The 485975-nt window shown below is 39.9% G+C and overlaps 2 protein-coding genes and 1 long non-coding RNA gene across 24 annotated transcripts; 2 read left to right on the top strand and 1 right to left on the bottom strand.

The window, feature by feature from the left end:
* Positions 1–15578: 15578 nt before the first annotated feature.
* SGMS1 (sphingomyelin synthase 1) lies at positions 15579–295081 on the bottom strand. Of its 16 annotated transcripts, none has more exons than XM_014864351.3 (12): positions 294669–295081; positions 263993–264088; positions 193268–193359; positions 151076–151169; positions 143159–143201; positions 137193–137332; positions 110158–110238; positions 53847–54699; positions 37733–37850; positions 21833–21986; positions 17998–18164; positions 15579–17305 (listed from the first exon to the last, which is right to left on the bottom strand). In XM_014864351.3, exons 8-12 carry the CDS (start codon positions 54485–54487, stop codon positions 17126–17128), a joined length of 1260 nt encoding a protein of 419 aa, XP_014719837.1. In that variant the 5' UTR covers positions 54488–54699; positions 110158–110238; positions 137193–137332; positions 143159–143201; positions 151076–151169; positions 193268–193359; positions 263993–264088; positions 294669–295081; the 3' UTR covers positions 15579–17125. The 16 variants fall into 16 exon arrangements, with proteins under 16 accessions (XP_014719837.1, XP_070343862.1, XP_070343886.1 ...); XM_070487761.1 differs by having other exon boundaries at positions 294673–295081; XM_070487785.1 differs by having other exon boundaries at positions 151076–151165; positions 294673–295081.
* A 112280-nt stretch (positions 295082–407361) lies between these two features.
* On the top strand, positions 407362–457804 carry MINPP1 (multiple inositol-polyphosphate phosphatase 1). Of its 2 annotated transcripts, XM_014864352.3 has the most exons (5): positions 407362–409128; positions 412268–412465; positions 416675–416772; positions 424206–424339; positions 456411–457804. In XM_014864352.3, exons 1-5 carry the CDS (start codon positions 408489–408491, stop codon positions 456805–456807), a joined length of 1467 nt encoding a protein of 488 aa, XP_014719838.1. In that variant the 5' UTR covers positions 407362–408488; the 3' UTR covers positions 456808–457804. The 2 variants fall into 2 exon arrangements, with proteins under 2 accessions (XP_014719838.1, XP_014719839.2); XM_014864353.3 differs by lacking the exons at positions 416675–416772; positions 424206–424339.
* A 5622-nt stretch (positions 457805–463426) lies between these two features.
* LOC123279502 (uncharacterized) lies at positions 463427–484883 on the top strand. 6 transcript variants are annotated; one of them, XR_011495080.1, is made up of 6 exons: positions 463427–464772; positions 471494–471687; positions 472362–472682; positions 472898–480375; positions 483091–483161; positions 483610–484883. It is a non-coding gene; the product is annotated as an uncharacterized lncRNA (long non-coding RNA). The 6 variants fall into 6 exon arrangements; XR_011495078.1 differs by having other exon boundaries at positions 471494–480375; XR_011495081.1 differs by lacking the exon at positions 472362–472682 and having other exon boundaries at positions 463427–471687.
* Positions 484884–485975: the final 1092 nt, after the last annotated feature.

The following is a 485975-nucleotide window of genomic DNA, read 5'->3' as shown; positions in this document are numbered from 1 at the left end:
GGGAGAGGGGATGCCCACACTTTTCTAGAAAGGTGGTAACTGGATGGAGAAAACTGATTGCAGGTAGGCACCTTGGTACTTTGGGAAGCAAATAAGACAGTGTTTACATTTTCCCTGGTGTCTTTCCCAGGCAAAACCAGACATCAATATTCCGCAGTATTGCCTCTGTTTTAATTACATAGTTACTAGGGCCCCTGGAGGAAAAGTTCATTCTTCTAAGGCTTTTGGACCCAGATTAGAAGGTATCAAAGGCAGGAAAAGAAAGCAAAGGCTTTAACATTTGCCCAGGTCTTTGAAGTCCACGTCATTCCACGCATGTCACATGCAGGAGGCACAGAAGCCTAAATCCCTATAGAAATTTTGCCAGTTTTCCAATTATTAGTGGGTAGCTTAGAATAGCAGCTAAAGGGGTAAAAACATGCCCCTCATCCTCAGGTGAGTCCCTGGTTTTCTTTAGGCCATAACGGAGTCCTCCCTGGGATCCACAGGCAAGGAGAAGTTGGGTGCAAGGCAGGGAGGAGGGGTCTAAGTGTTGGTAGGAAATTGATTGCTGCAGGCAGGCAGGAAATAGATATGCAGCTGTGTGGGAATCTGGGGTTAAAGTTCCCTGTTCTTCCCCCTGATTGGAGCTGCAGAGTTGCCAGCTAGGGTTTATTAGCTACTAATTGGGCTCCAAGGCTCTGGGGACTCCTTTGCCTAAAGTGCATCTACCTTGGGGGCCTGCAAGCTCCAGGGAGTGCAAATCCATCAGTGTGTAGAACACAGCCTGTCTCGGAGACTGAATGTGTAATAACAATAATGGTGATAACAATAGCAGCAGCTACTATGTTGAAGGCTTAGTGTATGCCACATGCTTTTTTCTGTGGCAAGACCTGCTAGTTCGTACACAGAATCTGAGTCCATCTCTTTTTCCTTACCTCCCCTGCAGTCAGGAGTAGCTGTAACTGAGGTCTGGCCGATGGAAAGTGAGAAGTGATAGACACCAGTTCCATTCTTGGCCTATGAAACCCTCCCCATGTGTGATCATCCAGGCTCCAGGCCCAGACTGGGAGGGAGACACCTACAGTGACCTTGGAAGTTACAGAAAGAAGAAAGTGAAAGCAACAAGAACCACATACAGAGAGCTGCTGACCTTTGCAATTACTTTTAAATGAACAAAATTTAAACTAAAAAAAATAAAAAATTGGATGCCAACCTAAAAATGTGTTTTTCAAAATTTTTGTAGGAATATGTAAGCAAAACAGTTTAAAGACCACTAGCCTACAGAACATAGGCTAGACTCAAGCGGGGATGAAACGCACCCCAGCCCGGGCTCTTTCCTTTATCTTTGTCTGTGACGTTTCTCCTGATCAGTCTCCCACTCTGGTCACAGGAGGCTCTTTATGGTTCCTGATGTACCTGCCCTGGCCCACTCCGGCTCCAACTTTTACCCTCGCCCAGAACACTTTCCCAGCTACTCCCCTCCTAACTGAATCATACCTCACTAAGGCAGTTTCAAAACACGGCTGCGAATTCTTTGACACTCCATCCGTGGAAAAGTGGGGATCTATGTCATCTCCCCTTGAATCTGGGTGGGCTTGTGACTGCTTGTGTCTGACAATAGAAACCATGGAAGTGATGCCATGTGACTTCTGAGGCTGGGTCACAAAAGGCCACGCAGCTTCCATGTTTCCTGGAACAGTCCTTGGAGCTGTTAAAAAAAAAAATTCAACTGAGGACACTTTAAAGATCTTATTGGCTTTATTCAATGATTCATGAATCGGGCAGCATCCAGTCTAGCAGATAGAAAGGAGCTCCAAGGAGCTGTATAAATTGAAAGACTTTCACAGGCAGAAGGGAGCAGGAACAAGGAAAATATACCATGCAAAAACGGTGGGTTGGTTACTGCAAGCTTACTTTATGGGATGGCAGAGGTTTATCAGGCAGATTACCTAACTGCTAGTGCTGATAAGGTGATTCCTGATTGACTAGTTTAAGATTCCATTTCTGGGAAAGTAGAAACTGTAATTAAGTCGTGGTGTGGTGACACGAGGCTTAGCATAAGCAACTCCATTTTTGTCTTGTTTCTAACAGAACCCTGAATCTCTGTGTAAGAAGTCTGGAAACCCTGAAGCTGCCATGCTGGAGAGACCACGTGGAGGTGCTTGAGTCCCAGTCCCAGCTGAACTCCTTCCAGCCTTCCCCACGAAGGCACCTGACAGGCAAGTGACTCAAATCTGTCTCCAAACCAGTCCCTCCACCAGCTGAATACCCTGGAGTGAACCCCATCAATGCCACATGGAACCAAAGCATCACCCAGCCCAGCTGGCCTGAATTCCTGACCCACGAAACCATCAGCCATAATAAAACTGTTGTCAATTTAAACCACTATGTTGGGAGGCATTTGTTATGTAGCAAACATAAACACCCTCCTTCAGGACCCAAGGCAGGGTCCACGTTGTTCAACAAGCTTTCTCTGACCATTCTACCCACTTACCCATCAGAGTTGTCTGATCCTTTATAATTCTGGTCTTGAATTATTTTTTTTTAAAATAGAGAATTGTCCTTTTCCACCTAGAGTCCAAACTCCTTTTATTTCACTAGATTTCTTTGTAGCACTTTATATAACAATGAGTGAATTCGTTGATTAATAAGAACGCTACCCATGTAACTTGAGTCGCATCTATAATGGTAGGTGGAGGGGCAGGGGCTGGGGAGGCGTGCTTTCTACCTGGTTCTGCTCTTTCTGGGCACCAGAATCTTTACCGTAATGATCAGTAGTATTTATCCAATCTAGTATTTATTCATGTATTTATTAAGTGCCTACTATTTAGCAGGCACTTGTTTAGGCCTGATGATAGAGTAGTGAACAGAACAAAGTCTTTTTCTTTGTGGTCCTTCCATTCTAAATGGAGGAAGAAAAAAACGCTAAAATTAAATCTAATTTATTGCTATAAGTGCTAAAAAGAATAAAGCAAGCAAAATAAGAGGTGGGAGAAAGTTGTTTTTATAGTATGGTCAGAGAGGTCCTCTCTGATAAGGTGATATCTCCATAGACACCTGAAGGAAGCGGGAAGAAAGTTGTTCTGCCTGGGGGGATGCATTCCAGGAAAAAGGAGTAGCAAACACATGGGTCCCCAGACAAGAGCGTGCTTGATGGGTTGGAGGAAGAAAAGACAGCCAGGGTGGCTTGAGCAGAGAGGGCAAGAGAAGGAGCATTGGAAATGTGGTCAAGGTATGTGGGGCAGAGGTACAGGGGGTGGAGGTCAGGAAGGACCTTAGAGATCAGGGTGAGGACTTTAGAGTTTGCTCCGAATGAGACAGGAAGTCATTCGAGATTTTTCGAGCAGAGCAGGGGCATGGTCTGACCTTTAGAAAACTTACTCTATGATCTGTCACCCAGATTCTACGTGGAGCTGCAGAGAGGCAAGTTTATAAGCAGTGAGACTAATTTGGAGGCTTTTGCCAACATCAAATCAAGAGACACAGACTAGAAGGCTAGAAGTGGAGACGATGTGAAGTGGTCAGGATATGGATGTGTTTTCAAGGCAGAGCCAACAGGATCTCCTGTCGGGTTTAGAATGTGAGAAACAGGAGTCGAGAATGGTTCCAAAGCTTTTTGGCCTGAAGAACTGGCTGAGTGGAGTTGAGCTTTGCCGAGATGGGGAAGAGTGAGAGAGAAGTAGGGTTGCTTAAAGAGAATCGAGCATCGGGTAACTCTGCAAAACAATTTTGGAGGGATTCTGTGACTCAACACCTTATGAGAATGACTCGCTGAGGTTGGTTGGGAGTGATCTAATATCTGCAAAGACAATGACGGATGAAATTTTCCCCGAAAGGTGGTAGGTTTTTAGGTGGTACAGAGTGGACATTTTTTCTTTCAATAGTTAGTTTCGATAGGTTTGATGTGAACTAGAAATATAAATTATAGAATGAACCCAAAGAAAGTTTTAAAGGAATTCATTGAAAGAAAAATGCTAATTAAATAATAGTACAAGTGATAAGTGGTTATGGGGAAAATCACATCAGCTGTACACTAAGGGATGAACTTTGGGAAATACTGGTATTCAATTTAATACCCAATTAATTTAAGTATCTTTAAAGGTCAGTGTCTAAGAAGAGAAGGCTTAGCCACTGAGTCTGTTCTGATCCACCCAAATTCTTATCCATTTACAGTTGGCTAATTGTCTTCTCTGATCTCCCACCACGTATTTTTTTTCACATAAGATCTACTCAGGGGTGGTGTGTCCCATACCAAAGGCCAAAAATAGCATTTGTATATTATTCTCACCCTATGTTCATATATAATTGCCCAAAGTTCACTCTAATTGGAGCCTTTATAATTTGATGGATTTCAAGAGAAGAATTTGCTTTCTTTCGATAAACCGCGCACAAGCCAGTTGCCTCTATTGACCACCTGTCTTCACACAGCAGACAACTCTGCCCTCAAACCCCTGAAGGCGGCCCCGTCTGGGTCTGCATGTGGCTCCTGAGTGCTCTTTAGTGCTTCAGCTGACAGAGTTTGGTGGAAAGAATCCCTTCCTTCTTAGGGTGGAAACTGGAAAGAAGTTACCCCATGAGCCCCAGAACATGACCCTTGCTACTGCCTTCCCGTTTAATACACACAAAGCCCGTTACATTCCATCCTCAAAACAGCCCTATGAGGTAGCTAAGATTTCACAGATAAAATAACATCCAAGGCTCAAGTATCCTGGCTTAGCTCATTATAGAGCTTTGGCCTTGCTGAATGAAGTATGTAAACTGAGAGGAATTTGGAGAGAGAATGTGGGACAGAAACCTGTGTTGATGGAGTGGCTGCAAGAGGAGGTTTAGGGGAGAGAAACTCTGAGGAAGAGTGAGGGACGTCTAATGGGGAAGTCTAACTTCATTTTTATGGAGGATTGGTGTAATTTCTTCCTTAAATGTTCAGTAGAATTACCAGTGAATTCATCTTGGCTTCTAATTTTATTTTTTCACTTTTAATTTTGATAATGTTTGTTATAGCTCCATTTCCTCAAGGCTGATGCTGGTAATGCTGTGTCTTCATCCGGAGGCCAGTAAGTTAGGTATATTCAGGTTGTGAAAATTAATCTGTATGTGCTTTTTTGTGTGTATATAATACTTCGGTAAAGTTTATAAAAATATACTTACTCAGAAAAAAAAATTTTAAGTATCTCTGATTCAAACTGACTTAAATAATATGGAAAGTTATAATAAGCTCATATGATGACTCCAAGGAAGGCAGCCCCACAGTTGGCTACCTCCACGTCCACTGATAGCACGAGGATGCAGTTCCCCTCCCTGTGTCAGCTCTGTCCTCAGAGCTGCGGAAGTTCTAGGCGTTCTATCTAGACACAACCCTGCCCAGAGAAAGGGGATATTTTCATCCACGGGTTTCTTTTTAAGAGCAAGAAAGATTTCCTAGAAACAGGTCTGGCAATTTCTCATAAAATTGAACATACATCTACTCTATGACCCAGCAATCCCACACCTGGGTATTTACCCATGAGAAATGACAGCTTAGAAACGTACACACATACACATGAGTGCACACACATGTAGAGTGAAATAAGCCAGACACAAGAGTACATGGTGGGGGAAAAGAAATCATTGATGGATAAAATGGGGACAGGATAGAGGGTTGGCCAGGATTGACTGGGAAGGGACATAAGGGAACTTTCTGGGGAGATAGTAATCTTCTATATCTTGATAGCTATTGGAGTTAATAGGTGCATGCATTTTTCAAAACAGCAAATATACACTTAACATTCCTGTATTTCTTTGTCTATAAATTTTACCCCCCAAAAAATCCATGAGCAAATTTTGAATTTTAATTAATGATATGAATGCAGAAGTATTTAGGGAGAAGTGAACTGATATCCGCAATTTAGTTTGAAATGCCTCCCCAAAAAAGAATAATTGACAGATAGATAAAAAGATAGACAAATGGATAGATATGTGATAAAGCAAATACAATAACAGTAAAAACTAAGTGGTGGCTATATAGGTTCTTATTGAGAAATTCTTACAAATTTAGTGTACACTTCAACATTTTCATAATAAAATATTAGTGGGAAAAAGAGTTTGTACAAAAAGGGTTTTGAAGCCACATAAATTTGGAAAAATACTGGTTTCATGAAATTTAATTAGGTTTCTTTACTGCAAGATTTATTGGAGTCTTAAATATACTGATACAAATGCTGATTTTATATATGTGTGTGTGTGTGTAATCCCTAACACAGATTTTTTTTTTTCCCTATCAAAACCCAGCTAAAAACGATGAGAGAATGCTGTGTTCTCCTGTACCTAACGTTCACTTGATGTCCAGTGGCCACCACTCAATGACTCCTGTCCCCTTGGGCTTCAGCCCCAATCCCACTAGCTCATTTCTCTTCAGTCCTGGGCATGTGAAACAAGCTGCTCTAAATCAGAACAGAAACCAGCAGGTCTTTCCAGTGAGTTTGGCTGCCTTTCCTGCTCTGACCTCCTTTTAGCAGTAGGAAGATTGCCATCAACTCCTCATCATTTTGTCAAATGAAAAAGACTTGGATTTGGGCCCCCTCCATTCCCAAGAAGAAAATGGATTTCCTAGGGCCTGGGCAAAGTCATTGTTGTTACTGATTTTAATTGGTGATTAAGCTCTGAACACCTTGAGAATTAAGCTAGTTTTGATAGCCCAGATCTACAGGAAGCCAAATTGTCACAGTTCTCCATACTTACCATGTGTTAAAGTGACATTTCAGATATCTTCCCTTCTAATTTTGGAGAATTTTTGTTTGATTTTGCACTTGGTGAATGTTAATAGTATGTGGGGGTTATGTGTGCTGAATACATTGACATTTTCTCTCATGAATGAAGAACCATATCTCCTCTACCCAACAACAACTTTTGCTGTGTTCTGGGTGCAACTGGTGCAGAGGATTGTGGGACAAGACCCCTGGCTATATTCTTTGCTTCAATTCCTCTGTCCTCTGGCAGTTTCATCTCACAGTGCTCAGGAACCAGGAGCCCCAGGGGAAACCTCATTAGGCAGACACTTGTCCCTGAGGGTTCAGAGCATCCGCTGTAAGCTGCATGGGAAGGGAGATGAAGCTCTGTCGAGTCATCTGGTGTCAGCTCATGAGCACAAGAATGTGCTCCAGAATCCAGTACCAGTGACATTTCCAAAGCAGACATGTGCCAGCATCACTAATTGGACACAATTTCTTTTCAAGCCATTTACTTTACATGTTCATCCCTGGAGCCCATGGGGAAATGGGGCTAGCAAACGCCTGCAAATTCATCTACCGGCCTCTGGTATGGAGCCTGCAAGGCTCATTGAAGCGGTTGCCTGCTGTGAAAAGGAAGTTTGTGCTGCAAACACACCATATCCTCACTTCTTACCCCTGCCAAGGGCTGCTGTCACAGCCTAACACCAGCCAGAGGGTGAAAGGCTGCCTTGGCCAACAAGGCTCATAACGAACACACGTCCATAAACTGGGCAATGATTTGACTGTGGCCTCTTGAAACTCAAAGCCAATGATTTCAGAAAAGCCTTCAAAACAAACATCATTTTAACAGTCAGATTGTGCTTTCACCAATTTTTTTCCCCCTCAAACATTCTGAAATATCAGGGACATTGCTACACATCCCCAAAGGGAAACCAGATATATGCCTTTCCACGGTCACAGGCTCTTTATTAAAAATAGGATGTATAAAAGACAGTCTGCTTTGGCTGAAACCTTCTCTTCCCTTCCCCTCTTACGCCAATAAATACTATTAGCAGAAAGCAATTCAAACAATACCAGTTCCTACATGTGACGACACAGAGCTGGCAAGGGGAACAGGCTCCAAGTGCCAAACAATCATGGTAGTCACACACGTGTCTGCTTTACTGCTACCCTGGCTCATCATCCAAGGTGACCATCATGCTATTTCAATTGGTCGCTACTCTTAGCAACCATCGTGCACACACATCAGACGTTCAGAATGATAGAGTGAGTCTTTGGTATCAAAGGCAATAAGATGTCAATAGGTTCGGACTACTGATAATGTGTATTTAGAAATTCAAATAAAGGCTGAGTCCGGGCTTGGTTTCTTACCCAGTCTAGCTTTCCCTTTCTGGCTGGGGCCGGCCTTTTCATTGACTGGGACTTCCTTCTGGCTTCCCAGCAGCCTCCTTTTCATCTTTCTCTTTCTCATTTCCTTCTCCATAATAACAGTAATTGTTCACTGAGCACTTAACTTGTACGCAGGCTTCACCATTGCCCCACATTACATGACATAGGTAAAATCATCCCTATTTGGCAAGTGAGGAAACAGGCACAGAGGAAATTTGCCAAGGGGCACAGCGCCAGTAAGCAGCAGAGCTATGATTTGAACCCACAATGAGTCTATGCCCGTGTGAATACACCATACTTCCTCTGTTCCCTCCTGGAGTTTCTCTTCCCCCCTAGACAATTACTCTTATTCTTCAAAAAAACGATGGAGCCATTCATTCATTGATCCCTTCAACTGACAAATCTTTTTTGAGTGCCTAAAACATAAACAGAAAGAAGTGCTTAGCTCACTTCCCAGACAGAACGTGTTTCCTTTGAACCTGTTATTTTCCCTTTTTCCATTCCCCAAGGCTTTTAGCTCACACAAACAAGCAGGTACTTGCACAATCCACTATGATCTGCAGAGTCCATTTCATTCCAAAATGGCACAAGGTAGATGGTAACAGTGGTTTTACGGTTTCTAGTTGAGAAGGTGTGAACTAGAGCAGCTTGTGGGGATCAGGATATCTCAAGGAGGTTAGATTCTTTAGTGATGACCTGGATGACTCAAGTCCTTTCAGAATTACTCTGGGTTTATGTTTGAATGTGACTAATTACACTTCTCCAAGCACTATCCCATCTTAGACTTACACTCATGAGAGAGGAGTTGGACAAAGCTCTAGGTATGAAATAAAGGTGAGTGTAATATCCTGGTTGAAGTTCTTGTTAGAAATAACACGAACTGGGATGTTATCTAAGGGAATAACAACCCTTCTTATTTCCTACTCACACTGAAAAATGCTTTGAATCACCAAGTTAAAATATTACCTTAGTCCAAGCCAAAAAAAAAACATAAAATAAAGCCTCATCAAAAAGAATGAGAAGAAAGTAATTGATCAAATAGAAAATATTGTACACCATAACTTTGACATAAATAGACCAAGCATCCTGGACTGTGGGTACCTGATATTTTCTCTTGGTGTTCTGAAGTTCCTTATCAGCAATTGTATTTGTTACTAACCAATGTCCCTGGCAACTCTTTCCCAGACGCTAACTTGGGATATGCCACACGGCTCTCAGACAGCTAGAGCAGTCAAATGAAGTCATTCAGGAGAAGCCCTCTGGATTTTGCGCTTTGCTTTGATGCTGGGCTACATCGCAGGTCCTCTCTAGGAGAGTAGTCTAAAGGATCTGGCAAGTCTTGCAGTTAAGAAACCCAGAGAATGGCCTTAAAATTCCCAGTGCATGCTAATTAACATCCCCTCTATTGTTCAATCCAGTGTTCATTTTCCTTATGTTCTCCTGGACCTCTTGTGTGTTATGAGTGCAAAGTCATTAAAACAGACTTTAATACCCGTTTTTAGTTCTTAAGTGTTGTTAGGACACACATTTGTGCATCTAGCCATTAAGAACACCCTACAGATAACTGCTCATTCATCGTCTCCCAAATTTATGTGACCATGAAAACTGTCACCAATGGCTTCTGGTTTCAGCTTCAACATGTAAAGAGCTTGGGAGTCATCACTCCTGTTCTTAGAGCAAGAAAAAGCTGAACTGAAAAATGATTTTTCTTGGACCTATTATAGGACTGGGGTCACAGGTCCAATTACCACCTCAAAATCTGGAGAGGCAGGTGCATCCAGAGTCACAGCCATATCTGCTTACATTGAGTAGAAGCCACTAGAGTCCTAAGCTTCTAGGAACACTTACAGGACAACTCTGCTGAAGTGCTGGAGGTGGACTGTAGACTAGTGTAAAAGTGAGAAACTCCTGGGGGCTGCTCCTACTCCAACCCCTTCTACCCTTCCCATCTGAGTTATGGGGGACAAAATGTAGTCAACAGGGGTCAAGGCTTCAAAGAAATAGACTGGGAATGCTGCAGTCAAGGAAAGGAATAAAGGCTAGGGGGTAGAAGGGTTTAACGCCACATTTGTGAAGGTCAAGCCTGGCATCACAGGTCCATTGAAGATTGAGATTATAGAACATTCCTTCTACCCTACACCTTACCACCAGACTAATAGGGCTCTAGGATGGAAAAACGTGAATTACACCTAAAAGAGCTGCAAGACACAGATTCTCTCTAAGGATGACTGCTTAGGGAAGCCCAGAGTCAAGAGGGGGGACCAAAACAAGTACACTAGAAGAATCTGGAGCCTCTGGAACCTATAGCTACAGCACACATTAAATATAGCCCAACTCCTAGACAGATTAATATAAATCCTCACACTAAAGGCCCATTTACCTAAGATCCTATTATCTAAAACGATATGTCCATCTTCCAACAAAAGAGTACAAAGCATGCCAAAAGGCATGGAAAAAGTCTAAAGATACAAAGCAAGCCTCAGAACGAGACTCAGAGATGACACAGATGTTGGCACTACCAGAGAATTTAAAATAACTATGAATAATATGTTAAGGGCTCTAACGGAAAAAGTAGACAACATGCAAGAAGAGATGGGTAATATAAGCAGAAAGATGGACATTTTAAGAACCAAAAGGAAATGCTAGAAATCAAAAACACTGTAACAGAAACGAAGTGTGTCTGTGATGGGCCCACAAGCAGACTGGACACAGCCAGGGAATCATTGAGTTTGAAGATATGTCTATAGAAACCTCCCAAAGTGAAATACAAACAGAAAAAAGAATGAAAAAAACAGAACCTCCAAGAATCGTGGACTAATTTCAAAAGGTGTAACCTATGCACAATGGGAGTACCAGAAAGGGAAAAAAGAGAAAAGGGAGAAGAAATATTTGAAGTAATAGTGGCTGAAAACTTTCCAAACTTAATGACAGACATCAAGCTACAGAACCAGGAAGCTCAAAAACACCAAAATTAAACACAAAAAGAATCTATACCTAGGCATGTCATATTCAAACTGCGGAACACCAAAGGCAAAGAGAAAATTTTGAAAAAAGCCAGAGAAAAAGAAGACATTACCTATAGAGGAACAAACTTTTTGTGAGAAACCATGCAAGCAAGAAGAGAATGGAGTGAAGTATTTCAAGTGTTCAAAGAAAAAGATGATCAACCTAGAATTCTATGTCCAATAAAATTATTCCCCAAAAGTGAAGAAGTAAGGACCTTCTCAAACAAAAATAGGGAATTCATCACCAGTCAACCATCCCTGCAAAGAATGGGAAGTTCTTCAGACAGAAGGGAAATGATACAGGTTAGAAGCTTGTATCAACATAAAGAAAATATTAGAGAAGAAATAAACAGAAATAAATAAAATCTTTTATATTGATTATTCTTAATTGATCTAAAAGAGAACTACTTGTCTAAAGTACAATGTATGGGGTGATTACTGCATACAGGTAAGTGATATGAATGCCAGCAATGTTATAAAGGACAGCAAGAAGGAATCAGGAACACACCATTATAAGGTTCCTGCACTACACTTGAAGTGGTAGTGTTATTTGAAGCAGGTGGAGATTAGGTAAAAATGTATATTGCAAATTCTAGGGCAACCACTAAATTTTTTCCCAGCTTTGTTGAGGTATGTAATTGTTTTCTTAAAGAAGTATAATTGGTATGCTAAAAGAAGAGAGAAAACAGAATCATAAAATGCTCAAAGCTAGGGGTGTGCCCGGTGGTGCAGCGGTTAAGTTTGCACATTCCGCTTCGGTGGCCCAGGGTTCACCGGTTTGGATCCCAGGTGTGGACATGGCACTGCTTGGCAAGCCATTCTGTGGTAGGTGTCCCACATATAAGGTGGAGGAACATGGGCACGGATGTTAGCTCAGGGCCAGTTTTCCTCATAAAAAAGAGGAGGAGTGCTCGCAGATGTTAGCTCAGGGCTAATCTTCCTCAAAAAAATAAAATGCTCAAAGCTAGAGGAAGGCAGAAAAAGAGGGAAGGAAAAGGACAGAATAAATTTAACAGAGAAAAGAGTTACAAACATGGTAGATATTAATTCAACTATGTCAATTATACTTTACATGTGAAAGTTCTAAATACATCAATTAAAAGATATTGTCAGATTAGATTAAAAACAAGATCCAACTATATGCTGTCTACAAGAAATACACTTTAAGTATAAAGACCCAGAGAAGTTAAAAGTTAGGAGTGGTAAATGATGCTAATACTGGGACTGGCCTGGTGGTGCAGCGGTTAGGTTCGCGCGTTCTGCTTCGGCGGCCCGGGGTTCGCCAGTTTGGATCCTGGGTTTGGACATGGCACCGCACGGCAAGCCATGCTGTGGTAGGCATCCCATATACCAAGTAGAGGAAGATGGGCATGGATGTGAGCTCAGGGCCAGCCTTCCTCAGCAAAAAGAGGATTGGTAGCAGTTAGCTCAGGGCTAATCTTCCTCAAAAAAAAAAAAAAAAAGATGCTAATACTAATGAAGCCATGCTAATACTAATCAAAAGAAAGCTGAGACTGCATCTTAATTTCAGACAAAGGAGACTTCACAACAAGGAAGATTATCAGGAATATAGAGAGATATGACATGATAAAGGCATCCACTCTTCAGGAAGACATAGCCATCTTAATGTGTATGCACCTAACAACAGTGTCAAAATACAAGAGGTTCTGGGCCACTATGGCAGGGTGCTCTGGGCCAGCCACCATCCCGTCTTATGGTGTCAGCCTTCCCTCATCTGCACCTGGAATGCCATTCCTGGCCTCTGTAACCACACCCCATGCAACCCTCAACACAGATCCATGACATCGGAGGTTGCATACATCTGGATCTGGACGCCCTTCCTTTTTTTGTTGTTGCTAAACTTTGAAAAAATAGACTGTTTTACTGATGTCTGCCTTAAAATCTGCAATAAACTTTTCCCCAGAATTCTCATAAGACCCTCAAATCTTTACATTTACCAACCATGGTATGTTAATGGGTTAACAACTATACACAAGTACTATTCCTAATAATCAAATGTTACACAGATGCTATTGTGATTAATAAACCACAAACCCTTTTGAGAATATTGCTAAGTTCATAGCATACATTTTCTCATTTTTTAGATGCTAAACTACACCACTGTGCCACACCAGGGCTCAAGAACTAAAAGGGTTTCTCAAACGTGCAATAAACATGAATTTATGGTCAATGCTCACTCCGTTTTCTCTGCACTAACAGTAAGCCAGAGCCATTCCCACTGTCCTGTCGCTCTGTGGAATGCTGCTGCCTCATCCACTATCCAAATCCTTTTCATCCTGTGGGGGCCAGCTCCAGTCTCCTTTACTTCCAGCAACTTCCCCTCACTCTGAGTCTGTCTCTCACTGATCACGTCCATCTCGGACCTCCTCGTGGGAGCTGGAGTCTGGCCCTTGAGGGCAGGCATCACTTAATATTTTTCTGACTTGTTCTCTGAACTAGCAGACAGATAAGTATTTTAAGATACTGATAAGCAGAGTTTAAAGTCAGTAGTTTGATTTGTCCTAAGGAAGTTTTCTGACCAAAGGGAAAAAAAGAAAAGATATCAGTATCAAGGGATCCAAGTAGCATATTCCATTTCCTAGTTAATTCAAAACCTGGTAGGTTTTTTTTTGGTGAAGAAGACTGGCCCTGTGCTAACATCTGTTGCCAATCCTCCTCTTTGCTTGAGGAAAGGTTGTTGCTGAGCTAACATCTGTGCCAATCTTTCTCTGTTTTCTATGTGGTACAGCATGGCTTGATGAGCAGTGTGCAGGTCATGCCCGGCATCCAAACCTGTGAACCTTAGGCCGCCAAAGTGGAATGCGTGAACTTAACCACTATGCCACCGGGTCAGCCCCTAAACCTGGTTGACTTTTTGTATGATAATGCTCAAGTCAGAGTTAGCATGCGTTTCATGCGATAAACATCAAGTTTATGAGATATTTATCAATTTAGGTATTTGGTATACAAATAAAATATACAGCAATTAGGAAACTGACAAAATTATTTTCACACCTCATGGTGTGAATTCTCTGCTTCTCAGCTGACAATGAATCATCTTACTTAGCTTTACCACCATAGGTGGTATGATGTCTATGCACATTCTGCTCACTGCAGACTTTCATTGACAAGTTTAGGAAAGCTTGAAGTATTTGTAACGGGTGAGCGGAGGGCGGGACTCCTATCAGATTTACACCACTTGCACGCCCTTGGGAAAGTTATTTAACATTCTGAGTCATCTCCTTTAAAATGGGGGTAATAACTACACCTTGTGGTTGTGTGAGGGTTAAGAAGATAATATATGTAAAATGCCTAACTTGTAAACTGAGCAAAATAAAGAAGCTATTGTCTAAGGCTTAGGCTTACCAAACTAAAGGACAAACAAGCACATGTCCTCATTCAGGCAGGCATTATCATTCTCCAGAATACAATGAGGCTTCTCTTTGTCCTTCCTGAGATTTGCAGACTAGAGGGCTACAAGATATGTCAACGCGTGAATCAGTAGTCAAGCATGAAGAGCAATCAGCAAGTGAATTTCTTGGTCCATAAGTACATGAACTTACGATGATGAATTTTCTTATATAACTAATTTCACCTTACAAGAAAAGATAGATCCTACTTTTAGTGTGAGCTAATAATTCATTTTCAAGACTCACGTTACTTTCCCTTTCAATATGCAGCACCTGGTCAACAGTCAAAGTCAGTGAAAGGCTGTAACAGTTAAGTACAAACCTATCCTACAGTGTTGCTCTATTGGCCTTAAGAAGCCACTACATTTATTTTCTCTGCCTGAGACACAAGTCCTAAAGCTCCACGCAGGGGATCTAAGAAGTTTTACCTTTCCAGCCTGTCTGGACACAGGCTTTAATAAAGGCAGCCTCCACTGTTCCCATCTTCCTTTCTTCACCACATCAGGAATAATATCTTGTTTTCTTTTTAAAAAGTTATTTTGCATTACCTCTGACTATCAAAGTACTATGAATGTATTTTTCATTTCAGATCTACTTTTCCTTCTCATCTAAACTGGAAAAGTGACATTACTTTCAGTTATAGGGAAAAAAGTTAAGTCAGTGACTTGATTGAGAATTGGAGAATTCAAACTTGTTGGTAAACAGTGTTCTACAGTTTGAATTTAACTTATCTGTGATTCTTTTATATATCTATTTTTGGTGAGGAAGACTGGCCCTGAGCTAACATCTGTGGCCAATCTTCCTCCTTTTGCTTAGGAAGGAACCTGCAAACCCTGGGGCACCAAAGTGGAGTGCACTAACTTAATCACTATGCTACCAGGCCAGCCCCTTTTTTTTAATATATTTTTAAAAATACACTCAATGTGCAGGTCACTGAAGAGTAGAGCACATTTTAAAGAATCTTATTAAGGCCCCATGTCAAATAAACTCAGTGAAGAAATTCTGAAACTCACGTTTTCATCTTGCTTTAATGACTCCATTTACAACTTTTGTGACGAATGTGAACACATTAGAAATAAGAGCCATTTATTTTAAGTATCAGTTTTTATTAAAAAGTGCATTTTGATTAATTTATGATCTAGGTAAGCTGTTAAGATATCAGTATACTCTCTGGAATAGTAACTTTACAAAGATTTAAAACAAACAAAATTTTAAAAGCCTTTTTATTTCCTTCACCATTATTGTTGTACAATACAAATATCACCTTGTGAATACACAAAAAAACCCTACGGAAGATAATTCTGCTGCACGTAAAATACAGAATGGATATATATACTTCTTCATTCTTAAAAAACTATTTTGTTCTCCACATTGGCAAGTATAGAATAGAATACTTCCCCAAACATACTTATGTTAGGAGTAAAACTTAGAATTACATGCAGTTTCTGCACAAATATATTTTAAAGAAATAGATCTCTTTTTGTTGTTCACCAACAAAACTGTCATGAGAGTAGGGATAACTAATTTATAGCTTTCAAGTTTTAGTTAAGTGATCATTTTCAAAACTCTCTTTTAAAAAAAAAAGTCTTCATGGCTGTTTTCATTGTATAGATAAAATCGAACTACCAAATAGATAAAATAATTTAAGTGGTACATGTCATTGCCACCTGCTCACAATATGGGAACAGGCTCTGACTTTCTAATTAACTCTCTCATTCTTTAATTCAGAGCAATTTAAAAACCATAAGCAGTCTTCTGATTTAATTTAGCTATAAATGCAAAATTTAGTAGTGTATACATACAGTTATATTTTCATGGAATACTTTATTTTAAATAAAAACATTTAAGATTGCCTACTGACCATACAATCAAGACAAGAAAGGCACTAGAAACATAGACAAATTTCTCTCCCAAGAAGCATTTTTAAATTTTAACCCTCTTCTCTTTGACATGTAAAAATCTTCAAATTTGGTTTTCATAACATCATTTTGAAAAATAAAGCTAGGAAATACTTAGAAAATCACTTTATAACAGAATCGTTTTTTTTTTTTTTGCACTTTTTGACACACTGTCTCTGCTGATTTTACAAAACCCAAAGTTACCAAACCTTTCTGTGTCTGTCATTTTTATTTGAATATCGGTGCAACAAGTAGAAAGATTTCAGAATCGAACCCCATTCAGGTACTTAGAAACCTTCATAGAGACATTTGCTAGAAAATGGCTTACAGCCCAATCTTTGGGGCAAGAGATATGAAAAGTATGTTTTCCCAAGAAAATAATACGCTTATTTCCAGATGTGACTGGAAAGACCAGAACTTATGATATAAAAGCTTACATTTATGCTGTTGCATCATATACAAAGGAACATGGTGGCTGCGGGTTATGTAAATCCCAAACTTATGAACAGGAAATGTATACAGTGCATGATAGGTTAAATTTTCTTTATTGTTGTCCAACGCAGGTCCTTTGGAGAGAAAAAAAGATCACAGTGCTGACCAGGTAACTCAATAGGTTAAGTCAAGGTAACCGCTGAAAGATAATAGGATTAGGGAGGTGTTTATTTTATGGCATCTTCTCTCATGGAGTTCTTAGCACTTGGGACAGTTCCTCTTTCCCCCACTTTGTACAGCTGTTATGTGTCATTCACCAACCGGCTGTATTTAACTTGCCTACCAAGGTGCACTACTGGCCAGGGGAAGGGCCAATGGTAAGATCGAGGTACGATTCCTTGGACATTCTTTTCAAAGTACTGAAATGGCCTGTACCACCACACCCTGGCCAGGAGGTTCATCTGGGAAGCTTCTTTTAGCACCTAAGATAACAAAGAAAGGAAAAACAAAGTCAGGAAGAACAATTACTTGCTCCATCCCCAAAAGGAACAAACACACTTTTCTCATCATCTTTCACTTTAAGTTAAAATATTTTCCATATTAAAGTTCACAAAGGACCCCAGACCGGCCCCACATCTACCCACTCACACCATCATTCTACACTCTGCACTCATCTGCGAACGGGGCCACAAACTAGTAGAAAAACAACTCCAATTCCGGGAACGCAAGGAGAACTTGTGGCTTACTCAATCTCCTATCTATAAATAAATACCTCAGTTTTTTAGTTACTCACTCATCTATGATGAAAATGGACAGACTTAACCATTAGATGTTACGTATTAAGCTTGATGAGGGGCCAAGGGTAGGGAGAAGAGGGTAGAAATGCAAATCAAACAACAGGTGGGCACAGCTTAGAAAATATTTTTCAGGGACAATGAGTATGACACTTGTTCTAGAAGGATGTAATCTCCCATGTCATTATATTAACACATCTCTTGTTCGTTTTTGATTCTGAAGTGGATCAGCAGCAGAAGACAACATCATCTTAGCTGACTACTCCCTAAGGAAAGAGAAATCTAAGATGTCTATGGATTCTTTCAACTCTCCCCTTTGCCACGCCATCAACACCAGGTCAGGGGCAAGAGAAACTAAAATCAAATGGGGGAAAACTCACTTGCTGATTGGCCATAGTGTGGTACCACCAGAAGAGTCTCGTGGTGATGTAATACGCCACCACCACGTCCACAGTGTAGTGGTCATGCGCTAAGAGAATACAGAAGATTCCAACCACGCTGAGAAGCCAGCAAATCCAGTGATACCACCAGAGTCGTCGAGGGGAATCTGAAAAGAGGAGAAATTTGTAAGAGTCCCATTACTCAGGTAGCACTAGCAGACCCAATCACACCTCTACTGCTACTTCTGAATCCAGTTACCTTGGGTCTCTCCTTCTGAAAACAGATCTCTTGTGCTAGCAAATTTAAGGCTTTAGTTTATCTGTAACCAATGTTAGAATGAAAGCAGCTTATTTTACAAAGCGATTTTACTAGCAATAGTAATACATATTTAGTTGTTACTTGAGTCATATAATCATAAATATAGTTTTTTTCCTTTATTTTTAGATTGGCACCTGAGCTAACAACTATTGCCAATCTTTTTTTTTTTCTCCCCAAATCCCCCCAGTATATAGTTGTATATCTTTTTTGTAGTTGTGGGTCCTTCTAGTTGTGGCATGTGGGACACCACCTCACCGTGGCCTGATGAGCGGTGCCAGGTCCATGCCCAGGATCCAAACTGGTGAAACCCTGGGCCGCCGAAGCAGAGAGCATGAACGTAACCACTCGGCCACAGGGCTGGCCCCATTAAGTATAGTTTGAAAGGTCAAATTAGGACAGGTTAATGCATCATGCTCCATTAAAAAAAACAAATATCTGCTAACATTTAACTAAATTTACCTGTAAATAATTTAGAGTTAATGCTCTATACAAAAATTAACACCTCTTGGTCTACAGAGCCTTATACATGGACTAAGCAATTATAATTGATCTAACTGTCCTATTTGCTTTCCAAGGTCTGCAACCATACACTGATCTGAAAGTCTTTGAGATTTCCATTTCTCAAATACAAGTAAGAGAGAATGCAAATGCCTGAGAATTCCAGTCCAAGTACATTCCCAACGGTAGGGCAGTGTCAGACAAATACCTGTCTGTACCTCCATTTGGGAAGTCACCTGAGGGAAGCATAAAATCTCCATTAGTGCAGACTTCCTACCTTGTATTCTCAATAGATGGGCTTCAGAGGGTCTGAAATTTCAGGCAAAAATATTGTTTGAATGTGATCTACCCTCCCCACCCCACAGAAGAAAGTTCAGGCTTTTATTTGATTCTCAAGGAGTCCAGGAATTGGTCATTCATTCAGCCAATATTTATTGAGCATCTATGTATGTGCCCAGGACAGGAAATGTTCTAGGTACTCAGATCAATGTATAAAATAGGCAAAGAGTCTGTCTTTGTGGGGTGATCCCTTCCTAGTATCGAAGAGAGACAATAAACAATAATCATAATAAATAACTAAATTATACACTATGTTAGAAGGCATTGTTGCTATGGAAAAATAAAAGTCGAACACACTAAGCAGGATCAGAAGGGGGAAGGGTGGCTTGCAATTTTAAATGGAGTGAATGGTCAGGGGAGAGGTCTTAGTGTACATATAGGGCTCCAGACTCCATTCCCAGGAAAATTTGTATTTGATACCTTAACAATACAACAACCAATAGTGGCTACCATCCACCCTCCATGCAACTCTATTATCAGTGTTCACATACGCCATCTATTTTAATTTTTACCACCTCTCCCTCACCCATTAAGTAGCTATCAGCATCTCATTCTAAAGATGAGGAATCTAAGACTTAGAGAGGTTAAAGGTTTTTCCTAGGTCACAGAGCTAGTAAGTGATAGCACCAGGATTAAAAAATCAGAGTTTGTGACCCAAATCTTCTGAGTTTCCCAATATGGCACATGGCTTTATCTTCAAGAAGGATAAGGCTTAACACCATTAAAGGATTTCAGGTACCAACCAGCAGAGGGCAGGAATCCCTCCTCCAGGGCTGTTGGCATCAGGCCAGTCCAAGGGCTGGATCATGCCCTGACAATTCTGAATAGACATTGCTAGAATTCTCTCTGTTTGGTCACATACTAAGTACAAGCAGAAGAACATCTACTCTCCCTTCTCTCTCTCAGTGCCCTGAAGTGCATCCTCTCTCCTCCTGTTTCCTATCTCAGTGTTTTAAGACCAAAACTGGGCTTTCACCCTTTAATCCACCAGCTGTCTACTGGACCCCACAATCTTGTTATCTGTTGACCCTTCTCTGTTAATCCCTCTCAGTTCCCTCCACTCTCTCCATTCCCAATGCCATCAGGGTAGTTTGGGCTGTCGTCATCTGTTTCCTGGATTACAGCAGCAGCCAGCCTCCTAACTTTTCTCCTGGTCCCCAATCTTGCCCCTCTCCCTTCTATCCTGCAAGCTGCTGTGAGAGCAGTTTCTCCCACTATAAAGGACAAGGATGCTGACGCTGCCCCACTGGTTACAACCCTTCAATGGCACCTCATCTCTGTGAGATGCAAGTTCAGACTCCTTCTGGTGGCTTAAGGCACACTTCATGATCTGGTTCCTTCTTACCAGTTCATTGTCATTTCTCATTATTACCCCTGCTCCGAATCCTAACCACAGTAAACTTCCATAAGGTGCCACATGCTCCCAAGACATCTCTAGACTGTGATGTGTGTCCCTCCTCTGTCGTACCAGCAGTGTGGTTTACTTGTCACTCTTCATGGAAAATGCTTCTATAATGCTCATTGAGACTGCTTGTAACAGTAAAACATGGAGGTCAACTGAATTTTCTACCAGTAGGAAAAATGAATAAGCAATCCGTGGTTTGTTTATAGTATTGAAATACTAACAGCAATTAAAATGAACCAGAGTCTCATGTCTCAAAAACATAATTTGAGAGAAAAGTGACGAAAGATTATATGTAGCACAATATCATTTATGTAAATTTTAAAAACCAGAAAACAATGATACTTAAGAACAAAAACATGCATGGAAATAGTACAGGACAATGGGAGGGGGAAGGGATGAAAGGCTTTAATCACATATTAACATTTCACTTGCTTTTTCAAAGGGTTATCTGAAACAGATATGGCAAATGCTAATATATGTTAAATCTGAGCAGTGCACAGGGGTATCTATAATACCAATGTTTGTGTTTCATAATAAAACATTAAAAAAATATATATATATATGTATATTTGTGTGTGTGTGAGGAAGACTGGCCCTGAGCTAACATCTGTTGCCAATCCTTCTCTTTCTGCTGGAAGAAGATTGTCGCTAAGCTAGCATCTATGCTAATCTTCCTCTATTTTATGTGGGATGCTGCCACAGCATGGCTTCATGAGCAGTGCTAGGTCTGCCCAGGATCTGAACTTATAAACCCCAGGCCACCGAAACAGAGTGCACGAACTTAACCACTACACCACTGGCCCGGCCCCCTATTTAAGTATATTTTTTAAAGTAAATTTCCCATTTAGTGCCTGCCTCATTTAGTGTCCCTGAGCCCAGGGCCTCTAAGAGGGCAGAGATGACTGACCCACCACTGTACCCTCAGCTTCCTGCCAGGTGCTTAGAAAAATGGCTACTGAGTGAACACATGATCTTCCATCATCCAATCAGGCCTGACACTCTATTTTTGTGTACTTATGAGATTTCCTTCTGGCTCCTTTCAGCAGCTGTAAAACACCGCAAATACTACAGTTGACACCTGAGTAAACACTCCTGTCAAGCACAGCAGTTACTTCCTCCCACAAATATTTCCCTGGGTGCCTGCTGAACCCAGGCATAGTGGTGAGACGAGGTACTCTCCTCCTGAGGCCTCCACTCTTGTTTCCACAGACTTTGCAGGGACCGTGGGAAATGGTAGGTGAGGATATTCTACTGGAAGGCTGTTTGAGACTTACACTCTTTGATAAATAAGTAGGTGAGTGTGAGCATGACTGTGTGGCCGCTGTACAGATAGTCCCCACACATGTTGTGAGAGCCGGTGATGGACAGGCCGCCGCCAGCAATGAGCTTCATTATTCTCCGCAGTTGGGCTTCCCAGTCTCCAAAAAGCTGGTGGGAAAAGAGAAAACAATATTCAACACGAGCCCACATTCAAGTGTGCTATGATTACTATTTATACTACGAATTAGGCTTTGTGATATTGTGATGTATAATGAGAAATATCTATTTGGTCTTTGTCCTTGTTGCTGGCACAGAGCTTCTAAAACCTTTGGAATTTCCTAAGTGAAGAGACAAATAAAAAGTGTCTTCTGCTGTTCATAACTAGTCCCTTTCAACCACACTTGAGTTCATGTTAATGGGGTATCTTTCAAGAAGCCCCTAAGGACGGGGGCTGGTTGCCAGAAGAACCAACCAAATGGTGAGAAGGTTGGAACTTTCAGTCCCACTTGTCCCCCACCTCCGGAGAGGGGAGATGGGCTGGAGGTTGAGGTAATTACCAATGGCCAAAGACTCGATCAAACATGCCTGCATAATGAAGCCTCCACACAAATCCAAAAGGACGAGGTTCAGAGAGCTTCCTGGTTGGTGAATATGTAGAGATACGGGGAGAGCAGAGCACCCCAGAGAGGGCATGGAAGCTGTGTGCTGCTTCCCACATGCCATGCCCTATGCATCTTTTCCATCTGGCTCTTCCTGAGTTACTCTTTTATAATATACTAGCAATCTAGTAAGTAACATGTTTGCCACTCTGGCAAATTGACTGAACCAGAGGAGGGGGTCATGGGAACCTCTGACTGATAGCAGGTTGGTCAGAAACACAGGTGACATCTGGACTGTGATTGGCGTCCGAAGTGGGAGGGCGGTCAGTGTGAGACTGAGCCCTTAATCTGTGGGATCTGACACTATCTCCAAGTAGACAGTGTCAGAACTGATTAAGGAAAGTTGGAGAATTGCTTGATGTGGGGGAAACCCGCACACATCTGGTCACTGTGTGTTCAGCGTCGTTATTAAGAGTAGAGGAGACATGCAGGAGTGTTTTTGCTTTACAAGCTTCTACTAAGACACATAAAATCCCCCATGATGAAGTTTACCCACTCAACATCTACCATTCCTTGGGCAGCCCTTGGAAAGAGTATGGTCCGAGAGATGAAGCATGTGGCTTCAGAACTTTCCTTAGATGTTAGCACTTTTCAGTAGATGTTTACCCAGTTTTTTTTTATTAAACTGACGCAGAAAGACTGACTGATTAACTTACTTCTATAACTGCCATTTGGGAGAATAGCAAATTTAAATCTCTAGGGGAAACTGACAGCTATATTTTTGCATGCTTGGCCTAGAGGACAACAGTTCCATTGACTTAGGTAAAGCAGCTGGAGGTTGGGACAAACACACAAATATCTTTTGGTATGTGATTTTTGGAGACCAAATTAAAACAAGGGATGGATAGGATGTACCTTCATTCTTGAGAAATTACGTGGGTAGAACTGCATGTTTTTCCTATTAGTAAGAGTGAAAAAAGTTTAAGAATAAATCTACCTGTCTCTGCCACAAGTCTGGGCTGGATACCAGAGTAATAATGGCTTGAACAACTCACTCACTGCAACTTTTATTTGCTCCGTCAAATGAAATGTGTGACTGTTTACATTTTATGCTTGTCAGCACTCTTTTAAATTCTTATTGGCCAATTTAATCATCATGATCCCTTTTTAACATTTAACTGATAATATGCCAGGCTTTGGGAAATATATATTTCATTATAATTTATCAAGATTTCTAGTTAAGGATGGCAGGTTGAACATATCACACAGAGGATATGATTTCCCAAATTCAAAGGGATCACTGAATGCCCAGCTCAATAGAAGGAAACATCTACACAGCAGGACTTGGTATCATGGAATTTCAGAAACTGGGGACAAAGAAGAAACCCTAAAGCCTCCAGAGATTAAAAATCAGCTTCAGATGAAGGATCAAGAACCAGACTTTTTCAAAAGCAACACTGGAAAACAGAGGTTTGGAAAAATGCCTCTGAATACTGAAAGAAAATGATTTCCAACTTAGACTTCTATACCTGGCCATATTATTAACTATGCATAAACTAAGGATAAACTAAAACCATTTTCATATATACAAAATTTGAAATAATTACCACCTATGTGTTCTTTTTCAGGAAATTATAAAGGATATGCTCTACAAAGCTAAGGAGTAAACAGAAAAATGAAGAAATAGGATTCGCTAGATGGCCAATGAAGGGGGAGCCAAACAGCCATGCAGGAGTCTTAGAAAGTGCGCAGCCCTGATGGGCGAGTCAGAGCTCTGGAGAGTCGCCTTCAAGGAGACGAGACTAATAGAAGACCCAGCGCCTCTGACTGCATTGAGAAGATCACAACTTGGGGGTAATGAATAAGCACACAGAAAACTAATAAAGCACAAAGCAAGCCAATTCCTAACTCTACAGGAAATAAAATACTGTGCAGAAAAGGAAAAGTAATTATAGGAAACTACATGGCTTGGCTGTGAATAGCATTTACAAAACTGTAACAGCATAAGCACTGAATATAGAGCAAAATCAAGGACAGAAAACTACACTAGGAAGACAGGCAAGAAGTGTGAATGCATGTAACGGGATGGTGGGGGAAGGGGGAGAAAGGAAGGAAAAGGCACAGAACCTGCAAGCTGGTGGCGGGGGCGACAGGACAGGAAGATACTAACCCCAGCCCTCTACAACAGGAAGTCAGTAATAGCGACCTGCCTATATTAGCTATTATAAAGAAAAAATATTGCCAAGTCACTTAGAGACCTGAGGGGAAACATAAACAAAAAAATCTGTAAAAAGATTTAAGGACATGAAGGTAAATAGATTCAGTTAAGTTAAAGATGCAGTTAAACAAATCTGAGTCACAAGATTAAGTTATGAGTTGAGAAGGTAGGAAAGCGGGCTGCCGGAGGGTTACGGTTAGAGGACTGTGTCTTTCATAACAAGTCGTGAAGAACCTTTTGTTTTTTAAGTTGCACGCATGTATAAACATGACAAAAACTTTTAAGGTTTTAAATGGAAGGTCTGCTCTGGTTCTGTCATAACAATGGTTCATATACAGAAGAAAACGATGGCAAGAAGCTTAGCGAGCTCTTCATTTTATATGATTTCAAATTGTCCTTCCAAAATTCCCTCTGTGTTTTGAAAACCATAAATCATATTCTCAGACACCATCACTCCATAATTTTCCCTCCCATTTTAGCAGGAAAACGTTTGTGGGGAAACTGCATGTGTAGGGGAGGGGGGAGGGAGAAATCAGGAAGCAAACCCGGCACTGAAGAAAGACAGCCCCAAATTAACGCTGCATTTCATACAAGTGCCCTTAAAACTCCTTAAGCTTTCTTTTTAAAATATCTTTCCACGTTTGTGAAACCTCTCCAAGGGGAAAGTCTCTTTAAGCTTTGTGGGAAAGAGGTAAGGATGGTTACAGCCACATAAAAAAATTTTAATTACGTTTAAAGAAAGCACACAAAGTAAAAGACAAATTACAAAGCAATTGGAGCAGAAACAAGGTAACATCTTTATCATGTACACAGCACATATAAATCAAGTAAAGTAAGACCAGCTTAGGAAACAAAATTTATCAAAGGACAAAGGATGTGACCAGCTGAAAGCACAGACTCTATTAACCACTAGAAATAAAAATTAACATGAATACGAGCTCACTTTTTTCCCATATCAAATTAGCAAAGCTAAAAAAGATAGCCAATGGGGGGCAGGTAGACAAGCCTGTTTCAAAAGATCCGTGGCATTGTACTGGGCTAAAATCACACCTCTTCTACCAATTAGCTGTGTGAGCCTCGGCAGTCAGACCATTCTAAGCCTCGATTTCCTCATCTACAAGTTGGGGAGTAATATATTAATTACCATGGGCAAACTCCTCTGCAAGAATGATCATTACTATTGACCAGCAATCTAAACAGCATAACCTCTGACTCAGTTCCACTGCTTCTCGGAGTCCACCTCAAAGAAACAATCCCCAACGTGAGAAGAGCTTATGTACAAATATCCTACTGCAACATTCTTTACAAAAGCAACAAACCGGAAACAACCTCAGTGGAAATTGTTAAATAACTGTTCCCTTGCTATTCAAAGCCTGGGCCAGGGAGGGACTGGCAACACCAGGAGTCGGCCATTGGTGTCTGCTCAGCACCTACTGAACCAGAATCTGAGGTGATTCAAATGCACTGAACTAGGCTTTAACTGCCTCATAAATGACCAAAAAAGAAGTTTACAGTGATTGTCTAGTACATTTTATATTATAAACATTTTCTTCTAAGGAAAAAACCAAAGTGGTATAATTATGTTTTCATAAATATGCACAGAAAAAGTCCAGAATGTACACACTACGTGTTAATAGGTTTGCGTGGCAAGTGGCAGGATTTCTGCCAGTCTCAACCTTCTGGAGACTTCCCTTCCTGCTCCTTGGGCAAGAAAGAGGGATTCTCTTGGAGCTCTGCATTTGTGGGATTTAGGTTGAGTGCAGGCAGGAGACATAGGAGAAAAAAGAAGAAGAAACAGGAAACTCAAGGCTGGATCTTTCATACTTCCCATTTTAGTGTCCTTCCCAATCTGCCTGCTAACATTTTCAAGGTCCATCCTGTCCAGTGTTTTTTGGTTGCGTTCAGTGGGAAAGAAATTGAGAGCAGAAGGCGGGAGAGGCTTCTGACTAAGATGGAGCACTGCAGTACGCTCAGAACCAGTGAATCTCTGGTTATTAAAAAACTGGGTTCCCCAAGTATTTTCTCACTGCTGGATAACACAATGTGCTGATGATAGTCTGTTCGCCATCATTCAGTTTGCAGATGACCAAGCGCACTTGCCTTTTCTCTTAACTGCATTTGAAGAGCAGGGACATTCACTGCCTCACCTCCTACCGGAAGGAGAGGGAGAACCTGGAGCCAAAACTCAACAAATAATGCTACATAAATCAATGGCTTTGGTATAATTTTGATGAAAGCGGTGAAAGTGAGTGCCAAAGAGTAGACAAGCTATTTAATATAATCCTTGCCCCTTACCAATGCTTCATCTTATAGCAGCCCTGATAAATCAGCAAGGCAGGTCCTAACGCCATCCTGGGTCCCCTGGGAATGGGACACAAGTTCTCTGACTCCATGTACGTATGATCTGCAAAACTATATCCTACCCATGCACTACCAGTCCCTCACAAGCTTGCATAAACCAGGAACTGGATCCATAATAAGTGACTTCTCCTTGAGCAGCCCAGGTGCCTTACAGAGGATGGTATGCTCTCACACCCCATTCCAACAAACGAGAACAGCCAGGTGTCTCTCGAGTGACTCATTCAGACAGGTGTCTCTCGAAGGACTCATTCATTTAGTCAATGAATCTACCTACTACCACTAGGACAAATAAGTGTTATCTTGTTCCGGAAGAACAATCTTCCTCCAAAACAGAAAATTCACTATCATCCAGGACGTGCCAAGAAAGCTGCTCTTAAACACCCAGACCACAGATGAGAGCTGCTAAGGGAAACAAGCAGCAGGGCGCAGAAGGATCAGTGGAGTCCCTGTTGATCCATATGCTGAGCAGCTTGCAACTGAGAAACACGCTACACACTGCGGTCTCCCAATTAACCTCAACCCCTCCAAGTGACTAAGGCCCCAAACAACAAAACTACACCACTTCCTAAATTTCAGCTGGCACGTAGCCCTCCTAACCAATGATGGATACTTCAGAATATGAGTCATGAAGGTGTCCTTTAGTGTGACCTTGAAGCCCCCCCAGGGAAGGTGGTTCAATGAATATTCTCTGTTTCAAGCAGTGACTCAGTTGGGATCAGACCCACATGTCTCCTCTCACCTAAACAATCTTGCCTTTGGGTCCCCGGAGCGAGCCTGCTGATATTGCAAATACCTCCCCAAATGACAAAGGGTGGACAATGTCTCCAGGTTCACTTTTTTGGTTGTTGTTCTAATGAAATATAATCCATTTTATATAGGTCATTTAAACATAGCTGAATAGCTAAAAAGAATATTTATTGATTAGTTACTAATGATCTATTTTTCATAAGTGTGTTTTCCATTTAAATCAAAGTTCTCCATTTCTATAAAAGCTATTTTCATGGAAATCTTTCTCAAAAAATTTGCACATTTTATGCCTTCTTAAGGGTTTCAAACTTGATTTGAACTTTCCTCGCTTTATATTGTGCTGGGTTGGAGGGATGTCACAAAGGCTGCCGAGTTTACTTTCACAGGTGAAACAATGAGCACAAATCCAACCCCAAACCCCAGTATTGGGTTCACTATCTACGTGGCCCTGGACAAACCATTTGGCCCACTCTAGCTTCAGTTCTCTCATTGGTAAAACGGCAAGAACAATACTTCCTTATCCTCAACTCTCACCAACCAAAACGAGATAACGTTTGTAAAAGTGACTACTAAAATTACAAAGTGTTATATAAATTTAAGACAGTGTTACAATTACCAAGTTAGGTCAATCTTTTTTGGGGGGGGGGGCCTTAAGTGAGAACTCATTGCCTAGAACCCAATGCCTAGCACTTCGACAAGTGAAATCTGGATGGTTCTCTTTAAACACACAGCCCTGACAGATGCTAATCTGTGATCACAAGAGACCTTTCTGAACTCTTCCTCCAGATGGTAATCATTTCAGTCCTGGAAAGATTTAGTTTCATGTACAAATATTATCTCCACTTGAATGGATCTGAAGTAGAGAGATTTCACTATGCACACCCTCTCAGGACTCACATACACAACTTTTTTTTTTTTTTTAATTTTTTTTATTTATTTTTTTTTCCTTTTTCTCCCCAACGCCCCCTCGGTACATAGTTGTGTATTCTTCGTTGTGGGTTCCTCTAGTTGTGGCATGTGGGACGCTGCCTCAGCGTGGTCTGACGAGCAGTGCCATGTCCGCGCCCAGGATTCGAACCAACGAAACACTGGGCCGCCTGCAGCGGAGCGGGCGAACTTAACCACTCGGCCACGGGGACAGCCCCTCACATACACAACTTTTAAAGAGACTTTTCCCTCCACTAAGTTCTGAAGGATTTGGCTATCTGCACCTCTCCATTGTCAAATGTATCCATCAATTTCTATACTAGGCAGGCTTTTTCTGGGGGGGGAGGGGGGGTCAGGGAGGAGTCTGTAAGTAATCGTCAGCTGTAAAACAACAATAAAAATAAAATCCCAAACCAGCCTTCCTTCCCCTTCGTCAACAGTTTTACATTTTTTCATGGCCTCTAGTAAGGAGATTTATCAAAGGCTTCAGAAAATCTTAAATAGAGGTCAGCTATGGATTTCCACTTACCCATATACTTATTTGTCACCTTAAAGAAATTCAGTATTTCAGTCAGGCAATATTTCCCTTTAACAAAAGTATACTTGCTTTAAGTGTTGAGAGATCCTTTAGCCTATCTGGTCACAAAGTGGGAAAAAGAAAATCACTCAGATTTTTGCTGTAAAAATTTCTAAATCTAAGCAAGAGCATAATTTGCTAACATTTGCTTCAACGATTTGCCACACTTGCTTCTCCTTTCTTTTTCTTTTTTTCCTGGACCATTTGAGAATAAGCTGAATGTATTATGACACTTCACCCCTAAATGTAAAAACAAGGACATTTTCTTCTGTAACCACACTCATGAAACTGCACAATGAGACAACACCATCACAGCTGATACTCATCCTCATTCAGACTTCCCAAAGTCTCACCAAGGTCCTTTATGGCTTTTTCCCCTCAACCTAGGAGCCAACCAGAGAATACATACTGAGGCTGCTTTCATACTCTTAATTTTTCTTAGTCTACTACAGTTTCTGTCTCTCTCTTTTAATGATATTGACATTTTTGAAGAGTCCAGTCTAGTTTCTTTATAAAATGTCCCTCAATTTGGTTTTATCTGACTGTTTCCTTACGTTTAAACTCAGGTTAAATGTTATTGGCAGGAATATTACAGAAATGATGTGTCCTTTTCAGTGCATCAAATCAAAAGCATCTGATATCATTTGTCCTGCTACTGGTTTGATTATTTGGCTACGGGAGTGTCTGCCAGATTTCTCTACTGAGCAATTTGTGATTCTTGTGAAATTATGTAAAATTTTATGGTCTCTAACCTTTCACCCAATGCTTTAGCATTCATGGGTGCCTCTTGCTTAAATTATTACTATAGTGGTTGCAAAATGATGATTTTCTATTTCTAATACTTCTTTTAAATCTTTTAGTTGACTTTTTTCCTCCTCCAACACTAATTTTTAAAATGCTTTTTATTAATATTTTACAATCAGTTATTGTCATCATTTCATTGTGATGCTTAAAATGTCTCAAACATGGCCAGTGGGAACCTCTCAAGCAGGACAACATGGCTTTTGAATGGAACCCACTGGCCTGTAGTGTCTGGGCAGCTCTGGAACCCTTGCTCAGGATGAAATCCCATTGTCCACCTGCCTGTACTCTGACACAATGGATCATGCCTCATGGAAAGTCATACACCGTGATCTCAGAGGCTCTTTGGAATTCCTCAGTGAATGCTTTCTGATTCTGGTGACCTCTTCACACTAGATGGCTGCTGCCATGTAGAAAAATCTTTGCTGCCTTCCGATGGTCTCCCAAACATGGCCCTCTCTGCCCTAGTCTAGGCTTTCCTCACCTCTAATTCAGATAAGTACGCAAAAGCAGGGTCACTGTCTCCCTCATTTGATGTACCAAGAAGAGAGACGTGGCCAAACTTCTTGCCTCTGCAACTTGGTACCATTAGTACCCGTGAGACAAGAGTCAGGTCAATCATCCCTGAACCATGTGCAATTTCCTCCCACTCACTGTTGAGAGGATTAAATGGAAACAAAACATTTAGAATCATATCTGGCACAAAACAGGTACAGCACCACTCTAAGTCTACCTCCTTCCTTCCCCTAGACAGCCTACTTTCTCTACCACTGGAGAGATCTTTCTAAGAGACACAGGATCACATAAAACTTCCTGTCAAAACCCTTCTTGGCTTCCTATGGCCAACCTCCTTAGACAAAGGCCAAATTCCTTAGAAGGGTGGCCAGATGCCTTAAAATCTGCCCACAACTTGCCTTTCTGGCTTTATCTCTGCCACTCAGCCCAGAGGCTCACCTGCTCAGGCATATCTAACTTCATCTGCTCCCCAGACTCCCATTCACACCCTTTCTGTTTTCTCCACCTGGCAAACTCTTCCTCTCTTCAATTCTGCTTGGCAAACTCCTACTCATCCTTTGGAGACTTGGCTCAGATGGCACCTCCTTAGTGCAGCCAACACTCCCAGCAGAGTTTGCACCTTCTTCTGTGCTTCCATGGCAACTGAGCTCCACAGGCCTATTACAGGGAGGACTGAACACGTCAGAGAGGAATATGTTGGGTTACATGTCTGTCATGGCTTCTGGATGCCCATTTGTGAGAAGAGGGGGTGCCTGTCTGATATATTTGTGTATACTCAAAATTTATGCCATACAGGGCAGGTTGTCCAGAAATGTTTATTCAGGAAATAAGCAACCCCTTGTTTATCAAAAGAAGTCACATCTGGGGCCAGCCCGGTGGTGCAGCAGGCAAGTTTGCATGTTCTGGTTTGGCAGCCCAGGGTTCACCAGTTTGGATCCTGGGTGTGGACCTACGCACTGTTTTTTTTAAAAAAAGAAGTCACATCTACAATCTGGGAGTGTGAGTCTCCCTGGTGTCTTCCTTTTAATAAGAAAACCACTTAGAAAGTTCAAGTTTTATAAAATCATGTAAAATGCATATATCTAATGTCAACTATAAGGAGATAGGAATAACTGTACAGAAAGCATGATAAGAAGTATGTAAGAGGGCCAGCCCAGTAGCACAGCAGTTAAGTTTGCACATTCCACCTCGGTGGCCCGGGGTTCAGCGGTTTGGATCCCAGGTGTGGACCTACACACCACTTGTCAAGCCATGCTATAGTATGCATCCCACATATAAAGTAGAGGAAGATGGGCACAGATGTTAGCTCAGGGCCAGTCTTCCTCAGCAAAAAGAGGAGGATTGGCGGCAGATGTTAACTCAGAGTGATTCTTCCTCAAAAAAAAGTATGTAAGAAAAATACACATAAATAATGGACTGAAAAATATTCTAAAGGGGGCCAGCCCAGGCACAGCGGTTAAGTTCGCACATTCTGCTTCTTGGCGGCCCTGGGTTTGCCGGTTTGGATCCCAGGTGCGGACGTGGCACTGCTTGGCATGCCATGCTGTGGTAGGCATCCCACATATAAAGTAGAGGAGGATGGGCACGGATGTTAGCTCAGGGCCAGTCTTCCTCAGCAAAAAGAGGAGGACTGGCAGTAGTTAGCTCAGGGCTAATCTTCCTCAAAAGAAAAAATACATATATATACTGAAGCATTAACAATAGATAGGGCCATGAGTGACTGTAAAAATTTTCCTCTTTTTGTATTTTTTCAATGTATCTATAATGAATACGGAGTTTCTTTTAAAATGGAAAAAAGATCATTTTTTTAAGAGAGAGAAAGAACTGATTTAGTGCTTCCTATCTTTCTTATCCCTGCAAAAGGAACAGAACAGTGGAGAGAGAAATGGTAAAGTGAAGAAGAGACTTGTGATGGTGCAGGTTAATAGGAAAAACGGAGAATGAACAAAAAGGAAAATTATACTGACAATAAGAAACTGGAAGGCAAGCAGAAAAATAGGTAAAATCAAGCACTGACAATTGAAGTTCCACACAATTCAACAGGATGACATGACGCTATTTTTGCAACAGCTATATTCTGAAATACTGATCAGGTTAGCAGGAGCTAATCGGAATATCAAAATTTGTCAGTGTGGAGGGCAGCTTGGAATATTCCAGCTGCTACCTGAGAATGTAAGAATGAACTAAAACAGCTTACAAAATCCTAAAAAGCAATGAGTCTTTTGCCTTGTAAGAGTGAACTCGTGCCACAAAAGAGTTCCTTGAGGCTGATGATTACTATATCACAGCTTAGCAGTGAATTGAAGGAGGCGCTTTGATCTTCCTAATCTCTGCAGTGCAGAAAAGCTGACAGTGGCAGAAGAGAATACAAAGGCCTTTCTGTTATCACATTTGTATTTCATTGTTCCATTGAACAATCAACCCCAGATGCCACCCAAACATAAGCTTTGTCCAACAGTGGGCTGTGTTCATGTGTGTTGGGGGTGGGGGACAAAAAACATGTCTTTCAAGTTCAAGAGAATCATTTCACTGAAAACACCTTGTCAGATGAATGCATTAGCCAACTAAGTACCCTCACTGTGACACTAGTCTCTTTCTTCGTAGGTTTTCAAATCTAAGGTCACCATGGAGACCATAAAACAGAACCAAACATGGATCTCACTTTAATGCTTAGTCACCAGATTAACTCATATGATTATGTAAATGAGAGTTGAAAACAGCATAAATCATCTCTTCCATTAGCATTAGGCGGTCTGCGTATCTGAGGACTAGGGTAGGTTTTCTTCCTTTTGGAGTTTACTAAAACTGTTAGGAGAAAAACTTTCTTACAGAAAGCTTAGAACACTAAGAAATTCTCACATGTTTCTGCCTTTTTTTCTTTTTACCGGAATCATAAACAGTTGTAACAAGATGATAAGAGGTGGTTTCCTGGTTTATACACACACTCCTTGGAGAAAAGCTGTGATGAGATTTGACACTGGCTAATGAAGGGATGGAAAACTTGGCAGCCTGTGACGTAATGCCTGCACCGCACACATAGAGACGTAGGACAAGTGCTTCCCAGAAACTCCTAATCTAGGAACTGAACACGCCTCCTTCCCTTTCTACTTTTTCCAGTGGCTTATCATCATTGTAGCAGCCTTTGATAGGAGGCCCACTTTTCCTCCTCACCTAATCACTTCTTGCGATGATTCTTTCTCCAAGTATTACAATTTGTGAAGTGAAGAGTACACTGCGATGAAATGAGTGAACAATAGAACCAACTTTCATAATTACTACTGCATATTTATTGGAACATTTTTCTTAGAAGCCACATATTTTGAGTATTGGCATTAAGGGAAGAATTAAGGATACTAACTGTGGGGTTTAATATGATGGTGGAACCAAGTTTAAGACCACATGACTATGTTAAACAGAAAGCCATATTCTAAAGCTCACCTCTCTTCCCTTGTAGTTTAGTGATGATCGGTAACTATGAGAGTATCCCCCAACTGACAGGCCTCAAATGGTGTCTCAAATCAGGGAACGCCCAATGCTGGAAGCACTGTAATTTTACGTCCTGTCTCTGGCCTTTTCATGCTGACCCACAACTTTAACACTATCCAGAATACGATGAATCACAAAAATTTAATTTCTAGCTCTAGTTTTTCCCTCAACTTCTGACCCCATATATTGTTAACTCTCCTGGACACCATCATTTAGATATCTTGTAAATACCTCAAACTCTATTTGTTTAATCCAAAGTCATTAACTCCTTTTTCCTCCCTACCTTACCTTGTAATTATCCCCATGGTAAAACCCAGGTGCCTTTGAAATCTTTCCTTTCTATCCTCATTCCCTACATTAAATCTATTACACCAAGTTGTACTGATTCAGTCACTTAAATATTGCTTAAATCTGTCTCTGCCTTTCCACCCCTGAGGCCAGTGGCTCAGCTTGAGATCCTCATTATAGCATTTTACACATTTATTATGTAAGGTACAAGTTTGGACTTGTAATCTTAAGGTGCCTTCCACAAAGCAAGGACTTATACTTACCTTGCTCATTCTTTGCACTCTTGTACCTAAGACACAATAGGTACTTAATGCATGTTTGTTAAATAAGTTTTCACTGAAGAAATGAGTCTAGGGGTTGAAGTGTGAAGACGACACCAAGTTCTCTTCTTATTTCTGTACAGCGTTTTATATCGAAAGAGCCCCTATGTACTGCCTTCTTTCACCCTCACAACTCCTTAAGACAGATATAAAAAGTGTCTTTAGCCTTGTTTTGCCAATAAACCAGGCCTTCAAGGCCTTTTCCAACTCTTCTTCTGGCTTCAGAAATCATTCTGTTTTACCTGTGAAGTGTTCTTGCCAAAAAATTAAAACTGAATTGAATCAAGTCTCCAGAGCCAACTTTCTACTTAGAGGGAATATGGAGGAGAAAGAACTTAATGTTAATTGACATTACAAAAAACCAAACAGATAAATCCAGAACGTGGGGTATTCTGCAGGACAACTGACCTGATCTCTACAAGTTACCAATGAGATTAAAAACAAAGAAAAAAGGAGAAAGAGCTGCTCTAGAAACAGAGACTTAAGAGACAGAACAACTAAATGTAATGTAAAGACTTTGGATCCTAATTTATAAAAACCAAATTAAAAAAAAGAGGGTGTGAACGTTTTTAAGCTAACAACATATTCCAAGAACTGGTAATTACCAACAGCAAAGAATTACTGTTAACTGTGTTGAATGTACGAACAGCACTGACGTTATGCAATGAGACGTCCAAAATTTTGAGCTGAGGAAGACTGGCCCTGAGCTCACACCTGTGCCCATCTCCCTCTATTTTATGTGGGACACCTGCCACAGCAGGGCTCAACAAGCAGCACGTAGGTCCACACCCAGGATCAGAACGGGCAAACCCCAGGCCGCCAAAGCAGAACGTGAGAACTTCACCACCGAGTCACCGGGCCAGCCCTTGGGATTCTTTTTTAAAATACTTCAAAAAGAATAACAAAAGGTAGATGAAGTAAATGTAGCAAATCTTGATAATTACTGAATCTGGATGTTGGGTATATGGAGGTTCCTTACACTAGTTTCTTTATTTTAGGATACATGTGAAAACTGTCAGAATAGAAAACTGTTTTCTGAATTCCTTCTTCTAAAAGCCCTGTCCTACAAAAGAAGTAATACATTTAATGAGTTTTAACTAACAATTTGTGCTAAGGTGTGCTAATGTTTCATCCTCTCTTGTATAGTTTATTTTAAAGATTCTAATTTCCAGAAGACTGTTGCAGAATGATGGCTCTAGTCAGGATTTCTCACAATAAATGAGTGACATGTTTGGGTGTGGTTTTTTGTTTGTTTGTTGTTTTCACTCTTGTGAACTTGTTTTTGTTGGTGTACGGGGGATGGGAAGGGTTGGGTTCTTGGAAACTGGCACTGTGGGTTATGCCCCACCAGGGAACATCCATTTTAATTTTTTGGAATAGCTTAGGTTTGCTTTTTGTGCAGTTTCTGCCATTATTTCTGCCTTTACCAAGAAAACCCCTAAGCTATTTTTAGCCACAAGATCTTGGTTAGATACGCTGATGACTCAGGCTCAGGTTTGCGGGCAACTGGGTGGAGCTGCAGAAATCCTGAAGAAACAAGGCTAGAACCGACTAGGAAGAAAGGCTACACAGCAGGATGCCACAGTGTTGGATCCATCTTCAACGTGTGCTTGGCCAGATCGCACAGCCACCTAAATCAGCATGACATGTTCCTTGGTGGAGAAATTTCCCAAAGCACAGACAGACTTTTTTTTCAAGGAGATGAACTAAATTTAGGTGAATGTCCTAAACCATCAGCCTACTACTGAGAACATATTCCTTATCAAGCCGGCCTCCCAGCGACAGTCTCCATCGTTAATCTTCGATGATAACAAGATATTTCCTATAACCCAGGAGCTGCAGGCAAGTGCTTGAGAGTTTTTATAGAGGATAAAGACATCAGGCTGGCTTCTTTGGAAGGGTGGAAGAAAGAACAAGATAGAAGGTGCAGGGAGGCAGGACTGCTGATAGAGACAGTGGAACATTGGGACCATTCATTCTTTATGATGGCTTCTCCAGAGTTAAGGAAATAGGCTGTAGCAAAAACGGAAGAGTGAAGAAAGAAACTAGCTACCTCTCTGAGCACATATGTAAGTCTAAGAAGGAAGGGGGACCACAGCAAGCAAAAAACCTAAAGAGAGCCAAAATTTCAAACAATAAAGACATCACGTTAAAAATCCAAAGTGAATTTTTCAGCCCTCTTTCAAGGTTCTAGCAGAGAGAATCTCTCTTCTTGAAGGAACAAAAGTACAAAGAGATGAAATTGAAAGGGTATGGGTGTCTCACCAGCACAAGTGCAGTGCAAAGAAATGATTCCAAACACATCATAGTATTCCACATTTTCTCCAACCAAATCAAGGAAACTAGCCTCTTCTACTTCTGATTGCATTACAGAGCTTTAAGGTAGGCAAACATTTTTAACACTAAAGCTAATTATTTCTTAAAGGTCCAACAATCTCCCTAGTTGAAATCATTCCAAGGTAAAGGTTTTGGGTAAGGAGTTTTACATGAATCTGATGGAAAGCTAGAGGCAATAAGAGAGGAATGAAGTTTATTTTAAAGAAAGGTTTCTACGCTACTAGAGAAGATCAATATGGCAAAATGTACCTTCAGAGAGTAGTGTTCGTTTGGCTGGGAGGAGGGTGCAAGGAGACAGGAATAGTGTCTCTTGCTCTGCTGTTACGGAGTACCACCGTAGGGATTAATAGAAAGAAGGAACAAAATATCATTTGAAACTGAACTTTCCATCTAACAGAGGGAAAAAGCACATAAAAGCTTTTGGATCTGTGTCAAGGGAGCGAATGATATTTTAAAAGTTTGGCAGGAAACCAAAGAGCTACACCCACACACAAAGCTTAACTGCTTCCAGCACACTAACTAGACCACATATCTCCCTAGCTGGGAAGCACTGGCAAGGCCTGGAAATTCTGACAAGGGTGGGGCCACCTCGCCATACTGCTTAGTAACATTCCCAGAAGAGGGTAAAGGGACTTGACTATATTCTGAAGAAATTTCCACCTTTGGCTTTAGTCAAAGGACCCCTGGGCAAGAGGAGAAACGAACAAAAAGGGAAACGACAGTGAGGAATGGTTTACCTTCGGAGAGCAGTTGAAATGCATACCAGGTACTGGGAGTGTAGTTACATACATTGTAATACACCGATACAGGTACAGCGTGCCAACTATGCAGAAAAATCTTCTGCTAATAATAGACCTAGAAAAAGGGAAAAACAGGGCAGACACTCAGTCATGCAATCCCACAGGTTCATTTACTTGAAGTTTTTTAATGACCCAACCAACCAACCAACCCCCAAAACTACTTGAGAGTTTGAAATCAGAATAACTGTCGCAAATAGCAGTTTAAGGTGAGGATTTTGAGAATGAGGCTGTGAGCTTTTTCTTTTTTTTAGTATTAACTAGCCAAAAGAGTTTAAAATGCTCTACATTGCTATTAATTAGGCTTCGTTAGACCTTAAACCTGAGTTGACATTCAACTGATGTACAAGTGGGTCCCGTTCTGATTGGTCAGGGCCCACTCAGTACCTGTGGTTAAACATTTAGAGAGTGTCTTTTCTGTCATAAAAAGGAAGACGTTCAGAAAATTAAAATGACATTAAAATGAGAATTCAGAACTTTTCTGACACTTAACGAGCCAACAACATTAAACAATTTTACTTGTACATCCCAGAAACTGATTCTCTGAGTTCATCTCTGAGGAAGCACAATGCCAAGAAAAAGACCTGTCTGAATGACAGCATCTGACTCGCATCTCCCTCTCTGCTTACTAACTATGTGGCTGCGGGATAGGCTACTGACATCTCTCAGTCTCAGTTTCCTAATATGGAAAGCAGGGCTAATAACATGTAGAAATAACGTATGGAAAATCCCTGCCACGCATGCACAATGGTAGCCATCGAATGTATAGCTTATACGGATGAAAAACAAAACAAGCAAGAATTAGAAATAGAAATCTTTTCCATGTCAAGTTGATTAGTGATTCTAATGAACCTGAAATTATTTGATATTTACATGTGAACATGTATATTGAGTTTGACAGCTTCTCCGAACAACAAATTCCACATATGTGTACTTTAATTAAGTTGTGCAAACTTCAGTGTATCCTTGGACAAGAATGTTCTTTCCCTCTCTACCTCTATCCTGCTCTACCACAGGCCAGCATCACAGCTCTGCGGGTCTCCTCTTTCCCAACTTGGGGAGATCAAGTTTTTCCTTGCCTGGGGCAACCTGAGTTACATGTACAAAAAAAAAATTTAGAAACCATGGACAGGCTTTCCTCTGAGAACACTGAACATGTGATCACTTTATAATTGTGTAGTACAGCTTTATTTTTACGCAGGATAGATATTCTTATCAAGTGCGGTAGTTGGAAGAGAATTTGTATCGTTTGTATTTTTTGTTTTAACAAGAGGAATGAAGAAATTTAATTTAACTTAACTAATTAAAAACTAATTAAAAAACAACCCATGCAACTATATTAGCATTTCCTTCATAATTGCATAGTTCATGTAAGTTACTTAGGGTGAATGGGTAGAGTTTGGGTCTGATGTCTCGTTACCCAGATTTCAGAAACTAGGTCAGAATTGCTTACTGTAGAGGCCATCTTATTTCTTCTTAGTAAAGCTCTGTAGGTCATCTTCAAAGATGAGAATTTATTCAGCACAAAGCTCTCTAGAAAAGGAGAGTGCTTCTAACTTCAAGTATGATGAAAGCACAATATAGTTAACAATATAAAGAGGGAGAATACTAGAGAATAATACCAACCTATAAATGTCTTACCAAGAATACTTGAAATACTAAAGTGAATTTTATATTGTAAGATGTTAACAGCCATCTTTCTTAAAAACAAAATGCCCTCTCTAGCCATCCTGCTCAAATAGAAATTACCTGCAACTTCGCTTGAACTATACGAGAAACAACCAAGAGAGAAAATTGTTAAGTCTAGCTCTGTTAATCTCTTTAGAGGAAGAAAAACAAAGAAATTGAGTGTTATCAATTGATTTTGGTAAAGAACATTATCTTAAAATCATTTTGTCTGATTGTTTTATGGTACACAAAAGACACATACACACACATACATACAAACACATCAATAACTATTTCCGTATCTCAAACTTGAGTCACATATGAGTAGCAGTGAAAGGGTTTCATAATTATCTGAGAATGAAGTGTGTGAAAAAATGATAAAGGATGAGAAAAAACAAATCTTTTAAAAAATATTTTAAAAGTAATAAACATTGAAGATTCAGTCACATTTACTATTTGACTTGAAGGAAAAAAGGCAAATGACTGTATCCATGTGAATTCGTCAATGTTAACAAGGTGACAAGTTGGAAGTGGATGTTTACAAGAATTTTCTGATCTTTGACATTTACTTAATCTTTCTGAAATTAAGCTTACAATATCTTCAATGTGTAATGTTAAACAAGGATCTCCTACCATAAACTTTTAAAAAGCAGGCTATAAAAGTGTTTCAAAGAATTATATGCACTTCAAGCATTTATTTCCTTAATCAAAGAACTTCACACATGAGAATTCTTACTTACTTAAAGGCTTAAAAGTTTAAGATGTGTTTAAAAAAAAAAAGGCTTAAAATGGTTAAAAATGTAACAATGCAACAAAAAAGCCACAGAAGAAACGTTAATGAGATACTACTAGAGATTCAGCTAATGCCAAGAACAAGATACAGGTTGTAATTCTCAAAAGCACAATGGTGCTCTTCTCCTATGGGATAGATCTCTCCTTGCATGTTGGAAAGAGGCCTTTTTCTCATCTGTTCACACTTTGCAATGACTGTCACTTCACAGACACTTGTATTTGGGTCACGGTTATCTATTCTTCACCCAAGTATTTAAGTAACTGGCTCATTACTACTTTCTCTGAGAGAAAAGGAAGACATACTTGTTAAATTTGGTTATTAGAAAATATGAAGAAAGTGTTAATATTTTATAATTATTAATATTTGTTAGAATAGCATGTTATGTCTAGTGCAGATGACTTTATTAAACTCTTTAACAATGGTATTTAAAAAGGAAAAAGTGCTCAGAACCTGATTAAATATTACCAAATTAGGCTTAAAATAGGAGCACTACATTGTTTTTGGTATTTGGTACAATGGTCTAAAATTCTAAAGGAATGATGGTGAAAGAAATTAATATACTAGAAAGTAGAATTAAAACACTGGAAAGTTCTTTGGTTATCTTTTTCAACTAATCCATAGCTAGAAGACATACACAATTCATTCAGCGCTCAGAACTGGCCTGCAGGCTCTTTGTGGAAGCTATTGGCTTTTAGAAACAAACAGATGATGGAACATAGCAGAACCAAGCAACAATCCAAAACTCGGAGGCAATAAACGAGTGGGAGAGCACACGTGACGGTAACACAGAATCAGGCGGGCCCACATCTCTGGAGCAATCACGGAGGCCAGTGAAGATTCAGGTCCCTGAACAGTCCCCCTTTATCTGCAGGGGATACATTCCAAGACCCCCAGTGGGTGCCTGAAACCTTGGACAGTAGTGAACTCTCTCTCTCTACACATCATGTTTTTTCCTACACATACCTATGATAAAGTTTAATTTATAAATTCGGCACAGTAAGAGATTAACAATAATAATAATAAAATAGAACAATTATAACAATATACTGCAATAAAAGTCACTGTAGACCTTAGCAACCTCAGCATATGGTTTTTTTTTTACCTTATTAAATCAAGAATTTTCACTTTTTCACTTAAAGAGAGCACTTTCCGGCTTCTCTTTGGCATATCCGAATTACCATCACTACTCTTGTGCTTTGTGGCCATTATTAAGTAAAATAAGGATTACCTGAACACAAGCACTTCGATCTCGACAGCCGATCTGATAACCTAGATGGCTGCTCATTGACTAAGTGTGTACAGAGTGTGTACAGAGTGGATGCACTAGACAAAGGGATGGGTCAAGTCCTGGGTGGGACAGCACGAGATTTCATCACACTACTTAGAACGACAGCAATTTAAAACTTATGAGTTGTTTATTTCTGGAATCTTCCATTTAACATTTTCAGACCACAGTTGACTGAGGGCAACTGAAACCGCGGAAAGCAAAACAGCAAATAAGGGGGGACGACTGTATGTGCAACATGGACGAGGCGTCCCTGAGCGCGTCTTTATAGAGATGCTAGCTCTACAAGGACTCACTTCCTGACCTGGACCATCCCAATTAACTTCCTTGGAAATTAGCTTCCTCGTCAACAAAAGGAGGAAAAGGATGCCTCTTTCTTATGAATAAGAGAAACACTATTGAGGTTATTTCCTAGGGTGTTATCAGGAGCAGCTAGGGTTTTGCCAAATTTCTCCTCTATGCCAAATTCTGTGCCATTTAGTTTTTAAAACAACCTGCAATGCTATGATCCTTATTTTACAGATAGGGAAATTGTGGTTCAGAGAGTTTAAGTGGAAATATAAATCTATTACACAAGACACTAAGATTCAGGAAATTGCTTCAAATTGTGTTAGAAATCCCAATGTTATTTTGAGACTACACTGCTGTGTACCTATAGATGAGCCAATATCCTATCACATTTAAGTTACTTAATCCAAAATCTACTTAACTCGATTTTTCACTGTTAGCATTTTATGTCATATTTCATATTGACCCAGAACTCTACAAAATACGCATTCTGATAATAACTTAATAACTATATTAGTTATTGAAGTGCTGAAAAAATCCTAGATATCCACCATTAAACATGTCACTTTTCATCATTGTCTGCACACTGTGTGCCCGGTGAGATTTACTTACTACTCCCCACGTTTAACAGTCATTCTGAAATACCATCCACTTCCCAACATTCCTTCTCACCTGAACTTCTTAATAATCTTCTACCTGTTGTCCCTAATTCCACTTGAGCTTCCCTAAAACCTATTCTACATAGAGCAGCTAGAATTGCTTTTTTGAAAAAGTTAAACAGAATGTGTTCTTTAAGACCCTCCAATGGTTGCCAAATATATTTTGAATAAAATCCAAATCCTTCACCAAGCCCATGAAGCCCTAGATGATGCAGCCGCCTCTCCAACCTCACCTCCTGCCACTCTTCCCATCACTCTCTGGACTACAGCTTCAGTCCGATGCCCTTGGCACTCTTTGAACACATCACGCAAAGTCCCTCCTGCCTTGTGTCAGCCATTCCCTTTGCCTGGACTTCTAGAACACTGCTTGCCATTCAGGTCTCTGAGAGGCCACCTGCTCTAAAGAAGTTCCCTGGTGCTATCTTATGCCTCTAATTTCTTCATAGCCCCACCTCCTATTAACATCCTCTGTTGAAGCCAACTCCCAAGAGGTTCTTAAATCTGTTTTCCTCCTTTTAATTCCTTGCTACTAACCTTTGGATTCCCTGGATTGTGACAACTGCTCACCACTGCCACTGAAGAGCCAACTGCCCTCATAGCTCCCTCAACAGGACCCCAAGCTACATTATCTGTCTTATCTTGGAGACATGAATCCCACTGTCCTCTGCAAAAGGAGCTACTCATTGTTCCCTAAAACTCCAGTTTCTAGCTTTTGCCGGTAAACCTCTTTCCCTGGCCACTCCCATTATCCTGTTGGCTATAATCCTATCTATTTATCTCAAATACCACCTCTGCACAAGCACTCACTTCATCCTCCAAATCACTTCAGAACTTTGTTTCCATTGTATGGTGTTTTTAATAGTGATACTGGCATCACCATTACCAACAAAGGGTCTCATCTCTTCTATTAGAGGAAGCTCTTAAAGGTGTGCCTAACTCATTTGTTAGTCCCAGTGGGACTGACGATGGTACCCACAATACTGGCAACACCATACAGTTCTGTGCCATAGAGCTTCACTTTCTAGTCCCTCTGATAGTCCTTTCCTGTTTATTTCCATAAATGTCTGTCCTTCAAATCCTTTTATATATCTTCCAGAATTAACCTGCTCTGATGCTCACTAATCCTTCACTTTGCATCCTTTCTGCACTTCTATTTTAATTTACAACCCTTGTCCATTCATCCAGGTGGGACTGTAAACCCCTGGAGACTGGGGACTGTGAACTCTGCCCTTTTCTCCCTTCCCTCTCCTGTCTCCTCACTGCCCTCTATGAGATTTCCACCCATCACAGGAGTCTCAGCTGCTCCAGACAGTGGATCATGAAAACCAAGGGCTTAATTCCGTACTTTGGGAAAGAAAATTCCATGGAAAGGTTAGTAAAACAAATGAAATGGAAAGAATAAATGCTGCAGAACAAAGAGAAAAGTAAATATATAAGCTCTCCTAGGAGATTTATAACTCATTTAATATTTCTTGGGTATCCACACAGGGCAGAAGACACAGTTTATGAATCAGGAGAATGAGACATACTCATGTGCCCAGGCCAGAACTGTGTCTGTACATGCACAGTGCCTTTTTGCCTCTTTAAAAATCCAACTCGAAGAGATTTTACATCTTTGGTATTAATTATTTTAACCACATTCCTGTTTAGCATATATTATTATCCCATTTTACAGAAGGAAAAACTAAGGTGTAAAGAATTAAAGCACTAGCCTGGGGCCACACAGTCAATAAGAAAGCCACAACAAATCCCTGGTCTCTAAGCTTTCAAGTAGCTGCTCTTTTCACTAATAAAACTGTCAAGTTAAAAAAAAAGGAAGGGAGGCAGTGGCTTAGAGCTTTTTTCTAAGCCCCATGTAAAGATCTGGAACATAATGCAACAGTCGATTAAGTTCAGGAAATGAACCGCACTGTTAGGGGATTTGCAAAGAACAGATCACATTATAAAATTGTCCCTCTCAACCCACCTTAAAAAAATATACAATTTCTTGGGTTAAACATAGATTGTAACATAAAGAAAAAATGTCACTCTAGAAGATATAAAAGACAACATCAATATGATCTACTTGAGACACTTATGAAGAATTAAAATCAAGTATCCTCCGGAAACTAGTTACATACATATGTACAAAACAAAAGGAGTTACATTTCTTGTTGGTATTTCAGGCTATTAGGAAAAATATATGTATATTTGTTTGTATATATGTACACATGTGTGTATAAACGTGTGTGTGCATATATATGCATACACAAAACAAGTACTCTTATGTACATATATAATGCAAATACATATATGTATACCCAGATCTTTCCTCATTCCTTCCCTTCATCAAAACTCACCCACCTTAAATCACATTCTTAGGGGCTTGATCAGTCACAGCTAGTGGAACTGAACGATTAAAGTTTGCTCTTGGGCTAATGGATTATCCTTAAACGTAACACACTCTTATTTTAACAGAGGGTTTCTAAAAACATAATAAGCACATACATTACCAGCAGTGGCCAACATTTATAGAATTCTAGGCACAGTAACTAGCACAGTACAAAACTCAATAAATGTTAGCTGCTGCTATTATTATTTATTTATTCACATAACAAATATATATGTGCTAGGCATTATTCTGGGCACAGGGAATGCAGCAGTGAAGAGAACACACAAAAAGCCTGCCTTGTGGTGCTTATATTCTAGTGGAGGAGGCAGACAATAAACAAGATAAATAAGTAGACACAGAGCGTGTGAGGTAAGTGTTCAAGGACAAAATTAACTAAGAGTGTCATTGGGGGAAGGGAGGTTACACTTTGGGGCTAAGTTGGTCAGAGAAGGTGTCCCCATGTACAAGGGGGTTAACCATGAGGATACCTGTGGGAGAAGACCCCAAACAGAGGCTGGTGTGTGGGTGTTTTCAGACCAGCAAGGAGGTCAGAGAGCAGAGTGCATGAGGACACGTGGTCCGGGAGGAAATAGCACCAGGTCTGGTAGGACCTCCTTGGTCACCATGAAGACTATGGCCTTAAAGCTGCAGGAGGTGAGAGAAGAGTGACATATATCAAGTTCCTCTTACAGTGACACATTCTGCCTGCCGAGTTGACAAGCGACTTAAGAGAGCCAAGAATGGAAACAGAGATCAGTAGGAGGCTCCTGCAACACCCCAGGTAAGAGGCGGTGGTGGTCAGACCTACGGCAGCAATCGAGGTGTTGAGAAGTGGTGGGATGCACAGACGGACTAGATACGGGGTGGAAGTGAATATCAACAACAAAATCAAGATGTCTGGCCTGAGAACCAGGAAGGGCAGAGATGCCACTTACTAAGATGGTATGGGAGTGCGGCAGGCTTGGGAACCAGGATGCCACGGACTCAGCTGAGTTACTTTATACATATCATCTCACTCAGTACGCACAACGCTGAGATAGACACTATCTTATTATCCCCATTTTGTAGGTGAGTACACAACGCTACTACAGGGGTTAAGTTACTTGATCAAATTCACTCAGTTAGTAGGTGGCTATAGATATAGGATGATCTTAAACTAGTAAGATTTACAGTATAACTGAATGCTTAACTACCACTGTCACGATACTGACAGGCCAGTGAGAGACAGATGTGGTGACTTCTAACTCAGATCATGAATCCTTACACAGACATTCATGATGGTTTTTTAAAGGCAGAGGGAAAGAGATAATCCCTGAGCATGTTATAAAACAGAAGGCAAATAAGATACCATTTAAAAACACACACACACATATATATATAGATTATATATATATGAGCACACACAGAAAAACATCAAAAGGGGTATGAACCCAAATATTGGCATTATCTATGTCTGGCCACATGATAAGTAACTTTTTTTCTCTTTTTGTTTGTCTTTGTCTTCTAATCTGCCTACAAGCAAGATGCATTACTTAGTTTTCTTTAGTGCTATAAATAAAAATTAATTCATAAAACTGTAATTTATTGCATCTATGTATTGGTTTTTTTGCTCTCTCCCCCTTATAATGTTTACAGTAACTTAAAAGCCAAACAGCTGGGATTACTGAATTTAGGAAGCTACACAAGGTGAACCAAGGTTCCTTCAATTCTGAGGGCTTAGGCTAGTATTTAGATCTTGAGACCTAAACTGGTAAAAATTAGGAAAGATGAAAGCAGATGAGACCACCAATTAGCTACCATGAGAATGAAGCAGATACAGCCTGGGACAGAATCCATCATCTAACCCCTCGAGGGACTGTTCTACCCGACTCCAAAAAATGCTTCTAGTATAAGGTAGTGAGGGAGAGGCCTGCAAAAGCCTCGGAGGTCGAAAGTGTATGAGAATGAGACAGGGAAGATCCCTAGGAAAGGAAAGAAAACAGGGTAACAGCCCAGGCTCTACAGCCAGATGACGGGGGGTCAGAATCAAAGGGAGAGGAGAAAACTTGCTAGAAAGAAAAAGAAAAAGAATAAGGTTGGGCACTCCTGGTCAGTCTTCAGTAGAAAATAGTGACTGAAGTTGGTGGCAAAGGGGATTTCCCAGACTGGTGGTAAGCAGGGCCCACGTCACACACAGGAGGTTACAGCACAGAGTCAGCTAGGGAAGAGCTAAGTACATTTTCTACAAACTACAGTGGAACAGCAAGATGCGACAGCTATGAGGGTCGGCAGGTCCACCCTGAGGCAAATGAACATGTGTCCCGGATGGTATATGACACATAAACCTTATCATCAAACACTGAACTGATCTGTTTTCTTTGTATCTGTCCTATGCACATGGAACCTATGCCACTATATCTGTGAAGAAAATAAATTTCCAGAGGACAGGTGCCTTTTATACCAGGACATTTCTACAGGGGATTTACACAAAAGAGCCTTGAATCCCCAAAATATACCACATGGGATCTTGGGCAAGTCAACAGATTCTCTGAGCCTCAGTTATTTTCACTGAGAGAGGAGAAAACACCACTTATTTTAAGGGTTCATCGATCAAATGACACAATGTATGTAAAAAAAATTCTTGTTACTCAAACGTCAGCTGGTTTGGAATCTGCCACTTGAACAGGGTGATAATGACTTTTGACAACACGGATGAAAAGGAACAGAAGAGAACAGACTTTGAGTAAGCACATAAGAGACACAGCTACATGGAGAGGGAGAAGAAAGGCAGGGAAGAGACATCCCGGAGCTCCTATCTTGCCTTATTGCCGGAGCGGCATATGACAGCTTATCAGCCAATTAAATAATGGACTAGAGGCCCCGAAAAGCTGCAATAACACGAGGGAATTTTTGTCTTTGTGAATTTTATACTTGGATGGAATCTGGACAACACACACTTTCAAAAATTGAGATGTTACTATGAAAACAAACAAAAATTCCCCAGAACATAACTGTTATGCAGTTTAGTTTTGCTTACTGCTGCATCCCTACACGCAGTCTTCAAGATTTCTTGATACATAACTAAATGTAAAGATGTCCTGAAGTTCCATTAAAGACTAGCCTTACGGTCCACAGTATAAGGTCAAGTTAGAACAAAGTGAGGGCCTGGCCCCCTGGCGCAGCGGTGAAGTGCACACATTCTGCTTCGGTGGCCCGTGGTTCGCCAGTTTGGATCCCGGGTGCGGACATGGCACCGCTTGGCGGGCCGTGCTGTGGCGGGCGCCCCACACATGAGGTGGAGGAGGATGGGCACAGATGTTGGCTGGGGGCCGGTCTTCCTCGGCAAGAGAAGAGGATTGGCAGCAGTTAGCTCAGGGCTGATCTTCTTCAAAAAAAAAGAACAAAGTGAAACGGCCTTAAGAAAAGGCTCTTCTGGAACTTGGAAAATAAATTTTAGTGAACAGGAACCTGGAGAGACCTGCCTCATATCAAATGCTTCTCATCAAGAGCTTTTAAGACCTTCACTTAATCACAACCATCAAAGACTTAAAAACAATTGAAAACATGTTGACAATAACTGTGCTCATCAACTACCTTGGAGATTAGAAGAGGAAAGAGATAAGTACTCTGATCCAATCAACGTAATGTGAAAAGAAACCCTGATGGAATTAAAGCGGGATAAAATGAAAGATAAATGTTAGTGGAGAGTCTAGTCTGTTGAATAAAACACAAACCCAAAGAATCAAATTAGCATCTGACAGGAGCAGTTGCCAATCAGCCAGGATCATGTCCTTGGAAATTAGATTCCACTCATGGAAGAGAGGAAATGCTGTAGATACACTTTCTTATGTTGGCAGATGCCCACCTAACAAGGAAAGCCCCCAATGCCAGAGCATTTATCAAAGGTTAAAATACACAAGATGACTTTTCCGACGTGGTCCCTGAACATAAGATATACACTGCTGCCAAACATCGAAAAATCCATCCCAGTACTGAGTGTGATCCCAGAAAAGCCACACTGGAAAACTGTATCTGTTCCTTCCTGCGGATCAACAAAGCCCCTAGAGACAGTTGTGATTACAAATATCACTGCAGGTCTTAAGCAGGATCTGCCAACACCACTTCCCTTCTCTAGTTCCTTTCCTTTTGGCACGGAATGAATTTACAAAGAAGCTACTCAGTGACCGTTCCATCAGCCTCTCTATAACGCTATGCAGCTGTTTATGACAGAATGTTCTACCTCAGGCCTCTAGCACAAGCTCTTTCAACTCTCCCCCACATCCCAACTATCCAATGCTCCTGTTTTTCTTCAAATATTTCTCTTCCCCACCAATGGACCAATATACCCTGCATTATTTAATTCGTCCTTACATAATCCACCCCCTCGACTGATTTGTACCACTTCTTTTAGGCAAATGTCTGATTCAAAAGAAGCCACAGTAGAAAACATCTATCAGGATATATACATGACCTGACTTTGCTCTGAAATAAAATATATTTAAACAAAGTTGTGAGAGCTCCCAAATTGACAAATTCTATCTCCCCATTAAATTCCTACAAAATGCAGATATTCACAGAGAGACCCAAAAACCTCGCATGAAGAAGATACCAAAACAGAAGCCAGCCCTGTGGCTACAGTGTAATAGAAGCCATAGCTTCTAGAAAGATCTCGTCCCTTCCCACCACCCCAGCACAAAATCAACTCACTGGCCAAACGTGACTGAGTCTAAGTTGTGACTGTCTCCCACCTGGACTCCTATAATGGCATCATAACCAGTCCCCACTTCCACTGTTGCTTCCCTATCTCTAGACGGCAGCCAGAGTGATTCTTTTAAAATACAAATCTGTCCATATCCTTCTCCTCTAATGACTTATCACCATACTTGGAACCACCGCCCTGTATAAAATACCACCCATTCCCCAGTATACCCAACACTTTCTAATCCTTTAGAGGTACTGCTTTATTTTTCTCCGGTTCCCTCATCACTACCTGGTATTATACATTTCTTTGTTCGCTGACTGCTTTACCCTGGCCAGAAAACAAGCTCCCCGAGAGCGTCGGGGGCCTCTGCTCACTGCAGCACCCCAGGGTCTACAACCAAGCCTGGCACATGGAAGGGTGCTCAGTAAATACAAGCTGAATAAATGAATGAATTTTAAGTGAGCACTTGCTAGGTGCCAGACTCTCTACCAAGCAGTGGGATATAAGGATGAATGATGAATAGGATCTAGTCTTTTCCCTGGAGGAACTTAAAATCCAGCAGTGAAGGAGACACATACATAAGGAATAGAATGGAATGTGACATAAACTTGAAGTGTTTGAGGCAAACTGTGGAGTGGAGCAGCTAGAGATGAGGTAGGACACGTTGGGTCTTGATTAGGAAGAACCCTGAGCTTCATGCTAAGGAACTGGGCTTCCATCTGAGCCCCCACTAAGGTGCATCTGAGCACATCGCTAAGTAGGACCGGAAAGAGGTAATGAATCTGAAATTAGAATTGACAGAACTTAGTGACTATTTATATAAAAGGAACTGAGGAGTTCTAGGTTTCTAGGAAATTCCACCACCCACACAGGAGGAAGAAGTTGGAAGAAAAAGATGATAAATCTGAGTTTAGACAAGCTGAATTTGAGGTACCTATCATCACAATACTAAGTCATAAGGATTTCTCTGGTGGCTAGACAACCCTCGACCTGGAAGTTCTACAATCCTGCTCCTTGGCCTCTTCTTCGCCAGGTGTTTACAGTGTCCTAACAGAGCTGAGCCACACGTACCACACATAGGTGCCACCGTGTTAGCCATGATTCAGCCATGCATAAGAAGTCCGTACCAAATCCCTAAGTTTAACATATTCTTTATCATGCTTTCTGAAAACAAGGGATACCTGTTTTGCAGTGAAGTCTGACACAAATGCAGAGATTTCTCAGGAATTTTTCCTAGTCAGTGGCTTCACAGTCCAATTCTAAATGGGGAGACAACATTATTTACAGTTTTAAAAATCAAAAAGTTCTCAAGGACAGGCATTATTGTTGCTTTCCACTTTGCAATGTCATGGAAATCCCACGTGGATATATGTATAAACATACACACACACAGACCTGAGGGGGAGGTGTTAAGAATAAAAGGAGGCAAAAGAAAAGATTTAAGGACAAAAACCAAAACTCATGCTTAACAGTAAAGGACAATTGTATATCACGTAAGGATAGAACCAAATGTCCCAATGTCACCAATTCAGCATCAAGGTTATGTAGCACCTCAAACATCTGGCTGAAGATGGGGCGCATTGGCCAAATTTCAGTGATCTCATTTCTCAGTAAGTCATCCTCTAGTTTCAGCCTCTGATTCCCCTCTAAAAAGTGAAGATACAGAAGCAAGAAGGAAGAGGCTAATTGTTTAAAGGGCTCCAAGACTCTTAAAATCAAAGTAGAATGCTCCTTTGGGTTTACTGGCCAAACACGCTTAACGCTGAGGAGTTGTGTAAAACGTGCCTAAGTGGCAAACCTCTTGGTGGACGGTGTGGGGAGGGGTCAAGACTCAGCAGAGTCAAACACAAAAAGAGGGAGAGGTTAAATCTCTGTTAAACAGAATATTCCAGAACTAGAAGGGTCCATTTCCCCAAGATGCTGGGTAAATAAAACTGCTACACTGCAACGGCAAATAACTAGAAACAAGGAGTCTCTCTGATACTAAGAACATCTGCATCTTCTTTACGAGAGTAGGGAAGGGTAGTCCATCAATACCACTGCTTGGTGTGTCAACCTGCATCTTCCTTCCCAAGCCTTACAAGTCTGCTGTGCCACATACACTGAGAAGAGGCCTCAAGGAGGGAGGGGGGAAAACAGGAAGAACGTACCCCAGTAGAAGGACAGGGGTGGGGATGCTTACAATTATCATGACAACAGTTCGCTTCCCTTTCTCATGTTCCCATCCTGCCAACACGGAAACCAGAGAGAAGACTTTAAGGAATCCGGAGTTGGACGTATTCTGGACAAAAAATGCTCTGCAGTTAATAATAGTCAAACATAATTGGCCCATTCAATCACGTTAGAATCAAGACATAGTTGTGTAGAGTAACAGAAATCATCTAGACTAAGAGGCCCTTATTTTATCTGTGAGAAAAACCAGGCTCCTGAGATCTAGAGACTCACTCACACCACCCAGGATGTCTGGGAACAGTTGAGGCTGACCCAGGCTGCCTGTGTCCCAGCACGGGGTTAATTTTGCCCAAGGTGTGAATCCACTGATGTATAAATTAAATATACAAGTGACTACAGTACTGGCAATAAGTACCAGTAAAACACGAAATTAGAAAGCTTAAAGCAAAACAGATTTGAGGAAAGGTCCCTGCTGAGAGAAATATGAATAGTAATATACTTTAAAGAAATTAGCCCTATGGTTAGGACACTTCCTTAGAACAAGAATAAAAGTATTTAAAAGTCACAGTTTTGTGAAAGATTTGAACTCAAGCATGGTATGACTTTCACAAAGTTATATTCTGGGACAGTAAATTACTTGATTTGCTTGCATGTAAGAATTTTGATGAAAAAACTCACATAAACCAAACAACAAACATCAGGAAAAACCCAGGAAACGTAATTTAATTGACCTCGCCTTTGTAAATGAAAAGTACTGGCATTTTTTTCTCTAATGGGCTTTTAGGAAATAAAGTTTAGAAGTCAAAAGTTTAAAGGTCAAAAGCAGAACTAGTTTGGCAGTCGAATGAATGTAAGTAAGAAATTCTGAGCATCTCATATTTCTGAAGCCTACTGCTATCTATTTAGCCTCTTAAAACTAAAGTAAACAAAAAAAGGCCTTCCACCAAATCAAATGCAGCCTAGACCACCATTTCTATTTCAGATTTAGCTTAAACTCCAGGATTGCCAAACTCTAGAGCCCCCAAATAAACACTGGCCACTTAACTTCCTTTACACAGGTTAAGATAGTCCTTTCCTGGCAAAGAGACAGGAACTGCTTTTATTTCCATTTGCAGATAGGTAATTCACCAGGTTAAAAAATACAGTCCTTATGAACATACCAGGAAAACACTCATCAATTCTTTCAGATCAAGTTCAGTATCAACTCTCTGTCTGCACTCTGTTTTCTGGATTTAAGATGACTTCCTTAATGTTCAACCATGCTATAGGTCATGAAACACAGTCCACTAGAGAGAAACTCAGTTCCATAGCAAACCCATTTCCAACTCTCATGCACGGAAGCAATAAAGATGTTCTGCTAATGGAAAATCAGACACAAATGAGGAGGGTAACATAGATGCTTAGCTTGCTACAGGCAACCCAAGCAAAGAGCTTGTCTGAGGGGCCTGTGTTGAGTTTAGAGCTTGGGACATGAAAGCCACTTTGGATCCATCTGAAACTAAAAGGAGGTGCCTATTTAAAAGGCCAAGACACTTGAATGGAAGAGCCACATATTGCTTTAGGTGCCACACATTCTAGAAGGTGGAAAACCATGCAGGTTCATCTGTGTTCCACCTACCTAAACAAAGTCATTTCCTGAGGGTATCATTTTCCCAACAGCTCAAGCCACTCTGGAATAGCTGTTCTGAATTCTATCTCTTTAAATACACATTGCTAAGGTTCCAGATGTCTGACCCTGTGTGGGAAAACCTATACAGCCATTCACGGTGCTTAGGTCAACTGTCAACTATTTATTTGATGGATTAATAACACCAAGACTGGGTAGTCTATCTGTGGTCCAATAGCCTGGACTCTCTCAAGGTGTCTGAGGGTTTTCTTTCCTGTGAAGTGAAAATAGAAGAACATCATCTCTAACAATCCCATTCATCGTTCTGTACGAATCTTGTACAAAACAGGCAATAAAAGGTATTTTCTTAAAGCTGCCAGAGCTTTAGTTGGGTATGTGGTTAAAAAAAAAGAAAGAAATAATATGCTTTGATTCTCCTGCTTGACAAATTTAATTTCCAAATAATGAGTATTAGACATCTGTAGTGCAAACCCCCCAATCATTGAACCTGAGAGCTTTTGCTTTACTTACTTATATTTTAAGAGCAGCCACTGAATTAGCCAGAGTCCTACAAGGATCATGCCATTAATTTCACAAATAGAAAAGGCCCACTGCACCCGGTTAAAATGGTCAAAAAACGTGTCCGGTAGTGGTGGCTGCACCTCCTTAGGAGGCACTCGTTCATGGACGACCGAGATCATCACTGTGGTGAGAACAAAACAGGAAAGTGCATAAAGAAAGGCCAGAAAAGTCTTGCCCCACTCCATGGGGTACTGGGAGCGCTCCGGTTCCGGCATGGGGATCTTTATCATCTCCTTCCTAAACCCATTTGGCATCCCGTTGGGTTTGACCTTGATGCTGAAGCTGCCATCGGGAGTGAGGACGTCTGTGCCAATGCTGAGGTGCCCGTTGGCGTGGCCGTTCTTGTGTGCTTCCATGTGGTGCTCCATTTTCAGGGTCTCTATCATGTCTAATAACCGCTGACCGTTGTCGGAGGAGACTCGGCACAAGGGGGGTTTTGTGAAATCCTCTTGGGTTAGGTTGATCAAGTCCCGGCCTGTGAAATGTTCCAGAGGCTCACAGTATTCTGGCATAGCATTCTCCAGCAGCCAGTCTGCCACCTTCTTGGGTGACCAATAAACCACTTCCTTCATTGTACTGGCAGACAACATGCAGTCCCCAGCTTGCTCTCGGCAGGTCAGCAGCAACCGTTCCTACAGAGCAGGACACTGTCCCATTGCAACATGTTCATCCTGTCAGGCCTCATGACAGAGACTTGTGTGGCAAGATGGTCAGGGCAGTTTTTAAACACCTCATGTAGCTGACCAGGATTCTTGAGGGCCTGGGCGTTCATTCACCTCATTTTTGAGCAAGATTCTTCCTTCTGTGGAGGCAAGAAAAAAAGTTAAAATACTGGGACTTTGAATCAATCTCTTCAAAATGCAAAAACTTAACATGCATAAGGAAAATGGAAAACCAGTTATTGGTAATGTCCATAGTTTTTAAACTTATATTAGTAGTTTAAGGGACCACTGATTCTCTGGTTAGTCTTCCGTGAAAGAGCATTAAATTGGACCTGAGAATGGACAAAGTCAAAGGGGAAATGTTTTACAACCTCTCCAATCGTTTCTTTCCCAAGAAATAATTCAACAGTGCTTTGGACACTGCTCAGTACAGATCAGTGATTCTCTTTGCCCTTCCATGCTTCCTGAGATAATCTGAAAGAATACGGCAAATTTGCTTAATCTACCATTCTATCTGGTGATGAAATGTTTTAAAATGTACATAACACACAGCAACTTAATAGATATCATAGAAATGTTGAGCAAGATGATCTGGTCCAACAATTTTATACTCTTTCATAAAAAAACCAATGAATCCCTTTTTCCAAACGTACTTGGACCCCAAATCTATAAAAGAATTATAAATGCAGCTGCTTGGTTGGAACACAGGTGGAGTGAAGGGCCAGGGTCCTCCTGCTCTGTTGATGTTTCTACTCCCCGCCCCTTGGGGGTTTCACGGAACCAATCCCACGGTTTCAAAATCAATGATCTGATTCAACCCCCTCGTATACAAACGAGGAAACTGAGTTCCAGAAAGATCAAGGAACCTGCCCGTGGTCAAGTGGCAGCTTGCACAGAAGAGTCATACAGTCAAGTTTCTGAATCCTAGTTCAATGTATTCATTTATTAAAATACTTAACCAGCTATGTGGCAATAACCAAAATACACATCTGTAGGATGTACATTCTACACATGTATTTCTAAATTTACATACGTACAAATATATGTATAAATAATGTATCTATATATTTAACCAAAACTATAGTTAAAGAATGTAACATTGCATAAAACAACTTGCAAAAAATACATCATATATTAACTGAAATTACACTAGATGATGGGCCTAGTGACATTTTCTACTTTTTTAATAAGCATGTATTACTTTTATAATGATCATTTAAAATTAAAAAACAAGAAAAGTTAGAAATAAAAGAGCTAGCTCTATAACAAAGCATTGTGGTTAATTAAACATGGCTTTTGGCAGAAGACAGTTCATAGTCTGATTCTCAGTGTCTCCCACGCATAACTCACTAGGTGAACTGCAGCTTCTTCATCTGCAATGTGGGTATAATCAAATCTATCCTTCACAGGGTCGTTGTCAGTACTTAAGAAAACAAACGTAAAAGTTGATGTTACCTAACCTAGCACTAAAAGGGATCTGTTGGCATCCATATCCTTTTTTTTCCTTTCTCAAATTTCCTATCATGTCCAGTGGCTACTGTCCACTATATCTCACTATGAAAACACTCTGTCCAATAGTGGGCTAACCTTTTTTTTTCTTCCAAATGAATGTTGTGTTAACTGCAAAAACACTTGCACAGATTTGTATGTTTAAGAGCTAGAAATTACTGATGGTAGTGTTTCCTTAACTCTGCTTTGTGGAATAATAATCTGATAAAATGCTCTAAGCTTAAAAAAAATATACATCCAAACAAGCCTAGGAACAGCACACTGTAATCTCTCCTGGGGACAGCAGTACACAGTAGCATGTAAAAATCTCCAGGAAATCCTCAAGTAAAGAAACTGTTTGCCAGGATTTCTCAAATTGACTTCATCAAGGCTGTCCTCCTCCCTGCCTTTCTCCTCCCCACTAACTCCTACCAACTCCCTGTGGAACACACTGGGACAAATAAGACCAGTACTGAGGTCTTCTGATTTCAAAGTCCAAATTCATGTCTAGCGAATCCCCAAGTCTGACTCTGGAATGAAGATGGACAATCTGTCCACTCCTAATTTCCCAATCCAAATAACATTCAGTCAAATGGCTAGAGCTTAAAAAGTATCCCAGACCTTGAAGAACTGGGCCTTCTCTCTTCTGAGCATGCACAGTCCTGAGCATCCACAGTGCTGTGCACCTCCCCTATTACACTCTCTTATGGTTAAGTGTCAGTCCAGGCTCCCCCAGGAGCTGAGGAGCGATTGTGGAAGGGCTACAATCTTAAGCATTCATGTATCTCGCATTCCCAGGGCTCAAAAGGTATTCAAACAATATCTGTTCAATATCTCAGGAAATGTCCCTTAGACCTAGCAACATGTAGGTGGTTTAATGGAGAATAAACCTACTAAAAATGCATTGATGTTGAAAACTGCTTTAAAACAATCTGGATGGTCAAGGAGAATAAGGTGGGCATTCTCCAGAGAGAAATATGAAACTAAAGTGAATCTCTGACCACTTAAAATCCACTGCAGAGCTGCTTCAATGGATCACTAGTACTGCCTAGAGTGACAAGAAGACACACAAGCCAGATGGGAGTCCTGGCAGAAGATCCTACAGGAAAGCAGTTGTCCTGGCATCACTTCCCAGGCCTCCCCCCAAATACTCCTCAACAGAATTAAGATAACAGTCAAGGGAACCTTCAACAACCTGAAGCAGCTAAGAGAACTCTACGAAAAAAAAAAAAAACAAACATAGTGGAATGTTCAGGCCCAAGGGAATGAACAGGGGCTCTTCATGTAGGTTCTTCATTTTCCCCGGTCCAACACAGGAAGGCTGCCGGGGGGAAACCCCTCAGAACCACAAAGCCTAGACCAAGGTCCAAGGAGTTATTTCACTTCTCTCTGCTCGGGGGACAGTCAGAGAATCTCCTTTTAAGAGACAATAATCTTTAAAATAGAAAATAATCAAACGGTAGGAGACAACACACGGCCATCACACACATACATACTCACACACACACACTCATTCTGGCATTGTGAGCCTCCATCCAAATGAAGGAATGCTAATCTTGCAATGGCAAGTCCATCAGGCAGTTTCTGAGAGCCAAAGGGACTCTTAAGAGACAGCAAGATAAATCATTGATTTCCATTAATCAACTAGGACAACAAAATTCTTCACTCCTTAAGACAGTCCCTGTGCCTCCCTCCAACTTGGAATTCTCCATCTACTTGTCTTCAACAAGTCCAGGTCCTTCCCTTAGTCTTTAAGGTCCTTCTCTGCAAATCCTTTTCTGACCACTTCACAACCCTTTCCCCTCTCCCTGAATCACTAATATCTGTGACACACAATATAATTTAACTGTCTTGTGTGCATGGTGTGGTAGACAGAGCACCAGCTGTGTGAGTCAGGGAGCCTGCAGACTCAAACTCAGCTTCCCTCCTTCTTGACAAAGTCTTGTAACCTCTCCAAGTCTCAGTCTACTCTGGAAAATAGGATTGATAACTACCTCACCTACCTTCACACGGGCTGCTACTGCTGTGAGGATCCAATTACGTAAAAGCAATGAAAACTATTAATGCCTCCAAGAAATACGTCTTGTTCTTTTTGTAATGTCCTGCTCCCTTTCTAACACCCAACTGGGCCCCTGTGATATTTCATAAATATTTACTGAAGCTGCCACTTCCAAATTTCATGAGAAAACAACCCTTTATTTCTCAAGCAAGCTTTGAAATTTGAAAATAAAGGCATCCATGCTGTTTTCCCGCAGCTGAGGCTGAAATCGTGTGGAAGGGAAAAAGTTGACTCCTATGGAAGTAACTGTTGGACAGCCAGTCAGTACTTCAAAGGCCACTGCTACAAGGTGAGGACTTACCCAGCGACTCCCGAGCCCAGCTGCAGGAAGAGAAGTGAGAAAGTGACTTTTCTCTGGACTCACACACTCAATTTAGAACATATGGTACCATTTCTGAAAAGTGAAAGGCAAAGTGTTTTCGCATCTAGACCCAGAAGACTGCACATTAGGCTGGGCTCAGAAAACAACTACCGCCATCACTCAGAAAACAACTACCGCCATCACTCAGAAAACCCACCCCGAATCCACGACTGGCAGAAGGTTAAGGACTGAAGTACAGCTCAAATCAGTAGATGTATTTCTCAGAACTGGGAGGAAGTAATGGAAGAGTAAAAACTGTACATGAACTAATTTGAGATACAGAAGAAGTGCTGGAACTGTCATTCATCTGTAATTTTTAGACATAAGTAAACTAAAATCCAGTGAGACTGTGACTTGTCTAAAATCTTATCCAAAGCAAAGAACTGGTCCTGGGGCTAGATGGAGACCCAAGATGCTTTACAGGGCTCTCCTAAGGCAAATATCCAACAGCCTCACAGATTTCAGCATGTATGAAGGATAGTCTAAAAAGTTTTTTAAAAAAAATTATAGTCCTCGGGCCAGCCCTGTGGTCTAGTGGTTAAGTTCAGTGTGTTCCACTTCAGTGGCTCAGGTTCAGTTTCTGGGCGCAGACCTATACCACTTGTCAGTGGCCATGCTGTGGTGGTGACCCACATACAAAATAGAGGAAGACTGGCACAGATGTTAGCTCAGGGCAAATCTTCCTCAGTCAAAAAAAAAAAAAAAAGTCCTATAGGATAAAGGGCAGGAACAACAGCATACTCATTATAGATTCTAAACTCAGCAGAATTATCTTTTGGGCCTCAGCTAAGTGAAAAATGAATCTGCTAAATACAATTTGGTTCCAATTCTTAAAATAGATATTTTAGTCTTTAATATTATAAAAGGAATCAGATAAAATGCCACAACATACTATAAACTATTTATAGTTATCAAAGCTAGATCTTTAAAAACAGAAAAATAAGTGAAAGCAATTATCCTGGTAATGAGAAAACATTAATCAAGCAAAATCATTTATGAATATTTGTTCACCTTACTCAAAAGGAATCTATTATCTTGTTATCTGGCATTGTCTAGAAATAAGACATTGCTGTGTTAACAAAAAGCTACCACATGGACTACACACTGACACAAGTTTTTCAAGAATTAGAATAGCATGAAACATACATCTATCAATGGGGCACCTGCTCAGAACATCGGAGGTCTAGTGCTTGCTCTGTCACTAACTTGTACTCCAAGCCTAGAGCTCGGCTTCCTATAATGGAATAATTTATTCCATCTGCTTGTTCCATTGCTTAAGGGAATTTACAGGCACCTGACAGTGCTTTGGAAAACATAAAGCAATACCAAAAAAGCAAGAAACTATTACACTGAACTTAATTTATTCTTCTTTGAAGATTCAATGGACTTTTTAAATGAGTGTCATGAAATTAAGAATTGAATTTGTATGATTCTTTTAAGGCACGATGGACCAAAAGCTGAACACATGAAGCTGGCTAAATGCTGATAACGGCAAGTGCAAGTAGGAAGTGGTACATGCAGAATTAGTCTTATAAACATACAGGGAACTAAACTTTCTGCTTCATGCATCAAACCTCTAAAAACAACAGCAAAAGTAACATGAGTATACGCATGATTTTACTCTACCAGCTTATACAATCAACTTAAGCAAGACCAAATTTGGTGAGCACATAACATTTAACTCAGACTTTATAACATGAAATTACCTGTGGGTACGGTCTGTTAAAGAGCAATACAAACCAAGAATTGATATTATTTTATTGTGAAACAGATGAATTGCTTTTTTTGTAAATGCTTCAAGTCCAGATAAAGGTCTTTACATCTATCAGAACTTTCCATAAGAGTCAGAAATAACCTAATGGGGCCCAGCCCATGCTGAGGGGTTAAAAGTTCCACACCCTCCACTTCCGCAGCCTGGGTTCGTGGGTTTGGATCCTGGGTGCAGACCTACTCCACTCATCAGCCACGCTGTGGAGGGATCTCACGTACAAAGTGGAGGACAATTGGCACGGATGTTAGCTCAGGGATAATCTTCTTCAAGGAAAAAAAAAAAAAGGAAAAGGATTGGCAAAGGATGTTAGCTCAGGGCAAATCTTCCTCAAAAATAAGAAAAAAAAAAAGAAGAACGAACCTAAAGGATCTTTTAGGGCAATGCAGCCCACTGCAATACTCACAAGGGAGGTTTTTAATTCTTCAATTTAGATGGCTCCTGAATGCTTTTCTCCAAACCGATCTAATCAGCTGTAGATTTTGTTGTTGTTGTTATTTAACACTTAAAGAGTTAACTTAAATAGGCAGAATTCATAAAATCAAATTTGAAGAAGAAAAAATGGCTAGAACAACAACTACACAGTTTTAGTTCAAGGATCTACATATTTTTTCAATGTACGGTTGGGAAAATTGTCAAACATTACCTCTGATGTCTTAACCTTTAAGTTGTCCTTTATTTTAAATTCCTATTACCTGCAGCACGCAAAACTGCACAGACTAAACTCTGATTAGCAAATAAAATCATCCCTTATGAAACGGCTCCTTGCACTAAGTCTCTGCTGACCTAGTTTGCTTAGATAGGAGAAGGAAGGGCTTGGTGAAGTGTACATATCTGCCTCATGGTCCGCTTACACTGCAAGACTTTAAGCTGTTAGATGAGCCTCATAGGATGACACCTTTTGGTTACCGCCGCCTTCCTTATTTAATGATGTTTGATACTAAGATTTTGCTATATCTGAAATGGATTCTTTCTCAGCAGTATAACTTTCCCAATTGACAGCCTCCCTTTAATGCCCCCACTCATGTGACCCATTCCAATGTAGTAGCCTTCAATGTTCCAGAGGAAAAGAGATGATTCTTGGTTGACAAAATTAGTAGATAGGACATAATGACAAGAAACCAGCCATGTCAGTTGTCTAACTGTATACTATAAACCATGATTCTAGTTGTTCTCTGACAATATGAAATACAAAACCGTTCCATTGATTTCACGAAGAGTCCTGCCACCAGCAAAACTAACTAATACCATTTCCCATACCTGGAGCCTCCATTTGAGTCATTCTGTTGTGGAATGTAAATATTTAGTAACCAGAAAATTCAAAGAATCATATGTTATGGCAAAAAATTAGAAATAACCTAAAAAATTCCGCAGTGAGAATTGATTAAATATATCATTTTACAACAGAATACAAAGCCTGTACTAAAGACTGGACTATATTTCTATAATTGACAGTGATATATTTATATTTATAACTTGTCAAATAGCTTACAAAAGAGAATGATACCATTTTTGTAAACACACATATATTACAAATATCCATAGGGAAAAAGTCTAGAAGGTGTCTATCAACTTCTGTTACTCTTGAATGATAAAACTATGAAATAATTTTCTGCTATTTTTCAGTATTTTCTAATTCCTCTGATAAACACATATTACTTGTATTTAAAAACACAGAATATGCTTGAAAGGAAACAACTCTTTTCTTTTTTTTGTTTGTTTGGGGTTTTTTTGAGGAAGATTAGCCCTGAGCTAACTGCTGCCAATCCTCTTCTTTTTGTTGAGGAAGACTGGCCCTGAGCTAACATCCATGCCCATCTTCCTCTACTCTATATGTGTGCCCATCTTCCTCTACTTTATATGTGGGATGCCTGCCACAGCATGGCTGCCAAGCAGTGCCATGTCCACACCCGGGATCTGAACTGGCAAACCCTGGGCCACCAAAGCGGAATGTGCACACTTAACTGCTGCGCCACCAGGCCAGCCCCAAACAATTCTTTTCTAAACATATAGGCTGCATTGTAAAATTAAAAATAGATGCTTCCTACATTAGCTTTCTTTAAAAATACGAAATGGGCTTGCAGAATTCTCTAAATAACTGGAACCTTTGCCCTCTGTGTATAATTAGCTTCCCAAATCCTTCATATTCCCAAAACATAATGGTCCTGGGAGATGAGCCAAACCACCACCAAAGATAAAGCTGAAATCTGAACCTAAGTGCATAAAGAAATTCCGGTTTCAGATATTTCCCATCATTCCAGAGAGAAAACAACAACAAACTACCAGAATTACAACTGTTCTATCATGTAGATTTTCTTCAATATCCATCCATTTAGTCTACTGCCAAATGTAAAAGACCATTTGAAAACTGCCTTGTTGTCATTACGGTAAGGAAAAGTTTGCATAGTTCTAATGACAACTAATCACTACAGTTTTCCCCAGGGTTTCACTCTTAGAAGCCAATTACTGAAACTCTGAAGATGATCTATTCCCACTCAACTGATTAACTGCCTCTCTGAATCTGAAACCAGCAGGGCCATTTTAATATTCATCTAGTTAATCTGCAGTCCTTGGACACAGATTCACTCCAGCAGCACTCAAGAATGTTAGGACGTAACCAATGTTTCCAAAGCCCACTGGCTTTCAGGTCCAGCTGACGTGCACAGTGCTGATCTCATCTGCCTCAGAAGCTGGGGAAAGGCCAACACAGGCTCTGTATTTCCATTACACTCCACTCCATTCCTCTCCTTTCTTTCCATTCTTCTTTTTTAAAAAATGAGAACTAGAATCCTTCTACTTTATGCTTGTTCAGCTGGAATAAAAACATTGCACGTTTCCTTTGAACCTATCAAAAGTAAATGAGGGCTACGAAAAAAGTCAAATGACTTAGGAAGAGGATGAGGCCACGCTTTACTGTCCTCTGTTTCTAAGAAACTTCAATACAGTATTTTAAAGCATACTGCAGCCTGGCTTACTTAAACTGCCTCAGTTTACTCATCTGTAAAGTCAAAGTAATCCTGCATTCCCACAGGGCTGCAATAAGGATTAGAAATCTGACATGGAATTTAGCCCATGCATATTCTCAGGAGCTTTTCAAGGCATCTGTGGGAGAAAAAGTCCAGATCCTTCCTCTTTTCCCTCCTTTCCTGCAGAAAATCCAACAGTGGTCAATCAAGAGATTGGGGATGGGGATGGGAGTGGCACTGGAGGTTAGTGATGGTGGCAGAGCCAGCATCAAAGGAGAGGAATGAGGTCACCCTGCCCCACCATTTCTTAGTCTTGCCTCATCCCTGAGTCTCCTCACAACCCCAGGATAAGCGGCCATAATAAAAAAGGCTGTCTGGGGAAGTCATTTCACCAGGCTCTCAACTTCAGATGCCTTCAGGGGCCAGACAAGTCCAGCTAGGTCACAGAGAATAGGGAGTGGCAAGGACTGTGGCAAACAGGATAGGGCAAGCAACACCCAATGCAGTTCAAATTCAATTTTTTACAAAACTTTGGTAAGGAAGAGTGGTCCTGAGCTACCACTTGTTGCCAGTCTTCCTCTTTCTGCTTGAGGAAGAGTGGCCCTGAGCTAACGTCTGTGCCCATCTTCCTCTATTTTGCATGTGGGATGCCTCCACAGCATGGCCTGATGAGTGGAGTAGGTCTGCACCCAGGATCCAAACCTGAGAACCCAGGCTGCTGAAGCAGAGTGAACTTAATTAAACACTATGCCACTGGGCTGGCCCCTTAAATGTAATTTTTTAAATGGCAAAAATAAAAAAATATGCAAACTGAATCTGGCCCATGGGATTGACGCTTTGCAACTTCACTCGCTCCCTCATCCACCATACCTAAATGGCCACTAATTCCTAGGAAGTCTAACTTGAAGGTGTTCCCAGATCTGCTCCTGTTTTTATCCCCATTTGCTTCTGCTTTAGTTTCTGCCTCCACTCTGGCTCAGCTGCAACCTGCCTCCACACTGCTATCAGATGAATCTTTCCAGCATATAATCTGCTCTCTTCACTTGATGCTTAAGACCTGTGGTGGCTCCCAGCTCTCTGGACAATGTTCAGACTCCTCAGCTTAGAAACAAGGCCTTCCTTCCACAATAAAAACTATGCCTTTACCTTTTCAGCCTTTCCCTATTTCCCTACTGGGCCTGTGTTACAACCATACTCAACTATGCAGTAGTTTCCCTCACACACCATTCAGTGCATAGCTTGCAAGTTGTTCTTTCTCCCTAGAATATCCTTCTCACCACATATTTTTGTTCTTTCAGGATTACCACTGTCAGAAAGCCCAGTCTCATTTGTATTGGAATCTCTAAAGCCTAATACCAGTGCACACTTAATAGATGTCTGTCGAACCTATGAATATATGAGAATGCAAAGGAGATGGCTTCTGCTTCCATAACATGGACCCAGTGATGAATATTTCCTTGTACATCAAGCATATAAAAATCTACATAAATATAACTGCTAAAATTTTAATACCACAATCCATTTCAAAAGTAAGAAAGGTACCTTCCCATGTAACAAAAAAAGAGGAATCTCAACCCAGAGTGGAAAAGATAGAAGCTAACACATATAGCTCAAAGGGATACCAGCCTTGGATCCTAGCAGCCAGGGGCTGGGGTTTTAAGATCCAAGTCTGGGCAGGGGACATGGGCTGAGGCCAGATCAAGGCAGGGAACTGGAACTAAGACTCTTGAATAAAGCAACACTCTCTCTAGAAAAAATTGGACCTGTGAATTTAGGACTCCAAATGCAGACTCCAAATTTACACTACCTGCATGGTGTGGGATTTCCAAGCCAAGAAATTAATGCAAATACAAAAGAGAACTAAATGCAAAAGGATCCCTTAGAGACCCTTCAACAAGCAAGAGGTCAGATGATTCCCATGGAAAAAGTAATCTCTGCTGAGGATAAATAAACAATTGAAAATTATAAATCACATGAGGAAATAATCCACCATGAGGGAGATTTGGCAGGTGTGACAAATAGGACGTTTACCAAACCATGAACTTGAGAAAACAAGTTTAAAGGGGGTATGAAATGAGTATACTAAAGAGGTAAAAGAAAGACTGAAACCATAATGAAAGAAAAAGAGATGATTAAAATAAAGAAACAGGTGTGTTTAAACAAAGTATAGGAAAATCCCAGGTTCGCTCTTTGGCCTGTGACTGGCTGGTAACTCGGGAGGAAAGAGGAGAGAGGAAAGGTCAAAAGAGGAAGAGAAATCAGCAAAAATATAAAGTATATAAGTTGAAAGGCAACTGACAAGGTTTTTTTCCAACCTCAAAAACTCAAATAATCCACACCCATATAGTTTTTCTGGGAAGAAAGGGGAATAGAACACCAAATCCAGTCAATCAAAAATGAATTAGATTTCACAAAAGATGTCTAACTGAATATATGCATTAGTTTCTATTGCCTCTTAAAAGTCCCTTGAAATGACAGTGCAAGAATTAAAAAAAAAAAGAGGCGAGAAGAGAAGAGGAGACAAGAGCAACATAATCTACAAAGCTGGGAAGCAGATGGACTAGTGGTAACTGATTTAGCCCACTCAAGAAAACAGAACCCTGAGCCAGCAAAGAGGAAAGAAGAGAAGCAATCTGATGTATGCAACGGAAACCATAAAAGGATGAGGAATTGGTGGCAGAGGAACCTTGCAAAGTAAGGGTGAAGGTGGAGCTAAAAACAGAAGGACCGGTTGAAAGACCATTTAAGAAGTTGCCCCTAGACTTTCACTTTGCCCAGTTGAACAACGGCTTCTTCTTGTCCACACCAGAGACGACTGGAAGTTTATTCTCTAGAAAAAGAGAAATGGAGACTCTCCAGAATAGGGAACATCAACACAGTTGAAGAATGAGGGGGCATTGTACTAAAAATAAGGGATTAAGCTGCAAATTGACGTTAAGTTGGACGCCCTCACCCTTTACCTCATTAGATACCCAGAATAGTAGGAGCCAGGATGAAAACTTCCACGTAGAAGGCCAGATAAAGTTTTTCTGGGAATCTCAGCCTGTTTTAAGAAAAAAGACCTAAGAACACTGATTGTCCAGCATTAAAATTCATGTAAACAAGCTCTACTTCTGCAAAGCTCTTCCAAACAGCATTTTTAGTGCTTCCTTTAACATCTGAATGGATGGCTAAAAATCAACAGATATTTAAAGCAATTCTAATAAGTATGACAGCCAGAGATCAAAACAAAACCTAACAAAGAAGTTGGAAGAGAAAGACTAAGTAGGGAAATGATAATGTTAAGAAAAGCTCTTATTAACATTCTCAAAGAGATATCAAACAAGAACAAAACGACAGAAAAAAAATCAGAGAATTTAAAAAGAAAGCGCTTGGAAATCCATACTAAATATGAAAAATTCAATAGAAACAATAGAAAATAAAGTTGAAAAAATCTCTGAAAAAGTAGAACAAGATAGGAAGATGGAATATTGAGAGAAAAGGTAAAATCATTAAAAAAGTAATCTAGAACGTTCAATTCATGAATAGTAGGAGCTCAAGAAAAAACCCAAGAAAATTACTCAAGAAAACTTCTCAGAACTCAAGGGGACATGATTGAAAAGATTCAGCAAGTATCCCAGAACTAGGGCTGAACATACAAAATACATTTCTGTTATTATTATTCCATATTAATTAGTTATTTTAAAGGAAAAAGAGATGTTGAAGAATGCTCCAGCCCCATCCTGCTTTTCACCATCCTGGCTATATTTTCCTCCATCTTACCCCAACCACAGCTTCCAATCTCCCTCCTTCCTTACCTGTATTTCTGTCCCTGACCAGAAAAGCCACTGGAGACTTGGAGCTCAAAGACAGTGCCCTTTGTAGGGAAGGAGAGCAGAATATACCGCTTTGGCATAAGGCTTATTTTGAGTTGAAGGCAACTGAGAAGCAGATACAAGAGAAGCTCTCCGCCTCCCCCTATTTGTTTAAAAGCAGGACACAAATTTGTAAAAGTATTCCCCTCCCCTCTCTACCAGAAAGGACAGAGGTCAATCACTAGAGACAACTCTAGACCCTTATCAGCTCAGAGGTGGTACCAGAGGAATCGACATAACAAACTTTGCTAAAACTAGCCCTTATCTACATTAGTTTCCCCATATATTTGCCTACTCAGATTTGCTTGCCCCTAGAAGCTCCAAATCCTATTCCTTCGTCTTGTCACTTCTCTAAAAACCAAGTTCTTAGCATTCCTTTGAGTTACTCACTGCTAAAAGTTCCCATACGCGTATGTGCCATAAATGTTAATAATCTTGTTTGTTTTTCTCATTAGCCTGTCTTTTGTCAGTCTAATTTACGGGGCAAAAGCCAAAGAACCTAGGATGTGTAGAGGAAACAGATTTTTTTCCCTCCATACAATATCCAAAAGCAGAATTTTCATTGTATTTTTGGTCACACTACTGTAACAGACAATGGTGCCTCTTTATTACTTTATATACATAGCACCCCTTATCTACTGGGGATAAGTTACAAAGACCCCCAGTGGATGCTTGAAACCATGGATAGAACTGAACCCTATATACACTGTGGTTTTTTCCTATACGTACATCCCTATGATAAAGTTTATCTAACTCAGGAACAGTAAGAGATTAACAATAACTAACAATAAAATAGAATAATTATAACAATAAACTGTAATAAAAGTTAAGTGAATGTGGTCTCTCTTTCAGTCCAAATCTATTCCTGAATCTGTGTAACCATCCCTTAATTGCAGTACTGGTTTGGTGTCACTGTTTCAGGGGACCTCTTGCTGAAGTCTTCATGCAGGCTCAGTGTTTTCTGGTGCAACATGTGCCATCAATTGAAAAGTTTTTGTTCATGTCTTCTACCTACAAATTTAATGCCTTTTCCATCTTAACTAAGCACTTATCATGCCCTGTGGCCGTTAATTTTTGAGGTTTGAGGTGTGACACCAAAACTAGCATGAATTTATTTTTCCTTCTTCACAATTTTACAGATAGAAGATTTATTCTTACCGTAGATCTTAGCAACCTCGGCATATGATTTTTTTTGTTTCCTTAAGAATTTTCACTTTTTCACTTAGAGGAAGCACTTTAAAGCTCCTGTTTAGCATATCTGAATTGCCAAACATCAAACTACTCTTGTGCTTTAAGGCCATTATTAAGTAAAATAAGGGTTACTTGAACACAAGCACTGTGATTAATTGCTATAATCGATCAAATAACTGAGATGGCTACTGAGTGACTAACGGAGGGTAGCGTATACAGTGTGGATACAACAACTCACGTCCTGGACAGGAAGAAGCTGGATGGTGTGAGATTTCATCACACTACTTAGAACAGCCCACAATTGAAAACTTATGAATTATTTATTATTGGAATTTTTCATTTAATATTTTCAACTGCAGTTGACGGTGGGTAACTGAAACAGCAGGTAACTGAAACAGAAGAAAGCAAAACCATGGATAACAGGGGGACCACTGTAAACGATGAGAATAATAGGACCATAACATTTAGATACAATTTATATACAGTAACCATCTCCCCCAGATTTTCTAAGACAGTTCAGATTTCAAATATATTTTTCCCTTGTTTCACACAGCATCAAAATGTACTAAAAGATTTAATATTTCAGTTTCTAAACTACTTCTCTCCCAGAATACTTCTGCTACCCAGAAGCAGCTAAAAACTCTTAGATGTGTGCTGATGATTTTACTCAGAAACGTGGCTCCTTTGAATTATCTAAGGACTCTGGAAGACTGATTGGGGCCCTAATCACTACATATAACAATAAAACACAATTCATTTAAAGTATACCTGCTTTCTAATTGGGGACTGGTCAGTGTTGTTAGTAGGCTGAATGGAAGGCATAATTTCTTGATTAATATAAAAAATCTCATCTACAACGACATAAGTTTTCATAGCCAAAGCTTTTCCATTTCAGTGAGAAAAAGTCTCCCAAATCTCTTCTAAATCTACATGTAACAAATAAATTCAACTCACTGAGGTAAAAGGAAAGCTAATTCAAGGAACATAACCCTGGGGACTAACACCAAGTTTTAAAATTAGCAACAATTCACAGGCCCAGATAGGAGAAGTCAAGCTCAAGTCTATCTCCCAAAATAAATTTCTAATGCTTACTTTAATACCTAGACGAGTTCAAACTATTTTCAGACCAGAGAGCACCCCATCCAAAGTGGTAAATTCTAAACTGATGACACTTAAATGTGCATCCTTTGGGCAGTCCTTTTCGTGAAGGCACTGTCCATGTTCCCACCATGTTCTGTTCTTCTCCCATAAATGGCTCTCCCTGTCTCCTTCCCTGGATCCCTTTTCCTAGACTCTTGGAGGTAAAAAGAATCAAGGATTCCAAGGAAAGTGCGTGCAGGTCTCCTCTACCTTTATCTCCACAATCAGAAAAGATGCATTAAGCCTTTATTTCTGACAGCCAATTATGCATATTTCTTAAAAATGAATATTGGGCCAGCCCCAGTGGCCTAGTGGTTAAGTTCGGTGTGCTGTGCTTCAGCGGCCCAGGTTTGGATCCCAGGCTTGGACCCACATCACTTGTCTTTTAGTGGCCATGCTGTGGTGGTGGCTCACATACAAAAAGAGGAAGATTAGCAGCAGACGTTACCTCAGGGCAAATCTTCCTCAGCAAAAACAAAAACAAAGAAAATGAATATCCATTAATTCATTAACTTCTTTCCAGTCACCACTGACTGTGACTTCTTGGTTCTAACTATCTGGTAATTTCCCAAACTTCTGGAGCCCGTTCTTCACGAGCTTTGTTATCAACTCACTAATGGTTAACAGCACCAAAGCTCAGCAGCCTAGAATGGATGATCCTTATCCACCAAGTTGATCAGCATGGAAGTACAGGCTCAGATTGTAAAGGGACTACAGCTCTAACTTTAGACTAAGGTAGAATACCACCAGGGGGCAGCAGAAAGTCTATGAAATTACATGCTCATGCCAGCACCTTTCCCAAGCTATAAAGGATTTGGAGACATCTTCCAATAGAGATCCTAAGCCTAAGTGACACGACTAGATAATGGAATTGCAAGAACTAGAACTCCTGTTTTCTCAGCCATCAACTGATGCTTCTTCCTCTATACCCATCTGAGTCTAATGTGCACCGAGTGACTCTACAATTAGCAACATGGCCATGTCCACGGTGTTCTAGGCAAACGTACTGCATATATGAACCATCCTGAAATCTCAACTAAACAAGACCACGTCCAGGATGCAGGACCTCAAAGAAGTACAAAAGCCTTACAGTTAAAGAGCACACACTTTACCAGAAGGATGAACTCTAACACAATCGCTCTGAACATTTATTCTTGCTTTACAGAGAAATTTAATAAGCTTTATTCTCTGGCTTCCACAACTATAACTTAATGTAACAAAGTAGAAACTTGTAACTAACTGATGACAGTCGAACTGTGAAGATATTATGTAAAACTGCAGAAGCTGTAACATTAGTTAACAAAAGGCACAAGAAAACAATAAAAAATAGATAACACATTTGCAAAAGCACAGCTAAGGTTATTTTGCATTAGGTGAAATAAGGTTTTTATTCTTAAAAAGCCCTAAACATATATCACTGTGTTATATTATACCGAAATAAGTTCAAAATGAGTCATATATAGTGTTCTTTCAAGTTCACGTGCATTTATGATGTCTCTAACATTAACATGCATGTGACACCAAGTGTTTAAACCATAGCTTTAAACAAATAACGATAAAAACTTATTTTTACAGTCAAAATACTCCATAAATAAAATTAAAAGACAAATGATATCAACGGATAAAATATTTTTTAATCTGTCACAAATCACAAATATGAAAACCTTAAAAATCAGTTAACAAAAAGAATTTAAACAAAGATTACAAATAGCTCAATTAAATACACACACAAATGACCACAAATGTGGAGAAAAGCAGTTGAAACTGCACATTTTGGTTCAGTGGCCTGGGTTTCGCTGGTTTGAATCCTGTGTGTGGACCTACGCATTGCTCATCAAGCCATGCTGTGGCAGGCGTCCCACATATAAAGCAGAGGAAGATGGGCACAGATGTTAGCTCAGGGCTAGTCTTCCTCAGCAAAAAGAGGAGGATTGGCAGCAGATGTTAGCTCAGGACTAATCTTCCTCAAAGGGAAAAAAAAAAACAAATGTGGAGGGGAAAAAAATTCACTCTCTCCAGTTAAAAATATAAAATAAAAATTAAAACAATAGTAAAGTGACATTTTTCAGCTACTGAGTTGGCAAAGATGAAAAGAACCATAATTAAAAAGAACCAGTGTCACCAAGGGTCTAAATTCTGCTAATTCTACCTCTGAAGTATATCATGAGTCCACCTACTTCTCTTCCATGCAACCACCATGGTTCAGCCATCACTCTATTTCATTTGAATTACCGCCACAGCCTCCTCAATGCTGTTCCTTTGCTTACCATCCCATCCAAACCCCAGCCACATTCTCCATAAAGCAGCAAAGAGAACTTAAACTGTGATCCCCATCTTTGAAATCCTGCAACACTTCCCACTACTCTTAGAAGAAAATCCACACTTAATTGTTACATAGCTTACAAGACCACCCCCACCTCCTTGCCTTTGCACGGCCAAGTACCACCACTGCACACAAGACTTCAATTACGCTGGTCTGATTTTTGTTTCTAACTACTCCAGGGCCTTTGAACATGCTGTTAATGCTTCCTGGAACACTTTCACCCTATTCTTCACTAGTAGCTTCCAGTCAGCTTTCAGGCCTCCACTCTTATGCCATCTCTTCAGACACCCCTTCTCTGATCATCCTCTTGTCTACATCATCTTACTTGTTGAATGTCTTTCTTCTGCCTTACCAGAATGCAGCTCCATGAGGAAAGGTCCTTTGTTGTATTTTTCATTATTGTATCCCCAGGAGCTAGCACACTGCCTGGCACATATTAGGCACTCAATATAAATATCTGTTCATGAATGGAAAAATAAATACTAGAAAAAGAAGGAAGTCAACTATATTTGATTATAAGAACATAGGTCTTAATTCCAGATTCTTCAAAGTGTGAGACTACATTATTGTCTTTAAAACACTCTCTCCCACCTATACAAAAAAAAAATCCATAAACTATTTCATCCAAGGAAAATTGATTTTTTTAAAACAAGTAATCTATTAAAAAGAAATGCAGCTAAATTTTCAAATGGTAAAACATACTTCCTTTAATCACATCATTCCTTCCTTTTAGAATTACTTTAGTAGGAGAAGGACACAACATTGAGCCCTGTTGGCCTCTGCAAAAACTTAACTTCTTAAACATATAAAAGGAATCCAATCATCAGATTGTTACACCTAAAGAGAAGTTCAGAAAGGTTCCTTAATTTTTATTCTTTGCTATAAGCAAAGAGAAAATCCAGAGTCAATGCTGTAATATAAAAACCAAAAGTATTCTAACAAAATTTACAATTTCATATTTATACGATGAATTAAAATAAAAATACTTGAAGGCTGTCCCTCCACCCCCAAATTGTATACACAGCCATTTTCCACCTAAAATTAAGCCCTGATGCTTTCTAAAGTTACTGAAATCCTTCTCGGTGGGTATGTTTAACCAGATTTTTAAGAGTATCACAGTGGGAAATACAACCTAAATATGAGACCTTATAGATGTTTCCCAACAGCTTCAGAAGGTATGATAACTTCTAGATCCATTATAGATGAGCTGTTCATTAATCAGTAGTAGCAGCTGAAGACACTGGTTGGAATAATAAGACAACAGAGGCACATCTGAATAACACAGTATCAAGATGACATGTCCCTAAATCTTCATTACCTAATAGGTCCTGGCCACTAAACTAGAACTGAGGTGTCACTGCCCTGAGTTGCTTCATACGCCCAGATCATGTAACGCTCATTTTTTCAACATTCTGTATGCATTAACACCTAAACCATTTGATGAAATGTCAGTTTCACAAGCAATGAGAACATGATGTTATAACCTAGCAAGATGGCATAGCTCATTAAAAGCATTTCAAAATCTTGTCAAATGATCTAAAGATGTAAACTGTGAGATCAAACAATTTAACTTTCAAATGTCACAGGTTATTTCAGTATAAAAGAGAAACAGAAGCAAGGGAAAATACGGATTTAATTTGTAAAAGAACAAAACACCAGTCCTGGAGATCAAACTGGAAACATCTCTCAGAACAGCAATTAGGTACTTCATCTAGGGGAAGAGAACCTCTCAATAAGGGGGGTAAAATTTAGCACCTAAAAATGTCAAAAATGGTTTTCCAAATTATTTCTGAAAGCTACATTCTTAGCATAAAACAACAGTGGCAGTCCCACAGGTGTCTATTCCATATCCTGCTCATGTTCCACACCTAAGCTAGAGGAATCGAGCTACAGACACACTAAAAGATCCTTCTAACCTAAAATAAGGTCTGCTTGTAGAGCGTTAAGTCTATATTCTAGAGAGAGCCTGTTCATTGAAAGAACTCGGTGATCAGCATTCAGAGAACAGACCATCTAAGCACTCTGGCAAAGCCATGAGCACATGAGTTTCACTGAAGACACAGCTCAAATGTATCTTCTATTTATTATCCTAATGAGCTTTTCTCTTTGCTATAAACAGAACCAACACTAAAGAGCAAAGGACTGAAAATGATACATATTTATAAAAGGCAAATCACTGAATCAAAATAAAACCAAATATTTATTAAGCACCTACTATGTACACATTTATTAAGCACCTACATTGTCTCGGGCATTCTGAGTGACGCATACACCATGGTTCCTGTCTAACTAGGTTAAAATGCCCAAAACCCAAATTCCTGCTCTTCTCCTTTAAGCTTAGCAAATTAAAATTCCATCCTACCATTTGCCCTGGCAAAGACTCAGCTAGTGCTCACTCCTTGCCCCATACAACCCATCAGAGCCAATGCCGTCAGGCATCAGACCCACTCAAAGACGTATTCCTGTACTAATCAGAAACTTTCTACTTGATGAAAATATACTCGGACCTAAAACTTTCAGTGGACTAGTACAGCACCTAGCTAGAACAGGCTCTTAATAAACACTTGTTGAGTGAATGAATGAATGAATAAGTGGAATTAATCATTACTAGTGTCTAGCAAATCTGAGCACTTACTCTTAATTATAATACCTCAGCTCCCACCTGATGGCTATTATCCATCATCAAGGAACACCTAGTGTCCACAGGAATGGCATAATAAAGCACTGAACTTGGAGTTACTTTATTATTTCCAGATGAGTAGGGAGGATTTTTGTTTCTAAAACTCATTATTGTATTGAGCGCCTACTATTAAAGCACTAGGTATCCCCGACAATGAGCAATTCGCCATCTAGGTAGGGTAGCATCGAGAACACGCTAAGGTAAGATATATGGAATAAAACGTGCCAGAAGTGTGGAGTAGGAGACAAGTACAAATAACATATGCTAAGATTCAAGACAGGCAGAAATAATTAGACAAAAATTAGCTAAGACTGTCCTAACTTTTATGTAAGACAACGTGACATTATCTATCAAAATCAGTAACATATTTTACGTCCCGGAAATTCCATTTCTAAGAATCTTGCTTACAGAAATATTAGCGAGTCAAGATATACATTCAAAAATGTTCCCAGCAGCCCTGTTTATATTGCAGAATTTCCAAAAGCATCTAAACATCCTTCAGTGTGGTTTGGAAAAGTAAATTTGGTACTTCCTCACAACAGAATACTTTGCGGTCATTTGAAAGAATGAGGTATATCTGTACATACCGACATGTCTGTGATAGAGAAATATATATTATTTTCATTTTTAAGTCTATATTTTTCATTGTATATATGTGCACAGGTATGTATAAGCACACAATATCTAGAAGTATACACATTACACAGGCTATGGGGGATCAGGGATGCAGAACTGGAGAGGGACAGGGAATCTCACTTGTTTATACATGATTTATACGCAATAAATATGTGCATGCTGTGCTTTTAAAAAAATACGGATTAGTGAGAGCGCAAAGGGAAAAGGAGAAAGAGAAGAAGAAGAGGGAAGAGAAGAAAGATTACCAAAGGATGCTCAAGACCAGAGTTACTATGTCTTTTAAATATAAATGGCCATCTGGGAACAGCTGCCCAAGCCAGGCAGTCATGGAATTCACCTCCTCTTGCAGCCCTATCTTCTTGGGATTTCCACTCCCCACTCTTTGGAAACCCATATTGCTTGGGACCTGCCCCAACCTTGCTGGCAGGGGAAGTTCTGGTAAGAGTAAAAGTAAAGAAAAAAAGAAGGAAAGGAGGACCTACAGAGCAGCTCCCTCTCCCTTCCTAAGCCCCCTGCAGGCACCGCTCTTCCTAGTCTGAGCCCATTCACTCATCCCAAATCCTAATGCTTGCTTAAGTGACAACATACCCAGCAGAGCACTCCTCAGAAAGACCCACTGACCAAGACTGACCATGGTCACCAAAGTAAACCTTTCTATCTAGGATTTAAATAAATAAAGAACGGGCTTCTGGAATGCAGACTTTTTATCCTCTCTCCTTTCTGACGTTGCAAGCAGTAAAAACATGATGAGCAGAAGAATATAACCATAGCAATGGTGCTACCTGGGTCTGGAGCATGTCCCTGACAACCCAGTCTAGAAATAAGCAAGGGCTTTCTCTGTTTCTCCAGACCCTTGAGTTCCCCGTCAGCCCATTAGCAGAATCAGTAGAGAAATCTCCATGTCATTGCCTACCTGGCTTTTCATCCTGGTGCCAGAGGCTGCAACGGAATGAGGTGTGTCCTACTCAAAGACCATTCAGAATCTGTTTCCCAAATATTATTCATTTGTACCCCAATCTGCCACCTCCCTATACCACCTATTATTTCCTTAATAGTGTTCTTCTAAATTGAACACTTTTTTAAACAAAGTCTTGTCCTAAACAACAATATCCATGAAAACAGATGTTTATGTACTGGCTATTTATTTTTTAAACTAATGAATATTAAAACAAACATAAAACTGAGTATTTAAAAAGTGTTCTCTGATTCCCATGGTATGTGAAACAGTTTGAGAGCAGTGTTTTGAAAATACCATTCTGGGAAGATGTTCTGAGGCGCAAATGAGAGCACTGCAAGTGATCTTTGGGAGCACTACCTATGCAAACGTGTGGTGCCGCCTGTGACCACGAAAATCTTTTGCCTTTAACAAAAAAAGTAATTATAAATGGAGAAAGAATGGACAACGGGAACAAATCCTTCTGAGTGTTTCCTCTACCATATTTTCAGTTTACTTTACAACAAATTGCTTTGGTTCTTGGCAACCATTTTTGTTCTGAATCTTATTGTTTAAAAGAGCTTCAGTTTGGCATGATGAAAAAGTTCTGGAGATGGAGAGCGGATAGTGGTAATGGTTATACAGTATGAATATACTTAATACCACCAAACTGTGCACTTAAAAATGGTTAAAATGGCAAATATGTTATGTACATTTACCACTATAAAAAAGTCAAAAAACAAAGCCAACGACGCTCAGCAAATGAGCTGAGGAGAATCAGGAGCAGTGTCTCCACTGTGCGCCTCCGCAGGCTCTCCGGCAGCTCTGGAGGCCTAGGTGAGCGAGTCTGTCTTTACTCGTTGTCTTCCTTTCCTTTTACCTTTCCGGGGTGTAACTGAAGTGTGGAAGGGAACATGGGGTGGTTCAGGAAAGAACAAAGTTGTAACCAGTCAGCTGGCTAAACGTTCGCATCCTTTTGCAGTGAAGTCTGATAACAAAGAAAGTGGTACTCTGGGTAACCCCACCCTCCAGCTGTAAGATACAGAGTAGAAGGCAGGCCTTCTTTTTCTTCTTCTTTTTAATTCTATAATACTACTGAGGTTGAAACTATTAGACAAAATTAGATTGTTAGATTACATACGGATACGCACATACATACATATAGGGTAACTTTCACAGGTTAGTAATCTTGAGAATCAAGAATTAGAATTATATTTGACTTTTGACCTGTCCGTTTCAGTTGGCACCAGTTAATCTCAGAGGAATGAAGAATCCACATGTACAGCAATAAGAAACTGACCAAAAGAATCAGTACTCTTATAAGCAATTCTATACAATTATAAATTATCTTCTTGGAAAACGTTCATGGATATGGAAAAATGCGTGTGATATTCTATATTGCCAATTTTAAGCAAGTTTCTTTTCAGTATATGTATGGAGTGATCATTTTGTAATATCTATATCATAGATAGATATATACACACAGAAAATAAGAATTTAGGTCTACATACCAAACTGAGGAGTTACCCCTGGTGACTTTTAACGATTCTGCACATTCTTCTCATAGTTCAAAATGTAGTATAATGAACACATTATTTTTATAGTCAATAAAAGGTTATAAAAATAAATAGATGTTTTAAAAGTAGATGTCCTTTTCCAATACACACACACACACACACACACACACACACACTCCATTTTTCCATTGCACCTCTACAAAAACAACCAAATCCAAACACAGCCCCATCCTCTGCTATCAACAGAAACAGACAGGAGAGACCCGGTAAGCGGACAGCCTAAATTTAGCAGACAGATCTAAGTTACAGTTCCTCTCAAAAACACTCCCTGAATAGTTCCGGTCTTATGAAACTAAACTTCCTAGGCCTGTCACTCTGAGCTTCATTTTATGAGCTTTTAGCTTTATCAAATGGCCCCAGGAATTACATATTATTAAAAATAGCACCACAGTATGCTAGCTGAGGCAATTATCTTGGCAAATAGCAAATTTCTGGGAATAAATACTAAAATACCTGCAGGAACAATCAGATCTTGAAATACTAACTACTGAAATAAAGTTATCCTAAATTTTTAAATTATCATAAAACAGGCATTTTAACTTTTTAAAAATTTTAATTATCTTAACACTATAGAGTTCTTCAGTCCAAATGAGTTGCACAACTTTTCTAAGTAATTTGAAGCCACACTTCATAACCCAAAACAAGTTTGGGATATCATTACCAAGAATTTTTGGTATCACTTCTTAAAGGTGAGACTCTAGTAAGCCCTTGCTACGTTTTGGTAGCATGGCTTCTGTGAAACGGGCACATATTCATTCTCAATCAAACTAAGCCAAGAAACCCAATTGCTGTGAAGCCACCACATGAAGAAATTAACTAAACATGCTGAAAATCATCCACCAGTTTGCTTTTGGTGTGGCAAGTATTACTGAGGAAGCCTCACAACCATGGAGGTAGTCTGTCTTGGTGAAATAGAAGAAAAATAGACATATATTATTATTATTCAAGACAGTACTGAGCCCTAACATAATAAACAATTCTAGCCAGGAGGTCTATATAGGCCAAATTATTCAAAAGAATGAGAAAAGAAATATTAGCCATAGATATCAAATTCTTAAAAGTGACAGGTTATAAGAAATGTCCAGAAAAGGCAAATCTATAGAGACAGAAAGTAGATTAGGGCCAGGGATGGGAATGAGGATTAACTATAAAAGGCAAGAGGGATCTTACGGGAGTGACGGAAATGTTCTAAATGTTCTGGTTTACGGTGCTGTGGTTGCATAACTCGGTAAATTTACTAAAAATCTCTGAATTGTATGCTTAAAAGAAGTGAATTTTATGGTATGTAAAGCACACCTCAATAAAGTTGCTTTTTTTTTTAAAAAAAAGTGACAGAGTGATCATTTGGACTTAGCATTTTGATAGGGACTGCAAAGTAACTAAGTAAGGATGTACAAATCCTCAGTTCTGAGAATGCTCATCCTAGTGCCTTCTAATAACCTGAACTTCAAAAGAGAGGCTTAAATTATAGTACTTTCATACAATAAAATATATGCAGCTATGATAAATGACATAGGGAAAATGTGGCAACAATCTAAACATCCATCAATAAAAGTCGTACATTGAAAGAAATTATGGTACCGCCATTCTCTGAAAGTAGTGCAGTCCATACTAAATAGTCAATGAAAACATAGGTTAGATTACCTACTACACACGGAGACTTATGTCCAGGATATAGTGCGTGAAAAAGCACGTAGCAGAACAATACAGTATAGCAATACAGCACATAGAGGGACACATGAGAAATGCGCGTGGATTATTCACGTATGTACACGTTTGCATGTATATTTGGGAAGATAAATAGCAAATTGTGCACAATGCTTAGCCCCTGGAAGTAGAAATGGGGAGAGGGTGACGATTTTCCATCAAAATTCAAGGAAGGAATTTGGAAATACATGCACCAAAGAGCTAAGAATGGTTGTCACTGGGTAGATGGGATTTATACATTTTTTTATGTTCTTTTTAACTGTCCATACTTTCTTATTAGAGAGGAGGGTTAGCATAGTGGTCAAGAGATGGCCTAGATTTAAATCCTGGCCCTTCTGTTTGCTTGCTGTGAGATCTTGAACAAATTACTCAACCACTCTGTGCTGCAGCGTTTGGCCTCTGTAAAGGAGGATAATCACAGCACCTACTCCACAGGCCGTGAGGATTATCTGAGTATATTACACACACACGGCACTTAGAACAGAGTCTAGCACATAATGCGTATTCTCAGCACTCAGCAGCATGGATACCAGTATCTTATTAGTAAGAAAAAAACACGAACAGAAACTTCATTTTTGTGGGGGGGAAAAAGAAAGAAGTATAAAAACACAGGTACCAACTGTTGTATCACCTCAAGTATGCTCAATACCAGTATCTAAGCAGGATGTATCAGGCACTAATCAAAGTCTGGAAAGCTGTCGGAGCCTGTTTTATGACCAACAGTGATGTAACCAACCTCCCTGAGGGCCTCACGGAGGCCAGACGGTACCTGGGTGGGAAGCTCCCAAGTGCCTTGGCTCCGTGTGCTGTGACTGACTTCCACCACTGCTGCCACCCAGGCAACTGCACTGCCTCATGATGATGATAATTAGCATGTGTGACCAGACCAATGGCGGAGGACTTCTGGAACACAAACACTCCGATATAAACACTCACACCTAATAATTGACCTCAATGGGACTTGTGGCCTCATCTTGAGACATACAATATAAACCAGGGTCAATTATCTGAGAGTTGAGCCAGCAATGGGAAAAATCACTAATCATCACTTTCTAACAACACAGCAAATCTCTGCCTTCCTGAACAACAGCAAGTTTTAACCCAGCCCCATTTCCCACACCTTATGTTGTAAGAGGCACTTTAAACTTTAGCAGCTGCACAATACTAGAAGCTCTCTCCTAAAGGAAAAACACTTGCATTTGAGTGATTACTATGTACCAAATTCATCTTTCTCTCAAAACTCTTTGACATAGTGATTTTAATCACCACTTTTACAAAGTCGGAAAGCTGGCGCTCAGAGAGAGTATATTCCTTACTCGGGTCCATCTGTGAGTGGCAGCACCAAAAATCAAATGCAGAAACGCCCATTTCCAAAGTCTCTGCTTTCCCACACACAGTAAATCTCGCCAGTTGCATTATCAAGTGGTTCACACTTTTTATTTCAACTGCAAAGCATTCCTCCAAAAGGTCTATACACCACCAAAAATTTAGACCATTTAACCAAAAATATCCTGCAAGAGCTCCTGAAATTTTCATGAAGTATATATTTTTTACGATGGTCACACTTGATACTAGCATTTTATTTTTCATTGTCTTTGTTTCTCCAAGGCCAAGTGGTTTTCAACAAGGCACCAAGGTCTTACCCACAGACCAGTCCTGACTGAGTAGAACAAATCACAGAAACTCTTGCTTTCAGAAACATTTTTCAAAGTAGATTTCATCATCTTATGCATTTATCCTCCTACATACAAAACGTCAAAGACAAATTCACAAATGAATTTCTGTCAGCCTTATTTAGTCAACTTGATTTATAAGCTTAAGCTAAAGATGCAAGGTGGACCAAAGTGGTACAAAGCTATTGTGCTAAAATCATTTGTGAGCTTTCTTTTTGACAGAGCTAGACATTTTTAAACATCTCCATTTATCTTTTATTTTGATATATTGCTTAGAAAATAAAATTATCATTACCAAACTACATAAAATTGTCTGGTCAGAAGACAAATTAATGACATCAGTCATCAATTATTTCATTAATCTGTACTAAAACGGATGCTTAATAAGCTCCATGATCATTCAAAACAATGGCTGGTTCTCTAATGTTCTGGTGTCCAATTATTTTTGCATTGAACCCCAGTGAACAGTAACAGAAGTCAAAGCTTAGCATTAGCTTTCTCAAAAATAAATCTATTTTCCTATTGCGGGCTTTTATTTCAGTAAATTCAAATTAACTGAATCAATTGCCTTCAGAAAACTATGAAGAGTAAACAAAGCCATTAAACGTCTCATCTCAGGTCAAATGGCATGAAAAAAGAGGCCATAAGCCTACCAGAAATTAAAATTTATTCATATTTTCAGGGAGCAAGAGTGTATGTCAAAATATAATATTGCCCCTTATAGGAGACCATTAAGAAGCTTTCCATATATATGAATAAGATAAGTATATAAATAGAGATTATTTGAATTGTCAGGAAATCCTTAAAATCTTCTCTAGAGACATTTAATTAAATAAAGAACTAGCCAACTATTTCCTTGGATTTAGGATGAATCATAGTTTACATAGTAACAAGCTGTTTATATACTCAATTTCTGTTAACCAGAATCATTTAAATGTTCAAAGGAGAAGTCTGCTCCTTGAAGAAATTTGGAGAGAAATCCATTCTTGATCTATTCACTATTTTAAAACGAGATTTTTTAATGGATTTTTTATATAGTTTTAATAACACTCTACTCAAGACAAGAGACAGGATTGTCTTTCACTGGCCAGTCTAGACAGATAACTATGTGGACACAAAGAAGTTCAACCAAACAACACTTGGCACCAGTGTACCGCTTCCACATTCCATATTCCACAAAATTTATCATGATTACCCTAGAACTCACCCCAGCTGTCCAGAAACTAAGTGAACAGGGGTTACGAAGAGAGGAAATGGAAGAGTTCTGGACTCTAGGGGTGTGTCTGTCAGGCAGGCACACATCCAGCTGACTAAAGCGTTCCAAAGTAAATCTTCACTGAGTTCTCCATTCCTGCTCCTTCTCCCTCCAGCACTTCTGGTCTCCACCCACTCATTCAACACACTGTATTTCATTTCAGGTACTGTTCTAGGTGCCGGGGATACAGAAGTGAACATTACTCGTGACTCTGGCTACCAGGAATGAGCTCAATAGGTGGCCAAATCCTGATGTTTATAGACTTGGCTGTTCATAAGCTCGCCTGCTCTTAAGAGGCCCAACAAACTGCTGAAGGCCTAGGCAAACACAGAGGCAAAGGACACCACTGCCTCTTACTCCTTCACAGTAGGCTTGGTGTACATAAGATGGTACGGGGTTTCTTGGGCTATAAGACATACTAGCATCACTGGGAATAACTTTTGGTCCCAAACTACAACTACTCAGCCTTAAAAGCAGCAGAAAGTACTGTCAGCTTTTCTCAACTCTCACCCCTCTTTCATTTCTCTTTAAAAAGAACATGTTTTATACCCCTTACACCAAAATAAAAACAATGTTTTTAACAAACATCAAAAGACTGGTGACAACATAGGGAAAAATATTTGCAATACATACGAAATAGGGCTAATTTCCCTAATTCAAAATGAGCTCATATAAATCAAAATAAGGACAAGAATCCTATGGAGAAGGAAAGGAAGAAAAAGAAAGAAGAGGAGGGGAAAGAGGAAGAAGTAAATACAAAGCAAAGCACACGAGCAGGAAATTTACAGAAAGAAATTCGAATGGGCAGTGAACCTATGAAAAGATCCTAAATCTGTAATTACTGATAAGCAAGTGAAAACAAAGAGATAACATTTTTAACTTATCAGATTGGCAAAAATATTATAGCTTGGAGATTTATGGTGCTGCTAGGGGTGTGGAAAAGATATAACCCTAGTAAAAGAAAATCAATCTGCACAATCTTTCTAGAATACAAGTGGTAATGTTTATCCAAGTTTAAAATGCGTTTACCCTATAACCTAGAAATCTCACTATTAAGAATCTAACCTACAGATAGAGATGTTTATACAAAAGTACAAAAAGGCAGACTGCAATAATTCCACGAGCTAAACATAACTCCTCCCCCACCAGGTATCTGGCAACTACTAAAATATTCAGAAATAAGGCAAAGGTGAAATCAATTACTATACATCCATATCATGAAATCTTATACATATCAAAGTGAATAAGGAAGATGTGTGTACACATTGATGGGAAAGTTCTCTAAAAATATAGTAGGAAAGGTACATACCAAAAAAAGTCTACAGAAAAATATGTGTAATTTAATCCCTTTATTAAAACAATGTAAAGAGCAGAGAGATGCAGACATGTGCCAAAAACATTTTTTTCCTGGAAGAAATCACAAGAAACGTAATAATAAATTACATTTAAGGGGAGGCTTTTATTTCTCTTTCTCTACCTTTTAATACCATTTGTGTGTTAACCATGTACATGCACTGTTTTTATTTATTTTCAATGTTATCATAGGTTACCTGAATGTAAGAATATGGGCAATTACCTTTTCTCTGTTTACACTCTGTTTTTCAACAAAAATCTAATTTTAAAAAACTCAGAAAATTTAAAGAATCTATAAGCCTTAACATCTGAACCTCCCAAAATATATTTAATGAGTTAAAAGCTTTTTAGAAGAGTTCTGAGAGAGAAAAACACCACAAAATGAGAAATGAAGTAGAGAAAAAGAAGGCAACGCAGACAGATCGAGTATCAACTTGGGTTCAAGGACAAGACTGAGTATTTCTCCCTTTCTAGTGTTTTAAACACAATGATAAATTATGCATTGCATGGTGTTAGGGAGCAAGAAGCCACAAAGAATCTAGCAGTTCAAAGCTGTGGAATGTAGAAAACAACCTGGAGGGAAAATCTTTAAAAAGCTCTTCTGGAAGAACTATTCTTCCAAATTCACAAGGAACCAGTAAAGAAAATAAATAGCAATAGAAGTAAATAAACCCACCACAGACAAATAAAAGCATAACCCTATAATACATTATGAAAGCCTCTGGCAAATATTTATAAAGCCTAAGAGAGAAAAATCCCAAACTGAATTACTTCACTTAAGTAATTGTAATTCTAGATTGTACCAGATGTCTTCACAGGCAATAAACAAAAAGCCCGGAATGTCACCTAGCTGGAAGACATTTCATAATTGTGGTTCCAATTCCTGATTATCCATGTCTTTATCCAAGGCTTAAGAGGCAAACAATAAAAAACAAAATTAAAGAAATTTACTCCTCAATGGTCCCCGAGTGATGAGTCACTATACAGATAACACAGGTAATCAAACTATACAGAGTTAAAAGTCTGAGGGAAACGATGAAGTACCCCTGGGGGGAAAAATTAAAATCATCTAAATATATATATATCATATGCAATTGCCTGGTTGAATGAAAGAAAAATAAAGGTTCTGAGAAAAAGGGTGGGCTATTTCCTTCCTGCGCCAGTTATCAATTTACTGCCTCTAGGCTACAAATTCACCCCTTACTGCCTGATCTGCGAAAATGGATCCGGGTTTCTTCAATATTTTTTTTCAGCTGCTAGTTAGCATGATATTGTTAGGTTTTGTCAGTAGAAGATGCTGGAAAGACGTCGCAGGAGGAAGGAGTTGTGTTTCCGGTTCTGCTCTGTCTGGCTCCATCAGCAGGATCCTGCAGCGCGGGCAGCTTCTCCAGTGCCTGTCCTGTAACGGTTTTGTAGTGGAGTGGCCCCAGGTAGACATCTCTCTGTGAACGGCTTTACTCACAAGCCCAAATGATGGATTTTCAGCAAGTTCCACTGGCCTGGCACTGCAACAATTTCTCTGCCATACAGTGGACCCACAGCTGTGTCCTTCCCAACAAGGTCTGGATCAAGATCTGGATCTCAGCTCTGGGAGGGGATGAGGTGTGGCCTCTTCCTTAGGACCCCCAGGGCTGGTGTTGCTCTCTATTATCTATTATTTCTCTATCTACAGAGTTCTGTTTACTTCTTATTAGCCAATCCATCATTGCTCCAACCCCTCGGTATAGCTAACAATTCTTTTTTTTTTTTTTTTAAAGATTTTTTCCCCCTTTTTCTCCCCAAAGCCCCCAGGTACATAGCTGTGTATTCTTAGTTGTGGGTCCTTCTAGTTGTGGTATATGGGATGCCGCCTCTGTGTGGCTTGATGAGCGGTGCCATGTCCGCACCCAGGATTCGAACTGACGAAACCCTGGGACGCCTGCAGCGGAGCACGTGAACTTAACCACTCAGCTACGGGGCCAGCCCCAGACTAACAATTCTTAATATTAAACTGTTCCCTGTTCAAACTGTTGTCCTGTTTAAACCACTGTGTGGTTTCTGCCCCCAGAACGCAGGGATCAATACTCTCCCTTTACCTACCAGCATGCCTGCTGTTGGCCCCATGCCAAACTACACAAGTGAAAGAAAGAGCAAGAATTTGCATTTTTCCAGTTCTGTTCCCAGCTGTGTGGCCCTAAACTACCTAAGTTCTCTCATCCTCAGTTTGCTCACCTCTCAAAAATAATGATAATAATGTATTATTATGATATTTTCAATATAATGTTGTGAGGACTAAGTGAAGTTAGCATAGGCAAAACACAAATCTGGTACGGAGCACATATTATTGGACTTTAAACACGCCTTAGCTATCCACACCCAGCACCCTCACACATGGAGCGCCGGAGCCCAAATCTGCTGCAGACTCCAGTTCCACAGATCAGGAAAGGTTGTCAGTTCAGAAAACAAACACAAGCAAGGAAGAATGACAGAGAAAAAAACCTACGTACTATTCCTTAATTTTCCAGTTATTTTCACAATAAAATTCTAAATAATAGTCACAGCCAAAGGGCAGAAAGTAAGAAGCACTCTGATTTTTCAATGGTATTAATACTGTTCTCCCCCTGAGATGAAAATCACTTCAGGGAGAAAATCTGGTTGTCCCTTGAGGATTTCCTGGTTAGGTTAGATACCTGCAATCTTAAGGTTTAATTCCATGTCATGAAAAAAAGGACTTGTGGGTGTGGGGCGGGAGGAGGAAGGAAGAGAACGCTAGGGAGAGGCATCCTTTCGTGGGTTAAGGTTTGTCATCATTCTGGCCTCCCCCATTCTCACCCCCACATAAACCTGGTCACCAAATCCCACTGATTCTACTCCACAGACTTCTCCTAGACGGAATCTGGCCTCTCGTTCCTGTAACCACTGTCACTGACTACACCCTAGCCTTCCTGCATTACGGGCCACATGGATTATTACAATCCAGGGAGGTTTACTTGGCTTACAAAACAAAATTGGATTATGTTATTTAAAAACTTCCCCTGGCACCACGATACCTATAGGAGGCCATTCTTCCCACCTCTGCACTCTAGTCTCCCTCAGTAACTCAAGGAATCCGAAAGTGCCAGGCCGTTCCAGGCCTCCGAGTCTTCAGGGCAGCTCTGAGCAGGGCCTAGAATGGCTCATGTGGCCCCACTCCTATTCCACAGCAAGGCCTCTTCACCCTAAATTCCCCTGGCAGAGGCGCCCTCAAAGACAGGATTAATCCCACTCAAATGGATCCAAGCGCTAGGTCTTGAGCTCCCTAGGGCAAAGACCAGGTTGGACTCTTCTTTGGATGTCTGGCCCATTAAATGGAAGCAGCGGCAAGTTTAATCACAACTAGGAATAAGAATACCTAACTTGCGCAGCCGCTATGAAGGGGAGAGAAAGCCTGACCACGGTGAGCAGCTCTAAGTAAACAGATACTTCTCTGGGACATAATACAGATAGTGAAATGCACAGGTTTAGATCAGAGATCTCTGCAACGATTTCATGCTATGAAAAAGAACTCAGCCTTTAAATCATGAATCCTAATCATTTGCTCATTCATTTGGTGAACATGTATTTAGTGAATGCCTAGTGAAAGTTAGACACAAATTTACTGTTATCATAAACCATCATATGAGTCAGGACGGCAGTGGACTCAGAATAGAAAATATGAAAACTAAACTGAATTCAAAATCTCTATGAGATTACAGAAATATTGGGAGAAAAAAGTCAATGGCTCAAGGCTGACCGCATACCAGAAATTGATTTATCTTCAATTTCTGTACAGTCAAGGTATAGTATTTTTAGTTGCCAGTGGATGTTCTTTTGAGAGCCTTCCACTTCTCCCTAGTTTTGACCAAAATGACAAACCACAGGGATTCTGAGAAGATAGCACTCGTGAGAACTGGGCTAGTCCAGACATTTATTTAACAGACTCTAATGAACTCCCCCAGAAAATTCCCACCCTGATTCCCTATCTCCAGGCCCTCCCATCGCCCACTCGTTCTTCTTGCTTCTGATTCTACCTTCCTAGGTTGTTTACCTTCCCACCCACTAGGAAGCACTGACTTCTATCTTTATAATTTGGTGGCCACAAACATACTTCTTAAAAAAAATGAAGAAAGTTTTCTGTTAAAAAATCTTCCAAACAATGCACTTCAGTGAGTTTTGCACCAATTTGTTAAAAACCTAAAAATGCACCCACTACGTGCCAGGGACTCAGAATACCAAGATATATATAACCTAGTCCCTGCCTCCAAGAAGTTCACAGTCTATCTCAGGAGAGAAATATATTTAAGGCAACTTGCTAAGCGATAACATGAAGAAATGCTTGATTCTGTGTGCCTGAAGGAGGGGGACACATTGGAAGTTCACTTTATACATAAGAAGCACTCAGCTCAACAGATACCAGGCTGGGTCAGTCCGGGACCTGTTGACCAGACCCACAGATCCAACCCTTGTCTCAGACTCTGCTCCACATTATCACAGGGAACAGACTCGCTGGATTCAACCAGTGGGAGGCACTGGCAGAAGACTGGAGGGCAGAAAGAATGGAGAAGCTGCCAGAAGCACTTCTCACCTTCCTCTCCGCTGACATCCCTGGATCTTACAGCTTCAGCTCTTATCTGTCCCTGAGCTCCAGTTACAGCCCCCACCATCTGTCCCTCCAGCCTGTGGCTGCTAATGACTTCCTGCTGTGGCTAATCTCTCGGTTTCTTCAGTGTGCCCTGTTGGGCTCCCTGGTGCATCAGCACCTGTGGAAGGAACTTCACTAAATTCCCTCGGTTGTAAATAAAAGTGGCTTCTTTTTGCCCACTTAGGCCCTGACTAACCAGTTACACTACAATGGCTGCACAAAGGTGTGCTGATTCGCTCTGGCTACTCTCAAAAGCCACCATGCTCTGCTAGAATCCAAAGTTTAAACTTGAGGAAATATGGAATTTTCAATAATACACCTTCATTTGGCCTAAAAGAGCCAATGTTAAGCCCTAGAAATGTTTTGGTTTATATAAGAATTCCTTGAAAATGGATACAATGCCTTAAATACCTATTTTCTTTAAGGCTGAATCATCTTCTCCAAATGAGATGATGAAAATGTTCTATATCTGCTCCACCCACCATGGTAGCTACTAGGTACATGTGGCTACTGAACACCTGAATGTGGTTAGTGTGACTAAGAAAACGAATTTTTAATTTTATTTAATTTTATATTAATTTAATTCTTATTTACTTAATTTAAATATCTACATATGGCTAGTGGCTACGGTACTGGATGGCAAAGGCCTAGCATCTGGTCCTCTCTACTGTGGGAAAGGACTTCTGCTGCTGGTGTTTTTGTGCGCTTGGTGGGGAACGAGCAGGCATAGAGAGAAGCACTATAGAAGTATTAGCCCTTTGATTCCTTCTATTCCCAGTTTAAAAATAGAACAACTCCAAGCCTACCTGACCCCCCGCCACATGGACACACAACTTATTCAGATAATTTGGTTAGCAAATTCTCAGAGAATAAAACTCCTTTGAACACAATGGTAGCTTGAGAATGAGGAGGTTTGGAGGAAACAGTCGTTGAGGAGGGGTGTAGGGTTGAGTCCAGACCCAGTAAGGGAGGAACGATCTGTGGAAGAAGACAACATCAGAACCCTTGCTTTGTTTTCCCTATTCTTCAACCCAATGGGAACAATTGCCTGTTTATTCCCTATTGAACAGTCCCAGGCCCCTCCTTGCTCTCTTTCCAAGAGGCTTCTTGGGGGACTGGGACTGTGTGGTTTTCCTAAGACATACTTTTATCTATCCCAGCACTGCTGAAACTGTGAAAGACATATTCCCTTTGATCTAGACTGGTGATCACTAGTTTCTGGGTTAGCAACACTTGATTTCACATCTCTGACCTTTACACGGACATAATCAAAGTAAATGACATCAGGCTTCTGGTTCTCTGAGAATTTTGCTCCTAGAAGTAAAAGCTCAGGATTTAAGAAGGTGACTTGTCCAGGCCACTCAAGACTGATATTTACAAAATTATTGCTCAACACTACAAAAATCACTTACCATCAACAGTAGTTAACTGCAGGAAACTGTTTCAGTATATCAGTGGGAATATAACAATATTATAGGGGTGGCCCTGTGGCCGAGTGGTTAAGTTTGCGCACTCTGCTTCGGCGGCCCAGGGTTTCACCGGTTCAGATCCTGGGCGCAGACAAGGCACCACTCATCAGGCCACAATGAGGCGGCATCCCACATGCCACAACTAGAAGGACCCACAGCTAAAATGTGCAACTACGTACTGGGGGGATTTGGGGAAAAAAAATCAGAAAAAAAAAAAGAAGATTGGCAATACTTGTTAGCTCAGGTGCCAATCTTTAAAAAAAAAAAGAAAAGCACATTATAAGGACAGTCTGATAGGTACAGACTTTAAAAATACCAGTTTCCGGAACCCAAATGTCCAAAAGACTTGGGTATATTATCCTGAGAACCAAACCAAAGAATACCTATAAAACTCTCAGCAACACAAAACTACACTGAAAAATTCTGTGAAATTTTGGCTATGAACTGCTTTGGGGACTTCTGAAGTTGTCTGGTAATTTGTGCAATTTAAATGAGAATTATAGGATACGCTAACTAGCAGAGTAGGAATTAGTTACTTTACATTGTAATTGTAACTAACAATGTACTCTAGTTCGCTTTACTCCTGTTTATGTGAGTCACTCACAGAAAAGAACACCACATTTCCAGCATGAATAAGCAGTCAGTTACACTCACTTTTCCTCTCAACATTTTCTAAAAAGTAAGAAAAGATACTAGAACGATGATGGTCATCACACTCTCATGTTGCCAGTCACACAGAAAAGGGCGCTCACGGTGAAGACAAGCAACGGCAGGGAAGCAGGCTAGTCCTTGAGGTGTACTATCATCTGGGTGAACTCGCCATAGTCCAAGGCTGGCCCTTAATCTTGCAAGTCATAAATATGACGATCAGGAGAGAAGTCATGCTAACCACACTCATGGTGACATGAAAGTAAAAACGCCAATTTGATACCATGTTGTGAGAAATATAAACCATCATGTAGATTGGATGCTGGTATCTGCTGATCAAGTGTTTCCCAAAAGCAAAATTCGTGAGGAGCCCTAATTACAATCAGAAGGATGCACAGTGGGTGCGGAACTGAAATACGTTTTGTGGCTTCCTGTGTGGCCTGCCACTGCACTGTGAGGTTAAGGTAGGCTCACAATATTCAGTGACTAGGGCAAGACCACGCTCTAGGTCAAGTTTGGAACCTAAGTTTGACTTCAAAAGTCCACACATAGCCCCATCATAAGGCTAAGATCCCTACGGAGACCGGTGCATGCTACACTCGGGCAGGGTTCCTTCTCCTGCAGACAGGCCAGGCTGGCCTCTCAAACCCAGCCTCCCACCCCAGTCTCCAAGTTCCACTCCTCTAAATCCTTCTTCAAACAAATTCCCTTTCAGACTAGCATGTCAGTACCTTTAACCAAGTTATAATTCTGTCCCAGAAGCTATCTAACCTCTTTACTTTCTTTGTCTATCTTTGCTGTACTCCATTCATTACAGATGTGTTTTATAGTTTCTTTTGGAGTCTTTTTTCCACGTCACAAAGGGGAAGGGATCTCCCTGTTGGCCTCACATACGGTAGATACATACCAGTTTTATGGTAGGAGTCAATAATTCCACAGCAAAATGAAGGCTTTAGGACTTTCACAGAAGTGGGGGGGCCTCTTAAAAGAAAATAAGGAAACTACACCTATAACCTATATTTAAAGAAGTATATTAAAGAATTCATTAAATGCCAAGCTTGAATTCTTTAAAAAATACAAGCAAACAGACCTATGACATGGGTAATGAAGTATATTGTTCTTATCCACTTTGACGTTTTAAATCTCTTTGTTCCTTCTTAGTCTAAAATGTGTCTAGGCCTTTTGGTGAGACTCTAGTTTCGAAATACAAAGGAATCTATCTTTAGATTTGTGGACTCAGCACTAGTCCAGAACTTGGGATTTTGGTATAAAATACTGCAGAATTTCACCAAGCTAATGCCCAGGAGCCTTGCAAATACATAATCAGTCTTCAAACACTTTCAACAACACTTTCAGCAGCTCATGGAATTTTCTAGTCTCATCGACATATGAGAAATCAACGTGATGGGGATGAACCTAAAGTGGAGAAATCATCTATCAGGTCTTCAGAATTGGGGTCACTGACACCATCTAAAATGGTAATTTATCTGTTATCTCTTTTAAAAAGTTTATGATTAACCTGACTTTCAGCTTGGCTGGAATATCAAAGTCTTGCCTTCTGACCTCATAGTATATGCAATTTTGTGTAATCAGTTCAGGATTCTCCATCAGAATCACTGAGTTTTTGTCAGTATTGCTTACTTAGCAACTCAGGGGCAGCTTGAGACTGTGAGGTCTGGAACATCACCTACTTGTGTACAATCAGGAGAGTTAGGTAAGCTTGAAGGTTAGTTTAAGGAAGGCCTCCAAGCACTAACAGGGCTTATGGTCCGTGTGATAAATTTCTCAGAAGTGCGTTTTGATCTCCAAGTCACTCCCATTCTACAGGCCACTTAGGCTGTGGCTGCTGCATTTCACCTGGGGCTGCCATTGCTCCAGTGGGGTGGTGTGAGCCAGCTGTGAATTCTCCCCATTGCTCCAAGAGGAAAGATTTCCAGACGCCCAGAGGGGCAAGCGGCTGGGGGGAGGGGGTCCTAACACTTGCTCCATCTGAGGGCTCAAGTCACATGTTTACGTGAGCTTTAAACGATTCAGTTCAAAGGCAGTAGGGAACTTGAGGAAGAAAATTAAAAGCAATCTCTCTTTAAAAAAATCACTAACTAACTTCTATTCTCCAACCTGAATAAGAGCCTCTTCCCAAGCCAGGGGACATTTGACTGCTGCGTGTCTTACCACTACCTTCTTGGAAGATGAACAGAGTTACATAATGTTCTGCCTTTACAAAGTAGACAGCCTTGTGCATACTCGAGGATCTTTCCACCCAAGCCCTATCACAAAAAAATCACACTCTTAAGTCAAATACATCAACTTTCAACTGACCTTATGGATATGCTACATGCTGCTATAGGTTGCCATAGCAGCAGGAAAACAGTGAGACTGGTGGACGGTCTCCAGACTGCTAGTTCCACAGCTGATACATGAGTGGAGGTGATAGAAGAGTGATCACATGAAAGCTTTGCTTTATCTTTTGCAGTGAGGCTGAGAGTGTACAGGAAATCACTAAGACTACAAAGTTGACACATTTGCACGTATACTGGCTGGGTGTGTTGCTTACATCTTAAGGCATTGGAAAATATATTAAGAAACCACAACGTCAAGAGCAGGATAAAAAAATATGGCAAATTACACTGCTTAAGAACAAACATTAGGGGGCCGGCCCTGTGGCCAACTGGTTAAGTTTGCATGCTCTGCTTCGGTGGCCCAGGGTTTCGCCAGTTCGAATCCTGGGTGTGGACATGGCTCTGCTCATCAAGCCAAGCTGAGGCAGCATCCCGCATGCCACAGCTGGAAGGGCCCACAACTAAAAATGCACAACTATGTACTGGGGGGCTTTGGCAGAAAAAGGAAAAATAAAATCTTAAAAAAAAAAAAGAACAAACATCTGAAGTTTTTGTAAAGGAGCAATTTATAAACACAAATTATATTCTTGGCTAGTTCCAGGCTAATATAAGTCGATGACTCTTGTTTTCCATCTAACTCATCCCTTCTAACAAATGCTTCTAATAATAATAAACAACCTTCTAATAAATGCTTCTCACCTTAGTGTATATTATGGTTCCCCTTCCCTACAAGGCCAAAGGAACACTTCCAAAGACATTTACCTCTCCTAAATTCTGAAGACAAGAAAGCTTTTCATTTTTCATCTTTTAACTATTAAAAATCCAATTTCTTTATTCATTCTCTGTCCAAATCTTACATTTTAATAAGTACCACTCAATCCCATTACCCACCCCTCAAATGTTAGAAAACAGGGGCCGGCCCGGTGGTGCAGCAGTTAAGTGCACACGTTCCGCTTCCTGTGGCAGGCGTCCCACATATAAAGTAGAGGAAGATGGGCATGGATGTTAGCTCAGGGCCAATCTTCCTCAGCAAAAAGAGGAGGATTGGCAGCAGATATTAGCTCAGGGCTAATCTTCATCAAAAGACAAAACAAAACAACAAAAACAATGGCTTACTACTGTGCCTAAGAACCATGCTACAAGATTTACATACATCCCTTGTTTAGTCCTCCAAACTCTATGAAATAGGGATTGAGTTTTCACAGATAAAGAAACTAGCCCCAAATCACACAGCAGGTGAAATCAGTGGGGCTGAGATTCAAGCAGAGGCTTATCTGACTCTCAGACCACTGTAATATATTCCTCCAGGGAACGGAGAAAATGATATTCTACTGTGCTGCTGCTGATAAAATGTGTATGCTGTATATATCTGCACATTTCAGAATATATTAACTCTCAAAGGCCCTTTCATAAATATACTCTTAAAGCTACTTTGTGATGTTGCTAAAGCAAAGATTAGCACTCAAATTTCACAAACAGAAACACATATACTGAAGAATTAAGCCTCAGCATTATTGACATTTGGAAACGCTAATTCTTTGATGTGCGGGCTGTCCTATGCATTGCAGGATGTTAGCAGCATCCCTGGCCTCTACCCACTAAACGCCAGTAGCACACCTTCCCACTGCAACTGTTCCAATCAAAAACACGTCCTGACATTGACAAATGTCCCGAGGGGTAAAATCGCACCCTGTGGAGAACCAGCGAGTTAAGCTAACTGCCTAAGACCACATAACTAGTTAAAGATTGTACTGATACCAGGAAAGATCTCTTCTAAATCCTAGTTTAGTGAAGATTTCTCTCATACCAAGCCACAGCTCCTTAAGAGAAAGCACTTGTTAGACTGTCTGAAAGGTACTGAATTCAGAATGTGAGCGCCTCTATTTCACTTTACAGTATATAAGCACTGTCTCATACTAAGGTATACATCCCCACTGTCTTCAACCACTGTTCAGATGGTTTATAGACCCTCTCCAAAACCTGATTACCCCATTCTGGACACACATTTAAACACAAACCCAGAAATGTGCACGACGTTGCCTCAAGTAGTAAAAGTAGGAGCAACAACAAAAGACTAACATCTAACACACACAATTTGCTGTCAGGCTCTGTTTTCAAGCACTTTGCATGGATTACCTAATTTAATCCTTCAACAGCTGTATGAGGTAGGTATCTGTAGTTGATGAATGAAGAGACTGAGGTGCGCAGCGCTCAAATAACTTGCCCAAGGTCAGGCTCCAGAGTCCCTGTGCTTAACTCCTATCTATAGAGCTTCAAAGAACTGTGGGATTATCATCTCCTTGGTGCTAAATACTCTATCTCTACTAATGAGTTTTTTCCTCCAGCTGTATCAAGTGCTCTCATCGAGGCATAATGCTGGCACCTTACTCAAGTCTGGCCTCACCCTGCTGATCATCCCTCTTTGGGTATGCCAAGATACAAACCCACTTCTCAGTAGTGCTCTCCAACCCACCTTTGTGAATCCTGAGTAAAGAACACACAGCACTCAGTTACACGTGTTGCTCAAGTAGACATGTCACATCTATGGCAATGCCGATATACCTGTCCATTAACTATCAAAAAAGAAACGAGGTCAATTGGAGATGAGTGATGCTTGATACTGGTCATTATCACTTTTTCTAAGAGATCTTCATCCATCTTTTCAAAAATGTGAATCAAAATTCTGCTGGATACGAACATAAGCTCTGAATCTAAAGTTTCCAGAATTTACCATCTCCCAGTTTTGAAAATCAAGTTGTCTGGCATACTTCCTCCTCTCCATGATTTTCGCAAGATTACCCCCAAGTGGTTTTATCATCACACTGGCATGTTATTTCAACACCCTGAAGAACTCAAGTGCTTAAAGTAGCTACGATTTGGAGAAGTTTAAGGAGGAGGTCAAAGCATCCATGCTCTGCTTGGGAAGGTGGGTGGGTGTTGTGTGTCAAATACTAAGAATGATGAGGTGAGAGTGTGAGCAATCCCTGGTCCTGGAATAGAAGCTGTCGTTCACGGTCTCCTGAGAAGGTGGCATTGTTCTCTTTGACTATGACATCCCAACAGATGATGCAGCAGCTGCACTCTCAGAATGGGCTGTCCCTGCCCCAACACACAGAGACTTCCCCACCTCCATCTAACAAGAAAAGTTTTAGCACTCACAGAGTGTGCCTTCCAAGATGTCACCATTCTTAAACAGGCTGAACACTAACCGAAGTGCTAACAGAAATTCAAAAACATTTCACATGGCACACAAAATACTGCGAGTGTGCATGTACACAGAGAATTCAACCACTCGAAAGTCCAGGGACCAGCTGCTTGGTTTTACAATTAGAGAACGCCTGAGCTGCACTTTGTGAGGAGCAGGACGAATATGCACAGCCAAAACTAAAAGTGCTTCAGAAAAACATAGGAGAAAGTTACCAAAAGTCAGCAACTATGAGGCAGCCACATGTATGAACAGGCTCACCAAGAATAGGGCTTGCTTAGTTAATATATGAACACCACCAGCTTCCAGAATAAATGCATTTTCCTTGAACTTTGCTATTTTGGTACTGGGGTGATGAGGAGCTTTAAAAATCACTTAAAAATCTGCTTTGAACTAAGAACCTCCTCTGGATTATTTCACAGAGAAAATCAACACTACGTTAGGAGGAATTGGAGCTACATGGGAAAAATCACAAACCTTAAATGCTAAATTCTGGTGTAAACGAAATTAACTAGCTGTGAAATTTGGAGATTATGTAACCTTGCGGAGACTATTTCTTCAATGATAAGATGGAGATAATAATACCTCTAGCTCTCAGCATTACTGTGAAAATTAAACAAGGGAGAAGCTGCAAAGCATCATGGTGCCTGATGAAAGGAGGCCCATCTGTGTTTGGCTCTGTTACAACTATTAGGAGAAACCTGAATCAAAGTCCAAATTTAATTATCCCTTTAGATTTTAGACATCGTGGAGATTTAATAAAATAGCTCCCCATTCTCACCACCTGAGGGGGCTTTTTCCAACTACCCCAGTGGACTTCAGGCGGCTTTCCTCAACATCACGGGCTGTTTCTCAATAGAAATGGGAGTCCAAGTTGTTACCTCTCACACACAGGCGCTTAATCAGCTAAACTTAAAGCAACTGGGCTTAACCATTAGCCTATAAGCTTGGAAACACTGTCACCAGGAGTTCAAAGTGTAACTAATTAAAAATTCTAACAAATTATTCCACTTAGAAGTGATTTCTAGAGAAGTTTCCCTCACAGTTTTAGAAGTCAGCTGCAAAGAACTTTACTCTTTCTTTCTATTACAGAACCAGGCTACTGCATTACAGCCTATATCTTTATAAATGAAGTTTAATACTATTCATAACTTCATAATTCATATTTGATAATATGATTTTATAATTCAGTTTACAATTTTCCTGTCACCCTTCATGCTACCAGGGTGTCTTCAGCCTGTACAGTGTTTCTGATGGCGCTATGTGTCTGTTGCACTGTGTATGTCCTTAGCAAGACAGCAATAATCACAAGAGTCTGCTTCTCCTGTCCCCTACCTCCCCATGCTCTTGCAAGAAAATAATTTACTTACACCATACAAATCTCTACTCATTTGCTAATTTCTTACATAAAAAGCAGATTTTTTTACGGAGCTCACTGACTTTATTTCTACATAAATTTAAAAGTGATAACTCAGCGGGGTTAAGAGTGGAACAGGAATAGACCTTAAATGTCCCGATTCCCACTGTGGTACAACTTAAGCGACAACTACACATAGCAAACACAAATAGGAAAAACAAAAAGGGAAGTGCCATGCATTCTACTCAGTGTATTTATTTTCACAAATTCCACACGAGCAATTACCTGGCCACAATAAACAAAAAGCATGGCTGTGGCGTAAACACGCTCATTCTAAGACATGGGGAGCACGTGCTTCCTTCTGGCACTGAGTACAGATCTCACTCACCAACTAGCCAAAGGAGTTAGCTGAAGGACCTCCTGGTAGAGGGACTGGGGTTTGCAAAAGTGAGTACTTCCCCAAAACTCAGTAACCAAACTGAAAATACAATCCCACTCCTTTAAAAACTCCCTCCATTAGGAAACCTTGGTAACCCCAAACCGCAGCCACCCCCCGATCCTTGGCTCTCAAAAGCACCCTACAAAATTGCGAGCATTTGGTGATGCAGTCTACCTAGCTATGTTTCAGCAACGACACTGTCAGCGTTCTCAGGTGTTTAATAGTTATTGCCCATTTCATCAACAAAGCGAGACCCACTGAAAAGTAAGATTCCCTTGACTTCGCCGTAGTGGAGGGAATGGCACAAGGACTGCGTTACTGCAAGGCAAGAAAGCCTGTTTCTCCCTGCTTTTTAAGCAGGTCCTCCGTCTGTGAGTGCTACAACGCCCCCCGAGAGAGCACTTTAATGAACCACAGCATCAGAGAAGGAGCAACACTTACGGTCTCTCCGCCCTGGAGGCAAAGTGTCCGGGAAAGTTCCCGGGGCGCCAAGTTCGTGCGCGCTGCCTGCCCGGGCGCAGGTGGAGAGGCAAAGGCGGTCAGCGGCGCGCCGACCCGGCTCCCGGCCGGCTCCCGGCCCCGGCCGCCCCTCTCCCGCTGCCTGCGCGGCCGGCCGGCGGGCGAGGACGGCGGTGCTGGGCGCCCTGAGCCCCGGCAGGCCGGAGGGCGGGCGGATCCTCTCAGGGGGGCAGCTGCGAGCGGGGACGTCTAGTCCAACCTGAGGCTCCAGCAGAGAGACTGCCAGTGTGGCCGGCAGCAGAGGTTTTTTTGGTATGCAGGGTGTGGCCGTCTAACACAGCAAAAAAGAAATGAGTCAGCCCGTGCAATCCTAACCAATAAGCGTGTTCACTGTCAGTTAAGGCGGAACTTTCCTTTCTTGATTTATATCATGCTTAGGAGCCTTTTACAGCTTTTTTTTTAACTTCAGCCTTTAACAAGTTAAAGAAAATGGTAGATTGCCTTTTTAAAACTTTTACGAAACAAGGATTAATCTTGTTATGATAGAGATTTGATCAGTGGATGTACATTAATTTCTATTTCTTAGTAAAAGTTCTTGAGTTAGGCAGAGATCCGAAATGTAAAGAGCCTGGGATCTGGAATCAAAGCAGATTCAGATATGACCTCTGACACATTATGACCTTGGGCAAGTTAATTATCTGCAATGAGGGGGATAAAATGCCCAATTAACAGAGTTTGCCAAGCAGATATGTAATAATACACACAAAACATTTGGCTGACACAGAGTAGGCACTCAAAAAATGCTGTCTTGTCCTTCTCAATCTTGAATCAGAACCCCAAAATTGTTGATATACTGGCCCATAATTTTTTTTTCTTTTCAATGTTAAAATAGCCAAAGAATTCTAGAACTGAAATAGTTATTGCATGTTCTGAGTCCTTTATTTAAATGGAGAAAAAACTGAAGAAACTTTTGGTTTAGTATTCTTAGATTTGGTATTCTTATTTTGTAATAGAAATTTTATTAGAAGCAAAAAAAAGGCTTAAAAGTGGAATGATTTCATTTATGTCAAATTAAACAAACTTTAAAAAAGTAAGCGTGATTTTGGAACTATTCACTCTGTCTGGGTCACTGTGCCCTAAACATTATTTTGGAATAAGGATATCTAAAAGAAACTAAGTAGTTGGGAATTGGCAAATTACAGGAGACTATAGAACTGCTATGTCCCGAGGACCAGTTGAGAGATAAGTTGTTTACTCCTCGGGGAAGATAGTTTCTACAGAAAAAGATTTTTTTTCTAAGTTATAAATTAAACCTTTTTGGCTTTGGAGAACATCTCCAGCGTTTACCTTCCTCATACTTGTTTAGAAGCAGTCATTCTAAAGGCCAAGATTTCTTCAAAATACTCATTAGCCAAAGATAAGATCTAAAGTGAGATCAAGAACCCTTTCTAAAACGCTATTTTCTTATCTCCAAACCAGCATGAAGAGTAGAAAGAACACTACACCAGGAGTCAAGAGCTCCCATCCTAATCCCAGCTCTGCCAGCAAGTGACCCGCTGTGCTGCCCCAGGTAAACTGCTTCATCTCTCTCTGAGGATATCTAAGACTTCTTCCAGTTGAAAGACCAAGTTATGATCAAAAAGGGCAAGCACAAGATAAGCCTATAATCTAACATTTATCCTTAGCAACAGGCATAAATTGGGCCTGTATCCTAGATGATGAAGCTGATAAATCTCACTTGACTCTCATATTCTTCATAAAGGTAATTTTATTGTCCTAGACACTTTAAATTCTGGAGTCATCTGAGCTCCCTCCCTCTCTCTTGACAATTCACTATCAACAGGTATGATGACAACTTCCTAGTGTCTTCCATGTCTGTACCATTTTTCCATTCCAGGTCCAGGCATTCATCTCCTCAGGTCAGGGTGAGTGAGGCTGGGTGTCTCCCAACTGCTGTTCCAGCGGCCAGCTCCTTCCCCCTGTCCTCCCAACACATCATCACCATCACATGATAAATGTCAAAGTCTAGCATGTCATCATGTCATAAACCTTTTCTCTATCAATTAAACGACTATAGTTTCATAGTAGAGATCAAAAGGAAAACATCTGCTTTATAGACAACTTACCTCAAACAATCATGAAAATTAATATGTATTTTAAGCACACTGATTTTCTGTTTATAAAACTATTATAATCAATTATACTGGGCAAACTGATAATGTGTGAACTGTTACACCAAGGACAGCAGCTCTTTTATATGAGAAGACTATATTAAACCTATGTGTATTTGAGCAACTCAGTAAACGTCCTAACACTGCAGTCTGAAGAATGAAGTTGTATGTGTATGCAGACATATATAGATACACTGAGATACAGAAAGAGGAAGGGAAAGGAAGCACACACAGGAAAGAGAGAGACAATCTAGTTTGTTTCTATTGTCTAGGATCCAGTGAAGCTTCAAATCCACAGAGTAGGTACTCTGTTCAGCAAGGAGAGCTTCATAAATTCATAACTTAAAGCACTTTAAAAGATGTTTGCAATAATCCTTATGCTTCAAAAATAAGAACAGCATTACCAACTTTGTTAAAACATTCTCATAATAGAAAAAGGATAACTGTTTCTAGCATGTCTTTGTTGCCTGAAGTTAAAATGCAAAGTACAAAGACTATTATTCTACAGTTTTTTAAAAAAGTGACAATTAGCCCACGGACCCAAGGCGATGATGTTCAGCTGGGCTCCACATCTCCAACCCCTATCTTCCACTTAAACAACCCTCTGCCAAAGTCAGCCCTGATGGCCCAGTGGTTAAAGTTCAGTGGCCCAGATGTGGAACCACACTGCTGGTCTGTCAGTAGCCGTGTTGTGGCAGAGGCTCACACAGAAGAACTAGAAGGGCTTACAACTAGAATATACAGCTGGGTACTGGGGCTTTGGGAAGGGAAAAAAAAGAGGAAGACTGGCAAGAGATGTTAGCTCAAGGCAAATATTTCCCAGCAAAAAAAAAAACCCTCTGCCAAATAACCCAACTGGTCTCCTGTTGTTCCCGTAAAGGAGTGGGCACATTATCACCTCCACCCCTGTGACCACACCATGCCCTCTGTCTGATGACCTTCTCACTCTTCTTACTAGTTATCAGCTTCCAGACCCACTCAAATGCTTCCTTCTCCTGGAACCCTCCTCACTGGCCCAAACCCCGGGGATCTCTCCTCTCCTTCAAAAGCCTACAGAGCTGATTCCTTATATCTTCATCTCACAACTAACTTTGCCTTCACGTCTTTCTTTTTGAGATTCCTGACTTTTCTCTCTCACCAGATGACACAAGTCCATCTGAGGCAGAGATTGTGTTTCAGAGGCCTTATATCCCCCAGGACCTAGCAGATTCTGAATCAATAGTCATTGTTGATATAGTGATGTTTAAGTTATATAACAGCCACAAAGGAGAAAGAAAAACTTTCCCTTTGACTGCTGACATCAAGAATAAACAAACCTAGCTGTTCAAACCAGTTGGCAAACAGAACCCAAGTGGCAGATGCATTTCTTTGTCTTCACATGTTCCAACAATACAGAACGCTACTACTGAGAAAGCAAATCTGATAACTTCTAAAGGGAAGTAGAGCTTACAAAAGAGTCTTGTCACATAAAATCTCAGTTCCCCAGACACTAACTCACTGAAGAGAACAGAGGCAATAAGTCATCCTAGCTTCCCTTTCAAGTAAGGAACACATACATACATATTTGGCAAGACTGACAATCTTGCCAAATTACCAACTTCTTCTTAAATATGAATCTCTCTCACAGCGTACATGGTATAGCCACAAACATCTACCTATTCACCTACAAGTGCTCCTAAATGCATAAATGGTAGCAAAGGGCAGTTTTTCAAGGCAACTCATAACTACTAGAACTATCATAAGTATACATTTGTTTATATGGTTTAAAGTCAAAAGTTACATGATATTTGTATTAGAACAAGCCTCTGCCAAGAGTCATTGTCATATATACACACACACAGAGTCACTAGTATCCTTTGATTAGTGCTAATACATTTCTGTTTTTATGAGATGGGAATAAATACTACCATTGTTCTCAGAAAGCTGTGTCATAAATCAGATGTCCTACTGTGCAATTATATTTATTAAAATTGCCCATGACAAAGATACTGAGTTCTTAAATATTCCAAGTATAAACAATTGAACGAATTAGACAGCATTCCCTAACTTGTAGGTAACAGATGGCACTTGAAGCAGCACAGGTAAAAGAGGGTGGGATGTAGTGACTCTAAACAACCCAGCAACCGGAAAGCCACAGGTGTAGCTGGGCTTTAGGATCAACTCAAAATGAACTCTACCAAGACAAGATGGCATCTCTGCTTCTCCAGGTTGGCTTCATTCTCCTTTCCTAAAATCCACCTTCTTCCACTGAACTCCCAGCTCTACCACTAAGACGGACTATTCTATAGTTGTAATTTTAAAAATTCTCAAGAAAAACTCATGCCGGTCCAGATTGGGACCACATACCGACCCCAGTAGCCAAGGTCCCATGATCTACGCTAGAACTACCTAGTTGGATTGGTGGGAAGAGCCGTAAGTTCTCCAGAAGGTGAGTTTACTTTGCAGAAGTGGGAAGGAGGGCTCATCTGTCTGCCCAAAAACCATCACCACCTATTTATTAGAAATTCCATTTTGTGTCTAAAGCAAAAGCTTATCTAAGCAGTCCTTGACCTGGTAATAAATTACATTCGAAAAGTTCACTTCTAGAGTCTAAAGTTAATGAACTCTTATGTGGCACCTGAAATGTATCTATCTCTATTTCATTAGAGACAAAACGTAAACATTGGCTTCTCTGGCCAGTCTTTAAAAGCCTATTTAATTCATGATTTATCTGAAGTATAATGTTAATAATATTTCTAATTCTATACTCAAATCCCATTTATAACATTGTTCCTAAAGAAAAATGTATTTGAAATGTATTTGAAATCCACCTAGAACAAGAAAAACATGCTCAATTTAATTCATTTGCTGAGTACCTAGTAACGACAGTGGCATCCATTGTACACACATTGCTTTACATTTAATCTGCACACAATACAGGAAGGCAGGTGTTAACAACTGCACTGAATCCAGGAGGAAAGTGAGAGTCAAGGAGGTTTTGATATAGAAGGTCATTTGTCAAGATGAGTCAGAGCCAGCTTCAAAGCTACAAATGTTTGCCCCCAAAGCTGGGACTATGTCTGATACTCATAGCAGCCAGACAGGCGTGGGCTTACAGTTGAGGAGACTGAGAGCTACTGTCTCAGACTCTGCACATATCTGGATTTCCCTGCAAAGAAGACAAGGACTAGTGGGCAGTCACAGTCAAGAGCCAGACATAAACTTTCTCTATCTACCTAAGAGAAGATACTTCTGTGTTGCGGAGCAAAAGAAACTATTTCTCTGGGTAAGCCTTAAACTATACTGATGGCTGTACTTACATGAAAATCTCCAAAAATCAAGGGTCTATAAATAGTATCTTCATAAAAAATGTCTTTTGCCCTGTTGAAAACAGAGGGCACTATCTATTAAAACAGCTGTCTAAGGTATTTTAAAAGAAAATTAAAATTGCAAAAATAACTGACTAATGTGACTCAGTTCTCCCAATATAAATACAATGGCTGCATTTAACCGCATTAACTGTGTTTTACACTTAAAAAAAAACTTTTTGATTATGCAGTATTTAATATACACAAGAGAATATATGTAACATATTTTTCAGGGAAAATAATACTGAAATCAACAATCATGAACCCACCACCCAACGTAAAAAGCAGATCATTACTAATAAACCATGGCAGCCCCAAGTGCTCCTTCCTGTCTGAGGCTAACAACCATTTCTGTCTGTGTGTATTGGACAAAAAAGTGTGAACGCCCTTGGTCCAGGATGGGACTTTAATAATAAATTAACCTGTGCCTTTTGAAATCAAAGTGGAGAGGTGGTAAGAAGTAACAAGACAGGAAATAGCTGAATTCAATCCTAAAGGAAGGGAACAGGTAAATTGTACACTGTCTTAACCCAGAAACTATTAGTCACATAGCCCTCTAGGAGCTTTTGGTTTCACTCCATGGTCCAAAGTCACGACTAGTCATTAGGAACATGAAATTAGGTTAGATCTCCTTAAAACCTGTCACATTATTAAACACGTGATCTGAAATATGACCAGTTAACTCCAGATTATTTCAAATGGCAGTAAGGTATTACTAAGCCAAGACAAACTGGTTCTCCTATGCAGAGCCTTAAACACGTCAGACGCCATAAAAGGAAACAGAAAAGGGGCACTCTAATGACAATGAACTCCACTTCACACATCATGGAAAAAAGAACCAATAACTTGGGGTGGAGGGGCGGGGAAGCAGAGAAAACAGTCAGTAATTTTACTAAGAGTTTAATTTTGTTGTAACAGTGTGCTAAGCAATTTATATTACAGGGAAAAAAATTTAAGATATGTCATCTGTGAAGTTAAAGAGTTTACAACATAGGTCAAAAGCAAGGACGTATACACTAAACTAGTGAACAAGTCAGTATAAATTGTTTGACTAAAAACGACATATTGACAATAAGGAAGTCTAACACGTAGTACAAATTAAATGGTATAGTAAATGCATGTTAAGGAGGAGAAGGAAGGGGAAGATAAGCTTACCTAACAGAAAGCAACGACACTGAAAGAACATCTTAATGATGGCATACAACAAAGTGGGGACATCTACATGAACACAGTTTGCTGATTATCAAAGTGAGACTCCCTCAGCACCTGACACTGTCTGCCTTGTTTTACAGCTACTGGGATACGCAGTCCTGAAGGCTGGGTCTAGGACTTGGATTATTTTAAACCTCCAAATGTCCAGACCTTGACACGGAACATGTTCTATAAATGTCTGAAGAAAAAAAAGAATGAAGGGTCAACTTGGTCAACACTAAATACCTTATTTAAATACCTTATTTGAAGTGATAACCTCTGGTGAAGGTTGACCTCTTCAATGCAGGAGAAACACTGTAGTACCACAGTTCATGGGGGGCACTGTCTCTCAAGTTAAAAAGGAAGCTCTCTGTACAGGTGTGGGGGTGTGTGTGTGTGTTCTGAAAGGGAGAGAAGGTAGGGCCTAAAGGGTGAAAAAGGAGTATATCAGTTCAGGCTAAATTATGCTGCAGTAACAAACAGCACCAACATTTGGGAGCCCAACAACAGAGAAAGGTTTATTTCTTGCTCCTGTTTGGTTCCTTGCAGGTGAGCTGTGGCTAGGCACTACGTCCTGTTCACTCTGGGACCAAGACAGAAGGAGCACCACTAACTGGGACATGCTGGTGTCACGGCAAAGAGAAAAGACAGATGGCAGAACCAGGCCATGTCTATTAAAGCTGCTGCTCAGAAACAGCAACATGCCATTGTTATTCACATTTCATTGGCCAAAATAGTTCTATGGCCAAGCCAGCCAAGGGAGTCAACCCTCAGTGGGGTGGGAAAGCAGAGGGATGGACCATGGGTAGGAAGGAAGAGCAAATGTTTTGACAATAATATAATCTACCACAAAGGGAAAGGAAAATGGCTAGAGAAGTGCTTACTTCCCCTCAGTAATGATAAAAGAAAGCGTCCTATTATAAAAAGTAGTCCTTCCGTTTCTACGGTACTTTATGCTGTCTTCATAATCTTGCAGTTATTGTCTTATTATATCCTCACAACTACCCCAGTGAAGTGCCAGGACTTGCCCAAGGCCCCAGCAGCGCCCAAACTGGATTTCCAAGTCTGGTGTTCTCTCACCGAATCAGCTTTCACTGAGGCCTCTGTTTTACCTGCAAAATGGAGATAATCCTGGACTCTTCCTAGAAAGGTTGTTGAGATATTAAGTAAAATAATGTACTTAAAAGACACGAGATATATAAAAGTACTCAATAAATTTAAGGTAGTGTTATTATTAAATTATAATACTTATCTCCTAACTCCTATCTTTCCAAAACTTTATCTTTAAATTTAATCATATAGTTTGTTAAAATTCCTTAAGTGTAGAAAATACACTTTTTAATGATGTTTCCTTCACCTGTCAAAACCATAAGCTCCCCTAGTCTTACACACACACTTTTCTGTATTCACACACACACTTTTCCCATGACTTCTACTACCTGTTCACTCCCTGATTGGTCAGTTTCTTAAGACTTTAGGGAGTTTTTGAAAGCAGAACTATGATTTTTCTTTCTTCTAAAATTTAGGGAAATTCTTTTAAAAAATTGAAGACATTCAGAATCTTCATTTGAAGTATCATATAGATTCCAATATGGCTCCCAACTGAGAATGAAGAAAGGGCTTAGCATCAAAGACCCTCTATCTTCTACATCTAGCCCTAATTAGCACTATTCCCCTTCTCTCTTTGCATTCTACTAAACTACAATTCTAGCCTTTCCCCCAAATAGGATCCTCCTTTCCTACCTCTGCTTCTTTGCTCAAACTGTTTCTTCTTCCTAGAGTGTTCCCTAAATACTGCCCCAACTCTGTTCAAAGATCCTGCCCAAATAATTGGATAAATGCACCACAGTGCATCCCCAAAGATATTCATCATAGTGTGCTTTACAAGAATGAAAAGTTGAGAACTTAAATGCCCACTAACAGGGAAACAGTTAAATACATTATAGACCCATATACACATGGAATGCTGTATAAACGACAACAAAAATGATGTGGATGTATATTTATTGATGTCACATGGTCTCAGGATATTGTCAATCAAATCAGGATCGAAAACGATATTTATAACAATCCATTTTAGGGAGAAAAAAAGTATGTATCTAATCTATGCACAGAAAGAGCATGGCAGAATACAAAAACCAAAAGATAATAATCTTATCTCTGGGTAGTGATAATATTGGTGATTTTGCCATTCTTAATAATTTTCACATTTTAAAGTTCTTTCCAATTAGTATTGTTAACTTTATAACTTCTTAAAAAGTATTTTAATTCAAAGGTATTAACCATTAAATGCCTAATTCAAATGTTATCTGCTCCTGAAACTCTCCCGACCTAGCCCATTCCTGCCACACAGATAATTTCTCTCTCCTGTCAGTTTCCTGAGTATTTAATACATCTTTTTATAACATCTACCATATTTGTTTTGCAATTGTAGTTTTCTATGTTCAGGCCTGATTATCATCCACTCCTGAAGTGGAATAAGCCTGTCTTATTTTTACCAGAATTCACCCTCATAACCCATGACTCTCAGGTATCCAGCAAACTAGTGAGTGAGTTGATCTAAAAATAAAGCAAGGCTGTAAAATTTACACGTTTGAAGACTACACACCTAGTAGTGCTCTAATAAAAAATTCATCTATAGTGGGGATGTTCAGAAATAGCATCAGGTCTATTCTGGAGAGAGAAATTATAAAGCAGAATATTTTTTCTGTGGTGAAATTTCTCTATTAATTATTACTCCCATGTTTGCTTTCAAGGTTACCAGAGACAGCTTTACTCAACTTGATTAAAACATGAGTCAATATTTCTTAATCCAGAGGCAAGTCTCTCAGATTTCTATCCATGAGCTTCTGCCTTGAAAGGCAAAAGAATTACTTTTGCAATAATCCAAGTCCATCCCTGACTCAGTAGGAACTATAAGTACCTTTTGTTTTAGGAGGAAATAAGGGAAATAAATGTTTTAAGATTACGTAAGTCTGATTCAGGGAATTGACACAAACGAATGTTTTGAAATATCCGAGGCATTTTTTTAAGGTTCAATAAAGAAAGTGTTTTGAGAACTAGGTGGGTGAGATTTAAAATAAAAACAACCACCACAATCTTGGCTGTTACTGAACAATTTCAGGCTTCAATTGTTCCCTTCTAAAGGGCAAGTCGGAAAAACTGAAGAAACTGCTGCTAGAAGAAACATTGAGATATCTGATCTAGTTTCCTTTCTTCTCTCAATTTTATTCCCTAAGATTGTAATGAAGCCAATATGAATTTTGCCCAGGTTTGGTTTTGTTTTGCTTCTCCCCCTGGAGAGAACTCACTTTCATTAAAACTTCATTTGTGAATCAAAAGCAAAGCTACATGCTATCGTTAGTCAGGAGGCATCCTGGCTGCTTGTCCCCACAGTGTCACTACTCCGGGAAATGCAGATTTGAGAGAGAACAGGGAAGGGAGAGAAGGAAGTTCAAAAGGGAGTGAACAGTCTATCTCCACTCATTGTCACTCAACAGCCAGAAGAGGTGAGGGGTGCCAGGGGCCAGTTACAAAGCTGAGTTAGCAAATAGAGAACTCCAGTTACACTCTTAAGAAAATAAGTTTAAATTCTAAATTGGTGCCGGCACTTACCTTCAATTCCAGAAGTTATATGACCATGACAACTTGGGTTACCAAGCACAGATTCAAAACCAAACTTTGCTTCTATCAACCAAACTCTTACCACCAAGGCTGAGACAGATAACTGAAGAATTGTGACTTAGAAATGTCTTCACAACAGGAAACCTACAATCAGTGCTCTGCTGGAGCCAGCTCATACCAGTTCACTAGAGCCGACTGTCATATTTTCAGGATTTTTAGCAAGCCAGTTGCAAAACACAGCCATCGTTAAAAGTTAAATTATATAAACATACACTTAAAATAACTATACTAAAAACAAGGGAAATACTCAAAACTCATCACTTCCTATTTTACTACTATCTATACTCTTGATGTTCTTTACAACTATTGTTCTGGTTGGTAGAAACTATCTCATGGTGCGGTCCTGCACATCACTTCCCAACTCTGCTTGCAGTGACTTTGTTGGTAGTTTGAAATTAGCCATGGTGGCAGTATTTACACCAGAGAAATCAGCAAACAGTACAACCCCTTCCTCCAGGCAAGGCTAGCTCTTAACAGTTACCTGAGTATCACTCCCTGTAATGTTAACAGACCACTGTCTGACAGTAGCTAAGGAAGTTGAGCTGGCTAATCTTCTGAGTCCAAATAAAAGCTTGTACACTGTAAATCATGATACAAATAGAAGGAAGGAAAGTACTTTTATTGTGGCTCTATAACGTACCAGTCATAGCACAAAATACTATCTGCACAGTCTTTTGTTTCATGAGAGAGATTATCAAATCCAATATACGGATGAGTCAACTAGGTTGAGAGGCTGAGTAACTACTAAAAAAGCACAAGAGCAAGACTCAGGCCTATAAATGTCTGACTCAAAAATATTTGATCTTTCCACTAAGCTACTCCACGTACTAACATTATCATTATCACAATGAAATGAAAATCAACCACACATAACTGTCAGATAATTAGCAAACACTAATGGTCTCTGATGTGTAAAAAATGACATACATGAAGAGGGATACAGAGAAGGTGGCGACAAAGAGCTCAATTTTATTCATATTAACCAAGTTTATTCATATTTACCTACAAAATGTACCCACAAAAACTGGGTAAGAAATGAGGTCCATGGAACCAAAGGCACTAAGAAAATCTGTATTTGAGAAGGGCTATTCCAGGTTTAATATAAAAAGAATCCTCTTTTAATTCTTTAAATACTTAGGCTCTATCCACCAAACTGATGTACCCAACTTAAAATGACACACCCTACCAAGAAAAAATAATTTCTCAAATGTTAGCATCAATTTTATGAAGTGTTTGGATATTTACTTTTTAAACATTATCTCTTTTAAACTTTTTAAGTTATTTGATTGTGCTCTTCTTGTCACCATGGTTTCTTTTTTTTTTTAAAGATTGACACCTGGGCTAACAACTGTTGCCAATCTTCCTTTTTTTTTTTAAAGGATTGGCACCTGGGCTAACAACTGTTGCCAATCTTTTTTTTTTTTCTGCTTTATTGCCCGAACCGCCCCACCCCCACCCCCGTACATAGTTGCAGATCCTTCTAGTTGTGGGATGTGGGATGCCGCCTCAACGTGGCCTGACGTGTGGTGACACGTCCGCACCCAGGATCCGAACCCTGGGCCACCGCAGCGGAGCACGCAAACTTAACCACTCGGCCACGGAGCCGGCCCCACACTATGGTTTCTTATAAAAAAATTCACCCAGTAGTCAAGAGAATTCTGAAGGGCTAAGAAAATTTTACTTACTGATTATTTAAAAAAATTCTTGTCATCCTGGCTTCCTATCAGTTATCGGCTTCTCCCGTTGTTCCGGTACATTTCCATCACCTGTCATGAAAGAATCTGATCAGTGACATGTCTCAGAGAGACCATTTCTTGCTTTCTACATTAGTCTTTTCCTTTCTTTATACCCAAAACACACAGAAAAATACAGTCATCTCTTCCTTTCTCTGCAAAATCAAAAAGGAAGGAGAGAATAACAACATAGAAGATCACTCCAAGGGAAAAAATATTTAAAGAGCAGTATTTCTACGGTTGGGATTTGGGGTGGAGAACCCTTAAAATACCCTCCCTTATGTTTTCAGGAAGAGATTTTCAGTCTGATTCCTGGGAGGCAACAGTATTACAGTAACCCACTTTCTCTATCTCTCCTCCCCTACCCTCTCCCTATTTCTCCTAAAAAGTGAGTGACCAATTTGCCTGGGAGGACTAGAGCAAGGACTGGATCAGTGCTTAGGACTGCAGTGAGCTGGGCAGCGAGGGGTCCCTTCAGTTCTCTCTAACACTGGAGCCAGCTAGTTTCCACACAAGAAGCAGCACAATGGCTGCCTGCTTCTAAGAGGGCCAGCCAGCTCTCTCGCTTCCAGCTTCTCTCCAGCTGTTACTGGATGACTAATCAGGAGTGCTAGGATGGAATGCATGCTTCAGTTTCAGAGAAGGAGGTAACTGACACTTCTAAGTTCTCCAATCCGTAATTTATCAGTAATTAAGCTACTATCTATGTTGATTCCCATCTGAATCCTTGCTCTCCTTCTTGAATTCTTTAAAACTTACAGGATAGGAAAGACGAATGATTAGGCAACCCAAATCACCACCATCCACCAGAGGACACCACACAGATAGAACCTTGGTTCAAAGTCCTACCACTTACTAGCCATGTGACCTTGGGAAAATCTAATCATTTTTTTCCAGCCTCAATTTCTTCATTTCTGTAAGAGGATCAAATGCCCCCTACTATCCTATGTGTTTTTGAGGATTAAATAAGATGAAAGATATAATCTTCCAATGTCAAGCATACTTTGATCCAACAAGAGTATTACCCCCCAGAACCAGGGACACCAATGCTCAATGATCAGACTTGCTACCTTGTCCATATGTCCAATTCGAATACTGGAGATTCATATAATTCATGGAATAATGGAATATGCCCAGCAAAGTGCCTTCCTTTTTCCAAGATAAAGTCATTCAGAATGATGTTTTACTTTTGCTTTTTAATTTCATAACATTTTAGGGGCCACAACCTAGGGATAAGAAGTTCCATTTTCTTTCCCTTCACAGAAGAGCCCCAAATGAAAACACCCCACTCCTACCAGGTAGAATGCAACTATTGTCCATTTTATGTGAGGAACATATGGCTCCAAGTAGACAACACTTACAATAGGAACCTGTTAACTTTCCTCACCTGAAGCCTCCGTGTTAAGTCATTCAGAGAAGAGATTAATATTAATTGTAAAATGGCTCCATACACTGAGGTACCATGAGAGATAGTGTCACCTCAGTTACAGAATAGACGGAAACCTCAAGTTATCCAAACCATTATGGTGTGTCTGTGCGTGGAAGGGAGCATAAAGAAGAGAGAGAAGGGAACAAATACTTCATAAATCCAGAGAGCTTCCTAGAAACAAAGAAAGAACTCATCAATATCAATAAAAAGAGCAGGGAAGGACTAAAGAGTCAAAGACTTGTAGATTATACCCAACACCGAGAGGAAGATGCTTATTGGCTAGCTATAGCTTTACACGCCTGGTCACTTGGCATGGAAGCCTTTGAAAGGCAGGGGAAATGCAGAAGGGTTTGATATAGGTTTAAAATAAATTGGCTTGAACTCTGCCTCTGCTGTTTAACAGCAGTGTGGTCTTTGCCAGACAATTTAATCCTTCTAAGCATCAGTTTCTAGGTCTGTAAAACTAGGATAATAATACAGACCTTGGAGAGTAATTATGTAGATTAGAGATAATGCATGTACAGTGCCCATCATAGAATAAGTCCTCAAAATATAATTGCAATTATTATGTTTACTGGTGCAAGTGTGATAATCTATTAAATTCATGGTTACAACTGCAATTTGGTATATAGTCCATTAAATTCAGACTCTTCCCCTATGTGAACATTTTGGAGAGAGGTTCAAATCACACTTTTGACAACAACATAAAACTTTTGTAATTTCTTCTGAATGAAGTATTAAATAAAAATCCTCATCTTAGTTGACAGTCTTTACTAACATGTAAACAGAAAGCTCTAGTTATGCGTTTGTTAGCATTCTTCATATCAGTACTGAGTTTCTTTTTTTCATGATAAATTCCTGAAAGAGGGAATGAATCATTTCCATCAGTGCTAATTCTTCTGGTGTGCGCAATAACGCCAAGTACTCAGTGGGCATCTGTGGGAAACAAAAGCCACACTGAGAATGGCAGGCAGCCTTTCGCTAAGGCTAGCTTCACATTACAGCCTCAGCAACAACAGTATGGATTTGTCAACTACGTTTTCAAGAAAAAAAAAGACCTAAAAGGTGGGGCAATACCAGCTTTTAAATAGAACTTTCTATCTAAAAAAAAGTGCTCCTTGATACCTTTTAAGTCATGCTCTTTGGGACTCATTCCAACGCTGCTGACTGCTCAGAGTAAGTTGAGTACTCTTCTTTTTACCTTCAAAACCAGTGAACAAAGCACCCAAGAAAAACTGTCTTGTTACGACTTAGTTATTCCTGATTTCTGAACAAAAACCACTTTATTTGATATAATAGAAAATATTTTCATAGGTTCAAGAAATCAAATTCATCTTCAAAGTTGGTAATTTGCCACCACTATGGTTATTCAAAAGAATTACAAATTACTTCAATAATGGACTTTAATGAACTACCCATTTGGCAGAAGACACTGTGCTAAGAACTGGGGTGGGGAAGGAGTTAGAAGGTAGTTGAGATGAAGTTCATTTAAAAGAATGCAGTGTAATGGCAGTATCACCAGAATATGAGCAATTAACATAGCTGATGCACTTAGAGACTATCTGGACGTATAAATCCTGGCTGGGATTGCTAAAAAAGCCCAGTACTTCTTAATCATGCCTCATATACAATGTAAGATTCCACTATACTCATGCAAAAACCTGGCTAAAAAGAATACACTCCTCTTTAAATGCATTCCCTATCCTAGGGTGAGGCCTAGGCTGTTCTGCCATGGTGGAAGGAGACTGGTAGGCATCAAAACCAAAAACATTTGAGAGCTAACGTGCTAGAAGATGGCACTTGCACTAAGGCTAAAAGCTCTTGTATCCATAAGATGTGATTGCTTTGGATTCTTAGATTCTTTTCTCCCAAGGATTTAGTTCACTAAGAGGGTCTGGGCTGCCTCTATAGGAGACAGTGTCCTATGGTCATTAAGAGCATGTGCTTTGCAGTCATACAGAACTGCATCCCCCAGTCTGCCCTGAAGAACTTGGGCATGTTGTTTAGTTTCTCTAAGCTTCAGTTCCTTCATCTATAGAATGGTAGTAATAGCAGTACTACAAATTAACGTGTTACATGGATTAAAAGACATAATGCCTACAATTAATAAAGCTCATGGCTACCAAAAGTGCTCATTGACTATTGCTGCTACTGGAAGAAATCTACTATGCTCATCCTTAGAAAGCAAAGCAAGTACCAGGGAGATATCAACAAAAAAAGAGGCACCCTCACAAGCTCAAATATGCTCCAGCCCACTTCACCAGGAGATCAGACAAAGGTTTGGGGTAAAACCTCATTTAGTAATAAAGTGCAAATTGCTCCGATATTTGTGCATATATCTTAGGAGCAAAGTGAGGGTGGCAGCAGCCATCAGAGGCTTACCAGCCAGTGGAAAAATGAGAAATGTTAATACCTGCCACACAGAAATAAAAGTGAATCACTTGCTTGAGATTACTCAGCTAGTACATGGCAGAGCTGGGATTCAAACCCAGGCAGTCTGGCTTCAGTCCTTGTTCTTAACCACTACACAACACTGTCTCCTCAGCACTGAGGAAGAGCAATAACTGAAGACTGACTGAGACAAGACCGCAGCAGGCCCGAGAAAGGCAGGAGACATTCTAAGGATGACTGAAGAGAACAGGGAAATAATGCAAAAGAGAAGGTAATGGGGCCAAAGAGCAAAAGGACCAAACCACTAATGATTCTAAATTAGAATCTCAAAACACAGTCATAACAAGAGATCCTAAAAGGATAGCACTGTGAAACTGAACTAATTTTGGAATTCAGGCTTGCTTAAAGACAACAGTGACCAGAAGATACAAAAGCTGAGAAGATCCCACTTAGGTCCTTTATATAAGCCATATGGTGACTTAGAAACACTTGCTTAAGAATGTCTCATACACTCAAAACTCCAGCCATCAAGGGAGGGCCCTGACAGTGTGAGAGTTCCCTACCTAGGCAGAGTTTCCTACTACCTTCTCCTTGCATTTCCACAGCAGAAAAGAGGAGGAAAAGCCACCCAGGGTTGCTGAATTCTTTGCAGGTCAGAAAGAAGGAAGAAGACAGAAGGGATGAGAAATTCACTCCTAGTTAAGTAGGAGAATGCACAGAGAAGAGAGTGAGGATGAAAAAGAGCCATACTCCTGCCAGCCTCAAATGTGGCAGACTCGAAAACGGCCCCCATGATCCCTGTCCCTTGTTATCCACCCTTGTATAATCCCCTCCCCTTGAGTGAGGGGGGGAACTGTGATTTGCTTGTAACCAACAGAATAAGGCAAAAATGACAGGATACATGTGGTTACATCCTGTAGGACTGTAATGTCCCTTCTGTTACAAGATTCTGTCCCTTGCTGTCTCTGAAGAAGCAAGCTGCCCCGTGGTGAGCTGCCTACATGGAGAGCCACCTGAAGGAAACCTCTAGCTGACAGTTAACAAGAAACTGAGGCCCTCAGTTGGAGAGCTCACAAGAAACCGCCAACAATCACATGAGCTTAGAAGCAAATCCTTCGCCAGTGGAGCCTCAGATAAGAAAGTAGCCCTGGCTGACACCTTGACTGCAGCCTTATAAAGTACCTAGCTAAATCATGCCCAGACTCCTGACCCACAGAAACTGTGAAATAGTTTGTGCACTATAAGTTTGTAATGATAGTTATGGAGCTATAGATAACTAAAACAGAAGGGAGGTGAGGTAGGAGTCTCTGATGCAACCAAGTGCCCTTCTGAGAGGAGAGGGAAAGGAAGAGGAAGGCCCAGGGGCCAGGGCCTGGCATCGTGATCCTGCCCTCACACCGGCATGTATCCTCCTATTCAACTATCTCTGACTCAGAGCCTCAGTTTCCTCTCTTACCGCACAGATCCTCTCACCCTATTCCTGTCATTTGGAAGACATCATGGAACATATTTACCAAGGAAATAGCAATCTTATAAATGGTGAACAGATCCCCTGGCTGGCCTGCAAAGGCTATTCAACGTGCCAAACACGGACACACTTAAAACAGCAAGGGGATTTTGACTATCTTATGAGCTATACTATGCCCCTACCCATCATAAAATAATATTAACAAAAGAGTATTTGAAATGTGATATAATGGACTTAAACACATTATAAAACCCATGTTCGAAGAGACAAGTTGGAGACTTTCTGTATTAGTGGTTTTGAGAACAGAATAAAAATTAAAACATCCAAAGTTCCGTGCTAATATGAGCTGTTTGAAACCAAACATATATATTCTTAAATCTTCTGAGCAGGTACCGATAGCTTCTACAAATGAACTCAAGTAACAATTCTCAAGCAGAGTACACAGCTAAGACTAACTCACTGAGCCAGAGACCTCTTACTCAATAGTCCTCTTGCTGCAAGCAGAAACCGGGGAAATCTTACAATCGTATTATTTGAAAGCTGGAAAATCCTCATTAATCTTCTAGTCCTGGCCTCTCAGTTGACAGATGATGACACACAGTCCCCAAATCTTTAAGTGACCTGTTCAGGGTCACTCAGCTGCACAACCTAGGCCTCCTGTTTCCCAGGCTTCTTTATTCTCAGGTCTATTAAACTTTAGCTTCAACACCAGAAATAATGCAATCAGTGGTATTAAATATCCTGTAAGAAAAGAAATTGGAACTAACTTTCCATGACACTTTTATGAAGCTCCTACTTGTAAAAACTAAGCTCTGTGGCAAGAGGAAAAAACAATACTGAATAAACACTCATATTAAATGTTCAATCCATTTTCAAAAGCAATACACAGCATTTTCTAAGTAAACTGAGATGCCCCTTAAAATAAGCTGACTTTTCTTACGAATGATCTGTTTTTTCTTTTTCTAATAAATGTTAAGTAGGGAAGAAGATCAAAAGAGGCCTAGAACAAACAGTTGTGCAAGTATGTCTAGTCCATTGTTTTATGTATCCCTACTCCTCAATTCACTGATTCATTCCACAGATAATTTGGGGACACCTACTATGCCAAAGCATTGTGGTAGGTGCTGTATATATGGAGCCTGTCTGGACACAAACAAATGCTTACTAATATTTTCATCAGAAGTAACCATATCTAAACAAGCAATCACTGCAGAGAGAGAGAGTTCCAGTATATGTTCTGGTAGGCTAGAAGGAAGACAGACTGAAGCGTTCTTTTCTTCTAGAAACTTCCATATTTAAAATAAATAGCAATTGGTTTTTCTTTGCAATGATACTGCCTTAAGGCAGCAGTGGGAGTTATCAAAATAAAGGAGTTCAACACCACCAGGTCATATCCCTCCAGAACTCCTGTCATGGAACTCTCAGCAGCCTAAAAGCACTTTTTTTGTTTTTAAAGAAAGTGGTCTTTCACTCAACATTCTCCTTCTTAATCTTTTCCTCAGTACCAAGAATAAATATATGTTTAAAACAAATCAAACAGAAATAAGGGATTATGTTCTCCCATGTAGCCAGCAGTTTTCTCTCCTCAACATGAACTTAAACCTCTACGAGTCTTACCATCACTAGGACGTTATTTAACATGTGCATGTTTTAAATGCATCTGAATGCTCTGACATAGTATTACTAATGCCAATATTACTAAAAGTAAAAATAGACAGACTAACTGTTTACCACACGCTGGACTCTTTTCTAAATGTTTCACATGTACTAATTCATTTAATCTTGACAACAGCACTATGAGGCATGTTACTATTATTATCCTAGTTTTACAGAAGAGGAAACTGAGGGAGGTACTGAGAAAACAGGCACCGTTATTCATGCAGTGCCTCCATTCAACCAAGCATTAGCGGGAAATTTCCACTCCCCCTGACCTCGTGTTTTCGTTCGGAGGACATCCCATTAGCCTAACAGTCCAGTCTTCTCCCCAAACTTCTCCCTTGGAGAGGAGTGAATTCTGTGGATGGCGAGTTTGGGAGAAGGGGCTGGACAGCGTGGCCCAGACTCTCCTGGTTTCCTCCCCTTCCAGAGCTAGCCTGCCCAGAGATGAGAGGCAGTCCACGCTGCTCCCTCCCACACCATGAGGGGGAACTGGTCTCACCTGAGCATGAAATACCAGCAACCCCACCTGGCCACTCCTCTACTCAGCTTTATTTCTAATAAACTTCTGTATGTCTAACTCCCACTGGTCTATCCATTGGCCCCAAAATCGGGTGAGAAAGAAGGGTGTTAGTCAACTGTCAACCTCCCATGCCCTTGCACAAGTAGGTTTTAAAACCCAAATGGACGGCAAGATCTGTGTGAAAAAGGTAAACATTTCTTTTACAAAAAAGAAACCAAAAATAAAAGGGATGCAAGAACATAAACAGCACAGTTCAACAAGGTGTCTGCAGAGCAGCTCATTAGTGAACCCGCTTCTAATTCACTGTCAAGTGGCCTCTAAAAGACAAGGTTATTCCTCTGCTTTCTTCTCTGTGTTGGATCTAAAAACACCATCTCCTTTCCAAACAAATAAAATGCTCACTGGTAACCTTTTCTACTGTAGTATCCTAACTTAAGATGGTAAAAAATCCCTCAGCATCTGTAGCCACATTATTTCCACAAAACAGGCAAGGTATCACAATACTGTATATTATCTTCAGCCTGGCAAAGTCTGTATTTTTATCAACTGCACGATACTTCTACCACAGGAAGTACAGTGACAAAAATACTACCCACAACTCTGTCATCCAGCAATAAAAATGTCTCTATTTTCTAGACTTATCATTTGATCTTTCTCTTACTCTCAAAATGTAGTGCTTCTGATTTTTAAAATACACTGAAAAGGCTTTCATTCAGTAATATTGATCTTTTTGCTATAGAGATGTCTCAATGCAGATCCTTTGAACGTCACGCTTTCATATTCAAACTGTATTTAATAAGAATAGTTTCCTTTGGGGGCTGGCCCCGTGGCCGAGTGGTTAAGTTCGCGCGCTCCGCTGCAGGCGGCCCAGTGTTTCGTTAGTTCGAATCCTGGGCGCGGACATGGCACTGCTCATCAGACCACGCTGAGGCAGCGTCCCACATGCCACAACTAGAAGAACCCACAACGAAGAATACACAACTATGTACCGGGGGGCTTTGGGGAGAAAAAGGAAAAAATAAAATCTAAAAAAAAAAAAAAAAAAAAGAATAGTTTCCTTTGTATCTGAGCAAAAATTTCAAAATAAAAAACAAGCATTTATTCCAAAATAAATTTAAAAGCAAAATTAACTTTTTCAGAAATGCACAGAAGTGAAGGAAGTCAGTCATCTAGCACGGTCAGCTTCACAGAAAACAAACAGATATACTAGCACTCAACCGTTGCAACAACCCTGATGTAGGTAAGGCAGCTGCAGCATTATTCCCACTTTCAGAAAAGGAACCTGAGGTTCAGAGAAGTACAGTGACACGCCTAAGTTAACCTACTTTCTAAGTGGCAGAGCTCGACTTTAAACACAGTTCTGTTGGAGCCAAAGGTTGAGCCTTTTGTCTTCTAGGCCACTATCAAGTGAGAGTAATGGGAAAAGCCTCTGAGAATGAACAGTGATCGAAATTTAAATGAAGAAGAGCCCAAAACAAAGACTGACAGTGAGGCAGTGTGGTATGATATAATGTGATATGTCACCCTCATTTATTTACTAGCACAGCCTGGGGTAAGTGGTAAGAAAGGAGAGACGGAAGAAAAATCAGACAACAGAATTAACAAACAGCAGGCTGGCTGTGGAGAATATGAGAAGAAACACCAACCAAAATGGAGAAATTACGTGGGGGCATTTGGTTATGGATTACGCCTAGACCAGTGGTCAGCAAATTTTTCTGTAAAGGACCAGAGAGTCAATATTTTAGGCTTTGCAGGGCATATGGTATCTTTTGCGACTACTCAACTCTGCCACTATAGTGCAAAAGCAGCCACAGATAATGCGCAAATGAATGCACAGGGCTGGGTGCCAAGAGAACTGTATTCACAAAAACAGGTCTCAGGCCAGATTTGGCCTTCCAGCTATATATAGTTTGCTAACTCCTGGCCTAGACAGTCAGCCAGCCTCCACAGGAAACCTACAACATACTAAAGAAGCAAAGAGAAAGGTGCTACAGGTGACATAAAAAAATCCAGGGACAACATAACCATTCAGCTGGCAGCAAGTTCCCCTTGTGGTGCCGTTCCCACGAGCACCTAGCCTGTGAGGGGCTCAGCTCAGCCTTTTGACTAAGAAACTGAACTGATGCATTCGTTCAGTATTACTTTATCCAAAGTTATTAACATTCAAAGGACCAATCCGTAAAATCTTGTGTCGATTATGACTCACAGAACTGTTAAGCCCAGTCTCACCACATACTCTACATGAGCGATTATAGGAAAAATCACCCCCATGTTTCAAAAGTAACTACAAAAGAAAACTGTCAGGAACAGAGGCAACTGAACGAATCCTGTTCTATCTCTGACGGTTCCTCCACCTGGAAAACTCTCCCTGACTTTTCCTGTCCCAATTTCCTACCTAACTCTTGCTCCTCATTTAGGTGTCAATTTAAACATCTTTTCCTCCAGGAAGCTTTTCTCCAACATCCCAGAGGCGGTCAAGACACCTGCATTGACACTGACTAAGACACCTGTCTACGAAACTGAACTTCTTTATTACTCTCAGTATACCTACAATTCCTTCGTAGCTCAATGTCTGCCTCCCTTCTAGATTATACACTCTGGAAAGCTGCCCTGTTCAACATCCAGGCACAAGGCTGGCAATGAGAGCTTCATTAAATAGAAGGCTTTGGTGTTTCAAAATGACACTCTGCACAGAGTGACTAAATATACATATAGCTGGTGATGATCAGCAAATCGCGATTTTGCAGGGCAACTTTGGGGCTTTTCCAGCCAAACCATACGATGTGATAAAGCCCAAGAGAGAAGAAGGCTACGTCCAGGGGCCAGTAAGCAAATTGCCCCTACATTTAAACACCCATTCTTAGGTTTGTTATAGTAGAAGCAACAAAGAAGTCTCTCTTATCCTTATCAGTTAAAAAAAGCAAATGTGATTTCAAGTGGGATTAATTGAAATGATAAAATTTTGATTATCTTAGGCCCTAGAATATTCAAAGAGATTCAGCTGGATAGTTTTAAAACAACGATTTGCATAATTGCTTTTTGCTTAAATAAATGCACACAGCACATATAAAAGCACAAACATTCAAAGACATAGAACTGCTTGAACTAAGTGGGGAAAAACCCAGGTTATAAAATACATATAGGATGATCCACTTTTGTAAATTAAAACAGAAAAATAACTAAAAGGATATACGCTCCCCCAAAGTGGTTGTATCTGGTAGAGTGGTTTTGGCTAATTTAATTTTCTTCCTTTTTATTTATCAGTGTATTCTTTTTTTTATATACAATGACCACATATTTTCTTTTTCTTCTTCTCCTCAAAGCCCCCCAGGTATATAGCTGTATCTTCTAGTTCTAAGTGCCTCTGGTTGTGCTATGTGGGACGCTGCCTCAGCGTGGCTTGATGAGTGGTGCCATGTCCATGCCCAGGATCTGAACCGGCGAAACCCTGGGCCACTGAAGCAGAGCACAAGAACTTAAGCCCTTGGCCATGGGGCCAGCCCATGGCCACATATTTTAGTAAAGAGTTTTGTTAAAGTTATTTCAAACAAAACTCTCTTCAGATTAGGCAATATTTCAGGGCTGCTGAAAAACAAACATTATATATAGGGAAAATGTGAAACATGACAAAGCTATTATTATTAGTTTCTGACCTCCTTAAATGTTCACTCATTCCTACCAATATCATAATGATGCTACATCTTATCACGGTGAGCATCAGCAGACAAAAGCAAAATAGTACCAATGCTGAGGGTGTTAATTTCAGTTTCTAACTACATTCTTACTTTTCCTGGAGCATGATATATTTTAGGTTGGCCTAATTTCTCTCTGGTCTTGGACTCTGAGAACTGTGCTAACTTACCTAGCCGATTTTAGTGACCAAAATGAATTAGGGGTGGATAAGAAACTTCAAAAGTGAGGTCTCCTCTCTTAAAGGTTATTTATATAAGTCAGAAATCGGCAGCCAGACATTAGGAATGCTGAAGTAGTTACTTGAAATTTATTTCTGATGCTTACACTGGAGTCTTTAAATAAATACACTAAGTATGTTTAATTTCAATTCATGTGGTTATCTAACATCAACCTATGCCTAAATCAGAGAGATTACCATATTTCCCATCTTAGAATATGCTTTAATATCACACATTGCTTTTCACAAATACTGTCTTGTATTTAAATAATGCTCTATTGGCCAATAACAAGTTTCATCCATTATACATGACTTGAAGATATTTTTAAACTCCAAACGAACACGAGGTTTGACAAGTCTTTACAAATGACTAAAATAAACTACACCAAACAAATTCTTTAAGAGACTGGCTTTATGATGGCAGAGTTGCCCTCCATCCCATAACAATTATAAACTGGGCAAATATAAAAATCAACTTTGAAGGCACTGTAAAACAACCAAAAGCTGGCATAAAGTGGAAATCTACAGCCTTTAAAAGAAAGGAACCACACTGGATGATAACTTATATTTATATGGCTTATCCTATCAGGGCACAACCAAGTCTGTGCCACAGCAGATGGAACTCAAGCAGCAAACCACAGCCTTATTGGTCAGAATGTAGGCCTGCCAGGGTAGCTGAGAATTGAGGAAGAAAATTCTCAAAATGAGGAAGTCATAGAGGGTGAACTCCCAAATTTGCAAATAAATTCTACACTTCTTGGCTAAACCCAAAACTACAAGACTGCAGAGATCCTGGGGGAAAACAACAACAGTTGAAAAGTTTTTAGAAAGCTGACAGATTCCAACAGCTGCCCACCTCAGAGGAGTTTAAAGGTCAAGATATGCCAGGCTTCAGGGGTCTGGTAAAGGCCTCAAACTTTCCTTTGAAACCACAGAAGCACCGTGATTTAAGGAATGAAGACCACTTACCCTGAGTAGAGAGTATTTCCTGAGAAATACAAGCAAAATGCAAATAGCAAAGCATAAAATGAGCCTACATAATATTCAAGCTAATCTGTCACTAATTTAACTGCTTGTTTGAACAAACCTCAAGGGAACATAACAGAATCCCAAGTCTTTTCAACGTGGCATCTGCAATATCCAGCATATAATCAAGAATTAATAGATATGTGAGGCAAATGGAAAATGTAACTCTACAAAGATAAATCAGTCCAGAGAAACAGACCTAAAGTAACCCAGAAAATGGAATTCGAAGACAAAGATTTTAAAATAACAATTTCAGGAGAGATATAGAAAATGTAAAAAAAAAAAAAGAGCACACAAATGGAAATTCTAGAGTTAAAACTACAATACCTGAAATAAAAAACATAGTGGATTAGATTACTAGCAGATTGGATACAATAGAGAAAAAGGACTAGTGAACTTTAAGATAGGTCAATATAAAAAATCCAGGCTAAAGCACAGAGAGAAAAACAATGTTTGAAAAAGAGCCTCAATGACCTGTGGGGCAGTATCAAGTGGTCTAATTTACATGTTAAAGGAGAGTAGAGGGAATGAGGTAGAAAAATCTATGTCAAGAAACACAGGCTAGAAATTTTCAAAATTAAGCCAAAATAGCAATACACCAAAGAGGAAACTCAATTAACCACAAGAAAACCTCACCTAACCGTGAAAACCAAAGATAACAACGACATAACAAAATCTTAGCAGTGGCCAGAGAAAAAAAGACATAGTACACAAGTGAGAACAATAATAAGAATGAAGGTAGGCATCTCATCAGAAACAGGAGGTGAGAAGACAATAAACAACATCTTTAAAGAGCTCAAAGGAAAACTTTCAAGCTAGAATTCTATATACAACATAAATATCCTTCAAAAATAAGGGAAAAGTAAAGAATCTTCATATAAATGAAAACTGAGAGAATCTGTTGCCAATAGACGTACACTGCAAGAAATGCTAAAGGAAGCTCTTCCCTCTTCTAGAATGCTAATATTGAAAAGACAGACAATAGCAAGTGTTGGCAAAGGCTTGGAGCCTATTGGAGCATCTCATACATAACAATGAGCGTGTTTAAAATATAACCCCTTTAGGAAAATGTTTGACAATTTTTTATTAAATTAAACCTACACTTATCCAATGATGCACTTGTAAGTATATATCCAAAAGAAATGAAAACATATGTCCACAAAGAGACTTGTACAGTAACGTTCACAGAAGTTATAATTATAATAGCCCAAAATTGTGACCCACCTAAATGTCCATCAATAGGTGAATAAATTTATACAACAGAATACTATTCAGCAACATAAAGAAACAACTTAGTGATAGATGTAACAAGTATGAATCTCAGAAGCACGGTTAAATGAAGCAAAAGAAGCCAGACACAGGAGTATACTCTGTGTAACTCTATGTGCATGAAGTTCTAGAAGAGACAAAACCAAGCTCTGTTGATAGAAGTCACGTTACTGTTTACGTCTGGGGTGAAGCAACTGACTAGAAATGGCACAAGAGAATTTTCTGGGCGATGGAAATGTTTTACATCTTGAGAGAGATGTTGGTTTGCTAACTGTTCACTTAAAATTTGTACATTGTATAATATGTAAATTATAACCAAATTAAAAAATAGTTCACAGAAGAATTTCCTTAAATTAGTTCTGAAGGAGATATGGCTCTCACCAGTCGCAACTATTTCTCTTCGTATCACCTTGGGGGACAATTTTTAAAGCCTCAAAAACATAAGGGGTGTGCGTGTGGTTCAGTCATGCCATTTTGAAATAAAAACGCGATCAAAGTAAAGGAAAAAGAACTATTATCTGCTTCCTATCAAAATACTCCTTGAACATTTGTTCCAACCTAGAAGAATTAAAAAGAATCTGTCCTTTAGATTTCATCTTATTTACTACTATTAACAATTTAAAGGTTACTTTCAACAACACAATGGGAAAAGGACTCAAAAAATAAACTATACAAAGTAAATCCAAATATTCTAATATCTTACTCATTCTAAAATATCAAATTCCTACTGTATTCCAGGTAAGACTATAGTCTGTAAATGGAAATGAAAAACTTACACCATACTGTTGAAGAGTTCTCAGTCTGGTAGAAGAGAGATACATAAACAATTACCTAAATTATAAATAAATGTGCTTGAATATAAATTGGTAAAGACCTCACTTGGGGAAAATATATCACTTTTTTCCACGGCTAAAACCGTAACATGTAATATTGAACAATAATATGTAAGAAGTAAATATAATAAATTCAGTTATTCCTTTGGAAGGACACAATAATTTTAAGAAAGAAAAACTTATTTAGTAAATAATTCCATATAACTATATTTCTTAGCTTGAGGAAAAACAAGCCTATAACTTTTTAAAGAAAATTATCCCACTCACAGCAAATGGGATTAGGCAACTATGTCTGGTACTACTTGTCCACATCCTCCATTCCAGCGTCACAGCTGGTTTCACTGGGGTGGGTTCCTATGCAAAGTAAATCTGAAGACTAGTCAGGCTGTGCCTCAAAATGAAGAGATGGGCTGGGTCACTTCTCACTCTCAGGAATCTGATTGTGATACAAACCTCTCCCCTTCTATTCTCTCCTGAGCAGCCTTCCATCCCCTCTGCTCTACTTAAACCATCCATTTCAAAATCAACAATGACCTCCAACATTGCTAACGCCAATGGTCAGTTCTCAGCTCCCGTTTCGTCTGACCTATCAGCACCATGTGATACAGCTGACCTCTTGCTTCTACTTGAACCACTGTCTTTCCTTGGCCCCCAGAACACTGCACACTCTTTTGACCATCTGCCTTCTTCCTCCCAGCAGTCCTGCTCACTCTCCTTTGTGGGCTCTTCCTTATCTCTGTAAATGCCCAAAAGTTTATTAAATTAGATCTCTTCCCTATTATCATGTGCTCTCTAGGTTAGCAGTTCTCAAATATTTTGGTCTGAGGACCCCTTTACAATTTTAAAAATTATTAAGGAACTCAAAAAGCTCTTGTTTATGAGGATTATACCTATACATAATTACTGTATTTGAAAACTGAGAAAAGTTTTAAATATTTATTAATTCATCTAAAAGCAACACTAAACCCATTACAAGTCAACATAAATAACACATTTTAATGAAAAATATATTTTCCAAAACAAAAATATATGTATTTAGTAAAAAGAGTGGTGTCATTTTTCATTTTTGAAAATCTCTTTAATATCTAGCTTAATAATAGAGAGCAGCAAATTCCCATATCTATGTTGCATTCATTTTGCTGTGATGTCATATGTAGCCTCTGGAAAACACTACTGTACATTTTAGTATTATTACAAAAGTTTTAACTTTGCAGACCCCCTATGAAGGTCCAAGGACCCCCATGGGTCTCCACTACACTTTGAGAACTACTTTAGGTGATCTCATGAAATCTCAAGGTTTTAAATACTATCTCTGGGGGCTAGCCTGGTGGCACAGTGGTTAAGTTCACACGTTCCACTTCGGCAGCCTGGGGTTTGCCAGTTCAGATCTCAGGTGCAGACATGGCACCACTGGTCAACCCATGCTGTGGCAGGCGTCCCACATATAAGGTAGAGGAAGATGGGCACAGATGTTAGCTCAGGGCCAGTCTTCCTCACCAAAAAGAGGAGGATTGGCAGCAGATGTTAGCTCAGGACTAATCTTCCTCAATAAATAAATAAATAAATAAATAAATACCATCTCTTTTGGGACAACTTTCAATTAAAAACATACCTCCAGGCTGGACTCTCTTGAACTCCGGGTTCAAAGAACCAACTGCCTACTCAATATTCCCACTTATATATCTAACAGGTACCTATTTTAACTAAGAAGGACTTGACTCTCCACCCTCCCAGAACCCCAATATTTTCTCTTTTTTTTTAGTGAGGAAGATAGTCCCTGAGCTAACATGCGTGTCAGTCTTCCTCCATTTTGTACGTGGGATGCCACCACAGCACAGCTTGATGAGCAGTGTATAGGTCCACGCTCGGGATCCGAACCTGCGAACCCCAGGCCACCAAAGCAGAGCACATGAACTCAACCACTTACGCTAGTGGGCTGGGCCCTCAACATTTTCCTCCTGTACTTTTCCCCCATCTCAGTAAATGACAGCTCTAACTTACCAGCAGCTCAGGTCAAAATCTGAAGAAATCCTGAATGCCTCTGTTTCTCAAATCTACACCTAACCTATACCCACATTTTATTAGCTTTACCTCAAGAATAGATCCTGAATCCCACCACTCACTCCATTCTAGCGATACCGCCCCTTTCCTGTGGCTCACACAGTCTCACCTCAGGGTCTTTGCAACTGCATTTTCTTCTGCCAGAAACACACTTCCCTCAGATATCCTCAGACTGAGGCTTGCTCCCTCAGTCAACACTGAAACACTGCCACATCGAAGATGCATTCTCACCATCACTTCATACCTTTCCCTGCTTTATTTTGCTTCCTACACCTAATCATTACCTGACATATTTGTCTGTTCTTTGTCGGTTCTCCCTCACTCAATACAATGGGAATAGACACTTCGTCTGGTTCAGCTGTATCCCAGTATCTAGAACAGTGCCTATGGTGTAGTAAGCGTTCAATGCATATTGTTTGAGTGGATGAAGAGTGATGCCAGGAGAGCCACCTACAAACCAGCAATTTGAAGGAGCAGAAATCATAAACGTGGAAAAGTAGCACCACCAAAGCAAAGACTAGGAACAAAAGGAGTCAAGAACTGCTGGTGGACAGCGCTACGACAAAGTCCAGAGAACCAAAGGATTACCAAATGTTTTTTTATTTCAAATAGTAGCACTTAAAATTCACTCAAAATATGCAAACATCTTGGGACAAGAATGTTTCCCTTTAATGCCATCCGAATCAACTCAGTACAATCTTATACCCTTTTATATACTTAATTCTTATACAAAAAAGAATGAATGGCCCTAGCAAAGGAAAATGATTAGTCTACTTTCCACACTTTCAGCCTACACACTAACTTTTCAGTCACTCTCACAAACTGGTTCCCAGAGGGAGACAACACTATAATAGTTACGTTAAACTAGGTGCTTATTGCCACTGAAATGCAGTGAGTCTGACTAGAAAACCCCACAGCAAATCACTTTGGTCAGGATTCTAAGAATGAATGTCAGGGTTACTTAACAGTGGTTAATGTCAAAGTCACAGTAACAAAAATAGCACACTGGATGACAAATATTTTATCTAAAAAGAACAAAAGAAGCATTTTTCTTCATTCTGACCAAGAAAGAAAAGTAGCACATATGGACTCAAATCACAAAAAGAACCCCAAAATTCAGCTGGCCAGAGCAGAAGGACAGTAGTAACCGGTCATCTGCTGTCCCTCCTGGAGGGAACATGAGAGGGGTAGAGAAGAGGTGCTCAGCATAAGGTAATTCCCCATCAAGCAAGTCGCTGGGTTTATAGCCCATGTAGTACCTTCACTTACTCTGCTACCGATTTAATGTTTCATCATTCAGACTTAAGAATGACACTGCGTACCACGATCCTAGTGAACTACACGACAACAACAAAGGAGGCACTGTCTCCTAAGAGAATGGAGAAAAACTGTCCTGTCTCTGTTACTGTCATATACTCTCCCTTCTAAGCTACCATTTGTGTCTGTTTCTACACAATTAGAAGTGTACTTTTTTGAAATCTCATAAATAAAACAAGAACAGGGATTTTTAAAGCAAAATAATAAAAAAAATTTTAAGAGAAAGAAGAAAAAACATAAAGGGTAGTTCCCTAAAAGTTATTTCTTAACCTCTTGAGAGACTTGAGGAAGGAGATCATAATTCTGAGGTTCCACTAGCTGCGCAGAGAAAATTAATCTGTCTGTCTACCTATCTACCTATTACTTTTGCTTGAGAGCAGACAGTTAAATCTGCAGTGCTCACGATGTACAACACATTTTGCTAGGAGCTGGAAAGCTTCCTAAGAAGACCAAAAATTTCCTTTTAGAGTTACCCAGGGTATGGAGAGAGCACGGGCCGTGACCATGACAGATCTGGGTTTGAACCAGAGATCCAGTGCTTATGAGCTGTATAGCCTCGGGCAAGGCTGAGCTTTGGTTTCCCAGATTTGAAATAAAGAAAGTATCTGGGGCTCTGTACTTACTGTTTTCTTGCCTGCGATGTTCTTGCCCCATTATAGCAGGCTTGTCCCCTCACCTCCTTCATGTCCTTACTTGGATGTTACCTTCTCACGGAGGCCTTCCCTGACCTCCCTACTGTGTATTACAGCCGACACATCACTCACACACGCACACCCTGCACTCATACACACGCTCCCAAGTACTTCTCTGCTTTAGTTTTTGCCAAAACCCTGACCATCATCTAGCATACATGTATTTTACTTATTTGTCTAGTTTATCCTCTTTCTCCCACTAAGCCATAATCTCCAAGGTGCAAGTTTGGGGTATGTGGTTTTCTTCCCTTGTTCACTACCTAAATTCTCTAAAGGAGGGCCTAGAACATAAAGGTGGCACCAAAAATTTGTCGAATGAAGGAAGCTCTTGAGTTCCCTGCCAGGTTCCAGGGTTTTCATTCGAGACCACGTAAATAGAGACCTTAGGATATAAAAGGCACTCAGTAAATAGTAGATACTACTATCTTTAGAGAAGAGACTATCTGAAACTGTTAATATATATATTTTTTAATAATGAGGTCAACAATGTCAGAGATAATACAGGACAACTGATTAAGTAGCAAAAGAGTGAAAGAAGAAACAACTGCTAAAAATCCATGGGTGTGAGGTCGTTCTGGGCTATTCTAATGATGAGACTAAGGAACTTACACATTCCTCTAGAGCACACAAAGTGGAAGAGAGGAGTGAGTTTGAAAACAGATTCTGGGTTAAAAGTGGATGTTATTTACGTGTTATTCACCTCCTGACTACTCACCCCCAACAAGACCCAATCACGGAAAAAGATAACTAAAATCAGTTTTATTTTACTTTGATTCATTCACTTTGACAGAAGAGAAAAGCAACAGAATGTGAAGATGCCAGGACAATAATCATGCCTTCAAATATTTTTCTTAACAATTGCTTTTCTGACTGTGTGGGAGTTTGTAAGTGAATACATTAATAATTAACATTTTTCCACCAAACATTTTGGAAGAAGAAGATTCTATAAATGAGCTATTACTTATATAATCTTTGCTTCTATTATGGTTTCTTTCCCAAATTAATATAGGTAGAAATAAACATATAGAGTCAAAACAAAAATACCCAACACATCTTTGGATATAAAAAATTATCAAGAGTGCCTCAAGATTAAAAATCTTGCATAAAAAAAACAATTATCCACATTAAGAGAGCTTTCTTCATTTTACTAAAGGATTTCTTAAGAATTCCTTTATGATTAGTGAACTTCCTTGTTAACCTAAATTTATTCAATTTATTAAAAATATTATTGATATAATTCAGGAATGTACTCACTACATGAAAAATATAACTGTGATAAGAAAAGGAAAACGCTGGGAAGTCTATGTTCTCACATCTTGAGCAAAAAATAATAAATAGTGGATGCTTTGGATTAAACAATTGAAAAGCCTGAAAATACTCATACCATGGAATGCAAATCATTTTCCTCCATGGAAACTATTTCCACCAATGCCAATTCAAAGTAAACATTACAATATTTCAAAAACAGCCATTTTTTCACGACTAAATGTGAAGATCTGTTATGCTAACATACTTTACAGAATTAAAACTTCCAAACACTGCTACTAGAAAAATCACAATAAACTTCTCCGAGCCCTTCAAATATTAATTTTAAAATTTCTAATCATAATATGGTCTCATGTAAGTGTGCAGCTGACAAATCATGCTATTAATCCAGCTGGCATGCTTACCATGTTATGTTTCTGGTTCCTTTCATGGCAAATATTTAAAACAGACTACTCATTTTCAAAATCTCAAAATACATAACTGTAGCAGGCAATCATTATCCCTACTCTGATCATCATCTGAGCTTTCTACCAATTTAAATCAACATTTATGCCACTTAACATTTGCTTGGCATCACAGCACATGTTAAAAAAATTATTCATCAGTTTCAGTCATGCCAAATACATGGCTGTTTACAAGAAACTGTGTTCTCATGTAGCAATGAGGACTGACGGAAGGGCCAGGAAAGACTATGTGCGTTAGGTATAAGTAAACCAGATAGCAGGTCCTCCTCTGCAAAATTAATCTAACATGAGATTCTCAAAAAAAGAAAATTAAAGTTCACAACAGAGTGTGTGATTCATTTAGGTTAATGAGTGGCACATCTACGTGTTACATATTTCTATCAGATGGCAATGCTTCTTGCTATCTATATATACCCCTCTTTAGTGCTCAAAGAGAAGAGGCAGCTGAATTTTCAAATCATAAAACTGATTCTGCATACCTGCACACTGTACATTTAAATCGTAACATCAAGAATTTCTGCTTGAGACTTATTTCTTATTTTGTACTCTGGCATATTCTACTAATTGCAACTATATTCACTTAACAAATAATATTCCACTAATTCTGAACCAAACGAAATAATACTGAATAAAGGACTAAGGTACATCAGAGCCTCTCAGGACATCATCATAAGGACCCATGGCAGACATCACATAACAAAAACTACAACAGTCTCCCCTATAATGACGGAGTGACTTAGGAATCAAATCTTACTTAAATGGGTAAAATTATATGTTATAGTAAAACAGTAGACAATTAATCAATCAAACCAATGAACAAAAATAAATCTCACTTCAATAAGCAATGTCTCAAAGACATCAAGGTCTTCACCAACGCAGAAGGCAGATTCAAGAAATTATTCTCTGCCTCATTCCTGACCTAATCCCACTATGTAGAGCAGACATTTAAATTAAAAGGGGAGGCTCGGGTTGTACCTAAGTTTTTAATATTTTGAGCTCTGACCCAAATGTCTTCCTACCTCATCTATTAGAAGCACCTACTAAAAACAAAGCAACAAAAATAAGTCGTCCATTTCTGCAGAATGACATACTAAATACCTTAACCTACTCTCCCAAAGAAAATAACTAAAGAAGAAGAAGGAAATAGAACATGTTTTTAAAAATGCACCAGTGAGGTGACAATCAAGTAAGAGAGAGTAAAAGTGGGAAAGCTGAGAAGGGGGGAAGCACCAAACCCAGATCCCTGTCACCTTGAACTTCCACTAGAACGATTACATGGAACAAGAGAGAGGAACATAAAACCAGGACCACTCAACCCCCTGAGTTTAACAGATCCCTACAGAAAATTCGAACTTCAGGGTATGGGTAAATTAGAAATAAACTTGCTCCACTAAAAGAGAAACTGCTTTTTTGCACCGTTAAGGGGGGGCGGGGGGGGGGGGGTAGAAAACCTCCCTTGAGAATTCATAACCAACAACTAGTACTTGTGTGGTTTTGTGGTCCAAATTCATATTGTGTAGTTCAACAAACCTCAAGCAGAGAACTTAATTTAAAGATTGCCTAGATTAATGGGCAATCAGGTGCCTAACAGGGGTCTGGCAGAAGCAAATATAAATACTCTGTGGAAAAACCTATCTTCAAATCTGGTCCTCAAGGAACTCGCACAGATAAAACTTCCAAGGAACATGAGCTCCCAGTCAAGAAATCATAAACACACAAGGAAATAAGACACATAACTGAGGGCCAATAGAAACAGGCAAATGATCAGATCTGAAAAGACTTCAAATACTGAAATTTTAAGTAAATTTGATCTATCTCAATAAATAAGAGAAGTTTGAAAAGGAGTAAAATTTTACTTAAAAAATATTACCAAGCTGACTTGAGAAGGGACCACAAATAATGGTTAAAAATTAAAAAACAGAAAATTCAAATAAATTCATCCAACATATATTTATTGAACATCTATGTACTAGGTGTTACACCTTTGTCTAGGCTCTGGGGATAAAGCAATAGGATAAAAAATAATTAAAAGTCTAGTATCTAGAACAGCAGATGCTCAATGGCTATCTGATGGACGGATGAATGAATATACCTAGGGCTGCAGCACGGCACAATTCCAGGGGTACCTTTCATTCACATCTTGGGGACTGTACAGTACACGAAAGTGCAGCCTTACACTGTGGCAGGAAGTAGGCCAGGAGCTGTGGCAGCCAGAAGGCAGACTGCTCAGACTCTATTTGACTACAGTGTGTCCTGTTACCTTGCAAATTGGGCATAATTTACCCCTCTCCTGGTAGATAGAGATCGCAAGAATTTTCTCTCCAGTTTTCAACTCAAGACTAATCTCATTCTTTGAGTAAGTGAATATGTATTCTTTTTAAGGTCTTCATGTTTGAATACTCATGCATCAACTGTCTTGTAAATAAACAGTTAATATTTTTAACTATTGACTAAGGATTCTGAGCTCCAACTGTAAATTAGCCATTATAAATTCCTGAGTCAGTTCTTTAGTCCTCCCTCATTACAAACATCTTTAGGCAAACTCTTTACTTAGTCAACTGAGCTGTGGCAGAAACAGGGCTACAGATCCTGATTCAGGAGTGGTCAGTTCTGTGACTCAGCAGTAACCATCTTCGGTTTAAGAGATCCCACCCAAAATGTTTTAAAAGAGTCTAGAAACAGATAATGATTTCACAGACTCTCAGGCTCAATTTCACGTACCCCACATCACTCTGATAGCAAGAACATCCTCCTACCATCCACATCAGCTAGAACATAGAAACCAGTCTCCTAGGGCCTTTAAGAGGTTATACTTACCACCACCTGCTGACTGCATCACTAAAAGGTTACTTTCTACCACCAATGCTCATATGGCTATCATTCCCTCTCTCCTAACCTTAGAGCTTTGGGGGCCCCTCTATGGAAACCACTGTGCTAGGAGCAGGTCAGTCTATGGAAATTCCAACTGGAGGGCCCTAGGTGAGTACCAAACCTAAGAGTGTCCCTGCAGCAGAATTACAGGCATAATGGACACGTGAAGTAAGACTGTGTGAACATCTATTGTCCTTCTCTTTCTCATCCTCCAACAGGTTCTTTTTGCCATAGTGATTCTCAGTCTTTACTTCCTTGAGCAGCAGAGACCTTTCTTTAAACAAAACTTTGTGGAAGTTCAATACATAAAATATATGAAAGTAGAGCTGTTGGTTGATGGCAGAATAAGGGGGTCAGAGGCCTGGTCCTCCTCCCTCACCCCTAACCCACTCCCAGGCATGCTGGAATCCCAAGGGCAATAAGAAACTATGTCTGAAAAGCAATGGCCTGGTGAGGATGATGATAATGATAATGATGATAATTTAACTTAATGATAGTCTAGAAGAGAAGAAGAACGATCAACACCTTACAGTCCGGGCTTTGTGTCAGCCTGTTCTAAGCAGTGTTTCACTAAACGTTCACTCATCTCAGTTGTAATCAGCTTCTCAGTCTGACAACTCTAACCCCCAGGAGCACAGAACTCTCCAGCTCAGGAGAAGCCACGTTACTCCTGCATTGTGAATATCTCTCCAAGAGATCACAAAAGCAGCATCACTCACGAGGCCTGGGATTTCCTCGGGTCAGCGCAGCTGCCTGACCCAGTGTTTAGCTCATGTGAAACATTTAGACAGAAAAAGAGGGGGAAAAATGCCTACTTAACTAGTATATTAAACAACTAGTAGAGCCAAACTACTGGCAAATCAAGATTTAAGAAGTTTCACCTAACTATGGAAAAACTGAAGTTACTTGTCATAGATGGACCACTTTAATGAAAGAAAAAGGAGGTTTCAAAATTTCTAGGTCAAAGAGAATTTCCAGTGCTCCCTTCATGCACAGCATTTGTCCCGGGAAATTTACAAGCCAGGTTCATTGTATAACGTGACAGAGGAAGTGATCTGGATTTTCTCAATTTCTTAACCATCATTAGTTATTTTATAAGATGTACGAAAACTAGTGGCAATTATGGAGTTCTTGTTTAATACTCCACTGTGGCCTAATTTGGAGAGGTACTAACTGAAGTGAATGAGGATTAGGTCTACTTAATAATAGGATGGAATAATTTATGCTATTACTCATAGGGAATTCTTTGTAGCCACTATTTAGCACATTGTAAAAGAATATTTTAAAACATCGGGAAATGCTGAAGTTATATTAAGTAAAAATGTATCTATAACACTATAATTCTAATTTTCTACTTTTTAAGAGCTATACATATTCATAGGAATAAAAACTGGAAGCATCCCCACCAAAATATTATGAGTGGCTACCTCTGAGTGGTGGTTTGTACTTTCTTGTTTGAATTTTTCAAGGCATACCAAATTTTCTATTTAGAATCAGCAAAAAAATACATTTAAAAACAAAAAGAAATTTTACTTACAGTAAAACTGATACAGCATACCTGAAATTTTGAGGTTTGTATATTTCATCAATTTTGAGATTCATATAAAAACATCAGAATTGTCCTTAACTGTGGGATTATATGGCCAAACTGCAGTCAGAATTGCTTTGGAAGGAACAGCTGCTCATGCAACTGCTAAGGTGTATCGAGCCCAACTGCTACTGGCAGCGTAGTAAGCACAGTGTGGGAAATGACATGCGGCCAGAGTGGACACACCTCCCAGTTCTCAAGAGCGGCTCAGTCCCTCATAAACCAGAATGTCACTGGTTGGATGCAACCTCATCAGTGACTGCACCAGGCCTGTCCAGAAGCCTTCACTTCTGTGAGAATGAGGCTGATTTAACTGTTTAAGACTGTCTTTGTATTAATGCAAAGCATAAAAAAATTCTTGGATCTGTTTGCAATCTAAATGTCACCACTATGTATAATCAGTGAAGCAAGGTAATTGTTAAAAGCACAGTCTGTGAAAACAAACAAATTTAGGTTCAAGTGCTGGCTCCACCATTCTCTAACTGCATGAGCTTGGACAAGCTTCATAATGTCACAAGCCTCAGCTTATTCATCTTTCAAAGAAGGTCGACCATACACATCTCTTAGGATTTTAGTGAAGATTTAAAATATTTACCAGTATATATACCATTTGCTAACTTAATAAAAATGTTTTACAAGACTAAATACGTAGATTTCAAATCATGTAGCCCACTATTAAAAAAAGAGTAGATATCATATATTTTTAAACTCACTCAAACTTAAAATTCACATCCTTCAGGGCAATTTCCCAGCTATACACACTCAAAGTGATTACTGAGCCAATGCTAAGAACTCGAATAGATGCTCTACATTTTAAAGGATTCAGGCTCTGAAACAACTCTGTGAACTACATGAGAAGATTTCTGGCAAAATCTCATCACTCCTCTCCTAAATCTTCACTAACTCTATATTGAAAGGATCTGGGTAACAACGCAAATGATGTCACAGATACAAGAGGATTATACTACACTGGCTTCATGATCAACTCAGAATCTAGGTGTCAATAAAGACATCAGAAAGAGGGCATATTTTAATAATGTCTCAGACCAATAATATACTCTCAGTAAAATTATGAAACAATAAATGCTAAAAATATTTAATTTTAATATGCTAAGTAAATGTTCTAAGTATAATTATAAATCAAATAAGATGCCATGAAATGGGAAAAAGTAGCAAATAATAGTGAAAAAAAGAGCAGAAGATTAAAATTCCATGAGCATTAGGATATTTTTAAAACCCTGCTTCAAAAAGGGGTGATAGCATGTTATACTCTTCCTATAGTGCCCAGGATGAGACAGACAGGCCTAGTGCTGAATCCCATTTCTGCCATTTACTCTCTAGGAAATAGCAGGCCAGTTATTTAACCACTTGGAACCTCAGTATCGTCATCTAGAAAATGGGACTTGTTTAATGTTCTCACGATAGTGTGATGACTAAAGACATAAAATACTTGGCACAGGTTACATCAATAGTGTTCTATATTGGTAGACGGAAAAAAAAACCCAAAAAACAAAACCCAAAGGATCAAGGTGACATATAACACGACACAGGCTATGCCCTAAGATAAGAGCTAGAGCACCAAAAGCCAGACATCCACTGAAGGTCCCAGAACATAAAATAACAGGTGACCCTGGCCTTGACAATAAACACTGTTGAGGAGATAAGGATTAAGGGTTATAGCAAGAAAATGAAGTAATCATTTAACACTGTACCTTGGAGAGGAGTCAAGGAGACAAGCAGGTCCAAGTTAATGATTAACAGGGAACCAATCGATCACATGCAGCCACCACCCAATCAGAAGTAGCCTTGATGTCACTCAGGGTAAGAGCAAGGCAAATAAATAACAGATGATTCAAAGGACACACATTGACTGAGCTTTGATGCTGACAGGCCCCTTCCCAGAAAAGAAGGAAATGAGTCTCGAGGCTAGAAATTTGTTATCACTTTCATCTGCCCAGAGTCAATGTTGTCTCTGTTGTCTTTATTGTCCTTCAGGCAACAGGAAAGACTCTGGAGGGGCTGAGCAGAGATGCTCAAGAAAGAATTAAAAGTGACATCCCACTACACAGTCAAGTTTAGAGAAAACAGCCATTAGTGTATTTGAGGCCAGAAGGTGAGGTTTGCCCTAAGAACAGCCTCCATTCCCAGAGAATGGCTCCTCTTGACTTCGTACAGCAGAGTGGGCCACACTAGGTTCAGTCCAAGCTCTACAACGTTACATACCTCCAACAGCTATTGTTTTGCATTCATCGATAGGTTCCTTTAAAGTTATTCTCATGTACACTTCCTGAGGCGGTCTTGTCTTCTATTTCATGTTTCCCAACCAGACACTTTTGTGCATCCCAAAGAACTCAATGGTGTACCTAGAATATAGGAGCAATTTAAGCTTAACCACTTTGAAAATGGAATCGTAAAATTCTAAAGCTGAAAGAGACCTTATAAATCTAGTACACCTCACTATAAATAAAAGCATTAAAGTATGAGATTAGAAACAAAAAATTCACAATTGATCTTCCCCATCTCCCACTCCTTTTTTTTTCTATCTTTCTTTTTTTAAGGTTTTTTTTGGTAGTAAAATATACATAACATAAAACTTACCCCATTTTTTCTTAATTGAAAACTACAGTCTGTAACCTTGTATCACATAATTTCTCCTTTTATATATTTATCTATCTTTAATTTTCAACAAATAACTGATTTTCACAAATTAAATATAGCAGCTTCAATATGAAAACAATGAGTAACTACTAAGTTATCCTCTTTACAAGGTGACTGATAAAAAGGTGGTTATTTTTCTGAGGCCAAAATATTACCCTCATAAGTGATACCTTTTATAGTTACATATGTGTAAATGGGTATTTGCATAACCAGGAAGCTAGAGATAATGTTTTGCATCTGACAAAGAACAAAGAGAGTTGCTCATTTAGTCCCTCATTTATAGCCACGTGAAAGAAAGTGGAATCTAATAGGAGCTAACAAGGTGGCACTTTATTTTGATCCTGTTTAATTTAATCAGCATCATTCTATTTTTCTCTCTGTAATAATCTTTTACAAATGGGTTTTCGATCATTTTCAGGATCATATAAGCCCGCATCACTGAGAACCTGATGAAGGTAAGCCTATTCTACTACCACTCAAATTTCAGGAGGATCTTGAACTCTTTGAAGCCCATCTCTGGACCCCAGGATGAAAAGTCCAGGGGCTTCCATGTCCCAAACTGGGTGAGTGACATCTTGAGCTAACTAACAGGTTTAACTCTGTGAGGAAACAATTCTTGAAACAAAAGAAACCACTCCTGATAGGCCCTAAGGACCTAGTCATACCAGGCAATCCCCCATGAAATTGTTCTTTATCCTCTCTGCAAGAAATAGTACTACAGCTGTAAATAACCAGATACAGTCTCAAAGAAAGTCGCTGTCACAAACTAAAACACAAAACAAAACAAAATTAGGACTCTCTTGCCATTACGTTAGCTTAAAAGTAAAATAAAGCTTTAGAGTAAAATATATTCACATAAAAGAACATCATCTCCTGAACATACCAACAGTGTATACACCTAAAGATAGATTAAGGGTTTTTTCCCCCCTAAAAAAGAAACAGGACGTCACCTTACATTCAAGAACTCACTAAGTCTCATGTTACAAACAAAAATCTCAGTTTATTCTGAATAATGAAATTATGTCTGGAAAGGTAACTTCAATTAATGCTATCTTTGGATGCTTATATGTCACTTGACAGGAACTGGCTAACAAAAAGGAAGCAAAGGAATAGATTGAACAACTATTTTTGGAGTTAGGACCTAACAATAGGAAATATGAGATTTTTGGTTTTTGCTAAGGATCTTGACCTAACATCTGTTGCCAAGCTTCCTCTTTCTGTATGTGAGCCACCACCATAGCATGGCCACTGACAAGCGGTGTAGGTCTACACCCAGGAACTGAACCCGGGCCACTGAAGCAGAGCATGCCAAACTTAACCACTAGGCCATCAGGGCTGGCCACTGAGGTATTTCTTAAAGGCCTTTTAAATATGATTTTAAAAAACAATATGGATTTTGGGGGTTATAGATGGCCAATGGAATAGGACTGTTTATCTCTGCTTCTCTCTAATCCCCATTAAAATGACAGTAAAGAGGAAAAAAGATACAAAACCACAAGGACAAAAAGAAGAGAAAAGTATATTAGAGCAGACAACCAACGTCAGTGGCATTCTGGAAGCTGAAAGCAGAGACGACTGCTGAGCAGAGCAGAGCAGGATGGAACCTCACTGCCTAAGAAGTGAACAAAAAGCCAGGTGATTGCTCCCGAAAGGCTCAAGAAATGGAGCTTCTGGTTCCTAGAAGGAGGGGGTAAGAAGTTGAGAAGAGGGGGTAAGGAGTTGAGAAGAGGCAGACTGGCTGAAAGTCTGCATCAAAAGCAGACCCTTACCTCACACCATATACAAAAATTAACTGAAAATGGATTAAAGACCTAAACGTAAGAACTGAAACTATTAAACTGCTAGGAGAAAACAGAGGGGAAAAGCTTCATGACACTGGATATGGTAATGATTTCTTGCACTTGACACCAAAAGCGCAGGCAAAGAAAGCAAGAATAGACAACCGTGACTACATCAAACTTAAAGACTTCTGCACAGCAAAGGAAACAATCAGAGTAAAAAGGCAACCTTGAGAATAGGAGAAAATATTTGTAAACTATGTATACAATAAGGGGTTAATATCCAGAATATATAAAGAATTCCTACAACTCAATACCAAAAAACAAGTAACCCAATTAAAAAATGGGCAAAGGACATGAACAGACATTTCTCCAAAGAGGATATACAGATGGGCAATCAGCATATAAAAGGGTGCTCAACATTACTAATCATCAGGAAAATGAAAATAAAACCAAATGAGCTATCACCTCACACAAGTGAGGATGTCCACCATCAAAAGAAAACCAGAAAGTAAGTGTTGGTAAGCAAGTGGAGGAAAGGGAACTCTTGTGCACTGTTGTTGGAAATGTAAAACGGTGTGGCCACTATAGAAAACAATACGAAGCTTCCTCAAAAAATTGAAAATAGAACTACCCTATGATGCAGCAATCCCACTTCTGGGTATATATCCCCCAAAATTGAAAGCAGCATCTCAAAGAGGTATTTGCACACCCGTGTTCACTGCAGCATTATTCCCAATAGCCAAGAGGTGGAAGTAACCTAAATGTCCATCAACAGAGAAATGGATAAAGAAAAGGTGGTATATACATACAACAAAATATTATTTAGTCAAAAGAAACAAGGAAATCCTATCATATGCTAAAAACATGGATGAACCTTGAGGACATTATACTAAGTAAAATAAGCCAGTCACAAAAAGATAAATACTGTAAGATTCCACTTATATGAGATATCTGAAGTAGTCAAACTCTTAGAAATAGAAAGAACGGTGGTTGCCAGAGGCTGGGGGCAGGGAGGAAAGCAGAGTCATTCAATGGGTATAGAGTTTCAGTTTTGCAAGATGAAAATGTTCTAGAGATGTGCTGCATAACAATATGAATAGAGCTAACACTACGGCGCTGTACACTTAAAAGTGGTTAAGATGTTAAATTTTTTATTGTGTATTTTTCACAACAATTTACAAAGACAGGGAGATTATCCCAGATTATCTAGGTGGGTCCAATGTAATCACAAGGATCCTTAAAAGCAAAAGAGGGAGGCCGAAGAGGAAGTGAAAATAATGCAATATGAGATGTATTTGACTTGCTATTGCTCCTTTAAAGGGGGGGAATGGGGTCAAGAGCTACGGAATGAAGCCAGGCTTTAGAAACTAGGAAAGCAAGGGAACAGATTTTCCTCTAGGGTCTCTAAAAAGGAATGCAGTCCTGCAGAAACCTTGATTTTAGCCCAATGAGATCCAGGTCTTCTGCCCTACAGAACTGCCAGATGACAAATTTGTGTTGTTTTAAGTGAAAAAAAAGGCAATTAGAACCCCAGATCTTCTCCCCACCTGGTAGAGCCAGACAAGCCAACCCCACTCCCATAACAGGAGGCAGTTTACTCTCTGGAGAAAATGATACAGCAAGACTTCAGATTCAGAGACATCAGATAAGGCTGAAACAGAGGCATTAAGATCTGAGCATTTACAGGCTTGCATGGTGAGAGCTTTGGCTCCCTTCCCCTACATGGCTCCCTGAATCCTCACAGGTAGGCTTTTACCCTATAAAAATGGTGAACAGGGGATTTCCTTTTGGAGAAACTGAAAGATCCAAGAAAAAAGACCTGCAGATTCTGATGTCTAGAAGTCACTAATTCAAAAGGCCAGGTCCCTGCCTAAAAACCCTCTAAGACCACAAGGTAACAAATTCCAGTCCACTTTTTATTGTCTCACTCCTAAAAATGAAAAGACAACTAAAGCTTCACCATTCGCTTGAGAAAAGCCTCTAACATTAAAATTAGGGGCTAAAACAAACTGATGAAAAGGGGGAACACAGAGGAAAAAGAAAAGTGCAAAGAGCAGAAGAAAACAGCAAAATAATTCAATTCATATTCTCAAAGGAAAAGAGAAAATAATATATCTATGAAACAAGAACAGGATCCTATTTTAAAAAATAAAATATTCAGAGACCAATAAAAAATTAAATTTGAAATTACAAATATGCTAGCAGAAATCAGAAGTTCAATAAATACAGCTGTATGTTGCTTAACAGGGACACATTCTGAGAAATGTGTTAGGCAATTTCGTCATTATGCAAACATCATAGAGCGTACTTACACAAACATGGATGGCATAGCTTACTACACACCTAGGCTATATGGTGCTAACCTTATGGGACCACTGTCGCATACGCAGTCCACTTTTGACCAAAACATCATCATGCAGCACATGACTGTACTACAGAAAGTAGAACAAAAGCAGAGACATGGAAAACAGCCAAGAAAAAGACATCAGAAAATTAGAGAATCAAACCAGTAGGTCCAAACATCCAACTAACAAATTTGCAGAAAACAGAGAAAAGAGTGGAAAGGAAATTACCAAAGAAACAGTACAAGAAAATTTCCTAAATTGCAGGACATGAGTTTCCTAATTGCACGGACCATGAACATTGAAAAACCACAAGAGCTAGGGCCCAATATGAAATTTCAGAATTCTAAGAATAAAGAAGAGAGTCAAACATTTTTCAGAGAACTAACAGCTCGCACACAACCAACTGGGAAGCAGAATGGCCTGAGACATTTCAACACAAGTATCACAAAGCACAGCCACAAACAAAAGACAGTCATAATAAAGTAAACATTAAATATTTATTTAAACACACACTGTAACACGACTGCATCCGGAAAATGGACAGACAGGAAGAGGAGGTGTGTACTGAGGGTAAGGGGTTTGTATGAGAGGTAAATCCTCAGCAGGAAATCAATACCTAAGTCTAAAATTTTAAAATAAATCAGTAAATGGCATTTAAGGCATACAGTGTGTTGTTTATAAATAGGTGAATACTAGAAAATATAACTAAAAGAGTTGGAAAGGGCTATCTTTGGGCAAAGATGTAATGGGAGCATAAAAAGAAGAGAGAATGGCTGTTACAGTACTATTTTAATTTTAAACAATGTACATGCAATTACCTCAAAATAAATAAAATAAATGAATAAATAGATGAAAGGAAAGCAGGAAAGGAAGGAAAATATATTTAACAAAGTAAATTTACAAATTGTTACCCAGTGGTGATCTCCAATGCTAATCTACACAGAAAGAATGAAAATAAGCAACTGTCCTAACATTATGCAAATGACTATTTGTGGCTTGGAATAAAATTTCCAATCACTGCGCCATACATGAATTCCAAAACGTTGTACCACAAACAATTAAAATGATAACATGCTGTGGAAAGCAGTATCGGATGCTTCAAATATGTGACTCTAATAATGCAGACACTGACTATGTGTAGAGTTGGAAGAAAATTATTCTGAGGTTGGAAAAAAGTATTAGTTATAATATTCAGTTTTAGAGAAATACGTGATTATTAAATACAGATATGTAACTAAATTAAATGGTACAAATATATTTGACTACTACATCTATATCCCCAAAACATTCTTTATATATTCAAGTTGGCCACAAAAATTGTTTGTTTAGTTCTTTTTCAATGGGAAAACATGGGAAATACAAAGCAAGCATTAAAGGTACATAAAGAAATTAAAAATCCATTTACCGGAATCATGTTGTTATTTTTCTTCATTGATCTTCCTTCCAATCTAGGAGAAAATGATAAGTAAATAAAAGAGCATTCTTCATATGAGGAGCTGCTTATAAGAAAAAAATTAAGATCCAAGGTAACTATTATTCATTTCTTGTTCTCTATCCATAGCAAAAATTGTTCTTTCCCATTTCCAAGCTAATTTCTGGCTGTCGTGGTATTCAGAGTAAGTTTTATTAGACAAAGCCAAGCACAAGAAAGTATTTAAATACAATGCCAATTAAAAAATGCACACCAAGAGCATCTAATAGTATAATATGAGTTTTAAAATCATTTACAAATTATCTCCTCTCCATTCAGGTAAATAACTGCCAATTGACAATAAAGAAAAAGATGAAGCAAGAAAGCACATTTTTCAAATATAAGAATTACAACTGTAAGGTGAAAGGAGTAGCAACATGTTTAAATTTTCCTTTTTACCAGAACACAATCAATAGCAATTAAAGTGGAACAACTACAGACCATATATATGTGCGTAAGATCAGAGAGCTTATAAATAGACTTTGACCCACATCACCTTAAAGGCTTAGAAATGCTTCCTCATTTAATTTCATGAAAGACTTTCTCAGCTAAAAATGAAATATGACCCTTTGAAAATATATCTGTGAATATATTTTTAAAATATATCTGTCAATTATGGTACCTACAGAAAGAAGAAAAAAGGATCTTTTTGAAAAATTAATAAACATTTGTATTAACGTATTACATACATACAGAAAAGCACAGAAATCTTGAGCGGCTTACTTAATTTTCCTAAAGTGAACAGACGTGTGTAACCACTACTCTCCCCAAAGGTCGTCACTGCCCTAACTTCAAATACCACACATTAGTTTTGCCTTCTGGGCAATATTATTACTCAGGGATCCACCTGAGAGTCTAAGAATCTCTGTATCTATCAAAATAAAATGCTTTAGGAAGAGAGAAGCAAGCAGTCATTGACTGCAAAGGGATATTATTTCAGAAAGATGTTGACACATCTGAGGAAGGTGTTTTGACTGGTTGGATAGTTGTTTGAGATCAACCTGCAAGGTTTCCAGAGACTGTAGGAGAGAGAAGCTGTTTTATCATATAAATAGAAGGGAAAGGGCCTTCCTACTGCCCAGGATGAATGTACTGCAGGGGATGAGATGGGGGAGGAGGGAGTAGAGAGAAGAGGGGTGGGGGCAGAGAGAGTTTGGACCTCCTTTCTATAGGTACAAAAATACCTGTAAGATAAAGATAATAATCAAACTAGTATGTGCTAGAAGGTAGACTAAGTTACTGACGCATCGACTCATTTGATCTTCCAATTGCTTTGATGCCTGTAGACAGATAAGAATATTGAGTCTCAAGGTGGCTAAGTATGGCGGCCGAAGCTAAACAATTAGTAGGCGAGGCAAAGCTGTTCCTCTTTAACAGGTTCTATGCAGGACTAGGGACACTAAAAACAAAAAGGACAATGTTCACAGAAAAGAGGCCATGTAATTAGGTACAGAATATATTGTACCGTCCCTGTCCATGAATCATTTGAAGGAAAAGGACCAAGTAATTCAAGGTCCACAGTCTTCTAAATTACTAAGAAGTTGAATGGTTCTGTCACTTGTAAAGTAGGCCCACTTATCTTTCCGTCCCTCAAAGGAGAAGTTTCAAAATAAATCCTTACAATCCACAAGATGTAATTTTCCGACACAGTAACTTGTTTTATCATTCTGTGTGCTTTCCCACTGCAAGAGCGGAAATCAAAGGACCAGATGTCCCTCAGAGAAAACCAGAGATGCAGAGGCAAATTATCACCCGAAAACTGAGGAACCTATGATAATGCCACCTAGAAATGACATGCCACACCCGCATGAATATCTAATTCTATCATGAGTACTTTCAAAAAGCAGGAACCAAAACAGGAACACAGTTCAAAAAGGGAATTTTCTATTGAAAATAGAAAATTTTCTACTTGAGAGGGAGAGGAAATAAAATATCTTAAAAAGTTGCTATAAGACTATATGTGATGTAACAAAGAGCATGTAGCTAGAAAGGCCTTCCTGCACCTCACTGAGTAATACAACCTAACGTGTCAACAACAATAACTACAATTGTCAGATGCGGTGAAATGCCTTTACATTTAATCCTACAAGAACCCTGCAAGGGGGAGGGGCTAGAATCCCCAACTTGTCAGGTGCAAACATTAGGCTCAGAGAGGTTATGTAACTTGTCCAAGGTCACACACTCGTCCAAGGTCACACTGCGAGGAAGCAAGAAAGGGTTCCAAGTGAAGTCTGCGGAATACCAAAGACACATGACAGCTCTGGCTTAATGATTAAAGCAACCAAATCTTACTTTTCAATTCCAAGTCATGTCATGATTCTTTCACTACTTTCTGGTTTCAAATTGCTTTTGATAAGTCTTGCATAAAGGATACTCACACACCCTCTCATGAGATGGGGGAAGTGTCTTGCTAGCGAGAGGCTTAAGGACGGGAAACAAAAACAGGTCTGGATGGACTCTTTTATGGATTGGACAACTGCTAAAACAGCTGAGAGCTCTCTGGTGATGTCTTTATATGGGATCTAGCACAGGCAACGCATAGTAAAAGCCGCAGGCTTGCTTTTACAGTGGACACATGCTGTGAAGGTACAATGTAAGAAGGTCTTTCTGGGACCAGTGAGTAAGCAAGTTAACTGCTCACCTTGCACAGTAAAGCATCTAGGAAAAAATTATCCAAATTATACTTATAAAGCCATGGCTCTAAACTTTCAATAAGACTGAGGATAGTAAGGCAAGAATCTCTGTAGACATTAATCAACTCAGAGACATTCAGAAGAATATTGGGGGCAGGAGGGCAGAATAAGGTACCCTCTTCTTATTCACAATAATTCTGGTATAGCGATGCTCAAACTCCTATGTGTTTACTACTGGTGACTTACTCTCAAGAAAACTTACACTGGAGTAGGAGAAGTTTCAAAGACTAAAAAGGAATGAGCATAAGAAGCAAGGCTGAGGAAGGAAAAGATTGAAGTTCACACAATTCTGCAAGGCATGGCAAACTCCCACTTTACACGTCTGTGTTTGTAGGACCAGACTTTTGAAAGCTTGTTACTTCCTCAGGGGTGAAGAGGGCAAGTGGTTTCATCCTGGGGGCCAAGCTAATGGACTGATAGGGAGTGGCTGCGCACACAACACTGAGAAACAATGCTGAAATCAACTGCCATTGTCCACCATGGACACATGACATGGAAATTACAACAGGCATCCTTGGTTTTTGGCAGCCCTGACGCAAACTCTATAACCATAATTCAGTTGTTTCTTCTCAGAGGGAAGATGGTGTGTAATTAGACATGAATAATACAGAGAGACCAATAACAGCACAAGATCAATTTAATTATATTTTTCTATTTTTCTTATATTTTTCTATTAAAATTACACTTTATTAGAATAGTAAAAACTACTGAAAATTTTCTTATTCTCACACATAAACAGCATGTTATGTAAATTAAATCTCAGTTTAAGAGACTACAAAATCCAAAGTGCAAAGTTAGTCCTTTCTTCCTCTAACATCTAACTCTCAATAAACTGAGTTGAACTGAACCTTTTCTTTCTTTCCTCTGCTTGGAGAAGCTTTCCAGGCTCTAGGGAGGGAGGATTCGACCGCAGCTGAACAGCCCCAGACATCATGTCTAGCTTACGGTGACTGAAAGTTGCAGTCTACTGCAGACCCCGCAAGGCTTCCTTCTGCTGACAGCCGGTCCCAGCTCTCTTCACCAGGGAGCACAACTTTCAACTACACTCAAGGAAAATCTTAACCTGCCCTTCACTACACCGCGGTCTTAGGATGTCCTGATGAAGAAAATAGCGCAAGGAGTAAACTGAATGTCTCTGCCCAGCCCTTCCTCAAACCTTGCCTCAACTTGCAGCCCATCATGACTCTCCTGGGTAAGTCAGAGAGCTCTTTCCGAGCTGCTTGGCTGAGGTGTAAAAGAAAACACAGTATATAAAAGATCATCCATTTATTACCCTGGAAGTTTAGCAACTTCCCACCTTGCCTCCAAAATGGCCTCTCCTTTTTCCTTTTCCTCTATAAAATTCATTTGAATAAAGAAGTTTAGAAGAAGAGTTTCATCTAGAAGAAAAGGACAAGTTTACAAATTGCAATCTACTAATGCTGGGAGCTCAAAGAGAGGATTTAATGGGGGGTGAACAATTTCAGAGAAATACACTACATAGACATAAAGTGCTAGTCGCTCCCAAAGATGATAAAGGGTAAAAGCAACTGTGCTCCAGGAAATGACGACAGAAATTAATGAGAACAAAGCAAAATTGGTAAAAGCCTGGAAACTAATTATGAGGACCTGAGGGTGACCTCAAGACAAACACCACTTCCTCTCCACCTTCAACAAAGAGGAACTGAGTGCATTCCTTAGGCTGAGGAAAGAAAAACTACTGCACCCCTTCACTCAGCAAACATTTACTGAGTGGGATTATATAGAAAAGAAGAGTGGCTTCCCTGAAGGAACTCATAGTTTAACGAGGAAAAAAACCCGCATAAACCAGTATTTACATTTCTGTGTGGCAAGTGATACCACAGAGGTAAATAGCAACACAAGCACTTCCCAGCAGGGGCTAGGCACAATTCTTGGACATTGCAGGTATCTCATTTTAATCCTTCAAAGAAGCCTGTGAGCCTGGCAAATGTGTTCCCCTTTTGACAGATAAGAACAAGGATGGATGGGACACAGAAAAGGGTCTTTCAAACAAAAGTAGTATTTTTTATTCTAATCTTCAGATACCCCTGCCCCCACCCCCAAAATAAATCTCAATCCCTATTTTACATTTTGCAGGCTGCCCAGCAGAGTCTCAGGTTCCTAGAACTTTCATTGAGAAATCCACACATTGAAGAAATAATTTTGTAACAGCACAGGTCCTTATCGAGGGCCCCATCAGCAATGTCCTGCCTCTACCTTATCGGAGTGGGTTTTGGTTGCATTATATCCTTACCCAGGGATGTGCCAACATAATCTTCCTCACATGTTATTTAATTGCAGCTCCTTGAGGGCAAGAATCACACTTTATCTGTGCTTACAATGCTCTCAGTACCTAGGATAGACATTTGTAAGCACCCAACAGAATGCTATCATGATTCTCTGTTACCAATTATATCAAATCAAGCTTGTCAGTTCTGCCAACAGGCCATCAGCTCACCCACCTTTATTATTCACCCACCAGCCAGTATTTTCAAAACTGGATTACTACCCACTTTCAAAAGATTTATTCATTGCTAAATGTTGGCTTCTGTAGGTCACTATAATGTCCTTCCCCTAGCCTGCTCGCCATACTGTTAATCCATGCCCATCACCTGGCTGAGAAAGAACAATAGACACAAACATATTTGCGACAACAGAGGAATTGTCCACGTGATCTTTTTTTACTTAATAAAAACTTTTCCTCAAAATATTACATGTGCACCAAAAAAATTCTGGCTTGGCAATTACTTCCATGTAATATTTGATTATAATTTACCTTCCATTAAACCTTTACATAGTCTTATCTCACTATCAAAAAAGTTTTTACTAAACGAGGATCAAAAAGTATAATCCTTTAAAAAATACTATCTAAGCCATGTCTGATCTACTGTAGTCCCCGTAGCCGCCCTTTGAAACAGTTAGTCTGTCTCCTTAACTAGTCAGAAAGTCTCACAGCGTAGGTTACGTCATATCCCAAACATAATATAGACAGGCCAGCAATTTAATAAATACTTTCAAAACTAATCCAAATACTTTGCCTTTGAACTTGGATTCTTTTTAGATATTGAGAAGAATAAATATTTAATGGAAATGAAAGAAACTCAAAACAATGAGAACTTTCTAATTTCCTTTTTAAATACTTTGAAGGAACATTAGGGCTTCAAAAGAAAATTCAGCATGGACTGGCAAACCGAGCTATCATAATAAACTTTGCAAGTCGCAAAAGCTGTCTTTTGTGTTCCTAAAAGAGGCAAAATTTAGCTGGCTAATAAGAATATAAGATGGACTAAAAAGAAATTACAAATTACTCCAATACAGAAACAGACTAAAGTATTGAATCCAGTTCCAAGGCAGATTGTGGGAAATGTTTTTAACCAAGAATCAACTAATTTACTCAAATCAGATTTGTCGTAGATGTATATCAAGGTATCTGTTCACCCACTCCTCTCTCTGGGGGATTCTGCCACACTCTCAGGCTCAGTTACTTTTCTGTGCCACCCTCTGTGTCACATGATACAACCTGACACACACATAGACGACTGCACTGGAGGAACAAGTGACCAAAAGGCAGCCATTCATAGGCTGGCCAGGAGCCTATGACTTACGTTTACTGGCTAAAAAGATGAGGTCAGTCAATCAGATTTTCTGCCTCAAAAAGTGGAATCAAGAAACCCTAAAAGAAGCTGCCAGTTAGGTGTTGGGGTATAAGGTGAAGAGGAACACTTAGAGTCAGGGCAAGCATCATGGGCCAAGTCTGCTATAGAAAGTGAGAGCTGAACCCCAGCCGGTTACCCACCCGGGACTCGCAGGAGCTCTGAGTCCTGATCACCACCTTCAGCACACTACCTTTTCTTGAGTGAGGCTGACCTGGTTTTTGCGACCAAAAAATTACAAAAAGACAGAGATCATGAAAGTACCCTAAGTTAAACTTTTAAGTAAAGACCTAAAGTTGACATGTTTAGTTAGAATAAAACCACCTTCTTTTACACTAATTGGAAGAAACAGCTCATATCACTTAGTAAGAAATTTGAGGTCAAATTTTTAAAGAAATGCAGGTTTAATATTTTCAACTTCCTCTCTCCTCTGGACTTCAGGTTTCTCACCTATAAACTATAAGGTCAATTTATAAGAAGGTGTCTAAATTCTCTTCTATGGCTTATAATCTCAGTACAGGCAGTCTCTGTCATATTAACACATCCCTTTCAGACCAAGGAAGACTCTATTTTTGGGCAAACAGTTTTGGGCAGCGATAGAAAACATCCTCTGCTACTTGGGGTGTCACATGATGAATTCTCATCCTATTGAATTCATAATTAGAAGTAACAAATTTTCCTTTAAAAATTCTTAAAATGCTCCACACTTCCCAGGCTATCCCATTTTAGCGATATATGCATAGAATATTAGAATTTTTCATACTGTTTTCAATTGTTCTATTTTTCTTTTAAAATATACAATGATACTACAATGCCCTGACTCTCCCTTAGTTTAAAGAAACTAAGAAGCAGACAGAGTGTTATTCAATTAGTCATTAGAGAAAATATTGAGATCAGAAATGGTGCTGCCACCTTCGCCATAATATTTTCAATATTCCACTTGGGGTGGGGAGGGGTGAGAATGGTAACATTTGGAAATCCAAATACCTATCTTATATATTCTTGTCACTCAGGTTTTAACAAATTAGAAGAACATTTATCTCAGTCTAAAACTGTAAGCAGGGGCCGGCCCAGTGGTACAGTGGTTAAGTTTGCAGGCTTTGCTTCAACAGCCCAGGGTTCATCACAGGTTCAGCTCCCGGGCATGGACATGGCACTGCTTATCAAGCGATGCTGTGGCAGGTGTCCCATATATAAAACAGTAGAGGAAGATGGACATGAATGTTAGCTCAGGGCCAATCTTCCTCAGCAAAAAGAGGAGGATTCGTGGTAGATGTTAGCTCAGGACTAATGGTCCTCAAAAAAAAATTTTTTTTTTAATTAAAAAATAAAACTGTAAGCATTCAATGAATGAAATTGCTCAAGAATTATTTTTAAAATGATGTCAGGAGAAATTGTCCAAGATTTTGAAATGGGCAAAAGAAATTCCTAGGTGTCTTCACTGGAGTGCTAGACCTTGTCTAGAGGGACCTCTGGGAATTATCTGAGTCAACAGGGCTACGTACCTTTGACTGACTGTCTATTTCACAACTCTGTAAAACTGGCAGTAGTTCCAAATAATTCTTATCCATAGCAATGCAAACAAAATTTGATTTCTGCCTGGAAGAAAAGATAACCCAAAACATTTCATTTTATTGTTCTTTTTTTAATCAATTTTATTATCTATTAATAAATATATTTCAGCATTCCTGCTTTTTTTCTTCAGTTCTTAAATTATTCTTTAATTCCCTCATTGAGTTAAATAAATCTATGATACATGTTCATTTTATATCTACGTGCAGCATATTTTTTAACTTTTTGAAAATTACTCTTTAGCAATGATGATCCATTTTAAAAAATCACTCCATTATAAATAGCTAGAAAAGTGCTTGCTATCTATCATTCACAGCAACCGGTAAGGGTATAACCCACCAGGCTATGAATAACTGGTCCGTGCTATTCGGAGTCAGATCCTTGCAAATCAGACAGAGTGACACAGGTGGTAATAAGCAAATGGCAGTGACATCACTGCAATTTCACCAGTAAAGCAAGTTACATTCTTAGTCTTTTATGTACATCAGTGGGTAACAACTGACATAAAGCCTTGAATTCCAGTTGCATAGATGTATATCACACATCCACTTCTTAATGGATACAATGTAAATAAAATCCAAGTAAATGCATGTAGAAGATAGATGTGTGTATGTGAAAAACCATAGTTAAAAATACAGTCAGATCCATGCAATGAAGACAAGTCGAACACATAACCTAGACAGAGAAGCAACTCCATCTACTCAGAAAAAAATAATAATATTGGTTCTAACCCGTTACCCTTTTCCTTAAGTTTTCTGAGCTAAATAGCTATACATCTAAATTAGCAAAGCAAGGTGCACAGATGTAAGCAAAATTTTTTAAACTCTCAGAACCTTTAAACTCCCCCAAACAGGAGTTTAGGGTGCCCTACCCATCCCTTGACACAACTTCTTTGAAGGAAAACTACGCACTTTAAGCATAAAATAGGGCCAAATGATTCTACTTTACAGAAACAGTGAGTAGGAGGTTAATTGTATCATTCACTTTCCTAAATGTTATCAGAAAACCCATCAGCTGAAAATCAACCGAGGAGTTTCTTGATATAAGTAAACTTGATGCATGAAAATACATTTACATTAAGAATTTATACAGCAGAAATCACAAAGATTCTTGCAAGTAACAAGTCGCCTTCCAAGACTAAAAATAGTAATTTATTTATGTAATTTACAAAATGTGATTTAAACATGCTTTACAAGGCTCAACGATGTATTCAGGAAACCACTTAAAGATTCATGCACATATAAAACTGCCCCTGTTGAAACTACATCCTTAGGTTTGAAGAAGTCAAAGTTTCACGTTACTCTCAGATCTGTCCAGGAACCCCCTTCAATTAGCGAAGTCTCCTCCTCCTCCTCCTCTTCTTTCCCTTCAGGGCCCCATCCACCCTGCTCCTCACTCCCGAGATGTCAGTCAAATTCCACTGAAAATCCTTCTTTGGCTGCAATTACCTTTGTTTCTTTGCTCCAGAATTTCTCAGAACCTTGAAGAGGCTAATGAACACTGAGAATCACCAAGAATGGGCTGCAGTAAAACACTATCTCTTGCTTCCCAGAACTCCAAGGACCACACCTTGGAAGTTAATATCCTAGTGAAAAGCATTCACTTAGCTTAGCTGTTGAGTTTCCTCCACTGGGAGTATTCTTCAGCCAAAAACTAAATGTCTATCCAGGCCAGCCATACGCAAAGACAAAGGGAGCTTCGCCACCCAAGTGTCATCTGAGGACCTGAAGAACAGCCCAAGAATCATTCCTCTACTCACTCACTTCCCTGATGTCTTAAGTTTGCATCATTATAGTAACAACCATGGGCTAATAAAGCATCGCCTCCTTTAGGAGGCCCAGGTGAAAACAAAAATTCTCAAATGGCTGCGTTATGAAACAATATAATGGAGACTTAAGTGCCCAGATAAAAGAAAAGTGACTTTCTGGGCTGTATTTTTTGTTTCCTCCTTTAGAAAGTGAAAATCTTTCTGAAATGTATTATATATTTCTTACTTTTCCTCTGTTTGCAAAAGTAATAGATGTTCTTTGAATGATATTAGAAAATAAAGATAAACGCAGACAAGAAAAATTACCAATAACCTTAGTCCTCAGTCAGAAGCACCTGGCACTCTGAAATATTTCTTTCCAGTCCCTTTTTGGGGCACTGCAAGGACAGGAATCTCTGTTTGATCCACTGATGTATACATAGTGTTAAATAAATACTTTTTTACTTTCTGTATAATTTTTGTATACTTTTGTATATTCTGTATACTTTTTATACATACTTTTGTATACTTCTCGTTTTATAAATTCATTCATTTTATAAGTTCAGAACTATACACACTGTTTCATAATCACTTTTCATGTCACGACATACGGACGTTTCCAGGCTATTAAACCATTAAATAACCTTCTACATCTTTGCTGCTTACCCCTCTTTTTTGAGAGATAGATGACTCACTGCTTTGTGGAGAATTACAATTTTCTGTCCGACTTCTAATAACATTTATTTCCTTATATTATGAGTTACCCAAGTTTACTCATAAAATTTTGGTAAACATAGTTGGGCTTTACCCAACTGAGGATATATACACATACTATTTTGTAACTTGTTTTCACTCACAGTGCGTCCTAAACGTTTTCCTATCTCCTTAAATACACTTCTACGGTTATTTCCTAATTTTTTTAAACAAGAATCCCTAGAACCCAATTTCACAGGATCTTCATGAGTCAAGGTCATCATTAAGAATATCAATAAGTGTAACATGCTATAGCTATGAGTGCAAATGACACGAACACAAATCAGGGTGAATGACCCCAGAAGATGCCCTAAATCTGTTCTGTTCTATTGGTTTGTTTTCCTAAGTTCTCCAATATGAAGCTTTTTAATCAGTGGTCTCTCCCTCATGAAAGTAAAAGAGACATAAAACAGCTCTCAATCAGTCTAAGTGTCTGCCAAGGGAGTCATTAATTCCAACAGGCTTTTCCCAAGTAATATCCCTACCTTCCATGTAACAAGGAGGAGGAGGAGGAGGAGGAGATTCATTTTCCTGTTCCTATGACTTGGGTGATTTCAAAACCACCTCTGTTATTTCTTAATCAGTAATGAAAGGTCTATGTCAACAGTTTCAATGAACTTTTCTTTGCCACAGTCAGTAAGAAATGCCTCTCAACACCTCTGAATTAGTATAAGGATATTTGGGGAAGATTTACTTCAACACCTGCAAATCCTCTGCCATCATTCATCAGAAAACATTTCTGCACTGGTCATAGTTTCCTCAAGCTCTGTGGCTTAAGTGATTAACCATGACCCAAATTTGAGGCCCAAGCAACTCTGTGAGCTTAAAGATGCTTTTTAAAAAACATATAATGATCTGATGATCTTCCCTGCATAATGAATCAACTTCTTCATCAGATCTATTCGAAAAAACACATTTCATATTCTATAGGCATACTACTAAATGAAAGAGGCCGAAACCATCAGGCAAAGAGAGGTTACATTTACCAGAACTAACATCTAATCCTGTTCCTATGCAATGGATACTACAGTTGTCTGGTTACCCAAGTGGATGTAGGCAAGCAATCTTTTTAAATTATCTTTTATTGAAGATACAGAAAGGGCATGGAAATAATTGGCACCATAAACAACAGGCAAAATCTATATGCAATTCATCCACAGAACTTAAAACTGCATCTCCTACATGATAGGCATTCAATAAATTTTCGCAACAAGTAAATGTTCTCAAACAATAACATTTTTCATTTACCAAAAGTCCTGATGGGAACCATCAGGATTAGTATATGTGAGATCATTCAACCTGCCTCTTATTCCACTACGTTCTGGGGGAGACTGCACAAACACCTGCTAGGGGAAAAGTGGCAAGTCTTATCCTGAGCCCCTAGTTTTGTCAGCATTATAAAACTGCTTAAGGGAAAGCCCAAGTTCGAAAAAACCTGTCCAAAATAGCCACAGCTGGTCCTGCAGTTCCGTGGTGTGCTGTTTCAACTCAGTTACATCAACCTTCCAAACGCCTCCCTTTGAAAGGTCACAATCACTCATTAGAAAATAAACACAGCTCAGTCAAACACATTTGCCTGAAGCAAACTGGAAATTCGAAGAAATGGCCTTCACCTCGATAGGGGTTGAGTCCAGTCAGCTGCCAATTTATTTTTTGACTTTGAGAAAGTCTTTTCTGCCATCTCTGTGCCTCTGTGTGAGTAGCATATGTGTGTCTGTGTGCGTGTTTGTGTGTGTGTGTGTAATCTACAAAATAGGAAGTTGAGTGAGATGCTATCTCTCATCTGTGATTCTGTAATGAAATGATTTGCATTTACAATTATTCTAACTATTCCAAATTATGAGGAAGAGTCGAGTTTGATTACTGTTGATTGAAAAATTGCCATGGGAGGCAATGTGGTATAATGGTAAGAGACAAGTTTGAAATTAAGAAATGTAAATATGACACCTAGTAGAAGACATTAGGAATACGTGAGGACATTTTTGGTGGCAGTCATTGGGGGTCCCTACCGGCCCTTACTGTGTGGGTTCCAGGGAAGGTAAATATCCTGAAATATGTAGGACAGGCTTGCACATGAGGTCCTGCCTTACATAATAACTGTAACACTGAAGAATCTGGATTTCAAACCACACAGTTTCTCCTTAGCTGTGTGACCTTTAATGATCTATGGTTAAGTCATTTAATTCCAAGCCTCAAGCTCCTCAAAGGTAAAATGGGAATATTATTACCAACCTCAAAGGGTTCTTTTGGAGACTAATGTGTAATATGATGTTGTGGGCTTGGAGTAAACGACCATGTTCAAATCCTGGCTCTACACTTACAAACTGTGGGCCCTTGCGTGTTCAGCTTAACTTCTTTAGTTTTCTTATCCAGAAAACTCAAGAAAAACGTTTTGACAGGGCTTGACGAGTAGTGGCTCCATGCATGTGAGCTATTATTACTAGTGCAGGGTAATATAGGTGCTCAGTGGGTGCTCCCACTCCATCGCCACTCAAGACCACATTACAGAACCTAGATACACACGTTCAAAAGCTCAGTAACTATACCCATCTCAGATCACCCAGACAATAACAATGAGTAAAAAGGAGTAGGGCCTATTCATTGCTGATATTAATCGACATTTTAACAAACTGTCTTTCAAACAAATCTGCAAGCTAGTGTTTTGCTGCTGTGATGCTGCTGTTTTTTAAAGACATACTAATAGCAATGACTAATGAGGCACAGTATATACAGAGGTTTCCAGGTGTGTCCCACAATATAATTAATAGTCTAGAGGATTAAATGGCAAAGCCATTAAATTGTAAATGCCTGAAATAACATTTGGTTGAAATACCTTACTTTTTGAAGGAAATGCTTAAACAGATGTGATGTATTTAATCACCACCTTTTCACAATTGCTGGCAGGATGGAAGCTATGTTAATCAAGCTAAATTCTAAAACATGACGGGTCATTCACACAGTAGGTGTTCAAATTCCAGCTTTACAAAGCCCAAGTAAGCTTCCTAAGATTTTAAATGTATGTATACTTTGATGGAGAAGTTAATAACAAAGGATATATAAAGACATACCTCTCAATATCGTTTGTAAAAGCATTAAGGTCTAAATGGGGCTGGTTACATTCTGGTCACTCCATACACTGAATTGTGTAGCTATTAAAACAACTGGGATAGACTTACATGTGCTGATATGTAATCATCTGCAAGAAGTATTTTACAATGAAAAGAGCAAATCATGGAATAGTGTGCATATTGTATGCAGAATACGTTTGTATGCACATAGAACATAATGGAAGAATACACAAGAAACCTGAAATTATCTCTGGGGAAGGCAAGGGAGGACTGGAACGCAAGGAATGCTTTTCACTTTCCATATCCTTCTGTGTTGCTTAGGGAATTTTTTAAAATCTTGTGCATGTATTTTGTTTTAATTTTAAAGAAAAGCAACTATTTAACTTCTTTTTAAAAAGTAGAAGACCAGATGCTCCCTGCCTGTCAGTTTTCCCTTAATACTGAATCTAATGTATTAAATGAAAAGCATGACAAAGGCAGGTAGATTTTTAAAAACAAAGCAGAAAATTACAGTCCCCTGCTTCTCCACAAAACTGCTGACATAACCACCTTTCCTAAATGTTAGCAGATGAGGCATATACTTTCCACAGATGCCTGTGGGAAATAGGCCTACAAAACATTTGAAAAGTCTGTTTTTATTCTGGAATAAATAATTCTTTAATGGCTTTAAATTTCTCGCTGCCTTCATTGTCAAGCAGGTTGTAACGCCAAGCACACTGTCTTGCATAAGGTAAACACCACAAAAAGCACTCTTCTGGTTGTCAGCTGTTCTTTATCCACCAGCCAAATGCCTAAGGGACTGGCGGAACCTGCTCACGTCAATAAATATCAATGTACAGCTGGCTCACTAAACAGAATCACACTGTGTACTCTGCCACCCCCCACACCATGCCATCACCCTCACCACTACCACCATCCAGAAAAGCAGCCAGGCACCTGGGCGCACACAGCACTAGCAAATGCCCTCAACTGGCCCATTCCTCCACAAAACTCAGGCCAGCCCGGCTGATACTGGACAACAGTGGTCATCTATCCCAAGAAGAAAGAGACGCGGCCAGAGCTGCCCCATGGCTCCTAGACTCCAGTTTAAAGGCAATCAATCACCCCTGGACCCTCTTACACCACATTCCTGGTCATCACATGGTTTTGGGAGGAAAAAACCAACTCCCTACCAGCACCTAGGCCTGCCTACCATGCTGGATCCATTCAGTACAAGCCGTGTGATCTTAAACAAATTGCTTAGCCTCTCTGCCCCTCACTTTCTTCATCTGCAAAATGATACTGGTAATGCCACCCAACTATAGCTCACAAAGCTAGGTGAAGATAAGGCACGTAAAGCTTTTGGTACATAGGTAGCCCTTCATGTGTGTCAGCTAATATCACTGCCATCATCCGTAGGCATGACACTGCAGCAGCCTCCTGTTTGGTCTCCCTAATTGCACTCTAGCTTCTACTCAGTAGTAAAAGTGACCTTAAAAGCAAAGAGGGGTGAGATCATCCTGGTTACCTGCATCCTCCTCTACCCATTAAAAGTGACAACGGCCCCCCGCTTCCATTAGAATGAAGTCCAGAAGCCTCCATGTAAACCTCTCCAGGTCGCACTTTACCCACCATTAACTAGAAGAACTTTAGCTCCACCCATACCTCTCCCCACAAAGTAAGATAAAGGCCTCTGCCAGATGCTCCCAATACTCCTTTGTTAAACTTTTCACACTTACAATAGGAAGAAAACTAATAAGAACCATTCTGCACTAGAGTGTGAGCTCCATTCATCACTACACTGCTAGTACCTGCACAGTGACAACTCAAATAACTGTCGACCAACAAGAAACATTGGGACCCATCTTTTCATAGATGGGTCCATACAACCCATAATTGTGTTATAGCTGGAAGACACGACAACACGGCTTCACTGTTGTATCACGTTAAACTTTTCCATATGGAGCTGAATGGAACCAGTGAGACTGTAAGAAAAACCAAAAGGTAACTGGGTATTGATTAATTCCACATCCTTGAGTTGACCAGTTCAGACCAGATGATTCATCCGTGGATCATCTAACACTGGGTCACTGAAAAGCATGACTCTTGGTTACAAGCTTCACTCTGGAAATATCTTGTTTAACCTATTTGAATGCGAGCCCCAAGTTCGTTCTGCACTTTACTTTTCCTCTCGGGATGAGAAAGCTACTGCTAAAACACTCAGAGTGAAAGTACGCTGATACTACCCTGCAGGGAATTCAATTTCTAAGAGAAGCCCACTCATTTTGCATTGGACACGTTGAAGAGAAGGAAGACTTCAAGCAACTTAAGAGTTAGGGAAATAAAATTCAAGGGTTCCATGATTTCCCACCACCTTTCCTTTGCTAATGAATGCTAGTTGGGTGGACTGGAATAACAACTTGAGAAATATGTGACTGGAATAAAAATCCCTTTTATCCTTTGGAGGGTGAAGTTCACAGCCTATCACTTCAACCCCCCTTTTTTCCTTATTTTAGCCATTAATTTTAATTGCGGTAAAATACACATAAAATTTACCATCTTAATCACTTTTAAGTATATAGGTCAGTGGCATTAAGAAAATCCACACTGTTGTGCAATCATCACCACCATCCATCTCCAGCACGTTTTCATCATCCCAAACAGAAACTCTGTACCCATTAAACAATAACCCCACGTTCCCCCTCCCCACAGTCCTTGGAAACCACCATTCTACTTCTGTCTCTATAATTTTGACTACTCTACGTACCTCAAAAAAGTGGAATGATACAGTATTTGTCCTTTTGTGACTAGCTTATTTTACTTAGCATAATGTCTCTAAATTCACTCATGTTGTAGCATGTGTCAGAATGTCCTTCCTTTTTAAGACTGAGAAATATTTCATTGTGTGTATACATCACATTTTGTTTATCCATTCATGCATCAATGGACATTTGGGCTATCTCTGGGCTATTGAGAAAAATGGTACTATGAACATGAGGCTGCAAATCTCTCTTCAAGATCCTGATTTCAATTCTTTTGGGTATATATTCAGAACTGGGATTTCCAGATCATATGGTAGTTCTATTTTTCATTTTTTGAGGAACCACCATTCTGTTTTCCATAGCGGCTACACTATTTTATATTTCCACTATACACAGGGATTCCAATTTCTCCACATCCCCGTCAACACTCAGCATTTTCTAGGGTTTTCTGATAGCAGCCATCCTATTGGCAATTCTTTATTTTTTTAACTTTAAAACTGGTTAACTGAATTAAACTTTTGCCTCACCTAAGCAATCGGCTAAGAATGTTAACAAACCTGATTCTCATGAGTATGCTGAATATTTATCTTCTGAAAGGTAATTTTAATAAAGCAGCCAAGATTTATTTTAAAAGCTTTGGACACAAAATCATCCTGTATTCAAATCTGAAACTGTCACTTTTGAGGTAGGTAAAGTACCTTTTCTAAACCTCAGTTTCCTCATTTGTGAAATGGAGCTGTGAATACCCAGTTCTTAAAGAAGTGGGGAGAATTAAATTGCAAAATTGTATAAAGTGCTTAGCACGTACCTAGTATCTAATAAGCACTAAAAGACTGACAGATGATGATCAGGAAGAAGGTTTCATTATTACTAGAATGCAACTGAAAGGTAAGTCACAAAAAGATCTCATACTTAGCATTTTACATATACATAATCTTTCCTCATTTGTTCAGATAATATTATTCTATACAAGTTATACATACTTTCCTCAAACCTAAGAGCCAGTCATTGTAGCCAAGATAGCATTTTCTTACATATAAATATATCAACATACATATTCTTCTCCAGAGTAGGCAGGATGTCAAAAACTAAGCAGTGGTAGCATAGCACAAAATTGCACCTTTTTTCACAGTTTGAAAAATGGTAACATGACTGTCACATACTTTAAATTATACTTAATCTAGTTATACCAAAAAGGTAGAGCACACTATGAGACAAGATTGTTTTTCTCTGTCCTCTAGGTTACTTAATGAGAGTTTATGCCAAATGGCTATCTTTGAAATGCATGGCTTTGGCTAAATGCATGGACTAAACAACCTGATCAGCTGAAGACTGTCTAGGTATCTTTTACTTTGCATCTTTATCTGGCTTCTCATTTAAATTCACAGACCTGAAGGAAAGACTCAGAAATCATTTAACTCAAATTCCCACCAAGTAACTGCTGTTAGTTACTTCTGTTTCTGTGGACTTACAATAAATTACAGCAAAATAGAAAATACTTGGGAACCTGAAGCAGTTGTAAAAGAAGATATATGCACACTTCACATCTAAGCAAATCAAATAAATGGAAATAAATTTTAAAAATAAAAGTTAAATCAAAAGGGTGATAATTCATCATCAAAACCCTTCAAGACCCCTTACACGTGTGTGTGCACCAGGCATTTTTCTAAGCACTTTACATTTATCAACACTTTTAATCTCTACATAGGAATTCTGATTCAGGTTCCATTAATATTATAATGCATTTTAAATTACTCATTAAAGTTTGACACGTTACTTTATTTATATACTCCACTGAGAAATACTTATGTAAAATAACACTCCAAACCTTAATTATGTTACCAGCTTCAGGTTTCTGGACTGTCTTCATCTGTCCATCTTGGCTGATATAAGCTCGTACTAACCTCTTTCTCCCACCCACCCAAAAGAAGTGGTTCAAAACAGCGGGATGCCCTGATAATGTCATTTGTTTAGGTTTATTAGTTCAGGTTTATCCAGGAAACTGTTTCAATCATTGTTACATTAAAATACTTTAAAATTACTTTCTAATTTCAGTAATTAAGGCATGTGGGTATGTAATTTTTAAATCTTTCTTTGGTAGTTTGAGATTTAGCAAGGGATCCCAGCTCATTTTTCAAAGAACTTGTTGGAGACGAAGACATTTCCTCTACCCACTCTAGGTCCTTCTGGCTGGGCTATGAATTAAACTCACGCGAGACAGAATAAGCGGAGAAAATCAAACAAAGCTTTATAACACATACACACGGGAGAGACTCAGGAAAACTGAGCAACTCGCCAAAATGGCAGAGGTTCTCATCTCAAACACCACCCTCAGCTAAAGGCAAAGAAGGTGGGGGTGGAGGGAGTCAGTTATGGGAGATTACCAGAAAAGCACAGCAAACAAGAGTGGGGTTATTAAGGGGACTTAAGTCCTTGCCTTCTGCATTGATAAGAGTTTCTAGAGATAAGGTCATCCCCGCTTCTTCTTGGTACAGAGAAGGAGACACCTTTACAGATGGAGATTTCCCTTACAAATGTAAATGTCTCTTACAAAGGGTAAGTAAATTCCACTTTTCAGAGTTTCTCTCATGTCTGCAGTTTTTAAAAGTAACCAGCCCCAAATAATCCTCATGCCAAAGAGACACATTTTGGGGTGCCCAATTCCAACCCCCCCACAAACTCTTTAACCAATCCTAGGAAAGTACATGTTGATATGATGAGTAGCTCTCATCACTGGGTCTCAGTGATCGCTGGAGCCAGGTAGAAGGAACTGGCCTGAAACGCTACTGATGACAAAACATGCCCTATAAAATAAATTGCTGAAATGAGCTTCACCACTCCAAAAGACAGAAAGACTGTACATTTTCCCCAAAAGTGTATGTTTTGACTACTTGGTATTTCTCTCTACCTCCACCTCCCTCTGAGTTTTCACTGTAATTTGACCACCAAGAAGAAGCCAACAAGTGAGAATGTCAATGCTAATAAATAGGGTATCCTGTCAGTCACTGTCTTTACTTTTTCCCTTTTCATTGGTTTTTGAAATCTGAATCCCACCCCCAGAGACAGCCACAGTAAATCCTTGGGTGTCCCTATGGCCTCTGCCTAGCACTCACAGCTTTGGAACTAGATCTGCTGTTCAGATGCATAGCTATGTAACAGCTAGGGTGTCTCTGAACCTCAGGACTCCAACCTCTGAGAAGGAACCATGGTCACACAGCTTTGGCAGCAGAGCCTGTACTGGAAGTACTGGAAGCCAGGTCTCTCGAATCCCACTCCACTGTTCTCGCCTCTGCAGAGCTTTCAACTGCTGCCCTGGGTCCTGAGGCACGGCTCAAGTGACCCAGAGATGTGGCTTGTGAATCCTGACAATTTATCCAGAGAACTAAATTAGATATAAGTGCTCTCTCACCGGAAACCTGTTTCCCTGCTCCATTTGCATATTTTCAATTGTCTTAATGTCTTTCACAGTAGTTTTCTTTTGCCCAGGATCACAAACATCTCTTTAGTCTCCCTTAAACTGAAATAGTTCTTCAGCTTTTGTCTTTCATGCCACTGATATTTTTGAAGAATATATGCCAGTTATTTTAGAGAATATCCTTCATTTTGGACTTCTCTGGTGTTTCTTCAGGATTATGTTCACATGCTACATACTTGGCTGAGGTACCACATAAGAGCAAAACATCCAGAAGCAGGTGACACCCACTGTCCCTTACTGGTGATGTTAATTTCATGCCTTGTTTAAGGTGTTGTCCAGTTTCCATACTGAATCAATTTGTGGGGAGAACAATGACACGCTTTGAGTTCAGAAACTGACTCATGCATTTGATTGGTTAATGAATACTTACTGAACACCTGTTACTTGACAGGCATTCTGATGGCACTGAAGACACTGCAGTAGGAAAACATGCATGCTCCTGCCCTTGAACAGTCTACACTCTAGGTAGGAAAAGCAGACAATGAGCAAGTAAATAAACAAAGCATAGTGTATGCTCTGGTGACAAATGCTTCCAAGGAAATAAAGGAGAGACAGGCACAGGCAGGGCTAAGGAAGAGCAACTGTATCCGCAACTGCTGGTGTGGCTGGCCCTCAGTCCACTATCCAAAACAGTGCGGAAGAGATCTTCCTAAAGCAGAAATTGTATTTTGTCACTTCCTGCTTAATATCAAAACAATAAGTCAAAACTCTGCAGGAGGCTGGCCCCAAGGCCGAGTGGTTAAGTTCATGCACTCCACTTCGGCAACCCAGGGTTTGCCGGTTCGGATCCTGGGCACCAACATACACACTGCTCATCAGGCCATGCTGTGGCAGCATCCCACATAGAAGAACTAGATGGCCTACAACTTGGATAAACAACTATATACTAGGGCTTTGGGGAGAAAAAAAAAAAAAGAGGAAGACTGGTAACAGATGTTAGCTCAGGGCTAATCTTCCTCACCAAAAAAAAAATTCTCTGCAGACATCCAGGATCTTCATGGAGTGCCCCAGCCTCATTCATCTCTTGTCATCCTCTCTTCTGATTTATACTCTGGCAAGAACACCTATGCTTCCCTGCTATGGGCCCCCATTCATGAGTCCCTCCCTCCACATGGAGGAACTCCTCTCCGTTGTCCATTCACAGCACCTCCCATGGACGGTCCTTCAATGCTGAGGACTGAAGGGAGGGAGGGAAGCCAGTCCACAGCCTATCATTCTAACACAAATAAAAATAGGGCTCTAAATTATCTGAAAATTAAATGACAACTATTTATAATCATCTGTTTTAATAATTTTAAACAAAATTTTGTATTCTATATAAAGGTACTTTGTTACATTTTTAAATTACCACAGGCAGAGCACTTAATGAAACTTGTTTGATTTTCCCCTCTTCTCTGGGTTAATTAAGGAAATTAATTTGCAGAGATAATTCCATATGATTCACACACAGACTAAGAAAAACTAGCAGGCACTTCTTGAGCTAAAACAGCTTGTAAATAAACATCATGAATATGTGAACACCCACAAGCAAGTAGTGCAGAATTCCACCTACATAAATGGACTGAGTCACACTTCAATTCAACAAGTCGTCTCGTCTCTAAGTCTTTATAAGATGCCATGTCCAGTGTCATAGAAGTTTTAAAAAAAGGATACAATAGGAATCCCACTTTCAAAGAGGTTAGGTAATGTGGTGAGATGTTAAAATACATGGTGTCATTAAAACCGTAACAAAAAAAAAATCTTACGACTATTTTTTAGACAATTAGACATAATTACATAAACAATTACAGTTTTAAGTATGGGTATTTAACAAAATTAAAATTGCATCTTGCTTCATTGTCCATTTTCATTGTATGTATGTATGTTTGCTGGGGGAACGGAGGAACCATTTTTTAATTTTTCTTTTTAATATTTAAAAAATTTTTTTTTTGCTGAGGATGAGTTGCCCCGAGCTAACATCTGTTGCCAATCCTCCTCTTTTTCCTTAAGGAAGATTCGCCCTGAGCTAACATCTGTGCCAATCTTCCTCTATCTTGTATGTGGCTCACCCCACAGGATGGCTAACAAGTGGTGTAGGTCCACACCTGGGACCCAAACCAAGGGCTGCTGAAGCGGAGCAAACCGAACTTAACCACTATACCTTGGGGCCGGCCCTTGTTTGCTTTTTTTTAAATTTGTTTCTTTGAGCAGAAAGTTTGCTTTGTGGACAGAGACTGTGTTCACTATGTACTATATTTGCAATTTAGAAATGCCTGGCATGGGCCTTGCCTCCTCACTGTCAACAGGCCCTGAGTGCCCAGGTGCCTGGCTATTCTTCCACAAACTCCCTCCTCCCCCAGAGGCCTCTCACTGACAAGATATCAATCTGTGGCTATGACTGATGGAAACCACTTACCTGGGTAATCATCTCTGACTGCCTGTAAAAAGATGACTCTTGAATTTCCACCTCCAGTCTCTCCCCACACAAATTTACAAATGAGGAAAGACAGAACAGCAAGAGAAGGCGGGAAGGAAGCTGCAGGCCCAGGCTCGTCCCATAACCGAGCTCCTGAGGGAGCCCAGGGGAGAGTCCCCCGAGCCGGCCTGCTTCCTTCTACCTGTTCCCGTGAGAGGAGAAAGCAAACACCTGCACACCGACCCCTCCTCCCACCTGTTCTATCTGGAAGGTTTAGTCCTTTTGGTATGCCCACAGAGTAACAAATATTTGCTTACATTTCACAACATTTTCCTAATGAGTTGCTTTTAAAGGCCTAAAATTTTAGGATTCTGCTACTTAATACTGTGCAGATATAAAATTTTGTCACGTGGGAACAGTAGAGCAAAAAAAGATGAAGAAATGCCTTCCCTTTCAATTTCCAGATCCTTCACTTTAAAGGTATTTAGGTAGATGTCCTCAAGACCTCACAGGATTTTTCTAAGCAAGTAAAAATGCACAAATTTATAAATCTAAATCCACTTTTCAATTTCAACAACAGGTCCAAAACGTGGATTGATTTGTCACAGGTCAGCAGATGAACTTATCATCTACATAAGAGTCTCAGCACATATCAATTTCTCCCATGATTATGCAAACAGAAAGATACAGTTAAATCCCACCTGAAATACAGAAGTCAAATATCAACATGAAACCATGACGAATATAAAAAATGGCTGCTAGAGAAAATTCTTTAACTCTTCATAGACTCATGTGAGAGAACAATCACCCCCACCCCACCCGGCATGCGGAGGACCACCTTACTGAAAACGAGATCCTGGATTCCTCCAAGAGGTGTGAACTCCATTTGTAACGTCTACAGAAAGCTCAGCCCTCGGAGTAAAAGTTTTAGGAGCCAGGGCTCATCTCCCTCTGCCACGGATAGGGAAATGATTAGTTACTGCCTGGCCCAGACAGGGGAAATGAACTCGCCGGCTTGTGTGAAAACAACAAAATGCTGTTTTTCCAGAACAGTTGATTAAAAACACGCTGTCCTAAGTGCAGTGAAGTGAAACGTTCCTTCCTGGTTCCAGCCCTCACAGGGGGAAACAACAGCTCTGCGGGCTCGGCCTCCGATGAACAAAGCCTGGGGTCGCCCCAGCGTGCAGACACGGCTTCCACACTCACTGTCACTCTGACAGGCTGAGGGAACAGAGGCCTCAGAGACTCAGGAGGACACAGGGTTGTCAAGATATGTTGACCATATCGCTGCATATATTTCACGGAGCAGGTTACTAAGATGGTAAAGGTCTTAGAAAGAAAGAAGGCCAAGAAAGCTGGGTAACTTATACCAACACTATGCTGTTTTGTAGCTACACATCCTCTCATGTTCCTGGGAACCCAGAAGCATGTTATACCTCTCTAATCAAGAGAGAAGATTCTAAATAAGATGGCCTATATAAATGGCGACCATATTTTCCGTCTAAAAGTTGGGATATAAACTGACAAGTATAAACACACATCTGAAATCTATCAGGTAGAATATCTGAAACCAAGGCACACAAAATCCAGAGTATGTCATCACCCTACCTACCTTGAAAGACTCCCAGGCCCCTCCTCTGCAGATCTGGTTCCGCAAATCTGGGTGGTGCCTGAGAATCTATATTTTAACAAGCACCCTGAGGAGATTCTTATGCTTTGACAAGTTTGGAGAACATTGGATTGGACCAATTATATTCTACAACACTTAGTTCTCTTTAAGATAGTTCTACCTTTAAATCCCATTTACTAATAGCTTCAACAATGTTAGCTTATAAATGGTAACAATAATGAATATTTGTCTTCTCCTAACCCCTCAAATAATAATTCAGTTTGGTAATACTCATTTTAAAGAACAAGATTAAGAAACTTGTACAAGGTTACACAGCTAATACGTAACAGAGGGAGTATTCAAGTAGAAGTGACTCCAACAGCTGTACTTGTGACAATTATATATAATGCCTCCTCTTTCACAAGCAGAGATCCTGTTCACTTTTTACAAGTGATGGTACTTGATTTGTTCCCAGAAGTCAAAAACATTTAGGAAACATTTCTGAATTATTTGTCCTTTCAAATTACTGGCTATGTACAAACCGAGAGATTCAAAAAATTTATCTCTAACGGAAGGTTTTTAACCAGTGCTGCCCTCAAATTTCTCCTTTAAGGAAAATTTGATCCTCACCTCCATACCCTTCCCCTGAAAGTAAAAAAGATGCAATCCAAAAGTCACTGCCCCCCCCCAAGAAAAACAATTAGTGTAGAGAAGTAACAGTATACTATAACTTAGCCCCCAAATCTGAACAATCTATCAGATGGAGGCCTAGATGTTTTTATTAATTTGTAAAGAGCAAAAAAGATGTGATATTCAAATATTTTCGTAGCTGTTCTCTTCTATCACATCTAATAGTGAATTTAAAAAGAAGAAAGAAAGAAAGAGGTCAGCCCCGTGGCCAAGTGCTGAAATCGCTCCAGTCTGGAGGCCCAGGTTGGCAGGTTCGGTTCCTGGGTGCAGACCTTCTCCACTCATCAGCCATGCTGTGGAGGTATCCCACACACAAAACAGAGGATGATTGGCACGGATGTTAGCTTAGGGCTAATCTTCCTCAAGGAAAAATAAAAAGAAAAAAGAAAACCAAACTTTTCTACTCATCCTGACTAAATGAAAATATAAAGGCTTGACATGTCAAATGAACAGTACCCCTAATTACCCCACCTCTTTCTAGCCTCAAGTTAATTAAAAGAGAATCAAGTTTAAAAAGGATCCAATAACCAGAACCAAAATCAAACTCATGATTCGCTCCCTGAGTATTTGGTGAGGGCTTTCCACAGGCCAGGCACTGTCCCAAGGGCTATGGATACAACAGAGAATAAGACAGACAAAAAAACCCTGCCCTCAAGGTGGTCACAGCCTCCTAAGAGGACACATACTCTAAAGAAACAAGAAAATACGCAGTTGGTCAGATGGTGACAGGTGCTGTGGAGTAAAACAGAGTAGGGAGCAGCAGGACTGATGGAACTGTGGTGGTCGTGGAATGTCTCCCCAGTAAGGGGCCATCTGAGCAGAGGCCTAGGGGAGATGGGGAGCAAGCCACACAATATTAGGAGGAGCACATCCCCCAAAGAGAAAGGAGACTGTCCAGAAGACACTCCCCCAGCCCCACCCAAACCACAATACCCCCAAATTTTCTCTCTGCCCAGACGGCCCCACCCTTCTCCCAGCTGCTCGAGACTGGCACTGAGCTGGGATCCTTCCTCTCCCTCACCACCGCCCCATCCCGTCAATCAGGCGGTTGTGTAGACTGCACCTCCTAAATATGCATCTCCGCTCCCCACTAGAGCAACAATCCTGGGTGACCGCAGCACTGGCCTCCCTATGTCCTTTATGCTCCTTCTGCCCCCTCAAGTCTCTTCTCCACGAGGAAGCCAGACGGATTGTTTAAACACACCTGTGTAATCATATCATGGCCTTTCTCTAAGGAGTTCAGGGCTTCCCACTGCTTTTGGAATAAAATCTGGATCCACGCTGTCCAGCAGGGCAGGCACAGTTCGGCCCTCACCTACCTCTCTGGATCATTCGCGCTCCTCTGTCCCCAGAGCTCACTAGCCTCTAAGCTCCCTTGGCCTTCCTTCAGCTTCTCTAACGGACCCAGCTCCTTTCTGCCAGGGGCTTTGCCCATGTCTTCCTTCTGCCTGGAGAGCTGCCTTCCTCACCTCCCTTGGCATACTCTCCCTCTCACCCTTCAGACCTAAGACAAACCCATTGCCCCTGGGGGCCTTTCCTGATCTCCCCATCACATGCACTCCTCCATTACACACAGTACTTCTCCCAGCACTATCACAACTATAACTAAATCATTATTGCCATAATTTTATGTCTGCCCCGCCCCAATAAACTAATCTCCATGACAGCAAGGCCCGTATTTGAACTCACTTTTGCATCTCCAGTGCCTTTAAAAATAGCAGAGTTCAATAATATGTGGGGAGAGAGTAAGCCCCCCCAACACTTCCATGTTCCCTCTCAAGAAGAATATATAGTTGCATTTGTCCACTGCACTGTCTGCGCCTCACGAATTTCTTTTCTAATAACAAAAGTTAAGAACTACGAAAAAGCCATGTTGAATTAATGAAGTCCCAAATTGAGAAACTGCACGGTGAGCCATTCAGACTATGTTTGTGTTCAGTTTCATTTTGTTATAGATTCGTCTTCTACAAGGGAGGCCCAGTAAGCAGAGCTGCCCACTCCTGGGACATCGCCGGTCAGTCACTGACACACAGCTAGGAGCAAACTGAAGTGATGTGAGGAAACAGAAATCCGCGGGGGAAAGAGTTCCAGCTGGTCTATACTTGGAAGTTTTTTTTTTTTTTTAACTAAAGCTAGTGGGAGTCACTCACTCTGCGACAGGAAATAAAAGGACAGTGCTGCAAGACTCTCACATCCCACACAGTTTACATGTCAACAGTAGCCACCATTAGCTGCAGCCTTATCAGGTGCCAGATACTCTGCTAAATACCTTGTTTAACTGAACTGAGTCTGCAGCCACACCATGATCCAAGTGACCTGATCCCCATCCGATCAAGGAGGTGAGGTCACTTGCTTAGGCTCACAGAACTAATAAGCATTGCGACCCAGGAATCAGAAGCAGCTCTGCCGGGCTCCAAAACCTCTGCAAAGCATGTCAGTTAGGAAACAGTGTTCTAGTACCAAATGTACCAGTACTCAAAGTGCTGGTACCAAGTACAAATCACTCAGCTGCTCTAGTCCAAGCTCCCCAGTTTACAGGACCAAAGAGAGGAAGTGACTGGCACAAGATCACATAGCCCACTGGCAGCTAGGTCCAGCCAACATCTCCATCCCTGTCAGACTGTCCTTCTGACAGCACCTCCCCTCACAGAAGGTCCCTAAAACCCTCAGAATAAATGCCCCAAGTCAAGCTTTCCTAAGGAACACTGCAATGTTATAAAAATCCTAAAGGATCCTTAAGAGTTGAGCAAAAGCAAAACAGAAGGACTTTATCACTCTCGTTTCTCGCAGCTGCCAGTGGTCTGAATTCACACAAGCAGCCCCTTGTCTCTGCACTCCCATGTAGCTCTTCTAAGCCACAGAAGCCCAGGAACACCAAAGCCCTGGGCCCCGGCCAGCCAGAGCCAAGCTAAACAGGCTAAAAAGTGGGTGGCTCTGACACTCTCTCATCAAACACTTCTCACTCTAGAGCAGCAATAAACACAATTTTGCACACACAATCACACTTCTACACAAAAGCAAGTAGAATAAGGCCTGAGTCGTGGGATTCACACCTGCACCCTGAACAGCACCCTGATTTTTATGGTCCCTGTGGCAAATCCTATTAACTGCATCCAGGTCAATTTACTGTGGAATTCAACCACTTCTCCCCCTTCCCAGATTAGCCAGCTAACAGCCAATAGCCTGGTATAATAACACCACTTACCAGGCCACCACTGGGCCTGCCTGCCAGGCCAGACCATGCTGGCAATTCTGTGTGCTTGGTGCTTGGAAACTTTTGGAGGAGCAGCCCTAAATGGCCTCATGTCATCCTCAGGAGCTTCAACCCGAATCCACTGACACCCTGGAGTGGCAACTCCCAAGTGAACTTCTGTTCTGACAAGGGCGCCAGACCAGTGGCTTCCCTGCTTATGATAAGACCTAGTTCAGACTGAGACAGGATAAGGCCAGCTTAATCTCCTAAAACTGATGCCATCAGGGATGCTCGCATAGAGAGTGGACTCGCCCCACCCCTATCAGCCCAGCCACCAGCTGCCTCAGGCTTTAGGTAACTCATGGGTCCCCGAGAGTGCTATGTGGCAGCAATGTTCTGTTTAAAACTATAATCACTCATTCCGTGAGCCTTTTTTTTTAAGTAAAAATCAAATGAGAATGCATATAAAAGCCCCTCAAAAATTCAAAGAGCTAAATAATCTAAGCATATCAAAGATTCACCATTTTAGTATGCTGACCACACTGGAGGACTGAGATGTAGGGGCTATAACTTTAAGGGGTCCCCATTGTCCCAGAGGTAGGCAGGGTGATGTAGGGGAACTGAATCCTGGAGCTGCAACCTGGGGCAAGTTACTCAAACGTCTACTGCTCACTTTCCTCGTCAATAAATTGGGGTTACCAACATTACCAACTTGGTATCACAGTGAAACACCAAATGAGAAAAAGGAAGTCATCCCTCTAGTACAGTGAATGGCACATAATAAGCCATAAATCAAAGCTCTCTTCCTTCTTCAATGCTTTTAAAGAACTCCCTTTCTTTAGCATCGAGCATTCCTTTTCTTTTCCTTTCTATTAAATTCTCAAATTCTTCTTTCAAAATCAACCACCCACATATACTAGTATTCCAGCAATTCAGTGTAATTTTCCTAAGGACACATGTGGAAAACTATGTCAAGATGTGTCCAATGATGGTCACTCCAGTACTGTTTGTGACAGTCAAAAAAAGTAACACCTCAAGTTCACCGTCCTTGCCTGCAGTGGCAGCATCCGCAAACCTGACAACCCCAGACGTGACAAAGGCATCTACAACCCTGGCTCACCACCACCTTCCCCCTGCCCCCACTGCAGTGGCAGTGATCATGACTCAGGCAATCTGGGATACAGTGGAGGTGCTAGCCATCCTGGTACTTCCAGTGGCGGTGAGGAGGGCACCAATAACACCTCTGGTAGAGGTGGTGAAGAGTGGAAAGCGTCCATTCTCAAATATAACCAGAGGTTGCACAGGTAAAGAGAAACCAAAAACTTATGCTGTAGCACCACCTATTGAAAAACAAAAGAAAGGCCTCTAATTACCAATCTGTCGAATTGTTAGAATCAAAGTAAACAAAGCTTTAGCTAAACAAAAAAGGTGTTCAGGGGCCAGACCGGTGGCGCAGCAGTTAAGTGTACATGTTCCGCTTCAGCGGCCTGTGGTTTGCCCGTTCAGATTCCAGGTGCGGACATGGCACTGCTTGGCAAGCCATGCTGTGGTAGGTGTCCCACATATAAAGTAGAAGAAGATGGGCACAGATGTTAGCTCAGGGCCAGTCTTCCTCAGCAAAAAGAGGAGGATCAGCAGCAGTTAGCTCAGGGCTAATCTTCCTCAAAGAAAAAAAAAAAACAAAGGTGTTCACTACTTCAAATGCACCAGCAGAGGAACAACTCAACACGTACCATGAAAAACCATGGTAACACAGTATCACAAAAAGAAAATGACAATTCTCCAGAAACCAAATTTAAAGTCACAGAAGATTGTGATCTAACTGATAGAGAATTTAAAACAGTTCTCAGGAAGAAACTCAACAAGCTATGAGAAAACTCAGAAAAGTAGTTCAATTAGCTCAGGAATAAAATTAATGCACAAAAGGAATACTTTACTTAAGAGACTGAAATTCTAAAAAAAGAACCAAACAAATTCTGGAGCTGAAGAACTCAATAAATGAGATGAAGAATGTTTTGGAAAGCACCGCAAATAGAGCAGACCACATGGAAGAGAGAATCAGCAAGCTGGAAAATAAAAATCTAGAAATGCTTCAGGCAGAATAAGAGAGAGAACTAAGATTTTTTAACAATGAAGAAATTCTGCGAGAACTGTTCGACTCCATTAGAAAAGGGAACATAAGGATAAGAGGTATCCCAGAAAGAGAAGAGAAGGAGAAGGCAGCAGAGAAATTACTTCAATAAAAAATAGCTGAGAACTTCCCAAACCTCTGTAAGTAACTGGATATACAGGTCCACAAAGCTAACAGAACACCTAGTTATCTCAACGCAGAAGGACCTTCTCCAAGAAACGTTGTATTAAAACTGCCAAAAGTCAATGACAAAGAAAGAATTTTAAAAAGGCAGCCACGAGGAGAAAAAAAACCCAGTAACCTACAAAGGAACCTCCATTATGATATAAGCAGATTTCTCAGCAGAAAGTCTACAGGTCAGGAGAGAGTACAATGACATACTCAAATACTAAAAGATAAAAACTGTCAGCCAAGAATACTCTAGCAAAGTTATCCTTCAGATATGAAGGAGAAATAAAGGCTTTCCCAGACAAACAAAAGCTGAGGGAGTTCATCAACACTAGACTTGCCTTACAAGAAATGCTGAAAGGGGCTCTTCAACCTGAAACAAAAAGGCAAAAGAACACAAAACTTTATGAGTAAAGTGATAAATAGAATCAGAAAATTGCAACTGTTATCAGAATGGATAGTTAAACGCTTAATTATAGCACTTAGGTTAAAGAGGGAAAAAAAGCATTAAAAATAACTATAGCTAGTTCAATTTGGTAAGAAACTCACAACATAAAATAACTCACAACATAATTTGTGACCAAAAAAAGAAACATAAAAGGGCAAGAGCAAAAGGACAGAACCAGGGCTGGCCCCGTGGCCGAGTGCTTAAGTTCACGTGCTCCGTTGCAGGCAGCCCAGTGTTTCATTGGTTCAAATCCTGGGCATGGACATGGCACTGGTCATCAAACCATGCTGAGGCAGCGTCCCACATGCCACAACTAGAAGGACCCATGACAAAGAATATACAACTATGTACTAGGGGGCTTCGGGGAGAAAAAGGAAAAAAATAAAATCTTTAAAAAAAAAAAAAAGGAGAGAACCTGTATAGGCAAATGAAGATAAGATGCTATCATCAGAAAAAGGACTATTTTATCTATGAGACATTTTATATAAACCTTATGGGAACCACAAAACAAAAATCTAGAGCAGAGACACAAAACATAAAAAAAGGGCAAACTGAGAACATCATAGAAAACCATCAAACTAAAATGGCATACAGAAACACAAAAATAAAAAAAGAAGATACAGAGAAACGAGAAAACAAAAAATAAAATGACAGTACTAAGTTCTTCATATATCAAAAATCACTCTAAATGTAAATGGACTGAATTCACCAACCGAAAGACACAGAATGGCTGGATGGATTAAAAAACAAGACCCAACAATATGTTGCCAGCAGGAGACTCATCTCAGCTCTAAAGACAAACACAGGCTCCAGTTGAAGGGATGGAAATGATACTCCAGCAAATGTCAGCCGAAAGAAATCAGGTGGACTCATACTCATATCAGATAAAATAGACTTCAAGCCAAAAAGGTAACGAGAGGCAAAGATGGACATTATACAATGACATAGGGAACAATCCATCAAGAAGACAGGACATTTATTAATATATATGCACCTAATAGAGAAGCAGGAAAATATATAAAGCAATTAACAGACCTAAAGGAGAAATTGACAGCAACACAATAGTGGCAGGAGATTTTAACACCCCACTTACATCAATGGATAGATCATTCAGACAGAAAGTCAACAAGGATGGCCTTAAATTAAACATTAGACCTAATAGACAGGATAGATATATACAGAACATTCCATCCAAAAACAGCAGAATACACATTCTTCTCAAATGCAAATGGAACATTCTCAAGCATAGACCATATGTTGGGACACTAAACAAGTCTCAATAAATTTAAGAAGACTGAAATCATATCAAGCATCTTTTCTGACCACAACAGTAGGAAACTAGAAATCAGCTAAAAAAAGAAGCTGGAAAAATCACAGATATGTAGAGACAAAAACCAGAGTACTGAACAACTATTAGATCCGCAAAGAAATCAAAAATTACCTGAAGACAAATGAAAATAAAAATAAGACATACCGTAATCCATGGGATGCAGCAAAAGCAGTAGGAAGAGGGAATTTTACAGCAATACAGGCCTACTTCAAGAAACAAGAAAAATCTCAGGTAAACAATCTAACCTTACTCCTAAAAGAACTAGAAAAAAAGAACAAATGAAGCCCAAAGTCAACAGAAGGAAGGAAATAACAAAAATTAGCAGAAATAAATGAAATAGAGACTAAAAAGACAAAAGACTAATGAAAGTAAGAGCTGGTTCTTTGAAAAGACAAACAAAACGGACAAACCTTTAGCTAGACTCACTAAGAAAAAAGAAGAAAAAGCTAAAATAAATAAAATCAGAAACAAAAGAGACATTACAGTGAATACCACAGAAATATGAAAGATTTTAAGAGACTACTATGAACAGCTACTCACCAACAAACTGGACAATCTAGAAACAATGGATAAATTCTTAGAAACATACAACCTGCCAAGACTGAATCATGAAGTAACAGAAAATGTGAATAGATCAATCACTATAGTAAAGAGATTGAAAGAGTAATCAAAAACCTCTAAAAAAACCAAAAGTCCAAGACTAGACGCCTTCATTGACAAATTCTGTCACATATTCACAAAAGATTTAATGCCTGTCCTTCTCAAATTCTTCCCAAAAAATGAAGAGGAAGGAGTGCTTCCTAAGTCATTTTACAAGACCAACACAACCCTGATACCAAAACCAGACAAAGACAACACAAAAAAGAAAATTACAGGTCAATATCTCTGATAAACATAGATGCAAAAATCCTCAACAAAATATTAGCAAACCGAATACAATAATACATTAAAAGGATCATACATAATGATCACCTGGGATTTATTCCAGGGATGCAAGGGTGGGTCAACATCCACAAATCAATCAATGTGATATACTACATTAACAAAATGAAGGATAAAAATCATATGATCATCTTAATTGATGCATAAAAAGCATCTGACAAGATTCAACATCCATTTAGGATAAAAACTCTCAATAAAATGAGTAGAGAAGGAACACATCTCAACATAATAAAGGCCATAAACAACAAACCACAGCTAACATCATACTCAACAGTGAAAAATTGAAAGCAATCCTTCTAAGGACAGGAACAAGACAAGGATGTCCATTCTTGCCATTCTTATTCAATACGGTATTGGAAGTCCTAGCCAGAGCAATTAGGCAAGAAATAGAAATAAAAGGGATCCAAAGAGGAGAGAAAAAAGTAAAATTGTCCTATTTAAGGAAGATATGATTTTACGTATAGAAAACCCTAAAGACTTCACCAAAAGCCATTAGAAATAATAAAAAAAACACAGTAAAGTTGCAGGGTACAAAATCAATATACAAAAATCTGTTGCATTTCTATACACTAACAATGAACTAGCAAAAAGAGAAATTAGGAAAACCATCCCATTTACAGCAAAAATAATAAATTTAACCAAGGAGGTGCAAGACCTGTACACTAAAAACTGTAAGACACTATGAAAGAAACTGAGTAAGATACAAAGAAATGGAAAGATACTCTGTGCTCAGGAATTGGAAGACATAACATTGTTCAAACGTCTGTATCACCTAAAGCAATCTACAGATTCAATGCAATCCCTATCAAAATGTCAATGACATTTTTCACAGAAACAGAACAAAAAATAGTAAAATTCATATGGAACAATAAAAGACTCCAAACAGCCAAAGCAATGTTGAGAAAACAAGAACAAAGCTGGAGGAATTACACTCTCTGATTTCAAATTATACTACAAAGCTATTGTAATCAAACAGAGTAGTATTAGCAGAAAAACGGACAAGCAGATCAATGGAACAGAATTGGGAGCCCAGAAATAAACTCTTACGTTTATGGATAACTAATTTACAACAAAGGAGCCAAGAACATACAATGGAAAAAGCAAAGTCTCTTCAATAAATGGTGTTGGGAAAACTGGACAGCCACTTGCAAAAGAATGAAACTAGACCACTAACTTACACCATACACAAAAATTAACTCAAAATTGATTGAAGACTTGAATGTAAGACCTGAATCCATAAAACTCCTAAAAGAAAACATAGGCAGTACAGTCTTTGACATCAGTCTTAGCAGTATCTTTTAGGATATGTCTCCTCAGGCAACGAAAATAAAAGAAAAAATAAACAAATGGGACCACCTCAAACTAAAAAGCTTCTGCACAGCAAAGAAGACTAACAAGAAAACAAAAAGACAACCTACCAAATGGGAGAAGATATTTGCAAATCATGTATCTCATAAGGGGTCAATATCCAAAATATATAAAGAACTCATACAACTCAAGAACAACAAGAACAACCCAATTAAAAAATGGGCAGAACCAACAGCCATTTATGATAAAAACTCTGAACAAAATGGGCATAGAAGGAAACTACCTCAACATAATAAAGGCCATATATGACAAACCCATAGCCAACATCATACTCAATGGGCAAAAACTGAACCCCATCCCCCTGAAAACAGGAACAAGACAAGGATGCCCTCTATCACCGCTCTTATTTAACATAGTACTGGAGGTCCTGGCCAGAGCAATCAGGCAAGAAAAAGGAATAAAAGGAATCCAAATAGGGAGGGAAGAAGTGAAACTCTCGCTGTTTGCAGACGACATGATCTTATATATAGAAAACCCCAAAGAATCCATTGGGAAACTGTTAGAAGTAATCAACAACTACAGCAAAGTTGCAGGGTATAAAATGAATTTGCATAAATCAGTAGCATTTCTATACTCCAGTAATGAACCAACAGAAAAAGAACTCAAGAATACAATACCATTCCCAATCGCAACAAAAAGAATAAAATACCTTGGGGTAAATTTAACTAAGGAAGTGAAGGACCTATATAATGAAAATTACAAGGCCTTTCTGAGAGAATTGGATGACGACATAAGGAGATGGAAAGACATTCCATGTACATGGATTGGAAGAATAAACATAGTTAAAATGTCCATTCTACCTAAAGCAATCTACAGATTCAACGCCATCCCAATCAGAATCCCAATGACATTCTTTACAGAATTAGAACAAAGAATCCTAAAATTCATATGGGGCAACAAAAGACCCTGAATTGCTAAAGCAATCCTGAGAAAAAAGAACAAAACGGGAGGCATCACAATCCCTGACTTCAAAACATACTACAAAGCTACAGTAATCAAAACAGCATGGAACTGGTACAAAAACAGGTGCACAGATCAATGGAACAAAATTGAAAGCCCAGAAATAAAACCACACATCTATGGACAGCTTATCTTCGACAAAGGAGCTGAGGGCATACAATGGAGAAAAGAAAGTCTTTTCAACAAATGGTGCTGGGAAAACTGGAAAGCCACATGTAAAAGAATGAAAATTGACCATTCTTTTTCACCATTCACCAAAATAAACTCAAAATGGATTAAAGACCTAAAGGTGAGACCTGAAACCATAAGGCTTCTGGAAGAAAACATAGGCAGTACACTCTTTGACATCAGTATTAAAAGGATCTTTTCGGACACCATGCCTTCTCAGAGAAGGGAAACAACAGAAAGAATAAACAAATGGGACTTCATCAGATTAAAGAGCTTTTTCAAGGCAAATGAAAACAGGATTGAAACAAAAAAACAACCCACTAACTGGGAAAAAATATTTGCAAGTCATATATCTGACAAAGGCTTAATATCCTTAATATATAAAGAACTCTCGCAACTCAATCACAAAACATCAAACAACCCAATCAAAAAATGGGCTGGAGACATGAACAGACATTTCTCCAAAGAAGATATACTGATGGCCAATAGGCACATGAAAAGATGCTCATCATCGCTGATCATCAGGGAAATGCAAATCAAAACTACACTAAGATATCACCTTACACCCGTTAGAATGACAAAAATATCTAAAACTAATAGCAACAAATGTTGGAGAGGTTGCGGAGAAAAAGGAACCCTCATACACTGCTGGTGGGAATGCAAACTGGTGCAGCCACTATGGAAAACAGTATGGAGATTCCTCAAAAAACTAAAAATAGAACTACCATACGATCCAGCCATCCCACTACTGGGTATTTATCCAAAGAGCCTGAAGTCAGCAATCCCAAAAGTCCTGTGCACCCCAATGTTTATTGCAGCACTGTTTACAATAGCCAAGACGTGGAAGCAACCTAAGTGCCCAGCAACAGACGAATGGATAAAGAAGATGTGGTACATATATACAATGGAATACTACTCAGCTGCAAAACAGAACAAAATCATTCCATTTGCAATAACATGGATGGACCTTGAGAGAATTATGTTAAGTGAAATAAGCCAGCGAGAGAAAGATAATCTGTGTATGACTCCACTCATATGAGGAATTTAAAACTATGGACCAAGAACAGTTTAGTGGATACCAGGGGAAAGGTGGGGTGGAGGGTGGGCACAAAGGGTGAAGTGGTACACCTACAACATGACTGACAAACATTAATGTACAATTTAAATTTCACAAGATTGTAACCTATCAATAACTCAATAAAAAAAAACTGAAAAAAAAAACGGGCAGAGAATCTGAATAGACACTTTTTCAAAGAAGACATACAGATGGCCAACAGACATATGAAAAGATGTTCAACATCACTAATTATCAGGGAAAGGCCAATCAAAACCACAATGAGATATCACCTCACACCTATCAGAATGGCTCTTATCAAAACGACAAGAAATAACAAGTGTTGGAGAGGATGTGGAGAAATGAGAACCCTCATACACTGTTGGTGGGATTGTAAATTGGTGCAGCCACTCTGGAAAATAGAATGGAGAGTCCTAAAAAAATTAAGAATAGAACTACTGTGTGATCCAGCTACTCCTATTCTTGGTATTGATCCAAAGAATACAAAAACATTAGCTCAAAAAGATACATGCATCCTTATGTTCACTGCAGCATTATTTACAACAGCCAAGATAAGGAAACAACCTAAGTACCCACTGACAGACGAATGGATAAAAAAGAACGTGGTATACACATATATATACAATGGAATACTACTCAGCCATAAAATAAGATGAAATCTTGCCATTTGCAACAACATGGATGGACCCTGAGGGTATTATGCTAAGTAAAATAAGTCAGACAAAAACCAGATGATTTCCCTCATATGTGGAATATTAAAAATAAACAAAACAAAAACAAACACATAGATACAAAGAACAGATTGTTGGTTACCAGAGCAGAAGGGGGATGGGGGGAGGGCAAAATGGGTAAAGGAGATCAACTGTACCAGGTGACAGATGGAAACTAGATTTTGGTGGTGAGCACGCTGTAGCCTATGTAGAAGTCGAATTATAATGTTGTATAGTCATGAGCTGTATAATGAAATTTCAGTCAATGATGGAGGTCCCTTAAGATTAACACCATATAGCCTAGGTGTGTAGTAGGGTATACTATCTAGGTTTGTGTTAAGTACACTCTATGTTGTTCATTCAACAACAAAATCGCCTAAGGATACATTTCTCAGAACATATCCCCGTCCTTAAGCTACGCATGACTGTGCACATGAAAATTATATAATGCTATAAACCAGTGTTAGCTCAATAAAAAAAGGGACCGCCTACTAACTAGAATACTATTACAGCTCTTAAAATGAAAGAGGTAGTTGAGTGGGTGCCAAAAGGAAAGAGCTTTAAGGTATAACTTTACATAGTATGATCAAACATATATATATATTAAATTTTTTATCTAATGCTAGCTTTGGTGTCCAAATAGTTTATTAGTGGGGAGAAAAGAAAGAAGTTTGGGAGGATGTGGAAGGCAAAATAATGGCCCCCAGGTCTACATCCTAAACCACCTTCCTTCCCTAGAACCTATGAATATATTACCTTACATGGCAAAAGGGGCTTTACAGATGTGATCAATTAAGGATACTGAGACGGGAAGAGTAGCCTGGATTATCCAGGTGGACCCAATTATGGATCCTTAAAATCAGAGACCCTTTCCTGGATTTGAATATAGAAGAATGGTCAGAAAGATGGAGGAGGCCATGAGTCAAAGGATACTGGCAGCCTCTAGAGGCCGGAAAAGGCCGAAAGCATCAGCCATGGTTATTTAAACCCAGTGAGACCTATGCTGAGCTTCTAATCTACAGAAGCATAAAATAATAAATTTGTATTGTTACTCTGTGTGTGTGTGTGTGTGTGTGTGTGTGTCTGTTTGTGTGTATAGCTTTTATTTTAGCTCTTATTTAGTTGGAGAGGGAGGGAAGAAATTCTTTGCCCGGTTTCTATGCCATGATTTACTGACTAAAAAAGTTTTCACATAGCATTCGGCTCCTTCTGCCTGAAAAATCCAAGCTCTCTTCTGCACTGGACAAAATTCTACTCACACGTCAAGACGCAACTCAAGCGTCACCTCCTAGGTCAGGGCTTCCTCCATAGGGGTCTCCCCTGTAGCTGAATTTAGGGGCGGCACATAGCTTGGTGGATCCTGCTGGATGGTGAACTCCTTGAAAACAGGGCTTGAGGCTTATGTGCCTGTGCAAACTCAACGCTTCATAATAGGCATGACACGTGGGTAATGACTAAGTGTTTGCTCAACTGAAATGACTACTGGATGGCATTGAATCCAAACCAATCTAGTAAATCCCAGTTTTAAATTAATAAGGAGCTGTCTGTTGGGAAAAGACTGTTGTAATCTCATACGCATTATCCAGTTATCTGTTCCGTAAAGGCAGAAGTTATATCCTTCAACCCCACAAATCACAGCAGAGTTCAGAGTCTAAATTTTCTTTCAAAATCAGATTGTGACTTTGACTTGCAAAGGATATCGATTATCAAGAGACATTGCTTCAGGTCTCCAGGGCTTCAAATTTCCAGTTTGAATCTTCCAATTCCTGCTATGAACATTTGTGAGTTATATTTAAATTGGACTCCTGGCTGTAGTGCTAAAATTAGCCCTCTTTCTTCCCCCAAATCAAACATGTTGGTTTTCCCAATAGGACATTTTATAATCCATTCAAGGGCGGGAGGTGAGGTAGGCGGGCGGGGATCACAGCACTGTTGTTCCGGCTGAGATTTAAAACACTCCACAAACTCAAGTCTGCTCTACTAATGATTCTGTCAATGGCAAAGGAGCCAAGAGGGGGACGGAGTGACCTCTGGTTAAATGTTCACATCCTAAAGACTGCATCTGCTAAAGCCAGAGCCAGAGCCTGAGCCTTTGTTTTCATCTCCCAGCAGCATTCTGTTCAACAGATATTAGAGCATCCATCTCTATGGCAATGGTAATTTCCATTGCTCAATCAGAGGCCAAAGTACTAAAGAGGCAACACTCATGTGTTTGAATGAGACCCCTTGCATAACAAATGCCTTCACAAATCCTTATCCAAGCATAGACAAGCGGCAAACACTGAATTCTTCATGAGTTTTCAAGCAAAAGCATATCGTTAATTATTTATTTTTGCTGTCAGCAGTGTTTTCATCTTAAAGTCAGATTTATTGGGGTATAATTTACATGAAGTAACCCATCCTTTTTAATGTGCAGTTCTATGAGTTTTGACCAAAACATATACTCAGTTAATCACCTCCACAATCAAGATACAGAACATTTTGTTTATCTCAAAAAGTTCTCTATGCCCTCTGTAAGTCAATCTTTTCCTCCAACCCCAGCCCCAGGAAACCACTGATGTGTTTTCTGACCCTTTACTTTCACCTCTTCTAGAATGTCATACAGACGGAATCATACAGTAAGTACCCTTCTGAGTCACACAGAACATAGCTTTTTGAGTTTGGCTTCTTTCACATAAAAATGCATTTGAAACTCATCCACTCATTCAAATAGTTGTTTGTTCTTTGTTATTGTTGAGTAATATTCCACTGATAGACATATCAGTCTGTTTATCCATTCACTTGTTGAAAGACATTTGAGGATTGTTTTGGTTTTTGGCAATTATGAATACAGCTGTTAGAATTATTAACCTAAAAATGTTTGTGTGAACAGAGGTTTTCATTTCTCTTGGGTAAATACCTAGGAGTGGAACTGCTGGATTGTAGGGTAAGTAGATGTTTAACTTTGTAAGAGACTACCTAAGCTGTACCGGCTGTACCATCTTACATTCCCACAAGCAATGCAAGAGAGTTCTAGTCGCTCTGCATCTTTGTCAGGACTTAGTTATATCCATTTTTGTTCCATTTGCCTGGGTTTTTTTTTTTTTGGGGGGGGGGGTTAGCCATTTTAATAGGTATGTAGTAGCATCTCACTGTATTTTTCTTTTAACTTTTGATTTTGTTATAATTTTACACTCACATAGAAGCTGCAAAAATAGTAGAAAGTTCTCATGTATTCTTCACCCAAGTTTCCTTTATCTTACACAACCACAATACAATTACCAAAAGTAGGAATTTGACATCGGTGCAATACTATTTATTAACTAAACTACAGACCTTGTCAGATTTCATTAGTTTTTACATGTACTTTTCTTGGTTTTTTTTGCATACAGTTCTGTAAAATTTTATCACATGTATAGATTCATATAAATACTACCACAATCAGGATATAGATCTGTTCCATAAAAGCACATTATATTTTGAAAAGACCTTCTTGGTTTTACAAATATCACCTGCTGGAAGGACTTTGGCAAATGTTAACTTTCTTCTGCCATTTTCCCTTGACCAAATTAAAAGTCAGTTATCTATTCGCAAGCTGCTATGTGCGAACCACTGCTGACAGAAGAGTTCACTTTTCAGGATGGGTGTCTGTCCTGTTCATTCTTTACTTATATGCCAAGCCCAGTGTAGGCAGTATGGATAAAATGGTGAAAAGGAGAGCAGTAGTTCCTGTCTTTAAAAGAACTTCGAGTGGAGACAGATTCACATACATAATTACAAACTGTGGCAAGTACTATCCATGAATGAAAAGTAAAAGATACACTGAAAATTAAAACACGATCTGGTTTAGACTGGGAGGTTCTTGCCATCTAGCCTCATCCTCAGACTCAGTATTTGGGGCCTTCCTACAGGAACAGGGCATCCAAGCACCTGAGCCATTGAGCAACAAGTGTATGTGTAACCAACAAATTCTTAAAGCAGAAGAATACAAGCAAGGAAGCCCTCCAGGGCTTAGGAACTGCACCAAGGACTGCTTATCTTCTCCTTAGGTCAAAGCCTGGCCCCAAAGATAAACAGAACTGGTAACTGCCCATGTGTTACCTAAGGGATACCCACAGCCCCCAAAATTTCTTCCAAATCACCTGCCACAGTGAGTCAAATTCCACCTTTAGAGATCCTTTAGTTATAGAGGTATCCCTCTGCTATAGACTAATCACAATGAAATCCCTTCAGGAAGCGGGGACATAGTAACCCATCTCCGGCTTCTGGGTGATGGCTGGTACAACCCTCTCCTCCTGTCTGAGGGGCTCACACTTACACATCTTCCAAGGCAGAGGTGCTCCCTCTTCCCTTGTGTCCTCCTCACCCTAGCCTGTATGTATTTTTATTATTAGTAATCTCTAATGCTGTTTGTTCCCATATTTCTCTCCCCTTTCTATACCAATAGCCCCAACAGTCGGATTCATCTCTGTATCTCCTGGCATCTGCACCTTAGGTCCCACCCAGGCACACAGTAAGAGGTCCATAAATGTTCTGTGAATATTCAAGGCACAGCCATCAGATTACAATATGTGAAGGAGGACTTTGAGGGAATGGACCGAGACAGTTGGGTCTCAATAGGAAAGACACCAATAGGATGCACGAGACAGTTGGTCCATTTCAAGAATCATACCACAGAGTAGCTAAATATAACAGTAGGATGCTTGGGCACCTGAAAGGCCGGGGGCAGGACAGAAGAAGATATGTGAGGGAGTAAGAAACAAGACTTGCCCACACACGATAAAGCTCGAGACCAGAACAGCTTGGCTCCTGCCAAGAAAATGGCAGATATAGTCTGAGGTGGAGAGGAGGAAGGGAAAAGGCAGGCTCTGTCTCCATGACTTCATTTCTAAAACCATTTGTGAAGAGCTCGGCTGGGGGAGATGAGGAGTTCAAAAAGAAGTAAGCATTTCCAACAGCTACCGTGGGAGTCACGTAGGAAATCAGTAAGAAATGAGAGAGAGAGTAAAAAATTCCAAAAAACAGCTAGTTCATTGTACATACTTCTGCCTCTTCCCAGAGAGTCCCTAGTTTTTCCTAGACTGTCACACACATCTTCCAAAACACTCTGGGGCCCTCTCTGCATGAAGCAATGACCTGTGTTTGAAGGCCTGTGCAGGCTGGCTACAATCCTGAAATGTCTCCTGAACCAGCTAATGGAAGGCCCCAGGCCTGCTAAAGAGCCCATGAAAAAAATGAGACACTGCTCTTGTCCCTGCATCAGTTGAGTCTCTTACACATAGAAACTGTTTACATTTAGTGATTAGTAAACATTGGAACTCCCAAATCAAAACACTAATTGTTTTACACTCTTAAAACAATTGCTTCACAGTTATTTTAAAGTATCAGAAAATTATTCCAGCCCATGTTCCCCAAACCACTAGCTGCTGCAATAAGTCACTACATGGGTTTTAACCAAGACTTCCTCTTAACCAGCACCTTGACCTTTGCCACACCCCGCAGTCGACCAGGGTGGTATGTGGACATGAAAGTAAACTCCTCAAAAAGGAGAGAGGAGAGCACTGCAGCCAGCCTCCCCTACTGGAACACCTAGCCAATCTCAGGGACAGCCAGCTCGGACAGCCACCAGGTCATGATCTGAAATATATTCAAAAACTAACAGAGACACCCATCAGTTTCACTTACAGTTTTCCTATTATGCACATATACGGGTAATAAACGCTACCATTATGATGCTAGTTGCTAAAGACACCGAGCTCCTCAGATGCAAGGTGATAAGTAGCCACACATCTCTGGTCCCACAAGTTCAAGTTACAACAAACTGTTTCTTCTTTCTCTCTTTTAACCCAAGTTTCAACCAAGAAGGACCCTGCTTCCTGGTAACACAGCACACCACAAGGTGAAACAGAAACTGGCAACTGCAAGATGGTTTCTGGTGGCCCAGAGGGGTCTGGGAAAAAGCAAAGTGAGTAAAATTGCCCTTCTCAGCTGCAGTTCAGAAAGGTCACCAGACACAGGTGCAACCCTCTGGCCCTCAGACTACCCGCCCCAGTGTGGCTCCCAACCAAATACCCCTCTCCCCTCCCGGCCAAGTGCTCCAGGCACTAAAGTTACCTTCCATGCTTCCTCTCCACCCTGCGTCCCAGACCTAAACTCTCCTTCCCAATCAGTTCCGTTAGAAAACGGACAATCTAAAATGTGAAAGACACAAGGGTTTTTCCCACCTCAGAGGTTAAAATAATAGTTTAAAATCATGTACGGGGTGTTAAAGTACCTCCCAAGTCCTTCCCCAAAAGGCGTTACAATAATTGACTTTAAGGTGAAGATAGCACGAAAAACCATTAAACACACATCATCAATTAATGAGGGCAGGATTAAGCTCAAAATTAAGCCACGTAAGCCCAAACTGTTCTATTGTACTTATATACATCTTTAAAAACTACAAGCTACTTCGCACAAACGTTCCTAACTGCTCTTTCACATCAGAGACTGGAACTGGGTTATTCTTCAGCAACGGATGCTGCCAGGGACCAGTGGGAACTGTTTACAAAACGCCCGAGAGGAAACGCCACTCCCCTGTAGTTTCAAACCCATGAAGAACAACTAGGAATCAAAGTTGAGTCTGAAATCCTATTTCAACTCCAACTTTCCTCCCACCCAGGGAAAGGAAGCATGTTAAGTTCAAAAGACCCAAACAAGATATCAAAAAGCTGCCTGTGAGCACCAAACAAAAGATATTTTATGTAATTAATCTACAAATGCTAAAACTGCAACTCACTACAACTATGCATCTGCCTATGTGCCATTGTGTTCTGTCACAGGTATTTCTAAATGATGCAGTCTAAGCGAAATGCCCATTTTTCCTAGGTGATATAAGGACAAGGAGAAGTAAAATCAACATTTTGGTAATCACCTACCTACCATGGGTATCAAACTTTGATATAATAAGAATTTTTGAGATAACTAAACATCCCTTAATATCCATTCTCCTTTTCTTCCTCAATAACAGAATCCCCTACTTTTTTAACTGGCAGCCGTAAGAACCACAATTCCCAGGTTCTTTGGCAGCTGGGTGTGGCCATGTGGCTAAGGCTTAGCCCAGACGTTCTCAAAGTAGGGTCTGGGGACCCCTGGGAGTCCCCAACACCCTTTTAGGAAGTCCATGAGGCCAAAATACTTTTCATACTAACACTAAGACAGTATTTGCCTTTTTAAAATTCATTCTCCCAGGAGTGTACGGGGAGTTTTTCACAGGCTACGTGACACGATGCCACAACAGACTGAATGCAGAAGCTGATTTGAGAATGCAGCTATTTTCTATTAAGCCAGACATTAGAGAGATTTACAAAAATGTATAGCAGTAGTAGTCTTCTCACTAATAGCTGGAAAACAGTTATTTTCCCAAAATAAATAACTTATACCAACCTATAATGGTTTATTATTAATTTAAAATAAAGTAATACTTTTATAATTTCTCACTTTTAATTTCTAACACTGAAAAATATTTGTATTAGTTTCCTCTTGCTGCTATAACAAATTACTACAAACATGGTGGCTTAACACAAATTATCTTCTGGTTCTGGAGGGCAGAAGTCTAAAAACAGGTGTTACAGGGCTAAAATGAAGGTGCTGGCAAGGCTGAGTTCCTCCTGGAACTAGGGGCAAATATGTCCCTTGCCTTTTCCAGCTTCCAGAGGACACTTGCACTCCTTGGCTCATGGTCCCCCTTCCACCAATGACATCACTTCAAATCCTGCTTCATTCTCATAATTCTTTCTCTGACTCTGACAGCCCTGCCTCCCTCTTATGAGGACCCTTCTGATTATACTGAGCTCACCTAGATAATCTTCCCATCTCAAGAGCCTTACTTTAATCACATCTGCAGTCTTTTTTGCCATAATGAAGTAACATATTTATAGGTTCTTGGAATTAGAATGTAGACACTTTGGGGGCCATTTTTCTACCTACCACAAAATGCTAGATATAACCTGGATAGCAAAACTTTTGGGCTCCTCAATAATTTCTAAGAGCATAAAGGGGAACTAAAACCAAAATGTTTGAGAACCTCTGCTCTAGCATATGAACAGATTAAGGTAGTTATTAGGTGGAAAAACTAAAACTCAGAAAAGCTAAATGATTAACCAAAGTCAGACAGACTGTGAGTAGAACTTCAACTTGAAGCCAGGTCGTGTGGTTACCAATGAACCTAGCACAGCTCCCCTGATGCCACACTGCCAACCTCTGAACACCGTGACTGAGGCAAAGGCAAATAAAAATTACTGTGTGGGCATTTTTGCAGGCACCAAATAAAGGGTACGACAAGAAGCAATCAGATATGAATCTGGTGAGCAGGACGGAGGACAAGGTGGAGAAGAAGCTGTTTAAAATAATCCTACTTTTCAAACCCTTATTTAGAAATGTACAAACTCTCTACTTTGTGTGAGAAAGGAGGAAAATGTTATGAATGGCCAAGTACTCCAGTGCTGAGTCAGAGAGAGCTGAGTAACTGTTCTCAGTCTAGAGGAGCCCAATTAGGACCAAGGCCCACGGGACACAGGAAGCACTTGCAGCAAGGCAGTGCTCTGTCATATGGTGGAGCCTGGTGACCAAACTGATTTACAGTCACTCATCTTGACAATGACTGTCAAGCCCCAGTTTTTAAGGCCTACCTGAAAAGGACACCTGAAAGACCACATTCTTAAGCTGTCTCTCTGCATCATTTTGATTCAACCAAAGCCACAATTTTGCAGCAGCAAAGAAACTGTATTCCGGTGAACTGTATTAAAATCATGCTAATAATACAAATCACAACCTTCAAAGGGAGACATATTTACAGTAAAAAAGGAGAACTGGGAGGCTCACAGGGTCAGTTACTGCTCTACCAAATGAAGTGCCGGCCCAGGCCAACAGGCCAGGGAGCAGCAGCAATCAGATTCCTTTCCCCACACCCAAGCAGCGTGCTCTTGTGAATGATGGCTCCCTGGCCCAGAAGGCTGGCCAGGTTCTCCCCAGGAAGCACTGACCATTCCTGGCAAGCTTCTCCAGTTCTACTTTATCTCCTTCCCAGCTCTCCAGGTGAAGTTTCTGGAATGCTCAGCTAACCAAACCATTTGGAAAGCAAAAACTGGCAATAGTACCTGAACTGACAGTCAACAACAACCCAAGAATCTGAGTACACAGAGTAAGTAACTACTTATTAGAATTTTTTATCTAAGACAGGAAAAATCACAGAATTATCTGATATTTATATTTTCCAAGTGAAAGTATGGGGCCAATAATAGGCAGTCCCTCAGAGAATCTCTAGTCACAGAGCTCAGCATTTGCTGGGAATGTTTTCAGTGATCGCCTTTCCTATGATTACCCTGGTATTACAAAAATCCTACCTGTAACCTGCAAAGCATAAAGATTTTGCAGATTAGAGACATGCCTAACATATCATTTTCATCACGAAGTCCTGATCCACACACACCTGTCAGATCTGTATAGCCTCTGAAAAGGTATGGTTGCCTACAAGTGATTTATTCTGCTGCAGAATGAATAAAAAACTATTAAATCAGCAACCTCAGCTGACATCCGTTTTGAAATAAAAATTTTTTTCATGTACCGAAGCCCAAGGCAACTTAACGTTTTACAGACCTAAAACTTCATGCTGCTTTCTACGCCTATTAAAGGGATGTGGAATGTAAGGACGTGGAGCTTACAGAGATAGTGCCTCTAATTCACAACAGTAAACATCTATTTTCTGTACTCCACGTGAGAGAGAAAGGCATCCACAGGCAGAAATCCACATATCTAGGATTCTGGATAGAAAGAAAAATGACACTTTAACACAGGACAGATTGGGAGGCATAATAAACGGGTGCTGAATATGATCTCTGTTCTTATGAGTTATTTCAAAAGTAGTGATTCCAGTTTCCAAGGAAGTAAATATCCAATAGATCAACTAGAAAAAGAACCCAGGCAAAAGTGTAGGGATGTAGTATGTGACAAGAGTACTGATGTGATTTAGGCTAGCTTTCAAAGAGATCACTACTTCATTATCTTCTTATCCCTAGGTGAAAGAAAATAATTTACCATGTAAAGTTTAAATGACTTAAGAAAACTGACAAAGGGCACATAAAGAAAACTGATTTTAAAATACTGCTTGGGTACTACTAATTTGGGAATTATGGTGGACTAGATATTTGCAGGCCTTTCTGCTATACTATAATTAGAATCTGGATAAATTATTTTTAAAAATACTTTTTAATGCATTGGTTAGCTCCAGGTAGAGAAACAAACCCCAGGAGGATATGGCAGAAACAGTGCACTGAAACCTGAGACAGAAGAAAGCAGCAGTTGCCCTGGCAGCAATTACAAATACCAGCAATGAGACAGGCATCTAGACCTTCAGATTTCAGCAAGGTGGGGAAGGCCCAACCTGAAACCAGGATTCCCAAAGAGAAGAAAAGTAGTCCTGGGTCTGTGGCATCCTCCTGGCTCCTAGTACAAATAAACACAAATACCAAGAAGTAAGACCTCAGGCTGGCCCCATGGCCGAGTGGTTAAGTTCACGCATTCCACTTCTGCAGCCCAGGGTTTTGCCAGTTCGGATCCTGGGCGCAGACATGGCACCACTCATCAAGCCATGCTGGGACAGTGTCCCACATGACACAACCAGAAGGACCCACAACTAGAATATACAACTACGTACTAGGGGGCTTTGAGCAGAAGACGACGTGGGGGAAAAAAAGAAGATTAGCAACAGATGTTAGCTCAGGTGCCAATCTTAAAAAAGAAAAAAAAGTAAGACCTCACGATTCCAAGATATAATTATCAAACAAATATTAGCACATAATCAAAACTCACGCACATTAGGAAATAAGGCACAGAGTTAGATCACTGAGGATTTCAGGTCCTGGCAGTATCATATATAGAATATGAAATAACTCTGCTTGGTATTGTTTAAAGATACGAAAGCTGAAGTAAAAAGAAAATGAGCAAGCAAAAGGAGATCATCAAAAATATTCATGCAGATTTGAAGCAGAGAAAGAGCTTTTAGAAATGAAGAAATATAATCAATGAAATTAAAAACTCAATGGATGGGTTAAATAAAAGATTCAGCACAGCTAAAGAGAGACTGACTGAACTGGAAGCTAAATTTTAAGAAATTACCCAGAATGAAGCAGAGAAAGACAAGGAAGAATATATTAAATACAAACTAAAACACATGAGAAATAAAAAGAGAAGTTCTAACATCTATTTAATTAAAATCAAAAGGAGACAGTATTCAAAGCATTAATACTGAGAAATTTTCACAGCTGATTAATGACATGACTCCACAGATACCTGAAACACAACAAATATAAACAGGATAAAAAACAGAAAACTGCACACAGACACAAAGTAGTGAAACTACAGAACTCCAATCACAAACAATCTCAAAATAAGCCAAATCATCTACTAAAGAATGGCAAATGAAAGAATAACAGTAGATTTCCGAATAGCAAAAATGAAAAGCCATAAAACAATGCAACAGTATGTTCACAATGCTGGGAGAAAAAAAACCTGTCAACTAAGAACTGTGAGAACAAAATAAAGACATTTTCACATAAACCAAAATTGAGAAAAATTACCACCAAGAGACTCTAAGGAAAGAAAATTCTGAAGAAGGCAAATCTCACCAGAGAAAAGTTAAAGGACAGAAGAAGGGAAGAGAAGAAAGACGTGGTAAACATAGATCAACTTAAACAAATACCATCTCTAAACAATAACAATTGTCTAATTTGTATGATGAAACATAGAACTAACATAGTGAAAAGAACACAGAAGTCCAGAAGGAGACAGTCTTCATTAGGCCTCCCAGGAGTTTTGTCTTATTCTGGAAGCAGATTAGGGTACCGTAACTACTGATTAACTTTAAAACTGTTAAGTGTGCACGGTGTTCTTTCAGGGTAATATTAAAAGAACAGAAATAGAATGCATAATTTCCAAACCAGCAGAAAAAATAAATTGAATAAGAACACAAATCAACAAAAACTTCATTAACATTGAAAATGGACCAAACACAGATAGTTAAAAGAGAGATTGTTAGACTATATTTCAAAAAAATAAAACAGAAACAAACAAAACTGCACTAGCCATACAAGAAAAGACTGAAAAGTTTCTCTACAGTAAAGTCACAAACTGTTCTCCAAAGGATGCTAAAAAGAAAGATGCTCAATGTCACTGTTAATCAGGAAAATGCAAATTAAGACCACAATGATATACTATTTTATACCCACTAGACTGGCAATAAAATACCAAATTTGGGAAGGAAGTGGAGCAACAGACTGACAGATTTTCAAAACAGAATTTTATTTAACAACAAAAATTAATTTACAACCACTGCACTCAACAAGTGAATTTTAACAACATAACTGAGTGAAAAAATGCAAGTTGCAGAACACTACATATTATATACCATTCTTATCATGCTTAAAAACAAGCAAAACTAACCAATATATTGCTTGGATATACACATGGACATAGTAATTATGTGCCAGAATGGAAATCAACTGCGACACTAAAAACACTTTAGCTCAGCTGACTTTTACTTTAGGTAGCAAGACTTTCTCAATGAAGGAAGTAGTTTGCTGGTTTGTGTTCTAGGGCAAGCTCTTCAGCTCATCTCAGACTGACACTCTGAGTAGCTCTGGCCTAGACTGTGCAACTCCAGAGAAGAGGGCAGACCTGGTAACTGTAATATTCCTGGATAAAGAACTTCAATCAAAAGCAATTCTAGATGAAAGGAACAGGCCTGGCCCCAAATGACTCCCCCAGGCCTCTCTGGAAACCCTTCCTACTGGTTTAGGTAACTTCAGATCCGGCACCACCCTCTTCTGTCATTTCCAGGGACTCTCAGGCAGGCACTATTTCCTGTGCCCTTTGTTTTACGCATTTCTACCACCCTGGCCCACGTTGCCTTCCTCCTCCAATGAGGAAGCTGGCCGCTTCAGGCCTTCTTCCCTCCTTCTCCAAACCATAGAGCCTTTCCTTGGCTGATTTTGACCTGGGGCACCTCAAAGGCCGGGTCAGAGGCTTTGAGGATTCCATCAGAGCCTCACACACAATCTCAGAACAAAGCAGCAGCGATTCTGAGGAACTTCAGATCCGTGAGACGTTTGAGAATGGATAAAACACTGAGTTTGACTTACGTGTCGTCTTTTATACACCCTCTGCTAGGCTCCTACTTTGCTGTCCTTGAAATTCAGAAAATCCACAACTCCTTCAGTCACTGAAGCTTTGCCTGGAATAACAAAGGCAGGAAATGAGAAAGGAGGCAACCAGAAGGAACGGAAGGACCTACAGGGAAAGAAGCTCTCCTGTATAATCAATCTTGACATTAAAAAGAAAAAAAGCCACATGAATTAAGGAAAATCTCTACCTTAGTCTAAGCCATTTTTCATCTTTAACCAAAACTATTAATAGTAATTTAATGTTTGTAGAAGAAAACACTATTATTTACAAAGAACTTTCATATGCATTTTCTCATTTGAACCCTAAGATCTTGAGAATAGGCAAGTATTATTCAAAAATGTAACAGCCAAATTTTCCAAAGGTTAGGGAACTTTCTCGTGACCATTCAGCCAGCAAGTATCAAAGAAGGAATCAGAGCTACCTCTAGGACTCTTCATTCCAAATTCTTCCATGGCACCAAAAACTATGATGGTTTCAACTTGAAAAGCATTATTATTATTGCTTCTTACACTAGAAATCTTTCTTAGCCAATAGATACAAAAATAGCTTTGCCTGCTGAGTGACATAGCTACTTCCATAGGATTAAATGTTGATTTATCAGAGACAACCCAAAGGGTAAGAAAGCCATACAAAGATAATTAAGAAAAGCATATATCTTTTTCACATACCCTCCTTTTCTCTTTAAGTCATAATTGCCAGGCTTCTTTTCCCTTTTTTTTTTTGGAAATAATTTCAAGCTTATAGAAAAGTTATAGAGTAATAATACTACGGAGAATGTCATGTACTCTACCCATTCACCTACCATTAACATTTAACTCATATACTTAATCACTCACTCTTTCTCTAAACTCACACATTCATTCACTCAACATTTTTTTTTCTGAACCATGTGGAGATAAGTTCTATACATCAGGGCTCTTTACTTCTAAAGGCTTCAGAATTTATTTCTTAAGGATAGGGCTATTCTTATATAACCACAATGTTGTTATCAATCTTCATAGATTTAATATTGCTACCATACTTTAATCAACCACCATATTCTATTAACTCAATAATGTGCTTATAGCACTTTTTCTCCCCCTCCAATTCAGGATCCAGTCCAGGGTCAAGTATTGCATTCAGCTGCCATTAACCTAAAACACACAGCTTTCCTTTGTCTTTTATGATACTGACACTTTAGAAGAATACAGTCGCCCCCTTTTTTATATTAATAAAACATTTCCATTTTGACCTTTCTGATATTTCCTCATGATTCAATTCAGATTACGCATTCTCAGCCAGAAAACTACAGATGTGATGTTTTCTTCTCCAGGTGTCATATCTGAAGGCATATAAAATAAAGTCTATCTGCCCCTCCTTGGTGATGTTAATTTTGATCACCCAGTCAAGGTGTTATCCAATTTCTTCAAAGAAAAATTATTTTTTCCCTTGCAACTAATAAGTAATCTGTGGGGAGACACTTTAAGACCATGAAAATATCTTGTCCCTCATCAACATTTCCCCCTAGATTTTAGCATCCGTTGGTGATCCTTGCCTGATCTAAACTTTAGTATAATGGCTGCAACATGCTAATTGTTCTAATGTCAGCATTCCCTCCACATTACCATTCATGACTCAGCATTCCACACTATTTCTTCCTCTATTTATCAATTTATGATCAGTATGGATACATGAAGTCTTACTTTTCAATGGTTTATAATTCATCACTGTACTTTATTTTGGTGCTCAAACTGTCCCAGATTCACCCAGTGGGGGAGCCCCTTTAAGCTGGCTCCTTTAACTTCGTGACATGCCCCCCATCATTTTTTTATTTTCTTACTTTCATTTCCTTACATTCTAACATTTTAAAAAAACACTGTTCTGGGCTCATCTTGTACCTACCCTGTCTCTGCCCTGGATGCAGTTATCTCTCCAAACAGCCCTGGTTCCTTTCAATGGAGAATGGTGTTAGAGACCAAGATCCAGTGTAAAGGCCTTGTCTATTTCTATTGATTACTTTTCATTTTAAATGAGTCACATTTTCCTGCTTCTTTGCATGCTTCTTTTCTATTATAAGGTAGACAATTAGGTGTTCAGTTTGGTTCTGATGGCTGCTAAATTACTGGATGATCCTCTTGATCCTATCAGGCTTGGTTTTATACTTAAAGAAAGGTCTATTTCAGTTATGTCCTTAGTCCTAGCATATAGCCCTTACTCTAGGGTATGGCCCTTATTCCTAAAATGGGATCTTTCTGGTGTCTCAACAGAATGGCTAAGGTGCTCAGTGAGGTTTCTCCCCGCTGGCTAGGCCAGAACTCTCCATTCCTCTCAGGATGGCATGACCTCTGGTATGGCCATTCTCTTCCTAATCTAGTAGCAGCTGCTCTCTGCTAGGTCTCACCCTGTATACATACACATCTCAACTTCTGGGTCCCCTCCTGTAGCTCCCTTATCCCCAGTACCCTGCCATACAAATTCCAGCCTCTCAGCAGCCCTGAACTCTGTGAGACCACCATGCTTTTGCTAGGGCTCCTCCTCCCAGTACCATGGCAGGGAAAGTGCTCAAGCAGAAAACCAGGGCAAATGTGGGTGTCGCCTCATGTGATTCTCTTCTCTCAAGGATCACAGTCCTGGCTGCCTGTTGTCCAATGACTGATAACAACTGCCTCATATGCTGTCCAGGTTTCTAGTTTACTGTAGGAAGGTAAGCCCAGTGCCAGTCACCTCTCTTTTTCTCTTTATGCCTTCAACATTAAGCGGTGCTTGAGGAGCACACGGGGCTGCTCTTTTGGGAAGGGTTAAGAATCAAACACTTTGAGCGTGTAACAAATGCTCTTTATTGAAACATTTCAAAGAAACTCTTTTTCTAACAATCTGTTTCTTGCAAATGTATGTGTTTACTTTTATTGCAGCACTGTGGCAAGAGAAACACTCTCTAGCAGTCAGGCAATTCTAAAAAAAAATGGCTAGGAAGTGTCTCTCTTCCTTCCAGAAAGCTGATACTCACTTCAGATAGCCAGCTGGCTATCACTCTGACATATATTTACATTTATTTCCATAACTCTTCCTCCAAATGGCATAACAAAACAGTATAGTCTACCCAAAGAAAAAAAAGTTCGTTACTATTCTTCATTTTTCTTGTTTATGTGCATGTACTTAGGGGTGGGGAGAAGACTTCTTTTCATATAAATAATTTTCTGGTGTATTTCCATTTCCGCTTCTAACCACTGGTGAGAAAATAATCAGAAAAAAATAGTCAAAAAGAAGACTTGAAACCCAGATACAAAGTTAGTCAAAAAGAAAGTGGCGAACAAGAATAGTATTTCCATCAAATACTGTGAGAGAAGAGGATTTTCAGAACAATGGAGAATAGAGCTTTCCCTCCACCAGCCAGCAGATTCATGCCAATGGCGCACACGCACGCACACACACACAGCGTTCCAAACAGTGTGTCAGGCAGAAATGTGGGACGACCTCTACTTCTTGAGCAGATATTTTCTATATTAGAAACCCACACTGCAGCCAATCTAATTCATTTTCTCAAAAGGAATCAATGCATGGCAAGTTATATCCTTCTTCAGCTTTTCTTCAGATCCCCTAGAACTAAAAGGCAAGCATCTAATGTAAACACGGTATTTGTCCTTTTGCCCTCCTCAATGTCCAGGCACTCCCTATCCTATAAAGACTCAGGTCAGTCTTTCATAGCTTTCAGTGTCTCCATGTGGACCCTGGTGAATTCTGTTTCCTCAAGTCAGCATGTGTCCAGCACTCTAAGTACCAATTCTTCTGTGGTTTCCCATTTCCCAGAAATACAGTCAGAGCCCCTGGGCTTGACAGACCAAGTCCTCCGTGATCTGCTCCCTGCTCACCTTTCTATTTCATTTCCCAACACTTTACACCCCATCACTAGTGAAAACCTTGTAGTCATTTCCCCTTCATGAAGCACCCTCTCCCACCTTTCCTCTCTTGACTAACTCACTGAGGCTTGACAGCCTCTGGGAAATATTCTGTGATCACCATTCAAAGCTGGGTTAGTGCCCCAACCTTCGTACTCTCACAGCATCTGTGCTCACCTTTGTAATAAATACCGTTTACTGAGGGCTTATGACATGCTAAGCACTCTAGGCACTTAACATGCATGACCTCACTGAGTGCTCACACTAAGTGTGTAAAGTAAGTGTTGTCATCAGTCTACTCTACAGATGCGCAAACGCGCAGAGAGGCTCAGCGGCTTTCCCCAGGTCATACAGCTGGTGAGTGCTGGAGCTGAAGAGCCTACAGGCTTTCGATACAGAGCACTTTAACACATTTAACTGAAAACTTAACAGTATAACTCGTGTTTCAGGGAAAGGCCTAGAATGGCGACAAATGGTGACCCCGTGACAACCCTAAAAGGGAAGGAATAAGATGTGAAAAACTCGTCAAAATTCTTTAGAAGAGGATGCCATAAAAATACTCATACACTAATATCGACTATGACACTCATAATAAAGACCAACATATTTCATCAGAATGGTGTGACCAGGAATTTCTAAGAGTCCAGGAATATACACAGGGCTCAAGCTAAAAATGTTTAAAAGTAGTGTGGGAAATGGAGAAGGATGTTCTTACTAGGAAGAAACAAAGGGTATATTAGATCAAAGATTAAAAGGACCTCTCAGAGGGCAGAATCTGGAATATTTATATAATTAAATATTCCATTCTCAACAAGTTCTTATACTATACAACCAATAGGATCACTCCTCTATTAGGGGTAACATCTCCTACACAAATTGCCTAAGTGAGGCTTAGTGAATAGGCTAAAATCTGGTTGTACTTTATCTGGGCCCTGTATGTCACTGATCCAATAGGCCCATTTCTAGCCCCAAAGTGTGGAGTTGGAGGCGTGAATAGGAATGTCAATGACCAGCTGCTTCACAAACGCCACACTGACAGTCACATGAAGAGTAACTCAGAGAGGCTGAGTATTTCAACACAGCACATCACCTCCTCATACAGGTTACCCTTCTTCACGCTGCAGACCTTGACTGTAAAGGAGGACATTCAACCTCATGTCATAATAAATATCAGCCAGAGTCAAACTGATCACTGCCAGCTGGGCTCGACACTTCCGAGGAAAGTTGAAAAAAAAAATGGAAAAGGACCAAAAGTAGATATGTAAAAATCACTGAAACCTAACCTGAGGTAGGAAACTCACATGGAAAGTTTATTAACCTAGGGAAGAGAAAACAAGGAAGGCTTCACCACTTAACATCATTTCAAGCACCACCCTGCCAAGAATAATGGATAGCATTTTTCTTTCTCCACCAAAGATAGAGCAGAGAAACCAGTTTTAACCTAAAGTATGAGAATTTTAGCTTCAATATGAAGACTTTCCCGAAAGCAAGAATTTTTAACTAAGGAATATGCAGCCTGTACACCCATGACATGACTGCTGTGATAATTATCAATGTGCTCCCAAATTGCTATTCGAATAGCGCTGGTATTCATAACTCTGCCTCTTGGAAGTTGCAATAATAACTGATGACGGAACTGTTTACTGAGTGCCTTACTATAGGCTAAGGTTACTCGGAGAGACCTGAAAAGGAAGCCAGCTCTGCTACTGCTGTGGGACTCACATTCGGTCCTCCCTGTTTCAAAGTCCAATCTCTTAACCACAGGGATAAGACACATGAAATTTACTACCTATAAAATGGGATAATACTTGCCTCATGAGACTCTTGGAAGGATTCAGTAAGTTAATCACGAAATATTTAGCCTGTGCCTACCACATAGTAAGCACTTAATAAATGTTAACTTTATCGACAGATAATTTTAACCTTGCCTGGGCCAACTTCTTCTAGTTATTCAGTCTCTGATTCTATTAAAGCCAAAACAGAAAGTTTATGTCAGTGGGGCAAAGATAACTTCAAGATGAAAAAGAAATGGTCATGCATTCAACCATTCAGCCCATCCATATCCATCCACTTCCTCAACAGACTTTTACAGAGCCCCTCCTGTGCAGAATATGAAGACAAAAATGACACAGCCCACAGCTATGCTCAAAGAATACGACCATCATCTTATCATGAACCACAAACACCCTGAAAACACTAACTGTGCACCAGCACAGTTCTAAGTACCCTAAGCACTGTGGGCATGTGTGTGTGTGTATATATGTACCCTTTTAATCCTCACAACAATCTGTGGCTGTAAGTACTATTATCCTCAATTTACAGAAGAGAAACTGAGGCACACAGAGGATAAGTAACTTGCTCTAGGTTACACAGCTTATAAAATGGCGGAGCTGGGATTCAACACGAGGCTCTCAGATTTCAGAGTCTTGGGCTCTAAACCACTTGATAGACTGCCTTTCCCGAGGCTTGACCACCAAGAACTAGAGCGAGGACAGACTATGATAAGGGCCCAGCAGAAACATAAATAAAGAACAGTGGCCCTGGGTGAACTGTGCTATCTTTACACCTAACAGAGAACAAGCCCTTTAACTACAGAATGATGTGTGTGAGCACAGGGTACCAACCCAGCCTAAAAGCCTGCACAAAACACTTGTGTCTGCCACTCTGAAGGGCCTTCTGCTCAGTGATTTAACACCTGCTGAAGGGAGAGGGGAGAGCTAAGAGCCTGGGCTTTGCAGGCAGACAGCCTGATTTTCAGTCACAGGTCCTCCAACACAGCCTTACAAATTACCTGACCTTTCTCTGTGCTTCAGCATCCTCACTGCAAGGATTAAATGAGATAATTTATAAAAGGGCTTAGTTCCAGTACCTGCCACTAAAGACTACAAAGAAAATAATAATAAAAGTAATAAATACTTGCTGTTTTGCTTCGAGACTCAGTCCTAAGCCATATGGGAAAACACCAACGAGTAGACAATAAAGGTCTATAGACCAAGGAAAATGCAATCTATAGGATCTGAAATACACTGTGGATTCATTACCAATAAGCACGAACTATTATAACTCAAAAATATTATAAAACTGTGTTTCAAAATGGTAGGGAATAAAAAACTACTTCCATTTTAAGAGAGAAGAGTAGCTGTTGTGTCCTGAGGGCCTACTCTGTTCTTAGCCCTATAACATGCACTTCACAGATGCTATTCAATCTTCAACACCACTCAGAGGTTCATCAAATGATCCCAATTTTACAGATGAGGATTCTGAGCCTCTCAGGGGTTAAGTGATGGGCTCCACCTCACACCACAATAAGCAGCAGAGACTGCTGTTTAAAACTGAAAGACTCACCAGTGAGGCAAGAGGGACATAATCTCAGGTTCAAATACAGCCACTCCACAGAGCATTGCCTTGGCATCAATTGGAATCTCATCAAGCAACATTCAATGCAACCCAGCTCTCATTACCAAGATGTGTTCCGTGCTTTAAAGAAGCCCAAATCACTCAAAGGTCATGATATGTCACCCATCAAAGAGAGAATTCTATTACAGATCTCCTTCTATCATCCAGCTTAGTCATAATGTTCCTTACGAACACTATCACAGAGGGATAATTTACAAATTTCTATGGCTATCCAGAAGTGGCTAGATTTCCACAACAAATTGGGTTCTAGAGTCGGGACACGGGTGAAATGAAGTAACATTAACAGCATAACACAAAGTATGTGTTTGGGGTGAGAGTAGATAGAGAAGGAAAAGGTAAATCAAGATATCCTTTTCTAATTTTGCTTATAACAGAGCACCCTTATCACAAACAGCCAAATCAATGACTCTCAAACTTTCTTACTTATAGTTTTCTATGCGTCACCCAGCCCTCAAGAACAAAAGAGAGCAGCAAGAAAGTTCACTGTGTAAATTCTCAGATTTGTGTCTGCTTCTAATACTTCCAAAATATGAACTCCATCCCTGAGGGTAGAGTCCATGTTTTGGTCATCGCCGTATTCCCAGTACAACACAGAGACGAGTATACTGTAGGACTTCAATAAATATGGCTGGATGTTCACGCCCAGCACGATACAAAACTGCAGAGGAGAAAAGTTGTGACGGGCTTCCAGAGGCAGGATTGCTTACCCCATTCAAGCAGGCCTCAGCACCAAACTGGTATTTGCAGTTTAGCAGTTACAGAAATGTGGGATCATGAGAGATCAGATTTTCTGAAATTTTTTTTTTGTAACAAATATATATTACACTTTGAGGGCAAAAAATGCCTTCCAAACCCTTTTGACTATTCAAAATATTTGCCAATATTTTGAAATACTTTCCAGCCTAAAATATGCCTTCTAGTCTGTTTCAGAAATATGATTCATATATGTGAAAAACTTAATGCTAGCAGTGTGCTAGATACAGCCGACACAAAGAAGAACAAGGCTGGGGCTATTATAGTTTAATAGAGACACAGACTGTAAACAAATAATTACAATACCATACAATTAGTGCTTTCGGCAAAGAGGAACCAAGTGTGTGCGGGAGGGTGCAGAGGAGGGAATGACTAACTCTGTTGCACGTTTCAATCCCACGTAGTGAGAAAGGATCTTTCTTTTCCCAATGTGCTTTGTAATTTCCTTGTCCAACCCTCATTATTTTCTTTAAAGCAATAAAGCAGCACAGTCTATCTATACACAGGCATACCTCGGAGATACTGTGGGTTCAGCTTCAGACCACAGCAATAAAGCGGTATCACAATCAACCAAGTCACATGAATTTTTTGGTTTCCCAGTGCACATAAAGATATGTTTACACTACACTGTAGTCCATGAAGTGTGCAATAACATTGTCTAAAAACCCAAACTGTATACCTTAATTAAAACATACTTTATTGCTAAAAAATGCTAACCATCATCTGAGCCTTCAAGTCATAGATTTTTTTGGAGGTAAAGGGTCTTGGCTCGAGGTTGATGGCTGCTGATTGCTCAGGGTGGTGGTTGCTGAAGGTTGAGGTGGCTGTGGTAATTTGTTAAAATATGACAACAAAGAAGTTTGCCACATCGACTGACTCTTCCTTTCACAAACAAGATGCTGTTTGATAGCATTTTACCCCCAGTAGAACTTCTTTCAAAATTGGAGTCAATCCTCTCAAACCTGCTGCTGCTTTATCAACTAAGTGTATGTGATATTCTAAATCGTTTGTTGTCATTTTAACAGTCTTTACAGCATCTTCAGCAGGAGTAGATTCCATCTCAAAAAATCACTTTCTTCGCTCATCCATAAGAAGCAATTCCTCATTCACTGAAGCTTTATCATGAGATTGTAGCAATTCAGTCACATCTTCAGCCAATTCTAATTCTATTCCTCTTGCTATTTCTTTTTTTTTTTAAGATTTTATTTTTCCTTTTTCTCCCCAAAGCCCTCCAGTACATAGTTGTACATCTTTAGTTGTGGGTCCATCTAGTTGTCACATGTGGGATGCCACCTCAGCATGGCTTGAAGAGTGGCGCCACGTCCGTGCCCAGGATTCGAAGCGGCGAAATCCTGGGCCACCGAAGTGGAGTGTGCGAACCTAACCACTCAGCCATGGGGTCGGCCCCTCCTCTTGCTATTTCCATCACATCTGCAGTTACTTCCTCCACTTAAGTCTTGAATCCCTCAAAGTCATCCATGAGGGTTGGAATCGACTTCCAAATTCCTGTTAATGTTAATATTTTCACCTCTTCCCATGAATCACAAATGTTCTTAATGGCATCTAGAATGGTGAATCCTTTCCAGAAGGTTTTCAATCTACTTTCCCAAATCCATCACAGGAATCACTATCTATGGCAGCTATAGCCTTACAAGATGTATTTCTTAAGTAATAAGACTTGAAAGTTGAAAGCACTCCTTGATCCATGAGCTGCAGAATGGATGTTGTGCTAGCAGGCATGAAAACATTAATCCTGTTGTACATCTCCATGAGAGCTCTTGGGTGACCAAATGCATTGTCAATATGCAGTAATATTTTGAAAGAAGTCTTTTTTTTCTGAGCAACAGGTCTCAACAGTGGGCTTAAAATATTCAGCAAATCATGTTGTAAACAGAGGAGCTGTCATTCAGGTTTTGTTGTTCCATTTATACAGCACAGGCAGAGTACATTTAGCACAATTCTTAAGGGCCCTAGGATTTTCAGGATGGTAAATGAGCATTGGCTTCAACTAAAAGTCACCAGTCTCAAGAGCCCCTAACAAGAGTCAGCCTGTCCTTTCAAGCTCTGAAGCCTGGCAGTGACTTCTCCTCTCTAGCTATGAAAGTCCTAGATGGCATATTCTTCCAATGGAAGGCTGTTTCAGCTACAGTGAAAATCTATTTTTCAGTGAGGCCTCCTTCATGAATTATCTCAGCCAGATCTTCTGGATAACTTGCTGTAGCTTCTACATCAGTGCTTGCTACTTCACCTTGCACTTTTATGTTATGGAGACGGCTTCTTTCCTTAAACCTCGTGAACCAACCTCTGCTAGCTTCAAACTTTTCTTCTGAAGCTTCCTCCCCTCTCTCAGCCTTCAGAGAACTGAAGAGAGTTAGGCCCTCGCTCTGGATTAGGCTTTGGCTTAAGAGAATGTTGTGGCTGGTCGGATCTTCCAACCAAGACCACTAAAACTTTCTCCACATCAGCAATAAGGCCGTTTTGCTTTCTTATCATTCACGTGTTCACTGGAGTAGCACTTTTAATTTCCTTTAAGAACTTTTCCTCTGCATTCACAGCTTGGCTAACTGTTTGGTGCAAGAGGCCTAGCTTTTGTCCTATCTCAGCTTTCAACATACCTTCTTCACTGAGCTTAATCTCAGACTTGAAGTGAGAGACTTGCGCCTCTTCCTTTCACTTGAACACTCAGAGGCCACCGCAGGATTATTAATTGGCCTAATTTCAACATTGTGGTGTCTCAGAGAACAGGCCAGAGGAGAGGAAGAGAAACAGGGGAACGGCAGGTCAGTGGAGCAGTCAGAACACGTACAACATTTACCAATTAAGTTCACAGTCTTGTCTTATGTGGGCGCAGTTCGTGGTGCCCCAAAACAACTATGATAGTAACATCAAAGATCACTGATCACCATAACAAATAATAACGGGAAAGTTTAAAATATTGCGAGAATTACCAAAATGTGACACAGAGACAAGAAGCAAGCAAATGCTGGTGGAAAATGACGCCGACAGACTTGCTCGAACAGGGTTGCCACAAACCTTCAATTTGTAAAAAGTGCAATATCTGCGAAACACAGTAAAACAAAGTATGCCTGTACTAAATACTTTACATAGTCACCACGCTCCTCAATCATCATCCTACCCCCATGAAAAACTGCACCTTGCTTTCATATACACTAGTTAAATAAGAAGTTTCTAAATTAATGATCAGCGACACCATAATACTGGCTGCTAAAAAACACACAAAATTTGAGTGTTTAACTGAGCTGTATCAGAACTTTTTGGCCCTAGTGTTTTCTCCAAAGTCCCTGGCCTTCTTATAGCCAATTAAAACTGTATGTAATTTTCTATCCAAAAATCTTAAAGGTACAAGTCAAAGGAATGATTTATCTAAAATTATGACATCATCATTAGCCATTCCTCTTACTAAATTATTTAAATGCTATCCCTCTCAAAGAAAGATTTGAGGCAACATACAACAAAAGACACATATGCACTTGGAAGGAACAGTCACAGATATCAAGTCATAAAATAAAAAAAGAAATTGGTCTTCCAACCACAAGATAATGCTGTTGGTGTTTTTGAATATTAAAATGATTTCTCAATTTCTGATAGCCAGAGCAAAAATGGAAATGGGGCAGGGCACATAATTCTAATCAAAAGAATACAAAAGGGCTTTCCCCCCTAAGTCCTGAGAAACAGAATCTTTTTTTTTTTTAATAACGGCTTGTACAATGCATGTAGAAGCATCGTCACGTGGTTTCTTACATTTTTACTAAATAAAAGCTATAAGCATAACATTAAAGTGTGCCTCAGAGAAGAACAGGGAGGCACTGACAATCTAGAAATATACACCTTTTCCTTCTATCAAGTTTAAAAGTACTAAATAAGATGACTGAAAACACAGTGAGTGGGAAGTATCATGGAGAGGTTGGTCCCCAAAACAAGATCTTCCAGGAAAAACTATTTAGATGTGGTCTTTTATACAGAATCCCAGAAATAACTGAAATAAAACGTTTTCAGAAATTTTAACAATTAGTTCACTACTCAGATACCTATCACCTCATTTAGCTGGAGCAGGCACTGTTCCCATGTTGGCCCTATCACCTATAGACTGATCTGTCACTTATCAGTGAAAATCCTGTTATCACCCACCTAACCAGAAGGGGAGGAGCCATTCTAAGTGTGCTCATGACTTTATTTCATATTTTAAAAGGAATATACACAGGCTACATGTGAAACCAGGTACCTGAGGGTTACTGTGAATATTCAATAAGAATATGATTACCCTTTGACCTTGTTTCCAATACAGATGCAGATGAAAAGAAGTTAATCTTATTAATTTGCTGTTTTCTTATTTAACCTGAGGGGTGACTCAAGAGCCACAAGGATTTAGGAGTTGTTTTGCAGAAGAAAAAGAATGCCTTCAAGGAAGTTATGACCACCAGATAACCAGTCCTTGGCTGCTGCTAATGCCTAGAAGTCTGATTGCCCAAGGGTTCATCTGGAGTGAAAGAAACACACATTTCCCCTTTGTTTCTCAGAAACTCCTCCTCCCAAGCCCCTTAACTCTATAAAATGCCCTGCTTTCTACTTTTGTTAAGACAGATTTGAGAGAACCTATCCTCCTGTCTTCTCGTTTTGGCCAATTTGAATAAACCTTTCGCCATCTCCAAGCACCAGTGTGTCAGTGATTGGCTTACTGCACATGGGGCACACAAACATGAGGTTAAAAGGTTCAGTATCACATGCTTGTACCTTCGTCTCTTCTCAATTTTTACTTTTCTTAATAGTAACAAGCTACTTATTTGTTTGGGGTAAGTGACACACTTTGTATATCTGTTTATAATTATAAATTCCCTTATCCTTGTATTCCAGGTAGGTCCTATTCATTACACAGAAACTTAGAAGCATACTGCAAGAAATAACATTTTGGTTGTCCTCAGGCATTTAGTACGGGGTGCTGAATAAAAATGGTCCAAGTGTTTGGCAGACAAATATTCCCTAGTTGGTGCTCCACAGGTCTATTATCATAATTAATACTGAATCAGGGGTAGGAGGTAGCCACTACACAATGCACATGACAAAGGTCTTCTCAATGTCATTCAAACTTACCCAGTGATCTGACTTCTTCCTCCTGTCTGCTGCTGCCAAGACTTTCCCTAGCACAGGAGACCGGAACATGCCACCCCAAATATGCCCCTTTGGCATAACGGCTATTTTGAGCTAACTATTTTGAGAAACAGCAAACACAGAAGCTGCTCAGAAAACAGTATAAGTTACCCTTTTGTGAGGGAAATCTACATTTATAAAGGAAATCTCCATTTGTAAGAGTATTTCTCCTCTCTGTACCAGGAAGAGAAGGATACTCACAACAGACAGTTAACTGAGAAGGCAACTGCTTATATCTGCAGAACAAATCTTATCCTTGTTTACTGTACTTTTCCTGATCACCCTCCTACAACTTGCCTCCCCCACACCCATCCTTGTTTTAGCTGAAGATGCAATTTAAACCCAAATTCTAGTCACCTCTTTGAGTTACTCTTCACTGAGCTTCTCCCATGTATATATGAGATATACATGTTAATAAATTATTAGTTTCTCTCTTGTCAATCTGTCTTTTGTTACAGGGCCCCCAGCTGAGAACCCTGAAAGATACAAAGAAAAATCTTTTTCCCTCTCCTACCCTAGTTACTCACTGCTTGAGGGAAACTTTAGGAGGTATCCTACCTATAGCAATCCCACTGTCTCCACTGATTGAGCACTTTATAAGCCAGCCACTGGCTGAGAGCAAGGGGCACTATTCCCCATATCATACAGATAAAGACACTAAAAGTCAGAGAGGAAGGCTAAGGAACCAGTTTGCAAGTGGTAGAGCCAGGATTCCAACCCAGATTTTGAGGCTAACTTCAGGCGTGGGACTGAATTATTTACACTCACGTGCATAGTTGAAGTTTGCATCAACTCAAATTATTTTATAAAGCTCTAACAATGCTAAAGGGCTTTGCTTTATAAATTACCTCCACAATCTTCCCAAAAATTCACCACTTGGGAGGTAGCATTTATGTCTTTAACCTTAAGACGAGTCAATCCATCTTTCTCTAGTGCTACATGGATCAGTTTTGGATTTCCTGCACTTGCTATGATCGTGAGAATAGACAGATAATTGATTTCTTTGAATGTGTAAGCCACTGATTATTTCAACTCACTTCAGCAGTCCACTTTGCGCAGTCCTGGGTACCAGGTGCCAAGTTAGGTGCTAGGAACAGTTAAAGTGACGCCCAGACTTGAGGAACTCAAAGGCTACTGGGGAACACACAATATGCCCAGTAACAAATGACCTAAGTGCCATATGAATCCAAAGGATGAGATAGCAAACCTTTTGAAAAGAGATACTGAGCTTGTGTACAGTGAAAATAGGATATTTTAAATACTCTTCTACTTTAAGGGGTCTGATATTTCCATATAACTTTTCAAAGAACAGGAACATTACACAAGCATTGAAATCTCACTGTAACTTTTACCAAAGTAAAATGGTGAAAAATAAGTAAAGAAAGAATTTCCTCCAAGAAGTTCTTTTATTTTACTTTAGGCTTCCATTTTTTCAAAAGATTATGATAGAACTGGCACAAGTCCAGATTACATTTTTTTTCTCAATTCAAAATTTTGTTAAGATGAGTGCCTTCTTTTTTTTTTTTTTTACTTTATATAATAGTGCTTCCTTTGCTCTGGTTTTAAGCATAATGAATCAAAAGTACTCGTGCATATCAGTAAGCTTGGAAGTACAGCTCAAGACTCTGATCAGTCAGTGAATAGATACGTTTGATAATTCTATCAGTTTTAACTTTTGAATTAAAAAAAATGAGAACGAGGAAACATCACCTTTTTTCTGTAATCTTATTTGTATCACTCAATATTTTGTATGTTAAAAAAAGTTCAGGGGCCGGCCCCATGGCTAAGTGTTAAGTTCGAGTGCTCTGCTTCAGGGGCCCAGGGTTTCACCGGTTCAGATCCTGGGCGTGGACATGGCACGGCTCATCAAGCCATGCTGAGGCGGCATCCCACATGACACAGCTAGAAGGACCCACAACTAAATTATACAACTATGTACTAGGAAGATTCAGGGAGAAAACGCACAAACACACAAAAAACGATTGGAGACAGTTGTTAACTCAGGTGCCAATCTTAAAAAAGAAAAAAAGTTCAGAACCTTTTTAAAGTTCATTATTTGTAAAAGGATACACACCCACACAAATAAATGTTTACATAATTTCTTAATTCTTTTTGTTGCAGGGAATAGTAAATAGATTCATTGTTATAAATGAGTATATAAACCTATAAGAAAAACACTAAATCTTGAATAGGAAAAAAAGATTAAAAAATATGTGACATATTCAATTTATATATACATATATATGAATTAAATAAGGAAAGAGGGAAAATAGAAATGCTCAATAAACAAATGGCTAAATGAACCATGGTACTTTTAATATGAAATTCTATATATTCATTTAAAAAAAGGAGAGTTATTTGTATTATAGAAAGCCTTCCATGATGAATTAAAAAATTGTTAAACCACACATTGGTCCCCCAAAATATATATAAGTTTTTAAAACCCTATAAAACTATGCATGTACCTGTCTATTCACACAATAAAAGGTCTACAAAGACACACAACTGATAAGAAGTAGTTAACACTAGGGATGGAAAGAGGATGGGGGAGAAAAGAGTCAAAGGGGACTTCATCTGTGGTGTTTAAATCTTTCATGAGGTATATACATGTATCATTTGCTAAACATACATGTATCATAACTAAAAAGAAGTTAAAATAAAGCACTTGCCACATTAAAAATGGCCTCACAAATGGACATGGACATGCTGTTACCTAGTATCGAAAGAAATATAAATTGAACCAATACAACATTTTTCCTATTAATCAGCACTTAAAAATATTCAATGCTGGGGGCCGGCTCCATGGCCGAGTGGTTAAGTTCGTGAGCTCCGCTGCAGCGGCCCAGGGTTTGGATCCTGGGCGCCGACATGGCACCACTCGTTCAGGCCACGTTGAGACAGCCTCCCACATCCCACAACTAGAAAGACATGCAACTAAGATACACAACTGTGTACAGGGGGCGGGTTGGGGAGATAAAGCAGAAAAAAAAAAAAAAGATTGGCAACAGTTGTTAGCCCAGGTGCCAATCCTTAAAAAGAAAAAAGGAAGATTGGCAACAGTTGTTAGCCCAGGTGCCAATCTTTAAAAAAAAAAAATATTCAATGCTAATGAGGATAAAATGAAATGAATACCTGTACCTCCCACACAGGGAAGCATTTTGGCATTAGGTATCAAGAGCCTTAAAAGTGTTCATACCATTTGACTCCGTTTCAGCTTGAATTTTCTTAAGGAAATAATTAGAAATAAGGATAAAATTTTGTATATCAATGTTTATCACTGCTTTCACCATTAAAATGCAAAATTACCTAGTTGACCAACAAAAGGGAAATGATTCAAGAAACTGTGAAATATCCACATGATAGAACAGTATGCAGCCGTTAAAAATTATATTCATGCAGAAATGCTTAAGATATATTAAATGGAAGCAAGATACACAACTATTTTTGTCAGTATAATACAATATATAAATATACACAGAAAAGGAATAAGCAAAATATACCAAGCAGGTTGACAAAATAATGGTTGTGTTTTCCTCTCTTTCTGGTTTACCTTTGCGGCCACAGCAACTACAACAGTTTCCAGCTTATAGTAGACAGCAGACACGGCTGAATGAATCATTTTAGCCATTAAAAACAACAAATATTGCGTTTAAAAGTATCTAGTCCTTTTTATCTGTGCCCTGGATATTCATAAGAAATAGGTCAAACATTTGTTAAGAAGAGGTGCCTGTTTGGAGCACGGCAGTGGAAAACATCACTCACGGGGAAGGAGAGGTTTTGTCCCATCTGTTGGTAAAAAGACCACTTGGCAGGAATGATTTTGATGCTCCTTTCCATGCCTTTCCCAATGTGAGTGTGACTGAAGAGGCAGCTCCTTGGGAATTGGTAGGAGTGTTCTCGTGGTCTTTAATCTGCACTCTGACGATGTTCAGCAAAAAGGTTTAAGCCCTGGATTCCATGGATAACTAAGTATGTGAGCTCAAAAGATCTCTCTCACGCTTTACGTCTTGATTTCTACACCTACAAAATGTGATGGTTAGATAACCTACTTTCTAAGATTCATGCCAGCTGTACAATTAAATGAGTCTACCTTCTAAGTATTCTCATCAGACAGAAAATAGAAAGGTTGCTGATCACACCAGTATCACTGATCTTATTTACCCAAACTTAGAACTAGAAGCAAATCAGTGTAGAATTATTAGAGGAATGAAGAGGCATCTTACTGTTTGGTTTCTTATCTGAAACTGCACTGTGGCTGATGTGTTTTGCTTTGTTTTACTGGGATATTTGCAGGGAAAAAACATTTCAATAAACTTTATTTTTCAAGAATATTTTTCTTTTAATTCCTTTCCCAGATGGATGTCATCTGATGAAAAGAGAGCAACTTCTTTGCTTCTGCTGAACTCAGAAAAGTTTAACTTTTTATCCTCTGAGTAAAAACCTTGGTCCGCTTTCTTTCACTGGTGCCAAAGGAGGACTTGACTAACCTTTCGGGCATGAAACGGGGTCCACAGAGCTGAAGGAAGGAAGCTTATGGGTCACGATGAGCCTCAGAGGTAGCCAGACCTCCAGTCAACCTCCCAGGGGTCTGGTTTTGTTTGAGTTGCATTGCCAATGCTTTGTTCACGTCAACAAAAGACGCACTGACCCGAGTTATCATTACTGCACTTCTACAGATTTTCCACATTTATCACTGACTGGCCATATCTTTACAAGATGAGCATTTTTATCAGAAGACTAAATAATTTTTATTGAAAATATCTCTTATCTATATTATCTGTCTATATTCCTGAGCTCCTAAGTTTGGAGTCCTACAATGGAGTTTAAGAAATCAAAAGTCTTAACTCAGAGTAATCTCCTCAGACTTAAAAAGAGTCACTTTTGTGTCTCAGTCCCAACAGACTCGCAGCAGCCACAGAAGGTAGCAGCGGCCCTTCAAAGCATCAGCTCCCAGCCTGAATCCACCCTCTCTGACTTTCCAGTGGCCCAAGCCACTGATAACTCAGTATCTCCAGGCCCAAGGGGGATCAGTAGGAATCACCACTGGCTCACAGGCCCCTCTGCCCTCTAAAACCCCTCCCTCCAGTGTGGGAGGGCAGTTAGCTGCCAGATGTACAGCCAGGGACCCTTCACCGGCAGAGTATACTAGCAGCCTGCCTATCCCGTTCTTTCCAAGAGGAAATGGGTTGGAAATCCTGTACACTCATTCTTTTATTAATAAAACTTTTGGGGGACGAGGGCTCTAAATACTAATATATACTCACTGAAGGGAAATTAGAAGAGAGGGGACAAGGCACTAACATTATTATGAATTTCTTGCCAACCTTTCTCATTTGAGATGTTTTTTAACAAAAACAGAATCCTAGACTATACCAGTCTTCATAGGTTGCATAACACCAGCCTAGACAGACACCTCTTATTATGTAACTCAGGCCTCACTTTACAGTATCTCCTGAATCGTATGTCCCACGTGGTTGGAGAAAATTCCCTATTTCTCTGACAGCCTCACTCATAAAGTGCGCTCAAAGCTCTCAGCTCGAAACCCCAGCTACAAAGAGGGTTCCTGAAACCAAAGGCCACCTCTACTCACACACAAAAGTACCTATCTTCACCAAAACAACACAACTCCTTACATGAGAAAAAAATTCCATAGCTAACTAAATTCAGTAAACTCAGGGTTAACCCAAACCCAAAAGATGTCTAAGGTAAGACTTCCAGAGCCTTAACACACTAAATGTGAGATGTGAATGGCGTGTAGAGGCTGGTGGATATGCTGACCTGCCTCCCTTCACAAAGCTATTTGTCCCACCCCCTCTTTTGTTTTTCCCCATGGAGTCTTCTCCTAAGAATAGCGTCCCATAGAGTATATTCTAAGAAATGCTGCTGCAAAGTATTTCCTTAAAACAAGACCTAAATTCTTAGTGGGCTGATTCACTGAAATAGCTCTGTGGCCTCATCTTTGAGAATCAGAAGCCTACAATGGACCAGGCCTTCGACCGGAAACCTGACTCTCCTGCAAGTCAGCTCTAGCACCCGAGACTCTCTCACATCTCTGATTGAGACACTTCTTGGGAGAGGGAGCCAAGCCTAGTCTTCAAGGGTGTTTCCCCAGCCAGAGACATGAGTGCACCATGTTTCACAGTAGGGAAGTTCCTAGGCATAGTTTCAAGCTAGGCAAATGTAGCTGTTATTAATGTATTAGACTCAGTCTTTATACATTCCTCTTAACTAAACTGATATCCCTTCTTTCTTCCCACCCTTTAACTGAGTCAGGACCTCCCCGCCCCCAACATTTATTCCCTGTAATCAGAACCCTAATTTCCTCTGTGATCAACTAATTCAGAATAAGATGTGAGGGACTAATAGCTCCTTAGAACTACCAGAAATATTTGGATTTAAAAATGGTTAAATATTGAAATATTTGGATAAATGGTTGACAAAGCACCTTTTAATACATTAGACCACGTTTTTATTTACTGTATTAAACTGTTCGTTTTCATTAAAAAAATAATTACACATGTTCACCTTAAACATTATAAGAACTAAAGCCCTAAGAAAGAATTCTAGATACCTAGAATTCTACCACTTAAAGATAGTCCAAGTGAACATTTTGATTAATGTCTTTACAGGTTCTTTCCCTCTGTGCTTACAGTTTCTTTACTGAAATGTTAACTTTATATATTCTGTTATAGCCCACTGTTCACACATTCTGCCCCATGTCAATATTCTTCTTCATCACTGTCATGGTTACATAATATTCCATTATATAGACGAATTATAACATATTCATCCAAAGCGCTTTGGATGAACAATGTTCAGTTTCAAACAATGCTCATTAAGCATCCTCAAAGCCAAATCTCTGAACACAGCCCTACTCATTTCCTTAGCAACGACTCCTAGAAGCAGGCTCGCTGTGTCAAAGGAAGGACACACTGTTTCTCATTTGGTCACAGGAGACCCTGTAGGGAGAACAGCCTTTGAGTCATTTCAGTTTGCGTTTCTCTCAGCCTCCTGTGGCTGAACTTTCTCAGTCTGTTCCTGTTGCCTTTACTGTTAGTCTAATTATTATCTGCTTGTCAAGATATTCAAATCCTATAGTCTATCCTTAGTTTGACAAGTTATCTGGCTTAACGTAGTCTCTTGGTCCTTTAAAGTAAGATCTGAAGTCATCCTGTCGGTTCATCGTTTTGTGTTCCTAAATTTTTATCCACCTGTCATTTCTCTGATACCTCTAACTGAATGACTGATAGGAATAAGCAAATAATCCAGGACCCTGTACTGATCCTTAAGCTCAAATCTTTTTTTCTTTCCACAGGAGCTTTCTAACCCACAGGCAAAATAACTCAAGGTTTGCAAACTCAGAACACGTGCCTCCAAATCTCAAATCCTACTGCTAAGAGCACTCACCTGGGAAGATGTCAGTGATAATAAAGTATAGTCTTCCCTGCCCCTACCCGGTCTCATGATATAACACTTCATTTACTTAGCATCACTCTGTTTATTTTTGTGGGACCGAGATGTCATCAGGACAATATGCGGTGGTATTTTTTTTTACATCAGAGGGTTTCCTGAGTGGAACAGTCGTAGGAGCTCAGGATTATTTTCTAGTCATCACTCTCATCTACACTGTACCATTAAGAAGGGTGAAGCTACAAAGCACAATCCAAGAAGAGTGACAGCATCAGAGCACAGCTGCCATCCAGGAGAGATACCTTTGACCATCTGTATACCTTCCCAGCACATGATTAAGCTCATACTGCATCTACCAGGCCACAAGATTCATTACATATTAAATGCTTGGTCTATTGTCAAGGAAGCCCTGGACGGGATTCAGACAAATCCAAAGAGCCCCAGTGTTTCTTGTGCGGGTACCATTAGCATTCTGGACAGGACAATCCTTCATTGTGTGGGACTGTCCCAAGGACTCAGGGGCATTTAGTATCCCACCCCCTCGGGATGCTAAATGCTAATATTCACACCCCTCATCATCACTGCAAGAACCACAAACGTCCTCAGAGGTTTCTAAACACTAGGGCAGGATGTGGGGGGGACACCATTCCCAGTGGGAACCTCTGTTTCTACTTGGTGAGACAGAATTAACACTTAAGAAATGACAGAAAACATTATTATTCTGGATGGAACTGTGCAGTGCACGTTCTAAGCACCATAAAGGGTCAAAGGAGATGGAGGAAGGCTAAGACACAGAGTAAGCCGAGCTGTGAGCAGATGGAGATTTGCCACCTCTCTCAGGAGTCCAGTCCAGGGCTGAAGTTTGCCCTGAAATGCTTTCTCATCAACACCCTGGATTTCCCCTGCTTTAAGCTGATTATACGAGCTACTACAAGTAAAACACATCCTACACACTTGGCAATGTCAACTTTTAAAATGCTGTTATTGTTTCTGCCTTCCGGTTCAGGGCAAGTTTCCTCCTTGCATCCTGGGCATCCAGTGAAGGCAGGAAAACAGTGAGAGTCTTGGTGACAGTGAAGGACACTACCATCCGGCCCCTGTTGGGCTGCTCCAGAGAACTAAACCAGACGCACTGCCCCCTCACTGCAAGACTGGCCCTCACTCAGGACTGAGGAGACCAGAACCTTACTTGGTTCCTCTCCACCCATGTCAGCTGTGGTCAAAGGGCCATTGTTTCCAGAGGACCAGCGTGTTTAAGCCTCTGGGAACAACGCCCCTTGTTGATCTTCCGTGTTCCAGTTGAATAAGGTCATTGACTGTTTTCAACCATGGCCACAATCAATATCTTCACCTTTTATTGTACAGCATTGGCAGTGAGGTGTTTTCTGATGTCATCGTTCTGCTCAGGTGAGACTGAAAAGGTCAGTGAATGAGCCATCCTTTATAGATCCTATTCAAAGTGCACTAATGACGCACCTTGTCCGAGGTATTACATGGGCCAGAGTTCTCAAAGTTCTGGAGCTTATTTAAAATGCAAAAAGCTTACTTAAAATGCAGATTTCTAAGCCTCAGAAAGTCTGATTCAGCAAGTTGTGGGGGAAGACACCTGCCATTTAACCTGTTTCTCATACAGGCACTCCATGGGTGCACTTTGTGAAACACTGCCACAAAATGATAGTAAACTAAATAACACTAGAATCTCCTTGAAATGTATTCTTCACTAGCAAAATAAAAACGAAACATCTGGTAAATCTAAAATAGAAACAAGAGATCAACTTAATTTTCAAAGAAAATTAGAGTCCCTGTTGTAAGGCTCATGGATACCAATGGTAAGCCTATAATTAAAACTTATATTTATGTATATAAAGAATTTACATTTTAGTCTCCATACAAGAGTGGCTGATCACAAGATGAGTATCTGTTACATCAAAGCACAGTGAACATAACCATACAACCTTATATTTGGTTAAGTTTTACTAATTTCTCAGTATTCTTATTTTATCCTCATGAAAGAATATCTTATCTTCCCATCTGATAACTTGCATCAGACTGCCATTCAAACTAAGCCATAAAGAGTTTATGCAGGATGTCTAAAGATCAAGACAGGAACCCAAACATCTGGAATGCCATGCCTTTTTCTGCTAGATTAGAAATGGCAAACAGGTTTCATGCCACATGCCAACTCAGATAGACCAGTAAACCAGAAACAGGTGCCTAGAGTGCAGGGCTAAGAAAGCCAGCCCAGGGGAACGGAGCGGTGACAGGGCAGCAACATCTGCCACAAGTACAGGTAAGAAAAGTGGTGGCATCTCTACACACATATACTAGACATGCCACCCCTTAGAGTATTTAGAAGCACTTAAAATAGTTTATAAATATTTCAACTATTTTCATTTTATAAATATTTCAGTACTTTCACTACTTTCATTCCTTCACTTAACAAATAAGATTAAGTGTCTACTACATGCTAGGCACAATGCTAGGTACTAGGGCTATACTGACACAGTGATAAGGACCACCAATGGGATGAATGTGATGCAGTAAGGCAGTCTCTAACCTAAGGCTTTACCTGACAAAGCAGTATTTAAGAAAGAAACAGAAGTCAACAAAATTTTTAAAAGGAGGGAGGAATAAACAAGTAGGACTTCATCAGACTAAAGAGCTTCTGGAAGGCAAAGGAAACCAAGATCAAAATGAAAAAACAACCCACCAACTGGGAGAAAATATTTGCAAATCATATATCCAATAAGAGGTTAATCTCCACAATTTATAAAGAGCTCACACAAACTACAAAAAACAACAAACAATTCAATCAAAAACTGGGCAGAAGATATGAACAGACATTTTTCCAAAGAAGATATACAGATGGCCAACAGGCACATGAAAAGATGCTCAACATCACTAATCATCAGGGAAATGCAAATCAAAACTACACTTAGATACCGTCTTACGTCCATTAGAATGGCGATAATCACCAAGACAAAAAAACAACAAATGTTGAAGAGGTTGTGGAGAAAAGGGAACCCTCATCCACTGCTGGTGGGAATGCAAACTGGTGCAACCACTGCGGAAAAGGGTATGGAGACTCCTCAAAAAATTAAAAATAGAAATACCATGTGACCCAGGTATCTCACTACTGGGTATTTACCCAAAGAACTTGAACTCAACAATTCAAAGATATTTATGCACCTCTATGTTCACTGTAGCATTATCAGAATAGCCAAGACATGGAAGCAACCCAAGTGCCCATCAACAGATGACTGGATAAAGAAGATGTGGTATATATATACAATGGAATACTACTCAGCCATAAAAAGACAAAATTGTCCCATTCACAACGACATGGATGAAGCTTGAGGGCATTACATTAAGCAAAATAAGCCAGACAGAGAAAGACAAACATCATATGATTTCACTCATATGTGGAATATAAACAAACGTACGGACAAAGAGAATAAATTAGTGGTTACTGAGGCAAGGGGTGTGGAGGCTGGCACAAAGGGTGAAAGGGCACATTTATATGGTGTATGACAAACAATAATGTACAACTGAAATCTCACTATGTTCTAAGCTATTATGACCACAATAAAAAGAATTTTAAAAAGGAAGGAGGAAAGAGGAAGTGAATGCTATTTCTTTTTTTTTTTTTAATTTTCTTTTCTTTTTTTTTTTTTTGTGGACAATTAGTCCTGAGCTAATATCTGCCACCAATCCTCCTCTTCTTGATGAGGAAGATTGGACCTCAGCTAACATCCATGCCCATCTTCCTCTACTTTATATGTGGGACACCCACCACAGCATGGCTTGACAAGTGGTGCCATGTCCGCACCCAGGATCCAAACTGGTGAACCCCAGGCTGCCGAAGTGGAACATGGGAACTTAACTGCCATGCCACTGGGCCAGCCCCTGAATGCTATTTCTGAGGAACCAAAACCAAGCCATCATGGCTGGATCACACAGAAGGAGGGGGCATTGGGGAGGGCTAGGGACAGGCAGGCAACAGCCAGGTCACATAGGACTTTGAGGTTGTAAGATTATAATTTCAACTTGAGACCATGGGAAGTCATGGAAAAGCTGGGTGATACAGGTTTATTCGCTTTTTGGTTTTGGTTTTTTGAGGGAGGCGGGGGTGAATTACCAGATTTGCATTTCCTAAAGAGGATGGAAAAAGTCACAGTGGACGGAGAGTCCCTACTGCAGTCACCCAAGTGACCAGACCAGGAGGATGGCAATGAGATGGGGAGAAATGGATGGATTTGAGATACTTTTTGGAGGCAGAATCAAAAGTACCTTGATTTGGGAAAGAACACAGAAGATGACAGAAAGGGAGAACAGCAAGATGCAGCAGCTCTGATTAAAGTGCTTAGGACACATTCAAGTGGAAACTCTACAGGGCAGCTGGACCAGCCGGGGCTGAAGACCTTAAGAGAGGTTTAAGATCTGAAAACCTGGGGGTTGCAGGCACAGAAACGGATACGACCAAAAACATGAATTCCTTATCTTCTGCTTTCCAATCTAGTTAAATTTTCTAATAGTTATGCTGCTACACGTCTAAAGACTTAATCCAGCAGAGATGTTACCATGTTAAGTTTCTTATTTTTTAAATTACAGCACTTACTACAATTTTTAACTTCTCATAACACCTTAATTCAAACAACTAGAAAACTACTATACAAAATATTTCCCAAAGATTTTGCACTTTCCCGCCTTGTTAAGTATGGCACAGCAACATAATTTCATCTTTCTTGGGAGATTTAATACTTTACACACCTTAATGTCCTCCTGAGGGGCAACAGTTTATCATTCAGAGCTCTGCCCACATAATGACCTGGAGCCCGGCCCCGAGTGTCCCCTGGCTGTGTGCACAGGGAATGCCTAGCTCGGCTGCCATGTCATCTGTCATACTCTAACTGCACAGAGCTGTTGTTGCCCTACTTGGAAACAAGACCAGGAGGTGGGGCCGGATCCTTCAAACTGTAATAAAGATGCTGATCCCAGGCTGAGCCACCCACCCACTCTGGGAGGTATTTTGGAGGAAAAGCCTTGTTTCTAATTCAATCAAGGGAACTAGGGTGGAGCCTCCAAAAGTCATGACTAAAACCAAACTGTAGGACTCATCCACCTTATAAATGGACTTTCATTCCTGGAGTTGACGTTTTCTTTTCTGATAGAATACCAATCTCTTAGGAAGAAGGCACTAAAACTGGCCGTTATTCCACTTCAGGGAGTTTCTTTTTCTTTCCTGCAAACAGGTTTTAATAATGAAAAGCTCAAGATGCTGGCATCCAGAGGTTGAAGAGGCTGCATGTCTCACACCTTTTCCTCAATGTTTTCTTAAAATCTTCCCACAGCCACCACCACCACATCAGATTCTCAAGGCACAGCTTTGAAGTTCCAGCAACCAGATTAGACCCTGTGGGAAAGAAAACTGAAGACTACCACACCCTATGACTTCCACTTTTCATTCTTCAAAGACTTGTATAGCACACAAGAGAGGTATGTAAACAAGGTTTTCCAGGTTCTGTGTGTCTGAAAATGACCAAAAGTATGTTTATTATTCTCCCTAGAATTATTTTTAAAAATTCAAAAAGATCTGACGCACATAGCTATTTACAAATCACCGTTTTGAAGTGCTGCCACTCATTTAATTCTCAGACATCTGTATAAGAACAGAGTATGAGATACCTGAAATATTGAGATAAAGAAGAAAAACTAGAATTTCTATGATGCCACCATTCTGGGCTTAGAGCAAAACTATGCATACTTGTCCATTAAAAAAAAAAGGTCAAGGGGCTGGCCCTGTGGCCAAGTGGTTAAGTTCACACACTCCACTTCGGTGGCCCAGGGTTTCACCAGTTCAGATCCTGGGCACGGACCTAGCACTGCTCATCAGGCCATGCTGAGGCAGCATCCCACATGGCACAACTAGAAGGACTCACAACTAAAATATACAACTATGTACTGGGGGGCTTTGGGGAGAAGAAGGAAAAATAAAAAATAAAGTCTTTAAAAAAAGGGGGGATCAAGACAGGCCAGCCCCAGTGGCCTAGTGGTTAAGTTCGGCATGCTCCACTTCAGCGCCCAGGTTCAATCCCTGGGCGCAGACCTATACCACTCATCTGTTAACAGCCATGCTGTGGTGGCAGCTCACATACAAAAAGAGGAAGACTGGCAGCGGATGTTAGCTCAGGGAGAATCTCCCTCAGCAAAAAAAAAGCTCAAGAGGGTGAGAATTTATGAATAACATGAGTCAAAGTAAAATGGTTAAAAACAAAAAGTACCATAAAGTTTGAAAAGACAGAAAAGCTACTTATAAATATATTATAAAATGTATAAAACTATATATTATATAGGTACATATTATATAAAATATAAAAAGCTATACGTTATCTGTAAATTACATATACCACAATCCTATATATTATTCAGGAAGTCTCAATTTTTGTTTGTTAATTGTTTCTTATTTTTCAGCAACCATTCAGGCAGGGTTTTTGGTTATTGTAATGCCAACTGCAAAAAAAAAAAAAAGGAAAACTTTTTCCAATCTGCCAGCTTTTACTGGTTTCTGTTGTTGTTTTTTTAAAATGTGAGTAATCTGTTACTTTTTTTTTTCTCCCCGAAGCCCCAGCACCTAGCTTTATATCCTAGTTGTAGGTCATTCTAGTTCTTCTATGTAGGATGCTGCCACAGCATGGCTTGATGAGTGGTGTGTAGGTCGGTGCCCAGGATCCAAACCAGCAAACACTGAGCCATTGAAGAGGAGTGTGTGAACTTAACCACTCAGCCACAGGGCCAGCCCCACTTTTATTGTTTTTAACATGCAACTTACCTGCTTCTCAGACCAAAGACATGCCATCACTGTTTAGACTTGGACCAACTTCCCTCACACACACAATGTCTATATATTCCCCACATTAGGCCAACTTTAACAAGTGACATTAGGCAACCACATCCAATCTCCCACAATCCAGTCAGCATGAGGAATAATGTCAGCACCCAAGCTATCTTACAGACCAAGTGTTGACCTTCTGCAGAGCAGTGAACATTTCAAAACAAACTTAGATTTTCCATTACCATAACCTCAGCTGGAAAAACTGACTCTGTAGGAAAGCTGGCAACTTGACTTAGGACTGACCCTAAAGTCTGAGGCTGGTTTTCACATCACTTAGAATCACATTTGGGCGTGGAGGGCCGGGTGAGGACAGCATGGGGGGATGCAGTGCGCTTCAGCTTGTCGCACAGCCAGCCTGAGGCTGGCCCTCAATCAAGTTTATTTTTAAAAGTCAAGGTGAGTAGATGTATGTGTTATGTATCTAGTTGTAAAAAATTATTAACCATTAGAACAAAAGGGTTTGGGATAAAAACAAATCTGTAAGTGAAGCAGAAAATAATCCTACTGATTCAAAAGAAAAGGAGTTTCTGTAGGGATTGTGACCTACATGTGAGTGAACCCCTGAAACAATGTGTGACTGATGTCCCACTTAAAGAGGAGGCAGAACGGGTAATGGGGTTTTGAGGACAAAATAACCACATATGGAGCACTTCCTTCAGCAGGAAGTAGACAGGGACTATTGACTCCCAAAAGCCAAGGCCCCAAAATAATCGCGTGCTGAAACCAAAAACTCAGCTTAGTTTGGCCTGATGACCATGCCTGTGAGTAAACTCTACAGCTAAGTTTTTAAACCAAAACACTTTTCCATTTGATTTGATTCCAAATGTTTTTTAGCAAACAAAAGGAAAAGAAGAAGAAAAAGAAAGAAAAAGAAAAAATTCAAACCCACATTCACTCAAGTGACAGAAAACTGGCCACTACAGGAGCCATGCAAAGAATGTAGTTACAGCCTTCAAAGGCAGTCCTGGGGAGGTGTCCCCAACACGTCCTATATGGGCAGCTGACCAAAATCAGTACTCATCTTCCATGAGAGACCATTCTGAGGAAGAAAATACTCCTTTGGATGTGTAGGTTCTGATACATTTATTTCTTAAACGTCTGCAACTTGCAGGAAGCTAATAATAAAAACAACAATATCTGCAACTTGCAGGAAGCTAATAATAAAAACAACAATATCTGCAACTTGCAGGAAGCTAATAATAAAAACAACAATATCACGTAACAGTTACTGAATGCCTGGGGTGCCTGACGTGCTTTAGAAATTAACCATTGATCCCTGCAACAACCCTGAGATGGTTACTTTTACTGTCCCCACTTCACAGGCAAGGAGACTCAAGCACAGAAGGGTAGAGTGAGACGTCCAGGTCACACAGGGAAGCATGCAGGAGACGAACAGAGCCCACTCCTGCAAACACCATCAGAAACACAGGCCGCCAGAGGTATACGAGGTATTTCTACATGGATATCTAAATGCTGTATGCCATGACACAATCTTGCTTTGGTGAAGGAAAGCCAGTTTAAGAGCCTTCTTCACTTCATCTGTGTTTCCATCTCTAAGAGAGATTCTCAGTTGCAATTTAGAGTTTACTTCTCCTCACATTCAGTTTTTTCCTTAACAGAACATTTAAATCAAAAGCTTTTACTGAAAAACTCAGACAGACAATGTATCAGGTCTAACTAACTGCAAAGTCGCAGAGAAGTAAAACTGAAACAGATCCTTTGTCCAACAACAAACTAAAATGCAAGCTTGCAGTTTTAGAGGGTGAAATGTTTTGATGACGTGAAGTAAACACGGAAAAACAGAAAAGTACAAACAGGCGCCAGGACAATGCCAGCAGCACTTACAGCACACAGCGTCTTGTTCTATAAGCTCAGCTCCAACGTGCCACCGAACCCTAGGGATCAGGACCTGACACAACCACCCCTTTCATTTGCCCCAAAAAGAAATGCGAAACATGTGCCATTTATTTCCATATGTGTGTTCAATCTATTGAAACGACCTTCATCTTCAATTTGTAGCTGGTAAATAATTTGGTTAAATTATCCACAGTTTCCTTCTGAAAGAGAGGAAAAAGAAGTAAAACGAGCGAGCACTGGTGCCATTGTCACTCTCAGGAGAAAATGGTAGCATGTGGGCAATATCAATAAAATCAAGAAAAGGGACGTGACTGGCTTTGAGGATGCCAAGGCAGCTATTTCACTGCAGCAGGCGTAGAACATCACCAGCCTGCCTCAGTAGGGGAAACTCTGTAATAGCAAAAGGCACCACAAAGCCCCCTACCCGGGCATACTTGAAATTCCAAGCGTCAGAGGAGCCCAGAGAAAGCAACCCTCCCCAATCTGGCTGGTGATTCTGTTGCTTGGATGATGTGGGAGGAGCCCACAGGATTTCCTTTCTCTTGGTTCTGCTTCAGAATGTATTTTTGCTAAAAAAAAAAAAAAAAACAAAAAACAGCACTCTGTAGCAACAAATACCAGGCATTGCCACTACAGTAAAACCCATGGAGATGGGAACTTTAAAAACAAGAGACTCTGCTTAGAACACGTGGCACATGCTTTTCATCCCTTATACCTACTAAGAACCTCATGAAGTAGATATTTTTATCCTCATTTTGCACATAAAAAAATAACTTGGAATTTCTCTTCAATGAAATGTTGTTTCCACCCCAAAGTGGATATTACTGTTCAGAAATAAGGCTAACAGAGGCTCCTGGTTGACAGGAACATGCTGGTGGACACACAAATGAGGATGCTCTGGTTTATTAAATTAATTCATGCTCACTAAAAGAAGATTGATGTGAAAACAAGGCACAGGAGGGTTATTAACTGTTTCTATTGAACCAAATACACAAATCACAACATTTGAGGCTAGCTGAATTAAATAGAATAAAACAGGACTCTACTCCAGAGTCAATGGTTTGTGGCCAAGGGCAATTATTTTCAAGTTCAGGTCATACCACTAATTTGGTGAATATGCTTCCCTTTTTATAAAATATGTAGATTAAAATATAGTGGCATTTACCCTCCTAGTTATACGCAGAAGAAATGACAAGTTCAAAATACCAGCAAACAATGAAAAACAAGTATTCCCAAGATTATTCTCTCCCTACAACCGAGGCTCAGTGAGAGTCCCTCTCTGCCATCAATTATCGCAGAAGCACCACAACTTTTAAAATAAAACTACTACCGAAAGAGGATAAGCAGGAAGTTCAACAGAAAATAATTTTGAAATTGACTGGAGACAGCCTATCAAAACCAATTAAAAGTTCCGATTCCATCAACTTGGATTGTGTGACACTCCAAGCTGGGCTGAGCTCAAGCTCACCTTTGACTCTTCTCCAAGAAAAGGAGAATACACAAATTAGTAATTCCAACAAGGCAGCATAGACATTTTAAGACAACTTATGTTTTTGTATGGTTTTTTTGTTTGTAAGCAAACAGATCGCTTAATCACTAATTCCTCTCTCATTTTGTCTGTGATTATGAAAAAACCTAGTATATGCAGTAATTTTTGGTGAGTTAATAATGGTCCCTTGAAGGTCCTAACTTTCTTCACTGTTCTTCACAAAGTACCCTTTCCTAAGAGTTTCCCAGTGAAGCAACTACAAGTTCTGATCCTTTTATCTATCTGTGTGTGGCTGCAAAACTAATTATCCTCAAGCACCACTTTTATCAGCCTTCCAGCCTTCCTGCTAAACAGAGTCAGAAATGACTTCGGCTGGTTTTCATGGCCAACACATCTGCCGCCCACATTATTACCTACAGCCGTCCCTTCCCAACGCTCCACTGCAGCCAGACTCCTATACTATCCACCCCTGAACATGTTCTCTCTGACTTACAAAGACACATTGATCACTCTCCCGCCCTGAAACACTCATCAACCTGGGAGGCCATAATACTGTCCCACTCTGGCTGGTCACCTGCCCTCCTTCTCAGTCTCCTTTGATGACTTTTACCTCTGCCCAACCCCTAAATGGAGCCCCATTTCCCAGGATCATGCATCCAAGTAGGAGAAGTATGCAAAGCAGAAATGCAGACAGCCCTGTCTAAGTCAGAACTTTTTAATTTGTCTTTGGCCACGGCTCCTTGGAGAACTGGCTGATTTTAGGGCTAGAGTAGGAAATATACAAGATGAGCCTAAGCATCCTGTGGAATAAGAGTACTAAAACGTACACACAACCTATACACACCTGCCCCCCCGCAAAGGGAGTATGTCGAAGGTGAAAGAGCTCCCAACAGCCAAAGCGGAAACTATTTGAGCAACAAAATAATGTAGTATTGGAATATAACCCAAAGCACAAATTAAATATCCATAAACATATATTCAAAATAAATAAACAAACAAATAAATAAGAATATACAAATCGCTGGTGCAGAAGAATTCAAAATAGTTCATGTAGATACCACACCCTCAAGGTGGAGCACAGCCTCCTACACCTATGTGTGGGCTGCACCTAGTGACTTCCTCCCAAAGAGGAGATACGGAAAGGGAGAAAAAAAGTAACTTTATAGTGGGGAAACTCCACAAACACTATCTCAGCGAGGTGATCAAGATCAATATCACAGTGATGTCATGTTGACACTGTATACTGTAGATATGAATTTTGAAAATGGCACTTCATTTCTGTTGTCTTCCTCATAAAAACCCATAACTTCAATCTAATCATGAGAAAAACATCAGATAAATCCCAGTTGAGGGACATTCTACAAAACACCTGACAAGTACTCCTCAAAACTATCAAGGTCATCAAAAAGAAGCAATGTCTGAGAAATGGTCATAATCTGGAGTCCAAGGAGACATGACAACTAGATGCAATGTGATCCTGAATGGGATCCTGGAACAGAAAAGGGATATTAGACAAAAACTAAGGAAATCGAAATAAAATATGACTTTAGTTAATAATAATGTATCAATATTGGGTCATTAGTTATGAGAAACATAAGACGTTAACAGTAGGGGAAATTGAGTGTTGGGAACACAGGAACTCTATATTATCCTTGCAACTCTTCTGTAAATCTAAAACTATCCTAAAATTTAAAGTTTATTTTTAAAAATTATCTTTGGCTCCTCCGTCTCGTCTCCCTTACCCCACACCCAGGCTGTAGTCCAAAACATCTCTCTTCTGTTTCCTCCTCTCCCATTCCCTCGGTCACTGCCTTTGTATTCTCCAAACCATCCTCCACTCAGCTGCCAGAGTAAGCTTTCTAACACATACACATGAGGATAACGCCTCCCTGATCAAAACCCTTCAAGAGTTCCCCCTTACCTAATCAGGGTTGGCAAACTTTTTCTGTACACAGCCAGACAGTAAATATTTTAAATTCTGTAAGCCTACTCTACTCTGTCATTATAGTGCTACAGCAGCCATGTGTACTATGTATGCAAATAAACGTAGCTGTGTTCCAATAAAACTTAATTTATTAAAACAGGCGGAGGACTGACTTTGGCCCACAGGCCATACAGCATGCCAACCCCTGACCTAGAGAACCGAGTCCACACTCCTTAGACTGACACTCTAGGTATGATCCTCATTACCCCTGGACCTTCTCTCTAGCTGAGCCCTCCTTCCTTTAGCTAAGTCATTTGCACCACCCCAACCCAGATGTTCTCCCTGCTTCCCCTCACTTAGATGAGTTAGGGTCTCTCTTCTGTGACATGTCTTCAGATCATTCCACGTTAGAACAATTTCTCCCTTATCGTAACTCATAGCATTTCTGGAACCCTAGAACTCATCTGGCACAACATCAGCTCTTAAAACTTACCATTCAATTTTGTATATTTGCCTTGGTTTGTTCTTTCCAAAGACCAATGATGTTTAAGTTATTAAGCAACACAAAGTCAGTTAAGACACATTCTATGCCTTCAAAAGATTAGCAGGCAATAAGTAACTGAACTAGTACTTCCTGAAGCATGTTTTAAGTACTTCATGACATGTTAATAGGTGTACCCTTTAAAATGAAGTGTTCTGTAATCAACCAAGTCTGAGGAATTCTGGGTTCAACTAAGTTAAACAGCTTTCTTTGCCACAGGAATTTTCAAAGCCTTCATTGTATATTGTCAATCTCCTTAAAGAGGAATATATTACACAACAACTCATAAATCTGTTTGACCCTGGAATTTATTTTACATTTTTTAGCATCTGTGTCCTGCAAAACAGTTAGGGAATTGTTGAAATTAAGCACAGTACTACAAGGCAGACTGAAAGTTCTAATTCTTTCTATGTGTCACTGTGGTAGGCTGAATCACGCCCCCTCAAAAATAAAGGAAGACTCCACAGATGTGATTAAGTCACAGATCTTGAGGTGGGGGAAGTATCTTATGGGCTCTAAATGCAATCAAAGGTGTCCTTACAAAAAGGGAGGCAAAGGGGGGATCTGACACCAGACAGAAGAGGAGAAGACCAGGGGACCAGGAGGCAGAGACTAGAGCAATGCAGCCACAAGCCAAGGAATGTCGGTAGCCACCACAAACTGGAAGAGGCAGGAAACGGCTTCTCTTCTAGTACCTGGAGAGAGCAGAGCTCTGCCAACACCCTGATTTGAGCCCAGTGACAGTGATTTTGGATTTCTGGCCTCCAAAACTGAAAGAAAATAAATTTATGCTGTTTAAGTCACCAAGTTTGTGGTAATTTGTTACAGCATCCATAGGATACTAATACAGCCACAATGCCAATCATGGTGCTGTGGTCTTTGCTGACATTAAATATTCTTAAATAAAGTCAAATTAGCCTTGTCCACAATTAGGTCACAATTAGCCTTGGCTAGTGAGGTGTCCTCATCCATTTAAGGGAAACAGTATAACTCAGTGGTTAGGATTCTGGACCTGGAGTAAACCACCTGGGTTCAAATCCCAGCTCTAACATTTACTAGTTAATTATATGACCTTGGTCAAGGTGTTTATCCTCTTTATGACTCAGTTGCCTCATTTATAAAATGGGACTATATTTATAGGCTTACTTTGTGATTAGATGAGATTATGTATAAAAAGCACTTAGTACAGTTCCTGACATACAATAAGCACTCAATAAATGAAAATTACTATTATTACGCTACAGTAGTATTGCTATTTGGAGGCAAAACAATCCACTTTCTCCCCAAGCTAAACCTCATCATATTCTTTTATTCTCAGTTTGACAAACTAGACATCTTTACCTGATTTCTAGCTCAGGGCATTTAAAATGACCTCAGCAAAGCAAGGCAGGTGGAAAAGTTCAGGCTTGCCTCTCTGAATCACAGCTTTTAGGTATCTGACTTGATAAAGTATGGCAGTTAATAGCTCTAGGACATGTGCTTAATGTCATGTGTTAACTTCATGTCACTCATTAAAAAGCCTAAAGCTACTCTTCCTATTTGGGTTATCTATATTAGTTAGGTCAAAGTACCAACAAAGGCCTATTTTCTTAATTATTAAGCTGCTGATGTTCCATTTGCTAGTCTTTATCTTTTTTTTTTCCTTTTTCTCCCCAAATCCCCCCAGTACATAGTTGCACATTTTAGTTGTGGGTCCTTCTAGTTGTGGCACGCGGGATGCCGCCTCAGTGTGGCTCAACGAGTGGTGCCATGTCCGCGCCCAGGATCCGAATCAGCGGAACCCTGAGCCACGGGAGTGGAGCATGCGAACTTAACCACTCGGCCACAGGCTGGCCCCGCTAGTCTTTATCTTAATGTTTAGTTAAGCTCAGAGCAAAAGATGGAATTATTCTGCTAATCCCCAAGATAGGAAAGGCATAGGGCACCTGAAAACAGCCAGGGAGAAGAAGGATCTCAGTATAATGTACAAACGTCCTCCCAGCATGCCTCCCATCTCTTGGTCTCTCCCCACCTACCACTAGTCTCCATGGACAACCTAAGCGCCACCCGCTGCCACACCACAGCATCACCAGCCTCCGTGGGTGACTAGGAGCTACTATACGATGTGCCCAATCATAAATACTGGATCACCATTGGTCACAAGATGCTTGAGATTCAAAACTTTGATCCTAAAGTCTTTAAGAACCCTCTACTAAAATGGAGGTGTCCCTAGGAAAGTCAGTACAGTATTTTAATTCTTTGTTAGTTACACACTTTAGTGCTCATTGCTGTAAAGGAGCCAAAGGTAGAGTTGACATAAGAGGGTAGAAAGTTTCTGAAAAAGGATATAGGAAAAATGATACCATCTTCACTATTCTTTTGGGTGCCACAATCAAGAATTCTTAAGAAAACTGTGGCTCAAGTAACCTAATCTACATATTCTCAGTAACGCAGGATGGCCATGAAGACTTGCATTTTCATGAGATACCACAAGAAAAATGATCAAGACCTACTTAGGAGACTGGAACTAAGAATCTCCAGCAAAGGTGAACAAAGGCCACCTCAACTTCTGAGGGCTGTCCCAAGTACACAGGGCACCCACTAACAGAGCATAAGAGACAGATGACAGATGGACAGAGATCTGCTCCACTTCAACAAGAGTCACAACCACAAGAGTTGCCAGGTCATAAAAGGCAAGGATGAAAAAAGAATGATATCAACACAACCAACAAATTTCCCATCCCCTTTTTCTCCCTTTAATGCCAGTCCAAGTCAGCTGCACTGTAAGGAACAGCAAAGCAGCAACATCTAAGGCCAGGAGGCAGCTGGGCAGGGATCAGCTCCAGAGACTAGGCTTGAAAGAACCTGAAAGGTCTTGAGTCATCCCTGGAGCCTGCAGAGAAAAGTAGGGACTTAGCAAGAAGCACAGGGAGTAGGGGTGCCAGAGCCTCGCTGGTGGGAGTGCAGATTCCCCACGCTGATTAGTACACCCGTGGCTGTCCAACCCCAGGCAACTAAGGAGCTGCAGAGGCACAAGTCACACTAACAAGTTATGGTAGAAACCATTCCAATTAAGGAGCTGTGGAAGAAAACGAAAATAAGTCACATTTCTGGCCACATTCAAGAAAGAGACAGATAACGCCACTCACTTGGCAGCAACAAACAGATGCATAATCACACAGCATACGTGTCAGTAAACACACACGGCCAAGCTGTCCTGCTCTGTCAATCAGGGAAAGACCATCCTGGGACACACTAAAGCCTCACTAAGGCCCACTAATTAAGAAAAGCAAGCCTAAATTACTGAAAAGTTTAAATGTTAGTGATTCTTAAGAAGCACCTCTCTACTTTTTAATTCTAAAATAGAGGTTGTAAATCCAAATGCCAATGAAGGCAGGCATGGAGGGCAAATGGGTGCAGCTGGTGAGTATGAAAAACCAGAAGGTACACACCTCAACCAAGAGGGCAGCCCCCTCTCAGGCCAGCCAACTGCCACCTTGGGGTGCGTGGGATGCAGGAGCAGGCAGCAGCAGCCCCGGGCGGACACTGAGATGCTTCCGGGGCTGCCCCCAGCACAGCCCATTCAGAGAATCACAGAATCACTGACTATCTGGTTACTTTCTTTTAAGATTATAAAAGTCATATGAGTGAATAAAATTTAGTTCCAAGGAATATAAATTAAGAAGTGAAAGTCCTTCCCTTCTACTCCCCCAACTGTTAACAGATTAGATCACTATGTATCCTTCTTTTTCTAGGCACACAAAATGTTCCACAAGTTGCTTTCTCACTCAACAATATGTCATGGACATCCTTCCACGTCAGTACACTCAGCTCTATTGCATTCTTTTCACCAAACCCAGAGTTCGAATATAGAATTGCAACGCTGGGAGATGACCAGAGAGTCTCTAGACTAATCCCTTCCACTGAACACACGGGGTGCCCAGAGGGTCTGGACATCTCTAACCACACAAGAAAGAAGTCAGAGCCCCCCACATGGGGCCATGCTGACAGGTGTCACCAGCATCACACCATCATCTTTGCTTTCCAAAAGAGCTGAGCCAAAAGGCAAAGCTTCCCACGTAGCAAGGGGAAAGCAAAGGGGAGATAAAATTATCTTAGAGCAAAGCAATTGATTGTATCAGCGAAGAACCTAGTAGCCATCAACTTTATCTTTTTTAATTAGCAAATATCTAGAATCACTCTAAATTCACCCAAGTTACTAAATTAGAATTCACTTAGCAGTCATAGTCTACATATTTCCAAAACACGTCTGAAGTAGAGTGAACTCAGATTTTCATCAAGTTTACCATCTTCCTGACTTGAGACCACAGGGCAGGACCAGGCTCGCAATAAGCTGCTCATCTCAGCCAGTTAGAAGATGCCAATTACTAGCCCTCACGGGTGAATCCAGAGCCACACCAGTGAAACAAAGGATGTGGCTGAGGCCTCTGCTTCAAAGATCATCCTTATATAAGGGAACATTTATTAAAAGAAAGAACTGTAAACTTCACATTTAAAATATTAATTCTGTTAGTGACTCGAGGTACTGGAAAGCTAATTAAGTACTCAGACCTTCAGAAACTCCAGTTTAGCTCCCAGATATAGAAAAGTCTCTCTATCTAAAGATATAAACTCCCTGGAGGCCAAAGCCGCCCGACACAGCTAGCTTTCAAAACATTTTAGGAAACTTGACCTCAAATTACAATGAGCATTTCAGCAAGGGTTACTTAGAACCTTTGAGAAATTACATTTCAGATAAACACAAATTGCAGAAATAAGATATTCTTTTATTAATGCAATTTGCTTTACAAAAGAAATACTTACGGTTTTTTTTTCTGGTGTTCTTTATCTTAGCTGAATGGAAAGACCATCTACCTACTGCCAAGCTAGAAACGGAATATTCCAGATTGCTCCCCTTTTCCCTGTCCTTCATTCCCAAATGAGATCCATCAGAAGCTCACCCTAGCCACCTTGTCACCTGACTCCCTTCTCTTCTTCAAGCCCCTGGTTTAGGTTCTCACCAAATCTCGGAGGGACCATGAAAACAGCCTCCTAATTCATTCTCTGTCACCAGCCTTTCCCCTCTCCCATCTACTCCCTGCAAAACCACCCGAGTAATTTCACTCACTCACTGAACAAGTATTTACAGAGCCCCGACTATGTGACAGGCACTGTTCCGCACACTGAGGCTAAAGCAGGGGCACAAGCGGGTCCTGGCAGTCAGGACCACCCCAAAGTGGTATCAGATTAGTGATCCGTGCCACAAAAAGCAAGCAGGTAGGCGGACAGGAAGTACTTTGGGGCTGGGTTATCTTATCTAAGCAGTTGGCAAAGGCCTCATTTTGAAGGGGACATGTGAATATGTCCTGAAGAAAGGGGTGGAGACAAACAAGTCAAGGAAAGAGTATTCCAGGTGGAGAGGGCAGCAGGTGCACCCCAGGAACACGTGCCTAGTGCATCAGAGGAAAGCAAGGGGCCAGAGTGGCCGGGGCACAGTGAACAGAGGCAGAGTCCTCAGAGGTGTGATCAGAGAGGGCAGACACAGGGCCACAGGGCGCACAGTAACTACTGGCAGCCCATGAGGAGTGAAATAGGTACAGTGTTTCCATGCAGTAACTCTTTCCGAGAATTTCTTGGGAAATTTATAGTTCTGCCAAATTTCAAGAAAAATCAGCTGCAAAAGAGGGAGAAAGTATTATAATCTTCCTGCTTGCTTAGCAAGCAACATAGAATCCACTGACACCAAGTCCAAAGCAAGAGCAGGAAACGCTGACAGGCAGAGGTGAAGGTTAAGGACGATGTTTTCAAGAACCGGGCCAGGAGCGCGTAGAAGAGAAGCTGACCCCATCCAATCGCTCAGTCTCGCTTGTAGCGTGACCATGTTCTAAGTATGCGTTCACGGTCCTGCCTGCTGCCACCACTGAGTCAATCTTGCAAATAAAGTTAATATTAATAAGCTACACATAGTATGCTTTATACAAAACCCTGATTCTATGTAGTGCTGTTAATCTTGCTAGAAGACCCAAATGTTAACATTATTTGAACACTACCAAATAATGTTCGGAAGCATTTTCCAGTGTTTGAATATTTAGTACAGGGTACAGTCCTTTGTAAACGGTACTACACTTAGTATTTCTTAAACTATTTTTTAGATAGCTATAATAATGAGCAAAGACTAACAAGAATGTTGGAAGTATTTTAAGAAAGATAAAGTAAATCAATTAGCTTTTTGCTAGATGTGTTTTAAATATTGTAAAATTTTTAATAAAAAGAGGACTTTAAGAGAAAAATGTATTTTAATAGAAGAAATGCAAAGAAAAGATATAAATGTTCTTGTAGAAATCAGACTCTGATCTAAAATCTGAGCTAGCAAAAAAAAAAAATCACTTTCAACAGTAAAACCAAATTAATGCAACCAGAAAAATAATTTTATTGTTAAAAAAGGAAATGAGCTTATGTGAGCTTACAGAACCCAAATCTTTTACAATAAGCAGTAAGCATACCTGCCTTTTGCTCCAGAGACACTCTCTCTGTCTTCCAAGGCTATTCACTGTACAAACAAGGGAAATCAGCAAACCCATAGGGAATTGCTCCCCAACTGTAGGTAGGTTGACAGCAGGGAAAGACAGAGGGAAAGTGTAGAACTCGGTAAGTTTTAAGGTTACAGAGGTAACTAACATAGACTTTCTAAGAGCCAGACGCTATTCCAGCCAATTAACTTATGTTTATTTATATAATCCCCACAGCCACCCTATGAGAGAGGTACTATTATTACCTCCTCCCATCTTAAAAATGAAGAAACTGAGGCACAGAGAAATTAAGCTACTTGTCACACAGCTACTAAGTGGTGGAGCCAGATTCAAACCGAGATTCTGGCTCCAACTCCACGCCAGTCATCACTACACTTTCCTGCCTCTACGCTTCTTCAACCGGACCCTACGATTTCAGAGCATGATTGGCTAATGGTTCAATGAACTCTCACTAACATCATCATCATCACCACTATTATTACTGCTTCTCTGCTTATTTTTTAAATTATAAGGACATTTTATTTAAAGGCGCCACACAAGCTTTCAACCCCCGATGTTGAATCAAATTCCCAGACTGGAAGCTGCCCCATCCCTGCCATAAAAAATAAACAATTTACTCCTGGCTGCTTAAATTTCATGCCTGAAATATCCCAGATAAGCAACTTGGAATGAGCCAAACGGCACAATGAAAAATGGCATCTGGCATGTTCTCCTGATTAACTGGAGAGCTGGATTCCGTCAGTGTTCAAGCACATGAAATTTTAAGGCCTTGGACCTAATATTCACTGTTTAATGTAACCACACATTGGTCTGAAAACTACTGAGGACTGCCCCACACGATCCATTCAAACAGAACCGGGAAAAGAGAATTCCGACCTAAAACAGACCACGATGCTAAGGGAAATTGGTAGACATACTTCCGGGTTCACGTCACATATCAAAGAATCAGCAACCTGTTAGTAAACTACAAGGGTTGGACGACGAAGACCCCTAAATGTTGTTTCACTTGCCATCATCTTTTACCTCAACTTGCTTTTACATCTTTAAGCAATATCAGTATCAAAAGCACCAATCATACAACCATGCAGCCCACCCCCATCCGTCTGCCAGAGGCACAACCAGAACTCTCATTCCAAGTCATCTGCAGCCACTCATCTGTGTGTGCTGCCACATCTGCTATCCTATCCTCAAAGGCAGTCACACACAACGGATACCCAGGCTGCTTTGGGAGTGAAGGAGAAAAAGAGGATTAAATATGGCTATCTTGGCCTACTCTTTGAACATGGACAATCTATCTATCAGATATATACTAGAATTAAACCCATATTACTGGTAAGGAAACTGAACCCTAAAGAAGTTAAGTAACTTGTCCAAGGTCATAGAGGTCTGTCAGAGTATAAATTGCTACCCTCTACTTACTGTCTATTATCCACAGAGTTTTAGCAGGTTTTCTCAAGAAGCTGAGCCTCCCTAAAGGGCACAGGCATTATTTTTACCAGCAGAGAAGAATTCAGCTTCTCATGTGGTGAGCTCCCAGTAGACACCCACAGTGTGGACTAGGGGTTTACCAGTCATGCAGGAGGCTAGAATATACTCAGTGTTGTCCCATCACTTAGAAGTTCCCAAAAACAAAACCCATTCTCTCCTATGTAAAACTATAAGGAATTTCAATTCAACTATGTAAACAGGAGGAAGCATCTGACATCTCCTCCTTAAACACAGGAAAGAAAAGTCTGTTAAGACAGAAGACAGGAAATAAGCAGGTATAAATAGCTCAGCAAGAATGTAGTTTCTTAGTGGGAACTTCCAAATTTTTTCCTTCAATTTGTTTTAAATATATAACATACATATATTAATACATGTAAATTTGTACAGATGTGTGTGTATGTATTATTTTTATGTTTTTTCTTGCTGATTCTGAAAAAACAACTGCCAAGTCTTAATAGTAGGCACTGAGACAGGAAGGAAAGAATATGATCAACGACAGATATAAGTCAAGTCAATGGAGGGAGAGAAGCCCTCTCCATACAGTCCTGGTGGCCCAGTCCTTTCAGTAAGAGATCTGACAACCATCATAAAAGCATCATACCCTTTGACCCAGTAATCTCACGCCCTTAACACAGTGAGATCACTTTGGTGAATTTCCTTCTACTCTTCATACCATGTTTTCACCCAGTTGTGATCACAGTCCATGTACAGTTTCTGCATCCTGCTACACAGTTTTCCTAACAGTCATTTTCAAAGGCTGCATTACTTGGCAAGGGATCACAATCATTGAGATAGGAGGGTCCCGCTGTGTTTTTTTATGCTATAATCTTCTTATATAATTATTATATATAATCTTGTTATATGTTATGTTATAATCACACCTTATTATTCAAGAATAGTCTCTGAGTACTGAGGCTAAGCAGAGCTTCATACATTTTAGTGCTTATATTGGGCAGATATAAACTTTCAAATCCATAGTTTAAGAACCAGTATTAACTGGTACAGTCAACAGGAGCAAAGGGCTAGGAGTTAAAAGGCCTGGTTTTTGAACCTTGAACTAGCGATACGACCTCAGGCAAATCAAAATTTCCCTAGATCTGTTTTTTCATGTATGATATGGCATGAGTGTTTACCACACGTTGGACACTACTCAAGTATTTTGCAAGCTGGCTCATTATAATCTCACAAGAACAATATGAAGCAGCTATCACCACCCTCAGTGGACAGCTGAGGAAACTGAGGCACAAAGCTATACAGCTAGTATCAACTGCTAGAACAAGAACAGAACAGAGGCCGGCTGGGTCCAGAGCTCACTGCTGGATTAGAGGGTTTCTAAGGTTCCTTCCAGCTCAGCCCTCTGATTCTAGGAATGAGCTGTGCTTAGTCAGTCACATTTATGCCAGTTTTTTGTAGTTGCTCAATGCCTTTCACAAGTAACAAATCCTTTATCTTCAAACACTGAAAGATTTAAAGCAGCTACCAAAGACAATGACTTGAGACACTGACTTTAATGAAAAGTCAACCTAAAACAAACTAGAAATCCACGTGGTGCTTCAAATGCTTCTTGATTTGACTCTCAGTTGATGCAGGAAGAACTAAGTTATTAGCTAAATTGAAAGGCAGAAGGATGCAAGATGGAGAAAGGTTTTGCTTTTGGAATAAATGAGGCTGGAAAAACCACCACAACCAGTTTCAAGGCTCACTAGCTGCTCTGCTCACTAATATTTCAGACGGGCCTCTCCCCATGGAGGACTCCAGAGGTTTACCCATTACTCCACGGCCAGACAAGCAAGGAAGGAAAGCCTGCAGTGACTTCTCCAAGCCACCAGAGAGCATATCTTCATCTGGGTTCAGAACAATTCACAAAAAAAAGGGAGTTAAAATTTGAGACTCTTGCAAGGAGAGTGTGAAAAACCCACCCTAGTTAAATGTGCATTTCTTTTTTTCAGATCAATGAATAAACCTGAGGCCCACTCTTTCTCTTCTTTTTCTTTCAAGTCCCAGTCTCTCCCCAGTCCAACTCACCCTCAAATGAATGAAGGAAACTACCACCTTCTAGATCAGAGATTCTAGGACTCTGCTGTGCACAAAAGTCAAGGTGCCTGATTAAAATGCAGATTCACAGCCTCCATATCCATAGATTATGGTTTGGTGCGTCCAATATGAGGCTCAGGAAACATCTCCTTTGTGTGCGTGTGAGGAAGATTGGCCCTGAGCTAACATCTGTTGCCAATCTTTCTCCTTTTGCTTGAGGAAGATTGCCACTGAGCTAACATCTGTGCTAATCTTCCTCTATTTTATGTGGGATGCTGCCACAGCGTGGTTTGACGAGCAGTGCTAGGTCCCTGACTGGTATATGAACCCGCGAACCCCAGGCCGCCAAAGTGGAGCATGCGAACTTAACCACTATACCACCAGGCCGGCCCCAGGAAACGACATTTCTGACAAACACTCCCTGCATGCACACCCACACACACACAAACACACACCACCCTGTACCCCTTCCCCTCCCATTTATACAGGTGGAAAATTATGCTTTGAAATAGTGTAGCAGAGGCTGCAAGAGCAAAGCTACATCTCGTTTAAATCACAGCCTAAACGCTGTAGCCACACTGTCTAGGAACAGGAGGGTTTTCTCTGTGTCCCCCTTTCCCTGTGCATCTGCCCACGATTCTCAGTGCTCCACCTTCAAAACAGACTTCCTGCTCTGATCTGGCCACCGCTGTGGTCCCTACTAGGTGAACTCTAGCACTTTCTGTCAAAAGAAAACCTCAGCAGCAAAGTCCCTGGCAGCTTCAGCATCTCATTCCCAGAATCAAACGTCTGCCTTGAGAGCATCAGAGCAATAATTTCACTCATGAACTATAAGCAGCTCAGCAGATGCTGGCTTCCTGTTAGGAACTCTGGGGCATCTAAGAGCATGTGGTAGGAAGGGGTGGGCCACCTGGGCCTAGTGATCGGCCCCTGGTTATCACTGCTCTTAAACCCATCATTCTTTGCCCAGATGGGAGGCGGGACTTGCCATACTCCCAGACCGTGTCCACAGGAGGGGCAATCTGTACACATAGGACAAGAAGTCTTGTGGCTACTGAAATAAAACAATGCCCATAAGCTGCTAATTCAATTAAAGGAATGTATTACACCATAGTTAAAATGAAGTTCTCTAAAACACTATGATACTGAAAACCACATTAAATCATCTTACATAAGAGATTCTTTTTATAGAATTCATGTCCTATGCAATCAGTCCCATAGTGACTGGGGTTTAGGTTACAAGGACCCACAAATGCAGGGTTTCTGATTACACCCGTGTAAGCTTCGGATCAAAGGAAGTGACAACCTACCTCCAAGTGCCAGAGGCAGCAGGGATGTCGGTTCCCAGGGCTCTCCGGCCAGCCCTTACACCAGACCTCACCAGGGAAAGCACACTGGGAGGCTGGAGGGACTTGGCCTGAAAGAGAAGCAGGCACCACTCAGGGTCTGGTGAGTCACCAGGCCTCAGGACAAGTACAATAAACTGTCATCCAACCTGCCATTAAAATGTGGAACACAACACCCTTGCACCCAAACATGTGCCTGTTCCAGGCACATAAGCAGGAACTTGAACCACTGACAACAGCTTGGGAGACGGCACGTTAGAGCACTGGCTCTCCTGAATCCCCTGGACAGAACACAGTTAGACACTTGTATGGCTAGAAAACATCTGACACAGCGTGGAACAGAAAACATATGCTACAAGGAAGTGACTAGTACAAGCCAGGATTGTGGTTAACTTTGGGAGAAAGGAGAGGGCCAAGATTGGGAAGGGCACAGGGGGTGCTTCTAGAGTGCCGAAAAATGTCTATTTCTTGGCCTGGGTGGGGGTAACTGTGTTCACATTGTGATCATGAATTTTTGTTTCATGTACTTTAATGAAAGTATACAGTTTTTTTTAAAAAAAAAAAAGGGCACCTGCAATATGACATTACTACAAGACTAGTGCTCTAGCTCTTGGGGTCACACGTCCCTGGCAGCCACTGGACTGATCAGACCACAAGCACAGTGACAGCCACAACTTCACAATGTTTCCACAGGTGGCCACATCCCCAATAGCAGAGTCATTTGCCTACAGAGCTCTCAAAATTGTACAACTCAAATGCAGCGCTAGCCAGTATGGCACTTTATGAACAAGAGAGAACATATGAGAATGAGAATTACCCACAGGTAAGGGATTACTATTGTAATAATGTTTTACCCATTGCAAAAATGTCATCAAGCGCAGAGAAGACAAGGGTAAATAAGTAGATTATTTTAAAAAGCTCCTGCACATAGGACTTGCCCTGAGCACCCTTTCTGGTCTGTGCCTCTCGCCTGTCCTTGGCTGGCTGCAGCTTTTGCCCATTTCCTGGTACCCAGACTCACCACCCCTGTATTATAAGTAATATGAGTGTTTGGGGAAGGGTTAGCCTAAGTTATTTTCTTCTTTTCCTAGACGGACTTTCAACATTTTTTTACCCTTCAAAGTTTCCCCTTTGTCAGCTTTTTATTAAATAAGCAAGGTGTTAATATATTGTTGCCTACCATTTTCTTCTCTCTAAAGTACGTACTGAAGGAGCAGAAATGGTCTCACTCAACTCAGTAACCCTGGGCTTAGTACAGGGTCTGGAACCCCTTACATACAAGAGGTTTGTAGAACGCACCAAAAAAAGTCATTCTCTAAAAACCAGGCTATAAGAAGATGCTTGTACAAAACCAAGTGTGTCAAAACCATCTATATTGACACTGAGGAATTTCCCGCTGCTGTAAAGCAGATGACAACGTAATCTACGCCAGGGAAGCACTGACCTCTACTACATCTGCTTGGAACAGAAGGTACAAGCACCCTTCAGGCTAGAGACTGGAAAAGGATTCTTACGTGCTGCCATTTATGTTACACGAAAGATACATCTAGATAAGAAGTAGTTAAGGACATGGGTTTGGGAGTCAGGTACGAACGGGCTAAAACCCCAACTCTATTATTAAATGTCTCCGGCAAGTCACTTAACCTGTCTGAACCCTCCAATCTGCCAAAAGGTACCAAGGCCAAGGCCCTAGTAGGCTTCAGGGCTTCCATCTTCTTCCTCTGGGAGTGATTTAAAAGTTAACACCTAGGAGTGCCCAGCATCCGTGTCTCCTTTGTTGGGGTAGCCTCCTCAACAGCTGAGTACTAGTGGGAGGGAAGCCTACCCCATCAGAAATGCCGAGAAGGAAGGCCATTGCTTTCTCCACCCCTGGCACCCAGTGTGTGCTTGTGTCACCAAGGCTTGGACAATCAGATGCTCCCACCCAGGACTCTGAAATCTGGAACAAGTGACACAAGGAGACAGGGGCAGAGGAGAACGTAACTGAGTGGCGTGGAGATAACTGTACATCCAGGGCCTGGCTGGAGCCAGCAGGGGTGTCTTCACCAGGGTGTCCACGGCACAGTGGTGGCTCACTGTTCCTCTGGTACGGTTTTTGCTGTGGTTCTGGCAACTTAACTTCCTTTAGTAACTGCTAGATATTCTTCAAATAAACGCTTTTTCTGCTTAAGTTCCTATTTGCAACCAAGAACACATGGACAGGAGTGGGAAAATTTTGACAACCTTTGGCTTTCAGAAATGCAAGAGGATGACAAAAATAAAACATCAAAAGAAGCCAAACCAGAGAAGTCACAGCTTAGAAAATGAGCCTGAGCAAAGATTCACATTGCAAAAGCGGTATTCGATGACTTTGTCCTCCTGTTTTTTCCTCTTAACCTTTATTATAGCCCTTTTTGTTGGTGAAAACAGATGATTTCTCTATCTGCTTGACACTGTGGAGGATGCTGCAACCAGAAAACACTGCTTTTCTTTGTTTTGTTCTGTTGACAGCCTCTTCTGTCCTCAAATTTCTCACTGATTCTTATAAAACAGAAGGCTATGGATTATTACACTCAGCTTTCAGTTCAGTTTAACAAATCTTTATTAAAGGCCAACTATGTGCAAGGCACTATGCTATGCATTTATAGCTAAACTCATAACAAATGACATTTTAATTTAAACTCAACCAGAAATTTTGTAATTAATGCTTGGAAATTTTATTTTATTTTTATTTATTTGTTTTTTGCTGAGGAAGAGTCACCCTGAGCTAACATCTGTGCCAGTCTTCCTCCACTTTTACATGTGGGATGCCATCAAAGCACGGCTGGCAAGTGATGCAGGTCTATGGCCGGGATCCAAACCTGTGAGCCCTGGCCGCCGAAGTGGAGCAGGCCGAACTCAACACTATGCCCCGGGGCTGGCCCTCTGGAAATTTTATTTTTAAACATAAAACACCAGGTAATTATTTTGTGAGCACTCTGGTTATATACAATTCATTCTAGTGTTACCAAACCAAAAAGTTTCAAGTGGAGACCTGTGGGCCAAATGCAAACCACAGGGCAGGTTTTGTTTGATCCACTTGGCATTAGTGTTGTTTAAGGTTTTCAGTTACTTACAACTCTGGATTTCCATGAAAATGGAAGATCTAGACCCCCGACCCCCAACCTGGGCATCTGGCATCGCAGAACGGGTTCCAGCAGCATCTGCACCTGTTATAAGGGGCACACAGCTCTCCGGTGTGTCACAGGGCCCAGCCTCTGCTTTCATTTAATATTCAACCCACCTGGCCAATTTATGTTCCTGCCTGGCCCAAGAGCCATTTGAGTTTGGGATTCTTGTTTTAGATATATGATAAAGTGAGCTTAAAAAAAACAAACACACATGCTTATTTAAAATGCTTCAAATTTCCTTTTTCCAGAAGGAGAAAAAGGGAGACAACATTCTTTCCCACTTTGAACATTCCCTGGAGTTTAGATTTTCCAGAAACGTTAAATTTATAAACTACCATATCTCTTATTTTATCCATTTTGTATTTAAATGTTTGTTTTCAAAAAATGATGAACTGTTGTGCCTCCCCACTTTTTTCCCATTGCTACCTTTCAGGTATGGGAGGTTTATCTAGTTCACTAGGAAAAAACGCAGGCAGAGTAAGAACCTCACGGTTGTTTTTAACACTTTTGCCTTGACCATCACATTTCTAAAATATATCAAACATCTTATTTTTAAGAGCAAAAAGCATCTGGTACTATAAGAGTAATATTTTAAACAGCTACACATACAAATTTCTATTTCCTCCAAATTTCCTTTTCCTCCCATGAAGAGGAGGCAGATGAAATTTCTCGCACTTTTTGTTCTTACACAGCACCAAAAAGAGCCTGCGAATAACAGCCACTCAATGACGCTTGGTGAATGCTTGAATGAAGAAAGGAATGAAGGAAGGAACAAATACACAAAAGAACAGAATAATCTTTATGAGCCAGGGGGAGGCATGAGGATCCCTTGCTGTCTACTCTCCAGTGCCCCCAGCTGTCTGAATTCCCTGCCTTTACTCTGTCTAAACCCACACCATCAGAACTCCCACCACTTCCATCTGATTCATAATTCCTAGCTTCATCTTCCTAAACTTTCACTAAAAGCAAACCTTTACTGAAAGTAAAGCTTGGTTTACAAAGAAAAAATTGCGCACACAAACTTCTATTTACATTCCTGTGATCACTCTCCCCTCCATAAATAAGAGAAAACAATCTACAAAGCACCGAGGTAGTATTTCTCTGACCAAAAGAAGTGAAGGCTGTTAAGTGCTGCCTGGGGCACCTATAGAAGTAGTAAACGGTGTGGATTAGAAAACTGGGATGAACAGCAGGGATGCCAGGGAACGGGGACAACAGGACACAGCAAGAAGAGCACAAATTTTGGAGTCAGTAGGTTTATTTCCAGCTGGGAGGCAACAGAATGTGGTAGTTAGGAGTGTGCGCTTTGGAGTCAAATAGACCGGGCGTTAGTGCTGACGCAGCTACTGCACGCAATCTGGACGGGCGGCTTAACCTCCCAGAGCTTTCGTGACCCCACCACAGAAGCTGAAGCGATCCCTACCATAGGAGGCTGGTGGGAGAGGCTGTGACGAGGCCCCAAGACGGCATCTGGCACCCAGGGCACCGCAATGGCAGCAACGGTGGCTAATCTTCTCCGCGGCTCTTTTTAAAGGTCTTCTGCTGACCTTCGAGGAATTTATGGTTACATTTCTTAGAACAATTTACACTGGCAAAGCACTGCCAACTGTGAACCCTCAGCAGAAGGATGCCATGAAAACTAGCGGAAAACTTTTCTAGGCTTCCCAGCTTCTCGTTCCCAGAAGGAAGCTCAGGAACAATGGAAGGCACTGTCTCCATAGTCCTTACTATTTGAACCAGCTTTGCTCACTTGCAGAAAAAGGCACTCAACAAACACCTCACAGCATTAAAATCACTAAGCATAACAGAAACCCTCTTCAGTAAATCTGTTATTATGTTAATGATTAATCCGTAAATTATGTAAATAGTTAATCCGTATTATGTTAATGATTCAAAGGAAATGGGCATTCCTTGTGGACTTAGTTCAATTATTCTGAATATATTTTTAATAATCTTGGAAAAAATCAAGATAACCTGGACCCTTATAAGTACAGCTCGTGCCACTGTATTACATGTGAAATTCTCTTAAAAAGTGATAATAAAGACCCAATGAGCGAAATGAGAGAGAGACTCGCAGTCTGTGTGTTACTGCTCTGTATCTATAGCTCCCAGTTAGTGTCCTTATAATACTGTATCACAGGCCTTTCGATTCTCTATTTCAAAAAAGGGTGAAAGAAACGACTTCTGCCCGCAATCCTTCTGGACAAGCTAACTGCCAAAACAGTCTTTGCCTCTGGCAAGAATTTTATCAACTCCAACTGCAAATACCAGTTATCTCTTGCCGACCAAGGCTCTGATCAAATTACTGAAAAGAAGTAGAAAAACTAATGCCTATCTAATAAATTCAATTTGTTTTATAAACAAATCCTTTTCCCTCAGTGTCCACATAGGGAAAAGTAAACCTAAAAAGGTAAAAAGATTAAGAAACACATTTTTATGAGGACACTTTGCCAGTGCCCAGGCAGCCCACATTCCCTGCCCCAGGGAAATGTCTTGCCCATTTTAACAGTTAAGATTTTAAGAGAACAGGGTGAATAGTAGGAAAAGACAAAGGCCTAAGAGTCAGAAGAATAAGAACTATGGAAATCAAATTAGAATCTTTGCAAACAAAACCTGGCATCTTTTCCATTTCCCTACCATTGAGTGCTACTGCATCTGGGAGGGTGGCACATGGAAAAGGGCACCACACAGTGCCCAGCACATCATAATACTGGAGTATAATCATAGCATAATAATATATAATAGTATGATAATAATATCTGCTGTGTATTTAGTACTAACTATTATGCCAGGTTCTATACTAAGAACAATACATATACAGTGCACACGTATATGTGTATAACAAATAGATAAAAATCTATGCATTAAAAGAGATATAAAACTCGTATGTGTTTGTGTGTATCAAATTTCATTTAATCCTTAAAATAACTCTGAAGCAGGCTCACCTTAACAAACAAGAAAAATCCCAAATAAGCAATCTCAAACTATACCTAACTAAATTAGAAACAGAAGAACAAAGTCCAAAGTCAGCACAAGGAGAGAAGTAATAAAAATTAGAGCAGAAATAAATGCTCTTGAAACAAAAAAGGCAGTAAAGAAAGGATCAATTGAAACAAACAGCTGGTTCTTTGAGAAGATAAACAAAATTGACAAACTCCTAGCCAGACTTACAAAGAAAAACAGAGACAAAACTCAGATGAATAAAATTAGAAATGAAAGAAGAGAAATAACAATGGATACCACAGAAATACAACAGGTTATAAGAGAATACTACGAAAAACTATATGCCAACAAAATGGACAATCTAGAGGAAATGGATAAATTCTTAGACTCTTACAACCTCCCAAAGCTGAATCAAGAAGAAGCAGAGAATCTGAATAGACCAATCACAAGTAAAGAGATTGAAACAGTAACCAAAAGCATCCCCCAAAATAAAAACCCAGGACCAGACGGCTTCCCTGGAGATTTCTACCAAACTTTCAGAGAGGACTTAATACCTATCCTTCTCAAGCTATTCCAAAAAATTAGGGAAGATGGAGCACTTCCTAACACACTCTACACAGCCAACATCACTCTGATACCAAAGCCTGACAAGGACAACACAAAAAAGGAAAACTATAGGCCAATATTGCTGATGAACATAGATGCAAAAATCATCAACAAAATATTGGCAACCCGAATACAGCAATACATCAAAAAGATCATACATCATGATTAAGTGGGATTTATTCAAGGGGCACAGGGATGGTTCAACATCCACAAATCAATCAGTGCGATAACACCACGTTAACAAAATGAGGAATAAAAACCACATGATCATCACAATAGATATAGAGAAAGCATTTGACAACATCCAACAGCCATTTATGATAAAAACTCTTAACAAAATGGGGATAGAAGGAAATTACCTCAACGTAATAAAGGCCATATATGACAAATCCAAAGCCAACATCATACTCAATGGGCAAAAAATGAACGCCATCCCCCAGAGAACAAGAACAAGACAAGGATGCCCACTATCACCACTCTTATTCAACGTAGCACTGGAGGTTTTGGCCAGAGCAATTAGGCAAGAGAAAAGAATAAAAGGAATTCAAATAGGGAGTGAAGAAGTGAAACTCTTGCTGTTTGGAGACGACATGATCGTATATATAGAAAACCCCAAAGAATCCATCGGAAAACTATTAGAAATAATTAACAACTACAGTAAAGTTGCGAGGTACAAAATCAACTTACAACAATCAATTGCATTTCTATACTCTAATAACGAACTTACAGAAAGAGAACTCAAGAATACAATTCCATTTACAATCGCAACAAAAAGAATAAAGTATCTAGGAATAAATTTAACCAAGGAGATGAAGGACTTATACAATGAAAACTATAAAACATTATTGAAAGCAATAGATGATGACATAAAGAGATGGAAAGAGATTCCATGCACATGGATTGGAAGAATAAATATAGTTAAAATGTCCATACTACTCAAAGCGATCTATAGATTCAATGCAATTCCAATCAGAATCCCAATGACATTCTTCACAGAAATAGAAGAAAGAATCCTAAAATTCATATAGGGCAACCAAAGACCCGAAATGCTAAAGCAATACTGAGAAAAAAGAACAAAGTGGAGGCGTCACAATCCCTGACTTCAAAATGTACTACAAAGCCATAGTGATCAAAACAGCATGGTACTGGTACAAAAACAGGCACACAGATCAAGGGAACAGAACTGAAAGCCCAGAGATAAAACTGCACATCTACGGACAGCTAATCTTCCACAAAGGTGCCAAGAACATACAACGGAGAAAAGACAGTCTCTCCAATAAATGGTGTTGGGAAAACTGGACAGCCACATGCAAAAAGATTGAAAGTAGACCATTATCTCACACCATATACAAAAATAAACTCAAAATGGATCAAAGACTTGGAGATAAGTCCTGAAACCATAAAACTCCTGGAAGATAATATGGGTAGTACACTCTTTGACATCAAACTTAAAGGGATCTTTTTGAATACTGTCTTCTCAGACAAGGGAAACAAAAGAAAAAATAAACAAGTGGGACTTCACCAGACTAAAGAGCTTCTGCAAGGCAAAAGAAACTAGGATCAAAACCAAAAGACAACCACCAATTGGGAGAAAATATTTGCAAATCATATATCTGAGGAGGGGATAATCTCCATAATATATAAGGAACTCACACAACTGAACAACAAGAAAACAAACAGCCCGATGGAAAAATGGACAGAGGATATGAACAGAAGTTTTTCCAAAGAAGATATACAGATGGCCAATAAACAGATGATAAGATGTTCAACATCACTAATCATCAGGGAAATGCAAATCAAAACTACAGTAAGATACCACCTCATGCCTGTTAAAATGGCTATAATCACTGAGACTAAAAATAACAAATGTTGGAGAGGGTGTAGAGAGAAGGGAACCCTCATCCACTGCTGGTGGGAATGCAAACTGGTGCAGCCACTACGGAAAACAGTATGGAGATTCCTCAAAAGACTAAAAATAGAACTACCATATGACCCAGCTATCCCGTACTGGGTATCTACCCAAACAACTTGAAATCAACAATCCAAAGTAACATATGCACCCCATGTTCATTGCAGCACTATTCACAATAGCCAAGACATGGAAATAATCCAAGTGTCCATCGACTGATGATTGGATAAAGAAGATGTGGTGTGTATATATGTGTGTGTGTGTGTGTGTGTGTGTGTATACACACACACACACACACACACACAATGGAATACTACTCAGCCATAAAAAAAGACAAAATCACCCCATTTGCAACAACATGGATAGACCCGGAGGGAATTAGGCAAAGCGAAATAAGCCAGGCTGAGAAAGACAAACACCAGATGATTTCACTCATATGTGGAAGATAAACAAACACATCGACAAAGAAAACAGTTCAGTGGTTACCAGGGGAAAGGGGGTGGGGGGTGGACACAGGGGGTGAAGGGGAGCACTTATGTGCTGACAGACAAGAAATAATGTACAACTGAAGTTTCACAATTATGTAAACTATTATGAACTCAATAAAAATAAATAACCCCAAAGCAAACAACATACCCATTTTACAGATGAGAAAACAAGGCTTTAGGAGGTTAAATAACTTCCCCATGGTCAGAGCCAAGAGGCTTGAATTTGCTCCCAGATCTGTCTTCTCTGATTCAAAACCTGGGCTCTTACACACCATATCACCAAAGGAGGTTCTAACAACAACTGAATGGCCACACAGGAAAATGAGATCTCCCACCTAGCATCTTGTAAAAGTTCTGACCACAAGGGCAGCCCGCCATCTCTTCAACTAGAAACAGACTTGCATTGGTCATCCCCTGGCCAGTAGACCATGTTGTGTACTGTTAATCCAGGCTTGCGGGCAAAGGCCACGTCTTTCAAGGTTCATGTCCCTTCTTGTGAGCAAACTAAAGCAACTCCTGAAACCACCACCACAGGACTAGATTTGTAACCAAGGATACCAGAGCCCTGGGGGGGACTGCGGGGGGCAGTGAAGAAGTGAGACCCATCCACCGCTTGTACCCAAACATTCTCATTTGCTAAAACAAAAGGGAAAAACATCATGTTTCCTTGCCCATAAAAATGACAGAATTCGCCTGTTTCACGTGTGCTCTGCATTGTTCTAAAGGTCTGTTCAGGTGTGGCTGGGGATGTCAAGAGAGAGGAGTGACCACAGGGACCCTCCACCAGAGCAGCACCACAATCATCTGTTTTGCACAGTGGGTTTTTGCAAAAAAAAAAAAAAAAAACGTATTTGAAGAACAGGTTCCATCACTAAAACGTGACTCTATGACCTTGCCAAAATTAATAGGAAACAGTATTGCAAAAACACCTAGTTGTTTTTTCATTTTTTTTAACTAAATATAAATAGTGAATGCCTGCCAAATAGAAATAGATCCTTTTTGTTTTCCTCTTAACTTCTCTACTTTCTCTATAATCTCTTCTTTAGTCCTCTACCCTCCTCATTCTCCTTTTCTCTTAACAGAGGTAATAACAAAATAAACTCTAGGACCTGTCTGCATTATTTAAAACAGAACACAGGCCAGGGTTTTTAACACTAAGGGAGAACCCTCCAGAAGACCTAGCACCCAGATTAGCTTTTCCGAGAGCTCCCTCCCCCACTAGCACTGTTGTTGGCAGTGCCAGGCTAGGGGGCTCCAGGGTACGCAATCAACCTTGAAAGCTATGGACAAGCAATACCTTCTAAATGGAAAATTTTTTAAAAAAGAAAAAAAAGGAGGAGGGGGAATCAAAAGAAAAATAAAGCGAAGTATAACTGTTTATCTCAAATAAACACTCTTCTGATCTTCCCAGAGCTAGTTCACTCCCAGGGCCCCAGCCCCATTCCACATCCTGCCTGAGCCATCGCCACTAGAGCACCACCCTCAATGGCATCCGGCCTCGTCTCTTCCTTTCCTTCTCGTATCACACTCCCCATGATAGACAGTGTGGCACCCCTGACACGTTCCTAACCAAAACCAAGGGGGAGGTGGTGACCCCACCGACCCCCAAACAATCTCACTCAGCCCAGCTTCTGATCCAAGAGATGTCCCACAAGAAGGCAGGTGACAGACATGCTGAAGCAGCAGACCCACAGGTAAGACCCAACTTGTGTAAACACAAACATGGCCAGTTCATCCTTGTTATGGACCCAACAGTAAATCTCTCAAACAATGTTATAACCGTGGTCTCCACAAAACGCATCAGATACTGGGGTCTCTCGTGAAAAGCCAAGAACCTCTGAAACCCCTCACCAAACACAGCGATGTCAGAGACTCTGTCTTAAAGTCACACCTGCCCCCACTCTCCTCCCAGCAGCCACCACAGCTGCAGCTGGAGAAGCACACCCCTTTCGGCTGAACAGCCAAATTCCATAAATGCCACCATTTCTTCTCATCCCCTCCAAGAAGAGGGGGAGTCCCACAACGGATAGAATATTTCATTCACACTCTATCTGAAGAGCAATTTTTTCCATAGAGAAACAGAGTAGTTGAAATTCTCAACCAGATGAGGGACCTATTCATGACGATCTCAAATAACAAATGACAAAGCTGTTGTCTGTCTCATGTATTTTTTGAATCACAAAATCATCTCTCTCATAAATTTAACCCTTCATTTCCTGATAGCACTTTTCATGTCATCACCCATGACACTATAACGTATGTATGTGATAAACTTCTGCCAATACAAGTTTCTTAAAGAATACAAATTATAATTACTACATACTACGTGCCAACACCATCTTGGCAACAGAACAAAATTTTAAATAATAGTTGCCCTGTGGGCATATAATCTAAACCACTTGGAAACTACAAGTATTTGGTTCCTGCTTAGTTCATTATCCAGTAGCCTATAACTACTGCACAGAGCTTTAAGCTCTGGGAGCGAACAGGAAGAGCAAGAGCAGGAACCGGCAGTTTCTGCAAAGAACAGCTGTAATTCTCCCCTTAATAAAAAAAGGTTTATTTTCCTTTACTGACTCTCAGAATTTAGAAAAGTCTTTTAGAAGACTCAGCTGCTTCAGTTAAGCTGAGGGTAACCAAGGAAATATTTTGCTCATGTCTGGGTTAGAGCTTTAAAAAGTGCAAGTGTGGCAGCGGCAGCAACTCTGATAATCAATGAGGATGACAAAACTCAGGAAACCCAGGCTGGACATTGGTCAGCTACCCTGTCATCATCTGCAGACTTCTCTTTTAGCACTAAAAACTCTGGTCTCTACCTGTGAAGTAACAGACGCAGCTCCAAGAGTTCACTGCACTGCCATGTCTACTAGGAGACAAAGGGAAGCCTTGGAAGGCATGGGGAAGAGACACAAGTGTAGAGAAAGAGAGGAGTTGCTAATTCAACAACCAGGTCTGTTCCTCACCTACCAGAATTCATAATTCATTTATATTTAGTTTTTTAAAAACTCAACAACCAGACTTCTCTGCGCTTCACTTCCTATTGATTTTAATTCAACCTCAAGACAATAACTAAAATTACCCCTAGATTGTCAGTGGCTTTAATAATAAGCTTGAGTAAGTGACTTTCTAAACTTAGGAAACCTATGAATCTGATTTCCTCAAAGGTTTATAGAGTAATAAAAGGCCAAGGCTTTTAAGCAGAAAGCAATTTCTCGGTTTTGCACACAGCCCTGCACGAAAAGTATCTTGGGCAAGCTTCCACAGCCATCAGCATGGAAGCAGAGAGGTTTTGCTTCCCTTCCCAGTGGTGAAGTTATAGCTATTGGAGCTACTACTGTGCAGAGCTGCAAGTCTTGTGAAGAGAACTTCTGTTATCTAATCACCACGAGGGCCAGGAACAACCATCTTGCTTATCACGCAATGACCAAGGCATATCCTCTGTCGGGCTGTGCTCAGTGAACAGAAACGAACCATGGATATTTCACAGAGTACACACCCAACATTCAGAGAGGACAGAAAGCACCGGAATTTATCACCACAAGGAGCACATCATGAAAGAATCCAAGGTCAGTTGCCCTATATTAAAAGAACCACACTGCCCTCCTAAAAATCGCTTAGTTTTTGCAGAGACCTGCGTTCGGAATTAAGGTTAATTTTTTACAACAGTTTTTTACCTACTCTCTGATGACCTGAGCTTGAATGCTTTGTTGCAGCATTTCCTAGAAATCAAAATCACAGATATAGCTTGCTCCCTACGTATTTATGTCCAATCTCTCTGGCCTGCAGCAATGCCCTTTGTGGGTGGTCAAGGACAAATGGTATTAAAGGCTATTTATTCGGCTTTTCATATAAGAAGGCTTAATGTGTCAGCTGCATTTTAATCTAAGGATTATATGCTTACCCTCGGAAAATTCCCTTTAAAAACACCAATAAGAATCATTTTTTCTAAAAGATTCTTATTATCACAAGGCCCAATTACATATAAATTTATTGCCACTTTATACCCGAAATGAAAGCCTTTAACTGAGAAAAAGAGCCAGGTGCTGCAGAGTTACCAAGAAAGGCAAGAACTCTGCTGAGGCCATCTAAATATATATCATGCCTCAAAAATAAAAGAACGCCTGCTAAGGCTGACCACTGCAGGTATGTGTCTGACCAAACACCAACGCTACACATCCTGTCTTGGATTTTTTTAAAGACTTCTATATTGACTTCCAGTTAAAGACAGTGGACAAACACACCCATTTAGTTCCTCTCCCTTCTATAAACTGTAATATAACATTTACGTATTGCTTTTTAGAAGAGTAAAACCACAAGGAGAAAGATACAGGAGAGATTAAAATCCTAAACTCTTTAAAGCTGAAAATCAAATAGATGATGGCAAGTGACTCAGCAGACCCAAAGAAGCCGTATCTTTCAATTTATGAAGGCCATTCTTAAACACGGACGTCCAGGAGTCATCAGACACACAAGGAAAGTATCTTCCAATTTATGAAGGCCATTCTTAAACACGGACGTTCAGGAGTCATCAGACACACAAGAAAAGTTCCGTGAAAGACAGAAACAAACAGAGGGAAAAGCAACTTAAAAATTATGCAGAAAAAGAAAGCTTCGAAAAGAAAAAGTTATTAATCTCAGAGAGCTAAGAGAAAATACTTTATCAAGAAATAAGATTCTATAAAATAGCAATATTCAGAGAACCAAAAAAAAGAGATGCCAGAAAATAAAAACATGATAACAAACATGAAAAATTTAACAGGAGGAGAAAGCAAAGTTGAGGAAATATTCTAAGAAAACAGCTAAAAACAGAGGTCATAAGACAAGTTAGTCAACACCTAACGGGGGGGGAGGGGGGTCAATGATGATATACTTCAAGAAAATTTCTAAATATGAAGGATGTGAGTTTCCAGCCTGAAAGTGGCCATCTGAATCTCAGCACAGTAATAAAAATAGACCCTACCCACCAAGGAATATTATCATGAAATTTCAGAATAAGGAAGATAAAGAACCAGGAGTCAAAAGAAAAAGTAAGAAAAATAGGTCACCAACAAAGGATTCCGGGAATCAAAAGATCTTAGACTTCTCCCATCAACACCAGGAGGCAGAAGACAATGAGCAAAGCCTTCACTATTCTGAGGTTCAGAGACTGCCAATCTGGAATTCTACGCTCAGCCAGACTATAAATTAAATACAAATGTGACATTCTTGGATATAAAAAACTCAAAAGTCTTACCTCCCATGTAATTTGTTAGGAAAGTTCCCAAAGATGTAGTCTGCCAATGAGGGAGTAAACCAAGAAAAAAGAGACTATGGAATGAGGAAAACAGGGAAGCCAATACAGGAGCAAAAATAAAAGAAATCCCCAGAAGATGAAGGGAGAATCAGTCCCAAGATGCGATGCACAGCAGACCTAGAAAGGAAGTAGTCTAGATGTGCGTAGGGCATGAGACTCCACACGAGATTTCATCAAGTAGATGAAATTAATAAAATACCTGATATGTCTTAGCATATTGGGAGGAGAGTCACATGGAAAGCTGTTTGTGGTTAAATTAGCGGTAAGTGCACAAATTTTTAAACACAAGATAATTATGAAACTCAAGGAAAACAATGTGGGTGCAGGGAAGTTAAAGTAATCAAACTACACTATATAGCACACCTGTGAATCCTGTTTACACACTACTAGGTAAACACCAAGTAAGAAACTGAGGAGGGGAAGAGCAACAGCAGAAAGGGGACAAGAGACCTTATGGAACCACACAATCCTTTAAAAATCAAGCATATATAACTGCAACAAAAACAAAAACTAGGGGCTGGTCCGTTGGCGGAGTGGTAGAGTTCGCATGCTCTGCTTCAGCGGCCCAGGGTTTCACCAGTTCGCCAGATCCCTGGCGCCGACATGGCACCACTCATCAGGCCATGCTGAGGCGGCATCCCACATAGCACAACCAGAAGGACCCACAACTAGAATATACAACTGTGTACTGGGGAGCTTTGGGGAGAAGAAGAACAAAAAAGAAGATTGGCAACAGATGTTAGCTCAGGTGCCAATCTTTTTTAAAAAAAACCCAAACTTAAGAAGAGACGATACTTAGCATTTCATTAGTACACCACCAGACAACTTACAAAATACTTTCATGTACCTGATCATTTAACATTTACCACAACTCTGCAAGTTAGGTTACCCCCTTTATATAGATGAGGGAACCACCTCATGGAAATAATGTAACTTGATCAAAGTGACACAGAACAACAAGGTGGCAGAGGCAGGACTAGGAAGAACGTGACATGCACAGGGTGTGTTTGAGATTTACAACATGGTTGATATTAATGATGCGGGTAGGAGTCTACAAGGAGATGAGGCAAATCAAATTCTGGAGCTCAGTGGCTCTCAAACTTCAGCATGAATGAGAATCACCTGGAGTTTCACTTATATGCGGAATCTGAAGTAGCCAAATTCATAGAAACCATGTAGAATGCTGGTCACCAGGGGTTGGGGGAGGGAGAAAGAGAGAGTCTCTGTTGAATGGGAATAGAATTTCAGGTTTGCAAGATGAGAAAGTTCTGGAGATCTGATTCATAATAATGTGAATATACTTAACATTACTGAACTGTATACTCAAAAATGGTTATGATGATAAATTTTATGTTCTTTACAATAAAAAAAAGAATCATGTGAAGGGCTTGTTAAAACACTGGATGCTGATCTCACACTCAGAGTTTCATTCAGTAGGTTTGGGTGGGACCTAGGAATTTATACTTCTAACAAGTTACCTGGTGACACTGACGCCACTGTTCCAGGGTCCAAATTTTAAGAACCACTGCTCTAGTTCAAAGGTTCTCAATCCTGAACGCACAGTAATTTCACCTGAGACCCTACGCCAAGTAACTAAGAGCATGAGGAGTGGGGGCAGCGGTGAGGCTGTGTACCTGGACATGGTAAAGCCCTCGGGGTGATGCCAACACGCAGGGTTTGAGAGCCCCGGCCTGCATGCTGGCCCACACCCACTGGCAGTACAGCACATGCGAGCACCACGTGCAGGTCTGTGGCCACTCAGCCACATCCTGGCTGTGCCTCAGTTTCATCATCTATAAAACAATGGTCACAGAGGTGCTGCGAATATTAAATAGGATAATCAACAAAAGAGCCCAGGGTAGTGCCCATCACATTGTGAGTAGTAATATTATTATTATTAATGCTGACATGCCAGGAAACAAGGTTGACCTTGTTTTCCCAGGTATTAATAGGTCAGGTTAAAAACAATGAAGAAACTATTAATCTTCAATCCCAGACTACTCAGCAAGGCAGAAAGCTCCCAGGGAGCTAAGAACAAGTAAGTGGGATTAAATCTAAGAACCTATGATAATTCCCAGAAGCACTTGGCAAACCGAGGGTCTTTTTACCAAATTAGTAGCTAATCTCTTTATTCTCTGAATAGGTGTTATTATTTGGAATATAAGCATCATTGTAAAACCAGGTGTTGGAATCAATACTCAAAACACCACCACTTTCATCTAAAGAAACAATATAATCCAATATGTTCAGACACGGAAAGTAACGTAAGACTCAGAGCTGAAATTCCTGAAGACATCTACATGGTAAACAATTTCTTGTCAAAAGAAATTAAAAATGAAGACAAAAGCACAGTTCAGATAGCTTTGTTCATTCAAGAAATATCTGAGTGCCTCCCACACACCAGGCACAGTGGCAGCGGGGGAGGACACGCCCCTACAGGGCAGAGCTCTTCATGCAGTGGAGCGGGTGGGTCTGACCACGAAGCAAGCTTTGGGAATACTGAATAGCACTGTTTTTCCTCAAAAGCACTGCAGGGAAAGCCAAAATTGTGGTTTCTGTTAAGTTTTCCCTTGCATGTATAGCTGCATATTTGGGGGGAATGTCACAGATTACTCAGAGATACTTTAAGTTTCCAGCGTCTTGAGTCCACAGTAAGTACAAAGAAATCATTGTTTTTCTCCTCAGAAAGCAACATAACCTCCCTAAATGTCTGGGTCATAGCAAAGTCTCAGTCCCCAGGGCAAGCCTCCTTTCATTAAGTCATTTGAGTAATTTCCCCACAAAACATTCTCAACATTGTGGGAAAATATTTTTAATGAGGAAAATGGTGTCTATTTCTGGACAGAGCTGGCTAAAGGTCCTAGAAGCAGCATTCTGGGGTGGTCCACAGCTCTGAGTCAGAAATCAGGTTCTCACATCACACTGACAGGTTTAAATCACCTCCTGACCACAAAAATCTTAGTTTCCCCTAAAGCTCAGAATACTGGATCTGATTAAACAATCAGCAAATATTTCCCGAGTAAGTGCCAACCCTGGATATGGCTGACGGTGCCAAGCATGTGCCCACCAGGGTGGAACAATGCCAGCGTGAATCTGCTCGCAGTAACGCTTCCTAAATATGCCTGGAAGCTGAAGATGAACTTGAAAATAGAATATATGAGGAATGCTGCCCTTGTACACTGAGGCACTCCCAAACAACAGGCCTACTTGTTAGGGGACTTCTCCCTCTCTGCTTCCTTGATTTATTATTAATGTAAACGCCCCACGACCATTACACAAAGGCAAGTGTGGGGACAGGGAAGAAGTCGGGAGACCTCACTGTTGTCGGTACCACACTCGCAGGCCATGTGACTCTGGACCTCAGCTTCCTCGACTGTCAAACAAAGGACACTTCCCTACTGGCGGGGCTGTTTTAAAAATTAACAACGACAACGAGGAACAGAGAGACTAGTGTGCCATCAGGCACTGTTCCAAATGGCCTACAAATACCTATTAATCCAGTCCTTCCCAGAACCCTATAAAGTAAATACCTTTATCCCCATTGTACAGTTGAGGAAACTGGGGCGGGGGGGAATTTGTCAAAATCTTACGTGGCTAATAATTGAACCCATGCTGTCTGGTCCCAGGATTCATGTTCTTAATCGCTTCTTTATCCTGCCTCCCTGATGCTTCTTTCAGGTCAAACAAGAGAATATACCTGAAAATGCTTTGCAAACCATAAAAAGATACATTAATAATAATAATAATAATAGTTTCCCTCCCAGCACTCACTGACCCTCCTGGTAACTACCCTGATTCACCTCTGGAGGGAACCCTTCCCCACTGTCATCAATCAGGGCTTCATCTTCAGCTGAAGATGTGCTGACCTCAGGCTCTAGGGGTGAAGCATACACTTTGGGAAATCCAATCAGGACAAACCCTGGCCACTGTGACTGGTCCAGCTCTAGGCACAGGGCCAGGAATGTTGTTTGTGCAGTATCTTGGTTGATCACTGTAATGATGTGAGCCTGAAGCTGCTGGAGGTCTCCATTTGTAGCCAAAGAATACGCAGCCAAGAAGGATCCTCATGATACCCTTTGGATTCCCAATCAAACTCTTCCTGAAGTCAGATCCATCTCCAGACTTTCAATTACCTGAGCCAATAAGTTTTTTCACTTAAGATAGTTTGAATTGAGTTTTCTATCACTTGCAACCAAGAGAATCATCCTGATATTCTTCCTACAACACATTTCATTCCATCAAGCTATATTCATCTGCACTTCAGTACCTTCTCCTCTCTGAAAATAAAACTTGAGAGACTGAGAAAGTAAATTTTTATTAACCAGCCTTGACAAATTAAACACTCCTGAGGCTGGAGTTCTTGACAAAAAGAACTCCATATTAAGTAGAACAGAAGATCTAGTTTTTCTAATGCCAAAGATCAAGAGATCTGGCCTATCATCAAATCTGTTTCATAAAACTTTATTTTTAACCAAAGCAGTTAAGCCTGCAGTTTCCAGCTCTGTAAGGAAAAAACCGTGATGTTTATTTTCTCCCAATCTTCTCAATTTTCAATTTTCATTTACCTCTAAATCCAAACCACTATAAAAAATTACTAAGATGAAGAATAGAATATGATTTTTAAAAACATTTTAACCCAAGAAGCAGAAGATATGAATGGATATATATCATTTCTTCCTCATAAAGAAGAGAAACTACAGCTTAAGTTTATTTATTAATTTTGGCAACAAAACCAACCAGTATGGAGTTTCAATCACATTCATTAAACTACTCATTGCGCCATCCAGCTTTCCTTCTCAGTGGTCCCTTCAGACAAATCCTCACAAGAGTCTCAGATTTCAGAGGACTCATGGTCCCTGTTGGTCACCCAGATCACTGCCTCAAAAGGTGGCAAACTGCATTCCATCTGATGTCCAAAGGTTCCCAAGGCAATGTGTAAACATTACCAAGGCTTCATGCATTTTCCCATCCTCAAATTATCACATACAGTTAAATAACTATAACTACAACTTCCAAACAAACATCCAATCTCACTTCCTAAAAGACCTCTCGGGCTGGAAGAAGGCAACGCAGCCATCATGGCTTATGGTGGCTTATTGATATGAGCGGACTCATTTCCTTTTTATCTGTCTGAGACTAGGCTGGGGGTAGCGAGAGAGCAGTCATGCACAGTCCCCAAGTGTCCACTCATACAACACAGATGAGCATGCACGAAAATGCTAATCGACTCAAAACGATGTTAAAAACCAGCCTCAAGTTCCTTAGAGAAATATAAGAAATATTTTCTATGTTCATTACAATGCTCTCTTTAGCCTCCTATTAAGAAGAAACAAACTTTTACAACCTGGAATCAGCACACCAACAGAGATAGATTAATTCATTACACTACACTCCAAACTTTATTACCTCCGTGTGATGTTCTTTCTGTCTAGGTTTATTATCACTAAAGCAGCACACAAGTGGAGGTCTGCCCGGCTTGCTGTGCTAAGTACTTCAAAGCTCACGGCCCTATCCAGAACATGCTGCCTTCAAACAGTCTGGTGTTACCACATGCACACAATTAGGACTTTTAAACCCATGATCATTTCTATGCACATCACCCTCATAATCCTCCTTATAACTAAAGTAACCATTAGATTATGTAGAATAAGTGTTCGCCAAATTTATAAAATTAATACATATAGCCAATGTATTAGTTTTAAACGAAAGATATGGCAATTCTAGTTCCATATTACACTTTTGTTTTGATTTATAGAAAGCACAACCTTAGAATGGAACTTCAAGTTCACAGGAGCCTCCTGTAAATCAAACAAGGGCAAGAACCACATCTGACTATGACTGTTTTATGCCTGACATACAATAGACACTGTAAATATTTGTTGGACAAATGAGTAAATAAAGGCATCAACACTAATTTTATGACTACAGAGGTGATTATTACAGGCATATCTTGGAGACACTGAGGGTTCAGGTCCAGACCACCACAATAAAGCGAATATCGCAATAAAGCAAGTCACACGAATTTTTTGGTCTCCCGGTGCATATACAACTTATGCCTACACTATACAGTAGCCTATTAAGTGTGCAATAGCATTATGTCTAAAAAAGCAATGTACATACTTTAATAAAATACTTTATTCCTAAAATATGCTAACCATGACCTGAGCCTTCAACGAGTCATAATCTTTTGACTCGCTGTTGATGGCTGCTGACTGATTAGGGGTGGTGGTTGCTAAAGGTTGGGGCAGCTGTGGGAATTTCTCAAAATAAGACAATAATGCAGTCTGCCACACCCACTGACTCTTCCTTTCACAAACAATTTTTCAGTAGCATGCAATGGTGTTTGATAGCATTTTACCCACAGTAGAACTTCTTTCAAAATCAGAGTCAATCCTCTCAAACCTACTGCTGCTTTTCAACTAAGTTTATGTGATAGTCTAAATCATTTGTTGTCATTTCAACAATCTTCACAGCATCTTCCCCAGGAGTAGATTCCATCTCAAAAAATCACTTTCTTTACTCATTCATAAGAAGCAACTCCTCATCAGTTAAAGTTTTATCATGAGATTGTAGCAATTCAGTCACATCTTTAGGCCCCACTTCTAATTCTAGTTCTCTTGCTATTTCTACCACATCTGCAGTTACTTCCTCCACTGAAGCTTGAACTCCTCAAAGTCATCCATGAGGACAGGAATCAATTTCTTCCAAACTCCTGTTAATGTTGATATTTTCACCTCTTCCCATGAATCATAAATGTCTTAATGGTATCTAAAATGGTGGATCCCTTCCAAAAAGTTTTCAATTTACTTTGCCCAGATCCATCAGAAGAATCACCATCTATGGCAGCTATAGCCTTACAAAATGTATTTCTTAAGTCATAAGACTTGAAAGTCAAAATTAATCCTTAATCCATAGGCTGTGGAATGGATGTTGTGTTAGGAGGCACAAAAACATTAACCTTGTTGTACATCTCCATCACAGCTCTTGGGTGACCAGGTGTAAATAAGCAGTAATATTTTGAAAGAAGTCTTTTTTTCTGAGCAGCAGGTCTCAGTATTGGGCTTAAAATATTCACTAAACCATGTTGTAAACAGATGTGGTGTCATCCACACTCTGTTGTTCCATTTATAGAGCACAGGCAGGAGTAGTGTAATTCTTAAGGGCTCTAGGATTTTCAGGATGGTAAATGAGCATTGGCTTCAACTTAAAGTTAACAGTGGCATGAGCCCCTAACAAGAGTCAGCCTGTCCTTTCATTCTCTGAAGCCTGGCAGTGACTTCTCCTCTCTAGCTATGAAAGTCCTAGATGGCATATTCTTCCAATGGAAGGCTGTTTCAGCTACATTGAAAATCTATTGTTCAGTGTAGCCTCCTTCATTAACTATCCCAGCCAGATCTTCTGGATAACTTGCTGCAGCTTCTACCTCAGCACTTGGTGCTTCACCTTGCACTTTTATGTTATGGAGACGGCTTCTTTCCTTAAACCTCATGAACCAACCTCTGCTAGCTTCAAACTTTTCATCTGCAGCTTCTTCCCCTCTCTCAGCCTTCAGAGAATTGAAGAGAGTCAGGGCCTTGCTCTGGATTAGGCTTTGGCTTAAGGGAATGTCGTGGCTGGCTGAATCCTCTATCCAGACCACTAAAACTCTCTCCACATCAGCAACAAGGCTGTTTCACTTTCACATTATTCATGTGTTTCCCGGAGTAACACTTTTAACTTCCTTCAAGAACTTTTCCTTTGCATTCACAACTTAGCTAACCATTTGGAGCAAGAGGCCTAACTTTCAGCCTGTGTCGGCTTTCAACACGCCTTCCTCGCTAAACTTAACCATTTCTAGCTTTTGATTTAAAGTGAGAGATGTGCAACTGTTCTCACTTGAACACTTAGAGGCCATTGTAGGGTTACCAGTTGGCCTAATTTCAATATTGTTGTATCTCAAGGAATAGGGAGGCCCAAGGAGAGGGAGAGAATCAGGGAACAGTGAGTAGAGCAGTCAGAATACACACATTTATAAATTAAGTTCACCATCTTACATGGGTGCATTTCGTGGCACCCTAAAACAATTCAATAGTAACACCAAAGATCATTGACCACAGATCATTATAACAAAGATAACAATAATGAAAACCTTGAAATATTGTGAAAATTACAAAAATGTGACACAGACACATGAAGTAAGCAAATGCTCTTGAAACAATGGCACCAACAGAGTTGCTCGATGCAGGGTTGCCACCAAACTTCAATTTGCAAAAAACACACTATCTTGAAAGACAATAAAATGAGATATACCTGTATTACGTCCTTGCATTTATGAAGTAAAGCACGAGTTGGCAAACTTTCTTGTAAAGGGCCAGATGGTAAATATTTTATGCTTTGTGGGCCGTATGGTCACTGTCACAACTACTCAACACTGGTCTCTTTTACAACTGTTCAACTCTGCTGCTATAACCCAAAAATGGTGACAGACAATACATAAACAAATGAGCATGATTGTGTTTAAATAAAACTTTATCAGGGGCTGGCCCTGTGGCCAAGTTGTTAAGTTCATGCACTCCGCTTCAGTGGCCCAGGGTTTCACCAGTTCGGATCCTGGGCATAGACATGGCTCATCAGGCCATGCTGAGGTGGCATCCCACATCGCACAACCAGAAGGACCTACAATTAGAATATACAACTATGTACTGCAAGTCTTTGGGGAGAAGAGGAAAAAAAGAAAAAGATTGGCAAGAGATGTTAGCTCAGGTGCCAACCTTAAAAAAAAAAAACTTTATTTACAAAAACAGAATTCAGCTACAAAAACATCCAAATCCCATGGAAACCACTATCTTATAATGACCACTCTATTCCCTAACAGTTGGAAATCGGTGGACTTGCTAAATTCAGCCAGACATGTTTTGTTAGGTCAAAAAGAGGCATATATACTCATTCTCCACAGTTCCCATCACTTCTTACTGAAGAACCCCTCACTAATTTCAGTCATGTTATTACTAGCCTGGCCCATGAAAGCCATTTAATTTACATCCTGGATTCTCCAGTACAACTGGTTTCCAGGGATGTGGCCCATATCCGTACCCACAGGTAACACAGAATCCGTAACCACAACATAGGCTCCTCGAGAGTAAGCCCATGACTTTCAATTCTTTGCCTTTCATCTAATACCTAATAACAACACCTAATAAACTTTAAATATTCATCGATTAACTGTTGTTTGATTATTCTGCACAGTCTCTTGGGAGGGGCTGTAGAGAGAGTAACAATGGCAAAGAGGATGTAGAAAACATGTGTCAGCAGGGAACAAAGTGAAAAGGGACATCGTGAGTCACAGGGAAAGCAGCAGGAATCATTACGGAACTGAAACACCACAGACATATCACCCAACTGTGTCTCAATCTTCTATCTGCTGTCTGGATTCCTCCTTCACATCACAGCAGAAGCTGGGCAGAGTTTGGACAACCTGGGACTGTCTCAGCCGTAATCACAGTGAGAATAAAACCTTGTGTAATCTTCATTTCTGCCACAGGGTGGCCTGCATGGGGGAACCTCAAAAAATTACCTACATGTAGTAGAATGAACTGTTGTATTCTCATTCAATGGAATGCTCTACAGCAATGAAAATGAGCAATCTGTAACCATATTCAATAACATGGAGGAATCTCTCTAATACACTGTTGAATGAGAAAAGCCAGACACAAAAGAGTACAATCTGCACGCTATATCACACACGCACACACACAGAAAAACAGGCAAAACTAATTTATGTGCCAGAGATCAAGAGAATAGTTACCCAGGGCGCGAAGTGGTGTCTAGCATCTAGAAGGAGACATGAGGCTGTGGGGGTAATGTTCTGTTTCTTGATCTCGGTGCTGGTTACATGGGTGTGTTCAGTTTGTGAAACTATATTTAGCTGTACGCTTAAAATGAGTATTTTCTGTATGTATGGTCTATTTCAATAGAAAATTTTTAAAAATTACCCCATATCTGGGGCTGGCCCCGTGGCCGAGTGGTTAAGTTCGCGTGCTCCGCTGCAGGCGGCCCAGTGTTTCGTCGGTTCGAATCCTAGGCGCGGACATGGCACTGCTCGTCAGACCACGCTGAGGCAGCGTCCCACATGCCACAACTAGAGGAACCACAATGAAGAATACACAACTATGTACCGGGGGGCTTTGGGGAGAAAAAGGAAAAAATAAAATCTTTAAAAAAAAAAAAAAAAAAATTACCCCATATCTAAGTGGTCCTGGGCCAGGGAGCCACATGAAGGCCCCATAAGGGGCCCCAGAGGCCTTCCCTTCGTCCATCCTTCAAAGCCTTTTTGCCTCCTGTAGAGTCCCACCCACCCCTCCTCTTCTTCTCAAAGCACAGCCAGACAGAGGCCGAAGAGCAAAAAAGCAAACTAGATCATTCTAAACTACCTATAATTCCAGTCACAACTCCTTCAAAATGTCATTGTCTTTTAAAGAAATTTTGCTGCCATCACTAACTTTTTGTTCTAAATCAAAAACGAGAATACAAGAAGGCTCTGCTGCCCTAAAGGCTCACTTAAATAGACTTCTTTTAAAATAACGCTCTAAATGGGAACTCCAGTTCATAAACATCTATGAAGAAATGCTTAGACACTCAGGGACCACTTGAGGAACGTACTGTAAATAAAACGTAACTGAGATTAGAATGTAGAACAGGTGACAGCCACCCTGCAACAACCACAGTGCTGTAAGAATCAATTGGGTAATTGGCTACAACGTGTAACAATCTACAACGATCCTCACAGCTGAAGACACTTGAAGATTTTATGTAGTTTCAATTCAGGTAATCAACGGTTCAGGAAACCATTCTGAATCTCCTGATTGTTGATTTTAACATAGTGACCTCAACTTGACATTACCACTCGTAGTCTTTTCACATTCTCCTGTAAGTTCAGGTTAAAAAAATCAATGAAGCCCTTTAATTCCATTAGGTCATAGAGACTAGTCTATTCATGAACGCTGATCAGGAAGAAGGCAAGAGTCGTAATCAGATCCAGTGATCTAACAATACACATCAGCCACAGTGGGGCAGATGGGCAGACCATGAGGAACGAAGAAAGCACAGTAATCCTCTCTTATACAGGGTACATGTACAGTGCAAATCCCACTGCTTTATATTTCAAAGTTTCTCATATCAAACAAATTCATATCGCATAGCTGTCCATTAAATAAATCACTGTTTAAAGATTTTTTTAAATCTGACTTTATTTATATTAGCTATCAAGGGAGCAGAAGTTCAAAATTACACCTTTTAACAGGAAATTACAACTGTTTAATTAAATGATTCTATGTCACATAGTTTATGAATCTTCTAAAATGCTGCTCAGTGGAGAAAATCCTTATTTTTAGGAGCTGCATCCTCAAGAACTTAGGATAAAAGGTCATGGTGTCTGCAACTTATTTTCCCATTTCAGGAGAAAAGTGTACAAACCTACACACACACAATGTGGCAAAATGCTAATGACTGCTAAATGTAGGGAGTGGATACACAGGAACTCACTGTACTTTCTTTTAACTCTTCAGTATGGTTGAAAATTTTCATAATAACAAGCCACACAGAAGTCTTTACTTACCTTTCCAGTGGATGGCCGTCTTCTCTCTCCTAATCAAAAACGAGCGGCTAAATATACCCAAAGGAACATTCAGGGATCGTTCATGCTGCCCTCACCCTGCAAGAATAAGCAAAACAACATGTTATCACCAAGAATTTTTATTAAGTTAATGCTATTTCAGTTGAGAAAATGTATGTGTGTGTGTCTATATATATATATATATATGACAAGCCTCTAGATTAAAATACTGCTCTTTTTGTTTTTTAAGCAGGGAGAAAAACGAAAAGAGAAAAAAATGATCCCACCACACACTGAATGTGAGGAACGACCGTTAGCCTCACCCACACTAGGAACTTCTGGAACAAAGGAATTCCTCAGTGAGTTTCTTTTAACTCACATCAATTTCAGGGTAGTGTTGTAGCCCAAACTTCCACTCAATAAAAACTGAAGCTTCAAGGGCCTGAGCTTCACTGACTTTGGATTTCTGAGACCACACTAAGAAGGCATGCATGTACACTCTTAGAACCACACCAGAACTGCAGATCCTCCTGGAGTCCTTGCAGGCAAAGGTATTCAGACCCGATCTACTACTATTCTTAACTACAACACATGCTATAGGGCACAGCGGCACTGTGGCCTGCAAGTCATCTTCATAATGCCTCCACCGCACCTTACATTTTGGCATCATCTATTACATTTGATAATCCCCACAGCCCTGGGAGGTTAGCAGAATTTACTGATTCCATTTTCCAGAGGAGGCAGCTAAGTGTCAGAGATGATGCATGACAAGGACATTCAATCAGAAAACACCAGGGATAAACTCCTACTTAGGTCTTCTGACCCCAAGCTCAGGGCTTGTCTCACCATACAGGTGGTCCCCATGCCCCCCAACATGATGTTCTCTTGAAAACCAACCTCAAAGCCAAATGGCCAAACAACACATTCACATGCCATTGGGAGGGCTGGGGGTGCGTGCTGCAGTTTGTTTCCTGAGAGAGTATATTAACAATCATTCTTAATAGTACCATTAATACTATAATTATGACTACCCATTACTACAATTACTTTTAGTAAGGCAATTTTTACTTGCTGTTGGGGATCTTCCATTCATTTTTATAAAATGCAAAATACAACAGAATATAATGGCACAGACACTGTTCCACCAATAAAGATGGAAGCAGCAGCCAAAACACAACTGGGAAGAACGTAGTGTCCCTATATGATGGCCTAAAGTGGCCCTTCATCGGCTGATCAACAAAGTTCTGCACACACAAATGTGCAGAGGTGTCGACGTCTAACGTGTGACAGTGCTGGGGTACAAAGGCCTGAGGAAAGCTAGCCAGGGTTCCACTGCACCTGGCTTTCAGTCCTATCTCCTCTACTCCTTAGCTTGGTTAAAAATCAAGAGAACTTCTCCAAGCTGCTTCCTCACCTGGGGGTTGGAACACCTGTTCACAAGGCGTTGCAACCCACAAAGGAGACAGGATGTGACTCAGTGCCTCACAAATCGGTGCGCTTGGACCCCAGGAATACTCACCAAGAAGTTCTGCCAAGAGCTACATAAAACCAAGGAAAAAAACATGATGTACCTTTGGAAACATCAACTTTACTCCAAGAGTTTGGTGAGGGGAGGAGAAGCAAATGAATCGGTAATGTAAAAGTTGTTAACATTAAAACAAATGTGCATTATGGAGTAGAATGCAACTGCTGCATGAATTTTTAAGCTGGAACTCCTACCCTTACTTGCCTAGTTCATTTCTAGCTACATCTTTACATGTAGGGGAAGGCCATGTGGGGTGGACTCTCTCTCCTTTTCCATTAAAGGTGGTCTTGGAGGGAATGTGTCAAGCTAGCAGGGATTTTAATATCACAGTGAGCCCAGGAAGCTACCAATGGCCCTTGCTCTGGAGAATTCTCTTCAAATTCAGGAGTCTCAGATTTGTGCTAGATCTAAGTACAGGTAGAATGAAGTCTAGGCACACAGGATCCCTTCTCTACACCACACACCCTGACATAAGTAGCACTGAAGTTCCTCTCCTCACTGCCCCCTGCTCCCGCCCCATGGACATTCCTGTGAGGCAGGCTCCTGCCACTCAGTTACTCTGTTTACACCAGTGACATTTCTTCAACCCCATACTGATTGGTAACACATTCAGCATTTACAGTAATTCTCATTTAAATGGACGTCTGCATCATTACTAAAGAAAATAAGCTTACCAGTTTAGCTTATCTCTAACAACTTGTTATTACGAAGTATATTATATTAAAAAGTATATAACCATGGTAGCCAGCCTCCAAAATGGCCCCCAGTGATCCGTGCCTCATGGTATTCATGCTTTTGTGTAGCCCCCTGCCACACTGAGTAAGGCTGGCATTTATAACCAAGACAATATTGGGAAAATGACGGAGTGTGACTTCAAAGGCCAGGTCAAAAAAGCAGCTTCCCTTTCACTCTGTCTTGGCAGGGAAGCTGACTGCCAGGTCACGAGGACACTCAAGCTGCTCTAGAGAGAGGGCCACATGGTGAGGACCTGAGGCCTCCGGAAAAGCCAGGTGAGTAAGCCTCTCGAAGCAGATCCTCCAGACCAGTCCAGCCTTCAGATGACGGCTGCTTCAGTTGACATCTTGACTGCAACTCCACGAGAGATCCCAGGTTGGAACCACCCAGCTAAGCTGCTCCTAATTTCCGGACCAACACAGAAAACGTGAGAGATAATGTTTATCAGTGTTTTAGGCTGCTAACCTTTGAGGTAACTTGTTATGCAGTGATAATTGATACAATAACATATGTCAGCTTAAAGAATAAGAAAATAAATTCCATATACCTAATACTCAGTGGTGGTGCTGTGTTTTTGTTTTTTTGGTTTTGGGGGGGTTTTTTTGTGTTTCTTGTTTTTTGGGTTTTGTGGAAGACCGATATGCCCCTTCCTGATAACCTCTCCCCTCCATTCCCCACTGCCACCCACAGGTAACCACTAGCCTCAACCGTGAGTGAATCATTCCTTTGCTCCTCTTTATGGTTTTACCCCATATGTATTTCAATGTTGCTGCATTTTACCTGGTTTCAAGCCTAATATAAATGAAACCAGAGTGTTATATGCTAAGACTTCCCTCTTAAGATTGATTTTGAGAGTCATCTCTGTGACTCACGTGGCTATAGTTGATTCTTCACCACTATATAGTTCTCATTGTGTGAACATACCCACAATTTAGGGCTCTATTTTCCTGCTGAGGATCATCTGGGGATTTTTCAGTTTTTGCTATTATGAATAATACTGTCATTTACATACTAGTCCTCGTCCTCTGGTGCACACAGCAAGAGTTTCTCCAGAGTATATACCTGGGAGAGGAGAGCTGGGCTTTGGGATTGCACGTGTTCCACTCTTCTAAGTAATGCCAAATTGTTTCCCAAAGTGCTTGTGTACAATTGACTCTTTAGCCGCCTTTCCAGTCTCTCTCCAAAAAAAGAGGCATGCTTGTTTTGCTAATTACCAGCAAAGCTTTCAACCAACGAAAGGAAAAGCTTTTCCTATTTTGGCATCACTACTGCAAATAAATAGTACCCCAAAGTAGTGACCCAGACAGCTGGGCCACGTTAGTCACAGGACGTCAGGACAGACTGCAGAACAACAATGGCGACTCAGTCAGCACCACACACTGCCCACAGGCGGAAGTCAAACGGGATTTCTAGACCTATGTTAAGTTCACAGACAGTTTTCCCCCTGATGGACTCACATCTACACTCCCATCTTATTGCTGTCATCTTGAAGGGGGAAAAAATTAAGTTAAATGCACCCCAGCCAAATTCAAGATTCAAGCAGGAGAGTCAAATCATTTCAGTGAAACAGTGCTTTGGTTTGTTTTTTTCTTAAACAGAGAGCTGGTTATGTTTTTTATATTTTCACCTATAAGATGAGACTGTTATTTACTATACCTAATTTTACGTGTAGTAATTCTACAAAAAATACTTAGGTATTCTCTATACAAAAAGATGTCCTTTTTAGATTAATTAATTCCATTTCTTAGGAGACAACAGTAATTTTTATGATAATTTAATCCATATTTCTAGTAAAAACATGATACTGAACATTTCTGTTGGCATTGAAATTCTTTCAATGTGAGCAGGAAGAAGAAATGTTACCGTAAATTTCAAGGAGGCTCAGATCATGTCACTGAAAGAAACAATGGCACCAGATGACCAAAATGAGGTCATTCCAACTCACCCTCCTGACAGTTCTTATTTGCCTCTTTACAGCTGTTTATCCCTATGAGGTGGGAACTATTACCATACCTATTTTACAGACGGAGGAAATTAAGGCACAGAAAGCAATTAAGTTGTGCACAGTCACACAAGGGCTAAGTGGTAGAACAGGGATTTGGACCCAAGTGGTTTACCCCAGAATCCATATTCTTAACCACTACTCTAGCAGCTTCTTCAGTCCCCCAAGACCAGCTAGAAGACCCCCCAGTAGTAACAATAATAGTATCTACGGGTTACTAAGTTCCTGCAATGTGTCATGCTAAGTGCTCTATTGCGTTAATTCTAATCCTCCCGTCATCTCTCCGGGCATGCGTTACTCCCATTTTATTGCTGAAATAGCCTCTGGGAGTTTAAGTAATTTGGCCAAAAATCACATAGGCAACAAAATAAAATGGTGGAGACACCACCTGAACGTTATCTTTGACTTCTAAGTTCATGTTCTTTCTATAATGGGCCTTCTGGACAAAATAAAACTGCCCAATCCCAGAGTTTGTGGTAGTCAAGCGCTGACCTTAGGTCCAAAACAGCCCCCAGGAAGAAAACAGATGCCACGTTGGGAGACGGTGTGCTGGCCTTCTTGGTGAGCAGTGGGGAGCAGCTGTCCTGCCTCCATGACAGGCAGACTGTGGTGGAGGGGGCGCCAATAAGAGCAGCAGGCAGTCAGAAAACCAGGGCTCAACACCACCTCCTTCTGAGTTTACACTGGGTAGGTCAAACAGCCTCTCCACACAGTGTTTTCATCTGTAAAATGGGGCTACCTTTAATTTCAAAGGGTTGCTGTGAGGATTAAAGAGACTAATACAGAAAATGGACCTGGCACATGGTAGGCACCAGATTCATGGTTAACAATTGAAGGATTAAGTGAGGACATGCTCTAGCTTTCCTAAAACAGGAAAAACCAGGGAGCCCTCTGTAACCACACACCGGCTTCCATATACGAAGCCTCAGAGTCCAGAAGAGAAGACTTGACAATTTGTAAAAAGCCATCTTTGTACCATGATTTTTTTTTTTTTACTACTATGATTTCCTCTTTCCATCCTACCGTAAACAGAACAACGTTGCCAACTAGATCAAACCTTTATGATATCAGTAAAAGTCAGACTTTCTTTACATAAACACTGGAGCTGGAATGGACTCAAAGTAAAATATTTGGCTCTTTTAACTTTTGTGTTACTGACTTTAGAAAATCTTAAACTCTCATTTCAAACAGCAACATCTCTTCAAAAGTATTTCTAGTTTCCTGGAAATCATCCCAAATTATCTGGCCAATGAAGAAAAAATTTGATTAAATGACTAGTAAATGACAAAAAAAAATTCCAGCAAAACTACATACACCACTGCTATGAGAAATAGAGTCCCCCTGCACGACTCCTTTTGCATTGCCTAAGATTAGGTATTTCAAGTATGAAATGTAAATTTAGGAACAGAACACCTAGGTTAGCTACCAGCAATCTCCAGGGTAACTGGTCCTTTTCGCCTTTTGCGGAGGGATAAGGGAGCAGTAGTAACTGCAGCATTGTAGGTCTGCTTTGCAAAATTGGTCCAATCCCATCTTTTTTGACCAACTGATGCCAATCCATGAGTGAGCTACACCGAGGAAACAGAGAAACATGTTTCTTAAAAGAAAAATGCTGAATCTTGTATTGGTTCTAATATTTGATCCAGAGTGGAGTAGGAGACCCACCAAGGGGCAATTTTCCAGATGGAGGTAGCCAGTGAGGGGCAGAAACAGCCTCAGGACAGTATGAGGTGTTTGAAGAGAACAACAGAAGCAGCCGTTGCTAGTGTTTTCTCAGTACACACCATCGGCCAGACCTGCTGCTGAGCATGTTTCCTACAATCTTCTTTACAACCCTCACTCAATAACTCCGAGAGAAAACATCATGATATAGATCCCTATTTAAGATAAAAAAATTAACTCAGAGAGTAAATGACTTGCCCTAAGTCAGAGAACTAGTAAACGGATATAATAACTTGCTTATAGTATATGCTAGGGACTCAATAAATATCTGCTGAACACAGGGTCTTTATTTCTCCTCCCTAAAAACAGAAAATACTACCCATCTCACAAAGATTTGTAAGGATAAAATGAGATTAGGTATACAAAGTTCCTAGCTCAGTGCCCTGACCTCTGGAATATACTGTGGTGCATGGGCAACCGTGTTGATATAAAAAGCTAGGCACAACAACCACCTGGAACAGGATTATGATAATGACTACGGGTATAACAAACATCATAATGGGCAGAAGATATACAGATATACATATACATAACAGCGAGAAGAACGGCAAATAAGCACATGAAAAGATGTTCAACATCATTAATCATTAAGGAAATGCAAATTAAAATCACAAGATACCACTACACACCTATCAGAATGACTAAATTTTTAAAACAGCAATACCAAATGCTGACAAAGATGCAGAACTAGGACCCTTACACACTCTTGCTGGGAATGCAGTGGGTGAATAGGTAAACAAACTGTGGTATATCCATACAGTGGAATACTGCTTAGTAATAAAAAGGGACAGATTATTGATACACACAACAACATGGATGAATCTCAAAGGCATTATGCAAAATCAAAGAAGCTGGCCTCAAAAGAGTATAGTCTAAATAATCCCACTTTGATATTCTGGAAAGGGCAAACCCCTAATGACAGAGATCAGGGTTGCCAGGAGTTAGAGATGGGGGAGGGTTTGACTACAAGGAGGCGGTACCATGGAATTTGAAGGGTGAGGGATGAGGGATTGGTCTGTATGCTGTTTCTAGTGGTAGTTACATGAATCAATGCATGGGTTAAAACTCACAGAACTGTATGTTCCAAAAAAGTGGATTTTACTGTTGGTAAATTTTAAAAATTACTGAATAAAATTTTTAAATCATAGGAAGAATTGGTAGGTCTTGGTGAATGGATATTTGACCTTTCATTTGTGGGAAAGAAAGTGACATGTGAGGGTCAAACGGCTCTAAAGTTCCTTGCCCAGGGAATAATGGTACAGGAGAAGATGAAGAGCCAGTGTGTGAGAAGTCAACACAGAGGCTGTGAGAGGTGCAGAGGGTCAAGAACCTTGGTTTCTAGCCTAATTTCCTACCAAATGGTGACTGAAATTATACAAGCCACACCATCTCCTTGAACCTTAGTTTACCTAATGCTAAAATCAGACAATGAAGCAAATGATCTTGAAGGTCCTTTCTCACTGCAAACATTCTAAGGTCAATTTGTTTTTAAGCTATTAGTTCTGGGAAGACAGCAGGGCAAATAAGTAGAAATACCCAGATATGGAAAAACAGCTATGCGTCTGCAAAGATGCCATCAGGGAACAAAATGAAGTGAAAATCATTGATGTGTGTGGATGGTAGACAAATAGTGGTGGAAGCAGCCAAGGGCAGGGAAAAGACAGGAGACTCAGAATACCTCTTCCTGGCATAACAGAGGCCAACAGAAGAGAGAGGTTTCACAGGAGCAGAGGGCAGAGGGGCTGGAATAACTCAGGGATCAAATGCTGAAAAGGGTCAAGAAGAACGAGGACTGATAAAACAACAAAACTCTACAGATGTTTCAGAGATCAATAGAGTGAGTGACTGCCAAAAAAAAGGAACAGAAAGACAACCATCCAAACTTGCATGCTGTCTGCGTATATCCTAGCTATGTCCTAACTGTTCCCGTCCTCTCATTTTCAACCTCACTTTGCCGTCATCTTTGCTGTCAGGAGCCTAGAATTTAATAAAACATGCAGGTGCAGTTTCCCTGCAACAGTCCACTTCAGAGGCTGCAATCTTCAAAATTTAGAAATTCCTAGAAATTAAGAATATGACTATTGAGTGCCAGTGAGCCATTTTCCTGTCCTGCGTAAGTTTATGCAGACTCCAGACTTCTAGAACAGAAGAAATCATTTCATTTTTAAAGGATTTAACAGAATGTAAAGAATAGAACTTAAGAAGGGCTAAGATTTTATTGTTGTCACCTTATTCGTTTGTGAAGCAGGAAAGTGGCTTGAAGTTAATAATATTCCCAAACTGACCAAGTGAAGTGTGACAACTCCTTCATCTCTGTCCAAAGCAGGCCCCAGAACATCATTTAACGGGCCTCAGCTATTGCAGCCCAATGAACCCAGTGAGACATACCACTCTGAGCACTTAACCAGAACTGAAGGAAGATTAGGGAAATTAACAGTGAAAAGGTACACCCACAGACAAAGTTAATACACAGAAAACTTCCAGCACCACTTCTTCTGCCAATTTCCCTTTTTGATGATTACACGTGAAAACATCAATCTGTAGAACCTGCTGGTTATGAAAGAGGAGAAAGAGCTGACGACTTCAGCTCAAAGTCTGGTCTCTTCCATCACTAACAACTCACTAACTTGGGACAAATTTCTTCACTCCTTATCTCCCTTTCTGCCTCTACAAAATGAGGATAATCATGTGCTCCCATCTAGCACTCAGGCTACCGGTGCCCCACGCTGGATGACATCATGTCTGTGGAGGCACTTAAGGAGAATACAAATAAAAAGACAAATACAAGGTGTCATTACTGCTATTCTGGTAGGGGGGAGAGGGATGAATAGATTTCAAACACATTCAATCACATCCCAACTGCCTCTTTCAAGTCAACCATATGCTTCTCTTCCCTCACAGCTGGGCTGTAGAGCAGATGCTGGAATGGATACAGAGAGAAAGGTGGCGAGAAGGAATGCTTCAGACAGTAGCTTCAGTCCTCCTAGTTTCGAGAAGATAAAAAAGTAATTTCCTATCCATTTACATTCCACTAATCTTTTTTGAGAGCCTCTTATGTGTCAGACACCATGCTAGGCACTAAGAAGAAGATTTTTTTTCCCCGCAAAACAAGCTGTGCTCTGAAGCATGTTCACTCTGGAAAGAGCTAAGTTGCCCATCACAACCCACCGTGCACAGTGGAATCACTGAGGCAGGGCGGGCAAAACTCAGTCCAGACGGCTGGCTGAGTTAGGAAGGCGACGCCCCTGATGGAGGAGAATGGAATGAAGACAGGGCAGAAAGGGGACAGCTAGAAAGAAATCCAGGCGGAAGTGATGAGGGTTTAAGATACAGATGAATGCAAGAGATAAGAAAGAAGTAAAATGACCTTGCTGTGACGACTGGAAGGATACAGGGGTAAAGGAAAAGGAACTGTGGGTGACTCCCTTGCTCTGTCTTGATGACTGAGAAGATGAGCTTTTTCACAAGGCACAGGAAGAAGTGCAGATCTGGTGGGCAAGATGGGTTCACTTCGTACTGTGTCACCATGTACCTGACTTCAACCAAAAAGTCTTAGCTTTTATCATCATTTAGCTGCTTATTTCAAATTCCCACAGGCAAGAGGACCTCTTAAAACAGAGCAGAACGTCTAGGCAAGAACTCAATTCCATGCTCCTAACTTCCTAGTAGCCAAAGTGAGAAGAGCCGCATATCAGAGAGGGTAAGAGGTTTACCCCAGGTCACAAAGCCAGAAAAAGAGGGAACTAAACTTTAATCCCAGATGGCCTGCTTCCAGAATATCAGCTTTTTATGTAGCATGCTACACTGCTCCCGTAAGGGCCTAGTAGTGTTCATTATATATAGTAAGGGCTCAACAGTCTTGTTCTCTGGCCACTTTATTCTTCTCTTGCTACTCCCTTGTGATAAGAGTGTCCAGGCAACCCTCAACTACCTATTTTCAATCACTAGAAACACTGTTCCCACTGCTAAGCTCTGGCTCAACCATTCTGTCCACCTAGAAAGCCCTGCCCCAGCTCTGCTTCTTAAAGTTCATTCCAGCAGCTACTTCTGATAACCAGCCACACTGTGGCCCTGCAAATGCAGGAAGAATGTTCTAGTCTCTACAGGAGCTATTTCCGAATTCATGTGTCGTACCTTATACCATGGCATTAAAAGTTCTTTGAGGGGCGCTGGCCCAGAGGCATAGTGGTTAAGTTCACAGGTTACACTTCAGCAGCTCAGGGTTTGTGGGTTCGGCTCCCAGGTGCCAATCACACACTGCTCATCAAGCCATGCTGTGGTGGCGTCCCACATATAAAATAGAGGAAGACTGGCACAGATGTTAGCTCAGGGCCAGTCTTCCTCACCAAAAAAAAAAAAAAAAAAAGGCCTGTGAGGATAGTTCTTATTTAACTCACATTTGTATCACTGGCTGAACCTAGCATGATACTTCTCCCTCCTCAATCGCTTAGTACCTGTGAGAGTGTTACCTCTGGGAGAAGGGAGGGGTAGGCCACTGGAGACTGGAGAAGGAAACACAGTGTTTATCTGGAGACTGCCACTCACCAAGTACTGTCCTAGGCGTGAGAGAGCAGTGAACCAGCCAGCAAAGTCCCTGAACATACAGTCCAGTGGAGATGAGGTGTTTGTTTAAAAATAATAACAACAATATATATACCAAAACATGTCAAACACACAAAATATTTAATAAAACTGGTAGAGGGGGAGCTAAGTATAGATGTTCATTATATCACTCTCTATATTATTCTGAATGTTTAATAGTTTCATAATAAAAAATTTAAAATTGAGAAAAAATAAATGTAAAGCCTCTACGCCCTAGGGAAAGAACTGTCTAGTCAGCCTGATTCATTTGCAAAAGTTCTAGATAGAGAAAAACTTATTGCAGTCTATTTCTTTAACATCATATTCCACAACTGCAAAAGCAATTGGGAGAAAAGATGGAAATGCACAAATTTAGACAATATGAATTCAATCAAACAATAAAATGAGGTTCTCAGTCAGTCTAGACTTTCCTCATCTCTACCTCCATATCCTCTGTAACGGTAAATGATAAAAGAAAATAACAGAAAAACATAACTACTTTGTAATATATTTTGGCCTCAAGAGGGAAAGTCCTAGTAATACCACTATCACTTACTCTACACCTACAGTGTGCTAGGGATTTACACACATGATCCCTAACAAACCTGTAAGGTGAGCATTATTATCCCCATTTTACAGATGAGAAAATTAAAATTAAAACAACTCAAGTAATTTGATCAGCATCCTATTGCAGGTGACTGGCAGAGAGGGCACCCAAACCCATTTCTGCCAACAGTCAAGAGCCTTGGTTTTATTTTCATTACACCATGATGTATATCTCCCAATATCTCATAGTCCCTCTCTCATTTTTTCATAAAGTTCTGGTTCCACAAATAAGGAAATCTGATAAAGAAAATCTCCACCAGGCAGTTCAGTAAATTAAAAAAAAATACAAGAAATTACAGTTTTGAGCTACACAGTATCAGAAACAGTACCTCCAAATGTTAACTCAAGGCAATAAAGAAAACTGAGTGGGAAAGAAAACTAAACTGTACAATCCTCTACAGTCATAAAAGAAATACTGCATTACTATTTTAAACTGAACAGCCAAAACATTTGAAAGGACCCTAAAGATGCAATTGGCAACAAACCTATGAGAGAAAAAAATGAATTCTTAAAGTCCATTTCTAACACTACTTATCTTTAAATGCTCGTTACCATGAAGACTGTAGAAAATTTGTCTTCTATATGTAGACAGAGGAACAGGATAAACTAGAGCATATGTGAGCAGGTTGAGATCTTATTTACTGAATTTCTGAAATTAAGAATAGCATAAAACTTGAAATACATGCCATTGTTTATTCCATTGGGAGTCACATTAACTATTCTGGCAGTGAAGTACAGATCAGAAATGGGAAAGGTCAGATTTAATCTATACGTCAATATTTCTGAGCCCTAGAGTTTATTTCTAAAATACAGGCTTCAGTGCAAAAAAAAAGGCTCTGCCCTTTCTCCATCACTTCCTCCACACGGTGCAGGTTTTAGAGGCCTAACTGTTCTGACACAATTCCAAGACAGCAGGGAACTTTTTGAGTGAAAGCCAAATGATCAGAGCCCTCTACCAGCCGGATCCTCATCTCCCCGCCACCCCACCTCAAAGACAGGGGATGGCTCCCCTTACATGAGCCTGCGCATGCCAGGCTGCTCGTCACCAGGGCTAAGGGCTGAACCCTGGGGAACATTTACATGTATAAATCAGGTAGAGGTGCCAGGGAAGGAGTCAAAGAAGGAACTAGTGGAAGATAAGAGAACCAGAAGTACAGAGGGCCTCAAAGACCCAAAGCGGAAAAGGAAAGGAAGAGGATGTTCCATTCCGAGACAGTCAACAAGGAAAATGAAAAAGGTTTCAACGCCACAGGGTCAGGAAGTCATGTCAGATTAGCAATCTCAGTGGAGTGGCCGGGAAAGATTCAGATTAAAAGGGGCTCAGCAGAGGATGGAAGATACAGACGCTGTGAGTATAAACAGTCTTGAAAGTAAGGCCTACTTCCCCGTAACGTTCCCAGCAGCAGTAAAGACACAGATCACTTGCTATCACTGGTCCACCTGGGGACACACAGGCAGGAGCCCTACATCTCTGCCACGGTCTCACCACCATCCCTCTACGGCCCAAGCAGAACCACAACCACGACTGAGGGGGCTGCAGCACAGCAGATCCTACATCTCAGAAATCACACCGCCAGCCAGTCACCAAATGCATAACGTAAACAGACTTTAGCTGTAAACTGGCGACTGTTTGCCTAGATACCTGACGCAGTGCCAGGTTAGTTAGCTACACTCCAAATGGTAATGGTACAAAAGAACTCCAATTATCCTTCTTCCCAGAGATGCATCTCTGATTATAGCTTGCATGTTGAACCAAAAAATGTATTCACCCAGTTATTACAGTTACTCTTTGAAGTAGAAAATTTGACTGATTGCCAAAAGTGACTGACTAAATATATAAATTACATGACTGAGCATCAAACATGTATGTTATGTTGTTTCAGAGGTCACCTATTTAAATCAAGGACTTTTTCAAATCCACTCCACAACTCTACAAATTCACATACATACCTATCAGTAAAAAGATAAGACAGATGCCAAAAAATGATTAAACAAAAACAAAGATCATACAGCAAGAAAACAGACCTTAATATAAAAATACAACCTACAAAGCTGTCAGTAAACTCACAGATGGTGAGTTTGGTGCTGACAGGCAAGAGCTATGAGAGCAAAAGATACGAAAACAGCAGGCTGTTTGCCAGAGCCCTGACAAGCCTCACTCAAGGCTGCGGCCAAGTTCACTGGTGAAACTGCTCTCTTGATCTCAGGCAAATACTAAAGCTTTCAGCTGAATACTGTTGAAAGTACTTGGGTGTTTTTGTGTCTGCGAGGGAAGATTTCCTTGACCAAACTGGATATGGCAGTCCTCTAGTAAAACTGATCACAAGAAAGTATATACAACAACGTGAATGTACTTTATGCCACTGAAATGCACAATTAAAAAATGGTCAAAATTAGGGCTGGCGGTTAAGTCTGCACTCTGCTCTGGCAGCCTAAGCTTTGCCGGTTTGGATCCCAGGTGCAGACCTACACACCACTTGGCATGCCATGCTGTGGTAGGTGTCACACATATAAAGTAGAGGAAGACAGGCACGGATGTTAGCTCAGGGGCAATCTTCCTGAGCAAAAAGAGGAGGACTGGCGGCAAATGTTAGCTCAGGGCTAATCTTCCTCAAAAAAAATAAAAAATAAAATAAATTTTTAAAAAATGCTCAAAATTGTAAATTTTATGTATGTTTTACTATAATTAAAATAAATAAAAGATGTACTTCTTTAAAGCAAATTATAGATTTGAAACATTCTCAGTCACATCTTAGAAATATATTTTAAACCTATACGAACAAAATATATATTTCAATGTATATTTAAGGATCCACCGAAGCTGTCTTCAGTTTCCACACTTGGCCAAAATTTGATCCTTGGTTTCAACTGGAAATCTTCAAATGTTGTTTCTGGCATCCTTGAACTGGACTGAGATCAATGCTTGTATCATCATGGAGGTATCAGCATGGCAACATGCTGGTGGGCGTTCCAGATGTACTTTAGAGTAAAAGTCTCCTCCACCCCAAGGCAAACTACGTGACACCTTAAGGATTTTGTCACGTACTCAGACAAAGACAGGACAGGACGGTCGCTTATTATGTATTTTAAAAGGCTGCTTGAATAAAAGAAAATTCTAACACTGTATTTTGCAGAGAACAGCATCGCCAGCATGCTTACTAATGACATCAAAGAGCATGCTTACTAACAACCAATGGTTGCCTGAAGGAAAGTAGTCCATTGTTAGAAACTGAGGTGCCTGGAGAGAGCAAACATTTCTCACATACTTCCTCTGAGAAGATTCTTCTGTCATTCTTCTCCAGGCAAGACAGTGACATTGGTATGCAGGCAGTGAGAGCCGAGATGCAGATGAAGATTTGGAAAACAGCTTTGCTATCCTGAAAGCAAATCACACTACTCCATGTAGCGTAATTTGGTTTCCAGATTGAAACCAAAGATCAAATTTTGGCCAAGGATGGAAACTGAAGACAGCTTCAGTGGACCCTTAAATATACATCGAAATATATATTTTGTTTGTATAGGTTTAAAATATATTTCTAAGACACTGGGGTAGTCAAGGCTTAAGGAGGCATTTTTCTCTCTACTGGTTGTGTGAATCCGCGATGGCATGCAAAAACATCAGGGAAAATTTTGTGTAAGGGCAACAATCTTACTTCTGCTTCTGCGATTATCCAGATATATTCTCCTTCAGGCACTACGTAAAGCAGGTGTAAGGGATTACTTTGAATGAAACTGCATCATTGCTGCCAAAGAAATCTTTAGGTCCAGGCGTTAAAGAGGAGAGAAGTCAGTTATTGAACAAAATTTTAACGAGTTAGACAAAAACTACCACTCATAGCATATTATACTGACAGCTAGACAAAATAATAATAATTTAGAACCCAAAAAAATAAAATCCTTACTCCCCATTCCTCCACCTCAGCTGAAAGTCAGTATCTACCCAATATCACAAATGTTCCTACACTGGTCATCTATGCTAAGAAATTGAGTTCCTGTACCACAATGCCAAACTCTTAACTACTATAATCTTAATAATAATGATGTAATAACTCTTATAAAATTTCAGAATTCTCCTTGTATCCCAGAAACTGACTCTAGAACAGTGAGATTTAGCTTTGGCAATACAATTCCTTTTAACATTCTATCTTTGGCCTTTAATCAAAATGTTCATTAAGTGCACATTTAATATTTATATAAAACTGACTAGAAAGACACATACCAAAATGATAACAGTGGTTTTTTATAGGTGATAGATTACAAATGATATTCTCTTCAGTTATACATTTTCTAAACAGAGGAGGAGAAAGAGGCAGAGGAGGGGAGAAAGGGAGGGAAAATGGTAAGAGGGAGAGAGGAGGAAGCAAAAAACATTTTCTAAAAGAAAAACCAAACCCAGGTTAAAAGGCAAACGCAGAGCCGCCTTGAACAGCCAGGAGAGACTGTACACCGCCAGGCTCCAGGGGGCGCCCTTCATGCAGACTCTGATGTCAGCCGCGTCCCTGGCAATCCTATCACTCACCAAGTCCTGCTCAGGCCTGCCCTCCCAGGTGAATGTCTTCCTGAGCATTTCAACCAAAACTCATTCAGTCCTGGTCACCAGCACACATAGCATTTAATCACACTGCATTGTCGTTCGGTCCCTCTCTCAGTTGCCCCCTCTAGAGTGTAGCTCTTGAGAGCAGAGCCCACATCTTCCTCTGTGGACCCTGAGAGCCTAACACAGTGTCTGGGACACAGTGGAAGCTCACTAAGTTTGGCTAAGAACACATCACTTTCACATACTTGGCAAACGCTGCCAACGCCAATTCTACTTTATCTCAATACTGTGACTGGTGGCCACACTACCAAAGGCAGTGGTTAATTTCTTCTTCCTCAAGAAATCTGCTGCCCTTTTGCCTTTGAAGGAATTAACTTTTATTGGAGCTCTGTGGGGTCACTGATTCGAAATGCATACTAATTTTTAAAGCAGATCTGCTTGGAAGAGCCATCCTTCTGGTGATGGGGAGGGGCCACAGCTGTTGCCTGGTGGAAAAGACGCCTATGGGAGTCAGGACACCCAGGTTCCAATCCAGAGCTCACCAGACTCCAAGAAAGGATTTAAACCAGATGATTTCTAAGAATAAAATCCTACTCCACATGGCTGCAAACACCACAGACAACAGTAAGTCAGGGGCCCAAGACTCAGACCAACATAAGGCCCAAGAGAGGTGACAGTAAATGACAAGAGGCAATTTCAGGTGAGCTGGTGATGAGGCTTGTGATGACTACAGTACTGAGAAGCCAGAAAGTAGGGCGAGAATAGCCCCTACACCTACAACAACTGTGTCACCACCACCACCACTTTCCACCCAAAGAGCCTTGCACGGGGCTAGGGGGAAAGGAAGGCTGAGAGAAAGACAGATTAACAGTAGGGCATTATCAGTAAGACATCTTAACACTTACCTCAAGCTCTCCAGAAAAATCAGTGATTTCAGAACATGGAGGTAGCTAGTAACAGATACACAGAGACACCTGATCGGACTTCACAGGGGGATCAAACTGTCTGCTAAGGAGTCATTCTTTTTATAGTCCTCCTGTGAGTATTTATAAAACTTTTTTATGACCAAGTCAATGTGGCTTGACTATTTCCCTAGTAGACTATAAGCTTGTTGAGGGCAGGAACCACATATGCCTAGTTCATCACTGTGTCACCAGTGCCCAGCAGAGCACCTGGCTTATAGTAGGCACCCAACCATTATTTCTTTAATAGTTTATCTTTTTAAAAAAGCAGTACATACCTTTTTGCACATAACAATGTTTTTAGAACTTCCTATATGATTATTCTTCTAGATAGTATTTTTAAGGGTTGCCTAGTATTCCATTGGGTATAAACACATAATTCCCTATTGTTGGATATCTAGGTTTCCAATTTTTCACTACAATAAACAGCTCTGGGATGAATAATGGATTATTTCTTAAACTCCGAAAAGTAGAATTGCTGGATCAAAGAGTATGTTAAGTATTTGCCATGCCTCTTAAAAGGTACCCTCCATACCTTTATCTTGAAGGACAACTGTCATGAACTTTACTATTTAGATAAACTACTGCGGACTTCTCAAGCAGAAGAATCTCCTAAAACAGGTGCCTCTGACATCAATAGCCAAAGTCCTAAACTGTCCTCCCCAGATCTATTTTCGGTGCCCATTAGACCCAGAAATCTGAGAAACAGCATCTGCTCAAGTGGTCGTCTGCTCTCCTCCCACGGCTCAACCTTCTCCTCTTGCTCAGTGGCGGACAAAACAACACTGCAGCCCCACCCATCCTGCCCCCTTTTTCTCCCACTGCATTAGCTGGTCTTCCACGATGCCAGCTATATCATCTTGCTTCTTGTTTGCTCAGAGGAATAACTGAAGCTGTCCCGTCCATAAGATACAGAAATGTCAAGTCCTATATAACTGCAATGAGGATCTCGGCATGTGTCCACCTTCCCCCGTTAGGCAAGTCACTTCTCATCAGTTCCTCTAAAAAGGGACAGACAACAATAAGGACTCTCAATGGCACAATTTTAACTTTTATCCACTTTCATAAAAACTGACCTTTCGGAGATCTTCCTGGTGAATTTAATGAAAACTTTAGACACTCTCTCCAGAAAAATTCACACACCCAAGATGATAAACTTGATTTCAGTGTCTTCGTGAAACCCATCCATGGACCCCAATAAAAACCGCTTGGCCACTGATACAGCCTTCAAACAAATGGCCAAAAGGACACTCGAGAAATTCCTGAGTGTGTTCTCACCATCCTGTCTCTGTTTCTAAAATCAAAGGGAGGGGGAAAGCCGGCCATGTTCAGGGCCCTATGGAAACTTGGAATGCTGCCCAGCACAACTGCTGGTTAACTTTTAGGGCCTCTCAAAGTAACTCAGGTGTCACTACACAAACAGCAGCAGTAAGGCAAACGTCAAACGACCAACCTTGTGCATGGGGAACAGAGCCATTACGGGGCACGAGTGAGGTTTGCCTCCTGACCACCTGGCATGCCGTTTATTTGTTGGCTTGATTATTGTGTCTGTCCCATTACCAAGAAAACTCCATGTCAGCGGAGACTTTGCTTTGTTCACACCTATAACCTTAGCCTCCTCCAAACCAAAGCCGCTGGTCCCAAAGATTCTGAGGGCTTAGGCTAGAGACTGAGGCCAAGCACGAAGACTTCCACAAAGAGCAATGACATACATGGCACATTCTGTGCCCTTGGGATCTTAAGGTGAGGAGAGTGAACCAAGAGCCAAGGAGGGAACAGGGACAGGCTCTGGGATAAGATCAGGTGGAAACACAAGGGAAAGCACCACAGTCCACATGGGGAAAAATCTCCACACACGGCCACAAAGTTGGCTGCAGATGGACAGGCCCGTGCACTGGCTCTAAGTCTCACTCACGATCCATCTAGTCATGTGAATGGTCAACACGCCACCGGGTGAGCAGAGAGGAAACCAGCAGTCCCTCCCTCTCAAACAGGAACCTCTGGCTCAGCCTCTACTAACAGTTCCCAAGGTCATGCTAACAACTGTGAATGCTGCCCTGCACCACCACAGGCACATGCCACGGGCTTTCATATGACAACACTGTGATTTAGTGGTTATTACTTCCATTTTGCACGAGAGAAAGGCAGTGCCCCAAAGGGGTTTAAACCTGAGTCCCCTGCCCTTTCTGTCACTCCCCAGCTGCTTTCAAAACAGGGCTCCTGGGTCCTTGCCTTTCCCAGTTCCTGTTACCAAGAGGACCCTTCTTCTCCTACCATCACACAGATGGCCAAAGAAGTTCACTACAACCTTACAAGTGTGCCCCAGTCACACCTGTCCCCACTTGCTCTTCATCTCAGGTGACAAGGGCAGCCTGGCTTGGGGTGAAGGCCATGGATTCTCCCCTGCAGGGCGTCTCTTTTACAACACTGGTCCCGTGGCTTTTTCTCCAGCACTCCAGGCATGTCAGCTCGCTCCTCCTCCACTGAGCATGCACCTTCACCCAGCCACGGCCCTGCTCGCCCCTCCTCACATTGCCCTCTCCCCTCCTGGTTTCCTGGAAAGTAACAAACTCCTCTTCTCTTTTGGCCTCAGGAACATCAGAACCCCCATCCCCTTTTCAGACTTCTGCCCAAACTGTCAGCCTGTGTTTGTCAGGAGGGTAAAAAGCTATCGCAAAGCACCTCCCTTCCCATCGGCTGCTATTTCTGCCCCTTTTCGGAGTTCTCTGGCCTCTGCTCCTGCCCCCACCGCTGGGAATGGGGTATCTCCCTCAGCCAACCCTCCACACCTCCTTACAGGATAGGTTTCTTGAGCTCTGTTCTCTACCACCCTGCCCCCAGGACTTTTTTCTTCTATCCCCAACCTTCACTTAACCTGGAACTCTTTGGAGCTCCATTCCCCACTTGAGCATCATCCACCCACCTGGCTCAGCTGAAGAGCCCCCCCGACTCCACCCCAGAACCCGAGATTAGTCATCACATCCTCCATCCCTCATGGATTCACGCGGTATTCCTGCAGGAAACTTTTAAGAGGCTGAACATCCCAAATTTTGCACCTTTAACAGAGACAGCCTGCCAGGAGGGGCTTAGCCACAACCTGGACCATACAAACAGTGAGGCATGTTATAGAAACAAAGCGGTTTGGACACGCAACTAAACAGGACTGGGGAGGGTGGTTCTGAAGTAAAATTCTTTATTACTAACAAAATAATAAACGACAGATGATATGGAATTCGTGAGCCACTCTTTGCAGGTGTTCCCTAATCACGGGACTCATGGAACTGGGGACTAGATGACCAGGGGTCAGCAAATCCAAACTCTCCATTTACAGATAAGGAGGCAGAGGCCAGGTCTGTCAAGGTCACAGCACTGGCACACACGCCTTAACCTGCATGGTATTCGTACGGATATTAAGGAAGGAGGCGGGGCAGGGGGAAGGGGACGAGGAAAATGAGAAATGCAAACCACTGAAAACAAACTGAAAGTGGAATTCAGCACTTTGCCAAAAATTGAGGGCAAATAAAATAAAACTTATTTTTAATAAAGAATCTTTCTTTAAAAAGCCGATTTACCTTCAAGATAGAAAGTCATTAATCTTCTGCTGGTTTTACATTCCTAGGCAATAGCTAAAAATTAGCCACAGTTTTTAAGGACAAAGAAAGTAAACTGCCCAGCACCCCGCCCCCATGACTTCCTGAGTGGTTTACAAGTGCAGTTGGAGGTCTCAAGTCCCCTCAGCTGGCCGACCACCGAGAGCACGCATCTTCCCAGAGTTCTCTCTGCTGTCAGAGTTATCGCACTAAAAACGGAAACCCCAAAAATAAAGAAAAAAGAAAACTAAACCAAAACACATCATGTCCAGTTCCATCTACACTATCCTACAGTATCAGTTACCTTCCTCCGGGCGCCGTCACACAGGGAAGCTGGGGCAGGGGACCTTCTCTGTCCAGCCCTCCCAGCCCTGTCCCCAGGGTGCTTGGTGTGCAGCTGCCATACTGCACTCACTCCTTGGTGACGGCATCTATCTATGGACATGTCCATCTCCCCCACTAACCCTTAAGGGACCCAGACCCCATCTCACTTATCTCTTTACTCAAAGCTTAACAGGGGGTCAAGCCCACAGCAGACCCTTGACACATGTTTACTGCCATTATAAACCCCAGGTTTTGAAAAGACCAAAAGTGAGAAGGTCCTGCATATGTGAGCAGGCCCCTCTGGCCTCCCTCGTCTGTCCCTGGCCATCCCCCCATCCTCTCTGCCCTGCCACATCCCCTCACCAAGCAAACAAGCAACCCTGGCGGCCAAGGCCACAGGAGAGCCTCAACAACTAGCGCATGGAAAAATCTAGACCAACATTTCTTCCCAAACATAATTGACTTGTCTGTTCTCCTCTGAGTTAATTCTAAGTCTTGATTTCCAACAGAATCTTTCAATTCTAAAAATTTCTCATTCCACAGTTTTATGTGTAACATTGTTCACATGGGGGAAATGCAGCCTGAACTGCCAAACGGAAAACATTTGCTGTAATAACAGCAGCTCCCACTTCTTGAGGGCATCCTGTGTATCGGCACTGTACCAAGTGTGGACACGTGGTGGCTATTGTACCTCACAACAGCTGGAGACAGGTACACAACTGGGTTTTTTTTTCTTTTCTTTTTTAAGTGCCTTCCTACAGACAGTTTTCTACTACAATTAACCCAGTCAAATAAGAATATCTTCTGCCTCTCCACTGCCAGGCTACGCATCTTCACACACTTTTAATTTCTCTGTGCCTAAATTTTCCAAAGGGGATAAAAGGTAGACACAAACCTGTCTGAGCCTGGGGCAGGGAGTGGGGAGAGTGGAAAATAACAAGATAAAAACAATTCAGGGCATCTTCCTAAGATGGGACGCCTTAGATGGCACTTCATGCTTCTAATGAGTTTTGACTTGCACGTCCAAATTCTCTCTCCACCCTGGGTTATTTTAGCCATGTCAGAAACACTGGCAAGGACAGAAAGCAAATTTCTAACCTGCACTGGCTCAGACATGCCTCTGCTGGCCTAGACAAACAGGACCATGAGAGCTCAGTTTTTATTTCATGAGGTGGAAGGTACTGAGCATTTTTTACTCTGAAATCATCTCACTTGACTCTAACTAGAAGTGGGAGCAGCTGGCTCCTCTTTGAGGCAAGTACTGCACTCAGCAGTGGTTCTCCAAGAGTGCTCCCCAGACCAGCAGCCTCAGCAGCATCTGGGAACATGCCAGACATGTAAACCACCAGGGCCCACCCCATGCTATGTGCCTCAGAAACTCTGGTGGGGGTGGGCCAGCAGAGGAGGTTTTTTTAACAAGCCTCTAGGTGATGCTGATATAAAGCCTCCAGATGATTCTGATCTATGCTGAAATTTGAGAACCATCAGCTTAGGCTGATAAACCTCCAAGGTCATGGGAATGCCCTGCAGGGCTAACCTGTGTTTCACAACTCTTTACATAATTATGATGGCTCCCCACCAACGGCACCTACTCTGGTAATTTTTGCCAGCTGGCAAAGGCCCCAAACGCTAAACTCCTTCAGGGCACTCCTACTTTATTGGGCAAATTACTTGTGCCCTACTCTCATCTCTAAAAGGGAGATGATAATAATATCATCCATTTCGTAGGACTGTTGCAAGGGTTAAGGACTTAGACAGTGTCTGGCATGTGGTTAGCCCTCAACAAATGTGAATCCCTATGATTACTAAGCCTTTGCCGAAAGGTCTAATCAGAACAAGGAATACAGCAAAATAAAACTTGCTTCCTGCATGGTGACCACCTGACTTCTATCCACTCCATTCCGGAGCCCTGACTGAGGACATCCAGGACCCACAGAGAGAGCACCTTGCTCTACTACACGTCAAGCATTTACTCGTTCAGTCTACACCCAGCGCACCGAGCACCCACCGCATGCCCGGCAACGTGCAAAGTCCGCTCTACAGGACTGTGCCTCCAACAGGTCTTTCTGGACAAACGCCATCCAATTCTGGGGCACAAGGCCTTACACACCCCAAGGAAGATACAGGAGGAACACAAGGAATGTTAACAAAAGCAGTCATGAGAACAGCTAACATTCATACTATGATTACCTTGTGCCAGGAACTAAGCATTAAACTAACATTAAATGTTATTAAAACTAACATTTTAAATGTTAATTTATATAGTCCTCACAACAACCCTCTGAGGTATCTGATGTTATTACACCCACTGACAAGGGTTAGGGAAACTGAGGCACAAAAGGTTTATATAACTTGCCTAAGGTCCCACAGCTCCTAAACGGTAAGGCCAAAAGCTGAACCCAGGCACTCGAGCTCCAGAGTCAGTGCTCTTAACCACGGTACTATATGGCAGAGACCCACTAGTTATCTAGGCATCTACTAGCCACTAGTTACAACTGATCCCAAAGCAATGATTTTTTTTTAAAGATTTTATTTTTCCTTTTTCTCTCCAAAGCCCCCCATTACATAGTTGTGTATTTTCAGTTGTGGATCCTTCTATTTGTGGAATGTGGGACGCCACCTCAGCATGGCCTGTTGAGCGGTGCCATGTTTGTGCCCAGGATCCGAACCAGCGAAACCCTGGGCCGCCGAAGCCAAACGCGCAAACTTAACCACTCGGCCACCGGGCCGGACCCCTCAAAGCAATGATTTTTAAGACAATTAAATTTAGGCACAAAATCCATTGTCTTGGGGTTCAATACTAGGCCCTCCAAGCCCTGGACAGAAATGCTAATTATACTTGGTTTCTCAGACCCGGTCTCTCTCCCAATCTAATTCCACCCACGTCAAGTCAAAACTCTCACAGAGCAGCATTTCTCGCTTCTCGTAACTCCTCTGACACCAAAGCACTTAACCCCTAATTCTACACCATCTGTCACATAGAGTTCTCTAATCATTTCCTGTATGGGAGTCTTTTCTTCCCCACTGGACTGTAAAATTCTTTGATACTTCCGAAGATACTTCCGAAGATACTTCCGTACTTTCTCTGAAACCCCACAAAACTAGGTAGAAGCATGGGCTTGCCTATGTAGACTCAGAAGAGAGTGTTACACAGTTAACTGGTTGGCTTATTCACCTTGCTTTTCTGAGACTTCTTTGTTATCAATCCCTAAGCAGCAGAGTAAAAGTATGAAGTTTATGCTATTTAAAACCAGCATTAGGGGAGGTATTACACCAACATTCACTGAGCAGGAACTCTGTTTCAAGATCTGTACTCCCTGGCTCTCCTACATGACCTCAGTTAAACCCCTCATTTAAACCCCTCAGCAGCCTCGTGGGCGAGGCTACTGGATCCAGTTTGAGGAAGGAGGAACCTGGTGTTAGGAAAGGTGAGAACCTGCCCAGTGTCACTCAAGGCCAAGGAATGGAGAAAGGAGATTGAAACAAGATCTGTCCCCAAAGCCCCTACTCGGCCTTCCTCCAACGTTCAGACTACGGAGCCCAGACGCAAATTCTCCTCAAAGCAACACATTACCTTTGAAAAATGTTACCATGACAGAGAAAATTATAAACTCTACTAAAATTCATTATAAAAAGATGGAATAACCATGTTCATGGACAGAATTACAATATTAAGATAGAAAAGGTGTCAATTCTCCCCATATTGGACTATACATTCAATACAATGCCAATCACATTTCCAAGACTTTGTTGAGAACTTGACAAGTGTTCCAAAATGTACATGGAAGGAAAAGGTCCACAAATAACCAAGTTCTGAAAAAGAAGAGCAAAGGGGGGGCTCATCTTGCCATATAAGACACACTGCAGAGCTATAATAATAAAAATAACATGGCACAGAAACAGACAGATGACTGGAACAGAACTTAAAACAGCGACAGCCCCCACCCCACCCCCTCCACACCATGAAGAATCTCAAAATCAGTAAGTGGAGTTTACTGGAAACAGAGCTTCAGTTTAAGCTGACGAAGAAGTTCTGGAGATGGACAGTGGTGATGGTTGCACAACAATGTGATTGTACTTAATGCCACTGAATGGTACACTTAAAAATGGCTAAATAGTAAATTTTATGTTAAAAAAAAATCTTAAAAATCAGTATGCTAAGTCAAAGAAGCCAGATACAAAAAAGTACCATACTGTACGGTTCCACTTATATAAAATTCTAGAAAATGCAAACTAATCTACAGTGGCAGAAAGCAGATCAATAGCTGCCTGAGTCTGGGGACAAAGGGAGAGGTGGAAGGCAAAGAGGCCCACGGGAAGTTTCAGGGTTAGGAAATGCTCTGTGTCTTCATTGTAGTGTTTTCACAGGTATGTACATCTGTCAAAATTCATCAGCCTGCACACTTTAAATGGATGTAGCTTAGCACAAGTAAATTATAACTCTCAATAAAGTTGCAAAAAATAGACTCGTGTGCATTTGGGAACCTGATTTATGACAGAGGTAGCGCCATTATCTCTAAAATATTAGGGAAAGAATACATTGTTTAATGATTTGGGGAAAAGTGGCTCACAAAATGAAAAGAAAAAACACTGGATTCCTTCCTTATGCCATATATTAAAATGAACCTCAAACAGATTAAAGCCCCTCATTGTGAAAGGTAAAACTAGGAAGGTAACAGATGCAAATGCAGAATATTTTTGGAATCTTGGGGTAAGGAAGAACATCTTAAGACTCCTAAAATGCAAAATAAGGCAAAAATTAATGAATTTGGGCTATTTTGAAACTAAAAATTTCCTAAAGTTACTATTCACAAAGTTAGTAAACGGCAGGATGGGATTCATATCTAGAATATGCAAGAAACATCTGCAAATCACACATTAGAAAAAACAAACTAGGGGCCAGCCCGGTGGTATAGGGTCAAGTTTGCACACTCTGCTCAGGGGACCTGGGGTTCACGGGTTCAGATCCTGGGCGCGGACCTACACACCACTCGTCAAGCCATGCTGTGGTGGCGTCCCACATACTAAACAGAGGAAGACCGGCACGTATGTTAGCTCAAGGCAAATCTTCAAACCAAAAAAAAAACCCAGACTAAAGCTGGTCAAAGAAATTGTAATAGCTAACCAATAAATTAGAAGATGCTCAAAGTCACTAAGAAATTAGATAAATTTGGGGCTGGCCCCGTGGCCGAGTGGTTAAGTTCGCGCGCTCCGCTGCAGGCGGCCCAGTGTTTCGTTGGTTCGAATGCTGGGCGCGGACATGGCACTGCTCATCAGACCACGCTGAGGCAGCGTCTCACATGCCACAACTAGAAGGACCCACAACGAAGAATATACAACTATGTACCGGGGGGCTTTGGGGAGAAAAAGGAAAAAATAAAATCTTTAAAAAAAAAAAAAAGAAATTAGATAAATTCACATTAAACCAATAAGATGCTGCTTTATAGGCATCAAATATTGGTAAAATTAGAAGGATGGTTAATACCAACCACTAGCGAGGATATGGCGAATCTGGAACCCCTCATGCACTGATGTGGGAGTCAACCAATTCAGCAATACTGGAGAATAATCTGGCAATATTTAGTAAAAAGAGGTGTGCTTGTTCCTTTTACCCAGCCAGCCCACTCCCGGGTATACACCCTTACAGCACAATTCTCAAACCTTTCCATGCATCAGAATCTCATCCAGGACTTGCTAAAACACACATTGATGGGGTCTGCCCCCAGGGTTTCTGATTCAGGAGGTGTGGGTTAGGTCCCGAGAATCTGCATTTCTTACAGTTCCCAGGTGACGCCGATGCTGCTGGGTGTGGACCACTTTGAGAACCACTACCCTAGAGATATTCTCACACGCATCATTAAGAGAATGCTACAGGATGTTCACCACAGCTTTGCTCGTGGTAGCAGGAGTGGAGGTGAGCTGGGTGTCCATCACTAGAGAAATGGATAAGTAAAACTAGTGGGTGCACAGCAGGCCAGCTGTACAAAGCAGCAGTCACAGCAACGCACTAGATAAGCCTACACTAACATAGATAAATAAAATGCTGAATGAAATTCTCCAAACTTTTATGAATGTCTAAAAATCTCCACAACAAAAAGTTTCAATGTTGAATGAAAAAGAATCTGAATGAAATCTACAGCACAGTACCACTTATACAAATTGCAAACAAGCATGAAATAACACGACATGTTTAACAAGGATAAAGACATACCCAAGAACACATTCAACACAAGAGAGGAGGCTCCTTTGGCAGAGAGGGGACTGGGAGTGAGAATGAAGGAGAAAACAATAAAACAAGAAGGGGGCTTTGCAGAGAGGAGAATCTTATGCCAAAAACTGAGGAATGTTAACTCAACCCTCAGCACCAGAAGTCTAGAAGGTAAAAACCACCAAAGCTATCTAACTATCCACTCACCGGCACTCACGTACAATGGCTGCTTCACTAAAGCCCCCAGGAGCTTTGCAGGCTAAGGGAGCAGATCAGCTCACCACTGAGAGACGGAGGGGGAATCTTTCTGAAATACAAGGCTGGGGTGACTTCAGGCCCCCAGATTCCAACCTGCTCCTGAGCCCTGAATTTTCCCTTTGACAGAGCAATATTTACAAAGAGGCTGGGGTTCTTGGATTTTGGCAAAGGGCGTGTGTGTCTACATCAGTGTCTGTGCCTCTTCTCAGTGCGTCTCTTGCATCTGTTGTCTGTGGATCTGAGTGTGTGTGTGTGTGTGTGTGTGTGTGTGTGGTGTGTTTATTTGTGGAGGCAAAAAAGAGGTCTTGGGAGGCGAGCAGAGCACTCCAATGGAGACTGAGCCACATTAGTTGATCAACCATTCAATTCTGTTTTACTGAAACCAGAAGTCACAGTACAAAACCCAGCCATCTCCCTGGCCCCACCAACCTGTCTCTCCCCACTTCTTCACCCTCTCCTCCTCTATATCCAAAGCTGCTTCCCGACTCCAACAACCAAATGGGCTGATGTGAAATACGGTCCTCTAGTGGGTGGGTAGCTTATCAAAGTGGTAAACGTTATAGCTAAAACTCTTGGAATGTAGTAGGAGACAATAAATGATCATTTATATTCCTGACCAAGAGCCTATAACAGAAAGGCCAAAAATCTTTAAAACCAGGCATGCCATAACAGTTCTTCCAGAAGAGATTGTTGTGTCTATAGCTACCATCCAAAAAAGGCCCCAAAAAAGCCATCTATAATGTTTCAGGTCCCTCACAAGGGCACAATGGCCACAGCTTTTCCCAAGGGCCATACAAAGTGGTGGGAAAGCGTATGACACAATCAGAAAATAAAAATCACCACTGATTGAATTTATGTGAGACAGTGCAACAGATGCTTCTGGCAGCAGCTTTAAGCAAGCAAACCCATGCCAGGAAAGTATGTCTTTAGGCGAAGAAGAACCAGTTAAACAACTGGAAGGAGGACAGCGAAGGTAGAACACAGAAGGACAGCTGGCCGGACATTCAGACATCCTGGGAAGATTATCCCCTTGTGTAAACAATCCAGAATTTTCATTCTCAAAACATTGTTTTATCTTTTCTACAGCAACACTTTTCATTGGATGGTAAAGGTTGAGGAATTCTAGAAAGATCTTCCCGAAATGCTTTGTATAAAATAACATTTTGTAAATAAAGCATATTTGATATGCAACAGGGGCACTTTTAGTTAAAAAAAAAAGTATGACAGCTATATGTAGGAGTCCTTTAGATTTTCCTGAGATATGTCAGCAAAGTACACCTATGTTTTTCCAGCTGAAGTGCAGGACCTCCCACAATGTGAAAATTAAGGGACTTGACCAGGAAAAAAAGAAAAAAAAAAGTAAAAGAGTTGAGTTTTCAAGCTAAAATTGAGTATCTAAAATCGACATAGGCAATTGTGACTTACAAAGACATGAAAAGTTCCATAAGTGTCAAAACTTGCCGACAAGTTTCTGTTACAAAAACAATTTTAAATTTCAGTGGAATAACCATCTATTGAGTATTCACAAGTTAGGCACTGTGCAAGATGCCAGGGATCCTCCAATGAAGAAGACCCTGTTTTAAGAACTCTGTCTCTTTCACATCAGTTTAATCCATCCCTTGAATTAATTTCCTTTTTCTGATGATTGAAATAGCTCACTACCAGTACTGAAGAGTTTCAGAAATACATCTTACTCTTTTACTCAAAATGTAAATTTCTCATCTCTGAAGCAGAGATAAAAGGAAAAGACTATTTCTCTGTTTTACATATGCTATCATTTTCTGAAGAATAACTAACTACTGAAACTGTGCATGGTGGCAGCTGCCGCCTCTGCTATCCAGCGGGTCACAGAACTGAAGAGCTCAAGAACATGCTACATAGCTTAAAAGCAGCAGTAAAGAAACCCCCAAGACCAGGGCCTTCACACCTAAACAACGAGTGAGATCAGGAAAGTGAGCTGTGATAGGCAGATAGGCAGAAGGCAGCTCGTGGAGATTCCCCCAAAGCTGGCGCCTCCAACAGCAGGCACAAGCTGCTGCTGCTTGCTTGCTGGCTTGCTTGGCCAACGCATGGCTCCAGAGCTGGAAGGCTGCCACCTGCTGAATCACCAAACATCGCTGGGCTTCCCTTGGAGCACTGACCAGACAGGGGCCCATCCCCCGCCTGGCTTCTCTCATGGACATCTTACACCCTGGACCAATGAAACACCCAGCCCTCTCGCCTTCTGCACAGGCCAAAACAGCCGCCAACCCAACCCGGTTACGTCTGGGCAGCCCTAGGCAACTCCCATCGCGTTGCTACGTCAACAGTCCCACTCCTCTCTTTCTGCCCACTCAGTCCCCCTTGAATGTTCAAGCCCCAGTGGCAGGAAGCGTGGGGAGTTTACAGCAAATCATGACAGGCACTTACCACTTCCACACCCAAGCAGCCAACCAGAAACACCCCCAAATCTGCAAGCAAAATAACCTGTCCAAACAGCTTTAAAGGTCCAGGAAGGTAAATGTCAAGAGAGCTAAAATAGTAGGCAAGCTCCGTAACATAGAAAATAAACTTCCCTTTCAGAAAGCAGCCTTCACTCTTGGTTTCATAAGCGTGCACCCCTGAAGTCTGTACTGTTTGAAGGTGAAAAGAAACATCTGGGAAGCACCTGCACGGATTCTCTTCACTCCCTCTGGCCATGGCAACCCTCATCCCGATTTTTACTCACGACTCTCAAGAGAAAAACAAGCATTAGCCAGAACGTGCCAGACTGAATCCGTTGGCTGTACCCGGACACCCTACCCGGTCGGCATGCCCGAGTCTGGGTGAAGGCAGTGGGGGAGACAGCCGCTGCTGTCGCTGCTCTGCCCTTGACAACTCGCCTCGGAATCGTGGAGACCCCTCACTCACGGGGAGAGCTGCGTCCTGGAGAGGCTGTCCAGTTCCAGGCTGCGCCGATGGCTCCCCAGGCCTTACCCCTAACACCCTCACCGGGTGGGGGTGGCCCCGCGGGGTCTCAGAGCCGCCCCTGAAGGAGGCTGTTTCGCGGCCTGGGGAGGGGGTCCCACCTGTTATGTTGTCAGGGGGCATCAAGGGGCCGCGGCGGGGGGGATCCCGAAACCCTGGGCGCCTGGCCGGCTGCGATCGGGCCCCGAGGCACCAACTGTCACGCCACCGCCCGGGCCGTGGGGGTGGGGCCGTGATTTGGGGTCAGCCCAGCGGGTCTCCGGATCCGGGCCGGGCCACTGCCTAAAGGCTCCTCGCCGTCCGGCTCTTCCGCCCCGCCACTGTCCGCTCGCCCCAATCCGACCCTAGGCAGCCTTCCAACCCGCACGCAGCAGCTATGAAAAGGTGTCCACTGACGCCCCCGCCTTGCTCGCCGCCCCAACTTGGTCCGGGAACCCAGCGGGCCACCCTCTCCCTCCGAGCACCGAGGCCGGCCGCCGGACCGGCCCCCGCGCCCACCCCCCGGGAGCGGCGGCGCGGGGGGAGTGCCCGCCAGGGACGCGCGCGGCACCGCGCGGGCTGCGCTCACGCCCCCTCGCCCCGGGGCTGCCCGCACGCTGCTCCCGGCGTCAGGCCAGGCCCGCGAGGCGGGTGTGCGGTCGGCCCCGCCGAGACTGCCTCTGTTACCCCGCCCCACCACTCACTTGCCTCGGAGTCGCGGCAGCCGCCGGAATTCCACTCGCCGAGCCCCCCGCCACGGAATGAAATCCAGGGCAGGGCAGCGTCGGGGCTCCGCACCCGGATCGCGCTCTCTGGCCGGCTCGCCGGGCGCAAGGGGAGAGCAGCCTTCCGTGGCCGGCCCTTCTGCTCCCGTCCGGCCCGCTGCCGCTGCACGGGCCGCTGCCCCGCTGGTGCGAACGCTTCCGACTTGCCACCGCTAGCCTCCCATGCCGAGCATGCCCAGTCCGCGGCCTGAGCCGCCCCGGCTTCCAGCACGACGCGAATCCGCTCTTCCGGGTGTTAGCGGCGGCCGGGAGGGCGGGCCGAGCGGGCGGGGTCCACCCGGGGCGCTTCCCGAGACCGAGCCGGACCCCGGCCAGACTGCGCACGAAAGGGCAGCCAGGGTTTGGCCCCTTCTGTTTTATTTTTCAGTTACTGGAAGCTCAGGAGGTGGGCGTTTTCACATCCGGCGAGGAAGGCCCAGCTTGCACATATTTAGGGGGCCGTTTAGGGAGCCCTGTTTTACGGTCAGGGGCGGTACACTACTTGGGACAGAGACGGAGAGTTGAAAGCTGGAGCTCTTCGGTACAGGGAACACAAACTCGGCCTTTTGGCGACCGGGCTCGGGGGCACGAGTTTCCAAGCTACCCCAGCATTCTCTTTCCCCACCGAGCGTGAGATCTGCGACACTTGTGATTAACTCCTGATTAACCATTCACAGCAAAGGACGGACCTTAGACTCTGAGGCCCATTTTCAAACCTCTTTCCACAGACTCCCATCCCCTAAACAAGAAGGCCCTGCGAGGTAGCCCCCCCCAAGCCAGGCAGGGCGGGGAAGGCCGGGGAGCACCCGTCTGCGCCGGAGAGACCCAGGCCGCGTCGGGGCCGCCCCGCCCCCTCCGGGCCCCACCTCCCGCCGGCCCCTCCGAGCTGCCGGAAAAACCCGGAGAGTGGTCGCTCGGGCGGGAGTACTGCGCATGCCCAGTAGCCCGACCTGGTGCAGGTCGCCCGAAGCAAGGTTTTCCTTGGCTCCCCGAGGCGGACCCTCGCACCCGGTTAGGGGCGGACGGCCGGGGGAGCTTGTCTTCTGTCGCGGCGCTCTCCCTCCCTGGCCGGCCCGCGCTGTAACCCCGTGGCGGAGACGCAGCCCCAGGCTGCGCCCCCCATAGGGTCAGGGAGTCGGCGAGGGGGAGGGGCGCGCGGCTGAACCGCCGTGGCACGTGACTGTCCGCGGCGCTCCGGGCAGCCATCTTCCGCTCAGCCTTCCGGCCTCGGGCTATCGGTGTTGACCCAAGAGCGGGCAAGACCAGAGCGCACCGCCCTGCGCCCCGCCACGCCTTCCCTCCAGGCTCCAGCGTCCGCTCCGCATCTGCCTCCAGCCCGCCCCGGGTGGCGGAATCTCTTCATTGGCCTTAGCTTTGCCCGGAGGACAGGCTCTCTCCAGGGCAAGAAGCAAAAGGCCGCGGAATCGAGGGGAAAGGACTTAGGGGCGAACGGCCTCTGCTTGTACCCAGAGGTGGAAGTTGGAGAAGAGGGGGTCCCCTTCCGTGAAGCAGCGACACCGCTGCTCCAGCTGCCTCCCTCTTCCACCCTGTTCCCCGCGGAGGAGGCAGGATGTGTTGGCAGGAACATCTGGACAGAGGCCGTCGCTCCTCGCTGCAGTGCAATATCCCACGGCCCGTGCTGGTGGGCAGCTTGGATGGTGATGTTACTAGTGGACATTGAGCTCCTGTGACGAAACACTTGGGGTTCCTGTGTTCTTAGGACCAGCCGCGTCACTATCACCCAATAATTTGCTAGAGATGCACAATTCTAGACCAACAGGATCGGAAACTGTACGAGTGGGGACCTGCAATCTCATTAACAAGCCCTCCACGTGGTTATGGTGGACATTTTACTTTAAGCCTTAGGGGGGCCTACTTATAAATGAGGCATTAAAATTTTACATAGTTCACCCTAGAAGATACTGAGCGTTCGGGAATTCAAAGCGAGGCAGTCTGCCCCAGTGCAGGGGTTTTTATCGCGCCCTCTGCTCTTGCTTTTTCCCCCCTAAATCACTTTACTGCTTTTCTCAAGATTTAATAAGTGCAGCTGTCACGTACGACTTTAAAATAACTGAAACTCGGTTCGGCCACATGTTTTGAGTGTCTACTGAGGGCAAGGCTCTGTGAGTCGTAGTAGCCCTACTGAGTATTTTCGGTCAGTTTGCCCCTAAGAGGTGAAAGAAAAGGCTTGCTTTCTTGTGATGCAAATGTTTTTAGCACTAAGGGAGTGTCAGAAGACCGCTGGCTGGTTTCTCTGGAGTGCTAGTTATGCAGAATGTCCTTTAAGCTTTGGACTTCCAGAAAATAAGGTTCAAGTAGCATCTGGTGTAGAGTTGTGTCAAGGAGCCTTTAATTTACTTTAAAATACCCTCCCCCCAAAAATGAACTAAATTTCGCAAAATATTAATAGTTCTTGATTGTAAGTGATTTTTCTAGTTTTCTGTATGTTTGAAATTTTTTATAATAAAAGGTTTTTTAAATTGTTTTCCATGAGTAATTTTAAGATTATATGTAACACGTGCAAAAAGCAAGGCACTAACCTATTTCTACTTTATTCCAGTTTCATAAAATAGAAAGCTATATATAAAGAAAAAATCTAGAAAGACATTGCAAAGGCAGTAAAAGTAAGCGCTGGGTGAAGCGATTATAAAAGACGCTTGAGTTGGCTCTCCTTGAAATTAAATTTAGTTGCGGTCCTTAAGTCACTACTGTTGATGACCAAAAAAAATGTTGTACTGAAAATAATTGTCCCTCTCCAGTTCACCCAACCCTAAAGAATTTTGCCAGTGCATTTTTTATCAGAATTTTATTAAGTATCATATTGCTTGATTGTAAAATTTTAGAATTCGCAAGTATGTAGAATATGATAAATTACATTGTTGTCAAGACAACGATGAAATAAAAATGAATCACCTCCAAGTCACAATCTGTCATTAAAATATGTTAAAAATAATACTAGGAGCAGTACTTGGGCAAACAGCTCACTTGCCAAAACACCTCTTCTAAAGTAGGTGGTTTAGTTCCAGATGACTGACTCTTCTACCTTTAGAAGATAATCTACCAGATTAAAAATGTGGTGGTTTTATCCGGTTGACTTGTAACTATCAGCCATCACCAGACCATAGTCAAAGTCAAATAGTGCTCAAGAAGCAAGGAGGCTTCTGTGTGTTCATGCAGTTTGTCTCAGTGGAAGAATCTGGAGCCACAAAGCCTGAGTAGCAGTAACAAAGCCTCATGAGCCTCCTTAGCCATTTAAACTCATCTAGCTAACCCACAACCCACTTCCCAAACCAAGGCTGATCTAAAAAGCCAGCTGCAGAGAACAGCGCTGGTTCCAAGCATTTGCACCAGGACTTGGATTTGGTAACGCTGAACCCTCCGTGCTCATTTCTATGCCTGTGGCCAGGATTCCTGGCTTCAGTAGGTGCTTGAGTTCTCCCACTGGTCAACAAAAAAACTGGAATTTATTTGAAGACACTGGGGTAGATGAGGGATGCAGTTGAGGCTCAGGCAGAGTCGGGAACCAGGACTTGGAGAACTGACAGGAGCCCAGGAGGGCTCCCTCTGTCTCCTCTGCTCTTCCGTTTATTCTCTCCTTTCTGTCAGGCTTTTTCTGCCTTCAGTTCACATAACAGGAAAAGACCAGTTGAGAGCTCCCAAGTTTATTTCTCTTCTAGAGAGTAGCAAGAATGACCCCACCCATAGTTATTAACCCCTTTGTCTAGCTGACTCCTTTTTCCCCAGATTCCTACTGTCACCTTGAACCAGTCCTGTTAATGTTACAAGGCTCTTTTCCAATTCCACCTTTTTCGTAGAAGCTTCTCGGCTATCCAGGACACAGAAGCCTCCTAGACACACATTTTGGCAGGTGTTTATGTTGTTTTATGTCTTTTACAGTTTTCTGTATGTTTCTTGCAGGTAAGTCTTGAGTCTCCAACTTACATATTAAATAACATATCGAGAATATATATTTATCCTTCATCTCCCATAGTACCTAGCACAGAACTTGGCACCACATAGCCCATAGTGAATATTTATTGAACTGTAATTTATGCTTTTCTTTTCCCCTTTTACTTTTCTGTTGCTGCATTTTTCTTTAAAAAGGGTAAACCACTAGGAATGGAAATGTCCTTGCTGTGCTGTCCTTCTCTAATTAGCAACCACCCTCCGCAATCTGCTGTGTACATTTAAAAAACATTTTGAAATTAGACATTTACGACTGGGCACTAACCAGAGTCTGATGAATCAATGCCATCAGCAGAATGCTGCACTGGCTGTCAGGCGCAGAACCATTGTCAAGACTTACAAATTACTCCCAGCTCTTCAAATAGTCAATGTGTAACTCTGGGCAAGGCTTAATTATCGCCTCTTAAGATGGGAATAATATAACCCAGCCCCTCTCTGCTGCTCATGGGTATCATGGGAATTAATTAGGTCTTTAATAAGAATACATGTCTATAAAATGTTTTATAGTTAATTAGAGGTAAACATAATGAAAACATGAGGTATTGTCAAGGTATTCTGAGTGTTTGTTGTTGTATTTAGCACTCAGTTTCCTTCTAAATACAAGGATTATAGCAAGAGCTGTAGTAAACAAAATAATGAATACATTTTGGATCAGTGTCCTCCAACTATTATTTGCAAACGTGTCCTGGATGCCCAGAACTAATTGGAAGGTTGCTACAAAATGATGTCTCCCACACGAAAGGGGGAGAGATTTACAAAGTGTGATCGCCTGAATTTCACAGATCCTGTTTGAAGTCTTCAAAGGCTTCAAAACTAGGCCATGCTAAGGAGAACGGCAGCAGTCGCGGCCTGGCACTTTTTCTGGAACCTCAACAGCACCTCCCTTGTTTTGTAAGATTTTGAAGAAGCGTATCAAAATTCTTCCACCAGTACCTTTACAGTACAGCAAATAGGAGACATTGTCTCCCCCGAATTGACACGTGGAAGAACAAAATACGAGCACACTCCAGGACATAGCTGGAATAATTTGACAAAAGATTTGTCAAATCGTGTGCACTATGATCTAGCCCAGAGTTTCTCAACCTCAGCTCTGTGGACATTTTGGACCAGCTAATTCTTTATTGTGGGAGGCTGTCTGATGCATTGTAGGTTTAGCAGCATCCCTGGCCTTAACCAGCTAGATGCTAGTAGCACTGCCCCTCTCAGTAGCGAAAACCAAAAATGTCTCCAGACATTGTCAAATGTCCCCTGGGTGGGGAAAATTGCCCTCAGTTGAGAACTACTGACTTAGACAATGACCAAAGTGGAGTAACTGAATCAAAAGAAACTAGGATATTGAGTCATCAAGCATCCTTCTCTGAAGTCACTCAGCAATTTTATATACTGTATTTATGTGTTAGGTATCCATATTGCATCAATTTGGCCAATAATTGTTGAGCTCTCAATGGACAAGGCTCAAGATCAAGTACTTCTGTGTATCCATAAACAGAAGTGGAGGGAATATGTTGTATTTCTCCACAGCAGGCACATATGTCATTCTCATCCTGATATTTGCAACCTCATCAGGATTATCAAATATTGCATGGGACTTCTTTTATATTAAAAAATTATTCATCTTTTTTTCTTTTGGAGGAAGATTAGCCCTGAGCTAACTACTGCCAATCCTCCTCTTTTTGCTGAGGAAGACTGGCCCTGAGCTAACATCCATGCCCATCTTCCTCTACTTTATATGTGGGACGCCTACCACAGCATGGCTTGCCAAGCGGTGCCATGTCTGCACCGGGGATCCAAACCAGCGAACCCCAGGCCGCCGAAGTGGAATGTGCGCACTTAACCGCTGCGCCACCAGGCCAGCCCCTCATCATTTTTATTTTGAAAAATTTTCATCATTTATCTGAAATTCAAATTTACCTGTGTGTCCTGGGGTTAACTTTTCTTTCCTTTTTTTTCCCCCAAATCTGGCAACCCTCTCTTAGTAGACCCAAAGATTTACCCCTGTCTCTTAAATTCTGGCTCCATAAATTTATAACTTGACTTCGTTGAAAATAATAAAGAGGAATTATTGCAAAGACTTTAAAAAAAAAAAAACAAAGAAATGCTGATAGAAAGAGTGGCACAACTAAATTTGAGAATGGTAAGTTTCCTTTGAAAAATGTTTATTTTCCTGGTGAAAACTGGGATAAGTCCCTTAGAATCCATTCAAAGCCTGATGGAATTTATTGCCTGATTTGTTTCAAAATACTTCTGATGCTCAAGGCTGTTTAGCATTCACAACGAAGTTGTCCTCGTATTCTTGTTGGGTGAGTCAGCAAGTGGGAGGTCACAGAATAAACTGAGACACAAACACTTTGTAATCTCATAGGCAGAAAGAAGAGAAACTGAAGCTCAGACCAGCTTTACTTTTGTTCAGCTCACCTTCCCAATCACTGGGAACTTATTAGAAATGCATATCCTTGGGCCTCACCCAGACCTGCTGAGTCAGAAACTCTAGGGGTGGGTCCTAGCAATCAGTGTTTTAACTAGCCTTCCAGGTGATTCTGATGCATTATTCAAGTCCGAGAACCGCTGCTTTAGAGCCGTGGGTCCTGATTGTGGCTGCAGAGGAGAAACACCTGGGGAGTTTTAAGAACTACTGATACCTGGGTCCCCACTCATACCTGGGTCCCCGCTCATACCCACCACCCCAAGATTCTGATTGAAGTGGTGTGGGGTGCAGCTAAGGCATGAAGATTTTTCAAAGCTCCCCAGTGTACACCACTGCTCTACAGAATATATTCTCAATTCCCAAAGGGAAGAAAAACTCCCAATATTGCAAATACAATGCTTTCTACTCCTGGCCAAGGTCAACCTTACATAAAGGCAGAATGGACAGGCATTACATGTTTTAATTTGAACAATGCCGAAAGGCCAAGCAATCCAGATGTGTGGTCTCTTCCTTAAATCTCCACATCTACCCTTTAAGGGCCTACTAGAGTCAATATGATATAATAGAGGAAAAAAATGATTTCCTCATCCCCAGGCGCTGCCCAAATGTTCATGAACCTCTCGGGACTACGTTGTCTCACATCTTCACCAGGGATAATATTAACTCTCCACGGGGTTGGGAATGATTGAAAGACCCAGGCGGGTAAAGAAGGCAGGGGATTGATAATCAGCAATCACACCTGGACCTGAGGAGACTTCGTGGAAGGGGAAATTTGAAAGGACAAAACTCAGTAAAGTCACAAATTTCAATGTGTCTTCCTATTATAACTATTTAAATTATTTTCTCTTTTTATATTACCTCACGTGTGTGTGTGTGTATGTGTGTGTGCCCCCTACCCCATCATTTTTCCTATTTTCAATGCAGGTACCTTGGTGACCTATCTGTGTTTTTGGCTAAGCTACCTTAGTGACACTGAAAGTGATAGTTTTAAAGCCCACAGTAATAGTTTCACACTGCTCAGTTATTCCTGGGGCTATAACAAGGTTAACAGGACAGTTTTTTTCCCTGTGAGCTAAAAACCCTCACTGTCATGGGGCTACTCAGCCTGAGTTTGTGGATGGTGCACGTTCTGCCATTAAACAGAACAGTTCTTTACATGAAGCTTGAGGTAAATGGACGCACTCGAGTTACCTGTTGCAACAAGGGATGCTAGTCCCTTCCCAGGGTACTGCTGAGACCTAGGGTTGAAACACTCCCTGAGTGACCTTGGAGGGTTGGGCAGGGTGAGCACCTGGGAGCTGGGAAAAGACTTTGGAGAACTTTCCAGGGAAACCTGGCTGGCAAAAGTGGTGGAACCCAGATGTGACATTGGCGTGAATTCTAGCTAATGTCTACTGGGTTAGCCTTCAGGGGCAACTGCAAGATTGAAACCAAAATTCCTTCTGTGAAATACGTCATGAACCAGAAGCCAGAAACTGGAGCAGATCCAGAGACAGTGGGCTTTGGAGTCAGAAGCGGGGTTCGAGTCCCAGCCCTGCCTCTTTACTAGCTGTGTGACATTGGTCAAGTGACTAAATCTCCTGGAGATAGTGTCCTCACTTGAAAAATGTGGACAACAAAGATAACTTATTTCTGGATTGTGAGGCTTGCTTTGTAATCCATATGAAACACCTAATACAGCACCTGGCACGCTGAGTAAGCATGTAATAAATGTCAGCTATTTTTCCAAGATAACATTTTGAGATAATTTATTATTTTCCATCACTGTGTATCCCCTTTTCCTTTTTTTCCATCTCCCCCAACCCAACCCGCATGTGAGCAGATGGTTTGTCTTGGATTCACAGCCTCTGGTGTGGAAAGAAAGAGCCTGTTAGCCTTCCTGACTTTTGTTTCCAAAAGTTTGAGCCCTGGTAGACTGAGACAGGGTGTCTTGGCCAGAAACAGGGAGGGGAATGGGTAGGGCTTCTTCTCCCTCCAGACTAGAAAGAGATTTTGTTTGGATTGAGAGAGGAGAGACGGGAAAGAAGAGGGTGCTGCATGAGCTTTCCAGCTGTCAGGGAGAAAGCCAGACCAGAGAGGGAAGAGCTACCCAGACATCTGGGCAGATGTGACTGTAAGCAGCCTGTTAGAGACGGATTCCCAAGCCTCAACCATGGGTCCAAACAGTGGAGCTGCCAGGCAGAAAGAGCCTTGCTTCCTTTCACCTGTGGAAGGGGGAATCAAGGGCCAATACTCTCCCAACCCCCACAATGCTTTACCTTGACAATTACAGGGAGCACTTGAAACACACCCCCCCCACCAAAAATTAAAATTAAAAGATTATAAACTAAGTTTCCCACCAGCTAGGTAGAACAGGTAATGGTGGTGCTGTGGGTGGGGATGGTGGTGGGGTAGAAATGGAAATTAAACGGAGTTACTGAAAATAAAGTTATATTTCCCAAACGCTGGTGTTTGTGGACTTGTGGACTGAGATTCACAGAAAATTCCAGAACTTGCAATGTCTCAAGGTAATTGTTCAAAACATTAATTATTGTGCTCACCCTACACATGTTGATATAGATGCTGGAAGGCAATAGAACAGAATCAGTACAAGCCGCAAGAATGCCTTGAAATTTGCTGAATTCACTGTCTGTTGACCTCACTTCACTCGCTTATTAACATTAAGGGAGCCGCTCTGGCTTGGTGAACAGCGCACAAGACACTCTGTCAGTGTGACCACTAGGTCAAATGCTGGGAGCCTCCTTTCCCTGGCTTTTCTCCTTCCCTGAAATCTGTTCTCATTTCTTTGTCAGTGCATTAATTTTTCTTAGCTGCATTTAAAATGTTTCCTATTATTTCTGCATGAGTAAGATTATGTGTCATTTCAGCCTCCTTGTCAGCTTCTGTTTCACTTTCATTAAATTTGTTGATTGAGTGTGAAGAAGGAGGCACTGTCATCATTTCCAGATTTTATACTTACGGGTTAGATCGTTGTTGGAGCAATGCTGTGATCCCTACCACAATTTTGTAGTGACTCTCTGGAGAGATGGCGATGAGACCAGGGAAAACGCCGTATCCCTTCCTTCTCTCCTTTCATGTGTTCAGGGAGGCAGTAAGAAAGAGGAGGAGCATACTTCTATTTCCCCTCTATCCATTCATTCGTTCATTTATTCACTTCACACGTACATACTGAGCGTCTCCTAGGTGGCAGACACTGATTTAGGAGCTGGAGATACATTGGAAAGCAAAAGCAGCCCTGGTTCCTGCCTGCACGGAGCCTACAGTCTGGCGGTGAGACACATTTTAATCAAATAAAACACTAATTAATGTCTAGTTACCCCTAGAGATCCTGATCTTATTGAGCTGGAGTTGGGCTCAGGCATCAGTACTTTCATAAGCTCCTTAAGTAATTCTAACAGGCTGCCAGGGCTAGGAATTACTGGGCTGGACCAGACAAGTTCTAATGAAGTACCATGAAGCATTTTGACTTTATCTTACAACAATGGTGAAGTTGCTGAAGAGAAGTGATATGGTAAGATTTGGGGGTTTATGATTATTATTATTAAACTTTTTAAATTTTGAAATAATGGTAGATTCACATGAAGTTGTAAGAAATAATATAGAGAGATCCTGTGTACCCTTTATGCAGTTTTCCCCAATAGTAGCATATTACACAACTATAGTGATAGTTTTATAATGTGATATCACAACCAGGATATTGACATTGATACAGTCAAGATACAGAATATTTTCAACACCGTAAGAATCCCTCCTGTTGCCCTTTTATAGCCATGCCAATTTCCTCATATCCCTTCAACCTCTTAACTTCTAGTGACCATTTCTCCATTTCTATCATCTTGTCATTTCAACAATGTTATATAAATGGAATCATATAGTATTTAACCTTTTGGGATTGCCTTTTTTCTCTCAGTATAATTGTCTGGAAATTCATACAGGTTATTGCATGTATCAATAGTTTGTTCCCTTCTTTGCTAACTAGTAGTATTCCATGGTATGGCTGTACCACAGTTTGCTTAACCATTCATATGTTGGAGGACATTCAGGTTGTTTCCAATGTTTGGAGATTGTGAACAGAGCTGCTATAAACAATTGTGTACAGGTTTTTGTGTGAACATGTCTTTATTTCTCTGAGCTAAATGCCCAAAGGTGTAATTGCTGGGTTGTATGGTAGTAACATGTAGGAACTGTCATACATAACTATCAGACTGGTTCCAGAGTGGCTGCACCATTTTACATTCCCAACAGCAATCTATGAGTGATCCAGTTTCTCTTTATTCTCCTCAGCATGTAATGTCACTATTTTTTATTTAAGCCACTCTGATAGGTGTGTAGTAATATCTTGTTGTGGTTTTAATTTGTATTTCTCTAATGGCTAATGATGCCAAACATCTTTTTGTGTGCTTATCTGCCATGTGTATATCTTCATTGGTGAAGTGTTTCTTCATGTCTTTTGCCTATATTCTAATTAGATTGTTAGATTTTAATGTTGAGTTTTGAGAGTTCATTTTTATATTCCAGATACTAGTCCTTTTTGCTGGATATGTGGTTTGCAAATATTTTTCCCACTCTCTAACTTGTTTTTTCATCCTCTTAACAGTCTTCCATGATACAAAAGTTTTTACTTGTGGTGAAATTCAGTTTATCAGTTTTTTCTTTTGTGAATCATGCTTTTGATGTCAAGTCTAAGAACTCTTTGCTTAGCCCTACATCATAAAGATTTTCTCCTATGTGTTTTACTATAAGTTTAATGTTTTACACTTAAATTCGTGAATCATTCTGAGTTAATTTTTGCATAAAGTGTGAGTCTTAGGTCAAGGTCCACTTTTTTGCCCCTGGATTGCTCAACACCATTTGCTGAAAAGGGTATCTTTTCTCCATTGAATTTCTTTTGCACCTGTGTCAAAACATCAGTTGTGCATATTTATGTGAGCCAAACTCTGGGCTTTCTGTATTATTTCATTAATCCACATGTCTATTCCTCTGCCGATAACATACAGTCTTGAATATAATAGCTGTACAATAAGTCTTGAAGCCGAGTAGACTGGCTCCTTCCACTTTATTCCTCCTTTTTGAAATTGTTTTAGCTATTTTATTTGCTTTTCTTTTCATATAATTTCATAATAATCTTGTCTATATCTATAAATATAGATATAGATATATAGATCTATATATATCTATATAGAAATATAGATATAGATATATGTATATCTATAAAAAATTTTGCTGGGATTTTGATAGGAATTGCATTAAAACTATAAATTAATTTGAGGGAATTGACATCTTTACTCTATTGAGTCTTCCAATCCTTGAATTCTCCATTTACTTAGATCATCTTTGATGTCTTTCATCAGCATTACTTAATTTTCAACATACAAGTCCTATAGATGTTTTACATATAGATATTTATATCTGAGTGTTTATTTTTTTGAGTGGTTGTAAAGGGTAGTACACTTTTTCCCCCTAAAGTCCAAGTATAAGAAAGGCTTTTTTTCCTTCTCCCCAAAGCCCCCAGTACATAGTTGTATATTCTAGTTGTAGGTCCTTCTAGTTGAGCTATGTGGGACACCACCTCAGCATGGCTTGATGAGAAGTGTTAGGTCTGTGCCCAGGATCTGAACCAGTGAAACCCTGGGCTACCGAAGCAGAGTGTGTGAACTTAACAACTTGGCCACAGAGCCTGCCCCAGGTATTACATTTTTAATTTCAGTGACCACATGTTCATTGCCAGTATATAGAAATACAATTGATTTTTGTGTATTTATCTGGTATTCTGCTTTTTTTTTTTTTTTGAGCTCATCTGTTAGTTCTTGGAGCTTTTTTCAAGATTCCTTGGAATTTTCTGTGTAGACAATCATGTCATCTACAAATAGGGGTCATTTTGTTTCTTTCTTTCTGTTCTGTATGCTTTTTATTTCTTTTCCTTGTCTTATTGCACTGGCTAGAACTTCCAATAATATGTTGAATAAGAATAGTGAGAATGGACACCCTTGCCCAGTTTCTGATCTCACCATTATCTATAATGTTAATTGTAGGGCATTTTGTAGATGATCTTTATCAAACTGAGGAAATTCCCCTTTGTTCCTACTTTTTCTGATAATTGTTTTAAAAATCATAATACAGGTGTTGAATTTTGTCAAAATCTTTTGGCGTCTATTGATTGATGTGATCATGTGATTTTTTTCTTTAGCCTGTTACTATGGTAGGATTACATAGTTTGATATTCAAACACTGAACTAGCCTAAATTCCTGGAATAAATCCCACTTGGTCATGGTATATAATTATCACATATGTTGCCGAATTCTCTGTGCCCTTTTTCTGGTCTTTTGGTTAAAGAGAGTCTGCTTTTGTTGGAGCTTTATTTGTCTATGATCATCGGCATTTCTGGGTTGCCAGCTTTTTCATCTCCAAGTCTGGAATATATGGGGCAAAAAGATAAGTCAGGTAACTCACCACCTTGTTGTGTCTTGGGTCCCGAAGTGCACAGCTGGACTCCCTTCTTCTTTCCACCTTTCAGAGTATAATGTTTATTTTATACATAATGTCCAGGGGTTTTAGTTGTACTTATTGGAAGGAATAGGGAAAAGTAAGTCTACTCCTTCTTCCCCAAAACAGAAATTTAGATTTAGGTTTTTAAAAGGCATTGGAGGCAGGCAGAAGGAAAGAAGAGACCAGGTAAAAGGCTACTGCAGTAGCCCAGATGAGGGGAGATAGTCTGGCAGGAGGCTGTCTCATTCCCCATCTTTCTCTCACATTCCTCTGCCCCATTTGCATGAAGCTTGGGGTCTACTACCCCAGTGGGGCAGTAAGAGAGAGAAGTAGGCCATCTCCCAGAGCATGACACTGTGATGAAGTGGTACCAATGTCCTGCAGCTAATAGCTGTTTCTAGAGCTTTTAAACGTTCTCCTTTTGTAGAAAAAAATGTCTACTTCTAAAGGCATCCCACCAATATGCATTTCTCCAAATTCCCTTAACACTTCACATTTAACATGACTTCAGAAGTAAGCAACATTAAACAAGTCATATCTTATATTACAACTTGAGTGGAAATTGAATGATGGCTTAACTTACTAATTCACTCTTGTCTAATATAATATTTCCTATTTCTAATTCCCTTTTCTCTAATAACAGAAATCACTGACAGACTGAACAATGGCAACAGTAATTCTGGACAGAAATAGTTTTAGTATCTATGGATAACTCCATGTTCCTAAAACATTATTTACTATAAAGTAAAATGTGATAGACAAAAATTAATAAAGGTCATAATTTCTACACACTAAAGTTTTTATTTTGTGAAAGGCCTATATTTTAGGAATCAATCTGTCCTTATTCTGCTCAAGTTCAAGGGCATTTGATCCACTTCAGATGGTGTTACCTACAGCAGGAAGGATTCACAGTATAGACCTTTTTTTGCCTGTTATGTTTGCAAAAGGAACTTCACAGAATGGTTTAGCAACCTGGCCAGTTGTTTTCTTGAATGTAACCATCCTTCTAATGCTTTGAGACTGCCATTCATTTTTCAGAAAATAGCTACGATCTACATCAATGAATTTTACTTGTTTTTAAAAATTGTGCAGGGCTTTAGAATGAACAGTGGGCCACAGAGTAGACACTCTGCTCATGTCTCTGAAAGTATCTTCTATGAAAACAGCCATTCCTAATGCTCCAATGTCAATGCCTCTGAAACAGGACATCATCAAAGCACCTCTAGGCACTTGCACAAGAAGGGATTAGGAGGTTTTTCTGAACCTTGATATCATCCAACCTGGAGGTGGCCATTTTTCACCATTTCCTTTCCCTGCTTTGCCATTTATAATCCACTTATTCAAAAGCATCCATTGGTCCTCTACTTATCAGACATAATCCATGATTTAATCCTTTTAGTCAAGTTAGACTGCGTCTTATTCACTTTTGACTCCCAACATCTAGATCTGTTGTACATTGTAGTAAGCTCTTATAAAATGTCTAATGGGGGCCAGCCCGGTGGCAAAGCAGTTTAGTTCACATGTTCCGCTTCGGTGGCCCGGGGTTTTGCCAGATCCTGGGTGTGGACTTACACACTGTTTAGCAAGCCATACTGTGGCAGGCGTCCCACACAGAAAGTAGAGGAAGATGGACACGAATGTTAGCTCAGGGCCAGTCTTCCTCAGCAAAAAGAGGATTGGCAGCAGATGTTAGCTCAGGGCTAATCTTCCTCAAAAAAAAAAAAAGTCTAGTGAAAGAAAGAAAGGGTATTAAAGAACTAGGTAATATAATGTAGAAGTTTTATGATCTTGGGAAACATTATTGACCTTAAATATTTGCTATTTATTCATCAAACAGCATATATTATGCACAAGGTTCTTTGCCTCAAACTGTTGCCAATACCAAAAAGGTCCTTATCCTCAGCAATGAGCGACCCTTTGAACAATCAATGTTTCCAAAGGTTCGTTTGCCAATCCTCTGTATGAGAAGCATCTGGGAACTTATTTAGGACTGAGGATAGTCCGAAATCCTTAAATAGAGAATAACTATTTTGACAAAGGGCAGGTTATGGATGAAATTGAGCCACAGATCAAAAGGGTGTTAACTGAAAGAGAAGTCCTGACGCAGATGGGTGGGATGGTGAAGACGATTAGGGGCCCCAGCTCAGAAAGAATATTCAGGATCAAAGGCACAAAAGAGCAGGCAAGGTATGGTCTCACTTGAGAGAAAATAAAACCACTTGCAGCAGGGGAAGACACCAAGCGGAGACTCCTTAGTATTCACAAGGAGTGGATCTTAACAAGGGAAATAACACTTTCCCTCAGAGGAGCAGCCTGAAGTAACCCATAATAAAGGGGAGACACCCTCCAGCCATTGAAAAAAGTCTGGTATTGGCAACTGGGTGACAGACTTGCAATATTTAGGTTAGAAAATTGTTAAATTAAAATGTATTCATAAGACCACTTTCCTTTCACCTAGGTACAATTTGCCCAGGTACTTGGATTTACCACCCAGGTACTGTAAGTTAGATCAAGATGCCTATTCTAACCCAAACCTACTATATGTGTAATATAAACAATAATCAAATTATTAAAGAAAATTCCATTTTAAAATAAAACGCTCTAATGAATGGTCACGTGTAGCTTCTTCAGTTATCTACGCTGAAAGATTGTCATGTGGCTGGGTCTAGGTAACTACAAAGCAGGAATTTGCGACCCTGGCAGTACATCAGGACCACCTGGGGAGATATAAAAAGTACTCATGCGGGGGATGGGAGGGGGGTACTTTCAGAAATTCTCATTCAGTGAGTCCAAGGAAGGTTCAAATTGGGGTATTTATTTTCTAGAGAGACATCGCCATCCACTGGCTGCCTGAAATGGAATCATTAGGCATAAGAGGAAATTATCAGCTGCTGTGGGGTTGCTGCCAAACCTGTAAAGCTGGAAACCTTTCAAGTTTACAACCATGGCTGCTTCTTTCAATCATTTGGGAGCTTGCGAAAATCCCAAGTTCCAGGCTGCACCCCAGACCAATTATATCAAAACATTTTGGGGAGGAATTTAGGCATCAGCTTTAAAATATCTGTAGCTGGGTCCAAAAAGCAGGCTTTAAACAGGTGGCTTTAGATGTCTCACAAGAATTAGAGTAGCAGGTGTTTAGATCTTTGGTTCTTATGGAAACTGATCAGTCAAAACACTTCTTAACTGCTGGGCCGCATGCTTCCATTCTATTCGTTGTCACTCTGCAGCAGGGTTTGTGGAAAAAGACACTGGTTGCCTAAAGGTACTGGTCGTTTCAATACCTGTCATCTGAGATAGTATCCCATATGTACAAACTCATCAGGATTCTGTTATGGCTAAGTGTGAAGCACAGTCATTTCAGCATTGACCTAAATTAGACCTCTGGCAGCAAATTGCGAGACTATACTTTACTGCAAGCTTGTGCAATTAGAGGACAGAACTGCCTGTCTTACGAATGAGGCAGTAATGAATAGAAGTCTCATTTGAAACAAACAGGTATTGCTATATACAAGACCTTCACTAATGGATGTGCTAGCAGTTCACTATTTTTAGGAACAAGTAGCTGTGCATAGCACTAAATCTATGATGCAGTTTCCATTTTTTTAAGAGAAAGATTTCTTTGTGAAAGAGATTTTTTTAAGAATATAAAGCAATTTTCTACAGGCATTGTTCAGAGTTGCTTTTGTTCTTTTCAAAGCATCAACACATTTTATAATAGCCCTAAAAATCATTTTAAACTCAATTTATTCCAATTCACTGGCAGATCATAAATATAGCTTTGTCCGTGTACAACAATGACAACAAAAGAGCATCCTACTTAGCGAAAATTTCCGATAACTCAGATTTGAAACTCAGAAAAAGGAAAACAGAGATAGAAGTGAACTTGATTTTAATGTTTGCCTTTAGCACGGATGGCCTTAAGCAAAACTGGGAAGTAAATCTACACTGGTTTGTGGTTTCCATACCCTTCTGGGAGCCTATCCAGATATTTTAAGCCTCTCTTTCTCTTCCTCCTCTCCTTTCCAGAGCTGGTATCCTCCCCTCTCAAATCTTACCTTTCAAAAGGGATTGGTTAGGTACTGTTTATTTGTTCCTTAGTAGGAATGTTCGTTTTTAATGAACCTTCTTCCAAGCATATTTGCATTTTAAGACTTATGTTTATTATTCTTATAATAATAATAATGATTGTTGCTGTCTTTAAAAAGATACAGTCATACCCTGAAGGAACTGGGTTAGAATAACGTTGAGTCACTGGATTTGTTTGTACTCCCAGCCAGAGTTACCTGGGAAAAAAATACCCATCACATATCCATGCATCTTAGAGAGAAATAAAGAACTATTATACAAATGCTTTGTTGTGCCAAAAGGAAGAAAAATGAATTTAGACTATTAAAAAAAACAGGACTGGTCTACATATTTTTTAAAAAGAAAGATGCTACTCTGGCTACCATCTAGAATGAACGACTCGGAAATAAGAGATCTGGGAGCTCTGAGAGGCAGCAATTGTTATGAATTCACAAGGGTGGCGATGATTCCATGGAGATGGTAGGACACAAATTAGACATTGATGGGATGGAAAATTTCGTTTAACAATTCAGTCCATCTGCACATTTGATTTCACACAGACTGAACATCTAGATGATTGACGTAAACCTATGACAAAATGGATTTTAGGTTTTTGTTGCTTTTTCTTTAAGAAGATGCCATCTTGGAAGGAATTGAGGAAATATTTTTTCAGAGGCAGAGATATTTTGATGTGAGAAGATATTAAAGAAGTTAATTTTCAGTAGCTTCAATCTGTTTAGACAAGACTATCCCTTTAAACTGATCATTTGATAAATTTCAACTCTTGTTGCTTTCTCCCTAACTTTGTACGGAAATTATCTCCTTGTAGCTCCTCATAGTCGCTTCTTCCTCCAGACTTCACTTCCTCCTAGACTGCTGACCCCAGGATTATTTAAAGGCCTACCTTTTTCTCTTCTCCCTTCATTGACAGTCTCTGCCCCTACTTCTGAGTCACCCTCTTAGACTCTGCAATCTGGCCACTGCTACCGCCATCCTGATAACATTGCTCTTTGTAAGAGAATGTGGAAGGCCACGTCCCCAGAAATGTTAACTAAAACCAAAGGATTAACAGATGTTGTCAGGATACATAATGAGGGGATTGCAGAGAGAAAGGAGGAGAGGAAGACAAAAGGCACAACTCTGGTGGGTGGTGGAGACACACCAAGAGGAAGAACTGGCAAAACACACATGGTGGGACAATCACGAGGGAGGAGTTGACTGAAGGACTGTCCTGTTATAGCAGCCAATGAAAGAGCAAATATAAAGAGGTTCTTCTTTCTGTCTCCCCAAGCTCAGAACATTGTCACTTTTCCTACTCCCAGACTTCCCCAGTGCCACTGGAGGGTCACACTGAGCACTACTCCTGGGGCCTAGCAGTCATCATTTTGTACAATTTGATCCTGTTCTAATCTTCTTGCTTTGTTTCTCTCTTTCTATCCTCTTTCTAAAATTCTGGGTGAAGAAAATAACTCTCTGTGACCCAAATATGTGCCATATTTTCCCATCTTTGAGTCTCTGTTCACTATTGACTCCACCTACGATGTCCAGTCCTATCGTCTCCACATATCAAAATCATACCCATCCTTCTAGCCCAGCTAAACTCTTTCATGGGTAAATAACTAAATGAAGGCCCCAGGACAATCTTGATCACTGTCACATAGCCTAGATTCTCAGTATGGCCTGAAGTCTGCCAGCAGTGCTGCCCTTTGAACAGATCAGTATTGTACTTTTTAAATCAACACCCATAGAAATTCCCATAGTTTAGCTTATCAAATGTTGAAAGGAAAACATATGCCCAAGTTCCCATAACCAAATCATAAATTTCTTTTGCACATATGGCAATTATCAAAAAGTGTCCAAGATTTTCCTCTTGAGCTACAAAGTCGGTATCCTGCCTGCCCTCCTGCCCTTAGCTCTTTATTTTCAGCTCTCTTCTCTCTCTCACTTATTGATTTCAGTATTTTCCTACAGCTGGTTTATGTGACATAAGCCTGTAGGGAATCAAGTAGATGCTCTCAATTAGATTCATTACAAGTTCCCTTAAGAAGCGATTAGGAAGATGGAATCCCAAGTGGCTGACTCCCTCAGTAATCCCAGCAGTATTTTTGGGGTGCTTGCCAACACCAGACCAGGTTTTAAATGCCACACTTACTACTCTGTCACCAAGGGATCCTTGGAAGCTTGCAAAACTGTGAGTGCAACTGAGTATAAAGTGGCGCTTTACTGAATGCCTTCATATGGCAATAACGAGGAAACCAGGAATATGAAAGCCTCGTTGAAAGGTAGTTCAGGGTGGTAGTTAATTAGTGCATGGTCTCTGTAGTCAGATGGTGCTGGGTTAAACTCCAGTGACACCACTCACCAGCTGTAAGACTTGGGGCAAATTACTTCACTTCTCTGAACCTCAGTTTTCTCATCTGTAAAATGGAGGTAATGATAGGGCTTTTGGGAGAATTAAGTGAAGTCAGCACAATACTTGGCACATACTATTCAAATAAATGGCAGCTATTATCATTACCACAGAAACTGACATTCTAGTTAATCATGAATTGCCTCCCATTCCCAAAACCAGGACCTTGCAGTTGCTATTTCTGAGCTCTTTAGGCTATAAGAAAGATGGAAAGAAGGGAAAGGAAGAGGGGAGAGGAAGCTTTCCTAGTCTCAGTGGGCTCCAGGCTCTCATTGTTGCCAAAATCTTTGTACAAGTATAATAGAGATAATATTTTGAAAATATTTTTCTTTCCCTTTCTTTATAAATCTGGTTCCACACAGCCATTCAGCTAGTATAGCCTGAGGAAATCCTTAATCAGAATAGAGAAAAATGTGATGTAAGTGAAGTCCTTCCTTTTAGCCTGGTGGGTTGTAATAAAAATAGCAGAAGGCAAAAGGACAAGCAAGTGACCTGCCCCCTCCAGGTCACAATCCGAAAGAGGGTAGAAGGAGATATGGTACCTAAACTGAGGGAGCACGAGACACAGAAGCAGAGGGTACTAGTGCCCTGTCCTTGTTCAGAACTCTGAGAGAAGACTGCCGTGTAGAATGGCCTAAACCATCCTGGGACTACCATAGCACAATGAAGATGGTGGGGAGGCATGGTTCAGCAGGAGGGTCTGTGTGCCCCCTCCCAAATCTGCCTTGTCTCTTTAGGAACCTGGAAGATCTCCAGAAATTCCCAAAACCCCCCATGAGAGACAAGGTAAGCGAGAGAACTGGCAGTCTCAGGCCCTGATATGGTGCGGCCTCTGTGGTCAGGTGTGAGGTAACCCTAACACCAAGGCTAGAAGGCAGACGCCTGTGCGCAGGCCCAGAGAGAGGACCTGGCTGAGACTTGGTGGGGTCTGTGGTCCCAGCAGATGTAAAGTGGGATGGGTCTAACTGAGCCAAGGAACAACACTGCACTTGGGGCAGCACCGTTGCAAGGCACCAGGAACCTGACTGGATTAGCTACCCTGCAGCAGAGACACAGGACAGGACAGGACAGGACCTGTACTCAGATTAAGGCTCATCTCTCCTGTCACAATGGGGCTCACATGTCCAGACACCATGCTGGCAGAGAAGTGCAGACAGAAAGTGGGAGATGGACAGGGAGGAAACTGGAAAGATGGCTCATCTGCCCTATATGGGAAAAAATTAATTTTGCCCAAAGAGAAGGCTGGCCTTTGCCCTGAGAGGTAATCTCTAAACCCTTGGAATGGCCTGCCTGATAAGAGTGTCTTTGATTACCTGGGAGCCTTGGGGCACACCAGATAGTCTACACTAACAATGTGATTTAAGGTGGGGGCTTGGGCCACCCCTATCAGCTCAACCTCTGGAAGAGCTGGCAGCTAAGGTCGTGCAGGTGGTCAACCATATCTACCTGACTGAGCCCCAATAAAAACTCTGGACACCATGGATCAGGTGAGCTTCCCTGGCTGGCAATCCTCTGTTCATATTGTCACACTTCATTGCTGGGAGGAGTTAGCGTTGTCAGAGACTCCACCGGAGGGGACAAATGGAAGCTTTGAGCTTGGAACTCACCTGGACTCTGCCCCAGGTGTCACTTCCCTTGGCTGATTTCAGTCTGTAAACTTTTGCTATAATATACCATAATTGTGAGTATAACAGCATTCACTGAGTTCTGTGAATCTTCTAGGGTGATCTTGGGGCCCCCCAATCTCTGCATACCCTAAAGAGACTGTGTCACCTGGCATAGCCAGTGGGGAAAATTACATCCATTAGAGAAGATAAAGAAGCTTCCTTCTTTATCAACTTTGAGTGACACTTTGTAAACATGTGAACCCAAGCAAGTAAGAGCTCCTTACCACTCCAAATAAGACACAGATGAAGGAATCAGGGCTGGTGAGTTTTTCTTCCCCAGAGTAAGAAGGAGGACCTGAGCACTGCCTTCAAACACTTTAAAGCTGTCATGTGAGAAAGGAACTAGAACTGGTTTGTCCAGCTAGGAGGTTATGTAAAGCCCAACTGAGGGCAGTTATGGAGGGCCAGATTTTCGTTTATTCTAAGCACAAACTTAGTGACAATCAGAGGCCTCTAAAAACAGAAGGGGCTGGCTCAAAGATAGTTGAGTTCCCTATCACCAGAGAGCTAGAAGTAGAGGCTGGATGACCCCTTGGGCTGAGTTCGTGTATGAGGTGTTAGTTGACTCAAATATCCTTTAAGCTGCATTCCAAGCTGAGAGGCTGTGATTGGGGTGTAAGAGAATGTGGCAAAATGGTGAGCCTATACATGCGGATATTATTCTTCCAACTTTTATGTAGGTTTGAAATCTTTTTTAAAAGTTGGAAAACAAAAAAGGAAAAAACCAACATTTTGGAAAACTACTTGGTGGCTGAAAATCTTCATTCATTCTAGAAAGAGACAGGAGCGTATTTTTTTTTTTTTTAACACATTAGAATTAGACTCAAGGAAAACGGGTATTCCATCTAATGAAAAAATGTGATAGTGCCTGCATTTTACCATTCCTGGCACATCTAGGAATTCAGTCCTTTTGTATTTAGTGATTGCTATGAACCGAATTGTGTCTCCCCAAAATGTATATGTTGAAACCCTAACCCCCAAGGTGCCTTTAGGAGGTAATCAAGGTTAAATGAGATCATAAGGGTGGGATCCTAATCTGATAGGATTGGTGACTTTATCGGAAGAGGAAAAGAGAGAAAGATTTTCTCTCTCTCCTCCATGAGAGGACACAGCAAGAAGGCTGCTATCTACAAGCCAGGAAAAGAGCTCTCACCAGGAACTGAACCCTGCTGGATGTTGATCTTGGTCTTCCCAGCCTCCAGAACTATAAGAAAATAAATGTCTATTGTTAAAGGCACCCAGTCTATGGCATTTTGTTAGGGCAGCCCTAGTAGATTAAGACAGTGATCTTGCAGTGATTTACTGATTTACTTCCAGCCTGTGTAATATTGTTCATATTACTATGCATTTTATATATAATAAGATATATAAACATACATTAGTATATGTACAGAGGCACACAAAGCATTCACAGTGGCATTTCTGGAGATTGTTTTTGGTGTGCGACCTTACAAACACACAGGACAGAGCAGGTGATGATGACAGCAATTTCTGCAGGACTGACTCAAAAGCCTCTTGTCCTAGGAGGAAACAGCAAGAGAAAATTAAGGGCCTTGTAGAGAACAAGGCACTGTAAGAAGTAAGAATGACCCATGTGGCTGACCATTAATGAAACCAAGATTAGGATTTGTTATAAACAATAGCTTCGGTATACATATTAACATCTGAAGACATAGGGGTGGAATTTTACTGTGACAAAAATCATATCAGTTCAGAATTATAAACAGGATAGATTGTGTCTGAGGAAACAATAATTTTTCTGCTCTCTACTGGAACAGCACCATCTGCTGGACTCGCTCAAAATGCAAATTCTCCAACCCTGAAGAAACTGAGCAGTCACCAGACTCCTCTGGCTGCTCCTTTCCCGATCCTGACATCTCTTTTCTTGTTTCCTGTCATTGGCTGATACTTCCTTCCTGTGCTCATAAATATAAATCTCCTATTTTCTGTCTCCATCGGGTTTTCTGGAGATTTGTTACCCAATATATAACGTATATCATGGAGAATGAATGAAAGGAATCTATCAGGGAATTTTGTGTGTGTGTGCGTGAGAAAGATTGGCCCTGAGCTAACATCCGCTGCCAAACTTCCTCCTTTTTTTTTTTCTCTCCAAAGCCCCAGTACATAGTTGTATATCCCAGCCGTAAGTCCTTTTAGTTCTGCTATGTGGGATGCTGCCACAGCATGGCTTGATGAGCGATGTGTAGGTCTGTGCCCAGGATCTGAACCAACGAACCCCAGGCTGTCGAAGCAGAGTGTGTGAACTTAACCGCTACACCACTGGGCCAGCCGCTATCAGGGAACTTTTAACAAGAAAGTTAGTCTTTCATTTTGCAGAGTAATGTCTCACAAAAGGGAGCTACTTCAAATGTATAGTGCTCTGTAAGCTCAGTTCTTTTCCCAAAAGCAGTGGGATGGGTGTGTGTGTGTGTAAATATTGTCTAACTTGCCTAATTTCTCGTCTCTATCTAATCCACTGATCAGACCTCTAGGCCTCAAATCTTCTTCCTCCTCCTACCTCACCCTTCTACCTCCCCAGACTCTGAGATTAATCCTGACCCTAGCCAGAGGATGTTAAACAAGCTCTACACTCAATACTAAATCTATTGCTATTTGAACCCTCACTTTATCTTAATTCTAGTAGCTGGATTTCTGACTTAAGGCTGAGACCACTTCCCAGAGCACAATCTCCAGTTCCTATACTGAACTTGGCCCTTTTTCCCTTATGCCTGTATCTCTTTACAATTATTTGCCCAGATCCTCCATTTTACAGGGTTCTCATGGGGGAAATTGTTGGGAGAAAGATCTGAATGAAAGAGCATGTCAGGTTTGCTGAGAGATGGTTGAAAAGTAAAATCAGGGAGGATATAGAACAGCATAATGCAGCGATGAGTTCCCTGGGGAGCCAACTCCGAGATGGAGATCAGCCTGTGGGAAGGGAAGAGAGCCATGCGGCAGCTAGAGAAATCCAGTGGCGATTCAGTCTAGAATAAAGTCTCAGCTCATCCTGCGGGGAGTTCTGAAAATGGGATGAGCCTTCAGAGGTGACTTGACTGGGGGCAAGAGGGCCCAACGACCATACCCCTAGTCCATCGGCCTATCCCAAGGTAATGAAGAATCAGCAACAGGCATTGCACAGAGCATATACCATGAAAGAGAAAACACCATGGAGAGAGCGACCTTTGAATGGATAGGGATGGAGAACTTCCTGCAACTGAGAACTGATTGTTCCAGCAGACACGTGTTCCTGGAACTTGGCCACAATCAAAAAAGAATAACAGAAGGGAATACCAGACCATAAAATATGTGAACAGAAACCCAGCCTCCCAGCCACACTGGAGTAAGGATTTTCCCTGGTTTCCCTTAAAATAGAGAGGGAAACAGATAATTTCATAACTTTCCTTGTTCTGCAGATGATTTACTGTGGCAGATCCTTAGTGAGCAGGTAGAGAAAATTTATACCAGAATCGTCTACTTGTTTTATATAATTCCATGTAAATTGGACGTAGTTCTCTCCCCATATTGTGGACAACGATACTTTAATTATTGATAAATCCTTTAGTCGTTGTTATGGACTGAATGTTTGCGTCTCCCCCAAAATTCTTACGTTGAAATCCTAACCCACAATGGACCGCATTAGGAAGTGGGGCTTTGGGAGGTGATTAGATCATGAGGGTGTGGCTCTCAAGAATGGGATTAGTGCCTTTATAAAAGAGACTCCAGAGAGCTCTCTTACCAGCTTCTGCCTTGGAGAACACAAAGAAAAGACAGTTGTCTACGAATCAGGCAGCAGGTCCCCACCAGACACAAAATCTGCTGATTCCTTGATCTTGGACTTCTCAGCTCCAGAACTGTGAGAAATAAATGTTTGTTGTTTAAGCCGCCCAGTCTATGGTATTTTTATACCATATATATATGGTATTTTGTATGGTATTTTATTTTATTTATAGCAGCCAGACCAGACTAAGACAGTCATCCTTTGAAGTCCTGAGTTAAAGTCCCCTTCCAGTGTTGTATGTAATTCTGGTCTGGATCACTCACTAATTATCTCCAGTGTCTAGAGAGGATCTACCTAGTAACCTGCTTTGTTACAAACAAGGACCTTAAATGGGCTCATTCCCCCCAGAGTAGGCTGCATGGTACACAAGCAGAAGAGAAAGGGCCCAGGAAGAAAGTCACCAGAAAGAATTATTAAAAAATTAATAAAGAAATCAGAAAGCCCAGCACTGGCCACCACACTTGGCTGCAAACAAACTTACCCTACATAAAAGGGAGAGAAAACGGTCCAAATGTTTGGCCTTTTGGGGCTTAGCCTACAAAAAAAGGGAAAAATTAAAAATAATAATTTAACTCTTAAAAAAATATGTATTTTGCGCCATGTACTATGTGTGAGGTGCTGTGGAGAGATGAGGGGGTAAAAACAGACCAAAATTTTTGTCCTCATGGAGCTTGCAGTCTAATGGAGGAAAAAAGCAATGAACAAATTAAAAAGAGGAACACAAAGTCTGTTGATGGAGATGAGTATAGCAGAGAAAAATCAAACAGGAAAGAGGGAATGCTGGGGGAGAAGAATGGTCAGTGTCAAATGGGATGGTCAGGGAAGGCCACACTGAGAAGGTGACTTTGAAGCAAAGATATGCAGGAGGTAAGGTAGTGAGTCATTCAGGTGACTAAAGGAGGAGTGTCCCATGCAGAGGGAACGACAGGGCGAGGGCAGGGAGGAGGACCACAGCTGTGTTCTGGGAAAAGCCCGGGGATGGGAGCAGCTTGAGCGGAACCCACGTGTGAAGAGTAAGAGTAGGTGAGGTCTGAGAGGAGATTTGGGGTGTAGGTCAGGAAGTATAGTGAGCTCTACAGGAGATTCTAGCATGCAGCCCGGCTTGGAAGGGTGGTCCACGGACCAGCAGCATTGGTACCACCTGGAAGCTTAGAACTGCAGACACGTGGGCCCTGCCCCTGAATCACAACTTGGATTTTCACAGATGATTTTTGTTCAAAAAGTTTGAAAAGCACTGATGTAGAAACTTATAAATAAGGCAGGAATTTGGCTGTCTTTGGGAGAGGAAGAGAAAACATTAGAGGATGTGGAGCAGAGAAGCATCAATGAGATGAGAGCATAATGAAAGCAGCTGTAATGTCAACCAAGAGATGGAGAGGAAAGACCCCTTAAAAATACAGGAAAAGGAAACTCCGTAAGTCACAGTGTCTGTTAGACCAATTTCTCTTGAGTACCAGAAACATGGGGCTTAGAAAACTTGACTTGCCTCTGGAGAATTCTCCAGGAAGCAGGGGTGTATGTGTTTGTGTGTGAATGCTTTTTTATTGTGGTAAAATACACATGACATAAGACCTATCATTTTAAGTGTACAGTTCAGTGACATTAAGTACATTCATAGTATCGTATAGCCATCACCACTGTATGTTTCAAGAACTTTTTCATCATCCCAAACAGAAATTCTATACCCATTAAACAATAGCTCCCCATAACTCCCTTCACTCACAGGCCATTGTAACCACTATGCTACTTTCTATCTCTATGAATTTGCCTATTCTAGGCAAATACCTTATACACTTACATTTATATGAGATGCGTTACCTACATACACTTATACCTCATCTCATTGGAATTATACAGTATATTTGTCCTTTTGCGTCTGACTTATTTTACTTAGCGTAGGAAGTAGAGTTTTAAAGAGACTTTAAAGGTGAGTGCACCTTCCCTCATTTGACAGATGAGGAGATTGAGGTCCAGTGACATAAGGGACCTAACAAAAGTGTTATCATGAGGAAGAGGTCAACCTGGGCCCCAACATGAGATTCTACCAAGTCATAGCACTGTGGCTTTCAAACCTTTTTGACTGCAACTCACAATAAAGACTGTGACCCTGGATATACTGACACACACAACAAAAGTGAAGTCGCACAAAACAACTTAAATTACTATGTGTGATGCGATCGGACTTCTCTTTCTTATTTCACTTTTTTTTAAAATGCTAGTTTAGATCCTCTACATTGATTTCATAAACAAGAAGTTTGAAAAAAACTACAGCAGAAATGCTTTAGAAAATGATACTTTCGACTGAGCAAAGTGTAAAGAATTTTGACATGAGTGTGACTGGTGTCTCAGTAATGATGACAAAACTCACTATGTAGGCTGTGAGGTATGTGGACCAGAAATGCAGTTTACCATAGTCTTCATTAATGAAACTATTCACATGAAGCTTACTATAGATGTGGACTAATTGAATATTCCAGCACAGAATAATCTGGATTGCTAAAAGCTGAAATTAAGTATATGTCAAATATAATAAAATAATAGTTAACATGTAATAGTGTTTATTATATGCAGACTGCTGTAAGAGATATATATATAGACGTATCTCTTTAACCTCATAACTCTATGAGGCAGATACTGTAATTATCCCCATTTCACAGATGAAGAAATCAGTAATAAATGTAGTATATGGTCAATATAAAATTTTAAGACTGTTACAACCAGTTTGCTTCCAGCAGCCAAAGAGAAAGAGTTTGATGTCCTGCCAGATGTCTTGCTAAAGCTCTGGCAGAGGCAAGAATTAAATGGCCCTAGCACCTCTGGTCTCCCTGCTCCCCCCAAGACACTGAGGAAAACTGTCTGAAGAGTAAACACATTTTGACTGACTCCAAGGAGTGAGGGGTTGCTGTTCTCTTCACAGGAAAGAGTAGAATCAAGGGAAGTTGGACAATCCATCCTTCCCCAACTTCCTGCTTCCTTTTTCACCAACTACAAACTCTTTCACAAACGTCAGCTCCCTCGCTTCTCTGGCCAAAGGTGGCTGTCCTGTCCACTTTGGCCAGAGGTTGGTTGCACCACACCCTTCTGCTGTCACAACCACTAGAAGATTTAACCCTTCGTTTCCCTAATAATCTTTTTTCGTACTTGGCTGTGAGTCCCTTAAGGGAGATAACTTTTATTATTATTGGATCTTCGGTGCCTAGGACAGAGGCTGAGGCTGAAATGTTTGAAAGTAACTGGATGTCCCTCTGCTGGGGCATGTTAAAGGGAGGCCATGAAAGATACTCCCCCAGACCCTGTAGTCAGGAGACTCCTGTTGTTTACAACAGTCTCTTTTCAAAGTTATGGTGGCCTGGGGGGAACTGGGCTGGCAGTGTAATTTTTTTTTTAGGAATTTGCTCCCATTTATGAGATGTTGCATCATCAAATCAAATAATAAAATCAAATCCAAGTATATTCCTTTGGTACATTTGTATACTGGGGCGGGAGTAGTACAAGGGAAATAGCTTTTATTTCCCCTCTATAACAATGGTATAATTCTTTCTTGCTTTCTTTTTTTTTTTTGAAGTAGATTAGCCCTGAGCTAACTACTGCCAATCCTCCTCTTTTTGCTGAGGAAGACTAGTCCTGGGCTAACATCCATGCCCATCTTCCTTTACTTTATATGTGGGACACCTACCACAGCATGGTTTTTGCCAAGCCGTGCCATGTCCACACCCGGGATCTGAACTGGTGAACCCCGGGCCGCCAAGAAGTGGAACGTGCGAACTTAACTGCTGTGCCATCCAGCTGGCCCCACAATGGTATAATTCTGAATCTAATAGCCATCGCACAATTCTGTTAGTTGATCATTTTACATTGATTCTACCCTGCCAGGAGACAAAATAAATAACTTTTTGAAACTTCATTTTTCTGTCCTGGGAATCTTTACAAATAAAATGACACAAGTGTTGAGACAAATTACATGCATAAAAATCTGTCACTAATATCAGTTTTACATAAAAAAGTATTCAGCAACTGTTACAGTGACATTTCTTTGTTGGTGGTGGAAATGTGTGAATAACTATGCTAATTTAGAGGCAATTTTCAAGTTTCATGACTACAAAAAAAGCTAAGAGTAGTTCAATGGGGAATGTTTGGGAGGAAGTTGTTGGCAGACTTTCTTGTTGATTTATTACATCTTGACAGACTGATATGATTGAAATGAATTAAATGTTAGATATGCTTAATATTTTATATGCTACATGCCATCATAATAGCAAAGTACATAGATCACATTCTTGGCTATTTTTAGATTTTAAAAATAAAGATTGCTATTCAGACGAATACCATTTCATTATTGCCTGCCTTGCTCTGTCAAATTAAAAAATATAATCTCTCTCTTGGGGCTGGCCCCATGGCCAAGTGGTTAAGATCGCGTGCTCTACTGCAGGCGGCCCAGTGTTTCATTGGTTCGAATCCTGGGCGCGGACATGGCACTGCTCATCAAACCACGCTGAGGCAGCGTCCCACATGCCACAACTAGAAGGACCCACAGCGAAGAATATACAACTACGTACCGGGGGGCTTTAGGGAGAAAAAGGAAAAAAAATAAAATCTTTAAAAAAAATATATAATCTCTCTCTTATTCTCATTTTAAAGCATGACTGTCATCAAAATGTTGAAGTCTATCATGTATATTAAAAAGAAGTCATTTTTGTAGGTGGGTTATAGAATATAGCAAGAGCCTCCAATGAGAAAGTCAACATTTTGATGGAAATCTCAGTCTTAGTTGACGCACCTTGGCACCAGTGCTTCAGGCATTCCCAACTCCATATTTGTTGCCAGAAGCTCCTCACCCAAAACTCTGTAGATTTCAAGAATTTAGGGAGAGAGGCGTTAAAAGTATCTCTTTGTTTTCAACAAAGTGATTTAGCTTGTAAGCAGCAGAAACCTACTTAAACTAGCTTACATGAGAGAAAAATGATGGATACATTATAAAGCTACAGGGGTACTAAAAAGAAATGAGCTATCAAGACACAAAAAGACACAGAGGAACCTTAAATGCATACTACTAGGTGAAAGAAGCCAATCCAAATAGGCTGCATACTGTATGATTCCAACTATATTCTGGAATATTCTGGACATTCTGGAAAAGGCAAAACTATAGAGAGAGTGAAAAGATCACAGGTTGGTGGGGAGGGATGAATAGGTGGAGCACAGAGAATTTTTAGGGCTCCACCTAAATACTCTGAATGATGAAAATACTCTGTATGATGCCCTAATCATGGATACATGTCATCCTAATGATGGATCCATTGTCCAAACCCATAGAATATACAACACCAAGAGTGAACCATAATGTAAACTAGGGGCTTTGGGTGATTATGATTTGTCAGTGTAGGCTCTTCAGTTGAACAAATGGACCACTCTGGTGAGTGATGTTGATAACGGGGGAGGCTATGCATGTGTGGGGGCAGGGGGTATATGGAAAATCTCTGTACCTTCCTCTAAATTTCTCTGGGAACCTAAAACTGCTCTAAAAAATTAAGTCTTTAAAGAAATGCAGGGGTATTTCTTGGACACTAAGAACTAGAGGTGTAGTTTGTTCTCATGGAGAATTAGAATCTGGAACTCTAAAGCAAACTCAGGCAGCTGCATCTCAGTCTTTGTACCTTTTTCTCTGGGATTGCAGACTCTCTCGTGTCTGACTTTCTTTGTGAATGGGCATCGTTCTCACTCTGGAAAACAGGCTCGTTTTTGCCTACAGCAGAAGATAGCCTTACTCTGTTCCAGTGAATAAAAGAGCCTGACCAGCACCTCTGAATACGGGATCTTCTTCTCACTCAAAATTGTTCTTAACCTGGGGTCCATGAGGGGGTCTGTGAATTTGGATGAGATAAAAAAAATTGCATGTTCATTTCCATCAGCCTCTAACTGAAACTCATTATTTCCTTCAATTATGAATGTAGGCGACAAACCGCAGTAGAACTTGCAGGACCTGTAACTTTATCACTGTGATAAATGTTAAGATGTACCACTCAGATTCTCTTTCAGGAATGAGGACTTACCCCAGCTGCTGGGAAAGCTGTTGGCAGAGTGCCCTCAGCTGTCAGCCCCTTCAGGGATGGCCTCCGCTGCAGAGAGTTGCCGCACCCTGGGTCATCAGCTTCCTGGGGCTGCTTATATCCCATAATTGATCAGCGCTGGAATATACAGGCCTGGCCCTCTCCCCCGACTCAGGACAGCTCTGAATTTCCTTTCCCTTTCCTTTCCTTGTTTTCACTTTCTTTCCCCTCCCAGGTGCACTCTCTTGTAAACCTGAATGCCAATCTCCAGGTTCAGTTCTGCTTTCTAGGGAAAATGATCTGTGGCAGTCATCAAGAGAAAGCACTGATATTTTCATATCACTTCACAGCTGTTACAGATATCTTGAAATTTTATACATGCTCATCCTCATTTCAACATTACATAGTTACTAGGCTGCTGGATCTTGTTATGTAATACATTAATAAAAATATTTTTTACTGTGTTAAAATTTGTTTTTAATATTTTGATAGCCATATTTCAGTATAATTGGTTTTCTTTGTCATCCATGATTTTGTTTCATGTATGTGAAGGATGGTAGAATATGCCACCCCAAAATATGCCACTTTGGTATAAGGATTATTTTGAGCTAAAGGCAATTGAAAAACAGCCAGTGCAAGAAGGGCTCTCTGACTTTCCCCTTTTTCTTCCTGAAAGCAGGAGATAAAGTCCCCATATGGAAGATGTCCTCCTTATACCAAGAGAAAAATAACATTTTTGTCACCAGGGACAGGGAGCTGAGATCGAGAGAAATGTGTGCAAACAAAACTTGTAAACTAACCCTTATCTTCAGGTTGCTTCTCCTCTATGACCTACTCTAGCCCAAGCCCCCTTGCTTTGTCATGTTTTCACTACGTGAAAACTGCTACACTTTGCCCAACTTAGTATATAAGTGTTCAACTCTCTTTCTTTGGGTCTTCATTTCCTTATGAGGGCTCCTGTGTCACATAAAATTTATATTAAACAATTTGTATGCTTTTCTCCTGTTAATCTGTCTTATGTCAGTTTATTCTCAGGCCCAGCAGAAAATCCTAAGAGCAGAGGTAAAATTTTGCCTCCCCTAAACACGCATGGGATTCTAAGAAGGAGTCCATAGACTTCACAGGACTGCCAAGGGGGTCCATGGCAAAAAAAAAAGAGCGGGGAGAAGAGGGTCAAGAACACTTGAGAATTCTCTCTCAGGAGGTCCTGTTCTTTCACAAGGTTTTCAGCACCGTCCATATGTCAACGACTCCCTGAGTTTTGTCTGCGGCCCAGACTTCACTCCTCTTTGCTCCATCGCCACTCAGTTGAACCCCAACAATATCCCTTAACTGATCTTTTCACGTCACCATTCTTCTCTCCTTTCTATTCTCCACACAGACACTAGGATGAATTTTTCAAAACAATATGACAATATTTCTGGAGTAGATACTAAAATCACAGTTAACCTTCCCCAGGTGTTGATTATGGACCAGACTCTCTGCTGTTATTGCACTTAATCTTTTTAACAAGCCTTTGTGGCACGTACGATCATTATCACTATTCCACACATGTGGAAACTAAGGATTTTAGAAGAAAAATAACTTTTCCAAAATCACATTTATTAACAGTAAGTGGCAGAACTTGCATTATGATTTCAGAGCCACAGCTCCCACTTTATCTTTTTTGAAATAACTTTCTATCATGAACATTTTCAAACATACCCCCAAATACAGAGAAATGCATAATAAATTCCCATGCAGCTATCACTCAGATTCAACAGTTTTCAATGTTTTGACAATTTTATTTCATCTGTCACCCCCCAACCCCATCTCCATCTGTTTTCTTTATATCTGGAATATTTTAAAGCAAACCCCAGACATTATAGCATTTTACTCTGGAGAATAGTAGAACCCAGTAGAACACTTCAGTAGAATGATGTTTTTAAAATGTTAATCTAGTCATACCATTCTCTGTTTAAAATACTTTAGCAGATTCCTAATCTGTCTTGGATAAATCCTTCACACGGCCTATACACTCTTGAGTCACGTGGCCCGGGATTATCTTACCAACGCCATTTGATGATTCTCTCTGCCTTGCTCAAGAAAATTCGAGGAAGACTCACCTTCTTTCCATACTTCTAGCTCTTTTTCATTGGGCCCGGGCTTCCTACATTTTTTCTTAATCCTGGGAAGGTTTTCTTTCTCCTCACCCTCCTGTGTAAATATCCCTTCCTTGGAGGGACCATCTTGTGCTAATTGAGATTCCAAGTTTTTCCCAGTCTGGTTCTTCCCCAGCTTAATTCTTTCTTACAGCACATTGTTCTTTGCTTTCATCTCATTTCTCACAATGGATAATTTTGCATTTTCTTGTAGTTTGTCTGTCTCTGCTACTGGGCTCCAAGAGACTTGTCAGTCTTGTTCACTAATCTATACCTAGTCTCAATATAGTGCCTGGTACATAGTAAGCACTCACTAAAAGGTATATATAAGGTATAATTTGCAGAGTTAAAAGTGTAAGTGTAAAAGGAACAGTTATATTAAATTTTGAAAAGATGACATATTTTCTAAAATATTTAATTTTCCATTGTTCCTGGCTAGATTAACAGATGTGACTGTTCATCAACACTGACTGATGAAGGATTGATAAATTATGTCAGATCATCCATAAGAAACAAAAGATACCCTCTTTCTAGAATGTAAAATTTCTCCCTATTGTCTTTAAGAGCTAGAACTTTATAATATACTTTTCTTTGGTCCTAAATATATGTATTTGCAAAAATGCTTTGGCGGTACTTGAGATCATCAATAAGAAATTCAGGTGGCTTTCTTGGAAATGTTATGAGTCAGGTCCTAGAAACCTGTCTCTACGGCATTGATATAAAACAGTTGTTACTGTGAAGTGTGGCCAGTCTCGTATCTATTTTGTCTGAATCAGCTCCCAGCTTCAGACTGCTATCTTGAAATATCATTCTGGGCTGAATTTCTATTGCAGTATGTATAAAATGGAATTATAGGCCATTGCTCCATTTACTGCAGTTACTGACATGATGGATTACTGGTACTCAACCAGAGTGCGTTTAGCATTGTGATTTAGTAAAGTGGCTGAAAAGGGAACATTTGTTCTCTTTTTGTTTTACAATAATATTTTTGTAATATATGTACATTGCAGAAAATTGAAAAATGTCAAAAAGCTTAAGGAAGAGAATGAAAACTACTGATGATCCCACCACCGAGAAATAATCACCATTAATATTTTGGCTTATTTGCTTTCAGATGTTTTTTCCGTTGCGAAATTGTGCATATTTGATCCTTTTGATGTACAGAAATGTTAATTTCACATGGTTTACCCTAATTTATCTCAATAATGTTTTTCACATTATTTTACATACTTAAGAGCATACTAAAGAGGTTGTTTTGTAGCTTGTTTTTCTCATTTAACATTATGATTTAAGCATTTGTTCATAATATAGAAACTTTTTGAAAATGTTATCATGAATGACTGTTACATTCCAATTTATGGGTATACTACAATTTACCTGATGATTTCCATACTATTGGACATACCAGTTGTTTCCATTTGTGAGCATTACAAATAGGGCTCTGATAAACAAATCTATGCTTAATTATTAGTATTTATTTCAGATTATTTTCATTTTTAGAAATGGGATCTTGGTTACAGGTTATAAATATTTTAAAGTCTGTTGATACATATTGCTAGGAATTTGATTTTAAGAAGAAACATGTTCTGTGAGTGCAAAGGCCACGTTTGTTTGCTTACCTCTTTTTCCCTGGTGGCTAGCCTATGCCCTGTCACATTGAAGGTACTCAATAAAACATCTGTTCAATGGGTTAACATAAGGCACCAGCCACTGAAAAGGAAGGAAGTTTGAGAAAATAGCACTTACTTTTCAGCCTCTCTCATGTATCAGATATTGCATGATGGTTGAAAATTTGAACTCCCAAATTAGATGAATTGTAGTTTAAACTTGGAGTCCTCGACTTACTAGCTGTGTAATTTGGGGAGTCATATTACTTCTCTGGGTCTCAGTTTTCTCCTTTGTAAAATGGGAAGATTGACAGCATCAACCTCACTGAGATGTTGTGAGGATGAAATGAGGTACTTTGCACAGAGATGTATTATGGTGCCAAGCATATAGTGATTGCTCCATAAATGTTTCTGTTACTATTTTACGTAATTGAGAAATTCTGAAAATGCTTTTTCCCCAAAAGGAGGTACATAAGAAAAGAATGATGAGTCTATGTAAACATCTCCAAAACGAGTCAAGAAATACAGATGAGAAAACACGACTGTGAAAATTTTACAAGGTTTCAGAACCTTTTAAATTCCTTGTTGGTTGTTTTTATTATCCCAGGTTTATTTCCCTCTAATGGTTGGCAGAAAAATCTTCACAGGAAATAAAGCTCCTCTTGCAGGGGAGCATGGAAGGGATAGCTGGGGAGACTGGCACCCTGCCCTACCGCCAGTCTTCCTGGGGATATGTGGCCAACCAAAAGATAGGACATCTGCAGTGATGTTGATGAGAGTGAGAACGCAGGGAGCAGGTATAGACTGAGAAAGGACTTTGAGACTTGAAGAGTTTCAGACCTGGACAAGCTGCTGACATTGTGTGGCTGGGTCAGGTCACGGACAGCAGTGGTAGCATATAGATGCTGAGTGAGGACCAGGCAGATAGTGGGGTCAAGCCAGGCACTGTCACATTGAGCACCGACTGGCAGCAGGTCAGCAGCACTGCAAGAGGACTGGCCCTGGGTGGGTGTGCTGGTGCTGAGAGCAGGGACCGTTATCAAGCCTTAGTTTTCTCAGATGTGCTGTGTTGGGTCATATACTCTACAACTATTACTACAAGCCTACTATGTGCTGGGCACCGCTGTAGGCCCAGAAGAATCAGTAGTGAACAAACAAAAAGGCAAACATTCCACCTTTTGTGGAATTGTATTCTAGTGGGAGGATATAGACAATAGGCAATAAATATAATACATATGTACACGATACTAATTATTAAAAAGTGATAAATTATTTGGGGAAAAAAAGCTAATGGAGGGAAAGTCTGCAATATTAAATGGGTTAGTATGGGTAGGCCTTATTCAAAAAGTGATGTTGGAGCCAAGACTTAAAGGAGTAAGGGAGGAAGCTGTACTCAGGAAGAGGGTGTTCTAGGCAGAGGACCAGCCAGTGCAAAGTCCCCAGGTAAATCGTGTCTGTTTTTGAGGAAAAACAGAGAGGCCAGAGTAGCTGGAGGAGAGTGAGCCAGGGAGAGAATGGTAGAAACAAGGGCAGGGGGATTCTTGGGGGACCAGTTAGGGTAGAGCCCAGCAGGCCATTGTAATGTTGGGTGGTCTCGGATCAGACTTTCTCAGTTGTATTCTATAATTGATACAAGAGGGCTTCCTTGGCCCTTGTCCAGGCTGCTCACATGGAATACAGGTACAAAGGATATACTCCTAAATTCTGCCATTCAGTTATTCTCCCAAGTTCTTTCTCCCTGTGATGAGTAGAGGAACTTGTGGGCAATCCTGAGGAAATAAGCAGGAGACAAAGATGTTGCCCGGATAGGTCCTCCCTGGATATTTGTTTTTGGGAATTTTGGATATGTTGTAAGATTCTGATTGCTGGGTCCACCCCTCACGCTCCTGAAACTTCCATCTCTTCAAAGGCATAACTGAGGACACCTCAATTCTCAGGAGAATATGACTCTCCCTGCAGACCCCAATGTGGAAAGAGCTTGCTAAGGTGGGAAGGTCTAATTCCCTGAAAGGAAACGGAAGCTGTGTCAGCCCTTCCGCTAAAAGCATCTTTTCCAGGATTAACAAAAGCACTCACAACAGTGAGAGGAGGTGGGTATGATTGAGGACTACGATTATTCAGGATATCTATGAGTAAATGTATCACTTCAAAATACTAAAATTCTCCAGCTTTGGAGTCAAAAGCTAAAGCATTTATTTACATTTTAAGATTTTGAGAACTGAAAATATTATGCTTTTAAGAGCTGTTTACAGCTTTACCATTTTTTTAAACTTCATCTCAGACTTTTTATTTTTAAACATGTGCGTTCTTCATATGGAAACCCAAAGCTTCCTTTATTTAAATTTCAGTGTTGAAACATTAAAATAAATATTTAAAATCCATGTTATGTGTATGTTTTCAATTCATGTGAATATATATAAAATATAACTCTAAATAGTTAAAAAAAAATCAGAACGCTCTGCCAAGAGGTGGGGGTCAAATAAGTAATAACTACCTAGTTGGAATTAGGCCATTTTGGGGAGCTACTCTTTCTGAATACTTACGTATTTTTTTTTTTTTAAGATTGGCACCTGAGCTAACAATTGTTGCCAATCTTTTTTTTTTTTTTTTTGCTTTTTTGCTTTATCTCCCCAAATACCTGCTGGTACATAGTTGTATATCTTAGTTGCAGGTCCTTCTAGTTGTGGCATGTGGGATGCTGCCTCATTGTGGCCTGATGAGCAGTGCCACGTCCGTGCCCAGGATCCGAACCAGCGAAACCCTGGGCCGCTGCAGCGTAGCATGCGAACTTAACGACTCAGCCATGGGGCCGGCCCCTGAATGCTTATGTATTAATCACCTTAACAGATATTTCTTTATTGGTGTGACAGGTTGCAGATCTTAGATCTTAAACTTACCCCTGGATTTCCCCTGCCAGATAAAAGTCTGGATCAGACCATCTTACTCAGGTACAAGGCTTGCCAGCCTGACCACACCCTTCCAACCAGCAGCTGCAGAGGGACAAGCCTGAAGTCACCGAAAGGCTGGACTAGTAGGCTCACATGTTCAAGACCAGTTTTTCCCTCTGGAACATGCTCTCCTCAGTCTGCTCATCTCAGGAAATGGAACTACCACCCATTTAGTTGTTCCCACTAAAAAGCTAGGAGTAGTCCTTTGATCTACCCACCCCTCTCACCCCCACCACCGTGTACATCTAATATATCAACTATTTCCAACAGCTCCATCTCCAAAAGACGTAGTCACTCTGTCCCCTTCCTTCTGTCTTTCCTGCTCCAATCCTGGTCCATACCTTCATCACCTCTGGCCTCAGTTACAGTGATAGCTGCCTAAATGCTCTCCCTGCTCCCAAGCTTGCCCTCCTAATGGCAGAGTGGTTTTTAAAAACCTGTATCACCTTATGTCACTCCTCTCTGTGAAATCTTACACATTTCTCATTGCACTAAAATAAAATTCAGATTCCTTACCTTACTTGGGCAGACTCTTACCTACATTTCTGACTTCATCTTCATCCCTCGCTGCTGTACTCCAGTCACTCTTGTCTACTTTTGTTCCCTGAACCCATTCAGTTTGTTCCAGCCGTTATCGTGGGTATTTCCTTTCCCTAGAACACTCCCTCAGCCCTCTCCTCCTCTCGAGGCTAGCTTCCTATCACTCAGATCTCAACTTAAACACCGCCTCCTCAAAGACGCCTGCTCTGATCCCCCAGTATAAAGAAGCCCCTGCAACTCAGTCTCTATCCTATTTTAGTTCTCAAGAGGATACCCTTCTTATTTATTTTTCTTTGTAGCTATCTCCTACCCATGCCCAGAGCATGAACTCTGAGAGAGCAGGAATTTTGTCTGCAGTTTTCCCTATATCCCCAGCACGTGGAAGAGTGCTTGGCTAGTAGAGAGCATTCTATAAATATCTGGTGAATGCATAAAGTTTTCTTCTGGTAGGGTTGGTTTCAATCTAAGAATCTTGCATGGGTTGGTTACCTTTATATCCAATCCAACCCATAACTCGGAGCAGCCTGTTTCTCTCTGGCCAACATCTGATAGATCTGGATGCCCCCTTCATCACCAGGGGGATGGTCATGGGGTGGGGGTGGGTGAACTAGCCCAAGTCAAATAGCCCAACTCAAGACTCAAAACTCATGCCCTCGTGCGTATAAATTGGTAGCATTACTTTGTCACTTATTAGAATATTTTGCATTTATATAGAGATTTTCTTCTAAGACCTAAGACTAATATCCTTCTCTTTGGTTCTTTGCTATCTCTGTACAAAAGAGAGGGAAGAAGCATTTCTCTGTTTCCCCTGAGAAACAGAGGATACTACTGAAATAATTTTAGAAACTTTAAAAATAGGTGGTCAATGCTATTTTAAATACGGAAGAGTAAAATCAAGAGCCATATAATCTAGCAACCTAAGTAAAGGACACATAACTTTGGGCTTTGAATCATGAGGAAAATTAACAGAGAAAGAGATGGTCCAGAAACTAGACTATAAATAGAGGCTATTTTTACATTTTAGGCAATGCTCTCTGAGTATTTTGCTTTAGTGTTTAAATAACTCCTTGCTTTCTTTAGCTTATTAGTAATTTATTATTTTTTCTAATTGTAAAAGTAGTGTGTGCTCACTGAATATTTGGGAAATATTGGTGCAATGGTAATTTGGCTGCCTTAGAGCTGAGTGTGAGGTAAACTACGCGTAGACGAACGTGTGGTCTGAGACAACATTGCCCCCTGGAGGCCGGGGGTGTGCTGTCAGGGAATGTCTGGCAGCTTCTTTCCCGTCTTGGAGGCTTGTGGGTACTGAAGCGCTTCTGGTGATTTCCACCAGGGTAGGGAGCCCTGTGAGAAGGAAATTGGTCCTGGTCCACAGGGGGCTTCAGGCATGAACAGATCTGCCTGACAGTCTTAGGCTCCTCCAGGAGTCCAAAATGGAGGGGAGAGTCATCAGCCCCTGAGAGGAAATACTATGAGTGAGGCTCGAGTCTGTACTGTCAGCAGGGCAGTGGTCAGAGGGAGTGTTGTTAGATTGTTCCCCTCCTACCCCTGCTTCCCTACCTTACCGTGAACAATAGTGAGGAAAGGTAACACCAAGACCCGCCAGAGAAGCAGTGGGAGCTCTCCTGGCGGCCCAGGTGAGAGACCACACCAAAGGTCAAGGGTTCTGAGGAAGTTTCCAGAAGCACAGCCTTAAAGTTAGGGGTAGCCCAGTGCAATGGACAACAGAGGGGCAGAAAGTAGAACCCTCAGACATGACAGTAGAGAGCTTCAGAGATGCACGAAGCTATTCTGACTTCATGGCTCTGCTCCTACAAGAAAAGCTAGGGAGGGGTTTTCCCTGGACAAGACTAGATATTTACACTTAACAGAGGGAGTGGGACCTCTGAGCACCAGGGTTTGTGTAATTACTGTAAATTTGATACGTTTTTACTCATTGTTTTGTGGTGTCAGGGACCACAGAGTTTACAAAGAAAAGAAGAAAGAAAAGGCCTACCTATAATCCAATCACAGCGACAAAACCACTTTTTATCATTTTGATATATTTCCTTCCAGTCTTCTTCCTATGCATATTTTTATACCGTATATATATAATTTCATTTCCTACTTTCTCATTTATAACATAAACACTTTTCCTTATTAAAAATGATTTTAACTCTGGAAAACCATTTGGTAATTTCTGATGAAATTAACTCCATTTGACCCAGCAATCCCAGTTCTGTGTATTTTACCCTAGAGAAATAAACACATGTTCATACAAAATCCTGTACATGAATGTGTGTAGCAGCTCTGTTCATCACTGGAAACAACACAAATGTCCTTTAATGGGTAAATGGATAAACTGTGGGACATCAATGTAATGGAATACTACTCAGCAATAAAAAATAAAAGAACTATTGATACACGCAACAATGTTGATGAATCTCAAAGGCACACTGAATGAAAGAAGCCAGTTTCAAAAGACTGAAGTGCATACTGATGATTCCATTTTTATGACATTGCTGAAAAGACAACACTATAAGTACATAAAACAATCCTGGTTGCCAGGACTTGGGAGGGGAGAGCAAGGAGTGACTATAAAGGAATAGCACAGAGAGTTTTTCAGTGATGGAACTGCGTTTTATTGTGATTTTAGTGGTGGTTACACAAATCTATATAGATGCTAATATTCAGAGAACTGTGCACAGAAAAAAGTCAATTTTATTGTTGTGTTTTTTGCTGAGGAACATTTGCCCTGAGCTAACATCTGTTGCCAATGCTCCTCTTTTTGCTTAAGGAAGATTCACCCTGAGCTAACATCTGTGACAATCTTCCTCTATTTTGTATGAGGGTCATTGCCACAGCATGGCCACCCACGAGTGGTGTAGGTCTGCTCCCAGGAAGCAAACCTGGGCTGCTGAAGCAGAGCATGTCAAACTTAACCACTAGGTCACAGGGCTGGCCCTCTATTGTATGTTAATTTAAAAAAATAAAATAGGCTAAAATGCTTTTAAAACATAATTTAAAATAACTTTTTAATAAACATTACAGCAAGGAGCTTGTGTCATATAATTTATTCACCTCTTGCCATCTTGTAGGAATGTTGGATTGTTCCTATCTCTATATAAATAACGTTGTAGTGAAAACTTTATGGGCATACATCTCTGTCCAGATTTAAGATTTTTCATTAGAACAGAGTCCCAGGGGCTGGCCCCATGGGTTAAGTTCATGCTCTCTGCTTTGGCGGCCCAGTGTTTTGCCAGTTCGAATCCTGAGTGCGGACATGACACTGCTCGTCAGGCCATGCTGAGGTGGTGTCCCACATGCCATGACTAGAAGGCCCCACAACTAAAAATACACAACTATGTACAGGGGGGCTTTGGAGAGAAAAAGGAAAAATAAAATCTTTGAAAAAAAAAGAGAAAAGAACAGAGTCCCAGAAGTGGAATTACTGAGACAATGGGTATGAACATTTTTAGAACTCTTGGTATCTACAGCCAAATTGCTTTCCATTCAGGGTTATGTCAGTTGACCTTCTCATTGGCAGCATCTGAGATTAAGTGGTTTGGATATTCTTAAGAACGTGAAATTAGATGACTTATTCAGGGATGTTTGGAGAATTATTGTAAGGAAGAAAGAGAAGTAAGAGAAGCAGAGGTCAGTGAGTGTCTAGACCAGGAGAGACACTAGCCCTTCAGACCTGAGAATTATCTGCTTCATATTTTTGTGCTTTTCTGATAATGCTAACTTTGCCCCTTACCTTTCTTTGCCCTGACAGCTTTCAGGATTGATTTTAATTTTCTTATTTCTTCTTCCTCCTCTCTTCTAGCCCTAATGCAAGAGCAAAGCTAGGCTACCAAAGTAAGGCTATTTTACTAAGCAATCTTTTTTAAACAGCAACTGTGCCAGCCATTCCAAAGGGTGGCAAAGAGCGTTAAGAATGGTCTCTGCCATCACGGAACTTATCGTGCAACAGGGAGAGGTGAACATAATATTGCTTCCCTGCCCAATACCACCTTTCTTCCTCCTATGTTGCTAATGGTGACAATGAAAATGATAAGCTGACTAATACTGTTAGCCATTTGAAGAGAGAGCTAGCGCTCTGAGTTGGATTCATCAATTTCACAAAAGATGTGAAATTAAGACAAGCCTTGCAAGATGGGTGCATCCAATGAAATGCATTCCAGGTGGGGAAATGGCATGTGCAGAGATGAGAGTATGGAACTGTGACTGTTTCCCCTTGATGTCCTTGTATGAAAATAAACAAACAGCATTTGAAAACCTCCTCTCCTGAGGTGACTAGAAGCTGACTCCACAGCGCATTTCCGTGCGTCAGCTTGCTGGGGAAAATGGAAAGGCCTATTCCCCAAAGCAACGTTCCTCTTACACAGATAGAGATATCATGTATAATAAATTGGGAAAACTTGCGAAATGAAACATCTGTTCTGCATGCTTAAGCAACGAGGTGCTCTCAAGATATGAATTTCCACTCCATATTCTAGGTGCTGCAATGATGAGCTGAGAATGAATTTGGAAAGTTCATCTCTTTACAATAAAAAAGGTTCATCATCTCTTGCCAACTTTGTAATAATTATTTTGGAACATTTATATACGAAATTGAGAGAGACAAGGGGAAAGGAATGACGACAGAACTGAAGAAGAATTGATGAAAGAGTCAATAAAGCTAAGAAACATTGAGAAATGAATTTTAATGATGAAGTCAACAATGCCTTCAGCTATTTTAACCAAATCAACAAAGCCGTCATATTGTATATACAGTGTTTATTTTGCTACAAATCTATGTAGACTGCAAAGTACATTATGAAATGAAAAAACCTCCTATATTTAGGATCTGAATAATTGCATAGATATTTGAGAAAATAAAATGTGGATATTCTTTTATTGTATGATTTTAGAACAGAATGCTTTTTTTTGCCTTGTAATAAACGTTTTATTCTTTCTGGATGTCCTCAATTTCCCCTACCAGGTAGCAGCTGTGTATCACTTTCTAATGTACTGTTAGTTTTCAGTCTAGAACAGTCTCCAAGTTTACTCTTGACCTTGTAATACACAATGCTATCTCATGGGTTCTACCAGGTGGCCAGTTATGATATTTTTTGAGGCCAATTTTGGGCACAGATTATCTTTTTTCTTACCACATTGCTGCATATTATTGGTTCTAATACTACATCTTATAGCTTTCAAAGCCCCTTTTCAAATATTATCCCACCGAACTTCACCGGAACTTGGAGATAAGCCATGCAAATATTTTTACCCATCATTTTATAAAGGGGTAAATCGAGGGTCTGAAAATGACTTTCCCAAGGTCACACAAGAACTAGGACAAGACACTGTATCTCCTAACTCCTATTACTCTGCTTTTTTATTGGATTGTATACTCCATGCTTGAATATAATCATGATGGTCTTTTTCCTGGGAAACTCATAGGAGAAACCTTCCCTAGTTCAAAATCCCTTTGCCCTTCTCTAATTTCTTCTTAAGCCCATCTTTTCTCCCATTTCCTCTTCTTAGCAGACATATGGTATCTGCAGTGTGGAGAAAGCTAGTGATGCTAGCCCAGAGGACAGAAAGTCCAAAGGCATTTCTAGTGGTGGCCTAGTGCATTGCACTGGATTATCTGAGAACACCAGCAACTAAGAGAGCAGAGGCAGGTGATTTAGGAACAACGATGTGGGTAGTGGCCTTGTAGAGTCCCACATGGCAATCTAAAGCAGCGAGAGTCATGGCCAAGATCCAAGGTGGGCTGGTCTAATCATGAAGGCAGTGGTCAGAGGGGAGGTTTGACCAGCAGTGGTCCAGGGTGGGCCGCATCAGCAAGGTCAGAACTGCAGCAAAATGGCCACTGGGGCAATGGTCAAGAGGGGTAGTGATGGCCACATCCCAGTGTGAAGGGATAGAAGAGTGTGCATGTGCTTTCTGTGGTGGTATCTATCATTGCACATGAGAGCACATCATTTCTCCTAACCCTAGGATGCTTCATCTCTTCCTTGACTCTTAGGATTCTTAGGTAAGAGAGGATGCATGTGAGGGCTTAAAGGGAGCAGAAAGGAAAACAAATGGGCAGAGATTACACAAAAGGCATATTCTATGAGAGATTGCAAGGATGAAAAAATACATCCTTCCCTACTTTCTTTGACATAATTTAAAGATAAATCACCATTATCAAAGATCATTTTTCCCCTTGGGGATGTTGAGGGAGAAGCAAAGTCACCACCCTGGTGCCTGAGTCTGCACTTGTTGATACTCTCTTGGAGACACTGGATGTGTGTTTGGAAGAGGGCTGCAGTTTTGCAATAGGTAGGTGAGTGCTAAGGAGCTAGTGAACTTTGGTTCAAATTGTTAAGGTGACCTGATGCTGCTCCCCAAGTTGATAAGACCTGGACAATGCTTCTCAGACTTTGATGTGCCTGAGAATCACCTCAGGATTCTGATTCAGTGGGTTTGGAGTGGAGCCTAAGACTGACTTTTAATAAGCTCCAGGTGATGATTATGATGCTCGTCAATAGGGTACTCAAAGTAGCAAGGAACTAGGGGACGTTCAGATTGCACTGTATATGTGGTTTTGCATTCTGACTTTTTTCTCTTAACCTCTAAAAGCTTTTTTACTTAACATTTTACATGAGCATATTCCCTATGATATTATTCTTCAGATTCACTGTTTTTAATGCCTGTGTAATACTTAGTTACTTGACTATGTAGTCATTCATTTGACTACTCACCTTTTGTTTGAAATCTGAAATGCTTTCTATTTTCAGCTATCATAAATTACACTGCCATGAGAATCCCATAAATCTTTGTCTGCTTCTCTGCACTCGAACTTGCAAACGTGTCAGAGCATTCCATTAAAGCCAAAGAACTTAAGAAGAGAAAGATGTATTTAAAAATATTGAAAACATAAAAACAAATCAATTGAACTTGTATTGTCCGTATCTAAGGCACTTGTTGATGACAGGAATTATGAAATATTTGGAGAAGCATAGAGAGTTTTCTCATCACCTTTGCTGCAGTGTGTACTTGTAAACTGTGCCATAAGGTACAAAGCCCAAAAGTAGCTAGACTTTCCCCACAGAAAACATCATAATTAGATATCATTCTCCAAGATTTATAACGTACTTTATGAAAGGAAAAATACAAGATGCATAATAATATTGAAAAGTAAAGTCACAACTTATGTCCCGTGTAGTGGGAATAAATATGCCATATATATTATACTAAAAAAAACCCCACTGTATCAAAACTTTGCACAAAAACTAATAAAAATTATATTAAGTGAGAAATATTTAGTTAATAAATCGGCCTCTCTGATTTGCTGCTGTGTCCCAGGTTCTGGCTCTCATTTAAGTTGCATCTATCCTATAGGGCATATTTGAATAGAAAAATGTACTCCCAGGGGCCGGGCCCATGGCCAAGTGATTAAGTTTGCCCACTCCACATTGGTGGCCCAGGGTTTTGCCAGTTTGGATCCCGGGCGTGGACATGGCACCATTTATCAGGCCATGCTGATGTGGCATCCCATATAGCACAACCAGAGGCACTTACAACTAGAATATACAACTATGTACTGGGGGGCTTTGGAGAGAAGAAAAATAAAAGAAAAATGTACTCCTTCCTTAATGCATTTTACTTCCATCTGGCTGAAACCTATGTGTATTAATTGTATTAGAACAAGACACTGTAGTGCCATCTGCTAGAAAATTGTAGGAATAAAAGTACAAATGTATAATGTTAATGACATTTCTTTAGATGTGACAGTCTTTGTAGTGCACAGTCTATACAACCATAGGCATTAGCCTGACATCCGAAAAGATATTTCTGACATGAATGAGTGAATACATTCCATTGATCCTGGTTGTGCTTTGAAGCTGTAATCTGCCTGTACCTTCATCTGCTACTAGATGGAAAGTTCAAGACTATGCAAAGTGATAAAAAAAGAGGTAATGGAAAGGTCTAATTAATGCTTCTCAAACTTTAACAGGGAAGGACATCAGCAAGATGGCAGATTAGGAGATCCCAGTCCTTGTCCCCTGACAAAAACAATGATTTAAGAACTATCCACCAATGTAAACAGCTCTGGGAGAGCTCTGCAGTACAATTAAGAAATTGCATCAACTCAAGGGAACATAGAAACTGAGGATGGCCACACAGAAAGAGTAGGAAGAATTTTACCTATGTCACCTCATGCCCCAGCTCAGCTCAGCTCAGTGTCAAGAGGAATCCCCTTGGCTACTACCTCCTGCAGGAGAAAAGGAGAGCAGGAGGACCCTGGCAGCCTTTGCCACTGAGGATAGTAACAGTGCTCACCACTGCTGTGGATACTCACAACTTTTGCTACTGAGGCCCCTTGCAGTCTTCACTGATGCTGACCTCAGCTGATAGAGCTTCCTGGAGTCCACTCCATTGTGCCCCCTGAAGTGGAGCCACCACAGTGCACCCAGCCAGTGCCCTCACACTCACTCATAGGTGAAGGTTTTTCCCTTCTGAAACCAGTCCATAATGTCTAGAAGAGGTGATTTGTTCCTTCAAATGTACAGACATTGATGCAAGGCTATAAGGAATACAAAAATCAAGGAATCATGACACCACCAAAGGAGCACAATAAATTTCCAGTAACCAACCCTAAAGAAATAGATATCTATGAATTTCCTGACAAATAATTAAAAATAATTGTTTTAAAGAAGCTCAGTGAGCCACAAGGGAACATAGACAAATCAACAAAATCAGGAAAACAATACAGAACAAAATGAGAAGTTCAACAAAGGGATAGAATTAATAAAATAGAACCAAACAAAAATTCTAGAGCTGAAGAATACAGTGAATGAAATGAAAAATGTGATAGAGCGTCAACAGCAGACTTGATCAAGCAGAAGAAACAATGTACAAACTCAAAGACAGATCATCTGAAATTGTTCAGTTGAAAGAGAAAAAAGAGAAAAAGAGTAAAAACAGAATGAGGAAATCTTACTTGATTTATGAGACACCATAAAATGAATGAATATACTCTTTGTAGCAGCCCAAAGCAGAGAAGAGAGAAAGGGACAGATAGCTTATTTAAAGAAATCATGGCTGAAAATTTCCCAACTCTTGGGAGGGAAACAGATGTCTAGATTCATGAAGCTAAAAGAATCCAAAATAAGATTAACTGAAAGAAGACTACACAAGGATACCATATAATAAAATTATCAGAAGACAAGGACGAAGAGAAAATTTTGAAAGTGGCAAAAGAAAAGTGACTCATCACATATAAGAGAACCTCTCCTCCAATCCCATTAAGATGAGTGGATTTCTCAGCAGACACCTCGCAGGCCAGAACACAGTGGAATTATATATTCAAAGTACTAAAAGGAAAAAATTGCCAATCAGGAATACTATACCAGGCAAAATTTTCATTAGAAATGAATAAGAGGGGCTGGCCCCGTGGCTGAGTGATTAAGCTCACCTGCTCCATTTTGGCAGCCCAGGGTTTTGCAGGTTCAGATCCTGGGCACAGACATCGCACTGCTTGTTAGGCCATGCTGAGGCAGCGTCCCACATGCCACAACTAGAAGGACCCACAGCTGAGAATATACAGCTGTGTACCAGGGGGCTTTGAGGAGAAAAAGGAAAAATAAAATCTTTAAAAAAAAATAAAAAGAAATGAAGGAGAGAGAAAGTCTTCCCAGACAAAAACTGAGGGAGTTCATCGCTATTACACTTGCCTTATGAAAAATGCTTAAAGGAGTGCTTCAAATGAAGCAAAAACATGCTAAATAGAAATATCAATGCATATAAAAGCATAAATCTCACTGGCAATGGTAAATATATAGACAAATACAGAATAATGTAACACTGTAATTGTCATGCATAAACTACTTTTAACTCTAATATAAAGGTTAAAATATAAACATTTGTTAATGGATGCACAATATAAAAAGACGTAAACTCTGACCACAAAGACACAAAGTTGGAGAAGGGAGAGTAAAAGCATAGAGTTTTTGTATACAATTGAAGTTAATTTTTTACCAACTTAAAATAGATGGTTATAACTAAAAGACATTTTATGCCATCCTCAAGCTAACCACAAAGAACAAAACCTATGATAGACACCCAAGAGATAAAGAGAAAAGAGTCTAAGAAATCACTACAAAAAAAATCATCAAATAACAAAGGAAGACAGCAAGAGAGGAAGAGAGAGACAAGACAACTGCAAAACTGAAAAAATTAACAAAATGGCAATAGTAAGTCCTCACATATCAATAATTACTTTACATGTAAATGGATTAAACTCCCAATCAAAAGGGATAGAGTGGCTGAATGGATAAAAAACCAACAATATCCAGTGCTATGTTGTCTACAAGATACTCACTTTAGATTTAAAGACACATATGACCTGAAAGTGAAGGGATGGAAAAAGATATTCCATGCAAATGGAAACCAGAAGACGGCAGGGTTGGCTATACTTAGACAAAACAGTGTTTAAGTCAAAAACTGTGTCGAGAGACAAAGAATGTTATTATATAATGATAAAAAGTTCAATTCAACAGAAAGATGCAATGATTATAAATATATACACACCCAACATCAGAGCATCTACATATATAAAGCAAACATTGACAGATCTTAAGGGAGAAATTGAGAGCAATACAATAATAGTAGATGATTTCAATACCTCACTTTCAACAATGGATAGATCATCCAGACAAAAAATTTTCCAAAAAACCAGGTGATTTGAACAACACCATAGAGCAAATGGACCTAAGAAGTGTCAACAGAACTTCCCACCCAACAACAGAAGAATACACATTCTTCTCAAGTACACGCGGGAGATCCTCCAGGATAGATCACGTGTTTGGTCACAACACAAGTCTTAAAAAAATTTAAGAAAATTGAAATCATTCTAAGTATCTTTTCTGACTACAATGGAATGAAACTAGAAATCAATGACAGCAAGAAAATAAGAAAAATCACAAATATGTGGAAACTAAACAACATACTCTTAAACAACCTTTGGGTCAAAGAGGAAATCAAAGTTAATTTAAAAAATATCTTGAGACAAACAAAAATGAAAAGACAACATACCAAAACTTATGAGATGCAGCAAAAGTAGTGCAAAAAGGAAAGTTTATAGCAATAAGCACCTACATTAAAAAAGAAGATTACAAATAAACAACCTAACTTTATACCTCAAGGAACTAGGTAAAGAAGAGCAAACTAAGCCCAAAGTTAGCAGAAGGAAATAATAGATATTAGACAGAAATAAATCAAATAGAGAATTGAAAAACAAGAGAAAATCAACAAAACTAAGAATTGCTTTTTTGAAAGGATAAACAAAATTGAAAACCCCTTAGTTAGACTAAGAAAAAGAGAGAGAAGACTCAAATAAATAAAATCACAAATGAAAGGGGAGACATTACAATGGATACCTCATGAATAAAAAGGATCATAAAGGACTATTAGGAACCATTATATGCCAAAAAATTAGGTGAACTAGAAGAGATGGATAAATTCCTAGACACATGCAACCTACCAAAACTGAACTGAGAAGAAATGTAAAGGCTGAATAGACCAACAAATAAAGAGATTGAATCGATAATCAAAAACATCCCAGTAAAGAGAAGGCCCAGACCAGACGGAGCATCACAGGTGAATTCTGCCAAACATTCAAAGAAGAATTAATACCAATTCTTCTTAAAACTTTCCAAAAAATGAAAAAAGACGGAATTTCTAAACTCATTTTATGAGACCAGCATCACCCTGCTACTCAAACCAGACAACGACAACCCAAGAAAGAAAACAACAGGCCAATATCCCTGATAAGCATAAATTGCTAAAGTTGAAAATCTGCTTGTAGATATATGCCCTATAGAGGCACTTTCACAAGTGCACAAGGAAGCCAGAATAAAACGTTTATTTTAGCACTGTAACCATGAAAATATAAAATCATTTTAATTTTGAGATTGATGATTAATTTAAAATACAGAATAAATTATATAATGTGTGGTATATTCACACTACAGTTGAATAAATGAATTAGACTTACATTTGTCAGTATGGATATTCTCAACATAGAATGTTAAATGAACATACAAATTAATGATTATGGAGAAATAATAAAGATGTAAATGTTTAGAAGCACAGGAAGTGTTGCAATGAAGATATAAAAACATGGATGGGCGGTTTCCGAACAACCTCACCTTTGGGAAGGGAAGCAGATGAGTAGACTCTAGAAAGACCACAAAGAAGGTCTCAACTGTACCTTACTTTCTTTTCATTGTAGCCTTTATCTTAAGGCATAGGGCAAAATGTCAGCCACCTAGCGGTTTGTTTATATGCTTTCCTATATGTGTGAAATATTTCAAAATGAAGTGAATGGATAAAAACTAAAACAAAACAAAACAAAACCTTTAATTGGCGTATGAATGACCTGGAAATCTTGTTAAAATGCAGATTCTGATTCAGAGGTGGGGCCTGGTGTTCGGGATTTCTATTGAGCTCCTAGGTGATAAGGATGCTGTTGGTACATAGGGACATAGGGCACACTTTGAGTAGAAAGATTCTAAAGTGATAGTTCTCAATCTTAGCTTCCCACTAAGGAAATCTTTTGTAGTAAAAACTGTTACTCTTAGTTTGTTAAAACTGATTCAATATTCTCTTTTAATTCCTATGTTGAATCCTGTAATGGAAAGGAATTTCCAGGTGATTCTAACATGTAGCCAAGGTAGAGAACCACTGGTCTGTTGAAAAGTCATGAATTCAGAGCATCTAACAGTGGGAATTGCCTGTAAATGACATTCACAAATGAAAAAAAAAAATAATAATTGTGATTTAAAAATCACTAAAAAATAGAACTGTTAATCAGACTACACTTGATTCATTACCAAATGAGTGATACATATACTGTTTAAGGATTTTAGAGGAAAGTTCTATAGGTGAGGGTACTTAAGGATGGAGGACACTGATGGACATGGGACAAGACTGCCTTCCCAAAATCCCAGGCGTGGTATGGGCACAGGTGACAATGGGAGTTAGCAGCTGAGCTAAGGCTACTCCTCTGGAATTGTGCTTTTTCTGGAGTGGAGAGGCCCCTGAACCTTGTATATACCACTGGCCAGGTGGTGGTGCTTTGCAGCTCAAAGCAATCAACCCGTTTGCAGATTTTTACAATTTTGCCATTTTCCCACCTACTAGAATCTCATGGCTGTGTTTTAATTCTGACTTATTGAATTGTATTATTAGGAGCGCTCTGATTCCCATTTTAAAAGCTTAAAGCTCTTAGCCATTTTCTTATTTAAAACCGTTAAGGGTAGCTTTAGGTATGCTGAAGAGTGAGTGCATGATGCCGCATTTCTGCTCTGCCTGGGATACCTTCCCTCCCTACTCCGACCGCATTCCCTTACTTACCCTCCATCCCATCTTAGGACTTCTCAGTCTAGCCTTTGGCAAAGGATCGTGGTATTTTAGAAAGAACTCAGATTCTCTTTAGGGAATTCAGTTTCTCCAACACTGTGTGGTGGTTTTAAAGATATGTCCACAAAATCTTTGATACTCCTCCCCTAAAGAGATTTGGCTTAATTCCCCTTTCCTTAGTGTGGGCTGGACTTAATGACTTATTTCTAACAAATAGATGTGGCAAAAGGGATGGAATGTCACTTCTGAGATTAGGTTATTAAATGACTATGGCTTCTGTCTTGGGAGTTCATGCTCACTCTTTCAATTTCTCTTCAATTGCTCACACTGGAGGAACCAGCTGCCATGCTGCAAGGCAGTCTGTGGAGAGGCCCATGTAGGGAGGAACTAAGAACGGCCAACAGCCATGCAAATGAGCTTGGAAGCAAATCTTTCCCTTGAATTGAGCCTCCAGAGGACTATGAGCCCTGGCTGACACTAATGGACGACTAATACAACTCACCTGGAACAAAATCTTTTTAAGCAAAAATCTGCTGCTCCAAGTTCACTGAAATTCATTTCGTATTGAATATTAGAATGGAAAGGAATGTGTAGTGTCAGGGTGAATCCATGGATCAGTAGTGCTCAACAGAAGTGAAATTTGCATGTGTATATGTTTAGAACATGTCTCACTTCTTCAGAAGTGAAAGATAAATTTTTGAAAACAACCAGCCAACCAGGTTTTTGTTGTTATTGAAACCATTTGATAATCCTGATAAATGAATGAAAAGCAATAGGATATATTTGAGTATATGAGGAAGCCATTTGGTTTAAAATTAATTTGGCCTGACTTTGTTTTTCCCAAAGTGCCTGACATGGCCTGTTGGGCATGCATTGTACATCTACTTTTAACATGTACAACATCCCTAAGACAAGATCGATGCCCTTAAAGATAAGGATGTAGCTTCCCCCGATATCGGCATTTCCTTAAGGATAGGTATCTCTTCCTAGAAACTAAGGTTTAATTACTGACTTGCTGTGTTCACCTTGTGACCACTGACCTACTGTGCCAGCCAGCTAAGCATCTTGTGACAATAGTAAAAAATATTCCTGTCATATGTGACATATACTCTTTGTTCCAAGAAGATATATAACCATCTGTTCACCCCATTTCTGGGGTGTGCTTCCTTCCCCAAGGGTATAGTCCTCAGATTTGGCTCATAATAAATCCACCTCAAATTTTGATTTATAGATTGATGATGGATTATTTGAGTCAACAATCCTAAGCACCACCTCCCCCTGCCCCCCGCCCATGCACACACACTAACACTCCCAAGACAGGAAAGGATAGCAGCTCAAAAGATAAGAGGAAGATTAGTTGAATAACTGAGGCCTGTGGGAGCTGCCCTGCAAGTGAGAAGTATCATAAGTTAGAGTGTTTGATTTTAAATAATAGAAATCCAATTCAAACTAATAAGCAAAAAATGTAATTTATTGGTTCACACATATGGGAAGTCCGGGGCTAGAACAAGTATCAGGACTGTTATTTACACAGGCCCAAATGATGCCACCAGTTCATTGTCTCCCTCATCATCTCTAGCTCTGCCTATTTCACGCTTTATCTTCTCCTGTGGCAAACGGCTTTCTTTGGCCCCCAGTAGCTCAACTTCTCATCCTGAGTTTGCCTAGTTTAGGGGGAAGATATCTTTCCTGACATCCCTTAATCCAATGTGGGCACACTCTGGTTGACCAGCTTGAGTCATAATCCTTTGCAGGAAGCCGGAGGTGGGGGTGGGGTGTTGATGAATATGCTGTGATTGACACTCTTGGCTGAACCACATGGAGAGAGAGGGAGTGATTGCCCAAGGGACCTAAGAGGAGGAGGGAGAGAGGGCTGAGTAAACAAAAACAAAAATATAACCACCACAACGCCCTACAACCTAGAGGCTTGACGGGAATAAGCCATTCTAGACACATGGTTGCTGTTCTTAAGGCACTTTAGGGAGATGAGACTAGAGGTTAAGCCAGGAATGGGATTTTCTTCTAGAAATTTCAAGAAACAAAAGGTTAAATTACTGGGAAGTCCCCAGAAGCCATTGCAGGCCCTCAGGTCTATTCTATTTAGAGCTGTTCTACTTGTAAGTATAAGAAGTTAACCATCCTTCACTCAGCAGGAGAGAAGAATTAGGTCAATTTGCCCTTGTATTTCTAAGAAATCTCATTCACAGTTTCAAAACACTGGGAAATTAAGGACATACGAATGTGTGGAGGTGGTAGACATCTGCTGATTTTTTTCTTCAGCAGGTTTGAGTTGGGATTCCAGCTTATGTAACCAAAAGATCCTAATAAATTTGGTCTTAAAAAGATCCAGATCTGGGGGCCGGCCTGATGGTTGCAGTGGTTAAGTTCGCACGTTCCGCTTCGGCAGCCCAGGGTTTGCCGGTTCGGATCCCAAGTGTGGACCTATGCACTGCTTATCAAGCCATGCTGTGGCAAGCATCCCACATAAAATAGAGGAAGACGGGCACAGATGTTAGCTCAGGGCCATTCTTCCTCAGCAAAAAGAAGAGGATAGTGGCAGATGTTAGCTCCAGGGCTAATCTTCCTAAAAAAACAAAAAAGAAAAGAAAAGAAAAAGAAAAAAAATCGAGGTTTTTATATCAGAAATATGGTAAATCAGATTTAAGTGATTTTATTAAACTATATTAGGGATTAAAATATTTTGCACTGGAAGATCAATTCAAGAGCAAATCTATGTAAAAATGTACCAACTGAATCCTTTGTATTCAAAATTGTAGTATGTTAGTGAAAGAGGCTTTAGAGATCCTATTTATTGGGTTTTTCTTTTACAATCATGCACCACATGATGATGTTTCGGTCAACTACGGACCACGTATATGAGTGTGGTCCATAAGATTAGTACCATATAGCCTAGGTGTATAGTAGGTTGTACCATCTAGGTTTGTCTGAGAACACTCTGTGATGTTCTCACAATGACAGAAATCACCTAAAGACGCATTTCTCAGAATGTATCTCCATCTTTAAGCAATGTATGACCCTATTTTAAGTGAGAACAAGCACCTTTTCATGTGTTTAATGGCTACTTGTATTCCACCTTTTGGGCATTGTCTTTTAAAATTCTTTGCCATTTTTCCACTGAAGAATGAATTTATTATCAATTTGTAAGTGCTTTTATATGAAAAATACAAACATATTATCTGTCATATACAGTGCACACCTTTTTTCCACGTTGTCATGCTGTTTTTTATATATAGAAAAAAGTTTTAAATTTTTGTGTGTTTAAACTGATTCATATCCCTTTTTATGGATTATATCTTTGTATTTATAATTAGCAAGACTTACCAAGCCCAAAATACAGTAAATATCCACTTATATTTTCCCATAGTTATTTTATCATTTATTTTATCTAATATAAAAATATATCTGTAATCTGGGGCTGGCCTGGTGGCATAGCAGTTAAGTTCATGCACTCTGCTTCAGAAGCCAGGGGTTCACTGGTTTGGATCCTGGGCACGGACCTAGATATCACTTATCAAGCCATGCTGTGGCGGCATCCCACATATAAAATAGAGGAAGATGGGCACAGATATTAGCTCAGGGGCAATCCTCCTCAGCCAAAAAGAGGAGGATTGGTGGCAGATGTTAGCTCAGGGCTAATTTTCCTCAAAAAAAAAAAATATGTATCTGTAATTCAATTATATATAAATCTTTTTTCTTTTTAAAAGATTGGCACCTGAGCTAACAACTGTTGCCAGTCTTTTTTCTTCTTCTTCTTCTCCTCAAAGTCCCCCAGTACATGGTTGTATATTCTAGTTGTAGATCCCTCTGGCTCTGCTATGTGGGACGCTGCCTCAGCATGGCTTGATGAGCAGTGCTCAGTCCGTACCCAGGATCTGAACTGTGAAAACCTGGACTGCAGAAGCGGAGTGCGAGAACTTAACCACTTGGCCATGGGGCCAGCCCCATAAATCTTTAATAAATCTGGAGTTTAATTTGTGAAGTAGGCATCTAACTTAATTTTTTTCCAAATGGTTAGCCAAATGTCCCTGTACCATTTATTAAGTAATCCATCTTTTCCATGTTCATTTAAAATGCCACCTTAAGTTAATATTTTCTTTGAGTTTATTTGAGGTGGCAGAACTGCTCAAAACATTTATTAACAGAGAATAATGTTTTATGTAATTAATATCTGACTTTATAGTTCAATTTTCAAAATAGAAAAATTAAAGAGAAATGATGGATTCCAACACTATGAACACTGTGCTTTTGAAGTTAGAGAACTTAGAAAAAATTCTGACATTGCTTTATTTTAAAGTAGAAGCTAGCAATTTTTTAAGCTGCATTTGAGAACTTTATTTTCTCTTTGCATTTTCTACTCTGTTATTTGCAGATTTTCTAGCAGACTTCACATCTGGTACTGGAAATTCTTTTTTTTCTTTTGAAGATTTTTACATTTTATTTTATTTTATTTTATTTTATTTTTTGAGGAAGATTCACCCTGAGCTAACATCTGCAGCCAACCCTCCTCTTTTCGATGAGGAAGACTGGCCCTGAGCTAACATCCATGCCCATCTTCCTCTACTTTAGATGTGGGACACCTACCACACCGTGGCTTGACAAGTGGTGCGTAGGTCCTCACCTGGGTTCCAAACCAGCAAATCCCGGGCCACCGGAGCAGAATGTGTGAACTTAAAGCTGTGCCACCGGGCTGGCCCCTGGTATTGGGAATTCTTAAGCCTAAGGAAGGAACATTGTTGGCAGGAAGTTTTTCTAGGGATATGAGGATTGAGAAAAGTGGGGATTATGCATTAGAGATTTGAAAAGGGATGCTTATCCTTAAGAGCTGAAACTCTGTCTATGCAGCCTCCATATGGGTTGAATTATGCACCCCCCCACCCCACCACAACAGATATGTTGAAGTCCTAATCCCCAATAGCTCAGAATGTGAATTTATCTGGAAATAGGATTGTTGAAGAACTAATTAGTTAAATTAAGATTCAAGTCATACCTCACAAATAAATGGAAAGATATTCCACGTTCATAGATTGGAAGAATTAGTATTGTTAAAATGTCCATACTACCCAAAGCAATCTACAAATTCAATGCAATCCCTACCAAAATTTCAATGGCATTTTTCATAGAAATAGAGCAAACAATTCTAAAATTTGTTTGGAACCACGGAAGATCCCAAACAGCCAAAGCAATCTTGAGGAAGAACAAAGCTGTAGGTATCATGCTTTTTGATTTCAAACTATATTATAAAGCTATAGTCATCAAAACAGTATGGTATTGGCATAAAAATAGACACATAGATCAATGGAACAGAATAGAGAGCCCAGAAATAAATCCACGCATATATGGTCAATTAATTTGCAACAAAGGAGTCAAGAATATACAATGGGGAAAAGACAGTCTCTTCAATAAATGGTGTGGGGAAAACTGGGTAGCCATATACAAAAGAATGAAACTGAACCCCTATCTTATACTATATACAAAAATTAACTCAAAATTGATTAAAGACTTGAAGGTAAGACCTGAAGCCATAAAACTCCTTGAAGAAAACATAGGTGGTAAGTTCCTGGACGTCAGTCTTGGCAATGATTTTTTTGGATCTGACACCAAAAGCAAAGGCAATCAAAACAAAAATAAAGTGGAACTACCTCAAACTGAAAAGCTTCTGCACAGCAAAGGAAATCGTCAACAAAATGAAAAGGCAACCTGCCAAATGGGAGAAAATATTTGCAAATCATATATCTGATAAGGGATTAATATCTAAAATATATAAAGAAAGCCACAACTCAACAGCAAAAAATCAATTTGATTAAGAAATGAGTAGAAGATCTGAATAGACATTTTTCCAAAGAAGACACAGATGGCCAACAGATATCTGAGAAGGTGCTCAACATCACTAAACATCAGGGAAATGCAAATCAAAACCACAATGAGGTATCAACTTATACCTGTTAGAATGGGTATTATCAAAAAAAGTAGAAACAACAAATGTTGGTGAAGATGCAGAGAAAAGGGAACCCTCATACACTGTCAATGGGAATGTAAATTGATGCAACCACTACAGAAAACAGCATTGAGGTTCCTCAAAAAATTAAAAATAGAATTACCATATGATCCAGCAATTCCATTTCTGAGTACTTATCTGAAGAAAACAAAGACACTAATTCGAAAAAATATATGCACTCTCATGTTCATTGCAGCATTATTTACAATAGCCAAGACATGGAATCAACCTAAGTGTCCATTGATGGATGCATGGATAAAGAAAATGTGGTATATTTATACAATGGAATATTGTTCAGCCATAGAAAGGAAGGAAATCTTGCCATTTATGACAATGTGGATGGAACTTGAGGGCATCTTGCTACATGAAATAAGTTAGATAGAGAAAGACAAATACTGTATGATCTCACTTATATGGGGAATATAAAAGAAAAAAAAACACAACCAAACTCATAGATACAGAGAACAGATCAGTGGTTGCCAGAGGCAGGGGGGTAAAGGGGGTGGGCAAAATGAATGAAGGGGGTCAAAAGGTACAAACTTCCAGTTATAAAATAAATAAGTCATGGGGATGTAATGTACAGCATGGTGACTATAGTTAATAATACTATATTGTATGTTTGAAAGTTGCTAAGAAAGTAAATCCTACAAGTTTCCATCACAAGGAAAAATAATATAGCCATATGTGGTGATGGATGTTAACCAGACTTGTGATCATTTTGCAAGTCATACAAATATTGAATCATTATATTGTACACCTGAAACTAATATAATGTTGTATGTCAATTATATCTCAAGAAATTTGAAAAAAGATAAGATCATACTGGAGAAGGGTGGACTCCTAATACAATATGACTGGTGTCCTTAAAAGAAAATGGCCAAGTGAAGACAGACACACAAGGAGAACGCCTTGTGATGACTAAGGCAGAGATTGAAGTTACGCAGCTGCAAGCCAAAGAACCCCCTCTTACGCATTTACTCTGTGTCAGGGTTGGCTATGTGGCCAATGTGAATTGTTGGCAAGTCACCAGAAGCCAAGAAGCTAGGAAGGACTCCCCTCCAGGTTTCAGAGGGAACATGCCTCTGCAGACACCTTGATTTCAGACTTCTCGCCATCAGTTTCTGGTGCTTTGTTACAGCAGCCCTAGGAAACTAACATAGCCCCCATGACATTTAATGGCCTCATGGTTTCTCACACCAAAATGCCCAATAACATCTTTGATGTGAATTTTGCCAAATTTTGAACACTTATAAGAGATGATGTAACTAGAATTTGATAAGATATGTGTTAAACACAGTGCAAATGATTCCACGGAATCTAAGCAAACATTAAGTAGATCTCTTAAAATCAGAGCTAGAATAGTGGTTAATAGTGTAGGCTGTTAAAGCCAGATGTCTGGATACGTAGCTTCTTTTGGCCATGTATATACTGACAATGCCCAATCTAGTCCTCATCTCTTCCCTCTGCTATAGGCTCAGGTGTCCAACTGCCTTCTTGACACCTCTACTTGGATAAATAATAGGCATCTCAAATATTTAAAAATCCAAAACAAACTCTTGATTAAACTGTTCACTCTTGCCAACCCTGCCTGATCCATGCCAACACCCCTATCCTGAAAGTCATCCTAGATTTCTTTTCCTTCTCCCCTCTATCCACATCCAATTCATCAACAAGTCTTGTAAGTTCCACTTCTGAATTAGATTTTTATGTTATCTCCATCTCTTAGTTCCACTGTCACCATCCTAGTTTATCTCTTGCCACAGTCTCCTAAATGGTCTCCTTGTCTCTAGTCTTGCTGTCTTATAATCATTCTTCATGCAGTAGCCAGAGTTATCTTTCTTTAATTTAATTTTTTCTTTTACTAAAAACATACATGCACAGAGTTTAAGCAGGCAAAATGTTCAACAGATAATATCAACAAAAACAAACAAACAAAGCCAAGCCCTAAACTCTCCCCATTATCATTGTCCAGAGAAATTATTTTTAGTGCTTCAGCTCAGAGTTGTCTTGTTTTTTGGCTTAGGTTTATTAAGGTGTAATTTACTACAGTAAATCTCACCAATTCATCTTTTTCTTTAGGTATACAATTCAATGACTTTGACAAATGTATAGTGATGTAACCACCACAATCAAGATATAGAATATTTCCTTTACCTGTAAAGTTGTATTTTAAAACATAGACTGAATCACATTAATACTTTTGGTAAAAGGTCCAGTGACTTTTTTATGAATTTGAATAAAATCCATACTCCTCAAAGCCCTCAAGGTTCTGCAAAGCTCACTTCTGTTTACCTCTCTGAACTCCCCTAATGACAAGTTCTCTCACTCAGCACAGCCTCTATCTGGATTTTCATGCTACTTTAGGGATGCTCAACTTGCTGTTCCTTTATCTGGAATGATCCGCTGATGCTCTATCTCATTATCTCACCTCCTCTGATCTTATCCAAAGTAGCTTTCATCTCACCCTAAGTAAGTGCCAATCATTTTATCCTGTTTATTTTGTATTATAGTTTGGAATGATTTTGTTAACTTATCTCTTGACTTATTCATGTCTTGGACCACCAGAACGTAAGCATGATGAAGGTGAGGACCTTGGTCCATCTTACACAACACTATATTCCCAGCCCCCAGAATATTACCTAATATAGAAGGTGCTTTATATTAGGCTCAATCATTTGGAATTGCTGATATTTGACCATGTTTGACCTACAAAAATGGCAGTTTCAAATGGTTCAACATAATGAATATGTGCCGAATGAATGAATGAACTGAAATCTTAATTTGCTGCCACCAAGAGACCATAGACAATTATGTTTGTGTGCAGTTAGAGTTTGCTCTTCCTGAATTCACTTGATCACTTTTTATCCTAAATCGCCTCCAGAAGTACCACCATAGTTTTCAAAATAATAATTTTCCATTATGAAGATATTCTCCTTTACTAAAACAGGTAACACTGAAAACTTACATGCAACATTTAAAGGTAACACCTCTTCAAGGAAATTTACTAAAAGAAATGGAATTTTTTTGGTTAGTTTCATTGAAACATAATTTACACACAATAACATTCACCCATTTTAGATGCACGATTTGACGAGTTTTGACAAATGTAAACAGTCAAGTTACCACCACCACATTCATGATATAGAATATTTCCATCATGCAAAAAATTATTTCTTATTCCTTTGCAGTCAGTCCCCTTGCCCCCTCCAAGCCCCAGGCAACTGGTGATCTACTTTCTATCATTATAGTTTTGGTTTTTCTAGAATTTGCCTTTCAGGAACTTCACATAAATGGGATCATATCTGTAGCCTATTGTGTCTGGCTTCTTTCACTTAGCATAATCCTTTTGAGATTAATCCACTTTTTGGTTCAGTAGTTTATTCCTTTTATTTCCAGCTAATTTTTAACTTTCATGCTTTTTGGTGGCAGGCATCTCATGGACCATCCTGAGCTTCTCAGAAAGCAGATGGTTTCCTTAAGAGGCAAATTTGATAGCACTGAGAGGTGGTAAGACACGCTAAGTAAGAGAGTCACCATAGGCGGCAGGACCACCCAACATACATGCTGTCTGTGCTGCTAACCTGCTAGGAGTCCTTGGGCAAGCTGTTTGGTTTCCCTCACCCTGTCTCCTCAGCTATAATTAGAATGCTAAGACTACCTACCTCAGGGTTGCTGCGAGGATCACATCAGTTAATGATGCTAAATGTTAGCACAGTGCCTGGCACAGAGAACATGCCTGATAAATGGTACCACAGCTAGGCTTTTGGAGCGACAGAAGAACCTGTCTCTCCAACATCTCTCTAGCTTTTCTTTTTGTCTTCTACTCAATCTTTTACTCAACTTACCTTCTCAATCCCTAAATGACAAAGTTCTAGAAAGGAAAAAGACTTGGACTGAGGCTTCCTTTTGCATCTTGAGAATGAAACTCTTTGTTTCCCTCATTCTAATTAGGTTGACTTGCTAGACCTCTTTCAACATTTGTTTTTTCACTCCCTGATCAGTGAATCTGACTTTCTTTTCTCTAATCTAATTGCTGATCTACACACAGTGCTTTGGGGGTAATTAATTTTATGGCCCCTAGCAATTGGTCTTCAGGTACCAAGTTTAAAGTCAAGGCATGCCTTTAAGCAGAAGAACAAATTGAACAGAGAATGAGCTTGTTTCATTACAGGGTATTGCAACTAGATGCAAGAATAGAGAAAGCAGGATGCTTCAAGCGGTGATACAATTAGTATAGCACAGGGTGGCTTCTCTCTCTGTTCACTCAACTCCTCCCAGACTCTTCTGGCTGAACAGTTGATGACGTTTGAGAAAATCTCACCTCTTTTGTTTCTATAATGCCAACTCCATCTCATTGTGTTCTCCGTCTCACTGACCACTCTTCCCTTTACTCCTTAGCTGGCTTCTTTTCCCCTCTCTGACCTTAAACCGCAGGTAATCTCCAAGGCTCAAGTTAACCAAAACCAATGCTTGCTTTTCTGCAGATGATTCCTAAATCTCTCTGAACTCTCTCTCTGTTCCAGGGCCCCACAAGATTTCACTGCTATTCACTACTATTTGGTGAATAACCCACTAAAATTTTTGATTCCTGGTGTCCCAAATTTATCTCATCATGTTCCCCTACATACCAGCTCCCCAGCCTGTTCCTATTCTGGCTTAGGCACCCTCCTTCTGAGCTCTGAGGTGAGAAACAATACAAGCCTACTTGGCACTCTTATTTCCATTCCAGGAACCAGATTGTTAACAGGCTTGCCATTCATTCTTTTAGATTCTATCTTGAGTCCATCTCCCATCTCTATTCTCACTGTCACCATCATCATGATGGCTAGTATTTCCTGAGCATCTCTCGTCCAGACATGATGCTAGGTGCGCCACCTCACTGAATCCTACTAGCTGCCATATGAGCAAATCAGTATTATCCTGTTTCACAAATGGTCTTGTTATAATTGCTTCCTTCTTTCTCTTTCTAGAATGTCCTCTTTCCACATTCTTATAGACTCTTACCCTTCCTTCAAAGTCCTCAGGGAGACCTACATTGCTTCTTGAAGCTTCCTCCAGCCTCACCATCTCACACTGGTCTCTCTTTTCACTAAATGTCCAACACATTGTGTATCAGTGCCCCAAAGTTTGAACAGAATTGTTCTTTGGAAGTCATATATATTAAAATCATTAAAAGTTTATTTTTCTCCCATTATGGGAAGGATACATGCTTATAACAGTAAATTTAAAAGGTACAAAAAAATTATTGCTATCTAGACTGCATTCTACTTAGTCTTTATGCACAGATTTTTGTCTGCCTGTTTTTATCTTTTTTGTAACTTGCTATTATAAAATATGCATCGCTGTGTTCATCATTAACAACACTTAAAATTATTGAATAATATACCATCAAGTGAACTTATACATCTTCCTTATGTTTGGATTAAAGGAGATAGAGTATGTGAAGTGAAATGAAGTATTTGACACATAACAGGCAATAAAAAATTATCACATAATATATCAATTGATTTGCGTCTTAGTGAAAGCTCCAAAAGAGAAGGAATTCTGTTCTTTTTATTCCTCACATTACTTAGTGCAGTACTGTGGTCTTACAAAGTGCTCAATCATTTGGGGAGAGATAACTGGGTTTTTTTTCTCATTATGATGCTATGCTCACTGCAAAAGACCTAGAAAATAAAGAGGAACATACTGAAGAAAAGAACGTTCACATATAATCCCAGTCCTCAGAAATAAGCACTTTAAACATTGTCAGTACATTTCTTCGAATCTAGATTTCCTATTTTCTACATGCACCCAGACACACAAACACAAAACTGAACACATATATGAGACAAATTTCAGACACTCAAATTTCCCCCAAACACATTAGGAAATCTTGCACAATAGCTCCCTCCACAGTTGAAACTGTTTTTACTCTATCTTTGGAAAAAAGAGTAATATTCAATAGCATCAGGCTCTCCAATGTAATCAGCTTGGTAAATATTCTCAAAGTGAGAATACAAAATTTAGATTTTATTTAGACCCACTGGAAAATTTGTGCATAATCATTTTTAACAAATTTATCCTAGAGCTAGAGGTTCGGCCAGTTCAAAGTTGAGAAGCAGGTTGGGTCAGCTCTTAAATTTTTTTTTTTTTTTTTTTTGCTGACATGAAAGTTAAACTTCTTTATTTAAACAATTTCAATAAGATATAATGTACATAGCACAAAATTCACACATTTTAAGTGCACAGTTTGATGATTCCTAGCAAACAGTTGTGCAACCACCACCACAATCCAGTTTCAGAACACTTCCGTCCACGAAGAGGTCCCTCATCCCTGATTGCCGTTACTCCCTCTTGCACCCCCAGCCTTCGGAAACCACTGATATTGATTTACCTTTTCTAGAAATTTCCTATAAATGGAACCATTTGGTATGTAATCTTTTGTGTCTGGCTTCTTTAACTTACTATAGTGTTCTTGAGGTTCATCCAAGTGACTGTGTGTGTCAGTAGTTTGCTCTTCTGTATTGCTGAGAAGTAGTCCATGGATGGACCACAACTGCTTATCCATTCATCAACTGATGACCATTTAATTGCTTCCCATTTTGGCTCTTATAATAGTCTTGCTGTGAATATTTATGTACAAGTCTTTGCACAGACATATGTTTTCATTCCTCTCGGGTAGGTTACCTACTAGTAGAATTGCTGGGTCATGTGGTAAGTGTCCAATCAACCTTTTTTTTTTTTTGAGTTTTTTTAAAATTAAGATTATGATAGTTTACAACCTTGTGAAATTTCAGTTTTACATTATTGTTAGTCATGTTGTGGGTACACCACTTCACCTTTTGTGCCCTCCCCCCAACCCCCACCCCCTTTCCCCTGGTAACCACCAATCAGTTCTCTTTGTCTATATGTTAACTACCACCTATGAGTGGAGTCATACAGAGTTCGTCTTTCTCTGTCTGGCTTATTTCGCTTAACATAATACCCTCAAGGTCCATCCATGTTGTTGCGAATGGGATGATTTTTCCTTTTTTATGGCTGAGAAGTATTCCATTGTGTATATATACCATATCTTCTTTATCCAATCATCAGTTGCTGGGCACTTAGGTTGGTTCCACGTCTTGGCTATTGTAAATAATGCTGCGATGAACATAGGGGTGCATGGGACTCTTGGAATTGCTGATTTCAGGTTCTTAGGATAGATACCCAGTAGTGGGATGGCTGGGTCATAAGGTATTTCTATTTTTAACTTTTTGAGAAATCTCCATACTGTTTTCCATAGTGGCTGCACCAGTTTGCATTCCCACCAACAGTGTATGAGGGTTCCTTTTTCTCCACAACCTCTCCAACATTTGTCACTCTTGGTTTTGGATATTTGTGCCAATCTAACGGGTGTAAGGTGGTATCTTAGTGTAGTTTTGATTTGCATTTCCCTGATGATTAGTGATGATGAGCATCTTTTCATGTGTCTATTGGGCATCCTTATATCTTCTTTGGAGAAATGTCTGTTCATGTCTCCTGCCCATTTTTTGACCGGGTTGTTTGATTTTTTGTTGTTGAGCTGTGTGAGTTCTTTATATATTATGGAGATTAACCCTTTGTCAGATACGTAGCTTGTAAATATTTTTTCCCAAGTAGTGGGTTGTTTTTTTGTCTCAATCCTGTTTTCCCTTGCCTTGAAGAAGCTCTTTAGTCTGATGAAGTCCCATTTGTTTATTCTTTCTATTGTTTCCCTCATCTGAGGAGTTATGGTGTCTGAAAAGATTCTTTTGAAACTGATGTCAAAGAGTGTACTGCCTATATTCTCTTCTAGAAGACTTATTGTTTCAGGCCTAATCTTTAGGTCTTTGATCCATTTTGAGTTTATTTTTGGAATGGTGAAAAAGAATGGTGAAGTTTCATTCTTTTACGTGTGGCTGTCCAGTTTTCCCAGCACCATTTGTTGAAGAGACTTTCTTGTCTCCATTGTATGCCCTCAGCTCCTTTGTCAGATCAGCTGTCCATAGATGTGTGGTTTTATTTCTGGGCTTTCAATTCTGTTCCATTGATCTGTGCACCTGTTTTTGTACCAGTACCATGCTGTTTTGATCACTGTAGCTTTGTAGTATGTTTTGAAATCAGGGATTGTGATGCCTCTGGCTTTGTTCTTCTTACTCAGGATTGCTTTAGCAATTCGCAGTCTTTTGTTGCCCCATATGAATTTTAGGATTCTTTGTTCAATTTCTGTAAAGAATGTCATTGGGATTCTGATTGGGATAGCGTTGAATCTGTAGATTGCTGTAGGTAGTCAGCTCTTAAATTTTTAATGTTTTAAAGCAAACAGTTTCTAAGCTCCAAGTGAAGTGAAACAGAATCTCTAGGGGCAAGTGCAGTATGACAAACTCCACACTATGCGCAGCTTAGATCTAGAAAAGGAGAGTGAGAGCATGAGGGAAAGCCAGGCAAATTCAGTCTTTCACCCAACACTAACTGCTAAGAGTGACACTCCTGTTTACCTTCTGTAAAACAGACAATTGCTATTAATAACTGAATAGCTTTTCATTTCATACATTACTTTAATTCTTTTCTTACAGACCTTGAAAAAGTCACAGATAAAAGCCACATTCATTTCCTAACACTTAACAATAACTGGTTAGAGAAGCCTAGGATCTGCTCATATTTTTGTCTTGCTCCAGTCTTATGATTTCCCAAAATAGATATATTATCGGAAGGAAGAGTTCATGGACGAATGTCACACTTTTCTTGATTCAGCTAATTATATTTCTGCTTTTGCTTAGAATAAGATTAATTTTCCTATGTTGCTAATAAACCATGTGATAGCAAAATGCTTTTAGTATTTTTATGCTAGGAAAAGATGCCTTTGACATTTTAAAGAATTGGGAAGCAATTTCAGATAAGCCATTATGTGCATAAAGATTAATTTATTCATATGAAATGTTCAATAACCAGAAAAGGATGATTTAAATAAAATCATTTCACAATTAAGTTATTTTTTGGTTACAGATATTGATTTCTTCCAAGAAATAAAGTTCCTGTCTAAATGAAGAAAAACTAAATGATGGTAAGCAAATATTGATTGGGTTCAGCCAAGTAAGCAGCATCTTTAGTTTTACAGATTTAACTTGTTAACTGTATTTAAGTGCTTATAATGAAACCTTTCAATTGGAATAATAGCTTTGTTCCTGAGTCTCATAAATATTTTCCAGCTCCTTTGTTCTAAATACCCCGCCTGATAATTACCCTTTTCAAGGAAGAAAATGACATAATAAGGGATAAATCTATGCTGAAACATTTTTTTTAATCTGAAAAGTTCACACACCATCTAATTCTAGCAGACCTGGAAACTGAGGAGAAAACCCGAGGTGTTAAAACCTTTTAATAAGGAAATCAATGGCAATGTATTTAGGATGTCATTACATTTTATAAAGATTTTCTTTCATATCGCCATGTCCTTTTAATTTTTTTTCCAATTTCCCACAACTAACTATGGGATTATTTCACATCTATCTCCCCATTGAGTCCATGAGCCTTGTGAGAACAGGGACTGACTTTATTCACAGCATTTATCACACAGTCTGCAGGAAATAAATATATATTTCCAGCCTGCACTACTACTTGGAGTAAAGAGTTTCTTAAATTTACTGCTCTCATTTTGTTTACTCAAAAATTTTTTCAATCTTCTAGGGATGCCCCTTCATCTGATTATTCTAGGCGTTGGGGAGCAGAGTGTACATCTCCTTGTCCACATCCTCCAAGGCTGTCTATTAGATCACTCCCTCAGACCTCCACCTTTCCCATCGTTGAGTCCCAACAAACAGGCTGCTCCCCAAAGCAAATTCCTACTGCTGTCATCAGTTTGCTTGGTTGAAGGATGGTGGCCACTATGTCCTTCTCAGGATGCTTGGGATTATGATGAAATAAAGATGGTGATGATAATCCCTTAATTGTAGTTGCTCATGCTGCTCCCACCCCTTAAGTAACTTTCTACCCGCCGGAATAGAGGGTGATAGTATTGAGACAGTACAAGGCTAGGCGGGGTGTTGGTTTGGTGTTCTTCCTCCAAACCTCAGGGGCATAATCTTTTCTTTCACCTCTCCTTCAGAATCTTCTTCCATAAAAGATCCCTTTAAGTGCAGAAGGAAAGCTATTTTGAGCATGAAAATTACTGTCCTGCATATGTCTCAGGGTGGAAACATCTGTGAGCTCTTACTGTGGGCATCTTTGTAGCTCTCAGTGCTAATAGCTCCCTGAAGCTCTGTGCTCTTAAATCCAGTGCTCATTACTTAATGAAATCCCAGAAAGCAACCAAAGATCCCTAAACTTTAACGCTTTCCATATCCCTTTTTCTCCAATCTTCCCTTCTTCCCAGTGTTGTTAGCCTCATAGCCTCAAGGGTCCAGCCCAGAACCCACAACGTACCATATTCCATACATACAAATATAGTGCAGATAATTACAAACATTATGTTATTTTTCACTTTGGCTTGGTGAAAATTAATATGTATTCAGATATCTTATAGGTGTGACTCTCAGTTTTAATTTGTCTGTCTGATTCATCCTTACTTCTACATTTAAAGTAACTCTAGAGCTATTTCTCCCAGCTCCTTTGAGATAAAAGGTACTAGATCCCAAGATCTTCCTAGATCTTCCACTTGGTTCCATGATTAAGTGATTCTCTCTAGAACTAGCTTCCTTATTCCAGATTGAGTAGCTTCCTGTCCTGGATGGCAATATTTTCATCTTGGACATTTGTCATATTGAAAGCAAGCTACTTCATTCATGTCTGTCCTCATGTTCTTTTTGACATATTTCCCATGTTTTCAAGTCATGGTATCTCTAAAACAATTCATTTTTTTCATTATTAAACTCCTTTTTCCAGAGTTATCTTCTGCAGCCTATTATCTTCCTTCCTGACGTCTTTACATTTCTCTAGGAGGTCTTAGATTCCAAGTACACATCTCCCTTCATCATTTCTCATTTCCAAATTTGGAATGACAGAGTATTTTATTTTTCACATTATAATTCTTTTATTCTTTCAAAAGGAGGCATTCTCAAGTGGTCACAGGTACCCAGGACTGTTCTGGTAAGGGTGCATAATAAATAGATTAAGACATTGTTTGGCAGTTGATTTTCATAACCTTCCTGATGATACTGGTCTAATTTTAAAAAACATAATGGTCTAATTAAAAAAACAAAAACAAAACCCAATTAATAATAAAGAATAATGCATAGTCATTCTAGATTACTTAGAAAACAGCTGGGGCTGGCCGGGTGGCATAGTGGTTAAAAGTTTGCATGCTCTACTTCAGTGGCCTGGGGTCAGAGGTTCAGATCCCAGGCGTGGACCTACACACCACTTAACAAGCCATGCTGTGGTGGTGTCTCACATACAAAATAGAGGAAGGTGGCAGGGATGTTAGCTCAGGCACAATCTTCCTCAAGCAAAAAGAGGAAGATTGGCAACAGACATTAGCTCAAAGCCAACCTTCCTCAAAAAAATAAAACCCCCAAAAAACAGCTAATGTCACCACCCAGAGAGAACTTATCTTTTTCCTTTCAACCTTTTTTTCTATACACATACATTTAAACCTATCTATTAAAATGTGATCAGTAACACATGTATAGAATTGAAATAATCAAGTATTTCTACAAAACTTATAAGTCAAAATAGTAGTCAGGAACTATTTTTAGTTTTTAGTTGTTATTCTGGTGTGTCTTTTCCTCTTTAAATTGTTGTTTGGTTTTCCAGACTGGCCAGGAAAAATTTACTTAATCTATAAAGTTACTGAAATACTCTCCATGTTAAAAAAATGGTAAAATATAATATCTCAATTTTAGTGGTTACATAAAACTGAAAAGTAATAAAATAGAACAAAAATATTTATCATGAATGTTGGAAATTGAGACAAAGGATACTTGATGTTCAACTGAATGAATATCAAATAGTAGTTTGAAGATTTTATAGATATTTGGTGTTTTACAGATTTTTTTGAATGGTTATTAGGTTATTAGCACTGGTCATTAGGTTTATTTCACTCCACAATTCCTTTTGCTCAATGGAGGCATATCATTAGCACTAGTTAAGTGTTGGTTGAGATATGGAATATTGAAATGTTAGGTGATGTATTGAATACTGCAATATATGTAATTCCCAAGTTATAAATACTCAGCTGGAAAAGACCCATGTATGTGAATGGCTCCTTACACTTTAAGTCCCTCCCACTCACTGCATTGCTGCTCTAGCGAACAACCTTGCTCTCCATGCAGACAGCACCACCTGCTGACTAGTATCAGGGGCCCATGCTGAGGGATTTCCTTACCACCTTTCCTTTCTCTCAGGCCCTTTATGCTGGAGTCCCTCTTATCTTTCACTGCTTGGAATCAGTTTATCTGACTCAAGACTGTTATACATACCCCTACATTCTTTTTGACCCCTTTCTTCCTAAACCTCTCTTCCAAAGCCTGCCTAGTTACTTCAGTGAGATCTCATTCTTTCACTCTCTTTCTTTCTTTAATTACCATGTGTGTGCTTTGCGTCGTTGTTCCTTTCCTGTTTCTTAAGAGATTGATCAAGGTTTTTTCTCTTTTTTTCTCTAGTATTGGTTTGGAAGTTATATATTTTCTTTCTGTTCTTTCAGTAGTTGCCATTAAAATAGTTTTAATTGAATGTTTTACTTTGTTCCCATTCCATCTTTGTCTTTATATTTAGGTTTTTTTTATTATGGTAAAATATACATAACAAAAAACATACCACTTAACCATTTTAAAGTGTGTAATTCGGTGGCATTAACTACATTCACAATGTTTTACAACTGTTACCACTGCCCATTTTTAGAACTTTATCCTCATCCCAAATTGAAACTCAGCCCATTAAACAATAATTCCTCATTCTCCCCTCTCTACAGCCCGTGTAGAGAGGTATAAATAGGGAGGAATATAGGTAACCTTTATTCTTCTACTTTCTATCTCTGTGAATTTTCCCATTCCAGGTATATCATATCAGTGGAATTACACAATATTTGGCCTTTTGTGTCTGGCTTATTTCACTTATAATGCTTTCAAGGTTATCCATGTTGTGGCATCTATCAGGATTTCATTCCTTTTTAAGGCTGAATAATATTCCATTGTAAGTATAAAAGCCACATTTATTTATCCATTCATCTGAACTTCTGTGTTGTTTCTACCTTTTGGCTATTGTGAATATTCCTGCTATAAACATTAGTGTGCAAGTTTCTGTTTGAGTCCCTTCTTTCAGTTCATTTAGGTTTATCCCTAGAAGTGCAATTGCTAGATCATATGGTAGTTCTATGTTCAACTTTTTGAGGAACCACCAAACTTGTTAAGAATGACCTCACTATTTTACATTCCCATCAGCAATGCACAAGGGTTCCAATTTATCCACATCCTTGCCAACATTGGTTATTTTCTGTTTTTTTCTTCTTTTCCCAAAGCCCCCCCCAGGACCTAGTTGATGGAGAAATAAAAAGTTTCCTAGACAAACATAAGCTAAGGGACTTTGTAGCCATGAGATGCGCCCCCACGAGACATCCTCAAGAAGGCCCTCATATTAGAAAAACAAAAAGGGAGAAAAGGGTTACAAAGCACAGAGTAAGGAGTTAAATAGGCAGAATCAGAGCAGGATAGCAAATACTCAAGTATAGCATTAAAGACAAAGGGAAGGAAAACTCCAAAAACAAAGATAATCTTGTCATTTTAATCACAAACTCATAACACAAGATGGAATAAGATGTGAGAAAAACAACTTAGAGGTGAAGAGGAAGGGGACTGAATCAGTTTAGTCTAAGGAAATTAGAGACCATCAGAAAAGGGACTGTCTTATCCATGAGATCATCAATACAAACCTCAGGGTAACTACTAAACAAAAACGCAAAACATAGACACAAATAATAAATAAGAAGAAAACATAGAAACACAACATTAAAAAGTACATAACTCAATTGGTAGACCAAAATATACAGGACAAGAAACAAAGGAAATGCAGGAGAACTGGAAAATGAAGGATAAAATGGCAGCATTAAGCCCTCATATATCGATAATCACCCTAAATTTAAATGGATTGAATTCTCCAATAAAAAGACGCAGAGTGGCAAGATGGATTAAAGAACAAGACCCAACGATATGCTGCCTCCAGGAAACACATCTCAGCTCCAATGACAAACACAGGCTCAGAGTGAAGGGATGGAAGATGAGACTCCAAGCTAATGGAAAACAAAAGAAAGCAGGTGTTGCAATACTTATATCAGACAAAGTAGACTTCAAGATAAGACAGGCAAAGATAGACAAAGAGGGGCAGTATATAATGATCAAGGGGACATTCCATCAAGAAGAAATAACATTTACAAATATCTATGCACCAAACACAGGAGCACCAAAGTATATAAAGCATTAACAAACCTAAAAGAAGACATTAATAATAACACAATAATAGTAGAGGACCTCAACACTCCACTCACATCAATGGATAGATCATCCAGGCAGAAAATCAACAAGGAAACAGCAGAATTAAATGGAAAGATAGATCAGATGGACTTAATAGACATATATAGAACACTCCATCCAAAAACAGCAGAATACACATTCTTCTCAAGTGTGCATGGAACATTCTCAAGAATACACCATATGTTGGGAAACAAGGCAAGCTTCAATAAATTTAAGAAGATTGAAATAATAAGAAGCAACTTTTCTGATCACAATGCTATAAAGGTGGAAATTAATTACATGAAAAAAGCTGAGAAAAGGACAAAGATGTGGAGACTAAACAACACGCTATTGAACAAGCAATGGATCATTGAAGAAATTAAAAGAGAAATAAAAAATATCTGGAGACAAATGAAAATGAAAACATACCATACCAACTCATACAGGGTGCAGCAAAAGCTGTATTAAGAGGGAAATTCATCGCAATACAGGCTTACCTTAACAAACAAGAAAAAACCCAAATAAGCGATCTCAAACTACACCTAATTGAATTAGAAAAAGAACAAACAAAGCCTAAAGTCAGTAGAAGGTGAGAAATAATAAAAATCAGAGCAGAAATCAAAGCTATTGAAACAAAAAGGGCAGAAGAAAGGATCAATGAAACAAAGAGCTGGTTCTTTGAGAAGATAAAATTGACAGACCCCTAGCCAGACTTACAAAGAATGAAAGAGAGAAAGCTCAGATAAATAAAATAAAAATGAAAGAGGAGAAATAACAACAGATACCACAGAAATATGACAGATTATAAGAGAATACTATGAAAAACTATACGCCAACAAAATGGACAATCTAGAGGAAATGGATAAATTCTTAGACTCATACAACTTCCCAAAGCTGAATCAACAAGAAATAGAGAATCTGAATAGACCAATCACAAGTGAAGAGATTGAAACAGTAATCAAAAGTATCCCAAAGAATAAAAGCCCAGGACCAGACGGCTTCCCTGGGGAATTCTACCAAACTTTCAGAGAGGATCTAATACCTATCCTTCTCAAGCTATTCCAAAAAATTAGGGAAGATGAAACACTTCCAAACACATTCTATGAGGCCAACATCACTATGACGCCAAAGCCTGACAAGGACAATACAAAAAAGGAAAACTACAGGCCAATATTGCTGATGAACATAGGTGCAAAAATCCTCAACAAAATATTGGCAACCCGAATACAGCAATACATCAAAAAGATCATACATCATGATCAAGTGGGATTTATTCCAGGGGCACAGGGATGGTTCAACATCCACAAATCAATCAATGTGATACATCACATCAACAAAATGAAGAATGAAAACCACATGATCATCTCAATAGATGCAGAGAAAGCATTTGAAGAGATCCAACAGCCATTTATGATAAAAACTCTTAACAAAATGGGGATAGAGGGAAATTACTTCAACATAATAAAGGCCATATATGACAAACCCACAGCCAATATCATACTCAACGGGCAAAAACTGAGCGACATCCCCCTGAGAACAAGAACAAGACAAGGATGCCCACTATCACCACTCTTATTCAACGTAGTACTGGAGGTTTTGGCCAGAGCAATTAGACAACAGAAAGGAATAAAGGGAATCCAAACAGGGAGTGAAGAAGTGAAACTCTCACTGTTTGCAGACGACATGATCTTATATATAGAAAACCCTAAAGAATCCATCAGAAAACTGCTAGAAATAATTAACAACTATAGTAAAGTTGCAGGGTACAAAATCAACTTACAAAAATCAGTTGCATTTCTGTACTCTAATAACAAACTTAAAAGAGAACTCAAGAATACAACTCCATTTCCAATCGCAAAAAAAGAATAAAGAAGCTAGGAATAAATTTAACCAAGGAAGTGAAGGACTTATACAATGAAAACCATAAGACATTATTGAAAGAAATAGATAATGACATAAAGAGATGGAAGGATACTCCATGCACATGGATTAGAAGAACAAACATAGTTAAAATGTCCATACTACCCAAAGCAATCTACAGATTCAATGCAATCCCAATCAGAATCCCAATGACATTCTTTACAGAAATAGAGCAAAGAATCCTAAAATTCATATGGGGCAACCAAAGACATTGAATTGCTAAAGCAATACTGAGAAAAAAGAACAAAGTGGAGGCATCACAATCCCTGACTTCAAAATGTACTTCAAAGCCATAGTGATCAAAACAGCATGGTACTGGTACAAAAACAGGCACACAGATCAATGGAACAGAACTGAAAGCCCAGAAATAAAACTGCACATATATGGACAGCTAATCTTCCAGAAAGGTGCCAAGAACATACAATGGAGAAAAGACATTTTCTTCAATAAATGGTGTTGGGAAAACTGGACAGCCACATGCAAAAGAATGAAAGTAGACCATTATCTCACACTATACACAAAAATAAACTCAAAATGGATCAAAGACTTGAAGATACGTCCTGAAACTATAAAACTCCTGGAAGATAATATAGGTAGTACACTCTTTGGCATTGAATTCAAAAGGATCTTTTCAAGTACCATGTCTTCTCAGACAAGGGAAACAAAAGAAAAAATGAACAAGTGGGACTTCATTAGACTAGAGAGCTTCTGCAAGGCAAAAGAAACTAGGATCAAAACCAAAAGACAACCCACCAATTGGGAGAAAATATTTGCAAATCATATATCTGATAAGGATTTAATCTCCATGATACATGAGGAACTTACACAACTGAACAACAAAAAAACAAACAGCCTGATAAAAAAAATGGGCAGAGGATATGAACAGACATTTTTCCAAAGAAGATACACAGATGGCCAATAAACACATGAAAAGATGTTACATCACTAATGGTCAGGGAAATGCAAATCAAAACTACACTAAGATACCAACTTGCATCTCTTAAAATGGCTATAATCACTAAGACTGAAAATAACAAATGTTGGAGAGGGTGTAGAGAAAAGGGAACCCTCATACACTGCTGGTGGGAATGCAAACTGGTGCAGCCACTACGGAAAACAGTATGGAGATTCCTCAAAAGACTAAAAATAGAACTACCTTAGGACCCAGCTATTGCACTAATGGGTGTCTATCCAAACAACTTGAAATCAACAATCCAAAGTGACCTATGTACCACTATGTTCTTTGCAGCACTATTCACGATAGCCAAGACATGGAAACAATCCAAGTGCCCATCGACTGATGATTGGATAAAGAAGATGTGGTATATATATACAACGGAATACTACTCAGCCAGAAAAAAAGACAAATTCATCCCATTTGCAACAAAATGGAAAGACCTGGAGGGAATTATACCTAGCAAAATAAGCCAGACTGAGAAAGACAAACACCAGATGATTTCACTCATATGTGAAATATAAACAAGCACATGGACAAAGAAAACAGTTCAGTGGTTACCAGGGGAAGGGGGCTGGGGGGTGGGCACAGGGGGTGAAGGGGAGCACTTATGTGCTGACAGACAAGAAAGGATGTACAACTGAAATTTCACAATGATGTAAACTATTACGAACTCAAATTAAAAAATATATATATATTAAAAAACAAAAAAAATTCATTGGCATTTTAATTTGATTTTGGGAGAAAAAATTTGATGCATCTGTTTGATTTACCTTTTATACCTGGGCACTCCATTAAATTCTAACAAGCATAACTTGAAATAATGAAGACTAAATTCAATCAATGTCTACCCTTCACCTGAAAAATAAAAGGGCTTTAGAAACCTTTAATATTGATCACCCCATATTCCTTATTAATGTTTATTTTTTTAATTTCACAATTTAGTTACATGCTCCACTCCCAAATTAGCCATCATTACTCCTGTTATTGTTGTTTATAAGAATGGCTTATTTAGATATACCCAGATGTTTACAAATTTCTTGGCTCACCATTTCTTTTTATCTGACTCCTTCCGGGTTCAATGTTTTTCATACTGCAGTACATCTTTATCTAAGACTGTGTTAGTGCCCTGCTCCAGAATCCCTTTACTCTGCTGGTGAATGGATCCTTTAGCCATTGAGTGTTGACTGCTAATAGCTCACATCTCTCTCCTGAGGAATGCCTTCAGCCAACAATTCCAGGAAATGCCTGGATGGTTACACCGTTCCCCAGGGGTAGCTCACAGCCAATGATTAATTGATATGTGTGCACAAATCTTCCATAATTGTGGTGCCACTCATCCTCCGGAATTCCCTGTGAGATCAAGCTAGACTTCAGCTGAACTCACAACCTTGCCGCCTTCCTTTTTGTCCTATTCTGCTTCTCTCCCTCTCCTTCCGGTTTCTTCTGAGAGCGCTTCCTCAGTAAGTCACTTGGACAGGAATCTAGGTCTCAGAGTCTGCTCCAAGGGCCCAACCTAAGACGAGTGATACCAGTAATCCTATAAATCTGAGTGTAAGGATGAGATTCTGGAGTTTGCTCATTCGCAGCTGGTTCAGTGAGGACCTCTTCACTGGGCATAGTCTCGGGCGTGCTGCTGCAGTACTATTGCTAACACTTTCATTCGTGAGGAACTGAGACAGGATTTAGGTAGAAGGGAATGCATTAACTTGTGCGACATATCTAGATATCTAGTATTTGAGAGTACAGGAGAAAGAGTAACTTGACAGACCGTGGAATTGGGAGGCTGTTGCTAAGCATCACTGATGTACAGAGCAGTGTAGATGACAGGAACAGAACTATCAAGCATTAATTGAAACCCAGATGCGGGAGTCAAAGGGCCTCATTGGCAGCTTTTAAAGAGACCCTTAGAGAGCAGTGAGCTGAAGACCAGGCGTAGGCCTTAATTAAAATGGCAGAACTTCAGAGAAGGTGAATTCTCAGCCTGGGCAAGTCTCTTTAACTGAGTCAAGGCCCTCACAGGAAAGAAGTGGGACCATAAGACTTGGGGTGCAGATACCTGTTAGACACACTTGAGGACCTTGATCACCCAGTTTCCCCTGAATAGTCATTCCTGCAGAGGTGGCCCACTCCCTTGTTAGACGATAGAAGGACTTCCCCTTGCTTGAAAACTATATAGAAGCTTCAAATGAGTCAAGTATCCTACAAAACAATGCACGCCCTGCTCAGAATTTGCCCCAATTCCCTCATGGCCACCAGCTGGTTCTAGGATCAAATTTTAGTGTGACCCAACTAAGGAAGTGCAGGGTCTGCTAAGGAAAAGAGGAAAATATGGCAAAGGACCTGCAGGATCTGACTGACGTATACCAGCCGGAAGCCAGAGAATAAGCCTGGAAGTGGATCCCAAAGGTGCTGGATCAAGAGAGTGGGATATGAAGCTGGGCAAAGGAGAGTTTATTGATATGGTGGTGGCACTGTCCAGTGACAGGATATAACACCCTGGCAAGGGCCCTGGAATAACCCTTGGAAGCTTGGCTTTCCTACTATTTCTGTGACGTTAGTCACATTTTAACCTCAGCTTCCTTATCTATGAAATGAAGAACTTGAACAATGTTTCTTAATCAGTTGTTTCAGCAAGTATTCATTAACCATTTGATATGTACTAGGCAGTGGATCTTCAGCATTCCAAAAGATAGATGTGGTCCTTGACCTCGTGGAGCTTAGTGGAAGAGACTGATAGAAAACAAGTTAAACAGAAAAATTAAGCAATTCAGGTTGAGACAACCTCTCTGAAGGAAATAAACAGGCTGCTGTAATAGAGACTAGTGGAAGGGAGGGCCTAATTTAGCCAAGATGATAAGAAAGGGCTTCTCTTGGGAGGTAACATTAAGCTGACAACTAAAAGATAAGAAGTCAGCCATTTGAACAGCCTGAGTAAGAACTTACCAGGCCAAAGGGAATGGAAACACAAAGGCTTTGAGGTGAGAAGGAGATTGGGTGTCTTCCACAAACTGAGAAAATGCCAGAGCCACACTGACATGTTCCCTTGCTATTGTTTTGCTGCTTAGGTTTTAAAACTCTACTTAATATTAGAAACTTTGTGCTAATAGGCAAAACTGCCTTTGATGTATAGTATAGATACAATATTTTAAAGTTATTACTATGAACTCACACATGGTTATTTTGGGATATAAACAATAACAAGAGTTTCCATTTATTAATCTTGCTAAATGCCAAGTACTTTACAAATATTCCTTATCATTTAATTCTCCCAACAATCCTGCAGGAGAGCTAATATTACCCCCCAATTTTACAGATGAGAAAAACCAAGGCACAGAGAGGTTAAATAACTTGTCCAAGATCACTTAGTACCAGCAAGAAGATTTTTTCCACTACCTCTCCCCAGAAACCTATCCCAGCAGGCCTAGTTGTGTATTTCCAAATACAAAACTCCAAAGTCTTGGTTTTATTTTAATTTAAAGCTTTGGCCCTGAAATGTAGCATGGTAGAAAACAAATGGAAAAGAGCCTTTCCTTGATGGATATAATGAATGCCAAGATCTTTTTCTAGTCTGTATCTAACAATTCTCTTCTTGAGCTAATATGACACTATTTCAACAAATTAGGCCAGGTTTGATTTGGAGGCAGGGTTAAAAAAGACCCAATTTAGTTTAAAAGTTAAATTCAGTAAAGAAAATCCTACATTGCAATAACAACCAAGATAAGGAACCAATAGCATATTAAATATGTAAATTTTTGATGATTATATCCGAAGAAGCTCCTCAGTTTTTTGTAGTATCCCAAAGGGATGCTGCCAGTGACATTAGGGAGTTCTGCATAGCACTAGGAAAGTATTTACAAATTAAACTTTTATTTTAAGAGCCTATCCAAAAGCTACAATTACAGTAATTAAAATTCAGGTGTGTATAAACATATCAACAAGCAAACTTCATATTGTTGCTGGGTTCCAATTTCTTAATTATAGAATAGAAAGTCAATGTTACCTTCTCAAAATGCCTGGGACAATTACAAAGGACTAAATAAAGGCACATTTTCTTGGCTCAGGAATATCCTTGTCAAGCTAGCACAGGATCAAATTCAAAGGCTATTACCAACATGTACGGAGGCAGGGGTAATAAACGGGTACACTTGGTCAAGTAATTCAAGGTGGTGGAAGAGATAGTGGCTGTTTCAGCTTAATCACAAAGAGAAGAAATGTTAAGAGGAGTTCTGTCTAGTCAAAATGAGAAACCTGATGGTTTTGAAACTACTCCATTTTAAATTTCCAATAACTCTCACTCTACCCAGAGTGGCACCTGACGGAACTGAGTGACTGGCAAGGTAAACTGGATAAAGAAGTGGGAGTCTGGATGAGAGGAGCAGAGGAGGGTGGTGGCTCTCAACCAGGACTGTGTATTGCCCAGCAGGAATTCTAAGGAGAAAAAAATGCCTAAGGCCTCACCCCAGACCAAATGAATCAGACCCTCCAGGAGTAGGGCCTACGTATTAGTATATTTGAAAAACTCCTTAGGAAAGTCTAATGCATAGTATGGATCGGGAATCACTGGGTTAAAGGAAGCCAGGAATTGTGAAGCAGAGTGGTGGTGGGAGAGGAAGGATTCAAAACGAATGGTTGACCTTGAGAGACTGAAGGAGCTGTGCCTCTCAAAGTTTGGAGAGCATGAAGGAGCCACTCCCCAACCCCGTAACTCCCTGTGGACTTCATATGGTTTGGAAGATATGATTCAAACACTAGATAAGGGCCATGGCTTCTTCTGGACTGTTTATGTGTGACCAGCTGAGATAACAAAGTTTAAGCCTGAACTGCCCTTCCCTTTCACTTTTAAGTGTGTAGTACTGAGGTTTCATTATTTCCTAAGATTGTTCTTCAAATGGAAATAGGAAAGTTTTGAATGGATTCACTTTCTCTGCCATCCAACACGCCCTGTTTGTCACCTGTAAATTATTTCAGTTTGAGCTGGTGTCTGAATACTGACTGGGTTTTGCTTACTAAGTGTCTGCGGTAACCAGACCCTTCGTGGGCTTACATTGCAGTGTTTATATTGGAAAGCGTACACATGAGCTACCTATTTCTGGTTGATGAGAAAAGATCACAGGACTTTATCATTGTCACTAGTACCCACAAAAAGAAATTCTGAGGAAACAGAAAGAAGATTGCTCTTCAGGCCTTGAGCTGATGCAAATATCAGGCAAGCCCAGATGAAAGAGTAGACTAGGGAGCTGAGGTTTTAAGGATTCTAGGACAGCTTCCCCACCCCCCTGCAACATAAAATGTCTCTACTGGTGGTGATATGTCCACATTAATCATTTAACGGACCTCAGTACAAGTGCAAAGATTACCTCAGATGAATAGCGGCAGTCATCTCTCAATTTATCACATCAGCTAGTCAGCGGGCAGAACCCCGAGAGAACTGGGAAAATCAGTCAGTTGTAATAAATGAAAAGAAAGATCCCAGGCCTGGGATGCTACCTTGGACTGGTAAGGTTCAAAATTGGGACTTAGGCAAGTCCCTTTGAACTGAGTTAGTGTATATGGGTGCCGAAGAAAGGGAGAACTGAAAAAAACAATCAAGAAATCTGAATACATGTATTGTCTGCTTTATATTTGTTAAAAAAACAGAATTCAACTGAGTAAATCTGAAATGTCTTATAGGCTTTATTTAGCCATTCATGAGTTGGGCAGCATCCAACCCAGCAGATAGAAAGGAAGTCTGAGGAGCTGCACAAAATGAAAGACTTTAGTAGGCAGAAGGGAGCAGGAAAAAGGTAGTTATACTAGGGAAAAAAGTACATTGAGGGGGCTGGCCCAGTGGCACAGAAGCTAAGTTCACACATTCCGCTTCAGCGGCCTGGGATTGCCAGTTCGCATCCTGGGTGTGGACCTACGTATCACTTGTCAAGCCATGCTGTGGTAGGCGTCCCACATATAAAGTAGAGGAAGATGGGCACGGATGTTAGCTCAGGGCCAGTCTTCCTCAGCAAAAAGAGGAATATTGGCAGTAGATGTTAGCTCCGGGCTAACTTCCTCAAAAAAAACCCAAAAAACAAAAAAACCAAAGTAGATTGGTTACTGCAAGGTTACTTTCCCTATAGGGGATAGTAGGGATTTATCAGGCAGATTGCCTAACTAATGCTGATCAGGCAATTCCTGATTGACTGGTTTAAGATTCCATTTCTGGGCGAGCCAAAACTATAATCAAGCCTTGATTTGGTGTTGTGGCGCTTAGCATAACCAATTCCATTTGAGGCCTGTGTCTTGTGTGGAACATCCTCCTTAATCTAGAGACTACTTGAAAATGAAGTAGTCTCTAGATTGAATGAAGCCTGCTCAGCTAAGGGGAAAACATAGGGTTAGGATGAGTTCTGTTCCTAGTAAATCTGAGCTCATTCCAGGAAATGTGCTAGACGCTCACTTTGGATCAGTCTTTGAACTGTTATTTGTGAATCATACATTACACTGGAAACTAAACTAAGTGGATAGAAAGATTATACTTTCTTTCCCATTTGACAGACAAGGGTACATTTTGGCTATATCACTCAAAACATTTAAATATTCAAACAACCTCTTTATGCTAGGGATGGAAGGTACAAGTTAAATAATATTAAGGACCAATCTTTAAGGAGTTCTGACTCCATGGGGAATAGACTCTGATGTGGATACAAAATATTTTATTCCTAATATTCCATTTGTTAAACCTCTATCCTGCTCTTTTCTTTGCTGTACTCTAAGTTTTAGGATTCTCAAGCCTACTCTATTCTCTAATCGAATAGCTTTGAGAATGCATCTCATAATGAGAATCTCAGAAACAGGAGAAAATATTCCCTTAGAGCTTCAGAAGAGCATACATTATCCCATATTGTAAAACCAATTCTGATAAAGTAGAGAAATTAGGGCATTCACAAAAGTATCACTCCTATTCTTTTATCCAATGTGAAGATGTATAAAAACTACATAACCTTATTCTAACTTTCACATATCTAACAGAAAAGTCTCTTAAGATAGCTTGACTTCCAAGTACAGTTGGCATCCCTTTTCCCGGGTTCCGCATCTGTAGATTCAACCAACCCGCGGAACGCACGGATCCAGAACACTGGCTAAGGGACTTGAGCATCTGTGGATTTTGGCATCTGGGGGAACAAATTGGTCCTGGAACCAATTCTCCCGGATACTGAGGGACGGTTGTATATTGCTATATCCTATGAAAAGAACCTTATAATTGCTAGAAGTCTGTAAATCTGATTGGCAGACATGAATTAATTTCTTGCTTGAGTATGTGATAACATTTAAGTTGACATCTCTTTTCTGAAAACTATACATGCTTTCAGGAGTTCTTCACTAATCATGAAGAGCTTCATAATGTCCTTCTCTCTATATATATAGAAGGGAAATAAACCCATGATTCTGTTGCATTCCTTATTCAAATCAAGAGTTTGAGTCTTCCTCTCATTTAAATTTATACCGCCAAGTGCTATGATAGAGATTAAACTAAGAGTTCTAGCTGTTGAGAGGAAATAACTGTTCTATTTGAGGATGGGACCCTGAGAAAGCTTCACATAGGAGAAGACATTTAAAATGCTGTGACGGAGCAGTAAACTTTCTGCAAGCAGAGGGGAAAGAGCTGGGGAGGGAGCACTTCTGGTGGAAGGAGGTGTTATGCCTTGAAAACAGAAAGTACCAAAGGTTTAGAGAATAATATTGCCTGTTTCAATGGGGTAAGGGGTAGGAGTTGGTTACCTAATGAAGCTGGAAGAGTTGATTGGGTCAGATCAAATGCCATATTAAGTATTTTAGAAATTTTTAAATATAAGCTGTGGTGTGCCATTAAATGTTTGTGAGTAGGGGAGTAAGATGATTAGCCATTTACTTAGAAATATAAATAGCAGCAGGATGGAAGATACACTGAAATGGGAAAGACCTGGATACAGAGATACCATTTAGGAAGCTGACTGAATAGTCTCTGTGAAAGATGACAAGGGCACTGGCAGTGGAAGGACAAAGAGAGTGGGAATTCATAAGACATTTTAGAAGTGTAATCCTCTGGAAGCAGAGAATGAAGAAGAGAAAAAGGTTGGATACATCTAAAGTGTTGGTTACTAAAAGGAGTTATAGCATCTCTTTCTTTTGAAATTTACACTCATAATATAGGCACTGTATACCTATGGAATCCTTCGGAGATTGTTTTCTCTAATTCTATTATCTGTGATTAAAGAAAACCTAGGATCATAAATGTAGCCTATTTTAGAGGAAATCATCAACAATAATTAAAGTATCCTATACTCTATCTCATCTCTATGAGATTATCCCAACATTTCTACTCTAGAGGACTCTAATATTCTTCCCCTGGAATGCCTGTCTTCCTCCATAACGACTTTCAACTTTGCTCATATCCCAGAATATATTAATGTGACTAATGCAACCACTTCTTTACATATGTAAAAAGAATTTTGGCTTTACCAAGATTCAATGATGGAACATTATAAGATGCTTCTACAACTCCTTAGTTTATTCTTTTTGAATCAATGGCTCCCATCTTCTGAGTCATTTCTCTTTAATTCTAATTTTATTATTTTTCCTTGTCTTTAAGTTTCATTCACCTTTGTGGTAAACATTTCTGGTAATATGTTTCATGAAGGATGAGTTACGAAAATAAATGATAGAAAGTAAGCAACTGTTGTGTTACATCATTGGGATAAATGATGCTAGGTAATTTTAGAATTTCGGTTTGATAAAAGGGGCTCAGCCAAGTGAAAAGGCTTAGCATTAAGGTGTTCCAAGTTGTTATATATTCAGATTTAATTTTAGAAAAGTTATGATCATGGAATATGCATCAACCAAATGAATTGATAAATTACCTTCATCTCCAGTCAACCATATTATATCACTTTCCAAGAGATGAATTTTAATGTAAGACAGGGAAGCTTTATTCTCTGAGTTATCTGTAATACTTCTTGTAACGAGAGCCAAAGACCTTGTCAGCATTTTCACTTTCATTATAAATTCCAAACTATCAATAAAAATTGAAAAGTCAACACCACTTTAGGAAAGAAAGAGGACAAGAGGAAAACATATATATTACTACGTATGTTGGAGTCATCTAAGAGAGAAAATAATTTTCTCTGCAAAGGCAAGACTGAATCGGGTATTTTGAATGCATACTGTTGAAATAAGCAAAACATTTGGTCCTAGAAGCTGAGAGGACATGTTACTGAATTATTTAGCACAAAAGATTCATTTTCAAGGAGATCTTTTTATTTTATTTTATTTTATTTTATTTATTTATATTTTTTTGAGGAAGATCAGCCCTGAGCTAACATCTGCTGCCAATCCTCCTCTTTTTGCTGAGGAAGACCAGCCCTGAGCTAACATCCGTGCCCATCTTCCTCTACTTTATATGTGGGACACCTGCCACAGCATGGCTTGCCAAGCTGTGCCATGTCTGCACCGGGGATCCGAACCACGAACCCGGGCTGCCGAAGTGGAACGTGCGAACTTAACTGCAACTGCTGCGCCACTGGGCTGGCCCCCAAGGAGATCTTGAAATAAGAATATGTAACCTTTTTTTTTAAAGATTGGCCCTGAGATAACATCTGTTGCCAATCTTCTTTTAATTTTATTTTTAATTTTTTAATTTTTTCTTCTCCCCAACCCCCTCCTCCTCCCCCAATACATAGTTGTATATTCGAGCTGTAGGTCCTTCCAGTTCTGCTATGTGGGATGCTGCCTCAGCATGGCTTGATGAGCAGTGCTAGGTCCACACCCAGGATCTGAACCAGTGAAAACTCCAGGCTGCTGAAGCTGAGCCCATGAACTTAACCACTCGGCTACTGGGCTGGCCTCCCGATTATGTAAGTATTTTTTACTTCAATTTTAGCTGAATGGATTTTACCAAATTTCATTCATTGCAACATTCACTAGCTTACGAAAAATTTATGCAACACCTTTTATGAGGCAGGTACTGCGTTAGGCATAGGAGATACAAAAGTGAACAAGGCAGAAGATTCCTCCTTCTGTGGAGTTTATGGTCCAGGAGAGGAGAGAGACATCAGATATACAATCTCTAATTCATTCGTTTATTTATTGACAGATATTTACTGAGGTTCTGTCATGTGTCAGGCATTGTTCTAAGCACTGGGAATATAGCAATGTACAAAACTGATAAAAATCCCTACGCTTATGGTGCTTAACTTTTTTTTCCCTCCCCAAAGTCCCCTGGTACATAGTTGTATATTCTAGTTGTGAGTGCCTCTGGTTGTGCCATGTGGGGCACCGCGTCAGCATGGCCTGATGAGCAGTGCCGCGTCTGTGCCCGAGATCCCAAACCAGCGAAACCCTGGGCTGTGGAAGCAGAGTGCATGAACTTAACCACTTGGCCACGGGGCCAGCCCTGGAGCTTAACTTCTGCTTGTGGTAAGTACTACAGAGGTAAACGTAGGCTGCTATGGGAATCCATTCAACGTAAGCCCAATAGTTGGGCTAACCACTTGCTCAAATGTCTCCCAGAAAGGGCTGGGAAACTGCCCCCTGCTGTGTTTCCTCAGGGGTGAGTTCAGCCTGTACTAGACTGGAGAGCCTGAGACTGATGGAGAGGGCTTTTTTTTTTTTAAGCCTGAAGACTGTGTACCTTGCAATTATATTTTCTGTAATGTGTAACCACAATATTGATGAGGTGCACTTGGCCAGTTAAGGGTGTCTCTCACACATATCTAGACTGGGCTACATGCAGGAATATGCCAGCACTGTATGTATGAATATATGACTAGACTTGGAGAGACTTCTCTGCTTCTAGAGCATCCGATATGACCCTCACTAAACGGGCATTATCACCTGCAATTATACGTCCTCTGGGGAGGCATTTGGGACCAGGAAGCTGCACATCTTGTTTGTTTTGGAAAATGTTGCCCATGTATTTCAATTGTGGTGACTTTTATTCTGTGTCCTTCAGATAAACTCTTTTACTTGTCCAAGTGGCATCTGTGCCTGATCTTTCCGTCCATCTAAGCCTGTTATTGAAACCAGTCAATTTAGCGGATGTTCAGCTTACTGTAGATTTAACAAATATGATACATCATCTAGCTTTTATACACTTTTTAAAGGTGATAATAGAAATTATGAGAGAACTTTTTAAAACTTTCTAATTTAGGCATTGCATTCTATAGCCATACACAATAGTGGCCCTCAAACAGGGTCGTCTCCAGTCCAAGTCATCCTTTTCACTATAAAGTCTCATGAGAGGGCAAGAAGGGACTCATATCTGCATGGAACATGCAGCTGTCTTGGTGGGTGGTTTGAGGGACGCTGGAGAAGATTGCTTTTAACCAAAAATGCTCCCAGCATTACTTCTCTCTCAGGATCTAAATTTAATATGTGATAAGTGTCATAGTTTGGGTTTCTCCTAAAGCAGAGCATTTGGCAAGGACTTGGGAGCAGACATTTTATTTGAGGATGATCCTAGGAATTAGAAGTGAGGGACTGGAAGAAGTGAGACAGGGAAGGGAAAAAAGCCCAAGAAGAATAATGTGTTGAGCTGGTTACCACTGTGGGCCCCTTTGGAGATTAATCCCACTGGGCCCCTTTGATGAACTGTGTAGAACTGCCCAGAACAACCCATCAAAGGACAGGAAGGCAGGGGCATTTATCCACTGACTCCTATCTCCCATTCGTTTCCAATTGCCTCCAGGGTTGTTAACTCCCCAAACCCCAGAACTGAGCCTGCAGGCTATGAGCAGCTTTCCAAGGTTCCAGAGAAAGCCTTAAGGCAGAAAAGCAAGAGAAGCCAAGGTATGCATTTGAGGTAGAACACTGTGTGCCTGGAATTGTCCACCGTGCTATGCTAAAATCTGATGGGTTGAGGAATGTGGCACAAGGCACCAAAAGCATCTGCTGCAGTCAGACAGGGTCCCTTTTCTTATTTTCTGAGACCTGGAGCAGACTGACACTCCTTAATAGGAAATGGCACCCAAAAAGTCCTGTATAACTGATGGAACATTTGCTGATATGCTTCAAAATGGAGAAAAGGACAGAAACTTTTTTAGCATAGTGATATATAGAAAATACGCTAAGAGGACCAATTTTCTCTGTTTTGGCAACGTGAATGTTCTGATTGTCTTGTAGATCCTTCTCCCCACAGGATCTTGAAGAGAGCTGATCCTTGAGAAAACCGGGACCATTTGCTGATACATTTTATAGCAGTGAAAGAGAGTTCTTCATTGAGTACTTGCTGTGTATTGGGCATTGTTCTAAGCCCTCTACAAGTTCTAGGGCAGGTGTGGGGCATCTATGCTGAGTACTATAGCCTGAGGGTAGCTTTGTTTCTCTGGTCAAGCCTGGGGTGAGATCATATGGCTACCTGAGGCCAGAGGGCGTTGAACTGAGTTGATCCGGGAGACCCATGGAGGGAGAACACCTAAGTCAGCTTGCTGCCTGCAGTCCTAAGAGAGATGAACCGATCCCACTGATGCTTTCCCACCCTGCTTACCCTGGAGAAACTTGGAGGCAGAGCATCCATCCTTATCACACCTCACATGAGAGCTCTCAGCTTATGAATTGATTTGCTGCTAGTCCAACAGAGAGCAATATCTCTACATTATTTCTCGTTGAGTGCTCTGGTGTTAAAGGAACCTATACCTGTTTAAGAGGACATGACAGTTTGAAGAAAGGTTAGTGACTAAACAACTAAAACAGATGACTCACACTGATACAGAAATAATGGAACAGAAGAGCAACTTTAATTGAACTGTAATGAGAACTTCAGGTAAATATAATTACAGAGTGCAAAACAATTCTCGAAACTTAATACATGATTTCAAATTTCAAAATTCAGTAGAAAACCTGAAAAAAAACACACTACAAGAACAAAATTAACTATCTGGAAGATCAATGAATGAAATCTCTTAAAACACAGAGCCAGGGGGCCAGCCCCATGGCCGAGTGGTTACGTTTACATGCTCCACTTCAGCGGCCCAGGGTTTCACCGGTTTGGATCCTGGGTGCAGATGTGACACCACTCATCAGGCCATGCTGAGGTGGTGTTCCACATGCCACAAGCAGAAGGACCTCCCTGTTCTGAGACTACTAAGATTCTGTGAAGATAATAGTCTCCCGTACTGCAGTAAGCAATAAACTGCAATAGGTGAGAGTTCCAGTTACTCTGCATTCTCACCAGTACTTGACACTGTGAGTCTCGTTAATTTTAGCCATTCTATAGAGTATGTAAAGACACCTCATTGTGGTTTTAAGGTGTATTTCCCTAATGGCCAATGATATTGAGCATCTTTTTGTGTGTTTATTTGTCATTTACATGTTATCTTTTGTGCAGTGTTTGTTCAAGAGGTTTGTACATTTAAAAAATTGGATTGTCATCTTTTTATTGAGTTATAACTTTAAATATCTGGGTACAAGTCCTTTATCAGATATATGTCTTGCAAATATTAAATACTTTCTCCCAGTCATCGGCTTGCCTTTTCATTTCCTTTTAACAGCATCTTTTGAAAAGCAAAATTATTAATTTTTATGAAGTATAACTTATTTTTTCTTTTGTGTTCCATGCTAATTATATCCTATTTAAGAAATTTTTGCTTCATTCATGATCCCAAAGATTTTCTCCTATATTTTCTTTGAGAAATTATATAGTTTCAGCTGTTATATTTAGTTATGTGACACTTTTTAGAGTATATTTTTGCATATGGTGTGAGGTGGGCAGAATAGTTCCTCCCCACCAAATGTCCCTGCCATAACCCTCAGAACCCGTGAACATGTTTCCTTACATGGCAAAGGGTACTTTGCAGATGTGATTAAGGTTATAGACCTGAAATGGGAAGATTATCCTGGATTGTCTTGGTTGACCCAACCTAATTCCATGTGTCTTAAAAGCAGAGGACTTTTTCTGTCTGTAGTCAGAGAGAGATGTGACAACTGAAGAAGGGTCAGAGAATGCACCTTTGCTGGATTTAAAGACAGAGGAAAGGGACCATGAGCCAAGGAATGTGGGCAAACCTTTAAAAGCCAGAAAGACAAGGAAACAGATTCTCCCTCGGAGACTCCAGAAAGGAACACAGCTCTGCCAACACATTACTTTTAGTCCAGTGACTTCTCTTTGACTTCTGACCTACAAAACTATATGATAATACATTTGTGGGTTTTTTAAAGCCACTACATGTGTGTTAATTTGTTACAACAGCATAGAAAGCTAATACACAGTGTGATGTAAGGGTGAAAGTTCATCCTTGTTCTTTTGCCATATGGATATCCAATAGAACCAGAACCATTTGCTGAAAAGACTATTCTTTCCCTGTTGATTTATCATGACACATTAGTTGAAAATCAGTTGACCTCATATGTATACACTTATTTCTGGACTCTTCTTTTCACTCCATTAATCTATATGTCTATCCATATGCCAATACCACGTTATTTGGATCACTGTAGTTTTATAGTAAATCTGGAAATCAATAAGTTTGAGTCCTCCAACTTTGTTCTACTTTTTCAAAATCACTTTTGGCTATTCTAAGTCCTTTGAATTTCTGTATGAATTTGAGAACAAGCTTGTTAATTCTAGAAAAAAGCATGCTGGTATTTTGAATTGGATTGCATTGAATCTATAGATCAAATTTGAATGAACAGTATCGAGTCTTTCAACCCACGAATATGTTATATTTCCCTGTTTTTTACATCCTTATTTCTTTCAGCAATGTCCTGTGATTTTCAGTGTATAAGGCATTATTATAATATCTCATTAAATTTTTCTCTGTTTCTTTTTTTTTTTTAAAGATTTTTTATTTTTTTCCTTTTTCTCCCCAAAGCCCCCCAGTACATAGTTGTGTATTCTTCGTTGTGGGTCCTGCTAGCTGTGGCATGTGGGATGCTGCCTCAGCGTGGTTTGATGAGCAGTGCCATGTGCGCACCCAGGATTCGAACCAACGAAACACTGGGCCGCCTGCAGCGGAGTGCGCGAACCCAACCACTCGGCCACAGGGCCAGCCCCTGTTTCTTTTATTTTTGATGCTACCTGGGATGGTTAATTTTATGTGTCAAGTTGGCTGGGCCACAGAGCCCAGATATGTGGTCAAACATTATTCTGGATGTTTCTCCAAGGATATTTTTGGATAAAATTAACATTTATTTACTTATTTTTTAAAGATTGGCACCAGAGCTAACATCTGTTGCCAATCTTCTTTTTTTCTTCTCCTTCTCCTTCCCCTCCCCCCACCTCTCCTTCCCCTCCTCCACCTCCTCCTTCCCAAAGCCACACAGTACATAACTGTATAATCTGGATGTAGGTCCCTCTGGCTGTGCCATGTGGGACGCTGCCTCAAGATGGCCTGATGAGCGGTGCTGTGGCCGTGCCCAGGATCCGAACACAAACTTATCCAGTCTGCCACAGGGAGGGCCCCCAAATTAACGCTTAAATCAGTAGACTTTGAGTAAAGCAGATTGCCCTCCATAACATGGGAAGGCCTCATCAAATCAACTGAAGGCTTAAACAGAACAAAGACTGACCTGCCTCAAACTGGAGAGAACTCTGCAGCAGCCAGCTTTTGGATGTGAACTGCAATGTTGACTCTTCCTTGGGTCTTCAGCTTGCCAGCCATCCCTGCAGATTTTGGACATTGCTTCTATAATCATGTGAGCCAATTCCTTAGAAAATCTCTTTCTTTCTATATATATACATATCCTATTGGTTTTCTTTCTCTGAAGAACCCTGACTAATACACTACTATAGACAGTATTGTTTTTAAATTACAACTTCCAATTGGTCATTGCTAGCAGCATATTTTACTTTTGAAAATTAAAAATAAAATAAAGCAGGGATGATAGTGTACTTTTTTCTTTCTATAAAGGATTCCTGCAAGCTTATTTCAATGTGGGAGGACAGATCATGTTTCCTGGGAACACTGAAACTCTGACGGGAACGTGGTCCCTTTTGAAAGCTCTTTGATGTTCTTTAATGTTTCCTGCCTTCTCTGTAGCGAGGAAAAATTCACTACGACTTATTAATCTTATATATTGTTATGGGCTGAACTGTATCCCCCTACAAATTCCTATGTTGAAGTCCTAATCTCCAGCCTTTCAGAATGCAACTGTATTTTGAGATGGGATCTTTAAAGAGGTTATTAAGTTAAAATGAGGCCATTAGGGAAAGCCCTAATCCAATATGACTGGCATCCTTATAAGAAGAGGAAATCTGGACACAGACAGGCACAGAGGGAGGCTATGTGAAGATAAACAGAGAAGACTGCCATCCACAAGCCAAAGAGAGAGTCCTCAGAACAAACCAACTCTGCGGACACCGTGATCTTGGACTTCCAGCTTCCAGGACCGTGAGAAAATAAATTTCTGTTGCTTAAGCCACCTTGTCTGTGGTACTTTGCTATAGCAACAGTGGCAAACTAATACACCTACCTATCAGGAATTAGCATTTATTACATCCTTAAACAATCTACATTCCTCTAAATATCTTTATACTACTTATATAATAAATCAAAACTCAAGGATTTAAGAAATACATTTTCTGCATTGCAAACTTAACACTTTAAAACATTTAAAGTCACAAATCTAATACATTAAATTTTTATAGTGTGTAGGTTCCACTTTAAGAAGGAAAAGTAAAAAGAATGCACAAAGATTACAGATTTGATAACAAATCTATTTTCAAGAATGAGTATATCACTGATTTAACATTTTTCTTATTAATACTCATATTCCCATTCTTATTCTTATAACTTCCCAGGATCAGACTTTTATTCATCTTGGTTACCAGTAATCTTACATGACACAAAAGAAAAATAATGCCATCTGAGTCAAATTAAGGTGGCAAATTCTGGGCTGCTGACTGAGGAATTTTTTTTTTGGAGGAGAAGTTGAATTTGGATCAGAACAGGAGACCCACGAGCAGGTGATTCAAATTTGTGCCACTCATAGTTAGATTTTTATTACAAAATTTCACTCACATCATGAAATTTTTCTAAACCTATCTGTGTTAGTCTCCTATTGAGGCTGTAACAAATTACCACAATTTTAGAGGTTTAAAATAACACAAATTTGTTCTCTTACAGCTCTGGAGTTCCAAAGTCCAAAATCAGTTTCACTGAGCTAACACCAAGGTCTTGTCAGGGCTGATTCTTTTCTGGAGGCTCTGAGAGGAGAATCTGCTTCCTTGACTTTTTCAGCTTCTAGTGGCCTCCTATGTTCCTTTGCTTGTGGTCTCTGCCTCCATCTTCAAAGCACAAAGCTCCATTTTCTGCTCCTAGCATCCCATTGCCTTCTCCTCTGATTGGACTCCTCCTTTGACCATCTTATAAGGAGTGTTATGATTACATCAGGCCATCCAGGCAATCCAGAATAGTCATCTAAATGTTTTATTACCTGGCAGATGAGAGAATGAGTGTGTGCAGTTAGCTTTCTTTTTTGGGGACATTTTTCTAATTTGTCATCTTGAAGCATATCTTGAAACACTCTGTTGAGGGGCTGGACTCTGTGACTGAGTGGTTAAGTTCGGGCGCTCGGCTTTGGCGGCCAGGAGTTTTGCCAGTTCAGATCCTGGACATGGACATGGCACCGCTCATCAAGCCACAATGCTGAGGCGGCATCCCACACAGCACAACCAGAGGGACCTACAACTAGAATATACACCTATGTCCTGGGGGGGCTTTGGGGAGAAGAAGAAGGAATTAAAAAAAAAAGGAAACACTGTTGGACTCCCATTTAAAAGGTCACTGTGTGTGACCAATGATGCTAATCAGCTATTAAACTCCCCTCCCCCAGGAAGGTGCCACTTGCCGATTGGCCCTTCCTGTGTTTGATACAGTTCTTCGCTTTTTTTTCAAAACTGTTGAGGGGCTGGCCCCGTGGCCGAGTGGTTAAGTTCACGAGCTCTGCTTGGGCGGCCCAGGGTTTCCTTGGTTTGGATCCTGGGCGCGGACACGGCACGGCTCATTAGGCTATGTTGAGGCGGCGTCCCACATGTCACAACTAGAAGGACACACAACTAAAATATACAACTATGTAGTGGGGGGATTTGGGGAGAAAAAACAGAAAAAAAACCTGTTGAAAAAAATTTACAAACATTGGTCACTCTTTCTGTTCATACAGATAGAAACAGGAATCTTTATGAAGAGATATATTTAATAGAAATATATATAATATTATATTAATATATTATACATAAAATATAATAATATATGAACATTTCTCTACTTACTAAACTTAACAAAAGTTAAACATGATCTATTCTTTTTTTTACTGAGTTAACATTGGTTTATAATATATAAATTTCAGGTGTGCATTATTATATTTTGATTTCTGGGTAGAATACATCATGTTCACCACTCAAAGGCTAATTACCACTGTAACCATATACCTGTGCCCTTTTACTCCTTTTGCCCTCTCACCTCCCTCCTTCCCCTCTGCTAACCACCAATCTAATCTCTCTATCTATGTGTGTGTGTGTTATTGTTGTTTTTATCCTCCACGTTATGAGTGAGATCATACAGTATTTGACATTCTCCATCTGACTTATTTCACTTAGCATAATACCCTCAAGCTCCATCCATGCTGTTGCAAATTATCCAAGGAACATGGAAATACTAATTCAAAAAGATCTTTGCACCCCTATGTTCTTTGCAGCATTATTCACAATAGCCAAGACTTGGAAACACCTAAGTGCCCATCAGTGGATGAATGGATAAAGAAGATGTGTTATATAGAATGGAATACTACTCAGCCATAAAAAGATGAAATCTTTCTATTTTCATAAATATAATATACTCTATTCACCTTTTTGTATTACAACTATCATTTTTATATCTTATATAAATTTTGCTTTTGGGCATTGGTATAAACTCATGGTCTTTTAAAAATACAGTAAGTTCTAATTTAACATAATTGTTATAATTTTTTATGATCAAGTTGGTTCAACTTACAGGGAACCCCCTGAAATTGACTTTTTTGGCTTTTTAGAGTTGCCTCTGATGATCTTGAGAACATTCTGGCATCCTTGCAAAAAAACAGGAATTTTTGGATGTCTCCTGATTTTTTCCTGCCCCAGGACATAAAATTAACTCTCCTTAGGAGTCTCAGTTTCCTTCAGTAGAGAATGACAGTACAGATCAAAATATGGGCTCCAGAGGTATATATGTAAGCACTGGTGGTGAGCAAAAGGGTTGCTTCTTTTGTTGCTCTGGACTGCCAGAGTTAAGATTTCTTTTTATGGTTCACATTGGTAGTTCCAATTTAACACATTCTGTCGTCGTACTCTACTTATTGGTGTATGGTTTCATCAATCACTAAGACTTTCCCCACATTGACACTTGTAAACAAAATAAAACAAAATAAAAGCCAGCAATGGGATATCATTTTTCATCTCTCACAGTGGCAAAGATTAGAAAGATTGATGCTGCTCACTGCTGGCCAGAGGGAAGGGAAACACGACATTCTTATAAACTATTGGTGGCAGTGTAAACTGGTATAATACTTTTAGAGAACAACTTGGTAACATCTGTTGACAGTGAAATATCCTTTGGCCTAGAAATTCCACTTTTATGAATTTATCTTACACATAAACTTGTATACAAGTATGTATGATTCCTGCAGCATTGCCTGAGGTGATGTATAACAGGAAACCATGTAAATGTCATTATGAGGGGACTGGTTAAATAAATTACTATGGTACAACCGTACAAAGAAATGCTATGGAACCATTTAAAAGAACGAGGCTATATGTGCTCGGTGGAAAAATACCTAAGAGACATTTTTGGGTGAAAAAAGTAAGCTAAAGAAAAATTAGTTTAGGGGCCAGCCCCATGGCATAGCTATTAAGTTCTCACGCTCCGCTTTGGCAGCCTGGGGTTCACAGGTTTGGATCCTGGGCACGGACTTGGCACTGCTTGTTAAGCCACGCTGTCCCAGCATCCCACATAAAATAGAGTAAGATTGACACAGATGTTAGCTCAGCAACAATCTTCTTTAAGCAAAAAGAGAAAGATTGGTAACATGTTAGCTCAGGGCCAACCTTGCTCACACATCTTGTGTGTGTGTGTACATATATACATATATTCATATGGATATAGATAGATATACATATGTTTGCATTCTAATAGCAAATGCCTGGATATATAAGAAACAATAGTTTTACCTCTTGAAATTTGAATACGGAAGGCTAGAGAGAGGAAGATTTTTATTCCTCACTTTATAATCTTTTATAATAATAATAAACTTTAAAAAATACTCTTAATATTACCCCAGAAAAATAGTTTTATTTCTGTGCTCATTAGTTAATGTAGACTAAGCATTAAGTTTAACTTTTTTTCTTTTTAGAGATTGGCACCTGAGCTAGCAACTGTTGTCAATCTCTTTTTTTCTCCCCAAATCTCCCCAGTACATAGTTGTGTGTTTTTTAGTTGTGGGTCCTTTTGTTTGTGTCATGTGGGACGCTGCCTCAGTGTGGCCTGATGAGCAGTGCCATGTCTGCGCCCAGGATCTGAACCAGTGAAACCCTGGGCTGCCGAAGCGGACCATTCAGCCACAGGGCTGGCCCTAAGTCTAACTTTTCTTTCAGTCTTTCTCTGTTGTTGACTGAGAATTCTTTCTCCCAGCACTTGCTGTGTTTTCAGTGATACCATTCTCTGCATTTAGTCTTTGCTGGGCTTCATTTCTCCTATCTATAGTGTCAGTATGCGGTAAGAAGATAAGTTCCCTTATCAATGAATTTGACTGGATTGAAGGTTGCACAGTGTTCTCATCATGTCCTGCATGTTGTCAGTTGCTACTCTGACAATAGTGAAATGGAGGTCGCATGGCCTACTAATGGCAATTTCTTGAAACGTAAAAATAAGTTTTATTAAACAACAGAAACCTTTTTCGGGCTGCCTTCATTTTGCTGCTCGAATGGCCATTTTTATCCAGCAGAAGTAAAGTGAACTAATTATAATGATTCCAGGATGAATTACATTTTTAGAGATTTTCAAAAAATAATATTACTTACCTCAGAATCATGCATTTATTGTGTATCAAATAAATTTATTCAGAGAAGACTAAAGAAATATGAGATCAGAGAAATTAAGGTTGCTATTAAGTTTTATTTCTTTTGATTTCTTCTCTCTGGTATTTCTCATTTATGCGTCTCATTTTTATCAGTTTACTTGTTCATTCATTCATTCATCAAAACAAGTACTATGACCAGGACTGGACTAAGAATTGGGGATATATTTGTAAAAATTAGCAGCGTTTACAATTATAAATGGATGGAACAAAAAGAAACAAAATGGGTTGAGTCTGTAGATAAAAAGAGACTTAAAAGAGTAGCAACTAATTTCAAAGTGTGGACACGGTTTATACCCGGATTCAAGAAAACACATTTCAAAAGTGATGAGATAATTATACATTTCAATTCTCCCTGGATATTTGATGACATTAAAGAGGTATTACTCATTTTTAGGTGTGATCATGGCGTTATAGTTACGTTAATAAAAAAGGAGTCCTTTTAGAAATGCATACTGAAACATTTACCAAAAAACTGATATTATGCCTGGGATTTCCTTCAAAATAATAAGAAGGTGTGGGGAATAGGTATGGGCACAGTAGGGGCAGGACTGGCCATGGGTTCACGGTTACTGGGCTAGGTGATGGTACATGAGGGTTTATTATTTTATTCTGTTTCTTTCATCTATTTTCAAAAAATTTAAAAATCAGCCCTCTCTCCCCAGTAAAAAAGAATATGTTCAGATTTTGTACCTGCCTGCCTGGAGTTTTCAGTCTTGGAGAGAAAGCAACACTCACTGAGTAACTGAAAGATGATGTGTGTTACAAAATGAGAATGCAGGGTGACATCAGACTTTGCAAATGAGCAAGCTATCTGGGGGTGGAGGCAGGAGGTAGTTGAAAGTTTCTTTGCCAAAGTTTAGTTGAAACTAAAATTGAGAGGTGGGTGGAATTGTGGGACAGGCACATGCCAGGCAGAAAGCAGCATGTTCAAAGGCCTGGAGAAGTGTTTGCGTATGTACGTAACTTAGATTCCGTACAAGCCAAAATAGGACGTAAAGTTAAACAGTGAGCTGAAAATTTTTTTAATATATATCATTGCATTTATCTGAACTTGAAAAAGGTATATCCACATTATCTTTTGCCACATCATCTCCAATTACGTGCAATTAAATTCAGCGAGCTTTGTCCTCAGTATCAGGGATGTGAAGTTGAGTAACACATGGTAGCTTCCTTTAAGAACCTCACAGTCTAGTGGTAGAGACAAATATGTCTATATCTGTGTATATCTTATTAAAGTGAAATATGACAAGATCTCTACTAATAGAATAAACTGAAGACTGTGGGGATAAAGAGGAGGAATGATTAGCTCTGCTTATCAGAACAGCAAAAGGCTCAGAGAAGAACATGCAACTGGAGCTGTGTTTTAAGAGTAGGACTTGGTTAGGCAGAGAAGGAGAAAGATAGGGCGCTCTCACCAGAAGGAACAGCACGAGCACAGGCTCAGAAGCATGAAAGTACGTATTGTGTCTGGGGACTCACAGGTAAATGATGTAGTCAGAGCGTAGGATTAAAACAAAATTTAAAACATCTCTTTGGTGCTGCGATAACGTCACATATTTCAACTCTTTATTCACCTAAGAAATTGAGGACAGGTACAATCGAGGTAACACCAAGCATCAAACCAAGCTTTTGATAAATAAATAAGGCCATTTTCATGGTGCCTGATCTTCCTTGCTGGCTCTTCTCCTTCTGTGTACCTCTAGGTACACTAGTTCTTCTGGGCTTTGTGCTCAATCCTTTTTTTTTTTTAAATTATGTTACTTTCTTTTTCCATGGCCTCAAATATACACTTATGACTCTATATTTATCAACAAATCAAACCTCTCTTCTGAACCCCACATCCTTGTATCTAATTGCTTTCATGCCATCTTGACTAGAATGTCACACAAATTTAAGATGGATAAAGCTGTACTCTTGTCCTTTCCCACAAATCCTGCCTTGCATCCAGTCTTCATCTTAGTTAATGACACTACCCTCTACTCTGATGTTCAAGCCAGAACCTGGAAACTATTCTTAACTCTTCCTTTTCCTCACCCTATACATTCATACTCTCACTAAGGTCTTTTGATTCTACCCAAAATCTTGAATCTCTCCATTTCTGTCCTTTTTTGCTGTCACCCTAATAAAAACCACTGTTCTGCCACAAGCCCAGCTGGGCTAGGACGGCGGGATATCGTGCCGAGAGCCTGAAGAAATGACCCGGAGACTGCAAATGAGACATACAGATTTATTGGGCCCTACTTACAGGAGAGTGTCCAGTGGCGGCTGGCTGGATGGAAGGAAGTATGCATACACCCACAACCGCCCCCTAAGAAAAGCTTGCTTAAGTAGGCAGAGGAACAAAGGCTGCATGCTTGCCAAAGGGCTGTTCCTGGAACAACCAGGGTTCCCAGGAACAGTAGCTCACATGGAGGGGCTCTGTGTCCTTGTAAGATACGATGTTCTTCTCGTGGGATAAGGGACGATCCAGTCTAGCCAGGCCCAGATCATTACAAATCCTGGTAGCTGGGCTGCCTGCCCAGAAGGCAGCCAGAAGGACACATGGTTGCAATGGGGCTGGGGTTTTCTGCTGAACAAGCAAAGCCCAGGCCCTACAACCACCATCTTCTCTTGCAACAGTCCAGCTTCCACTATTGCCCCAACAATGCATTCTCCATCTTAGAACAACAAGATTGGGGAATTCCTCTCATTTGAATCACTTAATGGCTTCTCTTTGCTCTTTGATAAAGTGCAAAATCCTTAATAAGTCTAACAGCTTTCTGCAAGATCTGACCCCTGCCTATCTCTCCCATCTCATTCCATTTCACTTGCTGTTGTGTTACTGTTCTATTGGCTTTTAGGTTCTTGAATGTGTCAAGATCTTTTTCAGTTCACAACCTTCACACTTGCTTTTTTCTGCCTGGGAAGTTCTTTTCCACTCTCTCAGCTGATTATCTCTTTTAGGCTAAGCCTTAGCTGGGACTTAGAAAATAAAAATCTGCTCCATCACTCATCAGGCTGGAATAATAAACATGGATAAAGCCAGCTGCAAAGTTTATAGGACACTGTTTCTCCTAAGGATGTGCTATAAAGTGTCATAACAACTCCCTTCTTTTAGTGATTACTGTCTTCTTACTTGCTGAGAAACTTTGTTCTCCAAAACCATAAATAGACTATCCAAAGCTTTGCTGTTTGAAACCATATTATTAAAAAGAAAACATCATACTCTTGTCTGGAGATTCTAAGACACTTTGACACACAGAATCAGCCTCAATTTCCAACCAGGTACAAAGCTTAAGGGGCTTCTGGACACAACATTCTACTTCTGTCTCAGCTTTGTAGTTTTCAAGAAAACAGGACCCTGGATCCTTCCCAGACCTGAGGTTGACTTCTGATTTGCTTCAGTCTATCCAAACACTGCTTCATTTATATTTCACCCAAACCCCACTCTTACCCAAAATTCTATAACTTTATTTTTTCCTTGTTTGGTCAGGTGCCTCAAAGTTCTTCTGTGTGTGATCTCCCTCATTGCAATGAGTCAATAAACCTGAATTTGTCAGACTGTAGTTGGTCCCTTGGGCCTGTAGGCTGATTGGACTAGGACAAATGACACTTCTTCAAAGAGGCCTTCTCTCATGTTCCCAAGACAAAACAGGTGCTCCTAACCCACTCTATGATAAGCACTTTCTGCTCTTCCTTCATAGTATATTATATCCTTCAAGACCCCAAAGCAATACAATTATTTAGTCAAAATATTTGGTTAAAAATATTAACTAGTTATATTTGTTCTACTCCATTGGTAATTGCGTAAAGTTGAGAACACACCAAATGTCCAATACTTAAAGTTTAAAGCAACTTAAAATGTCACTGCCTCGTACCACACCTCATGATGTTTGCATGATGCATAGACGTTATGGAAGTCTGTAGTAATTGGAAACATTAAGTTTTGACCAACTTGCAAAAGTTTTTAAACAATTTAAAGAACATCGCCAAACATGCAAAGCAGACCTGACGGACTGGAAATGGATTAGAAAGAAAAAAACTGAAACAGAAGAAACATTTTTTAACACATTCTCTTTGTTTCTTTTCTTATAAGCACTTTATTGGTTTTTTTTCTTATTATGAAAGCAAGGAATAGCATTACAACAGAAAAGCAAGAAGAACCTAAAAGACACCATGATTCCACCTCTCCACAGATAAGAGAACTTAGCACCTTGGTGCTGGTTCTTTCCTAAGCACACGCTTTCTCTTCCTCTGAACACAACCATCTTTTATCCTAAACAGCCCTGTCTCTCCTGTTACTGGAGCCTTAATGTTATTAGTTTCCAAGCTTCAAAGCCTGAGGGAAGAGAGAGAAGGCTGAAAGCTCAAGAAAGAGTACAGTAGAAAGAGGTAAAACGACTAAAATGAAACTTCTTACTTCACAATTTTGCCTTGGGTTAATTCTGAGGCTTAAAAGTTACCAAACACTACTGAGTTAGCCACTGAGTAACTGTCTGTCAAATAAATGAATGAACAGATGTGTCAGTGGGCAAAATTGATTTAATACATGCTATTTAATGTTCAATTTCTCATAAAGATGTTATTTCGATCTTCAGGATAAAAATTCAAAATAGCGTTTTCAGCTCTTCATATCGGATAATGTGGGAGCATATTTATCTCCTGCCTGGCACCCTTCCTTTCTGCCAAGTTTCTCTGCTGCTGTATCACACTATCTGAAACAAACCACTCTGGGCCAACTAGCACCTTATCACTTCACACATTCCTCACCTCCTCTATCCTGTGACGTTGAATATTTTGTTTAGTCCTAAGTACTTTAGTTATTGCTCATGTCAACGACAGATACCTTCTGACTGGGATTTGATGCAAAGGCAGAAACTCCACTGCAGTGATCAGTCCTAACATCACGAGTCAAGAAAGGCCTTTTTTTCTTTTTTCTTTTTTTTAAATATCAGCCATCCCTCATCTATATCTCAAATCATCAAATATTTTATCCATTCTCCTTAAAAATTTTGACTTTCTTGAAAAACATTTTATTGTATTCATATGTAAAACAGAGAAGATAAATAAAAGTAGCCCAGTATTAAGCACTACTGCTTTTTACTTAAAAGAAGGTCTTCTAGATTTGCTATTGTTTGCAAAACGTATATATAAAATATACATTGAATATCCTAGTTATATGAATAACAATTACAAAAAGCTTCAATATTTATGCCTAATATATAACACAACAATGTTCATTATGAAGAAGTTTCTTTGTTTTTTGTTTTTTGTGAGGAAGATTGTCCCTGAGCTAACACCTGTGCCAATCTTCCTCTATTTCATATTCAGGATGCCCCCACAGCATGGCTTGATGAGCGGTTTGTAGGTCCATGCCCAGGATCTGAACCCATGAACCCTGGGCCTCTGAAGTGGAATCCATGAACTTAACCACTACACCACCAGGCCAGCTCCGGAAGAAGTTTTCTTTTTTTAAAGATTGGCACCTGAGCTAACAACTGTTGCCAATCTTCTTTTTTTTTTTTCTCCCCAAATCACCCCAGTACATAGTTGTATATTTTAGTTGTGGGTTCTTCTAGTTGTGGCATGTGGGACACCGCCTCAGCATGGCCTAATGAGCAGGGCCATGTCCACACCCAGGACTGGAACTCTGGGCTGCCAAAGTGGAGCACAAGAACTTAACCACTGGGCCATGGGGCTGGCCCCAAGAAGTTTTAATACAGAGAAGAATATTCTTTTTTCCAGAAATTTTAAGAAAATGGATTCTTCTTTTAAGAACATCTAAAGTTTATCAACATTTGACTTTCAAATACCCAACAGAGAAATGGCTGGTTGCCTATTGCTTTCCCAAATTCCCCATCTGAACTACAGCCAAGCTATCCTGAATAAGCTATCCTGAATATACGGAATTGCCCAACCCAACATTTCTTTCTACCTTCTTTCTTTTTTTCTCTCTGACTTTCATTCTCTTACTGATAACAACTACTCTTAATCTATCACAAGAAATATAAAAATAACTTAACTCTTGACTTGCCTATTCTCTTGAGCACATTCATATTTATACCACCACTGTATGGCATTAAAAAATTATTTATCCTCATAGAGTTTGTTTTCTCATCTGTAAAAGTGGATAATGACACCTACCTGCAAAGGTTGTAAGGATTTTTGAACTAAAGTATGTAAAGCTTTTAGCACAATGCTTTGTATTTGGGAAATGCATTGTAATGGTAATATTATCTACATTATTATCTTCATCAAGGTAAACAACCCTTCCCAAACCCATAGTCTTAACTGAGTAATATAAAAATAGTGCTTGTGATAAAACTGTTTTAAGGAAAAGAAACAAAGAATTTGGAAGTAAAATTAGTCGTTGCATTAGTTTTGTTTTGCTGCTGTAACAAATTATGACAAACTCAGTGGCTTAAAATTACAGAAATATATTATCTTACAGGTCTAGAGAATAGAAGTTTGAAATAGGTTGGCAGGGTTACTTTCCTTCTGGAGGCTCTACAGGGAGAATCCATTTCCTTGCCTGTTCCAGCTTCTGGAGGCTGCCCACATTCCTTGGCTTGTGGCCTCTGCATCACTCTGATCTTTGCTTCTGTCGTCATATTTGTCATCTCTCCCTCTCTTTAGTCATTGCCTTTTTTCACTCTGACCCTCTCGCCTCCCCTTATTAGGACCCTTATGATTACCTTGGGTCCATCAGATAATCCAGGATAATATTCCCATCTCAAGATCTTTAATCACATGTGCAAAGTCCTTTTTACTACATAAGGTTATATTCACAAGTTCCAGGAATTTGGATATAAACATAATTGGGGCCATTATTTAGCCTACCACAGTCATTAAAAAGAATCAGGCTATTTAACCTTCTAGAAACTGTCCTGAAATTTCCCCAGAATCTATAGAAAACTTTCTATTTTCTCATTTCCCAATAATGAAATCCGCTTTTCTTCAGGCATCATTAGTTGACAAAAATAACACCATTTTTGATTCAGTATATTCCTTCTCTGTTTTGGTTAATTATGAATGTTTTGATAGAGTTATTTACTACAGTTTCATGGCAAATGTGTATTCTGGGTTAACCAGGCTAAATTGAGAAGAGATGACTATAACATTGATCCTCTGGGTAAATTATTTCATAGTACCAAACAACATTCTCACCTATTTGCAACACAAGCTTTTAATTTTTTTATTATTATAGAATATGTATAATGTAAAATTTGCTATTTTATTCATTTTTAAGTGTATGATTTAGTGGTATTAACCATATTCACAATGCTGTGCAACCATCACTACTATCTATTTACAAAACCCTCTCACCCCCCAAAACAGAAACTCTGCATCCATTAAGCAATAATTCCTATTGCCCCCCTCCTCCTAGCCCTTGGTAACCTCTAACCTAATTTCCGTTTCTATGAATTTGTGTGTTTTATATAGTTCATTTAAGTGGTACATTATGATATTCATCCTTTTGTTTCTGGCTTATTTCACTTACCATAACGTTTTGAAAGTTCGACCATGTTGCATCATGTATAAGTTTGTTCTTTTTTATGGGTGAATAATATTCCATCGTACATATAATACCACATTTTATCTATTTATCTGTTGATGGACTCTTGGGTTGTTTCCACCTTTTGGCTATTGTAAATAATGCTGCTATAAACATTGGTGTACAAATATCAGTTTGAGCCCTTGTTTTCAACTCTTTTGGGTATACACCTAGGAGTGGAATTGCTGGATGATAAGGTAATTCTATGCTTAACTTTTTGAGGAATTGCCAAACTTGTTTCCACAGCAGCTCTGCCATTTTACTTTCCCATCAGCAAGGTACTAGTGTTCCACTTTCTCCACATTTTCACCAATACTGGTTATTTTTATTTTTTAAAAAATTTTTAGCCATCCTAGTAGGTGTGAAGTGATATTTCATTGTGGTTTTGATATGCGTCTTTCCATGTGCTTATTGATCATTTGTATATCTTTTTTGAAGAATTATTTATTCAAGTCCTTGCCCATTTTTAAAATTAGGTTGTTCTTTTGTTGTTGAGTTGTAGGAGTTTTATATATTTTGGAAATCTGTCCCTGATCAAATATATGATTTGCAAATATTTCCTCCCATTCCATAGGTTGTCTTTTCACTCTCTTGATAGTGTCCTTTGATGCACAAATTTTTAATTTTGATGAAGTTTAACTTATCTACTATTTCTTTTCCCACTTGTGTTTTTGATGTCACATTTAAGAAACCATTGCCAAACCCAAGTTCATGAAGATTTTTCCTTATGTCTTCTTCTAATTTTTTTTTATCATTTAGTTTTTGAGTTTTATAGCTTTTAAATTTAGGCCTTTGATTCATTTTTAGTTAAATTTGTATATGGTGTAAGGTAAGGATCTAACTTCATGCTTTTGATTGTGGATATCCCAGCACTATTTGTTGAAGACTGTCCTTTCCTCACTGAAAAGTCTTGGCAACCTTGCCAAAAATCAATTGACCATAGATGTGAGAGTTATTTGGGGCTTTCAATTGTATTCCATTGGTCTATATGCCTATCCTTATGTCAGTACCACACTCTTTTGATTACTGTAGCTTTATAGTCAGTTTTATTTAAAAAAATTTTTTTTAAGTGAGGAAGATTGGCCCTGAGCTAACATCTGTTGCCAATCTTCCTCTTTTTGCTTGAGGAAGATTGTTGCTAAGCTAACATCTGTGCCAATATTCCTCTATTTTGTATGTGATATGCTGCCACAGCTTGGCTTGATGAGTAGTGTGTGGATCTGTTCCAGGAAGCTGAACCCATGAACCCTGGCTGCCAAAGTGGAGTGTGTGAACTAAACCACTATGCCACCAAGCTGGCCCCTGTAGTAAGTTTTGATATCAGGAAGTGTGAGTTCTACAACTTAGTTCTTCTTTTCATATTGTTTTGGCTACCCTGGATCTCTTGAAATTCCATCTGAAGTTTAGGATGGGTTTTTCCATTTCTTCAAAAAGCACTGTTGGGATTCTGATAGTGATAGCATTGAATCTGCTTATCACTTTGGGTAATATTGTCATCTTAACAATATTAAGTCTTCCAATCCATGAACATGGGATAGTCTTTCCATTTATTTAGGTCTTCTTTAATTTCTTTCAGCAATGTTTTATAGTTTTCAGTGTACAAGTCTTATGCCCCATTGGTTAAACTTATTCCTAAGTATTTTATTCTCTTAGCTGTCATTATAAATGAAATCATTTTCTTAATTTCCTTTTCAGATGTTTACTGCTAGTGTATAGAAATTCAACTGATTTTTGTGTGTTGATTTTGTATTCTGCAATTTTGCTCAATTCATTAATTAGCTTTAAGAGGTTTGCGAGTGTGTGTGTTTGTATGTGTGTATTCTTTAGGGTTTTTCTACATTCATGTAATCTGTGAATAGAGACAGTTTTACTTCTTCCTTTCCAATTTGGATGCATTTTCTTTCTTTTTCTTGCCAAATTACTTCAGCTAGAACTGTCAACACTATGTTGAATAGAAGTGGCAAAAGCAGACATCCTTGTCTCATTTTGGTGGAAAAGCTTTCAGTCATTCCCTAAGTTTTTTTTGTTTTGTTTTGTTTTGTTTTACATATAGCCTTTATCATGTTGAGAAAGTTCCTTGATATTCCTAGTTTATTGAGTGTTTTTATGATGAAGGGATATTGGATTTTGTCAAATGTTCTTTCAACATCACTTGAGGTGGTCATGTGGTTTCTCCCCTTCATTCTATTAATGTTGTGTATTACATTGGTTGATTTTGTATGCTGACCCACTGTTGCATTTCTGGGATAATCCCCCTTGTTCATGGTGTATAATCCTCCTAATCTGCTGCTGAATTCTATTTGCTAGCATTTTGTTGAGGAGTTTCATATCTACATTCATAAGGGATATTGGTCTGCAGTGTCTTTGTCTGGCTTTTGTATCAGGGTAATGCTGGCCACATAAAATGAGTTAAGAAATATTCTCTCTTATATTTATTGGAAGAGTTTGTGAAGTATTCATGTTAATTCTTCTTTAATTGTGTGTAGAATTCACCAGTGAAGTCATCTGATCCTGGACTTTTGTTTGTTGGGAGTTTTTTGTGTGTGAGGAAGATTGGCCCTGAGGTAACATTTGTTGCCAATCTTCCTCTTTTTGCTTGAGAAAGATTGTCCCTGAGCTAACATCTGTGCCAGTCTTCCTCCATTTTATGCGGGATGCCTCCACACTGTGGCTTGACGAGCGGTGCTAAGTCTGCACCCGGGATCTGAACCTGTGAACCCCGGGCTGCCAAAGTGGAGCACACAAATTTAACCACTATGCCACTGGGTGGCCCCCTGTTGGGAGGTTTTTGATTGCTGATCCAAACTCCCTAGGTGTTATAGTTTTATTCAGATTTGCTATTTCTTCTTGAGTCAGTTTTGGTAGTTTGTATGTTTCTAGGAATTTGTCCATTTCATCCAGGTTATCCAAATTGTTAATATACAGCTGTTCATAGTATTCTCTTATAATGCTTTTTATTCCTGTAAAGTCAGTAGTAATGTCCCCTCTTTAATTTCTTCTTTTAGTAATTTGAGTATTCTCTTTCTTTTTCTGGTTAAGCCAGCTAAAGATTTGTCAATTTGTTGATCTTTTCAAAGGACCAATTTTTGACTTCATTGATTCTCTATTGTTTTTCTATTCTTTTCCTCTTTCAAACTCAATTGAATACAATATATTCAGGAATTATTTTTTTCCTCAAATGCCTAAAATGTAAGAATACATAAATATCTTTGAGTCATCAGGCAAAGAGCAGCCTATTTGTTAGATTTACTGTTTAAATCCACATGAACAGCTCTCATATAATTCACAGTAGAATATTACTATGTCTTTATGAAGATGTTTAGAAAAAGCAAGAGGTCACTGGGGAGAACTACCCTAGATTGAATGTTAAGTCTGCCTTCTAGTTTGTGAGACTTATGCCAGGCTGAAAGAGAGCAGCAATACCATGGGTCTTTTGGGAGCTTATAGGAAAAATTGAAATCAAGCCTCTCACTTTCAGATTATCATGTCATCATGAGACATGTCAGAATTTGGTCTGTTTCTGAAGAAAACAGGCATGACAAGAACCCTCTGATATCCTATGAACACTGATTTCTCCCCCTGAGAGAAGAACATAGATCTAAGTGATGCCACTCCTATAATGTAGATTCCACAACTCTCCCCAAAGATGTGGCTCACATGTCCCTAAGACTGTATTTCTAAGGGTCTGCTCAGAAGAGCTGCTTTCTCTCTGATTTCCATTTGCATCTTTTGCTTAGTTTTCACACTTCACCTTACCAGACCCAGATCACCTCCATCACCAGATACCTCATCCTACCCACCTACTTCCTACTCTTCCCAGTATTTCCGATGTTTCATAAACCATAGTCATTCTGAGTGAGAGACCTAAGGTCACATCTAAGGAGATGGGATCAGAATCACCATCTGTGATTTTCTGTTACTCTCAATAGATGACTTCAGCAAGATCAAGAAAAAGGACATTGTAAGGAGTTAAGTGAGGTTAATAGGTACTTACCCTAATTAGGAGGCTTTCTACAGAAAATAATGAAACACTGGTTTAAACAGTAAAGACATTTATTACCTTAGATGACAGGAAGCCCATAGCAGGTGTCCTCCAGGTCTAATTCATCAGTTCAATAGCATCACCAAAGACTCAGGTTCTTTCCGCTTTCTGCTGTGTCATCTCATTGCGTTGGCTTTGTTTTCAAGCTTCTTCCTCTCTGGTTGCAACATGGCTGAGGCAGATTTAGTCATCACATTTGGACATACTAATGTCCAGGGCAGTTACCTCTTCCTCATGTGTGACTCTTCCTCATTTTAAGAACAAAGTTTTTTAAGACTGTATTTTAAATTATTGGCATCTCTGTGCTCTCAATCTCTTTCATCTTTCCAAGTTATCAATAGCATATATTAAAAACTAAACGTCTCTGTAAAATAATTTATTTTAATAAAATTCATGGAATAGTTGCTGAGTGAGCTGGGGATTTTTAAGACTGAGCTGGGGGAGGGGTGTATAGACTAGTGGAAGGCCAAAAGCTAATAGGGCTTAAGTCCCATGGGAATGGAAGTCTGGAGCCAAGAGCAAAAATTTTGACCCAGGACTTCTTGGCCTCTCAGCTTTTTTTAACTCTTTACTTCTAAAAGATTTGTATTCTATCATTTGCCTTGGCTGAACTTCCTTAATATCAAATTCCAAACTGTCTCATTTAATCAATAATAGGCATTGCACTACCCTGAAAATATTCATTTTAAGCATGTCAGTCACTGAATACCATCTCCTTTCTTTCCAGAATATTTTTACTGTGCCCACTGCAATACTGCAATCAATAGCATCTCTAATCCATTAACTCTATGTGTTGACTGTTCATCACCCCATCATTTGTCTCTTTCCTAGAATCAAATAAAACTTTCCCAGGAACTTCTCAGTACACTTCCCCTCACATCTCAGTGGCTAGAATTGAGTTACATGCTTTTTCCTAAAACAAACTGGTAAGAAAAATAAGAGTTACCAGAACTGGTTTAAACCAATCAAGATTTTTTCCTGAGGTGGGGATAGAGTGATCTTCCTGAGAGGTGAATACCTATACATCAATTCCAAGGAAGAAGGGAGAATAAATGTTGGACGGTTAACTAATAGTAACTTCTATAGTATTATGTGTAAAGTTTACCCTTTTAGCCCCAGTTACAAGTGACACTTTTTGAAGTCATTGTTCATTTGTCAGGAACAGGGTAGGTATCAGGAAAAGAAACACAAAGCTAGTCCTGTTTCCATTGATCACATTCTAGAACTGGCTCTACTAAATAGTTGTTGGATGACTTTAGGTTAAGGCATCTAACCTCTCTTTGTCTCGATTTCTACATCCACAGTATAATATAAATATTGTTCTTCAGATATCATGGGATAGCTCGGAAGATAAGATAACTATACTGCATAAATGCAAAGCAATATTATTTCCACATTTTAGCTTCCTACACTGTCTGTTTGCTCTATTTTCATTTATTCATTCATTCATACACCCTTTCAACAAATAACTGCTAATAGTCTACTTAATATAAGATATGGGATAAACATTTTGGAGTCAAAAAAGTTTTCCCCATAGCCCCTGCATCTAAGATATTAACCAATGAATGATTTAGCAGCAACTCTTTTGTCTCTTGGAGCAGAACCAGACAAGGCAGTGTAGGATGTAAGACAAGAAAGGTAAAGTGGGGTAGTGAAGGATGTTGTTTGTGGAACCATAATTGTTGCTTCAATTGGACTGTGAACTGTCCTGTTTACTAAAGTGGCTGCAACCAAGTGTGTGAGTTCACAGGTGCCTACATTGCTTTTTTAGCCTAGATATTGTTGGGTTTTAATATTTACTGATACAGGTAAAGCAATAAGATGGGTTTATGCTGCAACAAAACTATAAACAAAAACTGAAAGAATATTGGTTCCTGTGTGGGCTAGTGAGACAACATGAAATTAATATTAATGGACTGAGTAAAAAGTAGCCTTCCTGATGAAGAACTAATAAAGAAAGAACTTTTATTCTGAAAGTTCTCCAATAGTTCAAAGAGATTTTTAAATTTTGGAAAACTAATATTTCAGAAAAAAAAAGATGTTAAAACACAATTGCTATCGTCTATGTTTGTTCTTGAACAACACAGGGGAGAAGAAAGGGTTTTATTAGGATCTTGAATCCATTATTCGTCTTTGTTATGGGATAACAATATATTTTGGATGGAGGGGACGTCTGGAGAAAATGATGTTTCTGAGCAACAATGCTGGCTTGTGCAGAAAAATCAGTGTAAAACAGGACTAGGAAGTAAATAGCTACAGTTTCTCCCTATTAAATGGAAGTAGCAAAGCACAGAAAGAATATTGGTAATTTAAACTTACCATAAGTTTGTGTCCGGTTTCTCAAATAGTTCTGTGGTTTTAGAACCAACATTTGATTGGAAGGAAGGATTTCCAACATCAAAGTCCTAGGATGTGTCAGGATACTAGAAGAGAAGCTTTGTCACTGCAAAATAACTCCCTTAGCAGTTTATAAGAGAGGATGTAAAAGAGTAGGTCACCTCCATTGTTGTGTGGTTGAGTGAAGTTCCATTCATCAACTGAAACACAAGTTAAATAGTTCAGCTTAGTTTTGATATGCTGTGGAACAATGTAGTGGTTAGCATCAGTGATGGTGTGGTTCCTCTTGAGCAAAGATACCTTGTAGTCTGCAGAGCTTGTGATGTACGCAGCCTCCACATTCAAGCAAAGTTGAAGGGACTGCTGTTGACGCATGGATCACTCCAGCCCTGTTCATACACATGGACTTCTGCTGGCTTCTTCTACTGCAATAAAAAACAAATAAGCACTAAATCAACAACCAGGCAAAGGAAAGATGAAACAGCAGGGTGGTAAGGTACTAGAGTTAAAAGTTTCTTGGCATAGGCACAAAGTTACTTGCTTACTCTAGTTGTGGGATAATAGATATCCACGAAAAACTGGCAATTTGTGAGTTTACTTGATTAAAGGAGAAGTAATAGTAAAAAACATTTTAATTCTTCTTAATAAAAGTAACATTTATTCGGGGCCAGGAACTATATAAAGTCTTTATGTAAACTGTCTCATGCAATTTTCTCAACAATCCCATGATGCAGGTATTATCCTCACTTTACAGAAGAAAACAAATTGAGGCAAAAGAGTTTTAATTTGCTCAAGATTTTACAGATACTAAGTGATGAAGTTGGAATTCAGAAAGTTTTATTTCAGAAACCATGTTCTTAATCAGTATTTTACTATACTTACATAGAGAGGCTACCCTTTCCTTTACAGAATTTAGCTTTTTTGTTTATTATTTCCTCACCAGGAAGCCATCCTTAACAGTGTAGTAGATGGCTGTAACAAAATTCTATGTATGCCATCATGAAATTCTAAGAGTGGAATGACTGTTTTAGAAGTCCTATGAATAATCTGCCAAAAATAATCCACCCTATTCTTTAATGTAGTGGTTTGATTAGAAAAGAAGTTCTATTTAAGACAAATTAGAATAATGTAGAACACTAGAGTTCAACCTTTTTCTTTTCCACTCTGAAAGACGCAATGGATAATGTTCACTTCTGGATAAAATTGCACAACCCTTAGCAATTCAAGTCTTCCATTCTCTGCTGAATCCTCAGAGCTTGTTTCCTATTTATCTCAGTTGCAAATCCTTTTCCATTACTGTCCCATTTTTCTTCGTTGCAAATCTAAGCCATTTCCACATTCCATAAGACTTAATTCCCAGTCTCTTCAGACAATCTTGCCTCCTACATCAGTGAGGAAACTGAGGCCAACGCGCTTGGAATTCATAAATTTTTTCCTGTTAGACCAACAAATTTATCCACAAGTGCATCCATGCTTCTAATCTTCCCTCAGAGGATAAGGTCTCCTGTCTTTCTGGTCCAAATCCATTTCTTTGTGCTCTTGGGTCTATTCTTTCCCATTTCTTCGAGGATTTTGAACCATTAATTTCCCATTCTATCTATTGTGTTGTGGTAGATTTGTCAGATACATTGCTGCCAGGCCCACAACCTCTTACGAGGGAAGGCAATTCATCCATGGTCTTTGCAAAGAGGCAGCCATGTTTTGTACCAAGCAAATTTCTGTGTACTGATTGAACAAGGTGGGCACCTATTTCAAAAGGCAATCAATTTACAGGCTGGCAAGAGAATTAAGACATGGCCTGGTATGAAAAAATGAGCAGGGCCTGTCACCTTCTTAAAACTTTCCAAAGGTGCTCACTGCTTTAAATGAGAGACTCATTTTAAGTGAGATGAATGGATTTTTATTAGAAAAGTTATGAAATAATCTTTGATGCATGTCCTGCCTGTGAAAATCATTCACTTTAACGTGGAAGTAAGTTTCTACTGTATAGTTGCTAGAGAACTAAGCATCTTAGTATAGGAATAACAATAAATTGGACATCATTAATGATAAAAATACCACTCATAGGAGCCTATTATATGGGTTTTAAACACATCATCTCTGATTCTCACAATAATCCTGAGGTGTAGGTTCTAATATTCCTAATTTTCGGATAAGGAAACTAAGGCTCGGAGAACTTGGGTCACTTTCCAAGGTCACAGAGTTAATGTGTGGCTGAGCTTGAAGTCTGGATCCAAAGCTTATGTACTATTTGTCCTCTTTATACTGTATCTTGCTTTCCCCTAGCCAAACACATGAAGGCTTTGGTTAGTTTTATTTTATTGTTTGTCATCTTGGCTTGACATCAAAATGATGGGAGTTGGTTTATGTAAGTGCATAAACAGCATAAAATTAACAAATGAGTAATTACAGGAAGGAAAAGAAAATCAAGCTAGGGACAGATTTAGTGTATAAGAATCTGTGTCATAAGTTTTTTAAGTAGTCAGGGTCTCTAAAGATTGCTTCATTAGGAAGCAGTGATACCTTTAGGAAGACTTGCTAGCTCCTGAGGACTCAAAAGATTGGGCATGACAGGTGATCATTATTAAGTGCATATATTAAGTGAAATATAGTGAGATGCACCTGGTACAAATGCTTGCTCTGTGAACTTAGAAATACTATCAGGCACCTCAGATTACAAAATGTAAGGTTAGTAAGTCCATAAAGAAAGGGTGAATGTTCACTATATATTAATTTGAGCAGTTTTGTGAAAATATCACTGACCATGAACATTCATGAAGTGACATTCCACAGAATGGTGTATCAAAAAAGAATACCTATCCTCTCAAAGATGAGATGAACGTCTTAAAGTCTGCAGCATTCAAGTTGAAGTCTAGTCTTGATTTTACATCACTTTCTTTATTGGTTAACACTTAGAGGTACACTTCTCTGGAGGAGAGGCACTCAAGAAGATAAAGAGTAAAAACGGAGAAGGGCTTTACCAGGAGCAATTTAATAGTGTCTTTAAAGGAAAAGCTACGCTTACAAAAACGTGGTCCAAACTTCCTTGAATGTCGATCATCATATGACTTTAATACTTACTCCTTTCCCAGCTGGCCTATAAACAGGTTCAGGCGGAGAAACGGAGATATTGCTCAGATTCACGATTTTTTGGGGTCAAAGATTCTGAGCAACAGCCTATGAAAAACCTAGCTGCTGATTTGCTCATACTTAATAATGGAGTAAATCTGTTGGGCCGTGACTCAGTGCGCCCAAGCAATCACGATTGCTGTGTCTCTAATCTCTCGGCCTTCGGTATCAAGAAGCATAGTAATTGTCGGATGCTGTCTGGCTGCTGTCAGCTTTGCTAGTCCAGGTAAGATACTACTAAAGTCTCAGGAATTAAATTTCCTGGAGAACTGAGCCTTTCTCCAGGTTCTTCTCTGCCTTGTTGTATACCGTTAGAGGCTAAAAACCTTGGGCTTTAGGAGGCCTACTGGGGTAGGGCCCAGGGATCTCAGCTTCAACAACCGCCTCAGGTGAACTTGATGGGGATGGTTGAGAGACTACATTTTGAACAACAGAGTAGAACGAGGTAAGGATGGTGATACAAGAGTCAGCTGTTAAAGGTGTCCTGTCTCGGCAGCTTTGCAGGCCAAGGCTTAGTCTGCGCTTATTTACACCCTAGAGAATTAGGGAAGTCGGGGTGTCGTTGAGTCATTGACTGAGACGCCTGCTGCGCCGAAACTCGCCCACGCTCGGGACCAGGCGACGCCGGCTCCCCCTAAGTCGCAGGCCTCCGAAGCTCCTCGGGGTTTTCTGCCGGCTTCACCTAAGCCACGGAGCTACAGGGCTCTTCGGAGCTTCCCTCTGGCACCCACAACCCTCTCCAGCCGCTCCCGCCTTCTCTCACCAGAAGCGCCGCCCAGCCGCGGTAAATCCCGGAGCACAGGCCGGAAGCGCCTCGGCCCCGCCTCCTGCCCTCCGGTGCCGGAAGTTCTAGCTTCGTCGGTACGTCGCCCTCCGCGGGCCGCAGCGCATGATGCTCCGCGACCCCCGCCGCCTTCTCAGGGTGTCTGTGGCCCCCGCGGCGGCCCTGGCTGTGGCGGTGCTGTCGTCGCTCTCGCGCTGCTCCCTCCTGGAGCCGGAGGACTGCGTGATCTCGGCGCTCAGCCCCTACTTCGGCACCAAGACTCGCTACGAGGATGTCAACCCCGGGCTGCTGCTGGACCCCGAGGCGCCGCGGCGGGACCCGGAGCTGTTGGAGGAGACCTGCACGCCGGTGCAGCTGGTCGCCCTCATCCGCCATGGCACCCGCTACCCTACGGCCAAACAGATCCGCAAGCTGCGACAGCTGCACGGCTTGCTGCAGGCCCGCGAGCCCGGGGATGACAAGACCTGCGCTGCCGGCAGTCACGACCTGAGGGCCGCGCTGGCCGCCTGGCCGCTGGGGTACGCGGAATGGATGGACGGGCAGCTGGTGGAGAAGGGGTGGCAGGACATGCGACAGCTGGCGCTGCGCCTCGCTTCCCTTTTCCCGGCCCTCTTCAGTTTCGAGAACTACTGCCGCCTGCAGCTCATCACCAGCTCCAAGCATCGCTGCGTGGACAGCGGCGCCGCCTTCCTGCAGGGGCTGTGGCAGCACTACCACCCTGGGTTGCCGCCGCCGGACATCGCAGGTAACCGCCCGGGCCGCCGGGCCAGTGCCCTGCCTCCGTTCTCCCCCTTGTCCTAAGTCCTCCCCAGATCCCGGACTTCCCCAGCCTCTTCTCACTTCCCTCCTTCTGGCCCCCATCCCATAGAATGTTCAGGACTTGGTCGTCTCCCTTCTCCTCATACGTACGTTCGTTTATTCGTTCATCAGGTATGAATTTGGCACGTTCTACGTGCCGGACGCTGCAGGAGACATTGGGGGGATCCAACAGGAGAGGAGACAGACGAGGGCAGTTCTTAATCTCCCATCCCAAATTGGCCCTTTGAGCACCAGCCGTTCCCTTCCTCCCTCCCTGGCAGCTGGTTTTACTGTTGGGTGCACTTTTTAAATACAGTCTAGAACTTTCTTCCTCAGGCTTTGGCTTCGGATACTATTTGGGTTTTTTTTGCTTATCGACTTTTTCACTTGTTGCTTCCAGACCAACATCCTATTGTCGGAAGCTACTCTCAAACTTTCTTTACTACTTTTCTTTTCTCTCTGTTTTGTTCTGGTATGTTCTTGTATGTAACTCTAACTATAGAGTTACACTCTTTGTTGTGGACACTGGTCACACACAATACTAATTTATTCCATTACTTATACTTTTGCAAAATTTGGGAGATCATCTAGTGGGGGCTTTGAATTTCACAGGTGAAGAAGCTGAGCCCAAGAATATGCCTTGATGATTGTCCCTTGTTAGTTTGAGGACTAGAGTCAGGCTCAGAATCCAGGTCTTTTGTTTTCACCCTACTTGTGCTTTTTTCCCCCCTCAGAAAATGTTTCCATAGTCACAGGTAATAATAGTAGCAGAGACTTAATGCCTCCCGTGTGCCAGGCATGCCTCACATTTATGTCACTGAATCGTTACAACAGCTCTCTGAGGTTCATATTATTTCCCCCTATCAGATGAGGAAATTGAGACACAGAAACATTAAATAATTTGCTTAATTTCGTATAGCTAGATATGGACCCAGGAAATCTGATTTATAGCTTGGTCTCTTAACTGTTACATTATACAGCTTCCATTTGTCCTGTAAGTTAAGGATAAGTGTAAAAGCATATAGCACTTTTGTGCCAGAGAGATGAACAAGTGTTAAATACTTTCTTGATCAATTTTTAAAGTTAGAGTTGAGATGAGACATCATTTAGCTTCGAAGCCCAAGTGAAAAATAAATTAGAAGTATACTGGTTTGTCATTTCTCCAGTAGTATCCTCTCTGAAGTAGTTCAGCCATCTCCAAGGCTTTCTTCCATTATGTGTCTTGTTACTGCTCTGTGAGTAACTCAGTTGGCTGACTTGTGTTTAGTCCCTTGTGAACTGTGCTTTTTAGTTATAGCTAAACTTTTTCCATTTATATGAGTGAAAATTCCCCACAAATCTGTTAAATTAAGTGAATGTTGAAAGCAGAACATACTTCAATAGGGCACAGTATATATAGTGTATACCAAAAAGGGAGGCTACTGGACCTCCTGCTGTGAATGAGCTTTTGCCCTCAGCTGGCATTGTGAGGATTGGCATTTGCCTCAAAGTATGAAGCCAGGAATCAGAATAGTTCAGGATAAGCCCGCCTCTCACCATTTTCAGTCTCATAGATTAAACTCTTTGCTTAGCTGCTTCATTATTATCTGTAAACAATTGTTTTGCCTGTTGTGTACATCCGGGCTTTTGAGGGAGATCACTGAATTACATTTTGTGTTCTTACAGAACATGATTGTTTCTCTTTAAAGATCAGCAGTAATTAGATAGTAGCAAGGATGAAATATCTAGATCCACTTGGGAAGTCTCATTTTGAGGCCATAGAAAAAGATGACAATGATAACTTATTTTCACAGTCAAGATGTTTTCTTAAGAACTACAATCCAGGGGCTGGCCCCGTGGCCAAGTTCACGCACTCTGTTTGGGCGGCCCAGGGTTTGGCCAGTTCGAATCCTGGGCACGGACATCGCACCGCTCATCAAGCCATGCTGAGGCAGCATCCCACATGCCACAACTAGAAGGACCCACAACTGAAAATACACAACTGTGTACCCCGGGGGGGCTTTGGGAGTAAAAGGAAAAATAAAATCTTTAAAAAAAAAAGAACTACAATCCAATTGGCAACTAAAGTGGGCAGAATTATCCGTTTCAGGATCTCCTGAAATGGATACATACACATACATATATATGTATGTTTTCACACACACAGATCTAACGTATATATGTGTATTTTCACACACACAGATCCAAAGCAAAACAGTGTAACTAGATTTAATTTTCTCATTTCATATACAGAAATAGTATACTTGGTGTTCTTTTCATGGTAAATTTTGAGAGAAAAGATGATTGAAATCTGTGTGCTTTGAATATGACTCTGAAAAAACTTAAAAGGCACCCCAGTAGTTGAAGCATGCTCATGAATGCTTTTCCGATACATATTTGTTGCCAAATTGGGGAAATAACACAACATTGAATTCTAAGTGGAAAGTTATCTGGGAGCTTCAGTTAGAAAATAGACCAAATCAGAAGCACCCAGCACAATGAAATACAGAAGCGTTAATGTAATTTGTGCTGTTGTCAGTAGTTTTTGTCCAAAGCAGAGTCTTTTGTAAAGCAACACAGGGTTGGGAAAGTTCATTGAGAAAATAAAATGTTCTATTTAGACTTTGGCTTAGAGTAGAAAAACAGATTCATTCTGTTGAATTATCTCTCACTTTGTAATTAGAAACTTTGCTGATTTTTAGTTTGCTCCCTCAGGTTTCTGGGCCTGACAGAAACAGTACTTATATAACACAGTTTTGCTCTTTTTATGAGTTTCGTGTCTAATTATTTTTGTTTTAAGAAAAATTTCACTTACCTTTAATTCGTTGTGTAGTATTGCTATCACACATTTTGTTTTGTGTTTGATACTCTCTGTTTCTTTAGTCTTTTCTAGCTTATGCTCTCATGAATTACAATCATGACAAATGGGGAATGGTTTTGTTCTTTCTTAATCCGTGTGGGCTTATTTCAGACATGCTGACGAGTAAATAGGTTTTTAGTGTTCTTTTTCACACTTGAAACAAGATTTTCAATAATTTGAAATTGTCTTTTATGTCAGTGATTTATATATGTGTGTGTGCATATATATAATTTTTTTCCCCTTTCAGACATGGAGTGTGGGACTCCAAGAATTAATGATAAACTAATGAGGTTCTTCGATCATTGTGAGAAGCTTTTAACTGAAGTGGAAAGGAATGCTACTGCTCTTTATCATGTAGAAGCCTTCAAAACTGGACCAGAAATGCAGAACATTGTAAAAAAAGTTGCAGCTACTTTGCAAGTACCAGTCAGCAATTTAAGTGCAGGTAATGTGCCTGTTATTTTTCATTTGAACTCTGAAATAGTTTAAATGATTTTTGAACTCTGAAAATGAAAAACTATGGAAGTATAAAGTTATTCCTTTTAAAGACCCACAGTTTATGTTACATTAAGAAAATATGTTCTAGATCAAGAAAATTGTACTCCTCATGCTTACTATTTTTAGATTCATATTCTTCTTTGAGTTTTATGTGAAGTAATGTACAAGATTCTTGCTATATCCTGGAATCTTTTTTTTTTTTTGAGGGCAGAGGTATATAAAGTTTCAATGCTAAACACTATTTGTAAAACAGAAACTTTCTGAATTATCTCCTCATAAAGTGATACAGATGGAAAAATCATGTAAGTTCTTTGAAGCAGCTCAAAAGTACAGGCTAGTGTTTTGAGAGGGATAAGTTTTAGAAAGTGAAAGGTGGAGTAGTGTGATTTTTTTTTTTTTTTTTTTGAGGCTCTTCAACCTAGAGATGCTGAGAAAATGAGCAGTCGTGTTTGTCATACAGTACTGCAGTGGATGGGCTGACTGTGCAAATTACCATGCAACCTGGGACTCTTGAGGGTGAAAGGAAGACACTATTAATAATTACACTGGGAAAGCAAATGGAAAACCAGGGCACATGATCGCCTAGCAATAGGAAATTAAGAAAAAATTAAGATTTTCCTGTTTTCTAGGAATTTATAATCTAAAGAGCAGATGTTGACAAATATACAAAGATTATGGATTTCATTATATCATGAATAAATTTCCAAAAGACTAGAAGTAACAGATGTTGGGGGAAAAAATAAACTAGAATCTGTCAATCATGGAGCCTAAATACTTTATAAGGATCAGAAAAGTGAAAATGCCTAGACCAGCATTTAAAATTGAATGTTTTCTCTTTGTTAAACTGGCTGTACATTGGGATCATCAGCAGAGCTTTAAAAATTATTTATTTTATTGGGAAGTAATTCAAGCATATAGATAATAAAATTTATACCCACAAACCTAATTTTATCAAATTTTATCATTATGCTTTAAATAAACTGAGGTCTCTTGGTCCCTCTCCAGGACCTCATTCCTCTTCTTTACTCCGGTGATAACCATTGTCATGAATTGAGCATTTAAATCATCTCAGGCCAGTTTTTATATTTATATTTATGTTTCTATATATAAATGGGATATTGTTTTGCAAATTTTTAAACTTTTAAGAATAGTATCAAACTGTATGATAGCAGTCCAAAATTTGATTTTAATTCCTTTTATTTTTAAGGTATGTAGTTTAGTCCTATATTTTAAACTTTTGTCCAGAATTCCATTATATAACTATACCAGTATCTAGCCATTATTTTGTTAGTGAGCATTTAGATTGTTGAAGAAGATTTTTTAAAACTATTTTTAGTCTCTGAATGGACAAGGATTATTTGTGTTTGACTGATGGGGAAACTGAGAACAACTTTTTGGAGGCAATTAAAGCATAGTGGTTAAAATTGTGGGTTCTGGAATTGGACTGTTTGTTTGAATTTTGCCTCTGTTATGCTATTGTAACTGTCATCTTCAGCCAGTTCCTTAATATCTCTATGCCATAGTTTCTTTTCCTGTAAAATGGGTATAGGAATTGTACCTGCCTCATAGAATTATTGCAAAGATTTTATGAGATTAATTCATGCAAAGCATTAGCACAGTACCTGGCACAGAGTAACTGCTCAAAATATTTTAGCTATTTAAATTTTTTTTTTTATGTAGAGATGTGATGCTGTATGTATTTTCGTTTAGCAATATGTCTGTCTCCTATAGCTCTCTCATTCTTTTACATTTTATGTTATTTCGTAGGATATGTGATTCAATTTCTTGCTCACTGCTAGTTTAAAACTTATTTAATGATCATCAGATTTTACTGGTGGGAGAGACTGGAGCTAAAACAATCCAAGTTCTTTTTATAGGAAATCATTTTCCTACTGAGGTTTTCCTTAGTTTTTAACTGTTTCAAATGATGCTACAGTGAACATTCTTATAGTCTGGTTTTTGTACTTGAGAGTGGATCTATAAGATAACTAGGTGGAATTTGGGTTAAAGAGCATGAATATTTTACATCTTGACATATGCTTCCAAATTGTTCTCTGAAAGTATAGAAAAATTTATATCAATAATATATGAGAATGCTCATTTTCTCCTATCTCATCCAACAATGGCTATTACTGGTCATTTTGATTTTTGCCAATTTGATTAATAAAAAATGGAATCTAGCTTTAATTTGCATTTCTTTGGTTACTTGTGAAGGTGAACATCTTTTCATATGTTTATTAGATATTTGCATTTCTCTTTATAATTGCCTCTTAATGTCCATTTTCTGTTGAATTATTTTTGTTTTTCCTTATTATTGTTTTATGTTGATCATAAGTACCCTCTATGTGTTATGGATATATTAATTATATAGCCTTTCATTTTCCTTGACAAAGGATACATTTTTTGCCTATTGTATGTTGCTAACATTTTCTCTTAATTTTGTTGGTCATCTTTTAAGTCTGTTTTTGATGCCTTTGTACACAGGTTTACATCTTTTATGTAGTCATATTTGTCTTTTCAGTATGGCTTCTGGGTGTTGTATTTTGCCTAGGAATATTCTCTTACCCCAAGATTATTATATTTTATTATTTTAATTTTAATTTGTTTTTCAATGTTTAAATCTTTAATCCATCTGAAATAGTTTTGAGGTTCCAAAAGATTGACCAAAAAGTCGGAATGGTCTTAGTAGGTGGATGAGAGCCATTACTTGTCATGAAAGCTTGTCTAACCTCCCTATTAGGCAGGTGGAAAAATTGAGACCCAGAGAGCCTAGAGTGACTTGCCCAGGATAATTAGCGGCAGTCAGGTCTCATAACCTCAGTCGTTATCTTACGCTTTTTCTCCCTGTACCAGTACTTCAAAGTTTTTTGGTGAATATTTTTTCAGTCAACTCCCCTCTGGTTAAAGAACAGACCATTTGGACTCACTCATAGTTTCAGAAGTAGAACTTCAAGTGTTAATGAGCCAGGTCCTTTCATCAAACATATATCGTACTTAAAAGCTACTATATTATGTTAAGTATTAGGATTATAAACCCTTTCATTTATATAGGCAAAGTTTTTAAATGGCTTTTACATATATTCCCAATTAAATATTCTTTTTGTACTATATACTGCCTCAGGGAAGTTCTTTTTACTCAAAACTACTGCAAAAAGCATGTAAGATCAATTATTTTTTGGTCCTGTTTTCCTTAGGAAAGAGGAAACGCAGTGAAGTTAAAGAAAAATCGAAGCAGTGGAGGCGACTCCTGCAGTTGACTTCTCTCTCTGTAGCGTCAAAGATCACCCACTTCCCTTGCCTAGAGTGCAGTGTTTTTATTTGGTCCTGACAAAGGCTACCTTTTATAGCCCAAGTACTCATTCCCTTATCCCTTCTCTTCAAAACTCATATGTATCTAAACATAATGCAATCACCTAATTAGCGGTGTAACTTACTCTGAAATCCACTGCCTGACGGAGCAGCTAAATTTGAAAACCTGCTGCTATCAACCTCTCTCCCTCTTCAGTGTGATTTTTCTCTTTGTTTCTCTCCGTCTTCACTCTGTTTCGCCTTCCTCCTGACCCTCACTTACTCTGCCCTTTCTTCCCTCTCTGCCTTCTGCAGTCTTCTCTTCCCTTTTATATCTTTCTCTCCATACTTCCTTCTTCTTAATAGTTATAATATGAATTGTTGTGTAGTTAAAAGAACTCTTCAATAATTGTGCTTTGTTATTCCTAATTTTCAAGTTGGGGAGTAAAACCTTTTATAACTTTATTTCCCTTCCTCCAACCCTCTAAAATTAACAAAATAAAATTATGTTTCAGGTAGTAAGTCCTTGGGTTAAACTTTTTGTTGGATTTGGTGGATAAAAATGCTCTTAACAAACATATTACTTTTAAAAACAGAGAAAGTTACAGTTTTACAGAGAAAAAGTTTCTTATTTTCATTGGAGTGAAATTTATACTTCCTCATGGTTTCTTCTGGACAGTTCCTCCACTTTGGATTGTAGTGAGTAACTCAATTCTTTGATAGCCAGGAAGAAACTGAATCGTCTCTTCTCCAAATTAAACATATCCAGTTTATTCAGCTGTGCTGTACATGGCATTCTGTAGAAATTTAGCCTTTGGAAAATTGCAGAAAATAGTAACCCACAAATTTACCTTTCTTTTTTTTTCAGATTTAATTCAGGTAGCTTTTTTTACCTGTTCATTTGACCTGGCAATTAAAGGTGTTAAATCTCCTTGGTGTGATGTTTTTGACATAGATGATGCAAAGGTAAGTGTTACTTTTGCAGGTTTTGTGTGTGATTTTTTTTTCTTGTTGTTACTTGAAGCAGCTTTTCAAAAAATAAGCAGAGTAGGGAACATTAACTGTCTTTCCTTAACTCGAAATTTTCCTTACATAAAATGGGATTAATTGTTCAGATAGGGCCTACCTACTTGTAAATAGTTTGGGTTCATAAAACTCTGGAAAACATCTTTCCATGGTGATTTGATTTCTAGGTTCACCCAGTTAAAAACCTGTGTAATCCATCATCAAATTTTACTGCTGGAAAGAATTATAGAGCTAATATAATCCAAAGTCGTCTTTTTGTAGGAAGCCAAAGTTCAGAGAGGATGAATGCTTTTCCGAAAACCTAACTATTTCTTTTATAACAGTTTTCATGATAAATTGAGTTCTGCGTTCCACCTGGTGATGGGAATAATTCATCTACAATTTCCGTCTGCCTGCTTCATATTCCCTGTTTTTCCTCCTTCATTTGTATGGCTTGTTTGTAGTCTTTTAGACTCAAGGAAGATAAGTGCAGGCAAATTCTGGTCAATTCTGGGATGCTGGGAGCCAGAGGCAGGATAGGAGAGTGTTTAGTGTCTTCTTAAGCATTGAGGACAGTGGCATTGGGTAGAATTCTGGTGGTTGAGAGTAGGATGTGTCTGTATGTGTGGATCATTCAGGAATGTGGACTTTTGAAAATTTAGTCATGCCTTGCCTACGTATGAAACCTTCAGTATTCCTTATTCATTATCCAGTATTCATTATCCAGTATTCATTATTAACTTCAGAATTTAACCTCACATTTTGAAAAAAAGTATACTATTTGCCAGATAGAAGGAGGCTTTTAAGCTAGAGCTAATGTACATTTAAAGGTAAACAAGTGCTTCATTTTGTTACTCAAAGATTTAAGTGACCAGCAACCAGATTAAAGGTGATTTTACATAGTGTTGTGCCAGTGCAGGAGTAGGGTTTAGCGGATGAGCTGCAGGAAGGGGAGAAGGGCCCTTGATGGATGGTTGCTCTAGGATGCTGAGCACCAATAGTAATAGGTGTATTGTATTTCCTCTCTGTGCTCCTGAATTGCTTCCTGATGACCTACTTTTTCTCTGTCCCAACTACCAGATTCCCTACTCATCTCCTCTAACTGTCCATACCTCATCACTTCAGAAGCTAGCTGGCCTGTCCTCTTTTGAAATGCCCTGTGCTCAGGATGACCATAAAATTCGTCTTCTAAGTTGGAATACTTTTAAAGTGAAAGAGGCATCATTGATAATTATGCCGGTATAGGTATAACCTGAGACTACGGTCACCATTCGTGTCAAAATACTTCATCTTCCTTTTCTCCCTACCCAGATTGCTCTAGGGAAGACCAGTAAACATAACTGAAGTGATTTTTAAGTATTGTGTAAATGACTGATGGGTGTTGGCAAAAGGGAAATTTACCTTTTAACAAAGGAACAGCTTGTTTTCCCAAGTTATTATAGTTGTTGAAATATTACCACAGACTTAGTGGTTTAAAACAATGCAGATTTGGAGCCAGCCCGGTGATGTAGTGGTTGGGTTTGTGCACTCTGCTTCTGTGGTCGGGTTCATAGGTTTGGATCCCAGGTGCAGACCCAGCATCATGTATCAAGCCATGCTTTGGTGGCATCCCACATAAAATAGAGGAAGATTGGCATAGATGTTAGCTCAGTGGCAATTTTCCTCAAGCAAAAGGAGGAAGATTGGCAACAAATGTTAGCTCAGGGCCAATCTTCCTCACCGCCCCCCTCCCAAAAGAAATTCCCTTGGTATATTTACTGTGATTATTTTCTTTCTCACTTATTTGAGACAAAATAATCTCCCTCTGCTTAGGACTTTTCACTGTGAAATAGTTTTAAATGTGAAGCATTTAAAGATGAAATAAAATGTTATCTGGGATTTGCTTCAAAATAATCCAGTGGTGTTGGTAGGGACATAACTGAAACAGGATTGCCAAATGTTGATTATTGTTGAAATTGGATGATGGGTACACAGGGGTTCATTATGCTATTCTCTATTTTTTATATATTTTAAATTCTCCATTAAAGTGTTAAAAAATTAGAAATGAACGGACATTTATGAAGTTCTGAGGATTATGGAGATTGTTAGTTATCCAAAACCTTGTGAAATGCTGGACCATTGTGTGCGTTCATTCCTCAGATATTGTTTGAGTGCCTGCTCTGTGCCAGGCATTTGGTTGGAACTAAAGATATCAACATACGATAAGCATTGTCCTCAAAGAATGCCACAAGGAGTGAAAGACACAAATAAACCATTGTAAGTCAATGGGATGGCTATAATAGAAGTATATATAAGGTATAGTGATAGCACAGGGAGAAAGTTGATTTATTGGCAGTCAGGTAAATCTTTACAAAAGAAATGGCACATGAAGGTACTTTTCTGTAGGGTAGTGTTTTTGTAACTTTGTATATGTCTTCTATAATGGGTCCATCTAGATTTTCTATCTCTTTTGGAGTCAATTTTGGTATTTAATGTTTTCTTACAAAAGTCACTCATGTCATCCAGGTTTTCAGATTTATTTGTAGAGTTTGGCAGATTTATCTCATGATTTAAAAAAAATGTTTTCCCTCTGTATCTGAGATTATTTCCCTGTTATTACTCATGTGAGTGTTTGTACTTTCACAGTTTTCTTCACTACATTAGTTTCGTGTTTACTCATGTATTATTTTTTTCCCAAGGAACAGTTTAACTTTATATATTTTTGAACTTTATATAATGGAATCAGTCATTATGTAGTTTTTTTGGTTTCTAGTTTTTGTCCATTATGTTTTTAAGGTTTATCTATGTTGCTGCATGTAACTATAGTTCACTTGTTTTCATTCTGTATAATATTCCATTATGTGAGTTATCACAGTTTTTTAATCCATTATCTTGTTGGTAGACAAGTTCATTATACTTTTGGTTATTTTCACTTTGGTGCTATTATGAACATTCTTGTATATGTCTGGGGCAAATACACATATATTTCTGAAGGTCGACGTATGCTAGAATTGCTGGATCAGAGGATATGCAAAACCTGAAATTTACTAGATAACACCATACTATTTTTGGAGCTGTTCCAGCTTGTATTTCTGTCTTTATGCTTTTTTTCATTTTTTTCCCGTTACTTTTGACTCTCTTTCTTTTTTTAAATGATTATTTTATTAAGTCTTTGGAATTCACGATACTATGTTTATTTAATCACAATTTTCATTTGCTTTATGGCAGAATTTCTTCGTTGAGAGGTTTTTTTTTCCTGGCTACTTTATCTGTATAGCAGTCTTCTTTTTTTTTTACGTTTTTATAGATGCCATGCTAACCTCCTTTTTAATTATTACTCATCTGTGCTGTGAGTTTAGCTTTACTTCTCCCCAACCAGCCAGCAGGAATGAGCAGAGATGAGTAGTGTTCCTTCCAATTTAGAGTTGTTCTCCTCTGAGATCCTTTGCAGCATGCTTCCTGTAAAGATGGAATGTGTGTTTCCTTGTGGTGGTGGTATATGCTATCCTGTGAGGCGCTCTGCTCAGACTTCATTCTCATTGTTTCAAGCAAAGGATTGTTGGTTTTGCTCCTCCAAGTGTACCATGTGCTTTGAAGATCTGTCCTCTGCTTGTTTTATCTGAGGTACTTTGTTTGATTTTCACTGCATTTGGCGGTCCTTCCTCATTTATGGTGCTTCAGGGTACAGAGGTCTCCTAATCTCTTTGAAGAAGGCATTTACATTTCTATTTTTTTATTCTTTTATTTATAGGGTGATTTCTGAGAGAAGAGAGCAGGTGTATCTCAATTTTACCATCTTAAAACTCAGCTTTGGGGCTGGTCCTGTGGTGTAGTAGTTAAGTTCCATGCACTCCTCGTCAGCGGCTTGGGTTCATGGATCTGGGTCCCAGGTGTGGACCTACACCATTCATCAGCCATACTGTGATGGCAGCCCACATACGAAATAGAGGAAGATTGGCATAGGTATTCGCTCAGGGACAATCTTCCTCAGCAAAAACAACAAACCCCCCAAAAACCCTCGAAGTTTTGTTTATATTTTCTAATTAACACTTCTAATGTTTCATCATAAACTGTGATGTTTGGTGTAATCTCTTGTAGTTATCCTCACCAAGTTAAGGAAATTTCTGTTTTTTCCTTACTAAAACCTTCTTTTGCTTATTGTTTTTTTTTTTTTTTTTAAAGATTGGCACCTAGGCTAACAACTGTTGCCAACTTTTTTTTTTTCCTGCTTTATTTCCCAACCGCCCCCCCCCACCCCCCACCCCGTACGTAGTTGTATATCTTCGTTGCAGGTCCTTCTAGTTGTGGGATGTGGGATGCCACCTCAACGTGGCCTGATGAGTGGTGCCATGTCCGCGCCCAGGATTCGAACCCTGGGCCGCCCAGGTGGAGCGCGCGAACTTAACCACTCCGCCACAGAGCCGGCCCCTGCTTGTTGTTCTTAAAATCAGGAGTGTGTGCTGAATTTTTGGCATCTAGGAGGATGATGGTATTTTTTTCTTCTTTAATCTTCTAACATTGAATTATTTAGTATATTTTCTAAAATTGAATCATCCTTGCATTTCTTCTTTCTTTAGATAAATTCTTTTATTGATGGATTTTTCTCCTAATTTGAGGTTGCATTTCTTGTTTCTTCATGTATTTTTAGTAATTTTTTATTAGATACTGGACGTTGTGAATGTTATGTTGTTGAATGCCTGGATTTTGTTGTCTTCCTTTAAAGAGTGTTGAAATTTGTTTTATTTTGCAGTTAAGTTACTTGTGGGTCAGCTTGACCTTTTTGAGCCTTCTTTCTGAGTTTTAGACTCTTGACCTGCACTTATACCCGTGCTTTATACTATTAAAGAATGACCCTCCTGTGGTCTGTTTTGAAGTCCTGGATACCTGGGTGTCTTTTGAAGCTCTCTCTGCTTAGGCTGCATGGAACTTGAATATCTCCTAGCCTTGTGACATGTCTGCGATTGTTCAGCTTACAACTCCCACAACATTCAGCAACAGAATCAAGGGGACTCTCCAGATTTCTGGAGCTCTTTTTCTGTGTAGCTTCCTCCTCACTGATACTCTACCATGCTAATTCCAGCCGCTTCAGACTTAGTAAACGGAGTTCTGATTCCTCAACTCAGCAAGACTGCTGCATTTCCTTTCCCTGTGCCACAGTTTAAAGTGCCTCCAGGCAGAAAGCTGGGGCAGCTGTTGAGTTTACTTTGTTCCTCTTGGTCATCACAGTTCAGTGCTTATTACTCAATGCCTGAAAATATCTATTTTATATATTTTGTCTCATTTTCTAGTTTTCTGTGTCAAGAGGGCATGACTGGTATCAGTTATTCCATCATGGCAGATGATACATCCTTTTAATATACTGCTGAATTTTATTTGGTAATGGTTTATTTCACATTCATTAAATCATGTTTATAGTGAGGTTGGTTTATGGCGGTGGCGCTCATTTGTGAGTAGTACTACTGGCCTGGCTCTACTCCTCTCCCTTTGGGAAGATTAGAAATGTAAGAGGGACTTTTGTTTGTAGCAATGACTGGGAGTCACAGATGGCATTTAGTGGATGAGAGCACAGGATACAATGTCTTGTAATGCAGTGGTCTGAATTTTCTCCCCTCACCTCTTTTCTTTGTGCTTTTTTGTCCAGTTTTGGTGACTGGCTTCTATAAGCTTTCTAAAATGAGTTGAGAAGCTTTCCATCTTTTTCTGAACCCTGGAATAATTTAAATATTAGGAACTACTCCTTGAAGTTTTGGTGGAACTCATGCTTAAAACCAACTATTCCTAGTATCTTTTAGGTAGGCCTTTGACTTGTAGTTATTTTGTATAGTCAGATTTTCCTGAGTCAGTTTGGGTAACTTATATTTTCCTAGAAAAACCACGTATTTCATTTACATTTTCAAGTCTTTTTGATATAAAGTTTTAACAGTGTGCATGTATGATTTTTAAAAAAAATCTGCAGTTATATCTTTTTTCATTTCTCAAACTATTTTTATTTCTTCAGTAGATTTGGCAGAACTTTATTGAATTCTCTTTATTTTAATTCCTTTTTTACTTTTTTTAATGTTTACTTTGTCCCTTTTGATAACTTCTTGATTTAATTGCCTCTTTGATATATGTTTGGTTTTATTTTTGGTATATGGCACTGGCCTATGCTTGCTCTTGCTCTTAAACTTATGGCTTGCACTTAGTTTCTCTAGGGGTTCTTTGGGGGAAGAATGGCTCATAACTACTGCATAGTTGTCTCTTGTACCTCTTTTGGATTGCAAATTTAGCCCTCTAGTATTAGTGTTTATCTGATCAAATGATACATGAGTACAGAGCTTAATGTTCAGAAAATCGCTAACTTAATCACTGTCTCCAGTTCAAGACCTCTCCACCTCTCAAGATTAATCACTGCTGTCAGTTTGATATGTGCCTTTCGACCCTTTTCTATGCTGCTATTTATAATCTATATCATTCTTAGAAATGTAAACAGCATAATGTCTATGTGTGTATATGTGTATTTTGGTAATAAATGGTATTATACTGTATTTGTTATTCTTAACCTTCTCTTCTCACTCAGCAGTATGTCTTGCAGATCTTTCCATGTCAATACATGTAAATCCACAATATAGAATTTTTAGTAACTGCATAGTATTCCATGGTATGTGTATACCATAGTTTATGTAAACATCTACTTATTAATGAAATTTAGGTATTTCCAGGAATTTTTTTTGTACTCTTATAAGCACTGCTGCTGTAAGACATTCTTTCTTCCCCTCTGTAGATATTACTTTATAAGAAATGGAATTAAATGGGCCATAGAGATGTATTTTTTTATGGGTTTTGCCAGTTTGCCCCTTAGAACGTCTGTACCAGTATACATTTCTTCCAGCAATACCAATTTTTGATATCTTTGGTCTAGTTTTATTACTATTTTTGACAAACTAATACATGAATCAAAGTAACTCATTCTCTATCTGGTTTCTACCTTCCTAAAATTCTTAAAAATTCCTACCCACTGTTGGCATCTTTCTGTGCTGTAGTGAATATTATTTTATATACATTGTTTTTCTTTTTTCCATATATATCTTTGCTATCATCTTAATATGACTTAGAAGACAGGGGAAGGGAACAAATGTTATTAATGCACTATCCTGAACTGTCATGGATGCTGGATTATCGGCTATGAGTACTACTAACTTACTCTTGCATGGCAGCCTCTACATTCCCACAATTCAATCTTTATGTGTTATGGACCTCTGGGGCCAACTATTAAATGCTAGAAATGGCAAATACAAACTCTGTGAATGCTAGAATTCTGCTGCACTTTGTGCAGAATGGTAATGAACCTTTTCTGAGAGAATCATTATTAAATCAGGGAATCTGTTACATTAATAAGATGTACTAGTAATGACTTCTGAAATTTTTATTTTTAGGTATTAGAATATTTAAATGATCTGAAACAATATTGGAAAAGAGGATATGGGTATACTATTAATAGTCGATCCAGCTGCACCCTGTTTCAGGATATCTTTCAGCACTTGGACAAAGCAGTTGAACAGAAACAAAGGTAAAAACTTTAAAAAAAATTTTCAATGTATATTCTGAGTGCCCAATTAAGCTTCTAGAAAATGTTTCATAATAGAGGATTTAAAAAAATAGATTTTGCTTGGGTTTTTTTTTTTTTTTTGAGGAAGATTAGCCCTGAGCTAACATCTGCCACAATCTTCCTCTTTTTGCTGAGGAAGACTGGCCCTGAGCTAACATCTGTGACCATCTTCCTCTGTTTTATGTGGGACGCCTGCCACAGCGTGGCTTGACAAGTGTTGCATAGGTCTGCACCTGGAATCCAAACTGGTCAACCCTGAGCCGCTGAAGCGGAACATGCCAACTTAACCACTGCACCACTGTGCCGGCCCCTTGCTTGTGTTTTTAAGAAATATTTTAGTATAATAGTTGCACTTACAAAAGAATTAGATGACATATGTAAGTTATAAAGCCTATAAATTCTCCATTCAACCCAAGAACTAGAACAATACTAATAATTTACATTTGTTTATTTATGTGTTCCTCAGTAGTTCCATTTTCCTCCCTCTCCTTGCCCCCTTGATTCCCTATCCCCTGTCATTACTATTCCAAATTTGGTTTAAGTTTTTATTATGAATGCATGTGTGCCCCAAACAATATGTTTAGTTTTGCTTAGACTCTTATGCTTATTGTCTTCTAGGACTTGTTTTTTTTCCCCCTCAACATTATGTTTATGATATTCATCATGTTGTGTTGCATATACTATAGTTCATTCATTTTTACTGTAGTGCAATATCAATAATGTGTGATATTCAGTGAATAAATATGGCAATTTATACCATCTTCTGTTGTCAGTGGGCATTTGGGTAGTTTCTATTATTGCTATTATAAACAGTATAATTGTACATGGCTCCTCATATGAATTATGAAATGTTTTTATTTTAAATGAGAATGTCTCATTGAAAAGCCTTTGTTAACATTCAATACTTTTCAAGATTTTTTTAAAAAACTTTTTATAATTTGAACCTTTGATAAGAGCCTAACCCCTATTTTATTTGACAAATATGCTTCCCTGAATACTTATACATTCACAACTGGAGATGAAAACGTGCTGTAAAGATTGAGACAAGAAGACTGAAGATGGCGTATTTGATTGTGTTTGCAGTATTTTTATATATGTATGTATGTGTGTGTATATATGTATATATGTAGAGAGAGAGAGAAATTTTGTGTGTGTGTGGATAAGACTAGTTTGTGGAATTTTCTTGGGTTAGATGGGAGTTAGGGAAGAAAACCAGACTGAGTATTTAGTTACTGCGACCAAACACTTTTGTGGGGCACAAAGCCAAGGCAAGTTCTGTCTTTGAGACAGGCATTAACTTCTTTCCTCCTTGGTTTTATGAATGGTCTAAAACCCTTAGACTTTATGAGATAACAGAGCTTTGTTATTTGTTCACTGTTTGTCCCATTGTTGAATGGGAGGTATGCAAACTTAAAACGGTGTCCGAAAGATTCTTAGATAACTTTTGTAAGATTTGCTATTACAATTTGATAGATTTAAAGCTTAAGTAAGAAGTTTATCATTGGTGCTTTAAAATAAGTGAGTATTTATGTACACTGAAAACTACAAAACATTACAGAGAGAAATTAAAGATGACACAAATAAATGCAGAGATACACTATCTTTATGGATTGGAAGATTCAGATTGATCATCTGTAGACTGAGTGAAATCGCTATCACAGTCCCAGGAGGTCTTGTAGAAATTGAGAAGCTTATTCTGAAATGTGTACAGAAATGCAAAGGACCTAGAAGAACTGCAACAATTTTGAAACAGAAGAACAAAAGGACTTATAAATACCTTACTTCAAACTTATTTTAAAACTGTTGTTATTACTACCATCAAGTCGATTCCGACTCCTAGTGACCATGTGTACAGCAGAGCGGAACCCTGCCCTGGCCTTTTTGCACCGTCCTCTTACCTTCTGGTGCTGTCTCAGACAATGTGCCACTGCTATTCACTGGGTTTTTGTCGTCAGTTTTTTCAAAAGTGAGTGGCCAGGTCCTTCTTCCTAGTCTGCGTTAGTCTGTCTTATCTGCTGAAACCTGTCCACCATGGGTGATTCTGCTGGTATTTGAAATACTAGTGGCATAGCTTTCAGCAACACGCGGTGCCACAGTATGACAAATGACAGACAGATAGTGCGGTTCCCTGACTGGGAAATGAACCCAGGCCAGGGCAGTGAGAGTACCTGAATCTTAACCATTAGAACACCAGGGCTGGCCATATTTATGTGTAATGATATAAATAAACTAGTTTATGCCATTTCATTTTCTAACTTATTGTCGATGTGAGTGACCTTATGTGTTAATTATAACTACAATAATGCTGTATAACAAACAACCGCAAAAAAATTAGCAGCATACAATAAGCATTTCTTTAGCTCACATGTCTGCATCTGCTAATACACTTGGAGCTGGCTTTTTGTGACTTGGCTGCAGCTGCTTAATTCTGCTCTGTGTGCTTCTCCTGGGAAGAGCAGACTAGCCCAAGCCTTTTTTTCCCTCACATTGATGGCTGAGGTGCAAGAGAGAGTAAGGAATACTCAGGTTCTCTTAAGGCTGTGTTCAGAACTGCTGCTTTAGGGGCTTTTAGGACTCAGCCCCGTGGCTGAGTGGTTAAGTTCATGTGCTCCGCTTTGGCAGCCCAGGGTTTCACCGGTTTGGATCCTGGGTGCGGACATGGCACCGCTTATTAGGCCATGCTGAGGCGGCGTCCCATATGCCACAACTAGAAGGACCCACAACTAACAATACACAACTATGTACTGGGGAGCTTTGGGGAGAAAAATGGAAAAATAAAAAAAGATATATTTAAAAAAAAAAAAAAAGAACTGCCACTTTAGTCTTCACCTTAGTCTGTTGTCCAATGTAAGTTACATAAATGAACCTGAAGTCAAGGATTAGGAAAGATAGTCCATCTCTTTAGTGCAAAGGACAAGTCATGTGGAAAAGGGTGTGGATCCTCTATTATTTGGGGAGAAGTGAATATTCTACCACAGTTTGTCCTCTTGTTTTCAAATATTTACTGCCAGTGTAATAATAGTTTACATTCTTTAGCCAATACAAAGCTTTCATAACGTCACTTTCCAAAAAAAGACCAAAACGGAAACTTAGAAATATCAATAGTTGTCAGAAATCAAGGAAGTGTCATTTTTCATTTACTTTCCATGATCAATGTATATTTCATCACATGACCCCCCCCTTGCTGGCTTTTTGATATCACATAAAGTGACAGCTCCAAATTCTGTCTCCTTGATATTAAATGAAGTATTTTAATTAAGTGAAAATATTTTTAAGAATATATGTAATACACGTTTTTATATATAAATATTTAGGAAAATAGATGACTGAGTTCATGCTGATATCTCCAACTGTAATCCATTACTACGAAGATTGTTCTGGGCTCCTCCTCCTGCTTATCCATAAATTCTCATGCCAACAATAAGAAATCTGGCTGCCACCATCCACCACACTTTCACTTAATTGTTCAGTCCCTTATACACGTCTAATAGTATGAGAATTACGAACCTTTACCCTACGGGATGCGAATTTAGCAACTGCACTACATTGCTTATGTGCAGTTTGTTGTCTTTGGTTTTACAGATTCCAGTCCTATCCAAAGTTGCTTAGGTCAGTAACTTTTCCCCCTACCCCTTCAGTGAGGTTGTTTCATATATTTGTAGTACATTTAGATTGTTTTGTCACATTCTACATTCAGTTCTGGAATTCCCCCAGCCTTATAAATGATTTTTTAAGTTTGAATACACTAATTTTGTCTCTTTTGTGCATAAAGTTCACTGGATTTTTGATAAATGCATAGTGTCATGTATCAGTGGTTACAGTATCATACAGAATAGTTAAACCACCCTAAGAATCCTGTGGCTTCACTTATTCAATCATCCCTCTCCTCCCTGCCCCCTAAACCACTGGAAACCACTGATCTCTTTTGTGTGTCTATAGTTTTGCCTTTTCCAGAATGTCATATGATTATTAGCATACAGTGTGTAGTCTTCTTGAACTGGCTTCTTTCAGTTAGAAATAGTGCGAATTTAAGATTCATCTATTTCTTTGTGGCTGCATAGCTTATTTTTTAAAATCACAGAATAGTGTTTCATTGTGTGGATGTACCACATTTTGTTTATTAATTCCCCTTCTGAAGAAGATCTTGGTTGCTTCTAGGTTTTGGTGATTATGAATAAAACTCTTATAAACATCTGCATTCAGGTTTTTGTGTGAACATAAATCTTCAAATCAAATGGGTATATACCTAGAAGATCAATTGTTAGATCATGTGGTCTAACTTTGTTCGGCTTTGGAAGAAACTGCCAAAATGTCTTCAAAGTGGTTGTACCAGTTTACGTTCCTACCAGCAATGAATGAGAGTTCCTCTTGCTGTACAACCTCATTAGCAATTGATATTGTCAGATTTTTTGCATTTTAGCCGTTCTAATAGATGTATAATGGTACTTCATTGTTTTAATTTTCAATTTTCTAATGACAAGTGATGTTGAGCATCTTTTCATATGCTTATTTGTCATCCGTGTATCTTCTTTGGTTAGATGTCTATTCGTGCTTTTTGCCCATTTTTAAATTGAGTTGTTTTCTTATTGTTGAGTTTTAAAAGTTCTTTGTATATTTTGGATACAAGTTCTTTATCAGATATATGTTTGAATAATATTTTCTGCCAGTCTTTGGCTTGTCTTTTCATTCTCTTAACAGTATCTTTCACAGAGCAGAAGTTTTTAAAAATTCAAATTGTCCTACTTGTTTTTCTTTCATTGATTATGCTTTTGTATTGTCTACCATTTTATTCTACCTTATTTCTAAATTACTCACGCTTGTTCTTTATCATTTTTTGGAGAAATCATGACTTCTATGGAGATATCCATATGTTAGTGATTTCACCGCCACTGTTTATTTTTACTTCTTTCCTTTTTTTTGGAGGGTAAGATTTGCCCTAAGCTAACGTCTGTTGCCAATCTTCCTCCTTTTTTCTTCTTTTTCCCCTGCAAAGCCCCGGTACACAGTTGTGTATAGTTTTTAGTTCTTCTGATTCTTCTGTGTGAGCCGCTACCATGGCATGGCTACTGACAGGTGAGTGGTGTGGTTCCACACCCGGGAACTGAACCTGGGCCGCCAAAGTGAAGCATGCTGAACTTTAACCAGTAGGCCACCAGAGCTGGCTCTACTTCTTTCTTTCTTAATGAAAAAGTTCCCTACTAGTTTATTTTAGCAAGATTTAGGGAGTAGTAAAGTTTCTCTGTCTTTTCCTTTTTATTTTTTCAAAATGTTTTTATTTTATCCTTATAAAGGAATGATGACTTGGATCAGTACAGGATGCCAGGTGAAATGTTACTCTTCCTCAGCACTTGGAAAACATTCTTCCAGTGTCTTTGGTATCTAATAATCCCTAATTGTTTCCTCCTAGTAGATTATCTTTCTTTTTTTGGATTATGCTGTAGATATTACTTTGTCTTTGATGTTCTGCAAATTCCCCATATTGTGTCTTGGTGGAATATTATTTTTTACTTATTATAAGGACTTGAGGATTTTCTTTCCTATTGAATCTGAGGATTTCTGTCTTTCACTAATTTGTGAAAATTCTCAAACATCTATTTGAATATTACCTTTTCTTCATTCTTTCTAATTTGTCCTTCTACAGTTTTTAATCATAGGCACGTCAAACCTTCTCATTAATATTTTTCCATTTCTTTAACCTTTGAACTGAATTTGTTTTTTACCTCATATTTATCTTTACCTTTATATTTATCTCTGGGTTCAGGGGAACAGATAGGAGATGAAATGTAACTTGATTAGAGGAGGTGTGTCATTTGAAATATTAAATGTTATCTGGAACAATATATTGGTTATATTCTTTACAGTTTACTAATTTATTTTTCATTTCATTGTTATCTGATGCTTAACTCTCTATCTAAATTTTTATTTTAATGACCATCTTAGTGTGTATATAAGTACAACCACCTTGGAAAATTGTTGGCATTACTTCATAAATATGAAGATGCATATACCCGAAAACGAGCAATTCCAAAAGCACGGATAAAACTGCTCTAAGCAGTATTTTTATAATAGGAAAAATAAAGAACACAGGAAACAGTTCGTCTTTTCATTAGCAGTACAATGGAAAAATCACAGAGGGAAAAATAAAATAAATGAACTAGAGCTACATGCATCAACAGTGTTGAATGACAGATGTATGACTTTGAGCAGAAAAGAGGTCGAATCATAGAGAAATACACAAAGTATGTTTCTCTTTATATAAAGATCAAAAGCAGATAAAATTAATACTAGCACTTAAGGATAAATTCTAATGTAGCACAACATTTAATGTGCAAACCAGTTACTAGTATGAAATTTATAAGTGGTTAGTTAGCCTCTGGGATGAAAGAAATGGAAACTTGTGGAGGAACATTCAGGAGAATTCAAGATTACTGGTAATCTGCCTTTTACTCTGACTAGGGAGGGGTACGTAGGATTTGCTTTTATCATTAGTTTTTAATGGATTTCAGTCTGTACATAGGCATTATATATATGAGTGTGTGTATTTATATTTATCTCTGGGTTCAGGGGAACAGATAGGAGATGAAATGTAACTTGATTAGAGGAGGTGTGTCATTTGAAATATTAAATGTTATCTGGAACAATATATTGGTTATATGCTTAACAGCTGTTGAAATGCAGAGCTTGCATTTTACAGATATTGCTTCACTGCCTTCTGTTCAATTTTAGTGTCACTTCTCAATATTTCAACTTTAATGGACTGTAGTCTCCCTGTTACTTAAGGAAATGGACAAGGTCCAAGTTTATTAAATCAATATACTTAATGGACAATTAAAAACACTTATTAACCTCACAACGGCTGTACATATTTCTTTAGTTTGACGTGCATTTTTTTTAAATTGTTTTATTGAGGTCATATTGGTTTATAACATTGTGTAATTTCAAGTTTACATTATTATATATCAGCTTCTGTATAGACTGCATCATACTCACCACCAGTCTAGTTTTTATCTGTCACCGTACATGCGTGCCCCTTTACCCCTTTTGCCCACCCGCCAATCTCCTTCTCCTCTGGAACCGTTAATCTATTCTCTTTATATCCATGTGTTTGTTTATCTTCCATATATGAGTGAAATCATGCAGTGTTTGTCTTTCTCTGTCTGGCTTATTTCACTTAACGTCATCCCATCAAGGTCCATCCATGTTGTTGCAAATTGGACGATTTTGTCTTTTTTTATGGCTGAGTAGCGTTCCATTGTGTATATATACCACATCTTATTTATCCATTTATCAGTTGGTGGGCACTTGGGTTGCTTCCACATCTTGACTATAGTGAATAATGCTGCAGTGAACATAGGAGTGCATAGATCTCTTTGTGTTGTTGATTTCATGTTCTTTGGATAAATACCTAGTAATGGGATAGCTGGCTCGTACGGTATTTCTATTTTGAATTTTTGGCAAAATCTCCATACTGTTTTCCATAGTGGCTGCACCAGTTTGCATTCCCACCATCAGTTTCTGAGGATTCCCTTTTCTCCATATCCTCTCCAACATTTGTTATTTTTTGTCTTGTTAATTATAGCCATTCTGACAGGTGTAAGGTGGTATCTCATTGTAATTTTGATTTGTATTTCCCTAATAATTAGTGAGGTTGAACATCTTTTCATATGCCTCTTGGCCATCTGTATATCTTCTTTGAAAAATGTCTGTTCAGATCTTTTGCCCATTTTTTAATTGGTTGGTTGTTTCTCTGATGTTGACTTTTTCTTTTTTTGGGGTGAAGAAGATTGGCCCTGAGCTAACATCTGTTGTCAGTCTTCCTCTTTTTTGCTTGAGGAAGATTGTCACCAAACTAACATCTGTGCCAATCCTCCTCCACCTTGCATGTGGGACGCCACCACGGCATGGCTCAGTGAGCAGTGTGTAGATCCATGCTCAGGATTCAAACTCGCAAACCCTGGGCCGCCACAGTGGAGTGTGTGAACTTAACCCACTATGCTATCGGGCTGGCCTTTCTTATGTTGAGATATGTGAGTTCTTTATATATTTTGGATATTAACCCCTTATCAAGTATATGGTTTGCAGATATCTTCTCCCAGTTGTTAGGTTGTCTTTCCATGTTGTTGATGTTTTCTTTTGCTGTGCAGAAGCTTTTTAGTACAATAGAGAAAGGAAAGTCTCTTTAATAAATGGTGTTGGGAAAACTGGACAGACAAAAGAATGAAAGTAGACCGTTATCTGCACCATACACAAAAATTAACTCAAAATGAATTAAAGACTTGAATCTAAGACCTGAAACCATAAAACTTCTAGAAGAAAACATAGGCAGTATGCTCTTCAACATTGGTCTTAGCAGCATCTTTTCAAATACCATGTCTCACCAGGCAGGGGAAACAATGGGACATTTTATTTGTTTTGATTTTATCTTAAAATGAAATTCCAATTTTTTAGCTTATTTCCTTATAATTTGCTTCTCTCTCCCACAAGTGAAGTTCAGAGAGGAAAATGCAACTAATTGAGTACTCCATTATGTTAAGTAGCAGCTGATTGTGCTTTTATATTTTAGAAGCCAATGAGGTGAATTTTCTTGCATGGCTTGTGGAATCAGATCTAGTAATATAAAGGCAATGTGATGTGGTAGGCAGATGCATGGATGTGGTTTGAGTCCTGGTTCTGCTTTATTGATGCTGCAGATTCCTCACTTCTGAAAAGGGGAATATCTCTCCTGACTCATGGGGTTGTTGTGACAATCAAATGAGATAATGTCTATTAAAGCACTTAGTATAATGAGATATACAAATATGGCATTGTTATTGTATATGAGAGTTCTCTGGTCAAAACATGTCCTTAATGTCCTGTCAGACATTCACACACTTCTCCCTCCCCATAATTATTCAAATAATAGAAACAAGTACTTTGTAAGACTTATTCTCTTCAAATTTTCATAGCTTTGAGCTCATTTATTAAACTAATTTCCTTTTCATTGGCAAGATGGAGAAAATCCCTACTTCTTTTGGATGCTTACTCCTTTATTTGTGAGTTGAAAAGAAGATTGATTCAACAATGCGTGGCAGGCAGTGTTTGAGGAGCTGGATACAGTGATGAATAAGACAAAGTCATTGCACTTGTGACTCTTACAATCTAGAGAAAATAGAAATAAACGTAATAGCCATGGGTCATCGTGTCACTGTTTATGTAAGATTGTGAAACAGTATGAAGAGTTGAAGGAAGGAGAGTTTGACCTTGTAAAGCAGGAACTCGTTTTGGCCACTGCCTCCTTTTCCGATTGAGGAAGAAGAGTCAGCGGTGATTGTGGAGAAACTGGCAGGTACTTTCCAGGAACTGGTTATCGCTATACTAAAAGACTGATTAGGGTTTTAAAAAGTATTTACTTGGCTGAATCAAGATTAAATCTTATTAAATGGGTAAAGGTAAGAAAAGTGTATTTAGAGACTTCTGTCAGATTTCTTTCCAAAAACCAAAATGACCAATTTTATGAGCAGTGCCAAAATTGAGTACTTCTGAAAAAATGAACATATGCTCATCAGAGAGAGAATAATAGGGTTTTTTAAGTTAATAGACTTCATTTTTTAGAGCAGTTTTAGGTTCACAAAATTAGGGGGAAGTTACAGAGTTCCCATGTACCACCCCGTCCTCCACATACACAGCCTCCTCCACCATTAACATCACACAGCAATGTGGTAGAATAATAAGATTTTAATAGAATAGTGTATCTTTGTATTTTATTATTATTATTTTTCTTAAAGATTGGCACCTGAGCTAACAACTGTTGCCAATCTTTTTTTCTTTTTTTTTTTTTCTGCTTTATCTCCCCTGGTACATAGTTGTATATCTTAGTTGCAGGTCCTTCTAGTTGTGGCATGTGGGACACCGCCTCAGCATGGCCTGACAAGCGGTGCTATGTCCGCGCCTAGGATCTGAACCGCTGAAACCCTGGGCCGCCGCAGCCACGCGTGATCTTAACCACTCGGCCACGGGGCTGGCCCCTGTATTTTTTCTTATTTATCAAAACATTCACTTTTTTCCTTCCTGTTTCTTAAAGTCTTTTTTGTATTTGGATTTGGAGTTTGTAAGTGAGTATATTTATATATGGAGATATATCAGCAATATTTTGTCGTTAATGTTGTCTGAAGAAATGTCTTTCACTTAATTCTAGAGTTGGCAGGCTATGTTTTGTTTTCTCCGTTCCTCCTCCACCCCACATTGAGGTGGTACTGTGTGCACAGATTGTCTTTTTGTGTTAACATTAAATCAGAGATATTCTTCAACGTTTCTGAATATTTTTCAACATAATTTTAATAGCATGATTTTATTTTACAGAAAATTGAAGGTTGCAAATAATGTTAATTGACAAGTGTCAACATTTCAGTTAAATGTAACCAGCCTTCCAAATTCAGGGTCCTTGACTCTTATTAGGATCTTGACTTTTGTTTGCCTTCTTAAACCATCACTACAGTGATAGGATTAAAGTTAAAGCTAGTAAATTCACTATTTAAGCAAATTTAAAGCATGCTTGCTGTTTAAGCAGCTGCAATTAGAAAAGCAGATTGAATTTATTGAAGAAATGAGCTGTCTCTGGATTTTATTCTGCTTTTGCCTACCTTCCTTATTCTCTCTGTTAATATATTTTTATCTTTTAGATTGGGAGAATTCAAGAAGTCATTTCCTTTTTGAAAGTAAGGTTTATATTCTGCTCTATAATTGCTTGCCTCATGAGCCCTTCCCTTTTGTTGTGGATACTCTCAGACACCAGAATTAATTGCTGTAAATATTTGTTACTATCATAAAATAACTCTCATTAACCTTTTTTCTACCTTTTCATTAGCTCTCAAATACTTGATGTTTTCAGATTTCACTGTTGAATAAGGGTATGGCTTTTTAAGGTTGTGTAGTTCCTTATTTTAACATGAGATGGCAGCATTGAAATAAATGTGTAGTGGCACCAACTAGTTTTAAGTAGCTATTTTGGTCAATTATTTAGCCCACTCTAATGGGACAGCTTTGTCTTTTAAAGTTCTTAGAAATGTAATAACAGATTTTAAGTCCTCAGAACCTGTTCTTTTCTTTTTGCTAACTTTCTGAAGTCAGGGTTCCATAGAGTTTAACTGGGTGTACTGGGAATCTTTTTTACTGCTAGTTGTTGAAAGATACTTGCTAAATAAGGTAAAAGTTTGTATAACTATTCTGAGTATGCTCTGAATTCAGAGCCAAATGTCCAGCTGCCGCTAGAAAGACGCTTTTTGACTTTCGCTAGACTGTGATGTCTCAGTAGACTGTAGGTCTGTGACATCTGGAACTTTATTTCACTGCTCTCTCCTCAGTGCCTAAAACAAGCCTGGGATGCCGTTGGTACTCAGTATGCATTGAAGGAATATCTAGAGTCCTTTTTCCCTTGTAGTCTCTATTTTAGTCAGTGCCACCATCATCCTCCCAGGCATCCAAGCCACAAACCTATGCGTCATTCTTGACTGTCTCCCTCACCTTCTGCATCTACTCACTGTATCGTATGGTGTTTTTTTTTTTTTTTTTTTGCTTTCAGTTTTATGTCAATTCCTTCCACGTTTCTTCACCCCCACTGCTACCACCTCAACTCAGGCTAATGTCTTCTCTCTAGATTTTAGCAACTGCCTTCTAAGTGCTTCCATGGTTTCAGTGTTACTCTCACTCCACTCCAATACACATTGCACCAACAATAAAGAGTATACAAAGATGAATACATTTATATTATTGTCTCATGTCCTAATTTGGAGAATATTTATATAACAGCACTAAAACAGGTAGAAAAGTGCTGAAGGAGAAGTAATTTGACTTGTGAGTTTGGTAGGGCATGATGGGAGGAAGAGTCTTTGAGGTTGGTCTCTGAAGACTTCTTTCACTAACCTCAGCACGTCAGCCCTTAAGACTTGTTTTGATTTTTTAAAACTGAGGTTTAAATTCAGGTGTAATGTAAAGTAAATGGCACATATTTAAAGTGTACAATTTGATAGCTTTTTACACATATATACACCCATGAAACCATCACTACACTCAAGATAATGAAACAGTTATCATATGCAAAAATTTCTTTGTGACTATTTCTAATCCATTTCCCACCCTCCATTCCCAGGCCAACCAGTGATCTTCTTTCTGCCCTACATTAATTTGTATTTTCTAGAATTTTATATAATGGAACCATACATTCCATTTTTTATACATTTTTTGGCTTGGCTTCTTTCACTCAGCATAGTGGTTATGAGATTCATCCATGTTGTTGCAGGTATTAGTAGTACATTCCTTTTTAAGGCTGAGTAGTAGTCCATTATACAGATAACACCACAATTTGTTTATCCATTCTCCTTATGATGGACATTTGGGTTGTTTCCAGTTTGAGGCTATTACAAATAAAGCTGTTGTGAACATTTGTGCTCTTTGTATGGACATATGCTTTTATTTCTCTTTGGTAATACCTGGAGATGAAATAGCTGAGTCGTGTGTAGGTATATGTTTAACTTTTTAAGAAATTGCCAAACTCTTCCTGTCAGTGAGTGAGAGTTCCAGTTATTCTATGTCCTGGCCAATGCTTGGCATCGTAGGTCTTTTTAATAGTAGCCATTCTAATGGATGTGTAGTAGTAGCTCATTGTGGTTTTAGTTTGCATTTCCCTAAAGACTAGTGATATTGAGCATCTTTTCATGTACTTATTTACCATCCATATGTTTACTTTGGTGAAGTGTCTGTTCAAATCTTTTGCCATTTTTTAAACTGGGTTTATCATTTATTATTATTGTTGTTATGAGTTCTTTATATATTTATTCTAGGTACAAGTCCTTTTCTCAGATTTATGCTTTACAAATATATTCTCCTAGTTTGTGGTTTGCCTTTTTGTTTCTATAATAGTATGTTTTATGGGCTGATTTTGCCCCACTGTTGAGGCAATTCCTCTGGATCATCTATTTGGTACCCTATATATTTTGAGGTTTTCCTAGTCTGGCTATGGGAACACAAACTATTCCTGGCCCTGTGTTAGCTTTGGGAATTCTTTTACCTGTTCCTTTCCAATTTTTTTCCCTGGATTTGGATCGTTTTCTCACATGCATGTGCTGATTAGTACTATCTGAAAACTTGCAAGGAGTCCCTGCAGATCTCTCTTCTCTGGTCGTCTGTGCTGTGAATTCCGCCAGTGTGGTCTCCCTAAATTCTCAGTTCTCTCTCATCTATTTAGGAACATTGCCGTGCTCTGTTTGGGCTCCCCTTCCCTGTGCTGCAGCCTGGAAACTGTAGGCAGTAAGCTGAGACAGTTGTTGGGGTTCGCCTCATATGCTTCCCCTTAACTCTTACTCTCTTGTCAGATGTCTGAAAACTGCTGCTTCATATATTTTGTCTGGCTTTAAGGCAGGAAGGTAAATCCAGTCCCTCTTACTCCATCTTGACTGGAAGCAGAAGTTTTTTATATACTTTTGCTTGAAAAAGCACTTTATGCTTGAGTCATTTTAGTTCTACATTTGTGTTAAGCTGTGTTCAACTGATGCTTCTCCAAATGCCTCACTAGAGTTGATGTATGAGAAGACTTTAAAAGGTTTTTTGTTTTTTGCCTGGTAATTTTTCCCCAAAGCAGCTCATATCTCTGGCAGTTCATGTTGCTTATGTGTGCACTTACGTAAGTATGAGAATTATATGAGTTGTCTAAAGCTCTATTTGATATTCCTGGATCATGTTTAAAAACACACTTTGTGTAACTTTAGTTGAGTGTGAAACATGAAGAGCTTAGAAAGATCTAAGATGAGTACCTTTAGGGGAAAAACATGCAATTATTAGTTGTTTTTCTGGTTGAGCTTTTTGAAAGACTTTAAGTACTTTTTTGGGGTGTTTTACTTAGTTTGAACACACATATTCATGAATACTCATTTTACAACATAATTTTAGACTTGAAATTAAATTTTAATTTTAGTTGAACATTTAATAAAGTTGCCTTATCAACTTATGTAAGTAAAAGACGGCTGAAATTTGGAGAGCTGCATTCTTATCTTGCTACTTGTCTTTTCCTTATTTCTAAAATGAGAGGACTTGACCAGATCTAAACCCTAAAACGTGATTCCAGCTGTGTGTATATATACATATATATTTATTCGTATAGATTATTCATTTGTTATATTGGTATTAATAATTTACATTTTCTAGGTGCTTTTTAATTTTTTAAATTATTTATAAAGTTGTGTAATTTCAGGTGTACATTATTATTTATCACTTTCTGTATAGACCACCAATAGTCTAACTTTTATCCGTCACCATACATCTGTACCCCTTTTGCCAACCCCCAAACCGCATTCCCTTCTGGTAACCACTAATCTGTTCTCTTTATCCAAGTGTTTGTTTATCTTCCACATATGAGTGAAATCATGTGATGTTTGTCTTTCTCTGTCTGGCTTATTTCGCTTAACTTAGATCATACCATCAGGGTCCATCCATGTTGTTGCAAATTGGACGATTTTGTCTTTTTTATTCCTGAATAGTATTCCATTGTGTATATATACCACATCTTAGTTATCCATTCATCAGTTGATGGGCACATGGGTTGCTTCCACGTCTTTGCTGTTGGAAATAATGCCGCAGTGAACATAGGGGTGCATAGATCTCTTTGAATTGTTGAATTCAAATTCTTTGGATAAATACTCAGTAGTGAGATAGCTGGCTCATATGGTATTTCTATTTTGAATTTTTGGCAAAATCTCCATACTGTTTTCCATAGTGGCTGCACCAGTTTGCATTCCCACCATCAGTTTCTGAGGATTCCCTTTTCTCCATATCCTCTCCAACATTTGTTAACTTTTTGTCTTGTTAATTATTGCCGTTCTGACAGGTGTAAGGTGGTATCTCATTGTAATTTTGATTTGTATTTCCCTAATAATTAGTGAAGTTGAACATCTTTTCATATGCCTCTTGGCAATCTGTATATCTTCTTTGGAAAAATGTCTGATCATATCCTCTGCCTATTTTTTGATTGGGTTGTTTGTTTTTTTTGTTGTTGAGTTGTATGAGTTCTTTATCTATTTTTGAAATTAACCCATGTCAGATATGTGATATGCAAATGTTTTCTCCCAGTTGGGTTGTCTTTTTGTTTTCTTCATGATTTCCTCTGCTGTGCAGAAGCTTTTTAGTCTAATGTAGTCCCATTTGTTTATTTTTTCTTTTGTTTTCCTTGCCTGAGTAGACATGGTATTCAGAAAGATGCTACTAAGACCAATGTCGAAGAGGGTACTCCCTATATTTTCTTCTAGGAGTTTTATAGTTCCAGGTCTTGCATTCAAATCTTCAATCTATTTTAATTTCGTTTTTGTGTAGGGGGTAAGATAATGGTCTACTTTCAGTTGTTTGCATGTGGCTGTCCAGTTTTCCCAATACCATGTATTGAAGAGACTTTCCTTTCTCCATTGTCTGTTCTTGGCTCCTTTGTCAAAGATTAGCTCTCCATAGATGTGCAGTTTTACTTCTGGGCTTTCAATTCTGTTCCATTGATCTGTGTGTTTGTTCCTGTGCTAGTACCGTGCTGTTTTGATTACTATAGCTTTGTAGTATATTTTGAAGTTGGGGATTGTGATGCCTCGAGCTTTGTTCTCTTTTCTCAAGATTGGTTTGGCTATTTGGGGTTTTTTGTTGTTCCGTATAAATTTGAGGATTCTTTGTTCTATTTTTGTGAAGAATGTTATTGAGATTCTGATTGAGATTGCATTGAATCTAGATTGCTTTAGGTAATATGTACATTTTAACTATGTTTATTCTTCCAATCCATGAGCATGGAATATCTTTCCATTTCTTTAGGTCTTCAATTTCTTTCAATAATGTCATATAGTTTTCAGTTTATAGGTCTTTCACTTGTTTAGTTAAGTTTATTCCAAGATATTTTATTCTTTTTGCTGTGATTGTAAATGGAATTGTATTCTTGACTTCTCTTTCTGCTAGTTCGTTGTTAGTGTATAGAAATGTAAGCGATTTTTGTAAGTTGATTTTGTACCATACAACTTCGCTGTACTTGTTATTTCTAATAGTTTTCTGGTAGATTCTTTAGGGTTTTCTACGTATAGAATAATGTCGTCCACAAACAGAGTTTTACTTCTTCCTTTCCAATTTGGATAGCTTTTATTTCTTTTTCTTGCTTAATTGTTCTGGCCAGAACCTTCAGTACTCTGGCAAGAATGGGCATTGGGGCACCTTTGTTCCCATTCTCAGAGAGGTGGCTTTCAGTTTTTCCCCACTGAGTATGATGTTGGCTGTGGGTTTGTCATATATGACCTTTATTATTTTGAGGTACTTTCCTTCTAACCCATTTGATTGAGAGTTTTTATCATAAATAGATGTTGAATCTTGTCAGTTGCTTTCTCTTCATCTATTGAGATGTTCATGTCATTTTTCCTCATTTTGTTATTGTGGTGTATCATGTTGATTGATTTGTGGGTGTTGAAGCATCCTTGTATCCCTGGTATAAATCCTACCCAATCATGGTGTATGATCCTTTTAATGTATTGCTGTATTCAATTTGCCAATATTTTGTTGAGCATTTTTGCATCTGTGTTCATCAGTGAAATTGGCCTGTGATTTTCCTTCTTTGTGTTGCCCTTGTCTGGCTCTGGTGTCAGGGTAGTGTTGGCCTCATTGAATGAGTTAGGAAGCATTCCATCTTCTTCAATTTTTTAGAATAGTTTGAGAAGGATGGGTAGTAAGTCTTCTTTGAATGTTTGGTAGAATTCTCCAGAGAATCCATCTAGTCCTTGACTTTTGTTTTTTGGGAGGTTTTTGATTACTGTTTCAATCTCTTTACTTGTGATTGGTCTATTCAGATTCTCCATTTCTCCTTGATTCAGTTTTGGGAGGTTGAGTCTAAGAATTTATCCATTTATTATGAGCCTAAGAATGTATCCATTTCTTCCAGGTTGTCCAATTTGTTGGCATATACTTTTTCACATTATTCTCTTATAATCCTTTGTATTTTTGTGGTATCTGTTGTAATTTCTCCTCTTTTCATTTTTAATTTTATTTATTTGAGCCTTCTCTCTTTCTTCTTACTGAGTCTAACTAAGGCTTTCTCAGTTTTATTTTAAGTTAACCAACTCTTAGTTTCATTGATCCTTTCTACTGATTTTTTTTGTTTCACTTTCATTTATTTCTGCTCTAATTTTCATTATTTCCTTCCCTTTACTGATTTGGGGCTTTGTTCTTCTGTTTCTAGTTCTATTAGGTGTATTTTAAGATTGCTTATTTGAGATTTTTCTTGTTTGTTGAGGTAGGCCTGTATTGCTATGAATTTCCCTCTTAATGCTACTTTTGCTGCATCCCATAAGAATCGGTATGTTGTGTTTTCATTTTAATTTGTCTCTAGGTATTTTTTACTTTCTCCTTTGATTTCTTCCCCTGATCCAGTGGTTGTTCAGTAGCATGTTTGTTTGGCAGCATGTCTCCATGTATTTGTGAGTTTCCCAGCCTTTTTCTTGTAGTTAATTTCTAGTTTGATAGCATTGTGGTCACAAAAGATGCTTGATAGGATTTAAATCTTAAATTTATTGAGGCTTGCCTTGTTTCCCAACATATGATGTATCTTTGAGAATGTTCCATGTGCACTTAAGAAGAATGTGTGTGCTACTGCTTTTGGATGGAGTGTTCTCTATATATCCAAAAGTCCATCTGGTCTAGTGTTTCATTTAAGGCCACCATTTCCTTGTTGACTTTCTGTCTGGATGATCTATTCAGTGATGTAAGTGGAGTGTTGAGGTCCTTTGCTGTTGTTGTGTTTCTGTCAGTTTCTCCATTTTAAGTCTGTTAATAGTTGCTTTATATACTTTGGTGCTCCTTTGTTAGGTGCATATATATTCATAAGTGTTATGTCATTTAAAAAAAAAATCTTAGTTTTCTTTCCTTCTCTACCTGAAGCATTTCTCTATTTGTATCCTCTAAATCACTAATTTGTCCTTCATAATGTCAGCTCTACTTTTTAAAGATTCTAGATGATTTTTTATCTCATTACTTGTGTTCTTCATATCCAGAATTTCTGTTTAGGTTTTTTTAAGCATTTCAATCTCTTTGGTGAAGTGTTCTTTCTGCTCATTAATTTTGTTCCTGAGTTCAATGAACTATCTTTCTGAGTTTTCTTATAAACGTTGAGTTTCTTTATGACAACTATTTTGAATTCTCTGTCATTTACATTGTAAATTTCTGTGACTTCAGGATTGGTTTCTGGAGACTTGTCATTTTCCTTCTGCTCTGAAGTGTTACTGTAGTTTCTCATGATGTTTGATGAACTGATCCTTTGCCAGTGCATCTGTGGTAGTATCAGGTCACAGATTCCACCTGCTCACCACTGAGGGGCTGGCACAGGAGGTGTGTTTTCTGATCCCACCCCATCTGCTGGATGTTGTGTGTGTACAGCTGCTCTGCATTTGCCTGAGGTGGCTCCAGATGCTCGGCGGGTCACTCTCATGGGAGCGGGGCCTCTGTGCTCAGCAGATGGCTTGCTCAAGTGCAGATTGGCACTGTGCCACTGTGCTTGGTGGGTGGGGCATCTTCACAGGGGCTGAGCCGTGGCCACTCAATGGAGGGCCTTCCCACTGGCGGGGTTGCTGCAGCACTGTGGGTGCTGCCACAGGCTGGGATAGCATTCACACGCATGCTGGACTGCCACTGCCTTCTCGTATGGTTTCGTTGTCCACTGTGCTTTTTGAGTGGGGCTCCTTTGCAGAGAATGAGCCAGGGCCACTTGGTGGGGCTGCCTCACCATGGTGGGCATTCCTGTAGGCCAGGATAGCATTTGCATGTGTGCAGGGCTGCCACTGCCTCCTGTTACAGTCACGGCGGCCACTGTGCTTGGTGAGTGGACTCCTTTGTGTGGGCCAAGCTGTGGTTACTTGGTGGGGAGTATTGCCACTGGCAGGGCTGCTGTGGCACAGTGGACATTCCCACAGGCTGGGATAGTGTTCGCATGCAGGCTGGGCTATCCCCTCCTCCTCTTAGAGTCACGCCGGCTGCTTTGTGGAGACCCATGACCTGGCTTGCTGCTGCCAGGGACAGAGATGGTGCACTCAGCTATCTCCACAGCTTCCCAGGGATCTAGTCCATCCACCTTCAGATGTATAGCTGTGTGGGTCTCAGGCATCCTGTTGTGCTGTGTGGGTATCATCTGTTGGTCAATGAATGTCCTTTAATTGTAATGAGAGGGGGAGAGACAAAGGGAACAGCTCACGCTGCCGTGTTGCTGACGTCACTCCTCTTTTTTATTTTTTTGAAGCTAAAACATACCACTTTTTTTTCTTTTTATGCTTTATCTCCCCAGACCCCCCTGGTACATAGTTGTATGTCTTAGTTGCACGTCCTTCTAGTTGTGTCATGTGGGACACCACCTCAACATGGCCTGACAAGCAGTGCCATGTCCATACCCACGGTCCAAACCAGCAAAACGCTGGGCTGTCACAGTGGAGCATGTAGACTTAACCACTCGGCCATGGGGCCAGCCCCTAATATATACCACTTTTAAAGTGATTTTGTCACTTCTCAGAAAATGTGATATCCCAGGTTTGGTGCATTTTTATTAGAGAGAGTGAGCAGAGTTAAATGTGTCCTATTCCATGCCTTTGTATTCCTTGGTCTTTGGGAGACTATTCTGCTAAGAGTTCTAGGGAAAGAATAGTTGTTACAAGTGGAGGATATAAGCTAATTTGAGAAATGTGACTAATAGAAGTCTCTGTTTATTGAGGGATAATAATATGCAATCAGAATACAGAAAACACAAAGGTTCTAGAAAAATAGGAAAGTTCAAAGCAAATTATAGAACATCTGAATTATTCTTAATTTGATGTTATGTAAATTTAATTAGTCTACTTAGACACTGTAAATATAGGACTCATTAGGATAAAATTTTAGACTTCTCTGGAATACATGTATTGTAGGTGATATAAACCAATGAGGGAGAGAATTGTAGGTGTACCATTCCTCAGGATGTCAGATTGTAATATAATATATAGCACAGATTTTGGGGATGTAGACAGTCTGAACTCTCAAATTCGTATTCAAGTTTTTATGGGTATATGCTTTTCTCTGGGATGAAGTCCTTATTCCTTTAGTCAGATCCTCAAATGGTTTTATATTCCCAAAATGTAAAAACTACAGATGCAGTGGGTATTGAATATGCCTTATTACTGGTTGCCTTGGCAGTTCCTCCTTTAAAAAATATTTACGTCTTCCTGCCAAAAGACTGCTTTCTTTTGTTAAAGATAAAAACTTGATCCTTTCTTTTATGGTGTCCTGAACTTCACAACTCTGTTTATTGAATGGTCCTGACAAAGCTATATGGGACTATAGATGGAATGGAACGTAGCAATCTTTATGTTCTCAGTAATCTTCTGACAAAATTCTGTGCAGGCCTCATATTAGGAATTGAGTAAAGAGAGAAGTGATTTTTTTCACATTCTTTCCCCTTTTGTCCTCCCATACATTATGTTCTCTCTTGTTCTCCCTCCACCACATACACACATACTCTTTTACTTTCTCATTCAGACATATACATGCACTCCTACCCTTTTGCTGTTGCTAGTATTTTGGGCTTAAAGATAGATCAGCTTTGCTTTGAAGAAGCTTGGGAATGAAACCCAGAAAAGTTCTCATGCCAGCCTTGGGACTTGGTTGTGTATTTAAGGAGAAGTGGGCATTTGATTCTTTGAAATAGCTTTGAAAGGGCCTGTACTAAATCACTTCCTAGCAGATGGTTTAGAACACTTCTAAGATTTACTCTCTATTATGAGACAGAGCAAAGAGTAGCATGTCCTGAAATAGAACCAACTCACTTCACAGAAATGACTGATTTACTTTCAGAAACCTGGCACATGCCTTTAATGGCTTCTAATGAAAATTGGACCGTAAATAAATAGTCTTGTGTGTTTGCTTTGATGTCTTTAGAGTTATAAAAACAAACCAAAACACCCTATTGTATGTGTGCACACACAGGAACTCCACCACTTTTTAGCCTTCACTAATTCAAGGTATCAAAGTCCCCGTTTTTGGTGTTTGGATATAATTTAGAGTAGAAACGTAATATGTTTTTCCATTTGACACTTATGTCACTTACCTTTGTGAAAGAAAATTGAAATGTGAGTAAATCTTATAAAAAGGCAAACAATTATAAGCATGAGCAGCTGTTTAAGAGGGATTATGTTAACTCTTTGGAAGGAAAATATGCTCCTTTTGGTCACAGATATTCCCAAGGCAGTAGTTTGTTGTGTTGTTTTAAGTTAATAAACTTAATTTTTTAGAGCAGTTTTAGGTTCACAGCAAAATTGAGCAAAAAGTACGGAGAGTTCCCATAAATTCCCTGGCACTCCCCTACCCCCACAACCTCCCTTACTGTTGACATCCCACACCATGGTGGTACATTTGTTATAACTGATGACCCTACATTGACACATCATTATCACCAATGTCCATAGTGTACATTAGCATTCACTCTTGGTATTGTACATCCTCTGGGTTTGGACAAATGTATAATGATGTGTATCCACTATTGCAGTATCATTCAGAACAGTTTCACTGCCCTAAAAATCCTCTGTGCTTTGCTTGTTCATCCCTGCTCCCCTCTAACCCTTGGCAACCACTGATCTTTTTACTGTCTCCATTGTTTTGCCTTTTCCAGAATGTCATATAGTTGGAATCATATGATATGTAGCCTTTTCAGATTAGCTTCTTTTACTTTGTAATAGGCGTTTAAATTTCCTCCCTGTCTTTTCATGGCTTCATAGCTCATTTCTTTTTAGCACTGAATAATATTCTGTCGTCTGGATATACCATAGTTTATTAACCCATTCACCTACTAGAGGATATCTTGATTGCTTCCAAGTTTTGACAATTATGAATAAAACCATTATAAACATTTGCATTCAGGTTTTTGTGTGGACATAAGTTTTTAATTCATTTGAGTAAATACCAAGGAGCACAATTGCTCGATCATATGTAAGAGTATGTTTAGTTTTGTAAGAAACTGCCAAACTGACTTCCACAGTGGCTGTATCATTTTGCATTCTCACCAGCAATGAATGAAAATTCTTGTTGTCGGTATTTGGTGTTGTCATTGTAAAGCTGGTCTCATAGAATTAGGAGGAGTCCCTTTGCTTCTATTTTCTCAAAGAGTTTGTAGAAAATTGGTAGAACTTTTTCCTTAAATGTTTGGTAGAATTCACCAGTGAACCCAACTGGGCCTGGTGGTTTCTATTTTGGAAGGTTATTAAATATTTGACTCAACTTCTTTAATAGATAAAGGCCTATTCATATCATTTATTTCTTCTTGTATGAGTTTTGACAGATTGTATCTTTCAAGGAGTTAGTCCATTTCATCTAGGTTATCAAATTTATGGGTGTAGAGTTTTAATGCCCATGGGCTCTGTAGTTACGTCTCTTGTTTCATTTCTGATGTTAGTAATTTGTGCCTTCTCTCTTTTTTTCTTAGTTAGCCTGGCTAGAGGGTTATTGATTTTATCAATCTTTTCGGAGAACCAGCTTTTGATTTTGTTGATTTTCTCTATTGTTTTCCTGTTTTAAATTTCATTGATTTCTGCTCTAATTTTTATCATTTTCTTCTGCTTACTTTGGATTTGATATGCTCTTCTTTTTTTCTGCTTTCCTAAAATGGAAGCTTAGATGATTGATTACAGATCTTTCTCCTTATCTAATATATACATTAAATGTTATAAGTTTTCCTATAAGCTTTGCTTTCTCTGCATCCCACAAATTTTTGATAAATTGTGTTTTCATTTTCATTCAGTTCAAAATATTTTAAAATTTCTCTTGAGATTTCTTTTTTGACCAGTGTATTATTTAGATATGTGTTGTTTATTCTCCACATATTTTGGGATTTCCCAGTTCTTTTTGTTATTGATTTCTAGTCTAATTCCATTATGGCCTAGTTTAGTTCTCTTGAGCAGACATAGTATGATTTCTATTCTTTTAAATTTTTTAAGATGTGTTTATTTCACAGAATGTGGTATTGGTGAGTATTCCATGTGAGCTTGAGAAGAATGTGTAATCTGGTGTTGTTAGATGTAGTTTATAGATGTCACTTATATCCAGTTGATTGATGGCATTGTTGAGTTTAACTGTGTCCTTAAAGATTTTCTGCCTCCTGGATCTTTCCATTTCTGGTAGAAGAGTATTAAAGTCTTCAACTATAATAATAGGTTTATCTGTTTCTCCTTGTAGTTCTGTCAGTTTTTGCCTCATGCATTTTGCACTCTGTCGTTAGGCACATGCACATTAAGGAATGTTATATCTTCTTGGAATATTGACCTTTTTATCAGTATGTCTTTATCCCTGATAACTTTCCTTGCTCTGAACTTGGCTCTGTCTGACGTTTATACAGCTACTCCCACTTTCTTTTGCTTAGTGTTAATTAGCATGTTGTATCTTTCTCCGTTACTTTACTTTTAATCTGTATATGTCTATGTTTAAAGTGGATTTCTTGTAGACAACATGTAGTAGGGTCTTGTTTTTTGATCCACTCTGACAGTCTCTCTTTTAATTGGTATATTTTGACCATTGACATTGAGAGTGATTATTCATATAGCTGGGTTAATATGTACCATATTCGTCATTCTGATCTATTTGTTGCCCTTGTTCTTTGTTTCTGTTTTTATCTTTGATACTTTCTACACCTTTTGAGGTTTTAATTGAGCATTTTATATGATTCCATTTCCTCTCCTTTCTTAGCATATCAGTTGTGCTTTTTTTTTTCTTTTTTTTTTTTAGTGGTTGCCCCAGAGTTTGCAAGTCCAAGTCCACTTTCAAATAACACTATCCACTTCATGGGTAGTGCAAATACCTTATAATAACAAAATATTCTTAATTCCTCCTTCCTATCCTTTGTATCATTGCTGTCGTTCATTTTACTTATACGTAAGCACACATAAGTATGTGTGTATATATATAAAATATATATCTAAGCATACTAATCAAATACATTATTGCTCTTATTATTTTTAATGAACTCTTATCTATTAGATCAATTAAGAATGAAAAAATATAAATGTTTTTATTTTACCTTCACTTGTTTATTTCCGGTGTTCTTCCTTTCTTTATGTAGATCTGAGTTTTTGATCTGTATCATTTTCCTTCTCTCTGAAGAACTTCTTTTGACATTTCTTGCAAGGCACGTCCACTGGCAACAAGCTCTTTCAGTTTTTGTGTGAGAAAGACTTTATTTCTCTGTCACTTCTGAAGAATAATTTTGGAGGGTACAAAATTATAGGTGGGTGGATTTTTTCTTTCAACACATAAATATTTCACTCCACTATCTTCTTGCTTGCATAGCTTCTGAGGAGAAGTCAGATTTCATTCTTGTCTTTGTATCTCTATAGGTAAGGTGCTTTTTTCCTCTGGCTTCTTTCAAGAATTTGTTTTTTTGTCTTTCATTTTTTGAAGTTTGAACATGATATTTTTGAAATTTATGCTGCTCAGCATTCTCTGAGCTTCTTGGGTCTCTGGTTTGGGACCTAACATTAATTTGGGGAAATTCTCAGTTGTTATTGCTTTAAATATTGCATCTGTTCCTGTTTTTCTTCTCCTATGGTATTCTCATTGCAGATATGTTAATGTAAATCTTTTGTCACTGTCCCACAGTTCTTGGATATTCTTTTATACTTTTTTCAGTCTTTTTTATCTGTGCTTTTCAGTTTTAGAAGTTTCTATTATACGATCAAGCTCAGAGATTCGTTCCTCAGCCATGGCTAGTTTTACAAAGACATTACTTATTTCTGTACCGTGTTTTTGATTTCTAGTATTTCTTTTTGATTTTTTCTTAAAATTTCTCTCTTTACTTACATTATCCATCTATCTTGCATGTTACCTGCTTTTTTTTCCATTAAAGCCCTTAGCATGTTAATCATAGTTTTAAAAAATTTCTGGCCTGATAATTCCAAGAGATTTGCCATATCTGACTCTGGTTCTGATGCTTATTCAGTCTCCTTAAACAGTGTTTTTTTTTGCCTTATAGTATGCCTTGTAATTTTTTTGTTGAAGGTAGATATAATGTCCTGGGTAAAAGGAACTATGGTAAATAGGCCTTTAGTAATGTAGTGGTAAGGTGTGGGGGAGGGGAAGCATTCTATAGTGCTGTGTTAGGTCTCAGCCTTTTGATGAGACAGTGCCCCAGGCTGTGAACTTCAGCTTTGCCTCTTAGGTTTTTTCCCCTCCTTACCTGGCACAGGATGGTTAGAGGGGCTAGAGTTGGGTATTTCCCTTCTCCCAGGTAGGTTAGGCTTTGATAAAACCCCAGCAAGTTAGGCTCTGGTAAAATAATTTCTCCTGAGGGTAGTCCTTGTTAAGAAGAACAGGAAAGCTCTGCTGTGTTTCCAAATGGTTTCTGGAGGTAAAACTCACAGTGTGGGTGCCTCCTTGCAACTGGGTCCCCCTGAAGTTTTTAACTCTCACACTTGTCCACACTGAGCCTCTTGTCAATTTGTCGATTACAGTTTAGGTTATCTTTCCCTCATGGAGGTTTCTGCTTCTGTAAATTGTGGTTCTTTGTGTCCACCTTTCTGTCTCTGCAGTTTGGGGGGCAGCAGTTTGCCCTGTGACCTCACTCCTCTCACGCATCTAAGAAGAGTTGTTGAGTTTTCAGTTCCTTCAGCTCTTTGTTGCTAGGGTGGTGACCTCTAAGCTCCTTACAGACTGGAAGCTAGAAGTTCTAGTTGTTCTTCTACACTCAGAGTTGGACATTTGGCAGTTGAATTTCAAACAGTAAAGTAGAAATCAGTTTACATATTGCTTAGTCATTGTTTATAAGAAAAGCATTCTGACATTCTTAGCTGTAGGCAGACACCTGATTTGAACTATATAGTTTAAAATGGCTGAAAAATTATTGACTAAGTTCTTTTGAATTTTATGCCTCAATTATGAGTCAGATCTTTTACTTCTACTTTCTTAGGAAGACTTGAAGGACATTGCTGTATTATATTTATTCTAGTTTTAACACGTGAACCATTAATGATTACTAAGTTGAATTCCTAATAGTGAAGAAAAACAGTTTATGTTTGAGACAAGTGATTGTTTTCTGAGCTATTGTTTAATGAAAAACTTTTGAGTTAATGCAAAAAATACTCAACACTTTCTTAGATCTTGTAACTTATTTGAGTGTGCTAAATTCTGCTTCTTACCCTTAAAACCCAACCTAAACATTTAGTGAGCTCTAATCTTTCTTTTGAAATGCAAAAACAAAAAGAAAGGTTTTAAATGTCGTATAAAACGTGGAAGTGGCTTAAAAAGAATTTTTAGGCCACTTTAGGGTTTATTTTAGGTTCATGTTGGTAGCATATTTTATAAAATTTTATAAGACATTCTTTTCTATTTTATAAGCTCTTACCCTGTGAGATAAAATTTCCCTAAGCCAAATTCTTAATAGTCTGCTTTCTTGACGTTTTTTAAAAGACATAAACCAAAGCAATTAAGTATCTTCTTCTATGCCCAGTAATGATTTGTGCACATACATTTAGGAATGATTTACCCATGGTCCTTAAAGTGATCATTTGTTTCAGGTGATTATATGTTATGTATATATTTGTGTTGTTTTATAATACACTTGACCAGTAGTGATATCACTGTCAGAAAGCAAAAAATCATGCACCATCATAATACAAACTTGAAGCATCTTCTATTCCTGTATTTTTTAATCAGATGCCTCAGAAATGGGCAATGTGATTTTAGTTAAATCTGGGAAATGAGAGATAAAGATGGGGAGATTGGTTGGGGAGGCTGGCCTGGTGGCGTAGTGGTTAAGTTTGCACGCTCTGCTTTGGCAGCCTGGGGTTCACAGATTCAGATCCTGGGCCCGGACCTAGCACCACTCTTCAGGCCATGCTCTGGCAGCATCCCACATAAAATGGAGGTAGATTGGCACAGATGTTAGCTCAGCGACAATCTGCCTTAAGCAAAAAGAAGAAGGTTGGCAACAGATGTTAGCTGAGCGCCCATCTTCCTCAGACACACACAAAAAAAATCATAAAAAAAGATGGGGAGATTGCTTGGCAAAGAGAAGCTGTTCATGTATGGAGAAGAAAGCGGTAGGAAGTATGAAGTAGATGACATTATGTCTGGATACAACCTCAGAATCCTTTTCAATAAAGTGTTCCAGATAGCTACTACTTACTGATTGGAGTTGAAACCCTTTTGGCCTAGATACTATTCTGTGAAACTAAAAATTGTCATTTGTTGACTTCCCTTTCTTCCATGCTAGAATAAAATGTAGGTGCATACACTCTGTATGACTCAGCAAACTGAATTCAATGTGGAAAGTATAATGCAACTAGTCCCTTAGAGTTACTGGGAAAACATGGTCTCCCTAAGTACATAGAGACATGGTGTCTCTAATTTTAGGAAGCAGTCGTGGAGTATGTCCCTAAAGCAAGATTTCTTGTCTCTCTGTCTTTGTTCATCCTCTGTTGCATATTTATTTCAAATTAAAAACCTGGGAAATGTGGTCTTTGCCTTTTATACATTCTTGGAGAATTGATGCCTTGTTTAAGAGACCATCCATTTTCTTACCGTGTAGGATTTAACATGTGCTTTCATGAAAGTGCACGTTGCTAAAGAGTATTTTTACATTGGTCAATTCAAATTAGTATGCCGGGAGCCTTGTTACCACACACTAACCATGTAGTTTTCCTCAGCTAGGATGTTGAAATGCCATGTTTCTTCCCCCAAATAAAAACTAATTTGATTTGAAATGATTTTAAATCAGCAATGGTTTGAAAGTAAACTTAGGTGACTAAATTAAAACTTAGGTGACTTAAATTATTTGCTCCAGTCCAGATATACAAATGTTTTCCTATGCAAGAAAGTATTAAGATTTTTCCAAGTGTATTTTTTTGTGTGTAGATTGTATTCATGAAACTTGATTTATGTTAGGCCTGAATTTAAGTTCAAGCTATAAAGTTATTTTTGAATAATTTCAGGTGTGCCCTGCTTTAAGAAAACAATTTTGAAAAATCAAACTTATAAATCAGGGTGAGGGTGGTTAATATTTTTTTGAAAGGATTTAGGTTAATCTTTTACTTTAAACTACTTCCATGAATTTAATGGATGGCATTTTAATTGGTGTTTCAAAGATAACTTAGGCAAGTAAGTTAACCTCAGTTTCTTCGTCTGTAAAAAAGAGATCGTAGGTTGATACTATCTACGTCATAGGGTAAACCAGCTGCTACACTTTACTAAGGCCACACTAGGCAGCATTTCTATTGTAAGACTCACTAAGAAGGTATCCATGAGGCAGCTCAAACACCACCTCCTCGGCAAAGCACATCCAGTTCTTTCCTAGCCAAAAGGATTTGCTCTCCTTCTCTGGGTTCCCCTAACACTTAGGCAAATGCTCATCTACAAGAGCTAGACACATGTTTTATTTGTATTTTTGTTTTTTAATATTACTGCCTTTCTTCTCCCTCTTTCTCGTCTTTCCTCCCCTTCTTAGAAAAGAAACTAATGTGGTACTTGGCACTTGGCAGGCATGCTAGGATCTTACATCTAAACAAAATAAACAAATGGATCTTTGGAAAGTCTCTTCTTTATTACGTTTTGGAAAATTGGGCTCAGCCATTTTGTCTAGGGTCTGTTTTGTATGAGTACAAGCAATATCAGCCAGCTGCTTCTTCTGAAGTTGCAAGCTACTTAGTTTTGACCCTATGATCTGTAGTTATCCTTGTCTTAAGTTATTATTATTATATTGGTGCATTTAATCAGACCTTTAAAAATATTGTTTTTTGTGTGTTGTGAGCTTCTGTAATAGAGATTGGTCTCTATAAAAAGATAATCCTCAAGGCATTTATTTAAAAATTGCATTTTTCTTTCCTATTGAGAATTGCCTGGGATTCTAAAATAATTTTTTTTTAATTTAGATACATCAAATGGCGGAAGACAGTCATTTATTTTTGTTGATATGGCTTCCTTTGTGAATCTAATATATAAACTTATTTGATTTTCAATAAAACTCCCAAAAGCTTTTTTAAAGCACAATTTTCCTCAACTTTCTTCTCAAAAAAAGCTGATTTTAACATGTGGCTGACAGTAAGGCAGTCAAAAGAGAAAATGGAGTTTATTGCTTTTTATATAAACCTAAGGAACCTTTAGGTTTAGAACTTAAATTTGAATCACAAGCTAGATTTAATCTCTTCTGTAGCTTGGTTCTAATCAATAGGACTTTGAACTCTTATCATTTGTACATAGCCCTGTTGATCTCTTTCCTTCCTCCAGCACACATTTTTTTCATATGTGTGTTTGTTATTTGTCTTGTATCTTTTCTTGCATTTTCTCTTTATTTGATTCACTTTTGAATCCAAGTATGTAAGGCTGTCCACACTACTGTCTATCCTATGCTGTCTGACACAATAGCCACCAGCCACATGTGGTTGGTTATTCAGCACTTGAAAATGAGGCTTGTCTGAATTGACACGTGCTATAAATGTACAGTACACACCGCATTTTGAAGACTTGGTAGAAAAAAAGAATGTAAAATTGTTCATTAATAATGTTTATGTTAATTACATGTTGCAACTAGAATATTTTGTATTATATCTTGTGCCCAGTTTATTGGAGTTCTTCAGTGGGGAGGAGAAGTTACTGACAGGTAAAGTCTTTCCTTGAGACAATGAGGGTATTGCTGCTATCCTTTCTCACTTCGGGAGCATTGAGCCTTGGGTTGTTCCTGGCTTTGAAGTTACTGGCTAGAGGGCTTAAAATGTAAACCAGTATTTTTGCATTACTTGCTTTTTTTTAACTTGTATCACTTTTAAATTCTGTTATATTTACATTATGGCAGTGGGATTAGCTTTGACTTGCATATACTCAGATGCATAAAGGGGCCAGGCAACTAACAAATGAATGAATCCATCCTATGTTAGACAATATGGAGTGATATATGTCCTGTGCAACAGGTGTATGTTCTCTCTGGATGGTAAGGTAACCCTTATTCCTGTTCAGTTGATTATTGCTTTATGGGAATATATGTTGCCAGATCTTTTAGGTTTTTAAGAGGAGCCAAAAATCTGGATTTTTAAGGATCTGAAACCTCCCAATTTTTAAATACTGACAAATAATGCAAAATTTAAAAATATTTATGCAGGTCAAATCAACTTTAGCTTTGGTCTGAATGGTACTGCTTTGTAACTTTGACTTAAGGGGATGATTCTTGGAAATAAATATAGATTTTAGGTACTTTAGATGACATTCTTAAAGTATACCTGTTAAGAAGAGAGGCTTACAATCACCTCTGGATGAATAGTTTTAAAGTTTCACACCTTTTAGAGAATATAGTGGATAATTGTGAAATGGTATGTTACAGTTTCTGTGTATTTTTTGAATATGTATTTCTAGGATACTTTTGTTTTCTATAGTGATTTTTTCTGCTCTTTATTCTCTTATTTACTTTTCTGTTGCTCATTTTAATGTGAATTTATTTTCCCTGAAGATTTAGGAGAAAGCTCATGTCAGATTGCTTTTCTAACCTCATAAAACTCCCTTTTCTGGTTTGTGTGTGTGTGTGTGTGTGTGTGTACTGTTCAGAGATATGGTGGGTTGCTTTCTGAGATTTTCTAGCTCAGGTCCCTTCCCCCTGCTTTTATCTGGACCTACTCTTTCCTTTGTCTCTGCTGTCCCTTTCCTGCTCAGTCTTGACACCACTCCCAGCAGTTTCTTCCTAGTGTGGCATTTGTCGAGGAATGGTGCCTTGGAGAGGCTGTTTGGAGAGTTCACAGGGGCTAGATTTCTCCAGCCCCAGGAGAAGCCTAGTAGAAGTCCTTCATGGCACTCACCAAATATTAGAATGGGCTAAGCCTTTTCCACTTTCAGCTGCTATCTCAAATTGGCCCACAGCACTTTCCAGTGAATACCTGATGGCTGTTTGGGATTCTCCTTTTTCCAAATTTCTCACGTGCTTTGTGGCTTCCTTATGTTTTCTTCCGTACTGATACTGATAATATGCAGGTCTTGAGGCTATTGGTGATTCATGGAGAATGCTTTTCCACATAGTTATGTTGTAAATTTTTCACTTGAGTTTTGGATCTGCCGTCTGTTTTCTTCATCTGCTTTTATGTGGGGAATAAGGAAGGTTCAAAAACTCCTGCAAATGCTCCTGTCCTCCCAGAAAATCCAGATGCTCCAACTTTGTAACCTAATGTGTGGGTGGCAGCAAGAAGTCAGATGGTTAATTGTGTTTGAATAGGTTTACAAATTATATTTAAGAACAATAGGCATATTCCTTCTATAAAAGTTGGGAAAAGGCCAAGCATTCATTTGCTGCTGCTTATATTAAAAAAAGTCTTTACTGGAAAAAAAATCATAGAAAACTTGAAAAAAAAAAAAAGGAGGAGGAGACTTAGCTCATGGTGTTGAAAGCTGTTGTGTTTCTGGCAGTGTATAAACTCCACTCCCAACCACAGACACAGTGTATCAGCCAGAACAGTTTGCATCTCTCCCCTTTTGTGGTTCTATTCCGAATTTGGTGCCCAAATCAGGTCTTCTAAAACATTGAAGGATTACATGAATTAGCATTCATTGTTCAGACTTGGTTTTAACCAAGAAATTTACTGAATATCGCTTGTCCTTATTCCCTAGATATAGGTAAAATAACATTGGAAGTTGAATCAGAAGAGCTCCATGGAGTAATCAATATTTACTAGGAGCGAGTTTGCTCAGTTTCATTCATAGAAAAGCAGTACAGTTTTGAAATACATATCTGCTTCAAGTTCCTTAATCTGCAAGTAAAGTCTCTACTCTCTTTTTAAACTTAAAGAATTATGTGTATGGACATTGTTTTAGAAGGATTTGCAATTCTACAGTGATCTTGATGTTTGGAACTTAACTTTTAGTATAAAAAGTTCAGTTCTCTGCCACACAGAATTTCAACCATGTTGTTGAGTTATGTATGTAAAGTTAAAAAAAGATTAGAAAGTTGTATACTACTTCTAAGTGTGGATATTGTGTGCTATGATATGAGTATATATACATATCTTTTCTCCATTTCTCTTTTAAGGTCTCAGCCAGTTTCCTCCCCAGTCATCCTTCAGTTTGGTCATGCAGAGACACTTCTTCCACTGCTTTCTCTCATGGGCTACTTCAAAGACAAGGAGCCCCTAACAGCTTACAATTATAAGGAACAAATGCATCGGAAGTTCCGAAGCGGTCACATTGTACCCTATGCCTCGAACCTAATATTTGTGCTTTACCATTGTAAAAATGCTAAGAATCCTAAAGAAGAATTCCAAGTGCAGATGTTATTGAATGAAAAGGTGTTACCATTGGCTCACTCACAAGAAACTGTTTCTTTGTATGAGGATCTGAAGAACCACTATAAGGACATCCTTCAGAATTGTCATACCAGTAAAGAATGTGAATTACCAAAGGTGAACAACACATCTGATGAGCTGTAATAACTGGAGAACATTTTTAATTCATCTAGAATCTATAGGGAGTGATTATTCCTATGCTTGGAATAGGTGGGCAGTCCCTCGTTATCACATTATTTGGGTATTTCTGTCTTTTCACAGAAAAATGTTCTTTCTTTTTGAGTCTGGACATGGATGTATAAAAAAAGATTCTTCACTGGAGCAGCTCGCTTGAGGGTAAAAAAATCTTTTCAAAGAAATAGCTGGCACTGCAAATGTTTACAGAAATTGTATTCCTCCTATTTATCTAAGAAATCTCACACTGAGATAGAATATGATTTCAAAATGATACTTGAAAATGCTAGAGTAACAAAGTAGCATGTGAGTTGGCCAATCCGTACTTGACGGAACTGAGTCTAGGAAGACCAGGTGTGCGGCAGTTCTGTTCTCCTCAGGTAGCACGGTTCTAGTTTTGTCTTTTTTAATCAGAAATGTTGTGATGGACTAGGAGTATCACTTTGGAAGAAAGCTAACATCTCTCTAGTTGAGAATTGGAAACAATGTTAAGAAACAGTCTGATTTAAAAGGACACCTTCACTGAAGGAAGACAAAAAGTCTAATAAAATAAATATTTTTGTTAATAGTATTTATAAAGTATTTGAACACTTTTTCAATAATTCCTTTTAACCTCCTAGTGAGTCTTGCAAGGCCATTCTTTAGTTATTATCATACCTGTTTTATGGAAGACAGAGGACCATTAGCGACAAGTCAGATGGATAGAATTAAAGTTTCTTAAATCCATTGCTGAGCAATTTTTTCCATTGTCTCACTTTGCTTCTATTTTTATATTTTGCTTTTGTGAAATGTATCTTTTGGTTGTTTAATTTCTTTTCTCTTTTTTTTAAAAAAAAAAAAAATAAAGTCTTCATCCTGGCTGGCTTAGTTTCACAGATATGAACCCATTTCAAAGAAATAGTTCTGAGTTCTGTCGAATGCCGTGAAAGTATTTGCTATAATAATAAACAGAATTCTTGTGACTTTACCAGGTCTTTTCTGCTTTCTGTGTTAATAGGCAATCATTAATTGACGGTAAAAAGTTTGAATTTCAAGCAGCTTTGACTAAATCAGTCAATATAAGGCAATTTTCTTCTAATAGACATTTCCTCAAATAAATTTTCTCTTCGTAAAGAAAAATGGAAATCTGTTTTATTAAAAATCTAAATAAGAAGGATCATAATTATATAGTGAAATTATAAAAGAAGATGCATAGATCATTGATCTTCAAATGAATGATGTTCATAAAATAGATGATGAGCTGGTAAATACTGCTGATGCATCAATACACTGCTGATTGTTCCTGCCAAGGTCTGGTATTATCTTTTTTTAATTTGTAAATAAGCAGACAAGAAGAGAATAATATAATGAGCATTCATGCCCATCATTCTGTTTTATCAAAATTAACATTGTAACATTGAGTTTGGATCCAAATAAGAACAGTTGGGGACTTTCGTATGCCTCCCTGATGCTATTGCCCTCACTCCCTGCCTAGAGGTAACCACCAGCATAAAATTCAGTATTCTCCATTCCATTGCATGCTTGACTCTGGAAACTTGTAGTAGTGTTGTGGGAATTTTAAAATTTTCTATAAAAAGACTTATACTGTGCATATCATTTTTGAATGAGTGATTTATTTTAACTGCTGCATTTGTTTTTCAAGACTTTTTCTACTCCTGATCATTTGTCTCAAATTACTACCGTGAATTCATTAATACCTATTGAGTACTTTTTATGTACAAACACTAGACTCAGTCTATGAGCATATAAATTTGAATGAACCTACTTCTTTCAAGAAGTTATCTTAAAAGACCTTGAAACAAATTTACTTGGTGTATGACACATTAAATAATTTTTGATTCATAAGCTTTTAATAGACTATGAAAGTTTTATAGGAATTCTTTAATTTCATTGTTAAATAGAACGATATATTCATCTTTGTAGTCTTTGGTATGTAAAATATTTCAGGCTGGAAGACAAGTGTGGTCCATTTTTGCTAATGTTACAGAGGTTGTGATATTATTTTGGTGCTATTATTCTTATTTAGGAAATGCCAAAAATTGAAGAATCTCATGATGAAAAACTAAAGGTCTTTATAGGAATAGAATATATAAAAAGTTGAACATCAAAAAATAATCTTTGGCTAACAAGAGTTCATTCATAGTAGGTGACCAGATTACTCAGTTAAGCCAAAATTTAATCACTATTGCTTCTAACATTTTGGTTGATTAATAAATAGCCTATGAACATTAGCCATTTTTCTGTCTAATCTGCAACTTGATGTGTGCAGTGCATTGTACTGTTTTTTATAGTCATGTTATCATTTTGAAGTTTCTGCTCTCAAACACTTAATCATTCATTTGATACTGTTTTTGTGTATAATTTTTATCTTAATTTTAACACTGAAAGCAAAACTTAACCTGTAAAGAAAAAGGAGCTTCATTTTTTCCAGGCATAGTCAACTTTTATGATATCTTTACTTGAGTGCTTTCCTTTTGTAAACTGCAAAACTGATGCATGCTTAAGTATTTGAGTTACACACAACCAAACCAGAATAGATAAGTGTAAATTTTTGGAATATTCTCCAAGATGCTATTCCGTGTAGTTCATTAATGATCCTTGGAATTCGGACTGTCTTCTACCAAATGTAAGCTGAAAATAAATATTTGCATTACCATATACTTTGCCTGTATCTAGCTCTTCTCCTGAACTCATTTCACAGATCACTCAGTTCTATCCTAACCATTCTTTTGCTCTCAGGCATTTGCTTCCACTCACCTGCAGCTCAATCCACTCTTGAGCACCTTCACACCCATCTATTGAGCTATTTTTTTAGTGACGTGTGTGTGCAGTAGTATTTTTGAGAAAATTCTACAGCAAGAGGAAAGATGTTGTGTTCTTCCAGTAAAAAGATACGTAGTTTGAGCTTTATACCTGGCAACTTGGGAGGTTAACTTTTAAAACTTTAACTACGTTATCATTACTGAAGTAATACATTTTAAGATAGAAGATTTCTTAATTTTATTATTTCTGCAACTTCAGAAATAATTCAACGTCTTCCATGTACTATTCCTAGATTTTAAACCATTATTTAGACCCAAGCGGTTCATGTTCACACTTTTGTTTGTTGTACTGGAAGAACAAATATTTGTGCCTTTAATGATAGCTCTCCAAACTGAGTAATCCTCCTAGTATAATGAGAAAGTTTCATTAGAATATTTATTTTACATTATTTCTGAAATAGCTAATATGCAAAATTAAGTTGGGATGAAAATCTGTAGATTCTGTCTGCTTTTTTCATTAGAGTCCATCCTACCAACCTTGGTTCTGATTACTTTTTGACAGAACTTTAACAATTTGGGTGCTTTCGGAAAGGTTTTCAACAAATATTGTCATTCTGGAAAAAAAATCCAGTTTTAATGTAAATTATATAAATATATACTGTTGAAGTATATCTTTGGATACCTACAGATGAGAAAATTCCATTTAATTGATAAGAAGTGTTCTTAACTGGAGATAAGAAGAACACTAATTTTGCTCTAGCCATAGTTGCTCTTCCTTTGAGAGACCGTTAGTTTCTTTTCCTTACAGTTTTTTTCTCTTTCCGTGCCTTCCTGAGAGAGTGAGGAGACTAGTCTTGGTGAGATGAGTTAGTGCTTTTCTTCTTCTGTCTGCAGCGTGGCTCCCTGAAACTTTTGTCACTCTTTGCATTATGGAGATAGGATGAGAGCCTGGTTTTCTAATTTGACTCTTAGGTAGTTCGTTTTATAGTCTCCTTAATCCACCAAGTGTTATCCATGGAAGGAAAAAACTGAAGAGTCTGAGGAGAGATTGAGATCTTGGGGCAGAAGGTTGAAAAAGTGAGATGGAAACAATCCTCTGCCTTTTCCTTGCCGAGAGAGAAACAATACATGAAACTCCCAGATGTAGACAGGGAATCAGAAGTAGCTGGGGTTCTATATCCATTTTAGTCTAGTTACAAGATTTCAGATCTTCCTAGTTAGTGAAATGGGGTAGAGCAGCCAGCAGTATGGCACTTTATCAAACAGGTGTTCCTAATTTTTGCCTCAGTCATCTGCTGGAAGTAGAAGGTTAAGTAATACTTGCTTTTCGAGTCTAGCTGCTACAGCCTAGCTCTTGGAAAAATAGAAGCATGGCTAGAAGACTTTCCTCCAATCCATGGGCCTATATAAGCTTCAAAGAACTGTTTTAGCAGGTCTAAAAACTCTGTGGGTTTTTCTGGTGAGGAAGATTGGCCCTGAGCTAACATCTGTTGCTAATCTTCCTCTTTTTGCTGTGGGAAGATTGTTGCCGAGCTAACATCTGTGGCAATCTTCCTCTATTTTTTGTATGTGGGATGCTGCCACAGCGTGGCTTGACAAGTGGTGTATCTGTCCGCACCTGGCAGCCGAACCCGTGAACCCTGGGCTGCTGAAGCGGAATTCGCAAACCTAACCACTCCACAACAGTGCCAGCCCCTAAAAACTCTGGTTACTAAGTATTTTATAAACGTTGTAGATATGGGTACATGTATTTGTTAATGTTGGCCCAAACACAAATGTGTAAAGTCTAGTCTTAAGAGAAAAATCATCTCATGCAAGAGAGCCATAATATAACAAAATGTTTTATAATTCTCGGTTCTCAGCAATGTACCTGATATTAACTAGGTCATCTATAAAATAAATCGTGTGTGAAATAGTAGTTGCCATTGAGTAAGGGAAATATCTACACCTGGCAAGTACTATAGAAAGTACTTTACCTGTTATTCCACTTAATCTTTATAGACTATGAAGTTGGTAGTATGAAACTCATTTTGCAGATGAAGAAATTGAAGTTGAGAATGCAAATGCATTTTTTTTACCCTTTAAACTGTATTCAGATTTGTTACAGTTTTATCAGTGATAAAAGTGGAATTTGGACCTAGTTCATTTGGTGCACTTTGGTGTACAGATTGATTGAGTAATGCACGCTGGTCGTAAACTACTGAAATCTCTTGATTCTGCTCACCACTGCAATAAAGATGCTTTTCAAGATGCTGCCACCCTTTGTCCTTCCCTGTAGCCATTGACTAAGTGCTGGGGCCAAAAAGTTGTACACTTAACAGGGAATGGAAGGGGGAGAAAAATGTAATCAGAGCCTCGGATATGACCTTCTCCAAGCCAAATCAGTTCCTTCTATCTTCTCAGGCTCAGCTGACTGCACCTGGTGTAGAAGGCTTTCTGCGTTAACCAGGAGGGTGGGACAGGTTAATGGATTATTGTATTACAAACCATATCTTAGAATTCTCTTTGTAGTATTTCAAAGCAAAGTATAATTCAGACTTTGTTGGAGGTTCTAGATTGTTTGAATTCCCAGAATAATGGGAACTATAGTTACATTGTGTACTTAATGTCCCTTCCATTGTTTCATTCAGTGAAGAAGCTACTATGTCAGCCCTCATAGCCTCACTCCCGTAACTCACCCGTCAAGTCCATAAAGCAGGCTCACTGAGCACACAGGGGCAATGGCAGCTGGCAGGTGCTTTACCAGATATCCATGATGCAAAATTCTAAGGGGGATGAAAATAACAAGAATTTGATGCAAGTTGCATATATTACACCATGTCAACAATCTCTACGCCACTCCATCGTATAAATTGAGTGTGTCACTTTAATCCTCACTGCAACAACAATGGGTGTTACATCAAACACCACATGACCACCCAATTGTTTTAAGTCAGTAGAATCTTGTTACAGACATTGCTAGAAAATATTTCCCAGTCTGGGGACATGAAGATAAAACTTGATCTCCCAGTGATGACTTTACCACTTAAACTATGGCCTGCAGACCAGCAGCATTAGCATAACCTGGGAGCTTGTGCAATGATATGTGGGATTTTCCTGTATATCTACTGCTGATTCATTTTCCTGAATCTCGCTTGGGGTGGTGGGGGATGGGAGATGGGAATTGGTCAGAGGGCTGTTCCTTGCCCTTTCTGAGATTTCCTGATTCAGTTCCTGTAGCTTTTTGTCTGGACCTTCTCTTTTCTTTACCCTTTTTTGTCCCTGTCTATTTAATATAGATTTTCATTCCTAGGAGAGTCTCCTCAAAGTGGGGCTATGTTCTAGAAGGGAGCTTCAGCTGGTGAGGTTTGAGAGTTCATAGGGCCCCCTCAAGTCCTTTCAGAGCTTAAGGTAACTCCTTGCACAACAACGGTTTGGCTGCTGTTGTGTATTGGCCCTCTGTTTTTCCACTGAGTACCTGTGGATGACTTGGGGTTCCTCCATTCCATCAGTCACCCTATTCCCTTCCTCTGCTTCTTCCCACAAAGATGATGTTTATGGTATGGGCCTTGTAGCTATCCGTGGTTTGTCCTCACCCTCTCAGTTTGGGGAAATTGGGGAATACATCAACTTGTGTTGTAGATGTTGTCTATGATTTTTGGTTTTATATTTTTGTTGCTCCATTTTTATGGGAGGTGATGGGTTACGGAAAGTTAAAAAATCATGCCGTCGCTGTCGTCATCTCAGATTCTCCTTTTTAAGTCTTTCTTTTTTTTTTTTTTTAAGGATTGGCACCTGGGCTAACAACTGTTGCCAATCTTTTTTTTTTTTTTCTGCTTTATCTCCCCAAACCCCGCCTGTACACAGTTGTATATCTAAGTTGCATGTCCTTCTAGTTGTGGGATGTGGGACACCGCCTCAACGTGGCCTGATGAGCGGTGCCATGTCCGTGCCCAGGATCTGAACCCTGGGCCGCTGCAGTGGAGCGCACGAACTTAACCACTCGGCCACGGAGCCGGCCCCCTGTCCTTTTTAAATCTTTTAGAGGATCATCACCATTCATGTGTATTCTTTGGTAAAATGTCTGTTCAAGTATTTTGCCCCTTTTTAAAAGTAGGTTGTTTGTCTTCTGTTTACTGAGATGTATAAGGGTTCTTTATATATTCTGGATACAAATCTTTTATCAGATACATGTTTTGCAAATATTTTCTTCCAGTCTGTGGCTTCTGTTGATCAACATTATGTTAATAAGCTTTATTCATGTTATTTCATCAGTGTTCATTCATGAGTTGTTTCATGAGTAGTTCCTTCACTCTCATTGTTGTATTATATGAATATAACATAATTAATTTATCCATTCATCTCTTGATAGACATTAAGGTAGTTTAAAGTTTTTGGCTGCTAGCATAGTGCTGTTATTAACATTCTTGTATCTTTTGGTGAACATATATATGCATTTCTGAATCTATGTGAGACAGTTCCATTAGGGGGTGGAATTGCTAGGTCATAGGGTAAGCATATGTTCAGTTTTGGTAGTTACTGCTGATGGGATTCAGGGCAGGCTGCCCCAAGATGTGCCACTCTGGTATGCGGATTATTAAGAGCTGAAGGCTCAGGAAAAGCATCCAACCTTCCCCCCACAAACTGCCTGAAAGAATTTAACATAGAAGGCCTGTTCCAGGAAGGAGCTCATACCATACGATAGCTACAGTATGATGTAATATAGGTGTGATAGAAGGATACCTACAAACCCATTTTTTGGCCTAACAAAACCAGTTTAACAAACATTTGCATTCCATCCCTGTGAAAATTGTCCTTCTCCCCTTTGAAGCCCCTAATCACTATCCCCAACGTCCTCCTTGTCTGTAGCTGAAGATACTGAAACAGGCAGCCTTGGCCAGATGGCTGAGTTCCTCAGTTTCTTCTGGGTTTCTCCCATGTGTACATGCTATTAAATTTTGTCTGATTTTCTCCTGCTAACCTGCCTCTTTGATTATTTGACCAGCCATGGGAACCTTAAGGAAAAGCGGGGGGTCGGAGGGGGGGATTCTCCCACCTCCCCAACAGTTTTGGTGCAATCGGCAGGATCCTCATTGGGTGGCAAGTTTGCCTTCTCTGGCTGGAAGAACTGCTTCCTCTCTGGGACCACCACAGATGAGGAGATCCTGGGTCACCTGACGAAAGCCGGCAAAAGGTAAAACCACCTCAGCCTCCTGGAATCTCTATCTGTGGGGTCTGGTGGAAGCCAGTGGTGAGAATTTTTTTCTCTTCTTAAATTTAGATTGGCAGGAGAAAATATTTGGGAAAATAGTTTCTTGTGTGATTCTGGTAAATTTGGTAGAGTACTCTTGGCTTTATTGATCCTTTTTCCTCCCAGAGATAGCCACTGTGTTTCTCTTTCGTCTCTTGTCTTTTGTGTCATGTGTCATAAGAAGGAAATACTATAGGGTAAGACATAGGCATAGGCCCTATAAGCCTGTTGTCCGGGCAGGCCCCTCACAACCCTGACAGGCTGGTGAGTTTGCGGTCTCACCAGACCAGCATCTAACTAGACAAACTTTGCTGTTAATATGCACATGAAGTGGAAGCTGTTGCTAAGGGCATCTTGGAAGCCAAAAAGGCCGCAACTTTGGTGAGCACGGGTCGAGCAGTTGAGAGCCATTAGGGTGCTCACCACGTCAAGAAGTCTCCCATGGAAGGATAAGTTGATCACGGAATGGGGTAGATGACAGAGGTCCCCCGCCAACTTTAAGAAATGTCTGTGCAACGACGAGGTACTCTGTGAAGCACACACGATCCCCAACCCCACGACACCTCCCTCCTAGGTATTATTCTGGCTCCAAGAGACCCAAGGCTTAGCTGAAGCTATCATTGTGCATATAAGAAAAAAACCAGATGAGGTTTTTCCTTCCATCTTGTTCTGTGTCCTGAGAATTTGGCTTCTTGACCAGTGAGAACATTCTCCTTGGTCTCCACCATGCGGAAGGTGCATTTACCGGGATGCACCTTGGTGGCCAGTCAAATAGACTGGGGCTCCGAGCTCTCTCTCTGTCTGGCTGTGCCAAGCTCTCAGGGGAGTTTGTCATAAAGGGTCCAGTCCATAAGGGCCTTTTGTCATCTCAACCTTTGTTGCTTGATAGTGCTGGGAAAATCCCATTGCAGTAGCACCTGCCTGGTGTCACAGATTAGTCAGTCTGTGACTGGAGTCGTCCACACTCTCGTGGGAGATTGGAGACACCATTTTCACTACACCATCCTTACCGCCTGTGCAACGAAGGTCTTTCCTTTCTCTGACTAGTTCTGGAAGTGAACTTTTGGATCGTGGGGGCTACATCATCTGCGCTCTCTCCAGGGACACCTCTTGTGTCCATGGTAAAGATTTATTCCAAGCCTGGAAAGTTACCTCTGGGTCTTGCCTTAAAAAGGCTTATTGGGTTGAGTCACTATTGGAATAAATATACAAATGGAGATCCTACTCGTCAACAGCCAGATGACAGATCTTTTGAATTGGAAAAACTTACATATTTGAAAAATATTTTAGAGAGCTCTCATAACAAGCAGCTGCCATATTGGTATTTATGGGAAGATCAAATTGAAAAGAAAGCCCAAAAAAGTATAATGGCTAGCCTTAAGGAATCTCTTAATAAGTTGAAAGAACAGAAGTCAGAGCAAAGATTAAAAAGCAAATTTAATGAAAACTCTCCTTCTCCTCCCTCCTATGCTCCCCTATATCCCCAGCTCCCTGTCCTTGATTCCCCAGAAGACTTCTTGGATCTCTGGGCACCTGGCTCAGACCCTGTCCCTCAGGACTTAGCTCCTCAGCCAGCTCCCCAGCCAGCTCCCTTAGATCCTAGAACCCCACCTTCTCCAAAGGGCATTCAGCTGCCTATTTTAACTTCTCTCTCTTTAGAAGACTTATAGGGGGCACTCAGGCCTGACCTCCAAGGAGAGACATACAGGTTACTTGTGTAAATGCTGAAAGCCAGGAAGTGAATTTAGTATAAGCCACTAGGAAAAGCAGAAAGGTTTGTTTTGCTGTCGCTTACAACTCCTCCTACTTTCCAGGCCTCTATAATCAGGCTTTGCCAGCTTCAGAGGCTTCTATGCAGAGTCCATTGTGGATGCATCCTGGACCTCCGCTACAGAGAATTCTTGTCCCCTGGACAGCAGCCGATCTATTGAATTATAAAACTCCTGCCTCCATTGTCAGAAGATCCTACTAAATTTAGAGAGGAATTAGAAAGATTAGTGGCTATTCATAACCCCACCCACAGAGACCTTGACTGGCTGCTAAGGGGCGTTCTTCCAGCCCCTGATTACACTGTAGTTATCAGACAGGCCAGACGACCCCCTGGAGGAAACCCCCCTCACAGGGAAATAGATGGCCAGACCCTCTCCCAGGTCCTCCTACAAATGACCAGGCAGTGGGGCAACTAGAGGCTGATAGTCAAGGTTTAATAGCGATTTTAGAGGCCTTTCCTCCCTGAGTTAATTGGTCAAAAATTGAATTATGCACTCAGAATGAAGGGAACATCCAAAAGCCTTTCTTGAACATTTTATACAAACTTTTCAAAGGCACACTGCATTAGACCCAGGAGCCCCAGAACGCAGGAATCTCCTAATTTCTGCTTTAGTTGGAAACTTCCTTCCTGATATAAAAAAACAAATTCAAAATAGTGTGGTTGGTTGGTCAGGGCGATCACTAAGTGTAATAATGGAGGCTGCTACACAATTCTTTGAAAATAGTCAGCAGGAAAGTAAAAGAAAAAGAGAATTAAAGACAACTCTTCTTACTTTACAAGTTGAATGTTTTGAGAAGCAAAAAGGCAACTCTGAAAGTCAAGCGAAGCCCGCTCAGAGGCCTCCCAATTGGCCCCCAGACAATTGCAGGTGTTGTAAGAAACCGGGGCATTGGGAAAGAGAATGTCCTTCTCTTAAGAGAAGGGAAAGTTTAAAAAGTATCCCCGCTTGGCCCCAGAACCCCAAGAAAGCTCGTTTTTGTTCTCCTGAGGGGCATTTCTCCCTAAAATGATGGGGTCAGTCAATCATCAGTCACACCCCTGAGCCTACCATTAGACTTAGAATAGAGGATCGGGAACTGGATTTTTCAGTTGATACTGGTGCGACTTTCTCTACTATCCATTCGAAGGATTTATCTCTACCTGTCACCTCTGGTTCTGTTCAAGCTGTTGGAGTCTCTGGGCAGCCTATTTCCTTGCCCATATCTCAGCCCAATCCACTATCTTTAGGCCCCCTTAACACTCACCATGCCTTTCTGGTCTCTGACTGTTCACCAGCAAACCTCTTTGGCAGATTTGTTATGTAAATTTAATGCCACTATAAATTGTAATGAAAAAGGTGTTTTTATCTCCTTGTCCTCTGACCAAACCCCAAGTCTCCTACTTTCCTTGCTAGAAACTCATCCTGATTTAAATTCTTCTGAAGAGGATGAGTCTTTAAAAGGTGTCCCAATTAGTCTCTGGGCTACACATGCAGATGAGGTAGGATTGTTGCTTAGTGCAGAACCCGTGCACATTACTTGGAAAATGAATAAACCGTTTCCATCAGTAGCCCAATACCCACTCTCCAGAGATGCAGAGCGAGGAATTGAACCCATTTTTTTGCAACAGGGTGTACTAGTTTTTACTTCCTCGCCCTGTAACAACACTCCAATCTTGCCAGTAAAAAAAGAAGGCAAATTTGACTCAAATGGGAACCAAATCTATAGATTTGTGTAAGACCTCAGAGCCATAAACTCTTTTGTAACTCCTCAGCATTCTGGGGTCCCCAATCCAGCTGTCATCCTGACCTCAATACCTGCTGATGCAGCCTGTTTACAGGAGTTGACCTCTGCCCTGCTTTCTTTTCAGTCCCATCGCACCCTGACTCACAGTTTCTTTTTGCATTTACATTTAAAGGGAGACAACTAACATGGACTCGCATACCTCAGGGATATTGTGAGTCCCCCTCAATATTTTCCCAAGGCCTTAAAGCTGACTGCAATTCTGTAGACTTTACTCAAGGCTCCACTCTTGTTCAATATGTGGATGACCTTCAACTCTAATCAAACTGAGCAGGGAGCCCTTACAGACTCCCTCATTCTCTTGAAGGCACTAGTTGAACGAGGCCATACAGCCTCCAATTCTAAACTTCAGTGGGTGCAAACACCTGTTACCTACTTAGGGCATGGGATATCTCAAGGCATTCAAAATTTCACCCCCAAACACCTTGAGTCAATTTTGTCCATCCCTCTCCCCAAAACGAAAAAACAGTTATGTAAATTTCTAGGAGCAGCTGGTTACTGCCGCCAATGGATTCCTAATTTTGCAGCCCTTGCTAAACCCCTATATGCTCTTCTCCCCGATAGCACTCCAGAGTCTGTTTCCAGGCCCTCAGAGGCATTAAACTCTTTGAAGCCTTAAAATTAGCTCTGTCCATGCCTCCGGCTCTCAGCTTATGTAATTTTGACAAACCTTTTCACCTATAAGGTCATGAAAATAATGGAATTGCCGCAGGCATTCTAGAACAATCTTTTGCCTCTCAAATACGCCCTAGAACATATTTCTCAGGCCAACTAGACCCTGTGGCATCAGGTAACATTAGGCTCTCCCATTCATCTCTATGTTCCCCATGCTGTGTCCGCTATTTTGCAAGTACATAGGACCCAACACCTCTTTATAGGCGACAGACCACCTATGAGCAGGTTCTTTTAACCAGCCCTTCCATCATCTTACATCTTTGGAACACTCTAAATCCAGCTACTTTACTGCCCCTGCCTGAGGATGGAGAGCCCCACTCCATCCCACATGATTGCCTTGCAACTATAGAAATGATTTCAAAGCCACAAGAGGATCTTTCAGACATTCCTTTAAACAATCCAGCCTTACTTCTGTTTTGCAATGGCTCCTGTAAGCGAAATTTCCGGGGAAACATAATAACTAGTTATGCCATAGTTTCCCCACATGAAAAGCTTGAAGCTTATTCTTTGCCCACTGTGAAATCAGCCCAAGCTGCTGAACTCATTGCTCTTACTAGAGCTTGCACATTAGCAAAAGGAAAAACTGCCACTCTTTACACAGACTCCAGATATGCTTTTGGAGTCTGCCATGCTGTTGGCACAATTTGGAAATCCTGTGGATTCATAACTTCTGCAGGAACTCCTATTGCTAATGGACATTTAATTGCAGCCTTATCACAGGCTATTCACCTCCCTTCTAAAATTGCCATTGTTCGTTTTTTAGCCCATACTAAGGAGAGTGATGTCATATCTCTAGGAAATGACAGGACTGACTCCTTTTTCCACCCAATTTTTAAACCTGCCTTTATCCCTGACTGATATTATTTACTATCAGGCAAATGCCCCACAATCTGAAAAAGACAATTGGATACAAAAGGGTGCCAAACAATTGTCAGATGGATTATATATTGGGCCAAATGGACTTGCTGTGGCTCCCTTTCCTTTGACTTTTTGGCTTGCACTTATCTCCCACCAAATGGGACATATGTGCAAACAGGGGGTAGTTAAGGAACTAAAAGACAATTGGTTTTGCCCTGGCATTCATAAAATTTCTGACCAAATTATTTCCCAGTGCACTACTTGCAAATCTTACCAAGCTTCTGGGAGAAACCAGCATACCCCAGGAAGTCCTCCCAGGCCCACACTGCCCTTTGTGGTACTCCAAATGGACTTTATAGACTTGCCCCCATCTTTAGAGTGCTCTCACTGTTTGGTCATCATCTGCATGTTTAGTGGATGGACTGAATGCTATCCAACTAGGCCTGCAGACGCCACAGCAATGGTAAAGAAATTAATAACTGAAGTTATCCCTCATTTGGGCATTCCTTTATGGATTGAATCAGACTGAGGAACTCGTTTTACAGCAGAGATAAACCACTTGTTGCAAAAACTCTAGGGTACTCATTAAAATTTCATACCCTATATCACCCTCAGTCATCAGGGCAAGTGGAACATAAAAATCTAGACATAAAAAGGACTTTAGGAAATGTCTGTCAAGAAACAGGACTTAAATGGCCAGAAGCTCTGCCTTTGGCCCTTATAAAGATTCAAAACACTCCAAATAGGAGACATGGATTGACTCCTTTTGAAATAGTGTTTGGACGTCTGATGCCTACTGGAGTCTCTAAACCTTCCATTCCTGGATTAACTGAATATTATGGGAACTTAAATGAACAATTTGATGCCATGACTAGCTATATACAGAAATTAACTAGTATATTTGAAGCATATCATCAACAGGTAAAAGAGGTGTGGCCTCCACCTTCTGACAAGCCTTGCCATCCCTTTCGACCAGGAGATTGGGTGTACATCAAGGTCTTTAGAGGGGAAAAATGGCACGGTCACCTCACTGGGAAGGACCTTATGAAGTCCTACTGACTACCTAAACTGCCATCAAAATAAAGGAAAAATCATCCTGGATCCATGCAAGCCACACCAAAATAGGCCCAGAACATCGCTCTCAAGACTACTGGGAGATAGTCCTCATGGGCAACCTTAAACTAAGGATTTCCAGGGCCAATTTCCAGGCCCCAAAAGTAGCCGACATCACGAAGTAGACAGCTTTTCCCAAGATCACGGCTCAAGAAACCTTGCTTTCACCTATTGTGTCCCCCTTGCATTTCTCCCTGCACACACACCCATACACACACACACTCACACACACACACACTATTAGCAAATATATATATATATTCCTTTAATCATTTATGAAAAAGCTGACTGGAGAGCACTGGCCTCTATCTGTCCACTTCCCCTCTCTAAGTTTCCACTATGGTTTATTTTCCAACCTGACTCTTGCTTTTACTAACCCTCTCTTTTTCAACAGGTTGAGCTTATGTCAGTTTACCAAGTCTTGGCCACACTAACCGATCAGTCTGACTGTTGGTTATGTCAACAGCTAGATAGCACAAAAGAACCTGAACTGGTCTTTGTTCCTGCTGAAGTGAACACCTGGTGGACTAAGGACGGAAGATGGATGAACGACAGGGTATGGTATCCACGACAAGGAAAACTTCACTCTGCCTCTTCTCCTGCTGAGTCATTTGGGCCCAGAAAGACTCTATAGAAGTTCCAGGACTCTCCCTTACCCAGGTAAAGACAATATGTGAAAGTTCTTCCCTCTGCATTGAAAGTAAACATGACACTGGACCTTTCCTGGATGACATACCAGGACAATATTATAATCAAACCCTGTGGTTTAATTCCACAGATGGCATCTTCAAGCCTCTAAAGGGAGTTATAAGTGGCTCTAACACTACTCCCTTTGGCACAAACATCTGCCAAATCACCAAATGCTCTGGATGGCTTACAAGCTACCAGTGTACAACTTGGAGTATTGCAGCTGCCCGCATGGTTAAGCTGCCCAATACCACAAACTATATATGGGTGGATCAAAAATCTGGATTCATTCAGTTAGGTGACGAGACCAGGCTTTATAGACTACAGGCCTCCTGTACCAGCTATTCCGCAATCTGTTCTGTTCTCACAGATTGACAGGAGTGCATGGAAAATGGAGATGTTAAGGCACCAACAGTACCGGTGGCATAGGTCGTGGAATACTCCAGACCATGGGAACTACAGATTCAATTCTAACCTTGTCTATAAACCAGACTGGTCTTTTTATTTTATGTGGCAATAAAGTATATGAAGGATTCCCACCTAATCGGTCAGGACGCTCTGGACTCAGATACCAGGCCCTTTCTGTCACTAAACACTCCACCCTAAACGCCAGCCAAATTACAAACCTGGGTTCCTTTGTTCATAAGATTGTGCAACATAAACGTGCCAGTCGGGAAATCGTGGAGAATCCACATGTGTATCACAACTCCAACGGAAACTCAAATGACTTTTCAGCAGTGAGAGTCTTATTCCCCAGCTTTGGAGATTACGAATTGGAAAAGGCGATCTTAAATCTCTCCATGGAAATGGAACAAGAGTTCAACACCACCATACAAACTTTGAAAATACTCCAGTCAGAGATTAACAGCCTAGCCTCTGTGGTACTCCAAAATCGACGTGCTCTGGATACGTTGCCTGCCCAGCAAGGAGGAGCTTGTGTAATCATCAGTGAAAAATGTTGCTTTTATGTGAGTGAAACTGGGCAAGTAGTATCTAACTTACATCTATTAAAAGAAAAGATTGACATTTTCCATCAGATAAATGATGAACACACATTTTATTGGACTGACTTATTTCCAGGATTGGGAAACTGGTTTAATGGAGTGTGGGGAAATGTGCTGCGATTTGTTTTTTTCTGCTTGTTTATCCTCATTCTGACCTATGTTCTTTTCTCACTTTGCAGATTTCTTACCACTTGGCTGCTAACTTGATTTTTCTCTGCAAAGTCAACAGCTCGTCTTTTAATATGTGAAACTTCCAGGGAAGTTTCAGAGGCGGGAACTGATGGCGTTCAGGGCAGGCTGCCCCAAGGTGCACCACTCTGGTATGCAGATTATTTCAAGCTGAAGACAAAAAAGGCTCAGATGACTCAGGAAGAGCATCTGACCTTCCTTCAACAAACTACCTAAAAGAATTTAACATAGAACACCTGTTCCAGGAAGGCGCTTATACCATATGATAGCTGTAGTATGATATAAAATAGGTGCGATACAAGGACACCTACAAACCCATTTTTTGGCCTAGTAAAACTTGTTTAACAAACATTTGCATTCTATCCCTATGTAAATTGTCTTCCTCCCCTTTGAAGCCCCAAATCACTATCCCCAGCGTCCTCCTTGTCTGTAGCTGAAGATACTTAAACAGGTAGCCTTGGCCAGATGGCTGAGTTACTCACTTTCTTCTGGGTTTCTCCCATGTAGACATGCTGTTAAACTTTGTTTGATTTTCTCCTGCTAACCTGCCTCTTTGATTATTTGACCAGCCATACGAACCTTAAGGAAAAGCAAGGGGGAATTCTCCCACTTCCCTGACACTGCTAAACTTTTTCCCAGAGAAGTTGTACCGATTTACACTTTCAACAACAGTTTGTGAAAATGCCATTTGGCTGGCATTCTACCAACACTTGGTATTATCTATCTTTTTCATTTTAATCATTTTTGCAATGTGTTGAGTTATCTTATTGTGGTTTCAATTTGCATTTCTTTGATGATTGATGAAATTGAGCACCTTTTCAAATGGCTATTACATAACTTCTTTTGTGTAGTGCCTATTTGAGTCTTTTGCCCATTTTTATGCTGGATTGTCTCTCTTTTCTTGGACTGAGCTCTGTTAGCTTTGAGATTTTTCTCTTTATATTGATATTCTGAAATGTAATGTGGAATTGTTTTTGTTTAGAATGAGAAGGTAGACCTGAAAGCTCAAGTCTTTTTCCAGTTCTGGAAACTTCTCAGTTTTTCTTTCTTTAAATATTATTTTTCTAAAATACCTAGGAATAAACTTAACCAAAGAGATGAAAGATCTGTACACTAAAAACTATAAAACATTGTTGAAAGAAGTTGAAGAAGACACAAAGAAATGGAAAGATACTCTGTGCTCTTGGATTGGAAGAATTAACATAGTTAAAATGTCCATAGTTCCTAAAGCAATCTACAGATTCAGTGCAATCCCTATCAAAGTTTCAAAGACATTTTTCACAGAAATAGAACAAAGAATCCTAACATTTATATGAAACAACCAACGACCCTGGATAGCCAAAGGAATCTTAAGAAAAATGAACAAAGCTGGAGGTATTATACTCCCTGATTTCAAAATATACTACAAAGCTATAGTAACCAAAACAGCATGGTACTAACACAAAGACAGACACATAGATCAATGGAACAGATTCGAGAGCCCAGAAATAAACCCACACATCTATGAACAGCTAATTTTCAACAAGGGAGACAAGAACATACAATGGAGAAAGGAAAGTCGCTTTAATAAATGGTGTTGGGAAAACTGGACAGCCACATGCAAAAGAATGAAAGTAGACCATTATCTTACACCATACACGAAAATTAACTCAAAATGGATTAATGACTTGAATGTAAGATCTGAAACCGTGAAACTTCTAGAAGAAAACATACGTGGAATGCTCTTCAACATCGGTCTTAGCAGCATATTTTGAAGTACCATGTCTGACTGGGCAAGGGAAACAATAGAAAAAATAAACAAATTGGACTACACCAAACTAAAAAGCTTCTGCACAGCAAAGGAAACCATCAACAAAATTAAAAGACAACCTAACAATTGGGAGAAGATATTTGCAAACCATATATCTGATAAGGGGTTAATATCCAAAGTATGTAAAGAACTCATACATCTCAACAACAAAAAACTAACAAGCCAATTAAAAAATGGGCAAAGATCTGAACACACATTTTTCTCCAAAGAAGATATACAAATGGCCAAGAGGCACATGAAAAGATGTTCAACATCACTAACTATCAGGGAAACGCAAATCAAAACTATAATGATATATCACCTCACTCCTGTCAGAATGGCTATAATTAATAAGACAGGAAATAACAACTATTGGAGAGGATATGGAGAAAAGGGAATTCTCATACACTGCTGTTGGGAGGGCAAACTGGTGCAGCCACTATGAAAAAAAGTATGGAGATTCCTCAAAAAATTAAGAATAGGGGGCTGGCCCCGTGGCCGAGCGGTTAAGTTCGTGCGCTCCGCTGCAGGCGGCCCAGTGTTTCGTTGGTTCGAATCCTGGGCGCGGACATGACACTGCTCATCAAACCACACTGAGGCAGCGTCCCACATGCCACAACTAGAAGGACCCACAACAAAGAATATACAACTATGTACCGAGGGGCTTTGGGGAGAAAAAGGAAAAAATAAAAAATCTTTAAAAAAAAAAAATTAAGAATAGAACTACCATATGATCCAGCTATTCCACTGCTGGATATTTATCCGAAGAACATGAAAACACGAATGCGAAAAGATACATGCACCCCTATGTTCATTGCAGCATTATTCACAATAATTAAGACTTGGAAGCAACCTAGGTACCATCAAGGGACGAATGGATAAAAAAGATGTGGTATACATGCACAATGGAATACTACTCAGCCATAAAAATCGATGAAATCGGGCCATTTGTGACAACATGGATGGACCCTGAGGGTATTATGCTAAGCAAAATAAGTCAAAGGGAGAAAGTCAAATACCATATGATCTCACTCATAAAAAGAAGATAAAAATAACAATAAACAAACGCATAGAGACAGAGACTGGAGTGGTGGTTACCAGAGAGGAAGCGGGGAAGGAAGGGGTTACCAGAGGGGAGGGTGAAAGGGGTAATTAGGCACATGTGTGTGGTGATGGATTGTAACTAGTCTTTGGTTGGTAAACATTATGTAATCTACACAGAAATAAAAATATAATGATGTATATCCAAAATTTATATGTTATAAACCAAGTTACCAAAATAAATAAATAAGTATTTCTCTGCCACTTCCTGCATTCTCCTCTCCTGGAATTTCCTGTTAGATGTATGTTGGATCCTTTCTATCTGTACACCTGTAAATTGATCCTCCGAGCGTCTTCAGTGCTTTTCTATATTTTTGTAACCCTTTGTCTCTCAATTCTGCTTTCTGAGTAATTTCCTTACTACTATTGTCCAGTCTAGAGTTTATCCAATCTGTTGTTTTTTTATTTTTAATTTTATTACTACTTTTTAAAAACTTCAGTGACCTCTGAAAAATAATTTCCAACACTTCTAATTGGTTTTTTTCGTACCCACCTGTTTTATTTCTGTATGTTTTTATCTTTTATTCTTTTAAAATGAAAGCTAATCTTCAGTTTATCTCTTTGGCCATTCTGAAGGTCTTTGACAGCCTGTAACAGGAAATTGATTTTAATTTCATCCTGAATGAATTCATGTTCTCATTGTTGATTTTATTGATTTTTTTTTCTTTTCTAAGCATTAGATTTCTTTTTGTTTGGAATGCCTTTGGCACACTTATTTAGCATAGAAGTTGTGTTTATGTCTTTCTCCGTTTCCTCTTTCTCCTCTTTTCACTCTTCCTGTCCTCACCTCTACCCGTGTAGTGGTTTTGCAGTTGCTGCAACTTAGATGCCCAGTGCTAAACCATGTCTTACAATGTTTTTGGGGGGTGGAGGGGTCTCCTGTATTGCCAAGACTTTCCTAGTCATAAGCATTGTCTTCCTGATTCTCGACGCCCGTTACTCCCTGTTCTCCTGCCTGCCGAGGCCTACTGCTTCCTCACAGGCCATGTCTCCTGGCAGTGGTTATGCAGCAGTGTTTTCATCCTTTGAAACACCAAACCCTGGTTTCAAGCAGTAAATCATTAATTTCCCATCTAATTTGGAACATTTTTAGTCCCTGTTAAACTTTAGTCCCCATTAAACTAAAGGGCTCATTAGAAGTTATAGGTTCAGCCACCTCTGCCTGCTTCCATGCCAGAAGCATCAGCCCCGCTCACTGTTCCGTGTCACTCTTCTGTTTCTGGTTCATGGAATGTGTAGCCTGTTTTTGAGGCCCCTCATGTCTTGTCTATATTTTGACTTTTATATTTTATTTATTACTATTTGAGCAAAAGAGGTATGTCAAAGTGTGGACTTACTGAGTCATCTTGACCAGAAATCCAATTACGTATTTTTAATATTGGTAGCTACTTCCAAGTTTGGGGAAAATTATTGAATTTCTCTGAACCTGTTTATTCATTGTAAAACAAGGCTATACATCCAAGGTCCTTAAAGTCCATTCTAATTCTACATTCTGTAGTTTATGTAACCTACAACCTATGATGGTGCCCGTATTCACTCAGCTAATTTGGAGTGTAGGGGACTTGGAACTCGTGTTTTTTCTTTCTGACTCAAGAGTTGTTTCTGCCATAGCTCACAGCTATCCTTGTAAAGAGCAGACAATCAAGAAATCAAATCCATAGCATGCTACATGCACCTGATACAATTTTCTAACTAGAAAGTTGGGGATTTTCCCAGTTTTTTTTCCAGACAGAGCTGGTTCTTATACAACTTTCTGGAATTCCAAACAGAAGATTGGATAAGGTTTCAAAAGTAGAACCTCTCTGACGCAGAAGTTGGTTCTTCTGCAAAGAGCAAAGGGCAACAATTGAGAAAGAAGTTTTTTAGCATGGTTATTATGATCTCAGAAACCTGGAAGCAATAATCAGTGTAAGCAACATGCCTGACGCAGAACTGGAAGAGAAGGTGATTAAGGAATGGTCTTAGATCATAAAAATAAAGAAATACAGCCTGGCAAAAAAAATACTTGTTGCTTTTTACTTACTAACCAAACCAATTAAGGAGAGAGTTTTTAAAAGCCACAAAACCTGAAACTTTCAGAAAACTGGTAACACTTTTTGAGCCAATTAAAGAAATCCATGCTCTTGTTCTGACATAACAACAGCTATTTATAGAGTAGCTTAAGACAGCAGTCCATGGATAACAGGAAGGTTGTATTGTGTTTGAGAGTAAAACAAAGCACTAGACTGAAGTCCAGCCCTGGGGTCTAGTGTGACCTCTGCAGCTAACTAGCAGTGTGACTTGAGGAGGGTGACTTACCTTCTTCACATCTCACCTTTTTATTCTCATCTGGAAAATGAAGAGAGTCCCAGAGAGAAGATGTTAGTGATGGAACAAGCAGGAAAACACTTGTATCATGAGATCTGGAGGATTTTTCCCTCTTTGAAGTCCATCCTTTTTTTAATTTTATTTTATTTTTTAATTTTTTTTTTAAAGATTGGCACCTGAACTAACAACTTGCCAATCTTTTTTTTTCCCTCCCCAAATCCCCCCCAGTAGATAGTTGTATACTTTTAGTTGTAGGTCCTTCTAGTTGTGGCATGTGGGACGCCACCTCAACATGGCCTGATGAGCAGTGCCATGTCCGCGCCCAGGATCCGAACCTGCGAAACCCTGGGCCATCAAAGCGGAGTGCACAAACTTAACCACTCGGTCATGGGGCCAGCCCCACCATCCTTTGTTTTTAAACACAAACGATTGAATTAGTTCAATTTCAAAACCCCAAGGTAAAAATATAAGCATGTTAATGTAGATTGATTTAATTTTTGAAGATCATGGGATAGGTGAGTGGGAATTTAAAGGAACAGCTTGAAAAATCAAGTCCTACTATGATTTACAGGAGCCCATGCTGAGCTCTCTCCCCAGTGCGCCTTCAGCTCCATTTGGGGACCTGTGTTGGCATAACCAATGACCTGGATTGGCCAGGAGAGGAAGTGTCTGGGGGTGCATCATTTTATTGACTCTAGCATTTGGCCTCACCTAAGCTCATGAGACTTGCGCGGATTATTACGGCTCTTGGCTAACCCTACGCTAAAAATCTTCCTGCTTGTGACATAAGGCAGGCAAATCATTTCCTAAAGCAAACAAGCACAGGCCATCTACCTGAAATTCTTCTGTCTTGTGCAAGCCACTTTTTCCCCAATCCAGGTCAAATGCTAACTTTCTATTTTGGGCTAATGACAGTCCAGTGACAGAAATATGAGGTTTTTTTTTTTTTAATTTTTATTTTTCCTTTTTCGCCCCAAAGCCCCCTATTATGTAAGTGTATATTTTTACTTGTGGGTCCTTCTAGTTGTGGCATGTGGGATGCCGCCTCAGCATGGCTTGATGAGCAGTGCCATGTCCACACCCAGGATCTGAACCCGCTATAAACCCTGGGCCATCGAAGCCGAGCACATGAACTTAACCACTTGGCCATGGGGCTGTCCCCAGAAATATGAGTTTTATAGTAACTTGGAACTGAGGGAGAGGACTGAGGCTTTTGTGCCTTGAGTTAAAATCTAAATAGGCTTTGTGAGGGCGATTCCCACTGAGGTCAGCAAGACCATTGCTTTCTGACCCCAGCGCTGAACAAAGTGAAACCAAGGAGAACAACCAAAAACATCTCCTTTCAGGATGCCCTCTGTTGTTTGCTAGGTCTAGAAGCTGCAACTTCCCTTCTGCTCCCTTTCCTCACCTCTTTCACACCCTGCCCCACGGGTGGGTCCGGGTAAAGGGCAAAGCCATTAACATGAAGGAAAGGAGTTAAGCTTTGAGAGAGTAGAGGGCAGGTTTGAGGTGTCTGGGGTCAAGGGTTTGAATCTTCTTTGTGGTTGTAACTAACTGACTCCTAAACTGGGGTGGGTGGGGTTTTAGCATCTGGAACAAGGGTCTAGCACATAATAGGGGCTCAATAAAATCAATGTTGAACGAATTGAACAAGTTAAAGTTCTGAATCAAGTATGGTGATCGCTCCTGACTGTGAAAATTAATAAACAGAAAACTCATTTAGATGGAGACAGGAGGCCAGAAGACAGAACTCTCACACATATGCCATTCAATGCACACTATGGACGCCAGCAGGAAGAGATATACTTTGCATCCCTGACAGGAAGTAATAGTACTTACAACCCCAGCAGAAGGAAGGAAGAAATTCCTCCTTGTCCAGCAACAGCTCAGCCAATAAGAGATGGTCATAACTCAGCCAAGGAAAAGTCATTGCACTTCGAACTCCCAATCTCCTCCAATGGACTCTTCCTTTACAACAGTCCCTCTCAACTTCATAAAAGAACGTTTCTTTCCTTTGTTTCTCTGGACTTGACATGGTTTGCCATAGACCACATGACTTGAATTGCAATTCTTTATTGTTCCCAAATAAACCCATTCTGTGGATAAAATACCTGGCTGTTTATCTGGTTTAGGTCAACATTATTTGGTGGCTTGTACATGGATCCAGAGAAGACCCCTGAAACTGGTGGAGGCTGGTGGGCAAACAGGTGTGGGACCCACAGAGCAAGCCCATTGAGCTCACTGCTTTCTTGCTGACACTGGAGTTTGGAGGTAAGTTTTCTCCTGGGTATTGAGCTTCGCTCTCTTTACATATTGAAGCTCTCCAGGCCTTATTTGGGACCTGTCCTTTCTGTTTAAGACTTTGCCACTTCTGTGAGTACTCATTTGGTCTTTGGTCTCATTCCTTTTGGAACTGGACTGTTCTATTGGAACTTCTCAGCCTTTGGCCTGACTTCTTCACACTAAGGCTGTTCTGTTGGAACTGTGCTGGTATGTGGCCTGCAGGTTGTTTGGGAATTTTTCTTTTGCTCTAGAGAAAAACTTCAGAGAAATGGGATCCCAGTCATCTAAATGTGTCCTTCAGAGACCTCGGCCAGTTTTATGTTTAAAAACCATGGTTCCTCTGCATGCACATTTCTAGCTAAATGGACCAACTTAACCAAAAGTAATTTAAAATACCAATGGCCATTATGGGGAAACTTCTGAACTCCCTGAACTTTCTTTTCTTAAAACTGGATTGGACAGCCGTGGCTCTGAAATTGCCAAAACTGAATGGAACACCTATTTTGATTGGTCTTTTGAGCCTTCTGAATGTTACTGTTACTTCCTTCCCTTCCACACCATTTATACCTCTTTTATACCCTCAGTTTCCCCATTCGAATTTTCTTGCCCAGCTTCCCTTTCTTCCTAAGTTTCTCCCCACTCTCTCCTCCTCTAAACTTATTAGAACTTGCCTCTTTAAAGTTAAATCTTCTGAGGATCTAAATAAACCTCAAATTGTTATATTCCCTGCACTAAGGCAGAATTACAAGCCATAGTTAAAGAATTTCCTAAAGTAACTGAGAGAACCCCCATAGGTTTGCTGAAGAATTGGACATAGTTATTCAAACTTACCCACCTGGTTTTTCAGACCCATGTCAATTATTCCACATGCTTGTTGGTGAGGGTCAAGCCAAACACTGGATGAAGCTTGTCCAATGGGAAACTCCTGAAAGGAATTTAGAAAAACAAACCCCTGAACTTTGGGGAAGAGGCTAGATCACTCACTGGGAAACTCCAACAAGCAATTACAGTAGCTTTTCCTAAGTCTATTGATTGGGACAAAATTCAGTCTCGCATACAAAAATCTGATGAACCTGTTCATGACTATTATAATCAACTTCAGGTTGTTTTCAAAGAAAATTCTGGTCTTCCTTCAGATGTTAAATCCTCTGGAGTAGCTTTTAACTCTGTGTTGAATAATGGCTGAACCAGGACATCTCCCCTTTTGTTAAAAGGACTGGGGTGGAATGGGACACTATGTCCGCTCCAGATTTAGTTAAGTTGGCAAGACAGCTTGCTCGCACCCTAGATGAGTCACCTATAGGAAAGACTGCAGAAGTTCTTAATCTTCAGTTCTGGCAAATGAAGGTCCCTACACGAGACTAAAAGCCTCCTAGTTTCTGCGATTATTGCAGAGAGCCAGGACATTGGAAAAGAGATTGTTACAAACTTAAGCATTTCACGCACCTTCAGCCCTCTAACTAGCCTTTCCAGTGTCCTCCTGATTCCCGATGACAGGGCTCAAAGGAGCTACAGGGACTCTTTCCAATCCTCCCCCTTAATCAGCTCGGAGAAACGACTCCCCAGCTTGGGGATGAATCTCTCTTTGTCCTTATTGACACCAGAGCCACAGTCTTGGTGCTCAGCCCCACTACTATAATGTAGCCCCTGCCTTGGAGCGCTAAAACAGTTCAAATGGAGGGGGTCCCTAATAAACCTCAAAAGGTTCCTGTCTCTGAACCTATTCCCTGTTGTTTAGGCCCCATGAGGTGCCTACCCTTTTCTCCTTAGCTCCTTCAGCCCTACTCATTTATTAGGTTGAGACTTCTTAGACAAGTATCATGCTGGTATCTCTTTCTCCAAAAAGGGGGAATAATTCTAGAATTTGACAGTAACCATCAAAATAGCCAACCAAGTAAATTAAATGACCCTTAGACGTCTTTTATTTGCTCTGTCTCTGACAGTTCTAGAGCTGATTCTGGAGACACTGATCATTTGTCCCTACTGAATCAGCTACCACCTCCTTATGGGCAAAATCTCCAGCTGATGTTGGCAAAATTCACAGTATGCCTCCCATCAAGATTCACATAGATCCCTCAAAACCTCTCCCCAGAAGGTGTAAACCTCTCCCTTCAAGGTATAAAGCCCGTAATAGAAGATTACAAGGCTCAGGGCCTCATTATCCCTTGCACTAGTCCCGGTAATACTCTTATTTTACCTGTGAGAAAACCCAAGGGCCAAGGGTGGAGGTTTGTCCAGGACCTTCAAGCAATCAACAACATTGTTATTCCTCAATACCCTGTTGTTCCTAACCCACATAGGCTGCTAATATTCAACCCTGAAAGCAAATTCTTTACTGTAATTGTTATGGTAAAGAAGATTGACCCTGAGCTAACATCTGTTACCAATCTTCCTCTTTTTGCTTGAGGGAGATTGTCACTGAGCTAATATCTGTGCCAATCGCCCTCTATTTTGTATGTGGGATGCTGCCACAGCATGGTTTGATGAGTGATGTGTAGGTCCATACCCAGGATCTGAACCTGCAAACCCTGGGCTGCCGAAGTGGAGCACGTGAATTTAACCACTATGCTACTGGGCTGGCCCTGAGAATTGCAATTCTTTGTTGTTCCCAAATAAACCCATTCTGCTGGTAAAATAACTGGGTGTTTATTTGTTTTAGGTTAACATAACTCTGTCTTCTGACTTTTTCTCTCACTCTGACAGACTTTATTTAGGCCAGGAGTCCTGGGGCTCACACTGGCCTCCTGAGAAAGCCTGGACCAGCTGAGCACAAGGTGAAGGACACATACTCTCTTGGACGTGTTGCTTCTTTGCTGACCTGCTAGTTCTTCCCATACTCCCTTTTCTGTGCTGTTACAATAGTCAGATCTAGAGAAACCTGGGTATGGGCTTTGGGAGGAAAGGGCTGCAGAAGATCCTTTGCTCTTAGGTCCTAGGCCTGCCTTTAGCCATGTGAAAGGGGTCTTCCACAAGGGCCAGCCCAGTACTACAGTCTGTACAGGGATTTGGGCCAAAGTCTCATAACATGCATTTGGTTGGCCATGTCTTTTGTGCTTTTGTTTTTGTTTCTCTCAAGAATCTAAGGTGGGCAGAGAGCCAAGGGGTGAGAAAGGGAAAGAGAGAGGCATTTGAAATCCTGAGTCCCTGCCATCCCCCCTTCTCTGTGTAAGTCTCTGCTCACTTTTAATATGACTTCCATTATTCATATAAATCTGTCTTCAGGAAGGGCATACAATGGAGAAAAGAAAGTCTTTTCAACAAATGGTGCTGGGAAAACTGGAAAGCCACATGTAAAAGAATGAAAATTGACCATTCTTTTTCACCATTCACCAAAATAAACTCAAAATGGATTAAAGACCTAAAGGTGAGACCTGAAACCATAAGGCTTCTGGAAGAAAACATAGGCAGTACACTCTTTGACATCAGTATTAAAAGGATCTTTTCGGACACCATGCCTTCTCAGAGAAGGGAAACAATAGAAAGAATAAACAAATGGGACTTCATCAGATTAAAGAGCTTCTTCAAGGCAAATTAAGCAGGACTGAAACAAAAAAACAACCCACTAACTGGGAAAAAATATTTGCAAGTCATATATCTGACAAAGGCTTAATATCCTTAGTATATAAAGAACTCTCGCAACTCAACCACAAAACATCAAACAACCCAATCAAAAAATGGGCTGGAGACATGAACAGACATTTCTCCAAAGAAGATATACTGATGGCCAATAGGCACATGAAAAGATGCTCATCATCGCTGATCATCAGGGAAATGCAAATCAAAACTACACTAAGATATCACCTTACACCCGTTAGAATGACAAAAATATCTAAAACTAATAGCAACAAATGTTGGAGAGGTTGCGGAGAAAAAGGAACCCTCATACACTGCTGGTGGGAATGCAAACTGGTGCAGCCACTATGGAAAACAGTATGGAGATTCCTCAAAAAACTAAAAATAGAACTACCATACGATCCAGCCATCCCACTACTGGGTATTTATCCAAAGAGCCTGAAGTCAGCAATCCCAAAAGTCCTGTGCACCCCAATGTTTATTGCAGCACTGTTTACAATAGCCAAGACATGGAAGCAACCTAAGTGTCCAGCAACAGACGAATGGATAAAGAAGATGTGGTACATATATACAATGGAATACTACTCAGCTGCAAAACAGAACAAAATCATTCCATTTGCAATAACATGGATGGACCTTGAGAGAATTATGTTAAGTGAAATAAGCCAGCAAGAGAAAGATAATCTGTGTATGACTCCACTCATATGAGGAATTTAAAACTATGGACCAAGAACAGTTTAGTGGATACCAGGGGAAAGGTGGGGTGGGGGGTGGGCACAAAGGGTGAAGTGGTGCACCTACAACATGACTGACAAACATTAATGTACAATTGAAATTTCACACGATTGTAACCTATCAATAACTCAATAAAAAAAAATAAAAAAAAAGACAAGCATAAAAAAAAAAATCTGTCTTCAGGAAACTGTGGTCAGAAACTGAAACCTTGTCCATCTACATGCCAACTTACTATTCCAGTGATTTCAGTCATCTGAAAGGCAAGAAAGAATAGCAAGAGGAGCCGGCAGATCATGTGCTTACTGTGCTAGGCGCTAGACTAAATCATTCACCTACAGGCTCACTGATCCTCATCATAACCCATGTGGTGGATAGCTGTTATTATTTCCATTTTACAGATGAGGAAAATGAGGCTCAGAAAGACATACCTTGTCCAAGGTCAGGAAGCGTTGGGTCTAGGAGACAAATTCTAGCAGTCTGACTCCAGAGCCACGTTCTTACCGATTATGTGTGTCTCCCTCCTCTGCCCACGTGTACGGAGGAACAACCAACAGTGTGCTTGTCATGGCCCAGCCTAGCTGATACACAAAAAGAGTTTGCTTATGAGGGTGGAGGGAAGTTCCTCTGCCTCCCAGAACACCACCCACACTGCATCATTGATGTCTGCGATTCCAACAGCAGACAGACTTCCTTTTGACTTAAAGGTTGATCCAATACACTAAGTGACACACCAAATTGCATCAGTCATTTCCTCAGCATGAAAGAATAAATTAGATGTTTTCCTTAGTGGATTGTTTATATATTTGTGCTTCCACCAAAGAAGAGTGGCCATTTGGGTCTAATCCTTATTTGTCTTAAGAGAAGTTATCTAAATCTGAGTTTGTCAATCACTCCTAAAACATTTATTGACTAATATAAATAGCTACCTTTTGTAACATTTACATGTCATTTTGGAAAGGGCATTGACCCATATTTATTCTTATCTGGAATATTTTGGCAAAAGAGCTAAAGAACCTGGAAGTGGTAGGATGACTCAATACCAGAGGGAATGGATGTATTTCTGTTCTCAGTGAAACAGTGCTTTGTTGGCACTAAAAATGAGTTTCAGTTCAGGATGACAAGCAGGTCAGCCAGGGGGTAAGAGTACTAAATTTCTCTGCAATAATCTAATTGGGTGCCCTTGGAAATCACTAAGTCCGTTCATGAAGGAGGAAAGACATAAGAGAAGCCGTGTATTCACTAGAATTATAATTCACTTTTAGATGATTAAAAAAAGCCTC

This window comes from Equus asinus, chromosome 2, assembly GCF_041296235.1.
Source record: "Equus asinus isolate D_3611 breed Donkey chromosome 2, EquAss-T2T_v2, whole genome shotgun sequence".
In the NCBI taxonomy this organism is placed as follows: domain Eukaryota; kingdom Metazoa; phylum Chordata; class Mammalia; order Perissodactyla; family Equidae; genus Equus; species Equus asinus.
The sequence above is the reverse complement of the archived record's forward strand: the minus strand, read 5'-3'. Positions and strand labels throughout refer to the sequence as shown.

Bases quoted from the DNA above. Each gene is read 5' to 3' on its own strand.
- SGMS1 (XM_014864351.3), bottom strand. From the start codon at position 54,487: ATGTTGTCTGCCAGTACAATGAAGGAAGTGGTTTATTGGTCACCCAAG. The intron at 37,851-53,846 runs GTAAGTAAAGCA...CCCTTTTTCTAG, and splicing joins TGGCTGCTCTTAAAATATAA to GTCTATTATTAGCAGAAGAT. The intron at 17,306-17,997 runs GTGAGTTTTCCC...TTGTTATCTTAG, and splicing joins ACACTATGGCCAATCAGCAA to GTGCTAAAAGAAGCTTCCCA.
- MINPP1 (XM_014864352.3), top strand. From the start codon at position 408,489: ATGATGCTCCGCGACCCCCGCCGCCTTCTCAGGGTGTCTGTGGCCCCC. The intron at 412,466-416,674 runs GTAATGTGCCTG...TTTTTTTTTCAG, and splicing joins AGTCAGCAATTTAAGTGCAG to ATTTAATTCAGGTAGCTTTT. The intron at 416,773-424,205 runs GTAAGTGTTACT...TTTTATTTTTAG, and splicing joins TTGACATAGATGATGCAAAG to GTATTAGAATATTTAAATGA.